The following is a 460332-nucleotide window of genomic DNA, read 5'->3' as shown; positions in this document are numbered from 1 at the left end:
TTAATAGGCTAGCGAACTGTCCTGTTTTTGCGTCTAGGCTTTCAGGACATAAATTAAAATATCGTACATAAACACAGCGCAACAGCGGCTTAAATTTAAGGTACAATAATAATCTTAAAAAAAAAAATGTACTAATGCATGGCTACGTCGTACCGTCACGTATCGGTACTTTTGCCTGTACCACCCTACAATTAGAATTCAGCGTTTATTCTGGAAAAAAATCATGTAAAAAAAAATATGTAAAAAACCTGGAATTAATAAACAAAGATTAAAAAAAAAAAATATGTTTGTCCCGTTTTAGCAGTTTTCTTTTGTTCGACCGGATGGTCCCAACCAAGGTTGTTTTTTCTGCAAGTAATTTTTTAGTTAGCAGGATGCTTGTAAAGAAATTGTCTGTCGTTATATCTCTGTCTCATTGTAAATATGGTTCGGCTAATTTTAATATTACAAACTCGCCTAACGATTTTGAGCATCGAGTTTCATCTTTCCCTATATAAGAGATACTATTCAAAATATATTTTGTTTGGGCGTCAACTGCTAACCAAAACTTAATGCCAAATTTATGAGGCTCATTCGGCATATATTGTGTAAACCTGCATCGGGCTTTCGTTGGAAATAATTGTTCATCTATTGAGATATTTTCATATGGCTTATAACAAGCCTGGCTATTACTTATAAATCTGTTCCATATTTCGGATATCAGCGCAAATTTATCTGTTTGTAATCTTTCGGAAGCTTTCAATGATTTTGCTTTATATGCGCCTCGGGCATATAGAATTCTTAGAAAACTACGTAACTCAGCAACTGTGATTGTCCAATCTTTTTTCAAAACTCGATGTGCCTCGGTTTCAGTGCAATCTTTTATGTGTCCCATTATGTGTCTGTCAATTATCAATTCGAAAGCACTAGTTACACAACCCGAGATAATATTTCTCTTAGTATAGCCAGTAGGCCCTGCGATATCCTTGAATATCATAGGAACGGGCGTCTCACTCCTAGATCCGCCTGCTTTCAGTTTTACCCACTGTGTCCCGTCAATTTCAATTTCACCCATTACATTTTGGGATGTGCTTGGAATGCCCGTCCTCTCATCCTCGGAGTCAGAACTAAAAAGAATAAGCATCCTTTTCTTGTTACGACACATTTTCAAGAAGTGTTCCTCTTCACTATCCGAAGATCCTTCTATCTCTCCACTTTCAATGTATTCAGAACTTTGACTGTCAGCTTCGCTTTGGCCTAATTCATACTGATCTTCTTCGGAGGTATCCTCAGAACAATCTTCATTGATGTTGACAATTTTGTTCAATATCTTATTATATCTCCTGGATTTACTTATGATTGCTAGAAAAGGGGGATTGGTCGAAATAAAAAAATACTATGCCCAAATTCAATTACCCTATTGTAAACACTTACAATAAGCGGACACTGTCTACAATAACTTTTGCATACTGTCGTTGAAAAACATTCTTACACCGTCACTGTAGCAATCATACTGAAGATCGTTATTATAGTAAAGACTTTTCTTTCATTCTTATATTCATTATTGGAGGAATGATTTTACGAACAAAACAAACATATAAGGATTATTTATGAAATCAACTAGCCCGTCAATTTGACGGGTTTTGTAGAGATAGGTATACTACATACAAATTTCAAAAATTAGAAAGCTTAAGAAAAAATAATTGTGTGTATAAATTCTTTGGATGAAGTGATTAATTTACGATACAAAATGATTAAAATTAATGCTATGGTTTTTGGGGCATTTCATTTCGAAGTTTGAAATTCGTCAAATTGACGGATCCCATAAACCTAGTTTTAATAATGATTCATAATTAATATTCATTTAAACAACGTTTTTCTCTACCAAATGAAATACTTATTTTGAATAAATGGAGAAAGATTATGGGAAGTACATAGTTTAATCACAGTGGAGATATAAGTATAGACAAATCACCTTATGGACATTTCGCAGCTCAGTTTTATCGTATCGACTTAGGAATTCGATTTTAATTTTAACGTTCTTTACTCATGAACAACGGTCACTTAAGAAAGTATTTATTGTAGAAGTGTTAGTGACAGCTAACACACGAGCGGAGACGTTTGATAAGCAATTGCAGGCTCGATGTAACGATGGTTTGTATCCTGCGAATTTATAATATATATACGCACATATTTATAGGTACTTATGAAGTGATAACAAACAAAACTACTCGTCGCAGGTTTGAGGCGGTTTTTATGATATTATTAAATTAAATATTTTCAAAATGATAAAATATCTTTAAAATTTTCTTTAACAGTTACTCCATACATGTATATATTTTAATAAATAAAGTCCATTGATTATATAATTTACATTGCATCTCACAGGCTAAAGGGAAATCAAAGCGTTTAATAATTTTACGTGAGGATCATTTGTTTAATTTCTTATTTTGTTATTTTTCGCAGTTGTAAATAATCATCGTAGTCTACCTCCGGCTGGATGGACAACAAATCTACGAATAAGTAACTATGATTGTTATTAACATAGAAAGAGGACATTTTAATTAATTTTAAATGCCTGTCTTTCAGTTTAGTTCCATTACTAATATATGTACCCTTTAAATACAGACACTTCAAATTATTTTTCTAAGAAATCAATGGAGTATCCATATATTAATTTTTAACAATCACGTTATTTGTACTCGAGTTAGTAATTCTACATTACAGTTACGAAACTGCTGCTAAATAATTTTCTTTATTACATATTATGTTACTGCTAATGGGCGATTTTGTATACATTTGGAAAGTTTCAAACGAATCACGATTATCATCTCACAGTAAGACGAAGATTGAAACAGATTAACACTTTGACTGCCACGCCAAAGTCATATGTTTCGCTCAGAACGCCACGGGAATATTTTTATTATTCAAAGCATATAATGGCAAAATAATAATAAATTGATGGTGTAAGACACCGTTTGGATGGTTTGATGTAAGGCACCAATGGACCGTTTATCTTATTGGTGGTCACGGGTGACCTTGGTAAGAGTTGATAGCGACATATTATAACAAGGCTTCGTTTATTTCAACAAACCATTTGCATTTGTTATTTTGTCGTAAGCAAAACGTCCATAATATATTGTTGAGACGTGTAGAATATATTAATAAACAGCATTTGCTCATTCTATATATAGTAGTAGGGTATGTTTACACTTCTAACTTCAATTATATGATTACAAAGCAGCATTTACGATTATTTTCTAAGCAGTGTTTATAATAATATTCGTAGATTACTCCTCAATGATATGGATACAAACACAGTGCACCGTTAGATGCAAGATTTGTTCAAGATTTGGTCAAGGTATTGGCCACATCCAACAATTGTCTCATATTTTCCTCTCGACGTCTAACGTCCAACTCTGGGTGCAGCAATATTGTTGCAGCTCCGGCTGATCCGTCCAATGACAGCGACGGTTGTTGCACCACGATTGTTGCCGCTTGCGTCGATCTCTTATTTCCACTCGCGTTGCCTCCTTTTCGGCATTAGAAAGTAAACATCCGTTATCCTCGTTCCTCGATCCTGACTGCAGTTTACATTGGTACTTATAAAAAGATCTCCGAGCACCGAATATCGAGCATTTCCTCGTCTGTTACATTTCATTTTGTATCACCTGTCTTTCCTTTCTTCCTTATCGCCTTTTCGCAGTTGATTCACAACGCTGTGTACATATTCCCATCCCAACTCTGTCCGCGCTCCCCATCTTCGTTCTCGTCTTTCCCTTTTCTCGTTTTTGCATTTTCATACGCGATTCACCGGCCGAGAGGAGCCGATCGTACGAACGAACACGGAATTCATCTTGCCCTTTTTTAACGTTCCACGCTTCCTGCCTTTTCTTCCATCTCCTCCACCTCCTTCACCTCTATATATGTGAAGGCTTAGTCGAGGATAGATAGTGCGAAATAACGAGAGCGAGATATTGCTGTCGCAACCCGTTAAATATATTTCGAATAAATAAATAAACGTACTTGCGTAGTACATACAACAAGTAATCCGAAATAGATAGTCGATATAATTTATCGCGGAGATACTCGTTAAGCGCTGCTGATCTCTATCGATATTTACTTGATACTGACTTGATACTGTACTATATTATCTCTCGCTCGCGATCGCGTCTGTTTTGGTCGGCAGAATTTTTACACAGTTGTTACTAATTTTTAACTTATAGTCCTCCTTGCTGATATCTTTTTCGATACTCTTTGTTATTGTTTGAATGCCAATGACATCGTCAATGAAGATTGGCGGGGGAGGGGGAATTCATTGGGTATGTTGTCTATTTACCGCTTCGGTTGTGTCCATAGAGTTTTCTGTTGTCTCCAGTATTGAGAACCTGTTGTAGGTGGTCACTTGGCTAGCTGGTGGATTGGTTTGGCTCTTGCTCGCATTCATTTTGAATGCTTCCAGCTTGCGTTTTTTCGTGTGCGGGTCGTTTGCAAAGAGGGATGTATTGCCCCTTTGCCACGGGGGAGAAAGAGAGGTGCTGTCGTAACTTAGCTCCGGAGAGCCCGTTTGAGATGATTGGGCCATCGTCGAGCTAGTTAATTCAATTTGAAATAACTAATCGAGAGGCTGTGATTCGGGTCAGAGATTAGTAGCGTTGGATTTTACACTACCACGTTTGCGAACACTTGGCTAGGTTTGTTAGATTCGCTTTCGACAGATGGGCGTCAAGTGTTGTTTTGTGAACTTCACAGGGCACTGGATACACGTCTGCACGCTTCGGCACTCAACAGCAAACTCTTTCATTGAATTGTTTTCGAAAGTTTATTGTCCACCATGGGTTGACACGGGAAAGTTGCCTTTTCTCACATATGAGTCTTTCCACTAGCAACTTTATCTCGAGGGCGGTTGGCATCCTTCCTCACCCACCAACATAGCAAATCACCAATTAAAAACGAAATCTATTTCCCTCACTCTTCTAGCCAAAATTCGCATCAACAAATCCGATGGTCCCGTGCGCTGGACATACCCATCCTTAGCTTTCTTTCGCCACGGCATCGTCGCCGAGCTTCACTGATCTTCCATCTTTCAAACAGTTAACATGCCTTTGACCGGGTTTACACCCTTGGGTCAGTCACTTACTTAATTCATACATACACACCAGCGTAACTATCTTCATTACAAAGTTGTTGGGACAAACTGTGATTTGTAACTCATCAGTGTACAAAGTTGTGGGAAACATAAATTTTATAACCCTGTTAATCAACCATCCCTATTATCCTAACCGAAATAAGGGGATGGATCTATTCGTGGTGTCGATTATTATAATCGTAACGGGAATTTACGACTAGCGTTGACGCGTTTTCTCGCGACCGCGTCTCCCCGCAATAGCTCGAAAATACACATTGCATGATTGGGCTATTCTTATCTCGTTTGTGCTAAAATTCCATTTTAAAATTACCATTTTCGCGTCACTCATAACAAAATGCATAAATCAACAAAAATCAAATGCACATCAACAAAATGCATAAACATATTGCAACGCTTACTGTAGGAAGAATTATAAATTCCATAGCTGGTCACATGATCGACACTCATTTCAAAATGATAAAAATATATGAAATGATCGACGATCTAAGAATATTTGGCGGAACAACAGCAAGATATATAGGCAAACAGGTAAGGAGGTTAGGTCTCACAAAATTTATATTATTATAAAACTAATTTACTAGCAGTTCTGCTTCACAATTATTTTTCTTATAATTAGTTCATTAATTTGTTTATGACAAATCAGCCTATTCTTTCCTATTTGTTCGTTTTATTTTATAGTAATTGTTAATTAATTGAATCTAGTTTTAGATATAATGGAACTGAAATCAAAAAGATAAAAAGGAACATTATAAGAAATATTCTTATTATAACAATTACTGAATCTTTTTCCTCTACAAATGAGTCTCATGTAAATTATTAAGCGCTTTGATTTCTCTTTAGACTGCGAGATACAATGTAAATTATAAACGTGTGATCAATAAACTTTATTTATTAAAATGCATACATGTATGGCGTATTTGTTAAAGAAACTCTTAAAGATGTTCTGTAAGAAAATGCGAAGTTCGAACACCTGGGACGGCCGTGTTTTCGAGCATTCTTTGTATAATCGTCGACGTGGGCGAACGTCGAAGTAAAATCACGTCAATTCGGCATTTCCGAATCTACAGTACGTGATACTCAATTCAATACATAATCAATTTTTGTCTATTTCTTTATATGAATATGTCTGTAATTCAAATGTACACTTTCATTCTACTAAAGCATTCAAGAAATAGTATTCGCGCGAAATAAATCGTTGCTACATCGAGCCTGCAATTGCCTATCAAGATCAAATGTCTCTACTCTCTATAAGCACACGCACTTATATATGAAGGCTCTTTGGCTTTTACTGATACTTCTTTAATAAGTATTTTATCAATGACTGTTGCTTATGAGCAGAGCACGCTAAAGTTACTATGAAATTTCTAAGTCGGTATGATAGTTACGGTGCGCCAAGAACGGTGATTTGTCTATTCGTATATCTCGTCTGTAGCCTTACACCCTCTTCACTGGAATTTCTAGACCTGTGTATATGACCTTGTGTTGTACGATAAGCAGAGATACAATGAGAATGGTTTGGTAAGTTGTTTACTATATTCAATCGATAACGTCGTAAGTAACATTATTCCCAGATATCATCCACAGTAAATAGAGATTCCTACCATAAATTTATCAGCAATTGATTACTCTTTCAGCGCAGAAATTGGAATACCCTTTAAGTACAGACGCTTCAAATTATTTTCAGGAAATCAACGAAGTATTGATGTATTAATTTTTAACAATCACGTTATTTGTACTCGAGTTAGAAACTTTACATTGCAATTACGAAACTGTTGCTGAATAATTTTCTTTATTACATATTATGTTACTGCTAATGGGTGATCTCGTGTAGATTTGAAAAGTTCAGAACGAATCACTAATATCATCACGAATATCAATAAGACGTAGATTGAAACAGATTAAGCTAGACTATACATAAAACGAGACTTCGTTTTTCGTACCGTGAAAGATTATCGTCGAATATAAGAAATTCTCATTTTTTTAGTTTGAAACAATTATTAGCTTGAATAATTTTTTAGTTTATATACAACGTTAAACGAATGTATTGATAGAGATCGGATCATCATATAAAATTCTTTGTAAATTTTCTAAAGAATGTGATTCTCTATTTATTATTTTTATAAAATGTAACCCCTGACTTCGAAGTTTAAATATACCATGAATCATAAACTTTAAAAATAATTATAATAAAAAGAAAAAATAAAATATGCATATAAAAGTCCGTTTTCAATGGAACAAAAGTATTCGTGCATATACGATTTTGCAATATAAATTATTACAACATTTGATTTAATATCTAGTAAACAATCCTTTTCTTTATAATAGGTCTCAGCCGATGAGAAATTGAATGTATTAATATTTTTGTGATTTTTTTATCTATTTGGTGTCATTCCTCCGGCAGTACTTTATTTAGGTTTTACTTAGACGTAATATAAGATAAAGATACTCAATAAGATTTAGGTTTTTTTTTTTTGTTTATTATTACCAGATTCTGTGTATTACATATTTGTTTTTTCCATAATAAACGGTGAATTCTGGTTGTGGGGGTGGTTCAGGCAAAAGTGCTTATGTACGATATTTCCATTTCTGTCCTGAAAGCCTGGTCGCAAAAATAGGACATAAGATTTAAGTTTAAGAATTGTGCGGGAGTCGTTAACGTACGCGATGTATTAAAATGTAATGTCTAACAACGAGGACTCTATGTTTAGTATCATTAACCTGCTGAAAATAATAATCTTGTCTTAAATTAAATTTTAGAATATTGAAATATTTAAATAATCATATTTGTGCTTGGTGTTTTTAATAAAAACAAGTTCTCCTACACTAGAAATGTTTGTACACGCTGATACCATTACCCCACCACTCTCGTGTTTGAAATTTTGGACAAATTTTTTCATCTGATTCTTTATTCGGTTTTCATCAAATTAAAAACCGTCCATTCCATTGAAAAATATTAAATTTTCTTTCGCCTAAAAACAATATTTTCTCGCAGAAAGTTGTATTTTCGTGTACGTAATAGCGTAATTAATAGCGTAATTAATAGCGAAATTAATAGCGAATAGTCGTGTAATTAATAGCGAACATCAATAATTTTTTTTTATTAACTCTTTATTCGTATCTAGCAGTTCTGGGTGTTGTTCGAACTGTATTTTCGTGTTAAATTCGTGTTTTACTATTTCAGCTATTTCCAATGATATAGTTTTAGGTTCTTTTTTTTTATTATATTGACTATATTTCTTTCTCGGCCTGTAGGCTCCCGAGGACGCCCACTTCGCGTGGCATTTCTTAGATCTCATTCTCAAGAAATCATTTAATCACACTTCTCATGACAAAACGACTTCTGTTAATAACTTTACTTATTTCCGAATAAGATTTTCCTTGCATATATAAATTTAATATTAGGTCATCCCATAAGTTCGTGCCGTTTTTCGAGCGGTTATATATGTTAAGATTGTTTACATACCTTTCAGTTTCATGAAAAGATGTAATCCCCCTCTCGTTGTACAACTTCTTCCCATTTTTCATTATTCCGTCTCGATAAAAGTTCTCTTGTTCTTCTTTAAAATATGAAATGTATACACAAAGGTCGGCACGAACCTATGGGTTGACCTAATACAATCTTTCTTTCAACCATTGTTGTCTCTTTTGTTTTATTTTCCATTATTCACGTAATTCATCTTTCTGGAAAATACTCGTACTAACTCTAAAAAATGATCATCAGCTTGAATGGAGGAGCTTCCCGTGATATAACAGATATGCTAACATTGGAAATATTTAGGTATACTACACATAATAACAAATTTCTTAGGTATGCTAATACTTTTGTTCCGCTGAAAATAGATTTTTGTGTGCATTTTGCCTTTTTTGTTTATTAAAATCATTTTTAAAATGCATGTTTCATGGTATACTTAGACTTTAGAGTCGACAGTTATGTTTTACAGAAAGATTAAATAGAGAATCATATTCTTTGCAGATTTACAAAGAACTTTATACGAAGATCCGGCCTATGCCAATACTTTTGTTTGGCACCGTATTTGAAATAAGCAAATATCAGAGTAGGCTGTATAATTTCGAATTTTGAAAGTGTACTAGTTATTTTAAAATATTACGGCGTATCATATAGACTGCAAAATTAAAATAAAGTTACACACATATAAAAATATGATAGGATTCTGCATCTTCCATTTTCGAAACAAATATATTCTATTAGATCATCCCATAAGTTCGTGCCGATTTTTGTGTATACATTTCATGTGTCGATTTATAAACATGCGGCGATAAGGGACCAATGCACTTGAAAAATGGGAAGAAGTTGTACAACGAGAGGGGGATTACATTTTTTCATGAAACTGAAAGGTATGTAAACAATCTTAACATATATAACCGCTCGAAAAACGGAACGAACTTATGGAATGACCTAATATATCAGAATTTAATTTCATTTATCTATAATATCAATACTCCCAATCGAACGAGAAATACAATCCCGTTTTTAGATACGAATACGCAATAAAATCTTTTTGTCGGCCAATACTACGAAGGGGTGGCAAAAACATTTACGACCACGAAAACGTATCGATATTCAGAGATACTCCAGGGTAATCTGTTTCAAAGTTTCGTGGCAGGTTAGAAAACTGTATTTTCGGACATGTATAATGTTCTGCGATCGCGATAAAGAACTTTGAAGAACTAATAATTCGCGAATTAATTGAAACTCACATTCCTTCATAGTTTCGCGAACAATGAGAGAACTCAGGATACTATAAAAATATTTAAACACGGTATTTGATGGCATGCTTGGAATTTCATAGTCCGTCCAGCCGTCGGATTTTGCGGAGCCGAACTTTACGATACGCGAACTTTTTCTTACGACTTGAAGCTCATTCGTTTCGTAATCTTCTCGACTTTGCGTTCTCGTTAAAAGGGAGGATGGGCAGGCACGTACGATGAAAGGTCGTGTCCTCAAAGGAAAAAGGAACAAAAAAAAAAAAAAAAAAAAGACAGAAGGAAAAAGCAAACGTTTAGGAAAAGTAAGCGAAATGCGAAGACGTGAAAATCGCTCGTCAAGTGTAAGTATAAAGCTTCTGCCTTATCGACTTGATATCTGGTAAGATGTGCTTGCTGATCGAACCATTCAAACAACAATATAATATTATTTCTGGAATCGTCGGTATATCATTTTCGTGCGACTATCATCAACCATCACGATAGATATTCGGCATCGTAAAGTTTGGACGTTAAATTGGCCCTCATAAAACGTTCCACTTCCAAGAATATTCGGAATCGATCAAACTTCCCCGCGTTAGATATGTCTTTTCTATTCTTGGAATATTCTTTTATGTTTACTACCGAGACTGGGATTTCTATAGCAAACATTTCACGTACGGTGTAAGTGGATAGTGAACGACACTTGTACTTTTTTCCCATGAATACAAGTCTTCCACGCGGTATAGAAGATTTTCATAGGTATTTTCATAGGTAGATTGAGGATATTTATGCAAACTATTATTTTGATGAATACAAATATTAATCAGTTAACTACGGAATTTAGTTTTATAATCTCTCTTATGGGGTTAGGTCATGGAGTGCGTAAATAAATACAAGCGCTCCGAAATAAAGTTTTTGTTTGACGTGTACACTCGTCAAAGATAACACAGTTAACTGGTTAAAATGCAATCTACATAAATATTTCTTTCACCCATTGCATGTTATAGCGAGTATTATACTTTGAATATGATTATAAAACCATTCAAAAATTTCCAATTTGTATACATATGGTATGTTCATACTTTGTAGGCATTCTGGACATTTTTATAATTTTAAATTTCCCATGTATTTATAACCAAAAACATATTACATAAAGTATAAAGAAGCACATCGAGAATACTACGTAAATTATATTCACTATTGCAAATAACTTGCACTTTGATTGAAGCCTGTAGGCTTGAAACACAATCAGAAGTAGTAGATTGAAGTTTTTAAAATATATATACAATATGAATTTTCGTAATTATTTGAAAATTTTCAAGGGCACAAAGAGAGATCTGTTTCGAAACTTCAGTTACGAAGCTAGATACAGTGGCTCACGAAAGTATTCGAACGCTTACACTTACAAATTTCAATTAATAAAATCAGGTGTACTAAACTAATTTGATAAAAAAATTTGGTATCTATGGGATGGTGGGAAAGTGTCAAGACTACATCAGTAAAATTTGAAAATGATTCAATAATATAGACAGGAGTTATGATACATTTATTAGAAACATTCATGATAAGTGTCTCACAAAAGTATTCGAACGTTGTGATAAAATAATAGTTTATCATCTTCCTTTGCACTGAAAATATTGGTACGTTCACTTGATGTTAGAATATCGTTTCAATAACAGTATTTAAAATGAATACCAAAAAGTCTTTACTCTTTGAGGTTTCTGCTACTACCTTTTGCTGTCGTTGTTCCGACCTCCTTTTCTCTCGATTTGGAAATGGAAGATGTAATGGCGAAACGTCGCTGAAAACGGCTACCAAACGAGCGCTATCGTGATTTGTAGCCCGCTTATTCTGGCTGATCGGCGATTTATTTCTATGTGCTGCGCTCTGCGACTAGTTTAAGTTGGTTTGCTGTTAAAGCGTGCAGAAAAAGGGAGCGATAGTGTTAGGTATATAAATATATGTTTCAAGCATTGTATTTATGTAAGATCTACTTTCTATTTCGATATTTTTAATAGTAATTTTCATTTATTATTTTTTATTACGCAGGATGGTCCGATAAGAGAATTGACACTTGAATATTTCCGTTGTTTATAGAGATCTGGGAAAATTTTATTAACAAATGTTGTTCAGTATAGAAGAAACTATAATATGGAAGTAATAATTTTTTGCAGCTGGAGGAGTTTCGAAGATTTCAAAGTCACCTCCACTTTTTTAAATGGTTATATAATTTTTTATACATTAGTTGATTCATACGACATTTTCTATAAAATATGTATTAGTCTATCATGTTTTAATAATTACACTCTTGCTTTTCATAACATTTGGTCAATTTATCTGATATTTGAAATACATCTCTAAACCTAAGATTGTTTTCATTTTCAACTATGTCATATTAAAATCCTTCTATTTAATCACAAAGTGATATTAAAATTAGAAAATCAAGGAGAATGTATTTACCATATCGTGCTCCTGTGGTTTATAGTTATATATAAATTTTTATTATTTCTTCTTTTGTTATTTGTCAGTTTTCCTTTACGAATTTCTTTCATCTATTATTCTTCTTTTTCTCATGGCCTAAAACACGCTCGTAAAACTCGTTCCACTTATTCCCTCTATTTTCAACATCCCTCCTCATCGTTAAACAATATACTTATCCATAACATGCCGATTTTCATCCGCGGTGTATCTCCATAACATTCTCATCTTCGATATTCTATATCATCTCGTACGATTTTCTGAAACAAAAGAACAAAAAAAGCTGACATACAGCTTCCCTTCTGCGCGTACTATTCTTCCACTTTCGTTGATTGCCGTCAAACCGTTCATCTTCCACGCAAGGAATCTCTCTGTCGAATAATCGTTGTTGGATTTCATCTGTTCGTTAAAAAAGATTCCACGCAGAATAAACATGCAAGATCCGTTCAGTATCTTCATTTTAGATTGGAAAAAACTTCGAGGAGAATCGTAACGTTAATGAAAGAGGAAATCTTTAAACCACGAGATTTAGATGTAGCTTGTTTGTAAAAACGAAGAATCCTTCACGCGTCTAACACGCACGGAGACTCGAGCGTTTAGCTTTGCTTCTTTTGTTCGTTCTTCGTGTTTCTTTATTTTCCTAGGATGATGAACAATCGACGAGACTGCGCGGGGATAGGGACGAAAGATAATCTTTCGTTTTCATTTTCGCGCTTTAAAAAGCCTTTGTCGGATTTTTGATATCGAAATGAATCGTTGCGTGACTCACGATAAAAAAGTCGAGGGGATACGGCGGAAAAATTCACAAGGGAGAAACGAGTCTCTTTATACATCGATGATCGAATATGAAGCGATAGAGAGGAAGATAATCTGAAATGAAATAGGCTGGATTTCTCGTCCTTCATTTTCGGCTCGCGTTCTCATTCAGTTAACCAAAGAAAATGCAGTTAACGATTGTTCGATTATTAGCCATCTCTTTTTCTCTTTTCTTTTATTCTTTTCTTTCCTTATGATCCTCTTGCAACGTTACGTTTGAGATAACGCGCGTGGTATATTGTATGTAAATTTACAAAAGCTTAGGTAACCGCTTTGTGGAAAATCGGCGGCGGTAACACGCAGCAGGGATGATTTAATCGCTATTACCATAATAGCGAATAATTTTCTGGCCAGCCACTAATTATTAATTACGCACCAACGATCCGCATGCTATCACCGGGATCGATCTTTGACGTTAACTTGATCCCGCGAAATTTATTGCTGATGAATCGAGGTTACCTTTGACATTTTTGTTTTTCGAGTTTATTCGATACTTCTTGTTTTATTACACGATGAAGTTTTAAGATGAACAAGTTCGCTGGTCGAATGGAAACTTTTCTACCACTGCTCCGTGTTCCGTCTTACGGACTTAGCAAAGAATGGAAGATAAACCGTCTAAGTAGTCAATTTTGGCTTTTCTTTCTAAATTTTCTCAAGAAGGTCTGTTTCTTGTGATAAAGCACACGAAGAAGTATCCGGAAAATGCAGAGAATTCCAATTAAACGAACACAAAGAGAATGTAAACACATGGTGTCGTAACGTAAACAAGCAAGAGGAGAATCATAAAAATAAATCAACGAGTCATAAAAGGATAAAAAGTTGTGTCTTTTTAGTTTCAAGCAATTTTATTTATTTATTTATTTAGGACAATAAACGAGCAAAGCTCTTTCAGAACGTAGAGAAAAATATCGCACGTATAGAGCAAAACAAAATCTTTCGTTCAATGAAAATCACAAGTAGACCAAAAAATCACAAGTAGATGAGTTGTGATTAGTCCAGAACAGAAATAGTGTCGTGAAGAAAACACTATATAGAATGTTTAACTTTATCGGCGATGTCAGAGACAAGATGAAAATGATTGTGAAATCTTGTTGAGTCTATCAATGGTATCAGTGTGACGTATTTAGATATATAAGAGGGCTAATAAAATAGGTTCGGATGTGTGACAGTGTGAGGCGTTACATATAATTTCGTTAGATTAACCCCTTAACCTACAACTACGGGCATAGCCCGTAGCACGATGATCAGGCCAAACGTAAATATTACGGGCATAGCCTGTAGTAGATGATCGGACCAAACGTAAATATTACGGGCATAGTACGGGTCATCGTACTACACAAGTCGTGCGAATGACTCGAATTTGTTTACGTTTTCGGTTCAAAATTCTCGAAAGTAAAACGTAGGTTAAGGGGTTAAGAAAAACAGGACAGTCAATTCTATTATTAACAATGTTATGTGGAAGCATGATGATCTCTGCAACAGTACGCCTGTTATACAGAGAATATAAATTAAATTTAGATATTATGCCCATAGTATTTGTGGTTATTCCATTTCATAAGAGTATGTCTTAAAAGATAGGAAACAGTTGCAGATAGCAAGAAGTTGTGTTGAATTTTTCAAAGCCGGCCTCGGTGTTTTACTAAGTACGGTACCCATATGGCAAATGCATATTGCACATATGGAAGAACCAGGAACAAATATAGGCAAAGCGGCGTGCTAGGATTTTTAAAAATTGGAACTAGGCAGGAATCCCAACATCTTAGGAGCTCTATTGTGTTGTTGTAAAATGAGTTTTATTATGTATGTTTATATTTCGCGAATGTACAAATTGTTAAGCATATTTGCAATAAGTAAACATAAAGCAGATCTTAACTAAGAGTTTTGATTTTATTATATATAAGCGGGTAAACATATCGATAATACAAATAAGTAAAATCCAAATATAAACTAGCAACAGGAGATTATAAAGAAACAAACGATAGAATATAAGAAATAAAAAAATGGCGAAAGATCGAATCGCGTACCGAGAGTAACACTGATGAATAGTGGCGCAAAATTTTTAATGAAATCAGCGGGGGCGTTACAATTTGAGCTCTATATGGAATTACCTTTAATCACGACGAAAATATCCAGAAGAACGGCTGACTAAGCCCGTAATTAACATTATGCCATCGTTGTCAGATCATTATAATAGGGGAATCGCGAACGATATAGACGCGTACCTTAATTATTGCGCCACAAGCGGACCTGTGCAACGATATGCGTTCAATAGCAAAATTTCATCGAGCAACTGGATGGAGATATGAAGAAGTGGCAGAGAGATGCAGGTTGAAAACAGCGTATTGGTATAATAAGCTGCTCTTTAAAACCAACCGAGCTTGTTTCGTTCAAAAGCCCGCCACGGAGGCATGCTTACAGGATTTTCGCTGCGATTCACCGTTCCTTATTTCGATCCTCAACGAGAACACGCCCGAGAAACAAATATTCTTGCTACCCGCTGGGCTGTTTTAAATTACACCACCAGCCCGGCTGGAAAAATCTCTCTCTTAGTTCGTCTTTTTCACTCCACTTGCGCAACGTAATTATTTTCTTCGGTTAAAACGCTCCGTTTAAAATGTTTTTTGCGTTGTTACCGCGGAATTTGTTAATTGATTCCCTTTTTATTTGATCCCTTAATTTGCGTGAGATGGTTGCGTTACAATGGAGTAGATTTGATGAGAATGATGAAGGGAAAATTTAGAAAAAGACAGCACGAGTAATAAAAGGATCGAAAAGAAAGTAACAGAGAAAAAGACAGGGTATAAATAAAATCCAATGTTCTTTTCGGTGAATCCCCTCACGAAATTAATTTATGGCAATGCGTTTATTTGACAAGTTTCACATTCATGTCGAACAAATATCTTGGCAAAATACGAAATGCGACGACATAAATGTTTAATTATCGTTTCGCAAAAGCGGCTGCTGAAATGAAACGCATCCTTCAAAACGATTCAATTTCGATTCCGTTGCGTTTAAATACGCGTAACAGAAGCAGGCAGATTTCGCAATCTTAAAAGGATATTTTCGTTCGAATGGAAGGCCAGGCTCTTCGCAGGCGTTTCAACACCTTTTGTCGACAACGCCTGAATCTTCTAATCGGATCTAATCTTGATAAAACGTGGCTACGTATGCTTCGAAAGGAGTGGAAGTTCAGCAAGGACTTACAGTCGTAAGCATGGATTAAGGCAGTAAGCATATAACGGGACGGTATTATTATCTAAAATCTGTTCAGCCCTAGGTCAAGTGATTACATAGACCACGCAGCAGCCGTCCTCTGAGAATTCTTGGTTAATTTCAAAGATGGCTCTTGCTGTATCGTGTCGTGGACGAAGGCGAAAACGTGCTTCACCGTGTTTACTGTTCTTGCTAGATGCCGAGGACATATAGCGATGTTGAAACTGTCTTGTGTAAACTTGTTTACTTAAAAAGTTAGCCACAAGCAATGGGGCTCGTATTATAGTTCAAAATTTCGATATTAATAGCATACGTTTGAAGGGAAAAGAGACAGATGATGAAGGATAGTAGATGATATATGAATACTTGATTCGGTCATTTTCGATCCAATTATATTTTTGTAATGTTAAAAAATATCTGCAGTTTGAACAAAATTGAAACAAGTCTTACTAACACGAAAAATTGTTCTTTACAAAATTTTTGAACTTAAACAATTCGAAAAATGCATTTTGTTTACTAAAGTTGAGTATGATTGATTGAGTATTGAAATTCGAGAATCGTAGCAACATTAACGAAATATGTATTCTAAGAATATAAAAAAATTAACGTATAAAGTACACAAATGACATGAGCATGAGAAATCACGAAAAAGATATAATGCAAAAGAAAATGTACAAGTAGTAAATATTTTGGAAGATTCTTCGACTATTGATTCGATATGTGACATAAATATTTCCCAAATTTGAAGTTGATATTTTTTAAATATTGAATCATTTTTTTTTTACATTCCTTACAATTAGCTACAATTTTCTAAATACTTTAATTATAAAATAAAGCGTAACAAAATGTGAGGGATTTGTTTTTCAACTAATTGCGCGTCGTTGATTGATTATATATATTGGAGAGTTATGGCTTTTAGCTTTTTTCATTTCGAATCGCGCGTTTCCGTTTAGACACTTTCCACCGGAGGCCGGAGGGACGGTAAAATAAATTTCTGGGAACGGTTACGAGGGGCGAAACCGCATCGCTGAAATAACCCTTTGAGTGTCGAACGGCGATATATCGTTTTGTTGTGTACCAGCCAAAAATACAGGGGTTACGAACGCGTCGCTGAAACATCGGGAGATTGATGCCTTGGGAAACTAACTACTGTTCGAAACTAACACGAATAAAACTAAACGCGTATAAATCTGTCGTACGAATAATCATACATCTGTGGCATGCTGTAGATTCAATTTAGGATATGACGCGTACAAAAATTTCTTTCCATATCATGTATAAAATTTCATAATATTATCAGTTTGCTAGAAGAATGACATAAATGGGAAACGTAAATTCTTCAGAGAATTGGTTATAAAAAGAAAATTATTAATTAATTGGCCATTTATCATCAATCACGATAAATCAATTAAAATATAAGAAGGAAACGTAAAATGAAGAAAAACGTCTCGTAGACGGTATCGTGAAAGTAATAAAGCAAACGATTTATGCATTAACTGGCACCTCGAGAGTACATTTTCAATAAAAATCGCGACACGGTAAAGGCGGTACTCCGCGTCACGTGTTACGATTGCGCGCGTGATTTAAATTTTAAATTTTCCGCGTGCGCGCGCGACTCCGTGGACGCCAGATGCAAATTTTAATGCATGCAAACCGTGACGAAAGCGTTTCGCGCGAATTAATATATTTGCCAGTAAGTGGAAGCCATATATCGTCCCTCTTCTGCTTGTTTTTCTTTCTTGCGCGTCGATACAATGCGCTCGTATTTCTAAGTTATGTTCCAAGAGACGTTTACGCATGCCGTGACGTAGATCAAAGGAATGTAAAAATGGATTTCAACGAAAGGACTGCGTATCGAGGGGGAAAAATAACTGACAAGGGCCGTACTTGTTATCAACTTTCTAATAAGCGACCACGGAATAATGACACGTGACGAACCTTAACAACACGTAGTTGCTAATAATACATTGCTTGTAAAAATAACGATATACGCCTTTCGCCTCTGTCTACACACTCTTTACTAAGGGTTTTCGATGAATGAATAAAAAATAGCATTAAAAGAAATATATTTTAAGACACTTTTTTTATACGTACAAGACATTTGTTCAACAAAGACAAGTTTGTTTTCTATCGATTTCCGGATTCGTGGCGAAGCTTCTAAACGAATGAGGAAAATTGAGCAAAAATCAACCCGTGAAGTGTGATACAGATTTAATAAAATATCATCTAGAATCTATGAGAAATTTCTTGTCGAATTCGCGGGTCGTTGTTTGATACAATCGGAAAATTATGTTTCATCGATTGCGTTCATGCGAAAACATAGAAAAATCCGTTCTCGAAACCAGCGTAACATCGTGTTCGATCAAACGATTATATCTTCTCTCCTTAATTTTCCCCGTTTTATTACGATAAAACGGGGGCAAATTAAACTAATTGAGAACCACAAAATCCTAATAGCGGAGGTGATTTTGATGTAGGACGTGTAGGATACCAAAGAAATACTCGGCGGTGCTTAACAGTATATTTATTAACAATTCTCGCTTTCGACTCTTTACGTACAACTCTCAATTCCAACTAACGATTCTTACTTCTCGGTTATAACTCGACTGATAGGCAATAAGTTAAGATAGCGATCGAGCAGAGTACGCAATATAAGTTAAGATGGTGACTAGTCAAAAAAATATAGAGTAACTGAACTTTCTATGACGATGCTGCTGCGGAGGAAAACTGGTGATGAGTTTGTCTAAGGGTACGAGATAAGCGAATTCGTTAAGGGTAAGTTTTCGTTAGGAAAGTAAAGGAAATGAACGTCGCTGTTAATTGGTTAATCTACGATGTTGATGGTGAGGAAGGATGCTAGTCGTCTCCGAGTGAAAGTTGCTAGCGGGAAGCATCATACGTGTGAAAACCCAGATTTGCCGTTTCTTTCCGGAGTGGATAATAAATTTAAGGAATGCTACAACTAAAAGATATTTGTTCGGTTTGAAGGATCTTAACACGTTAGTCGCCACGTCACCCACACCTGTGTGACGGGTATGCTTCCGTGGGGCACGTCACCCAAATATGGGCTCTTCTTGTTCGAATTAATTAAATATGAGATATTATATATAGGATATACAAAAAAAAAGATATGAAAAATACATTATACCATACTTTTTATTAATTTATATTCTGGATAAAATACTACATTATGCTATGTCGCATGGTATTCGTTAAAACATTCCAAACACATTTGGGGTTTTTCTGGACACTTCGAACAATATGTTGTAGTTTTTTTTACGTTTATTCTCGCTTCTTGGCGTGCGACAGTTTGCCTCTTCTTCTTGTAACATAGGGCATATATCCTTCTTATAGGCTTGCCCTGCTGATTCTTACGAATCTCCAAATGGTGGGACACCCGATAGTTGTCGGGCACAGTATTTTCTGAAGATATATCGAGCCATTCGGAAACGAGAATTTCCCGAAATTTTCTTATCGGTATTTTTTTTGTTCGTGACTGCTTGGTACACAATATGAGCATTTGCTATAGTTGTTCCTAAGAGTAAATGTAGTGCTAATTTCCGATACCACTTGAGTCTTTTCCGTATTGTAGTGGCATGTATGACCATCTGGTCACTTTTGTCGATACCACTTTTTCCATTATTGTATGCAATTACCGCCAAAGGTTTCTTTTTCGGAGGACGTCCGCAATATGTAGAATTCGAGCTTGAAATCATAATGGGTGCATGTTTTGTTGATAGTATTCCAACATTTTGAACATCTTTCCATTTAAGCATCACAATACCGTTCTTATCTTCTCGTGCTATCATTTCATCTGTCTTCAACCGGCACGACATTACGAAATTGGGCACAAATTTTTTGTTGCGTCGTACAGTTCCAACGATATGGGTTCTAAAATTTAAAAATTTGACTGCTAACTGATAGCTCGTATAAAAGTTGTCGACAAACGAAGTTCGTCCTTCATTTAGCAATTTATCTGCAAGTTCAATGCAGACGTTTTCAGCTAACTGCCAACTAGCTTACTTCCGGTGTTATCAGATGTGTAACCTTCGGTGGAACACAGTTTGAGTAGTTTTATACCATACTTATGTGATTTCGTCGGTATGTATTGTCGGAATATTAGTTGTCCCTTCCAAGGAACCATTGTCTCGTCGACTACAATATCTTCGCCAGGTGAAAAAATTTTTTGGTAATTGTCTATCAATATGTTTACGAGTGGTAAAACCTTTCCGAGTCTGCTACTCGGCTCTATAGTTTCGTTATTTGCAAAATGCAAGTTTGCTAATATCAATCCAAAACGATTACGGGACATTCTGCTGCGTGGAAATGAAAAATTGTAAAAAGGGTGCGTTGACCAATATTTAACAAGCGGTACCTGTACTAGATCCATCCAAACCATTAGTTCGATAAATTTTATAATTTCTTTAGAAGTGGTGGGTTTCCATCTCTGATGTAATTTTTCCTCTGCATATCTATTAGTCTCTGTGACTAAAAGGCTTATCACTTTTTCATCGGCGAATAACGAAAACACTTCACTTGCGCTAATGTCAGACGGCAAATCCATCAGAAGTTCGCTTTTTCCGGTGAACGAAAATGTTTGTTGCCTGTTAGCGAATTCATTCCACTGAATATTGTTCAATGAATCATCAATACAGTCCATTTCCTCTTCTCCGTCTGTAGAAAATTTTTCCAACATGTCTTCAAGGTCTTCACTTGTATATGCTTCCTCAATATCCGAGACCGAACTCGATGAAATTCTATTTATAACTTTTTTTCTAAAATTCACTATTTTGTTATCACTACTCTCCTCACTTTCAAATATATTTCCACGCTGTCTACTGAACATTTTGAGGATGAAAAGATCACTGTCGTGCGTCTCACAAGAAGTATGCTTCTCGACTGAACGAAAAATCTAGGATGTCTACCATGATATCCCTCGGAATACTCTAGCCGGAAAGCTTATCGTTTTCTCCCATTTCGGAATTAAATAATTTGTTCTTTACAATGGATCGAAGGCTATACAGCAAAGAATTCTCGCTTATGGCTCTGTTTACGTTCTGCGTACGACGGTCGGATTTGGGCCCCGCCAGAAACTTAGCCGAATTACGCTGGGCGACCAACGTGTTAAATAGAGAAATCGTAAGACTTATGGCAGGTCCTTAAGCTTGTTAAAGGTATGCAATGAAGATGTTTAGACATCTGACAACCATCTTGTCCGAGGGATAGAGTCCGCTTTGTATAGCAGGCGACGGGACGAAACAGATATCGATAGTTTATTAGGCCTGTCGGCGCTAACGCTTCGGTGATACTTGTACCGACAAAACCGTTGGAAAGTTTTGTTGTCGAGTGCCGCTACTTAGCTATGTGAATGGCAAGAACACAGTATTATGTCTATTCGCATAATTCGTCGTAAAAAAACGACTTCAACCAGGCGGGTGAATCTTTATTCAAAATATACATGGCTTAATGAGTTGTTGACTTGGTAATTGCCATCAAAGTACTACGTACTTTAGTTGTTTGTAACGAGGCTGATTAGGGAAACGTGTTACTTCTTCCATTTAACCTTGGTGCTATTCTGGACTGATCTTGATGAGAAATGTGGTAAGAAATATAATACACTTCCCCGATAATGGCTATTTTGTTCCGAGACTCGTTAACAACCTATTAATCACTTGATCTTACGTGACCAGTCCTTTTCGCAACCTACAGGTTCCAAATAAAACTAATTAACCCAAAGTTGTACGAACTTTTGCTCTCTGAGACCTAATTTTTTTCGAATTCCGCCTAATGAAAACGGGCAGATCCGTCCAACCTTTTACTTTCTATAGAAGAAAACGGCCAGTAGAACCCTGGAAACAGGTTACACGTGTTAAATATTTATACGATCTTTTGTTACCTACGTCGTCGTTTTTGCTTTTTTATACTTTCTCCTACCACCCAACCATCCTCCTCCTTCTTTTCTTTCTTTTTATTTTCTTTTTTAGTATCGTGTCTTTTTTTCTATTCGCTTAACGGCTTAACCAGACACGACTGGCGTAAACTTTATAACGGACGCGACGTAGGTATTTGTCGGGTCATTTATTACAAAAAATGGCTACACGTTAAAACGGAGGAGAGATGCGAGTGTATGTTCTTTGCCAGAATTTTTCTGTTGACGGGCTTTCGGGCCCAGCCAGCAATTTTCCCGAAACTTCAGAAAGTCGCAGCGCCGTGCGGTCCGATCCTGACGACGCATAGTGATACGTCCGGTACAGTGGTTCGTCCAACGTTTCATCTAGCATTTCGTCCCTCATCATACGATTTTCTGCTCGCTATCCGCCGTGCCGGAAACCGCTACGGTTCGTGCGAACGTTTCAAAGTTTCGCGACGACAAACGATCGAATTATGTTCGTGGAGCCCATTATATCGCTGCGTTCGTTCCTTTTCTTTTCTTTAGCGAAAAGTGTTATCCTAGAATGAACGTGCATAGATTACGACAACAAGAAGAATTGATTTTCGTTGGATTCTCGATGAATAGCTCCTCAAAATTTCCAGTCACGTTCGTCTTGCTGGAGAACTAAAATAAATTCCTGTTTTTTAATTATTCGAAGCTGTAATTACATCGGTCTGATAATGTGGATTAATGATTCTTTTCGGTACTTTATAATAAGCGAAATGCACAGAAATGGAAATAACCTCTTCGTTAACGTATAATGAACTCCTATCCCCCATCGTTTTCACCGTTCGTGTTACATTCAAAACATATAAATTGTCCGATAAAATATTCACGTGTTACAGGATCACTTTGAAGTAGTTCGTTGAATTTATATATTTATTTATAATGGACGAGTATAACACGCGAGAAGGGGGTGAGATTACGACCACAACGTCGAAACTTGGAACGCGCCTTTAAATCACCGCTTTGTTTCACGGGACAAAGTGAAACAAGCTGGTAATTTGTTCCAGCTTCCTTCTATTCATCGGCGTTACGTAACACTTTAATGGACTGCCGCAGATTGCATTGCTTTACTCCTGCACATGCTTCCGATGAATATCTTTGGAGAAATGGACGCGACCAAGAATCACTTAAATTTCTTTCTTACCTCACACGTTCGACCATTATAGTCTGGAATATTCTCTGAAAACTATTAAACGAACAGGCAATCATTTTTAAATCGCTTCGTTAAAAATACAAGCATATTAATATTGTAACGTGGAAAAAGCCTTTTACTTGCGCCACGTTCCGTTTTGCAAAACTTCTGAAATATGTGCATTCTCCCGAGCAAATATTTTATATTTGCATCATTTGCGTTAACATCCATTCGAACCTCTTTTTTCTCACTTTTTTTTTTGACTACATTGATTATTTGACGAATCGATCGCCGGAACGAATTCGCCTTTCAATTAGTTCGGTTAGCCAACGAGCGTTCGTTGCTCCTATCAACGAAACACCTCGCATCGTTAGCAATCATGTTCCATTATTCGTCAATTAAATACTTCGCGTCTTGTTGGATTTACGTCACGTCGTGTTTTTAACAGCACAACTTTGTTCGTTCCATTGCCGCGTGAAAATTTAAGGAAGTTAATGTAAGTTAGCGCCGTACAGTAAATCGGCTTTTGATAAAAATTTCGTTTATGTTTGATGACGCGAAACAATTATTTGCAAAATTATTTCACGACAAGCTATCAAACGCTATTATTATCACAGAAAACACTTATTTCACGCAATACTTTCCAGCGGGACGATTTATCGTCATTTCGATAAAATGAAGCAGAATAAAATAAAACAACGAAACTACCGCGTGAAAAAATAGAAATCGAAATATCTTTTCTCTGTAAAATTTGCAGAAAGAATAATACGTATAATATTCTTTTCTGTTATTTTCATTCATCTCGAATTTAACCCGATTCAACTATTTACACATAGATATCTACAAAAGTTTGTTACAATCGTTATTATTATTTCTTTCTATATTTCATTATAAACTTTAATCACTTAACACGTGTGTGTATGATACATATATACGGGCATATATTGTTTTCAATTTACCCAATTTTTTATCCATTAAATTTTATGGATTTAAACTACTGTATTTTTTACGAAAATAAATATTTATAGAACGTGTTACAGACGTGTTATAGAACGTGTTACTTGTTTTTTGTTTTTAAAAACACAGATACAAAAAATATTCAATTATTTTTATTAGTAAACCGAAAAGGAATTTATATATTAAGGGATAAGGGACTAGAATTCAAAGTTAAATTTCCATGTTTTGATCTCGTAAGTATTTATCACTTCATGAAAAACACCATATTTCCCTCACATTCACGATTTGACTTACCATCGGATCGTGGTAAATACATTTACTGGTTTGTTCCGCGGAGCGAAATATGCATGGAAATTACCGCTTCTCGTGGCCCAATGCTCCACTAAATCACATTGTCGGAAGAGTGAAAATTGTCTTGGGAAAGAAGGTAGATAAGTACAGCGTGTGGATATCTTGGGAGGGTGGCGTATCAGCTTTGCCAATCCCACGTCCTTCTGGCTCTGTACGTCTGTGTTGGTACCACGTATCACACTTACATGTACGTTTGAAAAGAGCGCCAGAATACTTGGTAGGATGACCTCGGAGATTCACGATGGCAACTATTCGGCAACGAAGGTTCAGTCTCGCTCGTAAGCTTCTTGCAATAACAATTGATGCATTCATGAGAAAATAGTGGCAATAACTCGAATTGAGTGTACTCGCGACCATTCAACCTGGCCATGAAAATATTTACCCCCATCAAAATTGCACTTAAGCAAATATTTTCCATATGTGGACTCGCGAATTATAGTAGATCCACAGATAACCTAAGAGTTTGTTTTTTCGGAAACTTAAGTGGGATAACCTATTGTTGGAAAATTTATTTCATGTGATATATATGTGTAGTATCAAAAAAAGAGGGGGGTGTATGCTTTGTTACGCTGCGAGTCTTTAGTATGGGTCGCCTTTTTGGCCGTTGCTCGCGGTCCTACAATGTCACAGGCGGATCGCCTTATCTGCCCGACGAGGGATATACAATGTATCGACGAGCATATAGTTGTCGCCAAGCAGCGACTTCCAGAAACGTCGATTTCGGTCCGTTATTTCATCCGTACACAAGGCGGCATATGTGATCATAGGTGCGAACAGTGGCGTGACCCGAACTTAGTGGGGGTCGTCTCCCCGAGAAGACCAAGAAATGATTTAAGGTCAAGTTAGTCCTTTTTGAAGATTCTAAGAGCACACGTCGAGAGGTCGGGTGTATAAAGCCGCTAAGCCGAACGAACACGTTGACATTGTTTATCACTGAATAATCTGTCACTCTTTATCATTATATTCATCGTTATTAAATACACAAACTATATCAACTTGTTAACAAATAAAACATCCTTACTTGTCCTTACTCTAGACCTATTTAAGATACTACATATGTTATTATTGTGTTTTAAAATAAAATAAAGTAGAGGAAAGAAAATCCTATTGAAAAAATCAAAAAGGAGCAATTATATCCTCTGATGAATGCAAAAATGCAATGCATATATGTGTGTCTGATGCGATAGGTATTTATGGGATTTATATATTCATGGAAAATTTAAAGGCGTATACATGTTTGAAATTGTTCATAATATACAAAATTATATAAAATATCTTTTATAATAGTATGAAATCTGATATTCGTTGTAATGTCTGGTAACTAAAACAAATTTCTGTTCAGGTTCTATTTCTTTGATTACGTTCACAAAAATGTGAATTTCCATAAATATCTACTTATAATCTTCTGACCTAATGTTTTTTTAGAAAAAAACGTACGAATCAAGTTGTATTATCTAAACCCATGTTGTTTGAAAGCTAACTATATTTATAATTGCGCTCATCAAGTTTGCTATAATTAAATGAAGAATTTTATAATTTCGAATTTATTCGCATTGCTTTCGTAAATCTTAAGAATTTATAAGCGTTCTATGAATAGTCTACTTGCGCAGGATGCGGACAATTCATTACCGTGTTCTCTACTGGAAACGAATATGTACCTTTATATTGTAACTAAATGTCGTGAATGGAGAGTAAAGAAATCTCGTCCAATCATTATTTGAATCGTCGTTACACGAGAGCGAGAACAAAATTTCTGGAACGGGATTCAATTCGCGGAGCAGGAAAACACTTTCATCGGAAGATGTCGAATTCGTTATAAAAAACTTTATGACTGAGCAATGAGCAGGAGCTCGTTCAAAGTTATCGAATGAAAGTAATCCGATACAATCGTTAAAAGTAATCCTTCAAGAATCGAAAATAGGTCATAATTACGCTAATGATCCGACCGCCTTCGTTAAAGAGAGTATTTGATCAAAGAAAAAAGAAGAAAATAAAAAAGAAAACTTCAATGTGGCTCTTATTCAAACACACTATGAAGTTATGAAATCAGTTGCCTTTACATTGATATCTACATCTCTCATACAGAAACCTCCATACATACTGCTGTCGGTGTCTGTCACAAAATTTTTGTATAAAATTATACACTTTCTGTTGAAATATATTCTATTAGTTGCATAGAAATGGGGAACAGTATTATAGTACAGTATTGACATACTATAATATTTATTATAGTATTTACAAGTACACATTAATTAATTTGGTCTAAATAAGTATTTTAAGTTTCGTATCATTTATTATTATATATACATGTATACAATACGTATATTAGTACATATGACTAAAAAAATTTAGAGGCAGAAACTTATTTATTAGTAAAGCGCAAAATACATCATATAACAAAACATTATTGCAAAATGAAGGAAATAATCCTATCCTACCCTAGAACAATTATTCGGTAGAATTTCACTTAAATCGAACACTAATTAAAACTTTGTTTTACTCTGCTTTATCTACTAATGGTAAGAGTACCAGCCTGAATGAAAATTTCACTGTATATCGAGAGCGTCACACGTGCCATCTTGTTAAGTTAGCCAAAACTTAATTTTGGTAGCGTCTACAGCGATCGTAATTCGTGTTCATTCGTTCTGGAGCACACAGCGAAGTCTAATTTCCTTTACCCACGTTTCAACCCCTCGAAAGAGCGCGTGTAGTTTTCAAACTCAGTGAATTCCAGTCGACGAGAGTTGCAGCATCCGTCGCGGCCGGTTGACCAGAGAGAGCCAAGCGAGTGAATGCAACGCCGCACTCACGCCGCGTCGCATCGCACGCGTCGTGTCTCCAGAACGTTTTTGCAGGAGTGTTTCCCGTCCTGTGACGGGAAAACGACACGCGACGCGTATACACGCCGTGCAAACCGACTAATTAGTATGTTACTACCACGACTACGGTTCTATAAAGCGGTCCAGCACTATGCTGGAATACGAAATGTACTCTGACCCTCGAAGCGGTGTCCCCGTTAAATGGGCCATCTTTATTTATCATCGTGCAATGTACGAGCGCATTCAGCGATCACCCAAGGATGTCGGGATAAGATTTCGCGCCACTGAGACTCCAGAGACCCACGTAGACACCGTGAAATATTTTAATAAAAATAACTAATGTGTCGGATATTTTCCGCAAACTACAATATCGTTAAATGAATGAATAATAATATATTTGTAATTTCTTACAATTACAATACTCTGTACAAATTCTAACAATGCTATCGCAGTTTGTACCTTTGTACACAATTATTAATCAGTATTATTTCAAGAGTTAGTATTATTATTTTCTTACTTTTATTTTATTATTAAATACAATTTTATTTGTTTTGTTTTACGTTTAATGTATAGAAACCTGTCTGCAATCTAACATTTCTAGAGTAATGCAGGATCCTTAATCTAACCTTAAGATATCCATGTAGCTTCTTGATACTATTTATGCTAATTTAATTTACGGCTTTGTTATAACTCAGCACGTACAATGTTGAAACCTTCATAATTATGCGTCGAATGTTTTTGATTCGCACCTCCCTCGAGAGAAAGTGCAAGCAATATCATGGCTGGTGATTATATCTGAATGTAAATTTCAGAGAAATAGGTACGCTGATGAATAGTGGGTTACTCGTAGTTATTTCGCTTTGTCTAAATTATCATGATCGAGGATAAACGAGTAATAAGTAGAGATAAAATAAGAAAGATGGGGTGAACGCTCATAATTGCATTTTAACGAATCTTGAATATTAAATGTACGATATGAACGAGTTATAGGCTTAAAACCGACCGCTATAAATTCCACTGATATTCATTCTCGTTACGTTTTATTACACACCGGGTGCATCTCGAAATGTTGAAACACGAGATGCGAGTTTTGAGGAGTAAAGTTATGCGATCCCTAGTATTAAATTATGCTTAGCCAGGCAAGGCGACCACAGAATAATTCGCGCATTAATTAATTATGCAGGCAAAACTTTATTTACACGCACGCGGAGTACAGCAGGCGATTGAATAAAAATTATATGGTACACGTTTTTATGGATTAAGAAAACATTCGCTGAATCACGAATTTTCGAGTTGCGTTACTCAAGCACAATCAGGTTTATGGCTACAATAGCTACGCTTTTTAGCGAACTAGTGTTCTGACAAATATATTACAACGATCAGATACAATGATACAATGATCACGAAAATATTTGAACATACTGTGGGAAAGTATAGTGCTAGTAGGTTTGGTAACGGTATGATTTGTTTCAATATCGTTCATGCCAACACAAAATCAATTATGACGCTCCGTCAGTCTATATGCACGCGGTCACAATTCGTCACTCACTCCTCTCGTTACAGTAGTTCCAACGCCCTTTTTTCACGCTGACCACCCTCCTCGACAACACTAATTTCTCAACTGCCTGTTAATTTGTCTTTCTGCCTTAAACATCCCTTTGTCTTTTCTCATAGTACCATCACTTTTCCTTTTTTCCATGTGACTATTCGACCGAAGGACCGACGGCACATTGATGAGCCTGTCGGTACTCGGGCTTTTTCGCAACATTGTTTATGGTTCGCCTGATATTTCTTAGGCAATCTGTCCACGACATTACGATACACTGCAGAAAGCTGTGTTACATAAAAACATTTTGAAATTTCATTAGCGCCATAATGAGACATGATTGTCATGATGATATTGGTAAAATTTGAAACTAAGATGGAAATATGATCATGACGCGGAAACGAAATTTTCGATATGAGATAGGTTATCAAGGCCAAGGGACGAAACTTTCGTTTGGTAACTTTCTACGGACTCTCCTATACATTTATTATTAGCCGTATCGCGTATTGGGGATCCACAAATTTCTTAATAAGCCGTCTCGGTCTTCTCTCCATTTTGCAATGTTGTTCTTTAAGTAAATTATACACCTGAATATTGCTGATTCCTTGTGTTGCACGAATAATGCGCTTTAAAGTTTCGCGAAAGCAGATTACTTTCTCTACTTACATATCAGTTTCGGAGAGAATTAGGGATTGAGTGGAACGAATGATTAGTCGTGTTTCCATTAGCTCCTATGTAAACGAAGCTTCGTGGAATAGTAGTTGATGTACTTTGACCCGGAGTGTGCAAGATTTATGAGATTTATAAGCCGAAACTTTTCTTGTATGGTACCTTTTATTCGATAAGATAAAACGAGTTCAAGGATTGTAATATAGTTACTTCTATTTACTTATTAAATAGGAAATATCGATTCTTACGATCGATCTTTGGAAGGTATTCTATTCTAAGGTTTATAATAACTATTAATTTTTTGACATCTTTTTTAAGATATTTAAAATAAGTATACAATATATTTTGTTGACATTTTACATGTGTATTCATCCATGTTTCAATAACATTCACAATATTTCTTTTAAAGAGAAATAGTTAAAATTAACAATAATGTACCTAAATGTTTGATTGTTCGTCCAAAATAAATAAAGAACCAGATTATCAATTAAAATGGCTTTAAGCATAACAGATAACAAAGCGGCAGAAAGATATCAAGAAATATGGTTTTAAGAAAACTGTGTTTAAACTTTGAACGTCTTTACATACATTACCCACAGTTACTGATTCTCCATTCTTCAAACAACTATAACTTCCTGAACCTTGAAAATCCGAATATAGGGTTTTGCATATTTATTTTCGAAATTATATTCTTTAAGAAAATGTAGAAAGTAGTTAATATTTTTAATGGTTCAAAGTAAAGCATTCCATTAAGGAAAATATGACAAACGAAAACATCGATGATAGCCAGTTTTCAGAGTCAAACTACAATAAAATCTATCCAGGATAAGGATACCAGCGATGCGAAGCGAAATTTGTGGACTAAAAGTTGAACCGAGGTGTTGGCGAATTTTCAGTAAGTAGCCACAAACTCGGTAATCTCGAAAACTTTTCCGTTAGGTATCTTCTTATTCGCTTGTCTCGCTTCGATATCCGGCTGTTTCTTGTTGACCCTTCCCAAGATTATTTCGGAAATAACGAAGCCTCCTCGAATTTGTTTATTCAGATTTAAATTAAGTCTTAATTGACGCCGTAGCCGCGGCTCGGAATAATTGAATAGTTCCCAGTTACCAGCCTGAATGTGCCGTATTAGGCGGACCGCGTGATTATTAGCAATTTAAAAAGGGCCTAGTTAAGTGAATCGCCCTTAAAATATTCACCTCGTTAGGTGAATGTTATGTAAAACAGTTCAATTCAAGAATCGGTCATATCTCTAGAGTGAAGAACAAAATATGTTTTATTCGTGGATGCAACTGTTTTCGAACACACCTTTAATGTCTGTAAAAATGGCTACAAAATAAACAAACAAAAGCAAAACCCAGTAAATGCAACCATGTTACATTTACACCAAGAAAACGGAAACGACTAAATATTCAATTGAATGGCACGCACATAACACAAACAAGGCAAGTTAAATACCTAGGATTCTACTTAGACACATAACTTATATGGAAACAACATACTAAATCAATTATGGACAAAATGCGGATAAAAAGAAGACAGATGTACTGGCTAACTAGTTGAAACTCTAAACTCAGCATAGAAAATAAATTAAAAATTTACAAAACGATAATAATACCATTCTGGACGTACGGAATACCATTATGGGCGACAGCAGCGATGAGCCACATAATTAAACAAGAGCTGCTACAATCGAAGATACTGAGAACAATAGTCAGTGCCCCATAGTATATCAGTATTGCGGATACACGCAAGGACTTAAAAATACCAACGATCAAAGAGGAAATCGGCAGGTACGCAAAAAAATACAAGGAAAGAACGGCACACATCCAAACCAGCTGGCTGCTGAAGCAAGCAAAACTCTCATAGAAAGAAGACTAAAAAGAAAACATCCCACTGATCTCACTAAAGAAATGAAATAGTCAAACTCGAAGATGATATCCCGCTGGGACTAGCCATCCACATGTTATTTAGCAATTAAGTTAGAAAAATTTACCAAATGTCCAGCTGGACAAATTGTAAAGTACAAATTAAATAATAAAAAAAATCTTTGATGTTGTTTTAATAGTGAAATATGTTCGGTATTATGTAAATGCAAGTATAATATTCACTTGTAAGGAGTGCGTTATAGATATATGTTTGGAAAAGAAGACAAGTGCGACGCGACACTTGTGAAAATTGACCCTAAGAGAGATTTTCTTCTATATTTAGTCTACTTTACTTCTAATTTCTCCAAATTTCCATATTCTCTGTTATCGTCATTCAGGTACCTACTGCGTAAGACCTTTTTTAATAAAAATCGAACAAGATTAAATGATATTTTGCTGAATTCATATCAGATTCAATCAGATCCAATGGGCATTATCTATAAAGTCTTGGGAAAATAAATAAATAAATAATTTCATTATTTTGTTGTGTTATTTGGAATAACGAATTGAATAATTTTTGTATATTTACTCAATTATTAAAAATTGTTTGCTTTATACTATTTCGTAAATCGTGAAAGAGATGATAACGTCTAGAAAAACTATAATGAATGATGCAAAATATCTTGTCTTAAATTTACAAATGCGTGTAACTTAAATTGTTGTCTTGATAGCAAAGCAGAACAGATTCCTATAAATATTATGAAAGATATTCAAGAGAACAAAACTGTAAGGATTTTCTTTTTAAATATGTTTTCCTTTAAATAAATTTTCTCCGAATCTCTCATAACTTCTTTTATAGAATAAATATAGTTAGTAGAATGAAATTAACATGGATTAATTTTACAAATAAGGGCAAGAAAAATTATTAAATTAATAATTATTTAATAATTATTAAATAATAATTTAATAATTATTAAATAATTATTAAATAATATAATATAATATAACTATTAAATAAATAATAATATAATAATATAATTAATAATAATATAATATAATTATTAAATAAAGAATATAATAAACAAACATTAAAGAAATGTAAAGATAAAAATGCTTTATTTTTACGCAGAGATATTACAAAATATAACAAGAAGATTAAACAAAATAACTAAATGAACTAAACAAAACTAATCCTAGCTAAAAACGATCGTGAATAAAAGAATTTGACATGTATGATATATTTTCGGAGCTAAACGCCTATTTTTACTTAGAATACTATCGTACTAAAATTGATAATGCTTCAACATTTGTTATAATATACTTCAGAATTTCTATGTCCAGAAGAATGACAGAACTTTCTAGAAAGTCTTATATTTTTGCTGTAATGAAAGGATTGTATACGATAACGAAAAATACCCATAGAACGAGTTGTTAATTAAATTTCTTAAAAAAAGAGAATGCGCGTCGTTGGCTCATTTTAGATTACTTTTTAACCCGTATTGCTCGGCCATTGGAGAAAGAGACACGAATACAGATCCTATTGATTTACATGCTGTTGCCGTGTAATTCGATTTGTCGCAGCTATTTTTGCATTTTTGACGGCTATTAGTCACACGATTTGATTAAATCTACTTTCGACGTAGAAACGCTTGCATGTACCTTTCATTCTTTGTTAGAGATTTTTGATATCTGAAATAAAAAAATATTGAATATGATATCATTTTTTGATTCGGATCACTCAAGTATAATTCACGTTCAATTTTGAATTTCTAGAATAAGTGTCGAAGCATTCCTCATAGTCCTCTTATCAGAAGAGCAATTTTAAAATTCATCATGTTGCTAACAAAATACACAGAAATACCATTTTATCGCTTAGTTTTGGGATATATTTTTGTCATTCTTTTATACATTTTGTAGCGGCACACGAGTCAGAGGATGATGCGAATCGAGAGCAACTCATGTTGTTGTTTTGCTTCGGGACATTGACATCGTCTTGACGTACAAAATGTAACGATAAACAAACTCCGGGCAAAACAATGTGGTCGCTACGTGCAGCCGTCAACCGAAGTTGAATTTAAACTTTCCGGTACTCCACCAACCAGTATAAATGAACGAACACGATCGTTAAGACGAGGAGTCAATATCGAGCATTCTTATAGCGAGTTAGTATTGAGCACAATCTTACAGCGATAAATATCGAGCGCACGTAGGCATTACCTTGTATACGCATATCGAGCAACACTGAGCGAACGACGACTAACTCTGTACTGCAAATAATTTTAGATACATTTGACTACACTACGTATCAACACGTCTTATCACTATATACGTCAACACGTTTAATCCTCCTCCACAATTTAATGAGTTATTTGGAGTAATAATACGTTAAACTAACTATAACGTCCAAACTAATATGATTCGTTTTTTACAAAAGATTGTGAATTTATCACCAATGTTCAAAAGGCAATCTTCGAATCTATCAAATTCTTTCCTTCTACAATTATTTCATATTAAAATACTGTCTAGCTATCAAATGATATCAAAGTCAGAAAATCGAAGGTAATGAACTATCATATCTTTCTCGTGTAATCGTCAATATTATTCCATGTATGTATTTATAATCAAAATGTTTAAATTGCCAAAGGAGCAAAATTTTTGAAAATAGCCAACAAGGTATCGCGACACTTGAAGCAAACGTGATTATTGTCAAACGTGAACTAACAAAGGAACTTGCATCACAGGATAGTGAATTGTGCAGCGAGTTGTACGTGAAAGTTCATAAAATTTAGCCGCAGTGGAATGAGTGGAAATTGTTTCGGTCACTTAATACTATTTTCTTCTTCCTTTACCTAGCTCTCTATGTATAAATATATATGCACATGTTCAGAGACGCACACACATACACACGCGGGCGCGCGCAAAGGTAACTTCACGCACGGATCCGTATCGCGGCTTAGAAAACGAAAAAATATTCGAACAGGGAAACAAACTGCGATTTGAACCGTTTATTTATGCGGTCGCTTTAAAACATGAGAGAACGTTAGTACACATTGACCAGTCAATTTTCGTAGTTGCTGGATTTATATCGATGGCGTATTGATAGCGGCTCTTGCAACTATGATTCAATGCTTCTTTTCGCCAGTATTACCCATTATAGAAACGTTATCCGTAAAATTTTCATAAGTATTGTAGAATAAATACGAGTCTCTCAAAGGCCAAACCAACTAATTCCACTTTTTATTAATTTAGGTTGTCCGAAAAGTGTCTTTCTTTCGCAAACGTGTTTTTTTTACAACAGTGCACCTTCATACAAAGATGAAACCAAGTCTGTGAAATGTCGCGGTGTTTATCTCTACAGAACAAAATGGATCATACGTAATTCGACAAAATAATATAAAACAAAAAACGTTGTGCGTCTATTGTATTTTCGAGCTATCGCGGGGAGACGCGGTCGTTAGAATACGCGTCAACGGGAGTCGTAAATTCCCGTTACGATTAGAATGATCGACACCACGAATAGTTCGATCCCCGTATTTCGATTAAGATAATAGGGGTGATTCAGGTATGATAACACTGTGGCTCACAGAGTTAAAATATATATTTCCAACACTTAGTATACACGATTGAGTATATATAAACACTTAAGAACTTATCACGCTGCAATAATATAGATATGAAAGTAGCACGGTATGAGACTTAATGTTAGAAGTTAGGTGTTAGATCTTTGACTGTGGTAGGAAACTTTGAGAGATATAGGAACGGTGAGAGTTATAGGGAATGCAGGAACTCTAGTCACCGTGAGAGACGATGGAAAACCCTGAAGCTTATTCTAATGTGAATACGGAGGAAAGCTTGGTATGGGTGTGCTCTTTGAACGAAGAACGCGGATTCGTTGCTTACATTTTTAGTTAGTAAAGTGAGGGCAACAATCCGCGATGTCGATTGGTTGGGACCAATGTTAGGAAGGAAGAGAGGAGGAAGAAATCTCCTACCAACTTGGGTCCTAGGCGACATTGTTTACAGGGAAACTCAGATTTTTCGTTAGGTATATCTCCGCTTTCTTCGTAATTCTTAAGAGCACATAATAAACCCAAGGACCTTTCTAAAAACCGGCCGAAAACTCTTCTGGAATTAGAAAGTCTTTTCTGGCAAACAGATGTGCTTAGACCATGTGTGCGAACAATGCAGCTAGAATTGCAACTTTATAGTGGGTCCTTGGACCTATGGAGTGTTAGAAGGACGGCAGGTAGACCGTTGGTTGGCAAGCCGCGCGGGATGGCGTGCAGATGTGTTGCGCGACAGAACATCTATTATTTCCTCATAAAACGAAAGAAACTTTTCGAACAATCTAATATAAGTTGGTTCACAATTAATATTCAATTCTCAAGAAACAAGTAAGTTACTCTTATAAATTCATACATCACTAGATCACATAAATAATGATAAATTCTAAAGAAAACGGTGCTTGTAATATCACTTTTCTGTATTTTCCAATTTATAAAGTTGATCACTATGGCATATACATGCATGTTAGCAACGACGGATTTTACAAAAACGATATTGATAATTGAAGGATTAAATAATAATATGAAAAAATTTGGCAAAACTCTGTTACCATTAGAAACCAGAAACAGAAGTTTGCTTAGCGAGTTCATCGAGCGGTACAGCTTATGCAGAGTGGCTTGAACGTGTGTACGACGTGTAAAAGCATTAGCATGTGATGTATTTAAGTTCCGTGTATGAAATCGTCGGCAGCAGTAGCTGCTGTGAACACCGACGTTCTCGCAGCAGCTGGCATTACAATTTAGAAATCCTCTATTAAATAAGTCAACTCGAGAAACTTTGTTACGTCCTGGCCCGTCCGTGATCGCGATAGGCGATCAAGATTTTAATTAAGTCCGGCTTGTACTTCCACTCAGAGATTCTCATCTTTTATCCTAACAAGTTATGAATTATCTTGGTGAACTTTCTAAATCTTAAAATATGTAGATTGGTTGTTGAGCACGATATCCACGATTTTAGATGATGTTTGCAAAAATTATGAACTTTTTAGCATCCTTAATTCTTCGTGCATACATTTTTAATAAATAATTTAAGTAAATAAATTATTTTTTGGTGTCGCATAACTCGGTTTATATTTCAATTTTTCAAAAATCAGTGGGATGTGTAATTCCAACTAATTACAGTAAAAAAAATTGTTTTCTTTTGATTTTCAGGATTCAGAAGGATCCCAGTTATTACTGGGATAAGTTGATATAGTTATCTACATATTTATTTTTCTTGTTGAATTATGAATAGATGACTCGAATGCAAAGATAGTTTAAAGTGTGTTTGTTGGCAATCAAATGTTATTGCAGATCAAGCATCATTCTTTGAAATTCACAGGAGGATAACTGACTATTGCAACTTTTCACAATTTCTAATCCATTCCTATGTTTGTCTTACTCCACCAACTAACCTTTGATCCTTTGATCATGTATTTACCATGGCCAACGTCCACCTTGTGGTCAGTCAATGGTCACCAGCGGTCACTTCCTCCAATCTTGTTTCCTAGCGACTACCTAACTACTGCAGACTTTTCTCTCTTCTGGTTCCAACCACTACCGTTAACAAGAGTCAATTCCAAATTAATGGTAAAAAATATTCCATCACTCGAAGAGCTGTTCCTTAAATACACCTTCTTTCTGGCGCACACTCTAACTTGATGAAATTGGGATTTAGAAAAATGCTTAGTATTCAAGGGAAAACCAGTTCACTCGGAACGAAAGGAAATCTATTCTTTCAAAAAAGAAACAGTCCCAAAAATGTCTGTGCGTTGAATGCAGATATTTAAAAGGAAATTTCAATAATAAAGATATAGCGCAAGAAAGAAATGAGTTGCGCCAATAAAAAGCACAACGTGAAGACATTAAAAGGCATAGGAAAAGATACAAGATACAAATGTTAAAAAACGTGAGGACAATGAGAAAGCAATTTCAGTCGTAAAAAGAATAATGTGAAAGTATTGGAAAAGCGATACCAGAGATAACAAAAATAAAATACTGGCAAGTAGAAAGAAAACCAATATAGGGATACCAAAAAAAGGCAAAACATTCACCAAGAGGAAAAACATCACAAGTAGTAGTAGGTATATCAAGAGACGAGAAAAATATATATAACATAGATTCTAAGACTTCGAATGAAAACGACATCCAAATTCCTAGAATATCTTCGAATTGTGTGAAATATACTAGAAATTTAAGACTTGCGACTTGGGCGCATTGAACTGAACCACAAAAGTGATAGGGAAATATGACATGCTATCCATGAACCATACCATGAAACCAGTAATACATCCTATACGAAATGTACCAGTCATTCTTTATTACAGTTTCTATGTATTCAAAATGCACTTTACAATTACACGACCCCATATCCTTATAATTTCAGTTTTAATTATCACGTCACGCGACATTTTTGTCATTTCCTGGTGAATTTATCTTTCCAAGTTACACGGAAGAGAAAAAAAGTTTAATGGACGACAACCTTCGAAAGGCTGAATAAATCAGACTCTGAACTTATATGTTTTCGAGTTCCTTCGAGAAACAAATCGCTACGTTTCATTAAGGAGATAAGATGGTCTCTGATTTCAACGATTCTCTTCCAACACGAAGTTTTACGTCACGGCTAATGGTATTCCATCCTTGATGAAAGACGATGCCCTCGTCTACTTAAATCTCCACAAATTTGCTTGCAAATCCTCCTTGTAATTGAGATTTGGTTTTCGAACGTCCCGCGATTATACGTTCCAAGAGCTAAAATGCAACCACTTGCAACTTCCGTTTTTATGTAGGTCGCATTGTTTCACGTTTCTAACATTTTTCTTCGTCCGTTACCGTGCTTGTTTTTCACTGATTATCGTCGGTGCTTTTAAGCTCTCCACGGAAACCTGTTGTGAAGTAACATATTCCCAGTGTCCCAGCTCATGAGATATGCAAACACAAGTACCTTAATATTTGGATTTTTAAATAGGGAATTAAAAAATGCATCAATTAGTATATGAGAAAGAGTTCGGTTAAAAATAAAATAACGACAACCTTACAATTTCGTAAAAAAATAATCTTGAAAGAAAATTCTTTTCATCATTACACACTTCAAATAGTGGAACTTTTACCTTAAAAGTCTTTTTATAGAAAGATGTATACACATACTTAGGTGATATCATTTCATTGATCCAAACTATGAAGTGAACATACAATTAGTTCCTCTTGCACAACTAAAGTAATACTATTAGTCAAATTTTACGAGTTACAAGTTACGAGCAATTCTGTTGCATAACAGTAATAAAATGTATAAAGTAAATGTAATTTTATAAATTATGAGTCACTTGAGTGTTCTATTTAATTAAGCATCGTAAACTACTATTTCTAATTTGTCGATTCACTAACGTTTATAGTTGATATGTAAATTATTGTGCAAAAGAACTCAGATCATCAAGTGAATCTGTCGCATAAGTAATCGAATAAAACGTTAGCATTAAATAGCTTCGACACAGGTGGCCAGTTTCGATCTTGAAATTTACGCATCCTCTTTAAGATTACGCGTTTGCCGCATTGAATATTCATGATTAACCGGAATGGGGCGTATTCGGGACATTAATTCCACCATAATAGGGGACTACCTCGCTAACTATTAGATATACGTACCCTTATCGAATGTTTCCATCGAAAATTCATCTAAAATTATTGAAAACGATATTCGACGGGTCTATGCGAGCTTTCAGGTATCAAAATCCCAAATGAAGCGGAATCTTAACCTACATAAGAGCTACAATTACTGCCTAGCAATAATTCGATGCGTACAATTGACGTCACACTCGCACTGTTTCGAATTAATGAAGCAGAACCTGTTCGAAGTTTAGTAGCTGGTAATATTCAACCCACGAGAGACGGAGAGAGAGAGAGAGAGAGAGAAAAGGAAGGTAAGAGAGACATTGATGCTGAAATTGCGACAGACTGTTTTTATATCACGAGATATATTTTAAATATATGCACTTCTATTCGAGGGTTGACTAGCACGAGCCCGCGACGAGATACGTTTGACCTATTTCGCGTTCGCGATGCGACACGCTGCAGTTTTTGCGTGTGACTAACTTCCACCAGAAATTGAACACGAAAAGCTACCGTTGGGTCGGGGATAAGGTACCTCTGCTTTACGAAAGAAGAAATTCTGCGATGATAATTCTGTTTATAATAATCCCCTGATTGTGGAACAATATTTTCTCTACATATTAATCTAGAAAATTTACAAAATTTATGTTTATTGCATACATATAATATTTTGGAGCCGACCGCTCTTTGTCTCAATCTGTTAGAAATACAATACAGAAATGTAAATCGATATTGAATTTTGATAATTTTACTCGTACTAATCAATATTAAAACAATTCCCAAATCGTACAATAGAGATATCCCATCAAACACAGTATTATGATATTTATTAAGCTTAACTTAAGTTGAATGAGATTATAAGAAATTGCGAAGAGAAACACATAAAAATAAATTAGAAAAATGAGTCACTGGAAATTCTATAAAAATTTATTTTAACGAATATTCCCACTATTCGGCTAATTTTATCAATTTACTAATATTAAGACAATCCCTCGGATCGCACAATAGAGCTGTCTCATCGAAGGCAGTGCTATGAAACGGGTCGTTCAATCATACTTCGATTTCCGTCCATATTGAGGGTGGGATTTCGAAAGTGGCGTGAGGATGGCACGTCTTCGACACGATAAATGCAAAGTATGTACTAACGGCAACAGAAGGCGGGGTTTCGAAGAATGTTCTTGTGGGCTCTTTTCGCTTCGTGTAAAAGGACGAACGAAAGCGACTCCTTGATAAGCCGGACACGTGCGTCCTCGTTTCCCTTGCGCTCGCTCAGACTTTCTCGTACGGCACGGCGCGGTACAGAACGAAGTTTTCACGCACTCAACACCTATTCGGAGAAAAACCAGCGATTCACTGTTTTCACACGAGAAGCTGCGATTTTGGACATTGTAGCTGGCTTCGATACACGGGAATTGTAAGTCATCTTTATTGACGATTTCCCGGTACATCAGCCCGGGCGTCACATACGAAGCACTATATCGAGTCATGAGTCGTCAATCCTCAATAAACGGAGCTTGCCACGTTCCGATTTAATGCCACGGGAAGATCGGCGCATAATGGAAGATTGAATTCACGTACGTAGTCCACAGCTCTCTTTAGAGAAGTCGATAATTTTTGTTAAATCGTGTCTTAATCTTAACTCATTAAAAACGAAGCAGCGAAATAATTCGTAAAAATTGTATCAACTCATCGTTATTGAATGACGCAAATAAAGTAGTTTATTATTTTATCAAGATAGAAAAAGTATATTAGAATAAAAGAAATTATATAAAGTTTAAGAATGTAAAGTACAGATTCTGAAGTTTGGAGGAAACAGCTATCACTGTGCTACAAATACTTTCTTAAAATTTTATTAAATTACAAAAGATAGATAAAAAGAGAAATAGTGGCTGAGAAACATACGAAACAAATTTCCTGTCATAATCACAATGTTGAAACACAAAATTCTTCAAGGTTTCTGCTACATCTGATATGGTTCACATCCGGAAGCCTCGATTACGAAAAGTCGCAGATTGAAGCGTAACAACCGAGGAAACTAGGTATGCTGAAATCTCGATTAGTCGTTGGCCTATAAGTCTATTTAACCGAGCTGTCAAGATCGATTCGGACCTGAATTTGTCCGTTCACCCTTCCCTTGAACGCACGAATCGATCCTTCCTCTCAACGATACAGTCCATTCGGCTACGGCTACGGTTCAAACGCACTAGGCGAACGCGTAGAATTTGGGAATAATTCATACGCTAATGGGCGACGTTTATCTGATTGTTTGGAGAAACGAACCAGGCGACGCAGTAATACATTATTAATTTGATAGGGCTGAATGAAATGAAGCTGTTAGAGATGGTTGATATTTACTCGTGACGTAGCGAGCACTTATCAACATAATAGATCGATAATTTTTCGTATAATTCGTATAGTATAGTACATGGTTTTTCGATAAACAAAAGTACGAAGAAACAGAAAAATACACAACGCGAGTATGTATACGTATTTAAACGATAATTGCGAAAGTCTACGTCCATACCTCGCGAGCTTCTCGACGGTTAATCCAGTTTATTGAGTTTTATCGAGTTTTCACGAGGGAGGAACTTTTGTAAGTAATTATTATAATTATCGTGGCAGGCAACTTTAAGTACCTTTCTTGCTTCGATAAACCGTTCCCTTTCTCGCTCTCTTGTTTAATACCGGGATACGATGAATCTGAGTTACGTTAATTATCCGGCCCATTGCCGGGTGAAATTCTGACCGAAAAGTAATAGTAATAGACTTTTAGTCTACGCAGTCCGCAAATACCTAGCCTACCTATCTTAATATCTAACACCATAAATTTAAGAAATTTTCAACAGCAAAACATGTGGCTCTGACTGAATCATTGAAAATTACAGAATGCACAAATTTTAGTGAACTAAACACAAGTTCCTACGAAGTGACTTGGAGATTGGTACTGGGTAATCCTGACGTCCGATAACGTGCAAAAAACATGATTTTAAAAACATTATAAACCTAATGTTTATTCAAATAATAATTTATTGTACTATCCATCTTCATACAATTATCCAAATCAAAGAAATGAAAATGAAGATTCGTAAGTGGAGAAGCGAAAAACGATTAACCATTCTATGATAGGATATATAAGAACAAAACAAGGCAACGTATAATGAGACTTCTTTCTACGAGAGAGCAAGACCACGCTCTTTGTCGAAAGTTGGTAAACAGTACGAATTAATTATCACTCGTCGTACTGAAATGCAGCTATTCTCGCGAGCACGACCCCATCGAGCAAGAGTAGGCGAACATTAAATAATAAAGAAGCTCGAGTCAAAGAAATGACGCGTTTGTAAAAAACGTTATTAAATCCGCGAGACAAAGAGGCATTGACGTTTGATACGTGCCTGGAAACCTGATTTTCAATTGTGTCAAAGATGTCAAGATAGCTGTTGTGTAACCGAAGAAATATATGTTCAGTTATAAAAGTGATATAATATACAATTACGTGCTCTTTTAAAAAAGTATATTTTTCATGTTATAATTTTCATCGACTTAATAGTTAAATTCAATTAAAGAGTTCGTAACAAAAACGACTCTTGTACATGTTTGTTATGTTTGTTTTCATCAAGTAAAGCAAAAGAATACTCTGCCATCTTTACTTCATGAATACATCTCAATCTCCTTATACAAATTATTTGTTACACTATATAATTCCCATGATTAAATCTGTAATTATATCGCAGAAAAATTGTATTTAATTAAATCATGTAGTTGTGGATCTCGTAACAACAGTTTTCATAAAACTAGTTCATTTTTACTGGAAAATAACTGAAGATATAGATCATTATTCTTCATTGTGATTACTAGAATACATTCTTTATTGTAAGAAAATGTGAAGTTCGAACGCCTGGGACGGCCGCCTGGCCTTCGCTACCCTAGATTGTGGAAAGTGAAAGTGTCGACATTTGAGAGTGCCAGAAATTAAGCTCTTCCTCGTACGGGTGGGCCAGCGGACCCTGACGTTTTGCGATTGCGACATCTGATACTTTTCGAGCATTCTTTGTACAATTGTCGATGTGGACGAACGTCGAAGTAAACTACGCGTTCAGCATTTCTGAATCTACAAAACGTGCTGTAAACGTGCTGTAAACGCGACTGCCTTGAATTCGCTTTTAGTATTTTCTTACACTATTATTTAAAATTTAGAAGCCTGAAGAAATTGACAAGGATAGCTTTTTATGAACTTGAAATATAATTCAATACAGGGAACATATATCAACGTTATACTTATTAAACCATTAATTGAACTACTATAATTGTAAGAGGATGACATTCGATAACTTTCTGTAGTCGACTTAAAGATGTTTATAAAATCTGATTCAAATAAATTTTTTGATCTTTGGTGCCTTTTTATTGTTTAATTCTCAATTGGATTTTGAATTGAACCATGCACAGGAGACAGTCCGCTTTAGGATTATCCCCTATTTTATCGTACTTCATTTCGCATACACATGGCCGACGCAGAATGAGAGTCAAAGGGTTCATTTTCAAAAACGAATCAAGAATACGGGACTCCTCTAGCAGCCGTGGCATTCGCCCATCCTTTGTGCAACTTCTGGGAGTGCGCAAAGGGGTTGTAGCACGCGGCAGTTCCGTTCCCGTGGAATGTGCTCGACGAATGGCGTGCATTAATTGTCCATTGTTTTCCAGCCGTTCTGGAATGCTTTACATCGGCTTCTGTCGTCGTACTCGACTCGTTGATTAATATATCCATACTTTCCCATTCCTGTAGGGATGCTGTGAAAAAATAACGTTAGCGAAAGCACAATATACTTCAGACTCCATAGCGCTTAATTAAAATTTTCATTCGAGACAAGTTTAATTTTTGAACTGAAGGAAGAATTTTTTAAGAAAGAATGTATGATATTTTAAACGTGCTGTGTTCCTTGCGCTTTTTTCAACTCAATTGTATTTTCCTATTGTTACAATTCTTAAATTTGAAGAAAGTACGAAAGAGTCGTTGTTGATAGAGACGAATGTTCATCTCAATGTTGTGTTGAAGTTTTTCTTAAAATATAATTAGACTTTTCACTTTTTACACACAAAATTTTTGGGTAAGTGCCGTGTTCTCTCTCGCAATTCGTTTACCAAGAAGGAGCTGCCTTCCCCACTCCGTGGCAAAATCCTTTTTCAACAATATCTCTATTCTCTGATAACGCAGCGTTGATTCGATTGCCATATGTAAACTATCTTACGCATCCTCCAAACAGTTTTATCATCGACACCTCGTAGTTCAGTGACCTCGATTTGCCGGTTATCGACTTTCCAAACATTCACTCAAGCATCTTGCCGAGATCCTTATTGAGCGCTCGGTTCAGTCATAAATTATAGTAAGATTAAATAGCTACGAGCTATCTGCCATTATATCACCATGAAAATGCGTTGCCGCTAACACGTAATATATGAAAATATATAAAATATACAAAAAATAATATACGTTACAATAATTACTGTTAGCAGGTAAAGCAATTTTCCATTTACGTTTTATTTCTTTAGATTATATTCGTAGTAATATGAATTTATATAAATATCCGCAGTCTAATTATAATTCTTTTTATTTATTGAAGCAGGAGCGAGATTGAGGTATAAAAATTCGAAGGTAAAAGTAAGTTTAATTTACATTATTTATAATTGATGTTAAGAAGAAACCTCATCGACAAAGCATTCAGTGATATGTAGTTAAGTTTCGTGGATCTTTTACAAGGAAGAACGCTCGTTTCTCCTTCCATCGTGATAATAAAGCGAACATAGAAGCGCATATACAGTGTACCGATGCGGAAAACTTGTTCAGAGTGGGAAGGTGAAAGGCAGAGAATAAAGGAAGTCTACCGCATCGATAGCTACACGTGGAGCCATACGTGGAAATTGGAAATGCTTTGCATAGTTGCCACAGGAGATCCACTTCCAGTTAGTTCGTGGATGATACGGTTCGATAGCGATTTCAACGGGTATTTGTTTTCCGGGAAATTGTGCAAATTCGATATCATTCAACTTTTCTCATGTTATTAGTTTAATTCAAACTAATGATAGACAACCGAATCAATGTCTTGTAAATGTAATTCGAGTTTGCTTGTGTCATAACGCCAAAGGACAAACGTGTAATACGCAGATCACGCTTGAAACCTGCACAAGCAGATTGACGAATACAATAATGAAAGTATAATAATGTCAGAAATAATGACAGGGTATCGGAAAGATCCTTATCGTGCGTTGATACGAGTTGTATGTAGAATCCACGATGGCGTCTTAGGGATCACATGGATGCCTTATGTATGCATAATGCCCCTCAAAGGGCGCGGTTTGTTCGCCGGTGTGAAACGGCGGAAACAGAAATGTGGCGTGTTTCGTCGGTGATACTAATTCTTGCATGACACGACAGCTGCGAGGCGGGACGTGCAAGCGAGCTTGCCCTTGTCAGAAGACTAATTCTGCTTCCGAAACTTCTATGAATACTGAGCGTGTGCGGTGTAAAACTGTTCAACTTAGAAGACGCGTAACATAGAATTAAATTTGCCACTGAAGGGAAAAGAAACTAGATCAAACTTTCAAACTGTTCTAGAGGAAAGAAGCAAAGGAAGGCCGTACTCTCCTGAGACGTCGGAATTCTTTGAGGATTAACAAACAATCAATTTTTCCTCTTTCTCTCTTAAATTTTACAGATTAAATAGATTAATTAAATAAACAAATTTTACCTAACCCCTGTTACCTTGTTAGCTGGTAACTATGCACAGACAACTCGAATACGTCTGATCATGCACGGGTTTACACTACTGCCGGAAAATATTGGTTTACTCTACTGCAAAGATATTGACTGAAATAACGTACGTACGTCCCTCGTGTGCTGCCTAAATGTCTCCGCGATACTTTTCAAACGTGTTTTTCTCTCCCTTTCAATAATACCATGCAAAGTGGTACGTATGAAAATGGTGGCATAACGATTACATGATATCGAGTATTCAAAGCCGCGCGGTCGTTTTCGAACAAATTGTTCGAACGATTCCTTTTTATAAGTCTCCTTCGGTAAAAGCACAACTAAACTTTATGACGTCTGAGAACAACACGTCTCAGCAATCGGCGAATTCCAACTGCTTGGCTTTTGTCTAGGAATATTAAAGCGATGCAATTTTCGTTAAAAAGCGGGTAACAGGGTCGAAGTAAGAGGTGAACGAAGCGTGAAAACGAGCAAGATGATTACCTTTTTCTTCCGACGAAGGTAAATAATAATGTTTAGAATCGTGAAGTAGAAGGAAGAAAATTGCACAGAAGAATACTTAAATATAGGGAATACGTAGTTAATACGAAATTATATTTAACGGTAAAAAATTCAACTTCTGATGATTAATGTCGATTCTATTGTTATCTCGAGGTACATTTTTACTGCTTTTAAGAAGTCTTACTGAGAATTTTATTTATATGATCTCGTATCGTACAATTAATCTTATCAAACTACCATTTTGAATTTTCATTGTTGACAGTACAGATAAACGCAGTAGCATTACATCCTAGAAACATCGGTGTTTATCCACGATCGAAAGAGCATATCAAAAGGTAAAGTTAAATATTTACACGCTTGTAGTTATGACAAGTATAAACTGACATGTTTATTTTTTGTTATATTATACACGTTATATAATCGCCTGTATATGTACATCAAGAGCGAGCGAACGGATTGAAGAAAGAGCAGCCTATGATGCGTGGATTCTTAATTTTTTACCAAAGACAATACCTTACATATTCATTTTAAAGGTAAAACTACGATAGAAAAAAGATGCATAAGTTATAATAACGGGTCGACTGCTGAATTTGTCATTAAAGTTGTGCAGTTGCTTTATAAAATTTAATTATGAGATTTAAAGAGCATACTTGATTAGTGAGCAGAAAACAACATTTTTAATAATATTATTATGTATCATAAGATAAAAAACTATACTTAAGAAGAACAAGCACCATATGTCTTTATTTCGCAGGAATTGATCAATCAACTTTGACGCGCAATTGATTTTAATTTCGCATACGTTTTGCGCCACTTCTATTTCAAAGCGCGGGGTCAACTGTAATGGCAAGTTGTACTCCGAATTGAATAACACTCGCTATTTACAAAATTATAATTTTAGGTAATATATTATAGCGACTTTAGATGTCAATCTATCATTGTTTGTTACGGTAATCCAACGCAACATCACAATCGGGTCGACACAACCTTTCAAGCAATCACGGCAATATGTATTCATTATATTTATGCTCACACATTCCGCGCATTCACTCGTACTACTATCGCAACTACTATAAAAGAACCGAATAATTACCAAGTTTTAACTTCGTGTAATTACCAAACTTTAGCGGCCACTTAACTTGTGTAGTCACTACACTCGACGCTGTGCAGTTTAGCTTATCGCGCTAAAAAGCGTTTTAAGTCGGTAATTATCATTGAAACCGTTAGAGGAGCGCATCGGCATCGAATCTGTGCCGATGTTCTGGAAGATGTGGTTCAGTGATACAGGAGGTTCGTGGAATCCCTTAACCATGGCGCGATAGCCATGTAGGCGAATTTGAATGCAGGCCACGTTGTTGGAAAAAAACCTCAAGTTCGAGCGTCTCCAGGAAGTCCGAGGTTAGACGCCTCTCTCGCATCAGTGGTACACATACAGAAAGGGTAGGCGTGGCACTCTCTGCTGGCCCGTTGGATGCTTGCGCGTGCACACGGAGGGACAGAAACAGAAGGTATACACACGCGTGTATGATATAGGGAGAAACGCGAGAGAGAGACGAGGATGCATTGTTGTATGGTATATGTATCCTCGAACGAGAAGCGAGGTTACGCGATGGAATAGGATGGATTATACGGTGGATGCTTGTAACGGAGATAGATACAGAAGAGGACAGAACAGGTTAACGCGTGGGAAAGAGATGGGCCAGCTGCAAGAAGCATAAGGGTGAGAAGGATAGGAAAATGATAAGAGAAATCAGATACGAGAGAGATAGAAGCACTAGTACCGTAATTGGTGAGAAAAAGATGAACAAAATCGAAGAGAGACGATGGCATAGTGCAAGAGAGATGCCGTGAGTGCCAGGGAGACGAAGAGGCGACTAGAAAAAGAAGATTTTGTTCATTGTCGATGGAAAAGAGAGGGAACGAACTTGAACACATAGGAGGGGTAAGTTGGAAGAGTGAAAGAGAGGGGGTTATAGTGAGCGAGACGGGATGGTGGTTTCAGTCACCGCCCGATCCTCGGCGCGCACGGTTTTGGAGCGGGTGTTCTTCTCGTCTTCGTTGCGAGAATCGCCGATTAACGAGGTCGTTTAAGTTTAAAGAGTGAGCTACACCGTGTGCCTATCGACATCGACTGCTTGCCGATAAAAATTTCGTACCAGCTGGCCTAAACTCCGGTACACGCGATGTTGTCGATAAATTAACGGAACTTGTTTGTTGTTTTATCGATGGTCCAGCTGCGCGAGAAGTTGGAAAGAAAAGTGGTGTAACAATCGGTCCGGTAGCTCGTGTTTTTAAGACTGTTTCATCGAAAAGCAGTTTTCTAGTTATAAACGTTTCCTCGTTTCAAAAAAGGTTGTTTATACTTCTCGTGACAAGTATCTCGAGCGGCACTGTGTGAAACGTGAAATTTGATTAGTTTGCTGCGGTGAACAGTTATGACATAACCTATAATCTAAACGTTCGCCATTAATTGTGTATATCGATGTATCGATTAGAGTGATCAATATGTGACCGATCGATATAACAGATTAGTCCCCATTGTCTTCAGAAACGAAACTTTGAGTCGTGAGTGGAGAGTAAAGGAATTTTTCTAGTGTATGGACCGATAGATTTTCTACGTTATCTATCGATGTGGATGGGACATTTTTCTTCTTCTACTAGCTCACAGAGACACGGACCACGATCTTCGGCTCCTTTTACGGATTTTGTCGATCTGCCACTGCGAAATGCAGAGGTTTGCCTATCAGTGTCAGGCATTTTTTAAACAGATTTAGGTAAGTCCAATTTGAACTTACATTATACGGCCGGCAGGATAAATGATGTTTGGAAAAATTATGAGCGAAACTCCGTTCGTGGATAGTATACGATATCAGTTACATAGTTTCTTTTGATAAATTACCTCTTCTATTATATCTTAGGAAATGTTATTACATATTACAGTTACGATTAAAGTGCAGAAGTATTTTGAAATATTTTAGAGATTAATACTTTATTGTTGCATTACGTTCCACATTAACTTTATATCAATGTAATGAAAGAACGGAAGAAGAGGAAACAGTAATGTATAGAGCTCGATTTATTAATAAGGTTATCTAGTAAGTATCTTAAACTTTTATGACTAGAATTTTTTAATTTTGTATGCTTAACTTAATTTAATCTAATTCAATTCAAAACTTAGAAAATAGTAATTACTATAGATATATGGCCTAGTATAATCACAGGAGTATGTGTAAGTTTAAAAAATTATGAAATTTTGGAAAAATATTTCAATTTACACAAGTTAAACAACAACAAAGGTTGTATGATTTACGTATAGAGTATAATATGAAGTTTAGTGAAAAAATGGTATAAATCTATATTTTTCTAGAAACGAGTTTTAACATCCGTATTTACTTAATAGATCTTGTTATGAATCTTCAAGTTTTCATATCTACGTATATCTATTTTATTAAATTAATGTATTGGAGTAAAAAGTGTAAAAGGTTTAAATACAACAGTATGCTCCAGAAACGAAAATGTATTTTCACATTCGCGTTTTTACATTCGCATTTAAAAATAATTCGTACTGCCTATGAAATGATTAAATTCACACTATTTTAATTTTAAATTAAATAACTTGTATATATGAATAGAAATTTCACTAATGTAAACGAGATCTAAGCTGTTATAATTGAAGACTGCAAGAAAGTAACACGATAAATTATATTTTCCCCTCTTCATAACATTAAAATTACTTTAAAATAACTTTCCGCTCTTTATAAAATGCAAGTTATTGTTTGTCATAATATTAAAATATTGTTTGTCTTAACCTATACCTTTAGCTTCTACAAAACTTTGTTAACTAGATACATACGTATATTTTTGGAGCTGAGATTCTTTTTAATTTTCGCTATTTTATATTAAAATAATCCTTTTTATTCGTAAAGTGACATTAAAATAAAAAAAAGCCAACATTTATGCCGTTCCTCTGATCTTCAATTTGAAAATCAAACCACCAAGGCCAAGATTCTGCATACGAAAATACGTTACCATCATATACATATACTCATAATTGAATAAACTGTTGCATTAGGATATAGTATATTTTGCTTCAAAACATCTTCATCTTCAGTTTGCAATTTAGATTAAAATTCTGGTCGGGGGTGTAGCGATCTTGTAACGTGATTTATGCCGTTATTTCTTCATTACGAAATAATTGACTCGGAGAAAAGCTTACTCGGGACTCCGTTCTCCAACGAGTCTCGAATATAGCGATCGACGTAAGAGACTCCTTTCCATTCCGTAACGGCTACTCTTATAAAACTGCTAGTTCCATTATTACTTGCCAAATATAATAGCGTCCCATTATCCGCGTATTTCTTCCTTAAATGTGGCTACGATGTTTTCGTTACTGCGTTACGCGATACTTAATTTTTGAGGATACGACCGATAAAAGAAGGCAGAGAAGGAAAAACGGAGGAGAAAGGAATCTAAAGAAAAAAAGAAAAAAGGGAGAAAGGACAGGTACACAGAGACAAGAGGAGCGCAGCGTATCTGAAAGTGGAGACCAACCGAAGGCGAAAGGCTATTTCGCTAATGGAAAGTCAGATCCACAAATCGGCGATACAGTCGTTTTCATTTCTTTGTGTTTTAAGACCGTTTCGAGGAACTTTTCAATCCGGGTCAACTCGCACATCCGGTTTGGGTCGATATCGAACCAGGCTGTAAGGCTGCAAGAGGGGTAGAGGGCTTTGAAAATTGAAATTGTTATCGGTAGACACGTTATCAGAAACGGTATCAACGTATCGTAAGAAACTTTCCTTGCCTTTACGAAGCGACGAGATTTTGCGTGGTTTTATGCGAATCGCGCAAAGAACAGAGTCGTCAAGTATTGTCGTGGTTACTTCGCCGATGTTATTTCTTGCGAAAAATTCCGATATATTCTTGTAGCTCTGAGAAATATACGCGTAGACAAAACTCATCGCATCTAGGATATAAAAACTTTAGTTTTATTCGTTTTTATTATGTTTTTTTTATCTTGTTTCCTTCATCAATGTTCGGCTTTGAAGATTTGCAGTTACGAGAAGCGCATTTTCTTTAATCATCCTCGAATAACGAGCACGTGTTTTCCACTTGGAAAGCACAGACTCTTTTCGCCCTCAATCCGAGACATGGCTTGCTGAAAGCCTTAATTAACGAATCAAATGTGAATACATACATCGAAGCGTGACGATAGGGATTTTCTCGTTTAACCGTTTCGTGTACGCCGTTTCTGGTAAAGTTAAGTCAGACTAAAAGCCACGTTTTTCCATGAAACGAAACAATGTTCGGCTTGATAAACTTTGAGAAAAAACACTTCGCTCAACGTAAATACTTTTCAGCGTACTGTTTCTGTCAATGTTCTGGGATGTGACCACATGCAGTCGTGGAGGGAGAGGTGAACCACAGAGAGTTGTCCCTCTCTCTATGTGTGGTTGCCAGTGTCACTCCCAAACAGCCTGTTGATGTTTTGCGGTTCGATTTAAAGGTTGCTACCGACGACGGGCAAATTCTGCGATCGCATTGTTCTAAGGTATTTTGAATATATAATCGTGATGACAAATAAACAGTTGAAGTTAGAGAACTAGTAATGTCGATGGAAGTTTTTGGGAGTTTTTTTTATAGACACATGTCTCTTTCCATAGAAAGAAAACAGTTTTAGTTACAGTTGCAGTTTTAGTTCTCCATTTCAATGATTTCGTAATGATAAAGAAAAACAAATTCTCCAAGCAACGTCTTCAATTCTTTTTTGCATGTTTATTGTAATCTGTTTCAGTATTCTTATAAATCAACAATATCTAGTTATTAGAACTTGGTCGAAAATCGAAATTATACTTTTCCATAAACCTAATACATATTATGAAAATTTCTTAGAATTTGTGGATTTCATAGGATGTTTAAGAGCAACATTGTTTCTTTTAAAAGATTTCTGATCAAAATTGATAGGTTTTTGAAGTCAGATTAGTGAGACAAAATTCGTGTGTTTCATGTTTGAGCATGGTCGATTATGTAGATTCGTCGATCCCGTGCAATTCTATGGTTACAGATTGCAATACCGTCGATTATAGCGTTATGAGTTTACCATGGCGGATCGACAGATACGTGAACTTGGTGTAAAGACACGTTCCAACGGATGCTGATTAACGTACCGTACGTGTTCGTTTAAGGTGCCTATATCGTTTCAGCAATAGACATTAAATCGCAGAACAATGAGCTAGATAACGTTTGCTATAGATTCAAGCATACTATGTTGTCAGTCAAAGTTAAAGATTCCGATTTCAACGACGATAATGATGATAATGATAATAATAATAATTTTTATTCGCAATTAACGGGAAAAAGAACTCTTTTGTACATGTAGTTACATGTTACAGAATATTTCAGAAGGTGGATTTAAAGTAGAAAATAATAATTCTAGATAACACGTGACATAGATCAATGGTATAGATAATGACAGATCGTGCTCCTTTCTTAACCCCTTGGCCTACACGCTATCTGCAGATCGCGCGAGTCATAGTAAGCAAGAAGTTCGGTCGCGCGCTGTGCCATTCATCTGTTCAGCCGTGTGCCCGAACTGGTGCAAAATGTATACTTTTTATGACATGTATATTTAGGGGCTACAAAAGGAATTGTGAAATAATAAACAACGTTTGAGGACAAATAGTGTTTTTAAGACGTCTAGGGCGTAATCATGATCAATTGATTAGTTAACAAAAACAATTTATTATTTCAAAGTGGATAATGAATCGCTAGCAATTTGTAAATTACCACGAGTCAGACTCGTGGATTTCGTTTATGGCACAAATTCTTTACCACGAGTCTGACTCGTGGTTTTCGCTTATAGCACAAATCCCTTACCACGAGTCTCGCTCGTGGTTATAGGCCAAGGGGTTAAAGAGTCTCTAATATATTATTAACACTTTGACTGCCACGTTGGTCATATATGACCCCCCACGGTTTCTCCTGTGACGTCACAAATTGAATAAAAATTGAATGCAGAATTGACAGTTAGGGCATTTTGAATATAACCGATAAATAGAAGATACTTTGAAATAAGAAGTGTCCCATAGAAAACAAAACGTTTTTATTAGAAAAATCAATGAATTTTTATTAGAAAGAATCAATAAAAAAAATGAGAACAAATCTTACATCTAACGATGCATTATGTTAAAACACTTTAAACATAAATGTGGCTCATAAATACAATTTGGAAAATAGGTGGTCACTTACGCTTGCCCTTCTTTCTTCTGCATTTCGTGTCGCACAGTTAAAAGTGTGCACATACCTTACTATTATATGTAGAATGAACAAATACTATTTATTAATATCTTGTACACGTTTCAACAATATATTCTGAATGTTTTGCTTACGATGAAATAACGAATGCGAATGGTTTGTTGAAATAAACGAAACCTTGTTATAATATGTCGCTATCAACTGTTACTAAGGTGCCACGGTGGTTACTCGTGGTCACCAATAAGATAAACGGTCCATTGGGGAAGAATGTTGTCTTACATCATCAATTTATTATTATTTTACCATTATATGCTTTGAATAATAAAAATACTCCCGCAAAGCGTCCTGAGCGAAACATGTGATTTCGGCATTACAGTCAAAGTGTTAAAATATACCAAGTACTAAAGTATACTATTAATTATAAGGTAAAAGATTTGCAATGAATTTGTTGTTTATATTGGTTGTTATATTAGTATGATAAAGTTCAATTTTAAAAGCTAATTATGCAATAATGACAGTTGTGATAGTAATTGTAGAATTACTTTGTTTGAAAAATTCTTTACTTTCAAGTTGTTTCATTTTAAATATAAAGTTAGATAAAGGAGATTGTTCTAAAATAATAGTAAGGTTATCAATATTATTTCTATTGTTACATCGTTTCTTTTATTAAACAATTTAAATTTATAATCGGTTAATTCCATAAAAACATAGAAAGTATAGATAGGAGTTACCATTAATTTGTTGGATGACACTATTTTCCTCAAATAAAAACTTTTCAGAGAGGGTGAAAGTCAGTTAATTACTGATTCTAGATTATTATGATTCACGATATTGGTGAGGATGTGACAATTTTTGCTTACTAAATCCTTGATAACATCTAGCCTTACTTATTTCGGTATTATTCATAGAGAAACATCATTGCATCCCTTCCCTTCAAATATAACAAAAAATTTAGGAAACGTCAACTTTTGTCACGCAGTCTTAGAAAGCACTTCGATAATCTGAATAAACGTTCTTCTTGGAAATATAATTATGTTATTTCCATGAAATTCAACAAATTTATGTTAAAATTTACTAGTATGTTCAGACATTAACAAGTGATAGCATATACTATCTTAATATAAGTAAAACATAAAAATTGCATCAACATTTTATTATATGGTAACAAGTTCTCCTCATCAGGAATTTTTTTTTATATTTTCTTCCTTTCTTTCCTTCAAACGACAAAAGTTTCACTTGCAGCTACTTCCTTCAAGTCATAAAATCAAAATGATAGTAACCGTGAATATAAAAATATGTGGAAATGAATGAATGAAAATCAACCGTATCTTATTCAACAAACATGCAATACGTATTTTTCTTCTATTCAAAACTTCCTCTTACTTCCATCTTCTATTCTTTTATTGTAGGTAAAGTAAAAGTAAAGTAAGTAAGTAAGTAAAAGAAGTAAAATCGATCATCGATTCTCTTTGTTTCGCAAATAGTTAATACTTGATCCCTTCGATGATCATTACAAATGATAATAAGCGTAAAATTCCGTACTGTTTTGAGTAGAGTAATCGTTCGATAGTTATTGGGAACATTTTATACGGGGCGAGAGGATTTGTTCTGTAGTTGATCTTAAATTCACCGAAGCACGTACGGTATTGTATGCCATATTTAGGACGTCCTCTATAAGTTTGCTGATTTTGAACACACATCGAACATGGATACACATATCACGAAAGGAAATATCTCTCCGTTTTTCTTGTTGTATAACCACGAGCCATTGAGAAACGAGCAAGGCCGTTTTTACTTGCTTCGTGACCAAGTAACTGTGATAAATGTATACCGCGATCCCGGATCGCTTCCGTTATTGTTTTGATATTTTTCTCATTTCATAGATGAGAAATGTTGATTTTCTCTATTGTTTCTCAATGATCGAAACGACTCGAGAGCCGAGCTAGAATCTCCTCGAAGAGATTCAGCACTACGAGTCACTTGGTCGTTTGTATCATATGTTGTGTTCCCCTCAACGTTCTCTATGGAAAAATAAATAATTCTGACTGAAAGCTATCTACATCGAGAAAGGAGAAGAAAAGAGAAAGGGTCTCGAAGGAAATACAGACGCGGCATAGTCGGTGAAGTCAAGCGGCGTCAAATAAGATATCGTGAAGAAATCGAGAGGGTGCTGGACAAACTCGATCGTTTTGTACTTTGATAATTTTCAATTTTTCTCTCTTTACCATCTATCCGATAAGATATTCCATAATTTCTATAGAATCGGTGAACATCTAGACCAATTTAGCTATTATAAATTATTTAAGTTCCATCGAGTCAGATTAAAATGACGAAATTAGTCTGTTATACTCTTCTCGTGGGCTACTGCTCGAGAGCACAGGCTGTCACACTTCTTCGAAAGTTTCGTCGATAATCAGATCAAAAGCTCGTTAACTATTGAAAACTCTTGACACGCCGATAATGTCTCGCGTTTCGATCATCTCCCGTTCCCCTTCCTTCCTTTTTCCTTCTTTTCCTGTCGATTTTTCCTCCCCTCGTCTCCCACATCATTCTCTTTCTTTTACTTAGGGATTGGAGGGAACGCTGAGACTTCAACTTTTCCGTCCGGACCTGGGTGTAATTAAGGGTAACCAAACTCGCAAGTTTCTGCCGGCTCTTTGTCGAGAATAATGCCTTTGGAGACGGCGTACTTTAAATTGATCGACGACCACGTATTCCGTCGAACGTACCACGAAATCGTTTGCGTTGTGCTCACGATAGATTTACGAAATGACCTGGATTTTTCTGTTGGTTACGCTTGAACCGTGTTCTTTTCGATATAGGAATCGTTTAATTCTTTCTTTCGCTGTGAAATCTATTTATACGTTCGATATTAGATACTAATGTAAAATTCTGTAAACATTGGTCAAAAGAGAACAAATTTTTTTGAGAAAATAAATTTTCAATATTTTCATGTTCTGGTTAGAGCCTAAAATTTCTCCGAGTATGAACGCGCTGCATAAAAATTCCAGGATGAGGTTGCATACGAATATGAAATCAAATACGAAACTAAAGAACTCACGTCCGTAACATAAAATGAATCTACGATGTTGTTTCTAACAATTACAATATTTACGTTCTAATATAACTACCATTGAAATAATTCTACGTGAAATTCGGTTTCCAAAAAATTTTTGTGGGATTTGCTACAGTATGTGGTATATATATACGTACAATACTTGATAAAAATATTATATAATATATATATACGTACAATACTTGATAAAAATATTTGGATACTTACCTGTTAGCGGCAATGCATTCTCGAAACAGTATAATAGCAAGTAGTCCCCCGCTATTTAGCCTTACCATAACTGACAATGAGCCAAAGACTCAAGAAGGATCTCGTCAGGGTGTTTGATTGAATGTTTGGAAAGGCATTCCAAGGCATTGAGCTATTAGGTGTCGATATTACTGTTTGACGGATGCGTGAAGTAATTTGCAAATAACAGAGGGTAGACACATCGTTTAAAGCTTAAAGGATCTGCTCACGAAGTGAGCCGAGTGGTGGAAGAAGGCAACGATGCTTTTTGGTAAGCGAACAGTAAGGGACAGGGGACGGTGCTTAGCCTAAAGCCAAGATTGCCTAAAACATTAAGCTTGAAAAATCATCTAGAGTTTTTAACATATTTTAACAAACATATATGTGTTTTTCATAAAAAACATTCATGTATATGTTACGTTTATTATATAAAACATTTTGAAATTTCAGTCGTATTTCATTACAATGTATATGAAGTTTCAAAATATTTTTATAGAACACGTACGATATGAGCCATTTAGAAGCCCTATTAATCGACTCCATAAATTGAAAAGTACAGAAAGGTGATAATATTACAAATATTAAAATGTTTTTTAAATTTAAATTAAATTTATGTAATTTTCTTGCAATGAATCAATTTATATAGGTAGGCCATTTGTTCCATGCAATGAGATTAAAAAGTTAAAAATATTGATCAATTTGGTTTTTAAGAGGCTCATATATTCATATAAATTTTCTATAGTAAATATCCAAAAACTTTCTGTATGTACTGTACATAGATACTTTAGTGTGTTTGCTAGTTGTTACACATATTGTTTGGAGAGACGACAGAGAAGATGGCAGACAAACAATAGAGAAACGAACGAGACATAGGAGCATCGCGATGTCGAGCATTCGGCATTCGTATAATAGTACAGGCAATAATTCGTAACGACGTGAATTATGCATGACTTCGTAGCCGATAGATTATGCATTGTAACCCGACCGCGTAAAACTCGCGAGAATATAATTTTACCGAGGGTCCTCGGCTATTATCAAACATTAATTACCCGACTCTGTAATTTTATCGTGTACCAATCACTAATACGAGCAGCGCGTAGATTATTGTTTCATTAACAATCCGCGACTGACACAACACGCAATGGTTAATCAATAGTTGAATGTAATCCAATTCAGTGTATTGTACTATGAAACGTTTACTATAATTTTTCCTAAGATGATAAAGCTTGGCGCAATCGAGTAATGTGATATTCTTGCGATTTTGCATTGTAATTTTGCAGCAGTCGCGTTACGATTCGATAGATGAGTGTTTCAAATTTACTGTACTAATAATGATAAATCCAAATGTTCGTAAATTCTCATGATCGTAGAAAGTTTAGAAACATATGTTATTTATAATTTAGTAAAAATTGTCCAATATTTGCTAACATATTACATGACCAGTAGACAGTGGATTGTGGACACTGGGCTTATGTTTCGTTGCGAATTTATAACGCCGCTGTGCTCATTCCCTTTTCGACGGAATTTCATAAGCATCTCGCGCAACCCTAAAAACCACTCCTATGGAATTTCTCATAACGACGGCTGTTGCTACGTTGTATGTGAGATTTTTACAGACGATGTGTTTTTCCATCTACCATCCATTTTTTTCTCAGTTTACTATCTTCTATTTTTCGAGCAGACTTTGAATGCGTTGGGGTTTTCTTGGGTCGTCTCGATAATATTGATGAACTGGAAAACATGTCCATTTCAATATTTTGCTTCTTTTTCAATTTTTTTACCGTATATTTAAAAAATATGCATTATAGATATCCAAACAGAACTAGCTCAGATATATCCAAAACTTTTTGTGATTTTAATTGAAAATTAGTCATCCAGTTTAAAGAATATTAAGTAGTGTGAACAGTTAGTCAATCAAAAATGCAATAAAAGTATCTTTCAATCATCCTCGGGGGAAGATAATAGACATATTTGAATTAATAAAAACAAATTGATCTTTTTTACTTATGTTGTATTCTGGCCTTTCTAGGAACCGTATCTGCATTTGGAAACCGTACGTTGTACTGTATTCAATCGCTGCTTAGTCGGGGTCATTTTTACAACTATTGTATTTAAGAACGGGTGGCCTCAAGCCGGACATACTTGCTGTAATCTCTAGATGAAACGAAGACGAGAGACATTCCCGGCACATCAACCCTTTAATCTTTCCTATTTTTTCCCAGTCTAAGGAATTCCACAAGAACTCCTCTGCACATTCATTAACCAGCTGCCAACGCGACAAGTCAACTTTCTTTTTTCAAAAACTCCCTGTGAAACGTAAACTGGATAGGAAGAAGAGTAATCGTGTATTATATTGCAGTTTAAATATATTTAATATATGTTGGTATTAAAATCATACAATTTCTCGATCCACACCCTGGTATTCAACACTTACAACACTTTGGTAAATTACCAGTTTTATAATTTATGCTAATACGATGTCAAGTCTTGTTGACGTGTAATCTCCAAAAAAATGTTCGTAGATCGATGCAGTAACGAAGCAGTTTACATTTACAACATTGTTCCCTTGTATACTTTATGTGCAATTCTGCAAAGTTGATTCTACACAACGTCATTTGCGATTCAACACGTGGTCTGTTGCGATTCAATTTTCATTTTCGAGTTAATGGTGCTTTGTTTGGCGATCGCGCGCGATTTCTAAACACATTTATATGCAATATACATCCTCTGTGGTTCATATCAGATATGATTGTTTAACGCGATACGGAAAGGTGACGTTTTATAAATGCATACATCCCTGTACGTGATTTCGCTAGTTTGTCTATTCGTAGATTTGTCGACGGGAGAAACTATAATACTTGCGCTTTCGAGCGATTTCATGAGATTTGATTCGGCTTGCTTTCCAGACCTTAATATTAATTCGTATAACGGATGCGTTCTTATTGAAGCAAAGGGAGAAAGAGAACGTGACCTACAAATTTTGGCATTTAACTCGCTGGAAAGTTATTGTCAGTAAGAGAGATGACTGATGAGACACCGTTACGAACTGTAACTGATTTATGTAGTATCATTACGTTTTGCTCGATGAATATACAAATTTCAAGAGGAGTATTTTCCGATACGATATAATCTGCGACAATTGTGGAATTGCGAGTAAAACTGTTTGAACTTTTAATGAGGAGTTTTGGTTAAAAGTGCGCGTGACAAGTTTATATCATTTTCTAATTTTGTATTGAAGTAATCTTACATGTATATACAGTGCCTGACAAGCTAGCACATCATTGTATTTATTATAGTATTTGCACACTAATTAAATTTCATTATTGGTTATCTGTATATTCCTGTCTCATTAGTATTATATATATATTTATTTATTTATATTTATATTTATATCAACTAGCTTCAGGTCTAGTTTTTTAGATGTAGTTTACTTCAGTTCTAGTTAGCGGTATTTACTGGTAGATTTTTTTTAGACTTTAATATGTATGAGTTCGTACGAGTACCTGATGTACTTTTTATGTTTTCTGCCCCATCTGTTTGTGTTGTGTCACTGCTCGTTATACTCTGTAACCCTATATGGATGTTAATATTAGGTTAAGGAGAGTGGAAGGAAGTTGATAAACAATAGAACCAATAGAGTATTGTATACAATACAGATCAGAGATATCGTCGGGAAGGGTGACTGTCGATAAGGAATATTGCAAACCAAGTCCATTCTATGGCTCCATGGGGACTGAAATTATAATAAATCTATCTGTACTAATTAAATTTAGGATAAATTGCATATTGGTTAGCAGTACTTTCATATGACTATAATAATTTAGTACTCTGTATCTAAATGAAATATAGAACCTGATATAAAGATCGAACTTTGAAAGAGGCAAAGATCAGATGATTAAGAAGTAGAGAACGAAATATTTACACGAATAACTATTATTAGTATGTTGGGGTTTAGATAACTGAGCATCCAACAGTAACTCTTCTACTTCAATCCTAAAGCCGACTGGTATTGTTAAGATAACTGGCAGCTTCTAAAAGCCCTTGTATAGAGATTTCTTCTCGGTAACAAAATCTTGCACTATCGTAACATGCGCTTCTAAGAAGATAAAAATGCCTCTTAAAGTTTTTTTAAAATATTTCTGGTAGAAAATATAAAATATTCAGATGACATTCTTCTTGTATTTGCTGCAATATTTTAGGCAAAACATTGGTTTCTCATATGTCACATAAAGATATCAGGCAACAAAGGACACATTTTCAAAGTAAACGAAAGTTTCCATTGACGACGCTTGAAACAATGCCCTTTGAATGCATCTAAACACTCACTCGGCACTAACAAAATCGCACACTTGAAATTTCAATCTGTCCGTTGACGTGCTTTTCGTCGAAACCCAAACATAATCCGTGAAAACGCGAATGGTGGAAACAACAGCTCAAATCCTACTAGAGGCTCGATAAACTCGTCTGTATTAGGTTTCCCTGTGAAAATTCCAAGTGACGTCCAACAACTCCTTTGAAATTGAATTGATCCTCTAACCTTTCTAATTAGTTACAAAAATAATCATAACATCATTATATACAGCATCTATATAGTTGGTGCAAATTTCAAGCCAAGTAGCGAGCAAATCAAAATAGCATGATATAAGAAAAATAATTCTCATATACAATAATATATTGAAATTTATATTTATTTCTGTTTATTATAATAAATAGGCTATTTAAAACAATTATAGAATCACTATTATGAATTGGGTTTAAGGAATAAGAGTGACAAAAATCCTATAGATTTAACGTAAACTGATGTGTTATTCGTCTAATGCTGTAATGAAGATTGACTTTATAATAATTATTTAAAAAAAAGAAAATCTATAAATACAAGGAGTGGATATAAAAATTAATTTGACATGGAATATGATCCTGACTTAAACATTAATTTATGCAATGTATATTTATTACGGTCAATATTTTTTAGTAAAGCGTTTTTTATTTGCTATATAATATCTATAAACTTTGTGAGGCCCAACAGTGTCTTTTTTCAAACTTATTTAATGTTTCAACTAATCATCGTTTCATTTCTCACATTTATTAGTCCGAATACTCGAAACATCAACATTACTTGATTATGACTACACCTATTATCGTTGGCATATCGTTCGCTCATTGGAGGACAGTTTATCCATCGCAAAATTATTCGGATCGGATTATCCTCGGTGCATGGAACAAGGTAATATTTTGGTTCTCAACGGTGGCCGAGCAAGCTGCAGCACAAGCAAACCAAAACGCTGCGGGAAAGCCAGTGGCCCAGGTCACGCTCAGGATTTATCGCCACGTACTTCTTACCAACGAGCCGCACATTTTGAGCGCGTGTGCGCTATCATTTCCCGTGTTCTTATAAAACGGGTCGGACAAACTTCTTAGTCGGTATTTACAGCAGCTCGCGTTCGTTTTCACGATGAATAACGCGGAAAGAAACGTGTTACATTTCTGTAGGATACGTACCAATCTGAGCTTTACACGATTTAGAGTTTTATTGCATTATGAAATTATTATGTTGATCGATTCATTTTATGATTGATCGAATATAATTTGAACGCTTGAATGTAGGTTAATTCAAATTTGTGGTAGTTATTAACAGGTTAGGGACTCTATGATCATTTGATCGTTGACATATTTTTGAATAGTCTTAAATAAGAAAAAAAAAGAAAATATGGCAAATATTGTATTTTGATTTTTATATATCACTACTATGGATGCGTAATTATAGGCAGAATTTACTGTATGTGGAGCTGAAACTGCCGACGGTTTTTTGCAAATATCTCGGAACTAAGGCCGACCGACCGTTATATGTATGGGAAAAAGTTGTTATAACATATTCAGAAAAGCATCGTAAATGGCGTTGATGGTACACTTGTAAATAATTATCGAAAATATTATTGGGAGTAAAATTAAACCAATAAGAGTTTATGATTTTAACGTGAGTTTCATTATAATGTCAAGAATCATCATCGTTTTCATCGAAGTATTTTTCATAATTTTATACGACATTATCCTTTCCCACCCATTATGCTCTGGAATGAAACTTTTAATTTATACGTCTGAAGTACTGCAGTTGCTAAATATTTCACCTCGTATCATGGTATTTGTAATTACTTTCGACCATGAGGAAATTTACTACGGTATAACTAGCAATGTAACTTCGTTGTAGGCTCGATGCAAAATTATTTCATCACGTTATGAAACATTTATTTGTAATTTTTCCCGTGAAATGTTTGAATTTCAATGAAATGCATTAAGGATACTTCGACCGATGGGTGCAAATGGGTAGAAAAAAGTCTGCCAATTCGGATCGAGGGTGACAGGGATGGATCGTCGGGGTCACGAAATAACATGCTGGGCACGAGGCGGTAGCAGAGTCGTAGCGAGTATTTTGTCATAAAGCAAAGGAATTTTTGACTGAGCTGTGCGTTCTCGTCTGTAGCGGGATTCTAGGACGTGCTGTGCATAAAGCACTTGGTAAAGTCTTAAATATCCGACACGTTCGTGGTAAAAGAGGAACTACACTCCTTTCTTTCTCTACTTTTCGTAGGTTGTTGAATTTTACAAATTAAGATCGTTCGAAGTAAACACGATCTATCGTTTTGTAGTGGAATGTGATCGGTTTAATCGAACTGGCGTAAGGATAAGGGCATGCTCGTGAGATTCTCGTAAACAGTCTCCGAGGATTCGTTAAGTTGGCGTAAACGAGACTGAAAATACTTGCGAGGGGAAGTGTGCCAGACGTTGGTTGGTATTTCAGCTTGAATTCCAGGCCAACTTCCGTCGAAGTATTGCTCGTGCGCACCACAATATTGGTTTAATGGAAGTTTTGTCAAATTAAAACTAACGTTGAGGATCCTCTGTTATACGTAATTTCGGACAATTTTGCAATTTTGTAGTGATTTTATTATATAATCTTCCTCTCGTGTTAGTCAGTCAATATTTGCAATTTATATATTTTGAGATATAAAATAAATAGATATAAGATATTTTTTCAATTATTGATTAATATATTTATTTTTGTACATATGTATTATACGTTATTCCTTAAAATTTTCGAATGAATGTCGTGCTGTTCCAAAGGGAAGGCACCCCCATCTTTCCCATTTTGTGGTTAGACCTTCTAAGACATTTCGAAAAGAATATTTGTATTCTGTAATACATATTATTTAACGCACCGCCGGACTATTTTTCATTCCTCAATCATACATTAAACAATTAAACCTCCTCTACATGTCACTACCCATTGAACATCCACATAATTTTACATACACTTTCCTTAGCAACAACGTAGTCTAATTAATAAATGCCTATTATAAATTCTTCGAAAGAAAAATCATTGCTCTTTCACAATTTATCACATAAATGATAGTGATACTTATAGACGTAGAAAACCTGTAGGCTGTCTTTTATTTTTTTAATTATTATATAACTACTGGTGCATTATTCGCATGCGATACTATCATATACAACATTACCATAGATGGGAACAAAGCCAGGCAAGGGTTCGTGGTAAGGTAGTTGGCAGTAGATTAAGTCACGGAGGCGTACTACGTCAGACACGGATGCTCGCCGCGTGGAGAAACGAATCCGTCTGGAAAGCAGTTGCATCCGCATACCGTAGTTTTCCGCTCGAAACGATCGTCAAATTCTCACATACACACTAATTTAAGCAACCGTGCCAGGAAGTACGAATTTCCGGGGCTTTTGAGGAGAATCGAGTTGAAAAAAAGAGGGCGGCATGCGGTGAGGCTAAGGTAAATTCACAGAAACCGGTCCGTGGAAGGAAGGATGAAAGCTGATAGCGAAGCTTTCCGTAGATGGCGCACGCCTTGGAAGCTCGTTCTGCGGTCTGATAATAATTCGTTTCACGTACTTAGTTTTCGTGGCTGCGAATGGTAGTCCGGATTACTCGTCGAGCCCGGCCACATGCTTCTCGGAATACACACGTGGCGGCTCAAGCTTCTCCGCTACTTAGACCTTCATTTTGCAGTTTCTGTCATCAGCCGCCTTTACTCCTCGGTCAATGCACCCTAGAGTACTGTGAGAACCTGCGCAACCATCGTCTGAGAAGCTTTGCTTTCTTTACTTCTTAAACTGCCAAGATGAAATAACCAGTCGCCCAAATATTCTTTTATAATCTCTAGTAAATTGTTTTTATTCCCATTGATGAATCTCTACTTGACTTCTATCGACGTATAGTACTTGATCGTGCTTTTTATTGAAGAATAATTTGATCAAAAGTTCGGTCAATTCGTTGGATACCATAGATTTCACATTTGAAATTTTATTATTTAATTGAGGATGTTTATGTAAATTTATACTTTGAAGATCACTAAAGGTCCTTTAGCAAAGAAAAACCTTTTAAACATTATAACGAGTATTTTACTTGAAATATTTTGTATATTTTTACATATTATTTTGAACGTTTTTTTTACATTGAACATTTTTCTACGTGGTCCAATTACTATACGTATAGGTATAACGTTAGTATAAATTTCTTTTTTTAGAATTTGCTACCTATGGAAATATATGTATACTTGTCAAGAAGGCAGAAGACTTTAATGATAAAAAAAATGATTATTTCTCCATCATAGGTCTTAAATACAATCCCAGTTTTATCATTTTTTTATTTCTATTTTTGAATGTCCTATCATCGAGTGTGTTTGCTTCTTGATTCCTTTGCTCATGTGCATTTTGTATCGGAATGACTATAATTCTGTTATCAAATATTACATTTATTGTCAATTGCTTTTACAAAGACAATATTGCGACTCCGGAAAATGTTGCTCAAGAGCTTCTTTTCAAACATTCAGTGCGCTGAATACTTTGGTTGATCAGAGTTGCTTTTATCGCGACGCGTAATTCATGATATTCTAACGATACGCTGTTGGCTTTCTTCCGTTGACTGTTCTTCCTTTAGTATGGTTATGGAAACTCTTAACGACATTTTTTAGTTTATCTTATGACTTGTTGTACTTAGCTTTGAAACAGCTATTCCGTAAAATAAAAATGTGACCGAAAGTGTTATCAAATCCGATTGAGCATAACGTTAAAAACTGCTCAATAAAATTAGAATATGATGTATCTCTTCTTTAATTCGAATACACGTCAGACTTTACACACAAACATTAATCCACTTTCAATTTGCATCACAAGCGAAATAAACGCAGGAGAAAACTGAAAGCAATGTACCAAGGTAGCATATTGAAAAGAGGTACGAGAAAATACAGGGTTGCCTGAAACCAAGAGGGGACTAAACCATAGTGAGGTGTAGATTAGAGAGACAGACGTAAAATTTAATGGTAGACGGTGAGAAATTAAAAATTCCTGGCCATTTCTCCGGTAGATAATCTTGAAGAATGTTTTTTGTATCGTGGAAGTGATCTCGCGATGTTTCGGTCTTGGCAAATGAAGAAAAAGCTCCATTCGAATGGAGCCGGTGTTCTGTAACAGAAAATAGAGATTGCCAGGTTCGTTTCACGCGTTCTCCTACTACATTTTAATCGTCAAAGTAAATGCTTCGCTGATTTATTCGCTGCTATTCCGTTGGCTATGATCATGGTGCCCGCATTAACGCGAAATTTAAATATAGTTCGAACAGTGGCGTGGGTCTAATTAACTTCCTGTGTGGCCGCATGTAGTAGAATTTCCCTGAATTCCAAATGTAACGGGAAAATATATATATAATATACATATTATACATATAAAACGTTTCTTCGTCAATGTAAATATAACATGGAAAATGGATCCCTCTGAATGCGAGGAAAATGAAAAGCTGTCAACGGGCGAGTGTCAGAAAGCTCGAGAAAGATTATGATCTACCGCCTGGTAACGTAATAAAACCAGCCCTTGCTTTCGAACGCGAGGGAAAACAAATTTACCGGCTTTCCCTCTCCCTCTCTCTATTCACGAATCTAACCTGTAGACGCGGCAGTTGGCTGTTAAATATTAAGACTAAGGGAGTAAGAGAATTCTCGAATAAGTAAAGTAATTAAATTATAGTCTTCGTCACTCTTTTCATCCAGGTTGAACTCTTTTCCCTTCTTCGTTTGAACAATCTTTATTAATTCGATTTTCCTTACACGGTTCCTTTAACTTATCAGAAGCAAGGTACACGGTCCATTTATGGGGTCTCCTTATCCCCGCTATTCCCCCGTGATATCCTTATTACGTGGGCAGCGTCCAAGTTACGGCTAGTTAGTTAAACCTCAAACTTCATTACGTAGTCGAATGGCGTACGGAAAGGGGTGAGAGGCACCAACGAAGAGGCGACCGGTTTTTGCCAGCAAAAACTGAACAAGGTATCATCGTTGTCACGAAGGATTCTCTCATTTCCTTCATTTTCCCCGATAATAATTCGGCTCGGTAGAAAGGGGGACGGAAGAAAATTCCTGGGACGAACCAAGAGACTAACTCGCAAATATTGACCGTCTCTCGAAGGGGTAAGAAGGACGAATTTCCTGCTTAACAATACTTACCTCTGTTCGCGAGTTCTCACGTTATCGGTCTTCGTGTTATAACAAAAGGAGCTTCGCAACTCGTTTGTCGTTTCCTGACACTGGCGCGAGTGAAGTCCTTGCGACGTGTTACCACTTCGTGAACTCGCTCTTCATTTCCTGACGAACGTCCCTTTTATTCCATTTAATCTGGTTCCTATTCTAATGTTGCTTCTTTTATTTTTATGTCAATTTTAAATCCAAAGTTTCGAAGAAACACATTCGGTGGATTGTGGATATATTATAAAATGTTATAGATCTTGAAATGTCGTTAACATTGCGATGAGACACGATTATCATGATTATATTGATAAATTAATGGAATCATTTTTACCATTATTATATGTATGATCAAGATGGATATTTCGCTTTATACTAATTTTTTCCTTTAAATTATATGTTTGCAGAAAATATCTCGTAGCTTCTATATGTATACATTTTCAAATTGATTTCTAATTTGATTAATATCATTATGACAGTCGTGCCTTGTTACAGTGGTAACGAAATTTCAAAATGTTTCGTATAATACGCATAATCTATTCATTAAAGGTTTCTATAAGTGTACGGATACTTTCGTGAACTATTGCATCAATGTTTCGTATTTATTTGGAAAATAACGAGAGTCGAATTCGAACAAATCGAATTGCAATCAGGAAAAGCTACCGTCGAATTAACGGATCGGTTACACTGAAAATTCGGTGATTTTGTAGAATTTAAAGAATCTCGGAGCCGTTTAAATATCTCGTAAATCGACATTTATATCGTTGTACGGGCTCATTGTCGAACCGGTTTGAATTAAACCAAATTAGAGCGAATTAATTTACTTCTGTCATTGATTTTCATCGTCATTGGTGTGTGTGTGTGTGTGTGTGTGTTTATAGACACAGCCGTGAATGAAAGGACGAAACGTATAATTATTATAGTTGTCTGGAAATTGCAGTTTTCCATTGTTTCTGTCTTCATTATCATCCTATCCATAACAGGAATGTATTAATAGCTTGAGGCCGCGTTTTCTTCACCTTACGAGTAAATCTCATAGTGCTTTGTATGCTTGGGTAGAAGAAAATGTGTCGAATTAAGGAATCGGATCGAGGCATTAACGTTCGTTTGAGAACTGACGAGTTTCAGTTGGAGTTAGTCGTGTCCGCGAAATACTGAATATTTAAATGGCTATTTCCACTTAGATCCTTTGTAACTTTTATAACTTCTGTGCACATAGCCGGTCGATAAATGCGTGTAGTCAGTGATAAAAAATTCTTATCGCGTTTGTGGTTCGTCAATTATACCAGTAATTGAGTTGAACTGGTCATTTTATGGTACTTTTATTCAATGATAAGTTTGTTTGTATTTCTTTAGAATTACTCTTTCTCGTTCTGATTCTCGCATTAATCGTTTTTTTCAATTATCATTGAATCAATTTTCATCTATGATTTAACATGTTCCTGGAAATGCATTAAACATAATAATATTTTATATCAGTTTTATGTTATAGACACTTACTCTTTCTGCTTGTGTCTGTTATGCAACTTCGTGCAAAAATATTTCTTGTTCTATTTACCTTTACCTAGATTTAAGCTCACATTCTATCCATTTTTTGAAGCCGTAGGCAGTCTTGTCTCGATCTATTAACGTTCTGTTTTAAAAACTGTACGGTCTTGTCTGAATCCGTGCAGGTTTTGTTCTATTTCAACCTATTGTTACGTACACTCGGTTTTGGTCCAGTTTAGACTTTCGTATACCCACAGGTCATAGATATGGAGGGCGATTTTAACGGTATGATTATTGACGACCTAAAAGTTAAAAGTCTTTTTTATTAAAACAAGACCAAGATCGATGCATCAAATTTTAAAGATCACTGCAAGGTTAACTACTCCCTTTAGCCAAAAAATAGCATAAAAATTGCAAATTCGACAAAAAAGCACCTATCATTTTTTCCCTTGGTCTTGAAGCGTATATGTATGTATGTATTTTACAAATGTAGTAGTGTCCGACCAAATATATCCATTGAAGCTCTTTCAACAGAATAGTAACATGTAACAGCATCAGCTTCAATGTAATGATAACATGTAACATCAGTTTAATAGTTTAATGGAGGATCGGAGCATTCGATGGAATCGACCTGCGGAGCAAGCAGGAATTTCACACTTGAAGATATAGAAGAGCTACGTGATTACTAGTAAAAGATTTTAACACTTTTATTTCAGAAATATTTGCGTACAATGGAAAGATTTTCGTTCCTGCTCGCCATGATCGTGGTATTCGCGGATGCATATCTTTCCAGAATGCACGCCAAGGATTCGATAACTCCGTTCACGCGTGAACTCACGATTTTCTGTGAACCCAGGAAACCGGAGTTCAGGCACCGTATTATCTCCGTTATATTAATGCAAGCCGATTTCAAAGTTGAGCGCGCGTCAACTCCTGGATCTGCACAGTTGCTCACCGACACGATTTAGGTCTAGCAACTTCAGTCTCGCCCCGGTATAACGTGCTGCCCGATAAGACTAATGTAAGTTGAGTCACGTAGTCTCGCAACAGATTGGGATATCTCGACCGGTCTGCCAAACCAGACTTTGCTCTTTATGTGCGAATGTTCCTGACGATGTATCGAGATATCGGTTGTTTTGTTTGAAATATTAATTAGCAAGTATCAGTGTTTTCGTGCACGGTGCTGAATAATTATTCGTGAATTTTAGAAAACGAGAATGCTACGTTCCTTCGATTTCTTTTCACGATAGAGATTACGATTGAACGATTACGATTGGCTAGCTGCAGTTATGTTTCGTTTATTCGGCGCTTTGAATGAGATATTTTATGTGTCTAATTAATTTTTAATATATGTAACTCATATTGTGTCTTGTCTCGTATGAAAGGAAAGTTAAAAATATTTGTTTTTAATATGTCCTACTGGTAGCATCTTCAACCTCCGGTTTTGATGTATCAATTGACCAATTTTTTGATATACAAGATCGTATATATATCTTTTCAATGACAATGATGACATGTATCCTTCCAATGATCCGCATAAACTGCCTGTCTTTTCCCACAAAATGCTAAATGTTTATAGCCCTGAAAATGGATTTTGGGGTTGTTTGAAAATTCTCGGTGCGTAAATGATATATCATTCCACATGATGAATCGTGTATAACATTGAAATTTGTAGCCACTGTTGTAGCCACCCACGTGTCTAAAATCGTCATCAATCAGTGTTCGTCCAATTATATTATTTTGATTTCCCCGTTTACGGATGACACCCTTGATCGACACCTTTTATACGTGGAAGGTATTTTAAAATACTATCTCATTAAATGTCTGCTATGAAACAGATATTCACGGAACCCTAATATCAATTATAAATACTAACTCCATTAAGTTCTGCGGATGTATGTATGTCATAATAATTAATAAAGATATTTGTGCGTAGTATATAAATTATATGAATAGCTTTGAAGTACCTATTTTATAAAACAAAATAACTAATAAAATATATGTATATTGTAAGCGATAAAACGTGTATACCTTTCACAAGAATCCGTGTCAGTTATCGGTGTTAGCGGCGTACCGAACGCCGATAATCTAAACATTCCCCGACATCGAACCATTGATGATCGGTTTCAGTCACTCGTCGAGCAGATGTTAAAGGGTCCAGACTTCGGTCGCCTTTGTCACATTAAATAACTAAGAGTAAATCAACGTGACTCTTTTTTTTGGTATCATTAAGCCCTCTCCCTACAATGTAGTATGATACATACCATAATACATGAACATAAAGAATAAAATGAAATTTCTCTTTCACTCTCTTAATTCGCTCGCAAACAATTCGACAAACATAATAATATCATAGTCAGAATTTTCAAAATTGTTAAAATGATTCCAGTTCGAAATCGTTGGAATGACAAGAGGTAAGTAGATACTGACGGATACAGAGGAAAAAGAAGAAGCCGCCGCAACAAAATCCTTTAAATGGAATCACCGGCCGCACAAACGAATCGCGTTCGATCAGTCATTCGGAAACTTTTCGACTTGGCAAGCTCGAAACGACTGGCCGATCTCATGATAGTTCCCATCGAGTTTCTCTCCTTGCGAGAATGCATCCGGAATTGCGATAAAAACCGATGAAAGGGAGTCGATTGAAAGTAACCGATTTACAGTCGATGGAGAATGGGATTCTAGTTTTAAATTGTCGAGTTGGAAAGAAACTTTTGCTCGTTAGTTTCTTCCTTCATTCTGTTTGTGTTGACTCTAAACCACAGGGCAACCAAAAAGATTCTGCAAAAAACTGCAACGAAATTGTATTTTCGATTAATTTTTTTTTATGTACTTTGCACTCGTTTCAACGACTTGATTTCGACTTGATAGAACTAAATAAAATGTTGTCAAATTTTAAATGAGAATCTATGGAGGACTTACATCGTGGTGACGTGAGTTAGTCCATTGCCGCTTTCCATAAAATAACATTGAGGTGTGGGACGTGAAAGGTGCGAAGCGAATACTCGGAGTTTTATTCAGCAGTTTGTTTATTAACTTCACTAGCGCGTGTAGCTTGGACCTGATTAGAGGAAGTATTCGTCGCGAAGGTGTATTAACACTAGAATTACCGACATTTGAGACGTAACTATCTCTACCAAAACCAGTTAAAACGAGGTCTCTAAATAATACGTAATAGTAGAATATTTCCATATTTATTGATTTATTATTATTTTACAAAAGGAAAATAATAATAATAATAATGTTCTGAGATCATTAAAACTTTATAATAACAACTATAATAATAATAATAAGTACACTAATAAAGAATATTTAGTACCAAAATCTTTAGTAACGAGAATATTAAAATATATTTCCATTGGTAAATATAAGAAGTATAATATATTAATATAATAATAAGTGTAATAGAATAAATGAAATACAAATATAACTTAAATTATTAGGTACAAAGTTATCATTTGTTACATTTCTTACAAACGTAAACTTTCTTCTGCGTGCATTTTCCGCATACATATTTTTTACAAAGATTGCAAATGATGGTGGTCTTATTATTATTACAGTATCGTATCTGACACCATTTTCGTGAATAAGGTGAGTTCTTTGACGTACTTTGGATCTTAGATGCTCTTTGTTCTATCCGTAATTTTTCGTTGTCAGCGGCAAGTTCATCTGCTAATTGAAGCATAAAATTTTTTCTGGATATCTGCTCACCTGTGGTTTCCTTATATAAAATCCAGGCATTTATGCCAGCTAAATCTAAAATATTAAAAAATACTTGAAGTGACCATCTTCTTGATTTCAACTTCACGCTATATTTTTTTGTCATTCGGTCTGCTATATGTACCCCAAATTTTGTTTTATTATAAAATTCGGCTTTGATTGGGAAAAATTCCTCGTCTGTTGTAACATTTACACCAGGTTTATAGAAATTCTGGCTGTTTTCAATAAACTTGTCCCATACGGTTGATGTTAATGCAAATTTATTATTTTTCAAAGGTCGACTTCTATCATCTTTTTTGTCAAATCGAATAAATTTCAATATTTCAAAAAACTCATTCCGACTCATTGCACTGGAAAAGAAGCTTGGTCCCCATTTTGTATTCCACAAATATGAAAGTTTCAAATTTTTCGCTTCGTATGCTCCCCGTGCGTACAATATTCCAAGGAATGCTTTCAATCTTGTTTCTGTAAGGGTCCATTTTTTACCCAAAACTCGAGAGGCTTCTGATTCGGTGCAAGATATTATACGTTGCAACATATGGCTGTCAATTAGTAGGGAAAATGCGCTAATTACTTTATCTTTCGTGATACTTTTCTTTGCATATCCTGTGGGGCCGGATGTGTCTTTGAATATATTGTGCAAGGGTGATCTCCCAGAAGGTGACCCTTCTTGAATTCTTTGCCACCTGGTTCCGTCTTTGGCAATTTCATTTCGACTAGCTTGTACGCTTTCAATTTCACTTTCAGAACTTGAACGCACTCGAGCACGTCTTCTTTTGCGTACATTCAAAATGTTCTCTGGCTTATTTTCTGAGGACTCGTTTTCTTTGTCACTAATGTCACTAATATCACTAATGTTATCACTAGAAATTTCAATTTCTTTTTCCCCTGGTTCACTTCCTTCACACTCAGAGAATTCACTATCCTCGATATCAGAGCATTCCATTGGTATCCTTCTCAGTTTTTTCAACAATTCGTATGCTTTCAATCGTTTACTGATTTTTAAGTCTTGTAAAATATTGCTTTATAAAACGAGGAATCATTCCAACGACTGTGCTCTACACAGTAATAGTTTTATTAATACTGGTATAAGTAGCCACGATACAAAATTACTTTTATTTTAAATGAATAAAACAAAATCAATCGTTTTGACTGGCGTGGTGGTTCTAGTGTTAACCAATTCGTAACTAAAGGTTTGATGCTCACTTCTCAACTCTCGACTCTCGACTCTCGACTCGTGACTTCCACTGACGACTGCTTACTGACGACTAATCTGTTAATCGACTTTCTTTCCTTTGTCATCTTTTAATATCCCCATTACGCACGTGTTGGTAATCGTCCGCGATCGTGGTCACGTACGCCTTCTTCCGAGTATTTGACGAAAGGACTACAGGGATGTCTATGGGCTATTAGGCTTGTCGGCACTTACGCTTTATCGCGGCCTTGCTTGTTTCGTCGGCCTCTCATAAACAGTCTTTCAGCCATGCTATGCTATCTACCAAAGGAACTGTTGGAAAGAGAATTGTTTTTTGCGGCCTAGTGCCGCTACGACATTGTGCGTTTACTATTATAAAAATTTAATTTTTTTTTTTTCAAGTGATATAAATGTAACATGGCAGAAAATAAAAGTAAACTTAATTAATTATGACATTAAAGGAATGGTACTTTTAAAAGTCGAAATACGCGACTAAATTCAAAGTCCCAAAATCTTGACTACAATTAGACCACACTGGTTTTTAATTCTCTATATAAATGAATTTTGTAGTAAACTAACTTCTCTCTTCTTGTTATTAATTAAGAGGTAAATTATTTGTAAAGAGATATGTACTTTTCGATTCTAGCTCGATACAATCTCAGTCGAAACCTCATCGCCGAGGACCAACATTTGAGAGTATTTAATGAGCATCGATGTCAAACTTGTTTTTGTGAAACTGGTAAACTGGCTACGATAGGTCAGCTTGGTTAGCTAATTAAAATTCAGGGAATGAAATGCAGCGAATGGGTAACAACAAACTCATAAGCAAATTGCTTCCATAGCAAGCGAACGTGTTAATGATGTTGTCCGATTAAACGTATTTTTCTCGCCATGTTTGCGATTATAGTGATCATTGCGATCTTATCTAAATTACAAATAGTATTAAAAAAAACAAACATTGATTAGAAACGTATATTTTGGAAAGGTCAATGTGGAGAAAATAATTCAGTGATTTCATAATCGTATAAGATCACCTTAATATCTTTGAAGGTATATTCAATCTCACATCAGAACTTCCGGTCATCTTAAAGTTTTGTACATGAAATTCTTTTATCGTTTTGATTTACTGCCTAGAATTTGTCCTATAAGTACACGAATATCTCTTATTTGCCAAATCGATAAACTCCGCAAAATAAAAAATAAAGAAAATTGATGAAACTACATAAGATAATAGCAATAAAGTGTTTTGATAGCAAAATTTGAAAAATTTGAGTAAGTGAAGTTAATTATTTTCGCCTGTATAATAATAAACGGCTCGAATATCCTTCACATGTTTGTGACACCTTATACATACAGTATACAGCATACAACTCTACACATATTATACAGACAGCGGCATACAGCAATACGACACTTAAAATAAAATTGAATATTTTTTAAAATGTCAAGATAAACTAATATTAATAGTCTATGGATCCAATTCACATTCATCATTCCACATCCACTACATAAAAAAACTCGTTGCAGCATCGATCTAATCTGATCTAAGGATGGTGAATCAGAACGAGCGATGGTCCTCTAGGCATAATTGTCATTTCGATCTGTGGTAGAGGCAGTTGATCGCACAATACAATCCGCATTCGATTGCATAACAAGCATCATATGCAGGAAGCGGCGTCGAGTTTCGCGGGTTCATGTGCGCCACGTGCAAGCACCGTATCGGAAATCTCGAGGAAGTGCGGCCACTCTCGCTGTTGGGATTCATTTCGAATGGAAATGGGATACCGCGTGTCTAGAGTCCAGAGTCCAGGGCTGCATCATTCACAATCGGTTTACGTTGATTCCTGTTCCCTCTGTCCACCATCGCCAACATCGGCTAAGCGAGCGGTATATGTATTGCACAGTGGACGCTCAAATACTGTTACCGACAGCTTCCTCCTCCCCCGTCATATCCATAATTAGATATTAATTCCGACGGTGAATAATCTTTGTTAGTACATATATGTACGTTTCGATAACTATGCGCCGGACTGTCTGCTTCTGTTAACAGTTTCGATGTGATGAAGCGTGTCCGCGGAACCGGTGTCCATTATACACTGTCTGTAGATAAGATGTTATTGTCAACTGCAATTCTCTAGAACAGTGACGGAGATAGGTAGTGTACATTAGATAGATAGAGTAGGTGTACTATATCGAAAGGAGAATCGATTATTTTGGTATGTAATCTAGAGTTTCTCATTGCATTAGAGTTATTTCTCTTTAATCTCATGGGTAAATAATTATGAGCAAATGTGGCTAATCATTTCTATATTTCTTTAAAAAATATTCGTATTATCCTTTAAAAATATAAATTCACTTCGAGTCTCTATTTTTTGGATATTTCCACGTTGAAAATTGTGCAAAAGTTTTAGATATCACAGTTTCAAACTTACGAATTTTTTTAGATAATTGCAGTATTTTTGTTATATAAATGATCCGGCTGAAGGAGGCCACGTAAATATGTCCTTCGTTTTTTATGATATAAAAAATGTTCGTAGTACGTTTTTTATTGTTTCAAAAAAAGAAATAATCTGAAAAAATTTGTTTGTCTCTCCATTTTCTTGTTTTTTCCAAGGTCATTGGTCTTTTTTGTACGTGGCAAACGTATTTTTTTATTGCTCCTTGTAGCGAATGATAAAATACGATAATATCTGAAACATAACTTTGAAATGACCTTCAGATAATTGAAAACGAACAATATGATGAAATTGTTAGGATAATATTTGAGCTTAGTCTTTATGTTATTAAATGTTCAAAGTAATGTCCATCGTAATGTGGTGTTCTTGCAATTTATTTACGTAAGGTTTGTTTCTTACCTCACTACGAAGAGATTATTGGTGTATTGGTAAACGACCTCACAATGGCCTATAGTTATTCGAAGCAAAAACAAATTGATCTGATTTACACTTATGGTGCAGATAATCAGTGCATAAGAGAAACTGTATGTCTGCTGTGATTCAATTAAAAACAAATACATATCATCGATGTATTGGGTCCAGGTTTCAGTTAAATTTTTGAATCCAGCCGCCGCGAGGATTATTGGACGAATAATCTGTTATCTGACCTCGTGACGACTGGATTAAAATAACTGGCTGAAACCAAATACATTGATGAGTGATTACGATACATTTTTAAGTGATTTGCAGTAGTCGTTTCTTGCAGCTTCGCATATGCACGTTATATACTGGGCATTTAAGGTCACCCGTTCCTCGTTTGTAAACAGAAGATAAGCGGTCGGCGGTCGGCAACAAATACTGACGTATACGCTAGTACAGACGCACAACTATAGGTTGAATCCACTGTAGTGGTACTGATAGTTTTTTGCGAACATCTCGAAAACTGAGACCGACTAACTGTTGTATGTATAGGAAAAAGTTCAAAATGAAGAAGTAGTTCAAAGTGTTGAGCTTTGCAACATATGCAGAAATTATCGAAATCAAAGTCAACGCAACGGTTGTACAAGTTGTACAAGAAGAAGATATTTAGGTGACCTGCTTCAACTCGGACACCCTGCGTATCTTAATAGTTGGATAATTGACGAATTGAAAATCACATTAATGTACTTGTGCTAGTAGCATTACTCTCATAATTTTCTCATAATTTTATCTTCAACTTGGTTAGGGTCTCGGAAGAGTGCCACCTGTCTTTGGATTAGAACACCGCTCTGATTATACTTGATTATATTTCTTATTATTATAGTTGATTATATTTGAATTATGCTTAACACGTTGAATGCCATGCTAGTTTTACAGGGATTGTCCGTGGCGACACGATGAATTTTTTATTATGTGATTTTTTATTATATAACATTGAAATATTACCGACAAGAGATATGTTACGGTGTATGGTCATCATTAATGAATTTATCTTACTGAGGTTAACCCCGTGACGCTGAAGTGCGATTTCGCGCGATTCATTTATTTTTTGCGATTATCGATTATCTCATATTGTTTCTTCGCTTTGCTAAATAATTGTTCTATGTTGTTACGTCCCAGGACCTACCATAAACGATAATTCATCCCTCTGTCATACTTTTTCGGACCCGCAATAATTCTAAAGAACCGTCACAAGATTTAGCATTTTTTACTTCCCTATCAGGGCCCTTAATAGCCGTCAAACATATTTCAAGTCGAAACGTTCCTTAGGGTTATTTTCCATTAAGGTAAAGCACAGAAAAAGCGGGTTTTTCCCATGTTCGACAGTCACTGGTAGGGGAGGGGGCGTATAAATAAAACTATTTTTATATGTTTTATACTGTTATAACTATTGACAGTTGTTCAAATTATGAAACAATGAAACAGGGTCTTAAAACAATAATAGGATAAACACGCCTGACAAATATCCTGTAAGCCACAGCCATCGAGACGATAATCAGATTGTGTCCCAAGCCCAGAAGACAGTAACAGGATAGCCACTTGTGACTGGTGCCTGGAGATAACCCTTCCAGAGGATCAAAATCCTAGAATATAAACGTTCCCAAAATCAGCGCTCGACACACTCTGTTGTAACACTCTAAATCATTATTCTCTTTGATTCATACAATAAATGGTACTATCATATCTAAAGCCCGAATTTTTTACCTTACTTGCGAAACGTTCGAACTACAGCGCGAGGAGATCACCGGTGATCTGTTAATTTCGTAATTTCTTGTGTCTGCTACGTGATAATCGCCACAGCCAAATTGAGTGCCGCTCACCGGTGATTGCCGTGGCATTTAACGTGTTAATTATACTTGATTGCTCTTATTTTAAAATATTTAAAATTAATAAGAATGCAAGATAACAAAAATTTACATTTACATGACAAAATAAAATTATATTATTATATAGAATAATATCGTTTCATAGATTAATGTTCGCAGAAAACAAATCGTGGTTACACTAATAACGTTCTCGCTTGAATGCATGTTCACATCGCAGCTATTCTGTAATATTATCCTGGATTGTCCACTTTCTGAAATCCACAGATCGGGAGAAGCACGGTCCTAGCTATCGGCTCGAGAACATAACGGTGTAATTGGAAAGTTGCCCGGTATTTGATGAAAAGGCGAACGTCTTTCTTGTCCTTTGATCGACGTTCCAGGAGCATTCAACCTGAAACGAGTTTTATCTACTATTTGCTGTTCCTTTTTCATTGGTTTTGTTAAAGCCATCAACTCTTGCAACTTGTAAGTTGTAACTAAATATAATCGCGTTTTGCGGTGAACCGCAGATAACAATTTTTACAGAGTTGTCAATGCTTCAAGATAATTTTTTTTTTTATTTGGAAGTAGTTTACAATCAATTCTCATTAGGAATTATAAGTAAATTATTCTGGTGTGGTACTATAACGCGAATAATAAATGATTATCATATATTTGGTTCTAGCTGAATCTAGTGTTTAAGTCTAGAGGGTAATGTCTTTTTAGCCTGCGGATCTGAGCCTGAAGTAATTGAGTAACTAGTGGGTTTTAGTGATTGTTAACTCTTATGTTATATCTGTTATTGAATTTGGATATTTCTTCTTTAACTGTGGGTGTCTTAAGGTCGCGATGTATTGTTTCATTGGTAACATACCAAGGTGCATCTATTAAGAATCTTAGAGTTTTTGATTGGAATCGTTGAAGAATTTCTATGTTGGAATTACTCGCTGTTCCCCATAGGCCCAACAGGTTTTAACCCTTCGAGTGCTATGGGCGCATATACGCGTCTGGCGAAAGCTATCGGTGTGGACTAAGGACACACATATGCGTTTTCTGTAAGTGCCCGGCATGGATTAAGGACGCATTTATGCGTTTGTCAATTTTTCCGAACACCTACGCAGAAGTAATACTATTACGTTTGTGTGAGATAAATATAAATGCATTCCTTAGTAACGGCAGTAAACAAATGCCAATAATACCTCGTTATAACAGTTGTCTACCTGTTTCTACAGTCGCATCTAATTATCAAGAAGAAAATGTGTTATTTGTGTGAAAAGTAAAAGAATGCAGAAAATGCGATGTCGGATTATGTATCGATAATTGTTTTGAAATTTTTCACACACAACTGAATTACTAACTTGTGTTATATTTACTAAATTTAGTTTTCTAGTTTATTGTTTCCTAGTTTATTACCCAAATTCTAGTTAATTGTAAATTTCAATGTTTATAATAAATAATTAATACTAAAAAATAACGCTCTTGAATCATTTAATCTCGTGCAAAAGAATTACTATAACTTATTACGATTTGCGCTTTGAATAGTCAATCAACAGAGTTCAGTCTAATGAAAAAGTACTTCGTCCACAGCGATCGTCAGCGCTAGCCGCGCGCCGTCCGTACGGGCCGCATAGACCGTGAGTATTCAGCACTCTAAGGAATTATCTTACTCTGCACGCTTAAGTTGAAACGTTTGCCAATGAGCTAGTAGAATTTGTTTAATTTTATTTTGAGTTACTTGGATTCAAGATAAGTGCGCAAAATTTAACGGTTGATCAGGAATCGTGAAATTTTCACATAAATTTGTAAATATTTCTACTACAAAACGCTGACTTTCATTTAATTTTCTTGTATTCGAAGTGTTTCGTATAAAAACTGAATGAGGAGATGGGGAACATCTTTTGCTAGAAAAAAGGTCGGAGAAAAATTTTGTGTGAAATTATAACTGATATGCTTAACATAGTCCTAAATGTGGAACACTAATGGTACAATTCAGAAAAATGACTAAATCGTTATCTTATAGTATCTAATAGTTGTCTAATAGTATCTCTGACGTCATTGAGGGTTATAAGATCCTATCGTAAATAGAACTACTACATACATATTTCGTTTTTAAAATTATGATGAATTTATATCTTTTCAAACTATTGTGTTATAGTGTTATAGTCTGCATTATTGTTACATTCATTGGTGTAGGAAAAATCCGTTCTGAAAAGGGTAACGTTCATTTTCTGACATCTAATGTTGCTACCATATTCGTTCCTATCTGATTTAGAAACAAAAACACCAGGATGAAACGCAACGAAATTCACAGTGATGATCGAATCGAATGCTTTTCCTTTGTTGAAATCGATGGAACAAAAACACAGCGTTTATCGTTTCACAGGGTTTGGGACATGGTTTCAACATTTTGGACGTAGGCGAATTACTATGTACTTCCGATACCGTATCATTCGGTTGCCCGTATTTTTCATGCTCGACCGAGCGATTAAGCCCACGACGGCGAACAATGAAACGATCGGCGAATCTCCGTGCGGCTGGCGTTGCTGGTTTGCTTGTTGCGAAAACGTGCAAGTTATGCGCCGTTAACGTGGCTCGCCATTGGATGCGATCCAAATTTCTCGGATCGTAACAGTTCGATCCTCGATCTTTCATTTTTGGAATTCCCCTTCGATGAGTCATCGTCAACGTCACTGATAGGTGGAGAATAACAATTTAAGAAAATGGAGAAATAATGATAGTCTTGGACGTTTTTACTATTTTACTGGATACCGAAGAATTGTTTTTTGAAGAAGATAGTAGATGAGATAGTAGAATTGTAGAATATACTGTTTCTTAGAAGAATCTGGCCATGGAGTGAGCTAAAGGGTGGTTATTAAGGTCCTGTCATCTCACATGGATAGAAAAAACTGCAACCGATTTCGCGGATTGCGCCCTTTCCAGCCAACGCGGAATGAGTTTCATTGCCGGATTCAGAACGGATTTTATGCCTGTGTGGTATCAATAGAGCGAACCGGAGCGTATCGGATGGAAATACGCGCGTCGGTCTTTGAACTGTCGACAAACGCTCGGTAACCACCACACACTGTGCCGAAAGAGCCCGAAAAGGTTCAGTCTCTCACTGCATCTGCATTCTCTTGATACCGATATGAAAGAGCAGGTTACCACCTCCTCCTTCATAAATATGTGTTTTATACGAAACATTTCGTACTTTCATTAGCACTGTAATGATATCCGAGTATCACGTTTATATTAATAGATATAATAAAATCAATAAAATCATATTAATATTAGATTAATATAATAAAATTAATATAATCATAAAATTCGTTTTTCATTAGTGTTAACAAAATTTCAAGACGTTTCTTATAATTTTTATGACACGTAATATATAGGTTCATGAAAGTTTTAGATGTTTAAATATTTTTATGAATCAAAGATCGATGTTCTCTTTGTAATAAGTGACATTTCCAGTGAATTATTTTACGTGTTAGACACTTTGTAAAGGAAGATACGTACGTATACATGTTTTGCAATAGAAACATTACAAAAATTGAATGACACTTTCAAATAAATGCAATTAAAAATAGATAATTTTCAATTGCATGTAATTTGGTATTTTAATAATTTTAAGTGAAAATATATAAATTGGTCAATATTTCACCTTTTGGTATCCTTTGGTAGCCTTTTGGTATCAGTAAAAATTTATATCTAATTTTATCATTTTTTTGCGTTTGGAGAGGAGAATTTATGAAAACGTATCCATATCTAAAATATGAAAAATCGCAAATTTAACGAAGTAACTATTCACGTGAAAATTCATGACTCAACATCGTCATTCAAAATGAGTATCCACCATGAACTCTATAATTGGCGATATATGTAGGAGATGGCCGTTTACGAAATTACGCGGTGTTCCGGCGACGTGGACGTTCGTCAAATGCAATTAGCGCACGCGATAAGCAAATACATACCTGCGTCAGTGTGATTAGGTGAGCTTCGAAATGTATACGTCGAACCGGTCGTGAATAGTAAATTCGCCTTTGGTTCTCGTTTCGTCTGTATAAAATAATTCGAGAGGTCGCAAGTAAACGAATTTTAATTAAGGCATGTGGAAAAGAAGATAGCAGATACGAGTCTCGTGAAAATTGAACAAGCGGAAACGTCAAGATAAAACAGTCGAATTGGAAGCGAGGAGAAGCAGAATCGAGGAAAAAAAATACAAGATAAGATATTGATTTCTCTGCGAATTCCGGTTGCCTACAGCGGTCTCGCTCTCCGTTTCCGATTTTTCCTCGCTTTCTATCAAATTCACGGATTTTATTTGCGGTAATGTATTCCCGATCGCTGGTTTCGCACATGCATACATCCTTGGCGAGTGATAAACCACAAAAATTTTAAACTAGCTCAAATCAGCGAGAAAAGATCTGCCTTTTTTCTCTCTCCGTTGAGTGAACCTTTTGAAACAAAAATTTTCCAATAGTTGTGAGTAGAATAGTTGTATATGTAGTTGGTTGCACTTTTTTTTATGATTGGCGGTGCTTATTTTTACTAAGCGGGCTTTATATTTCATGCTAGATTTAGTTCACCTGTGCAAATGTCTATAATATCTGTACAAATTTCTATAATATTTGCATAGACAGACAATACATTTCTCAATTGATGTCGCCAATAACGTAAACTCCTAATAAAAGAACTCATTTACAATTAAGTTATAAGTAATTAGATACTTTTTCCATCAATTTATTGATTTCATTTCTGGGTAATGAGAGAAGAATAAATTCATTTTACTGATGGACTGTGACACGCGAGCTTTTGATGTTGACAGTCATAATTCACAAGGTAATATCAATTAATTTATGTAATTTGTCATGCAATTGCTTCGTAAAGCATTAATATTGAGTTTGTAAATTAGTCTATTGTTTTCTTAATCACAATTTTCTACTTTGATCTCAAATGTAGAATCAGTAATTCTGCCGGCCAGATTGAGTTTTCAATGTATGTACAGCCCAAAGGCAATATTTTAATTTAATGTTATATTAGTATTATAATAATACTGTTATAGTTATACGTGTAGTATTACTCGAAATTCATTGCTTTTGAAATATAAAGTGAAAAATTTATCAGACCAAAAACCATTACAGACATACACATCTCTATAATTTCCAAGATAATTAATTATAAGACATTGTAAGAGATCAAATTATTTGCTTTTTGCTTATGATAGTTTAGCCATGTCATAAAAAGTGGTTTACTTTATTTTTTAACATTGCTATTCATCCTAAATTATTTCCCATTGCTTCGCGTACAAAAAGAAGGAAGCGTTCTGTTTCATTTTCACGTGTAAATGGATTGAACGCGAAAAGTTCTTGCTGGAGACGTTCGTTTCGTCGTACGAATCGCAAAATCTAACGAGCAGATTCCGTGAAGCGGCTCATGAAATGATAGAGAAATGAAGTCGGACAATCGTTGACGAATCGTTTCGGAGCTCTCTGTGATTAACTGCTTCGATGGATCGCTGAATTGACCAGTGTCCAATTCGTGAAATAATTTTTCCGGCCATTCGCAATTATTCAATGTGACCGTTTCGAATCGTTCTGGCGAAATCACTGTAATCGGTCCTGGCCAAATGAAAGATTTTGTGTTTTAATTAAACGTAAAATTCTCTCTGCGATCCCATTGTACGTACGTGATTCTTCTCCACCTCCTCATTCAAGAATTGATCTTCGTCCTACTTTATCGAATAAAAATTTCTTGTTTTATGAACTCTTCGTACGTAGTAAAACATGTATTTTTAAAATTAAGGACAATCGAAGACTAGAAAAAGTGAGCTATCAGCCGATTTGTAATAGGCAACAGCACATGAATGTTAATAAAATGAATGAATTAATGAGAAACTAATGAATAAAGCTGATAAATAATACGTTAAAACGTAGCTAATATTAAAAAACTTTTGCCGCAATTTATTTAATTCGCTCTTATGGTAATGAATTTCTTCTAGCAATCTTCATCTTCTCAATTTCTCCTCCTAATATTTTAATATTTCTATTTTAACCACTATACTGTCGATATATTTTTCTTAGTCGAAACAATAAATATTTAATAAATAGATCAAAGACAAATTTTGAATATTGCTAGTGTGACGATATACGATCGTAAAGAGTTAATATTGCCATATTTCTAAATTTCTCATATTTATTTCCTAAATTTTTAAATAATAATATCCAAGAAAAATTCAAGTAACGTATACTCACCATCGGATCGATGTCGATCAAGCAATTCGGAACATGTGGCGAGAGTAGGAGCCAGAGAATTGAAATTTCGTCGCGAAATTTTATAGGTGTCTAGGCGTCGTAAATTATAGAATTGTTCAATAAAAGTTGTCCCTCTTGGAGAGACATAGGATAACCTACACGCCAGAGAAAAATCTTTTGTATAGAGAACGATACATCAAGCCTCAGGGATGATAGCGAGTCTGATTTAGTTTTCGAGGTGAAAAGGAATTCTCCATATATTCCTCTCGATTTCTGCTCGTACGTGATCAGAAGGAAAAAATTGGTCCTCGTTGGAGCCTTTCGGCTCGAGTTATGGTCGCGTATACAATTGTCTCCGAATTTATAGCAACCTCTGATGAAATGTAGGAGTATGAACCTTTCTCGACGTTTAATCGTAACGGAGAGTCTACGTACGATCGAGCAAAAGCGATACATCGTCACAGATACGGCTATTGGCTTTTAGATTGCGTACCGGAGACAGAGTAGTTACGTTAACTGCATCATAAACAGCAATTTGATGGCGATACTGTCCCAGATTTCCTTCGGACGAACGATTTGACGAATTAGAGACGTTCGGGCTTTCAATTCTAAAACTATTCACGACTATAATATAAAATAATCTTTTTTTTTTTACAAAAGAAGTCAAAATGGAAGAAATGTAAGAAATGTCATTCAGATTCTCCAAAAATGCACTGTTGGTGGATTCATATAAAATTTCTATAAAAAATTGCCAATTATTCGATATTATTTTGCAATTCTATTTATAATATCATAGAATATGATATTTATTGTATATTTTTAGTTATTTTTCACTACATAAATGTGTAGAAAATGTCTCAAGGTACTAATACTACTTACAGACTTGTCAATTAAAATTAGATACAAATAGTTTTGTGACACGACATTGAAAATCATAGTTGAAAAGAAATAAAGAAATTTCTGCAAGATATATAAAATTAAACAACACGTCAACTTACGAAACCGAAAATCGTAAAACCATACTCGTTAGTGTCTTGATAATTGTAATTATCAAATTTACAATTTTATAAAAATCACATCGCATGAAATTTCTAAGCTTCGTCGCGTTTCTTCAATAACAACGCTATCCCAATGTGGATCACCAACACGAACTCTTTGAAAATTATATCTTTTGAGAGTAGAGCACAGCAAGTTCTAAAGACTTTCCGATAGTTAGCCCTTCCAGAGCGATGCTTGTAAGTTAAACGTAATTAGAACAGAGTCGAAAATCGAGGTTCGGTGGAAATGTTTATTACGTGTGCGCATAGAGTAGAATCGAATGTCGTTAGGAGGACCGATGTTATTTCCATGAACGAAGAATAATGGGAAGATCGCAGGGCGCCGAGCTTGCAGAAACGGCCTCGATGAACTACTGGCTTTGCGAAATCATGAAGACAGATCGAGGCGACCGAATCGTACGGCATCGTTGTCGCTATGAAGAAATTTCTTCACTTCCCGTGAATTCTCTATGTGATTAGAAGCGGACCTTTCTCTCCACTGGAAGTCGTTTCAACAGAACCCTGTATTTGTCATCCGAAATATTCGTTTTTGGCGACGGAGAATTGTGATACCTCAGCATTTTTTAAATTTTGGTCCCTATTTCATTTTTTGTTCATTATTTTGCCGTTTTTCTTTTGTTAAATTGGTGCGTATGAAATATTCTTTCTACAAAACTTGATTTTGCGAACTAATACTACTTATTAGATTTTGTTTTACTGTTAATTATCAATTGCATTAAAAGTGATGAAATTTGGTATAAATTATGTATCTGTATCAAGTGCTAGGAAGATTTATTAAACATATCAAAACCTCGTTATATTGATTATTACGAATAATTGAAGTATTCGTATAACTTTCTTATATGAGTTTATAATTGAAAAAATGTCATGAAAATAAACATGAATTTAACGTTCGAGGAAGATGGAAAGTAATCTCTATTCTGCTTAAACAATCTTTTAATTGTATTGAGATATGTATAATTTTTGTGCTGGATTAGGTCGAATGCGTAGTGGAGATGTTTGTATGTGGATATTAGTGTGTGGAGATATGTGTGTGCGCGGCGACTGAGAAACAGACGAATGTAAACAGTTCAGTCGGTTAACAGTCTACGAAAAGGTCGGGTATGAATGAAAGTGCTGAGACGCGTGCAAGTGTGTATCGATGAATATTCTAGAAATCGTTTATAAAATAAATATGTGTCTACGTTAATTACAATGCCCAGGGTAAATTTAATGTTTCCATAACAATATTTCGGCCATCAAGATCCACAATTCTCAACAAATTGATAAATTGTTTTAAGAGAAAACAATAGCTCCATTCCAAGAATTTTGCAATCCATAAACCGATATTTCTTATAAATCTATAATACTGAAACCAATTAATCGTTGGGATAGTGTATTTAAAAATATACAAATTACTTTGGTTAAATACATTATGTCTTAAAGAAACTGTATACAATTGTACATAAAAGGATGCTGCATATGTACTAATCTAGTATATTTTGCATCCATACAAGCCGTCAAAATTCAAGATTATGAATATTATAAATATGTTAAATACCATCTGAATGCATTTGAAACTTCCTTCGTGCGTAAATGGCGAGTTCCAGATAGTAAGTAAATCAGAAGTAAGCAGTGGACACGGTGCAAAGTCGGAGTTCCAGAGAACTGTACGAACGAGTGTTCCATTCGGCTCTTTAACAAGTTTACGGGAGCATAACGTTAGAACGGTAACGTTCATGACTGGCCATTCCACGCGATAAATTTCTCCATGAACGCACCGTCTTGGATGGCGGAAAGGCGTCGCTAACCATCGGAACCCTCTTATCTGCGACTGCTAAGTAGAAAGGTGACAGTAACGCCGTGTAGAAATGACACGTTATAACGATAAAAGACATTTCACGGCTAGTTTCTTCGATGCATTCGCAATTCTTAGGCTCGAATTCACGTTAAAGAACCAAACGATCATCCTGGAAATGTACCTAATAGCAATTCGCGAAATTATTATTGCTAACAGCTCAGCAATTTTATTGACGTTCAAGAAGAATTTTATTGAGATACGCGGATATTTCTGTGATTCTCAAATCCAAACAGCTTGAATAAGTAAGAATGGTATGTGGAAAGATGTTTAAAGTGTGCCAATTTTACCATTTTGACTTCATGGAGCAAAAATTCACTTTCTTAATTTATGAACACGTATTATATACCACTGGGCAAAAGTTTCATAGAACCGAAGAATCTGAAAAATAAGAACAAGAATTTTAGAAAATTCCTTGTCAAAAAATATTAACGTAATATTTTTTTAGTATATATTTAGCATATAAATGAGCAGTGTATCTGGATTTTCTGCAATTGAATATTTTTTCTTTTTAGTGAACTTATATTGGAATGAAAGCCTGCAGTATTCGTAATACACCTCTGTTAGCTTTTGAAACCATCTTCGTGATTAAATCAAAAATAGTTAAGCTATAAACTTTTTTATTGCTGTAATCTTCTATAAAGTAAATCTGAAATGAAATCTTCTACAAACGTTGATGTATAGCCTAAAAAATAATTTATATTAAAAAATTCAAGAGCGGAATGATCGAGTTAGCTGGGATATTGGAATCTATTTGCCTGTGAAACACAAATGCAACCTATCGTTCCTCGGTTACATTGGGCACGTGATTGTAACACTGCTCACATGAAGCGTTTAGCATTAAATCGCGACGCCAACGAGCGCGTAAGCTTGTGTAATTGAGGCTGCCACCATGCGAGTGCCTAGAGTATGTACTGTTCTTATCAATCCTATTTTATACGTAGTCTATATAGTATCCTATGCAAGCAATTCTATCATATTTTGAATAGCAGAAAATTTATCATCCAGTAGAAAACGTCGCAGGAGGCGAATTTCAATATCTCTATTCCAAAAGTGTCTAACCCCTCTACAAAAGATCCAATCGTATTCACATAAGATTTTTTTTTATTATTATTTAATTTGTACTTTGCAATTTGTCCAGCTGGACATTTGGTAAATTTTTCTAAATAATTATTAATTGCTAAATAATATGTGGATGGCTAGTCCCAGCGGGATACCATTTTCGAGTTTGACTAGTTCATTTCTTTAGTGAGATCAGTGGAGTGTTTTCTTTTTAGTCTTCTTTCTATGAGAGTTTTGCTCGCTTCAGCAGCCAACTGGTTTGGATGTGTTGCCATTCTTTCCTTGTACTTTTCTGCGTATTTCTTTTTTGACCGTTGGTATTTTTAAGTCTCTGAGTATATCCTCGTTTCTGACATACCATAGGGCGTTGACTATTGTTCTCAGTATCTTCGATTGTAGCGACTCTAGTTTATTTATGTGGTTCATTGCTGCTGTCCCCCATAGCGGTATTCCATACGTCCAAATTGGTTTTATTATCGTTTTGTAGATTTTTAGTTTATTTTCTATGCTGAGTTTAGAGTTTCGACTAGTTAGCCAGTACATTTGTCTTCTTTTAATCCGTATTTTGTCCATAATTGATTTAGCATGTTGTTTCCATGTACGTTGTGTGTCTAAATGGAGTCCTAGGTATTTAACTTGCCATGTACATTTATTATTTAGTGGTTTCCGTTTTCTTGGTGTAAATATAATATGGTTGCGTTTACTGGGGTTTGCTTTTATTTGTTTATCTTGTAGCCATTTTTCTATTTTTATGATGTGTTCTTAGAATAATGTGACTTATGTTTCTGGATTAGTGTGCTTGACTAGTTCAGCCGTGTCGTCCGCGAATGTCAGTATTTTGTTCTTTGTAGTTGTTGATATGTCAGCCGTGTATGGTGTGTATAATTTTGGTCCTAAGACGCTTCCTTGATGTCTTTTACTTCAGAATATACATCCTTTATTTTTACTACAAAAATGCTGTTGTTTAGGTATGATTTGACTAAGTGATGAATTTGTTCCGGGAAGTGTTTTTTGATTGTTTGTAAGAGGCTTTCATGGTTCATTTTGTTAAATGCTTTCTCAATATCCATGAAGAGGGTTGTACAGTATTGTTTCTTTTCTATTTCTAGTAAAATTTCATTGACGGGCCTATTCATAAAAGATGTCTACAAGTTTTCGAATACAATCGTGGGCCCGTGTATATTTAAATCAAATACTTAGTGTTACCATCTGCATGCTTATCGTCAGCATATCTTTATTATCTAATGTAATAGTCATACAACATCTACTGTATTGTTTATTCGTATGCTTTCATACAACAATTTCACCATTGGCTGAGTGCCATTTATTCTCGTAGAATCCGCGTATTCCAATTCAATTACGAGAGCCTAGGACGCCAACAACTCAATATACGTATAAGTCTTAATCATAGGAGGTAACAGGATACGAACAAGAAGCCTACATTGTAATACGAATAGTTATAGCGTTGTTTGCTACGAAGCAACAGAGCACGATTCTCCACCCCCTCCTTTGACACTGTTATCTTATTGTTATTCGGGGAGACAGTTAATTACCCTCGCGGTTTCAAATTTCTCAACCGCGGTGGGAAATTCGGGGAAGAGCCACGTACCGTAGCGAATCACGAATTGTTTTGTAATGTCTAATTCGTGAGCTCCAACGAACTGGAATCGCGTATTAATCCGATATATTAACGTTTATTTTTAAATCTTCTTATGGAATAGACAAATTGGATATCATCAATTATTTATCGATCGAAAGAATGAAATTGAAGAATGAAGAATCAAACCAATTTTTTCTAATATCTTTTTCTTATATTATAACTATTATATTATATATTATACATTATATTATACAATTTTATATTCTTATATTTTAACTTTATTATAGCTATTATATTATAAAAAGTAAATATTCAATTATTTTCGTGAGCTAGTATATACACTACGGTTAGTGTTTTTCTTCGAAAGCGAGAAAAGTTAAGTGCAACGAAAGTAGAAAATACTGATATGTTAGCAGTTTTACCAAAAAATGCGTGTAATGTAAAGTTCATAATCTATTTCCAGTATCGAAGTGTTACTAATAATAGCACGTGGCTTACTGACTTCTTAACAGGAATGAGACTAATTCAATATCCATTATATTTAGATAGAAATGGAATGTATACATAATTTGTTCATGGTGCTGCGAGAATTAAGAACATAAAAGTCAGACATCTCGTAGATGAACTTAGCGTCGAGCGAACATGCTTCTCGCAAACAATGAGACTTACCGGGTGTAATATGAAGAAGCGATTTCCTATATTTGTACCGATTAAAACCGTCCTACTTTCGCGACATCGTGTTTCTCATTATGACAGTTCGTTGGTCGATCGCGGTCTTCTATAGTCTTCTTCCAAAACTAAAATTTCGACCCACTTTCGCGACACAAATTATTTCAAACTGGGGAGATCATTCGATATGTCAACATTTGATACGTTTCGATCGTGTAAACTGTTTTTTTACAAAAGTTTAAAGGGTTCGTTAAGCAGTGGGTCACTTTGACAAGTCCTTATCGGTTCTTCCTACCAAAGTGAAGAGGAAGTATAGTTAGCCCGAACATTCTCCTTCATTTTCCTTCCTTTTCATTTTTTTTTTTTTTTAGTCCACGTGTTGGATAAATCGAGTATTGTGTTAGAGCAATTCCAATTATTCCACCGTTTGCGATACAAGATCGAACAGCTGGCACGGTTTGTACACAACCGGGTTGCTTTTGTACGCAGGATCGTTTAAACTCGATATATTTGGATCCGACTCAATAAAGATCTCAGCCGCGATGTTACCGCGAGATAAATGTTGTACCAAAATTACAGTCGCAGCTGACCTCGTCCCGAAAGTGCAATATATTTTGCGAGCTCCGGCCAACACGCCAAAACGATGTACCTACTATCCAGACACGATTGCATGAACCACCAGTGCACCGGCTACGCGGCTGGATATTGTGTGAATCAAATTGCTTTTCGCCTTGCCCCCCCCCCCCTCCTGTCGGCAAAATTTTCCCTCCTTCCACGTCGTGTCATCCTGTGCGTCCGTCCTCTTTGAATCTATCGAGATAATCTTTTTTATTTTGAAAGTAAATTTTTTATCGCGAATAGGATACAGTATTTGGAGTATCTCGAGGTCGTATCATATAATTTTGATGTATCTTGGTAATCATTTAAAGCAGATCTCAGTGTGGTATAAAAAAATAACTGTATCATATTAATGTATGGTTATCATATTATTGGATCTACATATAACGATCGAAGGCTAATGAATTTTCTTTTTAGGTTCTGGCAAAGTTTTGTTAACATGTTGCATCGACTAAGTCTATCATTTTCGTGCAATTTAAATCTAAAATTAAAAACATTGTTGATGTGAAATGAAGATTTTAAGCGGTGAACATAATTAAAATAAACGTGACGAGGTAATTTATGACGATTGCAATAAAACTTGTGACTCGTTTCTATGTTTTAGATTATTATATAAAATGGAAGAAATACTGATTGTAAGATAATTATAGAAAATTCGACGAAGAATATCTTCGAAAGAACTAGGAAGCCTAGAACGTATTATCTTTCTTTGTAAATAAGGAATAGCTGTGCGCTTTCCAAACCTTGTATACTTTTTGTGCGTAAATGATTTCGTGGGTAAAAAGACGATAAATCCAAAGGAATTTTAAAAATGATCGAAAAGATCGCTAATGGTGGAAAATTTACTTCAGAAAGTTTGGCTCAAATAAAAGGAGCTTTGATAGACCTTACGAAGAGAAGTGTCTTACATGAAACGCGGATAGCATGAAATATCCACTAAGAACGTAACATAGTCCTCCTGGATGTTTTAGACGTGTAACGTCGCGTAAATCCTAAGACGGATGAAAGGTTGACGGTTTTGGGGTTCTGGTGAAGTTTAACGAAAAGACGTTTCAATTTCGCTAAAAGCTTTCATCGATTGCATCGGATGACGGCGGTCATGAGGCCGATGCGTTTAATACGGTTGCGATCGATTAAATAGAACGACGCGACATAATTTATGCGCGGCTTGCGGCGTATTGTGTATCGCACGGGGTAATGGATACGCGGCAGCTTCTATTGCTGATTTGATTTTATCAGACTCACCGGATCGAATTCGATAATGATAGAGCGATATTTGCTGTTGGTTTATCCAGGATTCTGACATTTTTACCAGAAAGAGATAGAGAGAGAGAAAGAATGGTATCATATATTGGAAACGGTATTATCATATACAAACTGACTCTTTCTTTGTGCCCTATGATCAAATTTATTTATATTAGAACCGTCCATTAAATCGTGAGCGTATCTCGATTACAGCTACCTACATCTCTAAAGATAGTTTCCAAAAATAACACTAAAGATTTATTGAAATCTCCATCCATTCGCTATTTGGTTTCCTTCGGGCAGAATATAAAGAATCGTGGTTAAATGTATACTGCTGTTCGAAAGGATCTATAGCTTTTGTTTCACTAAATCGTCGAAGAAATAGAATACTGAAAGATTTATAAACACACCTTACCCGAAGTACACATGGAACAAGAATAACTGTATTCACTTAAATTGCAGATCTTAGCGAATTGCGTATCTTTCGAGTCGATGGAAGCCTTGAATCAGGCTAAGAAGAGGTAGTTAGAAATAAACCTTATCGTAGCTTTCTACGAGAGCTTTTCAGACCCGCCATTCTGAAATTATTCACCGGCTGTACGTTAGATCGCATACAGTTTTGTTCCTTGTTATCTGTCGAATACAGGCGAGCTTTTAGATAAGGCAAAGGATGTAGGATTTGAGAGAGCCATCTTTTATTCCTCGAGTGGCTCTTGTGAAGTCGTACGCACGGATACTCATACACGCCTTCAGACCGTTTTGGCTAGTAGTGTTATTATAATCAATACTTACCTCAGCCTGCAAGGCATTCTTTCTCTTCCATTCTCTTCCTATCTCCCATCCTTCCTATGTCTCCCTTTCTCCATCTTTGTAATAATCTGCTCACTGTTAAAGTTCCCAAATACCCTAAGGGAGGTGTTGCAAACTTGGAACCCTCGATTTCTTGAAGAACGACTTAGACCTTACACGATGTTCAAAATAGAGAGTTTCATTTTATTTCGTTTAAAACTAAGCTACACACAGAAACTACCTGGAGACATGTCGCTATTCGTGAGCATTTCTTTAGAGTTTTAAGTCAAGAGTTTAGAGTCAATTAGCACTTTAGAGTTCATCGTAACTATTATTTCATATGTATTTCAATAAGCATTTAATAAAACTACGATTCTTAATGTGTATACGAATATGAATCACGCATAAATATTATACGTAAATAAATATTTTAATATGGAGAATCATATTCCTATTATAATATAAAGTAATATTAATTTTGTTAAGAAGTACCTCATTGGAAAAAAAATTCGTATACTATTTGGTGTAATAATCACAAAATCGATAGCAAGTAATCAAGTTACTCTAAGATGCTTAATAGATGCATCTTGGTATGTTACCAACGAAACAATACATCGCGACCTTAAGATACCCACAGTTAAAGAAGAAATGTCCAAATTCAGTAACAAATATAATATAAGAGTTAACAACCACCAAAACCCATTAGTTAACCAATTACTTGACACGGCGGATCAGAATCGCAGACTAAAAAGACAATACACTTTAAATTTAAACATTAGATTCAACTAGAATCAAACATACTACAAACTCTTATAATCAAAGTTATAGTACCACACCAAAATAATTTACTTATGATTCTCAATGAGAATTGATTGTAAAAAGTCCATCATATAAAAAAAAGAAGTAATCAAGTCGCGTTCGCCGACTATTCACATGATTTTGCTACTACTGATTTATTTTTTTCGTGGACCTACTTGTTTGTTTGTCCTCCGCTTAAATTTCTAACGTGCTAGTTGTCGATATAACATGTTTTGAAAACTTGTTACCATCAACTCGTGCTGTCCGTGAACTTTAACCGGGATAAATTATACGAAACTTGAAAGTTCCAAATATATTCTTTGTATATTTTTATATAAAATCTTTGACAAAGAAAAAATTACTTTACCACCTAGTAATGACGAGCAAGGTCGTTATAAAATGGGAAATACCTACGTATCTTGACTAAAATGTTCAGCTTTCCTCGCAAAATAAAATGTGTAAAAATAATATCTAATTCGAAGCCATCGCAAATAATAAGTTCTTAGAAACTAAGCAATGAAAGCAAAATGAAGAAAAATCTTCGTAACTCGATTACAATCCTCAGCTTCGCTCATTATGTAAAACGTGCAGGAATAACGTTTGAAAGCATCACACAAAATCAATTTGTCATGCCAGTTCAGAATTTGTTTCATATCCGTAGAGCAGGAAAATATCTGCCAGATTTAATTTCGTCGAACGTTCACGTAGCAGCGGGTGCCGATAGGCACCGAAGTTTCCCGCTTATGAATTCTTCGAAGGAGGAGAACGCGGCGTGAAGGCGCGTGCGACGAAAGCCTTGTTCATTCCTCGTCCCGCGAGCGTCGTTTTCCACCTCCATATACTCTTGAAAACGGTTCACCCTTTCACGAGTAATCCCATGAGTTCTTGACGACTGTTTTTCATTTGAAATCCCGCGACAGATAAAATACGTATTTATAGCCGATATCGAGAGGAGTTGCGTGTCCGACTCGTATTTATGGAGCGAGCGTATATCCGGAGCGCAGCTCTCGTAAATCGATAACGCTTTTGTCCGATGTTGGTCTAGTTATTGGAGAGGAAAGAAAAAAATCCCGTCCAATGATTCTACCTGACTTTCTGCCATTTATATATTTTTTATTCTCTTTTCCTCGTCTTCTGTTTTTCATTTTATTATTGTTACATAGAGAGAACTGTGGCAAGTTGTCTTAACACAGTTTAACTCGGTCTAACTCTCGTGCGTATTTTGAGTCATTTTTAATCGAATCGAGAAGAAGTTTCTTAAAACGGAAAATAAGAAAGAATTGTTGTCGATATATTATCAGTATGTAATTTATTGAAAACATAACCCATTTTTCGATCGATACTAAAATAAAATTGAAAAATAAAAAGTTCGGAGATCACAGAAGGTTTTAACGTGATTTAATAATAGGATACACGTATGTATTTTTATGTATGTAATCATAGCGTAACTAATGTAGTCATATTAATTATGAACTAACCGTACTACCTGCGTTCGCGTCTTGCACGAAATTTCAGATCGTTCAGTCGGCTTATTGTTAGTCAGTTCAGTACACAATATGGTCAGAGTAGTAACTCCCAAAATATTAGCATCAGAAAACAAAGGAACGATCTTCTTATGGCAGAATTTCCTATTTCCGTTTGCATTACCTATAATAGGATCAGCGAGATATTCTTCGAAGCTGTCTGTGGATAAAAATTTCCCATTTAAAACGTGGCCAGCGATCGTCAAAGGATCTCCACGAGGATTCTGTCGTTCGTAAGTGTTCATAAGTGCATTCTGTCAGCATACAAACTCGCCTCTTTCTGGATACGAGGGAGAGACCCATTAGGATGTTTCAAACAGAGACATCGAAGAGACGAGATATGTCGAGATCGTCGATCTAAAAGGTGGACTTGGTTTCCATGCCGAAAATTAAATTATTTGCACGAGAACTTGCCGTTTACTTAGTCCTGCAGGAACGGTCTAGTCATTTTCTTCAATGATTACTCTTATTATAAGGTGGAATTAAGGAAATTCGATTAGCCCTCAGTTTCTGTGAAATTGAAGTTTACTTTATAACTTTATTATGGGTTAATGCGAATTTTATATTTTAAGTTGTATTTTACTATTAAGATTTTCTCATTTATGTATTACTGTAGAATATTTTGTATTAAACACGAGTATTGTAAATGATGAATGATTAGGTATAATATTTATAGTAGTAGTTAATGTAAAATAAATAAACTGTAGGACTAAATAAGTCGGAAATGCATATACGCAGACTCAAAATGTAAACCAGTGAAGATATAAAAAAACAAAAGAAAAATGTATACAAATAAGCTGAATATCTAAGGTGTTGCAGAACGTGAGGTACAAGTGGATAAATAAGTTGGAAATCTAAAATAGCACTTTTTTATTTGAATTTGGAACCACGTTTACGAGACAATCGAAGTTGTGAACAACAAAATTTTATTCCAAATTTTCGATTTATTTTTGCATGCAGATTAACTTCTTGTCCGGCTCGAAATAAATAAAATAAATAAATTTTGTCATACGCTTTATAAATGATACATATATGAAACATTTTGCTTACTCTGTATTCAGTGAATGCTCTCATAGGGTCTGATCAACTCACGATCAAAATTGAAATATACGGTGACTATTTACTTGATAAAAGTTTTGTGAGTAATATACTTTTTACACATAACGATATAACAAAATTCAAATTTTATATCGACGCACTGAAATATTTCGCTCGTTCCACATTCTATTACATTCCGTGCAAAAAAAGAACGAAAGATACAATTTGATAAACTTAAATAAAAATTAGATAAAATTATATTAAAGTATGCTGTTATCTCGAAACAATCGTATTAGCACTCAGCGATAATTTCATTTTTTCATCTGGAAATCTCTTCAACGAACAAAACAAATTGCATCGAGCGTACTAGCAGGTAATATCGTGTGCATCGTGTGCATCGTGTGCTTGTCGGTTTGCGCGCTATGTTTCCAAACATCAGAATTCTCGTTGATGGTTGTCAGACGTAATCGCGGCCTCGTCGGAAGCCAACAAAGGAGCACTTAATCTTACATCGGCGAGGATTGAATCGATTCGGTTGGGAACCGTGGAAGTGCAGGCTCTTAATGGACGTACATTAATTTTCAAGCTCCTTTCAGCTGTCCGTCAGCTCGGCCGTTTCCTGGTTGCATTGCTCGGCGTTCCGGCTTGCTTGCCTGCAAAATATTTCGCGTGCCATGTACTGTATCTTCGCGAATATATTTGTTCCGTTGATATTTCTCACGAGCCGCTCGAACAGTCGTTATACATATTTATTATAATTTATCCTGAAACCGACAGCATCGAGAAATGACTTTCGACAAATGTTTTACCTACTAATTGTAAATTGCTAAATTTTAAAAGATGTTATTTCTTATATTAGATTGTCCGAAAAATGTCTTTCTTTTACAGAACCGTCTTTTACAACGATACATTTTTATAGAAACGTGAAACCTAATCTGTTGAACGTTGTGATCTTTATTTCGATAGAACAAAATGGATCATACGTAATTCGATAAAATAATATAAAAAGTAAAATGTTGTGCATCCATTATTTCCTTAGAAAACGAAAGAAATTTTTCGGACGACCTAATACTATTGCGTATTATTAATAATCTGAAAATCTGTTTCATATTAGTATAGGTAGGTGGATTTCAATAAATGAATCGGACACTCAGTGTAAATAAATAAAAAAAGATAGATACATTATACACCATTGTACTTATCATAGCATTTAAATATTAATTAATCAGATTCGAGTATGTTAAGTTTCGTATTATTTAGCAGTAGACATGAGTATTTTCACTAAACATGTTTAGAAAAATTTGGTATTACGAAAAGGAAATGTAGAAGCTGATAAAGAGAAACGCTTCGTTGAAAAATAAAAGTATGTACCAATGCTTTTCGTAACCACTGTATATTGACTTGTTCGAAAAGTCCATAGCGTTTTTATTATAAATTTCTATCAAATAATGAAATGTTGGAACAAATACAGCTTTTAATAGAAATACCAAAGAGAATTAAGGAGAAACATTGAAACGGGTTAATGAAATGGGTTTTCTTTTTTCAGTGAGACAATGTTTATTTTTACGACATTGAGCAACGAATGACCATATTGGCGTGAGAAATTAAAAAAAGGAAAAGGAGAGAGCAAAGCTTTCGCGCGAGTCTGACCGTTTATATCACGTTGTTCCTTTTTCTCTTTTTCATTTTTCTTTGTTATAATGGAAATTCGATTCGATCCGGAGGGAGAGAAGATTCGTTTCCAATTCAATCGAGGTGCCAGCGAATGTCCAATCTTCCGGGAGAATACGCGAAACAACCGAGGTTGCAGGTAGAGTTTACGAGCAAAAGCCGCGCAAAGCTCCTATGAAAATTCAAATGCTACGTGTAATAGTTCGGCTGGATGTTTATCTGCGACGAGAGGGGACCGATTCGATGCATAGTGGTTAGTACTTGTCAGGGGAATTGCAATAATTAATCGAACACCTAGTATCGCCTAAATTAACTATCGTTTCTGTTGCTTCGAATATTTTATACAGGAAGTGCGAACTGTTAATATAAACTGCTCTGTTGAAGTCTGGAATATCAATTTTGTTGAACGTTCTACGAAATCGTCACTTATTTGTACACCTCTTCTACTTGCGATTTTCGTGACATGATTTCAGATGTAACTGTCTATTATGTTTCTATTAATATTAATGAGCAACCAGAAATAATTATTTCTATTATAATTATGTAAATATTTCTTTAACTTCTTTATGGACAGTGATTTAACTAATGCCACATGGGCAATATGAAAATATATTCTTATAAGAAAATGTAAGAAAACTGGAGAAAACAAAAGGTTAAATTTTATTAGGTATTCATTGTATATGGACGGTGAAGCTCATAAACCACTCTACTTTTATTTGTGAAAAATGCTATAAAAAATATATTGTACTATCACGTTTACTTCTTACAAAGATCTCAGTTGTGAAAGAATTAAATCATCTTGAATATATCACAAAAGCTACTCACAATTATGATTAACATGCAACTCGAAATGATTAATCTCCATAGTGCACAGTCCACAGAAATTCTAGAAAGTTGTTGAATGTGTTGCAAATATTTGAAATCGTAACATCAATGCAAACACGTTTGAGTTCCCTTTCATATTAATATGTCATTATGTGGCTACTTAAATTCCATATAATTACGCTGTCATATAGCAGAATATTATTTCTATCCTAAGATTTCCAATTTACAGATTTACAATTAAAGGAATTTAATATCTTCACATTCCCCTTTCCACGATTTATACTTCTCCGAATATTTTATGATATTTATAATTGAAAACAATTAATGCGGACCATTCTTTTGAAATCACCAATGTCAATCACGTTGATCGTTCTACAAAATTATTAGCCGGAACTCATCTGCCTGGAAATACTTTTGATACCCTTATACATATACCACACAAGCGAGATCGTTTCCAATTGAGTTCGAGGCGAGTATACGCTCTCTCGATTCTCTGCAATACGCAAACTACTGAGCCGGGGTTGCGCGTTGGCGTAAAACTCCCATGAAAATCCAAACTCCGTCTGTAACAATCCGGGCCGGCTGTTTACGTGCTGCACCGGTAATACCAGCCTGTCTATAAAAACGCGATATTCAGGGCAATGCGCAGCTGGAAAGATCGTAGGGGATTTACGAGGCACGAAAGTATTCTGATTTTTGATTTGACACCCTCTCGAGAGCCAACGCATCAAGCCGATCGCTTCGGTTGCACGCACATCTGCTGCGCGTTTTATTTATGTGCCGTGATTTTACAGTTCACCTATTTCCCTTAGACCACGAATATCGCCGTTTCATTTGGAAACGCGACTAGAATCTTGGGAATACGGTCCTTTTACTGCTACCTAGTCTATCCACTAGCGGGTATGCTACTTTCGTAAGCTTTCGTAAGCGTGTTGAATGGTTTAGTTTTACTGTATATTTTGGTGATGTATTAGGTTGTCCGAAAAGTTTCTTTCGTTTTATAAGGTGATAATAGATGGACAACAATTTCTGTTTTATATTATTTTATTGAATTAGGTATCATCCATTTCGTTCTATTTTTATTATTATGTTCGTGCATAATTCTATAAACTAATATAAAACAAAAAACACTGTGCTTCTATTATTTTCTTATAAAGCGAAAGAAACTACATTTTTAGGTTGAAATTAACAAACTTTATTTTTGTATACGTTAGATAATGGTAATTTGGCTCGAATGTGATGAAGTATGCTGGCGACTATATGTATTATGATACCTATTCATTATTATTTATCGAACAAGTCCAACAAATTTTAATTTATGTACAATTTAGTATTGTACATTATAAAATACATATAGTGCGAATGAAATAATTGATTTATAATAAAGTAACTAGAAAATAAAGGCAGTGAAGAGTATTCCTTGTAAAATAGTACTCTAGTTTCAATAAACAAAAGTAGCAAACGATTCTCCCATATTTCCTTGAACACAAGAATCTTTTTAATTGGATAAAAAGTGACAAGGGTTGAAGAGAACAAGGTTAAATGAAGGTTAAAATGTCATATAATTCAGCCTTGTTTTTCTTCAGCTGGCATCCAAGCGATATAACTCAGAAAAGTTTCGAGTAAATATCTTTCAGAATTTTTCTCATCGTCTTAACCAACACGTTTCACAAACTTCTTGTTGTTTGATTTTCTTCGAAGTTCAAAGTTATTAATCTTCATCCAATATTTCGCAAATGATAGTTAGATAGAATCAGTTACCAGTTTGTCATTGTTTAATAGAGGATATCAATGATTAATCGATGATTGGTGGAACGGCTAGGGTGGATTAACATGTATGAATTCCGAATAATGCCCTGTTAATTCGTTGCGGTTTAGCATTATTGTGTAGAAGGGACAGAAATATTCATACGTCCTATACATTACCATTCACCTAAGCATTTGTAAACCTGATGCGATTCAATCAAAGGGTTGATATTGTAGGATTTTTTATATTTATTTAGAATGGATTAAACAGGAAACGATGGTTATTTAACGTGAACTAAATACAGTAATGTGCTATAACTAAGACAACTAAATAGTTAATTTACAACTCTCATCACCACGGTTTTAAAGCTCTCTTTCACGCGGACCACATTCTCTCACGACGCTTACCACACTCTCTGACTTCTCAACTCACGACTGCTAATTCGTATTCATCCCTTTGTCTTTCCTCATAGCCGCATCATGTTCGCGTTTCGCAGCCGTCCGTGGTCATGGTCAACGTAGGCCTTTTTTCCGCATAACTATTCAACTGAAGGACCGCGGGCACATTGATGGGCCTGTCGGCACTTGGGCTTTCTCGCAACATTGTTTATGGTTTACCCGATATTTCTTAGGCCATTTGTTCACGATACTACAATATTATATACATATTTAGATATATTTACAAAAGTATTTATAATAATTTGGAAATGTTCAAATACTTAGTATACATATAGAAGTTTTGACATGAAACAAGTAGAAACTGGATATCACAAGTTCTATTACATCCCGTCACAACAAACAATTCCAAAGAAGCTTTAAGTGATTAAGTCCACACATAGAAGTTCATCCCTTCTATTTATCACTATAATCGACGATTTGAAAACCTCGTCGATTGTATCTCTGTGAACCGATCACGATATTTAATTAATCCGTTGTAAACCGGTTGCACGCCGATTTACGTTTCAACTCGCTAAATACTCGTCGACTGCGTGCCGTTCCAAATTAGTCGCGTGATTACAGCGTGGACGATTGGTTTTGAGGATTACCTAATTTCCAGGGAAAACTGTCGATTCGAATGATCATGCGCGTATAGTTTCATTTCATTGCCTATTCCACGGATTACTCGTGGTTTGCAGAAAGATGGATATTGACGTAACTAGTACCTGCGTACGCATTCGTCCCGCTTAAATTAACACCTACCTCTATTCTAGTCTCGTTAATTGCCACTTTTTTCAAGGTACAAGATAAAAAATTCCATTCGGTGGATTACACTAGACCCACGTGCACATCATACACCATGCCATACCACGTAATTATTTAAACTTTTGCCACTGTTGGAAATTGGTTTTAATTAATTCTAACTTTCGACACCGGTGCGGCGTAACGTGTACGTGCCTCGCCGAGCACGAATTTAATAAACTGAATTTGATGGTACATTTCGCGAATTTCGCGAGAAAAAAATATAGAGACATACGGTCTGGACGACATGCCGCGTGACTTTGCATTTTGATCAACTCATCCCTCGCGCGTCCATGGAATCGAATCGACGAATCAGCGCGGGAATTTTCAAACCACTTTCTCGATAATTTGCTTGGAAAACGTGGGATTCTGCGATGAAAGATATTTTTATATTTATTCAATAAAATATTTTCGCTCGTAACTTAATGTTTTTTAGCGGAACTCTAACTTTCATTTAAATGTTCCGATTTTTAACTGGCTGTCGTTGTAAATAATAAATAATAATGAATGTTAACAACATACTTTACGTTACAACTCTTATCTGCCACTTCTTTAAAACATATTAGTATCTCGAAGTCGCATCTTCTATAGAGATAATGATACGTATCAAGACATCTAAACAACCATTGGTCTACCTGTAACCACGTCACCTGAGTTTACGTCAGCGACGAATTTTAGGAGTCGTGGATATTATGTTTGTAGCTTCGGGTATCAATAAGGAGACAAATATTCTTCTGATAAATTGTTAAAAAATACGCATGTGTGACCGATGTCCAACCTTCATGGTGTCTCACAGCGCATGTACAGTATCAAAGACATCTTCGAAGTCTAGCTATGTAGTGGTCAAGGTGATGACTCTTCTGGCAAGAGAACTAACAAATGAGTCAAATAGCTCGCAACACTTACTTCAGCGTAGCATCTCGAAAGAACAAAACCATCCAGATAAAATTTATAACCGACACAATTCGCGGATTATACTTGTGTTTCGAATAATGCTATAATCAAAATTATGTACAAAAAGAACTATTCTCGAAGAAAACAAAATTCCATCTGTACTTCATTTCGAATGACGTAAAATTTTCGAAACAAACTCAAGAGATTTTAGATATTAAAGCAAGAAGAATCGTTTTGACGTTCATAATTTTTTTCTTGCAACAATGTCCCAATTGCCGATCTTAGCAGGAAGATATCACGCGATTTTTGTGTTTCGACTGGAGGCGTCAATGAAAATACCGAGGCAGGTGTCACAGGGTAAACTTGCTTCACTATGCGATAAGATAGGTAGTCCTAACCGCCTTATCATGAGCGACCGCCAGGGTAACGTCTAGCCACTCTAAACATGATGCATCCGTGCAACCGAAGTTCAGAGTAACAGTATGATACATCCACACGACCAAAGTCTTTCTCTCACTCCAAGAAATAAAGGGGTATAAATACTCCTCCCGAAATTACCAAAGCACTCTGCAGTCTGCAATATTCTACCCTAAACCTGACATCTATCGTTGTGAACAATTGTACAAGTTTGTATAAATAAAGGGTTCGATCTCCTTTTTCGAGATCGACATTTATTCAATAAATCTTTGAATTATTACCCTACACAGACATGGTTAAGAATGTTTAATTAATGTTAATTTCGCATGCGCGAAATATTTGACAGTCACCGGTCTTTTTCCTTCTGTTTCCCTTCATAATAGAGTTCCGTTGATTCTTCAGAATTTCTGGACTACCAGCAGCAGCCGTAGTGGCGGCAATTAAAATCTTTAAGCCCTTTAATCGTTGAGCGTGACTGCGTTCCGAAGTGGAGGGACTGCTTCGACGTCGAATTCACAGCTCGGCCCCGTAGTTCGCGGTGGAGGCATAAATGAAAACTTTCGCGGAAGGGTGTTCCATTTTATCGAAGATTTTTAAGTCTTTCATTCTTCCACTCGTCGGCACCTTTGTTGTCGAGTATTATTTCTACTAATTAAGTAGTTTAAGTTACGAATAGTTTTAATACCAATGAAAAATTTAAGGACATTCCTTTGGAGCAGGTATGGTCAACAAATCGGCCGCGATCGACCGGTCGATTTTTGGTCGATCATAGTCGACAGGAGACGATTTCAACACGCAGACACAACTTAACCGTGAGTTATAGAAACAAACGATCGTTACTCTTTTAGTATCATAGTAACTATAAATATTATTAATAAAATATCATGTTGGTTTAATACCCCCTCCCATATTGTCATTTATTAATACACAAGACACATGTTTGAATGTGTTGAATATCGAGATTTTAGTAGGTAGATCGCGACAGATTTTTAAGAAAAATAGTTGATCATATAATGAAGTTGGCTATCCCTGGCCATATTCATAAGGTAAACTGCTTTTTTTGCAAAATTACGTACGTTCATCGACTACTTAGCATTAAATTGAGCTATCGGAATGAAATCTTTTGCATCTTCTACGAATAGTCCATCGATCGGTCCCATTTGTAAAATTTTTCGTATTTGTTCATTAATATATGTTAACTATTGTTATTGTAAAGAGTTTATCTTTCTTAAATTTCGTTTATGTGTTGTCAGAGATAATTTCAAAATAGTAATCTGGCCGAGCTTTCTTAAAATTGCATTTGTAGCGGCACATGAGTTACAGGACAATTCAAATCATATTGTTGTTTTGCCTTGGAGTATCAACATCGTTAGGAAACACGTAATGTAATAATAAATAAACTCCGGGCGAAACAATGTTGCCGCTACGTGCAACCGTCGAACAAAGACGAATTTGAATTTTCCGACTCTCCCCCGACCAGTATAAATACACTCCTCGTCAAAGAGATAGCCCATGTGAGCTATCTTTAATTTTTCAATGACGCGTGTAACGTTTTTCATCTGTAACGTATAATATCAAAACATTATGAGCTCAGGATATGCGGCTTGCTGAAAATAAGTCACAATATCGTAGATGTTTTTATACAAACAAGAAAAACTATTCCAAACTAAGGTCGAAATAATAGCACACTCTGTTAATATATTTAGAAATTGCTCAATAGTTCGTGATTTATCAACGAGAAAAGATTACAGTATATATATTATATAAATTTGTAAGTATGGGACGCGGAAAAAGATTAAACGAGTCTGAAAAAAGCCAATTCTAAAACTAAAACAGAAACAGTTATCAGTAGCAAGAATATCGGAAGTAATAACAAGTCGTGAAGTAATACACAATTCCTTAAAAAATGTTGAAAATCATGGCAAAAAGAAAAGTACTGGTCGGCCGTCATCGTTATCCGATCGTGATAAGCGAGCAATTTTGCGTGTAGCTTCCAACTCGCAGTTCAACTCGCTTCCAACTCCAACGCAAACAATTAACGAAGCAAATAATGGAAAAATCTAGTGTTAGTGTCAGTATTTCAAGCGTTCGCCGAGTTCAACTATCCTGCAAAAATATCAAGAGGCTAAAATTGAAAAAGAAACCTTCGTTAACAACGAAGCACAAAGTAGAACATTTATGCTTTGCAAAAGAAAGAATGCATTGGAAAAAGAAATGGAGAAGCGTACTATTTTCAGACGAAAAATATTCAACTTGGATGGTCCTGATCGGTTCCAATATTATTTTCATGACACAAGAAAAGAGACAATGTCAGCAATTCGACGACAAATGGGAGGAGGTAGCGCGATGGTTTGGGCCGGCATCGGTTATTTCGGAAAGCAAGTATCAAGTTCATCAATGGGAGAATGAATAGTGTCCGATACATAAATTTAATCAAAGAACAAATACATAATCATGCAGAACGCATTTCTGGATGTGATTAAATCTTTCAACAAAATAATGCACCTGTACACACATCAAGATTGGTCCAATCATATTTTAATGAAAATAATATATCTATTTTGCTGTGTCCTGCACGTTCCCCGGAACTTAATATTATTGAAAATTGCTGGGCAGAACTTGTTCACGGCGTATACGCGAATGGAAAGCGGCATAAACGCGTACAACAATTAAAAAATGCAATTGTACGCGAATGGGATACGTTAAGTCAAAATTACATCCAGAAACTATATAAATCTATAGCAAATCGTACAATAGAAGTAAAAGAAAATAAAGGGGGATGTACCCATTATTAAATAAGTATATACATTTGATAAGTAATTATTGTTAGTTACAATTTATGTTGATTATTATTTTCTTATTGTACATGTGCTATCATATCGTTCTTAAAATAAAACAATTCTTTTTGTTACACACTAAACCTCATAATATTTTTAATTATTTTCAACGAACCGCATATCTTGAGCTCATAATGTTTTGATATTATACGTTACAAATGAAAAACTTTACACGCGGCATTGAGAAATTAAAGATAGCTCACATGGGCTATCTCTTTGACGAAGAGTGTGAACGGACGCGATCGTAAGGAAGACAGTTATCAACCAGCTATCAGTTAATCGTGATCTTATCAGTTAATCTTATTTTGCGACTTATACACTGTACGAGCATCTCAGCGAATATTGTCTGTATATTAATCTATTTAATTATTTTAAATATACTCGACGGTTTCAACAGCGAGTTATCTCGTCATTCGAACCAAACAACCAACCAGCCTCCAAACATTTCTCAATATAGGCTTCAATTTATGGTCATGTTGCAGGAAAAATTCATGCGGATTCGTTTTCGACTTTAAGTCTACTTCCATTTCGAAATGATACATGATACACTATTAAATTATAGAAATATCCTTCTCTATCACTGTTCGAACTATAACTTGTTCCTTATACGCACGCACCCCACACAATTTTTAAATCATTAATAAGAATTAAAAATTGAAAAAAATAATAAACAGATAGGAATAAATGACCACCTTATTAATGATAATGAAAACTATTTTATATTGGCTTCGTAATATTGATCGTTTCATTAAAAAATGTGAAATGAAAGAATTTTTGCCAAAAAAATATTGCCGACTTCGAAAATCGCTAAGAAGTATAAAATAAATTCTATTTTATTTGTATTTTATTTAGACATATATGCAACAACTGTTAAGATTTCTCTTTTACTTACTAAACAACATATTAAATATATAAATATATAGTCTATTCCCATTTTTAATTGTAACAATTGTATCTTAAATTAGCGACAAGTTTGCTATATATATAATTTTATTAACCTGTACAGTATCAATGCATTTGTATCTGCAATGTAATTTATATCTGCGCGGATTCAAGCGGACTTCTTGAATTTGGTCACTATTAAAATACATTCTTAGTGACTTTATGTTACAATATATTGAAATTTAATGCAATCAAACATAAATTTGTTGAAGTTTAAATAATACAAATATGAACGGATTGAAAGTTTTTAGTATGACGCTCAAGCATTGACATAGAACAGCATTTTGCACCGCCTTCGAAAACGTTGCAATATATTTAATATGTTGTTTAGCAAGTAAACGAGTAATTGTTACGCATGTCTATATAAAACACAAATAAAATAGATATGATTTTATATCTTTAAGTACTATTTTATATCTTTAACTACTAAGTCAGTAATATTTCTTTGACAGACAAATTTTTATTCCAAAATTCTGTTTATCACACACGTATTTATCTTGATTACGAGAAATCGCGCAAGCAAATGTAACACGATATCGTTTATCGTGTTTGAGTAGTATCAATTCTTTGGCCTTAATATCTAATGGTTCGATCAAAGAGATTCACTTTTTCACTTTATTGATAGAATATTACAGTGTCTGGAAACATTGACCATCGTGGTAGTTTATTAAGAAAATATGGTTGGAAGCTCGGGAGAAAAAATTTCCATCGCCCAGAGAATAAAATTGAGGAACTTCATACAGTTGACCAGTTCGACCTTTGACATTCGCTGGTAACATGACATTTTCGCTCAATATTGAAAATTCATGTTCTATTTTTAACACGATGTATTTTTATTTAGAAAGAAGATGTGTATCAATTTGCACAGCTGAGCACCTTCCAAGAGAATAAGATCAACTCTTACATATCAATACATTCATTAAATTTCATCTTTAAACTATAAACCACATAGTTTAAATTTATTATTTTATTACTACAAATTCAATCATGAATTTTATCAAAAGTTATATATCATATCCTCAATAATCATATCATATTAAATGTTTTCACTCGTCAAAAGGCGATGTTAAGGGTTTACGATTTTTAGTAATAAAAACCGAGTCGTCTGGAACTTCATTCAACTCTTGTTGCTTATCTTGATTGAAAATCGAGAGCGTATCGTGTTTGTTCCACTTAGAACGCCACGTTGCGCCGCCAATCGGCTCGGTCATATAATCATAATTGTCGGCGGTTAATCGACGCTATTTCACGTAAACGAAACGGATCATTGCTCGGATTCCAGGAGAACAATTAATCTCTGTCGGAGTCTCAGATTAACCCTCGTCCAGGCTCTCTCTCTCTCTCTCTCCATTTCGATCTCGGTTGCTCTTTCGCTTGACTGCCATCGTAAATAATCGTCGAAAGAATGATCAACCACTTCTTTCCACCTCTCTCCTCGTCGAGAGGATGCTTTCAATACTTCCGTAGGTGATTGACGGTCTATCGATCATCTCACTTGTCAAGTTTGATATTCACGAGCAACGCTGGTAACGATGTCGCGCGAAATAGCCCTGCTTGCATAACGTATATTAATGGCTTGTTTATTATTAACGTGGCTAAATGTAACACCTCCTCTGATGGCTTTTTCTGTTTGTTGTTACCTGGATCGAATTATTGTAGGCGTTTATGTGGTGAGATTTATCGATGTAAAGTTCATTTTTCAGGTAAGATTTGATATCATTTAATAAGTGCTTGGCGTTCATATGTATTATGTTTTTTTTTTTAATAAAGTTTATAGGAAGAGAGAGAGAATATTAAAATAAACTGTTCAGAAGCCACATTGATCAATTCCAGCATCATCGATCAGAAAATCGTAACGCAGAAGAAAAATGTGTTAAATTTATTTTGGAATTTGCAATTTTATTTCATCTTCTTATGAATATATTGATGGAATAAATTGATGAAAGTAAGTAATTTATTTTTGAAGAATTGAACATTAATCGTGTACCTGTGTAATAAAATTGGGAAATTGATAAAAGATGGAGTTGATCAAAATTTGGCTTATGAGAAGCCAAATAATTTGGATCATATTACAAAAAGCAAAGGAGAAAGAAAAGATACTACACTGAGAGGACAAAGGAGGGAAGAAAGAGAAAGACATGGAATAAATAAAAAGGGAGAAAGGACAAAAAAGGGAAATGAGAGAACAAGTAAAAGGGAAAGGGGTAAATACTACAGGATTAAAAAAAAATGTCAGACAAAGCCTTTACTATTCTGAGAAAATAAAAGAAAAGCAAGAGGATAATGTATATCTATAAAGACTAATTTTAAAAGAAATAGAGTTGGATTAGCGTGACACTGTCTCAAATACAAAAATGTACTGTACATTCATTTTATTCAAAAACCTGGCTGCTATATAAGCTTTCTACAATACTATTCAATTGAAACGTATTAATTTGTTCAGCTCCATTACGAAATTATCTAGGATATTCGGTCTTGATGATCTAAGCATGCGAAGAATTTGAGCGATCTGCCAACGCAATAGCGTTGTCGATTTATTAGCGCGAAATCGAGTGAGCCAAGGGGCTCAATCCTTGGAAGGAGGAACGGAGAACATGCCGAGTACTCGAGACGCGGGAGAAACGTGGTCCGTGTCGTCTGTAACATTCGTCTTCGGTGACAAGGCAGCAAATTGCTTTTGAGACCGTCAAATTAATGCCGGACAGATGCCCAGCTATTACGAATTGTTCCCTTCTAAGAAAGTGTGCATATCTTGAACAAGTTGATTGTCTGAACTAAATCGTTATTGCGATGTAGTTTCATTATGACAGATACGAAATTTTCAAAATGATACGAAAATATCAAATTAAAGTATGATATATGATAACTTTTTTATATATACCATATCTTTAAATTTAGTTTAATATTATATCATATATTTATTCTTGTAAATAAATACAAGAAATTTTAGTCAAGACAATATATATGTCGGGGCCTTTCTTTTGGAATTTTTAGGAAGACCCCCAATACTTTAATCTAAATTTTTCATTATAGCTGTACTTAAATAATAAAACTTAGAAGTAGTTGTTTATGATTTAATTCGATTATGTGATTTAGGACAATAGGCTTGGGCAAGTAAGTTGAGTTCTACTTGTGGACGAGTAAGTTGAGTTACACTTGAATTGTGGACCAGTGAGTTCAGTTCGACTTGGATTTTGGAAGAAAGCACATTTGCTACCCCGTTGACCGTGGAAATCATTGCCATTAGCATCTCGAGCATCTAATTACCACGGTTACTTGTCAAATTCTGTAATAATCCTATTTGTACTAATAAATATCTTCTCTACTTCATAACAACAATGTCTAATCCAAATGAAAATTCGTTACACGCCCCTAACCCTAATGAGATCTCGACATATATACAGGGTGGTTGGTAACTGGTGGTACAAGCGGAAAGGGGATAATTCTACGCGAAAAAAGAAGTCGAAAATATAGAATAAAAATTTTTCGTTTGAGGCTTTGTTTTCGAGAAAATCGACTTTGAATTTTCGCTCGGTACGCGTGCACTTTATCACGTCTCGTTATAAGGGATCTCACTGTAGATCGTTGTCTCGATGGATATTATTGCAGTTTAAGTTTGTTTTTGCCGTAACGGAAAATTAGGAATACATAATGAAATAATATGAAGTAATCATAAAGTTTATTATTACAAAAATTGCTGGAAATGTTGTCCATTCTGCCGAACACATACTTCTGCTCTTCTAATTAAATACTATGAACACTTTCTAAGTCGATTTTCTCGAAAACAAAGCCTCAAACGAAAAATTTTTATTCTATATTTTCGACTTCTTTTTTCGCGTAGAATCACTCCCTTTCCGCTTGTACCACCAGTTACCAACCACCCTGTATATGTACATATAATATATACATAGAAATAAAATAGAATTCTTCTGTCAATTGTCACATTTTGCATACAGATTGGAAACTTATATTCATCGTGCAATCCAGGTTCTTAATTCCTGTAAATATCTCCTGGTATAATCGAAATGTTCCAATATCCTGGAGTCCATAGCAATGAAAATTTCATGATGAAATTCAACTCATTTCTTGGTGAACGCATTGAAACTTTCTTGCGTAGGATCTCGCGAGTTTCGCGCGAACATTCTGCCACTAATATTCGTAAGTCAGGTGGCGGTAGCGTGTTTTATCGGGCGATTAAATTCGACGCAAACGGCCGATAAGAGTGTGAGCACCGGAAGTTTAAGACGACCTCGATGTATCCAGCTACATTCGGGTTTCGCATACCATAAGATTTCCCATGAGTCTCGTCGTTCATCCGGACTCGAGGTGACTATCTCTCCTGCCTTTGCCACCAAGCCCTTACCTTCTCGAAACTTTGTTTTGATATTTGAAACAATATCCCCTCGCTCGGAGGACGCTTCTTGTTTCTCCATGAGAAACGTTTCGTGTCTTATCGCGGAATTGCTAATAAGTACCTGGACCGAAGGAGGTCGCGCCACGGAATTCTTGCTGGAAGCTCGTTTCCTGTTCCACAGGTCTCGTCTCTTCGTTTTGCCGTAAACTCAAAATTTTGACTTGAATAAATGGCCTTCTCTTTCTAGTATCGTGAAACCAAAATTTTCTAACCCTGTTATCATGCAAATTAATTGCTGTTGGAATTGTAAATACGTTTCAGTTTTTTGGAGCGAAGTACACATATATATGTACATACATATTCGAAGAAGCTGGTACGGAAATTTGAATATTTTTATGTATAGGAGTTTTATTGGATTATTTCTACACAGGTAATGTTGTTTGATCGTTGATGTATTATTTGATAAGTAAATTTAGTGAAATAATTGTTGAATTCAATTCAATACAGTATTATATACAACTTGACGACGCAGAAGAATTTAACAATACGAAACTTTCGCTCTTTCGCTCTTTAACACTCGAAACTTGATCACTAACTCCATACAAAATTAACTCGAACACGCATCTACTCGAGTTTCGTACGGAGAGCACGTTTTAATTACATTGACCGCTGCATCTTTCCATGCATTGCTAACATTTGAGATCCAATCGTTCAAACATTTCTTTACAACTCTCTGATTACTAGAAAATCTCCTTAGAAAACGCAAATCACCCTCTAATCTCCATTTCCATATAAATGAACTATCCAACTTAAACAAATAATGCCTTAATCTCCTGAAAATTTATCGAATCTCCAATGTAACCAACTGAATCGAAACAATCAGCCATTCCGAAAGACCAATTAATTTCGTATACTCGATACCAATCCATCACAATCAGAATTCTTACCCGCAATCCACATCCTTACTTCAACCCTTCCAAAACTATATCACCAAATAGAATAATCCATATTGTGAAGACGTAGCGAGTGGCCACTCTCAATTATGCTATTCGATTGTTAAATGTCATCGAGTGAAATTTCCGTACACGAGACACGTTCAACGAACAGCCGTCAACGTGATATACGTCCAAGTTTCACGCGATTGAGATTCAACGCGTTGCCATCTATAATCGAGTATATGCTGAACGGAAGGAATCCAAGCTGACAACGAAGGAGGAATATTCGAGTTGATTCTCGCAACGTCGTTGCCCGAGGGTTCGAAAGCCCCGTTGTATGTACTCGAAGTGACTGGGTGATAAAGTGAATCGAGTTTTACACGAGTCTGACCGGTCTGGTTATAATCGGTCTAGTAATCTAGTAGCCGTTTTATATAGGTTGTATCAGTAGCGTAGAAGAAGAACAAACGTGAAAATAAAGTTGAACTCGAGGGTAAGTAGCCGAGTTGAACCGATAGAAAGTGCTATATTCTTGCGGGGAGGGTCGTAAAAAGGTGCCTGGTGTCCGCACGATATTTTTAGAGTTTGAAATCCTGGTCCCTTCGAGCTTTCGATCCATCATGTAACTTCCACGTTCGATCGAACACTTTTAGCTGCTCTCCGAAATGGGAAATTTATTCTTATTTAAAATGGGAAAGTTTCTGTAGAACGCAGTTCTGGTGAACATTCTGAAGAGTACGTAATTTAGTTTCGTTGGTCCATGGGGAGGTGAACGCATGACATAGGGGGATGAAAGGCATCTGGAAGTATAGAAGAGCAGAACAGAGTTAGCTCTACGAAATATTGTTAGAAATAATAGTGTAGAGAGTGTGTTTCGAAAATTTGTCATGGTTCGAAGCGTTTTTGGTTAAGGATGGAACTTGATAAAGTCGAAAAATGCACAAAGGACCAATTTTTTTTTTTTGGAGTTCATAATAATTTAGTTTCGTTGGCCCATGGGTTAATGGACATACGGTAGAATTGAATGATAGGCATCTGAAAATATGGAAAAATGAAACAGAGTTTGTTGCACGGCAAATGATCAGAAATAATTTAGGGCGTACCTTTAAAAACTCTTCGCGATGCAAAATGTTCTTCGTCAAAGATGCTATTTGATAAAGACGAAAGAAGGGAGTTTTACAAAAGGATGAGTTTCGTACCCACTGCTCCCTTGTTCCTCACTGTAAATAATAACGTTACGCTCCAGTATCTTCAACTGACTTATTTGCACGGTCTATAGAATAATATCGTCATGCAACGAGGCTTCGTGTACTTTTGTTTAGAATTTCATCTAGCAGGAATTACGAAAACTGAATGAATCTTTTTTTATATGACGGCAGAGTTGCTACTTTTCCTCGGGAAGAAACTGTAATCTGCTGTGTCTCTACATGTTCCGGCTGAAATAGATAAAAAATACGAGCCTTGAATGATTCTCGTGTTTTTGTTTATACGATATATCAGAGAATGCAGTTGAATGAACATAAACTTGATTATTGCAGTGGTACTTGTCATTTAAAGTTCTGATTGTTATGTGCTAGAAAGAAAGGTGTGGGCTGCTTTATGGTTGAGTCTGATCACTAGCTACGAATCATTTACCCTCACTGTAATTTTATTTGAAATTGTTGAAATTTTCCCTGTTACATGCAAGGTTACAGCAGTTATTACACTAATATTTATGGTTATTCTCACTGATGAATCCCTGATTTTGGTCCATGTAATATCAATCTTCTACATAAGAGTTCTTCAGCGTAATTACGATAACAACATACGCATCATTTTCAATCTCACAGCCGACAATATACATAATTTGGAAACATTTCGGTCACTCTTACCTGTATAATGAAGTATTCTAGAGTGAAACTAGTTGAAGATAAACTCATTAGCTGTCAATTAATTACCATTTGGGCTTTGAAAGATTTTTAACGTGTACATCTGTTAATCGATTTTCTCTGTTATGTACAAGAATGTACTAACTATTATATGACCCATTAAGGAAGCAAATTGATCAATTTTATTTATTGAAAATATCGTGATTCTAATACGACAATACACGATTAGCATTTAATTATTCAGAAACTTCTTTTTCTGAAAATTTTTTATATTTCATAAAGGAGTACGTAATCGATGTTCAATTGTTTCGAAATTGTTAAAAAAAAGCCATTTAGAAGTGAAACTGATCAACTCTGTTTTCTGAAAGATTACAAGATTTTAATAGAAGAATACATCATTAGCGTTGTATTATCCAGAAACCGTTAAAGTTGGTTAGCTCATATATTATAGAATTGATTGAACACGTTTGAAGGTCTATTTATTAGGTTGTCCGAAAAATGCCTTTCTTTCGCAAACGTGTTTTTTTACAACAGTGCACCTTCATACAAACGTGAAACCAAGTCTATGAAATGTCGCGGTGTTTATCTCAACAGAACAATAATTCGACAAAATAATATAAAATAAAAAACGTTGTGCGTCTATTATTTTCTCATGAAACGAAATAAACTTTTCCGACAACCTATTACTTTCTTCCTCTCAAAGATCTTTGTAATCTTTTTTTTCGTCGCGCGATAATATCGAAGTTAGCGACTCGTCGCGATAGCTTAACCTGTTCTGCGGTGATGAAGTGTTTCTTTTCAGTTTTAGCCAGTTAAACTACGAAACTCGTATGTTTCTCGTTGTTCGGCTTCTCGCGAATTTTACCCCGACTCCGTGGGTAGGTTTCGCGAAATTACTTCGCCCCCTCGCCCTTCTTGTAGGCTTTCAGGATGAAACTTTGTTGTTAATAATTTCTCTATAATCGTTTGAATTCCTTTTTAATAATTATCACAGTTAATTTCTTGAAGTATATGTCACATAAATTGCTAACGTGTATATTTAATATTCTGAATAGTATATATATTATAGTATTTTCAGAATTAATCCTTTGCGGACGCGTGTCAACAATATCGGCCCGAATCTGCTCACAGTTCCGGACAGTTATTTTGAAGTGGCTGGTGTATGTCTATTTTTCTGAGCGATAATCTTATGCCTATTTACGCATAGATATAGTTGTTGAGAATTTTGGACCTTAATTGCCGAAATAATGGTATAGGAACACTAAATTTACACTTAGAATTTATATTAGAATAGTTATATATTTATTTGATAAACAATTTCAAAGATATTCATCGATACACACTTGCACGCGTCTCACCTTCTTCCATACCTATTTTTAGACTATTAACCATAATTTTTATTAGTTTTTTATTATTTTTAAGTTTATTATTCATTTTTTCTTACTTTTTATTAACCATAATATTTATTAATTTTAATTTTTAATTTTATATAGACTATTAACCTATTTTTAGACTATATACCATAGACTATTAACTGAATAGTTTACATTCCTTTGTTTTCAAGGCGCCGCGCACACACATACTTCCACACACTCATATTCACATACATGTATCACTACTACGCGGTCAATCTAGTCCAGCACATAAAATTATACATATCTCAATAACAATAAAGTAAAAAGTATTATGTTATGAAAATTATACATCTTTGGAGATCTTATCTTTCGTTTAACGTAAACTCGCGATGCAGGATGATGATCGAGTCAGAACGAATTTCAATCTTTCAATGGCACTATCAGATGAATCAGAAAGCTTTTTATATGTTTTATATTTTTTTTATAATACTCTATACACGATACCTAAAAATTCCAGAAAGAACATGTTCGATAGTGACTGATTAGTACCAATGACGAACATTATTTTGAACCTGACAAGATAGAAGACGACGACAGTGCTTCAGACAGTGGAAATGAACTCCGTTCAACAATAAATCTGCTCAGGCGTTTCAATATTTCTAGTAATAGTGACATAGATGATGAACTAAATATTGATGAAATTAATACAAACCTCGACAATAAATAACGCAAACGTTCAACGTATATATTTTCCCAACTGCGCGCGTCAGTACAGTGTCACGTCGGAGACACGTGGAGTGGGAAAATTAAGAAAATCACTGGTCGTTTCCTCGCGTTGCAGTTCGAACGTTTCATAAATAAGGTAAAGAATTGAACTTTAGATATATTTGGTAGTAAAATTTATTGTATGAATCCAACAGAGTGTCGGTTCAGAATTATAACAGAGAATGTCGAGATCTGATTTTAGGGAAGTTTATATACTATATAAGTTTATATACTATGGGTTTGGCTCCTATGGAGGGAGTGTCGTCGGGGCTGTCGCCGGGCCCAGGTCAGAGTTGGCCATGCTGTTACTGTTTTCTGATATTGGAACGCTCTCTACGTTGTTGTTTCGATGACCTGCGGGATGTTTGTTAGATCCCCTTGGTTTTTCTATCGCTAATTTATGGCTCTGTAACAACTGCAACGGTAGCCATCAGTGATTCATGTTATCAAGTTTTTTAGAATAATTAAGATATGATAAATTTCTAACAATATGATTTAGATAACATTATCAGAAAAAAGTGCGCAAATACAATAAGTATAATAATTTGCAAAAATTAAATTTTATAGTATAGTATATTTCAGTTTATTGCGGCTCCCAGAATAAAATATATGTATAGAATAAAATCTGCATGACAATCATCGTACTAAAAGACGTAATTTGCTTTAACAAATTACATAAATTTATGTATTATAATAAATTGGTTAAATTAGGTTTCGTTATTATTCTACGATACTCGTTTTATGATAAATCCCTTTTTATGTATTTATTTGCAATTATTCACGAACGATGCTCGCGTAAAAATACGCGAAGTGTTCTTCTACATCGTACGAAATATTTTCGTTGCCGAAATATTTTCGTTATATTGTTAACTACGAAGCATATTGACCTATCCATAAATGGAATACGATATTCTGTTTCACGAGGTATAATATCCCATCGTAAAGCGAACATATTTCCGTGACAGGAGCGTTGAAAACGTACACTAACCTAAGGAAAAGTGTTTTTACGCTCGAGAAACACAAGGAATATTTCGAGTAATAAAACTGCGTGAGGTAACCCGGGTAGAGAGTCGCAAGAGAGAGGAAAATACCCCTGATGTTTCGTGGATCTTAACCTCCATGGAAATCCTAGGCGTAATGGCATTTCCCTGTAAAGAAAGAAAGAAAGAAGAAAGAAAAAAAGACGGAAGATAAAAGAAAGGAAAGGAAAGAGGACCTGGTCCAGATGAACATTCTGCGTCATTTTTCTCTCGTATCTCGCCGCGAGGCGAATTTCTCGACGCGGAAACACGGAGAAAAAGCGGCCGGTGAACTTTCATGCGTCTTCAGCTGCGGAGACTTTTTCCACGAGTCGAAGCTAGGCGAGTCTGAAGCACTTTGGCCCTGTGTATCGACTTCAACTCGAAACTTCTTTCCTTGTTTTCTTCTTTCTGTTTTTATCTTAATTTTTTTTTTTTTTTTAGATTTCGTACGTCACTTCTGGTGCATCGTTTTTCTAGTCGACTAAAAAAGGAAGAAATTTAACAGGTTAACGGCACTCGAGAGTATTGCGCGACCAGGTCGCTGTTACGTTACGATTGATCGTCCCAGAGAAAACAACAGGAAATGAAAAAAATAAAAGAAAAGAGGGGCTAGTCACAGTTCGTGACCAATTCCTTCTCGTATCCCGGTCCACTTCGTTTTCCGCCGCACGGCGGAGAGAAAAAGAAGGAGAGAATTGAAAAGCGTCCAAAAAGGCCGATCGAACCAGCCGGCGTTCTTTCGACGCCAATAATGGCCGTGTCGCCCTTGTTCCTGTATAGATTTATCATCCGACTTGATGGCTGGCTCAACCAGGAAACGTACGTTTCCCATCTTACTCGCTGGATACTCGTTTCAGTTTCTACAGATTGGGCAGTTCTCTTGGTGGCTCGTGAAGTTATATATTATATGGAATCGAACATTTGTTATGGTGGGATTCAATCAAGTTTGAAAACGTAGATTTGGGAGCAATTAAAGAATATCGTAGTGTAATCGAAATCTGTAGCGAATTGCACGATTTTCAAATCTACCATTATTTTTTATTAGTGTCGTTTCTAATTTTGTTAAATTTGGAAGAAATACAGTGGTTATATCATGAACCTTTGAATGAGATTACATGTGTTGCAACTCGTAAATAACCGGACAACTTAGCCGATTTGTAGTATAGGTTAATGGCAATCAATTATTTGTCGATAGATAATCTTTATCTTTACTAATAAATCGCATCATGTAAAAGTAGAAACAAATATTCAGAAAATTTTAAGCGAAAAGTATATATTTCAAAAAGAAAGAAACAATTCCAGATATGTATTAACGACTGATAACCTTGATTTATCTTGTACGCCAAGATTTTGGAAACAGAAAGCTGGATTTGCATGGCACGAGAAGAAATCGTTCACTATTCAAGCAGACAAGAAAATGACTTCGAGAGAAAACATTTGGAGGTTTCTTCTCGAGTGAATAGAAGAACCTGTCGAAAAGAAGAGTGATCACATCGTACTCAGCATGATGTTGCTTCGTCGCTGAAATCAAAATTGTCGCGAACTTTTACATTACGAGAAATGAAAAAGCTGGTCTTCAAGAGAAAGACGTAGAATCAACAGACATGTTTCTACCTCGACGATTACTTTACTTAACAAGTTGACTTCTCTAAATATGTTCCTTGAGTCTTCATTAATTTCTTGATGATTTACAAACAGCATCAAGACCCGTGTTGGTTTAACTTTCTCTGAAATGTTGTCAAGTTACTTCGAAGTTGACTGAGGTATCAATTGTTTCTGAAGTGAAATATCAACTTCGCTTTGTGTAATTTTTGGATCAGTGAAATATACTAAACCTCTTACCATTCATCTAAAGCATAAACATTTTAATCATTATCTATAGTACTTTACTAAATTAGAAACTTCTCCGGCGAATTCCGGCAAATAAAAACCAGCAAAAGACTTTACATCTTATAGGGGTTGTCCAATAATAGTAATATCGACGGTTTTCTAAATCAGAAAAAATTCTGAAAAAACCCTAATCTTATAAATTCTCTAATAGCAAATTCTCTACCATTTTTGTAAACCACGTATATAAAAAATCTATTCATCATTTATAAGAATTATCCGATATCTGACCACCCAAGTGTTCTCTACTTTTTAAACCATCCAGTCACTTTATTGTCCAGCAATACCTCCTAGCCACTGTTGTGTGTTCTTCTCAAGCTGTTCTTCTCTAACCACTTCCTCCTTGTTTATCTGATTGGTTTTCCGTTTGAAACTAGTTCGGTCAGTTTCCTTTGAACCGCTTAGTCTTCGACGTGGACTCGTCGATCGAACATGATCCAGCTAACTATTTAGGAGACGCGCTGCTTTTGCCTTAGTTCAAAGTTACTCTTGGAAGGTTCCTCGTTTGTTCCAAGCGCCAATTGCATCGCGGGAAATTGAGTCTATATACTGACGTTGACTGAAACGATCTTCTGTGTGATTGATTGCTTGGCGTTCAATTCAATTCAATGACTGCCAATTGAGTATGAGAGATAATATAAGAATGTTTGGCTGTAAGTAGATTTTTACTCGTTGACTATAGAATAAAGTGAAAAATAAATAAAATTATATTTCACAATGAAAAGTAAAAGCGATTTGGAATGTATATGTAACAATGTGTCTCGTTCGACACGAGTCACTCAAGTTCTGCCTCTTTGGAACTTTACATCAATTCACCTTCCTCCAGTTCTTTAGCAATTCTCATAAAATCCTTTCACTTTTCAATTATTGGGTTGGCAACTAAGTGATTGCAGACTTTGTCAATACCACCTAATGACAAAATCCTCAATCATATAATTGCCAACCCAATATATCATATTTTCAAAGACTTCACAACACACATTCTTACTACGTGTATCCAAATTTCCACGTCACATCGTGTATCCAAGCCTATTCCTGCATTCTATGAATTCATTTGCTATTAGAAATATAACATAAATTTTTATAACATAAACGTTTTTTGTTGTATAGAATGTTGAATATTACTCTGTACATATTATTGAGAAAAATATTAGGTTGGTGTGATCACTAGTTCCTACATGCAAAGTTGGTGCGACTTCTAGCAACGCTCTTCTGTTTTTGGCATCCGCCACGTGTTAATTATTATCGGTGTGTTCTAATACTGTACATGGTGGTGAAATACAGAATATAAAAACTGAATCTGTGTGAATCAATTAAATATCAAACTCCAAAACCTATTTAATAACACATATTACATAATGAATATTACATACATGGTTACGTACATGAATATTACATAATGTACCGTGGTAATAAATTGAGAATTTCATAAAGAATGGAGTTGAGCAGTTTAGCTTTTCAGAAGCTCATGTATAAATACCTACGTTTCTACTTTCCAAAAAATATCTACATATTCTTATTCATTGCAAGGGCAATAAATCTAAATTGGAACTGAACAAAGTTAAACAAGGAGTTCGTTCCACTAGAACCGCGATTTTCAACCGACGTGCCACAAGAATTTTGAAAACATTTGACAATATCTGCTGGCAATATCTGATTATTTAATCAGGGTCAGTGACCTCTTTTCCCTTAGTTTGTCACCTAAAAACGACAATAGCCGTCCGGCGTGAGTGCTCCGTAAGTAAATCGATGTGCTCTGTTATGAACCGAATATATTTTTTGCTCTGCCTCAGAATGTTGATAATTAGTTCATGTAATCCATGAAATAAAAGAGGTTTAAACTCACTGTACTATTGGGTTGGCAACTAAGTGATTGCAGATTTTGTCATTAAGTGATATTGACAAAACTCGCAATCACTTAGTTGCCAATCCACTAGATATTTTGTCATTATTTATAATATACATATTTTGTTATTAGATGGTATTGACAAAATCCGCAATCACTTAGTTGCCAACCCACTAGATAGATACGCATGAATAGGTAACAGCCAGTTCAGAGGATACAGTTTTTTGACCGTCTCAATAATTTTTCCGAATCACCTTATACATCGACAAAATCATGCATATGAAACGTATGTAAGTATGTGCTACTATGTACAGAAACAAACAATTGTCGGCGAACGAACGATTCGTCGTTGTTTGGGAGCTAAACATGCAGCGAAAACACAGAAATGTGTGACCGCTGCTTTCGATTGTTAATGATTCGGCAAAATTACCGAATCGGTGAAAAAGCTGTATCATCCGAACCAGCTATAAATTCGTAACCGTATCGAGACGCATCGCGTCCAATAAATTTCAGGATCTTTCTAACCGTTCCATGCGAGCGGTTTCCGTTTTATTGTCACCGATCTGGTTCAGGTAATCAGTTTCCGTTAAATCGAGCAACGAAATGGGCGTCCCAGTAGTCCAGTTCCCTGGTGTAGGGAAGCAGGATGCGAGACGAGGCGGACGGCGGACAGTGGAGAATTTCCAGCTCGATGCCGACGCTGTGAGCAAGTTAAAGCCATTAGCGTTCTATTTCGTCCAAACGCAAATACCGTGTGTCAGCGTCTCGGTCGCGTCGCGCGTATTGCATGATATCGATCGACTGATCAAAGGAATCCCGGAAGTTTCCTTGAAACGAAGGGAGCGTACGATTCTGTGAACGTACAATGAAAGAGAAGCTTTCGTGATATGGATCGCTGGATCCACGGTTTCCTATGGAGCAACGATCGATCTTGGTTTCTTATCGTTTCACTGGGAATGAGATCGGGGATGAAAATCACGTGATTATGTATATTTTGGGAATTATGGAGTGAGATAAATGAGATACGTATCTTTTGATGATCTGTGAAGTTTTAGTGAAAATTTTATGAAAATCTAGGAGGGCAAACAGAAGAAAGGAAAGAGCCAAGTTAAACATTTATGTTTTAGGAGTTTCTTTGAATAATATAGTGTAGAAATGGGAATTGAATGTGAATGTTTATCCCGAGAATTGAATTTAGAGTGGTGAAGAAGTGTGAAAGCGTGGCATTCTTGAAATTAGAATATAAAAAAGATGTGAATGGTTACACAAGGTTTTGGGTAAATTTGCTTAAATAAAGTGAAAGAGTCTTTAGAATAAAGAACATGAAGGCGAACAAAAAGTATACGCTTTAAAAATTGAACTTTGGGGAAAGTGGAAAAACATTGAATTTTTAATATATAATATACACATACGTGTGTGTATACAGTTAAATTTTTTAAGCGTATACTTTTTTCCTCAACCGCATATTTTTCATTCTAAAGAATCTAAAGACATATATAATATATTCCATAGTATGGTATGAGGATTACGTCGAAAGCGTGTTGCCTGAAAGGCAAAAAAAAAAGGATGTACAAAATTAAGACGTGATATAATGAATTAAACTGTTTTAGAATATATTCGAGACTAGAGTAAAATGTTAAACTCCTCTAAGATGTTCCTCATTATCACTGCGCATCACTCCAACTTGCTTTTAAAGGAAAATTATTTTCATTGAGCTTACAAAAGTATCACGAAAGTTGTGTATATCTACACACAATTACGAAGGATAAATTGTCGAGCGAATGGATTTATAAAGAATATCTTTAACGGCGAGCTAATGTAGAAAAGTTCACGTAATTTTCAAACCATCGTACAATACTTGACGGGAAAAGTAAGACAGTGGCGAACTTCGTCGAGTATAGGCTGTCAGCAGCAGCTGTGATATGATCGCATGCTCTGTTACTTTTAGATCAGTGGAAAGTGGCATAGCGATGATGGCGGATTTCTCCGATACTGTTCCTTCATATACGCGATCGCTGCGATCAGAAATGGATTAGGACATTAGGGAATAAATGGCGTGCACTATGGAGTTATCGTTTTATTTTGATCGCGGTATCGTCGTTTTTCCCTCATATTGCTCGACTGAAATATTTTTATAGAAAGTTCAACTTAATAATTGGATTTCCTTGTCTACTGAATTTTGAATTGGCTGCAATTGAGTATTTTACATTATGGTATTTTTTCGATTCGTAAAATCTTACGGTTTGTCATGGTAGACTTATTTATTATTTTATTATTAAATATAACAGTTAATATCTCGACTAATGGTTACTTCTCTTTCTATTAGGTCGTCCGAAAAGATTCTTTCGTTTTATAAAGAAATAATGGGTGCACAACATTTCCCGTTTTATATTATTTTATCGAATTACGTATGGTCCATTTTGTTCTATCAAAATAAAGATCACAACGTTCGACAGATTAGATTTCATGTTTCTATAAAGATGCATCGTTGTAAAACATGGGTCTGTAAAAGAAAGACATTTTTCGGGCAACCTAATACATATAAGACTCACAGAAGCTATACCGATTACTAGATTGAAGATGCAAAAAAATGTGTAAAGTGTGCATCGTATGCAAAGACACGTAAAATATTCGAAGTTAGGTACTCGTGATAATAGTAGGTGAAATAAATCTTATTCCATTTATTTAATCATATTCGTAAGCATATAAATTTGCATAAAAATCTACAGTCTACTCGTCAGCAACGTAAATTGAAAAGTATTGAAAGGTGATAATATGGTAAACAATATTTTGGGGAATTCATCTGTTTGAGATAAAGAAATTTATGAAAATGTAACTCGTAAATAAATTTATCGAAAACGTCTCTGGGCGATGAAGCAGACAAATTTATCGTGTGTCAATATTTTACTGTGTTGACTTTTATTTGTTATCTTGCCAATTTCGAATTTCATTCTTCTTTGTGTCCATAATACAAAATACAAACACTATGTATGCCCATAGAGAGTCTAAACATTTGTAGTCGTTGAAATTAATTATGCGAATGTTTGGACAATACTGTACCGACAATAATTTCATCGGTAATGTACATTGGGCGCAATAATAGTGTTAGTAACGTTAATTTGTCGGAATGCGGCATTTCCGCGTTTCTGTGCAACCGTTTCGATATTCATACCACACCATGAAATAAATTTTATTTCTTACTACCTTTAATTACTGTTACTTTCTTCCGATCGTCTTCCAAGATAAGACAAAATAACGTTTCAACAAAATAGAAAATTAGCACTTTCCGTGAACGAAAAATTTAATTTTCTCTCTAAGAATGACCCCTCTAGGAGTGTTTGCACCTAGCTTGGTTATTAATTATCATTTAAACGAATTAAATAACAATATCAGTCAGATAATACTGGAGCATAATGTACATTCTGTTTTCGAGCGTCATTGAAAGCAAAAACGCAGCAGTTACGTCAATAGTAGTATTGAAATAATTTTCGTCAAATAATTTCATCAACAATTTCAATAATTATGGAAACATGAGACGCAACATATGTCAATGGTAATTAAAATATATTAACGTTACAACTATCGACAACTGAGATATAAAATTATATGAAAAAATACACAATACAAGGGAAGAACAACCCTTTATCCACATAGCGTATAAAAAATCATCGAAATTTCCAGAAATACATCGTTGTAAACGCTTCTGATGATCAAAAAATGAAAATCTTCGTTATCTGTTCTTAGAATCAACGGTCCGTACCACTTTTTTATCTGGAGGAAACATCCATAGAATTAGCAGATTTCAAAGTTCAAATTAAATTCCCTGCGAAATATCTTATTTGAGGAATCCTCGTTAACAACGTCGTCAGCATCCAGCGTGAATAAAGGTTTCAACGACCCCTGTTGAATTATTCGTATATTTCACTTGGAATTGTCGATAACGGGTCGATCGATATTGTTGCACCTGAATCAAGAAGACGCGAAAGCTCTCGCAAATCAGTAGTACCGCCCTGTTCCTTCATGGAATCTCGTTCCGCCAATTCAATAAATTGCATAGGATATCGAAGCAGTACCACGACGGCTTATTGGATCTTATTACTAGTCGCTACAAAAATTGCCTCGTAATATCGAACGTCCGTACGAATCACGCGATTCGCGGCGAGGATCTTCCGTGAAATTATCGGAATTCTATTTTGCAATTAACGGCACTGAAACCTATCATGCGGATCAATTTATGTGTATACTGATTACCATCGCTGCACAATTTTTTTCATTCTGTTATTCGATCATTCTTCATTCTTTCTATCGCTAGGAAAATTATTGAATCGTTAGCCGACCATTTCGAAAATTTTTTCGTGCTTTAATTGTAACGCCAGTTATGCAGAAATCGTTCGAACGCCACGTTGATGAACGGTATAAATTGAAAACTAGGATACTTTTTAAAATTTATCTTGAAATTTTATGCTAATTACGACATTTTTTCCTGATAAATTCGTTTCATGAGAATTGAATATCATTATGTAGGTATTTGGGTAATAAAATTGAGAAATTACAAAAGATGGAGTTGATTTGGATTCTGGAGACTGAATATCGTACCAATTTTATATTACTATTTACATTACTAGTTAAAAAAATTCTACGTTGGAAAATATTATTTATTCAAGGAAATATAAATTACTTGCTATATATAATTATACAGCTATTTTAATTCATGACGTTCTTCGAAATATTCTAAACTTGTAAAAGATTGTTAATTGCAATGAACGCAGTAGGTGAAAATTCTTTTCTTCTTTTTTTCGTTAAATGTGTTCCTTTCAGTTTCTCTAACAAACAGAAATATTCTTTATCTTTAAGAATGTAATAGATACAATTGACTGGCATAAGACCAAAACTAAAATACATTGAACTCAATACAACAAATTAACAAGTATTTTTATGTTGACGCCGGAAGAAGTTTTAACTCAAACTGTCTTGGCGATTAACATTCTACCACTTAGCGAGAATGGAAATTCAACAAGGAGAACTAGTGAAGCGACAAAGTTTGAGATCCCAGCAACTGCGCGCGAAAATGTCAAACACGATTAGAGGTATCCGCAGTAAACACGAGTCAAGGAATTCCCTTGGGTCGCCAAATGATGCGGAGAACCCCAAAATCGACCGATTTGAGCTTGGCTTGCTGCTAACCCAAGCAATTATCAACCATTTGGACCCTTAACGATGCGGTTTTATTCGTATTCGCAAGCACACGTCAAAGTCTAGTAATTGCAAGACAAGCAGTCTCTCTCGAGATACCTTCCTCTTCTAGCGTCTTACTTTACTCTGGTTTGATCTTCCCGCGATATCTGTTTTTTTACATAGACTCTTCCGTAATTCTCGGTTTAACTTCGTCGCTTTAGTCAGCTTAGTCGATCGCTGAATGAACAAGCAACTGAATCGTTTCATCTCACGGAAACAAATTTTATGATCGTTTTCAATCTGTTAGGCTATAATATAACGGACGTATATTCGGAGGAATTAGCATTCTGATGAGCTCGGTATGTAGATAAATTTTTGTGAGCGACGTGCAAATTTTTATGCAATAATACGAGATCTAAAGGCTCAAAAATGCATAGAATGCGTATAATATTAAAAAAATGTATAAAATCTCCAAAATAGTATTCGTTACAATTTTGTAATTAGTGAACCAAATTTAGATTTCATTTCTTTACTTGTATTCGTGAAAATTGAAATCTGCATCGAAATTCCCAGTCTAATTATTCATCTATGAATCACAGTCTTTGCATGTTCTATTCGTCAGAACGCTAATTATCCGAAACCCAAAATCTTATTATCGAAATGTAATCATATCCTTAAACAAAACTCAAGCATAGCTCGAATTAAGAGGAAGTCTGCCTGGGTGGCAGGTTATGGTAGAAAAAGGTAATGGAATTCCGCGAGTCAGCAGTTTTACGCGGTTACATCTCTTTTCGCGAGCCATGCCATATGAGCCGAGTGAATCAGTCCGTGGCGCACGTTACGCAAACAATCGTGCGGTCGGCAATAGGATAAAGCGGATCAATTGTTGAGTAACTAGCCTAACAGAGAACAACGAATAAAAAACAAAAAAGAAACAAAAAAATAAAAAAAAGGAACGATAGGAGAAAGAAAAAGCGAACTCGCAGAATTAGTAAACGAGCCTGTCTGTGTGTGGATATCGCGTAGATATCACGTGCATATTGATTTTTTGGGAACAACGACAATTAGCGGTGTCGGTCATTGACAACGAGCAATCGAATAGGGAGGCAGAAAGTTTCCAAGAATAGACAAGGTGGCTCGCATGTATACGCGCTTGTACACGCGTGGCCTGTCGTGTTAGAGTTCATCAGCGTGATTGGTGTGCTTTGGAAACGAACGGACCGCTCTTCGACCAGGACAGTTCACCGCGGAATTCGCAATGTCTATGCCCGCCATTCTCGTGTCGCGCGCAGGTACGCGCCCGGTCATCTTCGTGTAAACGTAAATGCACGGATTTCCAGACTTCGATGCCCATGGCATTTTCCTCGTGATCCAGGATGAAGCAGCTTTGTCGAGGGATTATCAGCGATCCTCTCGCACCTGCGAATATCGATAACTTCCTCGTGGCCTGGTCTGTGACGTTGATTCGCAGTAACGTAGCTGGCCCGATGGACAGTCGGCTCTCCCGGAAACCCTGGCTTTCGAAATACCGTGGTTTGGACGAACAGTAGAATAATATGTTTCGCCAGATTCTCAAAGTATAATAGTTATGGGCTAGTCGAGGAAATGTTTCTGTCTGATCGATACGATGTTTGGCTTATTAGGCTGAAGATGTGTGTCCTATTCGCGATATGGATCTTTAGTATAATAGATATTGTAGGAGGTTTGAGCTGTACAGTGGTCTTGACTCGCGAAGTTTTGAATAAAATAAGGAAAGTCGTATCTGATAATAGTAATGTAGTAATGGTTAGGCACCAAGTTGAAGCTGTTACCCTAGATTTTCTTTGAACACTGTTTTTAACTCTTGGTTAATTGTCGACTTTTAATTTTTAACTTAATCTCGTACACATTCTTCCCAATCATTTAAGTTTAAACACGAATAATCTTTCTGTCTGTATTCTGTATTTTCTGAGTTTGACCCATAAAGTTTTCGTTGATCTCGTGACCCATAAAGTAATCTCTTCTTTCATGTCTCCAACACACTAAGCCAGATATAAACATACAGAATTATAAAAAGGATACAGGAGCGAAAAAGGGAAATGGATAAAAGTATAAGAGACAAAAAATGATCACAATGACCAATTCATAATTTGAATGAAGGATTTTCTACGAAATATATGGTTGAAAGCTTATTTCTTATTTCAATTTCCTTTGATACAAATCCAATCTACTCATCAGTAATTCTAGCGTTAAAACGCGAGGCTTTTAATTACTGCTTTCAATATGATGGGCAGGATATATTTAACCTACATTTGCAACGTTTGCCATCAAGAATGTCGGTATAATCGAAGGATATCGAGAAAAGAGAACTAAAGACGTTGAAAATGATACGTACGTATGTGCATATATATGAGATGATATTGAGTGTAGCGCGTTAAATAATCACTCGGTGTTTAGGTCAACAATATATTTATTGACAAGTGTCTTCTTTTGATCGCGTCGCGTATCGCTCTCGGTTTCGCTAGTTCGTCTCGCTGCGCGATTACAATTCGCTTCCTGGTTCAAACTCGACTGTCGATCGGATTCAATTCTTTTCTTTTTGTCACCCCTCAATATCCTCATTATCCACGCCTTTATTAGGCGTCTGCGACCGTTGCCACGCACGCCTTCTTCTCGAACATTCGACGGAAGCATCGTTGGGATATTGTTGGCTCACTAGGCACTTCGTTTCAGCGATATACATTGTTGCTGGGTGCTGCCACATATAGGACACGATCATATCTGAAGGGAAAAGCTCGAAGTAGAGTATCTATTAGGTTGTCCGAAAAGTGTCTTTCTTTTACAGGCACGTCTTTTACAACAACGCATCTGTATACAAACATGAAACCTAATTTGTCAAACGTTGTGATTTTTATCTCGATAAAACAAAATGGATCGTACGTAATTCGATAAAATAATATAAAACGGAAAATGTTGTGCATCCACTATTTCCTTATAAAACGAAAGAAACTTTTCGGACGACCTAATATAGTGTACAGTTTTATCTCGGGACAGGGTCATCGTTGAATCGCAGGTAATACTCGAGCCAATCGACCGGTTGGATTTAAAACCAATCGGTTTTAAAATTCTCGGTTTCCAGTAATAGAGATAGATCGAAGTTAGCTGTTAAGTTCGCTAGATCTCAAGACGATAAAACGAGCATTGTCGGAAATGAAGTGTACCCAGGGTATCGATATATTCCACCTGTTAAAATGAATTTCTGGGTTTGTAACGCGAGTTATATGCCGTTTCATAGCGTGGCAACCAAGACGAAACGAAATACAACGAGGACAAGGACGATGGGTCGATTCGTAACAGCAGGTGTATCATTGACTCGTGGAGATCTGAAATTTCACCGCGCCACAGGGGATGATTATACCCACAGGGTGAGAGACAATTGCATGGCATTCTCGTGACGCTATCGGTGTCGTGCTGGGTGCAGGTGTGGACGTATAAGCCGATCAGAAATTGTAACTTGCCTAGCATTGCTGTATCAACGGGAAACGGAGTCCGTACGTGATGTCCGACCAGGAATTCTAATTTCAAAATCCAACTGTGTAGCTTTTCGAATATGAGCAAAGTTGTCAAACTTTGATAAGTATTTGAACGCGATGTTTTCGATGTTTGGGAGAAACTTTTGAGACGAAGATATTAATATCTATACCGATATTCAAAATTATTAAAGGATTCGTTTTAATGTTACTTTGATTATTATACTCGCTCCTCATGTTCGCAATTTGATTTTTGATTATTGGTTTTAAATCACAATATCATACGAATAATATGTCAGTGTATTAAGTCTTATAAGAATCTATTTCGGTAAATTGTGATTCCATAACAATATCGCAACAACTAACAATGTACTTACGAATCTAAATTAACTCCAATACGAAAGTTACACTTCATGAGATTCGATTAAAAACTTGTGTTAAATTACAAATATGTTTTTATCTATCAAATGTAAAAAGAAGTGTTAAAAAATTATTAGTTAGAAATTGTACGTGTCTGAAATTTAAGCTCAAGTAATCCATCAACTATTGAAGTGGAGTAATTACGAACAGTACTAGGTATACAAACATCATCGTTTTTCGATTTCAGACTGAAACGATCCGGAACGTAGTATCGCGACATTGATCCGACTCCCTCCCGATGCTCCATTCATCGGCGAGCTATCTGAAGGTCGGCCAAGTAGGAGTCACAGAAGAATCGGGGTGAGTCAAAGTTCCCATTCTCTGGATTATTTTTCAACGGACAGCGCATTGCGAGTCGGTTAGCAGCGGGAAAGTTAGCGGTATGCGATGTTTTCTCCTCGTGTTCTTCGAATCAAGCGAAGCACTCGAGTTACTCGAAACTTTTTGGCGCGATTCCATGGCTTGTTCTGTGTCTGTATACGAGGCATGGGTGAAGTGGAAGTAAAGAGACGGAGAAAGAAAGGGGAGAGGGAATCGTTGCACGAAAGCTTCCAGCTCCGGCAGTGATCATTTAGTAGCATTAAATGATAGCAATTTGTCGTGGGCGGTAATGAGCTCGGCCTATTTTCACGTCGAACGATACGACGATCCACGGTATGATCACGCTATGGGAGCTCGATAAAGTAATGTATTGTGTCGTGGATGATTTCTCAACGAGAAATATATAGAGTCGATACACGCCGCTGTATTTTCTGCAACTGTCTTTTGGCACAATGGACCGTAAAATCGTTGGCTACGCTCTTAATATCTCGCCTTATAAAGCGATGCTATCCGCGATATTTCAACCCTGTTAAATTGCGACGAGAACCGCTACCGCTATTTTATACCGCTGCAGTTGAGGGATGAGCGTAACGAGAGACGAGTGTGCCCTTCTCTCGTGATTGATTTCAACAAACGTGGCTCCTCTTGCTTCAACGGGAGTTCAAAGTATCGTAAATCTTTTTATAAGCTTCTTGTATCGACTGGTCCGATATGCTAAACCTTTTGAGTACACATTAGTATCAAAAATAGCCCGATATAATATAATGTTAATGCTTCGAATATTTCAAATGCACTAACATATAATTTATTCAAATATATAGTGTAAATACGAAAATCACGCGAGAAAAAGACTTTTTCCACTTTTATGCTATTTGGTGACTAAAAAAAGTATGAAATAGTTGAACAAGGGAGTAACTTGATATGTATTCAAAGATATAAGATATTCCTTTTAAGAAAGGAATAATATTCACTTAATTTAATGCATTTACTCTTAATTAATTAGTATCAATATAGGTGCTATATTAAATACAACGTGCAAATACTTTTTATAGCCACTGTATAACTATTCTACATGTGACTACTCATTTATTATGCATCGCTTATTAAGCATTCGATTGATTAAAAATATTATTGCATTATAATGTATTAATATAGATATTGAAAAGTGAATTCTAAATGAATATACATAGTTGATCGATACGTGTATAGCACTTTATACCTAGATTACCGAACAACAATCACTTTCGTTAACAGTTATTACACAAAATTTTCGTGTCGCAATCACAATCTTTTGTTTCACTGTCGATTTAGCTGATTCGAACGGCGATACGGTTTCTCAAATGCACATGTTAAAAGTGATATTATATTGTACAGTGATCGGAGAACAGCGACGCAGGAGTTGTACTAATGTTAAGCATACAGCGTATGTCAAGTAATGTCAATTATATTATCTGGCAATTTCATTGATTACACGTATACATTTTCTCTAATTATGCACCTTGCCTGCCGATGGGGAAACCGCATTGCAGTTACATTGTAGTTATAACGCGCGCACACCAGGCCCGTTAACTTATTTCTCTTACAATTTATTTGTGTGCACGCACGTAATGCATTTGCATTGCTTTCGGGTAAATATCGAAGTGTAATTTCGATAGAAGATTACGGTAACAACACGAACGTTCCCCAGTATTAACTACTTTGGGAAACACATTCGAATTTATGACAATGGTCGTAGTTTATTGCTCATGAGATATTTAGTCCGGACAAACCATGGCGGATCGTTTATTAACCAGTGCAATTTATTTCTTGCTCGTCGGGGCAATTTTTGCTCTTAAATCAAAAGTATACATCCACTAGTTGAAAAACTGAGCTGTTTGTAAAGAGCAACACAGAATTCTTGGCTTTTTAGAGTGGAGATTGATGGACTGATGAAGGTTTAACTCTGTCCAATTGAGAGCTCCAAACATGGAAACGAAAGGAAACGAGGAATTTCATTTCATATTGAATTGTTAGTCGCTTCTCTTACTCTGTTATCATCTATCACGATTCTTACTTACAGATAGAAATAACACTTTCTACTTCACGAAGTATTAAATATGACGTACAAACATAATCTACGTAATTTAGTTTTGAATTGTAATTACGGAAATATCTTCGTTTCTTTTTATTGGACTCTAGCTTTCTGATCTGCTATTAAATGAATTGCTTGTCGAATTATTTGGAAATTTTTATTTGGATCTGCTTTCTAAGTCTGTTGATTTACGACGTGCCAACTTTCTACCAGAAACTACCGAAGAGGTACGTTTCACACCGTTGAGGAAATATGACTGCGGCTCGGAGAACTTACGAGGACATTATCAAGGCTAACCAAGATCAAACACTGACGCACGACGATCACGGACGTTAGACGTGTATGTACTGCGAGGCGATTTGCCCTCGGCGTCGCTCGAGAGACCACATAATTTTCCATCTATGTAGGTCAATTCCGATCTCATCGACAACGGTTCAATTCTAACTGGAAACCAAGTTTGAATGCGTATGAGGGTTCATGAAATTAATTCTTGTACGTTATCGATAAGTCGAGTCATGTAGCAGATTCGAAAATTTTCGTCTGTCTGGGGTGGGCAATATCTACTGTGCAAACATTTAGGCCATATATGCTAATGATTTCAGAATGACAACTAATGTTAGAAATAAATTACTAGATATTCTCTATATGATGATATTGCTTACTCTTTTCTGATTTTTAGAAATACTTGAAAAAGTAGACACCTGAATTAACATATTATGAAAAATACCTTCATAGAATGATTTAGAGCAATCATAGGTAGGGAAGGTTGTAATTAATGTAAATTATCAGAGAAAATTAATGTAATTATCAGGGAAAGGATTCGTTAATGAAGATATTATACGTGAGAGAACGATGCAAAACACATGCTAGAAGATTGTACAACTTATTTGCAAGAGATAATAACAGATTAAGAATTATTGTGTATGTTGAAGCAATTCTCACTTCTAGGAAAACTCTATATCTGCTCTAGTGTTTAGTTCTCCTAATCCTCGAAGCCATTAAATATTATTTATCATTAAATCAATTTATAGCCTTTTTAGGAACACGCCTTGCACAGATGGTGCAGCGGAGTATAGACAGGCCAGAATTATTTCGTAATTATACCCATAAGCTCTGTTGTAATGTAACGTTGGCAACGTGCGAATCTGGATTAGCATACACTGTACTTATACTTGAATTTATACTTACTCTATCAGATAACCTTGTAGCGGCATTCGACAGTAAACTTTCTAACGGTTTCTGTCCTATCTACCACCCACTACGGGAAGATACGGGAAATCTGCTTTTCTCACGTACGATGCTTCCCGCTAGCAACTTTCCCTCAAGGGCGATTAGCATTCTTTTCCTGCTACCAACACAAAATTAGCCAATTAAGAGCGACGTCCATTTCCCTCACTTTTCGAACCAAGGCTTTCCTCAACGAATCCGATGATCTCGTATCCTTAGACACACCCCCTCATAATTTTCCTATGCAGCATCATTCTGACGGAAAGTCAGTCGTTAGACGCCTGTCCGAATTGATAGTTGGTAGTTTGCAGTAATAGCTGATCCGAGTTTCTCGACATCTTAGGCAATCATCATCCAACTTGAATCGCACATCGAAACGTATCGAGTTGAGTTCGAACTTGTAATCGCGAATCGATAATAGTAATCGCGAGTTCTACGCATAAGTGTACACATAGAATATATATTAATAAATATTTATTGTTAAATATATTCGAGTGCTTCTTCAGTACCTATCACGATCTGATAACCTCAAACTGGTGATCCCGACCTGATTTATAGTGACAGAGGTGACCGTGATAGTGCCACTGAGATTTCAATCAACGCGATTCTGAGTGTGTCAGTGCTATGGAAAATATGAATCTAGGAAATTTTGCCAATCAGACGGTCAGCATGTTTCCGTTGCTGCCCACGAACACCATAGTATGGTTCGCCCTGTTGGAGAAGCAATTCAACGTAGCGCAGATTACGGACGACGATGTAAAGTTCGTGACTCTAGCTAAATGCCTCGAGGGCCGATACCTACAGCATATCGAAGACATACTGGCGAATCTCCCAGCCATCGGGAGCTACGAGAAATTGAAACGCGCGCTTATTCGCCCATTAACCGATACGGACAGCGCCGGGGCGAAGAAGATGGTGGAGAACAAGGAGATGGGTGACCGGAAGCCATCTCAATTTTACGAACATCTTAAAGAACTCGCGAGCCCCTCCACCCCCCGACGATTTCATCCTCTCGCTGTGGAGCAGTCGATTACCCGCCCGTATTAGGCGTATCTTCGCAGAAGTCGACGACTCTGATCCGGAAAAGCTATTGAAGCAAGCAGACCTCATTGCAAAGGAATTTGGACAGGATTATCAGCGAACCGCCCGAATAACGACGGTAACCGATCCAGCTCCGCAAAACTCTGGAATGAACGAGTGACTCGCCATTCTCAACGCGTTAGAAAGCGATATGAACCGAATAAAAGCTAAAATAAACGCCTTGAATCTCGATCATCGTCCGCGTCGGCGATCGAGAAGACCCCGATCTTTATTATTATCGCCGAACATGCGAGGATCGCGCACACAAATGCCAGTGCTCTTGCAAATGGAAGCAGGGAAACGGGACCAGCTGTTTGTAAAGGCGGCAGACGACGACGGCCTGGGATCCCATCTTCGTCACGTCAAGAGAACGAAGATTTCCTTCCTTGTAGACACCGGCGCCGACATAGCGTATATCCCCGCAGCAAAATACACGGTCAACAAAAACGCGTACGAACTGTTCGCGGACAACGGGACGCTCATCGCAACATATGGTACCATTGCGATTTACTTCAACCTGTCCCTAAGACGAGCCCTCAAATGGCATTTCCCTAATTTGCCTCTTTGGTGTCTTAGAGACAGTTCAGACCTCGTGAGGATCGATAATATGTGTAACGTGAACACGAGTCCCATTCCGAGACATTCACGCAAACCCAAGTGGGCCCCGTTCTTCCTAGTTGGTGCGTGTTCGAGAGTTCAATTGAAATTTAGACATCTTTGCGAATGTTCTAGGCTTTCTCCTTACACTCTGTATTTATGCTGATAATAAAGATTATTTATAACAATTATTATTTATTTAGCACGTTGACTGCCACGGCACCCGTATTCGGGTGTCAGCAAAGTTTCTGGTCGGGCTGCGGAACCCATATTCGGGTGTCTTTGATATTTTTGATATTTTATTTGACTACTTACGAAGGATAGTCGTAGGTATTTGAAAAGATATTCCATGATAACAAAACTGTTGAATTGTTATAAAAGTAATACGAAAATGGTTTATTAAAAAATTATTTAGAATGTAAAACTTTAAAGCATTCCATACATAGATGAGGTTGGTCGGGGCAATTTGGACAATAAGTTGTTTTCTTTAAATTCTTTTGTGCCCTTGTTCGGTCCATTCGACGTCTTTTATTTGCATAACATAGTTCGCATGCGCGTCTAATGCTTCTTCCGGAATCATTTCTCCGAATAGCGACATTATGCCGACTCCGTCGAAGACAAGAATTTTTTGTACTTTCAGACAACCCTAATAATTTTGCAACTAATAATTGTCTAAATATCCTAATATTTATATTCTTTCTTGTTGCGATTTTGTAAACTGTCAGAGCGTTTACAACAGAAATTCCCAGAAGGGGTCGAATGCCAAGTTTTCTGTACCATTTGATTCCTTTTCTAATTGTGATGGCATAAGAAACCATTTGGTCAGAACAATCTATACCATACTTTCCTTCATTATATTAAACAACAGCTAGTGGCTTTAATGTTGCGAACAAACGAAACGAGAGATCATTCTTGAGACCACCGCTTGTGCGACTCGCATTACTAAAATATCGATGGGATAACTGCTGCACGCGTGGCCTGACGGAGATTTCTTTGAAAACACCCGTGGCAGTCAACATGTTAATAGTACAAAAAGCTTGTTTTAATTCCAATCGAGGAAGCTTGTGATAAATAAAATGATACATTCTAAGACTTGGAATCATTGATGAAAGGCATAAAACGAAAGAAGAACAAACAATGGAAAATCTAATAATACAAATATCGAGATTGATCGAATCAATAATTTTATTATTGATCACCATGAACAGTGAGTATCTGCGGAAATGAAGTGAATTTTATTAGACAGGACTATCATCTTAATCCTTATGGACAAGCCTGTGTGTAAGTGATATACAATAACAAAGATTCGTTGCACGAACTCAATTTCAAGATAGTAAAAATAACAATGATTACATAACGAAGTAAAATTCTACCCTACAGCTACTGGGATACTACAGAACATGATAGAGCTTCCAGAAACGTTAGTTGGATCGATAATTTCAGCGATTCGCGTTCAAAATCCACGACCACTTTAATCCGTGGCTGGTTATTGTTGGAGAATAGCAGAGGAGGAGGGGATAGTATCGAGACAGTGTTTCCACGTCGTAACAATCGGCAGACCGGATGACCGGTGCTCCCGCAGAGCTTTAAAATCCGATTGCATTTATAACGGGCACGGGTTAGCCTCGCGATAACCCAGCCGCACGTGGCCTACGCGATAGATTGATGCAGCACACGCGTGAACGTGAACATGAACGCAAACGCGAATGTGGCTCGCGATGCAACCTGGTATAGTTTACTTGGAAAGCACGCAGCTGTTTGACGTGGCTGGATTAACAGGACCACTGAATACACGCGTTCCACTTTCCGGGGTAAGGGTTCATGTATAGAGGGTGTCTCATTTGAAGCTCTACACGCAATTAGAAATAATCAGTAAGGAAATAATTGAATTAAACTAATAATCTATTTTGCGCATTATAACGAAAGTGCTGCCTGAAAAGTTAATAATTCTAATCACGAACAAAACATCTCTCTTATATTACTAAATTTCCTAGAAAAAAGATTAGCAGGAATAAAAAATTGATCAAATAAATGGATAATACCTTTTCTATGTTCGTTGCAGGATCTTTGTTCATTATAGCATTCTGGTGTTATTAGTAAGTACTGATTGCTATAGTCCTTGTTCGTTATAACATGTCCTACTGTAGTTTAAAATTATGAAATGAGGAGATCAACGTATACGTGTTTAGTTTCAAGATCAAATAAAGAGACACAGAGATAGGATTGATTGACAGCGTACTGAATTTTAGAACTACTCTGTTGTAAAAAATAGAAAACGTTACTTGTGCTCTTTCCTTGTAGTCTTCCTTTATAACTATCACAACATATCCCTTTCGAAAAAGCAAGTTTTATTTGAAAGATATATCTGAATAATAAATAATTCAGGAAATAATTACGTGTGAAGCTTCAAATGGAATACCCTGTACATATATATATACAAAGAGAATGTGTCTCTCAACTCTCAGAGTAGGGTGAGGACTGCCATGCTTTCCACACATTTTCAATCTGCCAGTTAATTTGACAGTTACCACTGGAATATTTACTACTGACATCGGAAGTAGCGCTTGTTGATCATCCGTTGTTGGTAATCCGTTCGAATCACCGACTGTTAGCCGTGTTATCAGAATGCCGTGTTAGTAGTGACTTATCGATTAGTGATCGCGATCGTGCGCCCGTCTGTCAGCCTCCACGTGGATCGGTCAATCCGATCCAATTATCCGCGACGTTGACGGAGTGGCCTAATTACGGGATCAAGATGTAACTTGGTATCTCGTTATATTGTCATCGTTACTGTATAATTTGTGGTGGTTGGTTTCAGAGGAATGTTTGTTTTCCAGAGAGTTTGAGAAGTACACTGCTGTGTATAAATAGGGAAAGTTCTTATAACAAACTCAACCTAGTTTAGTTCGTAATTATTACTGAAAATTTGAAAGCTTCTATGTTTATAATGCTTCAAAGTAAAGAAAGTGTATTCTTAAACTCTATATTATAGAAAAGAAAATAGAAGTAAAAGTTTTCATAATATACAATTAGTTGTATCAGTATGTATTTTCTCAGAGAAATGAATTTTTAAATTCTATAATATAGAAGAAAAGCTGGACATGAAACTTTTCGCAATAGAATCAGTGAATTGCGAGTGAACATTTCACTTTACGCGACAGTTGATTGTAACAGAATGTAACAACGTGCAAAATGAAGAAAATGGTTGTACAGAATTTTTTCAATTAGTCTCCGAATAATGAATTAAATTATGTTATGCTTAATTACAGTTGCTAACTAATACGAAACTTTGATATTTTAATGATTATAATCATACCTTTAATATTATAATTATATTATATTTAGTAGTTGCTCAAAGGCTATAGTCCTTTTCAGTAACAAAATTGTATGTATGTATTAGGTCGTCCGCAAAGTGTCTTTCTTTTATAGACACGTCTATCACAACGATGCAAAAGATGCATCGTACAAACATGAAACCTAATCTGTCGAACGCTGTGATTTTTATTTTGATAGAATAAAATGGATCATACGTAATTCGATAAAATAATATAAAATAGAAAATGTCGTGCATCCATTATTTCCTTATAAAATTAAATATAAAATAAAGAAATTTTTCTGACGACCTAATATTTGGATTTGGAGATGCACATATGGAGTTGGTTTGGTAACGATGATTCTAGGGTACTTTGACCGAAGAGTGCTATGTAGATTATTGTTCATTCTGTTTATTAACAACAACTAATAGCACGGATTAATTTACTGATTACCAAACCGATCATCACACGATACTGTTTAATTAATTTAGCCCCGAACAGCTGATTGGGAAGGATTGTCTCGCATTCGATAAGACATTAGGGTAGATTACTGGTCGGTATAATTGCGTGATAGATCGAATCAATCAATGCGTGATTATATACGCCTTGATCCGTTCAATGACTTCGAAACAACGAGCTTACGTGGTGGTTATTGCTTCTGATTAAGTGTATCTGTTATGAAACACGCCTTACTCCTCGTCAGATTATTCGTGTCAATCGTGTTACATACTCTTACAGAATTTTATCCATTTGTGTTTATGAATATGAATGACATCTTGTTAAGTTCGAACCAGTAAAGTGTTTTGTATTAATTACAAATCCATTAATAACGTCATGTACTTTGTTAGAAAATTTTGTTCACATGGGTTTTGAAATTTCTTAGTTTTAATTTAAAAATGTTGTAATGAATATTTGAGGGAAGGAAATGATAAAATGACAATCTGTTAATTTTGGACAAGTGAAATATTCTACATTAATTAAATTTGAAAATTTGAAATTATTTGTGTCAATCGTGTCATGTATTTTGCTACAAAATTTTGTTTGCCTCAGTTTTAAAATTGTTCTATTTTAGATTAAAAATTCTTGAATGAATATTTTCATCCAGGGACCGTTGAAATAACGGCTCGTTGAGCTTGAATCGGTAAAACATTCTGCCTTAATTAAAGATCCTTTAATTTGAAAATTCTACTTTATTCTTTTTAACGCCCTCTTGGTAATGACAAGAGATATCCTAATTTGCGTGTAATTAGATTTCTTGTTTGATGCATCGTCTTCGTAATTCCAGCTCTGTGTCTAGTAATTTCAATTAGCTATAAATTCTATTTCCTCGTAATTTTAATTATCTATAAATAAGAAAACGAATGTTTCCAACTTATTCATGAAATGTATGCTCTTTTATTCAACGACCTCGAAAAAAGAGGAATGTAAATATCATCTTTTTTTTGTTTTTGTTTTACTTGGTATGATATCCGCTTACGAGACGTTTTAATTAACTTTCGGGTTAATTGAAACACAGTCGACGAAAAAACTCGTTTGTTTCGTATTTGACGCGTGTAATGTACAATAACGATTGCTCAGTGAGCATCATACGTATAATCTCTGACTAATCTGTGCATGTTCAAGCTTGATACGCTTACGCTTGAATTTTTGTCGCACCAACATCTGCTTTTAAATCGTTCAACGACCACGTACAATTATGCGTTCTGTGAGAAGGCATCAGTTATAAAAAGTAAGCTTTCAATGGTAGGATGCGCTTCTTTAGAGATTGCAAAGGTATTGCGTTAATTAAACAAATAGTTTTTCGTAGTAAATTTAAGGAAATTTTCTTGTTTTAATCTCTATTACTTTTAATACTATTTCTGTTTCAGAAGTGATTAATCGGCTGAGTAATTAAATGTCACTGAAATTACTGAAAATAATAGAAAAGCGTAACATCAATAGGATGGTTTCGAATTCATTCGTGAAGTTTCTTCAAATTCATTAGAATTTACTTATTGAATCATTCTCGCAAGCCTTGTGCGTCAATCGAATATTTGATGAATAGTTAACTTCAAGACAAAATTTAATACAGACTCGTTGATATATTCGTTTTATCGCTATCAATAACGCGATACAATTGCCTACTCAACATTTCACTGCTGATTGAGTAACGTAACTGAAGTGTGATTGTTCACACATACGAAGTAATATCTGTTTTAATTAATTCTTAGCTTATATAAAAATCACACAATTCGTTCTCAATATATTCAAAATGGTCAGATAATCCCGAACAAACTCTATATATAAAAAAAACCGTCTCGTTACAACATTTTAATCTCACACCACATCGACAAAGCCCTTCATTCAACCCCTTAATTTTCAGCAAACTTACCGTGTTCATCTCTTATCGGTCTTCGATCCCGTAATCATCTGTTCCATCAGAACTCCTTTCCATTCGTGTTGATCGTAGATGCTTGTTCTGCGTTTAATCGTTTCAAGACTACGGCATACGTGAGCGGCCTGGAGGAGTAAGTTGAAGGCGTCTAACGAAAGTGGAGTAGGACTGGTTTCGTGGCGCTGACGTGCAACAGGGAGCAACCGCGTAACGAGTATTGTTCGTTCGTTCGTGGAACAATGGGCCCTGGTACTTCATTCATCCGCTTACAATTATACGAAATTAATGGAAACGAAAATCGGGATCTCTGGTGCACGCAACCGAGAATGAATGGAACGTCGTTGTTTCATTGTTTGGGACCGTGCGCGGGATACTCCTGTAATCTTGATTAATCGAAAACGACGCGACGAACAAGCGCAACGACCACGTTTGTGTTATTTGTTAGTCGCTAGTGAGTGGAAGAGATTCGTTAAATATTTAGCCGCGAATATTCTATAAACGTGGAAGAAACTGAAAAACGGCTGGACAAAACACGGTCGACTTCCTTTGAGCGGTCAGGCATTTTTCGCAAGCTCCTCTTCTTTTTTTAAGCGCGCGGAACACGACCTCTTTTCAGAGTGACTACGTAATCGATCGCGAACGTGAAATTTGCCTCCCTTTTTTCTTCCCTCTGCCTTTCTTTTTCTCTCCTTTGATGGCTATTCATCGCCGTTCCAGACCAACAATGTTTTAATAAAGGTCTGTGAAAGGCCTCTGACGTGTGCGATTGGTTTTTGTAAACAGACGAACGCGGACGGAATTGCTGCCCACGGAGAGATTAATCGTAGGATAGATAGTGGAATTTCCCAGTGAAGAAACTCCACAGGAAAAATGGAAGACTTTTTGGTCGGTTCGGTACCAGCATATCGCCTGACGAATGCTAGATGCTGACGCGAAAATAAGAGTCGCGGCTAATCTGTGGATATTCGTGGTCGATGGAATTGATAAGTTTCGAGTAGAACATTCGAGGGCTGACGAGTACATATATATATATGGTAAATAGGTTGAGCAACGTAGCACGTTTGCTGTTATTTTTCTTTATCGAACCATGACATATTTCGATCTTCTTCTGATGTTTTTTGCGCCGCGTATACTGCTAACAGTATTGGAAGAGCTGTGTGATTATTATTTTGATGGTATGTATATTAGTAGAGGAAACGGAAAAGGGAGACAGAAAATATGGTTTTTGGGCTTTACAACATCTAGTAATCAAATTAGAATAACCCATAAGTTTTAACTTTTTAACATTTTTTTTTATACCACATGCTTTGTCTCTTCGGTATTTTTCCAAATGTTTTAGATTTTTATCTCCTAATGGCTTCATCGTTTTAGTCTCAGAGACGATTAATTTTTACTTTTACGAGGAAATTGCGAGAAGCAATATCATCTTGATTAATAAAGAATGGAGTTTCATTTGGGGCGCGTATTGGAACCTCGATCTTGTGGCTGGCTCGAGAGTAATACGACGACGTAGACGTTATCGACGTCGTAACTCGGTTGTATACATCGATACCTGATCGCCTACAGGATTGGATAGCGCCAATCCTGAATTGGCCATGGTAGTGGGACAGCGGTTTGGTCATCTCCAGATTTGATCCCCCGGTGACCGGCGTCCCTACGGGTACACGTCAAAGCTGTCGAACATAGGTCGACAAACACGCGGATTTGCCCGTCCACGCATTGTGGTGACGTTAGAATGGATCAAAACCGACGCGACACCACATCGACCTCCTGACACTCCTGTTCTCGCTATGTTATCCTTTAACAAGTTACTTTCATACTGTGTTCCATGCGAAACATTGTATCACATAAATAAATAGTCACTAATATTCTTTATAAGAATTAGAAAATCGATTAACGTGCATATTTTTATATCCTGATGAAAATAGTTTCCTGGATAGATTGTGATTAATATATTAATATGTATAATTCTTGTTGTTTCGTTTCCATATTGTTTAGTTGCACTTCAATTTTATGTCTATAATATATCACTGATACCAGAGATTTAGGGGAAATCGTTATTTTGCGTTCCATATCCCATTAACGCCAAAATTACCACTTTGCAATATGCACCTAAATATACAATATATAATTTCAATAAAAGTTAACATATATTTCGTTAACATATAAAACTTGTCATTTTGATAATTTTGTTATTACTGATGGATAATAGATATTTGATCAATTGATGAAAAGAATCAAAATGAGAGTAAGAATGTCCTAGATGATCACAAAAATTTCTTGAACCAAAATCTATAATGTTAGACACATGCATTTCATAATAAATTAATTTTAATTCCTCCTCTTTATATCCTCGGTTTGTTTACACTTAATTCCAATTTATTTGTTTATATATTGTTTATTTACGTCCCAGATTTGTTTTTCTTTATATATTCAATAGAATACGCGTAAATAATAATTTACAATTTCGCTTACTCTTTTGAGTACTAATTCCTTATTTCAAGTATCAGCAATTGAAATTAAGTCTCAATCGATATGAAAGAAGCTTTTCACTGGCTGAATACGTTTAGTCGGGCAGCTCTCGTAAAGCGGCATCCCCAGAGAAATTTTCCTGTCGTTTGGCACGAACCACGTTCTGGTATCGGCCGTATCCGCGACTGAAACGGTATGCTTGTTTAGAAATTCCCGTTACAGCGGTCGCGAAACGCGTACACAGATTCTCCTGGCTGGCGTAACGCGACATCGTGACGACCATCGTAATAATACGGATTCGTTCTTACGATCCCATTCGGTCTCGTGATCCAGAAGAATAACGCAAATTTGATGACAGCAATTGATGCAAACAGCTTTCGCCATTCTCGTTCACAGCCGAATCGGAATTTCTTCGTTTCGTATCGGAGTAAGCGTACTCGCGAGGTGCTTTCCCCAGAATCGACATATCAAAAAACGATCCTTTTGTTGTTTCCCTATAATCTACCTATAATATACACTAAACTTGTTAGTTTTAATCTCTTTTTATGTTACTTTAATTGCAGTTTTATCATTCGTGATGAGATTCATTAATTTGCAGAGGAAATTCAATAAGATTCTGGTAATTTCAAATATTGTCAAAATTCCTTGATTTAACAGTCATTTATTTTAATTAACTTACAAGCAGATATTATAATACAAAAATTAAAATTTATTTAATTCTCAAAACATATCGCTGGATCATGGTTTGTGAATGTAAAAATGCATAGATGTGTACATAAAATGGATATAATATAATAACAGTATAAAAAATATCGGAAGCGAAGTATTTCTTATAACATTTAGATACCAGTTCGTTAATTGTGTTCGGGGAAATATGATTCACAATATAATCACAACTCTTTCGTAACAATGTGGATTAAGTCATTCAATATTAGAATACTTCATTTTTCTTTGTATTTTGTAGTTTTTATAATAAAGAGAATAACATAACAGCTATGGCGCGATTGTAATATTAATCAAATGCAATAAAAAGTATTGTGATCATAAGTAATTCCGCTCATGGTCAAACAATCTAAATAAATTCCTTCTAAGTAGAGTCAAAATCTATCAACACTGCTTCTAATAATTGTATATATTCTATTTGTAATTTAAACACTTATCAATCATATTGAGGACAGACAGGTCAGACAAGATGATACTCTTACGTATTAGATGACGTCCAGAATGGATCGGAGATAATTCGAATCTGAACTTCGTGATGCATGCGACCACATGGAACAGCGCGAGAAATGGCAGTCAGAAATTGCTTTCCTGGCAGTATCGTGGCTCCATTTATTGGAAAAATTTTTGCTACGTGTGTCCCTGAACACGACGAGTTCCCCACCGTCACCAAGTATAATATCTTCCATTTCTCCCAGTTCGATATCGATTTGTTAACCATACAACACTTTCAACCATTTGTACCCTGCTTTAATTGATAAATTTTATCATTCTCGCTTCATATAATTGTTTATGATATTCGGCAATTCCGAAATTAGGATTTGTCAAGATACAGTAGCATCAAGGATTTTATTCGAAGACGAATGCACGTTTGGTACGAAATTGAAGTTTCCAGATGGAGGAAGAAAAAAAAATATGTCGAACTGGTGGAAGTTCGGTGGTGATCGGTTTCGAGTGACTTACAACTTACAAGATGCGGTTGCAGTATCCAACGAGGGCGACGAAATTGAAAACGGACCAAAGGAACACCGCGTTTCCGAGAAACGCCGACCAATTGGACATGGCACATTGCTTCTCCAACAGTTCGACCCCTCGCTTATTGCAAAGTTTCATTTTTCCTTCTCTGGCCTTCAACGACTCTGTGCTGTCTTGATTTTATTGAAACTATTTGGAAATATATTTTATGCGACGTTTTCGTTAAAGTTTAGATGTTGAGGAACACTGCCACCACGAAGTTTAAGTAGAATAATTTACACACACAGTGGTTCACAAAAGTATTTGGACATTCACCATAAAAAAACTGATAACTAAGCTTCACCAACGCAACGATGATAGTCAGATCTCATTAGTGCTACTGAAATTTCAAAATATTTGGTGTAACGCACATAATATATTCATAAAAGATTTCTACGAGTGTTGGAATATTTTCGTCAGCTATTGTATAAATCAGACATAATTCTATAATTTAAAATAAATTCTATAATTTTATTTTCATAATGTACATTATACCTGACAAATTTGGATTTATTGTAATGGGTCTCATCGTCAGTCCTAACATATCAGATCACTCAATAGTGTATCTCGTTCCGTACTATACACTTAAAAAATAATATGATCCTGAAACCTCTTTTTTCTGAACTCTGTGTCTTGTACCATCTACGAGCTTCCACGATGCTCCAAGATCCTTCAGCTCTTGACAATATCATTCGGTACGAAACATTTAGCTCGTAATACCTACTTAAGAAGTTTGCTCGCGCAAGTTTTCAATCTGCTTATAGCGCAATTACCGAGATACAAAAGATTCGATGGCAGAGGGGCCACTTGTTTTGCATAGAATTGCATCAGAGATCAGGATGGCAAAATTCGTTGGGCAACATTCTATACTGTGTCGCTTATTGAAAAGCAGATTTTCGGCAGGCTGTTGCACGGAGCTGGTGCTCTTCTCGTTTCTTCGTCTTATCGTTGTTGGCCAGGTCGAAAGGTTAAGTGTTCGTTATACAGCAGAAAATACAATAACAAGGTCTTGATTTTCGGAAAGGTACGGTCTACATTTTCCCTCTCGCTACTCTTCTTGTTACTTTTGCTTGCTCTGAAAAGTGGGACGTGAATATTACCTTGGCTTGGTCGTTTGCATTTCTCGTTCCCCCGTGAACTCGCGCAAATATTCGAAAGCTATTGCTGAAGAATGAATAATTTAGCTTATTATCCGAATTTGACTCTTAAAAGCAAACATTGTAACAAATTCGTTTTTAAAGTAGAATATTCTGCTACGTTTTACATACTTAGTTGTTTCTTACTTCTTTGTTATTTTATATTTTAATTTGGTATGCTGCTAACGCCGTGGTTTAAGCTGAATGTATATACACATTCACCTTTATCCAAAGTAAAATAGTGGACAAGCGTGGGATTAGGGGAGAACCACGCAATTTCCAGCGAGTTTCCTCTAATTTTCTTTCCCTTCCTCCTTTCCACATCCTCTTTCTTTTTCGCTGTTCATTTTTAAATGTGAAAGAACAATTAGCTTCAAGTTTACAGTAGATCTCTTCGAAGAAAGTAAATAAGCTCGAATAGAAACTACTAAATCGAATTGTGAACGAAAGGAGGAAAGGAAAATAGAAAGGAAATCGACGCACTTGTAGTTCTATAGAAGTTTAATGGGAATTCTAGAGACGAAGATCGATCGTTGATCGATTCCTCCAAGAGCAAGTTTGGCTTTCGATTATCGCGAATGTCAGCGACTCGTTCGCGTCGAGCCATACACACGTCTATCGAATCGCGATGGAGACACGCCGCATTGGTGAAATGAATTCTTTATCGATGCTTCTTATCGGTAGGACTATCGGTTCGTTTTGCGGCAGCTTTTTACCCAAGAATCTCGAGATAGAAGTCGTTTTACGTATTGTTGTTGAAAATGGCGTTACTGATCGAATCATTCAATAGTGATTGAAATCAGAATCTGCCATCTACAGTACAGTGAAACTTGAAACTTGACACTTGAGAAGAAATTTCAGTTTCATATATAAACTAATTCTTAGTGTAATATGTATCTAAATACATGATGCATGCATATAGTGATGTTATGTGTGTTATAAACTTCTTGAAATTCCATTAACATTGTACTAAAAGGCACTACTACTATATTGTACCTGTTGGTAAAATTTGAAATCAATTTGAAAATGTATATATCATGAAGATGTTACAAGTAGAGTTATTTACCACAATCATATATTTCGTATAAAATTAATATGCAGTACAAACACACAAAACAAGAAAATTAAGTAAAAATCTACGCTGTACTAAGAGGCACTACTATTATATTGTACCTGTTGGTAAAATTTCAAATCAATTTGAAAATGTATACATCATGAAGAAGTTACAAGTAGAGTTATTTACCGCAATTATATATTTCGTATAAAATTAATATGCAGCACAAACACACGAAACAAGAAAATTAAGTAAAAATCTATAACATGTTTATATTAAAAAAACCAAACAATTTTGATGTTGGCTAATGAAAACGTGATTTATTTAAATTCCGCACTTTGCTCATAACACGATATATTTAAATACGATAGACGTCGAAATGATTCTTGGGACGTTACATTTTTTCGTGAAATACGATTAATTTAAAATCTCGAGTTCACGGGCAATCCCATCGAGGGCAATAAATTGAAATAAAATCTCGCCGGAATCGTAGGTGCAACGCAGGGGTCGCATTTGGTTCCCCATTACTTAATCTAGTTGGAAATTTAAACATACTCTCGTTTAAATCATACAATACCAGATAAATATAGAAAACGGGGAAGGGATTACGTTATCAGAAATGAATGGCAAAGATAATATTATCTGTGAAAAAACGTAAAAATTTTCGAAATGCATCGCTCTCAACAAAGCAGAAATAAATTCCACACGCTATCTGTATACCGAATAACTTTTCGAACACGCGGCATTCGTTCCGCTACCTTTTTCCCTCTTGCACGTAATTCGCACCGATTAACCCGACCGTGAACGCTCTCGAATTCTCGTTCGTATCTCTCTCGTCAGTGGAAACGCGCGCGTGTTTCACCGTATCTCGCGCGGTACGTGAACATTTCGTGCATCATGAGAAAAATGTCACACGAAGAATAATTACATCGATTTCTATGGACCTCCCTAAACACACGCGCCCGTAATTATCGTCCAGTCCTGCGTTATCTGTCCCAAGCCGGCATGTCGAACAATAATAAGTGTGTGCATCGAAAAATTAGAGATAATATGTATCTGACACACTGTTACCACACGCTCTGACTTAACAGGCGATTATCGTTATTAGCTTTATTGGCTTTATGGTCTCAGTGGATCGTTTTTACCCCCTTTTATATTTCACTTTTGTTTCACATATTTTCAAATTTACCTCGTTGGATTTATTAATAAACTGAACGCGTTAATTTTGGTAATAGGTGTCTGGTGAAAAGAAGTTTGCTGGTAAGGTTGAGGGCGAATTCATTTTTTCAGTTACAGCAATGTCACTCGTAGAATCATAGTGTTATCGATGAAACATTTGATTTCTTAAGATTATTAGAAGTTTTTATTATCTGAAATTATCTAAAATGAAAAATAGCTAATGTTAATACATTTTATATTAATGGGTATGTATATGTAGTATCTTAAATGGTGTCTAGAGCAAGGACAAGTAAGGATGCTTTATTTGTTAACAAGTTGATATAGTTTGTGTATTTAATAACGATGAATATAATGATAAAGCATGACAGATTATTCAGTGATAAACAATGTCAACGTATTCGTTCGGCTTAGAGACTTTATACACCCGACCTCTCGACGTGTGCTCTTAGAATCTTCAAAAAGGACTAACTTGACCTTAAATCATTTCTTGGTCTTCTCGGAGAGACGACCCCCACTAAGTTCGGATCACGCCACCGTTCGCGCCTATGATCACATATGCCACCTTCTTTGTGGATTGAAACAACGAACCGAAATCGACGTTTCTGAAAGTTGCTGCTTGGCGACAACTATGCGCTCGTCGATACATTATATATCCCTCGTCGGGCAGATAAGGCGATCCGCCTGCGACATTGTAGGACCGCGAGCGACGGCCAGAAACGCGACCCATACTAAAACCTCGCAGCGTAACAAAGCGTACAGCCTCCTCTTATTTTTGATACTACATATATAGTTTGAACACGTGTTTAGTCTCCTCTTAGCGGCTGAGAACAAATAGCGTAAATATAACCTCTGAATACGCAGATCTGATCATTTAACAATCTGTATTGCTTTTTAGCAAAATCTATTGCATTATTATATTTTTTTTCAAATTCTTCACTTCTACGCAATAAGTACGTAATGGTTTCAAATTTTTAGTAATAAATAGCTCATAGCGCAAGACAATGAGTTTTTAAAAAATTATATACTCGTATTATTCACAGGAATAATCGCGAAAGACGCATGGCAATAACAAAAGCATCCCAGTTAATGATATATCATGCTGATCTCAGTTCCCTTGAAAACTTAAGGGCGTCGAATGAACCTTGACTTATGAAAATTCGCGGGCTTTCCGATGCAAATTTGGTCCGAATAATTATGATAAGCAGCTGCGATGATTAATTGCTTGTGCTCCGGGGTTCAACTCGAAGGAGAGAGTAATTACTTCCACACACGGATTTCCGTAACGATAATTCCAGCAACGAGCTGACCCGGCGAAAACGATGTGTAGATTCGAAATTTATTCGTGAAACAACCGTGAAACAAAAAAGTGTACCTTTTATGAAACGGATTTTAAATGGAAGGACTGTTGAAGTGCTGCGGCAAATATCGATGTTTCCTCCGACAAGTTGTCGCAAACGATCTGATAATGACCAGAAATGGTTGCTCGAAGCATTCCGTCCTTGGATTTCTCGTTTTAGATCTTATCTCTGAGTACGAATGTTTCTTCGAAGATGAAGTTGTGAAATTTGCAGCGTTATCGCTCGTCGAATCGGGAAATAATATGGAATTAAGAACAGGTATAAATAGAAAGGATGAAGATTGGATTGAGAAAATTAAAGGTTTCAACGGTAGTTCAAAGAATAGGGTGAGTTGCTGTATATGGAGGGTGATTTTAGTTTGAACGTTCGTCAGAGTTTCTGATCATAGTGATCGTTATTCCAGTCGATTTGAAAGTGTACTTGGAACTGCGGTAAAATTGTATATTTAATTTATGCAGGTTTAAAGATAATTTCAAATTACGTATTCATGCGAACTAAATATTAGGGAATTATGCTCTTATCTAAATTACTTTCTGTGGTATTTTTCTCTTTACAATTATGTCTTTCTATTAATCTCTTGCTTATTTCTTTACCGTCTTTTTTCATTCTGAGGTATCAGAGTAAGGTACATTTACATTTCTTATTCAATTTTACTTTAATTACTTCTAATAAATTGCAGCCTTTTGATATTTTAGTTTCTTAATAATTTTCTATTAGAATAAGATCCAAACTCTATTCTTGTTTATTTTCATGGTTGAACTATTCAATTCCCAAATATACGTATATGTATGATATATATATAATATTCGACATGTAACTTCATTTAACCTTTTACCAAAATCCTCTGCAAGCAGTGACGCCTGATATCTACTTCAATTTGCCAAAACTTCAGCTCCGTCTCTTTTAGTATTCAGTCTAGGCTGTCTTTCATGTCTCGAAATACCAGCAACCAACCTAAAAGGGACCGATTTCGCACCGCCAATATGTCACAGGAACATTTTAGGGAAATTGTCCTTCCTTCCTGACTAGCGTTCGTTCATCTTCGTGGCTACTCCGCGAATCTAGATTGTCCGTTATGAGGCACTTGCATACCTGAATTTGGAGATTCAAACAAAAGTGTTTAAGCGAAGATTAAGTATACCTTTTGGAAACTGACATTTTGATGTGAGAAATGGCCGAAAAGATTTTTTTATTAATGCAATTAACAATAAAACTACTACACCAGTCAAATTGACTGGTTTTATAATTTTATTTTAAAATTCCTACTTTATGTTATATTTTTGCACAATGATGTGTAATGACTTTCGCAACGATAGCTAAAAAATAATATAATGAATTTTATTTCGTTTTTTATGTATTCAAACTGAAAATAATTTTGTATCAAAGCTACTTACTATACCAATACCAGTCAAAATGACTGCAATCTGTTTATTGAACCCCAATTAACCAGTTTCCTCGTTTTGTACAACTTCCCACACGTTTTTAAAATTTTTACTGCGTATCATTCGATATGATGATATCAGTAATCAGGAAAATTCCGAATCGATCGCTAGATGTTAACATTACAAATACCACACTAGTCAAAATGACTGGATCTACAATTTTATAAATGTATTAACTCTCGTTTAGATATCATGGTCCCAGATGGATTAATAATACAAATGTACTACATAACATGGAATTCCTTCTGTAAGAAAGTAATAAATCAATAAATATAAAAATATTCTATTATTACGTATTTTTTAAAAACCAGTCATTTTCACTGGTTTTGGTAGAAATAGCTTCGTGTTAACTATCGATAGTTCTAGTGTTAATATCATAATTTTGATAACGTCACGTATTTCTAATTTGCTAGGTTTTATAGTAAAAAGAGTTACACGAATCATAGTCATCGATTTTCTTTTATCTGCATTGTTAAAAATAGAATTGCAAATGTGAGAGTGGCAGTATTCGTAAGGTGATTCTGTTTCATTTATGTATTGCTTGAAAAGATCTTTTTACATGAAAGGTAGTGGTTAGATGTAGTGAAGAAGTTTATCTTTGTGAAAATGATAACAAATGAAAGTTTCTAATGGTTTGACCAGATAGAGTTTGAGTTTCTATTTAGTTAATGTACAGTTGGCTAAGGATTATAGATTGAGAATTGTATCTATTGCTCAATACCACTACAGGATGGCTATAAACAATTCTATTGCATACAAGTTAGCCAACAGAAGCGGAGAAGTTCTGCGAACTTAATGCATTAACGTGTTTATTTGTTATAGAAAATACCGACTTCAAGACAATCATTGGAAAGAATGTACATAGTACAGATGTTACAGTTGTTACACCAGTCATTTAGGCAGAGCAGGAGCGTATTGATAGTTCTCAGATATGATAACATCTTCCATGTGAAATTCTCAAACTAGCTATAATCACTGCAAAAGTTCTTTCCATCTTTTCCAAAAGTTGTGTCTGCTCATGTTGGTCGCCAAATGTGCGACTTCGACGATTACTAAACGCAAGGGAATCTTTAGAACCTAGTCTTCACAAACATTACTGAAAAATCTCTCATCGTATCATTTTACTGTAGAAAATGAAATATGAAGAGTTGCCCATCTATAACAAAAAAAACGCATAAATAATTGTAATTTGCAACTATCATGAGTAATAGTACACTCTTCGTGCAAAAAAACCATCCAGGATTAAAAAAGAAGCAATTGCATAGAATTCTATTCCTTTCATTATTTTGCTCGCACGTCGATTTCCAGCAAACATAAAGGTGCAACTCTACAGACACCTTTTAGACACGCACATTCCTGTACAACTGTCGAAACCATAGACCATTCTGGGAACGCTATCGAAAACAGGCACCGGTGGCGTATACGAAGAAAATGGCCCCTTGGATCATGGCCATCGAACGCTGGCGAGATAAACTCGGAGCAGATTCAACGTGGTATCTTTACATAAAGGCTTAAATTTCCTGTCTGATACCCTGATTTATTGTGGAAAATTGCAACGGCCGTGCCATTAACCAATGCGCTCGCGGGGTAATTGCCCTTTTCCAAGCCTGTTACCTTGTTTTCCCCAACTATCTGTCCGACGATTATGCCGCTTTCGCATCGATTCACGAACACCTTGCTTCCTATGTCACGTCGCGGCCTCTAATTGAGATTTTATCGATGGATAAGCCTGCTGCATTTTCGCAGGAGTTACACCAAGTTCCGTTCCCGTTAATTACACTACCGTTAACGATGTCTTTATTCCAATATATTATAATCTATTACATCGATGTTTATCTTCTATTCTATGAATAGGATATATTCTCAGAGACAAATTTCGAAATCTTCTTCTGTTCTTTTTTTGTTCTGTATAAGATTGTATATTTGTATATCTCTGTTCGAAATTGTTGAGATATCTCTTATTTTTAGTAGTTATGTTTAGTAAAATTCGATGTAAATTATAGACTTCGAGTTACATGCATTCGTGCAATGAAAACGAATTGACAAAAAAATATTTGTGTTACTCATGTTAAAATTATATGTGTGGCGACACTCGACCTCGGAAATTTCCAACGGTTTCGCGGCACAAGGCGCTTTATCTTAAAAGCGCTATGCCGACGAGCCTTAGGTGTCATCGACATCCCTACGGCTCCTTCGCCGAATTTTCGGGAGACCGCACACGTGGCAGTCGTCGCGGACTTCTAACAGACGCGCGCGATATCGATGGCTAACAAAGAAAAGAATCGGCGTGACTTTTGAATCAAAGAGATTCAATCTGCCCCGAGCTGCGAAGTGCGAAGGATTACTTGAAACGAGCGCTCTACTTCCTATAACCTGCGTCAAGCATTGATCGTTACCAAGCGTTGCTAACTGTTAATTGTTAATTGTTACTTGTGTTAATTGTTGTTTGTTGCTAGTTGTTATTGGACGTCAGTTGTTAAGTAATAAACGTTTTTTGTTGAAACATCTGAGCATTCCTTCTACACCTATCATGACATACCGCTTCATATGTAATGTCGGACTTGGATTCGCCAAATCTACTGTTACGCCCCGAGGCTTACTATAGGTCGTGTTCCTAACCGTCTCCCTTGGTACTATAGCGTCGCAGACAGATCGTCTTACATGACCGTCGAGATATACACAAAATAGCGATAAACGCATAGTTGTCGTCAAGCAGCGAGTTTCAGAAACATCGATTCGCCTTCGGTCCGTTATTTTATTTACACAAAAAAGGTGGCATACGTGATCATAGGCGCGAACGGTTGCAAAACTCGAACGTGGTGGGGGTCGTCTTCCAGAGAAGACAAAGGACAAAATCGAAGGGCAGTCAGTGGCAAATGAGAATTCAAACCGAATGCATCGAGAGGTTCAGAGGAATAAAGTCGAGGTCGCTTAGTCAAACGAATACATCGAGAAATATTATAAAATCGGGTCGAATTACAGTAACAAACTAATTGTATCATCGTTAAATCATTTGTGATATGTTCATTATAATTTTAAATATTGTTAAATATACAAGTTTATATTAATTTGTTATATTAATATGTTAATTCAGTATTACACCTTGAACTACCTCTGTTATCCTAATCGAAACAGGGGAACGACTGATTCGTGGCGTCGATTATCAGAATCGTAGCGAGAATTTACGGCTCTCGCTGACGCGTTTTCCTCGCGATCGCGTCTCTTCGCGAACGATCGTAACATCTGCTATTGGACGTCGGTGTAGCGATTGAAATGGAGCATATAGGTATGTCACAGAATTATGGGTGTCTTAAACTATTTTTAAAGAGTTAGAATATTTTAGGTGATTATTCCAATTCTTTTTCATATTATGTGAGAGAAATGATCGAAGGAGTTGTAATATTATGTGTAGTTTCGTGTGAATTGATATTCATAATGAGTACAGTGCTAAGATATGTTATAACTTACTTAAACCTCGGTGACTCTTAACAGTTTTAGAGGCGTTTAGAGCATTTATCCAATAATTTGCACCTATTATTCTGAACTCTTGGGAACAATAGAATACTGATGTCAAAGGTTCACGTACTACTACTTGTGCGTCCAGTCGTATATTTCGAATCTGGAAGCACCGGTACTAAGGCTAAGTTAACGGCACATAAACTTGACAGAAGTCAACTGCCGTTGAACGACACTTAATCCTATATGACTGGAGAATATGTTCCACGAAATTACACAACATTTCTCTCGCTATTGTGAAACCTTCAAAAATGTTTCTTAAGAAAAATAGATAATAACGAAAAACGAAAATGATTCAGAGGGGTAGGTCTAAAATTCACTCACCTATGACACTATACAAACAATATCGCATTGATCAATACAGAATAGTTTACAGTGACGTGATCTCTATTGATATGTAGTGAAATATCAGGACTAGGAATGAGTAATTTTTTTAGCTCGAAAGGGAATAAAGTCGACTGGGAAGCGGTATATTGCAATCATGTCTGTTCGTTGACCGTGTGACTCGGCGTGCACGATCGCCAACAGCTCATAGGACACGCCAGCGACTATAATTGAGATTTTATCGGACCGTTAAACGCTACGAAGTTCCGGTGCAACACGTGCCAAAGTTTACACAGCGGCACGGGCCACGGTCGCTATTGCGCTTCGATGCTTCTTTAAATGCGACAAGTCGACCGTCTGTTTTCATTCGACGATCATTCCAACGATTTCTAATTTCTAATTGACGTTTAACAGGAGAACGATCTTTGTTTCAGAATAGTAGACGCTGGGATTTTCTCCGCGAACTGCGTGATGATTGCTACGCCGGGCTTTTCCAGGCAACGACGAAAAATCGGTGAGTTTTTACCAAGATCTTCTTTTCAATCGTTGAGAAAAATTCGAACTATGGTGGGAATTGGGTTACATATTTTTTAAATATATTTATGGTATTTAAATACGTGGATATCTTAAATATAACGTCAATATGTTTAAACATAAGATACTCAAGATTTTTTAACCCCTTGTCGTGCGATCTTTTCTGTTAGTTTTTACACTCCTACTCAAGAAAGATAGAACACTTTTTATTTTTAATGCAATTTCAATATTTGATATAAATGGTTAATTTCAAATTACATGCGGTTTTTAATAGAATTTTTAATATTTGCATCCTACATGTCAGATACTTACTTTCTATTTCATCATTACTCTTTACGAATACTTAAATAGTTGACAGTTTTGAACGAAATGTGATTACAATCTAACGCGATGTTAAGTAAAATTGTGTATAGTAACTTCTTTCTCTTTAAAGCAAGAATTAATTGCATACGACACGTGAACTGCTTATCGACTTTTCGCGCGATGTCACCAAGTAATTAAATGACTATTTTCGTGGAATTAGTCTGATTTATGTAAAAACAGATGTATAAATGTCTGATTCTGAGACAAGTTAATCAGTATTAGTTACAAAGAATTTTTTTGATAAATGGAAGACAATCATTTAAGTCCATTGCATCGTATACTTAAAATGGTTAATTTACGGGTTATTTAGCTATTGTGAAAAGAAATCGTGACTTTAAAAAAATTTGGAAAAATGTGAAAAATACTTCTGTGTACCATAGAAAAGATATAATTAATCTCACTTACCAAATTTTATGAAAATAGAACAAATACAAACGAAAATAAATGAAAATGCATGATGAATGCTACATATTAAAGTTTTATCGAATCCAGCGTATGCCCTAAAACTTGTATTCAGGGGTACAACGTATGTTCATGCAATCCAGCGAGCATTCGTATACGTTACATCCCTTTCCGATACAAGATGATGCGAAACCTGTACGAAACCAGGGAAACTACTCGTGAATTCTCGTCACGTGTTGCACTCGAGACAAGAGCACGCGTCTCGACTCTTAATTCCAGCTTAAGCGTCGATCCTCTTACGTTTTCGTCGATTAAAGACACCTATCGTCGGTAGCGATTCGACAAAGTCAGACTCGCAGCACGTGGACAAAATATCGAGCACGGAACAAGAAAAGGCACTTGGAAGACGCCCTGTCTTCGCGGCCCTCGCCATCACCGCCATTAGCTCCTAATACATTAACAGGTGATAATAATGCACCCTTGTGTCACGCTAGACGCTCATTCTCCACAGATTCGTCGAAATTTCGACGTGAAACTATGTTTCACGTGGTTAAGATTACTTTGCTGTTTCTTTCGCTTTCGCGGTTTCGCTGGAATTTCAAATAGCTCTCTTGGAAATTCTTGCTAGATTAGTTCGATGTTGCAAAACATTTCTTTTTTAATTCGCTTTTGTTTCTTTTCACATCTTTGTAGATTTGTGTATATGTAATTATACACATTTATGTATTTATGAGAAATTCAAAAAACATAATATACAAAAATATAAAAAGTATGACTATTGAGATATCTGTTATAAAATTTAATGAATGAATTAAAATTTTATGTATATAAGTTCCATTTCTCAAGTTACGTTGATAAAAATATAAAATTACGTAAAAATACGCAATTGTGATAAGTGCTTAAATATTTTCAGTCTGACGATTAGTTTTCAATTTTTTCAGAAATCGAACAATCTCAATCTCAGTAGAACTGATCAATTTGATTTATATATATTAGGTCATCCCGTAAGTTCGTTCCGTTTTTCGAGCGGTTATATATGTTAAGATTGTTTACACACCTTTCAGTTTCATGAAAAAATGTAATCCCCCTCTCGTTGTACAACTTCTTCCCATTTTTCAAGTGCATTGGTCTCTTATCGCCGTATGTTTATAAATCGACACATGAAATGTGTACACAAAAGTCGGCACGAACTTATGGGATGACCTAATACAAGGACAGTTGCACAACTCTTGAAACCAGGAAGATTCGTGATTAATTCCATAGTGTGTTCAGAAAAAGCCATTTCGAAGTTGATCCGCGAATCTCAATATTCTTTATCCCACGAACGTTATGCTCTATATCCTACTCCGTGGAACTTTTAAAAGACAGTTTCCTGTATGCTCGTCCTTTCGAACAGTTCCCCTTTCTTGTTGATAAATTCGCCGAAACTATAGAAAACTTTCCGTTGCGGATATCGTGCTCGATTTTTCTTTCTTTAAGAACGTTACGATATAACGTTTCGACTTGAATCTATCAGCAAACAGTAACCAAAAGACCGATTTTCAATCTTGCTGTAGTTGAAATGACTAAAGTCGATATACGAAAAATTTAGTTTCAATTACTTGATGACAATACGTTTTCTTCGTTAGGCTTAGTGGTGGATGCTATATATGATCTGATTTCTATTAGGTTGTTCGAAAAGTTTCTTTCGTTTCATAAGGTAATAACAGATGAACAACAATTTCTGTTTTATATTATTTTATTGAATTAGGTATGATCCATTTCGTTCTATTTCTATTATTATGTTCGTGCATAATTCAATAAACTAATATAAAACAAAAAACATTGTGCGTCTATTATTTCCCTATAAAACGAAAGAAACTTTTCGGACAACCTAATACTTTACGTACAAAGTTGGAAACGAATCCCCTGGAAAATTAAGGCCATTTTCAACATCGATTTCAGTATTTACTTGTGGAAATCACTGAAACTCGTTACTTCGGATAAAACCATAATCGTAAAAATAGATATGTATACTGCCAAATCTCAAAGGATTTCTTTCTACTTCTAGATAGTAGGTACGAGAACTTTTATTTAGATTATTCAAATGTTCCAAATTGTTGAAATTCAAATGTTCCAAACAATCATTCAGTTTCTGTACAATGGAAGTTAGGGGAAGGAAAAGCGATAGACACTCGAGGATGCCATAAATATGCTTCTCTGCACAGTGCATTGTGGGTTAAGCGAATTATGACGGTAACATTCAGAGCAGATATTTCGAAGTATGTGTTGAAGTAATTACTTCGAGAAAAACATCTTGAGGTGACCTGGAGACCGCTGTTACGCAGAAAATAGAATTTAGTGAAACAAAAATATTCTAAACAAGGAGAGGTTCATATTATTGTGCCCTTGAATATAAATTATATTTTGGGTTGCAAGGTCTAGGAACAAAGGAACTAATAAATAGATTTCTATTTATATTATATTATATAATTTTTATTTATTTAACTTTTTTGGTAATGTCCTTTTGCTATAAATATATGAACATGCTCCCTATAGATTCTATTGTATTGTAACACTATGTAAAACTTGTACATTATATTTATACTTATACTTATAACTTTATTTATTTCAATATATTTTTCTATTACAAATTCATCAACTCGTTCTTCTACCAGTCAACCTCAGCACCATGGAATTAATTGAAGGTTGTATTGTAGAAGCTGAGAATTCTATATCCAAGCAACTCTCTTGATCCCTCAATGATCTCGCTTTTAATTTGTTCTATGGAGTTTGCAGTATTAATGTTTAAAGAAGCCACGAATCAAATTCTATTGTTAGATATCACCAAATGCAGAGGTAAATCATATAGAAGTAAAGAAACATTCTATACTCAGTTACGGTGAATGAATGAATCAAGATAAAATGAGATATCAAGTTTAAGTATCGCAATTTTAGCAGCGAAAATACTGAAATGTCACACGTTTAACGTTAGGGTCGGCGAGCCCCGTTTTTTCTAATTTCGAAAAATTCCCGTTCTGCATTGGAAACATATGCATATTTGCGCAAACTACATACATGTTTAGCTTTTTCGAACGAAAGCTGACTTTCCATACCCAGGTTATTTAATAATATCTGAGTGTTTCTGAAGCCAATACAAATGTTTACCGAAATTCGCATCAATGGAATCAGATCAAAATGGAAAAATACACGTATTTACTGACGGATGTGCACTTTGCCAAATGATTCTGAATTAGGTAGAAGCGGAAAGCGATTGTTCTGTTTTTAATTAAGGCGAATTAGTGGATTATGTCTTACATCAATTGGGTTGGTGACATTACCACCTAATGACAAAATCTGGAATCACTTAGTTGCCAACCCATTAGTATCTATAAATAAATGCAGGTTATAGGATCGCAAAGATTAGATGAAAATTATAGAACTGATATGAAGTAAATGAAAAAGTAAGTAAATGATGTTTCTATTAGAATGATAGAGGTGCACATAAAGAGTATTTGGTCTATAACTGTTAGAGCTGTGAAACAAGAGTTTGAAATTATCGTATGAACGAGAGATGCAAGATCTCCATCAAGGTTTTATATGGAAAGAGAAAATACATGAAAAGCATACAAGTTTTGGGAAAGAGTACCTAATATTCAATATTCCTTTTTATTCCAATATTTAGTTCACTATTATCATATTTATCATATGATCACATTATCATATTTATTAAATATAGTCATTATCTTTTTTATCTAACTATAATTACAAATGCGATGAAGATATATAAACCTGTGAATTTCCTTTCCTATGATGAATAAAATCCGCAAAGGTTGGACTACTGTGAAGCGTATCTAACAAAAATTAGAATCTGCATATCAAGACAGCACTTTGTTATCTACTTCATATAACTCGGTTAGTCGAGACACTAGCTCGAGCTCCTAATTATTAGAATTATCTGAATCAGTAATTTCTCATATGTCTCTAATCTCTTGAAGAATTTTTCTTCGGCTTCCACCTTTCATGCACTTCCTAATTCTCCATCACAATTTTACGTTATTAAAACTATTATATTAATCCCAATCGTCGTTTATAAAGTTTATTCCCCATATGCAAAATTTAGAAGTCAAGTTTAATGAAATTCAAATACTCATCGAAAGTCGACGAAATGGCTCGCGAGTTCTTTAGTTAAAAGCTGGAATTTTCTAGCTGTGTTTAATCGTGAAGACACGGTAACCACGATTGAAACTCCACTGGAGTAGGTAGTTCCGAGTAGAACTAGTGATTATTCTCTTATCGAGGAAGGAAATGTAATTTCTCGTGAATAAATATTAGCAGACGAGAAGGAATAAGGCTTCTCCCTCCACTCTTTTTCCAACTTCGGTTTTGATACGACGCTCGATCGACCGAGATTGTGCGCGCGTCACGTCATCGTAAACCATTCAGGATAACGTGGAATAATCGCGGGGGATTCAATTGAAAAGTTCCATTATCAGCGCGAGAACGGGCCCGAGAGTACCCACTCCCGTTAACAAGCGGGTCATGATTGTGACGGGCTGCTCACGATTGTGCGCGTAATTGCCGGCTGAGAAAGACGACTGCTTTTTGAGACGACTAATTCGTCTAATCACTTGACAAACTCGTTAGAGGAGAGCGTTCGAGACGAGTACATTGAGAACTTCGTACATTCATATTTGTTCATCTCGATGCCATGGTGTGTTTCTGGATATGAATCCAATGTAATCGATAAAGTAATCCATGCCTTTGTTGTAGTAACGGGTAAATATGGGAAGTAGGAAACGAGAATGAGTTTCTGTAGGAAATTTTTGCAGAAGGAAAGCAAAAGGGAAGGTTTGGAGATTTCTTAATATTTAACTGCCACTGTAGAGTATCTCAAATATAATAAATATAATCATAACTCCATTTTCAAGTAACAAAAGACGTTTCAATTAGGTGAAGTCTTATAATTATAACTCGTAAGTTTAATCTTTTCGCTTTTTAATTTTGATTACTTTGTGTAGAGATTTTGAGAATCTTGTCAGAATATTCAGGCATTTTAAAACGAATCATTTATGTTCAAATTTGATACTTTTATTGTATTTTTGCAAAAGTTGGGAGAAATTCTGGAATACTTGTCAAAGAATCTACTATGTTATGAAAACATTCGTTTAGATATATATTAAAAATTTCTTTTTTAAGAAAAATAGGAACTCATTTCTAGGAAATTCATGATTAAAAGATTTATCGATATGTCAATTTATTTGCAGGGAATTAATTAAACCGATCCGCGTAAAAGGATATTGCGAAATATGTATTACGTTAAAATATCTAAAGTTCTTTTAATAAAAGATACATATAATATCCGAAGAAATCATGGTATTTATTGCATCATGCTGAAATATTCGCAAGAAAATGAGGAAAAAGGGTAGAAGAAATGGAACATATGAATAGCGATGGTAGAACTGGCTTGGTTTCAGATACTGTAGTTATACTAGGTCGGGTTTCCATCCTTTGGCAATGCTTTCGACTTCCCAGAAGGATACGCCTTTTTCGTGTCTGGCTATAGCTGGACTTAATTCACTGTTCGTCCGCGAAGTGGCACAGGTATAATTCGCCTTTACAGACGGCACCGCCTTTCTGCGATTAATATCGAACAACCTTTCACCACATTGCACTGTTAATACGTTTCTTATAATTACATTATATCCTAATTATCGACATCATTGTCGATCCTATTAAACAAATAGAAAGGAAAGCTCGTTCGTCGAGCGACGTTGAATAACGAAGAACGTTGAATGACTCTCTTTATTGAGTTCCTTGAGTACTTTTAACGTGTACACCAGCTTATTTCACCATTATTTCATCGTGTTAGGAACGGTATAAGCTGAACAAGGGAAAAAACATTGCGGAAAAACAATCGTTTCGCGTGCACGGTTTATTAAAGGCGCCAGGAAAAAACTTCGATTCACAGTGTCAGAAGTGTAGCAAGAATCGCGAGTTTCAGTTCACGGCTTGTTGAAGCTACGACCACGTTGAAATTGTGCTGCTCTGAGCGAAGTAAATTGTGCGCCTTCTTTTAACCAGAGTTCTTCGTTGCAGCATATACACTCTTTGCCTGTGTTTAGCACGACTGTCTTCTTTTCGAATTTTTTTATCAAATCTTTCATAAGAGACACTTTTCTCTCAGACGTTTCGTTCTATCGTCCTGTTATCTCGTTTCTAGGATTTCGTCCCTAGCATAACCAGATACGATCATGCTCGTCTTTCTTTTTTCGGCGTGAAAAACTCGCGAACTTTGCGATTAGAGTAGCGAACACAGTCGGTTCAGGCATTAACACGTTCTGAAAGTCTCTTTCCCTCTGGGAACTCTGCTTTTGATAAAGCTTACTGCCATTCCTTCCTTCTTCTTTCGTGTCTTTTTCTTTTCTCGAGATGCTACAACTACTTTGTGTTCGATATACGCGTTGGAAGTGAAGATTTTGTTAGTAACAATAGGAATACAGGTATTTATCAGTCGAATACTGTTCCACTTCCAGCGGTTTTTACCTTTACAGATATAAAGAGACAATGAGTAGTAAATATGTATTGAATTCGTTACATTTATTTATTTGTACACTATACTTTTATCTTTTTCAATCATAGTTTATTTTTTTTTGTTTGGATAAAAATGGATTTATCTGAAATCCATAAATCTATGTACAAAAATATAATCACAATTTGCTCAACTTAAGTTATAGTTAGTATTTACAATTATATGTGGAATTTCCATCTTACGATAATTTTAAAGGCTCAAATAAATTATTCTAGTACTTATAACTTCTTTCATAATACTCTGTATGAGAATTTACATACTTCTTCGCTAAAAACGTCGCCCTGTATTTTTTTGGCATTTATATCTGCTCGTTTATTTTATTCTTTTGTTGTATTTATTTATTTATTTTTTTTTTTTTTTTTTAGAAGAGAAGGAGTCTCCCATTATCTCTGTTGGTTGATTTAAGATAAAATATTTTTGCAACGGTAACGGAAACAATTGATCAGGCAATTGGTAAAATCGAACGAACCGCGAGCGTGTACGAATTTGTTGGCGACACGGCAACGCGTTGGATGTGTCGCGTGCGCGAAACACGAGCGGAATCGGGGATTGTAACGATGTAACCGCGGTCGCTGTCGATCGCGAAACAATGCGTTTTACGGATATTTAGTTACGCGCTGTCAACGACAGCAGTTACGCCGAATTCGTGATAACGCTTCGTCGAGAGCAGATTACAGGAAATTGGTCGTTGCATCGCGCCCAGACGGAGCGACGTTTCCAAACCTTCCTACATTTGTTTATGTAAATTGCAATTTCATTTGCTTATTTTGTTTTAATCGAGATTATATCTTTTATGCAATTTCCCCATTTCCCTCTTTTGCACTTATTAAATCTCTCTCTCAAAATTACAAACATGTAGTCATACGGCACGAATTATCTTTATGGAAAAGTTTAGAACTGATGACTTTCTTTGCTCGCAAACTATTGAAAGGAGATAGAAATCTGTGAACTTGAAAAATCTATGAATTTGGTTTATTCCAGAAGAATAGAATTTTGTTTTGCCGAAATAAACATTGCTCATTTTTGGTCCTTAAAATTTCAAGAAAATTATACCAATCCATGCAAAAGGATTTACATACGTTCTCAAAATATCTAATAAAGATGAAAATCATTTTTTCCAATTGTTAATTTGTATCATGTCAACATTTACATATTTGAAAAAAATATATTGTCACAGAATCGGAACACACCAAAAATCCTATCAAGCGTAAAATACGACCATTTCTTGTCTCCCTTTGACATTTGTCTCATCTTTTTTCTCAGAAACCATACATATCTAGATTAAGTGATTTCGTTGCGGCAGGTGCAATAAAAAAATGGAGTAAACCTGTGGAATAAATGAGCGGTTGCTTTGTCGCGTACTTTCACTTCCAATTTTTGAAGCGGCTCGGCTCGGTCCAGCGGACGGGCTAATTGAAAGCAGCTTAATTTACAAAACCCTGTGGTCACGTTCTCGATCTGGATTACATGGATTATGCAGGATGACTCATCACCGCTGTTCCGAAGATATGTTACAAAGCTGATTGCGGCTATTATTTGGTTAAAGCTCGTTGCTACCGATCTTCTGTACTGCCTGTATTTCCCTGTGTTAGCTTTACGCTCATGTATACTGCGTCGTTTCTGCAATAACAGGACGCATTTGCTCGCATCACCGAAATGCAATCGTGTCAAGTGAATCGTATCAGAGACGAGTCTCTGCACGTACGACTGTGCTCTGTCGCAAAGGGACACGCTCTGTCTGAAAGAGATCCTTGATCCTGTGACTTGCTTGGATCATCCAGCGTTCTGTTATTTATAATTCAAAGAGAAACAAGATAGAGGAACGATTAGATTACGATAAATAACGCATTCCAGACGCTATATGAATATTTGAAGCTATGGAAGCCGGCGAAAAGTCAGCGACCGTGATTCTTCCGAAGAATAATGGTTATGAGGAAAATTAAGCGGGATCGAGGTAAACTATGACCGATGAACCGAATCGTTTCTTGGGAAGAATGGTAAAGTAAAATGCATTTCATGGCGCTCTGTTTAAAGAGTTCTTTAAGAGGATCTTAAGAGATTGCTCTTATTCTTTTAAGTATAGTTTCTTTTTTACGGTTCCTTCTAGAAACAAGCAGAGAGTCGTAAAATGTTCAGACTTGCATGATCCGTGAATTAATGAGTGGAAATTGTTCAAGCAGAAGTCGTACACTGGCAAATTTAATGTCGCCTGTGATATATCTGTAATGCTTTGAGTGTTCTAATATATCGATGGAAATCTATTTGGTCGTAAAGGATAGTTTGGCGATCTTAATTTTTTCCCCAATAGAACTCGTTGGATTTCCAACTTTTATGGTACGAGTAACAGCATAGTTCGAAATTATGGAACTTAACCGATGACACTGCTTTGAAATATCAAAAACTTATTATACCGTCATGAATAATTCATGAATATATGCAATCTGTATATGATTCATATGAAACCGGTAAGCATTCTGATATTTATAGACAGAAATGTACATTAGTCTGATAAGTCAAAGCGAATTCTGTAAAATAATAACAATATAAAGGTAAAAAGATGATATACCCAAATTTCTTCACTATAATAATATCTTATTGGCATCGAAACTCAAAACCTTCTCGAGGATTTGCGCCATATTTCCAGCCAACAGTCAAACTCACTCTCTGTAAAACGGTTCTGACATTCTCCATTCGAACTGGAGGAAAGTCGAAGTTCACCTAACCGGCCGTTTTTCCACGGAGAAGATTTATGCCCGAGAAAAATGTGCACCGTTTCCAGGTCCCGTGACTGGAAGCGAGCCGTTGGAAATTTGCGTGCGCCACGAGCAAGTGAATTCAACTGCGCGCCAGTAAATAATAAGAATCCACGGTGTCTTTAGACGTTCGGCAATTTGGGCTTCTGCCAAGTTGCGTTTCATATCTAGAAAGGTGGTTGCGTGTCGAGGCATTCGCCTCATAAATCTCACGTGGAAAGCATTACCTAATATCCTCCTTACGATTTCGCAAGAGTCGCGTTTCACTCCACGACATGGACGGAAACGCTTGGAAAATAATTATCTGTCGACTTTCACCCTGTGAACCTAGATCAAGCGCATCTACCGTGAAATATTGTTCCTTCCTCGTATTCTACCCTTTGTTGCTTCTACTTCTTCTTTACACTCGCGCCTCTAATTTTCAAAAATCTTAGATTTATTTTTATTTTATATTTATATTTATATATTTATATAATTTATAACTTTATATTTATTTTTATAGAATTTATGCGCATAAGATATTGATAATGATAACAGATATAATATTTTCAATTATAATAATCAATTTAATAGAAATAATTATTAATGCCTTATCGACGGAAAATTTCTGCTGTGAGTAGAAGTTTTTAGCGAACAATGATATCGAATATTTTAGGATATGTTCAAGAGGTTCTGATTCTTATTTCTAAATTATTTAGTTCACGTTCTTTAAATTACGTATTATTTGAAATATTTATATTAGGTTGTCCGATAGTTTCTTTCGTTTCATAAGGTGATAATAGATGAACAACAATTTCTGTTTTATATTATTTTATTGAATTAAGTATGATCCATTTCGTTCTATTTCTATTATTATGTTCGTGCATAATTCAATAAATTAATATAAAACAAAAAACATTGTGCGTCTATTATTTCCTTATAAAACGAAAGAAACATTTCGGACAACCTAATATTTCATATCAAATCAAGTTCTAATGTATTATTTCATATGATTCTTCTTGATATATTCCGTCATTAAAACGTTAAATCTCGCGAATCAAGGAACATTTTGATTTATGGTTTATGGTTAATAGTTAACCCAAATAAAAATCACAATTGAAGACATAAATTTGAATAAACATTCGTATTCCAGTCATTATAACCATCGGAACCATTAAATTTTATTTATTCACGGTCAACGACAACTTCCTATACGCACACAACACGTTCTTCTTACGTTCCCGCTCTCAATTTTGATATTCTCAATAACTCTTTATAATCCTGTGTAGGATATTTTTTCCAAGGCGGATGGGGCACATAAGGTATAAGGTAACCAGATTTCGGAAGGCAGAATCGAAACACGACTTCCTGAACTGTGAAACAGCTCTGCTGGAAGGACTCGAAGAATTCGAAGGAAGTTCGTTCTTGATCCGTCTATTTTTTATTTTCACGAAATTCTCCGGCCGACGCTAATGAGATTTACCAGCGCAGCATATAAGCAGAGTCTTAAATTGGCCCTTGGTTCGATTATCTCGTATTCGGTTGCGGATCCAATTAGGGCGACCAATAGCGCTGGCTGGCATATAATTATAAATAAGTTTGCAAGAATGTAATTCGACGCCCATGCACGTTATTTTGGTGGAGACCATTTTATAGTGGAAACTGAGTGGAGCTGATTCTCGTTCGTTAACTGAACGTCTCGTTCTCCCTGTCCTTTCCACGCTCTCAAACTTTCTTCCGGCCGAATCGACTTAATAGGTCTTGAGCATCGCGCGAAGGTAAATTGTGCGCAGCCACTTTGAGATATTGAAAGTTCGGAGAAGGGTTCTAGAAGTGACTTTCGCTCGAATTACAAAGAAAAAAAAAGGGACGAGGTTTCTTTAGTTGAGACTCTTCTTGAATTAAACGTCGTGAAGTACATTGGCGCTGCGGCGAAGATTAATTTTGGCGTTTGTTTTTCCGAACTTCTTTTGGAACTTCCTTCGACTCCATATTTTCTTGGATCAGTAAATTGTCCTCCACAGAAGAAACTTTCGTTGTAATTTAGTCGATCGGTGTGAAAACTTCGACTTTGGTTTTGCTGTCAAAACTAGGACTCTATGTGCTATATTTTTTTCTTTTGTGTTAGTAACGATATATCAATCTAATTTTGTAATTTTTGGGAAAGATTTATTAGAAAATGAAAATTTTAGTAGTTGTACTGTTTCATTAAAATTTGTATTTGTTGTAGAAGATGGATTGATAAATCATGATTAAACTTTAATTTAAGAATAAATGAACTCGTGAAATGAGTAATTTATTTTTTAAGAATTGAAAATTCATCATGGACTTATGTAATGAAATTGAGAAACTGTTAAGAAATGGAGGTGATCGATTTCATTTCTGACAAGTCAGAATTCATCTATTCCAATATGATCTCCGACGCACGTGTTCCTCAAATCAATTCTAACAAACTGGAGTATCGATGGAAGACGAAGACTAGCTGTACAATTTCTTACAGTGTTTCATAAGTTAGGAGAGGACGTGGAAGAAAAGTTGAGGACGCGCTAAAAGTGTGGATAATTTGTTAACGCTGAAATACTTCTAGCCCATTAAGAGCGACGCTCGTAAATAACGAGCTCGTGCTTCCATCGTACTTCGAACGACACACAATTTTATAGATGGCACGATAAATAGCAGCCGCTTGTCGATTCCATTATAGGTGTAATAAATCGCGAGCCGCTGATACGTGATGATTTACGAAAATCGACACCGGCCTTGCCTTTCCTGTAACAATATCTGCTCGACTTAGTCGACGGCGATGTTGTACGCGCGTGCCCTTTAAGAATAACGCCGTGTCGTCCGAGGTGATTCATCTTGTACGTTTGACAGACAGGTATTATTCGTGAGAACAGCGACGAAACGACGTAACCAGAACGCGTAGTGAAAACAACGAAATGTTGAAGTATATATTTGGTAATATGGTTTAACCAAAGGTAGGTATCCAAAAACTAACATAAGTTCGGTTAACACTAGAACTACCACACCAGTCAAGTTGACTGGTTTTAGAATTTTATTTTAAAATTTCTATTTAATGTTATATTTTTTTCTGCAATGATCTAACGACTTTCGCAACGATAGCTAAAGAATAATATAGTGAGTTATATTTTGTTTTTTATGTATACAAACACAAAATAATTTTGTATCAAGGCTTTTTATACAAATACCACTCAAAAAGACCGCAATCTATTTATCGAACCCCAATTAATCAGTTTCCTCGTTTTGTACAACTTCCCACACGTTTTTAAAATTTTTACTGCGTATCATTCTATATGACGATATCAATTATCAGGAAAATTCTGGATCGATCGCTAGATGCCAACACTAGAAGTACCACACCAGTCAAAATGACTGGTTCTACAATTTTACAAATGTGTTAACTCTCGTTTAGATATCATGGTCCCAGATGGATTAATAATAAAAATGTACTACATAACATGGAATTCCTTCTGTAAGAAAGTAATACATCAATAAATATAAGAATATTTTATTATTATGTATTTTTTAAAGACCAGTTATTTTCAATGATTTTGATAAAAATAGCTTCGTGTTAACTATCGGTAGTTGTAGTATTAAAGTCAATATATTCTTTTATGTGATCGAACTTATTATGTTATAATCCAACGTAAATAAGACCAAAGCTGAAGTTCTTAGAGGAGCAAAGAATGGGCAAGGAGCAGAAAGACGGATAAAAAGTAAGGGAAGGAATGAAATGGAAGGTAAAGAATGCGGGAATGAACGGTAGGTAAAGAATTAAGGGAAGATTAAGGGAAGGAAAGAAAGGGAAGGGATATTGAGATATGAGGAGAACAAGGAAAAGAAAGAAAACGAAAGAAACGAATGTTGAGGTATGGAGAGAATGAAGAGAAGGTAAAGCATGATGAAAAGAAGACAGAGCAAGGTAAAAAGTGATGCACAATGAAAGAAAGTCAGATAAATGGAAAAATAGGAAGAGATAGAGAGAAATGCAATGAAGTAGAACATGGAAAGAAGTGTATGTAGAGAGGGAACAAGAAATAAGGACGGAAAGAAGCGGTGGAAACTGAGTTGGTCGTTGTACTTCGAAAGACTTGATATTTCCACAAATATTTTTCAAAATTATTCAATCTTTGAAGCTTAATAGATAAGTTTGCAGCTGCTTCGTACGAATATGTTTATAGACTTCATAAAAGTTGGCCAACTACAGGAAGCTGATTAGAACTTGCTCGAGAGTACGTCTGAGGATTAGTCATCTCCTAAAGGTGAAGTTTAGACGAAAGCTTGTGACATCTTACGCGGTGTGGCGTTTATGCTGCATAAATACGGACCCCAAGGAATCTACTTCGCAAAAAGGAGCTAGTTTCCATGGAGGCCTTTGCAGTCTGCCGCTTTCGAGTAACAGTTTAACTGAATTTCAGTCGTGCTATATGCGAACTTACGAGCGCGTCTTCTGGAAAGTACGGCCTCGACGAAAAAGTCTTCATCTTGTAGCATTTAACGTTATGCAAACATACTCCGTTGGAAAACGTAATAGTTCTTTAAAAGAACTGCACTATGAAAGAAACGCTTTCCGCAGTTTCTCCACAATTTTGCTAGATTTCACTGAAACTGTTTTAAATACATCAACTGTTCTTGACGTTTTATTATCATTCTCAAAAAATCTACGAAAAGTTTGATAGGGTTTAAGTTAAATACGGGAATTGCTAAGCGATTGGTTTTCTCCGCATACTTTTTTAGAAACTATGCCAATTCGTGATTATTTAGTATTTATTATTTTGGAATAGAAAATCTGAAAATATGAAAACTGAAATGCATGTTCTCCAAAATCCGACAAGCCACGTATCACATGACTGTTGACATCCAGATAACAGAAAAGCTCTTGAGCTTCTAACTCGCAAAAAAGACAATCATCTCTGATCATATCATAAACCTTTTCTAATAGAAAACTGTAACAATTTTGCCTTGGACATTTTGTACATATTTTTACGATCGTTACGATCGTCCGCGAAGAGATGCGATCGCGAGGAAAACGCGTCAGTGAGAAGCGTAAATTCTCGCTACGATTCTGATAATCGACGCCGCGAATTAACAGACACTAAATTAACATGGTTAATATAAGCTTGTATTTTTAACAATATTTAAAATTAGAATTAACACATTACAAATCAGTTAACGATGAGACAATTAGTTTGTTATTGTAATTCGATCTAATTTTATGATATTTCTCGATGTATTCGTTTGACTAAGCGACCTCGACTTTATTCCTCTGAACCTCTCGCTGCATTCGGCTTGAATTCTTATTTGCCACTGACTGCCATTCGATTTTGTCCTTTGTCTTCTCTGGGAGACGGCCCCCACCACGCTCGGGTCTCGTAACCGTTCGTGTCTATGATCATGTATGCCACCTTTTTTGTGCAGATAAAATAACGGACTGAAGGCGAATCGGTATTTCTAGAACTCGCTGCTTGACGACAACTATGCGTTTATCGCTACTTTTTGTATATTTCAACGGTCATGTAAGACGATCTGTCTGCGACATTGTAGTACCAAGGGAGACGGTTAGAAACACGGCCTATTCTTACATTCTATTTATTCATATATTCTGTCTATTCTTACATTTACCATAAATGCATAAACATCAGCATTTATTTATCATTTACTCTTCACTCTTACACAAACAAGTTAGATATTTTCTCTTCCAATCTTACTTATTCGTCCAGCATTCGAAACTTTCGAATTCGTTTAGTCACAGGAATTTTCGGTTCGTAAGTAGAAAAGTAGAGCGCATATCCGTATAATATGGGTCATGCTCTGCCTATGAATAGGCTCAAACACAAAGTACACAACAACCCCTGGGCCTCTGTCGTTCTCGAGTCGTCGCTCCTTCTCGAGATCAAAGTTGCGGAGTAGCACCGTCGAGTGGATACGTACTGATTTGAAGAACTTAAAGCAGCGTGTACCAGCTCGGCGGTTGTTTCGACGCGCCTAGGGGCTTTTCATAAATGCTGAAGGTGCGAGCTAAGCTTCGTCCAAAGGAACAGACGAGGCTGAATTATCCTTTTGCTGCTCCATGATTTTGAAGAATCATCGAGTCATTCTCGTAGCTCGAGCACAAGCACCCTAAATAAATAGATCAATGAGAATGAAAAACTGAAAACTGCACCAAGGAGAAAGCTCCTTTGTCTCGCCTTTTAATTACAAAGTATTAAAAAGTGATGAATTTTAAGCTTGTAAAGAATATCATGTATTCCAGAATAAAGTACGGAGGAAGTTTCCTAACTTTCATAAATGAATTTTGAGAGACTTATTACTCTATTACATTAAAGTTTATAACGCGATTAATACGCGGAATGTGTCTTATTAATTTGTCCCTTAATTGAATCTTCAATTTAATGATTTGAGAAATTGTTTCAAGGTTTAAGAGGGCCATAAAAGATTATGCTTAAGAGTAAAATAGCCATAATTTCTCACAACCAGTGGAATGAGAGAAAGTAAAAATGAAAAATTGTCTTAATTCGATCCTTATCATAGTACAAAAAATTAATTAGTATCTTTTAATTTTTCTAATAGAATTAATGAAGGTAGATTGAAAAAATTGCATAAGGAAAAAAATATAAAGCAAGAGAAGTAAAGAAATGTAGCACGCAAAAAAATAAAAAGTATTTTAAAATTACATCTTAAATTACATTTTTTATTAATTTATTAAATACATTTTTAAATTACATTTAAAATTACACGTCATTATTTTAAAATTACCACACTAATTATAACTATAAAATTACTCATTATTCTTTTGATCATTCCCATTATTGTTTAATCGTAGAACACGAGTGACCTATACTACTTATATGTAGTCATCATAGTGAACCACATCCTCTGCTTCCGTGAATTCTATTGGGGTATTCAAGGTTCCTCTGAGGTTCTACACAGACATATGAATGCCTTAGGGTATTCCTAATAGGATTCTACTACGATGTCAGAATTCCTGGGAGTTCTGACAGAGAATGCAAGTTCTTGCAGAATTCTACATGGACGTCGAATTTCTTTGGGTTTTTGCCAGAATTTTTGAGTTGTTCCTAGGTTCTATTAAAATATATGTGTACACATGATTTACTTGATCAATTTTACATGTCTATCATATGAAAACAAAATATTCTGTTATTTTTCTTTCATTCAACTTTCGAACATACATTGTAATCTCTGTTATATATGAATTGAATGAATAAGACTGGAATCTTTGAATCAACATAAAATTTATGTTACGCAGTGACTGATCACTTAGAAATTCTATTGACAAAGATTTTGCGAAAATGAGGGTTGAAAAGACCTCTAGATACATTTCGTCGAAGCGTATCAAATTCACCCTCGAATATTCAATTTTAAAGTTGGATAACTCGCCATTTCTTATTATCTTATTTTTTCTGACCCTCGTATTTTACTTAATTTATGATTTCGCTATTTCTCATGTCTAGGTTTCACACTGTGCAATTTATCCTACCAGAACCTCATCGATATTTGGTTTATATCTTTTTTCAACATCGGCCGGACGTCCGTTTTGGAAGATAAATGCGTGACAGAAAGTTCCGCAAATCAATTGAACGTAACATATTTCTTTCCGCGCCTTTTTCTTTTTAATTATTCCCATAACGTGACTTCCTGATTACTTGATTTACTTGGCCTACTGCTTCGTTGAATTTATTCACTTATTACTAGATAAATGATTCTCTTCTTTTTTCTTTCATCTTGTAGCGCAGTTATTTACTAAAATCATACATAATAATTATAAATATCACTGACATTCCTAACGCAGCCTATGCTCATTTGCGTGAAGAACAGCTTTTACGACGTTATACCGGGAATGAAGCTGTATCGTCAAGTTTTACGTTCACGTCCCGGGTATGGACTCTTAACATTATGGCAGTAAAGCGCCGAAGCATCCTATATCCTATAGGCTCCTATCGGCTCGGTGATAATGCCACAGATATATGGGAAGTACCTACCAAGAAAGTTCTAACATGTTTTTGAAATTTCACGAGATTTATCCTGGAAAATGTGTTCCACAATCCACTTTTATGGAATCGGAATTTATGCAAATTCGCCTGTCGCCGGGAAACTTCTTCACGCACGCGCGAACATCGATATAACATCATCAGCATTAAAATAAATCCTTGAGCTTCTTGTGGTTTAACGAAATGAAAAATTCTCCGGCTCTGTCTGTAGAAAACGCATACGCATCGGTGCGTGGGCTGATTTTCAAACAAAGTTTAAGATTCGCCAAATTTTCGAATTGGAGTTGTGTTATAAAATAGGACGCGATATTTTTCACACACTGGGGAATTCGTTAATCCCGCTTGGGTCTGAATTAGAATGACTCTCGAGTGTCCTGACACGTCACCAGTGTATTTCACAAAGTAGTCGTGGCCTGAACAGCAGAAGACTGGCAGAGAGACAAGGATGGAAAAGAATGGAAACGAGAGAAAGAAGAATTCGCAAGTTTTCGGCATGGAAGTAGGTGCCGAGATTTCGTGAAATACTGGCTGAAAGTAATCAAGAAAGATGTCTAGTGGTAGCAGAAACGCTGTCTCACAATATACATTATCATCGTCAAGATTTCATCCAAAGGGTTAATGATTACATTCAGGCAGCAAACCGAATGGGGGTTACGATAATCAGATTACCTGAAATGCTGTTGCGAATCGAAACTACTTTGACTGATTGCGTTATCATCATTACTGCTTGTTCCTAGTGGATCGATTCAATCCAGTTTAATGTGCGAATTGGAACATATTTTCTTGGACTGAGATTGAAAAGAGAGAGAACATATGAATGATGAAAATTGTTTAATGGTTTAATGAGAGTCGCGGAATTAATCATCACATTCTTATCTACTATTCTGTATTATTACATGTGATTAAACTTAAAACGATAGAAATCACGCTTGTAGAGAATTCAGAAAGGTATTGCAGCGAGTAATTTTTCTACAGGGACTCAAAGAGGATTACTTCCGATTAAATATCGAATACTTGCAAGGATAATGGACGATAAATTTTTCTGCGTTTTCGAGTAATTCCCAAGTGTCTTCGCGACTCGAGTAAATTCTTTAAAGTCGAAGCATAAACAACGAAAATCCTCCTATTAATTTCGAGTCCAACATGTTGCTATTATTCGTACGAAACAATTCCTGTGTATAAACAAAAAAGGATTTATCCAATCTGTTTCTAAACAAATCCTCTTTGTAAAATTTCATTTGTAAAATCAAAATATTTTTTGAACAGAGGCAAGTCTAGAAGTATAACGAGATCCTTTTTTCTTTTGATAGTCAGAGTTAACAGCGCCGTAAAGTGATTTTAACACTTCATAGGCAAAAGGGAGTCATATCGTCGTGAAAGATGCTGGAAAGTATATGAACGGCTTATTGATCTAACGCCAAGGTGAGTATGAGCATCCGACGACCGTTATTTTCCTTATGGAATCCTTATCGATGATTTTTTTGTTGCTTCATCTTCCAGAAGCGTTTTTATGAGGCTCTGTTGGAACGCATAAATTTCATGAACACAAGGCCACAAAAGGTCCCTTGAACAATTTCTCGTAACCTCACCGCTCTATCTTCCAGCGAAAAAGCTTCTCTCCAGCTTTGACTACAATTTTGATTAATTGCTACGCCACGAGGTTACGCACGTTTCTATTTGCAATACCAGTGAGGGATTAACCTGTAAGGAAGTGACTTGGACGTAATAATAGATTCTTTTGGACAAGTTTTTCCACTCTCTGTTGCACTGCTAAGTGTGTCGTCCTTTTAAATCCCTTTTTTCACGGAATAGGTCTTTTATAGTCTTTTAATTCGCGAGGAATCCAGAACGGAAAGCCTTCGTTGAGCCTTATGGTTACTCATGGAAAATTCGTAGTACTTTATTCTATCTTAAAGAAATTAGATCCTCTAACGTTGAACTAATCTATCGAAAATCATAAAACATACTTGTTCGTATAAGCATTAGGATACTTACAGAGAGAAAATTGACCCTAGAAATTTTTAAGAATATGTTACAATATCTGAGATTATTATCTCTCACAAATAACATTTACAAATTTTTCCTGACTGTGAGTATTCTGAATCGCTATCTCTTGCTCAGTCGTTATTCTTTCTTACTTTTTAATAAAGTAATTATTTTCATGGTAATTTGGGTCAATTATCACGTTTTGTATATGATGAGTAAGTGCCCTAATATTTTTCGAACATGTAATTGTATAAATCGTTGAATACGAAGCAAAAATACCCATTAAATGTATTATGTTTATTTATCTTCGATCTAAAGAAGATCGCCCTATTATTGGCACAATGGTGAATGTTCTCGATGCTATTCGAGAAAAAGTTGAACTCTGACCCAGAAGCGGAAGTTTTGTTCGCCAATAGCACAGAATCAGACTGTCTTAATATTATTTTTCTCCACGATCGCGTTTATTTTTCGTGCTTTTCCATCGCTGAACGAATTCCAAATCCCCCGTCTACTTTGTGCGGGCGACATCGCTTTAAACGCCGTTTTTACGTGGCTTGAAATAAGGAGATTGGGCTTTATCGCGTCTAAGCCGGAAGATGCAAGCACTCGGCCTTTTACAATCGCGGAATTGGCCAGGATTCACTATTCCTCCGACCGTCTCCTGACAATAATTGCGCTCCACTTGCGATATATATATTGCGATTCCATTTCTTCTCCTTTGAATTCTATGGCGAAATTTCGCATAAATGGTTACGTTTGTGCTTCAATACGCCGAAAAGAAGTCGATACGATATATATATATACATGTACTGATTACTAAGAATGAAAATTCGATAGACTCAGTTAAGAAAGGTGATTTTGTCCAATCTAGATAATCTTCCGACTTTGATGCAGAAGCAGAACTATTGATATTTGCTATAAATTGAATTATTTTTGCCGATCTTCTTTGAATAAATTGAATTATTTTTGCCGAAAGTTATTTTATTATAAATTCATTATTTCACTTTCATTATACAAGCTTTAAAATGCAAACTACTAAATGAAACATTTTCCAATATATTAGGTTGTTCGAAAAGTTTCTTCCATTTTATGAGGAAATATTAGATGCACAACGTTTTTTGTTTTATATTCTTTTGTAGAATTACGTACGATCCATTTTGTTCTGTTGAGATGAACACATTTTACAAATATTTTACAGACTTGGTTTCACGTTTGTATGAAGGTGCATTGTTGTAAAAAAACACGTTTGCGAAAGAAAGACACTTTCCGGAGAACCTAGTATAATGAATAGCTGCCATAATACTTACGATCAGTAAGTAAGTTATGCTACCTGGAATGAAACAATAGTTTTTTTATACAAATACGTTTATACAAATTACGTTTTCTCTAAACGTCCAAATTTCATTAAACTATCATCAGAAAGCTCTATGAACATCATTTTGCCATTGTAAAAATAGAGAAGGGAAATATTTGGCTGCTTCTACACTATTATCATTCGAACAGTTTAAGGGAACGAAGATAAATCAAAAAAAGCGAAACGTTAAGAAGCTCCCCCGTCGTTTCCATTGTACGCCACAGCCTGTAAAGAAAACGCAGTCAAAAGAGATCGACGGAGAGTGCATCACGATGCATTCCTCCGGCAGATGATGCGGGCTGCGCGCGATCGATCCTCTCTCGACAGCGTATCCGATAAAGAATACACATATTTTTCTGACATTCCAGCCGATCCTCGTCACCTCTTTCTTCCTGTTTCAACGCAGCTTTCTCAAGCCTTCCCTTTTTTCTCTTCTTTTCTTTTCCTTCTTGCATTCCTGATCCTTGATTTTTCACGTTCTTTTCACATCTTGCATCATACAATGACTGCAGAAATCATTCTCAAACTATTATATTCATTATATCATTTATACACTAATTAGTTAGGTCCAAGTGGGTATATTGTAGGTAAATTTTGTAATATTTTCAGAAGACAAAAATTTGATACTATGGGAGTGAAATACAGAAATTGAAAAAAGAAATGCTTTGTTGGAGAATAAGGATATATGTCAATATTTATTATAATCATTGTCGTTTATAAATGTCTGATCACTTTGATCTATTCGTAGCAACAGTGCGCGAATTTTAGAAATGTTTTAAAAGTCTGTGTGAGTAACGGAGAGTTGCAGAATAAGTACATCACGATGCAATGAATGTAAGATTCATGAACGCTGCGAAGCTATTTGGTTGGAGGAACAATTAACACAGCTGGCCGAGGGAGATGATAATTAATGAAGATCTTTTTAGTAGTAGCCTTTGTTGTGCAAGGTATTCTTTAATCTGGTCAGATATTATGAAAAGGATATTAACAGAAAAATAAAGATTGATATCATAAATCTCTATTTATGTTCGGTTTTCAAAGGAGTTTCTTATTTTCTCTTCTGCTTTTTCATCTTTAAAACATTCTATTCTTCTCCCTTCCTCTCTTTTCTTATTTCTTCCTATTTTTATTACTCTCTCCTTCTTGTATTTATATGTGATGAATATCTCTATAATGAAATATCTATATTTTCCAAAAGAAGGCCGAGGAACAAAAGAAAACGCCTAAAATGATTCCTACTGTTGAAATGGCAAATACAAAATGAAATACATTTTCATCATCGACGTAAATAGTAAAAGAAGCTTAAATTGAGTTAGTTCCAGGTAAACCGTATTACAACATAAACTGTGCGATGACTAATTACGTGCGATTTGGAATGTCACAAACAGAGAATTCAAAGTCAGCTCAACTGTGCATAATGCAAAAGGTAAAGGACGAGATACGTTTTGACGCAAGCTTCTGGGACCCTACCACGTTACATTAAATGTTCTAACATTTCAATTGAATAGAATTACAATTGGTGCTTTTGTAATTACCGTATTTCTGAATATAGTAGTTTCTAAGCACTTTTCATGTAAATTTAATCTTTTTACAAATTGTCAGAAAGAAAAAAAGAAGCTAATTTGTAACAAGTGTCACACTAATTTACTAAACAGTAAATATACTTATTTTTCAGAAAAATTAAATGTATGTTTGGTACATTATATATTTGGAGAACGCCTGGAAAAATATGTTCGTTTCATTAGTAATTCATGAAAAGCAGTATGTAAAACGAATTGATAAAAAGAATCCCAAAGGGAAACTTAAAAAGATTAAAAATCTAATGTATTGTAAACATTCATTTTCCATCGCGTATTTAACTATCAACAAATAATTATGAGGAACACTATGACGGTGAATGCATAACGTGGACGTACTTGACATTGCACCAGCATGCTGGTTGCTCGAGTTGACAGTGTCCCGATTGTAATGGAGATGTTTGCAAATTAATCTGCTTCCAAGGAAGAAATTGAAATATGACGCATCGCCAATACGCTGGGTCACAGTATTTCTCTTCTCTTTCTGCAATGGCAATGAAGCAGCAGCTGGCGTAGGTGATCGTTTTCCCTGCGAAATGATAATTGTTCCCGTACACAATTCCCGTACAACACGCGAAATGATATTAATTACACTTAGCGTAATAATAATGTAGTGGCAGTTGAGCAAAATTCGTTTCTGTCCAGTAATTATTGTTAAATTGCCACCAAGATTTTGCATTCTATAATGAAACGCATGAACGATATTTCTGTATATTATAGTTTAAGTATTAAGTTATTTAATTTTAGTTGCTGCCAACAGTACCTCTATCTCACGTGACATATAAAATACAAATTAAACTCCATTCATCCTTCATTTGCTCAACTTAATTTATTTCTTCGTGTTTAATTGACACAGAATGGTATAAAAGTAATATAACGTAAAGATAAACATGTGGCATACATAAAGGCAATTTATAAAGTTTTTGGAAGTGACAAAAGAAGCAAGGATGGAATGGGAAACCTTGTGCACCGGAAAATTTATTAGTTCGTAAAGAGTTTTATTGTAGGGAGAGAAAAGTTTGGTACACTTGGAGCTGATTTATGAGATGACCTGTAGAGTCGCGACCTGGCGTACTTGCAAATTCTAGAGCTTGAGACAACCATATGTTTGGGAGTGAACAGTAATGACATTTTAATGGAATAAAGCATCTAAGAGTACACAAAAATTACTATATATAAAGCAACTCTATATACAAGGCGGATAAGGATTGACATTCTACTAAAAATTTTATAGAGATGTACATTGTAAAATTGAAGTTGAAATTCGGAGTCTACATTTTTTATAAGCGTAGCAGATCTTTTATTATGATGGTTACAGAAGAGTTACAGGTTTCCACCAAAAAATTTCTGACGAATACTTTGAAGCAGAACCGTGCTCTAGCGGCCTGAGTAGGTCAGATACCTGTTTTTAGGAATTGTTTAAACAAACAATGAAAGTCAATCAATTTCTTATTTATTATTTCTTATAATATATATGTATATATATATATTATTCATATTGAATAGTGTAACGAAATATTTTGAGTCGATTTTATTTATACATTTTTGATATTTTCTTTACAAAGTTGTTAGTGTTTACAAATCTGTTATAATTTCATAACATTTGTTACAAAACTAATTAGATGAAGAAATAAGATGAAACAACGGAAATTTGTATATCTTTCGCTGAATCTATCGTTTTGTAGACTAGCATCGAGTGTGGACAGAAACCACTTGGTCGAAAGTTCTTTGTCCAAGCGTCATTTCATGCAGAAACCGCGCCAAGCATTTATTCGCTGCGCGACAATTACTGGCAGCAAGCGGGTACGACCTCGTGAAACTTGTAATTGCACTAACGCTCGAAACTAGAAGTCTCCGTGAATCTCTGTGCGATGTTCTTCGACGAACCATTAATTGGAGAGGTCCAATGGTTGAATGTAAACTGGAAATTCCGCAGGAAATGGATTCGGTGACGTCAATCGAGCCCCCTTGAATTTTTACTAACTTTGTCAGCATCGTTTTTCTCACACGAAATTACGAAAAATTTAAAACAAGAAGGAATCTGTATTACATTATGTCGTGAAATTTTACATAGATGTTTGATGTAAGCATTTATTCGATACCTTTACATTGAATCAATTAAAAATTCATTTTAGATTTAAACATTTTTCCAGCACTTCAGTCTTTTGAAGCACTAATTTAAATTTGTATAATGTTTATGTTTTATTATTGTATTATGTTTGTATAAAACACAGAATAAATTGCAAAAACAAATGACACAATTTCGAAAAATATTAATATATGTCTATTATGACACTCGACAAAGGTTATATCAGTCATTGTATACTTTCGATGTTCAATTAACCTCTTGCCATACTATTTAACTCTTTGTCCTACCCGTTAATTCCCGATTGCTTGGGCCACAATAAACAAGAAGGTCGGTCACGCGTCGAGCCATTTAGCTGTTTAGCCGTGTGCTCCAACTTGTGAAAATGTGTGTATCTTATGACATGTCTATTTTGGCGCAAGGAAAGGAATTGTGAAATAATAAATACGTTTGGGCACAACTAATACTTTTAAGATGTCTTGCAAGTAATTATGATCGATTCATTAGTGAAGAAAAATGATTTATTATTTACGAGTGGATAATGTATCAGTAACAATTTTTAAATTAATACTTAATTTAAATTAATAATGTTTTGAGAAAACTCGTAGGAAATTAATAATCTTCAACTGTGTAATATTTCTCGAAACGATGAAACACAATATCGCTATCATCACTATCGTTATCAGAAAGATCTACCGAATCACTATCCGCAATAATAACATGTTTCTCACTACTATCATCAATATTAGATTTTCTTTTTACTGATATGATAGATATAGGGGTTGTCTAATTCTTTAAGGGAGCGAAGCGAAGGTGACAGAGTGTCAGAACTTGAAATATGAAATTGTGCGACTGAGTGCGTAGATAGCCGCGTTCGTGTTTAGAAAAAAGACACCATTCGTACTTGACCCGAGATTAAGACTACGAATGAGACTCGTGATATTCACGTTTGACATGAAATTAGACCATGAGCCTGACTCGTGATATTCATTTTCATATTTCAGGTTTGGCTCAAAATTTTCATCACGATTCAGACTCGTAAAAGAATGGCAAGGGGTTGAAGAAAAATGTTGCAAAATTATCTGTTCTGTTTTGTGCGAAAATATGCGGCTGCATAGGACATCTCGTGCAGCCGTAAATCTACAACAATAGGGTATACAGGTTGTTTTTTACTCATCGTGTCTATTGACACTTGTCAACGCTTATGGGTTTTCTAAAAATTTTTTATTATAAAGTTCCACGAAAAGGTCAATTTTGTCTTGTTAAATGAACAAAAAAAAATAACATTGAATGTACGATTTTAATTAAATTTTCAAACCGGTCGCTTGACTGGGCCCTGGCAAGCTTTGCATTGAAGAACGATATCGCATGATATTAGGTTGTCCGAAAAGTTTCTTTCATTTTATAAGGAAATAATAGACGCATTATGTTATTTAATTAGTTTATTGAATTATGCACGAACATAATAATAGAAATATAACAAAATGGATCGTACCTAATTCAATAAAATAATATAAAACAGAAATTGTTGTTCATCTATTATCACCTTGTGAAACGAAAGAAACTTTTCGGACAACCTAATACATAGAATTCCATTTAACTCGAATCTTGAGAATCGTGAGAATCGTGAGAACATTGAAAATGGCAACAGTGTAACATGTACGTTTACTATGTAATGCAAACAAATATTACGAGCCATCTATGAGCTCTCGAATACACTGATTATTGATATTAAATCTGTCGTTTAGTTTAGAGATACGTTCGGTTTTTTCTAATTTTCTTTCTAACATAATTCTTGTTCTAACTAAACAATTTCTGTCGTATGTGTGTTTGCCGACTAGTTCGTACGAACCCAAGCGCTGCAGTACGAGGGTTAAAGTAATTTCTATTTTTTTTTTTTTTAATTTATTTATTTATTTATTTATTGATCTGTCTAAATGTGAATTTTATGAAACGTCATATTGTATGTCAATTACTTTCCTTGTTCCTTATTCGGCGTATTCACAGCAGAGCAATTCAAAATCTAATAATCGGAAAATTTATAGAAAGTGATTGCTAACAAATTTTTAAGTACGAAGTAGCAGAAAATATTTAATACATTAAAAATGAGAATTACCGAACGAAATAGAAAGAAGTCCTCGATGTTTGTAAGAATGTCAACAATTTTATTGTAATTTGTTAATAACTCTAGCGATCGAATGCGATTTTAAATAAAAAAAAATTACATTGTAATTACATTTCAGATAAACATAACCCAAGATACCAGTTATTAAAAATAAAAATTGAACTGCATGTGGGAACAGGTCCATGTGTGCTTGCTTACTTCGAAGCCTTCGAAGCAAGCTGGGACATGAAATTGTCGAGCGAAAACTCACGAGACTCGCTTTCTTAGTGATCTTTCCTTATTGTGGTGTCAAATTTTAAGTCGTTCGACGATATCCAATCCGCTTTGTGTTCTCGTCTACTTATACTTCTAGCAACAGCTGAAAGATGATTCGTGACATTTGAATGTAGTAGTAAGCGTACATGCTGCCATTCTCAATACTCTCACGGACACGTGTTCTGAGTTAAGTGGTAGGTGTAAACGATAAAAGTCTTGACCCTGTAATAAATTAAGAAACGCTCCATCTATCTCAGAATGGCAATATTGTTTAATACAGGAAAAAGAAAAAAAAAGAACAGCCCCTTATTTCATTATTTAGAGAAAATGTGATATGGTTTAGGATTTCGCAAGTCAGAATAAGGTTAGAAGTAGAGAGGTAAAAATCAAGGAGACAATCAGACCTGAGAAAAAATACTAAAGTATTGTTAGAGAAAGATCCGCGAAGTAGACAGGGTTTAGGTAAAACAAACAGAACCTTAAAATAATTAAGATCTCGGAAACAATATTAGGCTTCAGATCAGGATAGTAAAAAGTCTTAGAATAATCAGGATCAGTGTAGTACTTAGAATTTAGGTAATGTTTGACCTTCTAATCAGTTTAAGTATTCAGATTTGGTGCTCCACGATTTGTAGAATATTCAGTGAGTTGATAAACCACGGCCACTATATCTTAACAAATGATACAATGGCAATTATATTCGTTAACAAAATTACGCGATTCGTCAATTAATCACTCAATTACAAACTTTTCATCACAATATTACATTTCGAATATTTATGTATTTATGGAAAATTCCGAATTATACAAACGTAGCAAGTGCACATTAATGCAGAAATATTTAAAATGACCAAAGTAAAGTACCTATAATATTTAATAGGCGAAATAAATTTTTATCTAGAGATATAATTCCTGAATTTAGAACATTTACAATAATTACAGAAAATTTTAACGATTAAAAATGCTCAAGATGCTCAAAAATATATAATGCTCAAAGCTAAACCTCGTCATAATGTTTAATAAATGAAACAAATTTTTACTGAAATTTTATTCCTTCCTCCGTATATCCATAAAAACATGAATTCTCACAAATATCTACTACCAGTATAAATAATAATTTCTATTTCTTTAATTACATCCACAAAAATATCAAATACCATAAATATGCACAATCTACTCTTTACTCTCACCAAATCGAATTCCTACCTACGTTTAAAAGAAAAAAAAAAAAAAAAAAAAAAAAAAAAACACTATTTTCAAGAGTATTCGAGAGAATTGACAGGTTGTCGGTTCAAGCGTGTATAACGTGTATCCCAGCCTAAGCTGTTTTTTGTATACCGTAGTACGATGGTTTTCTATTTATTATCGGGGAAACGAGGTAAGAGAATTATTGGATTTCTGTCCCGCGTATCGGCACGCGTCTCTAATGAAATTCACGCCCGCGTGTTTCCCCGCTGCTCGTTTTCTTTTCGTTCCGCGAGTAGCCATCCCTTCGACAGTTTGCGTCGAGTGTGTCAACAATCCTCGAAAAATTCGCCTCGACTGCGATTACAACCTAGAAATATTGCGGCGGGTTGGCTGTATCGGTATGTTACGTTTCGCTCGGAGTGCTGCTCGCTTTTTATCCGCCGAGGAAACGTTTCACCGACAGGAGACATGATGGAGTGACGTGGCTCGTATCGTCGGGAGTACGTCGTTGTTGGATTAACAAACGTACGGAAAATGGGCTTCGTATCGAAGTATCGTGGAATTTATGCTGCTCTTGCTTGCGTATCGTCGACGAGAAACGATCTTTGTTTCCGAAAGGTCGTTTCTGCATGTAGAAATTCTGCACGGTTCATGAGAATTTTAAACTAGGGTATAAAATATTAGATGCGTGTGTACACGATGTCCTTGTAATTGTCGTAAAAATGAGTAAGAAATAATTCTTGGTGGAAAGATAAATCGAGTATGTTGAGTAAAGTTTTCGCATATAAGACTTCGTTTTCAAGAAAACTGAAAATTGGAAAATTGCCCATAATACATGTACTAACTGAAAATCATAGAGGAACAACGTGACTCGTTATGGTTTGTTGATTTTGATACCAATTTGTAGTTAAAAAGAAGTAGTTTTATTATAACAGTTAAAAAAGGGAACTATCTTCTACGTTTAAAATTATAAGCCTCCTAAAAATAGAAGATAAATCTGCAAGGTTACGTGAAAAAAACAAATAATTTATAACTAATTTTACGACAATCGACATTTTCGAAATATTCAAGGATTGAAGAAAAGTTATATTTAATTCTAAGATAAAATAGGAAAAAATTTGTTTTGAATGACAATTTTGATTTTTTAAATTTCTGTAGAAAATGGAACAAAGGGTGTCTTTCTTGTCATATTCTTCTCCTACGTTCTTGAAGTTTCGACTTGACTGACTTCTGTACTGCATGCAGCTGTGTGGAAATTTATTCTACAACTTTAATTTACTTTTTCGTGAGAATCACTCCTTACTCGATCGTGCCACGATTGCAGAGACACTCTATATATACATATATATATATATATATATATATATATATATATATATATATATACAAGAGTGGTTTCCTTCGCGAAATACGCGTCTTTTCGCGTTGTGCGTGGCGAAATTTCGAAGAAATAACTCAGTCATCGAAGCGAACAGATACTTGGGACGATAGAGAGAAAAGTGCGTTTCCTGAGCGTCGCGACGGGAATATTTTACAGTTTCGTCAAAATTGAATTCTGTCGTTGACGAGCTGCTCGGTAACCGTAAATTTCTGAGATAGTTGCGTCTTTTGCTCAAAGAGGTGACGACGCCCACTCATGGGACGTGTGATTACACCGACACGACTTTCTAATAATTTCGTTATTTCGCCTGTGAATATGAAAATACAAAGGAACTAAGCAACGAAAGGAATGGAAAAATGGGAAAATGTTTCGAGCACCCTCGAAAATAACTTGGTTGTAAGTATCATATTTCTGTCGAATCAGTATAAAAATTCGACTAGGCGCGAGAGATGGAGATATGCGGATTTAATTTCGTTACTTACGTTGATTTGTGTGCCGAGCTTGACTTGTGTTAGCTTCAAAAATAGATTGCGGCAAGTTGTTAATTCCATAATGTTCATTACTGTTTTCATTTATTTGTTTAGCAAATGTAGCTAGAAAAAGAATTGTGGACGTTAATTCCTTCTTGGTGGTCGAGTCACATTGTATGAAGTAAGACCATTAAGTACAAGTGGCTTTCACAGCTGTAATTAAAGTGTTTGATTGCTAATATAAGAAGCTAGGATACAAATCTTCGCATATATTCATATAAATGTATTACATGAATTACAGAACGAATTAAATTTATATCGAAAAGTAGTTGATGTAAGAAACTGAACAATTAACCTTTCGCAATAAAATTGATGTAACTTTCATCTCTTTAAATACTGATATTTTGATATTTGCAATAAACTAATTGTAGCTCACAGATGAATCCATCAACATGAAATGGAAGCACTTTATATAGCCAGTGTACCTGTCTCGTAAAAATATTGTAAAAAGAAACTACTATAGAAAGAGATTGTAGTACAAAAGATCACTTGGTGCAATAATTAAAGTGACTGGTAAGCCGAGACTGTCGATTTCGAATTTCAGTGTGGATTCCTCGAACTCTTTACTTACGATTAATAAATTAATTTCAGTAGAATTATTCTGTCGCTAAAATTCAAATAAACAACTTCTGGCAATTATCAAACATCCTAAGAACTAATAAGTAAAATCAAGTGAAAATTATAAAGTAATCTCAGTAAAATAAAAAGACTGAAATGTAAAGTTTCAAGGAAGTAAATTAATTTAGAAAATGCTCGACCATCTGAAACCATGACACAGAAATGGCGTCAGCAGGCAAAGATAGGTTACATTTCTCCTCTTTCCGAAGTATAGAGAAAAATGGGTGGTCGCGTCACGATTATTCACTATTCTTCGGGCCACGATTCCATTTCCATCAAGGGCTTCTCTAGGATCCATCTCTACCGCACCTATCGAGTCGATACCACTTCTTGAACTATATGGGGTTGTTACTGACCACACGTGACCTATACTTCGTCATCATACTATTACAGTGAACCGCCTTTGTTCCTCTCACGCTTCCCATGAATTTTATCGGGTTATTTCGGATTCCTCCGGGAATTGATATGATATAAAGTTGTTAATAGTAAAGTTTTCCATAAGACTGTACGTAGTACCCTGGAACTGTGCGAAGATAGTTTGAAATCTCTAGGGAATCGCATCTCAGGATTTCGGTAGTCTCACTAGGTTTTAACATAATACACTAGTTTCTTAAGTGAGATCCGCTGGCTTTCACTGAAGACGGTCTGAGTTCCCATGAAATTTCTTCCGTACATCCATGTTCTTTCTAGAAAAGAAATTCTACAAAAGTATCTAAATTGCTTAAAAATTCCAGTTAATTGAAAGAGATACTACAATATGATATTTTAATCCCTCACGTTATAGTATTATATATATAATGTTTGGATTACCATGAGATACCATAATATTATATTAATTTAATTTACCTATGTAAAGATTAAGATACTACGATATCTGAATTATCGGATCATTATACAGAATTATAAATTATGTAAATCAAGATGCTATAATATCTGAATTGCCTAAAAATCGAACTACTATAATATTCAAATTTTCAGGGGACTAAAGTACTGTAGTATCCGAATTTGCCTATGCAGAGATATGATATTTGAATAATCTAGAGAGAGTAATCTAGAGAAGATACTGAATTACCTAGAGATCCAGTAATCTCGAATTCTACTATAATTTTTCAATTCCTGAATGCTCTCGTTGCCGTGGGATTCTATAAAGATATTCGAATTCCTCGGAGATACTGCTGCTAGAGTTCTCATAAAATATTGTACCGAGATTCATTCAAATGTTTTCACGAAATATTGCCCTTTTATCCACCTTTCAAATATTCTGTCACTTTTCAAATAGATTATGCATTTTATCGGATGGATAAGTTTGCAACAGGCTCTCAAATTAGAAATGATGTCTGTATGTGTAATTCGGTAAATTAGATATTGTGGATGTGTCTTGAAAACGAAATACATATAATATATGCAATATCAGGAAGCGTCGATTACCATTTCATGCAAATTGTCGAACCGTAATTTCTAAGACCGAGTTGTAATCAGCTTACGTCAAACTCATGTGATAACTATAAAATCGGAGAACGGTAGATCGGTTTAATATTCCATCAGACTGCATCAGCATCTCTGTTATTCGAATGCACGTAATTCCAAAACTAATTTATGAGTTAAATGCTATTTAATCGTTGTAGATAAATTCCTACTTCTTTGTCATTAAAATAAATAAATAAATAAATATTGTGCTATCTCAGAATTAATGCGGATTTTCAGGGAATTAAGGTTAAAATAATGCAAGTTATTAGTATCACAGTTTCATAAAATTGGAATAGAATACTTTATTTAAAGAAAAAAACGATAAAAAACTATTAAACACGGGAAAATTTTTCTCTAATTAATTGTTAATTTTATATTGTATATATTGTATTATATTGTAAATATACAAAAACCAACCTACATACATATAATGGATCGGTGCAGATGCTATTGACAGTATTCAATTCAATTCGATACCAAAGCAGTTAGAGGAAGTACATGTACTGAAACTTCAGGTCTGTAATTGGTATTAATTATTATCGATATCGATATTTTATCAGTTGATATCAAACCAGAGTGCTGTGTTAAATCAAAATCTGTTTAATACTTCACAAAGATATCGATAACCGTTTGATATCTAACGAAAATTTCGGTACTCGTTTGATACGTACTTCGGATACTGCTGTATTACATATTCCTTCCCCTCCGATAGCTACACTAATCGACCTTTCGATACAGCTGATTTTCCTACCATAAGCAAACCGGGCACTATTCCATATTTACGATGCTAATGTGAGCTAGAGACTTATTCATACATGAATGTGTGTATACGTGAGCATATATGGTAATGATTAGTCTCCTGAAATCAAATACATATCGATATTTTCATGTAGTTATTATATAGATATCGATATTTTCGTTAGGTATCAAACTGTTGCCGATACCTTCGTGTAGATATCAAACAGGTATCGAAAGTATCACAGAAGTATAGACACTTTTCGATCTCTCTGTTTTCGATATGTATGAATAGCAGATCGCAATTTGTACACTGGTGCCGGTACCGTATCTCCATATAATAATTAAAAAGATTAAAATTTTTATACAAGTGAAATATACATATAATTTTATGGTAGTAGTACAATAAAAGGGTTAAAGCTCGCATAATGGAAAACAAAAATACTTGTATACGGGACACATAATGTTTCGTAAATGATAGGATTGTTTCGATATGAATTGAATTTAGAATGTTGATGGTATTCGGAGATTTAAACAAATCACATAATAACTCGTATTGCATTACTACGTTGCATAGTTTCACAAATTTCCAAACGCTACGGGAGTGTCATGTAAAATAAAAAAGGGGTAGCTCAGATGAAAAGAAAAATAAAATGTAACAAAAAAACAAACGAATTTATTTCTTGAACTCTAAGTTTACACTGATTGCTATTTGGTTCTGAGCTCCAGCCGTGACTTTCCAAGACTGAAGCTCTTACAATTTGACTTTCGGTGGGATCTGTTCTATTTTTTCTTTATCACCCCTCGATATCCCCACTACGCTGTAGACGTACGTGACCGTTGCCACGCACCCCTTCTTCTAGAACATTCGGTGGAAGAACCGTTGGGATATCGATGACTCATTAGGCACTTCGGCGATATACATCGTCGCTAAAGCCGCCACATCTTTATCTCCATCATCGGTCCATCAGATTTGAAGGGTGCCGATTGTGACAAGAGCTTCGTTAATTAACGTCAGATTCTAAACTTCGTCGACGAAAATTCCATCTTTTTTTTTAATCTTTTAAGACAAAACAAGCTTTCTTTATGATTTTATATCGCTTATGAAAGTTTACGATTTACTAACATTTAAATTTTATAACATACTGGAAAAGTTGGAAACCCAAGCTAAAACTGGACGAAATATACATACACTTTTAACTGAAATATTATTCCTTAACCAGTATTTCCTTGACTCGATCGGTATTGCAAATAAACATTACGGTATATTGGTTCGTGCCATAGGCAGCAGCTTTTGTAATGTTATGCTCGGGAAGGAACAGCTTGCCTGGTCGTTCAATTGGACGAAATAGAGAAAGAATCATTGGAATCTAGGTTCGGTAATCCGATCCATTGATTCCTTCCTTCTATAAAACCATCGTGTAAAGCCGTGTTTTGGGAGTCACGAAATAGAATAGAAGGTTTGAAACGCTCAACTCGATTTCGTATAAGAATTTCAATTCGACAGAAACCGATTTCAGTGATTACGTAATTTAGTGAATTTTTTCCAATTTTGACTATTCGATTTCAATCTCTTTTTTATGAAGTAACGAAAAATTTTACAAATTTAATACCTTTTCAGATTAACTCAATGCACAAAATTTAGAAAATAGGTTAGATCAATTTTTGAGCCCTTACAGAGTAATTACAAAATTTTTTACACGATAGTAGTTTCGTTTATTTAAACTTATTTAAATAAATGTAGTATCAAAAAGGAGGGGGGAGGTGTACGCTTTGTTACGCTGCGAGGTTTTAATATGGGTCGCGTTTCTGGCCGTCGCTCGCGGTCCTACAATGTCGCAGGCGGATCGCCTTATCTGCCCGACGAGGGATATATAATGTATCGACGAGCGCATAGTTGTCGCCAAGCAGCAACTTTCAGAAACGTCGATTTCGGTTCGTTGTTTCAATCCACAAAGAAGGTGGCATATATGATCATAGGCGCGAACGGTGGCGTGATCCGAACTTAGTGGGGGTCGTCTCTCCGAGAAGAGCAAGAAATGATTTAAGGTCAAGTTAGTCCTTTTTGAAGATTCTAAGAGCACACGTCGAGAGGTCGGGTGTATAAAGCCGCTAAGCCGAACGAACACGTTGACATTGTTTATCACTGAATAATCTGTCACTCTTTATCACTATATTCATCGTTATTAAATACACAAACTATATCACCTTGTTAACAAATAACACGTCCTTACTTGTCCTTCCTCTAAGACCCAATTTAGTTACTACATAAATTTATTAAAATTTAATTCTAACGTGACCTTTTTGGTAAGTCGTGAACATTAAACAAATTAAACTGAGAATATACCATATTTTTATTTATTTTTACGAATTAAGGGAAAGTGTAAAAATTTGGCGCTTTTTTAATGAAATAATAAAAATTATATTGATTCCTTAAATTCTCCCGATTGATTTCTTGTTTTAATAATAAAATAAAGCTTTTAAAAACAAGGATTCAAATAATAGGTTTAAATAATCAAAATTGGGAAAAGTCACTGATCTGTATAATTAACCTGATTTCTTTTCAAAGTTTTTTGAGTTTAACTCAACGATAAAAGTCTCGTGATCGTGTTTCGCGACAAATTACAGCGGCCAGCATGCGCGAACGCGTCAATTTGTCAGTTTGATTCCCGGGGAGAGATCGATAAGGCACACTGGCAAAAACCAAGTGACAAAGTTCCCGTTCCTGCGGTTTTTCCCTTGGCATCCACAATTCCTAGCCATTCTATTTCCGGGACACGGACAAAAACGACACGACTTTGTCTTCCCTTTATCGCGAACGATGCCTCGTAAAATTAGCGCGATTACTTGTATGCTTTTCTTTCCGTTGGTTGAGGGGGGAAAGAACCAAGGAATAATTTATCATTTTAATGGCTCGACAACGATCAAGATGGGATGATGATAAAAGGTCACCCTTCCGGGACATTGTTTTTTCCCATTGTTTAATATTTTGTGAAAAAGATTTTTAGTTCAAGCCAATAAATCACGAATATGCCAAGGTTGTAAATATGTGCGATCAATGTACAATGCGTTTTAGTTACCTGCACATGATTTTGATGAATTGTATCAATGCGTTATTTTTAGTGGAAGAATCAAAGAGTGCCAGATAACGCTGTGATGATTGTGAGATAGAGATTTTGATATTGGAAATGTTACGTTGAGAATATTGTATGGGAATGATTGTAGAAATGTTGGCTTGATAATATTTGATGTTTCTTACTGATTCTGAATTACTTATCTTTATATAATACGAACTATCTTTCTCGCGAGATAACAACTGTATAATTAATAACGTATAATTGAGTGAATAATTAATTTAATCTCGAGAAGTTTCTGGTTTAAGTTATTTATCAGGAAGTTTCCGCCTTCGAAATTACAAGCAATTTACAGGAAGTAGTTGACGTCGCGGGGAATATCGCTTGTTCTATCAACGTCAGTGGAAAAACTGCAAGCACTACTTGCAGGGCAAAACTCGTTCCTCACGACACGGCGGAAGACTAATTTGTCAGTGGACGGAGATCAAATCTACAAAGAACGCCGACAAAAGGCAGGTACCGACCTTTTCTATCCTTCTTCCTGTCCTCGTCGCGGTCGTTTGACACCGTGGATGCGTGCTTTTTGTACGCCGTATAATTAATACCTTCCATTCACCGCCACCCCGTTTCACTTCCAAAAGATCGTAGCGTGACCAGTGGCCAGGTTTGGGGCTAATTGTACCGCAATATTAATGTGATTTTTAATTAAAGTTCCATTTAAAGAGCCTTTTGTCGGATGGCCTTGTTTCAAAGTGAATCACAAAAGCTCCCGCGTGCTTCAACTTTCTTAATAAATTTTATATACAGTAACGATGCTTATAATAAGTACATATTTGAGATCGGACAACGTAATCTAGAAACTCGATTGTTTTAATTGTCAATTCATATATTGACTAAAGGAATCTTTATTTAACGAGCAGTCAATGGTATATTTCTCTAACATATTTATTTTTCATTTATTATAATAAATTTATTATAAACAGCTTATAAATTTGTACCCTTTAAGTGTACTTTAAATGTACTATGTAAAAATAATTATAATTCAGATAGTTTAGTGAAACCGAAATAGCAACGTATAGTCACATTTCCATTATAACAAAAATTATGATTCATCTTATCATATATATCTATATATGCTATAGTATGTAACTGTAAAAGAGCGGAAACTGCAACTTGTCACTTTAACAAGTTTATTGAATCAATGAAAACTACATTTAATAATAATATTTTTCACTACAATTCAAAACCTTTGCTGCAAATTTTTACTCTTTCACAACTGGTTATTATCAAGTATCGCGTGTTTAATTGTTGACTCTCTTGCGCATATATTCTCCTTAACCATTTAAGTTTATGTACATACATCCTCTCTATCTTTGTTTGTCTGTCTCTTCATTATCATGTATTCATCGTTCACTCGGTCCAAATACCCTTCCTTCATATTTGTAATATTCCAAACCAAATACTCATCATTCACACCTTTATCATCCTCCTCAGAAATACTCATTTCACCTAATCTGAAATTTTCTCCCTTTCATCTTCTTTATCTACAACAAGATTTATTCAAGCGAAAGTAATTCTGTTGATTTAATTAAAAGACCGAGAAGAAACAGAGGTGCCTAAAAATGTAAACCTTTGCATGATGGAACTTTCACTTGATCACAACGTTTTCAGGGAAGAAATTGTCCGTTTCTCGCCAACTCTGCGATATTCATCCCATTTTCATTCAACGAATTACTGTTGTCACTTGCCGTGTCTACATAAAATTTACCCAACGAATACTGTTATGCATCTCAATGTAGTAAAACCATCCCCTCGCGCAAGGGGTCTGTACAAATCTGAGCGGAGGGGAGGTTTCTTATTTCCCTAGGAACTCAGTTGCAGTGACGTGTAATCGACCAACGATTTACGTGAGTTGCATGCCGTGTTACGGCGGCTACAGACGGGTCGACTAAACGGTCGACTAAGAGGCCGGCTAAGCGGTCGACTGGTGAGAAATTTTGTGTGAACTCGACCAACTCTAATTGGCCGATTTACTACCTGTCTGTGTGTATACTCTGTAGCACGAAGACGGCTCAATTTCTTTTGCAACGATCATGAGGGACCATTTGGAACGGCCAAACATGAAGAAACAACCGAGAAAATTGCTCTGTGGTCACGTAAACGACGTGATTATAACGATTAACTGTCGCTATGTGACATTAAATTAGGCTGAATATCTTGTCTGTAGATCCAGATCATAGAGACATCACTTTCTTCTATCATTTTGTTCTTTTTCTTTCTATGTTGTTTTGATATCTGATACTAATTTTAATATTCTAGATAATATGCAGATTCCTAAATAGATCGGCTCACGAAAGTAAATATTTGGACACTTATAAACATAATACTTATATTCTTAAAACACTACATAAACATTATTTACATTGGGACAGGTTGTCCCAAAATTTTCTTTCGTTTTGTAAGGAAATAATAGATAAAATACTTATAAATCGAGATGTAAGTACATATCCTAAATGGTTTAGATTTAGTTTTAGGTGTTCGGCTTTTCAGATGTTTGTACAATTGATAGAACAGATTTATTGTTAAGTGTGTTCTATGTTTAACCAAAATTCAAATCAGGGCAAACTTGATACTGGATATTTGAATTGCGAAAATGGATGACTTAAATGCCACTGACACAGATTATCTCTAAGAATAACCATTGCATGTGTTACGTGCATTTACGGCTGTTTCAGTTTAAAGTTTGACAACTAGCAATTGGTGTACGTAGTGATATTTTCGATACTCAAAGCTGGAGTTCCTTCTTGAATAATTTTTTAGTAATGTACGAACAAACAAATGAGAACCTATTTGAAAAGAAATAAACAACTTATAATATGTTACAGTAAGGATTCTAATAAATACTAATAAATAAGAATCAATATTATAGTATCGTGAGGAAAAAGCCTGGTTAGAAACTGACCAAAACAATGTCGCCTGTCTTTCGGTCGTTAGTTTACATAGGGAAAAAAGCTTATGTGACTAAAGTCACCTAGTTCTTGCTAGTTAACAGGACGGTTTGAATCTAAAAATGTTGTTATTGTTGGAGGATCGTTGGACGGTTGATCGAGAAGGAGAGTGAGTCGAGAGGTCAGAGTTAATCGAGGAGTCGAAGAGTAGAGTTGTCGAGTTGCGTGAGTTACTAGCGTAGCTGAGAGATTGTTGGCGTTGTTCAGTTGCGAGAGTGGTTGAATTAGAGTAAGACTGTTACATTTAGTTCCATATTAAGCAATCATCGTTCTCTGTTTCATTAATATCTGTATAACTAATTATAGTAAATAAATTACAAATTATAAATAGTATCAGAAAAAATTATACCTAAATTTCCGTGATATACAAATGGGGGCTCAGTCGGGATCGAAACAAGACAGAGAACGACGTGTTTAACGAAACTATTTGTGCTAGGGTAGAGAAAGATAAAAATGGCAAACGTTGAGGACGAACGATTGTCGGGTGAAGAGGGTTCGATGCTGGAGGAACTGAGAAGTAAGCTCGCACGTTTGAATCTGCCGATATCTTCGAAGTCAGTGCTGATGGCCAGGTTGAACCGAGCGTGTAAGGCTGGTCAATCGACTCCAAAGGGATCGAAGCGCGATGAAGAATCAACAAACCAGCGAGACCTAAGGAGCGGGCAAAGAGCTGAGCGTAATCAAGATGGAAACGAAGACCTCGAGAAGCTGAGGACGAAGGAGTTGAGAACGCGCCTCGCTAGCTTGGGGTTAAAGGTCACAGGGAGAAAATCCGAATTACGCGCACGGCTACAGGCGGCCCTGGAAGGGAACAATACATCGTCGGAGGAAGAGAGCGACGACGGAAGTGAAGATGAAGATAAAAAAGATGTAAGAGAACACAAGAGAGGTACGCGACGGTGTACCCGGACCTTGACGAACATTACCAAAAGGCACATATTGTTTCGATGTTGAGCTTCAGAGACGTTGAAGACACACTAGAGTCGTTCAGTGGCGACAAAGGCGAAAATGTGGAGCGATGGTTCGAGTCGTTCGAAGAAGTCGCGGATACGTGTATGTGGTCAGACGGTCAGAAGGCGATCTACGCGAGAAAGCTGCTAAAAGGATCAGCGAAAATATTCGTGAGTTTCGAGTGTCATGCCAGGACTTGGTATGAGCTGAAGAAAGGACTGATTAGAGAATTCTCTAAAAAGTCTAATAGTCAACAAGTACACCAGAAACTCAGAGAAACGAGAAAGAAAAGCGACGAGGCATGCTTGGCTTACATGTATCGCATGCTTGAAATAGCCAGTCATGTCGATATGGAGGAAGAAGCAGAAGTAGAATACATCATAGATGGGATAATAGACAAGGAAGTCAATAAGTCTACGTTGTATGGTGCTGCATCCATCAAGAAGCTAAGAAAGAGGCTAATCGTGTACGAGGAGTAGAAGAGCCGAAGGACGAAGTCGATTGCGAAGTCAGCCAGAGTTGAAAAAAACAAGAGTCCCGGCCAATCTGGAGGTGCGAAAAAGATGCGATGCTACAACTGTGGTGATGAAGAACACGTGTGTGCAGAATGTCAGAACAAGTCGAGGGGACCTAAATGTTTCAAATGTGGAGGGTACGGACACATCGCATCGAAGTGCGGCGATTTAGGTAAGTTTACTCTAAAAAAGTTTACAATGCGCGGAAATTTCTGCGGGCGAAGTGTAAAAGTGTCGGAATTGGAAATTTCGAACTGAGCGCGCTAATAGATACGAATTAACTTTGATGCGGGCAGATCAGTATATAAGAATCGGAGCGCCCAAGTTAAATCGAGACATTGTTGTATTTCACAGTATCGGGTCTAACAGAAATTTTACGCTCAGGAAATTTTCAACAAATATCGTTATAGACGGTGAGTCGTATGGTATAACGATACACGTAGTTCCGAACACTATGATGCAACGCTCGTTGTTAATGGGCACAAACTTCCTAGATACTTCGAGATAAACATGAAGGGGGGAGATATCTCTATTCGTAGAATAAAGGACGAAAATTCCGATGGGTTTCCGGAGGTCCTTAAAATAGACATAGAGACGGAAGCGCGTGAGGTGGATTTATCTCATGTCGAGAACGTGCAACATAAGCAGACAATAGAAAATTTGATCCGAGGTTATAGGCCACAGAAAACGCGCGAAGTAAGAATCGAGATGAACATAATACTGCCGAATGATATTCCAATTTACGAAAGGCCGCGAAGACTATCTCCGCAAGACAAGGTCGAAGTCGATAAACAGATCAAAACGTGGCTGAAGGACGGAATAATACGCGCCATTCACATTTCGACTACGCCAGTCCAATCGTTTTGGTAAAAAAAAGGACCTCTCGATTAGAATTTGCGTCGACTATAGACAGCTAAATCGAAAGGTAGTAAACGACAGATATCCACTGCTCTTGATCGAAGACCAACTAGATTCGTTACAGGGCTCGAGGGTATTTAGTACGTTGGATCTTAAGAACGGATTTTTTCATGTTCCTGTTGGGGAGAGTAGGAAAAAGTATACGGCGTTCGTAGTCCCCACAGACCAGTATGAATTCCTTAAAATGCCGTTTGGACTATGCAATTCGCCGGCCGTTTTTCAAAAATTCATAAATATGGTTTTTAAAGAATTGATCGCGGCAGAGGTGGTGCTGACGTACATAGACAATCTGATTGTGCCGTCGACTGACCTTTCGAGCGGAATAGAAAAACTGAAAACAGTATTGCATGTCGCTAGCGAACACGGACTACTCGTAAACTGGAGTAAGTTTCGATTTCTGCAAACGAGAATAGAGTATTTGGGCCACATCGTCGAGGGCGGTAACATTCAGCCATCTGAATGCAAAAAAGGGGCCGTCGCTAATTTCCCGGAGCCCCGATCCGCTAAGGATGTTCAAAGTTTCCTGGGCCTAGCGGGATATTTTAGGAAGTTTGTGCCCCGATACTCTGTCATCGCGAGACCATTATCAGATTTACTAAGAAAAGATGTCCCGTTCAGATTCGAGTCGCGCGAGTGGGAAGCGTTTGGAAGACTAAAAGCGGCGTTAAGCGAGAAGCCAATATTAAAATTGTATCATGCTGGAGAGGAGACTCAGTTGCATACGGATGCGTGCAGCGTGGGATCTTGATGCAGCGCGATAGCGGGGACAATGTTTTTCACCCCGTATACCATTGGAGCGGAAAGACCTCACCGGCTGAAGAGAAGTACACCAGTTACGAACTTGAGGTTCTGGCCATGGTGAAAGCACTGAAGAAATCCGTATCTACCTACTAGGCATCCCGTTTAAAACCATTACAGATTGTCGGGCGTTCGCATTGACGATGCGGAAAAAGGACTTGTGCGTACGTGTTGCGAGATGGGCGATCCTCCTAGAGGAGTTCGATTACAAGGTGGAGCATAGACCTGGGAACAGTATGATGCATGTCGATGCGTTGAGTCGAAATCCCCTACCGAGGTCATGCTAATAGACGAGAACGAACGAGGGATGCTTCTACGGTTGAGAGAAGTGCAGTTGCTAGAGAACGACCTGCGGCAGATCGGAGACAATATCGAACAGCATGAGGTCGACGGGTACGTCCTAAAGAACGAGATTTTATATCGAGAAATAAATGACGCGTCGCTATTGGTCGTCCCAAAGTCGATGCAAACTCAAATAGTTCGACGAGCTCACGAACGTGGCCACTTCGGCATCACCAAAACGGAGGCGCTACTAAGAAGAGATTACTGGTTCAAGGGAATGCGTGAGAAAGTGGAAAAGGTGGTGCAGAGCTGCATCGACTGTATCCTTGCGGAGAGAAAGAAAGGGAAGAAAGAGGGGTTGCTGAACACCATTGAAAAATGGGAGTTGCCGCTCGACACCTATCATGTCGACCATATTGGCCCCATTACCCACGAAGAAAAGCTACCGGGATATCTTTGTGGTAGTTGACGCTTTCACCAAGTTCGTCTGGCTGTACCCTACCAAATCAACGGGTTCTGCAGAAATTATCAGTGGTTTGGAGAAGCAGTCTGTGTGCTTTGGGGATCCACGAAGAATCATCTCCGATCGTCGAACGGCGTTTACAGCTGTCGCCTTTGAGGATTATTGCAATAAGGAATGTATAGAGCATGTACGGACTACGACTGGAATTCCGCGGGCCAATGGTCAGGTAGAAAGGGTGAATCGGACGCTTGTCCCGTTGACGAAGTTATCCGCACCAACACCAGGCGAGTGGTTCAGACAGCTGGAGAAAGTGTCACGTAAAAAACAACACTCGTGGTAATATATATAAAAACTTTATTTCTCAAGAGTCGAAGGCCCTTGAGTACCAATTTTACAATGCTCCAGTATCGGCTTATGATTCAGATTGGCTCGGTCATCATTATTCGGAGTCTAAATACTAAGCAGGAACAATGAAAATGATGGAGGGGATATTGTTCCTGGAAGTTCCTTATCAGGGTGGCGAGGTGTTAACTGACCGGATGATATCTAGAGGTGTCAACTGTCCAGAGGATATTTAGAGGTTTCAACTGTCCTGAGAATATTTAGAGTAGAGGTATCAACTGTCCGGAGAATATTTAGAGGTGGTCGCCTAACGTGACGTCAGGGTAAAAGAATTTGGGGTTACAAAAGCACAGAGATACCTAAATGCAACTCCCAGCAGAAGCACCAACGTTACTCCGTTCCAGTTGTTGTTTGGAACGCAGATGAGAACGCAGGACGATCCGCAGATCAGGCAGCTGGTTGAAAACGAATGGGCTGCAATGTTCCAGGAAGAGCGGGATCAATTGCGTGGAATAGCAAGGGAACGGATCGAGGAGATCCAAACCCAAAACATTTATACCTAAATTTCCGCGATACTACAATATTCATTTTACTGAGTGCAATACCTGCGTTTTTTTAACAATTACAATTAAGTTTGGTAATTCTCAAAACAGAGAACATAGAATAGTGATAAAATGAGTCTTATATAATAATAAATTAAAATATTTCTTTTTGAAATATCTGTTCCTATAGAGACAGAATTGAAAGCAAAATCTTAAAAAGTGATAACATACACTTTAATTTAGCTACACTCAACAAAAAATGATAACTGTGAGATAGCTGTAGCTGTCCATTAAGAGATTGCAAGAAATGTGCCTGATGTTTCAAAGATGTGAGGAAAAGAAAAACAAAAATAAAAGTAAATACAGATAATCCTATTTGGTTAAGGTACGTGTCAAACATCTCACAAAAGGAGTCAATCTATATCTTGATCCTATGGTCCTGTTACTTTCAAGGTTCTTCGACAAGTTTCGCTCAACTATTATCACACAACGATCACGTTGTTGTTACAAATTTCGACTCGTGACCAGAGTTCCAAGTACATTGGTAATCACTGACTCAATACAACCGCGTTTTTTGAGAAATTATATATCGTAGTGATAAATAAAATGTACAGATCGAACTCAACGTCTCCGATTTCGATGATTTTCTAATATGTCGTGGGGCGCATGATGCCGAACAACTTCTTCCTATACATATAACTGTCGGTCTCTCTTAGCTTCCGAGATATTCGCCAAAAACTGCAGGTACCACTCAAGTGTATTTCTGCTTGTAGCTGTGTAGTTGTGCGTCTGTGATAGCCGCTTATTTTTTGTTTATAAACGAGAATCAGGCCCGGGCACAACGTACATATGCGAGGCTGTAAGAAACATCTATTACAAACTATAATGCAATTAAGAACGAATATTATCAATGAATTGAGTTTAAATTTAAGTTCGTGAAACAACACTTTCGTAAAATGATATTACCATATGTGACACTGTTATATAAAAAAAACATTTTAAAATTGATAATTTATGATTCTTGTGTAGCGGCACACGGTTGTGTTACGTCTCGGGACACGCAATGATCCTAAGATCATCTTGCTAAAACTACAGCTAACGGCGAACGTGACGCGTTTCGCGGCTCAGGCACAACGATTCTTTCCAGCGGCTTCTCTTTGGTCCTCATTGTAGCCGCTATTCTTGGTCGCAGAAATATGTACAGTGTTATGATAAAGCGTAAGTGCCGGCAGGCCCAAAGGGTCGGGAAACTTCAATAGGGCTAATGGCCATCAATATGCCTTCGGTACCTCAGTCGGTGGTTAGTCAAGAGTCGAGTTGCGAGGAGTTCAGTAGTTGCAAATGATCAGCCGAGTCGACATCAAGTTCGAGGCAACAGTCCCAGTACGGACCAGGCAACACGCATTAGTAACGTTAATAAACGCAGTGTTAAATTAATACGCCGAGTAATCCTCTGGCATCTTTCACGTTTTACCTCTTACTTGACTTGCAAACTTTTAGTAATAATATTAATTTTAATAGTGAGAGATAGTCCAATTATTTCTCAAGTAATCGCGACTTTTTATCAAATTTTTTTATATCAAATTTCAGAGGAATTATATGACGATCGAATGATTATGTTTCGGAATTTGAAAGATCGTAGTTCGGGCGCTCACGCTCGTCTGTTAAATACGATCCCGGATTCAACGAGAAGAACGAGCAAACGACGAAGAAGCTCCATCACGTCGCGATGCCTACATTCACCTCGCTGCGTGACTAATTAGCATCCTCGTTTCCTCGTGAAAACGTCGTCCGTGTGCACATACCACATACAAGTTTGCAATGTTGGTTTTAAGCAGCATCAAACGTGTGCACATCCACGAGTATACATATTCGACTTCATGATCCTGATAATTATTGCATGAGAAATACGATGGTCAGAATGATGAAGCTTTTAAGCCTTCAGCGACTTTGGCTAACTGCATTTTATCAAGTTGATCGCTAAAAGCATTCTTTGATAGCCGTATTTAGCGATTAGCCAGAAAATTAAATATGAAAGCCTATGTTAATGAGTCAGATTAAATTGTGGATCGGTTTATACTTGCGGTTTCTTCTATCGTTTGGGTTTGAGGACGTGTTCATGTCTAATTTAAAGAGGAATTACGAGTTAGATCAGAAACGAGATTGGTTGAAGTAAGTTGAACACTTGTGCTAAACTTGTCATTATTTTAGAAAAAATATTTTTCCAATTTCTGAAATGAATTTGGGAATGTCATGCCTGCCTAGGCCTGTATAAGATAACAAATGGATTTTCCTTGCGTATTTAATTTCTTTCCATTATCAATTCGTATATGTGTATACCTACTTTTTCGTTCTAACATCTACAATATATGCATATTTAATACGTATTTACAATATATACGTTTATTTAATATTTATTTATATTTATATTTAATATATTTAATACATATTTATTATATTTATATTTAATATATTTAATACGTATTTACAAAATATACAATATCTACAATATTTACTCAGAATTTCTATATTTATTTCCACGAAGAGGAAACAACTTTTATCCCCGGGATCCTTAAATTCTTGAAAGAAAAGAAATTTAATTAATGTAATTCGATTGTTTTGGCTTGCAATTAACTTTACTGGTATTCAAGTTTCACTTATCCTCTTCAATGTCGATATCATCTTTTCTTATACCAATTAATACGATTCAATATTTTCTCTTTCAACTTAACAGTAAATATTAAATGGATACAAAAACTCAATAACAGCTTATATAAAGAATTCTCTTATAGTTCTTCCATCGTACATTCTTAAATTTCAAACACAATCAGTTTCTCAACAAATAATTATCAAAGCAACCACAAAATCACGAAGCCATCAGAAATTGGGTTGGTTGGCAAAAGATGTTAACACGACAGCGTCATCGTGTTTCCTGTAGCAATAAGGATGTGAAGCGAAGAGAAGATGAAAGGAAGTGACTGCGGGAGCGGGAAACGATTGGAGGAAGTCTAGCACTTTTGTGTCGAACACGACGCTAACCGGTTTCGCATCTCGTCTCTTTTTCTCACGCAGGATATTCGATCCTTGAGAAACGATACGTAACGAAAAGTACGATCGAGAAACGAAGACACACGAGGGTCGTGGTGAAAAGTGCATCGAAGAAACTTCTCCGGGACGAAAAAGGAAGATCCTGAGGTCAGATCCGTGGATACGATACGTTTCTTGGTTACAGACGGTGGACGGTTGGGAAAAGTCACAGGGACGTTCCACGTTCGACACGATTTCTTTGCACGTGATATGGAACAAGAATGTCAGGTGGGTTTTTTTCCGGGAAACGAGTGTGTCCGTTTTCTTGAACCCATCTCTCTCTCTTTCTCCCTCTTTCTTTTTATTTGGTTTGTTCTTACTTCTCTTCCTGATGAGTGTAATTGATTCTTTCGCTCTATTTCTTTTATCACGAGACAAATGTGTATATGTACTGCCTTTCAAAAGTATTAGGTTACTATCGAAATATATTTGTAATATACTATTAAAATTACTTTTTGAAGATCAATGTGTTGTATCAAAATTGATGTTCTCTGTTTGAAAAATTATTTACTCTTAAATTACTTTATTAATAAATCATAGGGCAAATGACAAATGTTCTATTAAATTAATAAAAGGCTTCAGTTAATGTATTATTTAGAGTATTATTCTAGTTTCACCTGTTCAGAAGTTCGCACGTATAAATATATATTAGATATATTATTTATAAAAACTTTACTCCTTCAAGGTTCTAGGATAGATGATTCTTCGCACTGATACCAGGCATTACTGTCTTTCTCCCTGGTCAGATCCTCTAGACAAAATCTCTATTCTTTGGTAATACAACGTCGAGTTGGATGATATCAGTTACAGCTATCTCCCGCAGCCTCTAAACAGTTATATTATCGAAACCTCATAACTCTGCAACTTCGAGCCATCGGATGTCGACTTTCCAAACATTCCCTCAAGCAGTCTGCCGAGGACCTTAGTGAGCGAGCTTTTAGCCCAATTATAAATTACAGTAAGGCTAAATAACGATAGGCTATCTACCATTGTGTCGATGATAAGTCCAAATATAAAGAAGATATAAAAGAGTATTCTAATTTAAACATTCTCAAAATTAATACGAAAGTATCACTTTTTCCTATAATTATACATTAATTTAATTGTTAAACTATTTCTAATATTTCCAAAATTTGCTTCACAACACAATTGCACTCATCGATTTCAACACGATGTGATTTCCAAAAAGCTTCGCCAGAATATCCAGAACACCCCTTTCTGTCCTTTAGATCGTTCTCCGAGGTATTCTTCTCGTAAACGCGAGGCTTCCTTTGCTCTCGTTGAATTTCTATACCATCCTGACTCTTCGTGGTTCACTCGAATTCTCCGTAGAATCGGTAAATAATTTATGAAACCCAGTTCTCTCCCGGCTCGATTTCACGGTGCGACGCATCCGTAGAAAAATTCGGTGGAAGCCACCGTCTCTCGATTTGCTCCAGCAAAGTGTGCCGTACATCCGGAGGACGTTTCCGGAAATCGGACATTTTTGAGAAGAAATAGGGAGACGGGGTAGGTTAGGTCTCGTCGCCGCGAAACTATCGAAAAAGAGGCGGTCTCTTCTTGTCGTTCTTCGACGGTTTACGACCTCCTTAAACGGGCTTTCTTCGCTTCTATACAGTCCGTGGTCGTGCTGTTATGGTTGTACGTAATGATCCCTCAGAATCTTTTGAGGGTGCTTTCTTGAAAGTTCAGTCACGTGTCATGAATAAATTTGATTTCTTTCTTCCGGTGTTGAACACTTTTCTTTTTAGAGTTTATTGAGTTAATGTGATAGATTATCTTGTGTTTTGTAGGCTAGAGCCATTTTGCATGATCGTCTTAAAATACTTATTAATGGTGACTTGTAACCTTGTGATTTGTAAAATTTACAAGTACTTTTAGGTATCAAAACCAACTTTTCACATGGATTCTTTGAAACGTTTAAATGTTATCTAATGTAAACGCATCTTTAGTGATCAATTGACAAGAACTAAATTCGTACTATGAGGGAACAGTTAACATAGTATTCAAATAAGGATAATTCGTTGATTCAACTCTAAAAACTGCTAATATAGTAATTTCTTTGTCAACAACTTCAAGAGAGTAATTTATAATCTTGTCCTAAAATATATTTGTATGAACCGTATATGCTCCCCAGTGTACGCGATTTGTCGAACAAGTCTACCCAGTGTTCCGATAAAGGCAATATCGCGAGATCTACATGGCGAAATCTGAAGAAGTTCCATGAAATATCTGTGGAGTTTTATCTCGCTTATAACACTACGGTACACTAGGGGATGGAATAACGTTACAGGAAACCTTCCAGCGTGACAGCCTTGTTTCATCGTGAAATATAATCGGCATGGATGTCACCGTCCCCACAGACTTCTCGAAACATCATCTATCTCAAACTACTGCAGTGTCTTAACGATTATTAACATCAACCAACATCACGTGAAGAAGGAGAAGAAGAAGAAGAGAAGGAAGAAGGAGAAGAAGTAGAAGCAGAGAAAGAAGAAGATGACGAACTTGCAACAGCAACCTTAGCAAATACTTCAGATTCTCTCGTGGAGCCCTGCCCCCGAGGGTAACCTTCGTCAATTATAAATTTATACAAGCTTTAAGCGCCAAGGAGCACTTCAATCATCCCCGGTTGCTCCTTTCCTGTTCCACAAACACTGGACCAGCTCGCTTGCATTGCTCAGCGTCCGAAAACCAACGACCTTTACTGAAACTTCTATCGGGAGGGATTTTAATATCCGCCAACAAAGCACAAAGTTTCAATCCTCGCCTCTGGTTTTGCTGGAAACGTTTAAACGTCGACGCTTCTGGGACACGTTTTTAACTTTTCTTTAGAGCGCACATGGCTACGACTGTGGTTCCTCTATGTGGCGAAGCTCGTCGCGAATATTCTCTTTGCGTAAAAGAAAGCGTTAACATGTCCGCTACGGATTCCATTTTCATTTCCTACAATACTGTATACTACCAAATAATTTACATATAATATCTGTCTTTATTGTGAATATTACATATATGTTTAATTTGAATTATTATAAAATACTTTTTCACAATTTCAGCATATTTAGTTCACGTGTCACGTTCAAGTCGATACCATACAGACCACGCATAATCTAAAAGTGTGTGTCAACTCGAATGAACGTGTTAAATACAAATATAACATTGAACTGGCGGAAAAAAACAAATAAACTAAAGAAATTATCAGATAGCTGATTTCTTCCGATCTTTTTCGAAAGAACGATATTTTCAATGCGTAGTTAGATACAGAGTGAGAACAATAAGCCAATTACTACCGAATAACTCATTACTTGAGCACCGGTTTTAATCAGTGTTACTACTTATGGTTTGTTACACGGGTCTCATCCGTAGTCGGCATGCGTATCCACAGGTCCTTTGATGGATGACGACTACAATCGGCATTCGGAAAAAGAAAGGCAATATTCCCGAACGTCCCTTCAAGTTTTTCGGTTTTCTGATCACGCACCAGGATGTACTAATCCCACGAGGCATTTCCTAGAATACAATGATAAAACGTACGATGATTTACGCAGTCACGTCATCGCTTAATCAAGGAATCTTGTTATTCTGTAGCGAAATCGCGTTACGAATACATTTAATAGCTTTTGCACGTGAAGGGAGTAAATTCATCGGTACATTATTGAAAACGTCAGAAACCACTCGCAGCCATGCTTCTGCCTTCGCACTCCTCTCTTCGTCTTCGTTTCTGCTCAGTCCTTCTTCTCCGTCATCCGCATTAAAAGGGTCTCTCTCTTGTTTCATCCCCTGGGTCGCTCGAACGATTTTCATCCTCTCGCTTCCTTCTCGGCTTTCTTCCACCGGCTGTTAGCGTAGAGAGAACAAGAAAATGTACCTGGTGATTTGGCGATGTACGATTGAGAAATTGAGATGGATTGATGGTTCTACGGTTAATCCGAAATTTTTAAAGGGTTGAGTATCGGAGGGAGATTTACGAGGTTAGTGAACTGTGGAAGCAAGAAATCGGGGTGAAAAGGTAAATATAAGATAGGAATATTTTTCATCGTTTATTTTGTAGTAAAAAAGGCGAAGAGAATTGGTTTAATTTCTTCTGAGACACCCTATACGCAATTCAAAAGAAAGAGGGAAAGAAAATTGAGATTGGGCAGAAGAATCGTTGGTCGAACATCTAAGAGTAATTGCAGCGTGTCTTCGATCGGCGTTTTCGAGATTCGATGAGATCTCGATTTCAGACGGCAGCCTTTCGTAGAATCATCATCATCTACTGCATTCTTTCTCTTCCTTCCTCTTATCGTCCGAGGTAATCCTATTGTGGAGCCAACGTTCTATTATCAGCGTCGGCCAGTAACCCTCAAAGGGAATTAATAATCGGATATTTAATTGCTTAAGGTTCTCGAGATAAATCAACGTGCGCAGGAAGTTGTTCTTTTCCCAGGAACGAAACAACATGCAGCTTTCTCTCTTTAAAAGAATTTTACAGAGAAAAATTGTGAAAGTTAATCGAATAAATAAATTACGTGGAAACAGCGAAGAAATTACAACACGCGAAGGGTGTTCATTAATTTAATATAATAATCAACGTCATCGCGAAGAGGACAAAATTAAGAACCAACGAAAGTACGGATAGAATTGCACGCTCGCTGGCGACAGTCTAGCGTGTTTATTTTAAGAGCACCCTTGGCTCATGCATAAAAGATTAAAAGCGTTTAAAATTTAAATGTGGTCCAAATAAAAGAGGAGAAAAAATCATGCAAGAAAGGAAAGAGAAAGACACAGTACGAAAAGAGAATGCTTCTGGCGACCATACAATTTTCTATTGATATTCTTCGCATTACTGTTTTTCGAATCTATAATTTTTCTAGTATCCCTTTAGATGCAATCGACTGCCATTGATTCATCGCAGTAAACATTTCAAACATGGTGTTGATGTGGTGAATATTGAGTTGTAGAGAGGTTCTCATTCGTTGATAAGTTAAATAAAATAATGATTTCGTTTATTAATAAAATAGTTTATTAAGGATATAACAACTGTGGAATCGAGCGAAAGGATTTACGTTTGATCGAGGAGTGTAACAAATCCTGTTCGCTCTTCTGATGTGTGATTGGAGAAGATTGATTGATTGTGATTTTTGATATTTAAATAGTTTCGCTGTGTGAAGCTATTTATAAAGAGATGACGATTTAATTTGACTTCCCTGAGGTATGAATGAAATACTATCGAAACATGCGCTATTTTAGCATTTTTAATATCTCTTATCTTCTCTTCTATTGCGTGTCGTGTCTTTGGTAGGCGGACGAAGGCCCAGTGATGTATAGAGTTGTACATCGATGTGGTGAAACGTGCATCCCGATAAGAGGATCCGAGTTATGTCATAGGAACCGCTAAGTTGCATGTTGATTTGGAAACTTCAAAACTTATGAGAGAGTCTCGGCGATAAACATACATACAATTGCAATTAAATTATCCACTTATGACCCAAGTACTGGCCCGCAGACGGTCTTAACGCTAATATTATACTTTTTAAAAATAGCAATTGTTTTCGACCCTAACATAAACTTAGCCTAATGGAACGTCGCGTTATAACACTCAACAATAGCAAAGCTTCTGTCCGTCGAGCCTTTATATTTTTACTTGAAATGTGAAAAACGTGGAGGCTTCAAATATTCCAACACATATTGAGAAGTGAAGAGGTACTAGATAAAACGTTTAAAATTTGGAGGTACATCAGCGTTTATAACAATGCTGCTATTGTCATATAATAATTGGTATCCAACATAATCTTGGAATAAGAAAACTGAAATGTAGATCGAATAATTTCATGAACCAATTGAAAATTCGTAATCAATCATTCGCGTGTTAGACACACATGGAACCTCGAATGGTTTCGAGTGATTCTCAATATAGACTTCGCGGTAAGTGCACTTCGAACAGCGAAATTCTCTTTATCGTCGACGTTTATTCTTTCCTCGTTTCTTTATTTTTTTCACGCTTTCAGATTTTGTCGTTTCTCGGTCTCACGCGACAACTAGACGCCTGATAACGAGCAAAGATAAAAAATGATAACAACGCGACGATGCGGCACTGGCGGTTTGTTCCTTTGTCGCTTCTTTCTCACGTCAGTCGTCGGACAAAGGGGTAATTTCGAGGGTGACAGGGGCAGAAAGAGGATGAGGAAAAAGAGAACACGAAATCGCTCCTCGGAGAGAACATTCTTGAATAGAGTTTTGATTTCGGATCCCTCACGGACGACGTGCCGGAAATTTTCCGCGATTTTAAATGCCACGATCGCTTTGTGTCGCGTATGTTGCATCACTTCGTTTCGAGTGTTTTTATTCTACGCTTTAAAAAGTAAAAAAGTAAAAATTGTGTCTTCTTTTTGGTAATTTTTTTGATAGATTCGTAATATCAGCGATTAGGGATGCATCCCTTAACACTAGAATTACCACATCAAACAAATTGACTGGTTTTACAATTTTATTTTAAAATTCCTACTTCGTGTTATATTTTTTCCGCAATAATGTGTAATGACTTTCGCAACGATAGCTAAAGAAATAATATAATGAATTTTATTTTGTTTTTTATGTATTCAAACTGAAAATAATTTTATATCAAGGCTACTTATACCAATACTAGTCAAAATGACTGCAAGCTGTTTATCGAACCCCAATTAACCAGTTTCCTCGTTTTGTACAACTTCCCACACGTTTTTAAAATTTTTACTGCGTATCATTCGATATGATGATATCAGTAATCAGGAGAATTCCGGATCGATCGCTAGATATTAACATTACAAATACCACATCAGTCAAAATGACTGGTTCTATAATTTTATAAACGTGTTAACTCTCGTTTAGATATCATGGTCCCAGATGGATTAATAATAAAAATGTACTACATAACATGGAAGTCCTTCTGTAAGAAAGTAATAAATCAGTAAATGTAAAAATATTCTATTACTACATATTTTTTAAAGGCCAGTCATTTTAACTAGTTTGGTAGAAATAACTTTCTATTAAGAAAGAAACTCTAGCAAGTCATTGAAAATGAATCGTATAAATTTCTTATGTTAAATGTCATAATACATATCTAACATAATTATTAATATTTATTTTTTATAAAAGGTTGAATCTATAGGTATATTTTTATAAGAAGAGAAATCTAGGGGATAAAGAAATAATTGGTATTTAGATTTTTCTTACTAAATTTTTCGCAATGTTATTATACTACTAAAGCGTTAATATTGAAAGTGGAATTGATATGTTTATTTGATTAATTGAGCGATTGATTTGTTCATCTTTTGAAATATATTTTCGCAATATGGTACAACAGTACTTTGCATTATTGAGGTATAAAGGAATTCAAGAATTCGTAAAATATATCCCTTGTAACTTTCTATTATGCCCTTTACAAAATGCATGTGTTCCAACTTCGTGTTATGCTATTTAAAAACTGTGCTAAGAGTTTTTAAGACTCGTGTCCTCTCTTGTATTATGCCCTGAAAGCATTGTGTCCCTGGAAAAGCGTCAAAGGCCCTCTGCTTTGTAGAGGTTGACAAGGGTTTAGTTAACCTTTTGGAATATTCCACAGGGTTCGAGGTTTTTTTGCCAAGATTAAGTCTGAGGTACATTTTTGTAATTGATGTTATTACGTTGCTCAGTTCAATCGTGTTTCTTTATTCTTACAAAATTTCTTAAATTCACGAAAAATATAAAACAATCGTTATTAACATACGTAATTCTTCATTGCAATCTTATGTCAAGATTTTTCTTAAAACATTAAAACTTCTGCCTGTTGAAACACAAATGAAATTGAGACATAAAAATTCAGGAACTAAAAATTATGGAACCACAACAACCATCGATTAATACTTACGAAATTAAAAATTAATAATAAAGATAAATTAGTTTCAGTTGAACTAGTTTTAACCCTTACAAACATGAATATGACATATCTTATTTATAACAGAAATTAAATTATATGTAAAAAGATATAGGAGTCTTTTAAATAAATAAATTATTGCCCAAATGACAAGTTAACTTGTCTCCTCAGTTAATACCTTTAACCAAGAAATTAGTTTAAATTGATAAAAATTTACTTTAGATCAGACTTCATAAATGCTCCTTACTTTAACGAAAAGAGTTGGCGAATTAGTTAAATTTGTCACGCAACGGAATGTTTATTAGTCTCAGTTGAGTGGAAACCCTGCGACGCCTCATAATGACATCTATTATTCTCCGCAATGTCGCATTATCGTCTTTGTGGCGGCAAGTAAATCCGCGGAGGTAGAGCAAACGTCGGCTCATTGCGATTTCACGTCGCTTCCGGTCGTCGAATCGACATGCGAAATCCGGGCAAGTTATTCTGCTCACGCGTTCCTCAAATGACGCATTAATTCGCGCGGTGTCCGCTTCGCGAGAACTTTTCTCATCGTCGTAATACGCGGTACTGGAAGTTGCCACGAAACTCGCGGATTATAATGTTGTTCCACGTCAAGTGTATTAACTGGTTCTTTACGACAATGAACTCCAATTCTTTAAGGATCCTGTGCACGTCTCTTGACCGTTCGTTGGTCGTAATTTTCAACTTGTTGAATTTTACTTCAGAACTTTTTACTCGCTAGAATTTTTCTTACACCCTTTTTCCAATCATTAAATGTATATGTGTTTTGATAAAATGAACGTGTGCTTCTCTTGAGCTTTAAATGTTATGTTCTTACACCCAATTTCCTCCATTGTGTTATTCTAATTATTATTATTAATATCTGATATAATTAGATACATATTAGATTAGTAATGGATGATCTTCGAATGATGATCTATGTTAATTTAATGAAATAAGCCTAGTTTATTTGATGAACAAAATGAGAGGATAAAGGAAATTTAAATATAACATTAATCGATAAATAAATAGCATTTCATTTGTTAGAACTCATTTAAATTTATATGAGAAGACATGTTACAGTAAAGGTATTAAATTTTATATTTTTGAAAGAGCTATTTTGAAGCTCAGCATGTAATTTCAAAGTAATATATTTAATAATAAGTATATTATATAGTAAAGTCACGAAGCCAGCGAATCCGTGGAATACGATTCGCTTCGAAGATTTAAAAGTTTAGTTTGTCTTGATATTTCAAGTTGATAGAATTTTTAAGTTGCTTAGGAGATTTATAGAAGGACGATTACCTCGATGAATATAAAGTAGATTTGATAACTTGAAGCACAAATCCGTCGTTGAAAGTAGTACTTTGGATTGAAAATTAATACCGTTTCAGTAGTTTGAGAGTTAAGTTAATAGGATAGGTTGAACTACGGTTCAAAGTTGGGCTAGTGGAATAGACCCGTTACTGGTCAGTCATCCGATTAGTGTAACGGCTTTACCGCGTTCGGTAAATAGGATTTGTTTAATCTAAGCGATCGTATATTTCAATTACTGCACGTACACAAAATTTAGAAGAACAAATTTACTTCACTTTTAATACATTTGTTGCGTTTAAAATACTGGATCGCTCCAGATTTGAGAAAGAAATATTAGAAAGTCCATATATACACACAAAAACACAATTTGCACAATTTGTTCTCTTTGGAACTGTAATAGATGTCGGCTTGAAATTTGAACACGTTAAACGGTTCAAAGAGGCTAATATTTTAGAGTATAAGATATAGGTATGCAGAAATGTAAAGAATATGCAGAATATGAAAAATGATTCAGATAAAAGTTTTATTAGGCTTGGAAACAATTATGAAAATAATGAAAAATTAATACATTAATTAATTAATTCCATCCCTAGGAGATTCAACCCCACAGCTTCTTATGTTCTAAAATATTATCTCTTTGAAAAGTTAAATGGGGATAATACATAATTCAATAAAATAATATAAAACAAGAAATGTTGAGCATCTATTATTTCCTTATAAAGCAAAAGAAACTTTTGGAATAGCCATAATATTATATGTAGTTTCGGAAAAAACAGACTGTAACATTTGACGTGGTTCACCTCATATATGCAATCAGATATTATACACATTATATGTGTTTCAATGATTTCGTCCCATCTACTTGATTACTTTATGATTGCTCTCCCAGAAAATTTCGTTTCACTCTGCGATGAATTTTACCAATTTATGTTTCTGAGCTTCTAGCTTATTCAATTTTATAATGTTGAAAAAGTTTTGTAAAATAGCATTATAATTAACGTTTAATACGTGTAACAATATTTTCGTAAAAAAATTATGTCTACGTTATTAAATTTCTCTTCGATTACTGTGCTCGATATCCAATTAAAAATTGTACTTATTTTATTATTTTACAAAGACTTATTACTTATAAAAGGTTTTGAATCATATTTTAATCAATACTATCTTCAATTAAAGCAGTGCTTTTGATATGTTATTAAGATTTTATTGATACAATTTCTTCCAGAATGACGTAATAGAGTATACTACTGATAATCGTACAAGGTGCTGTAATTAGAATCAATTCAACAGACCACGATCGTGCTTATCAGACAATATAGATATTGAAATACATTGATTGCTATCAACTTGACTCAATGAAATCGAATTGTTAGTGGTTCGGTCTTGGGTAGGAAATTGTGATACGTTAATTGCTTGATCGTTTCCCTGTAGGAGATAATCTCATCAGAGGCAATACAGAGAGTCTTGCTCATTCTACAACTTTACCGATGAGAATTCCGAACGTGTGCTCGATTGAAATCAGTTTGACATAACTGTATACATTCCGCGCGATTAATTACGAAGTTACAAAGTGATTTAATTAAATGCCGGCTAATCGAAGCCGTTGCATTACCATTTGAATGTTACTTAATCAACGTGTCAAGTTGAGATTCGCAATTCCCGAGCACACGTCCCGCAGACAGAGTATTAATTTCAACAGGCCATCAGTTTTCGCTTTAATTGGATAGAGTTTGTTCGTCGCGGCACGCGATAAATGTCTGCTAGACGTAGCCGCGGAATTTTAATTACTTTTCACCGTAGCTTTCAGTCTCTGATATAACTTTATTTATAACTTTATTTTCGCCAGCTGAACATTTTTCTTTTTCATTAACTTTGCCTACGGAACTTAAAAGCATGGGATCCATAAGAAATAAAGTCTTGAGAGCTATCGAGGGGAACGAATGATTATTCCTCGAGAAGAATAGTATAACACGAAAGGATCGCCAAGTATGTGATACGAAACTTGAAATAAGGAATTTGTATTCTCTGTGTATTTACTTGTATGTACATTTGCTTAAGTCTTTGTACTCTGAAAATTTTATGATAAAACAACCAACCGCACCAGCACATTTTTATAACGAAACTTTGTAAAATTAGTAGTTTTGTTTCGACAAGGTAAGTTGGATAAAAAGGGTTATAAATTGACGATTGTTTATGGATTTATGGGTAATCTAAATGTAGAATATAAAGCGATCAATGTAGCTTCTGAAAAGCTTAAATATTCTTTAAACTGCAAATAATTAATCTCTATCATCCACAAACTAATTTTCTATTCGTTGGAAGAAATCCTAAACCGTGCTTTGCTATAACTCTTTTATAAAATATACACGTTGTTCCATAAGATCAGAACAATTTCAAATCCATTTTACTTAAAAGTCGTTGACTATCAGAAGTGGCAAATGAAAAATTGAACATTTTATGCTCAGTTTTTATTAATGCGAATCATATCAGCAAATCATTATCACGAAGATGTAATCAACGCTATTGAAAAATAACAGGTAACGGTTTCGAGTTTGAAAGAGGCGAAGGCGAAACAGCTAACAATTCCACGAATGTTATCCGAAGATAAAAATAAATAACTAAATCGACATTTTAGTTGGCAAGATAAAAGCTTCGATTTGTACATGTTAAATGGTTATTCGATAGGAGACAGTTTTCTGGAGAATAACAAGCCTCTTTTATCTGTCAGGCCACTGCACCTGTAGAACGGTTATTTTCTCTCGTAACAATATTAGATGGGCCCAGGCAAAGATCTCTCATGGATGAGCTTTTTGAAGAGACAGCTTTGCTTACGGCAAATTGCTATAAAGATTTCTTAAAGTAACATTTTTTCTTATACAGATTGGAATCTTTAACAAATTGAATTGTATTTCTTAGATGTTAGATATATAGTATGTGGTGTGTTAGCGGCTGATTTGCGCAGGTGGTGCAATATGCTCGGTCTATTTTGCTGAGAATGAGTTGTTTCGAGGAAATAGGCGATTTTGGTGTGGTCGATTCTTAATCGGGACAGTTATCAGCACTTATCTTTCCCGTTCATCATTTCCCATTTATTTTCTAATAATAATAGTGAAAATAAAGATCCGAAATAAATTATTTGAAATAATCGCTTCTTATTTTCGTTCCAATTAAAATTTAGTCAGGTCTGGACTGCGTTTGAATCAGGCGCGCCAAAATTTATAGGAAATTATTTGTAACAAGTTGAGAGAAAAATGAAATCACACCTTGCAACGGGAAAGCGCAATTTTATTTAAAAAATGTTAAATTCTGTTGCTACTAATTCATTTTATACGGGATTACGCATCATCGTCACCTCGTACAATACAGTATCTTGAGAAACTACATTATATGAGTACTTACAGGACACATTACCTACAATAAATGTGATATGCCGATTTTGATGAAAATTTGCAGATTCATAGTGCAGCTAATAATACTGATCACACCTACTTTTTCTTTAGCAACAATCGTCTACATTTCGCGGATGAAAACTCTCAAAATGCGGATAGATGCCCATGGATAAATTTGATATTCTCAACAACAAATATAAGCATATAAACAGATTTTAAAGAATCATCAGTTTCAAAACATCCTTGTTCATTATTTTTTGTAAATATTTAGCAATTTTAACTAAAATTTGTATGTGTAAACTGGACATCTAAATTCGAAATACGGATAAATCAGAATTTCTATTTTTTGTAAATTGACTAAGATAACCATTGTTTTAACTAACTTGAACAAACTTTTGCCTTCTATAGACAATCAAAATTTTCTAGGATAATTTGGGTGCCATTTTGGTTAGGAAATATTTAATCGCCGCATTCTTTGCACTTAAGGGGGTGTCCTGAATTAGAATGTTCTAAGACAGCGTCTTTTTGTGCTTTTTTTTAGAAGGGCAAGAAAGAAATAAAGTTATTGAATTTTGAGGCAGGTTATACATAAATTTATAACAAAATACAACAAAATTTTTTAAAGTAAAAAAGAAAAAAATTATAACAGATTTCTAAGCCTATTTCATGGGCTGCAGTTTTCAATCGGCATGAAAGATCCATCTCGTAATTCTTGACAGACACAAAAAACCAAAAAAGGATTAAATTATTATATATTTTTCTTCTCGATGAACTAAAGCCAAACGGATTCTTATCTTTGTTGCCCCCGATATCCTTACTACGCACGTGTTTGTTAGATGTCCGCGACAGTTGCCGCGTATGCGTTCTTCCAAATATTCGGCAAAAGAACCGTAGCGATATCGATGGTACATTAGGCATGTCGGCCTTACGCTTTGAAGGTCGCTTTGTGTTGCGAAGCCATCGGAAAATTCCGTGGTCGAGTGTCACCACATGTAGATAAACATAATCGCTTTTTCTTAGCAGAAATCATAAAAGGTTTTGACGACTAGATCTTGGAAAGATATACGAATAAAACATGGAGATAATTAATTCATTATTATTATTAATAACATAAAAAGCCGTCTAATATTGGTATTATCGTGTTACATAATTCACGATAAATATACGAAATTCTGCGCAATAAATAACGTATTTCCGATTTATAATTGCAGATACTTATGTTTTGTTCGTTAAAATTGTATTACAATCCTATCGTGTCACGATCTTATCTGTACTATCGTGTAACAGGATAAAAATTTTAAGAATTTTCGTTCTAAATCTTTGTCAGTACGTTATAAAATTCAATCGAATAATTCGATTCTGTTACATATATAAGGTGTGATCCTGTTTATACCATGTATCTATTATAGCTGTCTGTTATTAGTTACTTCTTTTTATGATACTCTTCTAAGAGTAATCTACTTCTCTTATCGAAATTGTTATACAGAATCGCTTGCTTTGAATTTCTCGACATCTTCAATGCTTTGTTTACAGATTACATTCATAGCCCTCCTAAATATATATCTGAGTACATAACGTATTATTAACGTATTTTTCTATCGTTAAGCACTATTATCCCAGCATCGCACTTTTGATATGTAAAGCGCAAAACGATAAGCCGATTTATACGTGGATGATAACTCTAAAATTGTGAGTTAGATAATAGCGGGAATTATCATTTGAAAATACTCTAAACCTGAGTCGTTAAATGATTGTATCGTTCGATACAAAGTAGAAAGATATGTTGATAATCCGATAAGTTAACTATAAAAGTCAAATCTTATAACTTGGTAATGTCAGTTCTTTCCCAAAAACCGGCTATAGGAGAGTGTGTTATCTTTCCATTGTTAGAAATAAATCTGTTAGAATGAGAGGTGAGTAATTTTACTTGTGACATAGTTCGTAACCACGTATGTTGCTTTTGGGATTTTATTTTAGTTTGACATATCCTTATATCGCATATATTATATGAACAATATATTCTTTGAGAGAATATAGAGAACGAAATAAATTTTTTCGGCTACTAGTGAACATTAACGACGAATGAAGTTGTTTTCAATTACGAATAACCATCGAAGATGAATATTTTTTGCTTATTGGAAACCACTATCGAAAATTGTTATGCTGCAAACTGTTACACTTACCACTCCTGTAATTAACATTATGTCGTATATGCATTCATCAGGTTGCTACACTGACGGTCAATACTGTTTTTAGTTACCTATAACCATTAACGATGACCAAATTCTTTTGATTAGCAATAATCATTATCAATGACGGATCTCGTTTTAGTCCGTCACTGATGATGATAATAAAAAAATATTAATAATATTTATAATATTATACTACTTGATATAATAACACTTATAATACTTATAATATTCATCTGTATTCAGTAACTGTAAAAATTAAAATCACCAAATTCGTCACCAAATTTTTTGACACATTTCTTTAAGATGCAAGGATCATTAATTTGCTATTTAAACAAAACTTAGCTTTTTCTTCATGACACGCAGAATAGTATTGACATACAAAATGGCAGATTCGTTATTTTCTTCTATTTCAGGTTTATTATTACTAGTTATTGCCGTTTTGGCGGTGACGGGGAACGCTTTTGCCGAAATATACGAAATTCCAACAAAATCTTCGAGCAAGATAAGACTGTCTAATGTCCACCTCAAACGAACCGACCTGGCTACAGACTTTCTACCTGATGTAACAAAACAAAGTGAAAATTGTCAATTTCCATCCAGTTGTCCATCCTTTGGCCATAGTCGCTATTCTCATGAAACAGATTGTAAGTTATATTACGAATGCTCCAACGGTCGCAAATGTCTTCTGTCGTGTTTCCAAGGGTACGTCTTCAATCCAATGATCGGCACGTGCGATTTACCCAAGAACGTACCCAACTGTCGCTATTAAATACCTACTATGAATGCAGTATAATCCTTGCGATTGTAGTGTCGGTGTTAAGAATGTTCCTCATGAATAGTACTGTAACAAATATTATACATGCTCAGCTAATGTGAAATTTCTTATGACGTGTAAAAGCGGACAATACTTTGACTATACAGAAGAAAGATGCATTGATAGTAGTCATGCTCACTGTTATGGACAATAATGCTAGGAATTGAGAAACTTGTGGTAGCTGATACAACACAGGCTTTTACACAGAAGATTATCAAAAATATTGTAGATGTAGCGATAGGAACATGCATATCGAGCAATGTGCCAGCGGTCTGTACTATGATATAATATCGGGAGAACGTGCCTCAAAACGTAAATTTATCGTCGAACTGTCCGTTTCTAACTGATTGTAGCAGTAATATTGGTATTGTATCCCATTATTGTAAATCTACACTTTGCTATGAATACGACGGAAGATCCAAAGTTTGATTATGTACTCGAAAGCTGTGTGAGTAAAAATGCTTAATGTGGTAACTGCAATTTACTGGCAAATAAAACTTTGTGGTTGGATATACCATTTGTGAATAATTTGCCTCAAAAGCTGGAACATGAATCGTAGAATCAGAAAGAAATTAATTTGTAGAATAATCACTAAAGGTAACTGCTTTGTTGTATGTTGTTTGTTGTTTGTCTGAATTTCAGAATATTACGATGTTACAAGGTTAAAACGTAATGCTGCTTTTATATATTATTTAATTTATGTAATCATTTAGGATGACTGCATTGATTTTGACACATCGCAAATTTTCTGTAAATAATAAAATTAGTGATAAATGACACCATTTAATTACCATTCATTCTTATATGTACACATAGCATGAAACGATATTAATTTAATTATATTCGATTCATTGCCATGTATATTGTCACGATTTTATTTTATAAAAATGCGACTGATTAGCAAAAACATTACTATAAATGTAGTAGTTACATACAAAGCAAACGTAAATCAAAGATGCCATGTGAAATATAAAAGATCGGATTATAAAACATTCGATGGAAATAAAAGTTGCTCGATATTGCATTGTATTCCATATATTAAATGATTTATTAAATTGAACTATACCCATGGAGTGATAAAAATTTAATTTCCTTTACCAATAATTAGACATAGTACGTAGTTTAAAGATGAATATCGAAATGTACATCGTCAACAAAATTGTACCTTCGGCGACTATGGAAAATGAAATATTCAAAACCACGTTTAAAAATATGGGCATCATATGGTGCATATAAAGTACTAGTCATTAACGTTACAAAAGCGTTGCAAAACGTAAAATATGTTTCCGCTACTGTTGTTATTTGGTCCTCGAAGAATCGGCGATATTTTTCGCCTGAGAATATACTTGAACAAAGATCATTGGCTTCGTCATAGCGTTGCTTCAAATGTACACATTCGCTCATTCCGATCAAATTGCTCTTAAATTGCATAACGTTCACGTTTTGTGTAAGTTAAGTTTTCTTAAAACTGTTGCAATAATGATTTAGAACGGGCTGAATTTTGTCAAAGTCTTTCCAAATCTTCGTGTACAATACGAAACAGATGTGGTGCATTTTGGAGAAATTATTGTCTCTTATGCCAATGACAGTTTTCTTACTTCATGTCTTCGTCGTAGTGCTCATTCACATATTTATGAGCGCGTCTATTCGTGTTACGTTTCAAAAATTTACATGACGGTGTATCATAAAAATGTGCTCCACTTTGGGATTTGTCATCCCGTCTTGAGAACTGTGACATTATTGAAGAAAAAACTGGAATGATTCATTTTCTCAAATATTAGCTAATACGGAGAAGATTTTTTCATGAAGATGTTACATGAAACATTAGACACCTTATGTAACTTCACAGAGAGAGATTTCAATTTGTTTTACTTGGATGAATTATTGATATGTCTGCGTTCTCCTGCAACTGCTATGGATAAAGTATAGACTGAAAACAATATGTATTATGGATGTCTAATCTCATGCTTCCTATACGTTCGGGAGTAAATTAATAAATCAAATGTTCAAAGTTATTCAATTGGGGAGACTATCTTAGAAACAATTAGGACAAGCTCAAACGAAAGATTCAAAAGGTTTCTGTCTCTGGAAACCAATTCCTACGAAGCTGTCATTGCTGCTTTTTCACGTCCTAGATTTAACCCTTTCGCTTCGGCAGTCCAGTCCGCCGAAGTACTGTCACTGAACGGAAGCGCGTGCCAGAAATGCGTACAGTGTACGTGGTTGCTGTATATACGATTTCCTAAGTCTTAAATATCAATAATTCTTGTAAGAACCGTATATGAAATATCGTTTCACTGTCAATGGATTTAACAGATTTTTTAGCACGAAACAGTATACGATCGTTTGAATGTTTGAAATATATTGCGTAAAACGTTTTGGTGTTGTTTCAACAATGAATAACTTTTAAGAAGTGATTAATCCAATATATCAATAAAATCAACAGAAAATGTTCTGCCGATAACGAAAAAATATATTATTGACTACAGATGGCACTGGTGTATGCTCGATATATGAGGTGCCGAACCGAGGATTCGTCGCGTGGTCGCCGCCTATATACGGCGCGCGTACCCACAGGTCATTTCGTGGATTTCACCTATAAGCGACGCTCGTACCCACAGGTCATTTCGTGGATGTCGTCTATAAGCGATGCTCGTACCCACAGGTCATCTCGCGTCTATAAGCGGCACCCGAAGCGAAAGGGTTAACCCAACAAAATGCTTTCAATACTGCCAGCCATTTCTCTGAAACTCTTCGCGAATTGTACATTACTTTTTGCCGTCTGTGCACGAAGTCACCAGCCAATAACAAGTCTTTTCGTAACTTCAGCTAGAGCTTAATGCGGCCAGGCCTCGTAACGTGATAACAAACAATGGTCTGCGCAAGTGGAAATAAATTTCAACAACTTTCCTTCAGTTAGCTAGCTTTCGTTGTGATTCCGTTTGCTCGCTAGGTGTACGATTCCTCTCGATCTTAAATAATCGATGCTGTTTAAAGTTAAACTTACCCAGCACACCTGACGGCGAAACTTTAACGATACACAGTTCCGTGAAGGAGCGCAACTAATGGCGTGCGGTTGCCGTAAATTTAAATCGAATCCAGAGAATCCAGCTTGAAATAATAATCTTTAAATTTTCATCTCGGTCGAGAAACTTCAACGTTATTTTACAGAACTATAAATATTTGAATTTTTCATTGCTTTCGTTGAAAAGTTGTATGATTATCTGATTGGCGTGGAATCGAGTTGCTGCAAGTCGTTAGATCTTGCCTGCCAGGTCTGACCAGATTTGTTGGTTGGTATCTTGGTTTACCTTCACTGGCGAGTTCACTCTTGGATTACACGTTAATACTTAGTATCTGTATTCCGCTGCTGCTCACTGATTTCCACTTTACATGTTGATTGTCGGAAGTTTCTTCGTCCGGAGAATTACGTAGTGTGATGACACTGGTGACTGTTTTTCTTGAACTTAGGAAAGTGTCTCAGAAAATGCTCCTATGTTATCCGCTTCTTTCTTGCATTCGAGTTTATGATATTTTTGTTACATTCAATTATTGACATTTAATTGTCGTTTATATGTATACTGTTCATTACGTATATCTATTAAGACGTAGATCAACGAATTCGAAGAAATTGGAATTTGCTTGCCACATTTATTTTATTCACATTATGTTCTGATATAGCTTGTCAATTTTCGTTCAACTGAACGATCTCAGTTTGCATCTTAGCACAAAGGAGCAGCTAGAACGCGGAGACTTGATAACTTTGGACAATTTCAGCCGGAAGTTGTTCTAATTTCATTCGTTAGCCGTACACGGAACCTTATTATGCGGTCCCGCGGTAACCTCACGTACCTATGTCTAACCACGCATCTATCGTTGTTCCATGTTCACTCGTGAAAGTTATGGCCACGTTATAGGCCGCCGGCGAACTTGCTATTGCCAGCCGTAACTGTATGCGCCTGGAGGAAACTCGTTGTTCGGTAAAATGACCTCGAATGTTCCAACAGCTACTCTGACCCCTCTTTGGACGGTGAAAGAGGGAGATTTAATTCGTTCCCTGTACCGTGTTATGGCCGTGGTTCAAACGATAATGGTGACTCAATGGCATGCAAATGGAATGATTTAATTTAGAAATAGAAGCGAGCTCCTATCATCGTTCTGTGGTACGTCAGCGTGTTTAGGCAGACTTAGATGAATGTTTAGGTGATCATTAGTAGAATGTGATGTCCTTTTGTCAGGCATATTGGCTATAATAGTGAGGTGTATATGATAGAATCGTGATTAATAGAACAGATACGTCGATAGGCGAGCGATTAGTGCAGTAGACCGATATTGATCAGACATCGAGTAAGCAACAAAAGAAAATGGGTCAATAGGGATTTATCTAAACTTATGTTTATCTAATTTACCGAATTATTTGATTATGTTGGTGCTGCACCATGAAAATGCTGTAGTTAGTAGAATAGGTCAGATAGAAACTAATGTTAACTTGGATATTTGTTTGTTTAACAATGTGAAGACTAGCAAATCTATTTTCTTGTACCACGAATATCTTTTATCTATCAAATAGCTGTGACTGGGTTAACGTAGACCTACAAGTTTTGCACCTTTTCCTGATTTTATTATTTACATAATAATATTATTTAAATAATATTAACTTTGTTTTTATAAATAAAATTTGTTTTTGTTATAATCGATATTTCTAACCTAAAAATTGATTCTTTAGTAATATAAATACATAATGAACGAAGAAACCGACAAATATAAACACAAATATAAAGTATAAATTAACCGAAATAAACATTTTCTTTTTACTATATGTATACGTAATAAATTATTTTGTGATACGAAATGTGCAATGTACATATCTACCAATAAATTTCTATTTATTCTTATTTACGATATATTTAAAAATACACAGATAATCTTATCATTCCTAATACAAGAAATTTGTAGAATTATTTTAAATCAATCATCATAAATCATTGATTTCGATAAAACTCCTAGATATGTGGCTCAAAATGGATAACCTTTGCTGAATAAACTTTGATTAAATGACAGTTTCACAACGGTTGATGTAATTGAAAAGCGAAGTGATCTGGGATAGTTACTCGTAGCGATGCTCCCCACGAGTCGTTCCTTAACCAGCAGTCGTTTCTTCGGTGACCTGTTAAAAGCGATTGCGTCGTAAACGCTAACTACTCTCACGAGTGTTTCGTGGACTCAACACGAGGATGTCCGACGATATAGACGAGTTCGACTACACGTACTCTCGGGTTCACACACGAACAACGATTCTTTCGTTGATTGCAGCATTCCGAGGGTAATCGAGTTACTGGAAGGAAGCAATCCTTCTGCTTCCGTTTCTGTACTTTTGGCCGGGTGCAGTCGCGATGTATCGCCATTATTCCTGCAATGGGTGGCGCTGTTCTAGTTACGTATAAGTAAACAATTCCGTTGATTAGGAACGGAAATAACTGACGCAAAAAGCTGGTAAAGGAAATGTAACTTTTTTATTCCGGAGTATTTTCTATTGCTCTTTTGGGGTTACGATTGTTTTTAAATATTTAATATTTGAATGTGTGGTTTAATGGTTAATGCAATTATTAACGTTAAGATTGTTGAGAAGTCCTTAATCAAGTTTAATAACTGATTGAAGCCATTTTTCTTAATATATTTAGTTTAGCAAATTTTTGTTCACATTTTTGTTCACATTTCTGTGTATTTTGGATAAGTTCTTATGCATCACGCACCATATTTTCTCGTCCTGTTTATACCGTCATGTATCATTTTTTAAAATGCAAAGAATAGGCTAAAAAAATTTTTCTTTTATGATTGAATTAAAGTTAGATTTATGATCGACAGGATTTTCCTGTAAGGAGAACTGTAGAGGATATTCAAAAATTTTTATGAAATTCGAAATCTTAAACAATCTGATAACGTTCATGAGTTTTCTATTTCTTTTTCTAGTTTGTTAAATTTTAAAATGGGAAAGAAAAACTATATAATGTATTATAGAATATAAGAGTCTCTTAACCACTTAACTATTGCGACCTCTTTGAAAAGCGTATACCTAAAATGTGTCGTAAAAAGTAGACGAAAAAGTACACGTCAAACACAGAGTATGTATAGCTGTTATAATATAAAATTAAGTTGTGATGAAGTGTTATTTGCTTTTTAATTTTATTACTGACAGGGCTCGTCATAACACAAAATATTAGCATTTCTTCATGATGAGTATACTCGTCAAAAACAGCTAACTGATCAACACAACGCGAGACCTAGTACCGATCTGAAATCTCGAACCAGCCAGTCAGTGACTATGTATTCAATTTATAATTTTCATCCTTCAGTTTTGGTTACGGATGAGTTGAAAGACTGAATCACTATTTCACAGAGAAAAGTCTTTGTCATGAACTGGCGCCACTGAAAACTTACCAATTATCATATTAATAAAGAGGAAGAAACTACTCAACTGAAACGGGAATTTCTATTCCCCTTTAATTTCATTCGGTTTTAAATCGATTACTCCGCAAGTTCTACGTTTGAACACGAAATCGTAAGGAGACAGGCGACGGTATTTCACGAGCGTCCTTCATGTTGGAAAAGGAAGTCCGTTCGAAAGTTTACCATCACTCCGAGGTTTCTTCTCGCGAAACTTATGTTTTACGCGACGGTCTTCTTGTCTTCTTGAAAAGGTTTCTACGATCTCCATTTCTCGCGCTGGCTCTGCTTTCTCTTTCTCTCCTCATCTCTTCCACGGCCATTCCACTTTTCAATCGGTCCTCGCTTTTTGCGCTTGGTTCCTTTTCCGTTCGAGTTAAATCATTCAACTTCAGCGTCGCGCCTCCGGCGATGCTTAAAAACTTTCTGCTCGTCGAATATTCGTCGCGATTCGATGCCACCCCAAGAGAGCATTTAATCGCGATTGAAAATATATTCTGGAAACAAAGAGATAAAGTTGCATACAGATTATAACCCGCGATTTGTTGATTTATATATGCATATAATTATTACGTGTGTATCATCTGATTTGATTTTGTAGTTCAGACATTGCAGAGACGAATATGTGATTTTATTGCAATAATGTAATTTTAAAAGATTGTCAATGAGCGATACATTCTTGCGCGTTCCACTAGAATAGATCATTTATTATTTAGCGTTTGCTTCATTCACTAGTTTGACTTCAGACCAACTATGCAGTGGCTACGAAAAGTTATCTGACATCATCAGTATTTTATATATATAAATATCAGCAGTATTTTTTATATATACAAATAATCTTTTTCTCCGGCCTCACAGCTCTGAAAAGGGCTTTGTTCACAGTCTTTTTACAATGTTGATTTATTTAGTCTATCAACTATACGTATACACAAACACACTTATACATACCTACATACAAGCGCACGCATACACACACCTTTGCATATATTTTTTTCTCTTCCTCCTTCTTCCGTTTCTCCATTTTCCTCAACCATCTTGTTACCTCTTCTCTTTCCCTATCATTCATTATGTCCTTCATTTTCAAGTTCCCCCTTACCACTTCTTTCTTTGTATTTTCTAACCATACGCTCCAGCGTGCTGCATCTTTCATGGGAAATCTCGCACTTTCTTTTCTTCTTTTTTTTTCCAGTAATCAATTTCATCTTTCTATATTATTACAACTTGCCCTTGTTATTAGCTTTCGATTAATTGTATGCCCGGTTCTTTTCAGAGACGCTGCACGCTCATTTTTCCTTATCTGGTTATACCTTACTTTATATTTTGCACTTTCTATTTTATTTACTTATATTGCCCTTGTCTTTGGTATACTCCGTCCCTTTCTGTTAGCTTTGTTATTATTTCTTACTTTTCGCTTCTAAGCTGTTCGACCCCTAATTGGATACTCCGTTTGTTCATACCTCGATCCCATTATCATTCAGCCTTCTTCCTTTTCCTTTATGTATGTTTTTGTAGCAATTCTCTTCGCTCTTCTTCCTTTGCTTCCTCCTTGAACTTCATTGTCCTTTGTCCTGTCTTAATTCTTATTTTGTCTCTGTTTGTGTCTCTTCTGGTATTATGAACTCCAGTGTATATCTATCCAGATCTGATGCTCATTTTAAGTAGCTTATCTGTATCTTTTACACTTCCCTTGTCTCTTTCCAACTCCATATTTTTGCACTATATGTTAGCACATTCAGCATTAGTATGTCTAATACATACGATGTAAATTCTTAACTTAAAATCTTTCTTGAATTTTATCTCTTCTATACCCCAAACCTGGTTTAGTATAATATTCTTTTTCTTGACTTATATCATGGTATTTGTTATAGTATTTACATAATTCGTGCAATTTGCAAATCTGTTAAATTTCCTATCATTTGGTAGCACCTTCAAAAATGTCTGAGGTGGATGGGTATATTTGGTGTCGAGTACCGCCACAGTATCCCCTTATCAGTGATAACGTTTTCCTCTTTGTGTTATGCATATGGTCGTACGACTTCGCTTGTTGTCTCCTTGTGCGGTTGCAAGAGCTTTGGCATCAGAATTTGTCGTTTTCGATGCGGGGCAAGACGTCAGTCTTTTGTTGTCGAACCCGTGCGGAAGTTGCGCCAAGTCTTCGATGTGGCGGTGGATATTTGTTGGTACGGTGCGGGGCGTTCCGCGTACGGTCGTAGGCCTCTGTTCCTCCTCTTTTTAGTATGATGTGCTGGTGGTGATTTCCATGCTCACCTGCTTTTGCGTGTCGATCGGAGATGAGGTGTCGTGGTTTTCTGAAGATCGAAGGGCTGTTCCGTGTTCATCGTAGCGGTGTAGGTCCAGCTTGCCACAGTCGTAGATTCGCGATGATGGAAGTCTCGGTAGCGCTATTACAGTCACACACCTCTTTTTGCTGTAGAGATCACGTCAAGGTCATCAATTTGAGGTGGATAGGTATATTTGTTGTCGAGTGCAAAAGAGTCAACAAACATCGAAAGCCCCTAATTACTAAATTACTTAATACGTCGAACCAGATCCGCAGGCTAAAAAACACTATCCGTTAAACCTGAGCACTTGATTCAACTAGACATTTCTAATAAGTAATATTTACTTATTTATAATATTAGAATTTATAAATTATACTTATCTGTAATAAGTTAATAAGTTTATTAACTTATTATAAATAATTAGTCATGTCACTGCGCCGTTTCCCCGTTTGTTGTTAAGGGAGGCGTCCTTGTCTTGACCTGGGCCGCTAAGGGGGGACCACACACCCCCTAACACCTCTTCCCCAAACCGTCGTGCAAGCCCGGGGAGGGCCCAGACCCTCCTCGGCGTGACGGCTCCCTAAACGCACCCAGGACGGGCGGTGGTGGTGGTTCCGCAACCCTGCGGCGTGCAGGGTCCCTTGGGTACAGCAGCCTGACAGGATCCTGTCTCTTCTCCCTATCCCGCTTCGCTCGCTCCTTCACGCGCATAACTTGCTCGCAGTAGGAGCGGACGGCGATGAACTCGTGGTGCCCCCTCAGCATCGCCCCGACGACAGCCTCGGGGGCCAATCTCTCGCCGATGGCGAGTCACAAGATACGGCGCGGTTCTTCCCACGCTGGACAGAATTTCAGAGTGTGCTGCGCCGTGTCTTCCTCTTCCTTGCAGTGGTGACAGATGGATGTCGCCTCCCTCCGAATCCTTAGCAGGAACTCGCCGAATACTCCGTGGCCGGTGAGCATTTGCGTGATCCAGTAGGTGAGCGGAACTCCGCCTCGGTCCCTCCAAGCCTCTCAATTGGGAAGGACGGCTCGAACGCCTCGGTGTGGCCGCACAGCATCATCCTCGAGCAGCCGAGAGCGCCATCGCTCCTAGGTCTCTAGATTCGCCTCCGTCCGGACGTCTTGGGCCGGCCGGCTGGCGATGGACAGCGTAAGCCCGTCCGAGCCCAGGTCCCTCAGGTGTTCATACACCCGTCGGAGCGCAAGGGCCTGTAACTCTTACGGTGGGGACGCCGCCAGCACGGATGCCGACGCGTAGGATATGGTCCGATATCCTCTCACTATGCGGATGGCGATCGTTTTTTGCAACCTCCTCAACAAGAGTAAGCTGCGGCGACTCGCCATCAGGTCTTCGGCCCATACGGGGGCTCCGTAAAGGATTCTGGACCGGACCACTCCCTCGTAGAGCCGGTGTACTCCGACCCCTGCTCCCCCGATGTTTGGCAGCAAACCGCATAAGGCGTTGGCTGCGGCTGTCACCCTTGGAACCAGGATCTCGAAATGCGGCCTGAAGGTCCATTGGTTGTCGATGATGAGACCCAGGTAATTCATCTGGCATCTCACCGGGACTTCTTCCCCGTTGATGTTCACGGACAGTCCAGGAGGAGGAGTTCCTCTACGGCGGCGGCCGAACCACATGGCCTCGGACTTGGCCGGCGACACGCTCAAACCGAGCATCTGGATGGCACGCACCGCGCATGCCACGGCTGTTTCGGTGATGTTCAAAGTCTTGTACTAGCAGCGTCCCCCGGCCAAGACTAAGGTGTCGTCGGCGTAATATACCATGCCCGTTCCCGGGGGCATCGGGCATCGAAGGACCGAGTCGTAGACCGTGATCCACAGGATGGTTCCCAGTATTGAGCCCTGTGGAACGCCACGCTCGACTGGCTTCCTCTCTTCTCCGTTCCTGCTGGTGTACGCGACCCACCTGTCGCTTAAATACGCTCGAATGGCCCGAACGAGATATGGTGGCACCTCCAGATGTTCCAGGGCTTCCACTATCCTGTCCCAGGGGATGGCGTTGAAGGCATTCGCGACATCCAGGGAAACTGCCAACGCCACCCCGCCTCGGGAAATCATGTCTTCCGCCATGGACCTCACTCGCCTAACCGCGTCCACCGTCGAGCGACCTCGGCGAAAGCCATACTGGCTGTCGTGCCATCCAGGCACTCGCTCTGACATGTGGGTCTCCAGGCGGGTGGCGATTATCCTTTCGAACAGCTTGCCTACCTCGTCGAGAAGGCTCACCGGTCTGTACGCGGACGGCGAGTCCAACGGGCGTCCCTCTTTCTTCAGCAGGACCAGTCTTGCCGTTCGCCATATCCGGGGGTAAACACCCTCCCTCAGGCATCTGGTGAACAGGTGTCGCAGGCGGGGAGCCAAGGTAGTCATTGACTCTGCCCAAACCCGGCCTGTAATTCCATCCGGACCTGGTGCCACGTCGCGGGAGGCCATCCTCTTTGTCGCATCGAGGAGCTCTTCCTGCGTCACTCGCAGCTCCTCGCTCCATTCCGTCGTCTCGTCGGAGGGGGAGGATAGCCCTGTCTGCCTAGCGTCGTTGTCTCGCCGTGGAAACAGAGTCCCGATGACTTTTGCGAGCAACGCCGGATCCGTTCTCACGGTCAGTGGGGGAGCCCGAGGTTGTAGCTTCTTCGTCACCAGACGGTAAGGCCGCTCCCAGGGATCGAATTCGACCGACTCTGTCAGCTCCGTCCAGGTCCGGGTTTTCGCGATCTTGATCTCCCGCTGCAGAGTGCGCCTAATTTCTCTGTACGCCTCGTAGTACCGGGAGATCTCTTCCTCGTCGCGTGTCCGCCTACGACGACGCGCCCTCTGGAGCCTTCTGCGGGCCCGAACGCACCTCGCTCGGGTCTCCGTGATCTCGGGAGTCCACCAGTATACGCACTGGTCGCGTCTATAGCTGGGAACGGAGCGTGGCATGGAGGCGTCACACGCCGCGCTCATGTCCCTTCGGAGACTTTCTGCTTCCTCGTCGACGCTTCCCGATATTCTTCGTGCGTCCCAGCTCCAGGCGGAGACGGAGACTGCCGCCCTGCCCGAGGAAGGCAGTAGGAGCCCGAGTTCTGCAGCCCAATCGGATAGACTTCTCCCACGAGCGTCCGTCCTGGCATTTCCCCACTGCGAGGAGTGGGCGTTGAAATCCCCGAGGACGAGCACCTGGCGGGGAAGGCATGTTCAGACGCATTCGCCAACCCCGTCCTGGAAGTCCTCGAACGCGGCCAGGCCGCTGTTGGGAGAAATGTAAACGCCCACCACCGCCATTCCATCTCACTCGACCACGACGTAGCCGCTGCCACGGTCGAGCACAACGCTCAGCGCTGTTGTCCAGGTTATGGCTGCCAATCCATCCAGATCCCCGACCCAGTTGGGCGCGTCAGGGACGCGACACGGCTCAGCCACCACCGCGAGGGCGATCTCGCTCTCCCGGATAGTCTGGAAGAGCAGGTCTTGCACCTGTCCCGACCTTCCCAGGTTACTCTGGAGGAGCCTCTTGAATTCATTGGGCCAACTCCATGGCCTTCTCCCGGCCATCTACGGCTGCTTCGGCGGTACTGTCTTGCGTTTTTGCCGCCGCCGCTGGTTCGCGGACGGGTCGTTTCCTCTTGGTTTTGAGGGGGGGGGACACATGCTCCTCCACCCATCCTGTGGTTGGCGGGAGCCCCGAGCGACTCGCACAGGGGGCACTTGGGTGCCGAGGCATAACAGCCTCTGGCGCGATGTCCGCTTTCACCGCATCTGTAACATAGGTGTCCTCGATCCACGGCGGACCCGCACGTAGCGTCCGTACGTGTCCCAGTTCCAGGCACTTGAAGCATTGCAAGGGCCTCCTCGGGATGGCTATGACCCTCGCGGTGAACCAGCCCAGGATAACTTTGCCTGCCTGGGCTAGTTTCCGTGCTCCAACTACGGGGCACCTGATCCAGGCTGGCCCGAGGCCACCTCTGGAGGTGCCGATCTCCCCGACCTGTACCTCCGCGCCGCCGCATCCTGCGGCCTGTGCCAGTGCTTGCCACAGTTCCTCCTTGTTTATCGAGATATCTATCCTGACAACTCTCAGCTCTGCCGTCCTCGTTGGAGCCGCCACTCTCGCCGTGGCCGGTTCTAGCACCTTGGCGAAGCGCGTCGCAAGCCGTGATGCCTTCTCCCTGTCCCGTTCTCCAGGACCGTTATCACAATAGCGCCCGTCATCGCCTTCCTCATGTTCAGCGATTAGATGCCGATCTCGGCAAGGGGGATGCTCTGCCTAGCCGTGTTTATTACATTGGCGTAGGACATCCTTAACCCCTAGTTCAGAGTTACAGTCACCGCAGATGTTCGCAGTGTACGAGGGAGGATGGCCGTCTTCGGCGTCTGCGCTGGTCCTTTCTTCGGTGCGACGATGTTCGATTTAGGCGCGCCTGTCGTCCTCGTTGGGAGTTGTTGGCCTCTCGCCGGTGGAGTCGCAGTCGCCCCTTTCTTCGCCGCTTCTCCGGCGGTTGTCCTCCTCTTGTTTTTCTTTCTTCTAGAGCTTTTGGACTCCACTACCTTCCATTCCCCATTCTCCTGCTCCCTCGGGAGCGATGTCGTCTGGGTGATACGCCGGGTGGCTGAGTGGCTCGTCCCTCTTCGCGCTTCAGGGCTGTGATGTCGGTCCCTGAAACGCTCCTCAATGGCCCTTATTATGGAGGGTCCGATCTCTTCGATCCTCCTCTCCAGGGCAGCGAGTCGCGCACTGTCGCCCCTACCTTCTCGTTCGGTGCTGTCAGGCTCGGAAGCCAAGCCGCTGCATCGCAGGCACTCGTGGGCGCAAGCAGCCATTTTCACTAGCTCCTTGCGATGGGCTGCGTTTTCTTTCTCCAGCACGGATAGTCTGGCCTCTACCAGTCTCGCAGCTCCGATATTGCTATGTGTTGGCCCCGCCTTTTTCAGCGTTTCATTCAGCCACGCGGCGGTTATGTAACTCACCGCGTCCTTCAACGCTTTAATGTACGTCAGTTTGAGGTTGGACGATGTCGTCGCAACTTTCATCAATTGAGAGACGTGCCTCGTTAGCTCGGCGCTGATGTCCGCCGCCGAGCTCGTCCTTATTTGCATCGTCAGTTCTTGGGAAACTTCCGGGGCTTCCGGGGCTTCCGGGGCTGTAGTCGTGATCTTCCTCTTCTTTCCCCTGGAAGCCGTCGAAGCCACTGACGAGCGCGACGCGAGCGAAGCGACCGACTCTTCGTCGTCGGACCTCGCTTGTGCCCGCAGTAATCCTGCCATCGGTGACGTGGCATCAGCTACCATGGCCGGAGCGAGAAACAAACTCTTCGACCTCTCCGAAGTTTTGCGGGCACCCCTCGTAGCTTTCCTTGGAGGCTCTCTAACCTTCTCCGCTACCTCCATTCTCTGTGTTACATCCTCGCCAGATGCATAAACACATCCCGGGGCCTGACGGTCTACCCCCGAACGGCCGTGGTCGTGAAATGACGACGCAGTGAGGCCCACTTTACTACCCGCAACTGCGCCGGTACTGGGGTCTCCCTCCCCTGTACCGTAAACGTGTTTCTTGTCCTTTCGTAAATCCATAGTAGTTTTTTTTTTCTTCTTAATCGCCGGGTCGTCAACGTAGATATCCGTCCTGATGCCACACACTCTTTCGCACCCTGCCCCGGTCAAAGCCGGTGCAGGGTGACGGGGAGCCCCACGAGAAGGTGAGGTGAGTGGTCTTGACAGGCATGGGCCCACCAACTTCTCCGAAGTTCTCCGCACCGGATCAGCAAACTGACGGGTGCCAAAGGCACCGATCAGCCACCACCCGACTATAGGAGAACATCAGATCCATCGGGGTTTCCCAGAGCATGGTCCTATGCCCTGAGAACCCATACCCGCCTCATGCTCCCCGAATGCATTGCTACCTAGTAGATTTCTTTTAACTAGATACTAGAGGAAAATGTTAATAATAAAACATATTCAATGTGTGGTTAACATCTTGAATTTTTCATATACGAATTCAACTAATCATTATCCGATTTGAATGTAAGATATCAATATTTTATACTTCGAAATGTTCCCTCCATTTCTCTGACAATAAGTATACGTATATTTCATATGTACCTATTTTCAGTAACTATTTATTTGCATTCTGGAGATACGAATTTCCAATCGTATTGAATATTAACGTAAAATATACGAAATCCAATATTTTAGAATTTACGTATTTTAATCGTTAACAAGAAAGTATATTTTCGTGAAACCTAAAGATAGTATCTAATATGTAGGGAATGGTTGGTCGGTGAGATTTAATGACGAGATAGTTCGTTGTTATAACTGACGAATATATTTAAAATGATAAATAAATTAATGTATAGACAATATTTGCTGAGACGCTCGTACAGTGTATAAGACATAAAATAGGATCGCTAATGACTCGTTAATTAAATCGCTGATAATTCGTTGATAACTGATCGACAACTGACTATAACTCCCTTCCTTGTGATCGCGTCCGCTTATTTATACTGGTCAGGGGAGAATCGGAAAATTCAAATTCGTCTCTGTTCGACGGTTGCACGTAGCGGCGACATTGTTTTGCCCGGAGTTTATTTATCGTTACATTTCGTGTGTCAAGGCGGTGTCAATGTCCCGAGGCAAAATAACAACATGAGTCGCTCTCGATTCGCGTCGTCCTCAGATTCATGTGCCGCTACAAATAATAAGAATATATGGTGATATTGGTGTTATAATATGCAATAGTAGTATAAATAATAGTTACACATCTTTTGCAATATTTGAAAGCAAAGTTATAGTACGTTATATAGTCAACATTGTAGGTACTTCTGATACAGGATGATTATAACTGTATCGATATACATAATAGCATTAGGTCGTCCGAAAAGTTTCTTTCGTTTTGTAAGGAAATAATGAATGCACAACATTTTCCGTTTTACATGAGTTTATCGAATTACGTATGATCCATTTTGTTTTATCAAGATAAAGATCATAACGTTCGACAGATTAGGTTTCATGTTTGCATAAAGATGTGTCGTTGTAAAACACGTGTCTATAAAAGAAAGACACTTTTCGGACAACCTAATACTAAGTGAAATAATTATATGTATGTTCTTAACACTAGGTTTACGGGCGTTTCGTATATATCTATCTTTACGAGACCCATCAAATTGACGGCTTAGCTGATTTCATAAACAATCCGTTTTTCAAAGATAGTGTGCAAAAGTTTCAGTTATTGTAGATATTTCCCATTATTGTCTCCACTTATTGTAAGTATTTACAATAGGATAATTGAATTTGAGTACAGTATTTTCTTTTTTTGACCAATCCCCCTTTTCTAGCAATCATGAGTAAATCCAGGAGATATAATAAGATATTGAATAAAATTGTCAACATCAATGAAGATTGTTCTGAGGATATCTCCGAAGAAGATCAATATGAATTAGGCCCAAACGAAGCTGACAGTGAAAGTTCTGAATACACTGAAAGTGGAGAGACAGAAGGATCTTCGGATAGTGAAGAGGAAAACTTCTTGAAAGTGTGTCGTAACAAGAAAAGGATACGTATTTTTTATAGTTCTGACTCCGAGGATGAAAGGACGAGCATTTCAAGCACATCCCAAAATGTAATGGGTGAAATTGAAATTGACGGGACACAGTGGACAAAACAGAAAGCAGGCGGATCTAGGAGTGGGACGCCCGTTCCTATGATATTCAAGGATATCGCAGATCCTAGTGGCTATGCTAAGAGAAATATTATGTCGGATTGTGTAACTAGTGCTTTCGAATTGATAATTGACAGGCACATAATGGAACACATAAACGATTGCTCTGAAACCGAGGCGCATCAAGTTTTGAAAAATGACTGGACAATCACAGTTGCTGAGTTATGTAGTTTTCTAGGAATTCTGCCCGGAACGCATATGAAGCGAGATCATTGAAAGCCTCCGAAAGATTACAAACAGATAAATTTGCGCTGATATCCGAAATATGGAACAGATTTATAAGCAATAGCCAGGCCTGTTACAAGCTATATGAAAATACCTCAATAGATGAACAATTATTTCCAACGAAAGCCCGATGCAGGTTTACGCAATATATGCCGAATAAGCCTCATAAATTTGGCATTAAGTTTTGGTTTGGAGTTGATGTCCAAACAAAATATATTTTGAATAGTTTTCCTTATATGGAGAAAGATGAAACTCGATGCTCAAGGGGAAAAAGTATAAGATGACTTTGTTTTCCTCAAATTTATATAAATCAGAAAACTGCACGCTTACTGTGTATAAAAGTAAACCTAACGTAAAAGTCCTCCTTCTAAGCATCAAACATACAAATATACAAGTAGAAGACAATTATAAACGTGTTCCAGAAACTATTGCTTTTTTAATAAAACAAAGTTTGGTGTGGACGTCATTGACCAGATGGCACACAAATATAGTGTGAAAGCAGGGAGTTTTCCATGGCCCCTTCAAGTCTTTTTCAATATTTTGGATTTGGCAGCGATAAACGCGTGGATATTATATAAAGATTGCACCAGATCGAAAATATCCAGAAAGGAATTCATATTTTGTTTAGCCAAGGAATTAACTGGAGAAAACAAGGACAACATTTGTCAAAGATCAGATGCTTCATTTCTGTCATCTTCAACGTCAGAAGTGCGAAAAAATTGCCAAGTGGATTATTGCAAAAAATAGAAGTAATAATTATTGTTTATATTGCAAAAAGATCGTATGCGGAAAATGCACAAACAACATTCAGTATATTTGCAAAAAATGTGCTCAATAGATATGATTATCCTGTACCGTTAATGTTATTGTTATTTTTTTTAGTGATAATTTAAAAGAAAGACTTTTTATTTATTAATAATTTATTTGAATGTGAAGCCTAATATTGTTCCTTTCAGACTTAATTTGAATAAATTGATTTTTTAAAGAAACATGCGTATTTTCAAAAATTCGAGAGCCTAGGAAAAAATAATTTTGTGTATAACTTCTTTAGATGAAATGAATAATTTACGATGCAAAATGGTTAAAATTGGTGCTGTGGTTTTTGAGATATTTCATTTCGAAGTTCGAAATCCGTCAAACTGACGGGTCCCGTAAACCTAATGTTAACAATACCTGAAAGTAAAGTTATCAGTAGCCGCAGTTATTTCAATAAAGTTTACGAACAGGTATACTCGCATGGAACAGGTGGTTAAATCAATCGGTCGGTATGAGACAATTGTGGAATTTTCGTCATTTTTCATTGTTCGTTTCATCGTCATTTTTTGATGTAATACACTGAACCCGTTAGAAGATGCTTGTGAAGATGCTAATTCAAGTTTTCAAAAGACGCGTTCATTTGTATGTACGAGTTTATTTGTAATTTATTTTAGTAATTGTAACTTAGTTCAATGTACGATAGTAACGTTTAATAACGTCTCGATATTGAGAGAGTGATGCTTGTTTACAGATTTTTATATCAATGTTATCGATATTCGGAGATTATTAAAAATTAAGTCAATAATTCTGTTTGCGTTCTTCTTCGAGATATTGGATATTAATTATTTAAATAATAAAGCTGAAATATTTACAAAAAATGAAGTTGATCAGACTCATATACATACGTATAATTTTTGCCTAGAAATTTTTACTCTGAAATGTTGAAGGTAAAATTCAACTTGAAACTAGATTTTATTACAAGTAAAGTCTGCCTTCGTTGAATCGTAAACTATAACCCGTACTACGAGTGTGACATGATAATGCAAGGATTTAACGGCTGACATATAGAGACGGTTAAGGGAAAATCCAGAGGACGGGGTGGTTTCCAAACGTGTTCCACCCTCGAAATTGTTAAGTCAAGATCATCGTCAACTTAGGTTTGGCTCCAAACAATTGATTCTTAAAGGGTTAACTACGCGCTCTTCGTTGCTGCGTGACGTCAACGGGCCTTAAGAGAGAGAGAGAGAGAGTCACCCCATAAAGGCAGAATCACGGTACCGTACAAACACCATAGTAGGTGAATGTTGGGTCTTTTTTCGCGATGAGTGATGAATACCTTTTTTTTAATTGGTAGACTTTTTACAATCAAGACTCATTGAGAATTATAAGTAAATTATACGAATACTGTGAGTGAATGTTACTGGTACAGTAAATTTGCTATTTTATATATGTAATTTATTTCTTAAAATATCTGCTAAAAATTAAAAATATCTAAATATCTTGCATATTTATTCTAATTTCTGTTAAAAATAACGGAGAGGTTACAAATTACACGCCCAAAAAATAAAAATTGGATTATCATAACTATTTTATTTTCTGCTAAAAATAACAGTGAAGTTTTTGTTTCCTTGGTAAATAAATACATTAGAATATAAAAACAAGTAAACGAAAGAGCCTGCAGGAAGGAAAATAGTAAAGAGTATAAGGTGGTTCGATAAGGAAAGAGTGGAAAATAGCTGGTGGTTTTCTCGGAGATTTTCTTACGGATGCTGTATATATCCGTGGAAGATATCTCAGTTTGCACTCCGGCTACAAGTAGCGACGACGAAAGTTCGACTGGTTTGAAATTTCGCCGAGGGCGACGCGGAAAAGTCTTAATGGATTGTATGATACCACGTATTCACGGGCTTTTAGGTGAATACAGGAAAAAGAAACTAGAGAATCGCTTGGATCTATCGTCGCATGTAACGCAATGAAAAAAATACGTTTCTTCCACGAAATGTTCATGACGAAATTTTCAATATCTCATATACATATAATTTAATTTTTGTTATAGTATAAATTTTTATAATTTTCAACTTCATGTTATAACTGAAATACCTCACCATCCATATTCAAGCAAAATTGCGCTCTTAATTTTCTTTAGAGGGAATTTATATCCTTCTTGAAAAAATTTCAAATATTTAACATAACGAACGATAATAGAAACATGGATATTATGTCAAAATTTTTTGGAGGCTTAAAGCAGTAATGAATTATCCATTTTGTCCATTTTAGAGATACGTAGCTGTTTATAGATTATTTTTTATTTATTATTAATAAGATTATCAATATACATGTATAACATAATTCAGTTTCCGTCATAATGTACGCTGTTAATAAATATCATCTTCATTTTATGATTACACAACGTTCATTTAGTCCCTTTTTAAATACGGATAGTTGATCAGTCGCTGCGACGCAGCATAGTGCACCGAATCGAAAATTGTCGAACATTTTCGTAATAACTTTTGAATCACATAAGATATCGAAATGAAACTGCGTTTAAAAAATGTTGAAAAATAATCCGTATTATTTTAAATATTATGTAAATACGATGTAAATATAGTGTACTTCATGTCTAACAGTTCTTTTTTTAATTTTCTGAATTAAGCGGTTTTGAACAAATTTGAAAAACTATTTATGCCATATTTTATAAATGTATTTTTTTAGCTAATTTAAATGCAAGTTGAAGAAATTTTTTATTTTTGTATTGTAAAAAAAAATATTGAATAGTACTGCAAATTGTGACGAAGTTTTAATTGAAATGTATCGTCTAAGTGAAAAGTATTAGGTTGTCCCAAGTTTCTTTCGTTTCATATGTGAATTAATAGATGCACGTTTTTTATTTTATATTATTTCATGGATTTATGTATGATACATTTTGCAGTAATAGAATAAAGTGGATCGAACATAATTCAATAAAATAATATAAAACAAAAAATGTTGTGCATCTACTATTTCCTTATAAAACGAAAGAAACTTTTGGGACAACCTAATAATATTAAAATTGTATGTGACATTATATACATATATATTATTTAATAATGATGATAATATAATATATAGTAATTTTATAAAATGAAGGAGTTATAAAAAATTGTAGAAAGGTTTTATGACTTGGATATGTTACACAATGTTGACTTACATATATGGGGACTGGTAAGTGGTGAACGTACATCATTTTACTCGTTTATGGGTTGTATAACTTCTTCGGGGCCTAATGTTTTACGATTTTTTTAATATGATTTTAGTCTTAATGCTAACATATATGGATAATAGATATGGATATGGAGAAGTTAAAAGTAGCCTATAAAATGCGTGTTCGTTAGTAGTGATCCTTCAAACCTTTCTATTGTTTTTATTTCTATATTTCTTGAAATCCTCAAGCCTTGCTTCTTGTACCTCTTCTGAAAGTTGACCGATCGGAAGTAGAGCATATTCTATTACATGTACCCTGTGTATAGAGAGTTTATATACCGATACTGGCATATGATACCATTTGTAATTTTTTACAAAATGTGTTGCAGTGTTCAGAGTATATTTTTGAAATTTGTCAGCTGGGATTTCATATGGAGAAGATATTACTTGAATTGTAATATTGTAGTATCGTGGACGAGGGGCCTGGAGGGTGTTGGGCGAATTATAAACAAATGGTTGCGGAACATGTACGTGGTGGGGCTAAGACAAAAGACAAGGGGTTGTTAAGGGACATAAACGAATTAACATTCGTTGTGACTTGAGACGTCAGAGAGTGCAAATTGCGTTGTCGAGAGAACGTTGATGATGATGATGAGAGTTGCAAATTAACTATCTAGTTGTCTTAATTATAATACGTTATTGTGATTAGTTCATGTTAAATAACCATCGTGTTCTGTTTAACCATTTATTGTAAATAAACTAATTGTACTAGAGATTCTACAATATAGAAGCATTTAATTAATGTTCTGTCAATGTCCATTATTTAGAATTGCAGAAATTTCGCCATGCTTAAAAAATCGCCTTGCAATATTGTCATCGTTCGATGACTCCCCTATCCTTGTGTAACAAAGTTTACAAGTAGCTGCAATTTGTCCTTAAATTGTTTTTTTCCATTTTACATTTTCTTCGTTTCAGCTATGTTTGCTAGCCACTTCCTGAAGGGAATATTATAAGAGAAATGCAATAAATATCCGAAACATGGGATCCATGCGTGTAGGAAGGAAACGCCTGAAGAGGAACCATCAATATTCCAAGTTTTAGAATGTACAAGTCTTGGATCATTTATTTCCAATGGTTTTGCGTTGCAAATATAGCAACGCCTCGCAGATGTAGTACTTGTTATAATATTACATACTTTATTGTCTACCATTATGTACTTACATACCTTATTTGAATTTTGTTTATTTCTATTTTCTACAAAGCGAAGTTCAATCAGCCGAAAAGATTAGGATGTCGAAGAAAATCGTGGATTTTTCCATAAAACCTTACAATTTAATTTTTTCTGTAGACCTAAAGGTACAAATCTCGAAACAAGTACGCTATCATCATTCGTTAGATCAATCTCCGCGAGAATCACTTGCTTATACCTCTGCTGTTCTGAGCTTCCATCACATTCCCATTTGCAAATAAGAAGTAATTCTCAATTGTCTTCTAATCTGTTTATACTTTTCAATATGCGTGAAGTTATATGATTCAGTAAACTTTACAGCGTAACTTTGCCATGCGTTATTCTTTCTGTTATTCTTATTGCTTCTTTTGTAGGATAACAATTACATTTTCCTCGTAATAGTATGAAGTATGAGGGCCATTGGTTACTGTTATATACATCTGATTGCCACATTTCTAATTGCAATATATTGTAATGTAAGAAGTTCTACAGCGTTGAAAATGTTTAAATCTTGTTTTGTTGTAAATGTTTTCCTCTTCTGTATGCACTTTTTGTCAGAAAAGCTTCAATACTCTCGTTGTACTCATTATCCCGCAGATACTGAAGTAGATGTGACTTCTGATACATTCGCCCACTTCTAAAACTTGATTTCGTTGCGTATAATAATCCATCTAAGGAAAAGTTGTTGGCTAAAGATCGAGTTCCTCTTAATCGCTCTCCACAACTACACCAAAGAAATAATTTTTTTCCCTTATGAATCCGTACAATGGATGATATTGGTCTTCTTACATTTGATTCAGGATTTTTTGTTGTTGCCATTTTTGCTACTACTGAATTAGGGTAACTGAAATCTAATTCTAACCATTCCTGATTACGCTTAAAGAATAAAGATTTTGTGTAGCAAAACCTTGTGTAGCTTTGTTCTCTGGAATGATTGTAGTCCAACTGAATACAATCAAAAAGTCAAAGCTCAGTTAAAGATTGAACAAAGGCTTATCTATATCGTAGTATAAACATATCAAGTATACTATTCCTTAGAAAAGAATCTCTTATCTTCTTGTGTTCGATGGATGGATTAGACGATTTAACACTGGCGGTTTTAAATAAAAATAACTTGAACTGATTTTTGTATGATTATATAGAGGAAGATGCGCTGGAAACGTTCTAATTTGTTTCAATACGGGACTTTTTAAGACTTGGAAGATATTTTTTGTTATCGTAAAAAATTTTAAAAATGTTTTGTATCACATTCAGTACTACTGTTGCTTTTCTCTTTTTGAAAGAATGTCTTTTTATCATAGAACAAAATTTTGGTGCAGACATTGAATAGGTTTCTCAGGATAGCTAAAAAAAAATATCTAAATGAAAAATACTATTCTTAAAATATCTAGGTTCAATTGTTCGTTTCGTCTAAAATTTTTATAAAATATCATTAACTTCTTCACTTTCGATATTGATTGGCATTTAGGAAGCAATACAAATTGAATAAATATCGAGGCGGGAAAATTCATTTTTTGTAAAATAACGCCGGCAACAGGTTCATTAGCGTATATGAAGCCGTACACATTTGATAGCAGTAAACAACGAAACACACTTGTTGAAGTGATTCTCGCCTCTAGGAAAACTCTACATCCTCTCTAGTGTTTCGTTTTCTTAGTCCTCGAAGCCATTGAGTATTGTTAGCTCTAAATCAATTTGAAGGACCTCTCAGTCTCATAGCCTTTTCTAGGAACAAGTCTTGCACAGACGGTGCAGCGGGGTATAGACAGGGCAGTTTTCGTAATTATATAAATACCCATAGGCCCATGGCTTCGAAGTTTTATAGTAAAGTAACGCAGTGTGCAGATTTGGACTAGTATATACTGTACTTACACTTACTTAAATATTTCTAGTATACATTCATCCACGCATTTCCTCTCTCTATTCGGAGATAAACCTCAACAGCATTGAATCAACTGGACGTGTTCATACGACAAACAACATTCTTGCAGACCAAACATAATGTTAAATACGGTTGATCAGGTTTACGACGAAGATGTAATTATTTCGGTTATTGTCAGAAGAGATGTAAACCCTATCTCATATTCGTATCTATGCCTGTTTTATTATACTTAACAGCTTTATTATACTTAACAGCTTGTCGAATGATTTAATCGACATTCTGGTGAAACCAAAGAATTTATTTTCATATTTCCTAATTTCGTTAAAAAATATGGCGAACATTCTTTTTGAACGGTTTTCCTGTAATAGGGGGTGCGCTCGATATTTTCTTTTCTTCTTCTGTGTTGGTAGCAATTTACAGCATATTTACATTTTCCTTGACGTCCTCTCTTTTTTTTTTTTTTTTTTTTTTTATTTTGTAGATTTTCTACAATCAATTGTCATTGAGAATTGTAAGTAAATTATTTTGGCATGGTACCGTAACTTGGATTATATGAGTTTATAGTATGTTTGATTCTAATTGAATCTAATGCTTAAATCTAAAGGGTATTGTCTTTTTAATCTACGGATCTGATCCGTCGTGTCAAGTAATTGCGTAACTAATGTGTTTTGGTGGTTGTTAACTCTTATGTTATATCTGTTACTGAATTTGGATATTTCATCTTTAACTGTGGGTATCTTAAGTTCGCGATGTATTGTTTCGTTAGTAACATGCTGTTCCCATAGTTGGATCCCATAGGTCCAAACAGGTTTCAATGTGGCTTTATATAGCATTATTGACGTCCTTTCTGTCGACGATCTCTATTGAAAACTTTCGAATCGCTAAGTTTTAGGCACCGAGTTTGGTCGCTGGCGTAACGAACATGTGTATCGACAATGCGTAACGAACCATAAAGAGTAGTGTACGTACTCACTGAAAACTGACAATTGATACCCTCACTTTTGCTACTTAAATCTCTTGATTTACTCTTCTAGCCCTCTCTTCCTGTTTCTGTCTCTTCTCTCCATCGATTCATCATTCGTAATTCTCGTACCTCTTTGACTTCCTCTTCACGTGACTATTTTTCACACTCGAATCCTTCCGCGATCCCTGTATATCTCCACAGCCATTCTTTCTCCTTTTAATTCCCACTAAACACCAATGCCTTTCCTCTTCACGGGATCTCCAATTCCCTGGTCGCCTCCCTTTAATTTCCTTCGAATCTCTGCCTTTCCTCTCGGTTCGTTCTTCCGCTTTCTTCTTCTCCGTGATTCAGCGTTCGTGGAAAATGAACATCGTCACCTCGGAATACATTTGCGTGTATCCAACTGTGTATCAGCTTTATCTGACGTCGCGAATACGCCGCCTCGTCGGACCAACGTTTACTTAAAACTTCGCTCAAGTCTGTATCTAGCGGATAGAGGCACTGCCCTTTGCATTACGTACTCTTATCTTAAAAGCTTTAATAATGAAGTACGCTTGCTAACGTCTGTCCCTATCTGCACTCTCTGATTCTGGTGACGTTCTTCGTGCAAGGTCTTGATAAGACGATTCTCTGTTGTTTTCGTTTGACAACGTCATTTATTATCCTTGATTTTTAGTTGGTTTGAAGTTGATTTGCGTTATAGTTATTGACGAAATGTTTGTAAAATAAATATGTGAATTAATTTATGGATCTTCAGAAGGATATATAGATTGAGTCACTGATAGAGGTATTTGCAGTGCCGTCCATAAATATTATTGCGCTTTTTGATTTTATATAAGATGTGGTAATTGGCTTCAAGGAAGCAATTAATCAGTCAGAATTTTATGTTTATATAAGGCAAGGAATCTTTCAAAAATTATCTCCAAGACTTAGTGTTACAAGCATTAGTACTCTAATCTTGTTTCATAATAATGGTAATGAAATTTGAAAAAGTTTCGTATACCACACATAATAGGTTCATAAATTTCCTTGCTGTCCAGTTTTATGAGTCAATTACGTGGAAAAGTGATATTTTCTTTTCTTTTTTTCTGGTCTGGTACAAACAAACTTGGAATGGCGTGGAAACCAAAATCTTGATTCATTCTCCAGGATTGCTCGGAATCCTTGTAAAATGAAATACTGTCCGCGCTGTGGAATTCCACGCATGGTATAACATAAATCAAGCTCCCAAATTTAAGAGATACTTCATTTCGAATGAATATTATTTTCAAATAAGTTTTATTGTTAGTCTGTAATTATATAAAATTAATGATGTAGTGCCTATAACAATGTAACTGTAATTAATTCTTAAGTAATTAGTTAGTGAATATGTTTGTGGAATGGTGAGATGCCCGAGCATAGTTTTGAAGCCCCTTTTGTTTCTGAAATGGAAGCCACGCGCGTAAGGTTAATTAACGCGAACAAAATAGATTTGCCAAAATTTTACGATGGTCTTGGCTTTTAATGAAACCGTCGGTGTACTTTAAGAGGCTTGAGGTAAGATTAATGCCACGGTATTAGCCAAGGGTTCAGCAATCCCTTCTAGTTGTACTACCTCTAACGACGATACTTAAAGTGCCGCCAGATAGATTTTAAGCCGATCAGGGAAGTAACGCGTGCAAATCGGAGCTATTACTTTTGGTTTTATTTTAAGATATTGAAACATTATATTACAACATAACTGATATAATTCAACTAATAATTAAAATCTGCCGTTTTAATAATTGTTATCTAATTCAAATTATAATGTATTAGAATTATTTTTTGCTATTTTGTTTTAACTTTGCTTAATACTCCAGAACGATTTAGGAAAAGCTTGACAATTAATGTAGTCTTCCAATTTCTTTGGGGGCGGAGGAATCTTTGTTATATAATTTTTTCTCTTTTTTGGATTTGTTAGCATCTTTTAAATGTTTTTATGTTTTTTTTAGTTCGTTTTGTATTCTATAATTTTTTATTCCTTACTCGTTTATATTAAAAGATCAAATTCCAATCCTAATATTTTTAATGTCATAAATATGTTTATAAAAATGGTGCCCATGTTGTTACAAACTACAAATTAGATTTCTTATATCAAGAGATTTTAATTCATACCGACAAGGTATTTTATGACATGAATAAATGAACGAATTTAGTTAATAGCAAGATTTCGAATATTTGCGGTTTGAAATAGTAATTATGCAAATTTTATCGTGAAACATAATTAATTACTCAATTTATAATAACAAGTGCTTCTGTTTCGAATTCGTGTATAATTAATGAAATTATATTCAGGTTACTACAAAATTCGCATATTGATATTTTCAATACCATGAATTCGTAAAAATAATACCCTAACTAAATGCTACCATTAATTTTTCCACTCTCAATTTTAAAAGATTCCCAGAATTTTAAGCTCTTACTATATTTTTAAATTCATCAATTATCGAAATCAATTTCTTGACACATCTACACTAAACTAAAAAAAATTTTCCTCCTCAGTCTCACGTTCAAATCTGAATAAACTCTTATTTCGCTTAAACATCGTTCTGAACCGCTTTAATGCGGATCAATTCCTCGTAACTCATATAATGACCACTTCACATAAATACGATCGCTTTATTCTATTCTATTTATACTCATCCACGACTTGTCAACCCTAGGACACGAGTGCCTTTTCGAAGTTGAGTTTACCCTTCGCTTAGGCTTCTGTTTGTTCAACCGCCGTGTGCCATCCCCGAGGGTATGAGAAGGCCGTTCTTCAGCCTCGACCTTGTTTGTCAGTCATAATATCCTTAGAAACCCTTCGCCGAGTCTCTGGACGATCGAGAACGACGCAGACAAATTCATATTGCGGCTAGACGCCAGGAGAAGCGTTTTTCGATCATCTTCTGCTTTACTTGATCGATTCTTCATATGCGTGAAATGCTTCGAAAGACGATTGTCTGACGTGTTCTTTTCTTCCGAATAGCTAAGCTGTGACATGCTTTCGATAAATGTCTCGACCTATCTCTTTTATCGAATTGCCGGCCTGTTGTAATGTACCGATCCTCGTCACTTGGTCAAGGAGTTCGAAGATGGTTTGCAAATTTGGCATTTTACAGTTATGCATGGGAATGAAATATAAAAAGGTTGAATTTTTTAAATTGATCTTGTACTTTACATTATTTGAATAATCTATATATATCAATTACAATTTTATCACAATATTATTCTATTCTAGTTGATCAGTTTCATCTCTAACGTAAACAGCTTCCATCGTTTGCCGACTAATTCGAATCAGGTACAAGGATTAAATTAATTTTTATTTTTTAAACTTATCGGTCTGAATTTGAATTATGTGAAGTATCTCGCTGTATCTCAATTACTTTCCATGTTCTTGCTTTCTTACAGTCAACCTATTCACAGTAGAACGATTAAAAATCAGATAATAGTACAACGTAGAAGAAAATATCTAATATGTTAAAGATGAAAATTACCGAACAAAATAAAAAAGGACCTCAATGTTTGTAGGAATTTAACCCATTTGCATCCAAGCGCGGATTAATCAGCGCGCTGCGACTGTTTTCTATCACCAAGAGAGGATTATTCCGCAATCGGACGACTGTTTTCTATCACCAAGCGCGAATTATTACGCGCACTGCGACTGCTTTTTATTTCAGTCGCTAAGTATTCTTCAGATGTGAGAGTTCACGTTTGACTCGTTTGTCAGCATCTCGCCTACATCAGTTTATTGTATTGACCATTTTAAAGAATTCCATGAGAAATAATATGATTTAATTTCTTATTTCTTATTTTTTTAAAATAAATAATTTTTTCTTTTTTCCTCTGTTATAAAGAATGTTTGATGCGATGTTTGAGAAGTAACATTGTCTACCACTCGTTTTGAGCAGTAAATTTCGGATAAACTCCATGAAGAATTCGGATGTCATTTACTGCACTTACCACTGTGGTGATAGGGAACAGTCCTCTTAAGTAGAACCATGATGCAAATGAGTTCAATAATTTTACTGTCTGTAATTCACTAACTCTAGCATTTGAGTGCAACTTTAAATAGAAAGAAATTACATTATAATTACATTTCAGGTAAGCATAATCTAAGATATCAGTATTTAAAAAAAGAAAATGAGCTACATATAGAAAAAGAACCGGTTAGACTTGCCTGCTTCATGATGCATGCTGAAATCATCGGTCTCAGTCATCGTCCTCTCCTTCGTGTGACGTCAGACTCAAAGTGCCTCCTACGGCTACAACCAAACCGCTCTATATTCTTGTCGAATGATACTTCTAGCACTTAGCCAACCGCGCGTGCCACAGCGAGCTATACGCTGTCCACCCCGCTCGGACAAGTCGACCTATACGCTGTTTTTTTTTTATTATTTAATTTGTACTTTACAATTTGTCCAGCTGAACATTTGGTACATTTGTCTGACTTAATTGCTAAATAACATGCGGATGACTACCCCTAGCGGGATACCATCTTCGAGTTTGACTATTTTATTTCTTTAGTGAGGTCAGTGAGGTGCTTTCTTTTTAGTCTTCTTTCTATAAGAGTTTTGCTCGCTTCAGCAACCAGCTGGTTTGGATGTGCTGCCGTTCTTTCCTTGTATTTTTCTGTGTACCTGCCGATTTCTTCTTTAATCGTTGGTATTTATAAGTCATTGCGTATATCCTCGTTTCTGACATACCATGGGGCGTTGACTATTGTTCTCAGCATCTTCGATTGTAGCGACTCTAGTTTATTTATGTGGCTCATTGCTGCTGTCCCCCACAGTGGTATTCCGTATGTCTCAGTTGGTTTTATTATCGTTTTGTAGATGTTTAGTTTATTTCCTATGCTGAGTTCAGAGTCTCGACTAGTTAGCCAGTACATCTGTCTTCTTTTTATTCGTATTTTATCCATAATTGATTTAGTATGTTGTTCCCATGTAAGTTGTGTGTCCAAGTGGCGTCTTAACGTGACGTATTTAACTTGCCTTCTTTGTGTTATGTGCGTGCCATTCAATTGGATATTTGGTGGTTTCCGTTTTCTTAGTGTAAATGTAATATGCTTGCATTTAATACGCTGTCCAATGCGCATTTTTCCAAGTATCGAGGACTACTGTTCACTACTTAAAAAACAAAAAGTCTAAAAATTACTTAAGTGGACAATTGTATTTTGCGGTAATGATTTTATTTAACGATTTTACATATTGTTTATACAAAACATTAAATTAAAAGTATATATTAAAAGTGAAAAAAAATATGGGTCGAATTAAAAACATTAAAAATGACTAAAGATAAATAACACAATTTGAACGCGAAATTAAAATTTCATAATGCATTTTAACATTTTTTTACAGTGTGATATCGTTCTATTATAACTTTATTTAATTATAACCGATAGTGTAACTTCTTAATTAATTTTAACACTACTAAATTGGTGTATTTTATTATATATTGTACTTTATAAAAGCAGAAAAAGTGGCGCAATTAGTTGGGAACAATTCTAGGTAAACGGTAACTGATAATAACAACAACTGAAAACGCGTTGCCAAAGTCAAAAAGGGAAATCTCCCCGTTCGGTCACGCAGCGATGTTCTTCACAGAGGGGAGATCTCCCGATTGGCTAAGAGCAAAAGCTCAGAGATAACGAGTAATATTTGATTGTAGCAGTAAATGTATTATGTGTATGTCCCATTTTTGCCATTTTCAGTGTTCTCTCCAGCGCCGGTTCCAAGTTAAATGGATGACTCTGTAGATATAAGCGGTGAAGATCTTGATCGTATAATAAATTCCATGTAGCGCTCCATGTATCCCGAAAGGGCAACATTATTTAATATATAACATAATTTAATAAAGTATTTTTCTAATTTAAATAAAAATTGTTGGTCAAATATGGTCATGTTTGGTATCATTTTGATTGTATCATTTTGATTGAATCTCAATAATCCGACTAAGGCGATCTCTTAACAATATAAAAAAAAAATTCTTTTAAATTATATTTTTTCTATCCTGATAATTTGATATTGAATTACATCGATGCGAATCATAGATAACGCCTACGCCTTAAGCCTACATCGAGCATATATTATTATGATGGAGTTAATTCCTGACCATACATTTGAACAAATTTTTGGCCATATGTATATCACAAACAAATATTACGATGAACATAATGAATATTACAGTAAATTATAATTACGATACATTAACGTACAACTCAATATAGTTGAAGATTCAGATGGCTCCAGCACTCAGGGAATCTTAACACGCATAAGGTATATAGATAAAATTTAAAGTTTCACAGAAAACAACCCTTCAATTGTTTTCAGCAATTCATTCAAGAAGCTAGTCTTCTTTTCAGTGATACACGATATTACTTTTAATTGTCATTTAATATCTTCTAAGATTTCCCTCCTCTCACTATTATAATTCATCTAAACCAACAGACGATAATCTAAAATATCGCCAACAAGCCCAATACATCTAAACTCACAAATCTTTTATTAGTTGATATCTCGCAAACGATAGCGAACAATCTGCCATCCGGAAACGTAGACGCTTTTAAGCGGATCCTGAACGTAAACATCGTGAACACAAAGGGTTTGGAAAAAGGGAGACGAAGGGATGGGATGTTGGCGTCGAAAGTTAAAGCGATAGTCGACGGAACGGAAAGTTTTCCGGCAATTTGCCGCGGCTGTTCGACGGCATCGGTTTCGAATCTACTAGAAAACCGTGGTGGGACGCGTGCACGGAATATATCGAAAACTTCCAGCGAAGGAGACGAAAAGTTGCGCCACTGACGGCTGGAGTGAATGGAAAATCAGAGCCCGGGTAGATTAGCCGCATGCCACATTCCGCAGATTCCCTTTCGAAAATTATGGAATATCGAGAAATATTAGTGGTGTTTTCCAACACACAGCTGCTACGATCAACGAAACGATCATTTCAGCTATTTCGTGCCACTTAACTCGACTGCTAAACATGAATTCAGTCAAGTTGAGAATGTACGCACATTCCTGGAATATTTTTTACGATTACCTTTTCGTGGTTTCGAGATATTTTTTTCTTCTTTTATAGCGTTTATTGACAAGTATTTGATTATTACATCTATATGTTGTTCCCAATAAACAATGAACTTCGGTTTCGAGATATTAGGTCATCCCATAAGTTCGTGCCGACTTCTGTGTATACATTTCATGTGTCGATTTATAAACAGACGGCGATAAGGGACCAATGCACTTGAAAAATGGGAAGAAGTTGTACAACGAGAGGGGGATTACATTTTTTCATGAAACTGAAAGGTATGTAAACAATCTTAACATATATAACCGCTTGAAAAAGAGAACAAACTTATGGGATGACCTAATATGTTTACTTCTAATTGATCCTGATGAAACATACTAATATTCCTTTCTAAAGCAATTTTTCAAGCTATCACAAAATATTTCTCTATTGTAAAGTTATGTTACAAAAGCAATTATGAAATAAAAGTGCGATGTGTTTAATGTATTCTAAGAATACCAGATTTTGTGAACAAAGATCACAAACGAAATTCTCATCCTAAATCACATTCTTCCATCATAAATTGCAACACTATTTTGAATATAATTTTATATAAATCTATATAACTTTATTCACTTGTAATATCATTTTATATTCTACACCCAACCAAATTCTATACAGGAGTTTATACTCATAAGAATGCATGTTACCTAAAATCAATTAATCTGAATGATTTGCTCAGAAAGTGCATTGCCGAGAGTAAAATCAAGGCAATAAAGTTTCTTAATTCACTAAACGTTAAATGAAGTCCGTGCAAAAGGAAATGAAGGAACCGGTTCTTGGTTGATCATTTCGCCAAGTTCCGCGTAACTTGGATGTTTGTTAAATGTTGTCGGATTCGGTACGACGAACGAGAACCGCTTTGAAAGTTCAATCTCGTGAGCGAACCCTTTCTTTGCGCGGTTATCGAGTTGCATGGACTTAATTTCTAGTAAGCAAATTTAATTCCATAGAATTACTTCTGAAGAAGTTTTCGTTCTTAACAAAATGATTCTAAAAAGAAAACAATTTAGATTTTGCTGAATTTCTGTACCAGTATCTCTCGTACAGCTGAGTCTTTAGAATATTACGTGAGTTACAGAATAGGGAATCTGAAATGTAAAATACAGATATCATAACTTTTAGAACAACAAATTTTAAAAGTTATGGTATAGCGGTTAACGTATTTTATCAAGAAATTTTGGTTATGAATAAACATTATAAATGATTCAAATTTTGTTGATTACCGATAATCGTTACTTCAGGTAATCGAGAACTTTATTTTGATTACGAATAACCATTATCGATGACGAAAATTTAGTTTTCGTTAACAGTAACCGATATAAATAACTGAAATGTTTTTTGTTTCCAATAACCATTATCAACGATTGAATTTTATTTTAGTTAGGAATAATTGTTATTGACGGCAAAAAATTCTTTTGGTTGCTGCTAACCAATATTGATGACAAACATTTTTTCTGGTTACATTCCACTATTGTCAATTGTTATTAATGTTACTGATAATTAATATCCATATATATTCATTGACACATAAGGAAAAATTTATTATACAACATGTATATATACTTTATTAAGTAAAAAAGCGGCATGAAAATATATGAAACAAAAGATGTTCATAGTAAAAAGATAATAAAAATAAAAGATAATAGTATATGAGGATCACACGGGAAAACATGATGCATTATAATATTGGGTTGACAACTAAGTGATTGCGAATTTTGTCATTAGATGGTATTGCGAAAATCCGCAATCACTTAGTTGCCAGCCCAACAGTAAGTATTAAAGTACTATCGTGAGTCAGTGTAATTGGAAAGGAAGCCTATTAAATTAAAAGATACAAATGTTTTATAAATAATTAATCAAGATACAAAGTTTCACAAACTAATGATTAAGACAATATTTTTGAAATTTTAGGGAAGAAGCAATGACATTTAAATAACAAATTTACGTAGCATTATATATAATAAATAATAAAACATTTTATTGTTGCGTCTTTTAATTACATAATGTAATTAATATAAAATTGTAAATACGAAATAATAAAAATTACAAAATTAATACAAAATTTCTACACTGGTGGTTTCATAAAAAGCTAGTAAGTGTTACTCGTAATTACTAATTCATCATTAATTTGAACACTTTGGTAAAATTCACACACTGTTATTGGAAATCGGTCAAAGTGTTGAAATAGTCGTAAAGGTATGATTACAGTTATAAGATCCACCGCAATTTATTTGAAAATTACTGTTCTTGATAGTAGAAAGTACGAGATGAAATCAGATCAAAACGAAAGTCCAGCGAATAGGACGCACGGTTTTATAATAACGAGAAGATCATTTCATTTCGAAATCGGTCGTGACGGGTGGCGACGGTGTTCTCCGAGTTCTCGAGAGAATGCACCACGTATTTCCAGTCCTCGAATCTAAATGAGTTTTCTCGAGTACCAACACGTTCCCTTCTATGTGCCTATTCGCCTCTTTGCACGCTGGATTTTAATATAATCCGGCCGACCGATTCTGTGGCAAAGTCTCATGTGCATATACGATCGACCAAAGATCGAACGAAATGTTTGCATTAATGCTGAGTGTAAAAAATTTACCACTGTTCGTTTTGTTGTTTGAAGATAATGCTATAAAAGTAAAATGATAATTTTATAATAACGTGATGATTATATTATGATAACCTTGAAAAATGATGGTTAATGGAAAAGATATAATAAGGCAGAGTGATTTTTGACATTTTTAAATTTATAGTTCGTCTATCTACATTAAGGTTTTTAATTTATTTATTATATCATACTATATCATTTTCATCAATTATTGTATATATCTAGGAACGCTATGTTTGGTTACAGAGCGTGTAATTCTACAGCACATGAGTTACATTGAGCAGTGGTCCGCTATTCGTCTGTATATTTCTCTTTCACTAGTATCATGACATTATGATACGATATTAGCATATTATATACAATAATTACCTAATTCCTGACAATACTAAATATGTTATTCGTAAATCTGATCTAATTAATAATTTGTCGAATGTAATGTATTGGATGCGTTTTGGAAAATAAGCTAATCATTTGTTCGCACGACAATTGACCGTGAACGACTGTAATCGGGCTACGAGGCTGGTCATGCAGCAAAGCTTGGTCGAAAGGACCAATTAAAAGTTATTCGAGGCACCGACCGCGCACGGGGAATTAAGTTCGTTGAGACTCGACTCTGGCAATCGATAGGGCGGTACGAAGAAATATACGAGGGGCTGAACTTCCACAGGTTTCTCCGTTTGCTAATCTATGGTCAATATTTACTTGTTGGTCGAAACTATGAAACATTCATAGAACTCAGAAAGCTATCCTATCGGTTATGATAACCACTGCAATTTCATAAATGTATCGAGAAATTCTTCTAATTTATTCATAAATTTTATAAATATTAGGTCGTCCACTAAATTCGTACTATTTATCGTTCTGGTATTTAAAAGTTCTCATCTTTTTTAATAGATAGATGATTTTGGATTATCGAAGACTTTAGACACGCTCTGAAATAATAGAATTCTTGTTTTATCCGTTTGAAGTGTAAGCTGGAACATAGGTGGTGTTTAAAATTAAAATTTCCTTCTCAAATGCAAGCGGAAAACTACTTTGTGAAGATACAATATGATAACACTTTTATAAAAACGGAAATGTCGTTTATAACAACTGGTAATAGTACTCACATCAGATTCTTTATTATTCCTATACTACAACATCAACGTTGATGTATGTACATATGAAATTTGCGAAACAGTAACGAACAAAACTCTCTCCTTCGATTTACCTTTCTTGTTTAATTTCCGTTCATATCTAAATGAAGACCGATTAAACGAACGAATGAATACGGCGAATTAATCCGTTTTTACTGACAGAGCATAAAGTTGCACCATCGCATTACCTTGAAAATTACAATGAGCTAATAAAGTGAAACTCGGTGGAAACTCTCGATCGAATGTAATTAAAACGTCCAACAAATTCGTTTTATTAAGATCCGGATATACTTACACGTTTGTAAGAAACAGGCGAAAATGTTTCCAAGCGCTACGGCAGTCGAGATCAATTGAAGAATTAAATTATGTAAAAGGTCAAGTGTCCTTTTTTCCCGGAGGACAAGTGGTTGCACAATGGAAATGCGTTTGAGAAACGCTGATATAAACGGTACAGCTGCGCTTGAACTGCTTTAGTAGCGAACGTGTAATTGACACAGCGCGGCAACGGGTACGCGTTCTCCGCTTATCGTCTGCCTCGAGTTAATACCATTTATTCCGGTCTCGCGACTGCAAAATAAAACTGAGCGCGTCTCTGCGCGATAATTGCGCCGCTCGCGGTTAGAATGTGCCATTGCAAACGATTTTTCACCAGTATTTGATTCTTTTTTCATAGTTGGAACCCAGGAGGAAAATGCAGTAAAGCTGCAGATTGCGATAATTTCGGTATTAATATCGTTCGTAGGTTTTTTTACTTTAAGGATTCACGAATAAATAGCAAACATCTTTGTGTGTAATTTCAAATTGAAGGGTTTAATTCGAGAAGATTGCAAAAATTTTCAAGGGAGTTGTTATGTGTACTGTGTGATGTAATAAGTTCGTGTTACGATGATTATGTGAATGCAAAATGGTGTATGTATTTTATGATATATATCGTAATATATTTTGTGAATTTGGAGTGACAAATCACCAAAAAATGATTCATTTTATAGATCAAATTTAGTCTGCACAAGATATTTGAGAGGAGTAGATTAACAAATAGCAAGAATTTTCATTTATAATATTGAAATATGTATTATTTTGAACATGTTATGTCATATGGATCGTAATAAAGATGATATAATACAATAAAAATCCCTATAGCAATAACTAGGAAAAACCTGTAACCTCTTAAAGTCACGCCACTTATACCGCCAAATCAAATATTACGAATCACCTAAGAACCTCTCTTCTAACTTGGTGAAACTCTTGGCTTTTGGAATCCACCCTCGTTAGTCGCGACGAACCGGATATTCCCTGAGGAAACTCTCTGTCGAGGTTCTTCCGACCCTCTGATCCAACCTTTTCCCGTTTCACAATGGAAACACAGTATCTTACACGATTCTCGCCATAAGTCAAAGTCAGACTTTTCCATCATTTTTTCCCTTCTTTACGAACAACCCCATAGGTCGATGTGGCAGCACATGACCGAGGGAAAATCGGGTCATCGATCCCATAAATACGCGAGAAATTTTCCAAGGGCGTCTGTTTAGGCGGCAAATGCTCGAGGCCTCGTCGAGCCGCGGCGACTCGCTTGGTTAACCCGCGAAGATGAAGTTAGCGGGCTTTACATAGTTCCAGCTTTGTTTCGTTGGCTGGCGCGATGCCAGGGGGCCGCGCGCCTACACCTAGGCACCTGCCCCATTTACGCCTGCCAGACACTTCGCAGCCTGCGTTTCTCATTCCACCACAGTGCCACGCTCACGCCGAGGGTATGCTTGCTCTGCGAGAAAAACTATGTATTTCGTTGCTGAAATGTCCCTTATTATAGACGGCTTCTTAAGAACGCTTTGTTCCCTGTATCGGAAATTTTGTAGATAGGGTTTTGTTTTAGGATAAGCTCATAAAGAATTATATATAAATGGCTTTCAAAAGTTTCTGAATTCCATTATACAGGGTGGTTGGTAACGGGTGGTACAAGCTGAAAGGGGTCGATTCTACGCGAAAAAAGAAGTCGAAAATATAGAATAAAAATTTTCCGTTGGAGGCTTTGTTTTCGAGAAAATCGACTTTGAATTTTCGCTCGGTACGCGTGCACTTTCTGGGTTCGTTCTGCTCTCTGAATAATACGTTTGTCAGGATGTCGACAATTGGGATACCGGTGTCTGTAATGATCAGCTGCGGCTGATGCGTTACCATCGCACGCACTTAACGAAACTATCATGTCCGTATATCCCGATTGCTGTATGTAGACATGATGGTAGACTAATAGGATGGTAGACTACTGATAGAGGATAGCAATAAAAGTCGGATAGTAAGTTAATAGGTAGGAAAATACTTCGGGCACATTGGAAGTGCTCATCAACATAACGTCAATCGAGACAACGATATACAGTGAGATCCGTTATAACGAGACGTGATAAAGTGCACGCATACCGAGCGAAAATTCAAAGTCGATTTTCTCGAAAACAAAGCCTCCAACGGAAAATTTTTATTCTATATTTTCAACTTCTTTTTTCGCGTAGAATCACCCCCTTTCCGCTTGTATCACCAGTTACCAACCACCCTGTATATGGGTATACTGGGCAATGAAGAAATGATGCCCTGACTAAAACAACAACTACAAAAGAAATTGATAATCATATTTATATTCCATTTACTGACTTTTTGGATCGTTGAAGTACAAACTGTCTTTTGAGCACGAAAAGTTTGTAAATATCCAGGAAACGAAGTTTTTCGATATACGAAACATATTGATCGATTCTGTAATAGAAAGGTAGAGAAGTAATGATAGCATCAAGTTTACAATATTTATGGTTTTGCACCTTCTTAAAATATACAAATTAAAAAGATAGAAATTACCGAAGCCAACGATTACTTTTCATTAAATACGTGAAACGATTCTGCGAACTAGCCGTTCACAGTAACCTATAACCCACAGTTACGCAGTTTCTTATCTTATGAATTCTTTAATAACGTGGAACAGGGTAAGAAAAGCCAAAAGATAAGAATGCTGGATGAATAGAAACAGTCTTTCGCATCTTCCGAAGAGCAACAAGAAACCTACTCTGTACCATAGCGGTAACTTCGCTACTGTATCCCAATACCAACGAAGCGCAAATGGATCCGATGAATCTTCCAGTGCTTCGCGCAAGGATGCTTGAAAAATCTTCGCAATGATATTCTGATAAGCTCGAGCAATCGAGAACAGGCTTCTGCTCTTTCCTAATCAGACTTTCAAATTTTGCTTCGTCGATCATCTATCATCTCACGAAACGTAACTAGCAGTGGTCTAATATATTATTTAAGTTAACTAAAGGCTTGCTATAATGATAAATTCCATTGCATCACCAAGATTAATAAAAATCAAGACGTCTTATAAACTTGATAGATTGACATATTTGTTATTCGTTGTTTCAATTTTCTATTAATTTAGTATGCTAATATTAATAATTTTTCATTAGTTATATAAATCCATAATTTTTTAAAATATTGATATAATCATTTAAAATATACCACTGGGTATATAATTCCGATGTGTAGAAATTAATATCTCCTGCCTTTTTTCTTTTCATTTTGTTGACACTCTCCGCAATTTTTAAGTTAGTTCTTGTAAGAATTCAAGGCCGTTGCGTTCGAACGTGTTGTGCGAGTTAATAAAATATATTGATTTTTATTTTCAGTTACAAGTGTGTTGTTTGTCTTCAAATAAAAGTCCCACATTTAACCAGTTGTCCGGATATATTCATTTTGATTAACATCGATGGTACAGGAAATGTCTCTTGACAACTTGCTTTTCTACTTCTTGTAGCGTTAGACGAGACGACGAGGATTCGTTCGGACAGATCCATTGTTCGGTGCTTTTCAATTCGAATTTATCCAGAACTCTATCGTGTTTCAGGGGAGTCACATTAAAGAATAGAAGGTCCTTTGGCATCGATTCGAGCGTTGACAAGACCAACATGAAACTCACAGTTGATGTCTTTTAGTTACTTATCGTCCAAAAAGCGACTACGGTCTGTCCTAATATGACATCGTTTTATGAATTTTTGCTATTTTTCGCATGACCCACAAAACAAACATTATCGCACCCGTTCCGAATATCCTTTCAATGAAATTTATTTATCTTGCATCAAACCGTATTTATTGTGTCACCGCGTAAAAGAAATATAATGGCTTTGTCGCCCTTTCAGTAAGTTTTCTTCATAAACACGACTATCGCTCCTTCGTCTTATATAAATTTTCATCAATGGATACGTAGGATCGAGTAGAACACGATTGTTATTGCTGTCAGTTCACTCGCCATTAAATTATCTAGAGCGTTAAATTAACTGTATCCTTCCGTATAAACATATCCTGTCTAAATTGCCAACTCGCGAGGATAATTACAGTTTGATTCGCTCTATAAATTCAACAAGATTATTATTCCTGCTAAGAACACTTGTATGTGCATGAATTCACAATTCGTTATCTTTCCTACACTATTGATACGTATTGTGATTAATATTAAAGATACATTGGTAGGTTTTCGTAATATTTTGTCACGCAGTATAAGAAATAAAATATCTACGTTTGTTTTAAGTATTTTACTGTAACATTAAATTTTGTATTGTGTTAGTAGAAGCATAAAAATGCATATAATTCTTCTCCAACCCATTTTTTATTATATGCAACCGGAACGAGATTAGCATGTCATATAAAAAGCATTAACAGTTAAAATTGTACTGACCTGGAATTATACTGCTTATGTCAGTTTCTTTTTTTTAATGCTTTACTCAATGCATAGTGCTCATTTGGACTTTTAAACTTCCTATAGTTGCATAAAATCGTATAGTCTTATGAACGTCTTTTTGGGGCATTAAAAATTGTTTGAATCCTCTTGGCTTTACCCGAAAACATAGAAGTGGTATACATGAAATTACTTTTCTGTATTGAAATTTGAGATACTCACAACTAATAAATGTCAAATATTTTCGTAAAAACGCTACTTATCAAATGCACAACGATAGTATCTCTGTTGTTAAGAAATATCATCCAACATCATACTTTCTACCAGCATACAGAAACCGCATGCATTACTTTTCTGAAGTGAAAGAGAGTTTTCCAATGAACGTTAAATATTTTCAAAAGATGCTACTACCAAATAGTGTCTGTTATCAAGAAATATTATCAAGCGTCGATAAATCCCCTCCTCCTATCTACCTATCAGTACCAGTCCCGAGAGTAGCCGAAGAAAAATTCAATATCCGACGCGTGTCCACCACTCCGGACGGATGAACCGCCGCCGGTCAGATCCACTGTCCGACAATTACTTTTCCCGGCGAAATCTAATTTCCGCAGGACGGTGGCGGGTCGAGATGCGCCGATCCCTACCCTCACCCACGCGTTCACGAACACGTTAAATTATTCCGGCGCTAATTCCACCGCCTGGAGGCGACGTGTACGGGTACCAGCCGTTAGTCGAATACTCGTTAGCCTCGCGTTACCCTCGACACGAAATTCAAAAGCCCTGACTGATTACGACTCGACGAAACTTTTCGTTCGCGACTATTTCGCATCCACCGCCCCTCACAGTCTCGTAACTCTCTTTCCAACGCTCCAACTCTCCTGGTGCGTCTGTTCAGACTCTTTTCCACTCCCAGCCATTAATTCCCCGACGCCCGCATTATCCCAGGACTTGGCGAGCATCGGATTTTCTGCCGATCGCACAACAATTTTCCACGTTTCACTCCATCTTACTCCGCCTCCGGCTCTCAGAATAATTGCACGGTCCACGCTGGTAAATGTCCGCGCCGATAAATACTCCCACTGCCGAGAGTTCTTCGTGGTACAATACGAAAATAACGTAAGCTAAACGGTGTAAATAAGTACATTTTAGCAGCACTTCGTTCTTATCGTCTATAGCTATTATGGTAATTGAGGATGGCAAGTGGATGTGATAGGCTGCTTCACGAAATTAGTCGATTGGGGTGATGAAAGATGATGGGATTAATAGATTTCTTAGGGTGGAAAGTAAGATAGTGTGGAATTCTATTGGGATTTATATAAGATTTTTTGGACGTATATTAGGAAGGATTTTTGTTTAAAATGTTTAAAAAATGATTTAGAGACGATTGTATGATTTTTTTTATATGAGATATGGGAAGTTTATCAACAACACAGAAGGTGTATCGTATAGAACAGCTACAAGCATCGCTCTATATGAAAACGTAGATCAAGAATGAAGATTTCTTACTCTTTCACCTTCAAATTAGGTTATAACCAGAAACACCATTCTATAATGTTTCTGTTTATTATATAATAATTTATATGTCGGGTTTTCGTTAAAATTTTGAGCGCGTAATAATTAATAAGTTTAACGAAAGCTATTGGCAATGTTCTTGGGTTCAATAACGAATCCACGGTCAACGGGAAAACTCTTTGTACAATAGAATATATTTTGTAGCACGCAGACACCTTAGCTCAGACGCTGGGTTACTTTCAGACTCACTGCCCAGACGATATCAGTAAACTCTCCAAGGTGATCATAAGAATAAAAGACTGATACGGTCACATTTGTCGATTACATATTGATCGGGGATATCAACAAAATTCCAAGCGCCGTTACTAGGCAGTTCCGCGTAAAACCAACATTGCTCCTGGTCGGGGCTTAATTGTTAATACAGAGTGTCCCTCAACATCGGTAATTCTTCTGTTAGATAAAACGTTCATCCCGTGACCGTGGCTACGTTCGGCGACCAATAACGTCACCTCGAGCCCAAGTATTGGGGATCTTCCCAAAGAAAGGGTGTCCCTACATCTCCGACATATATAAGATTTTTTGGATGTATATTAAAAAAGATTTTTGTTTAAAATGTTTAAAAAATGATTTAAAGACGATTGTGTGATTTTTTTGATATGAGATGTGGAAAGTTTGTCAACAACACAGAAAGTGTATCGTATAGAACAGCTACAAGACATCGCTCTATATGAAAACGTAGATCAAAAATGAAAATTTCTTACTCTTTCATCTTCAAATTACACTACTCTATAATGTTTCTGTTTATTACACAATAATTATCAAATGATTAAAAGTGCCATAAGTAATAAATGATTTTTTGAATTTATGATTTAGTATCTTCTAATAATGATTGGAGTGTTGCAATTGTTAGCTCACTACATTGTGTCATTGTGTTCATCAGCTGTGCAGAGTGTCCCGTAGCAGTGACACCTTTCGACGATGGACTCTGCACATGAAAACAATCAAAAAGATTCGTATAAACATATGTACGATTCAGCCTTATTTTCGATTTATAGCGAGTTTCTGCTTACCTTGATAAAAGATGTTCAAATGACCTCCTTACATCTCAACACAAGCTTGGAGACGTTTCACCATTAATTGTCTTACTCTCTCCATTCCTCTAGGTATTGCTTGAATATTTTAAAAGCCTTTTTTAATTCTCTGACGTTAGTATCTCGACGCAATCAACAGGCGTTCTGTATACAATGGTTTTCAAATAATCCTAGGAGTAATAATTCATTGGATCCAAGTCGGACGAGCGAGTGGGGCAGGAAACAGGACTTCCACGGCCTGTCCATTCATTTGGGAATCGTGCACTTAAAAACTGTTTTGCAATTCAACTAAAATGTTGCCGCGCACCATCCTATATAAATCAATTATTTCCATCATTCGATAAACCTATACCAATATAGAACTCACTAAGATTTGAAAACAAAGTTGAATAGGACATATAGTCATATGAACCTTTTTTATTGTCTTCACCTGCAGAATCCAATGCCAAAAGGTATCTCAGGTGTTACGGGACACTCTATATATGTATGTATCCAGAAATACGATATCTGACTATATACAGCTTAACTTTACTTCCAAGTAAATTTACTTGCTTGCGTTAATCTGAACTTTACTTACGCGAATTAACTTTAGCAACCTTCTGTTCTTTGTTATGTATTATTAGATATTTCTCGAATTATTTAATAGGTACGAACATTTGTCTGTGATATTTCTGTCTATTATATGATAAAATTCAAACAAATGATATGTACAAACACTTTGCACAAACGTGCCCCGTATGAAAGGAAACCTTGTATAAAAAAAAGCCTCGCATAAAAACATTTTATTCTTTATACTCAATCTATTTTCTTATGAAAAATCATATCCCCCGTTCAATAGTAGATGTTACATTTTGCGAGCCATCCGGTGCCACATAGAAAAATGTATAAAGAAATATATCTCGAAGCAATATAGATATATCGTCCAAACGTCAGACCTAAGCAAATATCGTGGTGCCTTCAAACAAGAAGAATTCGTATCTACAAGAGTTTCAATATTATATACGCAATATATGTGGCGTATACTATCAGTACATTCTAATAACTTTGGTTTGGTTTTTCAAGTCATCGACAGAAGCGAGATTCGACCACGCCCAACTGAGATTGGATTAGCTCCGTTTCCTCGGGCCTCCAATTTTGCCAAGCTCTGGTCATAAGCGGCCTAATCCTCCTACGCCTGGCCGCATATGGTTCAATTCTGCTTGTCTACCACTAGACGCTTCTCAGCTTTCTACGGAAATATAGCTAATATTAACTAGCTATCTGATTATACTATTACTGATCTGATTATACTGACTAGTATCGTTTCTAAATTCTAAACTAAAATTGTTTTATAAATTCAGATTCAGTAATTTGCTATAATTGAGAAATTGGAATAGTAAAGGATTTAAATGTCACAAGTGACAATATCTAATAAAAATAAGAAACGAATCTTTGTTAATTTTGATACTTACTCATTATAAAACGCTATGGCATTTCAGCATCTATCATCTTCATTTTTTTAAAGTTACAGTTTGAAGTTTGAAATTCATAGCTTATTTGACACTTACGATTGTAGATTTATTTTATAATAGCCTTAAGAACAAAAATAAGTTAATTTAGCATTTTTTATTCCTTTCGTCGTATTTCACATGGAATTTGCTTCTTTGCAATTCTTACTTTTTGACACAAACATCGTTTATCATCTTAACTTTACAATTCATCTTAATCTTTTCTCATCTATGGCCAAAATATGTCACGATGCCACGTCAATCTTGCGATGTTACGAGCAAGATGTTTTGCATAATATAATTAATTCTCGCGATAATCTCATTAAGATGAGAGATGTCCTGTCCATAGATCCTGGTAAAAATTCATTTGCAAGATATCTCATTAATGAATGTAAAGATATTAACATTTTTTAATGGAAAATATACTATATTTTTAGTATAACAAGAGATTCCAAAAAACTGTCAAATTTCCAGAATTCTTTACCATTTGATATGAGACTCGAGTACCTTCGAAAAGATAAAAGGTAAAAATTTGTCATCTCCACAAAATCTCGAGATTAATATTTAAACAGCGATCAACATATTTACCTTTTTCAACCCATACTGTTATAGCTGACGAAAATTGCATTCTTAACTCGCTCATTGAAACAAATCTACGATCAATTATATTAGGATTTCGTTTAAATCGAACATGATTCACCATGGAACAGAAGTTATTTACCTATCTAATGTCAAACTGGGAATTGATAAACGTTAAAGACGCTGGACTAACACAGCGAACCGTTTTGATGTACTTTGTACTGTTTTGCGTTCAGATATGTCGATCAATATGCACGCTATGTGGAAACTGTACAGTGAACCTCGGGGAAAGCCTCGTGTTTTGTGTGTTCCACGTGTACACACAGTCACGCACAAGCGTATCGAAACATGGAGATTGTGTTATGCGGGAACGAAACACGAATCTGGTGAAAGATATTTTCACTGCGAAAACATGTAAACTGCAGGACTATCGGTGGCGCGAATCGAGCTCGATTCGACCGGTTTTATCAGTCGAAAAGCAGATTTCTATTCAAAATGATAAAATACAGAGCACGCGGACCCGATCGGTTGAATTCAATTCGTGAATAGCGCGGATTACCTTCTATGTTGCGTGCATCCAGTATTCTTTCTTCTATGTATGTGAATATTTTTTATATATTTTTATATAAAGTGTCCCAAATATCTTCTACCAAAAATCTTCTGGAATATTCAATGAATAAGAATAAAAAGAAAATGTCGTATAAACATGTATATGTAAATGCTTGATAGAAAATTTATGAAAAAAATATGAAATAATAACAAATTGCTTTTTCTTTCGTTACAGTGGTCAATTTAAAATTGAACATGGACCTCAGTGATGAATAGGTTGAAGAGTATTAATTTCTGATCATCAATTTTCCTCAAAACTTGCATTTTTAATATTCTCATAGCTTTCTCGCACAATAAAGCTAATATTATTAATAAAATTTTCCAAGTTACAAAATAGAGATTACCGATTTTAATCAATTTTCTTGTACATAACAATAATAAGTTTAATAACAATTTTACAATTTTATTTTTTACAAATTTTACAAAAAATTTTTATAAGTTGATTATCCTATTCGATGCAAATTTGTAAAAATTCTTTCAGCAACAAAGGTCTCTAATCTGCGATCATCAACTTTTACAAATTGCGCAAGGGGTACTATGCCATTGGCTTTGCTATCGCGGACAAAACTCTGCTCTGCACTGTTACCCAAGAAGTTGGAGCATAATCTTTATGAAAGAGACCGTTCAATGTACAATTTGAACCAAAAATTACTTTCTAAAGGTTTGGCTAATGTTAGATGGAAATGAAGATATAAATAAATTGTCGGAATCAGTGCGAGTAGGTTCGTGCAAGCGGACTAGGAACCCAACGCAAATATTCAACACGTTGGTGCGGTTTAACCAATGCAATAATGGGCACAGCTATGTTCTGCAATGCGGCGAGCTCTAGTCTGTAATCGGCTGTGCAAATTGTACAGCTTTTATCTTTCGTCGAAAGTAACGACGACAGAGAATAAACTTAATCTCTCCGTGGATTTTTTCCTGATTATTATGATATGCCATTTGGAACGTAAAAGGTAGCCCGTATTCGGCATCGTCGTAAATAGCAGTCTCTGGAACAAATACGCGTGACACGGAACTCGAAACTACTGTAATTCGCGTTACACATTCTACTAACTACCGATTTCTACGAAATACACTTTACACATATAGATGTATAGACAGGATGTTATCTGCTAAATGCTTGTGTAATGTCTTTCGAAATTATCTGCACTATCGGACAAAAGTTTTGAATCATTGCATATTCTGTAAATTTTAAGAATTAAAAAAAGTTAGTTTAGAATTTTTTATTGCAGAGGATTTTATAATCAAGAATCTTGAATTATTATCAACACCTATAGCGTTAACTTGGAATTCATAATACGATTTATACTAATTTGTAGAGTATTCAGAATAGGAATAAGTAGAGAAGTGATTCCAGATTTACAACTAATAGTGTGTATGTAATCTTCTAAGGTCTATAGAATATACATAGTAACACTTAAAAAATCGTGGTCATTACGATAAACATTTTACATAACCTTGAGGATCAGGAAGGAAGATGAGAAGTAGAAAAGAAATGGGGAACTTCCGTTTGGTATGTAAAACGCAGAAATTCTACGGTTTATGTTCGTCGATTCGAAAGGTAGAAGGCAATCGTCGAAGTTTTTTAAATATTTAAGATAAGAAGCAACGAGGCGAGAGACACGAAGCAAGTCGATAGAAATTCTTATCACGAAAACGAAACTCGAGGACGCGACATGCAATCTTTCGTTCACAGTTCGTCTTGGTTTCATTCGGCCCAGAATTTTACCAGCAGCTAAGCACAGCTGAGCACAGCTGCAACTGTATGATCTGTCGGTTGTTGGACAACACGCAGAGGCAGTACGTGCAAGAAGAGGGAAACGAGCCAGTTAATCTCATGTTTCCCGTGAAATGGGAAATTCTGTATTCTGCGTTCACATCATAATCTTCTTGCTTCTCTAACTTACTGTAAAATAACACAAAAATAATATATCTATAGATTTTGATGTCTGATGAAAAAATTATTAACACTAGAACTACCACACCAGTCAAATAGGCTGGTTTTACAATTTTATTTTAAAATTCCTACTTCGTGTTATATTTTTTCCGCAATGATAACTTTCGCAACGATAACTAAAAGAATAATATAATGAATTTTATTTTGTTTTTTATGTATTCAAACTAAAAATAATTTTGTACTAAGGCTACTTATACCAATACCAGTCAAAATGACTGATACTTATCAAAATGTAAAAGGATCCTGCAATCTAATTATCGTACCCCAATTAACCAGTTTCCTTGTTTTGTACATCTCACACGTTTTTTTTTAATTTTTACCGTGTATCATTCAATGTGATGATATCAGTTATCAGGAAAATTCCGGATCGATCGCTAGATGCTAACGTAGCTCTACAATTTTATAAATGTGTCAACCCTCATTTAGGGATCCCAGATGGATTAATAATGTCAAAAATGTACTACATGACATGGAATTCCTTCTGTAAGAAAGTAATAAATTAATAAATATAAAAATAATACGTATGTTTTAAAAACCAGTCATTTTGACTAATCTGGTAGAAATAGCTTCGTGTTAACTATTGTAGTATCGTGGACAAAAGGTCTAAGATATCGGCCGAATCGTAAACAATGTCGCGAGAGCCGCGGCATCGTCGGGTACATCAATGTGTCGCCGGTCCTTTCAAGTGAACAGTTTCGTGGAAAAGGCCTGCGTGACCCTGGCCACGGGCGTTTTCGGGACACGTGCGCGATAGGGCGGGAAAAGACAAAGAGATGCTAAAGGGAGTGTTAGTTGAGACGCTGGCGAGAACGAATGCAAAAGGCGTACAGTATGAGTTGAGAAGCGAGAGCGTGCGAGTGCAGATGCCGAAGACGAGAGTTGTAGAGTTATAGAGTTGCGAGAGTGATTTGAGCGGAATAAGACTTTTGTGTTTTAGTTCAAGTTGAACATTTATCGTTCTCTGTCCAATTAATCTCTGTTATTTTCATTTATCTTAATAAATAGTATTAGGAGAATTTTACAAATCTAAATTATCCTAATCCTATCCTTTTTTCCGATACTACACTATCGGTAATTCTAGTGTTAAATATAATATTCCATTTATCTGAACTCATGGGAGAAACATAACATAATTCACTAATTCTCTTTATTATCAATGATTTTTCGTTCGTATAACAAAAATCCAAATTCAGCTAACAACATTCAATCGGCAGAAGCTTATTTTAAATTTCATTCCAATAATGAATTTCAGATAAATGGAATTGTGTACAATGGAAATGTTTTCGCTATACAGTGGAATAATCCTGTTTCATGTAACGATAACAACGAGTCTGCAACGAATAATTTTCAATCTTTTGAATTCTGAAAATTTTGCTAATACAGTCATTACATCATATTTTTGTAACGAAATTTTAAAACAATTTATCTGCAACAGAAAAGAATAATTTATTTTCTGTAAAATTCCTTACGCAGTAACCTTTTCTCCTTTTACATTTATTAGTGGTAACTTGTACCAAAGGAGTATACACAATTAATTTTATGTAATTTTTGTATCATCGTCCACAAGCTTTTTGCAGAACTTATTGCATCATTTCCCAAAAGAAATGATCATGTATGGCGTACTATTTGAAAAGAAAATTTCGATATCAGCAGAACGATATAGATATCGCTTACCAGTGAAACTATTGAACTAAGCAAATCTCGTGACCATTAATCCAACAATACTGCTACCGTAACGACCAAGAACCAGAAACCGTAACGATGCTCGTGTAGCTTTTACAATCGCCACTTAAATATTACCCAAGCGTGATGTTAAAGAGAGAAAGTGGTTAATTGATGGATGAACACTGCGAATTTTACGATTCATCCGCATACTTTTTCTTGGGTTAGTGGTTTTTTCATTAACCTTCCAACTACGAGGTGTACTAGTCGAATTTTATAGCAACTCGTAAGGAAGATCGTAAATCTTCTTTCTTAGTATTGCATCTTAGTCTTTACGAGCAAGGATTCTAAGATGAGACGTAAATTCTGCTGCATTTTCATACGATGCAACCTTGCGCACGAGTGAAGATAATCCAGCGTGTAATCAAAGTTGGTATTTATCCGGATTTCGTCGAACAGCGTCGTACAACGTTATTGTCCGTGGTGTAGTTCTTTGGACTTCCGTTCGACAAAAGTTTTAATTGCTTGAAGCCCGATCCTTCGTCGTATTGATCTCTCTATTCAACAAGTTTTCATGCTATGGTGTACAACCGTTCTATCGTGTCTGATGACATACTGGTCTATTCTACTAGCGAAACTACTAATCCTGAACATTCTCGTTCAACTTGCGGCACATCAAAGAGGAGCGATCATAATCTCGTTATGGCTTGCCTAACTAGGCACGGTCTTTGTCTGCTAATGGGATATTTAATCCGAAATAGCTCAATTCTACGATCAAACCTGACCAACATTGTAACATTCTACTTTGATGTTAAATGCCGGTTTGTTACAAAATACATGTCGTAAGATTATCTTGGCCTAAAATGATCGTTTGTAAAATGGAAAATTAAGATAAAATATTCGTATGTTTGAGTGTATCGACGCTAGTATTGGTTTCTACCATTTTACTAATTCTAGAAATTCGAGCGAAAACATTTCGAAGAATTAAACATTTCTTAGAAACTTTCCGTAAGAAGCTAGAAATCCTCAAATTACGTTCTCAGAAAATTTCCAAAGCAGTGGTTCTTTTTTTTCAATTCATAATATTCCAGAAGAATTCAAATTATAATCGCAGAGAACCGTGCAGAAATCAAACCGAGTTCGAGCAGTAAGCAATGAGGCCGGCGAACAATTACGATCGCGGGTCCATAATTAGGTGAATTTCGATCTTGGCCGATGTAATTAGAGGAAAATTGCTGTATGCTCACGAGCGTGCCGTGGCAGATGAAGTACACTGTGCAAACTGAATTACCACGAGGTGTAATAACGGCGCGGGGGACCGATCTTCGGCCGATTATGCTCGCGAACGAGGCAAACCACGGCCTATCGTCGTTAGGCCACTTACGAGTAGTAATTGTAACTGTACTGAACCGTCCAACTGCTGTGTACTCAATTAATTCACAATAATCCTAATTGCTAATTGCGCCTGGTTCCGTTCAGCTCCGCGCTTCCTTCGATTCACCTTTCATTTCCGTCACGCGATTCAAACGTTGCCCCGAATGTTATTGGGCTTACCGTATTGATCACTCGACGATAGATATGTATTAGTCGTTTCTATGATTGATGAGTTACATTGATCGATTTTATGAAAGAGATAGTAATTAAAGTAGTTTCTTTTTGTTCTTTTATGAAATTAGAAAAATGTATGAGCGTACGTTTAGAATGCGTCGATTTGAAATAATTTTAGTAAAATGGCAAGAATATTTTATTTTTGTTACTTATTAAAATATATAGTGGAAATGTTCGGTTCCTATGACAGACTTTTCCAATAAAATAATAAGGAGTCTATTTAATATGAAAACTATAGTAATATAGAAGATGAAGTAATTATAATAAAGTAAATTCTGTTATTTTTTGATCATTTATTACTTCCATTTTTTACTATTCAATTTGAATCACACATTTATCTCGTTCCAAACAATCTCAATTCTCTCGACAAAAATGTACTACAATGATGGTACTATTATCTATACGGTATGGACATGGTGCTATATCTATCGTTTCAGCAACTGTTTTCTCACGTTGTACCTTTTATTTTTTACAATATATAAGAGTTTTTATTCTTTCGAAATCTGTTGGTTTCAAAGCAAGAAGACTATCACAACCTGTAACAAGGATCTACACAAGGAAGAATGGAAAAGTGTGGAGAATTCTGTCAACCTGAATCCGCCCTTTCCCGTCGTAGCCGCCGTTCTTTTAACAAACCCGGTCATTTAATCTTGTCACGTTGGAATTCACGACGAGATGAGGCCAGAAACTAATCCGCTCCAACATCGAATCTTCCTTCTCTTTCTCAGAATTTTTCCAATCTCCTCGGAGTGATTAAACGTTCTTGCTCCATAGCATGACTCACCAGTGTGTCCCGCGCGGCCAGCACACGCCTAACCACAGGATTAAGTTCCAGTGGCTGGATCCAATGGACGGCCAGGTCGATTCGACCCGGTAAATAGGTAATTTAGAAACGAGAGAAGAGGCCGACAGTGTTTACCGCGATAAAAGTAGAGAAATCTGGGAATCGAGTATCTGGATATGAGGGACGGTGATTGTGTGGCCGCGGGGCTGTTTTGTGGTCGACGAGGAACGCCCTTTAATTTCCGGGACAATACCGAGAAACGAACCCCCACCGCCATGGTGCTGACAAACGTTTTCAATAAAAGGATATTTATGTCTGTTAAAAGTTTGTCGCGAGTTGTTCGAGTTGAACCAAACGAAAAACGAGGAATAAACAGAGAAGAAGATATATTGTGAGTATAAGAAGAAGATATTTTATGAGCGGCTTGTGAAAATATTCGAACACTTACTATAAAGAACTTTTATGCCTATATCGTATATTTTATATAAACCATTTTGAAACTTCATTAACACTGTAGTAACACAGAAGTGTTATAAATATGTTGATGAAACTTGAAAACCATCTGCAAATGTATGTAGAAATTACAAGAGGTATAAATCATTATGAAATCATCACATTCTAAGAATTATTGCCTTTATTTAGGACGTTAAACATATAGAATGTGTATATTCATATTTATAATAATAATAATCTCTTAAATTTTATATAACAACATTAATTGTTTCCATGTCCATATTTATCGCGTCTTTGGATCTCTATATTCGTCAATTCTGATATCCTTATTATCTATTATTATACTTGTTGTTACATATTAGGTTGTCCGAAAAGTTTCTTTCGTTTTATAAGGAAATAATAGAAGCACAATGTTTTTTGTTTTATATTGGTTTATTGAATTATGCACGAACATAATAATAGAAATAGAACGAAATGTATCATACCTAATTCAATAAAATAATATAAAATAGAAATTGTTATTAATCTATTATCACCTTATGAAACGAAAGAAACTTTTCGGACAACCTAATATTTAGTTTCATGCAATTAAGGTTCTGAGAAGACATTTGTGCCTTCTACTCAACTTAGTACACATTTTTTAAATATTATTTAAGGTAGAGTGCTGTGAAACATATATGATTATTCTAATTTAGTATACTTCTATAATTCATCCAAATAACTTCAAGAAATTATTAACTATTATTATTAATTATTAATTATTAATTATTATTATTAATTATTTAAGGTAGAGTACTGTGAAATATATATGATTATTCTAATTTAGTATACTTCTATAATTCATCCAAATAACTTCAACAAATTTTTGCATTATACATTATATTAGGTTGCAACCATGCGTGACTACAAAGTTCTGATCGATTAATCGTTTCCTTTAGACTTCATTACGTTTCGTATGAAATCACGAAGTATGTGTGAGAGAGAGGGGTGAAGGAAAATGATACGACGACTTCCAGGTTTCCTCGGGAATTCACATCGATCGTACGAGGCATCGATTCTACGCCGTTTGTTCCCACTGTTGCATTTTGATTGTCGTGCCATCCTAGTTGGAACCTTTAAGGGTAGTTTGTCTCAAGAATTAATTTAAATCAAGGAAACAGAGACCATACCTGGATGATTGTTTTCCCGAGACTCGTTCGATTTTAATACGATAATAGTGTTTGCTTTTTTTACATTTTTTTATACTTTTCGATGTCGAATTGCTTGGTTTCTTAGTAAGTAAACCACTTTAGGTTTCGATGTCTAATAGCGTCGATAGGGTGTGCATGAGAGATCGATCAACTAGAACAAAATCTGGGACGATCTCCGCACGAAATCCCCCCTTCCCGTACAAATGTAAATTTTTCGCGAGTATTGCGAAATATCAGCGCAAATTGCGGCGAGCCACGAGAATTTCGTTTCCCAACAGGATACCCGGTTTAGATTTATAAGCTCGTTTTTAAATCGAAACAAGATTTAGGTATTTCCTCCTACATACACACCCCATCTATTTTTATTTCTTTTATGTTTTTTTTTTTTTTATTTTCGTCCCGACGTGCATGCATGAATTTACGTGTTCGATAACCAATTTAATGCAGAATGTCACGAAATATGTCGGAGATATTTATAGGTTCGATCCTAGACATCGAAGCGATGAAAAAATTTCACGTATAAAAATGTTGTTTAAGACCATATATAAGCCATATATAATTTCATTTTACGTTAAATATATACTGGTTCGTAGCTCATTCACACTTCATGTTTCTATTGTAATACAACAGCCGAAATCCCTTCTATACCTTATGTCATTTGTTTCAGTTAATGGATCTTGTTGACAGAGGAAGAGCACAACAATTTGATAGTGACCTAGATCCCAATTAATAAATGATTTTTAAATTTATTATTCACAATGTCCTATTTTCAATTAGGTTTTTAATTTATGATTCCATTATATCGTTTTCATCAATTAAACATTTATGAATAATATGAATACCACACATGGTATAATTTTACTTCACGCGAATTACATTCAGCAGCAGTTTATTGTTCGCCTAGAACTGTCTATTATTATCACACTATTATTATATCATAATCTGTGATTATGTAATTTATGAAAATCCTAAATGTTTTATTGGTCAATTTAATCCTGTTGAAGTTAACCCCTTAACCTGCGATTTACGTTCGATAATTTTGGGCCGAAAACGTAAAGAGTCATTCGCACAATTTGTGTAGTGCGTACTACAAGCTATGCCCGTAATATTTCCGTTTGGCCCGATCATCTACTACGAGCTATGCCCGTAATATTTACGTTTGGCCCGATCATCTACTACGAGCTATGCCCGTAATATTTACGTTTGGCCCGATCATCTACTACGAGCTATGCCCGTAATATTTACGTTTGACCCGATCATCGTACTACGGACTATGCCCGTAGTTGTAGGTTAAGGGGTTAATAAAATAAATCACAAGACCGTGAAAAGAATTAGTAATTCTTCGAAGCTAAGGAATAGGACCATTTTGAAAAGTCATTATCGCCGTCTAAATTAAATAAACTGAAAATTGTGTAAAAATCAGATGAGCATGAATATTTGATTATTCCAGCTTGTTACGTGGCACCTTCCCTTAACCGTGTGTCAACCATCGTCGACTTTTCTGTTATAAAACGTAACAGTAATAATTTTCGTGGCTTTCTACGCCATCCCGTGTACCAGCCTGCGGCAAAATATTTGCACAACGCGCGACAGTTATCGGGAATTTGAATATCCATTGTTAAACCGAGTCCGCCCATCCACCTTCTACCCCCCCCCTCTCCCCTCTTCGCCCTTTCTGGTCGGGTTTTATCTTCTGGAATAACAATCGTTAAAATAACATAATACCCGTTGTAATGGTTACGCTCGCTGCATTGTTTCAATTTTTAGCCAGCAAGTCGTTGCGTGCTTTTTGTTAAAACGTTTCGGGTATTCGTTGAATGCCGACATTACCGTTGTTGCCAGGCTAGAAACTATATTGACGAGTTAAAATGAGATTTAGTTCTTTCTCTTTCTCTCTCTCTCTCTCTCTCTCGTCCTTTTTCAACGGAATGATTATGTATTAATTTTTCTATAATTACATTTATTCAAAAATGATTTCTGTATGATAGGTAATTAAAAATTTTAAATAATAAAGTATATCTGTATGCAATACATTTATTGGGTTTACTTTTAGATATGTGTAGTATCTGAAATAGGTCCAGAGTAAGAACAATTGTTGTTAACAGATTGATATAGTTTGTATATTTAATAACGATGAATATAATGATAAAGCGTGACAGATTATTCAGTGATAAACAATGTCAACGTGTTCGTTCGACTTAGCGGCTTTATACACTCGACCTCTCAACGTGTGCTCTTAGAATCTTCAAAAAGGACTGTTTGACCTTAGATCATTTCTTGGTCTTCTCGGGGAGACGACCCCCCTCTTTTTTGATACTACATATATATTTTTTTGTATATTGATTTTATTTTGGTAATTTTGGTTAACATGGAAGAATGAAAAATAAAGTTGTAGCTTATAGACGTGTGCACCATGTGCAAGTTTTAGTTCGCAGAGGCAAGGTAGACGCCAAAGTTAGAAACTTTGTATTTTGCTTATGAAAGACTGGTTGAAACTTTTTCAATGTTTAAATTATTAAGCATGTAGATTCAGGGTATTATTCATGCTTATCTTATAATAACAAGTAAATATCGACAAATCAGTAAAAAGTCAAAGAAAATTCAAAGTCCTTCTCCAAGAATTTTGTCAATCTTCTTTAGTATTATTCTACTCTAAAATAAACTGAATGTAAAGATCCCAACACTCTTCTTTTAAAAACTCCCAAGAACGGCGATTAAAAATTTCTCTTCTAATATTGTTTCAATCTAAAGCAAATCCAATTTAAAAATGTTAACTCTCTTCTTCCAATAATTTTAAGAATTCTATCAAAACTTTTCCTTTCAACACAGTATCCCAACTAAAGATACCTGGACTACAAATTTTAACAGTCTTCTTCTAAGAATTTCAAAGCTTCCTAACGCCTAAGAAACTTAGAGCTTCCAAGAATTCCAATTATTCTACCAAAAAATTCTCTGTTTAAATTATCTCAATCCAACGAAAACCTAAATTTGAACGCTTTAAAAATTGCAACATTCCGCTCCCAAGAATCCCAAAGAATTTTCCACTAAATCTTCTTCGTCCTAGAAGAATTAGCTATAAGAACGAAAGTCGTTGTTAACTTGAAATTACAACGATCTCTTTCACACTATCCCCGCGGATTTCAAGTTGCTAATTGCCAAAATGAAACGCGATTGCTCGGACGAGCGTATCAGCACGTCCGTTGATTTCCCAGGACGATCTTTCAACCAGTCATTAACAACCAGCCAGAAACAAAGAAAGAAAGAAAGAAAGAAAATGGTGGAAACTGCGTGTGTACCCACGGGTCACGGAATAAATTTCCTTCGTCCTTCTTTCTTCGTAAATAACAACCCATGATTAAGGATAAATATGTGGTGCTGCAAGCGTTACTGTTAAAAGAGCTTAAAACGAAGCTTGGGTTGGATGGTTCTGGAATAATTTAAAACACATGTGAGAAGCTTTGAGTTTAGGAAAAGGAAAAGACGTTCCATGTTTGGAGAACAAATCTTTGTCTAATTAGGTTTACTTTGATCGTACAGGGAAGTTAAGGGAAAGGCGGGTAAAAGTTTGCTTAATAGAGGATTTTAGCCGGGATTATGTTAGAAGCATGTTCTAAACGATGCTTTGATAATCGAAAACTTGTGACGGTTGGAAGTTGCGATAGTACTCGTAAAGAGATTTGACCTGGTTGATTGTTTTTCAAATATTTTATTATTTATTGATAGTTGCAGAAAATTTTAATAAAAGTACTGTCATCGTAAGGTGGTTTTTATTTTGTGTAGCGTTGTATAACATTGTAATATGCGATAGATGACAGAAAATTTTGTATGATATAGGAAATATCTATCTGCATGTGCAATATATGTATATCGGGTGAAAATACAGGATGCATCGTTAAATTATTACGATTTCCTCGCGCTCAAATAGCTAATTGGAATTAATTTACCTTGTTGAATAATTCAAAATAGGTAATGATTAAAACAGCGTCCTTTTGGACGTGTTGCATTGCATGCGCTTAATATGGCAGTAATGTGAAGTTAATAATACCGCATGGATTTTCCGAACGGATCATCAAATATCGTTTCAATACGATCGCGAGGATACATATAAAGGTCTATCTTGGACTTTAAGGATAATCTTGCTCCTATTTTTATGTCGTCAAACATTTATATGGACCAATCGCAAAATCTTTAAGAATCTTAAGCCGACTTCAATTTACAAACACATTTCAAGAATAACAACTTGCTCCATAATGATGCTAAAAAGTTCAATACAAGGAGAGAAAATTCAAAATTCATCAGACAAATAATCTGTACTATTTAATATTTAATTCATTTATGAAAATGAAATCGTAACATTCCGTACAAAAGAAGGAAACTACAAATTAATTACTCTCGATGATCATTTTATCCCTATTTCCACACAATTACACCACCCTCCTTCATATAAATTCCTTCTTGAAACCCTCTGAAACGGTAAATCTGTTCTTAACGTTCGAAGAAACCCTTTCTATGTCTAATTTAAATTTCTCCGGAAGAAAAACGTTGTTGGTTGGGGAAGCTGCATCGAGATGCTACAACGAAGAACAACGAAAGCCGCGAGGATTCGCCGATGTAAAAAAGTTCTTCCGGCGGTAGCTGGCGCGGAAATTGGCGTTGTGAGGGAAAGAAGTTGCCTCGACCGGATGGATGGGAGAAAAAAGAAACGTCATAGAGGCCGGTAACGCGGTTAGACTGGCTGGTCTCCGCGACACCCAACTTTCCTCGTAACCGTACGCCGCTATCATTTTTTATGCATTTCGATGAGAAGCAAACCCGACCACGAATCCCCTAAGGAAACTTGCTCGTTTCTCGTTCGTCGGTATAAAAAAGTTTTTCTATCGGGATATCAAACCCTCTCTCTATCCTCTGTCTCGTAGCGTGCCTCAATCTTTTCACAGTTGGAAAGTACGTGCGTGTTCAGCGAATTTCGCGGAGGCTTTGTGGCTTTCTTTGGGCAATTCGCCTTACGAATAGACTGTGGATATTCCTGTAAATTTGTATTTATACGGTCAGAACGAGAGAAATAAGATCTAAGCAGGATGTTTCATCTACTGAACAGTATAACTTTGGAGTATTGTACCTCAGATTTTTTATACGGTTTTGCATATTATGTGCAATATATGCGTTTTTACTACATTAATTTTGTTTTTTTATTATCTTCATTTTGCCACAAATAATTAGTAACTGAATCTGCAATTAGAAATGATGATGTATCCGAATTTTTAAAAAAAATTTTTTCAAATATCATTAAATTTTAAAAAATATCACTAAATTTGAAAAAATTTCTTCAAAAAATTCAGATATATCATCATTCCCAATTGCAGATTCAGTTATTAATTATTTATAGTAAAATGAAAATAATAAAAAAACAAAATTAATGTAATAAAAACGCATATATGATAAATCACAATTTATGAATTGGAGGAACTAATGCAATGTATTATGATAATCAATTTTTAATGCTGAATTGGTATTGTTAAATGATTATATATATAATTTCAATTTAATTTTATTTTAATTTTATATATTAGACATGTGATAAATGCCCTTAATTATTATAACGAACTATTTTTATCGTATAAAACAGAACTTTTAAATATGTGTCAAGTGATTCTTTCGAATATACTGGGTGGAAAATTGTTTGCCTTTTGATCTACCTTCTAGTGAGAGGAATCCTTTTTTATGGATCTCAGTACTATGTTGTTCTCAGTTTCAGTCGAATTTCAGTCGTTCGAGCGTAACATTTTGACGAAGCATCGACACGGACATTGAAACTAGCATATTTTATTCAATGAACCGTCAGATATCGTCGAATACTGTCGATGTCTCAACTAGTAAGTGTATGTTTGCTTGAACCCAAACGAAATATCGAACAGGTATTCATGAACTTGGGCATAAAACATGTAACAGAATATTCTCTAGTTTTATCAAATGTAATTGTTTCTCAACAATAATCTGCATGTTATTGAGCATAGAATTCTTACCCTGATTCATTAGCGATTCTATGTCTACCATCATTTTTCTTCTTGTCCAATCTGATCTCCAATCTATTTCCGAGATTAGGATCCAGTTTAAGTTTTCTTGCACGATTATGAAACTTGTTGCTTGCACATCCACGACGTTGCTACGAAAAACGATAACCAATAGCTTCTTTGTACCTCGATATAATCTCAACCGATAAACCTTGTTTTTATCTTCTATATAGAAATTTTTTTTTATTGTTATTAGCTTCATCGTGTGATGGGAAGATGATAAAATAGTTTCAACGCTTAATTAAGCTATAATTAAATACGTTAAAAGTAGTTTTTAAATATAAAGTTTGGTAAAGAAAACATAAAATATAAATACTGAGTGGCGTAACAGAAAATAATGCAAAAAGTTCTCACTCTTCGTTTTATATAATACTTGCTCGAGAACTAGTTTAAGAACTACTTACACATGTATTTTCTACACAGTATACAGGGTGGTTGGTAACTGGTGATACAAGCGGAAAGAGGATGATTCTACGCGAAAAAAGAAGTCGAAAATATAGAATAAAAATTTTTCGTTTGAGGCTTTGTTTTCGAGAAAATCGACTTAGAAAGTGTTCGTAGAAATTTAATTAGAAGAGCAGAAGTATGTGTTCGTCAGAATGGGCAACATTTTCAGCAATTTTTGTAATAATAAACTTTATGATTACTTCATATTATTTCATTATGTATTCTTAATTTTCCATTACGGCAAAAACAAACTTAAACTGCGATAATATCCATCGAGACAACGATCTACAGTGAGATCCCTTATAACGAGATGTGATAAAGTGCACGCGTACCGAGCGAAAATTCAAAGTCAATTTTCTCGAAACCAAAGCCTCAAACAAAAAATTTTTATTCTATATTTTCGACTTCTTTTTTCGCGTAGAATCATCCCCTTTCCGCTTGTACTACCAGTTACGAACCACCCTGTATACTGACACTTGCATATTCTAGCTTTCTCCATTTTAGCGTTACTTTTACTGCATCCAAGTAGACATTTAACTACACAAACTTCCAAATTCTCCTTTCACATTTTAATCTTAACATTGCCTGAATTTTAATTCAATCTTTCCGTGCATTTGTAACTCAATCGCCATAGAATGTTACAGCTTATCTTATATCTTTTTACTTGAATGTTCGAGTATTCAAATTGAGAAGAATCAAATGAAAGGATAACAATGTAAGTGGGAAAACAAAGTAAAAATACGATCCTTTCAAAAGCAAACGATGTAAATTTCATGTAGAATATGGTAGAAAGGATTAGAATAATTTATTTTGGCCTTTAGAATAACTACACGATACAGCTATGATTGTGAATAGAGGAACTTTGAAAGGAATATTATGTTCTATATTTTGAATAATATTTTAACAGTATACACAGATAAATAAATATAGCGAACACTATACACATTATTTTACCATTTACTTTCTTTTTAAGCCTAAACTTGACTACTGAAAGTCTATATTAAACGATGAAACCAAAATTCACAGAAACGTTCGTTTCTGTCTCGTAAATTGCTTTAAATTGACAGAAAGTGAAATTATTCAGTTTGGCTTCTGAGAGACTCATATATCACTTATCATTTCAACTACGATTCATAAAAATATTTGAATTGTAAATTCAGAAATGCAACAATTACGACTTGCAAAATTGTTATGCAGTCGTATAAATGAAAGAAATGATAAAAAGGACAGAGATAGAGACAGAAGAATTGCACATTATATTACAAAGGCAATCCATCGCTTTCAGCGTCGGTAACGAGCCGTATTAATTTATTCTGACTTTAATGACAAAATTCCTTATACGTGAATGCACCACGATGCTGGAAACATCGTTCATAATGCACAGGCTGCGCATCTGGTCCATTTCAGCCGAAACTTTTGCCAGATATTTTGTTGAAACACACTGCCATAAGAGATTTTATGTACGTTACCGTTGCGTAAATGACATGAATATTATAAACGGCCGTTATTATCGTTGTGTCTCTAAACATGGTGAACTCCTTGTCCTTTGAGATCCTTGTCCTTTGAATGGGAATGAAGGATCACACGATGTACTTTGCCTTCAAAAGGATAAGTTTGATAATCTTTTGAAAATTTTGATCTGTTTTTGTTTTCAAAAATTGTTAATAAATTTTTTCTTTTTCTTCTTGACTTTGAAAGTTTGTTGTTCATTTTTTAGAAATAAAAGAGGAAAAGATAGGAATTTTTAGTAACAGTTAATAGATAAACACGATCATAACATTATCTTTAGCAATGACAGATGTTTGTCTGAAATACAATAATTTTAATAAATATCTTTCTTTTTTCTTTCAAAATTATTACACATTTTCGAGGAGAGAAGAGATAGAAAGTTTTAATAATATGCAGTAGAATATTTAATAATCTTTCATTCAAATAGGGAACGAAGTTCTATCAAAACAATTTTCATCTCGTCGTTCCTAGCATCAGTATCAATTGCAGCACTCCGTTGCGCGATCCCGTACGGCCGCTTTCATCTCTTGAAAACGATGTATTGTTATTCGACCGCATTTTTCCCCTCTTTTCTTTTATTCTTTGACCCGTTGTTAAACCGCTCTCTGTTACTCTTTTACGCGCACGTAGCACTGTGCGCAGGGCCTACGACCAACGCTATAAAAAAAAAAAAAAAAGAAATAGGAGCTCGCTTTGCGCAGAAATATACACCGCGGTTACTATGTTAACATTCAATATTTTATGTAACGGACTACTCTAGCTATAAACATTTCATACTGTCGCTCGATGAGAAAGTGACTTGTTCGTGAATAAATTTTGAAAAAGAGCTGTAAGTTTGTATGCTGATTTTATTTTATTAATGAAAAGTTTTAGTGTATTGTTTATGCTTGTTGGAGTGTTATGATGTAATCAGTTTATACAGAAAACTACTTGAGTGTAATTAATATTGTTTGCTAAAGCTTAGTAATGAATAATGAATGTTCGACTCGAAACCACAGTTGAATTCATGAATCCTTTGGTAATTTAACTTCCTATTTAATTTAAACAATATTTGTTTCTCTACAAATTTTGTAAACCCTATAATAACATTTTTTTTCTTCTCAAAACATGAATAAAAATCTTCAAAGTAATAATTAGCAAAATGAAGTTAGCAAAAGGATTTGTCAGAATTATTCTTTTTTAAGGTAATAATCCCATAAAGTGAGCTGATGTAATAGCAAATTAAGAATATAATCGACTTCAAGTAGTTTGAGTTTGAAATGCACTTTTTAAATCTTCAAGGCAATATATTAGGTCATCCCATAAGTTCGTGCAGACCTTTGTGTATACATTTCATATTTTAAAGAAAAACAAGAGAACTTTTATCGAGACGGAATAATGAAAAATGGGAAGAAGTTGTACAACGAGACGGGGATTACATTTTTTCATGAAACTGAAAGGTATGTAAACAATCTTAACATATATAACCGCTCGAAAAACGGCACGAACTTATGGGATGACCTAATAATTAGAGAATCATAGAATTTACGATTTCATTGCCTTTATCAGTCGCCATCACCATAATTTTCTAAGTTCCAATATAAAACTCATTAATCACTTCGGCGAATTTTTATTTTTGTATTAAGCCCAAATACCAAAATATAAAATGTAACAACTTCAACAATCATAGTACAATACGGATCATTTACATCATACATTTAATCATTTACATCCTCTTTAACACAATCTATAGTCAGCATAACATCGATCACTAATATTAGACTCATAGAAATACTATTGCGAATGAATTACATTAAATTCGTGCTACAATTAAGCTATTGTATTTATTGATAGATTCACTACATTGTGTAGTTTCATCACCATCAATTAAATGACATCTGTTACATCAAATAGATATTAGTTAACTATGCGGAAATCACTGTGTGCTACGTATACGAGAGTTATGAGTGTACTGAACTGATAACTTAAAGTGGCGAATAACGAATTGAGAATTAATATAATTAGATATTATTAAGTAAAGTACAGATAAAGTAGGATTAGGAAGTAAGTTAGGTGAAGTAGAATAACAGGCCATATTTTCCTAAGCTCCAACATAAAAGTCATCAGTGAAATCTGCCATGATTTATAGCAAAAGTCGGCAAGTCTCCCTTAACACGTTTTCTACTAAATACCACTCTAAAAAATACCGCTATCCAGCCTCTGCAACTACACATTCGTTTTCATTAAAAATTTCTTTATTTTAAACAATGATGTTCGTTCTAACACACTATACATTACTTTTTACTTTTTTAAAACCATATTCCTAAAAGGCACAACGAAAATGCAACTGTTACGTTAGCAATGTTACTTAGATAATTGAAGTAACGCAACTTAGAAACATATAAAAACTTTCTTTTTAAAAGAACCCTTTCTATTTGTACAAATAAAATCTTGGGTACGTTGCAATACGAAAAACCAAAGAAACCAACACGCATTTGACTCGTGAAACATATACATCTTAACATACACATATTTGGCAAAAATTAAATTTTAAAAATAGTACGTAACATGAGTAACCATCTTAAACCTATAATAAATGTCAAAATTAATCTTACTGTGTATTTAATTTTATGGATATGATAATTGTTTAAATACTTTTGTTGTCTCTACGAAATATATATTATACATGTGCTAAATATCTTGTAGCTTCTATATACATTTTCAGATCTGTTTCAAACTTTATCAATATAATCGTGGTAATAGTATTTCATTACAGTGCTAATGAAATACCAAAATGTTTGGTATTGGGAAACTTATTGGAGACGTGATTTAAATTTCAGTCCTCTGGTGATAGGATGACAAACTACTGCAAGTAGGTCGTTTGTCAATAAATCCTATCAATTAGGTGGCGACCAGTCAGGTTGCAACTGTTCGGTTGAGGTCGCAAACCTTGAACGCTATTAACGTTCAAGATGGAGGTAGATTAAAGATAAGCTTGTGTTTAGTATGTTTATTTGTTATTGACCTTAAACGTGGGAGAGTGCGTAATGAGTCTACCTTATGTTGAAGCGCCTGGTACTTATATTCTAACTCTCAGTCTATGGGGTGTGTTTTCGTCAACGTTTCCTGGAAGGTAGGAATCTGTTTCTGTCCAATCCTGTGACTGTCAAACTGCCCTGGACGTCCCGCAAGCGGTGCGTCTTGTGCGTACCTGGTCGAGGGTGCGTAGCGTGACGTCCAGTTGGCAACGTTGTCCTTGGTCTATTATCGAATTCTCATTGGGTGTTGAGGTCTATGACATGTGGTTTGTTGTTGAGCGAACCCGTCGAGCACTTAGGATGCCACGTAACCTCTCGACGTGGTTCGAGTTGCAAGCTCCATGACGTGCAATGTGGGAAATTCCAACTTCCCAAAAAATAGCAGATGTGTTGTTGTCCGTATTGTAAACTGAGGACAACCTAAAATCTTGAACAGGTCCTTTGCTTTATTAATTTAGAGCAGCTAATTTATTCGCATTAGAAATACTCAATAGCCTTTAACAATTTTTAAATTTATGTAATTCAACACATGTTCTTTAAGAGCAATTTTACTCGGCAGTTTTTTTCTTTCGTTCAGAGGCTTGAATTGCTGTTAATGTACTGGATTCTGTATTAATTGCAGAGCTTAGGTTGATTCATAGAATCGCTGCGTTCTTTAAACGACGCATGCGATTATCTAAAAGAGAAAGTTTAGTCAAATTTCCGACAACTTCCTAAAAATTATAAATTTTATTTTCGAACTCTATTTATGATTGCACGGTACATGCTTACTTGATGGTATAAAATCTTTTTTTGGAAAACCTTATGAGCATACTCTCATAGACGATGATGTGCTTTATTTTTATGCCCATTTTTAGAACGTTCACCCACACATTGAGGCAGTTAATCATTTCCCCTTAATATAGTTTATTTTTTAATTTCACTATAAATTTTCATTTTCTCGAGGAAAATTATAAAAGCGGACAGTGTTATTTTTACGTATAACTGTACACACAGAAATATTTTTTACTTTTATTTTTTCCAAGGAAAAATTCCATTGCACAAATTAGTATAACTACTTAATTAGATAATTCTTATTATACCGATCAATTTGAAAGCATTAAAACAAATTTGTGAAAACATAGTTTTTCACGACGTATCTATTTAAACGTTGGTGATCGTATGGATACTCGACCTATTCTCGATAGTTCGATTTTCTGTCATTAGTTTGCATACAAAAATTCTCGGCTCTCCGGTATATTCATAGGAGGTACTTACAAGTGTTCGAGTTTAAATACCTTCTTGAGCAACTATATTACGTAACACTTGTCGAAAAAGGAGAAAAAGAAATGTTATTCTTGATAGAAATTTTTTCCTTTTCATCGATTATCCGATTTAACGAAACGATGAAACTGAGGATCAACGAAAATGGAATTAAAAAAGAATGAAGGGAAACGAACCGATTCGAACGATAATGTCAATGTACACACATATAGCTATCGTTGATGCATTGTGGCCCACTTCTGGCGCGTATACGGCATTAGTCTCGTTGAAAATGCACAAACGGCGAATCGATGCACGAGTTGGGGAGATCGACCACTGGACCGTGCCGTGAGATTTATCCCGACCCGATAATTTATACAGTGCAAAGGAAACGTGCAGACGAGCCATGGAAAGATGCCAATTGAGATAATTCGGACGCTCACGTGTCGTTGTCCGTTCGAGTCGTCGATGAGATGAAAGAAAAAGAGAGGAAGAAATATAGAAGAAAGAGGATATAGAGAAAGGGAACGAGAAAAAAGGATAGAGAAAGACAGGAAAAGAGGCCATCCGGTCAAGGCAGTTTAACACAGTAGAAAATAATGAGGCTACGTTTAACCGCGGTTATTAAATACGAGCAGTCCCGTCGCTCGTTAAAGGAAGATAATAGACATGATGGTTTAAATGGAAAAACTTAAAATTTCGATGATTTCGTCGAATGTTTCAGCCAATAATTTAGCCCTTCTAGTATGACAATATTGATTGAACTACTGTTACATTACCATAAAAAATTTTATATCCAAAGTGTATGTGTTTTATAAAGCATTTTGAAATTTTATCTGCACTATAATGAGACGCGCCTGTCTTGCTTATACTGGTAAAATTCGAAATCAATATGGAAATGTAATATACTAGAAGCTGTAATATTTTTATTACAAACGAAACAAAATTTAATACAAATAAAATAAAAAATTATTATTTTTATTACAATATTTTATTAAATATAAAGGGTGGTTGGTAACTGGTGGTACAAGAGGAAAGGGGGTGGTTCTACGCGAAAAAAGAAGTCAAAAATATAGAATAACAATTTTTCGTTTGAGGCTTTGTTTTTGAGAAAATCGACTTAGAAAGTGTTCATAGAAATTTAATTAGAAGAGCAGAAGTATGTGTTCGTCAGAATGGGCAACATTTTCAGCAATTTTTGTAATAATAAACTTTATGATTACTTCATATTATTTCATTATGTATTCTTAATTTTCCATTACGGCAAAAACAAACTTAAACTGCGATAATATCCATCGTGACAACGGTCTACAGTGAGATCCCTTATAACGAGACGTGATAAAGTGCACGCGTACCGACCGAAAATTCAAAGTCAATTTTCTCGAAAACAAAGCCTTAAACGAAAAATTTTTATTCTATATTTTCGACTTCTTTTTTCGCGTAGATTCACCCCCTTTCCGCTTGTACCACCAGTTACCAACCACCCTGTACATATTTGGTTAGAAAATTAATGCATAGCGTGAATAGCTTTTTTAAAAATATGAGTGTCAAGGATGATCTCACTGAATATCGAGGCTTATTAATATAATAAATAATTTACTGTTTACATACTTTTGTGATCTCTGCGAAATACATTCCTGCACTAAATATCTGGTAATTTCTATGTACATGTTCAGATTAATTTCAAACTTTACTAATACAGCCATGATAGCCTATTACAATGCTAATGAACTTTCTACAAATGTACGAATACTTTCGTAAGCCTATGCATTCCATCGAAATGATTGCGGTAGCAATGTAATTTCATTCGATTGTTAATTGTGTCAATAGCAAGAAAGAACTGATATACATTCGGATTAAAACTTTTCCGAGCTTTCTGTCTGAGAAGTTGAGTGATCAATTTTTAACCGATATTGGCCGCACAGCTTAACGATTGATAGATTTCCTCTGGCATCGTTTGTTTTTCAAGCCAGTTCAACCCTGGAAACTTATTAACGCGATGCAACGTGCAATTTAATTTCGTAGAGTTACAACGATCAAATCGGTTTTAGTTAAATATTTCCCCACTCCTTGGGTATTTGTTACGGTTAATTATGCCAAAATGTTCCCGGTTTTTATACATCAATTATCATCATCCACGCGAGGTTGTGTCTCTGTATTAATACGCGGATAATTAGATCGCCCGTATAATTGTTAACGACAAGAGCCACAGGAGCTTAAACGTCGTTGCACGATGGCGTAATTTCAATTATAAACGGAATTATGGCAGTACCGAATTGGTCGAATTTTATTTGATATAATTCATATCTCCAATAAAACTTGCGACATTTATTGGATTACTATCCAATCGGGCGGCTCGCAACGAATTTTCCTCGGAGAATGCTCCTGGGGGAAACTTCAATCAAATTTTCAACTCTCTGTCCGTAGTTCTCTCCCGCTTCCTCTCTGTCGTCTACGAACGTGATCGTTGGATACCTCCGTTGGAATTTCGAAGCTGTCGATTTTGCCAACGTTAATTCTGGAAAGTAATATCTTAGAACGATCACAGCGAATTGTTCGATGATTTAAAAAATTACTAATTATGTACTAGTTGTTCCCGTTTACAATTAAACAATAATTTTATCGATATTAAATTTATAAAAACTAGCTGGTTCAAATTGAAGAAACAAAAACGTTTACGCTCTTTATTACCAACGACTCTCACGTTCAATAAATTCTACAGGTAAAAACAACATTAAGTTAAAAATAATTAATTGAAAACTTAAATTAACAACTTACCACAGCTCTTTAATTTTCGCTTGAAAACTACGAATCAATATTCGCTACAAATATATTGTTAAGTGGAAAGAACGTGATACGAGACGTAAAGTTTAAAAAGTATACAGCAGAAAATTAAAGAAGAAAGAGGTAGAGGGAAGAGATATCCCACTGTAATGATCATTTAAAAGTAAAACGAAAAAATAAAATTTCTGCTGAAACGAAATATGATGAAACAGGTATAACGAATATAGTAGGAAAGTAAGGCAGTCGTATAGAAACCCCAAATTTTTTATTTTTCTTTCTCCATGAAATAATATTTTGAGATAAGGAAAGATCGTTTTTAATATAAACAAAAGAATAACAAAGGAATCTCGTTATTGCAGATCTTAAAAGAACCGAAAAAATAGCATCGTTGAATCATTCTCCGATAAATTTAAAGAAAGTCGAGAACACTTCCTCTCGAAGGCTGTGTCACGTAAAAAAAAATGACAGGAAAATAATAATAAAAAAATGTTGGGTTCTTGGACCAGAGTTCGAGGTGCATTTATTCTATAATAAGATTGTAAGCGTGCGACTAGACCGTTACCGAAAGACTGAAGCCTCGGTCAAGACCCAGCTCTTCTAGAAGTTCGTTTATCTTATGCCTATTCATTTGTTTGGGAGTTGGTGTCGTGTGCAAGGCGGTTCAGGTTTCCTGAGTCGGTTGGAGATATTTGTTGACGTTACAGCTGCATTGATGATTCCTATTGTTGCATCACGAATCCTCATGCGAGTAGACCTTATTCGCGACTGTTGTGGTTAAACGAACTGGATGAAAGTTAAGCGAATTCTAACGAAGTGCTTCGTAGTCAAAAGTGTGAAGAGCTTCACACCTTTCACCTCTTTCCTTTAGAATAGGATACAGAGAAATCCTATTGCTGAGAGGTGGTTGAACGCTAACCAGTGAAGAATTGTTTTTTTCGTTAGTTGATGATTTAATTGCTATGAGAGGCAGAAAAAAAACTCCGAATTCTCCATTTAATCCTAGATAATTAGAAGCTTTTGACTGTAAACGAGATTGAAACGAAATATGATAAATGTTGAAGTAACTACTTCAAGAAAAACTCTACATCTTTATTTATGTATATCCGTGACCTGGAGATCGTTATTACGCAGAAAATAGAATTTAGTGAAAAAAACTAGAATTTTAGTGAAAAATATTCTAAATAAGGAGAGGTCCATATTATTGTACTTTGAATATACATTATGTTTTGGGTTACAAGGTCCAGGAACAAAGGAGCTAATAAATAGGCTTCTATTTATGTTCCTTGTATTGGCCGACGTTCCAACTTAAGCACGCAGAGCAAAATTACTCTGTATAAGATCATAATAAAACCTGTCTGATCCTACGGAATCTAACTATAGGGAACAGCAGGTAATTCCAACATTGAAATACTTCAACGCTTCCAATCGAAAACTCAAAGATTCCTAATAGATGCACCCTGATATGTTACCAACGAAGCAATACATCGCGACCTCAAGATATGCACAGTTAAAGAAGAAATAACAAAATGTAGTAATAGATATATCATAAGAGTTAACAAACATCGAAACCCCCTAATTACTAAATTACTTAATACATGGGACCAGATCCGCAGGCTGAGAAAACACTATCCGTTAGACCTAAGCACTAGATTCAGCTAGAAATAAACTTATTATAAGTAAAGTACTTGTAAATAAAAAAAAAAATGTTCCTTGTAGCCTTTAGCTAAAGCTATAAAGTTAATTTTTTTGGTAATGTCCTTTTACTGTAAATATATGAACGTGCTTCCCATTATTCTATATTGTATTGTAACATTAAGAGAGTAAGGATCTGGATCAGCATAAACTTATATTGTTGAGAATTTTGGATCTTAATAGCCGAAATAATGGTATAGGAACACTAAATTTACACTTGGAATTTATATTAGAATAGTTATATATTTATTTGATAAACGATCTCAAAGATATTCATCGATACACATTTGCACGCGTCTCAGCACTTTCTTCCCCATACCGGACTACTAACCGACTGAACAGTTTACGTTTCTTTGTTTTCGAGACGCTGCGCACACACATACTTCCACACACTGTATTGATATACAAGTATTACTACTATGCAGCTAACCTAGTCTAGCACATAAAATTATACGTACCTCAATATCAATACACTTATACCTCTATTTATTTCAATCTATTTTTCTATTACAAATTCATCCACTCGTTCTTCTATCAGTCAACCTCAACAATAAAAATAGTAAAAACTATATAGAAAATCTAAAACTGAATAATAACCCTTAGAGTGCTATGGGCGCGTATAGGCGTCTGGCGAAAGCTATCGGTGTGGACTAAGGACACATATATGCGTTTTCTGTAAGTGCCCGGCATGGACTAAGGACGCATATATGCGTTTGTCAATTTTTGCGAACACCTACGCAGAAGTAATACTATTACGTTTGTGTGAGATAAATATAAATACATGCCTTAGTAACAGCAGTAAGCAAATGCCAATAATGCCTCGTTATAACAGTTGTCTACCTGTTTCGCGGACAGTCGCATCTAATTATCAAGAAGAAAATGTGTTGTTTGTGTGAAAAATAAGAGAATGCAGAAAATGCGATGTCGGATAATGTATCGATAATTGTTTTGAAATTTTTCACACACAACTGAATTATTAACTCGTGTTATATTTACTAAATTTAGTTTTCTAGTTTATTGTTTTCTAGTTTATTACCCAAATTCTAGTTAATTGTAAATTTCAATGTTTATAATAAAAAATTAATACTAAAAAATAACGCTCTTGAATCATTTAATCTTGTGCAAAAGAATTACTATAACTTATTACGATTTGCGCTTTGAATAGTCAATCAACAGAGTTCAGTCTAGCGAAAAAGTACTCCGTCCACAGCGATCGTCAGCGTTAGCCGCGCGCCGTCCGTACGGACCGCATAGGCCGTGAGTATTCAGCACTCTAAGGGATAATAAGGAAATTCTGTATCACAAATATGGCTTATTACTAACCATTACTACGTCTTAACACCTACTGCGCTGGTTGTTTTTCGAGGCCACGCGCCACGATTCTTTTCATCGAGGCGTCGCGTCGCGACGACTTAGTCGTTTGTCCTCCATTTCGCCCTGTGTGTATTCGTCTAGGCGTGCGCGCACGGGTTCACAAAAGCGGGCAATGTCCCCCGAACAAAGCGCGCGCTGACCTTCTTTCCCCGATCCTCACTTCACGTCGGGTGCAAATTGAATTCTTGCCGACAATGCGTCACAGCAAATTGCGCGTTGAATTCTGAGCAATCTTTTAATTATCGCCCCGTGCTTGTCCCTCAAAAGGAAGAGCATCCTGTCGCCCCGTTTTAAGGAATTACTTTCTAATTTAACACACCTTTGTTGACATTGATCGCGAGAATGAATATTGCGATTAACACTAGGTTTACGGGACCCGTCAATTTGACGGATTTCGAACTTTGAAATGAAATATCTCAAAAACCATAGCACCAATTTTAACCATTTTGCATCGTAAATTAATCATTTCATCTAAAGAATTTATACACAAAATTATTTTTTCCTAGGCTTTTTAATTTTTGAAATCTGTATGTAATATACCTATCTCTACGGGACCCGTCAAATTGACGGGTAAACGAAAATATGCATTTTTCATTAAAAAATCGACTTATTCAAATTAAGTATGAAAGGAACAATATTAGGCTTCACGTTTAAATAAATTATTAATAAAAATAAAAAGTCTTTTTTATAAATTATCACAAAAAATAAATTAAATTAAATTAATTAAATGTATTTATTTTTAAATTATTAAAAAAATAACAATAACGTTAACGGTACAGGGTAATCATACCTATTGAGCACATTTTTTGCAAATATACTGAATGTTGTTTGTGCATTTTCCGCATACGTCTTTTTCCAATATAAACAATAATTATTACTTCTATTTTTTTTTTTTTTGCAATAATCCACTTGGCAACTTTTTCACACTTCTGACGTTGAAGGTGACAGAAATGAAGCGTCTGATCTTTGGCAAATGTTGTCCTTGATTTCTCCAGTTAATTCCTCGGCTAAACAAAAAATGAATTCCTTTCTGGATATTTTCGATCTGGTACACTCTTTATATAGTATCCACGCGTTTATCGCTGCCAAATCCAAAATATTGAAAAAGACTTGAAGGGGCCATCGGAAACTCCTTGCTTTCACGCTATATTTGCGTGCCATTTGGTCAACACCATACTTTGTTTTATTGTAAAAAGCAATGGTTCCTGAAACACGTTTATAATTATCTTCTATTCGTACACCTGTATGTTTGGTACTTAGAAGGAGGACTTTTACTTTAGATTTACTTTTATACACAGTAAGTGTGCAGTTTTCTGATTTATATAAATTTGAGGAAAACAATGTCATCTTGTCCTTTTTTCTCTTGAGCATCGAGTTTCATCTTTCACCATATAAGGGAAGCCATTCAAAATATATTTTGTTTGGACGTCAACTGCTAACCAAAACTTAATGCCAAATTTATGAGGCTTATTAAGTATATATATCGTAAACCTGCATCAGGCTTTCGTTGGAAATAATTGTTCATCTATTGAGATATTTTCATATAGCTTGTAACAGGCCTGGCTATTACTTATAAATCTGTTCCATATTTCAGATATCAGCGCAAATTTATCTGTTTGTAATCTTTCGGAGGCTTTCAATGATCTCGCTTCCTATGCGCCCCGGGTATATAGAATTCCTAGAAAACTACGCAACTCAGCAACTGTGATTGTCCAGTCCTTTTTCAAAACTCGATGCGCCTCGGTTTCAGTACAATCGTTTCCGTGTTCCATTATGTGTCTGTCAATTATCAATTCGAAAGCACTAGTTACATAACCCGACATAATATTTCTCTTAGCATAGCCAGTAGGCCCTGCGATATCCTTGAATATCATACGAACGAGCGTCCTACCCCTAGATCCGCCTGCTTTCAATTTTATGCACTGTGTCCCGTCAATTGCAATTTCAATTTCACCTATTACATTTTGGGATACGCTTGGAATGCTCATCCTTTCATCCTCGGAGTCAGAACTAAAAAGAATACGCATCCTTTTCTTGTTACGACACACTTTCAAGATGTTCCTCTTCACTATCCGAAGATCCTTCTATCTCTCCACTTTCAGTGTATTCAAAGCTTTCACTGTCAACTTGGCCTAATTTATTGGCCTAATTTAAAATTGGCCTAATTTATACTGATCTTCTTCGGAGGTATCCTCAGAACAATCTTCATTGATGTTGACATTCTGTCCAATACCTTATTATATCTCTTGAATTTACTCATGATTGCTAGAAAAGAGGAATTGTTCAAAATAAGAAAATATTGTGCCCAAATTCAATTATCCTATTGTAAATACTTACAATAAGTAGAGACAATAATGGGAAATGTCTACGATAACTGAAACTTTTGCACACTATCTTTGAAAAATGGATTGTTTATGAAATCAGCTAAGCTGTCAATTTGATGGGTCTCGTAGAGATAGATATACTACAAACAGATTTCAAAAATTAGAAAGCCTAGGAAAAAATAATTTTGTGCATAAATTCTTTAGATGAAATGATTAATTTACGATGCAAAATGGTTAAAATTAATGCTATGGTTTTTGAAATATTTCATTTCGAAGTTCAAAATCCGTCAAATTGGCGGGTCCCGTAAACCTATTGTTAATGTTATTGTTGTTTCTTTAGTGATAATTTAAAAAAAAAGACTATTTATTAATAATTTATTCAAACGTGAAGCATAATATTGTTCCTTTCAGACTTAATTTGAATAAATCGATTTTTTAATGAAAAATGCGTATTTTCGTTCACCCGTCAATTTGACGGGTCCCGTAGAGATAGGTATATACGAAACGCCCGTAAACCTAGTATTAAAGGTGAAATTTCAGATTAATGGTTTTGGAATTGTTTTGGACAAAATACGGTGGAGTCTTCTGTCAATGGACGAAGAAAGAAAGGAAAAAGGAGGAAGAATATTGAAAGTAAAACTTTTAAAGGAACTTGAAGATGTTGAGTCGGAGCTTTTTGAAAAGGAAAGTTTGTGGAAGTTGGGATTACAAAGAAATGATCAAGACTGCTCGCGTCTATTAACCGTAAAGAATCTTTTCTCTAAAAATCTGATAGCAGATTGACCGAGAATTAATGTAGTTAGAAGGAAAGAGCACTTTCTCTTGTTGCTGGCCATTTAAATTGAACTCATAATGGCTATTAATATAGCCCATATCGTAGGTCATAGTCGCTGGACACTTCGACCTATGATGTGGTCTCGGCTCGAATATCGACCTGCCATGCTATTGGAGAACTTTTAGCCTCATCGTAGAATGTCTCCTCTACTTCAAACTCGATGAAAATGTTGCGTACGTGCAATCCTTTGAACATCTCGTAGTTCTACATGTACATTCCTTGTACATCAAGTTTTCCTTATGTGAATATTTTGTAATGCGAAAAAGGTCATCATCGAAGGGCTTATTTGATGGTTCAGTTTGATTTGAATCGTTCGCAAGTCAAAGTAGTTCCACTTTTTTGCAATTTTTGAAATTTTAGCGATAAAGCATTTGATAGCGTACAGATTTATACTGACCTTATATGTTTTTATCAGTTTCTCCTATTTTCTTTTTCGCGAAATTAATCGATTTAACAAATAAGCAGCTCATTTTTTTGCTTGAAAAAATGTGGAAAAAGTAGGCGATAAACATGGTTAGTTCTTAAAATATCTTTATTATCTAATTGACTATGATAAAAGACAAGGTTATATGGAGCTGAAAGCAATTAAGGAATGTATAGAAAGTCATGGTCTTTCCCGGTTTTGCCAATGTGGCTAGTTTGCATTCTATATCTAACTATATAATAAATATATTTCCTCAATTGTATTGCCGAGTTCGCCTGTGAACAAAAAGTATGATATATTTTAAGAACTTCGTTTAAAACATTTAAAACTTCATGTTTAATCGCAGTTCAGAGATTTCACTGTTTAAATAGTTTCCTTCTCATTCAAGGTTTCAATGTGAAACGATCGTTTCGAACGAATTTAATCTTCACTGTGAAATCTGCCATTTCTGGATAAACAAAGGCAATTTTTAGAAATGGCGAAAGAAAGGAGAGAGAATAAAACGAGATGGAAGGATGTAAAGGGATAAAAAGCGCTGAGGAAATCTCGTTGAATTTACGACACGCTATTCTAGGCGCTGTATCTTAGACTGTAAAACGAGACTGGAGGCGGGTAGAACCGACTGAAAAGTTTCCGGATGAAATTCAAAATGCTCCCGCGGCACGTCGAATTTCCTCGGAAAAGGTCTTGCGATTCGAGATCGTCTAATTAGAAACGGACGATTCGCGATGATACCAAACTCGCTTGGGAAATTCCCTCTGCCAAACTTCTGAAAAGGAGTGGGCGTTAAATGATCTTAATATGGGAGATTATTGGAGTAAATTATAGGATTAATGGATTTTAATCTTTTTAATGATGTTGAATATTGCTTCCAGTCGGGAGAAATGAGAATTTCTTTATCATGTGTATATATTTAATTAAATAATTTATGCACCATATTATTTATTATGTTTGTTATGTACCATCAGATTACTTTATCTAGTATGGTAACGGAATTTATTAATTGACAGAAATTATTTATTAATTTTTCATGTTATATATAAAATAGTAATAGAACAGAAATAAAATATCAAATGTTAAGATGAATAAAGATTGAATCTTTTGTTTCCTCTGAAAGCTTAATTCAAGTTTTACAAGTTCTTCTTTATCTGATGCTATAATATTCTTGGAAACATTTTTCCTACGTGCCATTTCATTCTTAAAGCTGAAAATAAAAAAAATATTAGATATCATTTTGCACCTTAAAGAGATAATAATACGGTGTACGAATATATTCCTGAAAAGTTTAAGACTTTATGGAGATCCTGGAGGATAGTCCGCCACAAAAGAAAAACGAAAATGAATTGTGTACACGAACATAGTAAAAGATGTTCCAGAAACTATTATTTCACAGTACGGTCGTAAGTAGCAGTTCTGTGCTCGGTATGCTCGATAATTAACACGTCTAAGTTGACAATTACATGAACAAATTGTAACTCTACTACTTCCATGTCTGTGCTACCCATTTGGCGGTTAACATTTCCATGTATCGGTGTTCGTTTGCCATCGACACGCGATACCGGAACTAATTTTCAGCTGCGGTTCTGCCTAAAATCTATGGACTTCTATAAGACTCACACAGTCGAGCTGTGAAAATAATATTTTCTGAATTACACAACTTACAAGTAGATCAGAATTTTGGTAATTTAATTATATAATATAACAGAAAGAAAATATGCAATCAAAATTCATACAAAATATAACAAATGTGATTTTTATTCATAGTAATGTCTATCACGAGAATGAGCGAATATTATAAGGCAGAAGGTTAAAAAACCTTTTATTCATTAAAACAGGAATAATATTGTAATATAATAATTCGAAAATGTTAGCTGTTCTCCATCCTAATTTTATAAAAAATATTGTTGTCAAATTACAAATATTATACCGTTAAACTCTTTGTTAGTATTATTCCACTTTTACTATATAAAATAAAGCAAATAGCTACTAACGCGCACCTATATTTGCGAATATCTACAACTCCATTCTTCTTCAAATAATGCAAAATATCATCCAATCGTCTCGTAAAGGATCTCCGAAGATTTTGCACGAAGCATCACTGAGTTTCACGCGAGAGTACAGGCCAATAGAAAGTAAAACCGCTCTTCATCGTTTTTCGAAGAAGAAACGATGTTGTCGGAGATCCGACGAAAGAAAGGCAGGGTTCGACGTCAGCCAGGTGGAAAAGCGTTAAGAAAGCGGTTCGATCCAATACGATCGCGAAATAACGTTTCGCGAGTGTCAAATAAGCGGCTTAAATCGAATTTCGAACGCGTCGTTTCTCGGCCTGCCTTTGACGAGCTCTGTTCACGACGAGATGAATTTTGAATCGCGAGCCTTATCGAAAAACGCGATCTATTGAAGTGAAACTGCGACCTTCTTCGTTTCTTCCTTTCTTCTTGTTTTACTCGTCGAAAGAGCCTGGAAAAGCGTGTTCTTGTGACTGGTAGACTATCGTTACTTACTATTTGACACTTTTTACGAGTATTTCTGTAACTTGAAGCGAATTCTGTTAATTTTTCCTCCTCTACTGAAGAGTACTTATTAGTAGGCTGCGGATTTTTATGCATTTATAGAAAATTTGAAGGCGTACAAATAATATTTAAAAATATATAAAATATTCAAAATATAGTATTTGTTATATAACAATTATATAACAGTTGTTGTTAGTAAGTGAAAGAAATCTACTTCGGTCCCACTTTTCTAATTGTATTCATAAAAATATGAATTTGCACTATTAGAAAATGACGCGTAGTGTTCAATAAAAAAACAAGATAATTAATAATTGTTGAAAATTAGTTGTAAATGTCTCAATCTTTGTCTGATTGAAACGATCATCAAGCTTTTCTCGTTGGACGAGCCTTTAAAAAGCATGTTGTCATAACTATCGAGGCGGAAAGAGTGGCTAGACTCACGATTGTATACAATTTGAGCCAAGTATATCATCGAACGAGAAAATTCGGTTTCCTATGTGTCGTTGAGGATAGGTATATTGGTTGGAAATGTTTCTCGATTTTAAAGCAAGTGTCTAGAAATTTTGTATGAAGATTACGAAAGAACCGGGAAAAGTAGATTTTTTAATTTTGTAGAACGTATTGTAGATCAAATGAAAAAAGAAATATTGTATTCTTGGTCATGTTCCAATTCTTCTTGCGTCTTCGCGCTTCCGTTTTCGTCAAGAAAGAATATTCTTTCTTATTGTGATACTGTGATACTTTCGAGAGTTTATAGTTACTATCATATGTTATGATATAACGAGATAGAATATGCATATATGTTGATCGTAAATAAATTTCTCAGTGAAAATGTTAAAGTACTATGTATATTTTATTCCAGAATAATATACATTGAAATATGCATATATAGAAAATAAAATTGTACCACATCCTTATGACGCATTTGCTACTTTGCATTATTACATTAAATATTGTGAAGATTTTACAAATACATTTATTGAATTTAAATATTTTAATTAATTTTAATTGATTTAATTGTATTTAATTTTATTTACGTATTTTCTGCATGGTTCTAGGATTTTGTTAACAAATTGCGTACGGCGGTCTCAACGCGCTCCCAGAGCCTGCACATTTTTGAACGCTCCAAAAGCATGCTTGGCAAGCAATAGGATGCATATATGCACATTTTTAATTTGTACTTGGTATTATATTTTTTATTCAGTCTTCTATGTCTAATCGCATCGCTTAATTCAAGAATATTGCTGTTATCACTGAGTTGTTTGGTGCATCAGATAAATCATCAAACAACAATTCACTTTGACTTTCATTTTCTTTACATCTATGTATCATTTTGCTACTTTTATAGAATTAGGGCCTATTTCATAAAATAATTTTTGTTATAAAGTAGCAGTAACAAATTGAAAATGTAAATGATTTTTAAAACGTTATTTCCTTGCAAATTAAAACACGAACTTTGAAATAACAAAATGTACAACAATAAAACATATAAAGTACAGTAGACGATCGACACAGATCTACCGATGTACTGGCTATAATGACTGATTGTTTTTACATGCTTGGATTGTCAACATTCAGTTATTTTGCTAATCATTTGTCACAAGAATGCGCAAGGCTTTATTACCCTGGTAACATAACAAAAACATCTGTCTCTGGTTACTTAAGTCATCGATTCAGTCAAAAAAACATGAAAACAAGATATCTCGTGACCCGTACGCAATGTGTTAATACGTAATATAAATGATAGCTTTTATTCTTTAAAATACAAAATACCAAATAAAATTAAATACCTTAATACAAATTAAGCCTAACGATACTACTTTTGTCATTATTAGGCGCCAGTGTCGTCATAGCAAATTTAAAACCAATCTACGGCTATTATTATATCAATAAATATATTTATTAATCTTTAACTTGGAAATTCAGTTCGATCAACCTATTTTCCTTCTAACGATTCGACTCAAACAAAACAAAAAGAAAACAAAAGAACGGGAAGTACTAGGGAGAGCAAATAGTGGTCATTCATCGAGGACGTTTGAATCGGCAGAGTAAGTACAACGTGTGCTTCGAATCAAGGACGATCCGCGATGCTGTGCTAATAACGCTTGGCTGGATCGCAAAAAGCCAACAGACACAACCACGACGTTAATGCCGCAGAGAGGTGAACCGCAAAACCCATTAACTTATAATAGCAAGCGTATACGATGTCCAGGCGATCGATGTGGTAGAAACGATCGAATGGTCGGTTCAGCTTTACGAAGAGAGGAAAAAGAGGAAAAATCGCTAGAACGCCTTTGTTCCGGAAACTATGCTCGCTTCCATTTCAACTACGTTGTCGATTGCGTGTTTTAGCATAATCAGTAGTTGTAGGTTTGTCAGGCATGGAACAAAAGACTACGGATTTTTAGATTTATTATTTATGAGGGAGTTATTTTAAACTTATAATTTATAAAATACTATAGGTACCTTCGATAAAATTTACCTCAGTTTGCAATGGATTGTGATCATCTTTCAGCAATGAAGAAATATAGATAAGGACTCCAGACTCATAATTAGAGAAAGACTATTGAAAGGTAGTAATTTTGGTTGAGAAAAGATAATTTCGGGAACGTTTAGTGTGAAGAAATTAATATAACATAGACTATCTAATAACTCGAAAAAATTAAGGAAACGTTCGATAATTGCACAAAAATCGGGACACAAATTTTGCAATTACGCAGATGTAGGGATAATTCTATTGTTCGAAACTGAGATATTAGAGATATTAGTGCCGAGAGTAGAAAAAGACATTAAAGACTTGCGACGAGCCTTAGACCTTTGGGGGACTTTTGAGACCCAATGAAATTTTTCCAACTTGTTTGTTACATTTTTCTGACTAAAATGTCATCGAACACGATATAATTTGGAATATATTTGCTTATTTAATAAATGATAATTAAGTACATATCAACAAATAAATATAATTCAAATTATATCGTGTTTGGTCTCACTCTAATTGGAAACATGTCACAAATACATTACTAAAAGTTTAATTTTTTAAAAAATCAAAATAGAAAAGTTTCACTTTTGAATTGGTATGTATCTAGATACATTGTTCAGCCATATCTGACATTGGACCATGTTACAACTACTCTATTCTTATAAATATTTTTATAAATTTTTTATAGTATTCTTTATTTATAAGTATTATTATAAGTAAGTAAGTAGTAATTATTATAAGTAAGTAGTATAAGTATTATTTATAAGTAATTATTTTATAAGTATTCTTATAAATTTTAATCATGTGAAGATGTTACATAATTTTTTGGAACTGGAAGATTTGTATTTTTAGATTTAGAAGTGCTTTTCTTTCGTACTATGCAATATTTTATATAATTGGATTGGATAATGTTTGTTGATGTCAGCATGTGAGAATAATCATACAAGGGGATGCTTCGAGGTGGAAATGAGAGAAGTAAGTGTCGTAGGGTATTTTTGCGTTCGCGACGCCATCAAGAATTCACAATGCAAATGCATCCCGTCGATTAATGCACTCTCGAGATTGCGATACTTCAAGTCTCGTAGTCTACGATCCGTCAAACACCTGATACGAGAGAACGAAAAATGGAGATTAATTAAGTATCAGTTAAACTGCGATCAGCTCGAGTGTCCTCGTCCAGATAATAGTTCGTAATTAGATAATTTCTTGGAAGATACGTTTCCAAACATCCAGCTTTGCTAGCTTTGTTAGCTAATAATCCTAATTTTCCTAAATACAACTTTTCCTAAATACAACCAATATGATCACTTTGTGAATAATGCGGAACTAAACTCTTTTAAATTGCAGAACAAATTTCATTTTATTATTTATTAGATACTGTACTATGATGTAAATATAGGCTGGATTTTCATCATTAGATAACGAATTTTTATTAACATAATTAAAGAAATGGCACCTACATAAAGCTTTATTACACCAATTAAATCTTATGACAAAGTACGTACTTCACCTGCGATATTTTCTATACTGTTGTGTATTATATGTATTTTGTATATTTTTGCGCCTTTTAATTTTTCATAAACGCATAAAAAATCCACAATCTATTAATTACCTTTAGCGCTATATGCTAACAAATAATATTATAATGTAAAGCCTCTGCCTATAAACTGTATCGAATAGGAATTATATTCCCGTGCTTTTTCAACATGCAGCTAACTCTTCCATGAACCGAATAAACGCATTAAGTTATACACCTAGAAACTTAGGAAAATTAAGCATTTTAGGAAACGAGAGAAAAAGGACAGGAATGCGAAAAATCGGTGAATTAACCGCTCAACTCCGTTTTCTCGAAGGACTGAAACGAAGCCAGGAACTACGAATTCTTACCCGAGTGTTCTTTTATTCTTCCCGCCCTTCCCGCCTTTGTGTGTACTGGACCGGCGTCTACCATTAGTGCGGGATGAATGCTCGTGATGCAGAAGTGGAATGCAGATGAGTTCGCGGCAGTCCTGGCGAAATGGTAGATATAAAACGAACAAAGTGCTGGTGGAAAGCGTGTGGACGAAATAGAAACGGGGTGGCGGGATGCGGAGAAAGAAATGGGTCGAAAGTCACGGAGCATTTTTGAGCAAACGCGTCAGAAACGCCGACAAGGAAAATGCATCGTTGCTCGGGGACCGCGACCCCTCTTTATCACCCAGCAATCGATGGTCACTGGTAAAAATGACGTGATCATGAGACACCATGAACGTAGCAACCATTTGCAATGAGAAATTTTATCAACTCTAGCAGTTTGTGACTTTCGTAAGCTGGTTTGAAACTGTATGTTAGTAATATATTACAAAATAGTAGGTTTGAATAGAAATAGTATGAACATGATAATGTTCGATAAGAGGGACATATTTGAAGAATTATTTGACATATTATCCCAACTATTATTCCAAACTATAATCATCGCATTTACTTTTCGTCTTATATAATATCCTGTAAGATTCGTAATAATTATTTGTAAACAAATTTAATTTTAAAGCTTGTGATACATATTACAATCCAAAGTTGATAAATGTACGTATACTTATTTTGTAATTCGCTTATAAATCTGAGGTGATTTTGGTGTAGGACGTGTAGAGTGCCAAAGAAATACTCGGCGGTGTTCAACAGTATATTTGTTAACAATCCTCGCTTTTCATTCTTTTCGTACTATTCTCGATTCCAACTGACTATTCTCACTTCTCGGTTACAACTCACCTGTTTTCTTAATCCAATTCGTTTTTTTTTTTATCACCCCTCAATATGCCCATTACGCACGTGTTCGTTAGGCGTCCACGATCGTTGCCACGTACGCCTTCTTCCAAATATTTGGCGGAAGGACCGTAAGGATATCGATAGCTTATTAAGCCTGTCGACCTTACGCTTTGGTGATATACTTTATACCGACCAAACCGTTTTTAAGTTTCGTTTTCGAGTGCCGTTACAAATTCAACATACTATAGTATCGTGGAAAGATTTTCTAAGAAATACCCGACGAGCTATATACAATGTTGCGAGAAAGCCTAAGTGCCAGCAGGCCGAAAAGGTTGGGAAATTTCAATGGTCCTTCAGTTCAATAGTTACTCGGAAAAAGACGTTCGTAACCATGATCGCGGACGTTTACGGAATACATGTACAGTGGGGGTATGAGAAGACGATAAAGGGATGCTTGAGGGAGAGAGACGATTAATTGCTAGTTGTTAATTTTTTTTTATTATCTAATTTGTACTTTACAAGCTGACCAGCATTTGGTAAATTTTTCTGATTTAATTGCTAAATAACATGTGGATGGCTACCCCCAGCGGGATACCATCTTCGAGTTTGACTATTTTATTTCTTTAGTGAGGTCAGTGTGGTGTCTTCTTTCTATGAGAGTTTTGCTCACTTTAGCAGCTAACTGGTTTGGATGTGTTGACATTCTTTCCTTGTATTTTCTGCATACCTGCCGATTTCTTTTTTAATCGTTGGTATTTTTAAGTCTTTGTGTATATCCTCGTTTCTGACATATCATGGGGCGTTGACTATTGTTCTCAGTATCTTCGATCGTGGCGACTCTAGTTTATTTATGTGATTCATTGCTGCTGTTCCCCGTAGCGGTATTCCGTACGTCCAAATTGGTTTTATTATCGTTTGGTAGATTTTTAGTTTATGTTGTTGATTAAGAATTTATAGTTGCGAAGAGTTACTTGCGAGTCGTCAGTTGAGTCGAGAAAGAGTTGCGAGTTGGTTAATCATTAGTTGCCGAGTTGTTATGAGTCGTTAATTATCAGTTGTGAGTTCTGAATTATCAATTTAGTTGTCTTAGTTATATTACATTACTGCATTAAGTTCACGTTAAATAACCATCGTTTCCTGTTTAAATCACTATAAATAAATCCATCTATCAATAAATTTACCATATAAAGTAGAAATCACTGAAAATCCTAATTTCTAGTAACTTTGGCGATGATTCTATAATACGATCGAATAATTTTGTTCCAGTATATAAAAATTTCGAATTAAATCGTAAAATAAGAGATTAATATTATAAATACGATGTGTATTTTTACACGTTTAAAAAATTTATCTTTTCAGTGATCACTGATTTCTTTAAATTAAAGATAAATTGTCGCTCTTTAAGATTTTATCTCATCGCACTTATTATTTTATTTTATCCTACTTATTTTATTCTATAATAGATTAGATCGCGAGATACAAGATTAATATTACAAACTTTCAAAAATGTATACTTAGGTATACATATTAGAAATTCTATTTTTCAATGACTATCACATCCTCTACTCTCTTTTATACCAAAAATAACGTGAGCCGCTCTTTGAGATTTTCAACGCAGCACACTTTTGCAACGAGATTATCTTACATATACTAGAAGATTTCCATAAATTGCAACTACCAGAGTATCAAGCTCGTTTTTATCTTGAAAAACTGTGTTACCTCTCTAGCTTTTCTATCCTCGTTTTTTCTCCTTTATGTTTATCCTTGCGCTTGAGCGTAGCAACGCGACGAAAGAAACAAATATCCTGTGTTGGAAAGATCGTCGGCAAAGAGAAGCACGGTGGCCACTCACACTAAATAACCGATAAGCACCCGGAGACCATTACGGGGGGTTACGCGGTGTTATCAGGAAAGTTCTAAACGCCGCGAAGCACGAGCATTAAGTGCATCAACTTGGTGTATTGCGTCGTTATAGTTCACAAAAGCGGGCTTTATACGCCACCCGTAAACGTCGGAGTGTCCCTCGTAAAAGTGGCGATTCAACGATCCACCGTATTAAGTCTATACACATCCTCAATAAGCGATCGTGCCCTTGCATTTAATTTCCCCGCTCTTTGTCTAGCACCTTTGGCTATACGATATCACAATGTGAGTGTATCTTGGCTAGAAATGTTTGGATGATTGATTACACAAGAATGAATGGTTAAAATTAAATTAAAATGAAGTGTTCTTCATTTTCTAAAAAGGATCTCGTTTTTCGATTTGCAAGGAGTGTTTTGATGTTTCATTAGGAAACCACGTAATTTTTAGATAATTTAATAATATAGAACCTGGTATAAAGAATTGAATAGAATTTAATTTAATTTAATTTAAGGAACATTTCTTGAAAAACGTTGTTATTTCTATATTCAGAAGTAGGATCACAATAGTTATTACAATATCGCACGGATAAATCTATCACACCGTTCTGAGCCGAAAAAAACCTTTATTGCACGCGCTTACATGGACTAGGGAAAAAAAGCAAAGGAGCATCTAAAAACTATCGATCGAGTCTATCGATCGCATCTAGAACAATCTCCTAGTTAATGATTTTTGTAACTAGTGCATCCGCATGTGGAGGGCGAGCACGAACTCACGTTGTCATTTTTAACAAAGAATTATAATGTCGAGTGTGAAGATGTGATAAAAATATATCATATCACTATTGAAAAAAATATTTCATAATATCGAGTAGAATTATTGTATTAAATGTGAGGATATAATGATACAGGCATCGACTAAAAAGAATATTCTGTATTTAAGCCAAGAAAAAATTTCCAAAGGAAAAGTTATAGTATCAAATATGACGATGAATGTGAGAATAAAAATGCATGAAGGGAATACGATTCTTGAAAAAAGTATAATGGTATCGAAAGAATTGTCGCATGAAGTGTGAATAATTAAAGAATTGAAGAGAATATTCTCCCATAATTTTAATCACCGCAAAAAGTCAGTACCTTAAATTAAAAATCTAATTCAACTACGCAGCCTCTCGGCATCTGACCACAAACGACCTACTCTACTTAACCAGCTCGTAACTCCCACTCTTACCTTAATAAAACCACCGTAATCACGCTTTTTCGTATTTAAACACATTCTTCCTACAAACCACGATCGTAATATGTGTATATACAAAATATTAATCAAAATTCAAAATGGCAGCTTTTTATTCGACTTTCAATGGAAAAAGTTTCAAGACAAGTACTTAAGGAGTGTATGTAATTTGCACGTTTATAGCGATGTCGTCGACATCGAAGTGTGGCGAACTTTATAGGTGAGTGCAATAAATTCCATTGGTCTCGCGCTTATGAAGCATAAAAGGTTTGCTCACAGTACGCGTCGCCGCTTTTACGTTCGTGCGCTGGCAAGAAAAATATCCTTGCCACGCTCGTTTCCTCTTCGCGGCGGAACTAAACTAGTATTGGTACCTGCTAAGTAGCACATTACGCGTAACGACTGTAAAAAGCCGCGATAAATCTTCGCGGTGATATTATAACACGGCGGAACCGACGTCCGACGGTTTTTCGACATCGCTACTTGTCGTTTGACATTTTTTGCGAGCATCGCTGAAACTCCAAGGGAATTCTGGAGATATTTCCTCGTCTTTTAGAAAAACGCTTATGAGGAAATGATACGTTAAGTTAAATAACAAATTGAGATTAAGTTGAAGGGGAGTGCAAGAATTAGGTGCAAAAGTTTCAATCTTTGGCTCACGTAAGTAGTGGCAATCATTTTTCTATTATTTAAATATTAATTTAGCCAAATATGTCAAATATCGACAGTGAAAATCATCCATTACCTTAATTTGTTAGAGAATGCGTAAAATATCAAACTTAATTCATCTTACTGAAATTACTACTATTATATCATTAAAGATTTTATGGATTTTGGGAAGCTCCAATAGGGTCAAGAACTGCTGAAAAATCCCCGGATTAAAGTAAACAGTAGACTTTACCGATATTATACTCTTCTTACATCCAACTGTTAATAAGCTTATCAACAATCCTCAAACAATTCCAACATTAAGACGAGCTAAGACTACTTTCTTGAAAATACTCGACCATAAAGACGCTTCGCTTTGAGTGGGACACCGGCAGTAACTGTGCAAAGGAGATAAAAATCTAAAACAAGAGCTGACGTGGCCACGAAAATCGGGTTGGCGGTTGCCACGAGACACTGATTAGTGGGTGTCTGCAGCCGGAAAATTTGAAAATAAGACGCGGCGTTACTTAAAGAGGCAGCTCCTTTTCACGGAAGAGAAGAGAGTAGAGCGCGCGAGGCCGCTCGAGAATAGTCCAATTCATCTGACGAGCTCATTATACCGAGCACGGTATACGCCCGTTCCCCGCCAAGCTTCTCTTTCTCCATCCACTCTCTTGCTTAAAGCCTTGAAATTACAAGCACCGTTTTCGGTACGCCAGCCAGCCGGAGCTTCTCGTCGGCCGGATCCTAATTGTAAACGAGTGCAAAACAGAAAATACAGGACGAAGCTTTCAACACGTTACGAGGGGGGGGGGAGGATGAGCATTATAAAATAAGACAGGGCCGAGGACAATAGGTGTTTTCGGTCGACGAAATTGCTGGTTTCGTTCCTCGCTGCTGCTCTATTCTCCTCCTGGAAACTTATAATCAGAAAGTTGGCCGAATTGGCTCTGGTCTAAACTTCCAAATAATTCTGTATACTAGTTAAAAAATAACCATAAGAATACAGTGAACTAACGTATTTTTAGTAGTAGTATTTTTTAGTTTACTGAGCATTTCTTTTTTACGAGATGTTGATAGTACATTTTTCGTTTGATGTTGAAATATTTGCACGGAAACTTGAAATTTTTATTATTTTAGACGTAGATTTATGCAGCAATTGAAAGTTTCAGATCATTTATTTGATAAGAAGATAAATTATAATTAATTACTTTAATGCAGAAATATTCTATACAAAAATTTATATTTTTATGCATGCAATTAAAGAAATGGAAGTTCCCCTAATAAATTATAATGAATACTACTTCCATATTTTTTCATAGGATATGTAATCCATGCAGTTTTACACCTTTAAATTTCACATAAATGTATAAAAATCTGCAATCCAACAACCATAAATTTATATCTACTCATAGATATTTCGATGCTTGACAAAATGTTCTCATATTTTGTCTTATACAACCAAAAAATTAATGTATTAAAATAAAATTAAAAAGATCACCTGCCCCCAACTAATCTTCAATCTATGAATTTTCTAAAAATCCACAAATTCTTCTAGCAAAAGGAAAAATCTCTTTCGCTCCCTATATAGTCTAAATATCGAACTACGACAAAACTCACTGCCGGGCGTCGATTTTGGTGTAAAATTATCTGATACCCAAGATACCCAAGAGACACAAGACAATATCCTCAGGCATAGAGCTGGCTGCAATGTTCATTGCAGTCGAGACGAATAAAAATTTATATCGGCCAGCCGCGTATTTACGCGGCTCTTTAAAGCGCCACTCTTCGTTGTAATGTTTTTGAAATGGCGAAGACGGTGCGGCAATGCTCCAGGGCAATCACTGAAGAAAGGGTTCAGTGAGGTTATTCTTTTTCCTTCGAGCTTGTTGGATAACAACCAAAAGCTTGTGCGTTTTTTCGTACACCATATATACATTTATGTTAGACACTTCTCCACTGCGATTAGGATAACCGGATCAGATGATGATAGAATTCTGTAATTTCCTTTTTTTTTTTATTTGGTAGACTTTTTACAATCAATTCTCATTGAGAATTATAAGTAAATTATATTCTATAATTAACGACGTAATGTAACTTCGCTGGAATTTATCCGAACGACTGGATATTTATTTTTATTTTAAGAGTCGAACTTTTTTCCAAAAAAGACAGGATTATTTTATTTATCGCATTACTCGTTACTTTTTTTCTGTTCTTTCTTTGTCCTGAGAATAGATTATTAAATTCGTGGATTAATACTTTATTAGACTTTTTCTGAAGAAGATGGTGAAAGTTGGAGATATTCTGTTAGGTACGAGACGACGCCAACCGTAGCCACGATAGTCGAGAACCTCAATTTTGTAACACCAGGTTAACCACGACGGGGCTAACTTTTTCTAATTTCGATAAAAGTCGGAGGCGAACGTGTGTGGAACCCAGCTATTTATTCGATTAGTCAACTTTTCTCTTAACGGCATGGGAACTGTTAACTTTTCTAATTTCATTCTGATAATTATCATGATGTAGGGGATGTTCGCGGAAAGTGATGAAGTTAATGGAAGTTTTTGGAATATGACAATTAATGTCTACAAAAAAATTCCACTTCTCTCCCTTTTTAAATTAAATTGCAAATTAATTGCAAAGAACGTATACCTGCTATTTTTCAAAAATACTCAAATATTTGCTTATTTTGTATGAGGTATACTTACTTTAATTATAAGATTTATAAAATTAAACTTCAACGAACAAGAAAATCACAAGAATATTCCGATTATTCGGCGTAATCACTAACGAAATTTCAACATTTTTATCATAAATCTTCTCATCATCGAATATATACAGGATGGTTGGTAACTGATGGTACAAGCGGAAAGGGGGTGATTCTACGCGAAAAAAGAAGTCGAAAATATAGAATAAAAATTTTTCGTTTGAGGCTTTGTTTTCGAGAAAATCGACTTTGAATTTTCGGTCGGTACGCGTGCACTTTATCACGTCTCGTTATAACGGATCTCACTGTAGATCGTTGTCTCGATGGATATTATCGCAGTTTAAGTTTGTTTTTGCCGTAACGGAAAATTAGGAATACATAATGAAATAATATAAAGTAATCATAAAGTTTATTATTACAAAAATTGCTGAAAATGTTGCCCATTCTGCCGAACACATACTTCTGCTCTTCTACTTAAATTTCTATGAATACTTTCTAAGTCGATTTTCTCGAAAACAAAGCCTCAAACGAAAAATTTTTATTCTATATTTTCGACTTCTTTTTTCGCGTAGAATCACCCCCTTTCCGCTTGTACCACCAGTTACCAACCTCCCTGTATATAATCTACTTCTGTAATGTGATTGATGACAAAATTGAATGAGTGATATTGATTTCTCAAATTAAAACTATCGAACAAGCATTTTATATATGCCAACCTAATACAAATCTTTTCCGAAATTACATATCGAAAATCTACGAATGAGCATGGGTCCCATTGGAACACAGCGATTGCATGCAGCGAAGTTTGACGAAGCGAAGAGCGGCGGATGGAATAAGTAGGGGAAAGAACTGAAAGTTTCTCACGTGCGTGTTTTATGGCAGATATCGACAGAGTTCGGCAGGCAACAATTGAACTGCCTTCAGAAACTGGCTTTTTGTCGAGGCAAATAACGGTAGGAGCCGCTTTTATTCTCGCATACGGCCATCACGTACATCTTTTTATCTTTATTCCCTTGGTTAGGTGTCTTATAAACTTTCTATCTTCCGCGGCATTCGTTCGTGCCGAACGCACGGACCTCTCAGATTCGGAGAACAGATAGAAAATTTATAGATGAGTTCCATTACACAACCAGGTTTGTATGTTCGTATATTTACCTTTGTAACTATTTTCGAACGAAAAATCGGTCTTCGTTATAGCATTATTTAGAAAATGAGTATAAAAGCGTGTAAAATATTTTATGTATTCTTAGCAGTAGTAGAAAGTAGTGTCGTGGAGCGGGGAAAGATTTTCTGAAGTGTTTGGAATAGAGAGATAAGTGCTTGTTATAATTAAAAGTGTATAGAATCGATAATTTAATAAAAATGTTAATAAAATAGATAACACAATTTATAACTAGGGTGTAGATAAAGAAAAAGGTTTTTGTTCAAAAATTAGGTTGAAAGTTTATTCATTGGTATTACATAGGTATTCGTTTCAAGATTTTCAACTGAAAGAATCAACATGTATTGCCAATACAATATTATCAACATTTATTGTCAAATCGCATCTTCATTAAGAACCTTGAAATATTGACAATATTATTGATTATCTTTAAGGCAACCTTAGGGCATCTTATACTAAAGATTATGCAGATTTCATACAAAATGTGATCACTGTTACAAATTATCAGGGAAACGATTAATCTGTCAAAAATATGTATTTCTTGATGATAGAAAATATGTAGGAAAGATTTGAGAAATCATTCGCAAGAGTTCCAAGAAAATAATGAATTAACAATTATTTATTGTCCACGTTTGTTTGATTTAAATGTCATTAAGTCAGTTGTAAACTAATTAAATAGTACAACATTGAAATTTAATAAAAATCTGGACGAAGAAACAACAAATACAATGGAACATACAAATTTATCAGTTATGAAGGAAAGAAATGCAATATAATTTGTCATACAATTAGTTGAAAATCTTAATACATAATTTGATGCAATAGAAGTAAATAGACGAAGGAGAAAAAGTGCATCTACGAAGTGCCTAGGATCACATGGCTAAGTGGTTAAGTACCCTAAACGAAGCGTCTTCAGAAGCAAACGGCCATAATTAACATTCCCCGAGCGATCGTTCCGAGTCCGTGATCGTCCAAGGCCGGTCGTTTATTAATCCAAGCTGCTCGTCCATTAAAATCATTCCACTCGATTCCTCGTTAAGTTTACACGTGACTGGGAAGTCGACGACCATCGTGTGTCTTCGCTTCTTCCCATGGGACTCGAATCAAGTATGGAACGATCCCGAAGTATCATCTTGACTAGCCTCGACGATATTTTTGTGGCACTACGAAACATCGTGAAACACTTTAGAATCCAATCAATTATTTGCTTTATAATCAACTGCTTTATATACAGAGTGTCACAAAATATATGAGGGATATTTGAGGAAACAAATGATTTATTTCCATAAATTCATTCATCGCAAGAAGATGATATAAATAATGTAAAATTCTAAAGTAAATTTGAAAAAACAATGTTTGTAATATCATCATTTTTCTCTACTTTTCAATTTATGGAATTAGTGGCTTCTAAATGGCTCATATTAAGGTGATAAGAAATCAGTGAGATAGAAAAGTTGGACAACTGATTCATTGGTATCAGTACATATTTCTAACTGTTTATCAATTATTTGTAACTTGAAAAAGTAACCCTCCAACGATATCTTTTCATTTGCATCTCCTTCATCATTGTAATGTTTAGAATCGATATCTAGAATCCTATAAATATCCTCCGCATATTTTGATCTATTATGACACCCTGTATATAACTGTAAGAAGAAACGGGATGCAACTTCGTAAGGGGAACCAGGTGAAAGGAAAAATACATTTTCTCGACGAAAGAACAAATTCGTTCGTCGTAAAAACGTTGTTCGAAGGGTGAGCTTGGAGGAAAAACTTGGAGCAACGAGCGGAAACTTTGCTAATTCCTGACGACGAGGGCTCGCAACGTCATTATCGAAGTTACCCACAGATAGGTGGAGCAGAGCAGTCAGGGCTGCGTGCCTAAGTTTCCGGTTAGGGCTTCTGTAATTGGTAGTGGCAGAGACAGAAGGGATGGGTTGCGAGGAACAGCCAGCTCTCCAACTATTGTGTAACACCGGGACTCGCCATATTAATCCAATGTGTCTCAATGTGTAACGTGCTGATAATCGTACTCGAGCGAGATCGAGAGCCTCGTTGCGGAATTGTTCGAGAATACCGGATCGATTTCGAGGCTGCAAAATTGAACGCTATCGGCCGACTGAACTGCAGGTCGACGACAAAATTCCTTCTTAGATTGTTGTAGAATATTCCATCTATACTGTACTTCTTTTCTTTTTTCTTTTTACTTTCTATATATCCCGGAATTTTTTCATTTATTATTTCGAGAAGTTACACGATTTTACTTCCAAATTCTGGCGATTAATTATCAATTGAAATCCCGGGTTTGTCCAATTGGTAGATACTGTTAATGTAATAAACGATTGGGCGAATTTTAAGTTTCGTTTAGATTAGTCGAGATAGTTGATTCAGTTTCAAGCAACTTGGAATCAGTTTTGAAACGATCAAGTTTCTATGGTTAACCTCGTTAATCTTGTCACTTGACTTCAAATATCTTGGAATTGTTTTACTAATATTTTGTAATGAATTTGTTATTTTGGCTTGATATGTTATAAGTTTTCAATGAAGTTGAGATACTTTTAACCAGTTCTCGATTTGAAAGCAACAACAGTTGTCAGATAAAATAATTGTTTAGAATTCGAAACGTAAGGACCAGGCTGTGATTGAACACTCGTAAGCCTGTACATCCTGTACATCCTGTACTACATCGCGTTTACGCAGGCCTGGCTTGAACATTGATTTGCTATCGATAACGACTGATTCAGGTCGAAGTCCATTACACGAAAAAGTGTCCCGCGAATATCATTTCGTAATATTCTCCGTGCAGCATCGTTCCACATCAGCGTCATCAGATGAAGATTTATATATTATATTATATATATTATATAAAAGAATTAAAGCATACTTTATTAGGAATTTCGGTAACATTAATCATTGTAAATAAGAACACCGCATTCTTTCGCCATATCGTAAGTGTGAATCCAATAAAAAGTCTACGTATCCAAACAAGGTCGTGAGTCGATTGTACCTCTATTCACACAACTCTCGTGCCCTGTTTAGAGCAGTACCACCTAATATATACAGTTCACTACGAAACTAAGCAATAACGTTGCTTCTAGTTTCGTTCTTTGTTTTCGCCTACTTCAAATGAATTTAACACGTTGATCGCCCAGCGTGATTTGGCTAAGTTTCCTTTAGGGTCCAAATCCGACCGCCGGTACGCACAACCTAAATAGAGCTACAAGTGGGAATTCATTGTTTATCGCCTTCGATTCATTGTAAAGAAAAGATTATTTAGTTCTGAATTGAAGAAAGCGATAAGCTTTCCGGCTGGAGTATTCCGAGGGATCTCATGGCAGATATCTCAGATTTTTCATTTAGTCGAGAAGCATACTTGTGAGACGTACATCAGTGATTTTTTCATCCTCAAAATATTCAGTAAACAGCGTGAAAATATATTTGAAAGTAAGGAGAGTAGTGATGACAAAGTCTACAACTATTGTTCAAAGTGCCCAAAATCACCCCAAATGTGTTTGGAATTATTGAGATATGTATAATTTTTATGGTGGACTAGGTCGAATGCGTAGTGGAGATGTTTGTATGTGGATATCAGTTTGTGGAGATATGTGTGTGCGCGGCGACTGAGAAACAGATGAATGTAAACAGTTTGGTCGGTTAGCAGTCTACGAAAGGTCGGGTATGGAAGAAAGTGCTAAGACGCGTGCAAGTGTGTATCGATGAATATTCTAGAAATCGTTTATAAAATAAATATATGTCTACGTTAATAGTAATGCCCAGTGTAAATTTAATGTCTCCATAACAATATTTCGGCCATCAAGATTCATAATTCTCAACAGGAATGTTTTAACAAATACCATGCGATATAGCATAATGTAATATTTTATTCAGAATATAAATTAATAAAAAGTATGGTATAATGTGTTTTTAATATTTTTATGTTGTATATCCTATATATAATATCCTATATTTAATTAACTCGATCAAGAAGAGCGTCATCCACACTTGGGTGACGGGGCCCCGGGGGCGTCACATAGATATGGGTGACTCGGCGACGAACGTGATAAACGGCGCTCGAAGCGAAAGAGTTAAGAAATATGCACGTGTGGCTGACGACCCGGTGTCATGGTGTCTTACAGCGCGTATAGCATGATAAGCAAATCTTAGAATCATCTAGCCACGGGGAAAGTGACTCAGCACGTACCCCAGAAACAGGAAAGGATTGGTTCCCACGGAAGTATACCCGTCACATAGATATGGGTGACGTGGCAATCAACGTGTTAAAAATACATTGAATTATGCAACAAATTCATGAAAAAGAAGTGAAATTTTTATATTAGGTAATATTATATAGGTAATATATTAGGTAATGTATTAGGAAATATTTATAATAGGTAAAATATGAAGATAAAATTTCTTTTATAAAGATCATTTTCATAAAATAAATAAATAATAGTCTATATTGAGCAGTTTCTATACCAGCAAAATGATAACTTTAAACCTCCTTATAAAAAAAGATATCCAACATCGATCATAAATACGAACAATTTGGAATGATTCGTATCCATTATTTGAAATCAGATTCCTCGAATTCAAACGATCATGTGTAAAGTAACTTAACTCATACGAACAGAAATTCAGAGTCAAGTTATTTGAAATTCAAGCGACGCGAAATCAAGTAACTCAGCGAATTTGAACGAGACTTAAGCGCTATCAAGGCGGTTGAACATCTCTCGGTCGAACGTTTTGCTGGTCACGAGTGGACCAATGAAAAACAGGAGTGCCGATTCGGTCGAAATAGATTGAGGAAAGGTGAAACGAATTTCTCTGGCGTTTCGGCGTAAAGTGCTCGCCTGCGCGGGAACGCAATCCATCACGTCACTCTAAACGCGAATCTACCACCACTTTCGCTGTTTTTTAGAGGATCAGCCTGCAAACGGCAACCGACCGACTTTCATCACTGGGACGAATGTTTTGCGGCTTTGCGAGAACGCGTCCACCCGCCAGCCGTCTCTCTCTTTCGTCTATGCGTAGATGTACTAGTAAAAGCCACGTGAGTCGTGCTTTCAAGTTTAACGACTGCGATGTTGCTGAATAATTCTACGAATATGCTATTATAAATCTAAGCGTTTTGCGGTCGAGACAGGTGATCGATGTGGAATTGAACAGAAATTAATTTGGATCTAAGAATAAGGTTTTTATAATCGTAGTTACATTTCCGATGAATATTTGGAAATAGCGTATTTACTCAGCATTGTGCATTGTTTTCCTCTTTTGTATATATTTACTTCGTTTAATGATTTTGTTGGGGAACAATCCAAACCATGTTGTTATTTTGCCTCGGAGTATCAATATCGTTAGAAAACAGATAATGTAACAATAAATAAACTCCGGGCAAAACAATGTCGCCGCTACGTGCAACCGTCGAACAAAGGCGAATTTGAATTCTCCGACTCTCTCCCGACCAGTATAAATAAACAGACGCAATCGCAAGCGAGTCAGTTATCAGTCAGTATCTACGGATATCTACAGAGTGTTTACGAGTTTTCAGCGAGCGATTATATACTGTCTTAGCGAATTCGTTAGTACGAGCGTTTTAACGACATTACCTGTAATTATTTCTTTATTTATTATTTTAAATACACTTGACGGTTCCAACAAAGAGTTAAATCGTTATTTCGACAACCATCTTACTCAATCTTCTACAAATAAATTGTCACATATTGGCTGATACAAATTATTATTATATATATTTCTTTTTATTTGGTAGACTATTTACAACCAATTCTCATTGAGAACTATAAGTAAATTATTTTGCCGTGGTACTGTAACTTGGATTATATGAATTTATAGTACGTTTGATTCTAGTTGAATCTAATGCTCAAATCTAAAGGGTCTTTTTAGTCTGCAGATCTGATCCGTCGTGTCAAGTAATTGGGTAACTAATGGGTGTTATTATATTATTGTGAATATTTTTATTTTTATTTCCATTTATTATGGAAGAAAAATCGAGATTTAGATTTGGGCTCTGTTTCTTTTTTCTACATTTGGAATTTAAATTTTCGTTTTCTTGAAATTATTCATAAGTATATATAATATATATGTGTGTATATGTATAATTTAATTATCCATGATTATTATATTATTTATTGTAATTTATTATTATTCGATAATTCTTGTAATAAATAATTTCATGGACTCGCGTGGAAGAGAAAAGAAACATCGTAACGTCCTCACGATAGCAATCGAAACAAATGGGTGACTCATTTGAATTTTTGAAAATACGGAAGAAGAAGCCGTATCCTCGACAAGGAAACCGTTCCCTGCATTTTATCAGTCTAAACAAAACACCGAGTCTTCTGTAGGGACTGATGTACATAACGTTTCTTCCTTTTTCCTTGTTTTTAATAACATTACCCATGTAAGATGAGAACATACAAAAAATCATCCGGGATGTTTTCGAGAGTAACATTGCATGTGTAAGGACCTAGCGAGTTGTTAAAATTAATGTAGACTAATGCAAATGAAACGTATTTCGTTAACTGTTGTTTTATTCAAAGCTTGATTTAATCTGTTAGTTCCAATGTTCCGTAACTAGATATTTCTTTAATTACAGAATTAAAATTTCATATTGTTAGTCGCGGATTTTAAATCTTTTCAATTGTAAATACGCTATATATTATACTAGTCATGTTTTATTTTTAATAGAAATAAAATAGTAGGCAAAACAATAGGGGATGCTTAAATATAAAGAATTGATAATTAAAATGAAACCTGACGTATACAATGTCTAATAATTAGATCTATGCATATCTCAATATAAGAATTTACAATTCTTTATAAAAAGACCCATAAGCTTTTGGAGACGAATTATTTCACCTTGTCAGATTAACAGATTCAAAATGTACGAATATGCTAATTTTTTATTTTGCCACTCTATTTGAATTTTTGACACTTGTGACTTTGATTCAATACTAAGTTCGTACACATCGCAGATTTAAGTTAGAGGATTAAGATTAACTATAATCACTATCTAGTTTATCTACATTCGTGACACGGATTTCATTGTCTGCTATGCACTTAAATAAGTGCGTGGCTGCACTCCAGGACAATGCTGGAACTTGTTATTAAAATACACGCAGCGCAGGAAAGTTTAATAGCGCCTCCTATATATGGAAATTTTGCACGGGAAAATGCTACAGCTAAAAGCTGTCCGCTTGCAAATACGTGGCTAGTAGAAAGGTTGGATAAAGGGTTAAAAATGGTTTATGCAAATTTTGTCAACCAGTTGTTTAGAACGAACCATTTATTTGCTACCATTTATTTGATATATATTTCAAGATCATTAAAGACTTTACTGAAGATATATTCGATTAATATATTTATTAATATTTATCAATATATTTATTAATCAGTATATTTAATATATTTATCGCACAGGAGTAATTTTCCGAACGCATATATCAGATAGCATTTAGCATCTTTGTATAAGATGCTAAAAATGGAATTTTGAAATGTCACAATGGTATTACATCTTCTGTTTGATCTGTCCGTTATTTGTTTACATCTTTAGGACAGAGTAAGTTAGTAAGTAAAGTTAAAAGAGGATAAAATTATATCACACGAGAAATAAAGATCAAAAAATATTATCACGAACTAGTTTGAGATGTAGGTGTAGGAATATATTCTGTTAAAATCTTTCGCTAATAGCAAGCTTTGAAAATCTAATTTCTACCATCCTCCTTTTCCGAATTGATCAAACATGGAACGATCTACATATGTATATATATAGACTAATAATACAATTTTACCGAAGTTCACTTGATGCTGCATGAGTTTCCCAAAACTGATGGTTAAATTTTGGATGGGTAACCGAACGAAACGGTGTATTCTTCAAAAAGGTACGGAGAGATAAGCTTATCAGCGAAGCCGAGGTTGGAAATATCTGCAGCTGACTGTGGTTCCGGTGGTCTTATCCTCCTGTGAAAGCCGCTGGCCACCGGTTGCAGCGAATAAAACCGGCGTTTCATAGCGTCGCCCCCTTGGGCAAAAACAGGACATACTGACCGACACTTTACTACCGTGAGACTTCCGGGACCGCACGACATCCGGCTCCAGTGTCTCGTGAGTCACGCCTTGTTTCCAACGTTCACAGAAAGAGACTGGGAGGAGTTGATTAAAATGGCCGTTCCATACATTCCTTGATAATCAAGAGTTCTGCAACTTCGTAGAATGTGGTATTTCCTTTTTTAAGGTAATATGTGTGTCTAATAGTAGTCGAAGGAGGTCATAAAGTGAGCATTATGTTATTGAAGCAGTATATGTATTTTATCCTGGTGTACATATTAATGACGAATTAGCAGTTATCGACCTTTTATGGAATTGTCAGACTCTAAATTTAAAGTATCAATTAAAAATGTATTTTTTTATTTACTATATATACCGCTATATATATTTACTACTTAACACGTTGACTGCCACGCGTGTTTTCACTGAAATCTCCGTCAAGCCACGCGTGCCGTAGTACCAAGCGTTCTCTACTAGGTACTCCCATCGATATTTTAGTAATGCGAGTCGTTCAAGTGGTGGTCTCAAGAATGATCTCTCCTTTCGTTTGTTCGCAACCTTAAAACCACTATCTGTTGTCGAATATAATGAAGGAAAGTGTGGTATAGGTTTTTCCGACCAAATGGTTTCTTATGCCACCACAATTAGAAAAGGAATCAAATGGTACAGAAAACTTAGCATTCGACTCCTTCTGGGAATTTCTGTCGTAAACGCTTTGACGGTTTACAAAATTGCAACAAGGAAGAGTATAAATATTAGAATATCTAGAGAATTATTAGTTGCAAAATTATTAGGATTGTCTAAAAATACAAAAAATCCTTGTCTTCGACGGAATCAGCATAATATTGCCGTTCGGAAAAATGATTCCGGAAGAAGCATTAGACGCGCATGCAAACTATGTTATGCAAATAAAAGACGTCGAACAAAGACAGGAGAGAATTTAAAGAAAACAACAACTTATTGCCCAAATTGTCCCGACCAACCTCAGCTATGTATAGAATGCTTTAGAGTTTTACATTCTAAATATTTTTTTTAATAAACCATTTTCGTATTACTTTTATAACAATTCCATAGTTTTATTATTTCTTTTGGAAAAATACCTCTTTTCAAATACCTACGACGATCCTTCGCAAGTAGTCGAATAAGCGACACCCAAATATGGGTGACGCGGCCCTACCGGAAACTTTGCTGTCACCCGAATACTAGTGTCGTGGCAGACAACGTGTTAAATATCATTGATTGTATTAACACCAGAAGTTTCTACTAATTTAGAAAATCCTTGACATCTTACAGATGAAATGTGAGCTCTGCAGAAAGATTTAATATTTGCACTAATGACTAGATATGATTGATGTAGTAAACTAAAATTTATTGTTTCATTACTGAGAAACTGATAGGAGCTTAAGAAAGTCAGAAATTCGTAGGTTAGGCAGGTATTAAGATCACTCATGCTTGAGGCTTGACATGAGCAGGAGCTAAGATAGATGCTATTAAGCTATTAAGCCATTAGGCTTCCCTTCCTTTCTCCTCTTTATTTCTTTTTCCATTCGACTAATCCTTTCCTCCCTTCGGTTTCATTTCATTTTCTCCTCCTTGTCTTCTTCTTTGTCTTTCTAATTCCTGTATAAAATTCTATTTCATCAAGCGTAGATTCTATAACACAATATTAATCCACCACCACTATGATAATGAATAAATGAAATACAGTAGGTAGTGTAAAATTTTATTATAACTCAATAAATTTAATAAAATTCTAGTGCATTAAATAAAGATTCCATTACACTTTATAATTCAGTTTTAATATACCATAAGAATAGTGATTAATAAATACTATATTATATCATCCTTCTTTCCATTCACTTTCTTTTCATTCTGCTCTTTCTTCTCCACTATATTCTTCAAGATTTCAAACAATCGAGGCTAGTTTCTACAGATTTTTTCTAGAAGTGTTCAACCTCTTAATGTCTTCCTTAAACATTAAATTTCATATAATAGGCTCACCTCCACTATATATTTGTTAAACTCCGCGGAACAGGGTTCTGAAAATAAATAAATGTTTACGAACAGTCGAGTCGGGTAACCGGGTGAAATTAGTTTTCTCTAGCCTTCTCCTTCGTCCTTCTCATGGAGCTTGGTAAGATGAAACTCGGCACAAAGGACGAACTCAAATATCACGTTTAATTAGGGAGCGTGTAACGCAAACAATGGGGAGGTCCGGGAGTGCAAATTGAACTGCGGCCGAGTCGCGTTTAGAATTTTTACTCGACACTGGAGACGCTGCGTTCCGGCCAGCGACTCGAGCAAAGTTCAGTTTCCTTCCTTCTAGATGGAACGATTATTTTTTTATATCAGTCTTTCTGCGTTTCCAACTGTTTTTATTTATTTTTTTTTTGGCATTATACGTGCAACGTACCAACTAAAATTATAGTGATTATATTGTGGTGTCGAAAACAAAACCTTGGTTAGCAACCGATCGAAGCAGTGTCGTCTGTCCTTCGGCTGTTAGTTTACATAGGAGAAAAACCTATTGACTAAAGTCACCTAGTTCTTGCGGCACGAAAAGAGGACCGAATTAGGAAAAGGACAAAATAACGTTGACCGAGAAGTGAGAACGTTTTATTGAGAGAGTCAGTGAGAGTTGCGGAGTTGCCTGAGTTGCTAGCGTTGTTGGGAGATTGAGTAGTTAGAGTTATAGAGTTGCGAGAGTGATTTGAGTAGAATAAGATTTTTGCGTTTAGTTCAAGTTGAACATTTATCGTTCTCTGTCCAATTAATCTCTGTTATTTTTATTTATCTTAAATAAATAGTATTAGGAGAATTCTACAAATCTAAATTATCCTAATCCTATCCTTTTCGATACTACAATATTAGTAAAATTTAAGATCAATCTGGAAATGTGTATACAGTTAGTCACGGAAGTATCTAAATACTTATAGAGACCATTATATTATATATTAAATATATGTGCCATACGAAACATTTTGAAATTCGTTTATGTATGTATGTAATAATTTACTATAGTGTAGTATTGTGTAGTGTCGTGTACGGATTGTCTGGGAGATATCGGGTGTGTTATCAGCATTGTCAAGGAGTGTTGTCAGCGTACAAAAAAGAGGATCATTGTAACGGGAGTAGCGAGTGACGAATAGTGACTGCGTAAACATAGATTGACGGAGCATCAAACGATATTGTAACAATCATACTGTTACCAAACCTACTAGCACTATATTATTTCCTTCATGTGTATACGTTTTCAGATAAGTTTCAAACTTTACAAACACAGTCATAGCTGTCGCGTTCACTTATAATGCTAATAAAATTTCAAAATGTTTTGATAATACATACAATATATAAGTTGAAATACTTTCGTGAGCCACTACAAGTATGATAGAAACCAGCATATTACTAAAACTAACGAAAAAGCTTCACGTTCGTCCCAGACCCCTTATAATTGTTATAATAGTAGCAGTAGAAATAGTGCATCGTCATCTCGAAATGAAAGTCGAAATACAAGAATAATTTGTCGTGTATATTGACAGATTAATATTTCGACGCGAACCACGTTCAAAATAGCAGCCTCGTACGGATTAATGAAAAAGGGACGCGAATATTTGTCGTCGTTAGCTTCATCCACGAAGAGAAATAACATGGGACAAATTCGACGTACGAATTTCGAGGGGGAAAAACTGCAGCTTTTTCGTGGATTTTTAGAGGTAGGCTTGCGTCACGAGGTTGATATTATAGGTAGAAAAAGCTTTTCTCCATGGTCCAGCGACCGCAATATATTTATTATCCTGCACGAAACGCGGGATGCGGAGACTGTTACACGTGTATGGTCGCCGCCAGCAAAATTAGATCTCTTCGCAGGGTGAATTTAGTCCAGAATCTCTCGTCTTCCATGGGTGTATCCACCCCCTTTCCAATGGCGACACCGAAGTCTGCACTGGAAATCCAAGGTTGTTTAATTAAGGATTTAATTCAGACGTTATTTGTTCGTTCCCTTGCAGCCTTTTTACACTCTTTGGACACGTTCGTTGATTCTCTTCGAAATTAATCGCGAATAAAGTATGATTGATGACGCTTGCGAAGAATTATTTTTTCCAAAAGTCTCTTTATTCCTTAGCATATCAATCTTAGATGATCGATGTCTTTTATCTATTATGGTCAGATAGTGGTTTCTTATCATCGTTGTATTAGTTTCGATTCTAATACATATTTCTATATGTATATACAGCAAAAAAATGCAATTCATTCTCTTAATATAGCGAATGCTTTGTTTTTAATAGTTTGTATCTTTTTACATATGTCGATTCTACGTAAATGCATAAACATTTGGCTATCATTGAAGATCGTGTGCTATAACTGTTATTTATTTAGCATGTAGGTAATTTCAAGTGTTATTACAGATATGTTATATTGTGTAGTGTCCTCATCTTATTGTAGTATATTAAAATTTATCTGAAATTCTTTGTGGTTGCTTGTCCTTCCTACTCACGAGGAGTTTCCTTAAGTTGAGTTATTTTATAACTTGTCACCCAATAGCATTCTACGTATACGTATCTTAAAATTTTCTTCATTTTATATATATAACAATATATATAATATTATATATTGTATATTATATATTGTATATAAAATGAAGATAATTTTAAAATTTTATATATATAATATACAATATACAATATTATAATTTATATATAATACTAAATTTAAAAATTTCCTTCATTTTATATACATAATAAACAATATATAGTATTATATATATTATTATATATATAAAATGAAGAAAATTTTAAAATACGTATACGCAGAATGCTATTGGGTGACGAGTTATAAAATTAGCTAAATATATAATAGAATTCCACTATATTCAATTTCATACATAGAATATAAAAAGGAATCAAGGTAGCAAAGATCAGAAAGATTCACAAAAATCTAAAACAAAATCATCTCAAAGTTTATCAATGAGATCAAACAAATGAATATGCGCAATTCTTTCGTTTATCGAGCAAATGAGCGCGTACAAATGTTATTGAGCGTGAAACGGGAGGACGCGTGAATTATTCATTTCGCTGAACGTGTTAATGTAATCCAACGTGTTAAAGTATACGCGTTCGAGAATCGATCCTTGGTTAATCCCAGAATATATCGTAAAGCTCGCCGCGGCGCCCGGCTGACCCAGATTTCCCGCATGGAACTTTTGGAACTGGCTGGCCACGGTGGGGCGGTGTGCAGCAGAATGTTGAAAATTTATGAATCGTTAAAACGACGTTAGCGACGAGACGTTTCTAACGTGCATTCCCGACCACCGGTGAACATCCGCCAACGCCGAGTCGACAAACTCGTCGCTCCCGTCGTATAGGCAAATAGGATTGAGGGGATCGGATTAAGGGACGTTAAACGACGCACCCCATCTTGTTTCATCTCGACGCTGAAAACGCCTACGAATCGAATTCAAGGTCTACGAACTCGATTATTTCTCGCGACAAAGTGTTTGCACAAATTCGTGAGATGATAACATTGTTCGATCTGGTTTATATTATTTATGTTTCCGTACTTTTCGATATTACGTATTTTTCAAACGTTATACCATATGAGAAGCAGTATTAGCGATTTATAAATTGATGTATTTCAAAGGAAGGTGGCACTTGTATTTGTTAAGATGTTAACCACTATATAGATTGGAAAATTGAAAGTGTAATTTATAGTATCCTAAGATTTTGAGTAACTGCAAGTTAAAATTTTCAGTTTAATACATGGAAAAAAGTCTACGTTATTGGGCGGATACTTTCCGTACACGATATTTTTGCCTAATTGGAGAACAATATTTTCTTAAATAGTTATAATACATGCAAATCACAAGAAAGAAGAATGAATCACAGGGGACGCTAAAAAGCGAAGCAATTTTATAGTATAAATTTAGTAGTAGTAGTCGTAGCACATAATTCATCTTCTATTGGATATCTAATATCTTTATTCATCATTGCCTTCCAAATATAATTTGTTTCCATCATTTCTTAAGTATCTAAAATATTCATCATCTTCTTCCCATTCTTCGTCTCAGAAGAATCAATGGATTATATATTGTAAATTTTTAATGTGAAAGTTATGAATAGACTGCAGATATTTACACAAGTTCGTACTTTTACGAATAGAAATTTTTGTTTGACCTGCTAAATAATACAAAATCTACTTTGCTTTGAATATATATATTTTTAATATTTTTAAACGTTATATACATATATACGTATCTTTGCATCTTTTAAATATATTCACAAACATTTGCACTCAAGTTATAAATAATTGAAGATAGTTTCGAACAATAATATAAATGATCTTTGTCCATGTCGACATCTTACTAATACACCCTAACTAAGAATAATGGACATGTCAAGTACGGCCAACAGTTCCCAATCGTGTTCAAAAGATTACGTGTGTGCAACATTATTTAAGAGATTGTCAAGAGTAAGAAATTGAATCCAACTATTTCATCCTTCAATGGAAGAAATTGAAAAGGGTAGCAATCTGTTGGTAAGAGAAATGAAGAGTAAAAAGAAAAAGATATTATCTAACCGCAGAATCAAGCTTGGACACTGTTCCATTTCTCTAACACGTCAGCTACGATTAATCAAGAAACCTCGACGACACTTACTTTAAAAAGAAGACAAGGAAGAGAAAAAGAAGATACTTCTAGCAACTCCGTTGCGAAGCTGGGATTGTTAATCACGAGCGACTCCGTGAAAGTTCGCGATCAACGACGCCTCGAAGTAAGAATTCACTCTCGTCGTCTCGTTCTCTTAATGGAACATGTTCGTTATAATCGTAGCTACCAGAGAGAGGAAAGAGAAAATCGAACGTATCGTATTATTAACACGTTCCATAGAAACTCGTCGATTTCTCAATCCTCTTAGTACATCTTTATTTTATTAATTTCATATTTTATTTAAGCTCTACTTCTAGACGAATACCAAATTACTAAGACATATATCTCATATTAATTTAGATATTTCTGAATTTTTATTTTCAAAATAATTTCTTTTAGCAGCTATCCAAGTTACAGAATAATATTAAACATACGATGTTGCTAACAATCACAATATAGGTACAGTAATAATGTTACAATGATCTCGCTGGAAGGATAATATATGATTATACTCGTATCGAAATCTTTTAATGAAAATGAAATAATTGCGATAGAACCGAAGAATAAGATCCTTATTTGTCTAAACAATACACACCGACTTTTTTATCGAAGTTTAACTTCATCCAAAATTTTCACCAATAACAAATTTTCTCTCTCGCATTATATTCTTCTAACGCTGAGGCCCTTTAATTATGTGCAAATCAAATTGAGAAACTATAATCGACTATGATCTTCTCCTATAATCAAACAAAATTCCAGCAATAGAAAGTTATAAAGCCTATAGATTTTAAAACCACAGTCTCTTTCTTGAATGGTATCGCGTGAAGACTAAAAGGGTTGCGAAAGCGTCTTTCAATGTGCAATTACGAAGATTGCGCTGGAAGTTAAACGATCACAGCTATTAGCGAAATTAGTAACTCCGTCTTACGCCCCCGAAACGATTTCCCGATCATCCTAAATGACACTATTTTGCATTCTTATCCCGTATCTCGAACACTCAAATTTTTTTCCTGGAGAAAGCGATGATTTATCGCTGTATCGTAAGATGTAAAGGGTATTGGAAAAGTTTTGCAGTTATCCGCTGAAGAGTTGTCGAAGTCTCACGGAGAAGCGATTAAAAATTGATGATCGACGGAAAGACGAGAATCCTGATATTCTTCTTCGCCAAAGGGAAAAACATTCGATCGAGGAATCACGATGAATTAATAAAAGTTTGCGGTCCTGATACGAAATTGTGAATCCAAAAATTCTCTTAATCATTTATGCGGTTCGTAAATTTTGCGACAGACCATACACGAAACAGAATAACCTTGAAAATGGTTGTGTTTAAAGTTTGAACGTTGCCTCGCGATATGTGTGTTTGCACATTGTAAAAAGTATAAAAAGTTATCAAGTAGAAGCTCTGTTCGACGTTTAACTTGTTCATTATCATGAACGATGATGATTCGTTGGGCCATAAGTGATATCCATATGTTATTGTTTGTTATTGTTGTAAGTTACATCGACTGCAATCATAATTAGCGACATATAGAAAGTGATCAAGTATGGTAAATAATTTTATTGGTTTATCAAGCACTATAATAATGAACACTCGTAAATACGAGGATTATAGGATTTTATGATTATTATATAATTTTAAAGGATCAAGCAGTGCAACCAACGCAAATATTTCTTTATCAGATTATCGGAAGTGTTTGAAAACTTGTGAAAGCTGATTCACAATGTACCTTTATATTATGTATATATTATTTTTTTCATCATTTAATATCATATTTTTTACATCTTTCAAAACATTTTATACAGAATATAAGTGATACATTCCTCGTTCTCTTTAAAGCTCCTCCAGATTTTCAATTATTCACGGATGTAACGATTTCTTTGAAGTTTTTAGAGGAACAACTCTACACCGTTTAAAGTTCGGTATCAGTGACAAGAGATTTGAAAAAGTTGAGCACCAAACCAGAGAGGTTCAACATAGGAACGTCAGAACAACCTTTATTCGGGACAAAAAATTTCCACAGCGTTTAATTCCGCGTTCGTGCCTTCACAATTTTTCCTGAAATTTTTCCCTGAATCTCTGTTTTTCGATGCTCTCGAGCACACTCGTAACCTTTTAATCCCTCCATTGAATCCATCGTGTTCGTTCTCCTTGCAAAAAAATAAGGAAGCCGGCGACGCCAGCGATTAGTGCGTGTGAACCGTCGCGAAGAACAGATGATAAAGGACATTAAAGAAAGAAATGAAAGCGAATTCCATCAAGAAAAGCGCGGTCGTTGATGATTTTCGGTATTCATCGTTCATATTTTTTTTATAAAAAAATAGATTTTATTATTTAATTTGTACTTTACAATTTGTTCAACTGGACATTTGGTACATTTTTCTAGCTTCATTGCTAAATAACACGTGTATGTTGAGTATATAACATGTTGAAGTTTGACTATTTTATTTCTGTAATGAGGTCATTACAGTATTCTGTAGTAAGGTGTTTTCTTTTTAGTCTTCTTTCTATGACAGTTTTCTCCCTTCAGCAGCCAGCTGGTTTGTATGTGTTGCCGGTTTTTCTTTGTATTTTCTGCGCACATGCCGATTTCTTCTTTGACCGTTGGTATTTTTAAGTCTGCGTATATCCTCGTTTCTGACATATTGTCGCGTAAAATAAAAAGAAACTTTATTTCTTTCCGGCTTACAATATACTTCTGAGCTCTGAGCGTGACTGTTCAAGACTGACTTGGATGATTTTAGGAGGAGTATTTAAATTCTTTTATTCGTAGGAGTGGGAAAAGGCTTCGATCATATATCTCGGAACGGATGTAGTGACCGGATGTTATTCCGATGGTCACTCATGTTAGGCGTTTGGAATTTCGCTATCTTATCGTTTTGTTTGATCGGATTTTATCTGTGACAATATCATAGGGCGTTGACTATTGTTCTCAGTATCTTCGATTGTGGCGACTCTAGTTTATTTATGTGGTTCATTGCTGCTGTCCCCCATAGTGATATTCCGTACGTCCAAATTGGTTTTATTATTGTTTTGTAGATTTTTATTTTATTTTCTATGCTGGTTTAGAGTTTCGATTAGTTAGCCAGTATTTTTGTCCTCTTTTGTCCTAAAGCGCTATACCTTTAAAGCGTAAGGCCGACAAGCCTAATGTATCATCGATATCCCTACGGTTCTTTCGCCGAATTTTCGGAAGAATGCATACGCAGCAACCGTCGCGGGCATCTGATAAACGCGCGCGTAGTGGGGATATCGAGGGATAACAAAGGAAAGAATCGGTGTGGTTTTGAACCAAAAGATTCATTCTGCTTCGAGCTGCGAAATGCGAAAAGTTAAGCGAAGCAAACACAATTAGAGAAACGAGTCGTCGACTCTTGATAGTTCAGTGTTAATCGTTATTTGTTATTAATCGTCGTTAATCGTTAATCGTGGTTAATCGTTATTTGTTGTTAATTGTTAAGAGTTTAATAAACGTTATTGTTGAAAATCAAGAGTATTTTTTGTGGGCACCTTCACCGACGAGCACCTCATGTCTATAATTGATTCAGTATGTTGTTTCCACGTAAGTTGTGTGGTCATCGTTCATATAACAACTTGTCCTGAGTCGGAGCGATGAATTTAATTTAATAATAATGATATCCGTCGAACTTCTAGCTTCCAGTGCTGCTCTTTTTTCCTTCCTCTTGACTCCCGCGAAGCTGTGCCAACAAAAGAAGCTTGCGTGATCAGGGGGCAGAATATAACGAAATTTGAGGACTCACCTTGCGATGCAACAAAACGACTCCAAATAGTGGAGCTTCACTGGAAATTCAATTTTTAATCGCATCCGATCTATTCGTCGCGCGTCAATCTCAACGGGCGTGTATAAATTCCGTTGGTGTGCTTGCGGTAAAGATGACTCTGCAATTCAGTCTAGCATTGATGATGAAGGATGAAATGTTCGAATGATGGGCAATAAAGTAATGAATTTAAAGGTTTAAAAATAATATGAATGCACTCCTGTATATGAATTTGTGTAGGAATTAATCATAATTTGGTTACAGATGGTGGTTCATAAGGGACATGTAGCTTGGTAATTTAAAAAAAAGATAGTTTAATATTTAATTAATTTATATATTCCTTAGGGCTATTTTTTACGGGACTATACAACTTTCGAAGTTTGATTATTTTTGCATTGTTTATGAAATTGTGTATTACTTGTGTATTGTTTATTTTATTATCTAAATGTATTGCGATAATATTAACAATTCTTATTCTATCATATACTTCTTTTCGTGTGATATGTTAATGCGTTATGCCAATTTAAAGGAATCTTCTTTATCCGAACATTACAATTCAAACGGTCTAAGGATAAAGATTTCTTGGAACGTCAATTTTTAAAAATCAATCTTATCATATCATAACGTTTTACTATACACAATAAACAAGTAAGACTACGATAATTAAAAATAAATTGACTTACATCATATCGAAGAAATGTAAGTGTCGATAATTGGTTCAACGAGACGAGAGAGTAAATAAAAACAAAACGTGACTGCTGCGACCGCAGCTGTAGCTATCGTATTTTGTATACTATAAATACTTCTGAACTATTTATTATTTCTTTTGCCCGATACCGCAATTGGAAGACCAAAAGAAATCTTGCGACACTGAAAAATTTAGATGAATCACCGTGCATAATCCTGAACTGATAAAACCCTTACAGCCCATTTGTACAGACAGAGGATAGGGGATCGAGAAGTATCTGGACCACTTAACAACGCACTTTCCCGCCATTAAACGAAAGCCAATCTTGGAAACAACGATAGATTACAGTCGCCAAATTACCTCGCTTTATTTAAAGAACGAATAATCCGACTGAATCGATTTCTTCGATATAATACGAATCGTAACCACAGCTGCGAGATTGTCGAATGGGGTAATTGATCCGAAAGAAACTGAGATTCGATATTGAATTAACTTTTTTCTTTCACTGTTTGTGAATAGTAACATCCCAGTTTCGAAACTCTTTCAGTCAGTTCGAATCGAAAACTTCGTCCTAACGAAATAATCGTTAAGTTTCTGAAACATTGATTAAAAAGATTGTTGATTTTTGTGATTTGTTTTTGTATATTAAATGATAGTTTAACTTAGTTATTTTAATTTAATTTAAGTTTAAGTTAATTAAGTTTAGTTTAGTTATTTCAAATAATTAGTTCCAGCTTTCCTGGAATTTGGTTTATGTCTTTGGTTTACAAAAACTAGTCATACATTCTCTGAAAATTTCTGATAAAAATATATTTATTGAAAAGCTAAATTTCGAATAATTTTTACACTGTTAAATGTTATTATGTTATAAAACACGACTTGATGATTGTACAATCATTTTCTGTATATTTTTTTATAAACAGGATTAAGAGGAAGGATTGAAGTAAATTTTATCTTTCCTGACTTAAATCCAATCAATTCGTGTTTCGTACTTTTATCATACAATATGATGAACATAGTTGCTTAAAAATATTTGTAGTAATAAATTGTGTGCAATATTGAAAAGTTTATAAAATTTGTAAACCGAATACTATTTCAAAGCCGTTCGGCTGAAATAAAATTGTCTATCCAGTACGTAAATAAGATCTCAAAATTTCAAGTCTTATCTTTGTGCTAAGACGAAGTTTTGATAAAACCAAGAAATAAATACAATCTTGAGCAAATTGGCATTAATTATTTACATAATTTAACATATGAGAGAATTTTATACTAACAGTTTCGAATTACATAAAAGAAAGAGTAGTAATATGGTCTCTGTTATGCCTTGAAGTTTAATATACGCCATGTACCTAACCGTCTTTGTTACTACGATGTCGCAGACAGATCGTCTTACATTACCGGCGAGATATACACGAAGTAGCGATAAGCGTATAGTTGTTGTCAAGCAGCGGGTTCTAAAAAACATCGATTCGCCTTTGGTTCGTTATTTTACCTACACAAACAAGGTAGCATACGTGATCATAGGCGCGAACGGTCGCTAGACCCGAGCGTGGTGGGGGTCATCTCCAAAAGAAAACAAAGGAAAAAATCGAAGGGCAATCAGTGTCATACGAGGAGTCAAACCGAATGCATCGAGAGATTCACAGAAAGAAAATCAAGGCCGCTTAGTCAAACGAATACGTCGAGAAATACTATAAAGTCGAGTCGAATTATAATAATAAACTAGTTGTACCATCGTAAAATCATTTGTAACGCGTTAATTATAATTTTAAATATTGTTAAAAATAGAAGCTTACATTAACTCTGTTAATTTAGTGTTATAATCATTTGAACCACCTCTGTTATCCAAATCGAAACAGAGGAACGACTGATTTGCGGCGTTGATTATCAAAATCGTAGCGAGAATTTACGCCTCTCACTGACGCGTTTCCTCACGATCGCATCTCTCCGCGAACGGTCGTGTCGTAACAGTCTCAAAGATGTGTATATTTCTACCTAAAATCTGGTTCATAATTTAAACTGTTTCAAATTTTCGCGTAAAATGTTCTTAAATTAATAAGCTATCTGTGATGAAAGACGAAAGTAAAAGAAAAGAGTAAAGTCAGCTTTATGACAGTAATATGAATTATAGAAGATCAATATTTTAGTAACATTTTGAGATGGAAAGTAAATAAGTAAAGCAAATTCTTCTGTTTATATACAAAAGTCACATACGTATTCTTCTTTCCTTCGCACTTTTGCATTCACTATGTTATGCCGCCTTACGACCTGTTTTCCATTTCCTCTTTTTAGATCGTAGAAATATAACTTTCTTGATCTCGGAGAAAAATTTATCCGAGGCATGTCTGTATTATAATTATCTGATTATAATATAAATAAAAAATAAAATAATACTATAATATTTCAACACGTACAGTTTCGGGAATTTCAACTATTTTCATATATTTTTGAAAATATCAAAGATTCAGTGATCGCATTTGTGTATATCGATTCTACGTACCTTTCACAAATATATTCCAACACACGACGCTTCAACTCATTCAATTTGCAAGAAATAGTCCTTTTTCAGGATGACGAAAAACGGAATGTTTTTCAAATTATATTATTTATGCTTCTCATTGGCGGAAATAATATAATATAAATCTGTTTCTCTACATACGAATGTAATAGATGCAACGAATGACGTGTTTGTAATAGAAAATATAGAAAATCACAATTACCACCCCTTCCTTTACTAATTGAAATAATTCGAAGATAATTATACATCGTTATATATAATAAAAGAAAATAATTAACTCCGTTATATTATAGCAGAGGAAAATATGTAATTAATTTCATATTTTATCTTCATTCTCCTATGTCAAAAGCATAATTAAATGGTTATGGTTCTATACCAACAGCTACCCAATACTCTATCTTAGCATCAATACGAAACTTGCCGAATCTCCAAATTATAACTAGTATTCTATATGTATACTACAACCCTTTGGAACGTGATCATGTAACTGAATAATTTCCATCAGTCAGCTGGCCTCGACTTCCCCAGAGAATTACGATTAACCGTAGTATCGAGTCGATGTTGGTAACTCTATCAGAGAAGTTCTTGGTGAATCATCTTAACTAACATCTCGATAGAAATGTCAAGTTTCATATAATTCGACATACATTCGTGGAGATCATAATTAAGAGAAGACATCAGTTAAGATTCGTGGATGCAATTCACGATGATTTTAACTAGGATGCAAAGAAACTTCTTTCAAGATTCCTATAGGTGCGGTCGTGGAATGTGTTGGACAGTTTTGTGATAAAATACTTGCACGTTCCTCTGACTTGGAATGGATGCTCGTGGTATGCTTTAATTTACTAACTTGGCGACGTAAGTTAGCCTTCTGCGAGTTTCTAAGTTCAGTCCGGTCATGAAACGAGAGAATTATTCTATTATATGTCTCTATGCTGGTAATAATATCTTGAAAAAGTTTCATATTTCATTAAATATATTTTTGTAACGTGCGGATTATAGGAAAGTGAAGTTCAATTGGAGAATTTTGATGGTTCATTGGAAACTCGCTATAATTACATTTAAATATTATCCAATTACCATTAATCCATTCGCAAGAGTTTGAAATGATAAAAGAGAAATTCACAAATATTAGTCCAATCAGAAGTTGAAATAGCAAACAGGTTCGTTATTAAATACAGTGGATTATATTACAGATAATAATATTATGAAAACGATTGATTAAGAAAAGTACATTACAGTGTATACATTACAGTTCTTTAGAAAAGGAACATTTCACTGATGATCGTATCTTTGTCGAAAATCTATAAGAGCTATATAGAGATAAAATCTTTGATATGTATTATCATCTTAAATTTACATAAGTACGTTTCCGTGAAAAACTTACAAAACAGTGTACATTTGTATCAAACAAAGTTTGGAGTTCTTTCGATGGAGTTCGAATATTTTGTCCCGCGAGAGCGAATAGAGGAAGGTGGTTTGCAGTATTGCTCTCGAGAACATCACGAAAAGTAGCAATTGCAGCGAAATTCGCGGTGAAAATTGCGAAACTGGAAGCTCTTTGATAGGGTTTCGTCCAAGGAATAAAAGTATCTGTTGCAATGCGAAAAAGTAATTTTTCAGATCAAGCTGGTTTGTAGTTTCACGATGAACTTTTAGATCGTTTGGTAACCATTCCGAAAGAATACTTTTTAAAGTTTCTTAAATATTAAAGAGGCTATGATAATTTATAGATAATTCTGCAAATTTTCAATAAAACGCACAAAATATTGTTTTTAGGCTATTATGAAAAGATATTCGTAGAAATTAGTTCATTTTTACCTTCGTTGTATATATTGTATGTATATATTGTATATGTGTATGCATAGTACAGCACATTTACAACTTTACAACTTTACATTCGTACCACGAAAGAAAGTACTCGAATTTAAGTTTAATTTATGCATGTATTTTAACTTATTAATATTAGTGTACGATGTTAGAATCTACAATTATAAAGAGACATTAAATATAAAATATCTAAATTTTCTCACATATATTAGTATAATGTTGAACTTAGAAATTAAATAGATATTAATTAATAAAAGTAAAAAATTGTAAACTGTAAATAAAAACTTTGGTGTTGAGATGGACGAAATGGTTTTACAAGTAATCTAGGTTGTTTTCTTTCGCTTAGGATTAAGTATACAATCGAGATCGAAATTCGAGTACTTGTATTCCAGACTGCGTGGTCGAGCAGAAAAATAACTTGGTCCCAATTGAAAGAGCAGCAGATCAAACAACTTTAAGAGAATGCCTTTCAGGGACTGTTCACGATTTAAATTAGAAAGCAGCCTCCGTTTTGACGTAGCTGAGAAAACAAACCGACCACTCCTATCTTCAGTGTTCATCCTCAAACTTGTTAAAACAATTCGAAATCTTAAGCGGTTTCTCGTCGAGGAAATGTATAAACTTGCGGAACTTTTTTCAACTTTTCTAATAACATCAGAGTCGGAATACTCATCACGCTTTGATGATTAATAAATCACGTAACGAAAACAATATTTTTAACGATCGAACTGGACCTGGCGATCAAGATGATCAAGAACAACGTAACAATATTAATGCATCATAGCGGCAGACCAATAAAATTCTGTGATGTTGACTTCAAAGATCAAGCTTGTTAACTCCACTTTTTTCTATCAAGTCTTCAATTTTATTATTCAAGTATACAATTAACATTGGATATCTCAGAAAACAAAGAACTATTTTCATAGATTTATTTATTACAGGAAGACAGTTTGATTCCTGTGTAAACACAAATGTAAATGTTAAAAAATAGTTCTTATACTTGATATTTTTATCTGTAATCCAAGTTACAGAGATGGCCAACGTAACTTCTAAGGTACTCATACTTATTGTTTAGTATCCATCAATAGAATTGAACAATGTAAATTGTTTGAAAAGAAAGTTGGAACAAAGCGTTGCTTGAACGCAACATTAGCCCTTAATGGATTAATGCACGCTTCCTTCCAGACATCAAACTTAACCATCTCAGTATTCAACCAAGCTTAGTTATGAAGTTAGCCTTAACTTTCGGCAACCTCTTATACAAAGTCCACGAAACATCCTGGCGAAACACATCGATTAATTCTCCATCAACGTTCCTAAAATCAAGACACGAACCTTTGAAAACTAACTGGATTCTTTCAGCCTGATTGCCTCGATCGGTCAATTAATGAAATTAATTTGTACATGTCGCAGGACGTGTCCACAACACGTCTGATCACCTTCTCTTCAAATTACAATGCGATTTGGAAAGCAGTCAGAGAGTGGGACAGACACGTCTGCGAGGGACACCGCAATGCCACAGACGCTCGTGACAAATCTCATGGCTGACTTGCAATTGTAATGTTTAATCAGACGTGTAATTATGTCTACGGTCGATGTTGCCAACCACTCTCCAGACCAGAGACGAATGAAATTTCCCTCGCATTCAGCCAAGTCGAATATTCGCGAGTACGTGATTACACGATTTACTACGGTCCGCACACGCTGTTTCCGGCTCTTTCGCGCGGCGCCCTCACTTCCGGTTCTGCCTTTTCCCCCTACGCCCTCTCTTCGAGTAACAAACGTTCGTCAACTCACTCCCGAAATGCTTTTCAACGAGACAGTTGTTTAAGAATTTAATTGATGAGTGCATGTGGTTGTTGAACTTTGATATTTTCCTTCCTGAGAGGTGTTTTGAAGAATCTTTTTTAGGTTTCTCTGTAAAGTTTCAAAGTTTCTTTAACGACTGTTTAATGTTATTCAAGATATTTTCTATGGCTTTTTAACGCGTTTGTACGCGCTCAAACAGCCGCGGGTTCATAAAAGGGTTGAAGGAGAAAAGGAGGTATAACCCAGAAAATTTACACAATGTGGACTGTATTGGTTTTTTGGATGCGTGGCTATTAACACTTTGACTGCCACGTTGGTCATACCAATATGACCGACTACGGTTCCTCCTGGTACGTGGTGACGTCACACGGTGGTCATTGATGACCGGAGTGCTTGAACTTCTCACAACTGTAAAAATTATATGAAAATTGACAGTTAGGGCATTTTGAATATAACCGATAAATAGAAGATACTTTGAAATAAAAAGTGCTCCATTGAACAATTAAACATTTTTATTAGAACATCAATAAAAAAAAATGAGAACAAATCTTGCATCTAACGCTGCACTATGTTTGCATCCATATCTTTGAGGGGTAATCTACGAATATTATTGTAAACACACCTTAGAAAATAATCGTAAATACTGCTTTATAATCATATAATTGAAGTTAAAAGTGTCAACATACCTTACTATTATATATATGCGGAGATGAAAGGACATCGGAGCCTTTCTTTTGGAATTTTTGGGAAGATCCCCAACACTTTAGTCTAGACTATTATAGCTGTACTTAAATAATAAAACTGAGAAATAGTTGTTTATGATTCAATTCGATTATGTTTGTCCGAGATTTGTGACAGTGGGCTTGGGCTCGAGGTGACACAACTAGTCACTGAACGTAGCCACGGTCACGGAATGGACGTTTTTACCTAACAGAGATACAGAGTAGTTGTATAGTTCTCCTTAAAAAAATATAGTTGTAGCGGGACACAGGTTCGAGGACAAATCAAACCATGTGTGGTTTTGCCTCAGAAATGTTAATATTATGGGACACACGTTGTATTCATAATCAAACTCCGGGCAGGCACAATGTCGCCGCTACGCGGGTCTACCTAGCAACGGCGGTTGGAATTTTGTTGGTATCCCCGAACAGCATACAACAAAACGAACGCGATCGTAAGAAGAGGAAAGCTTTTTTCAGTCTTTTATTCGTGCGATCTCCCTGAAGAGTTTTAACATCGTCTTTACGAGCAGTATATACCGAGCGTTCCAGCGAACGTTATTTTGTGCTTCAAAATATATTCTACATTTAACAAAGAGTTACCTCGTTGACCGTGGATTCGTTATTGAACTTAAGATTATTGTTAACTCGACATATAGAATGAGCAAATATTGTTTACTAATATCTTCTACACGTTTCAACAATATATTCTGCACGTTTTGCTTACGACGAAATAACGAATGCGAATGGTTTGTTGAAATAAACGAAGCCTTGTTATAATATGTCGCTGTCAACTGTTACCAAGGCGCCACGGTGGTCACCTGTGACCACCAATAAGATAAACGGTCCATTGGGGGAAGAATGTTGTCTTACATCATCAATTTATTATTATTTTGCCATTATATGCTTTGAATAATAAAAATACTCCCGTGGCGTCCTGAGCAAAACATGTGATTTTGTCGTGGCAGACAAAGTGTTAAGGGACTGTCCCTTCTGGATATAATCCAAAATATCAACTGCTATGTCGTGTCCGGTGGTCAGACCACGACCTTCGGTTTTCGTAAACTGGCAGACAACTGTTATTGACGATTGACTTATTTGATCGTAGACAGCGCCAAAGTCCTCAAAAAGATCCGTAGTCTCAATTTTGCCTCACTATTGATCACTCAAGATAGAGGTAAAAGGTAAAAATTTGCTTCTTTTACAGAGTGGTTTATAACGCTGTCGGCCTTTCAAGGTTTTTCGGGCCTAGACACCTTTTCGGGCCCGATCAACATAAACTCTTACAAATGTAATGTTTCTGAATAGCGTTTTTATTAGTCGTTAGTCTTTCACAAATGGGTTATTGCGGAAAATATTAAAACATTTGAGGAATGTACTAACGTATAATTGACTATTTAAATATTTTAGGTTTCTTTGTATACTTTTGATAAGTATCTTTGAACTATATAAATTTTCAAAATAGTTTCAAATGTGATCAATATGCAGTATCATAATAGTCAGTAATCATAATAGCAAAGGCACGTAATATATTCATAACAAGTTTTACAAGTATTCAAGTTCTTTCGTGAATCTCTAAATATTACATTCTTCAATTTTGAAGTTTATCAATATAATCATTACAATCATGTTTCATTAAAGAGCTAATGGAATTTCGAAAGTTTTCGTGTCACACACATAAAAAATTCATACAATTTTCCATTCATTACCAAGCAAATCTAGAGCGTCTTGCCCTGGGCGCCAAGATTTTATTTTAAAGAAAACATGGCATTTCACACAATCTATATATTATTATATAAATATTATTATATATAAAATATTATTATATAAAATTTCCGTTCATCCTTCCTAATAATTTCTAGCTAAAACTTATTCCGTGATCAATTGCAATCGATCTAAACTTATCCTTTTCCTTTTTTTCATTATTTAATTTGTACTTTACAATTTGTCCAGCTGGACATTTGGTAAATTTTTCTTACTTAATTGCTAAATAACATATGAATGGCTACCCCCAATGGAATACCATCTTCGAATGCTCTAAACTTGTAACGCAAATAATCGGTCATAATTCTGTCATAATCGGAAGTCTTGTCGTATATCAATACATATGCTTACTACGAGATATCTCGTGGTTGGTAGTGAATGGGCTAAATATTTTTGAAAAGTACTGTACGAAAATCTTTCCTGTGTATTTGGAATTTATGTGGCACACTCATCATATTAATAATGTTACAAGTGTACGCACAGCGTATTAGCTGGCGGTTGAAACATTATTTCGTAAATAGCGCCGTTCATAAAATCCCGTGGGATCCCGTACAGTTGAAATTTTCGAGATATATACGATTTTCTTGTCAATGTCATCTATTCTGGTCGCAACTATCGCGTCCTACCGCAAATTTTCCATCGAAACACACGCGTTCAAATTCGCTAACAAGTCGACACTGAATGGTAGACCGTAATTTTGATACATCGATGAAAATGATAGGTGAAATTTATCTGGCTAGGACATGTACCACTACTCGTCCGAATTTGTAGAGTAGCTGGATTTAATCGTTGAGATATTAGTGTGATATAGGAGATATCGAATGGTTTTTGAATTTTCGGTTCTGTTAGTGCATGTTGAAGTGACGTGATGGGTTATAAACGTGGCTTTTACGTTGATCTCAAATAGAGTAAATGTTTTGTAATATATACAGCAGGAAATTTTGTGAAATAATAAGAATCATTACTATCAATGTAATACCTCGATCATTTGCAACTGTTGAGGTTATTAGATGTATAAAGAGAGAAAACGCGTGGATAAAGTGTAAGGTACAAAATATATATATGTCGGGTTTTCGTTAGAAATTTTAGGCGCGTAATAATTAATAAGTATAACAAAAACTAATGACAATATTCCTGGGCTCAATAACGAATCCACGGTCAATGGGAAAACTCTTTGTACGTTAGAATATATTTGGTAGCACGCGGACACGTTAACTCAGACGCAGGGTTACTTTCAGACTAACTGCCAAGACGATGACAGTAAACTCTCCAAGGTGATTGCAAAATAAAAGACAGATACAGTCACATTTGTCAATTACATATTGATCGGGAATATCAACAAATTCCCAAGCGCCGTAACTAGGCAGTCCTGCACAAACCAACATTGCTCCTGATCGAGACTTGATTGTTTATACAGCGTGTCCCTCAACATCGGTACTTCCTCTGTAAGACATTTCGTTCATCCCGTGACCGTGGCTACGTTCGACGACCAGTTATGTCACCTCGAGCCCAAGTATTGGGGATCTTCCTAAAGAAAGGCTCGATGTCCCTACATCTCCGACATATATATTTAATTTGATAGAGATGTGTAATAATAAGTAGGAATACAATTTGAGCTGGTCCAGATCCGCACGTTAGCAGTGTTACCTTATAACTGAAAAACCCCGAAGCCAACGTCACCTGTCTATTGTTTGTGGTCTGCCTTCATGCCAGTCTTTTGTCTATATGCTGTCAATGGCTTCAGCGCTTGAGAAAACTAAAAAGACCAGATGTAGAGTTTTCGTAAAAGTGGTGACCACTTCAAAAGCAATGAATACTAATGTATGAATATTATAGTTTTATGTAAAGTTTGATTTAATTTGATATAGATATATAAAATGAGTTTCATGATACATACAGAATTTCGTGATACGCAAAGCGAATTTTGATATTAATTCGTATTATTGTAGTTTCAAATTCATTCGTTTTAAATATGATGCACATTATAGCTGAAGATGAAATTTGATGTAGAACAGAATAAAGTAAAAGTTTCAGAGCATTTGTATCAGAGAATTCTATGAAATAACGAGAATCATTTAATGTAACAAAAATATAACAATCTACACTTCAAAAACCATTTTTAATTTATATATACGTATATCATGATTGAACATATAACTTGATGCAGAATAAAATAAAAGTTTCATGATATATTACAAAATCCTAAAAAATGACAAGAATTATAGACTACGATAAAATATTAAAAATCGTTTAATTTATTATCCATATATTATGAAATTTATTTTAACGTATAATAAATCTAATTAACATTTTAGAAGCACTTTCTGAGTATTATGAAGGATCGGAATCCAACAACAAATATCAATTGTTTGAAAATACACTACATTGGCTCGATTCCCATTCGATAGGAAGTTTAAAAACCTTCATTTGAGAAAGTTTCTCTTAATTAAACGTTGGCTAAGACACGCCTTGACAGCGAAATTTTATTAACATTCTGGTCCGTATAAGGAGACTAACTCTTCGTAATTAAAATGAGGGTAAAAATATCGATAGAAAGCACTTCATATTTTCAAAGCATATTGTTTATGAAATTTAATAAATAATCGATGAATTTACTGATCGAACCTCTGAACGTTCTTTACAATAATTTATTAACTAATGATATGAATCCGTCACAATAATAGTATTAGGTTGTCCAAAAAGTGTCTTTCTTTTACAGACGCGTCTTTTACAACGATGCATCTTTATACAAACATGAAACTAAATCTGTCGAACGTTGTGATCTTTATTTTGATAGAACAAAATAATTCGATAAAATAATATAAAACTGAAAATGTTGTGCATCCATTATTTCCTTATAAAACGTAAAAAACTTTTCGGACGACCTAATAATATTCTTTAATATTTTAATGCCAAATAATTGTAATCTGTAAAAATTCATTTTTACGCAGAACGAAGATGAACAAAATGGAGCAGATCCCTGAAGGCTGAGAGCGAGCGGATCCTCGATATGACCGGCTGGAGAATGCGGCCGACCGCATCGGCGCTCGGCGTCGTCGCCATTGTCTCCATCATGATCACTGCCATGCCGTCTGGTAAACATTCTACTGTGTTTTATAATATCTTTTTATTTACATACAACAAAAGATGTAGATATTTTTTCTTGGAATATGTGAAATCTTTATTATATATATTATATATAGATCTATTGAATCTTTTATATTTTTCTAAATAATTGTTTCAATTCGGTGACTATCAATTTAGAACTAGGAGTCAATAGATTTACAAACGTTCGTAGTTTGAAAAAAATATTCTACAACTACTACTTTTTTTATTTTTTTAATATCACACTGATGGATCGAAATACTTGTTAGGGTTAGAAGTTTGCTGCGTTCGATAATTTAAGCAATTTCTCCTGACCTTGCTTATTGTACAATATACACCGTTTAGCGCCTGAAGAACCACCTAATTTTGACCTATTCAAAGACGTGATTCTAAGTGAGTCCCTTGAATGAGATGGACTTATTTGGAGCATAATGAAACTCAGCTATTTGGTGAATTTTACTGACTAATGAATTTTCTGAACTACGTGAGCTTGGTGGTACATTCTCGGCTTTTGACACGAATTCTGAACTACAATTTCCTTCCTGGTTTACCTCCTCCAAGAGTCATCCTCCTGATCGAGAGTCTTCAAGATTGCTGCTTAGCGTGCCTCCATAAAAACAAAGACCAATTAGCATCTCCGTGAAACTTCGTGATCCTCTCCCACCCGCAGGAATCATGAAAGGTGGCCTCTTAGATGACTATGACAAAAGTAGACAAAAAGAAAAGTAGCGAGACGTGACCGTTTGGAATGCTTAATTTATGACACGGTTGTATGTAATAGGAATTCAAATGATCTTCTAGGCGTGAAGTTCCTTTTTTTTATTATTTAATTCGTACTTTACAATTTGTCCAGCTGGACATTTGGTAAATTTTTCTAGCTTAACATTTTATCGACCGATAGCTTATTAATCGGCTTTTTGTCGCCGACAATCTTTCTCATTATTCGAGCAGTAATTTGTTATTTAGTACTGAGGTACCTTGCTCAGTTGCGTCAGTTCCGTTGCTTTGTAAGCTCCCATAGTTTTATACGAATTTGAAAAACTTACCGTTCGCGATGAACGAAAAGAATGGTATTGGAGAGCCTAAACCAAAACAAAGCCGGTGCCAGGGAGAATCTGTGCCCGAGCTGCTATGCTGTTGAACCGCTAGCGGTCAGTAAAGTGTTAATTGCTGAATAACATGTGGATGGTTACCCTCAGCGAGATACCATCTTCGAGTTTGACTGTTTTATTTCTTTAGTGAAGTTAATGGGGTGTTTTCTTTTTAGTCTTCTTTCTATAAGAGTTTTGCTCGCTTCAGCAGCCAGCTGGTTTGGTTGTGTTGTCGTTCTTTCCTTCTATTTTTTTGCGTACCTGCCGATTTCTTCTTTAATCGTTGGTATTTTTAAGTCTTTCCTCGTTTCTGACAAACCATGGGGCGTTGGCTATTGTCTCAGTACTTTCGATTGTAGCGACTCTAGTTTATTTATGCGACTCATTGCTGCTATCCCTCATAGTGATATTCCGTACGTCCAAATTGGTTTTATTATCATTTTGTGGATTTTTAGTTTATTTTCTATGCTGAGTTTAGAGTTTCGACTAGTTAGCCAGTGTATCTAGGCGTGAAGTATCCTTTCATGCAATAGCCCAGATATTCTAAACGAAATACCACAGCTGTGATACAAACTGTGTTAACGATGATCGCTAACAATACTTTTGCTCGAAATATTAATAATTTTAAAGAAACAGTGCCCTGCTTTGACACTCCAATTATCATTTTACAAATAGAATATCATCCTATAATCTATAATTTTCCTAAATATTCTATCAATATACATATATAAACCATTAATAATATTGGAAATCCAGGAGGAAAAGACAATAATAGATACTCAATTCATTTGCATCTTCCAACAGAATGGAATTGACGTGATAGTGTAATTTTGCCATCGTATCACTGAATAGGCTCTTCTATCGGTTTTTGTCGGTGACGTGCAAAGTCCGACGAATTTTCGCGACGAACGCGATTATTTACTCCGGTCACATGTATCGCTGCGTAAGCGATTCTGTTCGGCTGGCCGATAAATGCTTTGACCGTTCACCGTGCTCCATTGATCGAGTGAAAAAAACACATAACACGAGAAGAGATCACAGTTCGTCGCTTTTTATGACACTGCCCACCGCGTCGGCCGGAAATAATCTGTGAAATTCGTTTACGCGCAAACAACTGACCTACCAAAGATTAATCACGTCCATCATCGAAGATAAAACATCGTACCGGTATTTTGTGACCGAGTTACAAATATTTTAGTCTTGTGATTTATGTCGAAAAGCAATTAAGTTCCTGTTACCCCTTAGCATTAAATAGCAATTGTCTTATTTCTAAATAAGAAGATTCTGATATTATTATTATATTAATTATCTACCAAAAATTATATTCAATTTAAATTAGATATAGTACATTCAAAATAGAATAAATTAAATTTATGATTCTATTAACACGTTGACACCACACACGTTAACCGCGACACTCGTATTCGGATGACAGCAGTTTCCGGTAGGGCCGCGTCACCCGTATTCGGATGTCGCTTATTTGATTACGAAGGATCGTCGTAGGTATTTGAAAAGATATTCCAAAAGAAATAATAAAACTATTGAATTGTTATAAAAATAATACGAAAATGGTTTATTAAAAAAAATATTTAGAATGTAAAACTTTAAAGCATTCTATACATAGCTGAGGTTGGTGGGGACAATTTGGACAATAAGTTGTTGTTTTCTTTAAATTCTCTCGTGTCTTTGTTCGACGTCTTTTATTTGCATAACATAGTTTGCATGCGCGTCTAGTGCTTCTTCCGGAATCATTTTTCCGAACGGCAATATTATGCTGACTCCGTTGAAGACAAGGATTTTTTGTATTTTCAGACAACCCTAATAATTTTGCAACTAATAATTCTCTAAATATTCTAATATTTATACTCTTCCTTGATGCAATTTTGTAAATCGTCAAAGCGTTTACAACAGAAATTCCCAGAAGGAGCTGAATGCCAAGTTTTTTGTTCCATTTGATTCCTTTTCTAATTGTGGTGGCATAAGAAACCATTTGGCCGGAAAACCTATACCACACTTTCCTTCATTATATTCGACAACAGCTAGTGGTTTTAATGTTGCGAACAAACGAAACGAGAGATCATTCTTGAGACCACCATTTGTGCGACTCGCATTACTAAAATATCGATGGGAGTACCTAGCAGAGAACACTTGGTACTGCGGTACGCGTGGCCTGACGGAGATTTCCTTGAAAACACGCTTGGCAGTCAACGCGTTAATTAAACCATTCTTTAAAGATGTATACAACAGGGACAAATACAAATTGGAAATACTAGTTATCATTCATTTTTGTTAACACTGAAACTATTTTACTTTGGACATTTGGAGAAACACTGCGGATAATCGGTGTTTTCATTCGTAGATGAAAGCAAGAATAAAAGCAGCGAATTCAATGAATTCTTCACAGTGTTGAACATTCTATGTAACCTTAGCTACTTAATTTAACAATGCCTCCTTGTATACTTAATATACAGTAGGGAACAAAAGACAGTTTAAATGGTAAACTTAAGCGAAGAACACTATAATTTTACAAAACAAAAATATTTGGCAAGAACAATGAACAGATACAATATGTAGTCCAGATATCACTAAATAGTAATACTAATAACTAAGATATATACTAATATTATATTTTTCATCAATAACAGTATCAGCTTCGAACATTTTCTGTCCACTACCCTATAGCTAATTTTTGGATTTCTCTTTGATGAAAAGTTTCCTGAGTCCTTTCATCTTACTTCCAACTTTACTCCCAACCTCGATTCTGAAAAACACTTCTCAACACGCTAGTGTTTTTCGACTCTTAGGGAGCTAACTTTTCAGTGCTTGAACGAGTCTACGATTCTGCAAAATGTTCTTCTCTCATTTCCGTAGTTACGATCGCTCTTCAACGATTTCCTCTCCGCAACTTCCGATTAGCCTGACGTGTAATCGCGCTGTCTCTGCTTCTGGCGCGAGCTAAGCTCGCTTTGCGGATCCATAACGTCACGGTAAACATTTTCCTTCAATATCCGCAATATCAGCAGTGTAATGAAAGAGGCTTGCGCGAAAAGAAAGAGGAGGAATCGGTCTGATAACGAGGGAAAAAATTTTGGTTGCGAACAAACGAGAGTGGCAAAAATAATCCGCGAAATTCGCCGGCGAGCAGGAGCTGCAAATCGCGAAAAATTATGATCGATGTGCACTGTTCCGCAATTAAGCGAAGTTACGTGACTGATCGCCCTTTCTTCGGCCTGCAATTACGGCAAATTAGTACAACTTTTTCGCACGTCCTTCGCTTCTTTCATCCGTCTTTTTTCCACTCCATAACATGCCATTTTGTATAGGTCAATCCACGATATTGTTGCAAGAATTATAACCCTAGCATACGGTTTAAATGATTTTTACAATTGGTTCTTCATTTAAGACATGTCCCAAATGATGTATTAGCTATGACTAGACTGCGAATAAAGATAGCTAAAGAAATGGAACCTAAATAAATATTTGTTTTACACTCCAAATATTATAGCGACCGTTTTACTTTGGATATTTTATGCAATTTTGTATATTATATGTATTCTTGGCGTATTTGCATATTTAAATTTCCAAGTAAGTGCATCAATATCCTCAGTCTAATGATGACACAAATTTCAAGTTACCTTACAAACATGTCTTTATTTATTAATAGACTACAGATTATAATGCATTTATGGAAAATTTATAAGTGGAACAATACATATGATATGTAAAAATAGAAAAAATATTCAAAGTATAGTACCGGTGATGGTATTTACTAGATGAAGTAAATCTTTATTTAATTCCGTTTCTCTAGTTATGTTCATAAAAATACGATTTTTCACAGTATCTAACCATTAGTTTGTTGGACGTTGTATTATGAAATTTGGTATTACAATTGTGATTAGTTGAAAACAGCACATATCAACCTATCAGATGAAGATCCAGTTTAGACAGTAACTCTGAAAAACAAAAAACCGGTACTCTCTTTGATCTTCCATGAAACATCGCCGAAAAGAGGGTGCAGCGTCGTAAATGTCCTCGTTTCTTTAAAAATCGTGCCAGCATTCCTCCAATCTTTATTCTCTCCCTTGCAATAGTAACAAAAATCTCCATGATACTACTTTGTATGACTTTACACAGTGGTATCCAAGCTTCTTTTTCTTCTTTTGCTTTCTTTGAATTTCTACTATTTTCAGACATATTCGAAAAATATTGGAATTAAATCCTTTTAGAGATAAATTTTAAGACTCGAAGAAATATTATTTTCTTATGTAAGCATACACTTCAAAATATCTTGCAAATTAATATGCAAGCATCTGACCTAACAATAAGATTTAAGATATTTCTTCCTTCTTGTACCTTTCTTCAACATAGTTGGTTGTGAGCCGAAAATAGTGGATTATCATAAACGCATACCTAAAAACTTAAAACTCTTGATAACCTTTCTAAGAACCTAAATTAGTTATCCAAATAAATTAGATAATTTGTTGAAAATGACAATGTGAGTTCGCGCTCCTCATCCATATGCAGATGCGCTAGTTATAATAAATAATAACTAGAAGATAGTTCTAGATACAATCGATAGGTTTAAGATGTTCTTTTGGTTTTATCCCTAGTCCATGTAAGAAAGTGCAAAGAAGGTTTTTCGGCTCAGAACGGTATGATAGATTTATGCAAAGAATAAAATGATAGCTATTGCGATACAGAAATAAAAACATAAATTATTTTTAAAATTTTTATCCGTTTACCTGGATTTTTTAAAAATTCTTCCAATTTTAGATTATGCTACTTTCCAAACCGCCTCTTTTTCTCTCGATCAAACAACGGAACTTCTTTCATAGAAAGATAAATTAACATTTTCACGTTGGGTGACACCAACGCGTTGTCAAGTGCAGGCCAAATGTTAGTGTCTGCTGATACCACGTTGGTGTCACGCGCAAGTCAACTTTTTACGCAAAGTTTATCATCTTGAAATTTTTTACCAAAAAACACCGGCAACTGGATAAAGTTACTAGCATATTTATGTGGATGGCAAAGTGTTAATGTACTGCATAAATAGATCAATGTAAAAATTAATATTCACGAAATCAAAATTTAATTATTGACGCGAGATTGGAAATTTCATGAAGTTGTGTTTCTGCTTTTCATTTATAATAGCAAATTTTTAATTTTACAAATAAATTCTTTTATTCAACATCGCCTTTCCTGATAAAAATAAATAAATAAGAGAAGAAAACACCATCCAATGGAACGCATTAAAATGAAGTTTCCAGAGTGTGATGATATTTTTTCAACGGAAGGGAGAACACGCTAGACCGCGAGGAAAAGAAATTAGATGGTAGCATTGTTACCACGGGCGACAGCCGTCTGGAATTTTTCCGGCCGCCATGGCGGCTATTTCGTTCCGGAAGGGCATTCCAGCGAGAACGTTTCGTGAATGCCGGCCACGGAAGAATGCGACGAAATTTTAATCCGCGTTATAATTCCTACGGTAAATGGCGTGAGTTTCGCGCCAACGTATGGAAAGAATGCGTAACAAGACGAACTACTTCCTCTAGAACTTCCGGTAATTCTCCTGAAGCGGCACTCAAGCGAAAGTTGAAGAACGTTGGAATTAATTGTTGCAAAAGAACAAAATATAAACTATAGAATTTCGACTAAGGATAAAGTAGATGTTCGTTAGAAATCACGCGTGCTTATTCATTCTGGATTTCTCAAAAATTTAGTTTTAAATTTTTCTTAAAATAAGATGACGTTTTAAGGAGAAGAATGTGGACGAAGAAAATGGAAGGTTGAATGTGTGTTAAGCAATCAGGATTTTTGAATTTAAGATTCATATGATAGCGCATCGTTAACGACTACCTATATAATGTAGTTGTTGAGCCAGAAAATTGTCAGACGTCCCGTACAAATTTAACTGCGCTCATAAAATTTGAATTCTTCAATCTCGTTTAATATATTTTATCGTAATACGACTGGAATAAATTTATTCTTCTTTCGATCTGCAGGCTAAAAAGACATTACCCTCTAGATTTAAACATTAGATTCAGCTAGAATGAAACATACGATAATGACTTATTATTCACGTTATAGTACCACGCCGGAATAATTTGCTTATAATTCTCAATGAGAATTAATTGTAAACTACTTCGAAATAAAAAGAAAAAAAAATTCTTCTTTCGTCCCGAAATATATACATGCTGTTCTCATTATTATCAACCTAACTGTTAATTTATTATTATTAATTAATAACTTTTCTTATAGATAGTAATCATATATAAAAATGAAAGAAAAAGATAGGAGAGAAATATAAAATATTCAAATCCGAATATTTATTATAATCTATTATAGTATAAATTGTTAAATAAGGCTACGTAAAATCCATTAACAAGAACACATTTCTCAGCTCTAATTAATCCAGTATATATCGCTCTGTATCCTTATCTACATATTAAGTCCCTGACATTCAAATGTATACATCAAATCCCTCATCCACATGTATTTTACGTTAAATCCAAGTATCACAGGTGTATTATAATTTTCATTAATCTCATATCACACATAGTTGAACAAGAACAGAAGACATAACGGAGAGGCGTACAAAATGGAAGTTTGAGAAGAGTAAATCGTCGGTACGTGCTCGTGTAAAGGTTGGAAGAAAGGAGTCGATACGCCAACTACCTAACGCAACCATGGAAAAAGAGGCTTGGGTCGAGTTCTCGCTCGCGAGATATTCGTTTCGACGTGAAATTACAAATGACGCGTATCTCACTTGAAAGTCTCGTGGAAAGTATAGAGTGTGTGCAGCGGAGCCGCCCGAGGGCTACGATATTCTCTCTTCTCCTTGTTATCCGCGCTCGAGTCACGCGCCGTAGAGAGACAGAGTTACATATTCATAGAACGCAAGAACCGGGTCGCTTTAGTGAGATGATGAAACGTCATCTTTCGATAAGTACTAAAAGATGCGTCAATGCGATTATTTAATCTATTTAGGTTATCCAAAAAGTATTTTTCTTTCGCAAACGTAATTTTTTTACAACAGTGTACCTTCAAAACGTGAAACCAAATCTGCAAAATGTCGCGGTGTTTATCTCAACAGAACAAAATGGATCGTACGTAATTCGACAAAATAATATAAAACAATCTACGTTGTGCGTCTATTATTTCCTCATAAAACGAAAGAAACTTTTCGGACAACCTAATATAAGAACGAGTATTTCCGACAAGCCTGTTCATTCTGCAAGTAATTACAAAAGTAAAAGAACATCCAGAAATCTTGGTTTCAAGAAAACTTTAAACTCTGATCGCAAGAAACATTTTGTTCTGGAAGATCGTGGTTGTCGGAAATATTCCATCGACGAATATGAAATTTTGATCGCGATGAAACGTTTCTTTCTGAGAATCCGTAGTTTTGGGAATTTTTTAATTGATAAATACAGAAAGAACATGTTTTTCAACGTCTGATTCAGAGAACTCATGAATTCTGGCAATTTTCGGTCGATGGATATCGAAAGGAAAATTTGGGACCTTACAGTTTTTAGAAAATCTTTTATTGACGAATATGGAAACTTTGATACTGGGTAGAGTTTTATGGAGAATATACTATATTTCAACCATGTTTTCAAAGTGAAGAGAACATACACAATGAAACATTTTGTTCTAGGAATTGGTAGTTTACAGGGAATTTTTCAACCTATGGAAGGTTTGATATTTCTATATTTTTGTTGCATATAGAATAGTCGATATTTGTAGAGTTCTTCGGAGAATATACTACATTATATTCCCGTTTTCAAACGGAGAGCAAATTTTTATCGCAATGAAACTTTTCGATCTGAGAATTCGTTGTTTTTGGTCATTTTTCGATCGATGAGTAAAAAGGGTTTAATATTTATATAGTTTCGTTGAAACAAAATGATGCAAAGGTATTGGTTTTTTAAAAATATAAAGAACTGTCTTTGAACATACCTTGTTTTATTGACAAAAATTATCAGTAAAGAAAATAATTATCATAAAGCAATATGAAAAATATCGTCTTGTAATTTTCTAACTAACTTTGTAAGATTCTAACTTTAGAAAACACCGAAATGATAATTTGAGAAACACATTTTCATTTATGTTACTTTGCTAACAAGGATAGGTGAATCTTTTAATAATTCGATTCTTTTAGATACTTGAGGTAGTTTAGTAGGACGTGTAGGGTGCCAAAGAAATACTCCGCATTTTTTTTTTAAATATATTTATTAACAATTCTCGATTCCGACTGTTCAATCACGCTTCTTGGTTACAACTCAACTCTTCTCTTGATCCATTTCGTTTCTTTTTTGTCGCCTCTCAATATCCCCACTAGGCACGTAACCTTCTTCATTTTTTTTTTTTTTTATTTGGGAGAATTTTACAATCAATTGTCATTGAGAATTATAAGTAAATTATTCTGGCGTGGTACTATATCGTGTATAGTAGGTGATTATCGTTTGATTCTAGCTGAATCTAATGTTTAAACCTAAAGGGTAATGTCTTTTTAGCCTGCGGATCTGATCCGTCGTGTCAAGTAATTAAATAACTAGAGGGTTTTGGTGGTTGTTAACTCTTATGTTATATTTGTTACTCAATTTGGATATTTCTTCTTTAACTGTGAGTATCTTAGTGTCGCGATGTATTGTTTCGTTAGTAACATACCAAGCTGTATCTATTAAGGATCTCAGAGTTTTCGATTGCAATCGTTGAAGAATTTCTATGTTGGAATTACTCGCTGTTCCCCATAGTTGGATTCCATAGGTCCAAACAGGTTTTAACCCTTAGAGTGCTGAATACTCGTGGCCTATGCAGTCCGTACGGACGGCGTGCGGCCAGCGCTGACGATCGCTATGGACGGAGTACTTTTTCGCTAGACTGAACTCTGTTGACTGATTATTCAAAGCGCAAATCGTAATAAGTTATAGTAATTCTTTTGCACGAGATTAAATGATTCAAGAGCGTTATTTTTTAGTATTAATTATTTATTACAAACATTGAAATTTACAATAAACTAGAATTTGGATAATAAACTAGAAAACTAAATTTAGTAAATATAACACAAGTTAAAATAATTCAGTTGTGTGTGAGAAATTTCAAAACAATTATCGATACATAATCCGACATCGCATTTTCTGCATTCTCTTATTTTTCACACAAACAACACATTTTCTTCTTGATAATTAGATGCGACTGTCCGCGAAACAGGTAGACAACTGTTATAACGATGCATTATTGGCATTTGTTTACTGCTGTTACTAAGGAATGCATTTATATTTATCTCGCACAAACGTAATAGTATTACTTCTGCGTAGGTGTCCGGAAAAATTGACAAACGCATATATGTGTCCTTAGTCCATGCCGGGCACTTACAGAAAACGCATATATGTGTCCTTAGTCCACACCGATAGCTTCCGCCAGATGCATATATGCGTCCATAGCACTCTAAGAGTTTATATAGGATTATTTGACTCTGCACGCTTAAGTTGGAGCGTCTGCCAATGAGCCAGCAGAATCTTTTTAATTTTGATTTAAGTTATTGGGATTTATCTACGATGTGTCGTTGTTTCCATGTCATTCTTCTGTCCAAAATCATGCCCAGATATCTGACTGAATCTTTGTTTGGAATTGGAATATTATTTATGATCACCTTTGGGTAGGATTGTTTTCGCAGCATGAAGGTTATATGACTGGACTTACTTTCGTTTATTTTGAAACGCTTCCGAGTATTTGACGAAAGAAACGTAGGGATATCGATGGCCCATTAGGCCTGTCGGCACTTACACTTCGTCGCAGCCTTCCTTATGTTTCGTCAGTTTCTCGTAAACAGTCTGTCTACGATTATATACTTTGTACCGACGAAACCGTTGGAAAGTTCTTTGTTGTCGAGTGCTGCTACGTACTTATTCAAAAATAAATCTAAAAAACGTAGCTCAATAACATGAAGACCCTCGTACCATGCGTCTAACATTCATATTAGATCGTCCGAAAAGTTTCTTTTGTTTTATAAGGAAATAATGGATGCCCATTTTTCGTTTCATATTATTTTATCGAATTACGTATGATCCATTTTGTTTTCTCAAGATAAAGATTACAACATTCTATTACAACGATGAACCAGTCTACCGCTAATCGTATGCATTCGATTTTAACGATTAATTTGTTTATACATCATCACGACGAAACATCAGCACCGTGGACGCTATCGATGTTAGAGTCATGGATGAAAGTTTTGCACCTTTGTTTATCGATGAATTAGATTAATCTCTTTACTACATTAAAATTCTTGTATTTTATTCCAAAGTATATTCACAAATACATAGTCTTCTTTTCATAACAACACATTTTCTCCCAGCGGTCTCAGTTCCCTTCTTTCTACTCGCCTAGAAAAATATATATACATATACGAATAATACGATATATATATAATATACGTAATACGAAAAATATATGTGGCTAACATGTGGCAAAAATATAACAACTTCATTGACAAATTTTATCATGCGTTCGTTTAAAGATATTTATATATTAGGTCGTCCAAAAAGTTTTTTTCATTTTATAAAGAAATAATGGATGCACAACATTTTTCGTTTTATATTATTTTACCGAATTTCGTATGATCCACTTTGTTCTATCAAAATAAAGAACGCAACGTTCGACAGATAAGGTTTTATATTTGTATAGAAATGCGCTGTTGTAAAAGACGGGTCTATAAAAGAAAAACACTTTTCGGACAACCTAATATTTCTTCTTCCACCCTCCGACCTTCTACTCTCTTCGTCAATCGTTCAGTAGTAACCGACATAGGAAATGTTTCAAGAAATGTATCAAATGTTACAAGAATTACCCTCTCCCTCTCCCTTTTCCCATTTCCGGAAACGAAACGACTCTCTAGTGTAACTTGTCTGGTTCACTTCTTTGTCGCAGAAGCGGACAGCGGCGCCATCGAGCCCAGCATCAATCATTTCGGAGTGGACGAGGAGGGCCATCGTATCCAGGAGGACGAAAGGATCGCGAACCAGACCGTCGCCAGCGATCTAACCGCGGTCGTGTTTCGAGTGCACGTCAACGATACTAACAACGAAACTCCAGTAACCAAAACTATCCACAGCTTTCTCGCCGATCACGAGAACCTCGTGAACGTGTCGCGAATGGACGAAGGTAGCGTCGCGGAATTGCAAAGGGATCAAAGTAACCTGTTATCCGTCACAGTGTCACAGAACGATTTTCACGAGCCACAGTACAATCCATTGGGATCAGACGCAAAGCCGGCAGAACGCAACAGTTCTGAAAATAAAGTAGAACACGCGAACAATGATTTCGTCTCGTCGACTCGACCGAATCGAGCAGAAATCGCGTCAAGTATCGTTCCTTTGGAGATCCGGTCGCCTGGTTCCAAGAATGACGACTACTTGCACGGCGTGCAGGTAGACGATGAGGATCTGTCGAACGTGGTAGAGCACGAGAACGAGTTAATAGATGGTTCTAACGTGGACAAATCTCGCAGAGAAAACTCGATTAGGTTTACAACCGTGTCAATCCGTGAGACCATCGTCACGGAGGTGAAACCGATCGAGCAGAAGAACGTCGAGGACATCAGAGCGATCTCGTTCCAAGTACCTGCAATCGACAAAGAAGCAGAAGACGCGGACAAGCGACAACAGGATAACGAACACCCAAGAAACGTCATGGAGTCAAGAAAGGATCAATCCAGGCCGATGAACAACCTGCTGTTGGCGGGTGGTAAGTCGACGAAGGCGTTTTACGAGATTAAACCGTCGATCAAAACCGAGATGGAGCCCGATCAGCTTAACCCTAGCAGCACTCAGCGACCCTTGCCCGGTAGGAAGTTTGTTCTACCCAGCGTCGACAGCGCATTTGGCAAGTTCGGGCCTTACTTCGAAGACGGCGATCAGGAGATAAACATCACTGCCAGAATAGGCAGCACTATGCTGCTCGACTGCAAAATCGGCATGCTTGGTAACAAGGAGGTAATTTCTCTTTCTCTGTCTTCTGCTTTCCGCCTTCTTTTTCGTGGTTATACAAATACAGTTTATCTGAAAAATAATGGCTTCATATTTCTTATAAATTGTTGTGTAATTGCTAGATAGCAATATTTTTATTAATATCTTGAGGCTGCATTTGCATATCAAAGTATGTTTTATGAGCATCAAACATTACTTGCCATCTAGGTATTATCAATTAAACGGATAGTCCTGTTAGCCTGTCTAATTTCTTTTATGTGATAATGTACTTGCTCATTCTAGTAATTGTATATGAATTTTTTGATAAAAAACAAGTATCATTGTTTCGTCTGATTCGAGTCTCTATAATCACTTCGTATATTCAAAATTCCAACGAATAACTCGTAAAGAAAACATTGCAACCGTACAAACAGACATGATATGGCAAGGATATTCTCAAGTTCACTTCAAAAATATATCCCTAAAAATCTATTCATTTATTACTCGACCGTTTATAATGTTATATCGATGTTGCAAAATCAGAGCTTGAATAAAATTAATGTTTAAATCTTCATGCATATTGAATGTTTGAACCAATGAATTAAAACAATATGTCCCGTTACTTTTTAGATAGACTGTATATATTTTGTTACAAACAGGAGAAACACGATAAACAAGGGAGTCATTGATTTCTTTTTATTATCCCGTGATGAGATGCTTTTTCCGTAAAGACGTACATACGTAAAATTTGTTTTTTCCCTTTTCATTTTGCCTTTCATTCTCCCCTTTCTTCTTTATAAGTATCACATATACATACATATATTTGACGTTTCATGAAGAAAGAAACTTGAGGAGGAAATACGATAAACAAGGGAAAACGTTGATTTATCTTTATCGCCGCACGGTATGAAGTGATATTTCAGCGAAGATATAAAAAATATTTAAACTGACAAATAGAAAAAAATAGAAAGTTGTATGAATTTTTTTATTTCATATAAAAACATTTGATCATATTCGCTTTCACGTAGAACGTTAGAACATTAGAAAATTCGATCGTCGATTCGCGGATCTTTTTAGTTGCTTCTCTTTTTCATTTTGCTAGTAAACCAGAGTACGAAATGTTCCGCTTTGTCGTAGCGAGAATTTATCTATTTCACGTCTCTCTGTCACTGTCGTTGCCCTTTGGGGTACCTTTATTATTCCGTTGCTTTTACGAGACGGCGACCGTAGCGGTGGCTGCTGATGCAACTTGCGAAATAGGATGGGCGATGTCATGATGAAAAACCGGCTGCAACGGTCTTGTTATATTTTTATGATCTCCGTGTCGCACGATAAAAAGGTCCCGCGATGATGAAGCGAGATGGAGTGGCGAGAACGTGGATCGATTTCGTGCCTTTCCGTTAGCTAAATTTCCCTTTCACAGCTCTATAACATTCGTTGCATACAATTATAAAATCGAATGAAGGGGAAAATATCATTATACCTAGAACGCAGGTAGAAATGTTCTACTCGTTAGAATTTTCCTCGTGGTTTGTCCTTTTTATTTCTCTAGTTCGTTAAGCCAATAAAGATCAAGTGATAAAATAGTGCATATAAATTGGTAAACATAATGCTGTTGAAGTAAAATATCGGAATTTCATGCAAAATGCATGTTGCAATTGAAGTAATTGAAATAATTCACATGTTGTTTTGTTAAGATAAAATAAATGTATAATAATAAATACTCCACAGAAGATTGCTACATAAATCACAATTACAATTTCTAATGGTATGCAGTTAAAAATGGAAATAGCCTAAATATTAGTCGTATTTAGAATTTTGCACAGTCTTCAAGAAGGTTGCGATACAATATGCCTGATATAAAATAATCAAACAATAAAGAACAAATGAAATAAAAATTACTTCATATCTTTCAGCGCTTTTCGAAATCGGATATATTTTTGTGACAAAAAATCCTTTATTTCACATTTTCTATTGAAGCGACCGATGTTACAGGGTCATTGTAAAATGATTTTCATTGCCATTAATAAGGCGGTCATTTATTCCTATTTATTTATCACTTATTCCAATTCTTAATTATTATTAATTATTAAAACATTATATGGGCTGTATGCGCATGCGAATAAAGAATAAACCATCTGTACTTTGCCATTGTCACGAAAAGAATATGGAACAAGTGATTAAAATGTCACGTTCTTTTATTTTTACTCAATTTGTACAGTAATTTGGGCTGGCTCGGACTGATTAAGACTGACTTGGACGATTTTGGGGGTAGTATTTATATTCTTTTATCCGCGGGAGTGGGAAAAGACCTTGGTTGCACTTGTCATATGTCCATGGAAACGGGCAGAGAGACCGGACACTACCTCGGTGGTCATTCATGATAAGGCGCTTGGAATTTGCTGTTTTATCGCATAGGTAGTCGAATTCTCCCGTGACACCATCGATATTATATTAGGTTGTCCGAAAAGTTTCTTTCGTTTTATCAGGAAGTAATAAAGGCATAAGGTTTTTTGGTTTATATTATTTTGTCGAATTACGTACGATCTATTTTGTTCTGTTGAGATAAACACCGTGAGATTTCACAGACTTGGTTTCACGTTTGTATGAAGGTACACTGTTGTAAAAAACACGTTTGCGAAAGAAAGACACTTTTCGGACAACCTAATACTTTGATCAGTGATAGAGAAGGACATTTTTATAACTTAATAGTACGTCATATATCATTTTGCAAAGGAAGTAGGCTTATGGTTGAAATGAACCCACAGAACGACGTTTCCTGCTATGTAAACACGAGTTGAAGATTATACTGAGAAGCGCAATTTCAAAGCACTCGCCCAGGCTGCTGCTTTGTAATCATATCGATATCAGTCCAACATTCACAGAGGAATCACTAAATTAAATGAAACTGTTGAACAACAAATTCTATGCAATTGCGAATAGTTAACAATAAACTTGAATTTGAGAAATTTTGCAAACGGAACCGAGCAGTAGACTACTCCTGGAAGATGCAAAAGGTCTCATTCTGATAGCTCAATCCAATTCTGAATAATCGATAAACGTATATAAAAATTGGAATTTTGCAACAAAATAGTTTACAAGAAGCAAACGCAATAAAATATTGTAAATGGATCAGCGGGATAACATGCCCTACGATATGCAAAAGGAATGAATGGTTTTGATTGGTCAAGCGGTTTCGAAGAAATCACCGAACATACACAAGATCGGTGGGAGAATATTAGTTAAAAAAAAAAAAATTGTTTACGAGGACCAAATCGAAAAATTCTTTTTAACCGGACCAACCGGAAAACATAGCCTGTAACATGCATAATAAATCATCCCGGTTGGTCAAACCGTTTCGGAGAAATTATCAAACATACATAAAAAAAAAAAAAAAATTAAAAATATGTATACATGCTCAAACATAAATATTTTCCTCCTTTTCCGAAGTTGGTATAGTGAAATGTTGCATTAATCCAACGCTCGTTTTTAATGGGTGACCGATTTTCAAAATTGGGGATGTACCGAAAATAGAATTTGGAATATAGAGCAACGATAACGGATTACGATCGTATGTTACGATCACAGCTATTCGAATTTGTTCCACTATGTTAGATTAGAAAGTGTTATAGAGATTCATACAGGCACAAAAACAAAATAATAATAGAAAGCCAGACTATAATTCTTGCTATCCTTCAAGAACAACTATTTCACGATTATTAAAATATATGTTAGCGTATTCTTCTTGGAAAGACATTCTTGAAACAGTATCCTATCTATTTCGTTCTAGAATTTTTATCGAGTAGTCGGGAGCACTTCCGGTGTCCTAGAAAACGTAGAAAGTTTTTGACTTCAAGAAGTCTAAAAAGTCTTGAACGACTCGGAATTTCATATTGCAAAGACCTTTACATCCTGAATATTTTTCGCTAATGTTTCTCAAGAAATTTCGTGAAACTGGATAGTTTTAATGTTAGGTTGGTGCATATGAAATTTGATTTTTTCAAGTAAAACTTTAACCGGATTTCTTTAATGTGGTTGATATTTGACAAAGAATACAATTTGATATCTATAAATGTTTATAAACTTGTAAATGAATGAGTTATATAGATTTGACCTCTCAAACTCGAATTTCAAAGATACGAAGCTCCTCATGTGTGTTAAAGTAATAACTCAATTACATATTTCAGAACTCAAAGAAATCTTTCGTTCTTAATCTCTACAAGTGTCTCAAAACATCTCTAAAAGTGTCGTTTGATCAGGAAACGATTGGAAAATGTAGCTGTGAGCGAGAACGATTACAATTGCAAACATGATTCGTTTGTATCTTCGCGGTGTAACTGGTCATAAAATGTAAACAACTTTTCGCATCGTAATCAGCTGAGGAAAAAGCAAGCAAAGCGAAAACGAGAAGATTAAACAGAAAGGAAAATGGAGGGATGGAAAAGGAGAGAAACAGTCGCTCAAGATCTTAGATGAATTCATATTCCACAGAATACGTATTTCAAAGCCGATTCCGACGACAATAACAGCCAACAGCGAAAAGAAGCATTGCCTATCGATACGACAGGAAAATATCGAGTGAATTTGTGCGATATTCAAACCAGTGTGGATCTAATGACAATATGAATGAAATGGTCAAAGACTAAAAAGAAAGCACCCCACTGACCTCACTAAAGAAATAAAATAGTCAAACTCGAAGATGAGGATAGCCATCCACATGTTATTTAACAATTAAGTTAGAAAAATTTACCAAATGTCCAGCTGGCCAAATTGTAAAGTACAAATTAAATAATTAAAAAAAAAAAAATGGCCAGGAATATTTTACACGATAATTTGTAGAGGCCTTGTGTAGAGGATGATTGATCGTGAGATTTATAAGTCAAGATTGCTCGTTGTTGAAACCGTCAAGTATATTTAAGATAATAAATAAATAAATATACAGAGACTATTCGCTGAGACGCTCGTACGGATTCGCTAAAGACAATGTAAATCGCTCGTAAGATCGCTAATAACTAATTGATAACTGATCGATACGCGATAGATACTCGTAGATACTGATTCGCGCGACTAACTGATAACTGATAGATAACTGAACTGGTAACTCTTACGATCGCGTCCGTTTATTTATATTGGTCGGGGGAAAGTCGGAAAATTCAAATTCGTCTTTGTTCAACGCTTGCACGTAGCGGCGACATTGTTTTGCCCGGAGTTTATTTATTTTTACATTATATATCCTAACGATATTGAGGCATAACGATACGAGGCAAAACAACAACATGATTTGAATTGTCCTCTAGCTCATGTACCGCTACAAATTTATCGTATTAATAATGTCAGTAAATTGACAAAATATAATTTGTAGGCTATATTTCGCAGTTATATATCAAATAAGATAATCAATGTCCTGTAATATTTCTAACTGCAGTAGAATTTATTCATGCTGAAAAGTAATATTAATTCAGCTCGTGTCTGCTCCTGAAAATATTTCTTTTTCTCACATCCATTCCATAGATGTTCGAACAGCGGTTTGATAATTGAAAAAGAGTTATTGTCCTTACCATAAATTTATAAATAAAAATTTCTTCCAAACGCTCTAGGCACTTCACTTTTACTTAATCAAAGAGTAAATCTTTTGTCTCTATAACTTAATTCAGAATAAGCGGAGATGAATGGAAAAAACATATCAATTAGCTAGTCCAATTTACAATATGAGGTCTGTAAATATGAAACCGGAATTTGCCTATAGATGGCCTCAGCTAATAATGTAGTTATCACTAAACTGCGTCATTGATGCCAAAAGTCTTTGTTGACATCTCACAAACATTTTCGTCTCAGAACAATACAAGTTTCATACAACAGCATAGTTTGTAATAGCGTTGAACATGTCGAATTTTGTGCCTGGAAACTACGATTTGCGGACAGCATTGATTTTCTGTTACCATTTGAAGAAAACTGCTGCAGAATCGCATCGAATGCTTGTCGAAGCTTACGGTGAGCATGCTCTTGGTAAATCACAGTGCTTTGAGTGGTTTAAAAAATTCAGAAGTGGCAATTTTGACGTGAGGAACGAAGAACGTGGAACGTGGAACGTGATCTATTATGAGCTGTTAAAACCTGGCGAAACCGTTAATACTGAGCGCTACCGACAACAAATGATCGATTTGAATCAAGCTTTGCGTGAAAAACGACGAGAATATCAAAAAAGGCAACACAAAGTAATTTTGCTTCATGATAATGCACCATCACATACAGCAAAACCGATCAAGGAAACGATTGAGGCGTTCAGTTGGGAAATACTTTCGCACGCGCCTTTCTCACCAGACTTGGCTCCGTCTGATTACTATTTATTTGCATCGATGGGACACGCACTTTCTGACCAGCACTTCACTTCTTACGAAAATGTACGAAAATGGCTCGATGACTGGTTTGCCTCAAAAGAGCGACAGTTTTTTTGGCGTGGCATCCACCAATTACCAGACAGGTGGGAAAAATGTATAACCAGCGATGGGCAATACTTCGAATAAAATATTTTTAATCATTTTCATACAATAAACGTGTATTTTCTATACAAAAATTCCGGTTTCATATTTACATACCTGGTCTACCTTGTCAAAACATCATCTGCTATAATTCTGTTAAATATAAATCATCCAAGAGTCACTTATGATTTGCCTTGGGTGCAATAACCATTCATAACATCAAGTTAGAATAAATCGCGTTACGTAGAAGTGTCGAACACTTTTCTTTGAACCTGAAGATTTGTGAAACCCTCGGAAACTCCATATTCATTATGAATTCCGCAATCGGAAACGGTCGCATGTGACTATCGCGTAGTTTATTGTATCTCCTGAGCGCTATTTAAGCTCGTTTGCAATTGATTAATTAACAAATCCCGTTTGAATTCCATAGGACATTTGCATAAAACGTTGTTCGTTTAATGACGTATAATTTTACCGCGTTTTCACGTAAATGTAAACCGGGAATGATAGCCACGAACCGATTATCGAGTGTGATTGACTGGGCACGTTTGGCGCGATGTCAACGGGGCGTTGTTATTTGATCGATTGGCTCAGCCATACGCGGTACCATAAAATCGTATCTCTTTCAAAAGGAAAACCCCATCGTCAATGTTATTATTTTACAATGGACTATGGGCAATGGTCCATAAAAGAGTGAGACGTTTGGTATTTACGAAAAAGGTAACGCGAGTCCATGTTCGAAAAAATGGTAAAAATGTTTTTACGCTTGAAACCTTACCGTTTGAAAATTGACATTATTTAATTTTAACATTTCAATCTAACAGATTGAATTGAAACATTTTATATCGAAATGTATATGTAAAAGGTCTTGTCGAGGTGACTTTTCTCTTTCCTGTTTCTGGGGTACGTGCTGAGTCACTTTCCCCGTGGCTAGATGATTCTAAGGTTTGCTTATCATGCTACACACGCCGCGAGACACCATGACACCGGGTCGTCAGCCACACGTGCATATTTCTTAACTCTTTCGCTTCGAGCGCCGCTTATCACGTTCGTCGCCGAGTCACCCATATCTATGTGACGCCTCCGGGCCTCGTCACCCAAGTGTGGATGACGCTCTTCTTGATCGAGTTAATTAAATATAGGATATCATATATAGGATATACAACATAAAAATATTAAAAACACATTATACCATACTTTTTATTAATTTATATTCTGGATAAAATATTACATTATGCTATATCGCATGGTATTTTTTAAAACATTCCAAACACATTTGGGGTGATATTGGGCACTTTGAACAATAGTTGTAGACTTTGTCATCACTACTCTCCTTACTTTCAAATATATTTTCACACTGTTTACTGAACATTTTGAGGATGAAAAAATCACTGATGTACGTCTCACAAGTATGTTTCTCGACTAAATGAAAGATCTGAGATATCTGCCATGAGATCCCTCGGAATACTCCAGCCGGAAAACTTTATCGCTTTCTCCATTTCAGAACTAAATAATCTTTTCTTTACAATGAACCGTAGGCGATAAACAATGAATTCCCGCTTGTCGCTCTATTTACGTTCCGGGTACCGGCGGTCGAATTTGGGCCCCACAGGAAATTTAGCCGAATCACGCTGAACAACCTATGGGTACGAGCGCCGTATATAGGCGGCGATCACGCGACGAATCCCATATATCCAACACTCCATATATCCGGCATCCAAATGATACGTATACAAGTGCTGTCTGCAGTCATTAATATATTTTTTCGTTATCGGCAAAACATTTTCTGTTGATTTTATTGACATATTGGATTAATCACTTCTAAGGTTACGCATTGTTGAAACAACATCAAAACGTTTCATGCAATATATTTCAAACATTCAAATGATCGTATACTGTTTCATACAGAAAAATCTATTAAATCCATTTGTGACAGTGAAATGATATTTCATATACGGTTCTTACAAGAATTATTGTTATTTAAGACTTAGGAAAACGTTTATACAGCAACCACGTACACTGTATGTATTTCTGGCGCGCGTTTCCGTTCAGTGATAGAACTTCGGTGAACTGGACTGCCGAAACGAAAGGACTAAAAATCAATTTGATAGAAACAATCAGATAAGAGCACTTAAACTACACACGTAACACTCACCGTAACTGCTAAAATTCGTTGCCAAACCTAATCTAGTTGCTATCAATAGATCCGATGGATGTTATTTCTATAGAAGACGTGACACTAACACAGCTAAAATATCAATTTGAAAATTTGTATTTCAGCGTTTATATCCGACCAATTAAATATGTTTGGCTAGCTAAATTGTGATACTTGAACTAAAAATCCCTATTGTTAGGTTTATTTAAATCTAAAAACAAACCGAAAAAATTTGCAAGTTCCTTGAAATTATTTAATGAATCTATAGAAACACTGCCTACTCTACGACTTCGACGAATATTGGATATGTTGTAGAAATTCATATTTTAAACCAGTGTAGTGGTATCGGCAGTTTTCCGCGAAAATATCTCGGAAACTAAGCGTATTCAGGCCTTATATATATAGAAAAAAGTTGTTAAAAATATCGACTTCTACAGCATATTCAAAGATCATCGAAATTGGAGGGTGGCCAGTGTTTCTACAGTTTCACCAATTATTTAATTATAATATTTGAGTTTAACTTTGTGAACTTAAATATTTTAATTTTGTCAATATTTGTATTTAACCAATTAACCAGGTAACTGCGTTTGACGAGTATACACGTCAAACAAAAACTTTATTTCGGTGCATTCGACGTGAATACTTGTCGTTGCTTGTATTTATTTATGCACTCCATGATCTTACCCCAAGAAAGATTTCTAAAACTAAATTCAGCAGTTAACACATTGTTGACCGGCAATTTTTCTGAGAATTTATCTCATGTCATCGGCTATTATTTCGTAATTGGATGTGAAGGTAAAACAATATAAATAAATTTTAATAAATTTTATTTATTATTCAACTTTTAATATTTCTTTTTCGTATGATAAACAGTGTAACAGTCATCTACGAGATTTTCTGGTTTGGCCCACCAATATCAGTAATCCAAGAAACTTCTTTATTTCATTAGTGGTAACTTCCGTCCATGGTACCGTTTTTGCAGAGATTTTATATAACTCTTTCATTTGAGAATGGTACAAATTGGTTTGCGTAACGACTAAATAAAAAAAACCGCTGTCAAAGGATAAAGCCGTTACCTCACTGATAGTCGACGCATCACCAAGTTCAATAGTTGCACCAGGAATATTTAAATAATTCTGTAAGTTTGGTATGATATCATGTCCCATTCTTCCTTCAATTCGTCGTCACTATCTGATTCTATTTTATTCCTCTTTTAATATTTTGGTGGCATAATATCTGATTTACTATCTTCTGATATAGTATTATTTTCCAAGTCACCATAATTTGATTCATAATCACTTGAACAATCAGATAAAACATCCACGTATAATTCATTGAAAGATTCTTCATTGGTACGTTCCGTCATCGTTGACATTTTTTTTATGACAAAGCACGCAACTTGGCGGGTCTTATGAGCGAGAGACACAGCTTGAGGTATACTGATCAACAATTGCACTGTATCATCTCTAACAGCGCACTGAGAAAACGACGCTGATACGAAAGAAAAACGCATCAGAAGTTTACTCGTGGCTGGTTGGCAACGTTTGGCCATGAAAACACCAGTTAACTCGTGACCGGTCAACAATGTGTTAAAAGTCGGAGCGTTAAGGGTTTTACAAAATCATACTTTTATAAAATTCTTCGTTTCTATATTTGGTACATCTTTAAATATTTTGCATACTTTGCACGTTTATGTATATTTGTATTTATCATAACCACATAAAAAACCACAATCTATTTTTTATGCTTACTACCGACCTAAACATAGCTTTTAATAATGTGAGCAAAGCTATATACATATTTATACATATACATATTTATACATATTTACATATTTACATATTTATAATAGTATTTATACATATTTACATATTTATAATACATTTGTACTTACATATTTGCGTTTTTTTTTTAATTTTTGATCTTTTCAGGGCTTACTACATTGACTTTTATTTTACCCTTTATTTTACTTTCAGCTTTTATGTTTTGTTACGTAGATCATAATAGCTGTATCTCATATTATACCAATCTCATAATATATAATCTCATATTATACACATATTATATCATAATTGTTACAATTTAAAAAGATGGGGGCTTCTTATATCGATTCTTAATCTCCCACGATACGGGAAAACGAAATCTAGTCGTATGTATAGTCTAGCTTAACACTTTGACTGCCACGTTAGTCATATATGACCAGTCACGGTTTCTCCTGTGACGCCACGGTGGTCACTGGTGACCGGAGTGCTTGAACTTCTTACAATTATAAAAATTGTATGAAAATTGACAGTTAGGGCATTTTGAATATAACCGATAAATAGAAGATAAAATTTGAAATAAAAAGTGCGCCATTGAACAATTAAACATTTTTATTAGAACATCAATAAAAAAAAATGAGAACAAATCTTGCATCTAACGGTGCACTGTGTTTGTATCCATATCTTTGAGGAGTAATCTACGAATGTTATTATAAACACAGCTTAGAAAATAATCGTAAATGCTGCTTTGTAATCATATAATTGAAGTTAGAAGTGTAAACATACCCTACCATTATATATAGAATGAGCAAATACTGTTTACTAATATCTTGTACACGTTTCAACAATATATTCTGCACGTTTTGCTTACGACGAAATAACAAATGCGAATAGCTTGTTGAAATAAACGAAGCCTTGTTATAATATGTCGCTATCAACTGTTACCAACGCGCCACGGTGGTCACCCGTGACCACCAATAAGATAAACGGTCCATTGGGGAAGAATGTTGTCTTACATCATCAATTTATTATTATTTTACCATTATATGCTTTGAATAATAAAAATATTCACGTGGCGTTCTGAGCGAAACATATGATTTTGGCGTGGCCGTCAAAATGTTAATCTATTTCAATCTTCGTCTAACTGTGAGATGATATTCGTAATTCGTTTTAAACTTTCCAAATTTATACAAAATCGCCCATTAGCAGTAACATAATATGTAATAAAGAAAATTATTTAGCAGCAGTTTCGTAACTGTAATGTAGAATTACTAACTCGAGTACAAATAACGTGATTGTTAAAAATTAATATATCGATACTCTATTGATTTTCTAGAAAAATAATTTGAGGTGTCTGTGTTTAAAGGGTACATATATTGGTAATGGAACTAAACTAAAAGACAGGCATTTAAAGTTAATTAGAATGTCCTCTTTTTATGTTAATAACAATCATAGTTACTTATTCGTAGATTTGTTGTCCATCCAGCCGAAGGTAGACTACGATGATTATTTACAACTGCGAAAAATAACAAAATAAGAAATTAAACAAATGATGCTCATGTAAAATTATTAAACGCTTTGATTTCCCTTTAGCCTGTCAAAGTGCTAACTCTTGACCGATCAACAATGTGTTAATTAGTAAGACGTGAATATTTGATTTCGATCGACCGAAGTGTGGGATAATTGAATTAAAAAATTCTGCTTAAACTTAAACAATTACTCGTCAAACTCGATAACGCTTCATCAGGTTTTCGTATTCCTGCATTATGACACTCGTCACGTACAATATAAAACAGAGTTCCCAGTTAGGGGATAGATAAATGAAACAAAAAAGATAGTCGTGTCGCAGAAGGTTCGTTGAAAAGACGGGCGAAGGGAACGAGAATCGTAAGCCGGTCTTTCTCGAACGCTTAGCGTGAAATTGCACAGCGTATTCATTCGCGAACGATTCAGCTCTCAGGAGAGAAGGGGCTTCCCGATTCCTTGTCGCGAAATGATTAACTTTCGACGAGATTCCGCTTAATTCCACGGCTGTCTGTTAGAAACAATGCGAAGCTTCTTTTTCTCTCGGGAAAACCGGGCTATTCCTTTACTGAGAAATCCGTGATTTATGAGGCAATAACGAAAGATATTTCCTGCGTCGCGATTCAGGTGACGTGGGTGCAGCAGCCAAGCAAGGACTCGTTTCGACTACTCACGGTCGGTAGGATCCTGTACAGTGCGGATCAGCGGATCAGCCTCAACTTCCGGTAAGTGAAATCAACAAAATACGAGAGATATTTAGATAGATATGATGTCTTGATAGTTAGGACATGAAAATTGACATTGGTATTGATTTCGATACGAGATATGAAGTATGGTAAAATGATAATATACATAGTCTGAACAGGGCCGGCGTAAGGCAGGTTCTGCGCGTTTGCCGAAACTGGCTCTGCGTTTTGAGAGGCCCCGCGGTCTACGAAAATTATCCAATTAAAAAACATCGATTTTGATTAACTTTTTACAGAATGATGATACCATTGACAGATGCAAGACATTTTTTTAGTAGCGATGATTCAGTTTAAAGGAGTGACAAAAATCATCAAAGTTCAGTGCAACTCCATAAAGTCCTCATATCCTGGAAACTACTTTAGATAAAAAAATCCAGGCACTTTCAGACAAATGTACTTTTTAGAGAAATTAAACTGCATCAATAGTCTTTTGCAAAAGTCATACATGATTACAGATTTTGTACTTTCATTGGATTTTTTGCCTCTTGAAAGCGAATTATGGAGGCGAAAAAGTATTACTTTGATTTGTTTAAAAAACTGCTTATAAATAGTGTATAATATGTAACAGCATTTATAAATAAATAATTCCTCGTCCTAAAATTTAAGTGTAGGATTTGAATGTATATTCAGGCCCCGCAAAATTTTTGAACTCGACCCCGCAAAAGGTCACACCGGCTCTGAATCTGAACCTGTCAAAGAACAAATTTATATAGTAGGAGTTCGTTGAGTTTCTCCAGTATTTACCATTTTCCATATAATAATAGCAGCTCGTGTTGAGATAAGAGTGTTGAATCGACAGGATTCATTTTATTAAACAGTTAACTGGAATTTTAGTAAAATAGCTAAATGTTATAATTGAATATGTATTTGAAAATTTTAATTTCAATTCAAATCTAAGAATTTGATCTTTAAAAGCTATATTATACATTTTCGCTATTAATTATTTTATAAACAAAAATCAAATTAATTGCATCGACAAACTGAGGAAAAATGTATACATTGAAAATATAAAAATTGTCATGTGAGATATCTATTTTAGGAGAACAAGAATATTTTGCATTCGTATAGAAAGAAGACAGAATTTCTACGATTTCGTGACAGTGAAAATATGATTGAACTCATTACTGGTATCGATAGAAATTTCTATTTTTATCGATTTCCGTGTCACGAAATGCTATAAAGTCGTGTAGCACGATATTTCTCGCTTTTATAGGTACGCCATAAAAGTCGAATACATCTAAAAATCGCGTAACGATATATGATCGAATGAAGTTTTCCATTTTTTGATTTCACAGATACCCGAGCAATTGGAGATTACAAATCCAGTACGCAACGACGCGGGATTCCGGCTTATACAAGTGTCAAGTTGCAACGCATCCGCCGCTGGTTAAAACGATTAACGTCGTCGTCACGGGTGAGTGATCTTTTGAAACTGTATCTGCGATTAACCGCCATTGTTTTGCTTTATAATTTCCTTTCTCGCGCGTACGGCGTGAAACAATTCGCCGTTAAATTGTACTGTCAACAGAACATTGATAAAAAGAAATGGCACAAGGTACTAGAATATTTTTATCTATTCTATTCTATTCTATTCTATTATATTATGTTATGATCATGTCCCATGATATACTGAATTATATAAAACAAAAGAGAGACTCTCAACCAACCATTTTGCCAAGCTACCGTTCCTCTAAACACAAACACCTTTTCCAATAAAGGAAAATCTTTTCATAAAACCTTCCTGTTGAATCCTCCACAGGGCTCTTCCCATCTTCTTCCATGAATCTTCCCCAAATAACTGCAACATAATTAAGACTCTTCTAAAGATCCAAAGAGCCCCATCCAATGTACTTCCTGTATCCACTTACCCGATCCATTCGCCATGTAATCTCCAAGAAAACAATCGAAAGGTAAAGGTAAACAAAACCACGTGCGCTCGATTCTATTCTCGTAGCAACAAGATGAAGGAAAGCATTCTTCCTCTCATCGTCTTGTTTTGTTTTACCCCACAATTCATAACGAAGGGTTGCAGGAGAGCATCCTATCCACGTTAACCAATTAAGGGGCAATGCGTTCAAGACAACATTTCATTTACAATTTTTACCAAACAATGTACCTTATTAAAATTTGTTCATTAACATCTTAATTATGAAAGGAAACTCGCTCGATACTTTTTTCGTCACTGCTTCTTCCATCTGGATTTTACAATTTTATAAAATTTATCCACTTGCGCTAGAAAGACGTGCCACGCACGTCCAGATGCTTTTCTTCCAAAATCGCCAGACATTTGTCGCAGAAATAAAAATAACGTGCGCTGCGCGTCGGCTAACAGTTAGATCGTTCGTTTGTCGAGCTACAGTTGCACAGTGCACGACGTTACATAGAGTCATCGATATCTTGGAAATATTTCAGAATAGATTATTAATAAATAAAAGGCTATTATTGCCTTTATTATTTATATAGTCTTAAAAGGCTATTATATTCATATCCGTGTAAAATTCTTTATGTAAGATCCTATCAACGCGTTGAGGCGTTGCTTAACATTAGAACTACCACACGAGTGGAATTGACTGGTTTTACAATTTTATTTTAAAATTCCTACTTCATGTTATATTTCTTTCCGCAACGATGTAATGACTTTGGCAACGATAACTAAAAGAATAATATAATGAATTTTATTTCGTTTTTGATGTATTCAAACAGAAAATAATTTTGTACCAAGGCTACTTATACCAATACCAATCAAAATGTAAAAGGGTCCAGCAATCTGTTTATCGAACCCCAATTAACCAGTTTCTTCGTTTTGTACAACTTCCCACACGTTTTTTAAATTTTTACTACGTGTCATTCGACATAATGATATCAGTTATCAGGAAAATTCGCTAGATGCTGATACTATAAATACCACATCAGTCAAAATAACTGGTTCTACAATTTTATAAATATGTCAACCCTCATTTAGGGATTATGGTCCCACATGGATTAATATGTACTATATAACACGAGGTGTGAACTATATATCACGTATCAAAAATGTACTATATAACATGGGATTTCTTCTTTAAGAAAGTAATAAATCAATAAATATAAAAATATTCTATTTTACGTATTTTTTAAAGGCCAGCCATTTTGACTGTTTTTGGTAGAAATAGCTTCGTGTTAACTATCGGTAGTTTTAGTGTTAAAAGATTGCACTCGTAGACGCGGTGAGGCATGTTATATTGTAGCACACAGCACGCGCGACCGTGAGTTTATTGGTAGCTCAAGTGGTTAAAGAAATTGTATTTATAAAATTGTTCTGATTTTGCAATGTGTAATAACTTATAATAATTTAAATTAATATGGTTACGATATTAAATTAATATAATTGATAATAATTTAATAAACGTAAAACAAAAATAATTTATAAAATTATAGTTAATTATTACGTAATCTTTAGTGGGTTTCGATAGAGGGAGAAAGAGGACGAGGGAGGGAAAGAAACTTGACCGAGTCGGAAGAATGGTTCTCAGTTTCCGAGCGACATTCGAGACGAAGAAAGGGACGTAGCGGGTCACACAAAGGAGCAAAGGGTTACAGAGCAGGTTTCGCGTGTCCCAATCCCCTTACGTCGCCAATTCGGTGCAATGGAAACCCGCATTTCGTCGGCTAAAGCGCCTCGTGGCCGGTAATCTGATCTGATCCGAAGAGGGGCCTGGTCGGTGAACAAAAGCCGCCGTAAGGACGAAGTAGGGCAGAACAAACCCGGATAGACTGACATTGTTACACGACTCCTTCTCCTCCCTTTTCTCTGTCTTCGTTCGACCATCTGGCGTCCCTGTTGCTCTTCCTAAATCGTCAAGCCCGACGTTTTGTCGTACCGCTGGAATTTCTTTGACCTCTCTTGCTCCAGGAACGATCTTTTTGGCCCTCGTGGGTATCTATACGGAAGAAATATCTAACACGGGGTGAAATCGATATGGGACACGCTCGTTGACTCATTTCGATCAAATAAGTTTCACAGGAAACGATTTGTACGGGGATGATTGATAGGGCTTTCTGATAGAACATAGTTTCGCAAAGGATGCCATAGATCGATCTACTTAATTTAGCAGGCACCAGGGAAAGAGTTTTTTTTTATTTGGTAGAATTTTTACAATCAATTTTCATTGAGAATTATAAGTAAATTATTTTGACGTGGTACTGTAACTTGCATTATATGTGTTTATAGTATGTTTAATTCTAGTTGAATGTAATGCTTAAATCTAAAGAGTAATGTCTGTGGAAAGAGTTCTCACGGAGACTTCTTTTATCATCTTGTTCTGTGTAACTTTTACCTTTCTTTACGATTTCTGTCTGTCGAGTTTCTATATCTCTTAAGTGCTGTGGGCGCATATAGGTGTCTGACGAAAGCTATCGGCGTGGACTAAGGACATATATATGCGCTTTCTGTAAGTGCCCGGCATGGACTAAGGACGCATGTATGGGTTTTCCAATTTTTCCGAACACCTACGCAGAAGTAATACTATTACGTTTGTGTGAAATAAATATAAATGCATTCCTTACGGCAGTAAACAAATGCCAATAGTGGCTCGTTATTGTTGAAGTGGTCACCACATGTAAGAAAACTCTACATCTAGTTTTTTTAGTTTTCTCAAGCACTGAATTTTTCACACACAACTAAATTATTAACTTGTGTTATATTTACTAAATTTAGTTTTCTAGTTTATTGTTTTCTAGTTTATTACCCAAATTCTAGTTAACTATAAATTTCAATGTTTATAATAAATAATTAAAAATAACTAAAAAATAACGCTCTTGAATCATTTAATCTCGTGCAAAAGAATTACTATAACTTATTACGATTTGCGCTTTGAATAATCAATCAACAGAGTTCAGTCTAACGAAAAAGTATATTCCGTCCACAGCGATCGTCACGCGTGTTTTCAAGGCAATCTCCGTCAGGCCACGCGTGCCGCAGTACCAAGTGTTCTCTGCTAGATACTCTGCCATCGATATTTTAATAATGCGAGTCGCTCAAGTGGTGGTCTCAAGAATGATCTCTCGTTTCGTAGTTCGCAACATTAACCCCTTCCTGTGCCATTTAGTTCGACGAAACTTGGGCTCAAGAGGTAGACATCGACGCGCGCTAAACAGACCAGACTGATGCTCGTAAATAGTCGCAATACGAACCGAAATGTAGATGCCCGCGATACCTGTGGTATAGTCAGTTTTACGCGATAATGATGTTGAGGAAGTAAATTCTTATGCTTTTACTTTTATAGATATTATAAATTTATTATATTTTGTCATAAAATTATTTAAAATTATATAATTATATAAAATTTAATCATAAAACTGAATGAATATCTAAAAAGGAAATACGTAAAACTCCACAAATCCTCCATGGTATGATACCTCTTAAAACATTCTGGCAGATGTAAAGCCACTGTAGCAGCACTCGACAGTAAAATTCATAACGGTTTCCGTCCAGTGAACCCGCTACACAAATACCGTGTTTACCGATAGATTAGTTTATCATAGATCCGACAGCCTTAGGCGGTTACCGAAGTTGATACTTCCCCTGCGCCGATATATTCGTAATCACGAATCAAGCCAGCAAATTGTGTTATACGGCTAGTGTACACTTAGGGTATATATTAATAAATTATATTGTTAAACATACTCTAGTGTTTCTAAACCTTCTATCGCCTACATACACCTCACCACTTTCGGCTTGTTTTATTTACGTTTGACCCAAGTATCTGGTCGCGAGTCAAACTCGCGATATTCATGTTTGGGTCAAAATCTTCACCGCGAGTCTGACTCGATAAAGTACGGGAAGGGTTTAAAACCACTAGCTGTTGTTGAATAGAATGAAGGAAAGTGTGGTATAGATTATTTCGACCAAATGGTTTTTTATGCCACCACAATTAGAAAAGGAATCAAATGGTACAGAAAATTACTTTTTTATATTTGGTAGACTATTTACAAACAATTCTCTTTGAGAATTATAAGTAAATTATTGTACAGAAAACTTGGCATTCAGCACTTTCTGGGAATTTCTGTTGTAAACGCTTTGACGGTTTACAAAATTGCAACAAGGAAGAGTATAAATATTAGAATATTTAGAGAATTATTAGTTGCAAAATTATTAGGGTTGTCTGAAAATACAAAAAATCCTTGTCTTCGACGGAGTCAGCATAATATCGCCGTACGGAAAAATGATTCCGGAAGAAGCATTAGACGTGCATGCAAACTATGTTATGCAAATAAAAGACGTCGAACAAAGACACGAGAGAATTTAAAGAAAACAACAACTTATTGTTCAAATTGTCACCACCAACCTCAGCTATGTATAGAATGCTTTAAAGTTTTACATTCTAAATAATTTTTTTAATAAAACATTTTCATATTACTTTTATAACAATTCAATAGTTTAGTCTTTTCAAACACCTACGACGATCCTTTGCAAGTAGTCAAATAAGCGTCACCCGAATACGGGTGACGTAGCCCTACTGGGAACTTTGCTGACACCCGAATACGGGTGTCGTGACAGTCAACGTGTTACGAGATAATGTTCATTGAATTTGAAATTATATAAAATACTGCAATATATACTTTAATAATTAAGTTCTACCGTTTTATTAATTAGTTTACCCTTTCAGGAGCTTTCACGGTTTATATATTTGTTCCTATTACTCAGATTTAATTTTATTATATTTTTATATATTATATATTTATTATAAAATCTGAATCCTTGAATTTCTGGGGAATTTCATAAATTTAGTATGGAAATAATATTTTTATAAAACGATAAAAAATGAGATAAGATTTAATCATTTGTTTAGAGAATGAAACAAAATCGAACCGTAACGGAAAATAAACGAATCAGATCAATATCGGATAGGATTTCGAAATAAGTTTGGTACCGACGACAGCTGCACTTTCCGTGTTCCTCAAAATTGCGTATTTGTCACGTTAAAACAATAGTTACGTGAAGATGACTTCTGGAACATGTACGAAGCCCATGGACGGGCAGAACATCCCGATGTCCAGTAATCGATCATCGATGCGATTAATACTATGATTGATACACGTTCATCGTGACCCCTTTGTTAGCTGGCCGAAGGCTGCGACAATATTTGCTACGACCGTGTGACGACGCCTGTTTTCGCTAAAGGACAGGATTTATTAAATTCTTTATTACATCGCTAGGTCTTTATTGAGAATTCTCAAGGGCTGCAACGAAGCCTTTTTTGTCTTATTCGTTGTCTCTTTTCTGCGACATCGTTCAATGAAAGAAAAGATCGTGTCTCTTTGCGATGACTATAATAGTGAAAAATTTCATATTAAAAATAACTCACAATTACGTAACAGTGTTTCGAAATTGCTTCCATGCTTATTACACGGCATAGCTGCTATCGTATTAATCAATAAACATTTTAGTATTTTCGATTCAGGTAAATAGGGCAGCCGGAAACACATTAGTCAGCAGAACACTGTTTTTATTTTTACACGTTGTCGCTGGCGCCGATATTCAGCGTTTTCTCTGTGAGGCGCCGCAGCGTCAGATTATACTGTTCAACACGATGTTTGCGACGAGCTGAAAAGGAATCTGAAACTAGTTTTTGTCCATCACCCTCAGTTGTTGAAAAAATCAATTTTGAAAAAGTCGCAATTTTTCAACTTTGACCTCAATTTATAGCAAAATTACAAAAGCTATACGATTCCTGTTGACTTCAATGAAGAACTTCTGTGGACTTCAACTAATATTAAGTTGTCCGAAAAGTTTCTTTTGTTTCACAAGGAAACAATAGACGCACAGCGGTTTTTGTTTTATATTCTTTTGATCTATTTTTTTTTTTTAATCTTCCAATTTACATCGTATGATCCATTTTGCAATATGTGCAGTAAATTAATACGTTTAATAAAATATAATATAAAAATGTTTCGCATCTATTGTTTCCTTCTAAAACGGAAGAAACTTTCCAAACAACCTAATACGTTGATATACAATAGTTTGGCAATATCAGTTTGCATATTATTGAAATATGCATAATTTTGTGTGCCAGACTAGATAGGCCGCGTGGTAGTGACACACGTATATGAGTATGAGTGTGGAAGTATGTGTATGCGCGGCATTTCGAAAAACAGATTTTTTTTTATTTACAAGTATTTTACAATCAATTCTCGCATTGAGAATTTTGAGTAACTTTCTCTGGCGTGACGCAATGACATGGTTAATTATTTATAATAAGTTAACAAACTTATTAACTTATTATAGATAAGTATAATTTATAAATAATAATACTATAAGTCTGGTATGGAAGATGGTTTTCTTTTTTTTTATTTGGTAGATTTTTTACAATCAATTCTCATTGAGAATTATAAGTAAATTATTTTGGTGTGATACTGTAACTTGGATTATAAGAGTTTATAGTATGTTTAATTCTAGTTGAATCTAATGCTTAAATCTAAAGGGTCTTTTTAGTCTGCGGATCTGATCCGTCGTGTCAAATAATTGGGTAACCAATGGGTTTTGGTGGTTGTTAACTCTTGTATTATATCTGTTACTGAACTTGGATATTTCTTCCTTAACTGTGGGTATCTTAAGGTCGCGGTGTATTGTTTCGTTGGTAACATTGGAAGATGGTGAGACCAAGAAAGTGCTGAGACGCGTGCAAATATATATCGACGAAGATCCTGGAAATCGTTTATTAAATAAATTTATAATTATTTTAATTTGAATTCTAAGTGTAACCTTAGTGATCCTTTACTTTTATTTCGACAATTAAGACCCACAGTTCTCGACACATATATCTGTAAATGTTAAGTAAAGCTGACGAGACCAGCTTTGGCCTTAATTTCTCTCAAAAAGTAGAGGTCTGACACGAATTCTGACCATCGTACGAAATTCTGTGAACATTTTTTTCTAAGAAACGTTCATAGCGCGAATCAAAAAATTATTCAATTCCGTACAGTTGACCTCGCAATAGAAATACAATAAACAACCTGGAAGATGGAACCCCGCTGTGGGTAACCATCCACATGCTATATTTTTATTCTCTAAGCTATAATATTTTACCAAATGTCCTACTGGACAAATTGTAAAATTTAAATAAAAATAAAAAAATAAAATTAAATAAACAAAGCCTATTTTGTTAGCATTCTTCTATTTTAATTTTTGCCCATCTAAATAATATATACCATGGATATGAAAATCAATGATTTGTCTGATGAATCAATAATTGAAAGCAAGAGAATCATACAAAGGACACATATACTCTCGAGCTCTTCAGACGAGGGAAGTAATGACAGTGAATCGTCAGCTAACGAACTAACCGACGATACCACGGAAGAAGAAGATTTCGAGTCAGATTCAGAGGAAGAGAATCTTGATGAAGAATGGCAGGAAATAAGAGAAAGAGGCCAAACCATGACTGAGTATTCGCAAGAAGAAGAGTCGTTAATTGAAGACACAGACTGCGACGACCCTGTTTCTTTATATAAGTTACTCTTTGCGGACAATATATTAGAAATGATCCTTGAGGAAACGAATAAATATGCTGTACAATGCTTTTGGCAAACTCTGCATCTAGCAGCAGAGAACTCCAACTGGACTGGAAACCTGTTACAAAGGACGAAATGAACACTTTTATTGGTATCCTGCTTATCATGAGTCTAGCGCTGCTACCTAAAATTAGATTGTACTGGTCTCGAAATGTACTGTATTCGAGCACATGTATAAGAAAAGTGATGAAACGCGGTCGGTTTATATCGATACTTAAATATTTACATTTTTCAAAAATACTGTTAAACCTGGTAAAAATATTGTAATTGACGAAACCGTGATTCCGTGTAGAGAGTAAGTCTGGGATAAAACTTTATAAACCGAACATTCAGGAAGGTTACACCTATAACATTCATATTCATACCGAAGAAAATACAACCAGAGTAGTGAAAACACATGCGCATTTTTCTTATAATGATGCTGAAAATGATCTATCCGAACGAATATCGTCCTATTATAGTTGTTTGCACAAAACCGTAAAATGGTATAGAAAAATTGTAATAGAATTAATATGCGAGACTTGCCTCGTAAATGCGTGGTATATATATAGAAAATGGGGTACTAAAAGTATTAAAAAATTATTTATCACCTTTTAAATATAGTGAATTCCGACAGAGAAGAAATGCCAAGTAAAAATAAAATACTACCCAAAACACATCCACATTTTCTGCAGTCGTACCAAGGACCCGCGAACAAAACGAGACGGCGGTGTAAACAATGTTATAAACGTATTTCTAAAATAAAAGGTAGAAAGTACGCCGCGAAAAGAACCAAAAAAGTAACAACATATTGTGATCGTTGTAAGGGCCAGCCGGCACTCTGTTTAACATGCTTCAAAAAATTACATTAAAAAAGTAAATAATTATGTTAAGTTTATAATATCGAATTGTTATGTTTTTACTATTGAATGTCAGTTTATAATGTTGAAATAAAATAACATAAACCTATTTTGTACAACCTATTTTGTGAAATACAAATACGATCCATCGCGATGCACGCTGCCTCACGGGACTGACACGTGTGACCCACTGGTGAAGCATGCCGGCGACAACGTGTCAGGGATCGTACTGAATGACATAATCGTCTGAATGTTGAGTATTTTTATTTAAAAGTAATGATGAATATTCTTAAAACATGAATAAATTGTGCGCAAAAAACTGATACCAAAAATTGTTACTGTCATTCTTATAAGAAAATCTCAGGAAGATTTAAAAAAATGGCATTATAGAATAGTCTTTTAACTGTAGTTAGCAAGTAGAAATACGTTTAGTCCCTAATGGAGTTCTGGAATAAGGAGTTCTCGTTTTCTGTTTCTCGTTTCTCGTTTCTCGTTTTTCTCGAATTCTGGAGTTCTCGGTAAAAAATTCACCTTAAATATTGCATATTAAAGATTAAACATTAACTGAAATTTAAAAAATTAGCTACACAAATTTAACTAAACTTATAGATTATGATTAGAAAGTTTGATTTAATTTAAGATTGTTGAAATTTTTAAAGACATATACACTTGAAAACCAAATTATGGTAATATTTATGAGCCACTGATAATCTTCACAGTAGCAATTGAATACAAAATTTGTAAAAAATAGAGTCAATGATTGATCATAGATATACTATATAAAGAAGTTATCGAATGGATTAGTTTGACTGGAGTAAGAAAACAATACAGCTGGATGAATTGATTCAGTGGACAGAACGGAAACAGGAGGGAAATGACGCAGACTGTATGAATGAAACACGACGTCCAATAACGCCAATGAATATTCAATTCCCATGAATCCCGGATTAAATTTATTTAAAACTGCATTTAATATTCATGAATATCCACGTTTCCGTTCGATCGTTGACAGTTCGTCATTGACTATCGATTCGAACATAACTTACTTTGATATTTCTGGAATATACTAACACAATTATTGATGGCTAAGGTATTACGTTGTCCGTTGTTTCTTTCCTTTCATGAGATAACAGATGAAGAATAATTTCTGTTTTATATTATTTTATTGAATTAAGTATGATCCATTTGATTCTATTTCTATTATTACTTTCGTGTATAATTCAATAAACTAATATAAAACAAAAAACATTGTGCGTCCATTATTTCCTTATAAAACGAAAGAAACATTTCGGACAACCTAATTTAAAACCTATACCACGAATATAAAAGGGGAAAAATGTAATACATATAACATCATACAGAAAAAATGTTTAATGCACGGCGAGAAACAAATGAGGAGGACTATTAAACGTGTTAGTGTATATCAGGATCATCCAAGTTGAATATTTTTCATCTGAAAATAGTACCCTTCTTCATTTCATTTTCCAATTCATTCTTTCTTTTGCAAAACGTAAACGTTCTCCTTTGTGTTTCGTTGTTAACGAAGGTTTCTTTCTCAATTTTAGTCTCTTAATATCCTTGCAGGATAGTAGAACTCGACAAACGCTTGAAACACTGGCACTAACACTAGATTTTTCCATTATTTTGTTCGTTGTTAATTGCGAGTTGGAAGCTACACGCAAAATTGCTCGCTTATCACGATCGGATAACGATGACGGCCAACCAGTACTTTCTTTTTGCCATAATCTTCACCATTTTTTAAGAATTTGTGTATTACTTTACGACTTCTTATTATTACTTTCGATATTTTTGCTACTGATAACTGTTGCTGTTTTAGTTCTAGAATTTGCTTCTTTCAGACTCGTTTAATCTTTTTCCGCGTCCCATACTTACAAATTTATATAATATATAACTATAATCTTTTCTCGTTGATAGATCATCAACTACTGAGCAATTTCTAAACATATTAACAGAGTGTGCTATCATTTTGACATTAGTTTGAAATAGTTTTCTTCCTCAGCAAGCCACATATCCTGAGCTCGTAATGTTTTGGTATTATACGTTACAGACGAAAAACTTGACACGCGTCATTGAGAAATTAAAGCTCACATGGACTATCTCTTTAACGAGGAGTGTAATAATGAGGCAAGTTGATACTTGGTGTAGTCAGTGTATTTAAAACTGTTAGCTGTACAGAGTTAGTCGTCGTTCGCTAATTCTAGCTCGATATGAGTATACAAGGTAATTGTTTACGTTCGCTCGATATTAATTCGCTATAAGAATGCTCGATACTGATTGTCCTAACCATCGTGTTCGTCTATTTATACTGGTCGGAGCAGTACCGGAAAATTTAAATTCCACTTCGGTTGACGGTTACGCGTAGCGGCTATATTGCTTTGTTATTAGTTAGCTCTCCGGAGCTTGTTTATTATTACCTTTCGTATATCATAACGGTGTTAACCCCTTAACCTACAACTACGGGCATAGCCCGTAGTACAATGATCTGCCCAAACGTAAATATTACAGGCATAGCCCGTAGTAGATGATCGGACCAAACGTAAATATTACGAGCATAGCCGGTAGTACGTACTACGCAAATCGTGCGAATAGCTCGAAGGCTGCGCGAGCTTGTTTACGTTTTCGGCCCAAAATTCTCGAACGTAAATCGTAGGTTAAGGAGTTAATACACCGAGGCAAAACAACAACATGAGTCATCCTCGATTCGAATCGTCCTAAGACTCACGTGCCGCTACACAAAGCATAAAACATCATCACAAAATACCGCCACAAATGCACAACAGTAAATTTGCAAACTTCTATGAAACATCATGAATTGGTCGTTTTTATCACTTTGCTTTCAATATAAATTTAATTACCACCAACAAATACAACCTCCAGGTCTACAAGAAAACTGAGAAGTATTGCCACCATCTTCGAGGATGGTCGTAAACCCCGGTCTACGTGCTACTGGCCAGGACGAGAGGATTCTTCGATGGGGAAAGAACAGTGTTTCTCCTCGGCCCGCGTATTGTCGGAACCTTGGCTGATGAGCCTTCCTCTAATTAAAAGAGCCTCGAATTGCGCCATTCCGCTGACGAGGCGGCTTTTAAACGCGCCGCTATCTGGAAGTGGCCGGCTCGTAGATAATGTACGAACCGCGTAGAGCTCGTGAAACTCCTTTTGTCTCGTAACAAACGGACGAACAATGATTTTAGCCGGCGGGAGGTGACATTCAGTTCAAGCTACTAGATATTTCAACTTACTTTCCCATTCTAAACGGTTGGATCTGACCGTGGAGAAATTTACGCGCGACCCTTTCCTCTTTTAAATTTATTAAAGCAATGAAGTGATCGCCAAGGAACGAAATGATTCGTAAAAGTTACATAAATAGCATATTATTAAAAAGCATAAAGAATATAATTTACTATTGTTTTTTTTTTTTCATAAAAATTCGCTGAATAACTCAGTAATATAATGAATATTTCTATGACAGAGAAAATAGGTATAAATAAATCTAGTAACAAGTACCATTTTTAAAAAATAGGTGTTTCAATCCACTTTCCCATTCTAAACGGTTATAGCTGGCGGTGGACAAATTTATGTGCGACCCTTCCGGCTTTTTTTTTTATTAAGGAGTGAAAAGATCACCAAGAAGTGAAATGATTCGTAAAATTACCTAAGCGAGATGAAAATCTAAAGATATTAAACAAATCCTTGGGGTTCCTTGAAAATATTGCGAATGAAATTAACATTAAATTGCATTAACGTAAAATTGGTTGATAAATGCCTTTAATTCTCTCTTTGCCTCGCCTATTTTCTTTTTACATTTCTATAGACCAAGCAAACAAAGGATAAATATTTCGTGAATATTACAAAGAATCTCTGGTTACACGAGAAAAATAGCGTTCGCAGCGTAGGCTATATTTAATAGAACTTCCAGCTGGATGGATATGCAAATTCTGTCGGACCGAAAAAATCTTCGCGGTGAGAAAATAAATTGCTGGAAAATGAACGAGGAAGCTTGTCCACGATCTGATCTCGTCATTCGTTTGATTATTAAAATTCTAAACTTGATAACGATCCTCCGGAGATATTCTAGAATCCTCGATGGAGAAATAGGACGAGACAGAGCTCAATCTGAACGAGAGAGTCGTGCGTAGAGGATATTATACAGCGAGTCTAACGGAGTTTAATATTTCACCATCTAGAGCAGATCAATTGCTGAAACTGAAAGAGAAGCGAAGGATCGGAAGCGGCGTGGAACCAGTGCCATACTGAATCGCGGAATCCAATTTAAATAATACTTGCCTTTCTTCGTCCCCTTCTACCTCTTCGCGACTTCTGACGTTGTCTACCCTTGGGAAAGCATCCGTCTGGATCCTTGGTGCATTCTGTCTATTTCCCAGTTCCGTCGTGTTCGCGGCCATTCATTCTAAAGAAGCTTAAAAAATGATCCGAACGAGAGAAGGAAATTTTTCGATCGCGGCCTCCCTACGGCTTGTCTTCGCAATCCTGTCGACTCCGTTTCGCCGGATTAAATTTTCAGTGAATTCCGCTTGCGTCCGTACGAGCAGATCCCCGTGAGCTTCCGCTCCGTGAATTCTTCTCCCGATATCTGCCAATATCTCGCCAAACCAACGCGGAGATCGTCTTTGCTTCGGATAAATACATCGGACGTTTGTAAGAGACTTTACTTTATTATTCGTGATAGCGGAAAGGGGATGAAGATATTTATAGGTTTAAAGCAAGTGCAGATTGAATAGGAGGGTTGACAGGGGATTGGAAGCTCTTTCTTTATATGGGAGAAGAGATTGGTGGGAATATTAAGATTTGTAGTTTGATTTTTCAGATTATTCTAACTAGACTACGCACGTTTATGCAATTTCATATTTTTATGAATTCAGTTAGAGGAATGGAATCTGAGCAAACATTTGTTCCAGCTATCAAACGTTCTTCAAATATTATAAATATAAGAACTTCAAATATTCTAACATACAATGACTACAAAAGGTATTCGCATATGCTTCTATTTTCCAATGATGTGATTTATTTAACAAGTACAAAAATTGTCATAGTTTTAGAGACAGGATATATAATGCAGTGCAATATAATAGAGTGGATAAGAGGAAAGGTAGATACATAAGAAAAGAGAGGTAGACGAGGAAAAGAGTTCAGATAGATATAAGGGAAGAGGCAATAAGATGATAACGCCATATGGCTGATAGAATGTAAAAAGCGTAATAGATAAACGAGATGTAAAACCGAAAGCTCGTCCAAAGCCGAAAACCACAGACTAAGTAATAATAATAATAATAATGATAATAATATTTAACAGGTTCTACATTTTAGTTTTATAGTATCACAGTTTTTTTAATCATGTGACAGTATTACTACGAATACGAAATTTAAAATACATCGACCTAATTATTTGAATGCTACGATAAATACAAATTCAAACATAAATAATGGTGTACAACTAATTTTGCAGCTTTGTATCTTGAAAAATGAAAAAGTATTTATTATTACGACGGAGTATTTATTATAATTTTCTAGGATGACACAAATCTCTATTTAGATATCTTTTGTTTACCTACACTTATAAAAGTCTGAAATTGCATAAACAACGATACCATATCCATTTTCCCATTTCTTCATCCCCAAGTATTATAAAAACGTTTCCACTGACATATTTTCATCCTTCTTTCACATGTGCACAGCTCGCAGATTACAGAAACCGCGTCGACTGAGAAACGGTCGTTAGATACGATGGATACGATAGAATTCCGAGCACGATCCGACATCGATGGTTCGTATGTGCGATTATTTATCCGGTACGATCAATCCGCGAACGAGATTCCTGTGACATGATGAATCGTCGCGGCCATCTGTTTAACCGATCCATTCCGCGTGCCTTATGATAACGGGTGAACGTCGCCGATTTTTTAATGTCGTGAGTTTCCCTCGATCCATTGCGGTGTACAGGATTTTTCAATTCAAACGACGCGACAACTGTGTATTGGATTCATCGTGTGTTCCGATTCTGACCTCAATTCGGTCGAGACTTTTGCAGACTTGTCTGCGACTTCTGGGTACAGTGGAAACGTCGCGACACGATGGCGTTTACGTTTTCGTCGCGAACGCTAAGAGAGCGATTCTGTCGCGCTCGATATTCTTCGCTAACGCGCAGCTGCATATAAATTGAAAACTTAAGGCGGGAATACGGATATTGTGGAAGATTGATTGGCCTATTTTAGGTCGAATCTTCCAGGGAAATATCGTGTAGCATGTTTTTAATTCGTTGAAAGATACCCTTCTGGGTTGATTGATTTAATCCTGAAATGAGTAGGGTTAATGGAGAACTCCGCTGTTAATACTAGAGCTTCGAGAGCACGACAGAAACTTGACACAGGATCGTAGACGTTGCATTAATGATGGATCTGAGCTGTCAGAGGTGTGTGAAAAATGTCTAATTCATTTTACTTGTGATTATTCTAGGAGCGTAAGGTGGTCACGACGTTTGACAAGTTACGGGTATATTCTATTAGGTTGTCCGAAAAGTGTCTTTCTTTTACAGACACGTCTTTTACAACGATGCATCTTTATATAAACATGAAACCTGAGGAGTATAGTGGGTGTAGTGCGTTAAATAATACCTCGGTGTTTAAGTCAACAATACATTTATTGACAAGTGTCTTCTTTTGATCGCGTCGCGTATCGCTCTCGATTTCGCTAGTCAATCTCACTGCCCGGTTGCAACTCGACTTTATCGCTTCCTGATTCGAACCTAACTGTCGATTGGATTCGATTTGTAGCGGTACATGAGTTAGAGGACAATTCAAATCATGTTATTTTGCCTCGGAGTATCGAGATCACGTGCAACCGTCGAACAAAGACGAATTTGAATTTTCCGACTCTCCTCCGACCAGTATAAATAAGCGGACGCGTTCGCAAGGAAATCAGTTACAGTCAGCTGTCGATCAGTTATCAATCAGTTATTAACGAAGTATCAGCGATCTAATTAACAAGACATTTACGATCCTATTTTACGACTTATACACTATACTCTCAGCGAATATTCTCAGCGAATATTGTCTGTACATTAACACGTTCGTCGTCACGTCACCCTTATCTATGTGACGGGTATACTTCTGTGGGGGCTCTGTTACCAAAGTATGGGTGACATTCTTCTTGTTCGAGCTAATTAAATATAGGATATTATATATGGGATATACAACATAAAAATATTAAAAAACATATTATGCCATACTTTTTATTAATTTATACCCTGGATAAAATATTACATTATGCTATATCGCATGGTATTTGTTAAAATATTCTAAGATGATCGTCGGTAAAGGTGCCCACAAGAAATACTCTTGATTTTCAACAATAACGTTTATTAAACTCTTAACAATTAACAATAAATAACGATTAACCACGATTAACGATTAACGACGATAAATAACAAATAACGATTAACACTGAACTATCAAGAGTCGACTACTCGTTTCTCTAATTGTGTTTGCTTCGCTTAACCTTTCGCACTTCGCAGCTCGGGGCAGAATGAATCTTTTGGTTCAAAACCAAACAGATTCTTTCCTTTGTTGCCCCTCGATATCCCCACTACGCGCGCGTTTATTAGAAGTCTGCAACGGTTGCCGCGAATGCATTCTTCGGAATATTCGGCGAAGAACCATAGGGATATCGATGGTACATTAGGTTTGTCGGCATTATGCTTTGAAGGTATAGCGCTTTGTGTTGCGAACCCGTTGGAAATTCCCGAAGTCGAATGCCACCACCATTCCAAACACATTTGGGGTAATTTTGGACACTTGAACAATAGTTGTACACTTCGTCATCACTACTCTCCTTATTTTCAAATATATTTTCACACTGTTTACTGAACATTTTGAGGGTGAAGAAATCACGGGTGTACGTCTCACAAGTATGTTTCTCGGCTAAATGAAAGATCTGAGATATCTACCATGAGATACCTCGGAACACTAGCTGGAAAGCTTATCGCTTTCTTCATTTCAGAACTAAATAATCTTTTCTTTACAATGAATCGAAGGCGATAAACAATGAATTCCCGCTTGTCGCTCTATTTACGTTCTGCGTACCGGCGGTTGGATTAGGGCCCCACAGGAAACTTAGCCGTTATTTATTTAATTTTTTTTTAAATATATTCGACGGTTTCAACAACGAGCAATCTTGTCCAATAAATCTCACGGTCAAAACACATTAGTCCTCTACAGATTCTTTTCTTTTTGTCGCCCCTCGATATCTTCTCTACCCACACGTTTGTTACGCGTCCGCGGCCGATGCCACGCACATCTTCTTTTCGGATATTCGACGGAAGAACCGTTGGGATATTGATGGCTCATTAGGCACTTTGTTTCGGCGATATACATTGTTGCCGAGTGCTGCGACAAACCTAATTTGTCGAACGTTGTGATCTTTATTTTGATAGAACAAAATGGGTCATACGTAATTCGATAAAATAATATATTTTTTTTTTATATTTATTAGAATATTTACAATCAATTCTCGTTGAGAATTTTCAGTAACTTCATTTGGCGTGATACAATGACATGGTTTATAATAGTTTTATATTGTTGGTTCTAGCAGGATCTAAGGATTTAATCTAAAGGGTATTTTCTTTTTAGTCTGCGGATCTGCTCCGTCGTGTCAAATAGTTGGGTGACTAATGGGTTGTGGTGGTTGTTGACTCTTGTGTTATATCTGCTTCTGGACTTGTGTATTTCATCTTTGACTGTAGGTATCTTGAGGTCGCGGTGGATTGTTTCGTTGGTAACATACCAGGCTGCGTTTATTAGGGATCTTAGCGTTTTCGATTGGAAGCGTTGGAGTATTTCAATGTTGGAATTACTTGCTGTTCCCCATAGTTGGATTCCGTAGGTCCAGACAGGTTTTATTACGGTCTTATAGAGCGTAAGTTTGTTCTGCGTGCTTAGGTTGTAGCGACGGCCAATGAGCCAATAAAAGTTTTTGAGTTGGTCCCTGAGTTGTTTAGATTTGTTTACGAGAGTCATGCCCAGGTATCTGACTGTGTTCTTGTTAGGAACTGTTATATTGTTAATGGAGACCTGTGGACAGGTTTGTTTTCGCAGCGTGAATAAAATAATATAAAACGGAAAATGTGCGTCCATTATTTCCTTATAAAACGGAAGAAACTTTTCGGACGACTTAATACGCGCTTGTTTCGAAATCTCGCATGGAGTCATGATTTTTAATTTTTTCGCAAGGTATCAGTTTCTATTATTACTATAATTCTGTGTCATTATTACATATGTGTATTTCGTCAAATTATATTATTTATATCATTACTGTATTATAAGGATTAATTTGATATATAATAATTTAATAGCGTATTTTATTTAATAATATAAATATTCTTTAAAAAGTTTCATTTTTGTTAAGAAGTTTCTAACGTTATCCACTAGATCTCAGATTATGGTAATAAAAGAAAGATTCAGATTCCTCTCAGAGACAAGTGCTTCGTGAGTAATGTACAACGTCAGATTGACATGTCAAGGCTTCATTTTTTATAACATCACTTTTTACAATAAAAAAAGTCTCATATAACTTTAACTACAAGGATCTTTCTCATTTCTATCATCGAAATTTATATTTTATTCGAGATACAAATCATGAGTATTCTGCCTTTTAAAATTCACAAGAATACATTATAAAAATAATATTTTATTATTGTTCCCTACAATCTATTCTTGGCTAACATTATGTGTTTAATAAATAACTTTTTGGTAAGCTTCAAAGTAGCTTTCGCTTTTTTTGAATAACTCGCTTAAATTGTTCCAATTTACTTTTTGCTCCGACAGACAAAATTATACAGCAATCTGCTACTTTTTATTACGAACCACCTGATCGTTTTTGAGAACGAGAACTCAAAGAATTCCCGGGAGAACCGAGGATTTATTTTTCGTCGAACGTTCGGCAAAAAGATTGCAGTTGGCCATTGAGTTATTACGAGGAACGTGGCAAGAGATTCAGATAGCCTGGCTGATTTCTTGTCGTCTTTCCATTTGCAACCGAATTTCGAATCCGACTGTTCGTTTTGTTGATACATCACGAAACGTCGTATCTTTTTCTCGTTCAAGGGACTAGAACATTGGTCATTCGCCGAGAAGAATTGTTGAATTATACGAAATCCGTGCCGGAAAGAGCAGGAGCGTCGCAAGAAGTGAAAAGTTTCCCTTCTCTTCGTTCATCTGGCCACCCTTAAATTCTATCGTATATATCGTTACGCTTCCTCGTAACTATTGTCGTCGATAAAGCTGAAACTGTCGTTCCGTGTGCTGGAAACTGTTCCGACTTGGCCAACGATGTCTCGCTGAAATTGTTCCCCGATGGCGAATGTTACGAGGCTGTTTCAAGTGTGTTGAATCATGATCCTTCGTGACACAAGAGACTGCTGCCGTGGGAACAGCTTGAGATTATTTTGAGTGGATCTAATCACCAGAAATATATTGGCTTTATACGCGATTTCACCAATAATGTAGATTTGTATAAATATTAACTTAATGTAAACGCTATCGACTTGTTACATTCCGTGACTTTCTACATAAAGCAGACTCTATCCCTCGAGCAAGATGGCCACCAGATGTCTAAATATCCTTATTTCGGACCCTCAATAATCTTAAAGACCCGTAATAAATTTTAGCATTTTTTATAGTTAAGGTCCTTAAGACCACGTAAGTATCTTTTAGGTTGAAATATTCCTTAGAGTTATTGTCCATTGCGGGAAAATACGAGAAAGCGGATCTTCCTATGTACAATGCCACCCATGAGCGTCTTTTGATCGGGGCGCCTAACATCCTTTCTTACCCACCAGCCTTTTTCTTATCCAATTAACAGCAATGACCGTTGTCCTCACTTTCCTAACCAAAATTTTCATCAACGAATCCACTTTGCCCGTGCTTTAATTTTCCTCCGCGACAGCACCATCACCGAACTTCACGGATTTTTGGTCCTTTGATCAGTCAACAACCTAACTTGCTATTTACACTTCGCTGAGAACACGCCTACACGCACCACGCGCAGATACTTAAATCTTCAAAGTTTGTTTTTTATTTGGTAGACTTTTTACAATCAATTCTTATTGAAAATTATAAGTAAATTACTTTGGCGTGGTATGATAACTTGGATTATAAGAGTTTATAGTATGTTTGATTCTAGTTGAAACTAATGCTTAAATCTAAAGGGTATTGTCTTTTTAGTCTGCGGATCTGATCCGTCGTGTCAAGTAATTGGGTAACTAATGGGTTTTGGTGGTTGTCAACTCTTGTATTATATCTGTTACTGAATACTGTTGTTGGAATAAAGCGCATATTTTAACCTGTTAACTCAGTATTATCATCTTTTCAACTACCACTATTATCTTAACCGAAATAGGGGATCGACTGATTCGTCGAACACGACCAGTTTATCAAGATTAAAATTAATTATTAAACGACACATATTTATGCAAATTCATATTGCTATGAACATAATTAAAAAAATAGAACATAGGTGGAGAATTGTTTTACCTACTAAATATTATAACAAGTACTATACTGTAGTATCATGGACGAAAGGGTTAAGAGATATCGGGCGAACTATAAACAATGTCACGAGAAAGCCGAAGTGCCGACAGGCCCAACAATGTATCGTCGGTCCTTCAATCGAAAAGTTTCGCTGAAAAGGCCTGCGTGACCTTGGCCACAAGCGGTTGCGGAACACGTGCGTGGTGGGGCTGAGACAAAAGACATGGAGCTAAGACAAACGACAAGGGGTTGCCAAGGGACATAAACGAATTAACAGTCATTGTGAGTTGAGAAGTCAGAGAGTGCGAATTGCGTTGTCGAGATAATGTTGTCCGCGTGAGAGAGAACGTTGGATCCGTGGTTACGAGAGTTGTAAGTTAACTACCAAGTTGTCTAAATTATAGTATGTTATTGTATATAGTTCACGTTAAACAACCATCGTTTCCTGTTTAACCAACACCTGTTTAATCCATTTATTAAACCCATTTATTAAATAAATTAATTGTAGAAAGATTCTATAATACTTTGAATATTTTATATAATTTTTCGTATTATGTGCATCTTATGCATCCTTACATTTTCAAATTTCCTATAAATGCATAGAAATTTGCAATTTATTAATTATGCAATCTTTCTTCAATTTGTTAATTAACACTCTTGGAAAAGATAGGAAGATACGTTTATTTTATCGATTGACCTTGGCGCGCAAGCTTCGACGTCGATAATTTTTTAAAGTTAATCTTAGTCTATCTACGAAGAGCTCATAAGAAAAACGAGATAAATCCATTTTCGTCAATTTTTTGATTTCGGACTTGGATTACAAAATGTAAGAAGCTTCTCTTGCAAAACCTATTAACATATAACCTAGGATAAAAAGATTAGTTCGAACGAGATACACGTATTTCGTGAGAATATATGCTCGTCCGTGTGTGAGTGGATAGATCCTAGGAAGCAGCAAGGAATTTGCATGGCGATCGACCTGGGAATCGGAGTCGGGACGGCTGCGCTGAATCTTAATCGCGGCCTGGAAAAGGAGACGTGTTCTAGACGCAAGCACTAAGATTCACACGATACTGTAAATAGAGTAGGAAACAAATACTTTGTTTAATATATTTAATTTTGATTCAACTTTCCATTTATTTCGAATGTCAGATTATATGCACCCTGGAATTTACAATCTTATAAAAAAAATGCATGTAACTTACACTAAATGTAGTTAAATTACATCAAGATGATTGACATTTCTCTATTTTTCCTTGTTAAAATATTTTTTTTAACATTTTTTATTCTTAAATATGAGAAAACTACATATAAGTTTTCTTAAATATAAGAAATATTTTAACAAGAAAACATAGAGAAATGTCAATCGTCTTGATGAAATTTATTTATGACGTAATTCTCATAAATATATTTGACACGTATCTATTTTTATTGGCACTCGTTCACGTTAAAGGGATGAAAGCTACCCCCAAAACTGAGACTGCAAAATCTATTTTGCTGAATATCTCGAAAACTAGTATAGATAGAAAGATAGTGTAAATTGATGAAATTAATATTGTTCAGTGACGAATTATATGATGTAAATTTTTTTCTGAAAGAATCCATTTGTTTAAATAATATATTGAAAAATATCATATTTCTGATAGCTTCTCCAGGTAAATGTTAACAAATTTTTTTTACATGTTTTTTTATAGATACTACATGCCTACATGCACAAAATACAAATAAAATAGGATCTTGATTTTTACGTTATGAAGAATTTATTATATTTCAAATTTTCTCGCTCGATATGCACAAAAGAGTACTTGAATTGTTTCTTATTTGTAAATACTTGACAGCTTTGAGAAGAGCTGATTTTATTGTCAGGCACTGATTCTTGTTTTTAAACAAACGCTAAAGAAACAATTGATGTTAACTATTTAATACAATTTTCACATTAGTGGTATATCTCGAAGAAGTCTGCATCGGCAATTACGCACAATTATATAATTCAACCTATAATATCAGCAGATGGCAAATTGTTTTCTCTCCTATTTGTAATATAATATATGCGGGATAGTGTGACATCAGGGAAGGACGTGGCGTGAGGGGTAATTGTTTATTAGCGTTGTCAAGGAGTGTTGTGAGCGTTACCAAGGGATGTTAAGGGAAAAAGTGAGCATGGAAAACGTTGTAACGAGAGTTGAGAGAGTCAGAGTTGAATTTATCGTTATGGTGTAAAGATCGTTGTGTTGTTGTGTCGTTGAACTAGTGAGTAACGAATACGTGAAACGGGGTATTATATTCGATTTCGTGTGAGTGCAAACGATATTGTATTAATCATATTGTTACCTACAAACTAATAATATAACGTTCCTACATATATAATATTGAAAGAAGCGAACGGACAGTTAGGATAGCATATACAGTAAACAATATTCAAAGCCAATGTCATTATTGGTACATCTTTTTTCTTTTTTTTTTTTTTTTTTTTTTATTATTTAATTTGTACTTTACAATTTGTCTAGGTAGATATTTGGTAAATTTTTTTAGTTTAACTGCTAAATAACATGTGGATGTTGAATATATAACATGTGGGAATTTGACTATTTTATTTCTTTAATGAGGTCGGTTGTGTGTTTTCTTTTTAGTCTTCTTTCTATGAGAGTTTTGCTCGCTTCAGGAGCCAGCTGGTTTGGATGTGTTGCCATTCTTTCCTTGTATTTTTCTGCGTACCTGCCGATTTCTTCTTTGACTGTTGATATCTTTAAGTCTTTGCGTATATCCTCGTTTCAGAACCTGTGTGTTCCTGTATCAAAAAAATTGAGTAAAGTATTTTCAAAGACATAGTTTAGAAATATGTTTCTTCTTAAAACGTCAGAGTTGTCTTCAGTTCAGTGTAGTAATCTTCTTATTCGATTCATGAAGCGCACGCAAAGAAGAATTCATGAAGAGTAGAATTCTGGAAAGAGAACATTCAAATTTTCAAAAATATTAAAAGAGTATAAAAGATTTAGACAATCATTAAATATCTATGGATTCCGTATTTGGAAAAATTCCGCAAGAAAGCTTTCACTTTAAATCCCGATATCAATTTATAGCATCGGAATAATATTTTCCATCATTGATACATAATCAACATAACATTGATAAAAAAATGTGACTACGTAGATAATAGGTCAGAGGAATGTGAAAAACCCGTGAAACTTTTGTTTTACATATTGACAATACGAGATAACAAACTGTTTCGATTGTGATAATATACAATAGTTGTCCTATCGATAAAATGTTCGTTGTATAAAATATATTTATGCTTCAATCACTTTCTCGCGGAAAGCTTTTATTGAAAAAGTCATATTGAATGATTGACATTAATTGCTTTGTAACACTTTTCTGTAGCGATTTTTAAAATATTGAAAGTAGTACATTTGCTATTCCTAATATATTATTTAAACAAACAGATTTTTTCCGAAATAATTTACATCATTTATCATTCAAATTCATCGTTCAAAATCACTAATTTCATCAATTTACACAATCATTCTGTGTATAATAATTTTCCGAGATGTTTGAGGATGGTTTTCACTTTTTTAACATGGACGATTGTAGATATAAAAAGGTACGTGTCAAATATTTTTATAGGAACTATAAATTTCATGAAAATCGGCGATTGTCACTTTGGTATGTTCCCTTGTAAGACTTCTGAACCGAAGCGTATATTGAGAATATCATAATATCATAATTTTCCCGTTTATTAAAATTAAGTTTATATTACATTTTACATTTACTTATATGTATTACCAATTATGTTCAATCGAAAATATTTCATAACAACTTACCGACTCACTTGCCAAACATAATCTAAATGGAAGAACGCAGCAGTAGCACAGTATTAAGCGTGATAACTGTTTCGAGGCATTTGCTCTGCCGGTCACGAACGCATCTCGTCGTCGATTCTCGTCGGAGAGCGATACATCAAAGTTGCAATCCTTGTCCTTTTCTTGCCTCTAATTCGTATGGACAGTCACGTTTCGATACGAGCTATCTGTATCGCATTTGTCACCCAAGGGTGTTGGTTTCTCGAAGAGAAGGTAGTGTCGACCCCTGATAATTCCTCCTCAACTTCCGGTTACGGACATCTCGCAAAGTCAGACCTCCTGCCTCTGACAGGATATCGAAAGAATCCTCTTTTACAAAAAGGAAAGTCATCGATCGAGTGTCGTTGGTTTTAATAACTGATTTCCTTAGCCATCGTCAGACATCTCGTTAATGGGACCAGCTCTCTGTGCTGAATTTCGCGGGTTGCTTTAATTATACGATGTAAATTAGTCGGTCCAGGTCACGAACGAGTCCCCATTTTACGACTGTTAATTATGAATACATTTCGCTGGTGGATGTAACTCAACGCTAACCCGCGTAATCGTACTCTTAGCCCGAGCCTCTTTGAAAGTTTAATCCCGCGGTTGGAAATGGAAAAAAACGTGGTTTTATCACTGCTGGCAATAATTGACGTAGCCTCGAGCACTCGGTGCCGTAAGCTGTTTGCCTTTAATATCTCCAGAGAAAATGAAATTTTCTTTCCTGTGCAAGATTGTATATGTTGCGGTAACTATTATTGAGGGATATAGGGAATGAGGAATATTCTAGCGGGTGTATTTCTCGGTTGCAGCACCGGAATTGACAATAACCGACGATTCCGGCCGAGTGGTGTCCAAGGAGAGGCACCTGAAGGCGGGAAGCGTTCTCAAACTCAGATGCGAGGCCAGAGACGTTATCGAGTCTCTGAAGGAGTCTGTCATTTGGACCAGGGGAGATGAAACACTTACCGAAGACGTTAGGTAAATGCTACTATCTTCAGTTTGTAATTATGCAATAAGAAAGAAGAGAAAGTTACATGTTATGCATCTTAATTAAACATCTACTTAATTTATATTCATTTTCAATTTTTATATACCTGCAAATATTTATTCATAATTTTTCTGTTTATCATTTAACACGTACTGCTATATAATAGCATTTATTATTACGTCATAATATTTTATATATTATTATATTACATACTATCATATTATATATATAAACAGTTTGTAATTATTCAATAAGAAAGAAGAGAAAGTTACATGTTACGTACCTCAATTAAACATCTACTTAATTTATATTCATTTTCAATTTTTATATACCTGTAAATATTTATTCATAATTTTTCTGTTTATCATTTAACACATACTGCTATATAGTAGTATTTATTATTACGTCATAATATTCTATATATTATTATATTACATACTATCATATTATATATATAAATAATCCTCTATATAATTGTATTATCGTGGACTGATTTCCTAAGAAATATTGGGTGAACTATAAACAATGTTACGAGAAGGTCTAAGTGCCGACAGGCCGAAAGAGTCGGAAACTTCAATAGGCCAAACGGCCCATCAATGTGTCGTTGGTTCTTCAGTCGAATAGTTACGCAGAAGAAGACGTACGTATTGTGATCGCGGATGGTTATGCAATACGTACGTTTGTGAGGGTATGAGAAGAGACAAAAGAAAGCCTATGGGAGAAAGACGAATTATTCGGGAGTCGTTAAAACTGAGAGTCGAGTTGTGAGGAGTCGCTAATTGAGAGTGGAATTGTGAGGAGCTAGTTGCGAGTCAAGAGTTGAGTTCAGAGAGTTGAGCCGAGAGAAAGTTGTCGAGTTGCTATGAGTTGTAAACTATTAATTGTGAATTGTGAATTATTAATTTAGTTGTCTCAGTTATATCACATTACTGTATTTAGTTTACGTTAAATAACCATCGTTTTTTGTTTAATCCACTATAAATAAATCCATTTACCAATAAATTCAGACAAACAGAAATCATTGGAAATCCTAATTTCTAATATTTTTGAATAAATAATCCTATATAATATATATATAAATAATGTGTGCCTATGTAATCGATTCATATAAGTATTTTAATATTGAAAAATTGATAGAAGATTATTTAAAAATGAAATAAGACTTATATATAATTGAAAAGTTGAAGTGATAATTTATATGAAAGAAAGAACGCAATGTCTACATGAAATACAATGAATAAAATTATAAATGCTAGAATAATTTATTTTAGCTTTTGAAAAAATCGGAAAGACACGAATAAATATACAAATAAATAAAGTCAACCAGTGCGATACATATTTTTAGCGTTTATTCTATACTGTAAACCTACAAAAACAATAAACGCGGAAAACCCACAGCATTCAAGTGATATAAATTGCAAAATTAGTAGAAATACGTTTTTTATTTTCGTCATATATCGTCTCTGTTTTTGATATTTATATCCATTGTTTGCCATTTCAGCTGCACGATTTTATCAGGAGATTATGATGAAAGTTTACTTTATACTTGTAAATATGAAAATTAAATATATTCCCTGTTATAATTAAATATATAATATAATTATAATATAATTAAATATAAATATTATAATTAATATAATTATAATATTTAAATGAGAAGTTCAAAATTTAACTTGTGAAACTTAAATCGCGAAAAAATTCTTCTATCAAAATCATTTACCACATTACTAAATTTAAACAATCTTTACTTAAATCTTCCCTTACTATTTATGGTTAATGAAATTATCCATAGGACTGTTTGAAAGCACATATATAAAAACACTTTAACAGCCATTTAAGACTCATCTTTTTATAAAACAAGTCCTTTTTCATCATTTTCATCGATCACTATTATTCCATTTGGACTCTTCCTTTGACTATAATAAGGATATATGTATAGCGTTTAGAGCACCACCTAAGCCGGAAGTGGGTTACATTCGAATATCTGGTTTTCAGCGAAAACAGGACGACAGAAATCTTAGCTGGGAAGGAGGTCCTCGTAATAGTTAGCACGCTGATCGTGGAGAGGGCTAGTCCAAGGCATGCCGGAAATTACAGCTGCGTTGTACCCGGGAAGGCCAAGACAACCGTTGCAGTTCATGTGCTTAACGGTGAGTCCTTTAGCTTTTACTCTTTTTGGAAAATAACCTATAAACTGAAGAACTTTAAAATACTATAATTATTGTTCTTCTTCGAGCTTCTTGTGATCCTCGAAAATATTAAGAAAGATTAGGTGACTTTTTTATACCTTAGGGAAAATAGCTGAGTCGTACTTTTAAATTGGTATTTCTTCTTATTCATTGAAGTATAATATTGAATGTAATATTTTCTGGAACAGAAATTACATTTTAAGCGATAGTTTTCAATCATTGAGAATGAACTTTAAACTTTAAAATTTTGAAACACAAAATTATTTAACGGTATTTTTAAGTAGCAGACAGAATGGTATTGTTCAATCTTCAATTTTATTTCGTTGAAATATAATGATAATGTAATAACTCTTCTAAGAGGAATTATATCTTATGCAACGTTTATCAGCAATCTAAAATATTTTGACACACGAAGTGACATAAAAGCATTTTTAACTAGTAAAGGAAATGATGTTATTCAATCTTCAATTTTGTTTCACTGATGTATGGCATTGAATATAATATCTTTAAAAATAGGAACTTAGTATGCTCTAAATTTGAATCATTTTGAATTATTGGGCAAAGTAATTATTCTCCAATCATCAATATAGGAATCTCTAATTTTTATATAAGTATCTTTTGTTTTAAAATATTATTGTATTAATACATCATATATGTATTATTAAATGTATTACATTCATTAGCCAATATGTCATCAAAATCTTCTTATTAACATATTGGTCGTAAATATCAAAAAGCACTCCACAACCAAGAAAAAAGTTCTTTTCTCGCAAAATTAGATGAAATAAACGAGCCATCGTCCACAATTTCAACCACGTAGCGACATATCCCGAAAAGAACTAGGTACTCAGATAAAAGACCTTTCTTTATCCGATAATGCGCTTACCAGATGTACCGAAAACTCGTGAAACCAACGTAAAAATCCGGGGAAGAGTGCGAGAACGTTCTGGCAACATTATCCTTTTGAGAAGTCGAGTCGTTCAGGCGAGTTGTCGTGGATCGCGGTCGATTGAACCTACTTCAGGATGTCTAATCGCGCGTGTGCCTCCGATCTTGAGACAAGATAAAAGGTCGATCGTTCAGTATTCACACTTGAAACGTGAAATTCGACCAAAATTTGTCTAGATAATATCACTAGAAGCTCGTAAATTTACGATGAAATTGTCTAATCTCAGGAACAATCTTTTAATTCCTTGACAATTTATAATTCTTTTCTGCTACTTCTCTTATTTTTGTTTTATTTAAAAATTGTGATAAAATGGTGAAGATTGGTATCGTAATAATGTTGTTTTTTTTATTATTATTTAATTTGTACTTTAGAATTTGTCCAGCTGGACATTTGGTAAATTTTTCTAACTATAATGTTAAGTTGCAGACAAACTTTTTACTTCAAATTGTAAGATAGAACATCAAAAATTATCTAACTATGAGTGTCTAACTTTAAATTTTTATAGTTTTTCGCTTCTCAATCATACAATACTTACGTAAACTCCCTAGAGTTCATGTGGGATAGGGATTCTTTTTGTTTTACGGGTATCACGACAGGCTTTGTTTCACGGACAGAGCGATCTTTTGTTTTACGGACAACCATTTTTGAGAGGCACGCATTTTCCCAAACGGACGGACAGAGAGTTACATTAGAGACAGACAAGGTTACAGAATAGTTTTTTAAGATTTTAAAGACTGAAGAAGAAAGATCGGTAGCTCAGGACGTTGAAAATCGATTTTCGATTTTCAGGTAAACATTGTACAAAACTTGTTATTTCTCATTCATATAATTATTGTTATTTATTGTTATAGACGGATATTAATTGTTGTTTATTTTTGTATTTTATCTAATTACTTTATAATAAAAAAATTCGATTTTCAGACTACAGAATCGATCCCTGAATTATCCCAAGATTTACGATCTTACACTTATATAAATCTTACAATACATGTCGTAACTAGACTGCAGATTTTTATACATGTATGGGAAATTTGAAGGTGCAAAAATGCACACAATGCATATAATATGCGAAAATATATAGAATATTCAAAATGGAGTAGTTGTGTTAATATTTAACAAGGGAAATAAGTTTTTACTCAGGTATTATTTCTTCAATTATGTTCATAGGAACATAAAAATACATAACAATCCGCAATCTGATCATAACAATTAAACCACCGTAGAATTTTCAATCTCTCAAATGTGAGAATAATTAAAAGTTAATCTTATAACAGTTATTATTTTTATCCGATACCTGTATCACGATATGTGTATCTCTGAGTGAAGCTGGCCTTACGCTCATTCTATAATTATAAAACAAGAATAGACTAATTATCTATAATTTTCCTTTTTCCAGTAAATATATCTCTTCCGGGGGGAAAAGAGTACATTGTTACTCAATACTATTTGAGATAAATATATATAATAAATATATGTCGAGTTCTCGTTAGAATTAGGGGCGTGTAACGAATCTTCATTTGGATTAGACATTGTTGTTATGCAATAGAGAAGATATTTAATAGTACAAATAGGATTATTACAGAATTTGATAAGTAACCGTGGTAAGTAGATATTCGAGATGCTAATGGCAATGATCTTAGGCTCAATAACGAATCCACGGTCAACGAGGTAGCAAATGTGCTTTCTTCCAAAGTGCAAGTCGAACTGAACTCACTGGTCCACAATTCAAGTGTAACTCAACTTACTCATCCACAAATAGAACTCGTCTTACTTGCCCACACTACAAGTAGAACTCAACTAACTTCTCCAGTCCAAGTGGAACTGCACTTATATACTCTTCTCCATATCTCTCTGTATCTCTCGGTATTCCAACTATATTTTTAAAGAGAACTATACAATTATTCCATACCTCTTGTATTTTCGAGCTATCGCGGGGAGACGCGGTCGCAAGAAAACGCGTCAGCGGGAGTCGTAAATTCCCGTTACGATTGTAATAATCGACACTACGAATAGATCGATCCCCTGATTTCCGTTAAGATAATAGGAGTAGTTGTTTTAGTATAACACTGTGATTGACAGGGTTATAGAATTTATTTCCCATTTACTTTGTACAATCACACAAATTAGTAACGCCATTGATTAAGATACAGATGACGAAGAAAAGGATTATTCGTAGATGAGAGAATCCTTGTATATGTTGACTTTGACTTTGACTGTTCGTCGGTTATGAGAACCTGTAGAGTTGACCCTCCTGAAGCAGTGAGGCAGTCATGACTGAAGCAGTCATGCAATGAGCTCCGCGTGGTATGCGACGGGATCAGCGTTTGAGTTGATGCGTTTGTTTCCGTCGGCGGAGTTTGATCCTTGTTTGGAGGAAGTCGATTAAATGCGTATACTCGGGCACTTCTTTGTTTGGCAAAGTGCGATGCCATTTTCGAACAGTGGACTGAGGCAATTTTGAGGTGATCAAGTCACAGATCACGATATTCGACGTCAGCGGATCGCCATATTCCTCTAACGCCTTCAAATTTATTTTGACCGTTTCGATAAGGTCCTCTACGGCTTCGGGCGTTTCTTTCGCCATCTTGGGATAATAGAGGAGTGCATGCCAGTGACGCACGCATATTTGACGATGGCAGTCAAATTTGTCTCGCAAAATGTTTATGGCGATGGAGTAATTAGACTCCGTGAGGTCCAACGACTGGATGGCTCTCCCGGCCTTTCCAGTCAATGCTGATTGGAGATAATAAAATTTTTGGAATGGTGTCAGTTGTTCATTCCGATCTATCATTGACGAGAAGGAGTCGTAAAATGACCGCCAATTCTCGAGGGTACCATCAAAGGTAGGTAACCGAGCTTCCGGGGCAGACTCGCTACCGGCGGCTGATTCGCATTTTGTAGATTTTGATGACGTGGATAATTGTATTTTGTCTAGTTGGTCGCGTAGTCGGAGTTCTATGTTTTTTTTGCTCGTCTGCTATTTCAAGGCCGCGAGCGATTTCTCCCTCATATATGATGGCGATCTCATTCTGAATGGTGCGGAATTCCGTCGCATAACTGTCCAGGCGATCTTTAATCATAAGTAATTCGCTCTCTCGCGGACAGCCGGATTGTTCGATTTCGTCAATTTTTTTGGATAATCGTGTAAAGTAAGCGGTGCAATTTTCTCGGCGTCGGCGCAAGGCGTCGAGTTCGTTTCCGGTTGCCATTATTTGTATTAATTTGGTGGACGTACTTCCGTGGATAGTACAATTGCGGTGGGAGATTGCGTGGATTCACGTGTCACTATATGGTCACTGGTGAGTGCACTCTTCACTGGCACTGAATCCGGCTCGAAGACGCGTCAACGGGAGTCGTAAATTCCCGTTACGATTGTAATAATCGGCACCACAAATAGATCGATCCCCTTATTTCGCTTAGGATAATAGGGGTGGTTGTTGTAGTATAACACTGCGATTAACAGGGTTATAAAGATGTATATATCAAACACTTATTACACCAATGAGTTACACCGTTACGTATGATATAAAGGGCGTAGACGAGAGTTATAGATGAAGGCCCTCGTGTTGTAATAGAAGTGGCGACTGAACAGACCAGATTTTGACTCAATCGAATGACTAGACTTTGACTGTATGAAGTAGACTGACTGTATGAACGGAATCTATCGAATCAGAATGAACTAGACTTTTACTTTGACCGTTCTTTGGTTATGAGAACCGGTAGAGTTGACCCTCCTGATGGCGTAGAAGCAGTAGAAGAAGTAGGAGCAGTCGGAGCAGTAGGAACAGTATGACCAGTCAGAGCCGTAGGAACTCTGAAGTTCGTTCTGATGTGATTACGGAGGAAAGCTCGGTATGAGTGTGCCCTTTGAACGAAGAACGCGGATTCGTTGCTCACACTTTTAGTTAGAAAAGTGAGGGCAATGATCCGTGATGCCGATTGGTTATGACCAATGTTGGGAATGAAGATAGGAGGAAGAAGCCTCCTACCAACGTGGTTCATGGGCGACATTGTTTATGGAAAAAGCCAGCTTTTCAGTTAGACAACTATTTGGTTTTCCCCATTAGGTAACTACCTGCTTTCTCCGTAATTTGTAAGAATGTACAATAGACCTAAGGACTGTCTTATGTACCACCTATAAACCGAAAATACTTGCAGGATAAAAAGGTTCCTGCAAGCTAATAGGACTCGGTTTATGGTGGGGTCTTAGGTTTATTGAGGGTTTCTCTAATGGTGTTTGGGCCTTGACGGTCAGACAATGAAGGACGTCGCGCGGACCTTTTCACGCGACGTAACACGTCGTCTGTTAGGTAAAAACGTCCATCCCGTGACCGTGGCTACGTTCAGCGAGTCGTTGTGTCACTTCGAGCCCAAGCCTATCGTCATAATTCTGGGGCACACATAATCGGGTTAAATCATAAACAACTAGGTTTTATTCAAGTATCGCTATAATAAAAGGTCTAGACTAACGTATTGAGGGTCTTCCCAAAAATTCCAAAACAAAGGCCCCGATGTCCTTTCATCTCATAGGTATATATATGTCGAGTTGGCGTTAAGATTAGAGTTAGGGTTAAGGGCGTGAAACGGATCCCTATTGACATTAGACGTGATCATTATGCAATAGAGGAGATATTTACTAGTGTAAATATGATTATGATAGAATTTGACAAGTAATCGCGATAATTAGATACTCGAGAAGCTAATGACAATGATCCTAGGCTCAATAACGAATCCGCGATCAACAGGATGATGAACTCTACTCTTCTTTAGCGTCTAAGTTGTACTCAATGTTAATGCATGGGGCAATCACTACGTATCTGCAAGTTACTTGAATCGTCGTTGAGATCGTACGGTAGAGTGGCTCTCCATCACGGTGACGCTGTCGAGGAAAACTATAATGGGTATGTCTAAGGGCACGAGATCATCGGATTCGCAGAGAAAAGTCTTCGTTCGAAGGGTGAGGGAAATTGACGTTACTGTTAATTGGTCAATTTCCATGTTGGTGGTTAGAGAAGGATGTTAGCCGTCCTTGGGGAAAGTTGCTAGGGGAAAGCGTCGTTCGTGGAAGGATAGATTTCTCTTATCTTCCCGTAGTTGGGACACAGACTATTTGATAATGTCTATATGTCTAATCTGATATTTGTCTATTTGAAGGATTTTGTATAACTGAAACTTAATATTCGTAACGGGTCCTCGGCCAGCTAAGCATATACTCTGAAGATGCGTCGACATCTGGCAATCATCTTACCCGAAGGACAAAGTCTGCGTGTGGCGAGCCACGGGACAGAAATCGTTGAAATTTTTGCCGTCGTGCCCCGTCCCAAGTATTTCTTTTAAGGAGAGCTATAGAGTTATTTCATGCCTTTGTTAGACAAAATGTTCATCCCTTGACCGCGGCTAGGTTCGGCTACTGGTTGTCGCCTCGAGCCCAAGCTCACTATCAGAAGTCTCGAACAATCAGAGTGACATTCGTTTAATCTAAATTACGACATTACGGTATTCCAGAGAATCCAAGGAGAGGCTCCGGTGTTCTTCCATCTCCGACATATATAATAAATGTATCTAACACACAACATATAAAAATTGAAAATTTTTAGACAGTGAAACGCAATGTACATGTTCTTGCTACGAGCAACCAAATCTCTACGTATATTTTTCAAATAACTGTTCGTACACTTCAAATGCTCTAACGTAAACATTTATTCGATTCTCAGTAACTGCTGGTTGCTATGATATAAATTTAAAACTCTCCTTTTTGCGAGTTTCATGAAAGTACACGCGGTGTCAGTGGTTTGGTTTTCAGTAGAGGCAGTTTGAAGCAGTTGTTAAACTGTCGCGATAAAGACGAGTTTTAAGCTCTTATTACACAAATTTTCTCGAAGTTTTCACAAATAACGGATGGTTGAAGAAATCGTAAACTCTCGAAGCGTACCTCGACAGAAGTTTCTTTGCTTTATTGCTCTTTGCGAGATTCCTGCAATAAAATACTGAAATATCAAGGAAAACTGATCAGCTGTTCGTTAAACATAGTGTAACGAATCTTCTTCGATCGAGATCTCTGTTCGTCAGCTGTGGTAAATCGCTTACTGGTCGAGAATAGTCTGAAAGAGGTCGTGGGAAATGAAATCTGTGCTCAGATGAAAATTTACTGGAGCTGATATTAATTATTGTCGTTGAAGGATCGAAACGTGCCCTGAAGGAGTTAATAGAATAATCTTATTGAAACGTTCAAAGTTAAAAATACAAAATGTAATTACTGAGAAGAATGGACTGTTTGAAATCATGGTTTATTATTACTCATTTAGTTTTTCTCATACTTATTTAATTAAGAGAACATGAAGATAATGAAAATAAAGATATGACCAGCTTGTAACTCTGATATAAAATTTAATTCTCATTCTTTAAAGCTAATTTCATATTTCATATTGGAAAAAATATTTATGCAGGATGTTGCTTTTTTATCAGAATTCTAATATTTGAATAGTTCGTCGGAAGATCTATGCACGTGAAAAACGAAATCGTTCATTTTTTCAAGAGTAGTATTGTACAGAATGGACAACATCTTTATAGTCATGGTTTTTAAAACCTTAAAATTTTCCACTTATAAACTACCTTTACATAGACTGAATCATATCGAGATATCGGCACAATCTTTTAAAAAAATAAACGTACATAAGATAATAGATAATAGATAAGATAATAGATAAGGTAAAGGAGTATAGATAAAATCGAGGGTTGTTCCTTGAAACTCAAAAATTGTTTACTCTCATTTTTTAAAATGTATATCGGCATACCAATTCTGTATCTTATTTATATAATTGTCATCGAACCGAATAACGTTTATTTGAAACGTTTTTCCTATTTTGTATGGCTAAAAAGTTATAGCGAAGGATGTTTTACTCAAAAAAAATCTTCTGTTTTGGAAGTGAAACGACAAATATTAAAAGAACATAATCAGTTTTGAAAATTACTTTATTATATGTCCAAAGTGTAAACCAATCAGTTGCAAACATCTCTCTATTCCTTCGAACAATATTATTGAACAAATGTATAATAATAACACTTATTTATCAACTGGGAAGAAAATAAGGATTGTCCGAAAATAAATTACAAGTAGAAGAAAGCGTAAGAACATCAGCTCAGTTGACGTACAATGTAGTACCGTGAAGAATCCGTAGACGCTTCAAAAGAAGACGAACGGTGGTAAAAAACGTGAAAAGGGAAAAGTGACAATATGTTCTTTCCACATCGTGAGAAGTCACGTAAACTTAAATGCGATGCTCTCTTCAACATTATAAACGGGACTCACGTTTTCAGGATGAAAGGAGCTGAAAGCCGCCGCGAAAGAGCTCTTTTTCGTCAGAAATCCTTCCGCTTTTAGGAGACGAAGAAGAAGTAGCCTGTCCCCGTTCGATTGTACGCAATCGCGAACACAACAGATGTTTATGCTCTTTCGAAAGAGACCTGTGACCCTCTTCTTGTTGTACGAACTACGCTTTTTATTCCAAATTCCTGTAGTTTTATAAAGAAGATACCACATTCTACAATATTAGGCTAGTTCATGAATTTATATTTCTTATTAAATGCAAATCATAATATTTGGATTTAATTCAATTTCTTCCTTTATTTAAGTAAATCAAAGATTAATTTGCTTGTTAAAGTGGCCTACCATCAAATTACTTAAACATTTTTCGTACATCGTCATTCCGTGAATTGTCTTCCGAGAGCTATTCCTAGAGCAATCAAAAATTCGAAGTAATGATTTCCTTTAGCTGACAGGATTCGTTTTGCTTTTAATGAAGAACGATCGCTACCGGTGGCTGCCCTATAGTTCATGATAGTTAACTCTCAATTAGTACTCTTCGATTATTGGTGGTATAAGAGCTCTATAAGAGCTTGGATTAAGTAACTTTATTTTACTTTATATTTTGCATTCTATGTGATAAAATCTATCAATGGCATTTATCGCGTAAAATGTAGAATAGGAAAATCAATATTAAACCCTCTAGGAAAATTCTCTTTTAACCCTAATCAATCAACCAAATACCACAAACCCAGCTTAAATCTAATTTTAACTTTTATACTTGTAAATTTAACGGTTAGTGCCTAACAAAATACAAAAAATTCCAATTTAAAGAATGCTTTTTTGTTTCTGAAAATCACAATTTACCACCATAAAATCTCAATCCTAGGTATCACAAAATTCCTCCTGAATCCTCGGTCTCACCAACTGCAACAACAAATCCTTTCTTCCTAAAAATAATCAAACAAATCTTAGTAGATTAGTGCCTAACAAAATACAAAAATTCCAATTTAAAGAATTCTCTTTTGTTTCTGAAAATCGCAATTTACCACTGTAAAATCTCAATCCTATGTGTCACAAAAATTCCTCCTGAATCCTCGGTCTCACCGACCGTAACAACAAATCCTTTCATTCTAAAACTAATCAAACAAATCCTTATTGTTCTTAAACATGGCTATAAATATCAATGAATTTAAAAAAGCAATCCAACAAAAGCAAACAAAGAATTATCCATTCCTCATTTCACGAACCATAATCTATTGCAACAAAAGCTTCACTACACGAACCACAATCTATTGCAACAGAACCTTCACTTCACGAACTACAGGGATTCTAAGCACTTGATCCCTTGAAGCATACAACGAATCCTTTCTTCGATATAATCAGACCAAGTTTTCCTAAAACCCCGTTCTCCTTTTCTCCTGAAATCCAAAAAGCTTCAGAAGTTGAATCGTGTCAGACTACGTACACTGTCGGTTTGCCAACGCAGATTAACCAGCAGCTAGGACGATTGTATACGTGGATGTAAGGTTGATGCACGGTCGGTCGTTAACGGCACTGTCGACGACGTGGATTGCATGAAAATGGAAACGTTCCCTAATGTGACACAACCACGCCGGCATTCAGAAACTGAAAAGAACGTGCGTGCGAGAGAGACGAGGGAGAGAGAGGGAGGAAGAGGAGGTAGAACAAGAAAAAAGTTAGAAGAGATGGTTTGAGAGAAGAGGAAAAGGGAAGCAGCGTTATCGTGCTGCCCACTTTTTCCTCCATTTGCAAGCCTTATCCCGACTACGGTTGTTCGGGATCATTGACTGTTCGTGACTATGCTGGCTTGCTTCTAATGCTTCCTGACCCGGTCCTCGTCCATAAGAACACTGCTCTACTCGGATGGGCATAATAAGGTGCTCGCCGAGAAGATGGACGATCCACTGGCACGATAGATAACTCGATGAACCTCTCTCTGTGTACGATCTGTTGAAAAAAATGCTCGTGAAATATTTGAAATGAGTGGGAAATGAATTTTAATAAAGAACATTGGCTAAGTTGGCGAAGGATAGTTTTGTATTATTAGTTTTGTATTTGTCGTGCACAAAGTATTATGTTAGATTCCATAAAGTTATTTCAATCCTAAAACTAATTTTATAAATGTACTATTTTCTGTATATGACACAAAGAATTGTTTTAAATTCTAAATATAGAGTTGTTTTAACGCATTGGAATTTATTTATAATTTTTCACACAAATGTTATACATTTAGCGGTATATTTTGGATAGTAAACGTGTGTTGGGTGCAGCACAAAAAGATGTTTCAATAGCAGATCTATCAGTTCGCAATTTTTCACAAAAATTTTATAGATATTTATACAACAATATATATTTGGAAATTTGAGAGGATTTGTGCGAAATATGTATATGGGCAAAAATTTCTTTTTCTTCTTTCATTATATATTTTTTCACGTACTTCTTATTCGGATCCTTTTGATACAAGTTTTATATTTTATTCTTTAACAGTTTTAGTATTATACAGTATAGATAATAATGGTTTATAATACTCGATTAATATACGTCAATATGTACGCAGAATTACAGACTTAGGTTTGAATTTGTGTAATGTTAGATTAAGCAGTAGTAATTATATTTAACAATGAAGTAATGATTGTACGTCAGATTAAAAGTTCTGTCAAATTCTTGCTCCTTCTCATAATCCTATTCTCAATACTCAATTTTCAATCAATATCCTTCCCCAAGCATTTATTCTTTATACACATTTACTCTTCTTTCCCATTTCCCATCTCTATCTACTTCCACATTTCCAATTTTTTAAAATCAGAGAATGATCATTCGTGCATTATCTCTGTATTCCTAAACACTATTCGCTCACTCGACTAAATTCTATCACTGGTATAAAATTGTATTATTTTTTGAACGAAGATATACTTTGTGGAAACATAATAAGGTCTCATTAAGGTTTTGAAAAATTCGACGATTACCAATTCTGAAGTATCATCTTCCTATATCAATTTCCATCGAATATACATTTATTGAAGCACAATTATGCGTACTTATAAGAGAATGTTTACTGACGATTAATCGCATTTCACCAGATCTTAATTAATTTTCAACGTTTCGCCAGTGTATAGTTGAATCTCGTCTAGCAACGAGAGAGAGCATTTTCAACATTGAACAAAAGGAAGCCACGAGCGATCCCCGACGAATAACCGTGCATCATCTTAATGACTGCTCGTCGCGTGGCTGTAAGCTGTATACATGTAAGTTCCGAAACGAGACAATAGAGAATGGTTTGGTCTCCTCTATAATTTGCCGGATGTCAAATGCCGTAGCCTCGTAATTGTTCAAAGCTCCTAAGCTAATTTCTGCAATTAGGGAATTAGACCCATTTCGCTTCGAGTCGAGTGCACACCACATAAGAAAATTAATTATTGGCCAACAGAAAACCAGACAGAAACACTCGAATTATACCTTCAAAAGCATTCTGATTGTAAATTAAATTATTTATAAATATGCGAATTAAGTCTTGCATTACGATTGCATTAGTTATTCAAGTGTTGCTACATTCTATGCAACAGGATTATTTAAATTTTGAAGGATAGTGGATATTCGAGACTGAATAGATTAATGAATCAGGGGCTGTTTCTTCTTTATTTTTGACGGTTAATCTGATCTCACCGTTCAATCGATAGCTATTCATGTCTCAATGCAATTTCAGAGCTTGTCATTACGAAGGGGCTGAATGTATTCTGGCATATGCAATCTTTGCAGAAGTGAAATGTTTTTATTTGGAACGTTGAAATTATTTCTATTTTCTCTCTCAAACATTGAATTACTCGTCATTCGTATCATACATATATATAACCAGGATTTAACTTACCATCGCTAATCTTTCTGAACTCTTAATATCTTCAACAATTTTTTTAAAAACAGATTTCTATCACGAAAATTCAATCCACGTTGCATGTGCATAAATTTATGCATATAAAATTGTAAATTTTCTTAATTTTATGTATCCATTCATTTTGATGTTAAAAAAATTTCATATTCGAACGACAGATGAATCAAAACACAATATAATCTTTAATTAACTGATCTTGATTAACGAAATAGTTCGGAATATCTGCGTCTACAAACATCGCGTATAAGAACAAAATACTTAATACTATCCAAACCTAATGTTTCACCTTTCTACAATACAATTCAATAAACCAACACGTGCACTTAATCTACGTTTAATCTCTACTCGATAATCAATTAACTACAGATCCATTTTTGTCAACTTAAAGTTTGAGCCCCGTACGTTTATTCAGCTTATTTATGATTTATTTGAATATTTAGAATTTAAATTAACACATCTTTTAATGAAGATGCTGGGAAAAGATAACTCTTTAAAATTTCCAGGATTTTTCATTTTTTAATAAAACTGAGAACGTACAATGAGATTAAAGTAAAATATTAATCGGGTATTGTGCAATGGGATTCACTTGAAATTTCTCGAATTGTTGTAAATACACGACAAAGCGATTCAAGCAAACTCATTACATTCATGCAACAAATTTTCCCCTTTGAAAGAATTTATTAATAAATAAAATCATCGGCGGTTGTGCGTTTCATCGAAAATAACCGACAATTTAATATTATAATAATGTCTCTTCGAATCCGAGAGCACGAGTTAATACATAATGTCACGTTACAAAGAAATTCCCTTTATGTTCTTCCGAAAAATGAACAGTATTAATATTCCACTGATGAAAATTTTAATAGTTGGAAAATATCTTTCTTTCGAAAAATTTTACGAAGCATATCCTTTCTTTATATCTCACAAAGTAGAACTCAAGAACTTATGAACAAGGGAAAGATAATAATTCCGTTCTGAAATGCAAGATTAGTATTATACGACCTGTACGCGAATCATCAGAAATGTTAACAATTCCATTGAACCTTTAATCGTTAAAGAAATAAAGCGAATCAACATAGAAATCGAAACGTTAAAAGGTCCAAATTTAATTGTTGTTCGATATCCCAGAATATAAAGCATCATTTAAACAGCTCAAAAATTGAAAAACTATCCTCCAAAATCATTTATCAAAATCTCAATATTCCAAACTCTAGACAGATATCTGGCCCCAAAGCAATCATCAATGTTTTCTACCGAACACTTCATAAAACTTCCATATTTCATACATTGTTTATTCAAAGATTTAACTTGTACATCACGTACACCATAAAAAAAGGTGAAATATACTGTTTAAATCATTCCTCATACTTGCCGGGTCAGTTTTATTCGGGAGCACGAGGAAATCATCTAAACACAGTATCGTATGAATGTGCTTTAAGTTCGAGTCGATTCTTTTAACTATTAAAGGTCAAAGTATAAAATAGTATGCAACAGATGCGTAAAAGCAATGTTATTGATGAAAAATGAATTTGGAAATGGAATGCGGTTATGGAAATTCAAAGATATTGAAATCTGTGGACCTAAAGGAATGAAAGTTTGAATATTTAAATATTTGGAAGTTTGATAATTTGAAAGTATGAAGATATAAAAATTGAAAGATTTGAAAACATAAAAATTAAAAGATTTGTGAGATTGAAAGTTTGATAATTTGAAAATTTAAAAATAAAATAAAATGCATTAGTACAACGCTGACCTTAATGGATCTTCAAAGAAGAAGAAGAAAAAGAAGATATAAAAAAAGATTGGATATTGGATCACAGTTCATCTTTCTGTATATTCTACACGACTAACGAAAGGAACTAGCAGTTTGTCATTTTACGTCCAGAGGGTGGTGCCCGTTATTAGACAGACACGTCTGTAGTGTCACAACTTAATCTACTAATTTCTTTTTCTTAGCTGACGCCATGGGGCAAATGAAAGAGTCGGCAAAGCAAAGATTACGGATCTAATTAAAATACGCCACCGGGTCTCGATAATTTGAGTCTCTGTGATTCACATTTCGCTTAATTAAAACTGTGACAATTTTGCTTCAAAGATTTACTTTGAAAATTATTAATTGTAAAACGGCTGCCAGTCTACCGACTGGTTACCAATTGTTATTTTAGAGTATTTTATTATTATCTTTTGTTCTTCAACAGTATTTAAAAATTATAGTGTAGGAGTTTGTTTATTGCCTGTGGTTGATGGAAGTGGATTGTCCGGAGTTTGTTAACCTTTGCACACAGTGTGCGGACTAATAAAGGACAACTCGAAGAGCTACTCCAGATTGAAGACTAAAACTTTATATTTTCAATATTTCATTTTCATGAATGTTGACTAACTAACGAAAGACGAATAATTACGAGTGACAATGAATAATGATCGAAAAGTGACGATCAATAGACGAGTAACAACAAGTACCTTATTTCTAAAGGCAAACAACCCTCAGTTACTTCCTTCCAGTGTATCCGTAGCACAATATGTCGCTTGAGCGAGAGTAAAGGAGCTGATCTCTGATGGACGGCGGTGATGCGACAACTTGGCAACAGGGCGATCCCGACAGGACAAGTTCAACATTACGAAGTACCGGGAACCGATAGGCTCGATACAGACGATCTGGATACAGATATATTTTGGAGTGTGACTTTGATACTTTGCTAACACGGAACCAAACAATCAGGCTGGCCAGCCATAGAAATTTACTGAATGACAAACTAAAAATACACGACACTTCGCTGTATTATAACTTTAAAGCTATTGCATTTCCTAATAGAATTCTAAAAAAAGAAATGTTAAACATTCTCTGTCTCTAACGAAGTGTTTGATTTTCCAAGTTGAAACGGAAACATGAAATCTTCTAGAAATATGATATATATACTTAATATATACTTATGATATATATACTATATATATATACTTAATTTATTATATATTATATATATTACTTAATTTCATTTATGTATATCTATGAACTAAATTATCAAGGCGTAGAATTTATATAGTATTTCTATTTATAATAGACTTCTAATATTGTTACGACCGTTGGCGGAGAGACGCGATCGCGAGGAAACGCGTCAGCGAGAGACGTAAATTCTCGCTACGATTCTGATAGTCGATGCCGCGAACCAGTCGTTCCCCTGTTTCGATTAGGATAACAGAGGTAGTTCGAATGATTGTAACACTGAATCAACAGGGTTAATATCAGTTTCTATTTTTAACAATATTTAAAATTATAATTAACACGTTACAAGTGATTTTACGATGATACAACTAGTTTATTATTATAATTCGACTCAACTTTATAATATTTCTCGACGTATTCGTTTGACTAAGCGACCTTGATTTTATTTCTCTGAACTTCTCGATGTGTTCGGTTTGGTTCCTCGTATGACATTGATTGCCCTTCGACTTTTTCCTTTGTTTTCTCTTGCAGATGACTCACACCACGCTCAGGCCTCGCGACCATTCGCGCCTATGATCACGTATGCCACTTTGTTTGTGTAGGTAAAATAACGGACCGAAGGCGAATTGATGTTTTTTAGAACTCGCTGTTTGACAACTATACGCTTATCGCTACATTGTGTATATCTCACTGATCATGTAAGACGATCTGTCTGCGACACTGTAGTACCAAGGTAGACGGTTAGGAACACGGCCTATAGTAAGCCTCGGGTCGTAACAAATATTCTATTTACAATAATTTTAGCTTCATAATATCTAACCTCTAATTTTACTAATTGCGTCAATTATCGGTGCATAAAAATTACACCTACGTAACTTTCATCACCAAATCGACAAATACGTAAAGAAAAGGAAAAAAGGAAATCCTGTCAGGAATCTAAGAATATTCCATTCTGTTTCAATGAATACAGTAATCTAAATTTGAGTTTCTAAAGAGGTCTCCAGAGGCGATCTTTCTCGACTTTTACCAGAAGGATTTTCCGATATTCGATAAAATCGATAGGGACAGCAGGAAGCGAGAAAATCGCATCTTTTTGCGGTACGGTTTCGAGATCGAGGAGTTACGAGACTAGGAAGCGACCAATAGTAAATTCCGCTGCATGATTCCGAAACGAGGCGAGGGTTTCGTCTCCAGGAAGTGTGACCACATATGAGGCGAAACGGCCCTTCTGACCTATGACCTTCCGTTTTGCCCTCCTACCCGTCGTTCTGACAAGTTTATCACCGGCCCGTGTATGGTAGACCGCTCACGTCCAACGTTCCTTTTGTCTGTATAAAAAAAAACGCAAGAAAAGAGACAAATGATGGAAAAACAGGATGGAGAGACTCTCGTTTCAAAGGAAATTGAGAAAAATTAAATGTGTAGAGATATTTTTATAAGACCATGAGAATGTCAAAGGAAATATAAAGTAGAGAACTCAAGTTTAAGACATACAACTTTTTGATAGATTGTTGTATTACGTTTTACTATATTATAAACACTAGATAGCTAACAATTTGTAGTTGACTTTACAGTTTCATATACATTTGCATCTTATTTATAATGGCAACTTGTAATTGATATAATATCTGTTCAAATATAAGCAGTATTTAGGATGCAAACATTGAAACCAGTATTTACTGCAGACATGTATAAGAACTGTGTTTACATTAAACATAAAAGAGAAAGATATCTTAAAAAGCTAACATGCACTCTATAGAACAACCCCTATTTGTAATAATGAAACCAGTATTTACTGCAGACATGTAGAAGAACTGTGTTAACATTAAACATAAAAGAGAAAGATATCTTAAAAAACTAACATGCACTCTATAGAACAACCCCTATTTTTAATAATTTCTGCACATCTGCGATCAATTACTTTGATATACTATTTTATTGATGTACTTCTCCCGTTTCAATGTTATATATAAGTATTGTTCAAATGTGTTGAACAATGTTTCTCTAATTTTCATTGAAACCGTAATCCGTAGATCAACAAAATACACACGTTTTGCGCTAATATGAAAGGATAAGACTTCATATATGCTTCGTAAGAAATCTTTAAAATGCTCAAAGGTTCATTCTGTAGTAAACCTATGAAGAATTACGAATTGACCAATCTGATAAACTTTCATTGCAAATATTCGATATATAAATATATTAATCGCTGATTATTTGATCCTGCGCTCGAAGAAAATCACACATAAAGAATGATCGAACTAAAATAAAAGTAAACGTTCTCGTCGCGGTAACAAGAGTCGACAAACTAGCGAGAAGTAAAACTCGACAGCTGCGAGGCAACGGCACGGCGGACAAACAACAAACTGCTCGTAATGCCGGAAAAGTGAAGTAAAACTCGTGAGTGGTGCACGTACCCGGAGAATGGCAAAGAAACTGCAACCGGGGGTTGAAACTTTCCGAATAAAGGAAAACGTGGATATACTTGAAGGACGACGAAATGTCTCGAGGGGGGATAAAACAGCAGGGAGAACAAGGTGAAACTCGTGTGTATCATCACGTAGAAGTTAACCAAATGACCTTACATGGGATAGAGACACCAGGAGGTAATGCTTAATGAAAACAACACGCTGAGGTTATCAGTCAGGAATTAAAGTTTATGTGCTTAGAAAATTGAAACATGTAATTTCAGATGTTTTAAGATACATAAGAAGCTCTTTAGCTAGAGGACCGTTTTATTATTATTAATGAAATTTTATAAGCTATGAACCACAAGTTACTAGTACTAATGAATGTTGATGTATGAAATTAACAATTTATTATAACAACAAATGAAATTTTCATTAGATTAAAGCTGCGTGATTATAACGTTATTATAATGCATTATTTTAGCAAGAGGTATTTTAGTTGTACATTTTGTTATTTCTGGTATATTAACAAATTTTATTCATATTCATGTAAGAGATATTTTCCTTTCATTTTCTTAAGCTTTAGAAAATGCGTGCAATGTGTCTCTTTTGTTTTCAAATTATCGTTTAAATATACGTAATTAAATTACAGCGTTTTAGTTCATGAGAATTTCGTATTATCTTCCTGGAGATACGAGGGCAGGATAGGTTTCTCATGCAATGAATATGAAAATAAAATTACCTTCTTTTCGTGTATTATATATTTTCCAAGTTACGTATTAGAAACTCTAATTCTATAATTCTATAATGATGATAATATTGTGGAAATGAATTATAGAAAAACAGTGCGTACATACACATCACATATGATCCTAGATCCGATTACATCAGTCGATGCCACCGCCTAACGCTTCATTTTACCTCTATATATCGCTCCTAGCAAGTACATACAGATAGTATCAAATCATGGATACACATAGATTGCAATGTGCGGGCAAATTCGAAAAACTAACCGGACGATCGCGATGGTCGACCGCAAACACAAGAGCTAGCAATTGGAATTCCCGGCTGCTGGCCAGGAAGTGGTCAATAGGAAGTTCTGCTACGTGCACTCGCGTCTACGAAGCCGCGGAACGGCCAGGAAACGTATCCGAGTGAGTTGAATCGAAACAATTGAGCCGCAAATACATTGTGCACCGTGAATCCTCGTTGTCCATTGATTAGAGAGGCATTCATCGTGGCTAATTGCCACGAATCGACAGAACCACCCGGCTCGTGTTTTCCGCGTCTTCGAAGCGCAACTCTATGCAGAAAGGTGAATCGGTGGAATGCAAATATCCTCACCGTCAATCCTATTATTATTTTCATCGGTATGCTTGTTTCGATCCTCACAACCGCAACCGGCATATTCTCACCTCCGGAAGAGGTTTATTGAAAATCAAAACAATTTCAACAGGAATTCATCAAATTTCCACCTTCTCAAATTTCACTAAATTTGTGAAATTTATAATTTCATGATATCCGCGTTAATTACTAGGTTGCAGCTTACTACTGTCCCATGATTTATTAGTCTATTGATTACCGTATAAATGGTGGGGCTATCTACTAAATTTCCTGCGGTGTGTGTATAAATTTGTTCGAGTTGCGTACATGTAATTTTATTGTTATTGACCATCGGATCTCGTTATTTTTTTGTTCTTCTTTTTTACGTGGGTAAAACCTCCATAGGCACACACCTCTTCTGTGGAGAGAACGCAGGATAGTACCGAATTTCTAGGTTAAAACCCTCATGATGGCCATCCCAAGCGCACGCGGAGAAGTTAGGGGGTCCTGAAACGGCGAAAGCATTCATCACGGGCCCCCTCGCGCTTAACTCCGCCGTGCGTGAGCGGGAAGGGGGGCAATACTCACCCTCAACACCGCTCACAATCTACGACGTACTGTGCGGCTATTTCACGCCGCACCCGTCCTCGGTGCCGTCGTATAATACCTGGTACCCCAACCAGGCGGCTGGCCATCGGATCTAACCTAACCCTAACCTAATCCCGTGGAAAGAATGTGACAAGTTATATATATATATATATATATATATATAATGTCAGAGATAAAAGAACACCGGAGCCTTCCCTTTGGAATTTTGGAAAAGACCCTTAATACTTCAATCTAGATTCTAGCATAGCCGTAATTAAGCAATTGTCGTCATTCAATCCGACTGTATTTGTTCGAGATTTATGATAGTGAGCTTAGGCTCGAGGCGACAACCAGTTGTCAAGGGATGAACGTTTTTACCATAACAAAGGTATGGAGTAATTCTATAGCTCTCCTTGAAAGAAATAGTTCTAGCGGCACGCGACAGTAAACATTTCAACGGTTTCTGTCCCGTGGCTCGCCACACACAGACCGTATTCTTCGAAGGGTAAGATGATTACCAGATGTCGATGCATCTCCATAGTACATGTTCAGCTAGCCTAAGGATTCATAAATCTTAAGATATAGTTAACTAAATTCCTTCAAACAAATATTCTTTGTTCCAACTACGGGAAGATAGGGGAAATCTATTTTTCTCACGAGCAACGCTCCCCGTTAGCAACTTTCCCGCCAGGGCAGCTAGCATCCTTCTCTAACTAATATGGAAATTGACCAATTAAGAGCAACGTCAATCTCCCTCACATTCCGAACAAAGGCATCTCTCTACGAATCCGATGATCTCGTTTCCTTAGACACACCCCATCATAGTTTACCTCTGCAGCATCATCGTGACGGAAAGTCGTTCTCTCGTGAGGTCACATTAACGAGTTACATAGCGTCTTTACGCTCGGTGAATATTCTATGTTTTAACAAAGAGTTAGTTCAGTAATACTTGTACCGAAGACAAGGGAGTTGGGTACAACTTGGATTTTGGAAGAAAACGCATTCTGTTATCCCGTTGACCGCGGATTCGTTATTGAACCTAGGATCATTGTTATTAGCTGCTCGAGTAACTAATTACCACGATTACTTGTCAAATTCTGTAATAATCATATTTGCACTAGTAAATATCTCCTCTATTGCATAACAATAATGTCTAATCCAAATGAAGATTCGTTTCACGTCCCTAACCCTAATCATGAACCCGACATATATATACAACATTCCCAAGTTAATATCCTGAGTTAACATTCGGTTTAGGGGGGTGTAACGAATCTTCATTTGGACTAGCCATCGTTGTTGTACAATAGAGATCATATTTAATGGTATAAATATGGTTTTTGCAGAATTTTACAAATAACCGTGGTGATTAAACACTCGAGATGCTAGTGACAATGATCTTAGGTTCAATAACGAATCCACGGCCAACGGGACAACTCTTTATTAAACGTAGAATATATTTTGAAGCACAAAATAACGTTCGCTGGGACGCTCGGTATATACTGCTCGTAAAGACGATGTGAAAAACTCTTCAAGGAGATCGCATGAATAAAAGACTGATGAAAACTTTCCTCTCTTTACGATCGCGTTCGTTTTGTTGTATACTGGTCGGGGGATACCGACAAAATTCCAATCGCCGTTGCTAGGCAGCTCCGCGTAGCAGCGATATTGTTTCTGCCCGGAGTTTGATTATTAATACAACGTGTATCCCATAATATTGACACTTCTGAGGCAAAACCACACGTGGCGTGATTTGTCCTCGAGTCCGTGTGCCGTTACAACTATATTTTTTTAAGGAAAACTATACAACTACTCTATACTTCTGTTAGGTAAAAACGTCCATCCCGTGACCGTGCTTACGTTCAGCAACCAGTTGTGTCACCTCGAGCCCATTGTAACAGATCTCGGGTAAACATAATCGGATTGAATCATAAACAACTACTTCTAAGTTGTGTTATTTAAGTACAACTACAATAAATAGTCTAGACTAAAGTATTGGGAATCTTCCCAAAAATTCCAAAAGAAAGGCCCCGATGTCCTTTCATCTCCGACATATATACAAAGTGTACCACGCAACTGAGCCAATATAGCTTCGTAAACATTATACATATAGCTCTAAACCGATAAAAGATAGAAAAATATAATATTTCCCTAGACACAATTAAATAGCTTCGAATAGTGACTAACTGGGATCATCTTGGTGACTTTAGTAAATTGACAAAATACAAGTTATACATTATGGATCTTTTTACGATTTTGTAATTTTTTTATCAAATAGAAAAATCAGATAATTTACAACCTGTAAAATTTATTTGAAAAGATTAATTCGTTTTATTAGAGTAATCAACTAATAGAGTAGTATGTATTTACTAATACTAGTATGTGATTAGAAATCACCCAGTGAACAGTATAGCGCTATGGAGGTAGAAGATTGATTATTTCGGGAAACATTTTAACTTTAAGTTTATAAAAATATCTATCTATATAGCTCTTTTTAAACGAGAAAATTTTACGAGTTTCGTAAAACGTTTAATGACAATACCACGAAACCATATGACTTGCATCAATTGTGTAGAACACTCTCTAGAGACAAGTTGAAAGCAGCGAAACAGCAGTTGGTTTTATTACTTTGAATTAAAGCTGTCGGATGAAATTGAAAGGGTTGAAAGGGGTAGAGGATCGAAGTGACAGATTTAAAAAGGAACGAGCTGGAAGAGAAAGGATCAATGGGCTGGAAAAGGGGGCGTTCAACCCTAAGACGAGGGAAAGAAAGAGGTTGCACGTGGAACGCCAAAGGAAAACGAGAGAAGTGTGAGATGCAGAAACTAAAATGGAGGAGGATCGTTGGGCAAAGTGGGGTAGAACAAATATAAATCGAACAGATAAATCTCAAACTCTGAAGACAGACGGAGATGGGTGAAAATTGAAAGATCAAAGTGGTCGGCCAATGAAACGTTGGTAGAAAGAATTCCAGAGAGAAACTCGAAGATGGTATGTTGAGAACGCGCGAGAGGAATCGAAGTTGGTTCTGATGAAATGGTGTAGAGACACGTTAGATGCGTGAAGGTACTGAAATGAAAAATTCCAGACAGAAAACGAAATGAAGAACGATACCGTGCTCAGTGGAAAGAAATATAATGTAAACCGAAGACAAACATAAAATGACTATGTGAGATCTTGTTCATATCGTCTAGAACTAATTTTTAAAATACCTTCAAACAACTTGATATATATATTGTATAATCTAATAAACGTTTAAATAACTGTGTATCATGAAAGTGACAAGAAAACTTCAATGAGATATAGATAATTAAAAAATGGACTAAAAAAGGTCTTCATCTATCGGATTCAATTGAATTAATTTTACATAATTTGAATGGAAAAATATTTACTACACTTGAATGCGCATCAAATGATTTTAAAATGATCTTGAATAGCTTTGAGTACTCTTCAAACGGTCCTCAAACAATTGTTGATTAATCCTATTATATTAGCTCGTCCGGAAAGTCCATTCAGATTTATATTTCGATTCGATATACTTTTATTGAATTATATAGGTGCCATTTTATTTTACAACCTTTGTCTTGATTCCATTCTTCCAGGATTTTCGGCGAAAAACTTTCCCATATGATCTTTCATTTCGATCAAATTCCCTAAAAATCGAAACGAACTTTCTGGGCGACCTAATAATACGATATTCCCTTTGATTAACATTGAAATAACTTTAAATAACTACTAAGCGACACTGAATAGTTTTAAGCCGGCTCTTGCACTTTGGTATTCACCTCAAAGAACGCGGATGGTCAAGAAAGCACGTTTTCTATTAGACACTCTTTGCAGACCGGAAGAAGGCTGATCTTCCAAGGTACTTGAATGATCGACAATCTTCGGTAGCTTCGAAAACTCCCCAATCTGGTTGGCTACTTTTCTATCCGGAACTCTCGGTTCCCGGATATCCGGAGATTAAGTTCCATTTCAATCTGCCGCTGAGATTCCTTTCCCGCCGGGAGTTTCATCCATCCCCATTATTATGAATTAAGCATTTCCGTGAATCGTAATGCGCATCATGGAATGTAGAATTTTCTCGTAAATACCTCTGGACTAGCAGCTTCTTGACGATATATCCCGAATAAACCGGAGGAAGGTAATGAAAGTCTCATATTTTTCACAGAATCTCGAAACAAAACTCTGGTACAATCTAGATGGCCAAAATTGGTACATGAATGATGATTTGGTCTCGAACATTTCCTTCGACTCATGGTGTTGCACAAGGTGATTCTCTCGATAATTAAGTCCATGAATTAATCGATAATCACGTTGGAACGATAATATATATTGATATGTACTATCTGTCATCAATAGATTGCCTTCTTCAATATGTGCCTAAACGCGGTTTAATCATCGAAGAAATCTCCATAGTATCTCCATATATGTAAACTGAGAACGGCAATGAGTGATCTGTGGTGTGATCAACGGCAATGTCCTTGTGTTAAATAGCGACATTAGGAGAATCCTTGATAATCGATCTCCATGATTGTACGAAAGAAAATAGATATATAAATCCGTCCTCGTTCGAAAAGAAAATACAAACTCATCCTTACTGCTAAAAATAATTAACTACGTAATGGATTCAACTAGAAGAAAATTCTCGATAAACCACCCTTCTGTATTTCACTCTAATGTTCAAGTCTAATAACACAAGAACTTCAGCCTCGAAACGGAAATCTAAGTTGTCGCAGAGTTGCACACGGCATTTCCCGTTGAACGATCGAGACCAAGAAGAAAGGCCAAACAAGTACCAAAACGAGAGAGATAGAGAAAGCTCAGATAGGCTCATGATGCGAGATCCATTAATAAGAAGCGCCTAATTTCATGAAAGCCCGGAGCTTCGAACTATTATCCAGGAAACGTAACTTGGTCGAGGAGCGATTAAACGGCCGCCACCAAAATATGTCAAGCTGCGGCGGGCTGTGTCTGACAGAAAACCTATAGACGGGGAACAACCATTAATGAAATGACAAATGTGTTCTTGTCGACGGCACGAGCAGAAACGCGCACGCGCTCGCACGAGCACTCTCGCGTGCACCAGCCAACATTTTACAATCTCTGCCGTTGGTTACGCGGAAGAATAAAATATATTCAACCACGTGATTTACGCGAGTTCATGATATCGCAGCTTTCCGCAACGAAGAGCCGAGTCGATTGATCGTTCTCGCGACACCAGGCGTCGTTGGGAATTCGTATGGACGACTTGGCGATCGATAGGCTTCGGGTAACGCCGACGAACCAATGATACTTGTAGATTTATAGCATGATATTGCAAGGTTCAACGCGATGAAAACGTTTCGCCACGAGATTTTTTACAGAAGATTTTTGATATTGATTAATTTATCGACAACTTTGTGAAACCGACAGAAGCATTAGCCGTTGAGGACTCTCGTGACGTTATTATAGTCGCTGATAATGGATAATTTCTTCCGGCGTTTCAACAGGTATAATGGAAAATTTTAAATGAAAGACTCGCGTGAATCATGAGCAAGAGCCATTTTTCATACAGTAGCTCACGAAAGTTTTCAGCGATTATAAAAACTTTTTATGAAGGTATTATATGTGTTATACGAATTATTCTGAAATTTAATTAGCATTGTAGTGAGATGCGACTATCATCATTATATTAAACAAATTTTTAAATAATCAGATAATGTATATATAGAAATTACGAAATATTCATTCAGTAAGTATAAATGTTTGTACAGATCACTAAAATATTTGATCAATGAATTATCATTATGTTAGTATGTCACAGTATTAATTCTGTGTGTGAGACCACTATTTATGTGTCACATGCTCAGAAGCAGTAATAGGGTACACAAATTTGTGCAGGATATTTATCCTGTATGCCACAGCTATCGAAACAGTAACCAGATAGTAACGGAATAGCCGCCTCTGATATACACCCGACGATAACCTCTCCAGAGGGACTAAAACCTCAATATAAGAATCCTCCCAAATCAGCGCTTAATACCTTTTTGCTATAACACTCTGAATTGTCACTCTGTTGCATTCGTACAATAAATTTTACTACTATATCTAAAGTTCAATTCTTTACCTTATTTGTGAAACGTTCGAACTGCGACGCGAAGAGATCACCGGTGATCTGTCAATTTCGTAATTTTTTGTGTCTCCTGAGTGACGTATGCTATGCAATTATTTTTTACTAAGTATATGTTTACAATAAATGTTTTGTATCTTTTATATATATACTTTTGAATCGAATTCAAATTTTGTCAACATAATCACAATGCGATTACGATGAGTCATGTTTCATTACTGCCGTAGCGGCATTAGAAACACACACAAAGAACACGGCACAAAGAACAATTCTCTTTCCAACGGTTTCTTCGGTATATAGCATAGCATCGCTAAAAGACTGTTTATGTGAGACCGACGAAACATAAACAAGGCCGCGATAAAGCGTAACTGCCGACAGGCCTAATGAGCCATCGATATCCCTATGGTCCTTCGCCAAATACTCGGTAGAAGGCGTACGTAGCCGCAATCACGGACGGTTACGAAGACGAGCGTAGTGGGGATGTCGAAAGATGACAAAGGAAGAAAGTGGATTAGCAGTTCAGTTATCAGTAAGCAATCGTCAGTAAGAGTCGCGTGTCGGGAGTCACCGCCGTCGAATAAAACGCCGAGTATTCGTTTGGCACGTTTTACGTCCTACGCCTCACTGCGTTAATCAAATTTTTAAAAGTTTCGTACAGTACGTATAATATGTTTATAAAATGTGTATAACAGAAACCAGAAAATTTAACAAGATTGTAGAAGATGGACAGATCGATGTGACGACTGAGAAAACTGTGGCTTTAGTTTTGTATCTTCTCTCGATAGGAAAGAAAATAAGAGGAAAAGACAAGTTAACTAAAGAGTACATTAAGTTCATTCCTCGAGACTATCGCTCGCATGTGTGCAACTGAAACGAACGAGCAAAATGCAGTCAGCAGCGTTACTTAATTCAATTTCTTTTCTCTTTTGGTTCCAGGGGAGTTACCAGCCGCGGTGCACGACGGTAACGGAGTCTCCAGGGCGTTCCTCAACCTGTGGCTAATTCACTTAACGATGAGTTACGTTTTTTCCAGATGACAATACTAAGGTGAGTCAATTATCACTGAAACGATCCCGTTGAAACCTTACTGTGCATCGTTCCAACATGTCCTGATCCTTGTATAACGATAGTTAGGAGTTTTGAAGCTTTAAAGCTCAACGTTAAAGGTTAAGATTTTTAAACTAACGCCATATAAAGCTCAAACGTTACGATTCTTAAAGCTTTTGAGGTTAGTGTAAAAAATTAATAGTATTTCTGTATCTTTGATTCATGATCATTGATTGGTCTAACTTTTTTTTGTAATTAAATTACCAGGTTTTAAAACTTTAACTAATAATTTAAATTATTCATTTGCAATATTCTGAAAAGATTGTGGTAACTTGTCTCTTCGATTTTTAGTTGATTTTTACGTACATTTCTTTGATGAATAATATACCATATAAAATCGACGAGTAATATATCATACATCATATAAAAGTAATACTTCAATTTTCTTATCGAATGCAACAAAGTCTGCATATAATTTCTTTTGAATCACTCTTCTTATCCGCAATTACTACATGCATAGACAATAAGTTAGACAACAAGAGCTTTTGATATTACAGCCTTAAACATTGAAGACTTTAAACTTTTATGACAGCTTTATTACTCGAGCCTTAAAAGCTCCAGTTTCGAAGCTTATTCTAGGGACACTAATCTAACCTCTCTTATCACATAAATACGTTATCAAACCCACCTAATCCGGCGAAACGATCGTAAAACGGCCTGAACAACTCGTCCTGGAGAATCGATCGGCTCGAAAAGCGAAACGCTTACCATGGAAGCTGGGCTACAATTCCAATTTGAACCTTCGTCGTGTCGTTTCACGAAAACTAGAAGAAAGATTTAACCCTAGATTCTCTCGTTTCACTGTAGAGATCCGATGATACGGTCTTGTTTTGAATCCGCGCGAATGTTTCTATGGAAACTGCATAGCAACAACCTCTGCAATTGTATAAAACCGTCTTTGCCAATCATGGTTATTACGACGATTATTATCACGTTATTATTATGGTTATTATCACGTTCCTCGTTGTCTATACGATTGCTACCGAGAAGTTTGTCTATTCGCATATTTATTAATACTTCAGCGTGTCGCTTAAATCGTTCGGCGAACCCAGCCAATAGCGATTCTAGAATTGTTACGATCCGCCTTCGAATTTTGTGTATCCAATCCGCAATCGTGTCTCTTGACTTCTCTTCGATATTTGTATCTTTCGTTCGTTATTTTTAGTCTAATAGAACTCTTTTGTGTGTCTCCGCTTTTTTCACCAACTGTTTTATTTCTTTTAGTTTCTTTTTTGTCACTGGTGTATGGCTACTCTGTTTTCGCAGGCTCTGCTCGCTCTTCTTTTTTCATTCCCTTCTTTTCACGAAATGAGTAGGTTTGTTTGCGATTGGGAGCCGTTTGGTAGCATTCCACCAAGGCTTTCTTCCTTCATTTCTGTCAACTTTCCTCCACCTTGCTCGCTTTCTCTGTCCTTTATTTTCCCTTTGGCTTTTTTGCCCGGTGCGCTTTTCCTGGTCCTGGGATTTAGTGCTCCCTTCGTAACTCTCTGTTTCCGTTTCTTCACTTTGCTCTCTTTTTATCTCATCCCAAATCTTTCCCCTTTTTTCTCATTCTATCCCGTCATTCCCACTTTCCTCTGTTTTATGATCTTCCTTTTCGGTTTGTCTGTTCCTTCTGTTCCATGCGCCGCTTGCTCTTTATCTTTAACACGTCGGATTTTCCGCTTTGTTCTTCTTTAAATTTCCTCTCGACGCTATGATTCCTCTTCATTTTGGTTTTCTTTTTCCTTCGCCGATCGTTTTTTTTCGTTTCACTCGCGTTTTGATTCAATTTCTACTTCACGAAGTTCCCTGTATCAAAGTATTTTCTTTTCTGCCGAACTCTTTATATCAGTCTGCCTCTTTTTTCCTTAGCCACGTCATTTATTTCTTCTTTTTTCGCTGGATGTTTCCGCAATCCGAGTTGCAGACGAGTTTTCAGATGCGCAACTCGATAGTTCATCGGCTCGAAAGAAAGTTGCGTCAAGTTTCTCTAGCTAAATCTGCCTCAATTTCCAGGGGTTTCACGTGAAAATATCTGTATGTTCATGGTTTAACGAGAAGCAAATTGATCGATTTCCACCTGATTCGTGTCGCCTAACCGATTAATCAGGTTCTTTATATTGAAACTCTTGTAAATTAATAACTGATAAAGTATAATAATTTTGGTTGGTTAGATCAACTTACACAGAGATAACTAAATTATATCATACTTACATTAGCAAGCATTAGAATCGATTTAATTAAAATTGGTTTTTCTTTAAAAATATCTGTTTTCTTTAGTAAAATTATTAGCCCTAAACAAAGAAATTGATGGAAATTTCTGTTTTTAAAAATGTTCTTTTTTTATTATCTTTTAATAATTAATAAAACGAAGTTATTATAAATAATTGTTTCTCTTAATAATAGAATTACAACTAGATAAAGAAATTATTACTAGAATTTATTATTCAAGAGACTGAGAATGCGAATGAATTCGTGTTCTTCAACTAACAAGTTAACATTTCGTTTCGTATTTCAGCAACTAAGAAATTTTTTCGTCTTGAAACATTTTTCATAATGCATCAGAAGATACACGCGTCTTGATATAGAAAACAACAAGTTAAGCTCGTCCATCTTCATTTCGATAACTTTCGACGAGTTTCTGGACCTCGATGGCCACGGTTATCCACATCGTTAACTAATTCAATCCCCTCGATTAAAATTTACAAGAATGCCAGTATTTTCCTAGAAACTTTCTGGAAATTCGCAGAATCCCTCAGTTTCGTCAGATTAATAATAAATAATCGGTGATCGGTGTTTCTCGGGTAAACTCCTCGCTTCGCTTCGCTTGAGTTTCGTTAACAAAAGCGAAACGTCCGTTTCTTCGCTGTAGATGGAAATCGATTTCGTCGTTTGCTTCCACCAGTCGATATAGAGTAAAATATTGCAAGGTACAGCGAGAGAAAGAAAGAGGGAGAGAGAGAGAGAGAGATTTACTACGATTTAAACGGTTGGCCTCGATCATGGAAATCAAATCTATTTAATTGGATTTTACACGATTTACGTTTCATCACTCCGTGAGCTACTGGAATAAATAGAATGAAAGGGTTGGCTGTGAAATGTCCGCGTGAACGCCGTTTTATCATGCGTCGTTTAGCATTAATAAATTAATCGATGATCGTTAATAACCGGGAATAACTAGAAGTCTAACCAATGCAACGGATGAAATTGTGGAAGACTAAATGATGAACTTTCGAAGGTGTTTCAGGAAAAAGAAAGAGATAAATTTTGTTATATCAATTTTACTGATGACTGTCTATTGAAATATATAAATATATTTAAGGATGTTCTGCTTATTATCCATCATTAATTCTGCTAATTATCCATCATTTAGCAAAAATAACAAAAATACTGTCAAATCGCTTTATTGTATATTAAATCCTTAAGATAAAGTCCTTAAGATAAAGAATAAATAATTTAACACGCGTGAAATGAATAGATTGTACCACTTATTTCCACAATAGCATTTAATTTCATTAACAAAAACATATTACCAAATTTCGCAGTATTCTTAAATTTTCTTTATTAACACTTTGTGTACGGGTCATGAAATATCTTGTTTTTAGCAAGCCGAACATTGTAGCCGGGTCACGAGATCTCTTGTTTTCATGTTTTTTCGACTGAATCGATGACTTAAGTAACCAGAAACAAATGTTTTTGTTACGTTACCAGGGCAATGTAGCCTTGCGCATTTATGTGACAAATAATTAGTAAAACAACTGAATGTTGACATTCCTAGCATGTAAAAACAATCAGTCAGTATAGCCAGTACATCGGCAGATCTGTGCCGATCGTCTACCGTACCTTATACATTGTTTTATTGTTGTACATTTTGTTATTTCAAAGTTCGTGTTTTAATTTGTAAGGAAACAGCTTTTTCAAAATCATTTGCATTTTCAATCTCTTACTGATAATTTATAATAAAAATTACTTTATGAAATAGGCCCTAATTCTATAAAAGTAGCAAAATGACACATAGATGTAAAGAAAATGAAAGCCAAAGTGAATTGTTGTTTGATGATTTATCTGATGCACCAAACAACTCTTGCGACGGAAATGAATTCAGTAATAACAGCAATATTCTTGAATTAAGCGATGAAATTAGACATAGAAGACTGAATAAAAAATATAATACCAAATGCAAATTAAAAATGTGCATATATGCATCCTTTTGCTTGCCAAGCATGCTTCTGGTGCGTTCAAAAATGTGCGGGCCCTGGAAGCGCGTTAAGTGCGCAGAGCGCTGTACGCAATGTGTTAACAAAATCCTAGAACCATAAAAGACACGATCCTCTCCAGAATTTCACATTTAAACTTTAAGGAGACAAATTATGACAACAGCGCAGCAAGACGACACATGGCGGTGTGTCCTGTGTTTAAAAACGGTAACCGGAAATTGCCCCTGATTTCTCATAAACTCGCGAACGGAGCAGAAAACGATCGAATGCAACCGGTAGCCTGCAGTCGTAGTTCGTTATTCTATGCTCTATGTAGCGTATGATATATTTCTCGGTTCCGTTTGGAAGATTCCGGATCCCCACGCGTCACAATTTCAATCTCGTCTCATACACACATTTGTTTCGTATCGAACGTCGATACGGTCGATGAATTAACCGATATTCGTAGTTCAAGGTTTTATCAAGGGATTCCACAGTATTTCGCGGATATAGTTTCAGAGGACGGGAGAAGGAAACTGGGGAGCCATGTGACGGGTTCCGCGGAAACTGTAGCTTATGCAACACAGCCTGCGACCAGCCGTATCTCACCTTCCGTGCTTTCATTATCAGTTACCATAGATCACCGCGAGCGAGCACCAATGACGTCGCATCCGTTCATCTCTCATCGCGAACTGTCGCGCCCCTCGCCCAATGACGATCCATGTTCCGTATCGCGCTCTGTACATCGATATCGATAATGTTCATCAGAGTACAATAAACTGCAAATCATTAACTCTGCTCCCGTTTTTGCAAATCTATACTACAATCTCGTTCGAATTTTAAAAATAAGGCTTTTAATACTTTCATACGTTCGCTGCCATAAAGAATTGGAACAAAGTGTCCACCAGAGATCAAATTTTATTTTTTGCACTTTTGTATAATATTTGTAATCTATTAAAATATACGCGTGTCTACTATAATAACTACTTGAGATTTATCTTCTTACGCATACGTTTATTTATTTCACAACTTAGAAAACTGTCTGGGTTAGAATCAAATGTAAATTGATCCTGAAACGCCATACGTATGTGATGCTGTAAACGAATGTGTTGATTGAAGTTGTGGTATAAAATTGATATACGTATTAATAACAATCTATTTTTCAATTATAAACTTTGAAAATTTTGAAAGATGAAACGACACGATTGAATGAAGGGTGATCCAAAAAATGTTACAGGGTTCAAGTAACGAAGAAGAAATTCTTATTTCACTTTGTAAGTGCTCGAAATTTAAAGTACGTAATATTTCTTTGTTTCTTGCATCTTATTGTGTCTTGTCTATTTTTCAATTATAAACTTTGAAAATTTTGAGAGATGAAACGACACGATTGAATGAAGGGTGATCCAAAAAATGTTGCAAGGTTCAAGAAGAAATATTTATTTGACTTTGTAAGTGCTCGAAATTTAAAGTACATAATATTTCTTTGTTTTTTGCATCTTATTGTATCTTCCTGTGTTTTGTGTCCCGTTTTTGAGAGAAACAAGGAACCTTTGTTATATTTCCTTTCGTGTCCTAGTACATAATACATATTTCAAAGGAATATGTAGAGTAAAGCGTCAGGAAATAGAGATTTAGAACATTCTGTTGCACAGTTTCTTCTTAATGTTTGTGAACTAGCGCGATTGTAGTCCGATTAACAATGCCGTAACTAACAAGATTAAGAAACGTATCCCGGCTTAATATTTTCTCTTCGCATTATCGCGCGCTTGGAACAGGAACGAAGGAACATGGAAGAACGGTGATCCGTAATGTAAACAGTTTAATAGCTGTGATTCATCGTTTAATCCAATTGCGAAACGGATTGCGTTATCTGGAACGAACAGAGTTTAAAACAAAATCAATAAATTTTCAGGGTTTGCCATCAGTCTTTAAAAATCGTTGATCCTTCGAGCTCCATTTAGAAAAGAACTTTATTTAACACTTGCCTCGTAACATTGAATTTTACTCATGACATTTATAATTCTTATTTAATAAAGACAAGTTGTAATTATAATAAAATGTATACACTTTAACTGTGAACTTTAACTGCAGTTTCAATTTTCTATTCTGAATATTATAAATATAAAATATGTGCAATGTCTTCATATTGTGCTTCAAAAAATTCCACTTTTCCGCAGTTATGTTCCTTTACAAGTCGTGAAGCTCCTGATCTTTTTCGATGCAGTAGACAGTAGATAGCAAAGATAGCCAGCCACAGAATTTAATGAGGAATCCGCTTTGCACACTTTTCCAGGGGGTAATTGGCACTTCGCCTCACGCTAATTGACAGATCCATTCCTCGCCCTTTATCGCGAGTGTGAGGAATCGTCTGTAGAAAACGGGGTTACAGCTAATGTACGCTGCCATTCACCGTCGTTCCTTTCTCGTCTTATAACCGTTTTATAACCACGTTAAAAGCCACTGTCCAACTTTCGAGTCGAGTTTTCAGTCTCTGCTTCAATCGTCAATTTATACTCAACTTTCAACATAATTAGGATTAGCCGACAATAATTAGAGTATCGTTACTACGAATGGTTCTATCATTACATCAACAGAGCAAATAACAGAGAAAAATTCTTACATGATTGATAGATTGATTTTTTATTAGTATTTATTCTAGTTATTGTGATATTTATTTTTATTATTTTGTGATAAAAAGATTTACTTTTAGATAACAATTGAGAAAAGACGTACAAGAAATGGATCAAAGACATCATATTTATGTAACTAACAAAGGGCGCATTACTCTTCTTATTTCTGCTTCTTTCTGTCCTTTTCTCATTTCATTCCGATCAAGATTCCATCAAAAATTCCGTCACATAGAAGTTTTCTCTTCGAATATTGTGTGAAGGTATTCAGAAGTGTGAATACCAAATTTCGTTCTAAAACAATGGCTGCCTATCACAAACAGCATATGATATTTTAAAACTTTCCAAATTAAAAGGGGAACAGTCCCTTTTAGAAACTTTATCTTTAAAGTCACGAAATTCCTTGTGTCGTAAATGTTTTCACCAAATCTCTTAGATCATACAGTTTTTTCTCCTACTGTACAATAAATTGTTTCCCCACCATTGGTCTACGCCGAGACGTCTTTAATTCAACAGACACGAAATTTACAGCGCTTTCCTAAGTGCTTAAACTTAATTAAACTACAACCTCGAGCTCTGCTTTCTCTCTTTTTTTTATTTCTTCAGAAGGAACAAGCACGTGTTACTATTCAGTCGGTAGGTTTAGCACAACACTGGAATGGGAAATTACGTGTCTTGAAGGGAACTTACTTCTCTAGTCGCGCGTCTAAAATATATAACGAGAAATTAGAATGTTTTCCGTGACAGTAATTTTTGCTCTTCAACAGGAACGAACCAGGATGCGTTAAACGAGAGGGTAAATGAAGTTATGGCGGGACGAGAATTTGCAGAAGATTAAAGTCTCCCTTTCTCCGTTATTCTTTTCAGGGAATTACGTTCTCTCTTTTCTTTTTGTCCTCTCTTTCTCTCTCCTCTTCGTCTTCTCTCTCTCTCTCTCGTCTCTCTCTCTCTCTCTCTCTCTCTCCTCTCTCTCCTCTCTCTCTCTCTCCTCTCTCTCGTCTCTCTCTCTCTCTCTCTCTCTCTCTCTCTCCTCTCTCTCTCCTCGCCTCTCTCTCCTCTCTCTCTCTCTCCTCTCTCTCTCTCTCTCGTCTTGCTACGATGCTATAAAGAGACGGATAGGATCGTTCGATGCTTCGAAACTCTCGAGAGCGTTTCGACGCAAATAAATAGAAATTAGTTTCCGTTTGATCGAAGGTTTCATTATCCATTCTTCGGTAACCATTTCGTGCAGCTGGACAAGCCGCTTTGCCAGTATCGTCCGAATGACGAACGAAGTCAGAATAACGAGCCACTGTTTTACTATCGCGAAATAACGATCGAACCGTGCCGTTCCACGCTCGCTTCGTTCATCGTGCTTCTCTTTTAATGGCTGCTACCGCGAATTGTTGTTCTCCTTGGACCTTTACCCCACCATTTGCTAGAGGTTTAAAAGGAACAAATAATAGAACAAATATCGGATATCGAAATGTCACCTTGTCACTTTGTTGCAAACTCGTATTGGTTAATAATTTCTTTGTATTAAGATAATCAACATATTAGTATTATTTATCTATGCAACAATGAAACTTAATTTATAAATTAAAAATAGTCAAAATACGATAAAACGATATAACGAAATCGTAAAATCAGTCGGAAATATAATCTATTTCTGGCGAGAGACTAGTGAATTGAGAAAGTGAGGAGACGAAGTGAATACATGAAATTTCTGTCAGGAGGTTGCTACATGTTATACAAATTTGATAAACGAAACTTGTTTGTTTCCTCGATGATGTTTATTATTAGATATTACTTCTAAGGAAAAGAAAATTTCTTACATTTACTTGAATTAATAATTACGTATAAGCTATATGAAGTAATAACATATTTGAAAGCAAGCTTTTCAAATTTTTGTTCTTCATTTATTTGCAAAGGTCTCTTTCTACATTAGAATTTTCGTCAAATAATCAATCGTGAATGTGTTAACGTTAAAGTACAAACAGATTCGAATTCCCGTACACAAAACGTTGTGTAGAGATTTATACAACAGTCGATTCAGCGCATTCTATGTCACAGTTATCACACCTTCTGGTATCGGTTGTGATGCTATTGTGAAGGTAATTAATCGACTGTCGCGAAGCTAGGATCGCGATTAATTTGACGAAAGGCATGGATAAACGGATTGGTCGGCTTAACGAACAGAACCGCGCTGTTTTTTCACACGCGTTCGAACGTGTCGGTCTCCTTTTTCCACGCCGCCAACCGCTTCCAATGCTCGATCGCTGGCTGATGTCCAAAAAAGTGACCGCAAATGGAGAATCGATGGAACAACCAAGCACATTCATCGGACTCATTAATTCTGTAACTGCGTTGCCCGGCCGCGTATCTTCCTCTCCGACCGATTTATCACGTTCCAAAACGAAAGTATAAACAAAACATAGCCGGCGGGTGGTTTTATATTCCCATGCAATTTGTAGAGTCCTTCAACATAGAGACGCGCAGCATAGGCTAAAAATTTCAAGAGCAAATATTTCATCTCTTTTATTATAGGTGCTATTTATTATTATCGTTGTAATTATAATAATGAGAAATAGGGAATTTTCGTTCAAAGGAAAAGTTCTTTATTTACGATATTACTACATACATGATATCGCGATATAACTAGAATATATCATATATGTAATTTTAAATATTATTAGAATAATCGTTCCAACGCATCCAATAATTCATTGAACAATCGATCATCCTCTTTAATCAATATTGTGATTATGGGTAAACTTTGACCGTCTTCTTAATTTTTACCAGGATAGACGTTGGCTTTCATGTTTCACACAATGCAATAATGGTAAATATCGATATCTCGTCTACGTCACCGATTTCGGTGATTTTTGAATATATCGCAGAGATCAATGTTTAGAACAAATTTTTCCTATATATGAAATCGCCGCTCGACCTTAGTTTCCGAGATATTCCCAATGAATCGTCGGTACCATTACAGTAAATTCTGCCTATAATTGTGCATCCATATCAGTCTGATTACTGCAAGGCGGTCCGATAATATAACACCTAATCTAAACCTAATTCTTATTTTTTATTCGTAGTTCATATGTATGTAAACGGAGATTGGGTGGGGCGACAAACACGTTAGCTATATTTGTAACTTCACAGATAGAGATATTAGTAGTATATCTTCTTCTTATATTTGAATTAATTGACATCAACAATTTTTACGAATATCTTAGAAACTGAGACCATGCAGAGGTTATGTATATAAAAAAAGATTGTTCAAAATATTGATTTTTACTACATATTCAAAAACCATCGAAATTGTGGTGAGACGGGTGAAAAATCGATGATTACCTATTTTATTTCATAAGATATTCGATCGTTGAACTCGTCTTGATATTAATTAGGACACTATGTACTTACTTAAAATTACATTTAGGAAATCATCAAAGATCATCTAACATGATTTATAGAAATGTAAATCATTATATTTTCTACTTTAAGCAATATTTTGGTATTGCATATTTTTTTTCTTGAATCCTTGTAATCTCAACAAAAGTGGATATGTATTGGGTGTTCTAATTTTACCGATTCTCCAACCCAATTTCGACTCTCTCATACACATAACCTTTTTCAACGTAGACACAATATTTTTAAGCTTTGCCTTCGCTCTACGTAAAAATTGTTCATTTTGACGAGGTAAAAAGGAACGCGACTATATTGGCGATATCGATCGCCAAACTCAATTAAAGAGTTGAATTCATAACAATTCGTAACAATTTGGTGAGATGAAAACTTGACAAGCCTGATGAAATTCTAGAACGACATAGCCTTTCAGCTGTCATATTAAAAACCGTGTATTTTACCGAATTTACCATGTGTTACAGTGTTACCCGGTGTTCTTCATCGGGCGATTAAACTATTTCTTCACCATGTATAAATACGAAATACATGATTTTGGGAAACAGTGGTGAATAGAAACAGGTAAATAGAAACACCACTATGCTGTAAAAAAAAAGATCCATTTCAAATCAATGAAATCATTACCTATTAATACTCTGCTTTAGATATTCAGCTTTCCTATCACTGCACAACTGACAGGAATAGAACATTGAATTTATTTTGCTTTGTTTCAAAGAATCAACAAATTCTATGTATCAATTTACTACACGTATCAATATATTTTTTGACATTTCTTTTTCTAGTTATCTATATATAAAAGTTCAATAACCTGAAATAGAGTGATATCGGAGATCAAAATATTTTTCTATTCTAGATATATAATATCTTTTTCTATTTTTCTATTTCCTTTGTATCCATCGAACATCGTGATAAGTTTTGCTGGAAAAAACTGGAACACCTTGTATACAGTTAATGAAGACTGTACTTTTGGCTGATCAGGTATCGTTCCTACTACTAGACTGCCGTTATTATTATTCATTACTGTACATTTGATACTGTAGAATATTATTGTGAAAGAAATTTATTGAAATTTTGATTGATCATCCAACAAACGTGTAAAAATAAGAAAAAGTCGTGAAACATTTCATGCACGGAATGTAAATATGTAAAGTGTTTACGGCAAATCCGTAAGAGTGGCATGATTGCGTGAGTTGGACAGCCACTCGTCAAACTGTCATAAATCTACTGCAAGAAGAGTTATAACCGACGCCGCTCCATTGTTCAAGGCCGCTTTATCCTCGTCACCGGTTTCCTCCGGCACGAACCTCCGAATTTCCAATTTTCTCTCGTTGTTATTCGTTTTTCCCGTTTTGCTTTCGATTCGTCAATCCTGCAATCGTGGCACGCCGACGCGGCGGCTTTTGCAGAATTTGCAACGATGCGACGCGTCGATTGGCCTTGCACCGTATACAGGATGATTCTGTAGAAATGAACGCTATTCTCCATCCTTTCTTCGTTCGTGGAAATCCATTTGTAAATCTCTTCTTTTAAGAAACTAAATTTTGATCTGTCAACGGTGAAAAATTGAGTTCTCCTTGCCTTTTTTTATATTCATACATGCGTTGCTCCTACGTAGACAAGCGCATTGAAAATCAAATGACACTTTTTGAAATTTAACGTGAATTGTTTGCGAACAATTTAACGTTCACGTACAATTGGGATCCGAGTGAGAAACATGAAATCCATACCGCTTTAAACTACTCAATGTATTTTTTAACGTTTCACAATCTAGTCTACTCTCTAGTATCAATCTATCAAAATTATCAATTTAAATTTAACATATCCATTAGCATCTTATATATGTGACTTTGGTAAAGAGGAAATAGCTATGACCCTCAGTTACAGGATGACTAACTAAACTAAGTCCTAAATGAGAGAGACCAGTGATTAATGTATTTAGCCATAGTGATTTGATCGTATTTATCACTTGGTGAATCAGTGAGTTGCTCATTCAACACAATTAACAAAAGTTGTTTAACAATTTTTCATCGTCTTACCAAAAACAAATACGAAACTACACGAAGAAGAATATTCTGGTTTTGCGCTGAGTCGCTGAGGATCAAGATTTATCATCATTTTATTGGATCATTTTTCCGAATGTTAGGAAGACAATGCCCTTTGTCTCCTGGTTTTGTCCCACATCGAATCGGCAGAACGAGCCACGTTCGAGTTTTAAAATCGGTGCATCGAAGATTCGAAGGTGCAACCAGAGCTGCACGCTTTTGGTTTGATTTATGCGATCGCTATAGTGACATGGTGATAAATGAGCGCACTGGATGCGCCGAGAGTGCTGGGTATATCGATTTTTGCGGTGCACGATTCAATCTATTTGAAACTCGATACTGTTTAATATAATGTCATTTAGTCATTGTATTCGAAAACATCCGTTGCTGGATAGTGTTTTTTAATAAGACGTTCAGTAACACGTAATTTAATACACGTATCACGTGATTTCTGCTGAATCTTCGATTATGACGAGCTTTTGCTTACGATAACGACGAGCCACGGGTCTTGAAAGCTGATACTGACAATTCTGGATCATGGAACCTGATATCTATACAATATCCTCGAGTTATTAGTATAGTGTTCATTAAGAACTTTATGGTCGTGGGGTTCTGCGAATTGAAATTCGTCGTTATCATATTGTGATAACTAGAGATTGCTACAGTTTTAAGATTCATCGATAGTAACATTTAAGTGTATTCCATTTATTTTAAGTATGTATATCTATGTATTTTAAATATACTAATTATTAATCATCTTCCAGGACGTTTTAGCAATGCCCCTGTTAATGTTTATTTTCAACTGCACTTTTATTCATACAATATTTATGTAGTAATTAACATGTACTCGTGATTCAAGGTTTAATATTAATTTAATATTGATTGGTGTACTACGCTGGTCAGGTCCATTTATGTAATAGGGAAAAGTTAGTGTTTTAAATTTTCTTATTGTAAGTAAATTTATGATAATAATTCTAACTATAGAATCTGTAAATTAATTATTATAACATCCATATGACAAAACAAATTCCTATCCATTGCAAATAGATTTCATTTCTTCAATTATATGTAAAAAAATCTAAATTACCGTAAGCATCCGCATTCTCATGATTAGTATAACTCGGGAGCAGTCCTTTAATGCTTCAAAATTTAATTGATAATTAGATTTCCAGAATCGCTCATCCAAGCCGCATCAGTAACGACGCATTCGACGATCCTGACGCGAAGCGGAATTCTCGAAACGGAATCCGCGAACGTTCACTCTTCGAGCTGAATATGTATACCAGACTGCAAAGCAATAAATCGGTCTCAACGTCTAAATCACAATCGATATAATTAGGTAATCGATTCTACGCGATGAACCAATCGAAACCAAGGGCGCCGTTGAAGCGCCGTGTAAAATGAATAATTAATATGTTCAAATGGAACTACACTTAAATTGTGTAGCAGCACTCATCCAACATTTCCGTTGCACGTGCACAGCTATGTCTTCTCCTAGGCCAAATATCCATTACACTCATCTACACGGGAACCGACGTTTCTCATTTGAATTCACACACAAAGCTGCGCGCATAGGAACATGCTGGTCTACATAGAAACGTAGTACTATGCGTGTTACCAACATTTTCGTCGTGTTCCGTCCGTAACACGGACAAGCGTCCCTCAATGTATTCATATTCGAAGTTACATGTCCCAACGGTGCTTCAATCTCCGTGGAAGATTGAACCGAGATGCTGGTCGTATTTCGGGAACCGAATCTTGTAACGAACTCGTATGAAATTCGTAATAACGCGCGTTTCTGTTCCGAGTTGTGTTGGTATAGTTTTGAAATTCTCTCAAAGGATCTTGAAAGCGATAAAGAGTATCTTGAATGAACGATCTTTGTTTAGCGTGTATGCTTGCGATTAATTAATTCTTTAGCTGTGTCTATGATGAATATCTATAAATACTTACTTAGTCGTGATGTTTATTTAGAAGAAGTGATGGTGAGCTACTTGGGTTTAATTGAATCAAAGAAATACTTTACGTTTAAGTGAATTGTTCCTTGTAGACATTCTTCATGTAGTGCAAGTATATTGATCGGAATGAAATTGAATCTGTTGATTGAAATATCTCGATTTGTTTTTTGTAATTTATGATTCTAAATTATTATATAATAATAAATAATATATAATAATATATAATAAATTATATAATAATAAATAAATTATATAATAATAAAACGTAAGACAAGTAAAAAATTCTAAAATTAATATTATAAAGAAAAGACTCATAATTACTATGATTAAATAGTACTCGAGAATTCCTTCCACCGCAATCAAATTATAAATCTCATCGACAAAAATCTTATATGTTCTTTGTTACATTCTTGGACGAAACATTTGTCGACCAAGTCATTTGTCTTCGAACGTTTGACGGATAGTCAGCAAAGAAAAAGGGAAGAGGAAGTGAATCGTATTTCTAGAGAGGAGTTCGAGTAGAGTTCCGTTCGTTTTTTAGTATACGTTGTTACGCGAATCCCCCTACAAATAATCCTGAAACGGAAATGAAACGGATTACGGTCAGTAAAAAAAATCTCATCTCCGCACCCTTTTATCTTCAACGTTAATACGTTATTTCGGTTTTATTGCGCTGTTCCACTAGTGAGTGTCCAAAGGTCCACTCTACGAGAACGTATTTGTCCAGGATTGATTTCGCTTCCGTATTCTGAATTATTAAAGCCGGTCTACCTCTTTGACTCGTGTATACTTGTATAGGATAGTTGACTATCTATATGTTTCCATTAACGTTTGCGTTGGTTAATTACTTGAACGCGTTTTGGAACGTGAATAGCACACGATAGAGAATGTTTGATTATGGACAATGCGTCTGTAAATGCCGTGAGTGTAGATATTAAGATTGCCGTGATTATAGATTATAAATGTTTAAAACAATCCTTCCGTGATTTTAGAAATACCATATTTTCTGACAATGAAGATAACAAATAATTCTAGTTCTAATTCTAATGTTTAGACGACGTGAGTATAAAAAAGCTGTTTCAAGAAACTAGAAGATATTGTTATTGACATAACCTCATTTTGTCTCTTTTAGATAGCATACTGTAGTCTACTTTTCATATTCATAAACTATGCGGTACTATGTTTTCAAATTGGTTTTTCCATAAAGTTCAATATATTGTCTACCATATAGTGATGGTCATCAGAGACTCACGTTACTAAATTTTTTAAAATTGATTAATTGTTTTAAATGAATTAAATGTTGTGGTGTAGCATATTTCAATCTATGAAAATATATCATTCGCGTGGTAGTCAAAGTGTTAGGGATACGAAAAGAAAAATATACAATATTGCTTAAAAATAAATTCTATATTTCTGAAAATTATAAAGTGTACTAAATGTGTAAAATTTGTTTCAGGTTATTGCAACAGCACCAAGACAACCACCGGCGGTCAGACATGAATTTCACGGCTGGAAGCAACAACATAATATCGCGTGTTGTCGGTGAGATTAATTAATCACGAACTAAGCACCGGTCACGATAATCGATTCTCAGAATCAACGATAGATCGTCGATCTACCTGATCGATCTGATCTTTACGAACACCGGTGAAACAAAAAAACATCGTTTTTACCTTTAATAATAGAATTTCCTTTTTCGGTCGATCGATTTGATCAGTAGTTCATCCTCGAAAAAATCGGCGATCGTTTCGACGATAATTATTCGCGAGTTAACTTAAAATCGTGTAAAAAAAAAAAAAAGATTAAAATCGTTTTCTTTCGCTGGAGAAATATCGCCGTTATAAAGTGGGCCATTATTGTACAGATCTAATTTAGATGGACGCTCTAGACAGTGCGTAAATAGTCTTCAGATTATTTGTAGTTCGTTGTCCCGATGACGAGGAACATCGGATGTAGAAGAATAATGAACGACGGAACATATGGAATGTTGAAATCAATAGAGAAAAGTTAATGCTGTTTGGAATGTTGCGTCGAACCACTATCGAGTGGTTATCAAAGATTTATCGCTCGTTACTGAAAGGATAGCTGAAGCGTATTGAATCGAGAACGATGTTGATTGAAGAAACGAGTATTACGGTTAGACGCATTGCATGCTGAGTTCCTTAGAGTTCCGATTATATTTCCTTCATGTTGATCGTACTGTATGATTGGCTTACTTTTAAAATATTCTTCGAGCCCGTTTTTCATTTTGTTTACTGATTTGAAATTTCTGTAGCGAAGAAAATTCTTTAGGGGAAGGAACAAATAATAGTTCGATGGTGCAAGATATGGAGAGTATGGAGGATGTGGTAAAACATCCCAATCAAACTCTAGGAGTTTTACCCTTGCAGTTCCACCAAATTGAAAGCAGCACCTTCTTCGGGTGAAGTCCAGGTTTTGCTACCGTTGGAGGACAATTCTTCAGGAATTTTTTCCATAATAATTTTACATAAATCGAGATTGCTTTCTCCTTCAGTTAATAATTATCGAAACGCTCAAGAATTTTATCATTCCAGTTATTGTGGTAGTTTCGTTATATCTATTTTAATTGTAAAGAAATATTTCCATATTCGAAAGCGTTATTTTTTAGATTACATTTGGAATAAAATATATGTAGAATTTCCCCAAATCCTATTTGTTCTTTGAGCGATTTTCAATACAATCATTAAACAATTTCATCAGTTCCAGAAAATCTCTTCAATTTCAGAAAAGTATGTCAGAATCGCATTCTTATACATGGTGAGGTGGTAGGACGTGTAAGGTGCCAAATGACTACTCGGCTTATTACTTTAATATTGCGTTTATTGCTGTTGCCTCGAACTCTCTGTCGACTCGACTGATTACTGACTTCCTTGCAACTCGACTCTTGACTCTCGACTGACTAACTTCTGAGGTGCCGAAAACTTACGATGGACACATACGTTTTATCACAACATTGTATATATTTCACCAGTCTTTCCGCGGTATTACAACTGAGACCAAAGAAGTCGCTGGAAAGAGAATCGTTGCGCCAGGCCCGCGGAGTTGTAGCTTTCGCAAAATGATTGTTATAACGGAGTTGTGCTGCTACAATGGTTTCTTGCTTCAAGTTTAAGTTGAAATTTCTCTTAAAATATAAAAAATTCATTTATTCACTAAAACAGGAGTAAAATTGGAATACAAAAATTGGAGGACCGCGGTGAGGTTAAGCGAAGAAACTCTTAATAGCCACAGGATTGTACGCTAATCGAACTCTGACCTCTTGCAATGCACATATATGTACGTATATAGACGTATATGGACGTATATACATACATATATCAGCAGCCTTGGTTTAACCTAGATCCCTCGAAAGCGTCACTGATTTTTCGACGCCTGAATAGTTCGGATAGTTGGAAGAACATCGGTCGTGATATAATTAATTAGTTCTCTCGTGGAAATTCTTTCACATTATATAATTCTCGTCGTGCGGAAAATAATCGTTTTCCAACAAGAACGGTAGCTGCATTATGAGGTAAACTCATTTAACCAGAATAAATCTAAACCGCGTTTTATTGCCAGCCAAACGGCATGATCTTTGCTGCGAGAATAAAATAATTCCATTTTCTACTCTCGTTTTTACTTTCTCGCTTTTTTATTTTTCCTTTTTCCTCTGTTTATTTTCCGTTTTATTTCTTACTTCCATCTTCCTGCGACCGTCATCCACCATCTCTCTTTGCAAACTCTCTCGATTTCACTTCACTCCTGACGTATTTCTGCTTGAAATACCTGGATGAATTATTTGCGTGTATCACGTGCAGTAGCATACTAATGCACCACATGAGCGAAAAGAGAGAAAACTCATGGCACGCCTCGGGGCTTTGAAAGATTAGGCGATCGCCATCTGAACTGAGGATAGTTGTGTACAATAAAGTTTCCGAGCGACGATGCATATGTCACGTAGAAGACAAAGGAAATCACGAAATTAATAGATCACTGGTGATGTTTTCGCGTAACTGTTCAGAGTGTTATAACAAAAAGGTGTTGAGCTCTGATTTGTGAGGGTTCTTATACTAAGGTTTTGACGCGGATGTCCTGTTACTATCTGGTTATTGTTTCGATGGCTGTGACATACAGGATGTTTTGTCTACCCTATTACTGTTTCTGAGCCTGTGACATTCCCGCTTTGCTCCGTTAAAGCGTATGGCTATGGTGGGTCGTACGAGTTGAACGATCTCGTTATCTTCATCTTCGTTGATGTTTTGGGCTTCATTTTGGGTAATTGTCCTGCAGGCTGATGGAGAAATTGGTGCTGTTGGGTATTTGATCAATATTGTTTGCGTGAGCGGCAGGGCAGAGTATTTATTTATTGTTGCTTAGTCCGTGCCTTCCGGTTTTGGACGAACTTTCGGTTTTGCATCTCTTATGTCTATTTCTTTTCTTATATATTTACTTTCCCCTCTTTTCCACTCTATTCTGAGTATTTTGATATATTTAGGAATTAGTCGATATATACATTCGAAAAGTTTACATTTATACATTACATATATCGTTCCTAGTCCTAAGGCTACATATCCTAATATTTGTAGTGTAGATATGTCATACTCCTTTAGTGAATTTATACGTCGCACAAATTGTAGGGTATTGACTTGTGTTTGTAACGTATTGAGGTTGGCTTTGTATTGGTTAAAGTTGTGAGTTACCTTTGGAGCCATTTCTAATATTTTCTCTAGTGCTGAGATGTCTATTTCTTTGAAACTATGTGAAGTGTTCTTAATTTTGATTTCATAAGAAATATTTTTATGTGTTCCTCCTATTTTATAATATTATAATCGGTCATACATCCAGTTTTGCTGCTAATTAAATTCGGTTATCTGGTTTCTAAGATTTTATGTGTTTTACATAATACGTCTGAGGTGGTTGTTGGTGAAGGCGCCCACAAGAAATACTGTTCAACAAAAAAGTTTACACCAACGTCGCCTGTCTACTGTTTATGGTCTGCCTTCGTCCCAGTCTTTTGTCTTCAGTACTTGAGAAAACTGAAAAGACCAGATGTCGAGTTTTCTTAGAAGTAGTGACCACTTCAACAAAATTATTAACAATCAACAGTCAACGATTTGCGGTCAACAGTTAACGATTAACGATTAACTATCAACAACAAATAATGATTAACACTGAACTATCAAGAGTCAATAGCCCGTTTCTCTAATTGTGTTTGATTCGCTATGACGCTAACCTTTCGCACTTCGAGGCTCGGGGCATAATGAATCTTTGGTTCGAATCCAAACGGATTCTTTTCTTTGTTTCCCCTCGATATCCCCACTACGCACGCGTTTATTAGATGTCCGCGACGGTTGCCGCGTATGCATTCTTCTGAATATTCGACGAAAGAACCGTAGGAATATCGATGGTACATTAGGCATGTCGGCCTTACGCTTTGAAGGTAATAGCGCTTTGTGTCGCGAAGCCGTTGGAAAGTTCCGTGGTCGAGTGCCGCCACACGTCGATCTGCACATTTTTCGTAGGGATAATGGTATAATGATTTTCAGTCTGCAAAGGTACGAACGTCAATTCTTCCAGTTTGAATACAGCAGATGGGGAAGTTTTGACTGTCTGTTGGTTACTAATTAATTCGATTCTACATTCAGATGAATTGATTCTATTGTGACTTGGTTTAGTTATTTTACAAATGTGGATGATTGCCGTTAGTTTGCAATATTTGTTCAAGTAGTGGCTGACGACAAAGTTGCTCTTGAGTTGGTTAGTATTAGGTCAGTTTCTACTACAAGTGCAATAAATACAGAGTTTTTTTTGGAAGGTATCGGATAAATTTTTGTTATTTTCCATTCATTGTCTTCTAAAAGTGTACAGTTATCACATATATAAGTTTATTACCATTTATCCATAATTTTAGTTTACTTAGGTGTTACGACCGTTCGCAAAGAGAAGCGATCGCGAGGAAAACGCGTCAGCGAGAGGCGTAAATTCTCGTTACAATTTTGATAATCGACGCCGCAAATCAGTCGTGTTCCCCTGTTTCGATTAGGATAACAGATAATTCAAAGTGTAACACTGAATTAACAAGGTTAATATAAACTTGTATATTTAACAACATTTAAAATTATAATTAACACGTTACAAATGATTTAACGATGATACAATTAGTTTGTTACTGTAATTTGACCTGATTTTATCATATTTCTCAATGTATTCGTTTGATTAAGCGACCTCGATTTTATTCTTCTGAACCTCTCGATGTATTCGGTTTGAATCCTCATTTGCCACTGACTGCCCTTTGATTTTGTCCTTTGTCTTATTTATCTTTTTCGTTTTATTTTCTTTTTGTGTTTTTAAAAACTCTTTAGAGTCTATAATTTGTGGATTTGTGAGTCCTTGTTTTCCTGATATGATAGTGTAAAAATTTCGTCGATGTTAATATGGAACTCCGATATGATAAATTCAGTCTGAATTAGTGAAGAGATAATTATTTCCTTTTCTCGTTATGTAATATTAGTATTCAAAGTGCATCCTGCGGATTACCATGACAGACAGACCATTCTCGATCTCGTATCTCGTATCTCGATCGAATGAATCTCACTTTTCTAGATCACATTACCACACTGGGCGTATGTGGAAACACTATGCTAGATGTTATGGTCATAGTGCATTGCGTATGAGGAGACACTATACTAGATGTTATGGATGTAGTGCTAATGTTCCTCCGGGATTGGTGTACTCAAATTGTCATTGTCACTGGCATTGTCATCACTACACACATCCAACTCAGCAGCAATGCAACCATCTGGTATTTTCCTCAACTTATCATGGCTGTACTTGTACGATCGTTTACCATCCAATGTTTTCAAAACATACCTGTCTTCCTCCAAAATCTGCGCTATTACGAATGGACCCCTGTATTTTGGATCTAATTTGGTTTGATTTCTCTCCTCATTTTTGCGTAATACAAAATCACCAAGATTAAATCTAGCTACTTTAGCCTTAGTTTTGTCAAATCTTTCTTTATCATACTTGGCGTTTATCTCTATGTTCTGTATTGCCTGCTTTCTTACATTAGAGATGTCTACTTCCCTTTCCTCAAAGTCGTCGGGTAGCAATAAACCGTAGCCTTGCTGTTTTCCCGATTAATAATTCCAGAGGACTCGATTTAGTCACACGATTGGTGGTGCAATTTAAAGCCAATTGTATTTCGCCAATCGTCTCTTGCCATAATCCCCCGGTCGTTTCTACAGCTGTAAACATGTTCTACAGGGTACCCATGATACGCTCTACCTGTCCATTGGCCCTACTAGCACCGGTAGCTATTAAGTGGAGTTTAATACGTTTGCCTTGACAAAAATCTTGAGATTCTTTGCCCGTAAAACATTTTCCCTGTTCCCCTATCACCCGGCGAGGACTACCAAACAAAAGTATTGCAGACTTGAGCGCCTTAACAGTACTAGAAGAGTCTATTTTACGGGTATGATAAGGTATAGGCATAGGTATACAAATTTTGTAAAAGCGTCAATCAAAACAATAACGTATTCTTTTAAGTCACTTTTACCACTCAATTTACTCGTTATGTCCACATGCACTGTATGCCAAGGTATGCTGGTCTTAGGTATGGGATATAATTCGGCTTGTGGTTTACCTGAACTTGCCTTAGAAACCTGACAAGCATGACAGTTCTCTACGAATTTACGAACATATATTTCGTCATTCCTTCGAATCAGTAATCAGAGGATCACGACGCTGTTCCGCTAATAACCAACCTTCAGAAATTTCAGCCAAATTTTTTTTTAGTACGTTCAATGTCTATGGGGTTTCGCGAAAAGAAATCTACGTGAACCATTTGTTTACCTTCTCGATATACAATGTTAAAATTAAAAATTTTTAGGTAAGCCCACCACCTGTGAACCCCGTCATTTAAACTCATCTTATTACTAAATGCCTTCAAAGAATTACAACCCGTAACGACAAGGAAATCTCTTTACTATCATATTCTACTACTTCGTTTTTACCTTAGACTTTCTGTATTAAAATAGCCCCATGTCCATCCATACTAGCATCAGTATGCAATTCTACAGGATACTTTGGGTCAAATATCATCAACACCGGCGCATCAGGACAAAAATTACCTTTTGCCTTATCTTTTCATGTTTGTCTGTCAAACTTATGTTTTTGTTACCGGAAGTGCATATAAAGGTTTCATTATTTGTGAAAATTTAGGAACAAATTTTCGAAAGTAAGAAGCCATGAAAGTAAGAAGAAGATATGAAATATCTACGCTGTGTGATTGTCGTCGGTGCAGGTAATGATCTACAGGCTTGTATTTCACCCGGGTTGGAGCGAACTTCTCCATTCTGAATCACATATCCCAATTAGAATACCGATGTCTTTAGAAAAGAGCATTTAGAAAGATTAGAACAAAATCCGGCATTTACGAGGGTATTTAATACGGTGTACAATCTTTCTAGAGCTTGGTCTATCCAGGCTTTTATTATCTCCAATAACATCAGTGTCGACCTCATTAATATTGATCTTATTTTTCTCGACTTTATTACATGCATTAATTATTTTTTTAATAAATTAATTTAATATTTAATTAATTTTTCTTTTTTTATAGTAGCGATGCTGTTTTGAGTGATATTTTACGTCAAAACCTTGGCTTAACATTTCACGACCAATCATTATTATCATATTTTAAATAACTATCAGCAAGGACATGAATAATTATCTTCAATGTAAAGCGGACAAAATTTCTGATGTACACTTAATACTAGTATCTCCTATTCCTCGCATTACTACTGTAGTAGTCATCCTTTTACCGAAAAATTTCAAAGCCACGGATTCTTTAATCAGTTCAATTTCAATCTCGCGATTTGATCCGCAATAAGAGGTAGAGGATACCGATCCGTGACCGTATTTTTATTTAACTCTCGGTAATCTACTCGGTAGTCTTTCTAAGCCATCTTTCTTTTTTACGAGTAATATAGGGCTCGCGGATGGAGAATTACTGGGCCGTATAATTTTTGCTTTAATTAATTTGTTTATCCTCTCACGTACGAGTCTTCGCTCTTCCTCGCTAAGTCTATAAGGACTTCTCTGTACAATAACGTTAGGATCAATTAACCGTATTTCTAACTGATCTGTATTTACGCGAGCACATGAGAGCACGTAATGAATGAATCTTTGAATTTTTAGAGAACAGAAATTAATCGGCTTTTATCATCTCCAATAACATCAGTATCGACCTCATTAATATTGATCGTTTTCAACGACTTTGTTATATGCATTAATCGTTTTTTGTTTTACGAATAACGATGCTGTTCTGTGTGATATTTACGTCAAAACCTTGACTTAAAATTTCACGACCAATCATTATATCATACTTTAAACAATTATCAGCAAGGTTATGAAAATTTATCTACAATGTAAATCCATTAACACATACAATGAACAAGATTTGAGATCTACGTCTAATTCAAATATTTCTTATTTCTCGGCAAAAAAACTTCGGCAGTAACTTTGTATCCGTTCCGAACTGTGTACGTTTGGTCGCCAGCAAACCACCAATTCCATATTATGTGGCAGTCTTACGACGCTTGTTGAACGTCTTCTTATTTTCCTCTTGAATTGTTGCAATATTTTTCTTGTTTTCCATTCTCATGACTGTGCGATCCTTTTCGAAGATATCCACCAATTCTTCATCTATCAGCTGTTTCAACTCTTGGCTCAACGTCACTTGGAAAATAATCGCCACCAACCGTTTGTCTTCCATCTCTCTGATCAGATTCCACGTCTTTGGAGACTATTCATCCATTGACATAGCGGATCCGATCAAAGAAGAAGTAGCATCTGATACATCAGTGTAGTATACAAAGGTGTCAATATGGCGTGATATAGCAACAATCGAGAACTCCACCTTATCGTAAATCAAGAGGGGTTAGGATTCATCCTAATCAGAACGGTATGCTTGAAAATGAGACCCTGGGCCTCATTAACTGTCAGTACTTTTGACAAAACCTTACCGAATTATATACTCTTTATCTGCCTGCAAATGAACCAGATACAAGGTATACTCCAGATCTTTTGGAATTATAGTGACATTTTCAGTGTAAGGTTTGTAAGCCACCGACTTCACAACCGAGTTCCTGCTATAGAGGCCGTCGTAAAACTTGTGAAGAGCGTAAACCACATCTACCGGGCATCTGTAGGAACACTTCAACGATTGCGTTACCTTGGCAAACGACGATGGTTTCGAATACCTGATCGGACACATTTGGTCTCTATCAATGTACAGGATCTGGTTCACGTCGCCGATTATGTACAACTCCGCCGCAGATGTTAAGACACTTAAGAATCCTATCGTTTCAGCGTGCATCATCAACGCTTCGTCGATAAACACACAGGAATATTCCTCCTTTACTCCGTTCACCAATACCGACGCGACGGTCCTAACATCACGCAACCAAATTTTTTCTGAAAGCGTTGGATATCTCCTCGCTAACTTATCCCGTATTTCTCTCGCCTCCTTCTTCGTCATAGTCAGAATAATATCGTTCGCCCTAGGGAAAACTTGAACGATAAATTAATTTAGCAAATGAGTTGTCTTACCACATTCAGGTGGCCCGTTAACCCAAGTTATATTGAGCAACGGAACAGATGTCATATCAACACCCTTGATATTGTTCGAAATCTGCTGATTTTACGCGAGACCAGAACGTACCTACAATCAGTATCAAAACGTCGAATTGTCATCAAATTTTACATACGTATTTACGTAACCGAACGTAACGTACATTTACGTAACCGAAATTATATTTCTTTGTATCATCTTCTTTAACCAACCATCTCTTGATAATGTTATCGTACAAATTAAAGGATTTTCCCCCTAACTGACTGATAACATCCGAACTAATTTTTAGTGAATTGTCACCTATAGACGAAATATAAAAATCGTATTCTTTTGCATTAAATGAATCAGACAAAAGGGTTGAGTACCTGAATTCTATCATTGCGTTTATAATATTTGTGTGAAAACTCTGGCCGACCAAATATTCCGATGATCTGGCCATTCCCAGGTCCGCGTTTGTCACTTTCGGGGAAACCAGTGGTAAAGGCTGTTCCACCACCATGGTCTCCGATAGAACTAAGGTCATCAATGGGTACAAATCCACTCCTCGAGCGCCGAACAGATGGAAATGTTTCGCCACTCGTCTCAAAATATCAGCCAGAACGAGAATGTTAATATCGTCCGCTATCACTAGCGCAGCTGTCCCCAAATCAGACGGCAACCAACACAAAAACCTTTCTATTTCCGTTGCCGTATCATTCACGCCGACTATTAACTGACAAAACTTACCTCTCACTTTGATGTAACCTGACCAGTCTCCAGTCACAATAGAATATTTCGAAAGAGTGTTTCCTTTCGCCACAGTAGGATGGTTCCAGAATTTACGCATGCCCTGTGGATACTCAAAAGAGTTATTAACAATACAAACAAAAGCAACCCCTAAAAGAGTACTAGCGGGGTAAGAAAACCACTCCGAAACCATAACCATCTGATCACTCGTCAATCTTCTCCCAGATAACATTCCCAATACGTCATCGGATGTTAAAACGCCGGTAGCTGTCTTCGGAGACCCACTCTTTTTCAGAACACATTTACGAATCCGCGAGAATATAGAGCCACCAGATCTCACAGATAATAGTGAGACCTCAGAATTCGAACGTGACTCAGACAGGGAAGTATCAATCGCTGACGTACTGTAGACGTACCTGTCATTTGATCAACTCTCTCATCAAGATGTTTGTCCTCATTTATCCTCCTATCAACAGTTCAAACGGCGTCTTTTTAATACTTCAGTCATAGGTAGCGTTTACAAATTGTTGCACCTTGTCCACATGTTTCCACCATTTTGCTGGATTGCTCATAGAAAGTTTTGTCAGGACAGGTATGATCGTTCTGTTCAGTCTCTCTGCTTGATCATTGTCGTGTTGCGTAAAAATTCAACAAGTGAAAAAAAGTCGATTTCCAAACATGAGATCGAGTTCTTTATTTCCATTCAATTTATATTATAATTAAATGGTAACCCTTTATAGTATTTGCGATTCGCAACGATAGACTTTTAATATTCAGACTGGTTCGGACTTGCCCTTTTATTGCCTGTCGTCTTACATTGGAGATGCCCCGATTTCCTTTTCTTCGATGTTACCGGGTAACAAAAGATCGTAAGGTCTTGCCGTTCTATCTATTAGTAGCTCTAATGGACTCCAGTTTGTCACACGGTTGGTGGTGCAATTCAAAGCCAACTGTATTTCCCCAATCGCGTTTTGCTATGGCCGCCCGGTCGTTTCTACTATCGTGAACATATTTTTCAATGTACCCATAACACGCTCTACCTGCCCATTGGCTCTACTAGCACCGGTCGCTATCAGGTGAACTCTAATTTGTTTACTTTCACAGAACTCTTGGAATTCCTTACCCGTAAAACATCTTCCCTGATCTGCTATTATGCGGCAGGGACTGTCGAATAAAAATATAGCGGACTTGAGTGCTTTGATGGTATTAAGGGAATCTATCTTACGGGTATGATGCAGGTATACAAACTTCGTGAAAGCATCTACTAAAACAATGACATATTCCTTGGAGTCATTTTTGCCGCTTAGCTTGCCCGTTATGTCCATGCGCACCGTATGCCACGGATGCTGGTCTTGGGTATCGGATGTAATTCGGCTTGTATCTTACCCGAGCTTGCCTTCGAAACTCTACAAGCATGGCAGTTCTCTATGAATTTGCGAACGTACTTCGGCATTCCTTCGAACCAGTAATACTCGTACAGTTTCTCGAGCGTCTTGTCTCAACCCAAGTGTATAATTGACTGATGCACATGGTTAATAACGGATCACCTAAAGCCTCTCGGGACAATGGGCAAGCAGAGGGTTAGGTTAGGACTAACTTGGGATTTTGGGAGGAGTATTTATATTCTTTATTCGTTGCAGCGGGAAAAGACTTTGGTCATGCTTATCATATATTTTTGAGAACGGGGTAGAGTGACAGGATGTTGCCTCGACCGTCACTCATGATAAGGCGCTTGGAATTTACTATCTTATCGCATAATTAGTCGAATTTCACCCGTGACAATCGCGTGGTATGCCAGTCGTTATTAATATGTGTTCGATGTTTTCGTCTTGACAATACTCTTTGAATGCGTTCGAAGTGAACGCTGACCGCGGTCTGACACACTATGCGTCTGGGATTACCAAAAATCAAGGTTTGCAATTTTAATTTGTTTAGCGTTTCTTCGGTGATAGTCTTGTTTGGGTACAACCAAGTAAATTTGGTGAATGCATCGATAATTACGAAAATGTAGTTATAGGACTTCTCGTCGACAACATCGGCCCTAGGTGATAAATATGATATGTGTCTAACGGTATGGTTTTTTTTCTATGGGATTCAACAACCCTTCACTTTTGCCTTGCTTTTTCTCCGCCAACACATACCGTATACAATTGTCAATCGCGTTTTTTATTTTGTCTCTCCCATGTTTGGGAACCAATAATCCATTTGGAGTATCATCATCGTTTTAGCACTGCCAAAATGACCTTGTTCATGTGTTTGTATGATAATGTCCCACTGCATCGACTTCGGCACAGATATCGCTTCGCCACCATCAACTTCGCGATATAACACTCCACTTTTCGTTAATGTAAATTCTTTTTTTCTTCTCGGCATACACTGCATCGATTATCTTTTCTACCAACTGACCTTCTTGGGCCTTGTGCATTTGATCGATCAAACCGCTTCGGCCTTCGTGCTCCAACAACACTCTACTGCATTCCGGCTGAGCGCATCCGCATCGTCGTGCCCAGCCTATGTTCAATTGTGTAGTCCAATTGTTCAATTTTAACCTTTTCGCTTCGACAGTTCAGTCTGCTGAAGTACTGTTACTGAACGGAAGCGCGCGCTAGAAATGCGCACAGTGTGCGTGGTTGCTGTATATATGTTTTCTTAAGTCTTATATAGCAACTTTGCTGAATAAAACAATCTCTGCTCCAATATGATAAGTATATGTCGGGTTATCGTTGGAGTTTCAGGTGTGTGATGATTCTTCATTTGAATTAGCCATCGTGTTGCACAACAGAGATTGCATTTACACGTATAAATATATCTTTACAAAGTTTAACAAATAATAAGTTTAACGAATGCTTTTGACGATGTTCTTGGGTTCAATAACGAATCCACGGTCAACGGGAAAACTCTTTGTACAATGGAATATATTTTGTAGCACGCAGATACGTTAGCTCAAACGCTGGGTTACTTTCAGGTTGACTTCCTATAAGATATCAGTAAACTCTCTAAGATGATTGCAAAAATAAAAGACTGATACGGTCACATTTGTTCATCCCGTGACCGTGGCTACGTTCGGTGACCAGTTATGTCACCTCGAGTCCAAGTATTGGGATCTTCCCAAAGAACGGCCCGATGTCCCTACATTTCGGACATATAATTTACATCTTTAATATAAAAAGGCTTACAAAATTACAGGTGAAATGGTATATCGTGATAAGTGCAGAAGGAATGCTCAAATGTTTCAACAAAATAACGTTTATTAACTTTATAACAACTGACGTCAAATAACAATTAACAACAAACAACGATTGACAACAGTTAACGATTAACAACGCTTGGTAACGACCAATACTTGACGCAGGTTATAGGAAGTCGACTACTCGTCTCTCAGCGCTCGTTTCGCGTAATCCTTCGCACTTCGCAGCTCGGGGCAGACTGAATCTCTTTGATTCAAAAGCTACGCCGATTCTTTTCTTTGTTGGCCATCGCTATCACGCGCGTTTGTTAGAAGTCCGCGACAATTGCCGCGTATGCATTCTTCCGAATATTCGGCGAAAGAACCGTAGGAATATCGATGGTACATTAGGCATGTCGGCCTTACGCTTTGAAGGTAATAGCGCTTTGTGTCGCGAAGCCGTTGGAAAGTTCCGTGGTCGAGTGCCGCCACACGTTGATCTGCACATTTTTCGTAGGGATAATGGTATAATGATTTTCAGTCTGCAAAGGTACGAACGTCAATTCTTCCAGTTTGAATATAGCAGATGGGGAAGTTTTGACTGTCTGTTGGTTACTAATTAATTCGATTCTACATTCAGATGAATTGATTCTATTGTGACTTGGTTTAGTTATTTTACAAATGTGGATGATTGCCGTTAGTTTGCAATATTTGTTCAAGTAGTGGCTGACGACAAAGTTGCTCTTGAGTTGGTTAGTATTAGGTCAGTTTCTACTACAAGTGCAATAAATACAGAGTTTTTTTTGGAAGGTATCGGATAAATTTTTGTTATTTTCCATTCATTGTCTTCTAAAAGTGTACAGTTATCACATATATAAGTTTATTACCATTTATCCATAATTTTAGTTTACTTAGGTGTTACGACCGTTCGCAAAGAGAAGCGATCGCGAGGAAAACTCGTCAGCGAGAGGCGTAAATTCTCGTTACAATTTTGATAATCGACGCCGCAAATCAGTCGTGTTCCCCTGTTTCGATTAGGATAACAGATAATTCAAAGTGTAACACTGAATTAACAAGGTTAATATAAACTTGTATATTTAACAACATTTAAAATTATAATTAACACGTTACAAATGATTTAACGATGATACAATTAGTTTGTTACTGTAATTTGACCTGATTTTATCATATTTCTCAATGTATTCGTTTGATTAAGCGACCTCGATTTTATTCTTCTGAACCTCTCGATGCATTCGGTTTGAATCCTCATTTGCCACCGACTGCCCTTTGATTTTGTCCTTTGTCTTATTTATCTTTTTCGTTTTATTTTCTTTTTGTGTTTTTAAAAACTCTTTAGAGTCTATAATTTGTGGATTTGTGATTCCTTGTTTTCCTGATATGATAGTGTAAAAATTTCGTCGATGTTAATATGGAACTCCGATATGATAAATTCAGTCTGAATTAGTGAAGAGATAATTATTTCCTTTTCTCGTTATGTAATATTAGTATTCAAAGTGCATCCTGCGGATTACCATGACAGACAGACCATTCTCGATCTCGTATCTCGTATCTCGATCGAATGAATCTCACTTTTCTAGATCACATTACCACACTGGGCGTATGTGGAAACATTATGCTAGATGTTATGGTCATAGTGCATTGCGTATGAGGAGACACTATACTAGATGTTATGGATGTAGTGCTAATGTTCCTCCGGGATTGGTGTACTCAAATTGTCATTGTCACTGGCATTGTCATCACTACACACATCCAACTCAGCAGCAATGCAACCATCTGGTATTTTCCTCAACTTATCATGGCTGTACTTGTACGATCGTTTACCATCCAATGTTTTCAAAACATACCTGTCTTCCTCCAAAATCTGCGCTATTACGAATGGACCCCTGTATTTTGGATCTAATTTGTTTTGATTTCTCTCCTCATTTTTGCGTAATACAAAATCACCAAGATTAAATCTAGCTACTTTAGCCTTAGTTTTGTCAAATCTTTCTTTATCATACTTGGCGTTTATCTCTATGTTCTGTATTGCCTGCTTTCTTACATTAGAGATGTCTACTTCCCTTTCCTCAAAGTCGTCGGGTAGCAATAAACCGTAGCCTTGCTGTTTTCCCGATTAATAATTCCAGAGGACTCGATTGAGTCACACGATTGGTGGTGCAATTTAAAGCCAATTGTATTTCGCCAATCGTCTCTTGCCATAATCCCCCGGTCGTTTCTACAGCTGTAAACATGTTCTACAGGGTACCCATGATACGCTCTACCTGTCCATTGGCCCTACTAGCACCGGTAACTATTAAGTGGAGTTTAATACGTTTGCCTTGACAAAAATCTTGAGATTCTTTGCCCGTAAAACATTTTCCCTGTTCCCCTATCACCCGGCGAGGACTACCAAACAAAAGTATTGCAGACTTGAGCGCCTTAACAGTACTAGAAGAGTCTATTTTACGGGTATGATAAGGTATAGGCATAGGTATACAAATTTTGTAAAAGCGTCAACCAAAACAATAACGTATTCTTTTAAGTCACTTTTACCACTCAATTTACTCGTTATGTCCACATGCACTGTATGCCAAGGTATGCTGGTCTTAGGTATAGGATATAATTCGGCTTGTGGTTTACCTGAACTTGCCTTAGAAACCTGACAAGCATGACAGTTCTCTACGAATTTACGAACATATATTTCGTCATTCCTTCGAATCAGTAATCAGAGGATCACGACGCTGTTCCGCTAATAACCAACCTTCAGAAATTTCAGCCAAATTTTTTTTTAGTACGTTCAATGTCTATGGGGTTTCGCGAAAAGAAATCTACGTGAACCATTTGTTTACCTTCTCGATATACAATGTTAAAATTAAAAATTTTTAGGTAAGCCCACCACCTGTGAACCCCGTCATTTAAACTCATCTTATTACTAAATGCCTTCAAAGAATTACAACCAGTAACGACAAGGAAATCTCTTTACTATCATATTCTACTACTTCGTTTTTACCTTAGACTTTCTGTATTAAAATAGCCCCATGTCCATCCATACTAGCATCAGTATGCAATTCTACAGGATACTTTGGGTCAAATATCATCAACACCGGCGCATCAGGACAAAAATTACCTTTTGCTTTATCTTTTCATGTTTGTCTGTCAAACTTATGTTTTTGTTACCGGAAGTGCATATAAAGGTTTCATTATTTGTGAAAATTTAGGAACAAATTTTCGAAAGTAAGAAGCCATGAAAGTAAGAAGAAGATATGAAATATCTACGCTGTGTGATTGTCGTCGGTGCAGGTAAAGATCTACAGGCTTGTATTTCACCCGGGTTGGAGCGAACTTCTCCATTCTGAATCACATATCCCAATTAGAATACCGATGTCTTTAGAAAAGAGCATTTAGAAAGATTAGAACAAAATCCGGCATTTACGAGGGTATTTAATACGGTGTACAATCTTTCTAGAGCTTGGTCTATCCAGGCTTTTATTATCTCCAATAATATCAGTGTCGACCTCATTAATATTGATCTTATTTTTCTCGACTTTATTACATGCATTAATTATTTTTTTAATAAATTAATTTAATATTTAATTAATTTTTTTTTTTTATAGTAGCGATGCTGTTTTGAGTGATATTTTACGTCAAAACCTTGGCTTAAAATTTCACGACCAATCATTATTATCATATTTTAAATAACTATCAGCAAGGACATGAATAATTATCTTCAATGTAAAGCGGACAAAATTTCTGATGTACACTTAATACTAGTATCTCCTATTCCTCGCATTACTACTGTAGTAGTCATCCCTTTACCGAAAAATTTCAAAGCCACGGATTCTTTAATCAGCGAACACTCAGCTCCAGAATCAAAGTAAAATGGAAACGACTCATCCAGATGAGTTAATCTACCCATTGCAGCTTCTGTTACGCAGAAGTCGACCCGACGCTCGTTATTGGAATTATTGCTTCCCTTCGGTGTGCTACTGTTATTTTTTCTTTTCCGCAACAACGGACAACAAGGCGCAATATGACCCTCCTCACGGCACTTGAAGCATGACACCTTTGATGATGCAGCTGGTCGACTTTCCTCCGGGTTTCGTATGTTCTTCTGCTTCCCAAATTTTATTCTTTTATGGCACTCCGCTATTTTATGTCCGTAGTAACCACAGTAGTGGCACTTATTCCGGAAGTCAGGAGGTTTATGTCATTTAATTTCAGGATCCGCTGAAGAATTGTTTGACGAAGACGCCGGCCTCTTCTTCGCGTAAGCTCTCATTTCATTTAGAAATTGATCCTCAGTCTTGATATCACTCGTAAGTGATATCCATTCAATACGCTGATCTTGTGAAGCCAATTGAAAAAGGTCGGAAGCGTTGATTACCTCAGCCATAGTTTAATTTTCCTACCTCGCCTTCAGGAAGGAACGGAGACGAATACCGAAAGCTCCCAAGGTTTCCTCCTTCGGTGGTTTTTCGTTAGATATTTTCATTAGCGCCGAGATAGCTGTTTCTTTGCCACCAAAACGCTCAGTAAAAATGTCTTTAATTTTTGACCAAATGACCAACATCTCTACCAACCAGTACTTGCGAAAGCCATTGTGCTGCAGAACCTTCTAGAGCACGACTTAAAACAGAAAATAACGCACTGCCTTATAAAGGATTTTCTTTCATGATCAGATTAACAACTGCGCACCATGCAGCTGGATCGGAACCCGCGATTTCAGGGTTAAAACGCGGAAGCGATAAATTTTTATCTTCCGCACTCGGTTTTTGCACTAGCGTCTGAATTAACTCACGTATGATAGTTATATGCTCTTGCATAGTTATAAACGGCACTGATCCCACTTCTGATGTCGGGTAATCATTAAAATTTTGGGCGCGTAACAATTTTTCATTTGCATTAGCCATCGTTTTGCACGACAGAGATTATATTTACACGTATAAATATGACTTTTACAAAGTTTAACGAATAATAAGTTTAAGGAATGCTCTACATCTCCGACAAATATATAATTTGGTGTTGTCATATCTAAACCTAATATTCATTTCACGTATCTTCTTTGTATTCTATCCAGTCTTTCTTCCATGTTCCAGCCCCATACTTCTGCTCCAAACAGCATCATGCTCTCTACCAGTGCTCCAAACATCTTCATTCTCCTCTTGTAGTCCTGTTTGAATATCCTTTCTCCATGTTTTCTTCATTGCTATTGTTGCTCTCTCTTGTATGTGTTTCTCATCACTGCCGTTTTTCTGTACTATGTATCCTAGGTATCTTATCTCGTCCACTTCTTCTAATTCTTGTTCTCCCACTTCCATTTTCTTTGTCTCCTTTTTGTTCCTTCTTTTTTTCGAAATCTTTGGTCTTTTCTTTCTATCTTGGTCTTTTCCGTGCTCAGCTCTAATTCGGCTTCCTTTAAAAAATTTTTGAATCTTTTTAACATTTCCTTTAGGTCCTCTTCTCTATCCGCCATCAGCACAATATCGTCTGCATATGTCAGCGACCATACCTTTCTTTCTCCTACCACTATGCCCTCAGCTTGGTCCTTACCTTGGTTTTCTTTCAGTCTTGCCACGTAGGTATTGAATAATGTCGGGCTCTCAACGGGCACCCTTGTCTGACTCCCCTTACAGTTCAAAATTCTCTTGTGGTTCTTGACTCTCACTACATTCTTTGTTTCAGAGTATATCTCTTTAATCCTTCGGGCTAGTTTTTCGCAACTAAGTAAGAGTAAAACAACCCCAACACATAATTAAGCCACCTCCAAACTTCATAGTTTGTTTTATACCACCTGGTTGATCATTATTCTCGGATGAAGGACCGATACCAGGACCTTCTGTCGAATTCGAATCTGTTAATTTTTATTTTGTTACTCCGTACAACTCTTTTCCAATCTTCGGTCGTCCATTCTTTGCCGGCCACTTGAAAGGCCGGCGTAGCGATAAATCTAGGGACACCGTGATGGTACCGTAGATCGCAATCCGCATTCCGTTGGCCGCGAACAGCTCATAGTCATTTGTATTCACCTGTCCGCGTATCATGCTGTGCGGATACACACACGTGTCGGCCCCGGTGTCCACGAGAAACAATGTTTTTGTTTTTCTATCCCTGACGAAGATGCGCCGGGTACCCATGCCGTCGTCGTTTGCCGCATCTACGGACGGCTGATCTCGTTTCCCGACTTCCAAGTGCATGGGAAACGACAGCCCCTCGCGCGTTCTCCGAACGTTGCATGGTAGAAGCAAAGGCCGTCTTGCCGCAGCGGATCTCGGGAGCGCAAACGGCGGTGGTATCGCGTACGCGAGCGTAATCGTGGTCGTGGTCGTGGTCGACGATGGTTATTGATGCACCTGTGTCATTCGCTGATTCAACACATTGATTGCGGCGGCCAACAGTTCACTTGTTCCAGCTGGTGGATCGATTAGCGTTGTTATTCGGGCAGTGCGCCGATAATCCTCTCCAAATTCTTCAGCGATCAGGTTCGCTTGCCGTATTAACCTTTCCGGGTCAGAGTCGTCGACTCCGTAATAAGAAAAACGAGGTTTTATAAGTAGAGGAATGAGCAATAGCCCATTCATATGCTTTATTAACTGCAGATAACAAAACTGAGGTTACTGACTAAAGGACCGGTGTTTTTGTTTTTCACATATCTTATGGGTGGGGGTCTGGCTGTTGTCTTTTCTCTTACTTATCGCAATACGAGGTGTGTGTTATCGACATAACCGATGTCAGCAGATGCCTGGCTCTTGGGTGGTTGTTACACTTCCTTCGTAGAGTGAACTTAGTCCTCTAAGTCCTTACGTTTCTTCAGAATCGATGGATGGAATTTGGCCTTGGACGGTGTTGATAATTCAGAACTTACTCTTGATTTCTTTTCTGTTGCACAGGTAATATCAGTGTATAAATGTTTATAGGGGCGGAGGGTGTTTCAGTACTAATGTTGGGTGTATTACTAACGATGTTTTTCTTCATTTTGCAGCAAAATATGTGAATACATAATTTTGACAGTCCTATCTTATTGAGCAGATACACAAGCATATGAGTCCAATGGATATATATCCTATTATCTGCAACGTAGTGAGACCCCAAGTTTTAATTTGTGTCATTCTGTGCGAAAAAGTTAATTGATTGGCTCTATCTTCTATTTGATTCAGGGTACTAGTATAACCGTTTAGGTTGCTCATTACTTTAGGAGTTTTTTCTAAGGTGTCAAGCATTGAGGATAAGTCTACATTATTAGTTATATTTATAATTTTGGTCTTAATATCGTAAAAAACGCTCTTGGGGTTGCCACTGATTCTTATATGGTTGTCTCCATACAATATGTCTACAGTTATTTTAGTTTTCAACAGAGAGGGGGGTTGCTTCAGTTTAACAATTTGACTGAACTTCTACTCGTATTTCAGCGAGATTCTACCCAAGAGTTCAATTTCTCTAATGTGTTATCGATTTTTGTCGTGTATTAATTTATGTAAGTTACTCAAAGCTAATTCATGTCTTTCGTTCTGCTTTTGGATAACATTTAGTATGGCCCGAATATTTGCATCCACACCTGTAGTCATAGAGCTAACAAAAGATGTGTCTTCCGATCTTTTGCTCTCATAGTGGTTGTTATACTGTCGTTGGAGTCTGTACTATTGAAACTGTCGCGACAAATACGATAGTGTTTAAAAGAATCCAATTTTTCTTTTTACCTGGGTATTCTTCCTTTCGTGAATGTTGCTCTGACCAGTTTTAGTTTTGGTGACGACCATAGTCCGTTTTCCGTAGAAGTCGTTTTCACGCAAAGTGAGCTGATCTATGCGAAGGTCCGCTTGATCCTTCAATCTTCAGTGATGCGCGTATGTCGAAATCGTAATGTCGTTTACACTGAACCAAATGGATCCTGGCAGGATCGCCAAAAATGACACGTAATAAAAAAAACGAGGTTTTATAAGTAGGGGAATGAGCAATAGCTCATTCATATGCTTTATTAACTGCATATTACAAAACTGAGGTTACTGACTAAAGGACCGGGCTTGTCTTTTCTCTTAGTTATCGCAATACTAGGTGTTATCGACGTATCTGATGTCAGCGGATGCCTGGCTCTTGGGTGGTCGTTACACCGGTAAGGATACGTCTGATGCGGGCGGGTAGTCAGTTCCTCCATAGCGTGAGGGTAAAATCATCGGGCGTGGAGAGGTTGGAGAATTTTTTTAAGTGTTGGCAAGACTGGGATGGCTGAAGTGATATGTCGTGATAGGTGTAGAAGGGAATGCTCAGATGTTTCAACAAAAACGTTTATTAACTTAACAACTGACGTCCAATAACAACTAGCAACAAACAACAATTAACACAAGTAACAATTAACAATTAACAGTTAGCAACGCTTGGTAACGATCAATGCTTGACGCAGGTTATAGGAAGTAGAGCGCTCGTTTCACGTAATGCTTCGCACTTCGCAGCTCGGGGCAGACTGAATCTCTTTGATTCAAAAGCCACGCTGATTCTTTTCTTTGTTAGTCATCGATATCGCGCGCGTCTGTTAGAAGTCAGCGACGACTGCCACGTGTGCGGTCTCCCGAAAATTCGGCGAAGGAGCCGTAGGGATATCGATGACACCTAAGGCTTGTCGGCATAGCGCTTTTAAGATAAAGCGCCTTGTGCCGCGAAACCGTTGGAAATTTCGTCGGTAGTTAATTACAATGTTTAGATACTCGCGGTATTATGACAATGGTCTCGGGTCCGATAACGAATCCGCGGTCCACGCGATGCTGAACTTTACCCTTCTTTAGCATCTAAGTTATACTTAATGTTAATGCAAGGAGCAATCACTACGTATATGAATGACAGGTCAATCGTTGATGAGATCGTACGAGAGAGTGGCTCTCCGTTACGGTGACGCTGTTGAGGAAAACTATGATGGATGTGTCTAAGGGCACGAGATCATCGGATTCGCAGAAAAAAGTCTTCGTTCGAAGGGTGAGGGAAATTGAAGTTACTGTTAATTGGTCAATTTCCATGTTGGTGGTTAGAGAAGGATGTTAGCCGTCCTTGGGGAAAGTTGTTAGGGAGAAGCGTCGTTCGTGAAAGTATAGATTTCTCTCATCTTCCCGTAGTTGGGACACGGACTATTTGTCTATTTGAAGGATTTTGTATAACTGAAACTTAATATTCGTAACGGGTCTTCGGTCAGCTAAACATATATTTGAAGATTTGTTTATTCAAAGATATATTTGTGAAGATGAGTTGACATCTGGCATTCTTACCCGAAGGACAAAATCTGCGTGTGGCGAGCCACGGGGCAGAAACCGTTGAAATGTTTACTGTCATGCACCGTCCCAACTATTTCTTTCATGGAGAGCTACAGAGTTACTACTCAGCGCCTAAGTTTGACCCCCCACCGGGGGGAGCGGCTGCCCTGGAGCGTCTTGTCCAAGCGTGTCCGCCGCGTCTGCCCCGTCCAACCAAACGTCCCAGTTTGGAAGGACGGCCTCGAGGACCCCTAGCCCCGGCGCGCCCGCCCTCATGTCGAGGCTGGCA

The 460332-nt window shown here is 35.8% G+C and overlaps 2 protein-coding genes and 3 long non-coding RNA genes across 7 annotated transcripts; 3 read left to right on the top strand and 2 right to left on the bottom strand.

The window, feature by feature from the left end:
* The first annotated feature begins 48521 nt into the window (after positions 1-48521).
* Positions 48522-438169, top strand: LOC126919391 (uncharacterized). 3 transcript variants are annotated; one of them, XM_050728582.1, is made up of 11 exons: positions 48522-49306; positions 131128-131240; positions 156574-156653; positions 340589-340732; positions 352766-353829; positions 366348-366445; positions 367762-367880; positions 393070-393238; positions 395244-395398; positions 421905-422015; positions 437742-438169. In XM_050728582.1, exons 4-10 carry the CDS (start codon positions 340648-340650, stop codon positions 422003-422005), a joined length of 1791 nt encoding a protein of 596 aa, XP_050584539.1. In that variant the 5' UTR covers positions 48522-49306; positions 131128-131240; positions 156574-156653; positions 340589-340647; the 3' UTR covers positions 422006-422015; positions 437742-438169. The 3 variants fall into 3 exon arrangements, with proteins under 3 accessions (XP_050584539.1, XP_050584542.1, XP_050584541.1); XM_050728585.1 differs by lacking the exon at positions 131128-131240; XM_050728584.1 differs by lacking the exons at positions 48522-49306; positions 131128-131240 and adding an exon at positions 154823-155585.
* LOC126919651 (uncharacterized) lies at positions 235381-236291 on the top strand. Its single transcript, XM_050729131.1, has 2 exons — positions 235381-235390; positions 235756-236291. Exons 1-2 carry the CDS (start codon positions 235381-235383, stop codon positions 236289-236291), a joined length of 546 nt encoding a protein of 181 aa, XP_050585088.1.
* Positions 354774-359189, bottom strand: LOC126919481 (uncharacterized). The gene is made up of 2 exons (XR_007711669.1): positions 358628-359189; positions 354774-355227 (listed from the first exon to the last, which is right to left on the bottom strand). It is a non-coding gene; the product is annotated as an uncharacterized LOC126919481 (long non-coding RNA).
* On the bottom strand, positions 403343-410514 carry LOC126919475 (uncharacterized). Its single transcript, XR_007711661.1, has 2 exons — positions 410060-410514; positions 403343-405660 (listed from the first exon to the last, which is right to left on the bottom strand). It is a non-coding gene; the product is annotated as an uncharacterized LOC126919475 (long non-coding RNA).
* Positions 438170-438669: 500 nt separating the features above from the next.
* LOC126919464 (uncharacterized) lies at positions 438670-441093 on the top strand. Its single transcript, XR_007711648.1, has 2 exons — positions 438670-440623; positions 440663-441093. It is a non-coding gene; the product is annotated as an uncharacterized LOC126919464 (long non-coding RNA).
* The last annotated feature ends 19239 nt before the right edge of the window (positions 441094-460332 follow it).

This window comes from Bombus affinis, chromosome 8 (genome assembly GCF_024516045.1).
Source record: "Bombus affinis isolate iyBomAffi1 chromosome 8, iyBomAffi1.2, whole genome shotgun sequence".
Classification (NCBI taxonomy): domain Eukaryota; kingdom Metazoa; phylum Arthropoda; class Insecta; order Hymenoptera; family Apidae; genus Bombus; species Bombus affinis.
This window is presented reverse-complemented; position numbering and strand designations above follow the sequence as displayed.

Bases quoted from the DNA above. Each gene is read 5' to 3' on its own strand.
- LOC126919391 (XM_050728585.1), top strand. From the start codon at position 340,648: ATGACCGGCTGGAGAATGCGGCCGACCGCATCGGCGCTCGGCGTCGTC. The intron at 353,830-366,347 runs GTAATTTCTCTT...GTCGCGATTCAG, and splicing joins GCATGCTTGGTAACAAGGAG to GTGACGTGGGTGCAGCAGCC. The intron at 366,446-367,761 runs GTAAGTGAAATC...TTGATTTCACAG, and splicing joins CGGATCAGCCTCAACTTCCG to ATACCCGAGCAATTGGAGAT.